Source organism: Camelus bactrianus, chromosome 1, assembly GCF_048773025.1.
Source record: "Camelus bactrianus isolate YW-2024 breed Bactrian camel chromosome 1, ASM4877302v1, whole genome shotgun sequence".
NCBI classification, from domain to species: Eukaryota; Metazoa; Chordata; class Mammalia; order Artiodactyla; family Camelidae; genus Camelus; species Camelus bactrianus.
In genome coordinates, this window is record NC_133539.1 from 69,441,708 (window position 1) to 70,018,423 (window position 576,716).

A 576,716-nucleotide genomic window follows, 5' to 3' on the forward strand; every position below is an offset into this window, starting at 1 on the left:
GTGACTCAGAGATACTGCCCCTCCTTTTCTGCCGAGGAAACTGAGGCAGTGGGAACAGTGTGTTAGGGCCAGTCTCTCCTCTCAACCCCACTGCTGCTGTGTTCCAGCCTGTGATGAGTCGGCCACAGTCTGTTCAACACAACCAGAAAAGCAGTTCTGGCAGCAGGAGGGGAAAACAAGTGTCAGGATGACTAACCACAGCCTCAGAGAGAAAGACGGCTTTTGACAGATAAACCTGAATTATCATTTTAAGACATTAGATGCCCTTTGGTTCATGCCCTGATCCAGAAAGAGATTGCAACCATTCTCCCCAGCTGTAGATACATCAATCAGCTTGCACTTAAAGGGAATTTTATGTGCAACTGGTAATAGAGGTCAAGAACTTTTGTGTCTATCAGTCAGTCCCAGGTCTGGGACAGTGTTCTGCCATGAGAGCAAGAAGCCAGCATCCTGCCTGTCAAGCTTGCCAAGAATAGCACCTGGGGTGTCATTTAGAATTATCTTCCTCTACCTTTTATTGTTTTGTTGCTCCGAAATGGGGGACTTCAAGAAAATTGGGCAAAAGCCAATCTTGGACCATTTTAGCTCTGCTTCCCTCCTGAGCATTCCTCTGAGACAAGTCACTGACTCCCAACTGTGGAGCCCACTTCCTCAAAATGCAGTATCAGGGACTCCTATTTAAAGTCACCAGGCTATGGTTGCCCGCTTAAATACAGGACAGTATGTCTCAAGTATTGGGGTGTAAGTACAGTATATGTATATCCTAAGTATTTGTCTGAAATTCAAATTTAACTGTGCATCCTGTATTTCATTTGCTAAATCAGTCACCCCTATATCTGATCAGCAAGGCAAGTTACACGTAAGTGACAGGGGGCTAAAAGCACAGACAGCAGTGCAGGCTGTGGAAACAGGACAAATGTTCCACAAAAGGGCTTTACATACAATTTTTTAAAAACACTGGGAGCCAACAAAATGTGTCTGCAGCTGGATTTGGCCTGGGGACCACCAGTTTCCAATCTTGGCTTGTTGGAGAGCTCTGAATATCAGGAACTGATCCTCACATTGAGGCAGATTTGCTCCCTGTGTCCCTGTAACTGTCGACCTGCGATCCTAGTTCCGCTTTCCACCTAGTTCTTCGTCCCCAAGATCGCCCGTTAGATATTCGAAGATCCCTCCCAGTTTGCCTCCACACTCTAGCTGAACAATTCCTAGTCCTCCCAGTGTTTCTCTCCTGGCCTGCTTGGCTCCCAGACTCCCCACCCTGGTGCCTCTCTTCTGTGCGGATCACAGATTCCCCCCCACCCCCCCCACTACACTCCCCACCCCCGTCTTGGCTGCAGTCTAAGGCGGGCAGACTACATCCGGAGGAGGATGTTGAGTTCTTTCACCCTCCATTCTCAGATATATGCTGTTCTTGACTAAGCTCAGATTTTCTGACTTCCTACCAGTCCTGATATGGGCCCGGTCACACTTCCCCAAGAGCTAGCATTTCAGTTCAAGGACTAGAGAGTTCCTGTCCCCTCTGAGGAGTTAGAAGTGGATTCAAATCTTGTCATTTGCCCATGTTAACTCTAAATCTGATAATCTAACATGTATAACCTCAATTTCCTTATTTGTAAAACAAACAGAATACTTACTTTGTGTGAGATTATATATGAAAAATGCATTTCATGCATTGTTTGTAGTAGTTATATTCTATAATGCCTGTGAACACCGAAAAGCAAACACTAAACTAGTTTTTCCTAAAAGAACTACAGGACTAGGTTTCTGTGAGTCTCTGGTCACAACATTCTTGTCAACTAACCAATACATAACCTTTTTTGTGCATTTCTGTTTAAAGACACCTTATTTAATGTACATTGTTGATCCATTAACACTGAACTCACAGCTAACTCATGCCTGCAGGAAGATTATCTAACACGTATTTTCTCTTTAAGGCACATCACAGCCTTCTTGTGCTTAGGAACACTGGAGAGCATTTTGGCACTGCCTTTGCAGGTGATTATATACAGCTAAATCATAAACCAAAAGGACATGATGCAAAAAACATAGCACTAAGCACTGCAGAAAGGACTCGTTTCTAGTTGAGAGCTGAAGCAAGAAGGCCAGAGGGTTGGACCTCTACTGGGAATGGGCACATTGGGTGCCAAATTTTCACTGCTGTGTTCATGTTGGTAAATGACCTAAAAAGCACCATGAGCAGTGATTTGGAGATTACAAACAAATTTTAGTGAGTGGGTGAATTCATGAATACAAAAATCTGTAATAACGAAGATCAACTGGACTTCCCACCATGGCCGACATGCTTGTACCACCATCTCCTCAGCCTTAAGGACCTCTGTTACCAAGTTGTTCTGTTTTTTTTTTTTTTTTCACTTGTTTAGCTTTTTCATACCTCTTTCTGCGCCCCAGTTGTTTTCAAAAAGCATCTCTGCATTTTTAGCAGATGCTTCATAGTCAGGAAGAAATACAGCAGAATCATCCAACCCATCCTTTTGCCTTGAAAAAGAGCCACCTTTCACAGGAGTCTGGCTTTCTCTTGGTTTTCCCATCTGCCTCCCTTCTGGTTCCAGCTGCCACGAGTTCCCATGGCCAGCAGGGTCCTCCCTAGAGCTCACACACATCCTCCATGTTTTCTCACGTCTCAGTTTCTCTTACTTGGGGTCTCTCAGGCAACAGAGGGCAATGAATCGCCATGCTTTCCTTCCAGCTCTTTGGCTGACTAGCCTTTGGTACATCCAGGAGAGAAAGATGCCTTGTGGGTGTGACTCCCAGACACCTCCCTCCTCTACCTCTTCGCTCAAGCCTCAAACTTCAAAATCAGGGAGTTTTATACCTGGAGGGGCTGGGGGCCTTCTCATTCACTGTAACAACGTGGTGAGTTGGGGCTTACTAACCCCAGTTTACAGACAAGGAATTCAGGCTCAGAGAGGTTAAACAATGTGTCCATGGTCTCTGGTTCCAAAGTTCTGGTTCTTTCCACTGTACTGTGCAGTTTCTGCTTCTCAACCTTCACAACACAGAACCAGGGTACTCTGTCAGTCACAGCATCTCTGCATTTTTAGCAGATGCTTCATAGTTGGGAAGAAATACATCAGAATCATCCAACCCATCCTATTTCTTTTCTTTTCTTTTCAAGGAGCTTTATTGAGATTTAATCCACATACCATACAATTCACCTGTCCCAAATGTACAACGCACTGGTTTTTAGTGTATTCACAGATATGGGAAACCATCTCCACAGTCAATTTTAGAGCATTTTTGTCACCTTAAAGAGAAACCCCGTCCCCTTTGGGGATTACCACTATTGCCCCCCGCCCTGAGCAATCAGTCATCTACTTTCTGTATCTATATATTTGCCTATTCTGGATATTTTAGGTACATGAAATCAGATAATATGTGGTCTTTTGTGACTGGCTTCTTTCACTTAACTATGTTTTCAAGAGTCATCCTGTTGGATCACGTACCCATGTTTCCTTCCTTTTTATGGCCAAATAATATTCCATTGTAGGGATATGCCGGATTTTGTTTGTCCATTCACTCGTTAATGAACATTCAAATAGTACTGCTATAAACGCTTGTGTGCATGTTTTTATGCGGCATGTAGTTTCATGTCCCTCGAGTGTATATACCTAGGCATGCACTTGCTGGGAGCGTGAGCTATTTCTTCTTAAATGCTGGGAGCCTGTGGGGACCTGAAGCCCCACAGCCCTAGGTTCAGTCCTAACTCTCCCGCTTTCTAGTTGTCAGATTTCAGGCAAACACATCTCTCTTAGTCTTAGCTTTCTTGTATGTGAAATAGAGATAATTACACCTACTTTCTGGTGGTTTTGCTAGCATTAGATGAGCTAGTAAGAGGAAATTCCTAGTCTAGAGAATGAGCCAAAGGAGCAGGTACTTAATAGAGACAGCCATTCTAGAATCTCCCACATACAGAATCCCTGCTGGAGGAGGCACAAGAGGGGCTGTTGGTGCTGGAAAGCTTGGGAACCCACGGGCTGGTGGTCTCTTCAGCCCCTCCCCTCTTTAATGATCAGTTATAGGTGTCTGTGAGTAACTTTATGAGCACCTGCCTGGCGAGCAGGTGGAAGGGGCAGTGGGCAGTGGAGACGAGGCAGTGGGGGGTGGGGGTACAGGGGAGCAGAGAGCTCTGTGCTGCCGAGGGGAGCAGCTAGCGCACAGAAAGGGAAGTTAATCTCTCTCATTTCACTTCTGCCAAGCCTCCTCCTGCCCCTTGGGCTTCTCTTATCTCGGCTAAATGATCTCATTTCCTTTCACTTTGGTGAAATGGTTTCTTGTTTCCCCAGCATCCGTGTGGCCCTTTGTGAGTCAGCAACCACCGGGGCTCAGTACCCTGGTTGAGCGGTTCTGGAACTGATTAGCTCTGAGGGAAATCCTGCCAGCGCTTTGTCCCTTGGGAGCGCAGTGGGCAGAGATTTGTCCGCATTGTTCACGCCCCACCTCCCTGAACAGGCCACATTAGCCTGCCCACTGAACCGTGGGGCCGGACAATGGTGGGCCTGGCCGGACTGCTGACCTCCACGGTTCTCCGCACACACTGGATGCTTTGCCCAAGCCCCCGGGAAACCAGATGACCCTGACTGGCCTGGTGTTCCAGGACCCGGTACTCAGGACAGCAAGAGAAATCTTCAGACTGTGTTCTGGTGATCAGGGGGAGGGGGCTTCCTGCAGGTTGGTTGTAAACTAGAAATAAAAATATCTCAACCACTAACGAGATTTTGGGACCTCCTCTAAAGCCAGGGGTCCTTGAGGTGGTGAGGGGGTCACATTCGATGGCTGTGTCTCACAGCCACATGGCAGCAGCTCATGTCTGCAAGTGCATATTCCAGAGTTTATAGACCTTTCACATGCAGTTCCTCATTTGCCCCTCACCCTGGTTATGTGAGGAAAAAAAGAGAGTCATTGTTATTCCCATTTTACAGGTAAATAAACTGTCATGGAAGGGCTCTGTGATTGTAGGCATTATTATAGACTTCTGAGGCCCCCACATCAATAGCAGCCCTTTGGAGTAACAGAAATTCATGCCAAAAGTCTCTCTCATAATATGACATTTTAAGAATGCCATTTCTCTTGTTTTTCTCAGAAGTATAATGTATAGTTTCAGAGTAGGTGGCTCATACAGTGTCACATAACATTAGCGAAATATAAGGGAGCACAGGAGTGCTGGGCTGGGGAGGCACATGTGAGTACCTGTAAGTCCATATCAGAAAGACAAAGAGAGATGCTTTTTGTTTATCCATTGTTTTGTTTTATCTCCTGCCTGTCTGCCCTCCATTCTTCTGGTTTCCAGCTGGGCTCTGTCATACTGGAAAGATGCGTTCGGCAGGTCTAGCAAACAAAATGGAGGCTCGATGGCTTATCCTTCCGAAATATTCCCTTCTAAGCAAATCCAATTTATGAAAAGTTTCCAGTGTGCAAAATAAGGCAATTAGGAGAGAATATTAACTTAAAATGGCTACCAATGGGAGTCTTTTAAAAATTCACATTTAAAGTTTCAACAAAAATTCAGTGCTCATAGAAGGTTTACCATTGAAGAGTTGTATGTTAAGTGAGAGGATCTGGGTGGCAGGAGCTGAGGTTCCCAGACCCGTCAGAGGAGATGCTTGAAGTCTGACAGTCTCATCCTGTCCCCTGAAAAGAGGACCCCTTCCCTGCTTTGGGGTCTGCATTGACGAGGAGACAATCCATCACACACAATCTCCAAGACACAAAATGTTTTCTGTCTTTTCTGTCTAAATCCCTGTCTTTCTCTGTCTCTGTCTCTGTCTGTCTGTCTCTTGTTTGTTAACCAACTGAGTGAAGCGCAATTACAGGGGAGGTTCCCTTGGTCTGAAATGGACCCTGCAGCCCAGAGAAGAAGGAGGAAATCACCACCTCTGTCTTGAGAAACCCAGGAAAGAGGATGTGATTGATTGATTTACTTATTTACTCATTTGGGGGGTTAGCCTCATTAAATTCACCCTTTTTAAAGTATTTGGTTTGATGAGTCTTGACACATGTATACAGTTGTGTGAAAAACAACACAATCAAGACATAGAACATTTTCATCACCCAATCAAATTCCTGTGTCCCTTTGTAGCTAATCCCCTCCACCCTCCCTGCTCTGGCAACCCCTGAGCAGCCTTCTCTCCCCATAGCTCACCTTGCCAAGAACGTCACAGAGGTGGAACTATGCCGTATGCACCCTTCTGTGCCTGGCTTTTTCCACCCAACCTAAGTCTATCGAGAGCCAAGTTGTTGTGTATTAGTCATTTACCTATTTTTCATCCCTGAGTGGTGTTCCATTGTATGGATGTATCACGTTTTGTTTTACCATTCACCAGTGGAAGGAAATTGGGCTGTTTCCAGAAGTCCTGCTTTGTTGACAGTTGCTTCAAACCACACAGAGTGGGTATCCAGCCAGAGAAGTTTCCACAAGATAACCATACTCTTTCCCTTCTCTCTACTCGGGTGATATAGTTTGGGGAGGTGCTTAGAACTGCCTGGAAATCCTGAGTTGGCAAAATGACACGCAGGGAGGGGAACCTGCCGGCCTCAGCTCCCTGGGGACCTTGACTGTATCCATCATTATCCGTTCAGAGGGTCTAGTCACCAGCTGGTAGTGCTGGGCCCAGGTCCAGCTTCTGCCCCATCCGGGCTCACAGGCTCACAGGTGGCCAGGCTGACCCAGGGGAGGGCTCACCAGCATTAGCCTCCGGGATGTGAGAGTGGTGCATGGGAGTAGGTTGCCAGGCCCAGGACTGGTGGGAATAGCTTCGTTTAGAGTTTCGAAATGTTTAGACATCTGGTGAGTGGGCCTGAATTTGCACTCTTGCTCCAGGCCTGCAAATGTTAACAAGGGCCCGCTCCTGGTTGTATCTGGGGAGGGCTCCTGGGAGCCTCTCCACACACTCCCTAAGCCAGTGGCCGCGTCGGCACCGGCGCCCTCTAGCGGTTCACAGGGACAAATTCTGTATCTGAAAGTTCCTGCTCTGCCCGCAGTGTAGCTTCTGAGCTGGGAGAATCTTACCTCATTGTTCCATCTGGTCTGTGACTGACAGCAACTGTCAGGCCAGGAGAAAACAACCCATGCTCGGCAGTCCTCCTCGGTGTCCCCAGTCCGCTCCCTCACCCACAGCCCACAGCAGCTCTTTCCTCCTCACTACCCTCCAGCCCCCACCACATGCCCCAGTCTCTCCAGATACCCCACCTCCTACATGGTGGGAAGAAGAAAGCCCACAGGGCCAGCGTTTGCTCAGCTCCCCTCCCCCCTGGCACATTTCTTCCTGTCTCTACAACATCTGGGCTCCTGGACATTTTGTTCTGTGTCCTCTTCCCACTTGACTCTCCGATGGATTCAACCTTCTCCTCTCTCTCCACATAAATGACTCGCACATCTATGTCTCCAGAGCCACCCTCTCTCCTGAGTGTCAGGACGCAGCCATCACCATGCCCTCATCTTCTCCCATATCCACTTGGTCACAGAATCCTGACCAGTCTACCTTCCCTGGAATCCTCAGTGCCTCCCTTTCTGCTGCATCCCCAGCCCCATCTGCCTCATGCCTCTGCTTCTGTCCTCGAGGAATCCTCTCCCCAGGAGGTATCCTCCCACCAGGCTTCCAACCATCTCTCACTCCTCCCCAGCCCCCTGCCTGAGTGTTCTTTCTAAAACACAGTTGAGATTGTGTCACTTCCTTGATTTAAACCCTTCTCGTTAATCTCTCAGGTTCGGAGTGTTCTGAACAAAATCCAGATTTTGCAGACCATGACACATGTCCCTCGTGACTCATGTCCCTCGTGACACAGCCCTCTGTGCCAAGGGCCTGGGTGTGCAGTCGTGCAGGGTGCGCCCTGAGCCATCCAGCCAGGAGTGGGGTGTCCGAGTGCGGTTGGAGAAGGGGGCTTGGGGAGGCCCCAGGTCAGCAGAGGTGCTCACAGACCTCATCTCTTTCCACTCCCCCAGCTTCCTGCCCCCACCCCCAGTCCCCTGCACTCACAGTGAATCTTTGACAGTTCTTCAAACGCATTTCCTACCAGGAATACCCCTCCCTAACAGTTTGCCAGAGAGGCTTCTCATCCTTGATATCAGCTCAGATGTCTCCCAGGTGGGGAGCAGGAGGAAGGGAGGGGTCTTCTCTGACGACATCGACTCCTCCTCGGATATGGCTACGTGCTCTCTTCTGAGCTCCTTTAACTCTGCCCGCCTCACCGCTACCCGGGCCCTCCGCCTCCTGAGTTGTCGTCGTCTCTCCACGGTCCTCTTCCTCTTTAGACGGTGAACTCCTTAGGTCAAAGGCTGTGTCTTGTCCGCATCCCGCCAGGGTGGATGTTTGTTGCCACGTGGACACTTACTCTGCACCTGCTGTGTGTCCGGTGCTTCGGGGACTGTCGCCCATACTGCTGGGCTCAGAATCATAAGAAAGGTTTCTCTTGAAGACCTAAACTTAAGTATAATTCATCAAGGATCACAGCTGAGATCCTCAAAGTCATCTTCAGGAGACAGAAAGTCTCCTCATCCTCCAAGTTTCATTGTCCCCCAGTTGACATGAAAAAGGTCTTTATGTGCAGGAACGAGGTCAGCCATGGAATCCAAGAAAAGTCAAGTCCCAGGGATAGATGTTGAGTGAGGAGGTGAGGAGGCGAGGATATCCAAACGCTGCCCTGGGAAGAGAAGCCTGGGCGGTACTGGGTGATACTTTCAGATGTCACGGTCCCAAAGGCACAAGCAAGCAGGAGGCACACCTGCGGTGGCTGGAGTCACCAGCCTACACCTGTCAGACATCTAGGTCCTGTAACTCCCCTCATTCTGAGTCTGTGTTTTTGAGACATGACTGATCCTGACCTGGCTTCCAAGTAATGCGACTGCTGTTGGTCATGAGGGCTCGAGTGGTCTGTGTCCTCTGAGTTATTCCTCATTGTAAGTTACTGACCTGGATGAGCCCATCTTCATTGTGCTGATACAAGCCAGTGCCTGGGCTTACAAGGCTCAAGGCCAGATCTTGGATTGGGACAACTTTACCAAAGCGAGGAAAGATACTCTGTGAAAAATCTTAGGACACACACAGCATCCCCAGGAGGTGACACGTCAGTGGAGCTGCGTAGTTACGAATGAGAAGTTTTTGACTTTAGACACACAGCCAGATACCATGGTTAACCATACAGGCTCTGGGACTAGATGTCACAGGTGCAAATCCCGGTAAGTTATTTATTCTTTCTGTGCCTCAATTTCCTCATCTGTTAAATGGGAATTGTAAAACTACCTCCCTGGCTATCATCATTTTCTCTGCATCTTAAGCCCATTCCATCGTTGCAGGAATCCTCAGCCAGAAATGCTAAATGAGAAGTTCTAGGTAAGGAAACTAGATCTCAGGGGGATGCAGTAATTGGCCTAGGATCACAGAGCCACAAGTCACAGAGTCCAGATTCAAACCCAGGGCATCCATTCTCTCTGCTTCACCTACCACCTTACCAGGCAAGACTCCATGGCTTCCAGTTTGGAGCCCCAGGTAGGGGCCAGGGGCCTCCACATTGGTTCCAGCTGCTGCTTTAACTCAGCACTAACCTTCCACTGCTGCGGGCAACCCCCTCTAGCAAAGGGAAGCCCCCACAGGCTTCGGAGGTTTTCATCAGCTCAGTGGAGTTGGAGGCTGGCTTGTTTCTGGTGGACAGAGATTTTTTTTTGCCCTTGTATAAACACTAGCATAGAGTTCCCTGTTTCTAACAAAAAAGATTGATATTTTAATCAACTAAATTTGATTTTTTAAAAAATCATCTAAAGCGATGATAGCCTGAGATGCAAAGCCCCCGGGGTGCTATTAGCAATTTGGCATTTCCACGTCTGATGGGAGTATCAATGGCACTCCAGAAGCGCTGTGATTATGATTAAGAGATTGTCACTGTAGAAACTTAGAAGTGTGAATGCAGCATAGGAACAGAAGCCAACATCCCACCAGAGCCGGTTGTGCATGTAAGTTTCTGTTGGCTTCCCCCTTTGCAACCGGGTTCTAATCTCATTACAAGGAACACCAAGAAGTGTCCTAGGATTAAAGACTATTTGAGCTGTTAGGGATGTTAAAGCATCTAGTCCATTGCCCTACCTTGCAGAAGAGGAAACTATGGGCCAGAAAGGATGCATGCCTTGCCCAAGGTCACAAAGTTCATCAGGGCACAGCCAGGAGTGGAATCCAGGTCTTTTGCCTCCAGACCAGTGCGCTCTGTCTTATACCATTAATGGGCTGCCTCTATGCATTCATTCTGAGCTTTAGTTTTCCCCTCTGTAAATTAGTATCTCAGTCAGTTCAGGCTGCTGTAACAAATTACCGTAGGCTAAGTGGCCTAAAAAGCAAACATTTACTTCTCACAGTTCTGGAGGCTGGGAAATCCAAGGTCAAGGCATGAGCAGGTTCAGTTTCTGGTGAGAGCTCACTTCCTGGGATGCAAATGGCCATCTTGTATCTCTCAGGCAGAGAGCAGAGAGGAAGTCTCTAATCCTGTTTCTGAGGGCTCCACCCTCACAACCTAATTTTTTTTTTAATGGTTTATCCTGACAGATAATTTTAATATGTGAAGCCTTGACCCAATTGAAATCTGAGTAATTTGTACATGCCACAGGTAATTAAAAGTTTCTAAGTTTTAACAAGAGTTTGCATAATCCTTGGAAAAAGAGCCTGGTGTCTTTGGAGACACACTGATGAGAAGCTTTTTCTTTTCTTTTTCTTTTTTTCAGTTACATATTTTTCAGATTATTTTTCATCATAGGTTATTATGAAATATTGAATATAGTTCCCTGTGCTATACAATAAATCCTTGTTGCTTACCTATTTTATGTATGGCAGTTTGTAGCTATTAATCTTGTACTTCTAATTTATCTCTCCCCTTCGCCCTACTTTCCCCTTTGGTAACCATAAGTTTGTTATTTATGTCTGTGAGTCTGTTTTCTGTTTTGTGCATAGATTCATTTGCTATTTTTTAGATTCCACATACAAGTGATATCATATAATATTTGTCATTCTCTGCCTGACTGACTTCACTAAGTATAATATTCTCTGGATCCATCCATATTGCTGTAATGGTAATATTTCATTCTTTTTTTATGGCTGAGTAATATTCCATTGTATATATACACCACATCTTTTTTTTTTTAGGTATTTTTGTTTAGTTTTTTAAACATTTTTTATTGATTTATAATCATTTTACAATGTTGTGTCAAATTCTCGTGTAGAGAACAATTTTTCAGTTGTGCATGAACATATATATATATTCATTGTCACATTTTTTCCTCTGTGAGCTACCATAAGATCTTGTATATATTTTCCTGTGCTATACAGTATAATCTTGTTTATGTATTATACATTTTGAAATCCCAGTCTATCCCTTCCCACAAATTTGTATTCTATGTCTGTGAGTCTGTTTCTGTTTTGTATTTATGTTTTGTTTGTTTGGTTTTTTTTTAGATTCCACATATCAGTGATCTAATATGGTATTTTTCTTCCTCTTTCTGGCTTACTTCACTTAGAATGACATTCTCCAGGAGCATCCATGTTGCTGCAAATGGCATCATGTTGTCAGTTTTTATGGCTGAATAGTATTCCATTGTATAAATATACCACATCTTCTTTATCCAGTCATCTGTTCATGGGCACTTGGGTTATTTCCATGTCTTGGCTATTGTAAATAGTGCTGCTATGAACATTGGGGTGCATGTATCATGTCAAATTAGAGCTTTCATCTTTCTAAGACATAAACCCAGGAGGGGAATTGCTGGATCATATGGTAACTCTATTTTTAGTTTTTGAAAGAACCTCCATATTCTTTTCCACAGTGGCTGCATTAACTTACATTCCCACCAATAGTGTAGGAAGGTACCCTTCTCTGCACACCCTCTCAAGCATTTATTATTTGTAGACTTTTTTGATGAGATGATGGCCATTCTGACTGGTGTGAAGTGATACCTCATTGTGGTTTTGATTTGCATTTCTCTGATAATTAATGATGTTGAGCATCTTTTCATGTGCCTATTGGCCATCTGGATGTCTTCTTTGGAGAAATGTCTATTTAGGTCTTCTGCCCATTTTTTGATTCGGTTGTTTGTTTTTTGGATATTGAATCCTAACAACCTAATTATGTCCCAAAATCCACACCTCCAAATGCCATCACATTGGGGGTTAGTCTTCAATATATGAATTTGCAGGGGGTTAGAGGACAGAAACATTCAGTCCATAGCAAATGGAAGCTTAAAACAATTCTTAGATTTCAGGGTTGTAAGGATTAAATGGGATAGTTTATGTGAGTTGCTCTGTAAACTGCAGGTATCATACAAATGCAGGGAGGCAGCAGAGTTGAGGGGAAAGAGCAGGTGTTTTAGAGACAGGCCTGGTGGGAAGACTTGCTCGCTACCTGCATATCTAAACCCCAATTTCTATGAAATGCAATGATCCCATCTCCTGCATAAAGCTGTTATGAGATTTAAATGAGATAGTTTTTGTAAAATTATAATTCTCTATCAAAATACTAACTACTAAATTCTCTGTCAAAGATAAAGAATATTGGTTCTCTGTCTTTCATCTGCTCCCCACCTTTTGAAGGAAGCACTAAATTCAGACATTTGGGAATTTTGCCAGAAATAGAAGAATGTTTGTTGTAACAGGAATTGGCCCAAATTAAACACATAGAGCCTGTCCATATCCAAGAGTACCCACCGTTTCCAAAGGTGTCAGTGAAGCCAGCTCAGTGGAAAACAGGCAGAAATGACTTCCCATGAGGTTGACAGGACGCCAAGGGCTGGCTGTCAAAATGAAGGCCTGTTACCTCAGGGTTCAAAGCACTTGGCTGTGCCCTTTATGGGAGCCTTAGTTGCTTATGTAAGGAAACCCTCCAGGATGTCATGTTTACAATCAGGTGCAGATTAGCCCCAAAGGGCTGCCGTGTAAAGGGGACCAGGGGCTGCTAATCCTCTGGTAAGCGTTTCTCCTTTGCACTAATGTAGTATAATATCCTAAGAGACATTCCACCAGATTTCATGTTTTTTCCAACCTGTTTTTACTGTTTTTAGGTCCACATCTCCTGCTTTCCTGTTCTTACTCCTTTTCATTTACTTTTTAAGCTAATGTACATGTGCAAAAGCTGCACACAATACGGATGCTGTTCCGCCTCCTTCTCACCCGTCCTCTACCCTGACACCCGCCACCCTCCCCACTGATGGGTGCCCACCAATGCCATGTTCTCATCTCTCTCTTCAGGGATGTTCTTTTCAGCCTATTCTATTTACTCAATTAATAAACACTTACTGAGGCCCTGTTCTCTTGTGGGATTCAGCGGGCCAGCACGCAGGTGGTAAAAGAATTTATTAGACACAGAGTGAGAAAGGAAAGGCGTTTATTGAGGCGCTGTTATAGGCAACTGTGGGTCACAGGCGAGAGGTGTCTGTGTGCTCCGAGGGTCAGGTGCCGAGGTCTTTAATAAGGGAGGGTGACCTTTTGCTGCTTGTGCTGATGTGACATCAAGCACAAAGGGGTCACAGGGTGTGCGATCAGCTTGTGCACAATTCTCTGACCGGTTGATGTTGAGGTAACAGGGAAGGGAGAGGGTCATGAAAGGGTAGGGATTTGTGACTCTGTTAGGGGCTTGTGACTGGTCCTGGTGGCCAGGCTTCCAGTCACTGTGAGGTTGATCACTGTCTAGAGTAGTTAGTTCACCTAAGGCAGATAGATGTTAAGAAGGGAATGTTCTTTGTTATCTTTAAAGGGCAGCCACTGGACACTCAAGGCGCCTTGGAGCAGGAATCTGCCAGATGTCTGTGGACCCACATGCTCTAGGTATTGGGGACAGAGCAGTGACCAAAAAGAAGTCCAAAATTCCTGCCCTTAAACAGTTCACATTTAAACAGTACTTCCATTCTTACTTTTTGTATGTGCATTTTCTGCTTTTATAACCATGTCTACCCCTGCCTGCTTGAGTACATCAGTCATTATTTGTTATATATGCTTTTCTATACCGGGCTTTTCCTACTTAATTCTGCATCTAGGAGGTTAATAAGGAGCAGGTTTAAATCTAGCCCAGAGGCCTTTTTGTTTGGGTCACCTCAGCCCCAGACGGCAGACTTGGCCAGAAGGAAGGTAAAGCCTGCAAGTGACTCCTGCCCAGACAGGGAGGAAGGAAAGGGCGGCATTGCTAAGCCGTCTTTTGGGGAACAGGCTTGGTAAGCAGGTCCAGATTCCCGCAGGAGGGTTAGTGTTGAATTACCCTCGGCTCTTGATGTTCTTGGTGCCAGAAACCCAGTTCAAAGGGGCTTAAGCAAGAAACGGGATCTATCAGCTCTCAAAAGTGGTAGGGACTCAGGGGCAGCTCCCAGAACAGGAAGAGACAAAAGAATCAGCTTGAGGCGCCCAGGTTATGTCTAGCTCCCCATCTGTCCCTCTCTCTGCGTGTCTGGCTCAGCGGCATGTTGGCCTCCATCTGCCCCCAGCAAGCAGACCCTTTGCATTTTGTGGGGGAACATGGGTGCTACAGGTCAGGCAAGGGCACCTGTTGTCCAGGACAGGGTCACATGCTCAGCCTTTTGTCAGGGGGATGGTCTCTTACCAGGAGAAGGGGCATGGGAAAGTTCTCCAAACAGATAGCAGGAGTTACTAAGCCATGTTTAATGGGCCTCTGCAATCACTCATCAGGGTGGCATCCATGTGAGTCTAATGTTTCTTGGGCCAAATGGCATGCCTAAAACTTAAGTTAGAATGGAAATTTCCAGAGCTATTTTAGAGAGCTTTTTTCGACTTGTTTTTTGCTACACCGACCAATCATTTTTTCACTGATTCAGTCCTTCATCCAACATTAATAAGCACTTACTGTATGCCAGGCACTGTTCTGGGCTTCTGAAGATACCTTGCTGAATGAATGATACCTGGTCCCTGGTCTGGAAAGAGATGCAGTCCCTGGCCCAAAGGCATGGGGAAAAGAAATGGGCAAACAGCCCCTGAGATGGTGATTACACATGGGCTGTGGAGAGCAGGATGTGTGCAGATGCCGTGGGAAGAGAGGTGGGGCAGCTAACTCTTGGGGTGCACACAAGCAGAGCCTTAGAGAATTGGGGGCGGGTGGCTTGAGATATTTACAGAATTCTTGTGGGCACCATAAGTAGAAAGCAAATTTAGCTAACCCCAGTGAAAAAGAGCATGATACGATTACTGCAGCATTCTGGAAATCCCAGAGTCAGGACCTGGAGGACCGAAGGCAACTCAGGCAGCAGTGCTCTCTCTCCGCCTCTTGCCTTTACTTCCGTGTCTCTGTCTTTTTGTCTGTCTCTCTCTCCAACCACCTCACCCCACAGACCAGCTTTCCCTCCCCTCAGCCCTCACGTAGGAGCGTGGCAGGTGGAAGGGAAAGGTGAAGGCAGTGGGAAGATATGATGGGGAGGTGGACAAGGCTAATGGAAAAGTCCAGAGTTCCATGCAGGAGCCCCTGCACAAGGAGGGAGCCACATGGAGGCCAGGCCAGGCCCAGGAGCCTTCCCATGAAGGAGAGTGAGGTTGACCACGGCAAAGGGGGTCCGGTTAGTCCAAGGAGCAGGAAGGTGAAACTGCCTGACCTCCAAGAGGAAGGATTCCTGCCCGAGGGGCCACCTGGCAGAAAAAATGTCCCAGGGAGCTAAGGGAGGGAGGACAACTGTAAGCCAGAAGGACACAAAGCTAAAAATGATAGTTTGTATTTGTTGAGCCCAGACTCAAGCTAAGCACTTTTCATGGTTGATGGTACCTCATCCTTGCACATTGATCCTGATAAATGGGGATTATTGCCTGTTTAACAGAAGTGCCAGCTGATGTTCAGGGAAATTAACAAGTCACCCAAAGTCACACACTTCGTAAGTGACAGAGCCAGAATTCAACTCCAAGCAGTTTGAATTTAGAACTGTTACTTCACACTGTCTTACCACTTAGCTGTGTGTTTGGGGAAAATTAACTTGCCTAAGCTTCACTGTCCTTATCTAAAGACATGTTTATAATAACAGTATCTATATTCTGGGTTTTTGAGAACATTCCATGGGACAAGGCGTTTGGAGGAGCCAGCACGCAGGGACCAAAGAATGGCAGCTATTATTATGTGATGCTTTCTAAGGGACAAGCATCCCAGATCCACCCTGGATGAAGTTTCCTCGAACCCTGTGCTGGCATCCCGGGCTGCGTGGTCCTCTGCCCTCAGATCTCTCCAGCGGAGGGTGGCTCGGGATGGACCCTGACCCACAAAGTCTCCAACAATGAGGAGGTCCTCATTAGAGGCAGTGCAAGGCCCTTGGTCCCCCGGGTAATGGGATGCACCTGCCTCTTGTTCTTCTGGGCCAAGCCCTACTGGGCTCAGAGGGGAACCCTCTGCCCGACACTCAGAGGGACCCTCCTGGGCTGGCCTGTGAACTGCTGGCGGTGGGTGGTGGGTGGTCCCTCTAGCTCGTGAGAACAGATGGGGCTCTCCAAGCTGTTTGAAGGTGGCAGCTTGATGTATATTAACTGGCAAACTTCTCATCGTGTAGAGGCGGCCCGGAAGGAGGCCTGCAGTTGTGAGTGGGCGAAGGGGACCACAGAGGGAAGTTGGCAAGCACCAGGCACTGAGTAGGCAGAGGCAAGGGCAGAACAGTGGGCTAGCGAGCTCGGGAGGTGGGGAGGTGAAACAGCTCGGCTCAGGGCCCACTTGGCCCCCACTCCTCACCAAGGGAAGCGTACTGGATAACATTTGCTTAACTAGCCTCGTAGAAACAGTGTTGTGGGGGCCTGCAGTCAGCATGTGGGGCTGCAAGAGGCCTTGCCGCTCTCCTGGTGCAACGTGCAGGCGCGAGGCCGAGGTCCGGGGTCAGGGAGACTCGTCCGTAGTGCACAGGCCCCTGTCTTCATCCTGGTCGGTGGCTAAAGGCAACCTCTCTATAAATAAATCCACGTATTTAGACTTTGCTTCTTTTTTTTAGTTTTAAAAGTATGATGATCAATGCAAATGAAGTTTTGAAAGAAAAGAAAAAATCCTTTCATACCCTAATTATGATCATTTTGTCCTTTCATTTTCAGGCCATTAAAATATATTTTTTTTATGCAGTTGTCATTATAAAGGGGAGAATATTCTGTTTTCCCATTCAATAGCATGATATTTTCTCATGCTACAGTCTTGAGTTGTCACCAAAAAAAAAACCAAAAAACAAAAAACACAACAAACAAAAAACCCCATAGTTGGACAGTAAATCAATGCTCAATGACACAGAATTGAACTTATGAAATGAGGCTGGTCTGAATTTAGTTATGACTTCCTCAGTGACAGCTTCATGCCTGTCTGGTGTCCCTCTTATCCTGTCAGGACCCATCATATTTTACAAGAAGATGATTTATAGCCAAAATGAGAAACAGGATTGGGCAGGAAACTGGCTGGGTTTTGCCTGGAACCCCAGACATTATCGATGTTTATGCTCTGTTAGAACAATGGTTCTCAGCGCTGGTGCACATTAGAATCACTGGGGGAACTTAAAATAAAATATTTGTGCCTAGACCCTGTGCCAACAGATTCTGATTTCATTGTTTTGGGTTGGAATCCAGCTGGAAGTATTTTTTTCAAAGTTTCCAGGATCCTCATGTGCAGCCAAGATGGAGAATCACAGGTGTAATAGGCTGAATCCTTAGACAGAGCCTCACTACATGTCTCAGAGACTATGGGCAGATTAATTAGAACCCTGTCCTATAACAGAGTCGAAACTTTTGTCATCCATAGACTGTGACAGCCGCAATTTGCAAAACATCCTCAAAATTGTTTGGCAGAATATGGCTAAGCATAGTGGGTGGGTTGTTTAATGGGAAGGGAATTAAGGTTATCAGAGGGAGGCCTGAGAGTGTATTTTGAAGGGGTGGGGGTGACGCAGAAGATTTATTCCTGGACCACAAGAGGGCTTCAATGGCTTTCTGAGTCTGAGGCTCAACAAAATTTAAAAGACCTGTGTGGTGTGTTGTCCAGGGAACAATGTGTGCAGTGTCCATCTCAGCTGGGCTTGTGCTGGGTGCCCCTAGGTTTCCCTCACATCCCTCGTGAACTAGACTCCTCCAGCCCAGAACCTGCAGGAAGCTTCCAGGTGGTTGGGGAAGTGTGCTCCTGGCACAGGAGGTTCTGGTCCACAAATGTCCATCTGTTGTCAGTGAGCTCGGAACAGAGTCACCTGTGCTTCTTCCATCTGTCTTCTCTTCAGTTTTTAAAAATTGTCTCAAAAGTTTTCCTTCCCCTCAAGTTTGGAAAGCTTTGCCAAGACTGATTTGGCACATTCTACTTCACTGGTCAACACTGTGTTCCGGCGTTTCCTTGATGTTCTGTGTCTGTGTCTTCTTGAGGCTGCCCATTTCCCTCGAGGGACTGGAGAGGGGAGGGGAAATCAGTTCAACTCAGCCAAAGCTGTCTGAGCATCTGCTCTGCCGTGAACAGTGATTGGCAGAGTCTTGTAGATGATGAGGCAAACTCCTCGCCCTTCCCAACCAAGCTGTGCGTCAGACTGTGATGAGCCTCTGACAGGCACAGAGCTGTGGGAGCACAGGCGAGGGGACAGTGCATTCAGTCCAAGGGCTCAGTGCTCTCTCCCCTGAGGAGGAGTGTTTGAGCTGCACTTAGAATGAGGATGTTTCAGAAATCTATCATTGTGTAACAAATCATGCCAAAACGTAGTGGCTTCAAAAAACAATTTACTCTACTCTCTCATTGTTCGGTGAGTTAATTGGGCTCTCTGGGTGGTGCTCACTTGGGGTCTCCCATGGGGTTGCAGTCAAGTTGCGGCTGGTGCTGGGGTCATCCACAGGCTCCTCTGGGCTAGGCATCCAAGATGGTGTCAACACTCACACATCTGGCACCTCGTCTGGATGGTTGGAGCAGTCTGGGCTGTGCAAGGTTTCTCCAGCTTGGCTAGCTGGGCTTCCTCAGAGCGTGGCAAACTCAGGGTAGTCAAACCTCTTACGTGGCAGCTGACTTTTCTCAGAGCATCATTCCACAAGACTAAGAGGGAAGCCGCCAGGCTTCTTATGTCCTAACCTTGGGACTTAGGCAATGTCACCTCTACTGCATTCTCTTGAGCAGGTCAGATCCAAATGGGAGGGGATTCACAAGGGCATGATGACCAGGAAACATGATTCACTGGGGAGGCTCTTTGGAGTCCAGCAGCCACCGGAGAGGATTTCAACACCCAACATGGGAGGAAGGACACTTAGGATTTTAACATTTTAATATCATATTTTCCACATTACTTTCTGGTTTATATTGCTTACTACTAAATTGGTAGCAATTTTTCTAATGACAGTATGGTACTAATGGACATTTCTCTGACCTCTTAGCTAAACAAATATGTAGGTAACTACAGTTGTAGCTGGGAAGTCAAGCATAATTTTAAGCTTAAAAAATAAATTATCAAACATACTCAGTATTTTTTCTTTTGCCAGGTAGATTATAAAGTATTTTACACATTTAGATACACTAAGATGATATATAATCACTGCAGAAAATTCATAAAAGCATCAAAAAAAGACAAAAAGACAAAACAGGCAAATCCCATCAACATTATGGGCTTATTTTGGGGATGATTTGTTTGTACAAATACATATTTTTTAAATAAATAAAATAATTCTTAAAGAAGAAAGATGGGAGGAGGGAAGTATCCTTGGCAGAAGAGATCTCATGAGCAAAGGACAGGTATGTAGAGGGGAGGGGGTTTTGTTTTGATTACTTAAAGACCTAAATAAAATATAAGACTGGAAAGGTAAGTGGAGGTTAGATCCTGGAGGAATGAGGAATTTATTGTATAGATAATAGGGAACCACTGCATGTTGCAGGGTTGGGAAATCCACATAATTAGATCAGCACTTCGTTTTTAGCACTCTTGAAAAGTGTGGAGGATGATTTGGAAGATGGGAGAGCCTGGAGGCAAAGGAATCCTTCAGAAACTGAGTGTACCAGGCCAGGTGAGCAAGGCCAAGTTCCAGTAAGGGCAGCGCTGTGGGGGTCAGGGGGCAAGGGTGAAGGATGGATGCAGGGAACGGCTCAGAAACAAAACTGATAGAATGAAGCAGTTGACCACCTGTGGGAAAAGAGGAAGAAGGTGAAGTAGAAGATGAGACTGGGGTTTCAAGACACGGTGACAGGTAGGCGAGGAGCCTGAAAACTGTAATAAATCTGCAGGATTCAAAATCATCAGCCAGCAGAAGGCAGGTGGAAGCCTTGGAAAGGATGGGCCACTGGAAAAGCACTGTTACTCTAGGGACATAAGAATCTCCTGGAGAAGTTACTATAATGAATAGACTAGACTTCGAGAGTCTGATTCAGCAGGTCTGGGTGGGTCCTGGGACCTACAATTTTAACACATACCCCAGGTGACTGTGATGCTGGTCCTAGAAAGCTGGTTTGGGAAACTGGTGGATAATGAAGATCATACTGCTTAGCATGCTTGGGAAGTTTGACATTAAGTTTGTAGAAGGAGGACGAGGAGCCGGAGGAGTGAGGGCAGTTACCACGAGGATCTGTCTTGTCCTTACCAGGACAACGGGAGCGAGGGCTCCAGGGAGGAAGGAGCAGGCAAGTCGGCCGCATGCTGCAGATTAAATGAGGCAGAGAACATTTTGCAGGTTTCGTTCATGAGGACTTTTGTGGCCTTGGGGAAGTAGAATTCAGAGCACAAGGAACTAAGGAAGGAATGGTGGTGAGGATAAAGGCAGGTAGGGGTAGATGACTCTTCTCCGCAGTGTGGAGAAGGGAGGAGAAGGAGAAATTGATGACAGAGCCATGGGGAGCATCATTTCAGGATGAAGGGGGGAGATGGAGAGAAGATGAGAGAGAGGGAGAGGGAAGACAACGGGAGAGCTTTGGGGCTTTTATATCTGGCTTCTAATCCTGATTTCCTTTCCCAGCTGTGTGGCCCTGAGCAAGTGACTGAATCTCTCGGAACTTCAGTTTTTCATCTGTATAGCAAGGATTCTGCCATCTACGCCACTGGACTGTGGCTGGAATTACAGCACAAGACACAGTCCCTGGTCTCACGCCACTGGGGCTAAGGTTGCTCCTGCGGCTGATTAATGAGGACGGAATGAGGAAGCAGATGTAACAACACAAATAATAGTGATATCTGATACTGGAAAAACAAAGGGGATCACCTTTTTAAAGCTATATTTAAAAATTTTAAAACAGATACAAAAGGAGAGAGACTACCATAATGAACATTTAAATACTCTCCCCTAGATTTAATCACCCCTAACATTTTTGTCACACTGGCTTCATCTGTTCTTTTTTGTTGTTGCTGAAATATTTTAAAACAAATCCCAGACCTCCTATCGTTTCATCCTTTTATATCTAAAAAAAAAAAAAAAACCCTGGTATTTTAAACATTGCTTGCATCTTCACAATGTAATTACACACTTAACAAATAGTCATTCGCTCTTTGGTAGCGTCTAATATCCAGTTCATAATCAAGTTTCCCCAGTTGTGTAAAAACTGATTTGTCTAGTCCAATCCAGTGCATCCCTGTGCTGCATTTGGTTCATATGTCTTTAATGTCTCTTAATCTGAAACAGTTCCTCCTCCCCCTTTTGCTCAATGGAATGAGTCACATTGGCATTTGTCTTGTTGGGTTACTCACGGTGTCACTTAACTTGTCCCTTATCCCCTGAAGTTCCTTTGACTAGAGGTTAATTTGAAAGGCTTTCTTAGGATCAGCTTCTGTGGGGGACACACCGCTCATGGCTGTGCTCTGTGTTTCATGTGCCGTTGTCCAGTGCAACCTTGGCTACTCGTTACAATCTGTTGGAGCACTTTTTTAACAGTCTCTATTCCTAGGCTGCACCCTAGACCTTTTAAATCATAATTGGTGTGGATGGGTCCCAGGCATCAGCGTTTGTTAAAGCTCCCAGGTGGTTCTGATGTGCAGGTGAGGTGCCAGCCACCACTGTTTCGTCTCCTCAGGAGGCCTGTACGTTGGTTGTCTCATCCTTAGTGATCTCGCCAAGATGAAACAGTGGCCTCAGGTGGTGGCAGCCACACGTCTCCAGGTAAAGTTCTCCGTTAACAAGCCATCTGAGTCTTTCATCCACTGGTGATTTTCACCTGAAACAAAGAGGGTTGCAAAAGTATGATCTTCTAACTCTGCATTCTGTTCACATTTTTAAAGTGGGAATTCTTCTATGTAAAAGAACTTTCTTTTTTCTTTTTAATGGAAGTATAATTGATTTACCATGTTGTGTTAGTTTCTGGTATACAGCGTAGTAATTCAGTTATACCTATATATTCTTTTTCAGATTCTTTTCCATTATAAGTTATTACAAGATATTGAACATAGTTCCCTGTCCTATACAGTAGGACTATTTTATATATAGCAATGTGTATCCGTTAATCCCAAACTTCTAATTTATCCCTCCCCCTACCCTTTTCCCTTTTGGTAAACATACTTTTGTTTTCTGTGTCCGTGAGTCTGTTTCTATTTATAAAAGAACTTTCTTTTATTTACCTGGACTATGTAGTTACCCCTTAATCTGTATTTAGATCAAATCAAGAAAAATGATCACATCTTTTTCTGAGACCATTTGAAGGGGATGAGGGTTGAGGATGCCAGCACTCTAGGAGGTGAAGGTCAGAAGAGAGGAGGTGGGAGCTCCCGTTACAGCATGAGTCAGATCACCCTCAGCAAGGGAGGGAGGCAGAAAAAGAATGCCTGGAGGACATGCTGTTGGGAAGGTGGCAAGCAGTTAATTATCAAGAAAAGAAGTGCTGAGTGGCCAAGGGTCCAGCTGGGATCAGAGTGTGAATTTGTGTTGGAACCACCGCTGGCAAATTCCTCCAGCAATGGTCAGCAGCAGAAGAGCATTTGTCCAGCCTGGCCAGCACTGCGTGGGCAAGGTCAGAACTGAAGGAGAAGCGGGCGCGGGAGTCAGGGTGCAGGCAAGACCATCGCTACAGTAGCATCTCTGTTCGTGTGTCCAGTTTCCCTCCCCGCCCCCCCCCGCTTCCTGGCCACCTCCGGCTTATCTTTCAGGTCTCAGGTGTATGTGCTACCTTCTCCAGAAGCCACCTGACTTTCTATCTGAGAAAGCCTCTGTATGACTGAGTTGCCCCTTTTCTGTGCTCCCTCAGCCCCTACACTGCCCCTACCGCCGCTCACGTCAGCAGCACCGCAATTGTTTATTTCATTGTGTCCCTTGATAGACTGTAAGTTCTAGTTGTAGCCCATGGAGATGCAATGTGCGCTGTGAAGGGCAGAAGTTGTTGAGAAATGGCAGTGGTAACAGAAAGGACTACTTGTAAACCCCAAAACATCATTTTTGATCTGGGTAACTGAAGGGACATCACACATAGAAACCCATATTTCCACATTTTAAAACATGGGTCAGATCGTGCCAGCCCCTTCAGGAGTTTCCAACACACTTGGAATGAACCCCTGCTGTGGTCTGAATGTTTGTGTCCCCCCAGGACTCAGATGTTGAAATCCTAATGCGCAATGTGATGGTATCGGGGAAGGGCCTTTGGAGGATGCTTTGATGGAGCCTCATGGTGGGATTAGTGTGCTTATAAAAGAGACCCCACAGAGCTCCCTTGCCCCTTCTGCCCCACCAGGAGACAATGAGACATCTGCAACCCAGGAAAGGACCCTCACCTGACCACGCTGACAACTGATCTCGAACTTCCAGACTCCAGAACTGTGAGCAAGACATTTCTGTTATTTTGTTCAAGTGGCCCTAACTGGCTGAGACAAACCCCAAATCCTCACACAGGTCCATGAGGACCCATATGATCTGCCACCAATCTCACCTCCCTCACTCTGCTGTGGCCACAGTGGCTCCTGGCTGTGTCTCCATCACTCCATGCATGAGCCCACCACAGAGCCTGGTTCTTGGGGCACCTTCTGCCTGGAAACTTCCTCCCGCAGATTTCAGCCTGTCTCCCTCACTCCATCAGGTCTCTGCGCTGATGTGTTCTCAGAGAAGCTCACCTGACCATCCCAGCTCCCCAGCCCTTTTGCTGCTTCCTTCTTCCTCATAGACTTACCACCACTTAGCACCATATTACATGCTCAGTTGCTTTAGTTTCCTGTCTCCCCTGCTAGGAAATAAATGCCATGATGGTGGGGATTAGTTCTTGTTTACCACTGTGTTCCCAGCACTTAGAGCAGAGCCTGATTTAAGGTTAGATGTCCTAAGTGTATTTGTTGAGTGTGTGTATATAGACCTAGTGCGTCTGAAAGGCACAAATTGAACTAGGAATGGCATGCATGCTTGTCTGTGTCCACTGTCCTCCTTGGCCCCCACAGGATGAAGCCCTCAGCCCCAAACAGAGAGGCAGGACCAGGGCTAGAAGCAGCATTGACCATCCTCAGCACAGACAATAGGGCCAGGGACATGTTGTGGATGAACTGAAAAAACAAGAGGCATGAAGATGCTTGTGAAGCACGTGAAGTAGCTCTTGCCCTGGGGGCATCAGACACGCTAAATCCCTCCAGCAAACCCACATGGAGCCCTGCTGTGGCCTAGGCACCGAGCTGAACACAGAGACACCCGGAGGAGGAAGATGTAAGCCTTCTCCTCAAGTAACCCACAGACCAGGGAGGGGCCCAAAGAAATGAGCAAGTGAAACAAGATGTAACAGGTGCTGGAGGCTGTGGGTACAGTGGTTAGGATGAGGGCTTCAGAGCCTGATCAAAGAGACTCAGATTCTGGCTCAGCCACTAACGAGCTGAGTGACTGCAAGCAAATCACTTCCCCTCTCTCTGTCTTGGTTTCCCTGTCTGTGAGATGAAGATAATATTAATGCCTATCTCATAGGATCGTGAAGATTAAGTGAATGTGCCTTTGTATGTGTTCATGTATAATATGTATATATATATGTATATTTCTTAGAACAGTGACTGGTACATTGTAAATACTGTGTAACCAGTGATTGTTATTATTATGAGAGACGTGTATATGGAGACAGTGAGGCCGCCCAGTGAGGAGGGTCAACGACCCCCAGGGTGTGGGCAGAGGCAGAGAAGGCTCACAGAGAGCAGGGCCCTGGAGCTGAAATACTAGAGATGAGTGAACTAGCCCCCCAGGGGAGAGGGACCTGTGGGGGGGAGTGGCCATGGGGCTTCCAGAGCACTTGCTCGTCTGTAGAACGTTAGTCAGAGGAGACATGGCTGTGACAAAGTGTCACTGGCAGGAGCAGATGTCTGGCCAGAAGCAGGACGCAGGACTCAGGGACAGCCTTGGGGAGGCCTCCCAGTCCTGGGGTCCTGACTGCAGCTTCCAGCCTGTCCAGGGAAGTGGCCACAGGATGGCTCCATGTCCCCAGAATCAGCCAGGGCCATTTACAGGCTGATTGTGATTTTTTTTTTTTAAAAGAAAGAAATGCAATTTGCTGGTGCTGGGGAAGACATTAATCTTATTACGTGGGCTGCATGAGTCATCCAGGAACAAAGTGAAAGATGGAAATACACTTTGCACAGCCCTGAGTGTGTCACTTTGTGCCTGCCCAGGGCTGGTCATTACTCCAGGCAGATCTGAGGATCTTCTTCTGTGGGAAGGTCCAGTGCCAGAGAAATTGAGTCCCAGATCTCCTGGGTCCATGTCAAACCTCCACCTGTTTGGCAAGCCCAAAAGGAGGTGGGGAAAAACACCTGCCTCCTTCCACACTGTGGTGGGATTTTGAGACAGCCAAAGTCCCCACCTTGGCTGTGCTTCTTTTTCATATGAACTTGGGCATGTCCTGTGGCTCCTCAGCTCTTCAGATTTCTCGTCTGAAAATGGAATGCAGAGCCCTCTAATCGGAGCCGTGGTGAGAGGGGTATGCGACAACGCCCGGGACAAGTATCTGCAGAAGACGTGCTCGGTGAACCTCCTTCTACCCCTTGATGGGTGTGGAGAGTGGAGAAGCAGCATCTCTTCTGCTGTCCTCTCTTGGAGCCCTTCAGCCCAGCCCCTTCCCCTCTCTGAGTCTCAGTCTGGGATCTGTAAGAAGAGCCACTTGAAATCAGTCATTATCTTACAGCTCTGCTACGCTACAAGTCTAAGAGTGAGGCAAGAACAAACTTGCCTGGAGGTAACATAAAGGATGTGCTTGTGCTCAGCTAGTTAGAGTTGAATGGGTTGTTAATGGTGCATAACCGAAGAATAGCTCCCAGCAGGTGCTAAATCAATCTGCGTTGTTGGTTCCAGTGAGCAGCCGTACTATTTGGATGAACAGCACAGTTATTTATTTGGGGCTGAATCACAGGTGGAAGCTGGAGAGAGGTAGGAGGGCTTTCCCCAAGGCTGCCATGGGACTTCATCAGCCCCTTGTGGGAGGAGGAAGGGGGAACATCAGCTGTGTCTCAGAGCAGGCAGTTTGTACCCGTCCAGAAGCAGGGAAGCAGAAGGAATGGCTCGCCCACTGCCCCAGAGCGACCTAAAATACCAGCCTGCATTCAGGCCCAGGTCGAATTCAGCCTTCTCTAAGAAGCAGGCAGCCTGGCCTTCTGGAAGAACACATGTTTTAGCCTCAGAATCTTGTCCTGGTTCTTCCTTTGACTGGCTACATAATTTGGGACATGTTATTTCACCTTTTAGAACCCCCATTTCTTCATCTGTAAAATGGGGGTGGTAATAATCCCATTCCTCATAGATTGTGGAGGGTAAATGAGGTAAAGGAGGTGCCTGCACATAGTAGGTGCTCAACAATGGCAACTGTATTAAGTCTTTCTAGGGCCCCTTGGGTTGAAAAGTGTCTTTCTTCCCTACACTTTATGGCAGTTGCTGTGACATCATTGAGACTGGGAGCACTTCACGAATCTGCCTTCATCTCCTGATACTTTCTAGGTTTCTAGGGAGTGAGGACTGCTCCAGATACACATCGGATCTCCCTCATGCCTGCACAGAGTAGGTGTTCAATTAAAGTGTCCTGCATTAAGTGGAAAACCATCTCCAAGAGAAGAAATAGCATTTCTCTCCTTGCCAGCAGAGCTTCCTCCAACTCCTGCCAGCCAGCCAGGTGCTGGTGAGCATGTGTGAGTGAGCATGTCTGGTCCTTGGGACTGAATATTCTGTAGACACAGGTCAGGGGACAAAATTGGGCAGGGAGAGAGGCAGGCCAGCCATAACATATCCAGGGGCCCATCTTCTGTCCCTTTGGCAGTAAATCTCAATGTGAAATAATCCTGCCCACCAAACCCTGTTTAGACCAAAATGGCCATTCTCCTCACCACTTGCGATGGAAGCCTCAGGCAGAACATCACAGTCCGTGATGAAGGGTGAGTCACACAAAGCAACCTGAAAGGCGAGCGTACTTGTTGTAAAAGGACAAAAATCTAGCCAGAAGCCAGCTGAAGAACAGTTCTGGTATCCAGGGAGCCACAGGGCATTTGGGGAGGAGGGAATGAAATAATAAACATGCTAACCCTGCCCCCACTGTGTGTCAGATACTGGCCATAGGTGACCTATCATTAACACTATTTTTTGAAATTTAAAAAAAACACATCAAAAGTATCTGTAATAAGACAGACACTTGTACAGGTGATTAATTAATCCTTGTGACTGTGCTATAGGGTGAGAGATATTAGTCTCATTGACAGATGTGAAAACTGAGACCTGGAGGTTTTGTGGTTTGCCCGCAGTCACAGCACTCGCTGTGTGCCCTCTGCCACCAAAGCCCATGCTCTGTTCTCTGTACTGTGGTCATGGCCCAGCCTCCCACCCAGAGCAGGGATGGCCTCCAGCATCCTTGACTCTGAACTTCCAGCTCAGGTTCAACAGCTTCCAGCAATGAGGTCTCACAGCCTTGCAATAATAATCCTAGTGAGTTGCTAGCATGTACGTGTCAAGCACTGTTCAGCGTCCATTACAAACATCGCCTCCTAATCCTCACAATAGCCCCAGGAGGCAGGTACCACTATTTCCTTCGCTGCATAGATGAGAGCAGAGAGGTTAAGAAATTTGCCACGGGCACACAACTATTCAGAGGTAGAGCTGGCACTTGACCCGGGTGGCTGCCCCAGAGGTCACACTCCTGCCTGCTTTCCCAAGAGCTTCCCTCAGGCAGCCCACTTCACTGCTGTGCTGCTTTGCTTAAAAGGTTGTCCTTATTCTGATCCATGACTGCTGCCCCAGATCTTTGATCCACTCATTTTAGTTTAGAAAAATTCCAGCCCTGCTTGAACGTGACAGTGTTTTAGCTAGCAGCCCACTTCTCTCTTCCATCCCCTCTTCTCTTGCTCTGGTTCTGATTTCCCTCCATCTCCTGGCATTGATGTGCCTCAGCAGAGGGCGCAGAGCTGCCCCAGCATTCTAGGCATCATTGAACGAATCCGCAGACGGGATGAGCTTACTGGGGTCACATCCCTCTGTTGCCTCTGGAGTCATTTAAAACCTCCAGGTCTTCTTCAGTTGAACAGGGTGAGTCACATGGCCCCCACCCTGTGCTTGTACATTCAGCTATGAGTCAGGGGCTCCACATCCCACCAGCTCAGCACTTTCTTCCCCAGAGGGCTCAGTTCAGCTCCTGAGCCTGCACACAAGAGCATCTAGAACCCCCTCGGGGTCCTCGCCCTCTCTGAGCTTCCAGGGCAACCTCATAGGTGAACCCAAAGAAGGGCAGAACCGTGATTCACAGCAGGGACCACGTGTCACCCCAGGGTGGTGGTTGGGTGGCACCAGAAGTGGAGCTCCTCTCCGCAAGGCTGCACGGGAGATGGCCTTGGGCCCTTGCAGGCGATGTGAAGGTGTCCCTCATGGGAAGATGATGCTGATGGTAAGATCTTGATCTGGCTTCTGAGCCCTTATGGAATGTGCCCATTGAGGCGCTGCTTCTCTCAGCCTATTCACGAAGCAGCAATGTCTCAGAGGGGGAAGGCAGGGGCAGCAGAAAGTGCTTTGACTTTTTAGTCTCTTGGTGACTTAATTCTTCCATCCCATTATTTATTATAAAGAATCAGTAATATAATATAATGCCAGGGAAGGGAGTCATCCTTGGTTTTGGCCAAGTCCTAAAGCATGATCCAAGCCAAAAAGGAAACGTACTGGGGTTTTGTACTCAGTGCATACTCAGGGAGCTCATGGAAGTGACAGGAATTCTGAAGACAGCCTGGAAGCAGGGTAAGAGCCAGGACAGGAGGGATGGAGAGTCGGGTGTCGCCTTTTTGTGTTACTTTGTTCAACAGGCAAAGCCCCTGGGGAGAGTCTGATTGGTTGGACTTAGGTCCTAAGCTCACCTCCTTGGCTGCCCTGGGGCAACAGAGGAGGAATCTGATGAAGGGTGTCTCCTGGAACTCCTTTGCTTCTGTATTTGGGGACATGAACACTAATAATGCACCACATACCAGCCTGCCCACCATGGGGGAGGGGTAACTCCCCAAAAGGAAACTGGGGTGTTTTTAGACAGAAAAAGAACTCTGGATAGCCAACTTGAGCATACAAATAAAACCAGAAATGTCTACCCCATTCTTAAAAACCAGAGCTCAAATCATTAGTAATTAAAAAATGAAAGAGGGAAAAACCAGGATCCCCCTTTAGAGGCACAGAGGGTTGGCGCAGAGAACACAGCCATTATCTTCTTTCCCTGGAGGGGCTGGAAGATGTTTCATTCCATCCTGGGGAAAGCTAGCTACTTCCCAATGAAGCAAAGAAGTCCAAACAAATTGAGGTGTTTTATCAAAACAAATTGAAGAACTGTTCCCTGCTACAGTTACTTGATTCAAAAGGCTGTGGGATGTGTCCCACTTGAAAGCATTGTCACGAGGGGTAAATTAGATGCAGTGCAGCTCTGGATGCAACAAGTGTTTGGTTCTCCCTATTTGTTGTTGTGTTTCCAAGGTGGAAACTGCTTCTCTCCCTATGTCTGGTCTAAAATACATCTTGATAGGAGATGTCGTTGTTTGGGATTAGAGAAAGATGGGGGAGCAAGAGACAAGGGAAGAGCAATGATGATACATAGGGAGTGGACAGGCGTAGACATTTGGAGTGTCCCTTTGTGGGATTCCATCTATTAGGCCTCCTAGCAGGGGCACCATACACAGTGGGCATTCAGACGGGATGAGGATTGGGTTAGATGAACAGCTGGACCCACTGGACTGGGGCCTGATACAAAAAGAATGCCCCATCAGGAAAGTCTGCTGTGGTGTAATGACACACCATCCCTTCCTTCTGGCAGAGTCCCCCTTTGCCCCAACGGCAGGGACATGATTGTGCTCCTGTGATCCAGCAGCATTTTATCCAGGCTCTGGGAGGGCCCAGGCGGAGCACCAGATTACCAGACATTGGCCACAAACAGACACCTTCAAGCTGAGAGCTGGACCATCCAGGAGAGAGTTCGGTGTTGGTGATGTTCTAGGGGAGGGGTCTGGAGCCAGCTCCTGGAGACACTGCTTTGTGTGCTCTGACCTGGCAGCCCACACTCACATGTTCGGCCATCCTTGTGCTTTGCTAGTCTGCTCAAAATATTAAAGAGGGCTCTCTGGGCCAGTTGTTGGCTTCATTACTGGTATAACGCCCACCAGCATCTCTCACTTGGGGCATCTCCCTTCAAACTCAAGACAGACCATCCCTCCAAAGGCCTCAGTGTGCCATGTTCACGGCCCTGAGTGGTGGAAAGTCCTTTCTGCACCTTCTAGCCTTTGGCTCTAGTTCTGCCCTGAGGTGTCCCTAATTATGATAAATCCCTCTTCCACAGGAGGACCCTCACAAATGTAAACCCGGGTGCCCTGAGCTTCCTTCTCCCTGTCAAGCACCCTCAGCTCCCCCAAATCACTCACTGGTCAGTTTTCCAGATTGCTGAGCAGATCCCGGCCACTGTCTTCAGGCCGGGGCCCAGGAGGCCTTACTTAACTCTGACTGTGCTGGCAAAGACAGCCTGTGTGGTGGTGCTTCTCTGGCGCTCTGCCCAGAGGCACTTGGCAGTTGAGGGCTCGCTCCTCCTTCAGTCTTAGTGGGGGCGGCGGGGATTCACCTCCAGTGGGTGTTTCCAAGCTTATCAGGGTTGTGGTTCAACCAGCCCTGCCCTTGAGGTGCCTGCTGCACAGAGCCAGCCCTCCAAGCCCCAACACCCCCAGGATGAGTATAGGTGGTTGGGGGTGAGCCTCTCATTCCACTATTGGGTCCCACTGCCTGAGTTCTTGGTTCTTCGATACTTCTGGCAGCCGTGTCTGCAGGTTCTGGTCCAGATGCAAAAAAAAGGCAGTGCTGTCAGCCTCCTGCTCCTGCTGTTTGTCCAACACCCACGGAGTGGGAGCCAGTCCCCCTAAGCCCAGAGTCGTGACGGGCTTTGTGCAGCTCTGCGCGGGCGAGCTGTAGTTCTCATCCTTTTAGGGGCCACCAGAGGGATGGGGAATGTGGGAAAGGGTTGTGTGGGTTGGGCCAGGAGCCACAGAGGAGCCCAGTGCATTCTGCTGGGCCTCCAACTCAGGCACCTCCCACCCTGCTGGGCTGAGAAAACAGCCCGGAGGTAGAGGAGGCCCCACAGGAGAGACACGGCTTCAGTTTTCAGTTGGGGACAGGCTGCAGCTCCAATCAGCCCCATCTTCCCTGGGAACTGTGGAGGTAGGGGGGTGTTTATCAGAGAGGCTCTTGTAGAAGCTGTAATCTGCATCTCATTTTATGGATTTATATTTGCTTTGTTCATTTCCCTTTGTTTCCCCAGAGTTGCTTTTGGTGTAAACGTTTCTTTTGAATATTTTTCAATAACACTACAGAGAGAAGGCGTCCTCCCCCAACCCCAGTTCTATTGCAGTGACTCCTAAGCTGGGGAGATGAGGCAGCGACAGCTTCCCCCAAGCAGAAGGTGGGGGCCAGAGAGAGCTGCAGACGGAGGGGAAGGCAGGATTGCTGAGCCCCTTTTGACTGTCGGGCAGGGCGCTCCATGCATGTAATCAGATTGCATTCTCACCACAACCCTGCGGGTAAACTTGATTATTCCCATTTGATTTTTTCAGATGAGGAAACAGAGGCTCAGAGAAGTTGAGTCACTTGGATTACTTCCAGCTGGTACGTGGCAGAGCGGGGTTTGGAACTAGGGTCTGACCCTCTCTTGCCTTCATGGTGCCTCAGGGCTGAGAGGGGAGAGGCAGGACTGCTCCATCTCTCTGGCCCATAGTTGACTCCCCCAGGACCCCATTTTCCTCTTCCCTTGGAGAATTGTGCTTTGTGTCTATGGGCTCATCCCTTCCTATGGGTATGAGCATCTCAGAAGTAAGATACTTCTGTGGGAGAAAGGAGACAAAGTGCCTGAGTCTGGAGGACCTGGCCCACCAGGACAGACAGGCGTCTTGGCCAGGCTCTCCTCTCAGGTCTCTGGGGGGGCAGACACGTTGGGAAGTCGTTAGGAGGCCTGATGGTCTCCCAACTGGGCCAGGACTCCTCTCCAGGGTCGTTGGCAGGAGAGAGTGTTGTCCAAGGAGCCCCATGCAGGTGCATTTAAGTGCGGCCCATCCCCCGAGGCACCCTGTGTGTGTCTGCTCAGCCAAGCCAAGGGGTCTGAGTGTGTGGGACTCGCCGCTTGACCCAACCAATGATGTCTGAACTGGGCCATGGGGGTTAACCCCCACAACCTCCTCATTTAACAGCACGTAGGGGAGTGAAACCACACAGCTGGTTCACCAGCCTGCTCCAGATTCCCAGGCTCTCTGTGACCAGCCTCCGTGCCTGTCCCCTCCCCGGTGGCTTTCATCAGCCGTGTTACTGAGCCACTTTGCTTTGCCCACACGCAGCAACCCCAACACTGAGATGCCAAGGTTTACAGCAAAGAGAGAGCTTATTTGCAAGACAGATAAGCTAAAGAACAGCAGATTGAGTCTCAAATTCATCCCCTCTAAGTCAAGGGCAGGGGTATTTATGGGATAAGGAGTAAAGGAGCAGGGGCTTGAGGCTGGCGGTGGGGGAGGTTGCGTGGGGAAAGGTGATTCAGAAAAGGTGCAGGAATTGCAGTTCTGCGCAGGCGTAACCAGGTTACAGGCCTCTACACGTTCTGAGGGTGGAGTTTGCAGCCTTCTGATGTCAAAAAAGTCACCAAAGACACTCACACATGCCCAGTTGGAGGGTCCGTGGTCCTATCCACCTGGTGGTCTTAACCAGCTCAGCTCGAACTAGATACACACAGCTGACTCTGGGCTCTGCTGAACTAAATACAGCTGACTCCTAATTCCTGGAAAATGACTCAGGCAGATATCTTATTGTTTAGTCCTGTGCCCCTTGGAGGACATGCAAGCCTTAAAACGACCTTGATTAGTGAAGGCAGGTGAAATGGATTTCACTAATCATTGCCCATAGTTTCATCTGGGTATCAGCGGGTATTCCCCACATCAGAGGTATTGATTCTGGCTCAAAATCTCCAGGGAGGGTCCAGGAGTCCACATTTTAAAACACTCCCCAGGCAGTTCTTTCACATACTAAATTGAGCCCTTTGACTAGATCATGCAAGTGAAGTTTAACAAACTTCAGTTATCAGGGTTTTAAATAAGCAGAGCTAAGGGATGGATGTAACTTGGCTTTATTCACCATCCTCTGGCCCCACTTGGATTTGCATCTTGGAGGGAGGGTCCTGCCCGGTGGATAAGCAGGATGGATGGGGTAGGAAAGGTTGAGAAGCAGAGGTTGCTCTTAGAGGGGTCCCACACAGCCTACTTCTCTCCTTTATGTCACCTGCCTGGAAACTTCAAGTTTGCTCCTTCATGGTGGGCTCACAAACTGGGCTGTAGGCCTGGATCTGACAATAACTGGAACCCTGGAGAAATAAGACATGTCCCCACATTGGACCTCAGCATGATGAGAGGTTGTACTCCATGGTCTCGGGCCCTTTCTCACTCACATTCTGGAGCCCTGTGACTCATGGGTGGTAAACATGTCTTAACTGGCTGGTGTTCACCACAGCCAGATAGGACCTGGAACATGGTAGGTGCTTAGTCGAGGCTGATTGCCAGATGCAATTAATTTGGAGGTTTATGCAGGATTTGTGGGAGTATGTTTTGGTTACAGATTGACTCAGGGGCTATTGACATGTAGGAAGGAAAAGATGTTCTCAAGGGAGATCTGTTCTATGAGCAGCTTATTTAAACAGTGTCTCAGAACTTGTTTTATCACGTGACACATGTCTTTGTACAAATGTGCTGAATTGGCCAACCTGACCTGAGCTGTTGGAGCCAGTCCAGGGAGTGTGGTGACCCACGACAGGTAGAGATGTGAGCTGGGAAGGAGGCCAGTGGCCTTCCAGACACAGACCTGGGCGTGGTGGGCTGGCTTGGAAACACACATGGGGGCCTATTTTTAAAAAGCCATTGGCTATAGGGGTATATTGTGTGAGACAGTATGGGAGGAATGAATTCCAGAGGCTTGTGGGTAGGGAGAGGTGGCTTCATAGAAGGTAATGCTTGACTTAAGGCAATGTTGGAAGGAATTTAGGGATTTATGTAGCTGCCCACCAGTTTTGTAGTTTTCTAAGAGAAGGTAATTACTGCCTTCAGGAATGGGAGATATTGTTGCAGAGCTTATAACAGATGCTGGCACGTGAGAGATGCCACTGGGTGTTCCCAGGCTACCCTAACGCCACAGAGTCTGCAGTTGGCTCCACAGGTGAAAGCACTCATGGTGGGTTTCACTTGAGACTGAACCATGTCCCCAGCTCTACTTCCCCAGAGCTGGGACTGACCTGAGAGGCATCAGTGCAACATGCTTACACTATGTAACTTTAATATTTCCGTTCTTCTTTATTATTTTGGATCTTCTCCAAATCCTCTACCTTGAAAGTAAAGTTCCTCTAGATTCAGAAAATAATCTGAATTTTAAAAACTTGTATTCAAATGAGAAAGACCCAACTCACATACATAGGATGGTTTACCATTCGTCCAATCATGGACAGTGTCAAGAAAACGCCCCATTTTCCTCCTTTCTCAGATAACCATGCTCCTTACCCCAGATATTGACAGAAAACTTAACATTGAGGAGCTTCCTACTGTCCAAAACTGTGTGGAGTTCTCAGTATAGGGGTCCTGCTCTCATCCTGGGGTCCAGGCCGTGAGTCAGGCCTACACGAGTCTCAGCTGCACCAGCCGCGTCTTGAAGGCAAGATAGAAACCTCACTGTGCACCGAGGTTGGTGGCTCTCATCCAGAGTAGCTGGGCTCAGTGAAAGCAAAGTGAAATCCTCTGGAGCTCACACATCTCTGAACCAAAATCCTTGCCAACGCAGAGCTGCTGGAGATGGCTGTGCAGAGACAGCACGGGAAGATTCTCAGGGCTGTGCCAGCAATAACCCACGAAGGCACCACTGTGGTGCTCTTGGCAAAATAGTAACAACAGGCCCCACTATCCATGATGACTATTTAATAAATGGTTATTCTGTGAGTTAAAGCCTTTATAGTCACAGGGTCAGCCACACCAGTGGTTAACACGTTGAACACTTCCTTACTGGTTGATAAATAGCCACTCAAATGTCCCACCACCCTAGCGGCCTCATGGCCCCTTCCACAGTCTAGTTGGGGTCCTCCATGCCCCAGGTCCTCCACACCCTGTCTCCTCTGCTAGGGCTAAGTTTCTTTCTCATTGCTGGCTTAAGTCAGCATCCCCAAAATCCTGCTGGACATCACCACCACCATCACCTGAGGTTTCCACAGCTATCTGGAGGACCCATCTCTGCTTTGCTCACCACTGGCCCCCAGGAACCCTGGGTAGGTACCCAGTGGGAGTTCCTTTGGTGTTCACCAAACTGTTGGCCCAAGAGCAAGCCTGCTCCTCTTATCCCTGTATCTCTTCTGGAAAAAGTGAGTCCAACCCCGGTTCCTGGTGCCTAGCTGATCCCTAAGGCTGCAGCTCTCCCTCACCAGCCAGTGTTCCCTGGCATCTTCCTTAGACAGCAGCCTATTACGCAGACTGCAGCCTCTGAAAGACCTGGGCTCCGGGAGAGCTGGGAAGAGAAAGGGAGAGCTTTCATTATTCCCCTTGTATGCACAGGACTTCAGCTACTGCAAGGAACAGAGACCCATTCACACCAGCTCAAGTAAAGGGGGTTTAGTATAAAGCTCCATGTAGAAGATTAAGGGCACCTCAAAGCCCTAGGAATCTAGACACAGGAACCTGGGGCTGTGGATGGATTCAAAGCAATTCTGGTTTCTAAGAAACAATTTTCTAAGGAAATCCCCTCTAACTCAGGGGCTGCAAGCAGCAGTACCTCCATGTGCCAGGCAGGCAACATAAGCGTGAGGCTGGCCAGACAGAGCAGAGCAGGGCGTGGGGGAGGCTGGCAGATGGGAAAGCTCACAGCCCGTGTAAAGAGGCAGCACCCTGTCTCCAGAGGATTGTAGCCATGCAGACCCTGTGCTACAGAGCTTCTGGCTGGCTTTTAGTGTGAAGTCTCCTGAGTTTTAAAGATTGAGAACAGACTGACAAAAATGCAGACCACTATGTGGTCGTATCCCATGACAGTCTTATTCCATAAATTCTGGTTATACAGCTTTTCAGTTGCTCCACCATTGACCTGACTTGTCCTCCACCAGCTGGCGAATTCTTTTAGTTCCTATTCAGGCTCCTAAGACAAGAAAATGAATTGGCCTGGCTCATTCCTTTGGATCACATCAGGCGAGACCATGATTGGTTGCCTTTAGGTCAGTTGCCTACTCCTGTCTAGTCCAATCAGCTGTGGCCAGCAGGCAAGGGAGGATATGGGGGCAAAATGTGGTCTGTCAATCAGCAGGGCTGCAGTTGGGCGGGCCTAGCAAACATGCCTATACACATATGTTATCACAATCTCCAGAAGAGCCTGTATTTGTCAGCATTGTCCAGAAAAACAGAATATATATACACATATATAAATAGAATATATACATATGTATACAGGCAAATCTCAGCGCTGGTGGGCGTTTGGTTCCAGACCATCTCAGTAAAGTGACTATCACAATAAAGTGAGTCACATGAACTTTTGGCTTCCCAGTGCATATAAAAGTTATATTTACTGTTTACTCTATACTGTAGTCTATTAAGTGTGTAAGAGCATTATGTCTAAAAAAGCAACGTGCCTACCTTAATTAAAAAATACTTTACTGCTAAGAAATGTTAACTATCATCTGAGTCTCTAGCGAGTTGTGATCTCTTTGCAGCAGTAGCATGAAAGATCACTGATCACAGATCACTATTGCAAATATAATAACAATGAAAAGGTATGAAATATTGAGAGCATTACCAACATGTGACACTGAGACAAGAAGTGAGGCAAATGCTGTTGAAAAAAGGGCACCAATAGACTTGCTTGATGCAGGGTTGCCACAAACCTTCAATTTGTAAAAAATGCAGTATCTGTGAGGCATAATAAAACAGCGTGTGCCTTCACATTCTATAAGTATATGTACATATTATATATAATACATATTCGTATCACATAACTGTATATATGTGTGTATACACACACACAGAGATAGATTTATTTTAAGGAACTGGCTCATGCAGTTGTGAGGCTGGCAAATCCACAATCTATAGAGTAGGTCAGCCGACTGGAGGCTGAGGCAGGAGTAAATGTCACCATCTTGAGTCTGAAATCCACCAGGCAGGCTGGCAAGCTGGCAGGCTGGAAACTCAGGCAAGAGTTAATATTGCAGCTTTGAGACAGAATTTCTTCTCCAAGAAACTTCTGGTTTTGCCATGAAGGCCTTCAACTGATTGGATGAGGCCCACACACATTATCGAGTGTAACCTCTTTGACTTAATGTCAACTGATTATAGACGTTAACCACATCTACACATAACCTTCACAGAGACACCTAGATTAGTATTTGATTAGACACATGGGTCCTATAATCTAGCCAAGCTGACACAAAAAACTAACCATCACACAACCCTGTAAGGTAGATATTGCTCCTCCCATTTTACAGGTGAAAAAATCAAGACTTAGAGAGGCTAAGGTCAGAATGGTGGTGCACTGCACTTGGCTCTGGATGACTCCAAAGCCCACCCACTAACTCCTGCACCTCCTGCCTCTCAGGTCAGAAACCTGAGTACGTCTGAGCTGGCTTTGTGAAATTTCTGCTTTCCAAGTAGCACGTTGAGGAAGAGGTATTTCAGCATCCCTCAAGGTAGTGTTTGCTTCTCCTTTTTTGCTTTCTTTTTCTTTTCCCATGAATCCTTGCATTTCTCCTATCCTCCATGCCAAACTGGTAAAGTGGTGTCCCTGTCTACTAGTAAAATGATGAAGATGATTTAAACTGCTTTCCTCCTCTTGTGAAAAAGATTTCCCCCATCAGTTAGATGCAGCAGGAAGAACGAAAGAAAACAGGTCAGCATTTCTAGCTTCTCAAGCTGCTTTTCAATAAAGAAAGAGGCAAAGAAAACGCCAGAGATAGGCATGAATTGTGCTGAAGAAATTTCCTCCAGGAGAAAAGCGGCTGTCTCCCAGAGAGGGCTCATTTATCTATTCAGTCAGCTTGCTGGAGCAAATTCTCCAGGAAAAGGTTTTGAGTTAGAGTGGCCCTGAAGATGGGGGGTGGGGGGCGGTCTATAATTCAGTGCTTTCTGTGCTAATAATGAGGTTGATAATGATAATGATATTTTCATATCTGTACGCTCTGCATTTTCTGGTTTGAAACGCTCCTGCAGTGCAGGTTTGTGGTTTTTTCCTCCAGTACTTGTCCTGAGGTCCTGTCTAAATTCCCATCAGGTATGCTAAAAGGGGTCTCTGGTGCCTTTGGGAGCTGGAGGATGGTACATTTTTGATTCATAGAAGTTCCTAGAATGTAGGAGCCAGAGGATGCTCCACCCAACTCCTTTATTTTACAGACAAGATCCAGAGAGATGACTTGCCAACATGTGATGACCCAGAACAGTCCCCTAGGGAAGACTGGCCTGTCTTTCCTGTAAAACTCTCCTGTCAGAGCTGCTTTGGGCTGACAGAGAAGAACGTGGCCCCAGTGTCCAGGGGACAGGCAGTAGGCTCTATAAAAAGAATGATATGTGGGTCAGTTCTGCCTCCTGTTATCTTTGGAGTGGCCTTGCATGCCAGTCCTTGACCCTCTGTGGAGCTCCGGGCAGGGTCTCCACGGTGGATCAGGAAAAGGGCAAGACCAGTCCAGGAAGAGTGGGCAATGGGGAAAGTTCCTTAGAGGGCATGTGGAAGGAGATGAGCTGGAGGCCGAGGGGAAGGAGTCGGAGGGGAACTAAGAGGGCGAGAAAGCCGTCTTCCTTTCAGGGCCCCCCCACCAGCCGAACAGCACTTTTGACAGACTTTCCTTATTTGTCTATGAAGGGGATTTCAAATCACTCAAGACGGACTCATGTGGTTGCCAGGGTAACAGTGTTCCCATCGTCACTGCCATGGAAACTCTTTCTGTGGCATAATATAAATATTTTCCTTTAAGAATGAGACGGGGAGTCAAGTGGGTGACAAGCTATTTTCCAAAGCTCACGGGCTGTGGCCAGAGCCTGCGATGGAGGGGAGGAAGGAGGGGACCAAATTAGCTCAGATTCTATATAGTTCACAGAACAGGCTGTTTTTACGTGTTTGTTTTTAGATATAGGAGCCAAAAAAAAAAAAAAAAAATGGGGGAGAAGGGCAAAAATGTCAGCGAAAATAGTCCGTAATTCTTAAGTGGAAAGAGGTAAGAATTTCCCGTTTTCTCTTGTTTTTCTCAGGGATGGTCTGTAAGACAGACCCTCAGATAAAGGGCTGAAGTCACGTTAAAGAGTTTCCAAAGCCTCCTCTTCTTCCTCAAACCTTGTCCAGTGGAGAATGAAGCTTAAAGAGGGGATAAGAGTGCGAGAGAGTCCCGGGGCCCTGGAGGAGGGACATCGTTTGACCTCCTGTACTGTTCCAGAGGTTGGAGTCACAGCAATCCGTCTTGCATCTGCTACCTTGGGCACACCCCACAGTCACGGGGTACTGTGGCCACACCTTCTTTGCCCTCAGCTCCCTCAGAAGAAACACCTGTCACCTAGGAGGGGGACAGGACCAAGTGACCTCCGAGGTACCTTCCAGTGTGAGATTCTAAGGTTCCTTGGTTCCTGCTGTCAAGAGTTTGATTCTGAGAGTCAACAGTTCTTTATCCAAAGATGCTCTGATTTTATTATTCTAACAGCCTGTTATCTTAATTGAGTGCAAAGTGAACCGAGGGCAGCAGCTGTGGGTGGCTGGAGGGACGGGTCACTGCTCGGCTGCTGCACTGGTCACTGTATCATCCTTCCCAGGGCCCAGAACACTGATGCCAAGGCCTCCGCCTGGTGCTCCTCCAGCTCATCTCTGTTGTGGGAGTTTTGCTGGCTTAAATAACTCGCTTTCAGGAGCTTATGAAGAAACAGGCTCCCAGAAAACATAGCCAGGCTGCAGCAGTGACTGTGGCCTGAAAGCAGCCAACACCGTCACTCCTGAAAGCTTGCTGGCTGGCCTGCGCTGACTTTCCACGGGCTTGTGGAAGGAGAATGCTACTGGTTCTGTAATCAGGGGGCATCCAGGGAGGGGCCAGAGCCTGCAGCCCCACCTGGCAGCTCCACGCCAAAGAAAGGCGGGTGGGGATGGGGCTTTGCATGGACGCTTACACTGCAGCACGATGAAGCTGGCCTGCGAGACCGAGAAGGTTCACAATTGTCCTTCCAGTTTATCTTCAGCCCTGGGGGCTGTGTCTGGAGCTCTCAAGTGCGTGATGCTGGGCAAGGGCTTTAACCCTCTCAGCCCCGGTGCCCCGCTCTGCAGTGGGGGACAGCACAATTGATGGAACAGACGATAACCAAATCAGCCAAATGAGCCCGAATTTAGAAATGGGGCATGGATGCTCATTTAGCAGTTCTCAAAATGCCAAGGAACCCTCTTCATAGCAAGAGAGGGGGCATTCGAATCTATAAAAGAAATGCCACCACCTTTGTCACACAGTAAGATAAAGCAACGTATCTGTTCTGGGACAGGACTGGTTATGATTTTGTTTTAAAGAAATCATCAGGTAGATTCATGAATGATGGATATTGGAACTTTTTTTTTTTGTCTCACTGTGAAAACAGTTTTATTGCTGTTTTGGTTTATATAATTAATGCATGCTCTTTGGAATAATTTGAACAATGTGTAGAAGTGGAAGAAAGAACTTAAAAAAAATCACTTAAAATCTTAAAATCCCACCACGCTGAGATGATCCCATTACCCATTTGTTGGCAGTATTTTGCATATATGTAAATGTTGTATAACTACATGTATCATTTGACATAAATGAGATTCTTTCACACATACTGTTTTTATTTGGGGAGATATTTTTTTGACTGCAGTCTTTTGCTCTCTGACCTCCCCACTTCCCTTCTGCATGTCTCTCCGCCTGCATCAAGCTCCCGTCTCATTCCAGGGAACCCACGATAACCACCTTGTGGATGAGGCCCTGGGACAGAGGCCAGTGAGGCAAGGGAAAAATATGAAAAACTCCAAGTCTTCTTATACAGATTGAACTCCTCCTTTTATTGGGTTAGTCCTTGGCATTTTCTAGTTTTTTATTTTCCTTTTGTTTGGATTTTAATTGTGGTTTTTCCTGGCCACTTGGGAAAACATCATTGAATATGGTCATTATATCCCCATGGACTCTTGCTTCTATTTCTACCAGATAGACTCCAAGAAGAAGGACCATTACGTGGAAGAGCATGTGGATTTTTTATTTCAAAAGATAAAGCGAAGTTGATCTCCAAAAGGATTACTATTGTATATCTGCTTATAAGGGAAGGCAGACAGCATTTGAGGGTAGCTTCTACCCCGACATTCCCACAAGTAGTCACTGTTTTCCTTTTCTTCAACTTTCTGCATTCTTGTGGGGCTCCTGTGACACCTCATAATCTTTAAGTGTTGCATTTTGATGACTTTTAGGGGTGCGGGCATATTTCCCTATTAACTGACTGTTTTATACTTCTGTGAATTGTGTACTCCTACTTTTTGCTTTTTCTTCTCTGCAAAGTTTTGTTTAAACTTTTACTTTGAAATAATTTTAAACTTACAGAAGATTGTCATCTGATACCACTGGGGACATTAACTTTGATTACTTGGCTAAAGTGGTGTCTACCAGGTTTCTCCACTGCAAAAATCTGTTTTCCCCCAGGTTAAGGGTTACTCTTGACTTCAGCTGAGCTACCGTGCCCAGCTCTCAAGTCAAAGCTAAGTATTACACCTGGCCTGTTAGAAATTCCTGCCAGCTGTAGACAAAGGCAGGGATGATTTTGCAAAGTCTGCTCACTTCTCTACTCATTGATAATAATTGCAGACACTTTCTGTGTGCTTCCTATGTGCCATAGGGAGCCTATGGTGTCTTGTTGCTGTTGTTCACTGATTTCAAGCCTGTCTGTCTCAATCCTTAGCAGTGTTCTTTTTATCAATAACTAATTTTTTAAGTCAAAGTAGCACATGTGCATAACTTGAAAGTCAAATGGTACTAAAAGGCCTATATTGAAAACACCAGTCTCTTAATCATTGTTTGAAACACTCCTCTCCTCCAATCCTGCTCTCTAGAAACAACTACGCACAGCTCTTTTAGCGAGTTCTTCTACGTTAGACCTCCGCTCTTCTCGGTCTTAACCTACCACTTTAAGAGTGAGGCACTGAAAGTAAGCCAGAAAGAGAAAGAAAAATACCATATGAGATCAAAAAAAAAAAAATCAAAAAAAAATAGAGAAACATAAATGCAAAACAGAAACAGACTCACAGACATAGAATACAGACTTGTGGTTGCCAAGGGGGAGGTGGGTGGGAAAGGATAGACTGGGAGTTCAAAATTTGTAGATACTGACAGGCATATGCAGAATAAACAAGATTATACTGTATAGCACAGGGAAATATACACAAGATCTTGTGGTAGCTCATAGCAAAAAAATGTGACAATGAATATATGTATGTTCATGTATAACTGAAAAATTGTGCTCTACACTGGAATTTGACACAACATTGTAAAATGACTATAACTCAATAAAAAAAATGTTTAAAAAAAAAGAGTGAGGCACTGAAAAGCTACTAAGAAGCGCTGGTGTATATGGATAGAACATATCAGTTGATTGGCTTTTCTTTAGGATTTTCAAACACTGAGTCAGAATTTTCAGAGAAATAGATGCAAATATCAATTTTCTGGCTATGTGGGATGGGGAAGAGGTCTGGGATCCCAACGCACTATATGCAGACTTTCACACAATGGTTCTTGTTTTCAGACCAGAGTCTCATCCGTTTTTCTCAGCAGAGCCTCCAAATCCTCAGCTTCTCAGGAGTCTGTGGTTCTACCTAACGCCAGGGTTTTCTACGACAGATCCTTAAGATCCTCTCTGCTAACTGAGTGACCACTATTTCATCTGCTTTCCATCCTCCAAAAATTCATTTAAATGTCTTATCTGCTGTTGCCCTTCTGTTCTCCATGTTCTTATGTCTACGTTTACTCCTTTATTACCATTTTGACAAAGTTTTGGTAGGGCAAAGAAATGAACACCTGTGGCCAATTGGCTTTTTAAGACTGAAACTCATCACATGAGTTCTGAAATCACTGAATCTTAAAAAAGAAAGCAGTTAGGGACTTGATTTTTTCTCCCAGAAAGCTCCTTGCCACCTACACAAATTGTTCTACTTACTTCACAGGGAAATAATTTCTCTAGACCAAAAGCTATGAGTGGGTAGACTTCAGCAACTAAAAGACATACCCTGTTATGTTGACAAATGGAGGGGATTGGTTGGGGGAGGCAAGAGAGGGGAGAAAATGAAGCGTGAAGGCATTGAAGGGAAGGGAGCCAAGGAAGCAATGAGAGACTACACAGGCTAGAGGAGATGAGAGGAACAAAGAGTTCAGTGCCACTTTATTCCTTAAATTTCTCCTACTTTCCATTCTTAACATCACTGTCTTAATTTATACTTATATGGTCTTACACCTGGACTGTTACAATGGTCTCCCAACAGGTATCCCTCCTTTCACTGTTGGTTCTCATAAGTCTATCATCCATATGGTTATGTCACTTTCTTGTTTAAGATCCTTTATTGGCTCTCATTGCCCTCAGGATGAGGTCCAAGTCATCCCCATGACACCCAAGGCCTTCTGTTATCTGGCCCCTGTTTGCATCTCCAGCCCCATTTTTCTCTACTTCTTGCCATGAACTCCTTGTAGTTTTTTTTTTATCTAATTCTGCTCATGTTTCCCCTGGGGTTCTCCTTGCCTGGTTAATGCCTGATCATCTCTGAGATGCTCAGACATTGCTCACTACCCTCAGGAAGTTCCATCACCACCACTACCCTCATTGGGCTTTTGTAAAAACCAGTGCCTCTATATCCTTGTTGTGTGTGTGTGTGTGTGTACATGTGTTTAAATAATTTTCTGTTTACTATGTGCTCCCTCGTCCGTGGTCCTCAAGGGGAAAAACTATATCTTGGTCTCTGAATCTCTATCACTTAACAAAGTATTTATTGGACATAATAGGCACAGTATCGAAGAGATGAATAAATGAACGATGGAGCCAGTGAATGAATGAATTTCAGAAGGAGTCACCTGGATGAGGTGCCTAAAATAGCTTGAAGTCAGGGGGCTGGTCTAGAGGTAGAGTTCAGCCCCAACTTGGGTCAGTGCCTATAAAGCCAACTCTGAAGGACCTCACTGAATAAATAAAATAAGATGTTGTCATATCTTACTCCAAAACAAATTTCTGATGGATCAAAGACTTAATTTAAAAAGAGAGAAAGAGCTATAAAAGTCCTAGAAGAAAGCATGTGAGATTTTCTATGCTGGAGTGGAGAATGTATTTCTAACCAGGAAATAATATATACAAAACTTAAAGTACTTCATCTATGTATTTTTTTAACTGCATGAAAAAAATGCCATGAACAAAGTCAAAGACTAACTGCAAAAACTACATGTAACATGTATAGGAAAAGGCTAATTTCCTTATTACATATAAAGAGTCACTACAATGAGATTTACAATCCAATAGAAAAATGGGCAAAGGCCATGAAGAGGTAGTTCACATAACAGGAAACACAGGACATTTAGATGATTTGAAAGGTGATCAACTTTACTTACAATAAGGAAAAATATAGACTAAATATTTGGAGAGTCTGTCTTCACTTAGATTGGCAAAGATCAAACTGGTTTGGCAAGGTGGGGTAAAACAGACATTCTTACACATTGTTGGTAGGGGTGTAAATTAACACAACTTTTTTATCTGTTAAGAGTGAAGACAAACAAACAAAAAAAGAGTGAAAACTTGCATGCTTTTTATCTGGCATTTGCACCTCTAGGTGCACCTTACATCTGGGAGGATAAAGTTAGATGTACCAGATATCTATTGCATTAATTAACAAATACTGGGAGGCGGGAGTATAGTGCAGTGGTAGAGCATATATTTGGTGCACATGAGGTCCTGGGTTCAATCCCCAGTGCCTCTGCTAAGGGAAAAAAAATCAGTGCAGCATTTGAAAAAAAAATATTGAGTGCATGCTATGTTCAAAGCACTGTCTAAGTGCTAGAGATTATAACGGTGAGCAAAACAGACAAGACTTCTGCTCTCAGGAAACTTGCAGTCTACTGGGACACAGAGACACCCGTTAAATAGTTGTGTTTCCCAGGTGAGGGCTATGAGAGTCTACGAGAATATACCTTAAAGGAAACTGACAGGAATCCCGGAAGTCTTCCTTATATAAGAGATATTGTGAGCTGCATTCAGAGGGCTCATGTTTGAGAAGACAAAGCCAACAACCGCAACACAAATTGTCAAGTGTCGAGGTTTGACATAGAGCACAAGGGGGTTAAATAACACATTCTTATTGTCTACCCTTTTCTAACTTTCGTAAACTTTGTCCAACACGAATTCAATTTTAAAAAGGAAGCACATGCTTAATTTCTTTGAGCTTCAATTTCATTATCTGTAAAATGGGAATGACAACACCCTGTAGGGCTATCATGAGGCTTAAATAGAACTATGAGTGGGTCCCTATGAGGAGCAGCAGTGCAAAAAGACTGACTTGTTTAGTCAAGTCATTCGAGGCAAGATAACTGATGAAGAACTAAGAACTCATCCTTCCTGCAGACAAAAGCACATTTAAACTATTCTACACGGAGAGAACTCTTCTTTCTTTTAAGAGCTCAAGAAGAAAATACACGGCATTTAAAAAAATAAACCCATCCAGGGTTAAATAGCAAACTAATTCTCAGTGTGTTCAAGTAATAGGATCTTAGCGCTAAAAGCCTAGGAAATAATAAAGCCCACAGAGAAAGTCCAGGAGTGTGACTGTGGTGCACCCATTGGTAAAGGGCGGAGCTCTTTCTCCATTATTGCCAGTCCTCATAGTTAGCTGAAATCCTCTGCCTGAGATTTTTTTCTTTTGTTAAGAATATCTAGTCACTGTTCCTATGACCCTCCTGGTGCCTCAGCACTTTGGGGGTTGGGAGCTAGAATAAGATCAATATCACGCATGCATCCTGCCCTCCACGGCTCTGAAATTATGGATGAAGGATGCAGACATGGGGACAACTAGGAATCAGTTCAACACGGTGAGTAAGAAAGTGCTTTCTTCCATGGCATGGGAAGATCTTTGAATAAAAGTCACCCTTTGGCCTTTTCTAGACAGAAAGGCAATGCCTCACTGTAATTTCAGGCATTACTTGGCTTCTGACATCAAGGTCAGAATATTTCCCTGAAACAGCCTCAGACAAATTTCTAAAATATCAGGTCATGTCACAGAGAACTTCAGGGCAAGATCTGGGCATTTGTAGGGCAAAATACGGTGTCTAGAACACAGCAAGTTGTTAATTAATGATTTGTGTTTTGTGATTAGATGGGTTTAATGTCTTTTAGAATTTCCCTAGGTCTATTTTATACTTATAATTTAGTTCCTAAATATTTCCCAGTCAAAATTACACCACAGCCCAGAAAGCTTCCAATTCACAATCTCTTCCTTGGAATGTGTGGACAAAAAAAAGTCACCCGCCATTTCGGTATATAACAGATGTTGCCACTATCAAGCCATCAGCCACTGCAGCTGCCCTCCTGCCCCTACTGGAGTGCCCTGAGGGAGAGTCAGGATGAAGAAAAACAAGATACTAGCCCTAGATAAGATAGATCTCTAAGGAATAATTTCAGTGAGTCCAGATTCTTGCATCTTCCCCTACACAGAAGAGCACTAAAATCATTAACTTGAGTTGTCTGTTTTTTGTGATTAGCAGTAATTTTTGACGTTTGGCTAGTTTTTTTTTGGGGGGGGGGTTCCTTCAGCAAAAACTCCTATATATCCTGGCTCCTCCCTTATCTCTTCAGAACTGCAAGGTCCCAGAATAAAACATAACTTGTAACTTTTAGGTTGTGCATTTTTCTTCAGTGGACAGATGACAGGAGAGAAGACTAGGAAGAAAGGGGGAGAGCTGCTCCGGGGGCCATGGGTGAGGACAGCCCTTCTGTGGGCATTTGTCTCCTTGGTTCGTGCCTACAGGAGAAAACCTGCATCAGGTGCACATTGGCATCACCTGGGAAACTTTTTAAAAAATATTGGTTCCATTCCAGATGGAAGCTAATCTATCAGGTTTTAAATAAAATCTCTGAAAAATTGTTCAGGAAGGAAAAGGAAATTAAAAGAGGCTTTTTGAGCAAAGTGCAGAGGGAGAAGGAGAAAACAAATGGAATGTCTGCCTCCCTCAAGCCAACTGGTCGGTTTTGGAAACTTTGCACCTCTAAGTAGGTGGTTTCACACCCTGTGGGTTACCCCACCTCCCCACCCCACCTGACTGGAACAGCAGGTGAGAACCATGGGAAGTAGGTTGAGGGAAATGACAAATTGTGCAGATCTTTGAGGAGGCTGGGGAGGAGGGGGTGGGTGAAAAGCCTCGGGGGAACTCCACAGGGATGCTTTAAATGGCATCTTTGTCTTGAAGATCACAAAACCATGATGCTCACTCAGGAGGGATCTTAGAGCTCATGTCTCCCAACCCTCTGTGACAAGGACACATCTGCCTGGAAGGGAGAGGTTACTTCTCAGGTCCCACAGCCAGCTAGTACAAAGTCCGGGAACGAGGACTCCCAGGGCTCACTCTTTCTAGCCCCTCAGATGGGGAGCAACAGACCTGGAGGAAAATGTTATGTTCACAAAGAAGGCAGAGCCCCAAACCTGCCTTCACCTGATCTTATTCGCCTCATTTATTCTGGTCCCTCCTGCCGGGGGTGGAGCCTCAAGTGAAGGCCAGTTCAGGGAATGAGCCGGGCTAGGTTTCATTCCAATGAGCTGCTGTCCTGGGGTCTCTGGATGCCAGTGGCAGGCACCAGCCCTCCAGCCCAACCCGGAAAAATGGAAATGTTCCCCAAATTGTTTGAAGTGGCCCTTAGCCTGCTGTTAGGAGGCTGCCTCACTCAGACTCTCTTCTCAGCAAAAAGTCTTCCTCTTTTCCACCTCAAAGATGAAGACGACAGCGTCTGTGTCCTTCCCATACCTCCAGGAGGCAGCGAGACTCAGAACATGACTTGATCATGGGACCCACGTCACACTTGTCTGCCCCCAGAAAGCCTGTCAGCAAAACGGGATCCCTCCCTCCGCTCCATTCATTCCATTCCATCCAGTGAACATTTGCAGTGACAGGTGCTGGTAGAATAGAGACATTGGAATTGGTCCCTGTTCTTGAGAATCACAATTTAACCAGGGGGACATATACACACCCTTCACAGAGAGTAGTCTTCTCTTCTGTCCTCCAGTCCATCACCTAGCTCTCTACCTCTCAAACTACAGCCTCTCCCAGGATCCTGTAGAGACCCTGATAACGATATCCTGGTGTATGCCCTGGGGTCCATGTGGAGGGCGCTGACTGTGACCACCAGACATGCCATGTTTGGTCCACGCAGGGTTTGACTATTTTTAATTCAAGCCAACTTTTAAAAATTTGGAAGTTTCATATTAAAATGTTGACCTCAAGTTTCTCTTAAAAATTGGGAAACTGGCAACATTGGGCCCCTACTGAACTGGAGCTGAAAGCAACTGCTCCCTGCGCTCCCCCCACCCCCCGCCTGACTCATAAGAAGAAATCAGCTCATCCACAAAAACACAGCATTGCATGTCGGGAGTGTAAGGAAGGAAATTAGGCTCACCCAGCTGATAGGTCCTAACATCTGGTGGGATGATCCTTATGGCCCTTTTCATGATGAGCTATTTCATGCCCTCGTAGAGTTTGCTAGCCTTGGATTCTAAGGCCCTGCTTTGTTTTCCAACCTGAGAGTCAGGAGGCCCTCCCTCCCCTGATGATCACCAGGTGATTCTTGGAGGGGTCATGATTTATACTTCTTTATAAAAGAAAACCTGTGATTTTGTTGTATTAGGGAAATGAGGTATAGCGGCTGTCCAGCTACTGGCTAGTGAATACACCCCCATCCTTCCTGCAATCACACTCCTCATACGTAATACTCATTTTGAATTTTGAGTCTTATATTCCATACTACTCTTTAGATAAAACATGGACTTTTTTGTTTGACACAATCCCTACCACTGTTTATGGCCTCCTCAACATGGGGGTTTAACATTGGTTGCCTTTTATTATCATCTTCCTATTGTTAAACAATTGTAAATGCTATTTTTTTAAGATAGCGAAAGATTTTTCTTTACTCATATTCTCACTACCCCATGAAGGTGGTAAAAATGAAAGCCAGACAGAGAAGACCATGTGCTTAAAAAAACTAGGACATATCTCTTTGTGAAATAAAAACTGTTTTTGTGTTTAATGCGCTAAGTAGATCTAAGTTATTTTTTAAATCTTGATTAATGCATTCATTTACATCATCTGCCTGACCCTTACCGAAGTTTACATTTGCACTCGTGGCTAATAGCATCCTAATGACAAGGCACAAGAAGATCTGCAATTTCCTTCCTCCTCTCTGTGAGGCGGGGAGGGAGGAGGTATGACTAATAACTACCATTTCCCAGAGCTCTGCTGAAGCCAGAGAGAGCTCGGGGGTGGGCCTTCCCCACAGGGAGCCCAGGGAACAGCCCAGGGTTTGAACCTAGCCTCCTTGGCTGGCATGGGGCTCCACTGCTTACTCTGGGATTTTAAGCAGTTTTCTGTGAGCCTCAGTTTGTTCATCTGCAAACTGTGGATGATACCACCTATTTTGTTGGGCCGCTGACAGAACAGAATAAACCTGGAGGGAAGGGGTGTTTGATGGGCAAATGTGGCTCTTCCGAGGTCCCGTGCTGAATCAGCAGTGGTGGCTCGGACCCAGGCCAGTACCCGTGCGTGCGTGGAGGGTCCCCCTTTGCAGAGTGTTTTGGATGCTGTGGGGGAAAGCTGCCTACATGTTTTAGTGCAAAGAGAGATGTTAAAAACCTTTCAAGTGTTTTTGTGGGGGGAAGAAAAAGGTTTAATTCAGGCTAAAGAAGTTAAAAGGAGACTTACTCCTCTTGCTCACTTCTCTAATATTTAATGTTCAGGCACAGGGGAACCGAGTGGGTTATAGACTCCGGTATTCCCTCTGCAGTAGTTGCTGATGGTGTTGTGAGAGCAGGGAGAAGACGCTGGACCGTAGCGCCATCAATCTTACAGCCGCAAAGACCTTATTACAGTGGTTATCAACTCTAGTGCAAATTAGGATTGTCATGACGGGGTGGGGCTGGGTGGGGGGATTTGGTAAGGATGCAGGTGCCGAGGCCACACCCAGACCTACTGAATTTGAATTTCTGAAGGGACCAGAAATCTGCATTTTCACACCCTGCCCACAAGGTGTTTTAGATGCAGGTGGTCCTCTGCCAGCACTTTGAAAAACACTCCCTCCACCTCTCCAATCCCCATCCCCTCCTTGCACCCTCTGCAAAAGAGTTTGGACCCAGAGTCACCCTCTCAGCTGGAACTGATTCGAGGCAGCCCATGCCTGCCTTGGACAGCTTTGACAGTTAGAATGTTTCCTCCACAAACTCAGTTAAAGTTGTGTCTCCCCACAATTTACATACAGGGATGTTCTTTGCAGAGCTGGTCTCCCCACACCCATTCACCCCATGCTCTTATGGGCCTTCAAATACTCAAAACCAAGATCCTGCCTGTAACCCACTGCCCCAGGCCTCAGCAATCTATGGTTAGTGTCCAGTAATGATCCCAACCCCACTGTACTGGTTCTTTCCCCTTTGTGGGAAGTGTCCCACACCAGCCCACACACAGTCCTCCACTCCCTGGGGCTCCTGCAGGTCTCTCCTCTCCTGCCTGGCCCCTCCAGTGCAAAGCATGATAACTACCGCTACTGGTTTCTGCAGTGAAGAGCTGGTACTGGTGGCCCCCAGAGCTGCAGTCCTAAGGGGCCAGAGCAGGGGGGTCTTCCCAGAGAACTGGGTGGTCCAGCAACTGGCCGATTTCCTTTCAGAGCTGTTGGGGGCTCTGCCAGGCAATCACCTGCCCCCTCCCACCGAACAGCCCAGTGGAATTCTCCACATCTCACAGGGCCCCTGAGAAAAATGGCTTCTTCAGCTCTGCCTGCAATCTCCCTCTGCAAAGGGCTCAGTTGGATGCCTGTCTGCAGGGTAGGGCCAGGGAGTAGGACCTGATCATCTTGTTTTCCCAGCCCCCTCCCTTCTGAGGCCCAAGCTTCTTTGTGTGTTTTATACAAGAAAACCCAAGTAAATCAGTATGCAGGGCCCACTCTTCTATTCTATTATGCATGCTCAGACATGTTAACGCCCAGCAGGGACCCCCATCACATGCCTGACCCTCTCCCACAAGCAGCCCGTGTCACCTGTGTAGTCACACAGGGCCCATCCTCACAAGGGGCTCTGCCATTGCTGCTGTGAATTCTCAGGCATTTTATTTTAGAACTTGTGCTTTGTAAACCAGGTCTGATGGGACAGTGGAGCACATGAGCATGAGCATGAGCAGAGGAGACACCCGAGGGTGCAGCGCGATATGAATGGTCCCAAGTCTGCTGCCACAGTGGGCGGCAGGCAGCACGTGTGCCCAGCAGTTGGCTGGGCAGCTGGCGCGGGACCTGGGCCAAGACTGGTAGCGATGACAGCGTCTGTGGGAGTAGAAACAGCAGGAGTGGCTGCAGGAGCCAGGCCCTGGGAGAAAGGAGGGACTCTGCGTGAGAGCAGCCGCGGGACCGCTGGTGGGCGGCCAGCTTGCCTGTCTGGCCCCGGAACCCATCCCAGCAGCATCTGCACAAATAGTAACTCTCTGGCCCGAATGCCAAGATAGGAACAGCCGAAGCTCAGACAGTGAACTTTGTCAGTAAAGTGTTACAAAACAAAAGCATGCACATGACGATAAAGCATATCAGGGAATTATAGAATTCTTCAGAGTTTGGACTCTGGTTTCAAAAACTGCTGCAACATTGTGAAGCAAATATACACAGAATTAGAGTAGAAATTAAACTTAGAGATTATGGCATTCAGTGGAAAAGAACACTATTTTCATATGAAGCTTTAGATGAACCAACTGTAAATGAGGAAGACATCGTAAAATTAATTTTCCTTGTAATGGCAGATACAGTGATAGAATGCATAAACAGATATTCTGAACTATATAAAATCATGAGGCCACTTTCGGGCTCATGAATGACTTTCACAAGTTACAAGAAATGCAAGAGGAAACTTTAAAATGCCATTGTACACAATTATTTAAATGACATGAAACTGGTTTGTAGGAAGAAGTAAATCTTTCTAGAAAAATTATTTCATGAGAAATCATAGCTCTAGATATGCTACAATACATATTTCAAAACAATGTGTCAGAAATTTATCCCAGTGTGGCCACAGCCTATAAAGTACTCTTAATAGCTCAGTAAAACTTGCCTCAGCAGAAAGAGTATTCTCAAAATCAAAAAGATCGGTTGTCAGCTTGTAGTCCTGCATTTGCCAACAGTGCCTCATACTGCCTTTAATTATATTGATGGAAACTGAGATTGCCAAAAGTAAAAATGAATTTGCAGAAAAATCTTATCACCAGTCACTATATCACACCAATAAAGCATTATTATTTATTGAACTATACAAATTATGGCACCAAGATGTCATTATTTTGCAACTTATAAATTTGTTGCTTCTCATATATTGCTATCTATCATCCTTATTATATTTTGTAAGTAAAAAAATATTTTAAGACAAAAGCTTTACATTTTAGGACCATTAGCAGCCCCCCCACCACCTTTTAATGGGTGTACTGGGGATTGAACCCAGGACCTCATGCATGCTAAGCCTGTGGTCTACGACTGAGCTATTTGCCCCCACCCCCATCCCTTTAACAGCTTTTCCCCCTGCATTTTCATTCTGCACTGAGCCCTACAAGTTATGTAGACCACCCTGCTCACAGCCTTCATCCCCCAGGTCCTTCAGTTTTCCTTATGAGGAATCATGCTGCCACTTTCCTGCTTGTGGTCTCTCATTTGTGAAAGTCCTTCAGACAAAATTGCTTGCAGTTCTGGCCAGCGTGGAGACAGGGCAGGCTACTGCCTTGAAACCACAGGAGCAGCACTTCCCTTGAAGCAGTGGGAGACCACATTAAGATGTTGGCAGCCTTCTCTCACTGCTGGCCCAGGCTCATTTTGCAGCCAACTGGAAAGTCCAGAAGATTTTTACCCTCCCTGCTGTCAAGCCCTGCCTCACCCTCTCTATATATGTGACTTCTTTTTTGGACCCTAGTGAAGATCTTTCCATTTATTTGGTTAAATTCTAAATATTCTCCTCTTGGTGAGATGATTTTGACCCAAAGTCTGCTCTCTAATGCTTTAGCTTTTTGTTAGAGCTCCATGATCACTATGCCTCCTCCGTTTTCATCTTGGCCACTGATAAAAATGAACTTGCCAGAGGGTGTTACCCAATACAGGAGAGCACACTACTGGCAATGCTTTAACCTGGCCAGAGCACTTTGCTTCTCTCTGCTCCTTTCTCTCCAACTGGCTCCTGCCCCCAGTAAGCCAAATATGCATGATGCCTCTGGAAGCCTTATCTTTCATCATCTTCCCCCATTAGGCTGGATGCGCTGTACTCTGTGCTGGATGCCTGTACTCAGGAACAGTTCTGCGTAAAACAGTGACCTGTGCAGAGCTCCCTCTCTTCCTGCTTCTCTTGTTTTCAACCTCTAAAGCCATAGGACAGGAATAAGAGGCCACTGCCACCTGCTGTTGCTCAGCCTGGGTCTTCTCTACCATTCAAACAAGTGATCTTATACCTGAGTTTGGGTTCACCTGTCCCACACCTACAGGGTCTGGGGTTCCTTGGCTGGAGCTAAGGACCCCTCCAGTTTTCACATTACCTATAACTCTGGATTCTGAATCTATGCCAGGCTGAAGCCTCAGAAGTCATGAACCCCCTAGTTCTTCACCTATCTCAGCACCACAGCTTTGCTTTATTCTTCAGCATCTATTGTTCCACTGGCTTTTAACTTCCTGATTCCTGGCCTGTGAGCTCTCTCCAGGCTTAAGCATCATCTCTGTTGCAACACAAGACTGCCTTCCTGGTCCTGGTGAGATGGGAAGCCCCATGAAAAAGAACGGTAGGACGCCCAGGCAGGGCCACTACTTACCTGCCGGCACCATTGGTTCCCTGGCCCGGCAGCATTCTCTCGCTTTTTGCGTCTAAAAACAGCTTGCTTCTAGGAAAGCGGAGCTTACCCCTAAGAGTCTATTGGTTCCCTGAGCTAACTCCTGATTGGTCTGTTTGTAATACCTCATTTGCATAAAGCTCACTCCTGATCCATCCAGTTCTATCACTCCTGATTGGTCCATTTCTACAAAGCTCATTCCTGATTAGTCAACTTTGTTACAACTTATTTGCACATGAGTTGCAAAGTCTAGACTAGCAGCCTATAAAAGCCTGTGTAAACCTACAGACGGGTTCCAGAGCTTGGAGTGTTAACTCTTCTGGGCCCACTGGTGTCATAAACCTGAGTTCTCCAACCCTCTGAGTGCTCTCGTCAGGATCCAGGTAGCTGTCACAACTGAGCTGTAACACTGAGCTGTAACACACTTTGCTGCAACACTGGTTCATCTCCAGCATCCTCCATCATCTTTGATGCTGGTGTGACAGCGTTGCTCCTGTTCCTTCCTCCTCATTTTACATAGAAGCTGCACAATCTTCTCAACTGTACTGGCTATAGGCTTAGATGACTGCAACAATCTTTTAGAAAATAGACTTTCCTGAAAATTCTAGGAAAGGTTCTCCCCTGAGTCAACAGGATGTTGCCCTTGTCACTCTCAGATGAGCACTGCCTCCTCCTTTCTTCTGTAGCCTAACCCAACTACTTTACTCTTACAAACACTGAGTGTTGTGAACAGATGGGCTTTTTGTAAATCAGACTATATTGTAAGTGATCCAGAACAACTCTTTATCAAAGGGAATCCTGAGAAAAATCTTACATAATAAAAAGCTTACCCGCACTAACGTAACTACTTCCCAAAGCTGAATTTTCACATATGGGTGTCCTCTAAGTGGCACATGGATTCTCTGCCCCCTGACTTCTCCGTTGGCTGCTCAGCAAGACTCTTGGCAGTCCATGATTTGTGGATCTTGTCCAAACTACGTGCTGTACCTGCCTCCTTGATGTATTTATGGAAAACCAGTGTTTTGAATGCTATGTTTCAGGCCCTTTCTGAAATACAGCTTTAAAAATGTTCAAATTAACTGTAATTTCTGATGATGACTTTTGCTGTTGTTGCTTAGCACCAGGAAAATAGAAGTTATGAATTACAGGTGAAATTTTCACAGAGAAAATGCAGCTGCTGTTCTGCTTTCAATAACAGCCCTCTTGGGGTTTGTACTATGTACTTTCTGAAGAACGAATCTGAGTCTTGAGCATGCCTGGAGGCTGCCTGTTTAACAAGTCACCTTTCCTCCCAGGTCCACACTGCATCCACAGACCGGTTGCACACAGGGAGGAGAGGGCCTGGCTCTCACCACGCTGCCTCCATATGTACAGCCATGGAGCAACTCTGACTGTCTCAGGCCCTGCCCTCTTTTGGAGCCTCAGCCTTAGAAGGGCCCTGGAAGCTGCCCAAAGGTCAAGTTTAGACACCAGTGCTGAGTTACAGTCTGTGCTTCTGGCTGAAAAGGCTGATTTCCCCAGCAACTTTCTACCCTGCTTAAATAGCACCACTTCTCAGAGGATGGACCTTGTCCTTCCTTCTCCCTCAATTCAGAGGCTCCCAGGGGAGAATTAATTTGTCCAAAAGACACAGCTTTCAACACCCAGACTCCAACGCTGGTGTTCCTCCTTTTGGATCACACTTGACATTCAGGGCAAGCAGGGACCTTGAAGCCAGGCTGGGGATGAAGGAGCCAGGAAGGCCCCTCATTTGCATAGAATCTGGCTGCAGGGGTGCTTAAAGACTCCCAGAGAAGGAACTTCTAGCCCTGCTTCTGCATCTGCCTAGCTCCGCATTTTCCTCCTCTTCCAGGGGCCATAGAGCCGCAGGGCTTGGACTTCCAAAATGAAAATGGAGAGCTTTTTCCCTCTAAGATTTTTCAAGAAATCACACCTGAGTTCTCGCATATATCATAATTTTCCAAATGGGTAACAGACCTTTTCTATACCCTTGTCCCCAACACACAACACACACACACACACACACACACCCCTCTTCTTCTTTCCAGCACAGACAGTGTGACCAGCTGAAGGAGGGGTGGACTGGTCTGCAATGGTGTTGGGAAGCCTTAGTGGCACTGTTCTCTCTCCAAGGGGGAAAAGTGAGGTTCTGGAGAATTCTAAGCCAGCAGCTGCTTCCTAATGGGGCAGGACAGACCCGGGCTCTACGCTCCCCAGCTGTGTGAGCTTGGATAAGTTACTAACATAAAGGGGAGGGGGAAGTAATAACAGTAGCTGCTAGGTATTGTGCTTTTATTATAAGTTCATATTCTGACTAAACAGCTTTCTGGAATTGTCCCATTTAATCCTCCCAACAATCCAGTGAAGAAGATACTGTCTTTCTCTCTTACTTTTTATTAGTGGAAAAGCCAAGAAATAAAAATATATTATCAGAGACAGGAACTATATTGATTGATGTTTGCAAATATTATCCCACTACACCTAAGAGAGAAGCACAAATTGTATTCATGGTCGTCATGGCAGGCCCCCATCCATCCATCCATCCATCCATCCATCCATCCATCGAGCAACTCGTCCATCTAGGACCCCACAAGCCTTGCATACCATTCTGTAATGTTCACCCCACCAGTTAATGCTGTTAAACTACAGCATTGCAGGTTAATGGGCAATACTGAATGGTCCTGCTCCAGGGCTGCCATTCCCAGAGGAGAGGATAGAAAGTCTGATAAACAGGGGAGCAAGAGTACCGCCCCTCAACAAGAGGTATTTGCTCCTGAGCTGAGTCACCACCTGTGACTGCTTTGGGAGTGCAGACAGGGCTGCAAAGCCAGGGAAGAAAACTTCTCTAGGAAGTTTGATTTCAAGTTCAGTTTTCCCTTGTTGCCTCTTGTGCAGAGCTTGCATGAAATGTTTTTTGTTTGCTTGCTTTGTTTTGCTTTTTCCAAAAGTCCTGAAGACAGCCTTGTTGCAATCAGCCTTGCAGTCCTATTACAAGGGGAGCAGAACCCTTGGCTGAAAAGTTAATAATTTCCATGCTATTTTGCATAAGCTGACAGCTGCTGTCTCCAGAGTCAAACTTGTCAGATAAATAAAATTAAGGCTGTGAGGCTGTTATCTAAAACCTGCCACAATTCCATTCCCACCAGGGATTTAGGAAAAGATGAAGATGAAGAAGAGAAGAATTTTTAAATCAGTTCATCACACATTTAGAGGCCAGGATTTAGGTGGGTTGCTCTTCTGTTGTGTGAGAGCAGGAGGGCTGACCCTCCCCAACTGTGGCAAGTTCCCACAGCCCCAGGACACTAGGTGGGATTTCTGGGGGTGCTGGCCATTCTGGCCCTCTCTTTGAGCTACTGTGCCCATAAATTGTCCTGGTCATTGGGCAGGTTTATCTCTGGATCATTCAATACTGGCAACTATAAGGGACTAAAAAATAACTGCATGCATGGGCAGCTGGGGCAAATTATGAACAAGATACAAAAAGACCAAAAACCCAACTGCCCCTTCTGAGATGTCAGGAGCAAAAGCAGGATACTACCCATGATCCCTGCACACAGCGCCACCAAGGAGGTGGGCCGACCGCCTAAGACACCCCTCCCTTAAGCCCCTGAACCCAACCCTACCCTCACCCCATTTGAGGGACCAGCTTGCCCCTACTCAGGGAGCAAGCAAGGGAACCTGGTACTGGTTTTCACGCCCTTGTGCTGCAGCACCCGTCCCAGTAAAGTCTTGCCTGAATTTCTCATCTGGCGTCTCATCAATTTCTATTGATTAAGGAGTCCAAGAACCTGGATGGGTATCAAAGCCAGCTTTCCAGACTGAGGTCTTTGGCCCAGAGCCTGAGGCCAGTGATGAACTTGCAGGGGAGGTGAGGGGTGGGGCAGGTTATCATGATTGGGTGGACGGGCTTCAGGCCTGACATCCCGCATAATCTGAAGACTTTGAGTGCAAAACTGTTACTGCATAGAGCAGTGGTTCTTAGCCCTCATCACACATTAGAATCACCTGGGAGCTTTAAAATACACTGATACCTAGGCAAGACCTCTCCCTGATCCCAAGCACCCTGCGTCAATGAAATGAGACTCTATGATTGTCCAGGTGAGTCCCAAGTCAGCCAACATTGAAAACTGCCAAAGTACAAGTAAGCATGGCGCCCCCAGTATCCACTAAAGCTGTGCCCTGTAACACCGGCCACCATGGTCAACCTGCAGCTGTTGAGCATTTGAAATGAGACTAGTTTGAATTGAGATGTGCTATAAGCCTAAAACACACACCGGATTTTGAAGACAGCCTTAAAAAATGAATGTAAAAATAGCTCGTTAATAGTGAGATACTAATTGAAGAGATATTTTGGATATCTTGGGATAAATAACATAGGGTATTATTAAAATCAGTTTCACCTGTTTGTTATCACATGCCCAAATGTGGCTGCTAGAAAATTAACGCTCACATATGTGGTTTGCATTATATTTCTTTTGAGAAGTGCTGCTCTAGAACATTTCTCAGTTCCGATTCACAAACCTCACAACCAAAATTGCTTTTCCAATATTGCTGCTGCAGATGGTAATGGACTGGGGAAAAAGCACTCATCACAGTTTGTAATTATGCATTTATTTTTGCATTTACTTATTTAGTGTCTGATTTCCTCAGTGGACCATTTATTTTATTTACCTCTCTATTTCAGCACCTCACCGAGTATCTGGGACAAAGTAACAATTCAATAAGTATTTTTTAAGTGAATGGTTGAAGGAATGAATGAAAGAATGAACCAACTGATGACTAAAATAGATCGCTTTCCTATTGCAGCATTTCCTAGACATATGGGTTCATCCGTAAGAGTCTCCTTCTAAGGCTTGTACTGCAAAAAGGGGGCCATTTTGCATAGAGGGGAAGGGCTGTAGCAGAGATGAAGTGCAAGGGCTTTGGGGGCAGATGGACCTGGGCTCAAATCTAGGCGTGGCCAATGCAAGTCACTTAGCTTCTCGGTCACTGTGATTTCTCTTATCTGTAAAATGAAGATAAGATTATCTCGAAGGGTTATTGTGTTATGAAGGCTTAGCAATGCTTAGTACGTTGTATGGCAGTCATCAGTTTAAGATGGAAAATGAACAGAACAGGATTAGTCTCTGGGATGCAATCTGTTCCCCACAAGGGAGGTTGCAGCCCTGCTTCGCCCCCTGCAGGGGCAAATACACTGCCCTCACCTGAGCTGAGTACACTCAGTTCTTCAAAGTCTGACTCTCTGTGCTTTTGGGCAGTTTATGACAATGGAGGAAATTGTGGAGGAATTAAAATTTCTTGGTGCTGTAGAAAAAGATGTTTGCTTGGGCTGATAGCGCAGCCTCGGCCCCCGACTGCTCTCAGACTGCATCTTTTTTCCCACCTTCTCAGATGAGCACTCCTTAGGCAGCCCTTTGGGATGAGTCTCAGATTCAGATCAGGACCCCTGGAGATGAGCGGGGGTCTTTTGCACCCATATCTTGTTTGCACAAAGGGAACTAGGACCCTATTGTCATCGGTGACCATATGGGATTTGTAACTGCTTAATTGTATAATGGAGTAAATGGCTTTTCTCATGCTTTTGCTGACCAGGGTTAGGCTGGAGAGGAGTGGGGAACTTAAGTGATCTGCCCATCCCCCTTGGTTTTTGCTCCCGACACTTCAGAAACAGCAGTTGGATGTTTTGTGCATCTTGTTGTTCATAATTTACCCCAACTGCACGTCTGCAGTTATTTTTAGCCCCTATCATTTCTTTGTATTCTGTTGTCCCAGCTGTGCAAACCATTGCAACAAGAGGTCTCAGGCCTCAGCCTGCCTAAAATACCAGAAGCATACATCAACCTGACTTTAAACTGCACACGTTTTTCTCTAGAGCACTTTCCACTTTCCACCCTTTTTCTAAGCACGTTTGTTCTATGCACAAGAATATTAGAAGAGTTCCAAAGATGGAGGTGAACATTGTACCCCAAAGAAAAAAGGGGACCACTGTATCTGCAAAAACAAGGACAACTTTGCAACAAATTGTTACCCTGTATGTGTAACCAGTGCCATTCCTTGAACTCTTACTATAAAACCCCCTACCTTCTCTCCCAGGCAGGCTCACAGTTTTGGAGGCATTAGCCCACTGTAACCTCCTTTGCCTGGCAAAGAAATAAAGCTGCCTTTTCTACTTCATCCAAAATTCTGTCCTGGAGTCTCAATTTGGTAGGTAGGGTATGGAGGCCGTGTTTAAGCCACGCTCACCTTGCTCACAAAATCCACGACATGACCACGGGGGAAAAAAGAGGGGCTATTAGGAAACATGAGGCTTGAACAGCATGTCCGAAATGTTCTAATCTGGCTAGACAGTATACTGAGGGCTGCCCTATTTATCAGGATCACATTTGAAAAGGGAAAATGGGGCACCGTCAAAAAAAAAAAAAAAAAAGAAAGAAAGAAAACAGATTATTCTCTCCTTTGGAGGCTATCTGTAATTAATATTCAAGCTACATTTATCCAGATAAAGAAAATGCTATCCATATGGACATGTTTTAGTAATTTATGGGTCTCTTTAAGATGAGTAGAAGCATATCTGTGTGCCCAGGCTGATGAAGTGGTGATCAGCAAAAGATTCCACACAACCTCATACCCAGGTTTGGAATACTCTACAACCATGGGACATACATTTGATAGTTCGGGTCTTAAAATTGTGAAGTCTACAGAATCATGAATGCTGTCAAAGTCCACATGGTCTGCCATCAACGGAAGGAATGGAATATCAAAATGGGATCGAAAATAGCAAACTGGCCAAGACTTACGCAGAAACTGGATGGAAAAGGCCAGATGCACTGCCTATGGCTTTTAGGTTGAGTAGGACTACAACATACAAATTCCCAAGAATTTCCTCTCATGAAATATTGACTCTGGTTTCTTCCCCAGCAGCTAGACCAACAGAACATTCCTGAGCCAGAAAACAATGTGTTATATTCCAGGGCATTAACAAGGGTGTCAAGGAACCATTCACAAGTTCCAGAAACCCTACCACCCACCTGGACAGATGGGTCATGATATAAAGCCTTGTACTTGGTCAAGTTCCATCAGCAGAAACCATTGCTTAATCCTCCTTGGAAAAGGCTGTAACAAGTTGTATTGTCTGTGAATATACTATCTAGCACCAAGGCCTTTGACTTGGACTCATGCCTCTCCCTGAACAAAGACATGGGGCAAAACTCTGAATTATTAATCTTCGTTTTTCTCATACATACAGGCATAGATACTTCCAACTTGAGTCCAGACTTATCTGGATTACCCACAAAAGCTCTTGACAGTGACCTGAAACCACAGGGACTGCTGGCCAACCAACTCTAACCATGATCCACCGACTAGTAATTCATCCTTGTGTTCCAGACTGGTCCAGCAGCCACTGCAAGCAACTCTTAGGTGCATTCTGTCCTGCAACTCTCAGCCAGACTCAGGAAGAGCTCCAGTGAGATGGCGCTTAGCCTTTTTGATTCCATTTCTCTCTTTCTAGCTTGATTCTAATTTGGCACCAATCAGCTCAGACCTGCATCTGCCTCCTAAACTGGGGTTTGGCCTTGGCCACCTCTAGTCATCTCTGGAACCAAAATCTAAAAAATTTTAAAGGCAGCATTATTGTATTGATTCTGTATCAATTAGGATGTGTTAGATTACACTGCAATAACAAACAACCATCAAATCTCAGTGACTTAAAACCACAAACTTGACCTCTTGCTCACTCATATGTCCATAGGGGCGCAGTAGGAGCTCTGCTGCACATCCTCCTCCCTCATCTGTAGGAGTTGGGACCATTTGGTGCAGAGGCAAACACTCCTAGTCATGTCAAGAGCATGGAGAAAATTCTGGAGTCTGGAGCCAGCGTCGCTGAGAAACTGACTGTGGCAGATGTTTGCGCCAGGATGGCTGGTCCTAGGAACAACACCTGTAAGGGAATGAGGCAGCGGGAGTGAGCATGGGAGGAACTGAACCATAACACAGTTATGACAGAGGCCTCAGCCAGTTCTCTGGGGAGCTCTGGTGCTGGGATGGTCCTTGTGAATTGTCCCAAATTGAGGTAAGGGAGCCCCAGCTCGCTCTCCAGACAGCTCCCTTTAGTGGAGGGCAATTCTTAGAGGGGCTCAGATGTGACCAGTCAGCAGCCAATACTTATGGCAGCCCAGGGAACGGGAGCCTTGGCTCTAAAAGGAAGGATCTGGGCATTCACTACAGTCTACTGCTGGCACTGACAAAATCCACTGGGTTTATATAGTAAGTTCAGTCCATCCGGGAGCAGCTCTTCTGGGATTCTGGTTGGTCCCCTTTGCCACTTACCGGAGGAAGATTACAGGGATGATCTATAACCCAAGTAGCTACAGCTGACCTCAAGGCCACAATGAACCATTGTATCTTCCTCTCACTGCTGACTTTGCTTGTCAAAGTGTTTGACTGAATGAGATGACCTAAACCATCACCCCTGAGCTGATGGTTAGTAGGCTGTTCTCTGTTCACGGCTGCTGCACTGATCAATTTACCACCAGAAGAGGCAGGAGATACCAAGAAAAGCCTCAGTACATCAACTGGTATCAACTTCATTCTTTCCTGCCCTCACTGTGTAACAGCAGCCCTACATCCTCCTGACAAATAGAGTCAATTACCCCTGCTAGTATGGGGACTCCTTTTCTGGCCTTCTTTGGGCACAGGGAGCTCAAGGTGACCAGGCAGCAGCTGAGGCTTAAAGTTTAATGAGGGCACTTACTATGTTCCCAGGTACAGATGATTTCCTCTGGGAATCAGGACCCCTAGATTTATAGAACCTAATGCTACAGCAATGAGAAGCATTAATTATTTAGGTGGACACTGGGAATGATGGTATGCAGGGCCTTTCCTACTTCTACCCCTGGCTTCCTAGACACATATATTGTACCTGTTGGAGATACCAAGTCATACAATAGTCTTTGATTTAGGGTGTTAACTGCATTGAAGAAGACAGCACCCCATCCTTACAGAGTTTAGTGCATCCTTTATAGTAGGTGCTCCCTGGTGGGAATTAACATGCAATACAAAGGTCTTCACTCTTCGTGTCTACTCCCAGAGTTTCACCTACATGCTCTTCTCCAGGTTCCAGTATTATAATCATTCTCCTTTCAGGCCCTCTGGCCAACCAGCCTAATCCTTTTCCATGGCCGTAAGCTGTATATTCCCACTTCAATTCCTATTTCACACAAAGTGAAAGACGATGTGTTCTGCCCAGTGAGAGGATTTCCCCTTAACATTGTTTCTCAGGACTGACCTGAGTGGGACTGTAGTGCCACAGCAGTCTATTTTTGGCTAGCATCGCCAAACCAAGCCAACACACCCTTGAACCCATCTCAGCCTTTTTCTTTCTCCATCAGCTTGGCTGTAAGGCATCCCCCATGTGGTCATAAATTTTATCTGAGGGCAAGACATTAGTAACACAGTGGTGGATGACACAGGGATCTGGGCCATCTACAAGTGCACTTTACATATGCCCTCTGGCCCTGCTCATTTCCAACCCCAGAGGCACCACTTCTGTCATACACAGATTGCTGTTGGGCCTGCTAACTTGATGACTTGGTAGGCTGGACACCACCCAGCTCATGATGGGTAGTTTTGGCCACATGGTCATTTGTCAGATGCTCCTTCTCTGTCAGAGCCAGTGGCATGCCAGGAGCTATTTTTCAAATGATGTATAACTCTCCTCTACAGATGGCGTGGCCTTGCTCCAGGACCCTAGGGGTCTGCATTGTGCTGCTCCTTTTGGAGCATGCCATTAGCTCCACATGATGGTTTTTTTCTACTACATATATCAATAGCGTCTGCTCAATCATTTGACCCAAGCAGTATGCATTGCATCCTAGACTTGCTGTGACTCCAAGCCGACAGTCTTCCATGCTACCTGGTAAATGGGTCAGAGCAATATCACTAAGCAGACTCCAGATTCTGAAAAGGCCTATCAGGCATTGGCTTCTTCCCTAGTGATGGGAGATGTGAGATGCAATCATTTGCCCTTTATTTTCAAGAGATGTTCCTACATGCCCCAAACCACTGGACCCCTAAAGAGCTCACAGATGTGATAGTGATGTTATGTTCTTCCCTGGCATTATATCAGGTGGTACAGGATGTTGATGTGTCTCATTATTGGTGATGTTGACTTTGACTACTTGGTTAAAGTGGTGCTGCCAGACTTCTGCAAAGTCTGATTTTTCCCCCTAATAATTATTAAGTATGTGATGAGACACTTTGATACTATATAAATATCCTATTTATCATCATACTTTCGCCCACTGATTTTAGCCATCTCTTTATGTTCTTGCCCAGAACAATTATTATCGTGGTATTTGCCAAATGGTGACTTTCTATTTCCATATTCCCTTCTGCTTTTATTCATTGAAAATCTTCTATAAGTAAGAGCTATCCCTTTTCCTTCATTTCTTTAATTAATCAATTATTTTATTTATATCACTATGAACTCATGGATATGAACGTTTTCTATAGGTTACAATCCATTACTATCATTATTTATTTTGGTGCTCAAATTATTCCAGACTTGGTCATTGGGATTCTTTCAAGTGAAGCACTTCTTTGAAAGTAAATACTTTTTATTGAAATTGGTTAAGACAATTGTCTCTTTCCACTTGCAACTTCTTTGCCATTATGTTCTCCCTGATTCCAGGCAGTGTTGTGGTACTCATGGGCATTTTGGATATTTGGCTAAGGGGAAACTGAGTTGGGGGCATATTTAATTTAGTTATTCCACTTATTGGGATATAATTATGTGGTTTGAAATCACTATCGCTTCCATGTATAGTTGAGTTATTGTTGGCTGTCTGGTGTAGGAATGGCTTCCAGGAATATGTCTACTGTCCAGAATGTGCAGGACCAAAGGTTTTATTTCAATGTGAATGTGTCTTACAGCACACAATACTGAAATTATGTTCATAATGACTGGTCTGCCATTATAAATTGGTTCAAGTCTTGCTATATGGATACAACAAACTTTAAGACTCAAAAATATATTTTTGAAGACTCAGAAGGGAAACTCAAATACAAATAAGAAACAGGGTATTTACTTAAAAGTTCACAAAGCTCAGTATGTCATTCAAATTCAATCTGCAAAGATTTTGGAATATTTCAGTAAAAAGAATAAGAGTGTACAGACTCCCAATTTTGGCATATGTGAAGGTTACTTTCTTCTGTTATCCTTAAATACATGTATTCAAGAACTGAGAGAAATTTCGGGAAAAAAGTCAATGAAAAAAGAAAAGCAATGAAATAAATGGAAATTATTCTGACATCAAAGATAGAACTATAACCAAAAAATGTTTAATCATATCAAAAGCAGTAATTCAGTAAGTGGAAGCGATAACTTTCCAATAGAATAATAATGAACAGACTCTTGGATTGTTTAATAATCCAGCTAACAAGGAGGAATGAATCGCATGAACACATTGGAGAAAGATTTACATTCTTTGCTGATAAACTGACTCCTATGAAGATAATGTACAAGTCATGATATGCCTCTACAGTGAGGACATGGATGACTAACTGATTAATGAATCAGTAAGTAATTCTCAATTCAAGGAGTGTTTAGTCACTGCTAAAGAAAACTTGATATACACTTAAATAGGAAAGAAATTTTCTTGGAAGTTTTCCCCAAATTGACAACAGTCTTAAACATTTACATGGCATTTCCAATAATGAGTTGTGAAGTTGATAGAAGTTTTTTGAAACAATAAGAAGACAATTTTGAGCAAACATGCTAGAGATAAGTCTGACTGGCCTCCTCTTTGCAGAGCTATTAATAAATTGGTGCCATTTGAAGAAATGATCTAAAGAGTATATGGGCCAAAAAAGGCAGGAAAAAATATTTTAGTCATATGTCAGGCAATAAAATACCATTTTTTCTGGATTTTGTGATGCTTATGGTATTGGTCAGTGTTTTTAAGCTTTGAAATTTGTTATGATTTTTTTTTTCTCATTCTAAATAAATAGTGACTTTCAAATATCACTTTGTATCCATAACTTGGTATTCTTTTTCTCAAAGAGGGCCCCCAGATGGTTTAAGCTTCAGGCCCAACAAAATCTGAATCTGCCTCCTCCCTGAGATCTCAAAAAGGGTGGGTTTTCAAAGCATGCGCTATCCTTGGAGGGGGCTTTCCCCAACTTTGCCCCAGTGCAACTAAGGCTCTTCCCATGCAGGAAGTGGGGAAAGGGTCTCGTTTTGCCCATTGCTGCCAGGCCCAAGGGAGAGGGAATCCAAGCAAAAGCAGCTCTCAGATCTCCTGCCGTGCAGTCCAACACCTTCACCTCCCATTCATTAGGTGTGAAGTGGTTGCTGGGAGTGTTTGTGCGTGTTTATCTAACAGGTCTGCAGGGAGTGTGAAGCTCTCTTTGCTGCCAGTTTTATTCTCCAAATAGAAACTGGTTGGGGCGGGGGTGATGACAGGAAGTTGCACCAGGCGGAAGGGTTTATTAATATCAAAATTTCTCACCATGATAAATGAGTGTCCTGGGGGCTCTGAGGACCTGACAGTTTTCATTTGCTTGCAGGTGAAGGCCACACAGGACCTTAGCTTTTAGGGGCCAGGATGGATTTGCTGTAATCACAAACGAATGGCAGTCTCAAGACCATGAGTGCTTGTAAAATCATGTGGTAGACATGGGATTAGACTAAAAACAGCCCCAGTACCACTCCATCACTCCATCCCAGCGTTTTATCTTCAGGTAGAGCATAGCCTCATTATCCTCATCTTAGTTTCTGTGCTGCCTCTCCTCCTAGAATGTTCTCTCATCTCTGTCTTCCACAATGGGATCATCCTTCAAAAACTAGCTCCAGTGCTCCCTACAAAAAGAAGTCACCTCATGTTGTGTCATACCCGTCTCCCTGTTTGTGTGCCATTGCTCTATCTAAAGCAACACTTAACTGCCACCTGAAAGTGCGGTTATTTATTCATCCAGGACTGAAAAATTCTTGAGAGCAGGGCTCAAGCCTGCATCACTGTGACGATCCCATATGGGCCAGCAAAGTGGCAGTGCATGATGAATAACTGTTTAACAAAGCATTCTGTTGACCGTGAGCATTAATTTTCTCGTGCGTGCAAAGCACTCAGTCCAGATCCTGACACATAGCAGATGCTCAATAAATAATAGCCATTATTTTTGTGTCTGTACAGATTTCAAATCAGCTCTGAGATGAACTAGACCCACAGGGAGGGCAGTACTGAGTCATGATTAGGATATAATGGCTCTAAATCCTGTTCAGCCATTTATTAGCTGTGGGACCTTGGGCAAGTTGTCACCACCAGAGTTTCCTCATCTGTGAAAGGAGCAATAATAATGAGCTGTTGTGAGGATTAAACGATTTAGCACATGTAAAATACAGAGCAGAACCTGCCACACAGTAAGTGCTATGTTAGTGCTAATGACTATTATTAGTTTTACTAATAGAATTATTATCTAGTGGTTTAGTGTAGGTGCCACCCATATCCCAAAGCCTCTCGGAACCCAGACCCTCTTGGGTTGGTGCATGAAAGATTGTAGCCTAATTCCAGACTATGTCTCTTTACCAGGCCCCTCAAATTGTCCTGTGTCCCCTTCTGATTCCTTTAGCCAGTGGAAGAGGATGTGGTGGGGCGGGAGGTGGCAGGCATAATCACCGACTTCACGTATCTAAAGGGCAGTCACGTGGAAAAGGAGCGGATTCACCTTGGCTTCATTCCACTGGTTAAAAGTACACAGGCCTCTCTCAAGAAGGAATTAGGCTGCTTTGAAGGGAGGAGATTCAGAGAATTTGTGGATTCATTTTAAAACCACCACAAGCCCCTTAAGTGCTGAATTTTTGTGACTGTCTTGTATATTAGCAGGCCAGAGGTTTGTAATCGGCACTGATGCTAATCTCCTTTGCTAAAGTTACTCAAACACACAGGAGTCACTGCTTTGCTCCATCCCCAGCAAGAAGTTTAAGCAGATGTATCTCATCCAGGACAACACAGCCTCATCAGTCACTCTGTTTCTGTCTCTAGGGCCTAAATGTCCCCACTCCAAATCACTTCTTAGCTTCGCCTTCTCTCGTAACATCAGAGCCCATCCAATCCTGGAGGCCAAGGTAAAGATGGAGAAACGGAATCCTTCTAGGTGCTCAGACGCCCTGGCCCCCTGGTACGGGCCTGCTTTATAGATTTCCTTGAGGAGAAGAATGGATGGAACACACTGGGAGGGAGCTGAAGCTTAATAAATGGCCTCCTTAATGAAAAAATAAACTGCAGAACACATGAGGTCCTGAGCAGACTGACACTATGTCACAGTTATCCACAGTTTGTCACATGTTCTCCCTCCTTCACTGTAGTCCACAAAGCCTTTAAAATATTGGCTGGTTTCTGGATTTGTAAAGCCAGTGGTTAAGCTATTATTGGATAGAGATCCTGGATTATCAGGTTTAAAGTTTGCTTAAAGGTTAATTTTTTTTAATAGTAAAATTCCTGTGACCCACAACTCGGAGTGGTCCTGAGGAGGACATGGGTGTGCAATGCAATGGAATCCGTTTATCTTACACTTGTCCTCTATTTGGTGAAAGGGCACATGGTTGCTATTCTCAGAAGGAGATCAGTTAGTAAAGGAAGAAGTAGTAACAGAAAGTGCTTTCGTAAGTGATGCATTCACTTGCGCATGCGTGCAAGTATTTTGGGACGGGGAAAATGATTAATGCGCTCTCTAGCAAAAGTGTCAGCAAAAGCTAGGAAAAATGCCAGGTCTTTCTATTCAGTATCTCTAAAATGAATGTTCATAACCACTCTATGACATGGGCATCGTTGTTATTTTCAGTTTACAATAATAGAACTTTGGAGATCAGTTTAAAATAAACAAACTACATTGCAGGTAATCATCAAGTAAATAAGCAGAAGCAGCTTCCTGTTTACAAACATCTAACTTATACACTGCCCGTCCTGCCAGTAAAGTCCTCATTCTTACTGCAGTAAGGTTTGTCAAAGGACAGAGACTTTGAAGCTTTCAAAGACCTGGAAGGTGGCACCACGTTGCAGGCAAAAAGCAGGGCTTGACCAGCCAAGAAGCCTCGAGTGTCCTGCTAGTTCTGTCACTACCAGTGTGATCTGGTGCACAATGATACCCTTTCTGGGTCACTGGTTCCTCACCTTAAAAGGAGGGTGTGTGTGTATAAGGTGGGGGTGCTGAACACAAGAATCACCTGGGGAGCTCGACAAATACACAAAATGCCCATCCCACCTGGACCTGCCCTTTGAATCAGAATCTCTAGCAGGGGAGCATCTGTTCTGTTAAGCCAGCTCCTCAGGGGTTGCAGTCACACAGCCCTTGACACAAGCCAGTGTTTGGGAACCGTAGACCCAAATGATCTCTAAGGTTCCTCCAAGCCCTGGCGTTTAATTCCTTTTTAGGACAGGGAAGAAGGAAGAGGCTGTGAGAAGTTGGAACAGTTTGGGATGCGCTGCTCCAGTAAAGGCTACTCTGCTCACCATCACCCTCTGGCACGCTGCCTAAACTTTCCACTTCATTTGCTCTTAAGACCTTACTTGTACTATCTGGAGACATATTTGAATGGAAAATTGACCTCACTTAGAAATCAAATAATACAGCCCGCTGGACACAGTTCTCTTTGGTCAAATTTGAGCCAATTGGGGCATCAAAATAAGTAATGATACTAATTTATTACAACCTATTGAATATGATAGGAATTCACAAGTCCATTTTATATAAATAAACAGATAAACGGAAGGAAAGGAAAATCTCCCCCTTATAGTAGAAGCCAACTAACAGGTATAGAAGAAATGATAAAGTTAGAAAATCGCCATGGGGTAGCCACCATAGTAATCGTGAACTGAGGCAAGGATCATCAATGAATGCCAGACAAATGGGCGGAAGTTTGCTGAGGAACAGGATTTTTATATGGTCTCACAGTATATTCCCACAAAATTGTCACCAATTACTAACAAAATACTTACTACCTTTACAGAGAAACCTGGCAGACACCATCCAAGCCAAATGGTAGAAGTTAACAGCATGATTAATGGGACAAGTGGACACTTGAGTGGCAGCCGACAGGATGAGTGGAGAACATGGCATCACTTCAGTGGTGTTCCTGCCAAAGGAAGGAACTGGAATTTAATTGTGAGGAAGCATCAGACAAGCCCCATTTGAAGGACTGCCTGCAAATTGATTGCCCTGTGTTCTTCAAAACTATTAAGACTGTGGAAAGTAAGTGAAGACTGGGGAAATGTCCCAGATTGGAAGAGACTAAAGAGGTATAATAATGGAATGCAATACATCATCAGATGTTGGGTCTTGGACCAGAGAGGAAAGGGGGTAAAGATATTCCCCTTGTTTTTGTTGTTGCATTTCTATAAAAGACATCATTGAGATAATCAGTAGAGTCTATAGATTAGAGGATAGATTGTATCAATGTTAATGTATTCATTTTGGCAAGTGTATTGTGGCTGTGTAGGAGAATATCTGTTCTTAGGAGATGTACACTGAAGCACTTGGGGATAAGCTTGAAATTTACTCCAGAATGGTTCAGAAAAACAAAACAAATGTGTGTGTGTGTGTGTGTGTGTGGAGAGAGAGAGAGAGAATAAAACAAATATATTTCAAAAGAGAGTATACAGAAAATCTTTTATTTTTTCTTGTAACTTTTCTATAAGTGTAAAATTTTTTTTTAAAGGTTAGAAAAAAAATTAAAAATCAAATATCCTTAGGTGGGTTGTGGGGCTATCAGTCATTCACATCTTAGTGTGAATTAGTTTAATCAGATTGCTCTCCTTTTAATGTCTAGTTGATATCAGATGCCCTGAGGAAACAGAAGTTTACTGAGTCATGGGAGAAGACAGGCAATTTGAGAACTTGAAACACTTGGAGGAACAGAATAGTCAGACAAAATAGGGATACATCCAAGAGGAACTTAAAAGTAATAAAAACACAAAGAACTGAGGGACAAAGACTCAAAGAGGTAGAAGAGAAGTTCAGAAAATGAGGCAAAGGGAGAAATAGTCCAAATTTTGCCTGGAGCTGAGATGAATTTGCTTCATACCCTGACTGCCTCTTCGCTGCGTCATGGTGTGCTTCTCAGCCTGGTTGCACATCAGGGTCACTCGGAGTACCTAAACCCACCTCCAAATAATTAGATCAGAACTCCTGGGGGGTGAGGCCTGGGCACCAGGTCTAAGAAGCCCCCCAGGGGATGCCAATGTGCAGCCCGGATAGAGCACCTCTGAGCCACACTGTGGAAAGAGCAGGATGCTTGTTGATCTCAGCAGCCTGCCCTGTGGCTGCTGAGCCTCTCCCCTTCAGACCCAGTCTTCACACGATCACCAGGCTGATCTTCTAAAGCACAGATGTAACCATGCCAGTGTTCCATTCGGAACCCTTTCCTGGATTTCTCCTGTCCCGACTCTGACACAAAAGGTCTCCCACTGTCTAGCCCCAAACAGCCTTCTTTCCCTCACACCATTCTCTTCTTTAAACACTCATTTAAGATTTGGATTGTTTTTAGTGACACAGTCTTGTTATCAGCTCCCCAGAGCCAACATGTACTGTCTCCTGCCTCTGTACCAAGATTCACCTTGTTTCTTTCATTGACCCATCACTCTGGCTTTTAATCTCAGACCATTCAAATCCTCTCATTCTTCAAGACTCATGTCAAATGCCACTTCCCTCATGAAGTCCCCTGGTCATCCCAGTTGGACTTAGTCTCTTTTCCTGGCACTTTTGGTGCCTCTATCATAACACAATTACAACCTGCTTTGTTTTATTGATACTTGTTTACAGGACCATTTTAGCCACTAAACTGTACAGATACCCAAGGGTAAGGATAGAGCCTAGAATGATAAAAGCCAGGACCTCAGTTTGCCCTTGGGATGGGCTTCAAAATGTGTCTATACATTTTTTGATACTCCTTCCTTCAAAAGGTGGTGGTTAATTGCCCTCCCCTTGAATGTGGGCTGGACCTAAGAACTCGCTTTTGGGTTGAGGTTTTTTTTGGGGAGGGTGGGTAATTAGGTTTATTTATTTATTTATTTTTAATGGAGGTACTGGGGATTAAACCCAGGACCTTGTGTATGCTAAGCATGCACTCTACGACTGAGCTATACCCTCCCCCCAGGAAATCGATTTAACAAACAGATTAAGGTGGAAGTGAGTGTGACTCTGCGACCAGGTCATAAAAAAGCATTGGGACTTCCTCCTTGTTCTCTCTCCCTCAGATGACTGAGTCTGGGCAAATCAGCGACCATGTCACTAGGAGACTCAGGCTCATTATGGAGAGGTCCAGGAGGTATGGTCTCTGGCCAACAGCCAGGGAGGAGCTGCCAGCACACTTGAGTGAAACATCTTGCAATGATCTTCTGGTCTGAGGTTGAGACCTTGTGAACTAGGTACCAGGCCAGTTTTCCTGGGAGGACTTTATAAGTATTGGCCCCCTGAGCACCATTAAATGAGCATCATTCTCAAATATGACATTCCAGGCAAAGCTTTGGTTACAGAATTGATTTTCCCAATTATATTCTGGTTTAGAAAAAAGGACAGATTTTTACGGAATCTATATAAATAACTACATTGCCATGAAAAGTAAGGAGACTTAATAAGTGTTTCTGATTTCAGGGGGGATGAGTGAGAATGAGGTAAAATTATTAAATGTTATATTTTAGTATATAAAACCAGATTTTACTAAATTATTGTGGATTACAGAGAATTTCAGAAGGAAAAAAATTGTTTGATTTTATATCTGGAAAATGGAACATTTAAACATCAACATTCTAAACCAATAATCACAGTAAAAATTTTCTCATTCAGTCCTATGTAATTAATTCCTGTTTTACTGGATCTTGAGTTAGCAGTCTCATGAGCTTGTATGCTTTTTCACAGAAAAGAGCTCTGGAAATCCTGACTCAGTCAGGTATGGCCTGAAAGTTCTCCAAGTGATGCATCAGAAGCCTGTACCTGAGAATCTACTCTTTGAAGTGTCAATAGTTTGTAGTACCTGATATGGTCCTTTCCCTTGGGGCTCTGAGAATGCCCATCTTTTTTGAAGACACAAATTCAGTCCTATGGCTGATAGCAAAGCCTTCAGCCAAGCATCAGATAAAATAAAAACTATCTTAAATCACAGAGAAAATGGCTGTGGTTAATTTATTACTGGTAATTTTCAAATATAAATGCCTAATGAGAGTTCATAATAAGAAGAATGTAACTGACAAGGAAATTTGATTGCTTCTGTGGCATGCGTAACAAGATGATAAAGCAATTTCAGAACAAGTTTTAGACAATATGTCTCTAAGAACAATGATGAAGCCCATTTTCAGAGAATTTAGAGAATATTTGATTTATAAAAATGTATAAACATAATTTTATAGAGGATAAACCTTCAGATACAGCATAATAATCCTGAGACATAATATACCAAGATTATACCAGGAATAAAAATATATCAGGTATATGAAGAGAGTCAGTAAATCTGGCATAGGTCCTAGATGGCTATATTTTTTGTAAAACTCTGTAGTCTGATGTGCATCTCTAATTGAAAACCAGGGGCATAAAAGATATTAGATTCAAAATTTAAAAGACTGTGTCAAAGTTAATACTTTAGACACTAACTGAAATTATGGATAACACTATACTATTGTTGCTGTCTAACATCAGGCAAAGCACCACTAAGATCCTGACAAATAGAGGAAAACTAGACAGAGTCTACTTCAGAGTTTCCTTGGAAGTTAAAATATATTATGGAAAGTGAGGACACTGACAAGCATCCAGGGACTGCCCATGAGTCATATAATTTCTGAAATCTTTATATTAATATTTCACCTATCCTCATTTAACCTAAGGAAGGCTGTCTCTTCTGATTTGACAATTTTTTTCCCATGAAACTTTACAATAGTAACATATCAAAAAACCTCAATTATTTCTAGCAGCTCTCTTTTCATAAGGTGACATAACACAAATCTTTGTGATTTTTCCAGGGGCCCTCTGGGAAATCTCAAAATAGATTACAGTGTAAAAGATATCCTGAAACAGTCTCTTTTTTCTTTCTTTCTTGCTGTATTTCTTCTATTTTTGGATCTGATTTGGGGAAGACAAAAATAAAAAAGTTGTTAGAGGAGATTAGGACATTTAATTAAGATGGGGTCATGGACGCCTGAAAATGATACTTAGTTAAATGTTTAATCAAAATAGCAATAAATTTTTTAAAAATAGAAAGTAGCATGATTGTAAAGTATATGTAATTATCATAAATGAGATTCTTTTTTCCTAAATAATCAAGGATATAACAAAGTTAACATAAATAATTTTTGCTGTGTCGGCAAATGAAGAATAACCCTTCATATTGTTGGCAAAGGCGTTGATCAGTAAATCAAAGGGGCCAGTCCAGTCAACCACAACAATGTAACACTTTCCACCAAAGGCTGGTCACTGAAAGATGACAGTGACACTTGGTAACAATTCTTTCCTTTCAAGATCTTTTTGGTGTGTAGCAAAACTTAATGGCTCTGCAAATGCAAATAGTCCTGAGAATTTCACAAAACTGTAGATAACTCCCAATTCTGGCTCCATTAGAGTATTATCAAAACAGACCTCCTGTTGAATCAAAAAAAAAAAAAAAAGATAAAAGAAAGAAAGAAAAGTAGGCAAGTCCATTAAAGTGGACTAAACTTTACTAACATTTTAATACATTCCATAGCTTCTTTTAAGATTCAAGTGTTATCAGCTAAAACAAGTAAAATTCATTTATCAAATTTTGTCCCTTATTATTTTCTTTCATATTCTGGAACAATCTGACACTTTAGAGTGGATCTTAGGGCTCTATGAGGTCAAAAGTAATTTCATAATAATTACAGTAAAATGTTATTTCTGTTAACATGCAATGTATTCCTCCCTGCTTTCTTCAAATGAAAAGGAGCATTTCTAAATGTTCTCAGTTTTAAATTCTAATACAGTATTAATAGTTGCCACCCACATAAACAAGAGCTCTGTGGGGGCCCTCAATAATTTTTTAGGAATATATAGGTGTCCTGAGACTAAAACTTTGAAAGCTCGAAACCAACTGTCATAACGTGGTGCTGTGTCCTCAGTAGGCAGAATACATGGGTCTGGAAACCAAGGGACAGAATTAGGAATTGCCCACTCACCATCACTTCTAGCCACACACTTGGAGAATTTGTGTTTTCCATCTCCATAACTGAGCTTTATGGGTTTAGAGGTTCTGATTTTCAGAGAGAAAATGCTTCCAACAGGGGACTTAGCAAGGTTCCCATTCAATTTTGAGCTATGGCTGGCAGGGGACCACTTTTGAGTCCTTGTGCCAAGAGAACAGTAGGCAAGGAAAGGAGTCACCATCCTGGCATCCTGGCAGGTAACTGGCTCAATTATAAGGAGGAGTTAGGGCTGCTGTTACCCAATGGAAGCAAGAAGAAAATGTTCAGCATCCAATTTTGATAATAAATAGAAGTGCCGCACTCATGGCCATAGTGAGAATGCGGAGAAAAGGGAACCCCTGTGTACTGTTGGTGGGAATGTAAATTGGTCCAGCTGCTATGGAAAACAGTTTCGAAGTTCCTCAAAAAATTTACACTAGAACTACCATATGATCCAGCAATTTCACTTTTGGGTATTTACCTGAAGAAAACAAAAACAGTAATTTGAAAATATATGCACCCCTGTATTATTATTTATAATCAATAGTCAAGACGTGGAAACAACCTGAGAGTCTACTGATGGATGAATGAATATAGAAATTGTGTGTGTGTGTGTGTGTGTGTGTGTGTGTGTGTGTATTGTGTATATTATTCAGCCATAGAAAAGAATGAAATCTTGCCATTTCTGACAACATGGACAGACCTAAGGGCATTATGGTAAATGAAATAAGTCAGACAAAGAAAGACAAATGCTGTATGATCTCTCTTGTATGTGATATAAGAAAAAACAAAAAACCAAGCTCATAGATATACACAGGAGAACAGATTGGTGGCTGGGGAACAGGTAGGGTTAAGGAGATGATTTTTTTTTTTTTTTTTAGTTTAAATAAACTGAATTTTTAAAAAACTAGTGCTCTAGGACAGAGCTTTGACTAAATATGAGTCCTGATTCTCTGACTAAAAAATAGAGATCATTTTTAATATGATTTTGCATACAGCATTTTCTGCATTATTAAATTTGAAAAATAGAAACACAATAAGTAAAAAAACCCAAAAAACCTGATGCTAAGATATAACTGTTTACAGTTTAACTCAACATTGACAACTTAGTTGCTGTAAAATTATCACATTAAATTAGTGTTGTTAGTTTTATTTTGATTGATTTTGCAGTTTTGTTTGCATTTAATCTAAAGAGCTTATTTGAGCTTTATAGTAGAGTTAGTACTATAGGCACAAAGAGTTTATACTTTTTAACGTGCATATTTATGTGAAATTGTAATAAAAATAATTTAACTCAACACTAGGAATCCATGAGAACTTTTCACCTTCCGGAATGGGTACACAAATTGCCCATGTGATATAGAGGGGACTATTAAAAGATTGCTGCTCAAAGGCATGGTGGCTTGTAGCTATTTTGTGGGTCAGGATGCTCCCTGACTGTGCCCCGAGAGAGAAAGAGAGAAAGAGAGCTGTTCTCTTTGACTGACAGTAAATATTAGATAGATGGGAAGGGCCCCTGCAGGATTCGAAGTGCAGCTTGCAGTCAACAGTGGGCTTAGGCGGAGCTGGAGATGGGCAGGTGGGGACTGGTACTAGGAGAAGCCCGGTGGGGTGGTATTCCGGGGGCTGGCATGCAGTGACCACTGCATGGTACTGCTGCCCTTACAGGTGGACAACTGAAGTCTGGGCAGGCTCAGCCTAGACACTTGTGAGTGTGAGAGAATGGGTCAAATAGACACCTACACAGCATATGCTTACATTTAAAATTTAGAAATCACAGTTGAGTGACATACTTTCTATCTTCCTTCCTTGACAAATATATCTTCATAACAATTAAAAAGAACAACTGTGTAAAGTTGATGGTTTCTAATTGACTGAAAGTTAACAAAATATCAAAGATGACTGAACATAATTATTATTGCATATGCTGGATGTTCTGTTGGTGGATCTGTGATGTTTGGATGAGTAATTAGTAAGACATTTGTAATTCATAAATTGCTATTTTTTAAATAAAATTTATTTTTTGCCTTTTTTCTAGCAAAGTCACTAATTATGTAGTTATACCCATGTAATTTTCATGTAATTTGTGTTCTAGGGAAAGTATGATCGAAGTCCAGTATGATGGCCACCAGCTAAATGTGGCTATTTAAATTTAAGTTAATTGATATTACATAAAATTAAAAATTAAATTCCTTGTTGCACCTTGCATTTCAGGTGTTCAATAGCCACATGAGGTTAGTGGTTAGCATATTAAACAGCACAGATATAGACCATTTCCATCACTGCATAAAGTTTTATTAGACTGCACTGATCTAAAGGATTAAAATTTAAAATGTAATCATATTGAAATTACTCAACATTGAATACATTTAATAAAAATATAAAGTAAATGTAAAAGATAAAAAAATAAAATTATTCTCCATATATATTTCCAATGTTTTTTCTTAAAATATTCAAAATTATTCAAAAATACAAAATACAAATTATGAGTAGACTATCAGTGTTTTAAATATTTAATAAAATATAGTTTAAATAGTTAATGAAATATTTGAACAAAGCTGAAACAACTTTTACTTAATTTTTAAATTTTAATTAAATATTATTATTAGTTTATACAACAAAACTATTTACAATTCCAGTGTTCATTGTCCATTTAATTGCCAATGTAAAGAATCATTACCAAGCTTCAAATATATTTGTGTAGACATGCACACACACAGTTAGTAGTGATATGAGAGGTTTAATATTGTAAAATGCTCCTCAGGCATCTTGCGTAATTGTTTTGAATAGAGCATTAATTTTGCGACACTTTCTGCAACTATGAATTGGAACTCAAAAAGAAAGTGGCTGCTTAGCACCACTGGAAATAGATACTTCATTCTATTGTATGTAAAATATAAGATGCTCCATAGGAGAGTTTCACAAGTTAATCAATGTGCCTTTTCTCTTATTTGAGCACTTCTACCTGTGCAAATGTCCCCACATCTCAAGGGGTGTCCATCTCAGAGGTAGCAGTCGCACAACCACCCACACAGCCTCCCCACATTTGAACACAGTGGCCTTTTGTTTCAAAAACACAGGACAAGAGAAGTGAAAACATGCTTTCCTATGTTAGTCATTGCAGTGGACATTAGGGTTGCGGGTTATGCTGCGCTGGCAACAGGCAGCCACGTGTTTCTCTATAAATGTATTTTGTATGTATGCTTGTGATATGTGGGTCCCTGTAAAGCATGGGACCAGGATAGAAGCCCTCTTGCCCAAGGCTAATGGCAGTTCTGTGCCAGGGAATCGGGAAGGAGGGTTGAGGGTTCTCCCCTCACAGTAGGCTACTGATCACTTTCAGTATTTTTGCTTCCAGTTCCCTACACTCAGGTCCTGCTTGTCTGGTAAAGTTAATGCCTAAGGAATGGACCCTGGTTGGAATATTTGAAATTTATTTGGAATATTCAAAATTTATTTATTCAATTGTTTTAACAGTACTCATATAGGGCTTACTAACAGCCAGGCACTGTACTCTACATGTATTCATTCATTCACCTAATTCTCATAATAACTCTGTGAAACAGGTACTATTATTAGCCTGTTTTATGTATGAGGAAACTGAAACAGAAAGTTTAAGAAACGTGCCCAGCATCAATCAGCTTGTATGTGTACAAGCCAGGATTCCAACACAAGCAGTTCTGAATCTGAGTTCACAATCTTAACCACATTATCAATATCTGTCTACAGGGATTATTTCTTTCCTATTTGAAGTGTGAGTTTAAAGTTTTGATAGATAACATATTCCTAGAGTTTTTTTTTTTTTTTAAGCAAACAGATAATTAAAAGATATGCACTCACTGCTGGGACAACTGGATATCTATATGCAAAAGACTGAAGTTGGATCCCCTACCTCATGCAATATACAAAAATTAACTCAAAATGGGTCAATGAACTAAATATAAGAGCTAAAATTCTCAAACTCTTAGGAGAAAACGGGGAAATCTTCATGACTTTGGATTTGGCAATGGATTCTTAGATACGACACAAAAAGCATGAGCAGAAAAAGAGAAAAATAGATAAACTGAACTTCATCAAAATTAAAAACTTTTGTACATCAAAGAACATGATCAAGAAAGTGAAAAGAGCTCGGTTTCTGGTTCAGCATGTAAGAGGCCTGGAAGTCACCACTCTCCCAACAACAGGTAAAGTGCTGAACAAACTGAAAAAGAAACAAATCTTTTTAGATCCATAAGAGAAGTGAGGTTGCAGGGCAAACTGCTAGACTCCAAACTGGAGAGACTGACAGGCAAATCCAGAGGATCACAACTTACTAGAGCAGAAATCCACAAACAAAGCCTCCATGAGAACCAGTGTAGGGGAAAGAAAACCAGAACTGTAGTTGACAAATTGCTGGAGGCTCAATGTGGACAACCCTGAGAGTTAAAAACTCCAGGGGGACCCAGTCATACCCACCCCACGCTTTTGTGAGTTTGACCTCCAAGAGCTGAACCAAGCCCTCAACGGTGAATATTGGAGGAAAAATCTTCTCGTGCTTTCAGCTAGAGGAAGAGAAAAGGAACATTTTGAAATATAGCAGAGCCTTCTGTTCTTCTTAACCACGCTGGCCCTTAGGAGAAACTATTTAACCAGAGCCAACCCTGCTAGGATTTTATCAGAGCTTAACTGACCTGGGGGAAGGGAAATACTCGACTCTAGCTCACTCTAACCATCCGGTCCCATCTAAGGGGGAAGGAGGACACTGAGAAATATGTGTTAAGTTCACATCCATAGGTATAGGCTCACTAAAAGACTCTGAGACCTAAACACTGCACTGTAGAATGCTTCCCCTCCCCCATAGCTTACCCCCACATTACTAAAGGTTTATACAGCAGCTCCTTTAACTCAGTACATTGTGCCCAGGTATCAAGAAAAAACTACAAGGCATACTAGGGCAAAGAACACAGTTTGAATGGACAAAGCAGGCGTTAAAACCAGACTCAAATATGGCAAGGATATTGGAATTATCAGACTGGGAATTTAAAACAACCAAGATTAATACACTAAGTGTTCTAATAGACATAGTAGGCAACATGCAAGAACAGAAGGGCAATATAAGCAGAGATGGAAATTCTAAGAAAGGACCAAAGAGCAATGTTACAGATCAAAAACATTATAATAGAAATGAAGAATGCCTTTGTTGGGCTTATTAATAGATGGCACTTCTGAGCTTGAGAAATTCTCAAGAAAAGGTGCCAAGATGGAAAAGTGAAAAGATAACCTACAGAATGGGAGAAAATATTTGCAAGTCACATATCTCATAAAGTTCTAGTATCTAGATTATCTAAAGAGTCCTTACTACTCAATAACAAAAGATGAATAACTCAATTTAAAAATGGACAAAGGACTTAATGAGACATTTTTCCAAAGACTATATACAAATGGCCAATGAGCACATAAAGAGATACTCAACATCCTAAGTCACTAGGGAAACGCAGTTCAAAACCACAATGAGATATCACTTTATACCCACTAGGATAGCCATAATAGAGACAGTGGGAAATAACAAGTGTTGGTAAGAATATGGAGAAACTGAGACCCTCACACATTGTTGATGATAATGTAAAATGGGGCAACTGCTGTGGAAAACAGTTTGGCAGTTGCTCAAAAATTAAACAGTATTACATGACCCAGCACTATACTCCTAAATTAAATCCAAAATAACTGAAAATAGGTACTCAAACAAATACTTTGGAAAGAACTTGGGCTTTGGAGTTAGGCACACCTAAGTTAAATCCCAACTGCTGCAACGTTAGCTGCTTGATCCTTGAATATGTTATCAATCTTTCTGAGCCTTAATCTGTTGGTAAAGGGGTGACTACAGCAATGTTGGCAGAGGCTTGCCAGATGTTCACTAATCTCTTCCTGGCATCAATAAAGACTCCACTTCCCAGTTTCCCTTGCAGTTAGATCAGGGCTACATGACTAGTTCTGGCCAATATAACTGGATGGATGTGATGATTACCAATTTCAGGCCTGGCCAAAAGGGCCCAGTATAATCATCTATATTTTTTCTCCCCTTGATCACCTGGTTAGAAGGGAAGGCATCTGAGATGGCAGATGATGACAGAAGGAGCCTGAATCTCTGAGTCACCACCTGGAGGGCACCTGCTCAGGAGAGCCTCTTGACTTATAGGGGACTATGATATGAGCAAGAATTAAACCTTAATTGTGTGAAGTCACTGAGACTTTGGGTTTATTTGTTACAGAAGTTAGCATACTGATTAACTTACCCTACAGGGCTAGAGTTAGGATTGTTTATGGTGTATGTGTCTTGCATGTCAGTTTCCTCTGCCTTTGAATGAGGTCTGGCCCATGATAGGTGCTCAAATGGTACATGATTATTGCTTCTACCAGCATCCGTGAGAGCTTCCTCCTCCCCAGCCTGTTGCTGCCTCCCTATGATCTTAAGTACCAGCATAACAGGTGTTTTGACTACTTTAACCTGTTTGACATTTTGGGACAAAAAGGTCAAAATAAGAGTAGAGGTGAGAGCTAAGAGATGAATTTTACACAGCCTTAAATAAACAGGTAAATATACAACAATAAAAGTGGGGGACTGCCTGTAGTCACCTAGAAATTTCTCCTGGTAGTCTACAACCTCTAACTCCCTTACAGCAGGTTTTGCTATAAGTAGCTCAAAATATTTCGCTGTGAAGCATCCAGCCTTGCCATGAATGAAAACCTTTGCCCGAGACTGTCTGAACGAATACATCTGATTTTTAAACAGGATGACCATAAAAACCAGTTTTCCTGGGACAGTTCCAATTTATGCCTGTAGTCTCAGGGTCCTGTCTGGTTAGCACCCCCTCTCACTCTCCAAAGTGTCCTGGTTTGGATGACAAGTTATATGGTTATTCTATTTCTTTTTTTCAATTGAGGCATAGTTGATGTACAATACTATATAAGCTTCAGGAGTACAACATAGTGATTCACAATTTTTAAAGTTACAGTTATTTATAGTTTATAGTTATTATAAAATATAGGCCATATTCCTTGTGTTGTACAGTATATCCTTGTAGCTTATTTATTTTATACATAGTAGTTTGTTATCTCTTAACCCCCTACCCTTATCTTACCCCTCTACCTTTTCCTTTCCCCACAGGTAACCTCAGTTAGGTCTCTATCTGGGTGTGGTTATCCCCATTTCTAAACAAAACATGTGTAGCTTATTATTTTCCTCAAGTTATTTATTTTGTTAATTGACTGTTCTTGACTTAGTTTTGAACCACCTATCTTACTCTATAACGTGTTTTCTTTGGCTAAAGACAGAATCATCAGAGGAACAGAAATATTAAAGGGGTAGAGACTCGAGGATAGACAGGCCTGGCTGAGAGTAGAGATAAGGAGATGAGTAGACACTTCTTACCACCCTCCCACCACATATCTTTAGAAACTGCCATCTCTGTATTTATTGGCAACTTATCCAAACCCATAGTATAAATAAACAGGATGAAGATTCTGTCTTTGGATAGTTGGCACATGAAAAATACGTTCTTGTGTTTTAAACTGAGTGTCAAAAGTGATTTGCAAGGGGAGCCCGGAATCCCTTTTCTGTCTCCATGGAGATATCTGCCGAGTCCTCTCCTAAGTGAGAAGTGGGACTAAGATAAACCTCCTCAGACACAGTCTGAGGAGACATCAGGACTAGGAATGAGGCTGCACAAGAGGAAGGCTAGTGGTAGGTAGCCAGGGCTTCACTCCTAGGAGCAAATGAGTATGCAAATTACCATTCAAATTAAGAGTCCTGAGTCCGAGTCCTGAGTCAGTAGGGACTGATGGCAACTGTGGGCACCTGGAGAGACCACATTGCCTTCATAAGTGGCAGCCACCACCCAGATCCAGCAAGTTGTTCCCATGAGCTGCCATGGCAGCTGCCAGTGCTGCCAGATTTTTATGATTTTTCCAAGAGAATCCAGAAATACAGATTTTTAAAAATTCAAAATGCGTGTATTTTTAAATATTGGTAAATAAATTAATTTTCTTTTAAAAAATGTCTATGCCCTTTTAACACTGTGAGCCAAACAAACCATCTCTGCAGGCTGGATACAGTCCTCGGGCCTCCAGCAGGTGCCTGGATCCTAGACATTTAGTTCATACCACGTCAAAGATTTCAGAGGGCAGGTGGGGTTTGGGTGCATCCAAATGCTTCAGCAGCAAAGTATTTACCTCCAAACAACTCTTGTCAAATCCCAGAGCCAGAAAGAGGCTTAGAGTTCATCAAATTTAACTCCTCATTTTAGAGAAGGAACTGAAGTCTAGGAGCAGAAGTCGCACGAAGGCCTTGCCTGAGGTGGGATTTTGTCAGGCTGGTCAGAAGACTTGTCTAAGGAAAGAACATGTAACTTTCTCCTGGATAACATGCATTTTAAAAAATCACATTAGGATTTTTTTTAACGTCCCATGTGGAAAATATGAAATATAAAGAAAATCATATGAAAGAAAAAAATTACTATAATTGAATTATCCAGAAATAATCTGACATCACATGTGTATTTTTATATATATATATAATTATGTATGTATGTTTAATTATATTATATGTATAATGCATTACAGATATAATATTTACATACATATATCTAATTTAAACTTTGAGATGTACATATGCTTTGGCTAACCTGTTTTTCTTACTTCATTGTGAACACTTTCACATGTTTCTAATTATTCTTCTATGATTTTTCTAATGGCTTTACAACATCCCAAGAAATGGAATACGACAGTTCACTTTGATGGCTTCTTTGAGGGGTCAAAATGGCTTAACAAGGAAGTTTCTCTCACAGTTTAATCCAAGGGTCTTGATTCTTTTTCTGAAAAAAGAACTGCTTTTGATTTCCTCCAAAAGCCTGATGATGGGGAGGTAAAATGTCTTAAGTGGAGAAAAGGGAAATGGAGAATGATTTAACCATAGCCGATTCCTGGGACACCCACCAAGTAATTTTCCGAATCGGCTGATCAGTTTATTGAGATCCTTGGTCTCGAACCTATTGAATGGGGAAATATCCTAACGTTAGGGTGGGGTCTGCCTGAGGGGTCTGGCTGGTATTACCCCACACAGGACACCAGCCCATTTGTGTAGACACCAAAATGGGAATTCCTAGGGCACAAAGTTCATGAGTGTATCCCTGGCCCTGGGCCCAGCAGAGTCCCAGGTTTCTACCCCTGCACACAGCCCCTTCTCACAGCCCCTTCCCAACGGGCCTGCTGTGTGCACAAGGCCTGATCTGCAAAGCCCTCTCTCCTCTTCTAGGCAGAATAGTCATTCCGAACCTGAGCACAGACCGTTTCTTCTTCCTCTGCAGAGACTGCCAGTGTCCTCCTGGCCTCTGGTCCAAGGAGTAAACAGGGCCTTCTCCAGAGGCAGCTGGGTCCTTCCCAAAAAGAGCTCACAGCAGACCCCAGACAGAAGGGCTATCCTTAAGGCAAGCATCAGAGACCCTTCACTCCAGATTAAGTCTGGGCAGGATTCATTGCCTGTACTTTTCCTGCAAAAGGTCACTTATCTTCCTTCTTTCCCTGCCCACCCCCTTCCCTGGCTGCAGAAGCTATTTTTAAATCGCCCTGGCAACTGGAGGACACAGGCTGGGCTTCCTGTGATGCTGCAGTCACCAGGAACTGACCGGGAGGGCCACGGAAGAGCCTGTTCCTCCCCACTCCTGTGGGAGTGGCGCCCTTAGAGCAGTCAAGACCCAAGTTCCCTGCACTCCCCCTGCCTCTTCCTGACTTGGCCATCGTCAGTCCACTTATTCCAAGAAAGCTTCTCAGACTTTTGCTCTCAGGACAAATGTGATAGGTGTTCAGAAACTTGAAGCAGAACTGTACCCCCTGGTGCAGGGATCTGCTGGGCAGTGGGGCGGTGGTATTAGCTGTGGGAGTGGCCCACCTGGTGCAGTAAATAAAGGCATACGCTGTCCGCAGAGAGTGTGAGATCAATCACGAAAATGACTTAAAGCTAATTTGCTTTCTGCTGTCATCAAGGGCCAGCAAGTCTGTTGGCGGTGTTAAACACTCCTGGGTGGGCCCCCATCATGCTTCCCTTCCACTGGTTACCCTTTGCCCACACCCACGACGCCCCAGCTCACTGTGCCAATACCTGGGAAACAAGACATTCCTCATTCAAATTCTATCAAGTCCCACTATGGACTGAATGTTTGTGTCCCCCCAAACTTCATGTGTTGAAGCCCTAATCCCCAATAGGATAGTACTTGGAGGTGGAGGCTTTGGGAGGTAATTATGTTTAGATGAGGTCATGAGGGTGGGGCCCCCATGATGAAATTATTTCCCTGATAATAAGAGGTCAGAAAGCGTGCGCTCGCTCTCTCTCTCTCTCTCTCTCTCTCTCTCTCTCTCTGTCTCTTGCTCTCTCTCTCTCCCCCACTCCCTCCCTCTCCACCACGTGGGGATACAGCAAGAAGGCCCTCAGCAAGAAACCAACCATATTGGTGCCTCAGTCTTGGACTTTCAGCCTCCGAAATTGTGAGAAGTAACTGTTTGTCATTTAAGCCACCTATCTATGGTATTTGTGTTATAGCAGCCCAAACTGATTAAGGAAAATCTCTCAAATTTAAGTACATGTTAAATGAGTGAAATCTTATCACATGGCCAAATTTTATATCCTACTCCAGAGGGACGTATTGTAAGTGCAGTCAGCTCTGAGGGCACACATACATGTTCTAAATTGGGGCCTTTGATGGCATTTACTCTTTAAAGGAATTATATGTTCTTTCTGCATTTTTATACTATCCATCTGGAACTGTTCCCTTAACCTCCTTTATATGTCCCTCAGTTGGGCTAAATTCCCTCTGACTTTGGTAAGAGCTCCATTCACATGGAGGTGCATAAGAAACAGGAGTTCAGGACCTTGGCAGTCTGAAAATACACTTGTGGTTTGGAATAATTTTATTTTTCTATTTTTAATCCTCTTGCATGATTTGCATGGGACTTTCCTCCTCTAGGGTTCTTATTGCTTCTCAGCTGTGATCTGTTTTTCTTCCCAGCATCTCCTAGAGGTAGCCAATGGGAACTGCGGTACCACCCAGGACCAAGGAGAATCCTTCTTCACATAGTCTGCCCAAGACCCCTCAGAACTAAGAGCTCCTTGCTCACCATCCCCAGGAAACCTTGGGGTCGTCTCTTCTTCCATCTCTACCCATCTCTCTTGTCATCCTGCACTGGGTTACTTTTTAACAACTTCCTCCTTGGGTAACCAGTGTCACTTATGACTGCTGTCTGAGAACAGAGAGGATAATGGAAATATCCAACAATCAGCAGAGAAGGGACACGGCAGTGCTGGAGCAAGGCCCTTCTGAGCCAAACATTCACCCTGCAGTTGCTGAAGTGGGCAGGAGTCTGTGGGTCCCAGTGGAGGAGCCAGGACAGATGGGGTAGCGCTGGCAGCGCTCAGGATGGCTCAGGCAACAGTTGGTTTCCAAAGGGTACAAAAATATTTTCAATATTTTTAACAGCTGGGGCAGCTTTGCCCATGTCTGTTGGCTGAATATCAGCCCTGCCAAAGAATAAAGCCTGGAATTCTTAGAAGATACCCCTCAAGTGAGAACAAAGGTAAATTACTCAGTTGGTTTGCTGGGCATATGCAGATTGTAAGCAAATTGAAAGGAGTCTTACATGTTTTCGCTTCAAAGAGGATCACAGCAGCCATTCTACTGTCTGTAGTTGGCCCCCAAAGTTATGTCATCTCTCCTTGTGTCTCCTTTAGCTGAGCTCAGGTTGTATCTGCTCCCTGTCTTTTCCTTCTCTTTGTTGGGAACATAAGTAGCCAGCTAGGCTTGGAATTAGACTTATGATACGATACTTAAAACAGACCTGGATCTGTTACTTTGTACTCCATGCCCTTAGCACAGACCAAGGATAAAGACATACTGGAGAAACACACTTTGCTTTCAGAAACTTCATTTTTAGAGTTACAAATTATACGGAGACAGCTCTCAGGACAGCCATGTGCTCAGGTGTAGCACTACAGAAAGCCAGCTTAGCAGAGCCACAGAGATGTGACCCACCTGAGACCATGTTCTACTTGCGGGTTTTTTTGCAGCCACTTCCACCACTGACCAAGTACTGCCCAGGCACCAAGCCTTTAAGCAGCCCTTAACTTTTCTGTGACCATCGGGACTTTCTCAAAAGGATTCCACAGAAGGATCATTTTGAACACTTAACTCATTCAATGAGTCTAACTACACCAATCACAATTACCTTGCAAAGTTCTAAAAATGCAATAGGACATTGTTATTGTAAATTTCCAATGACTGTACCACCAAACTGTTTGCATCAGTGTCTTCTGTTGGTCATGTAGCCTTGTCATTCCCTCAGGGTTTTTTAAAGTGAAATTTCAAATTTTACTTTTATTGTTAGTTGCCTGACATATGATATTCTTTTAGATTCTGAGTGAGACTGTAATAATTCACTTGGGTGAATTATAACTATCTAAACATTTCATTGAGGTCAGGAGTGTAATTAACACAGAATGTCCAGCTAACGAATAGGACACTTAGGATTTCCTTTCTTTGCATAGAAAGCCAGAACCACCTCTGCAAGGGGAGGGTATCACCTTGGGAGCTGACTGCTCATTTTGTTAGGACCAGCCCTGAAGGACAGGCATGGGGAAAGTAAATCTGCAGAAAACCATTTTCACCAAGTGTAAATTTTAGACACGACAAACTGTACCTGCTCTGACAGTATGAGATTCCTCAGAACTCAACATAAAAGTTACTACTTTTTATGATCTGGTAGAATGTGAAAGACAATTTGTTTGGCTATTGGCTTCCTGAGATCAAGAGGGCAAACAGCCCTTCCTTCCACGATATTATCCTAAAAGCAACTTTAAATCAATGGATGGTTGAGCCCAAAAGCTTATTAGCTAATTTTTACATGAAATTGTTGAAATGATCATTCTTGATCTCCTCTTGGGGCAATGAGATTCATCGCTTTAGGATCTATTATGTACGCTCTTTTAAGCTTCACTGGGTCTGCCTCTACGCTCTGGCATTTTGCAAACAAACATCAATGCATTCTCTTCAGGATGTTAATAATTTTATAGCTGATCATATTCCATATCAAGCCTTTTAATATCTAGATTGAGCCTCTTTTTTTTTAATCTGGCTTCCTGTAAATTTCCACCTGCTACTAAATCCTTCTGCCCAATTATATCTTCCTTAACATTCAACAACCAGGATTTGGCTCAGGGTTTCCTGGTCTGGAGGCCCCCATGGTCTTATAATAATGGGAGCATCTTTCTGATCCATATTCCATTTGGAGCTAATCCACATCCCATTAGGGGCAAGTGATGTTGTCCAGCTGCAAATTGAGTTGTTCCCAAGATCAAAGTTCTCATTAGCTCTCCAGCATTTCAGTTTGCCCATCTTTGACGTACAAGCTCTAAAAGTCTAGAGATTTCTTACCTTTGGGGACTACAAAAGTCATTGTCCTTGTTCTTTCCTGGTCCTTTGACTCCCCATCACCTTGTAAATATAAATTTGCTTACCTAAAACATCCAGCTTTATAAGATTACACAAGACTTTGTTACTATTGAACTGACACTCACAAATCAGAGATGCTTAATGTCAGTTTCATTCTTTTCCACGTGACACATAAAAATGTTAACTAAGGCCAATCCCTTACTTGGATCCCTGCTCCGTCTAGTTCATCACTCAGAAAAATGTCCTTGTTTTCATATCTTTTACTTATCTCTTAGGTATGTCCCTGGACATAATGGGGTGGGTACTGAGTTATCACTGATATGGGAAAATACTGTAATAAACTTTGTGCAGAAACTTGTTATCTGTAATGTCCATGAATTCATTTTCTCTTGAATGCTCTTTACCACCCCTAAAATATGGTGTACAAGTCTCTCTTAATTTTAATTTATGAGAAATATCCTTTTATTCATTTACCATCCATATATTATATTGCAGGTTTCAATAATTACATCGTTTAGTCTAGCACCTATTAACTTACCTGAATGTGAATGTAACCTTCAACCTTTAGTACTGTAGCACCAAACTTACAAATTTTTGCTTTTTTTTTTCCTTAAAGGAACGCACAGAGCACATGAGCCAAGTTTCTTACTTTACAGATGTGGAAACTGAGGCCCAGGATGCTGAAGTGACTTGATTAAAGCTGCATATTGAGTTGTTCCCAAGATCAAAGTTCTCATTAGCTCTCCAGCATTTCAGTTTGCTCATTTAGACATTCAGGTGCCTGTCATTTATAAGGAAGTATTCAAACATCCTGACTTGGCATTTCTGCCATGTTCCCTAGGGGCTAGCTGTCCCATGAGATGGGTCAGTTACTTGGTCATCTTCATTTTTAGTTCATCATATGGCTTCTTCCTGAACACTCTAGTATACACTTGACATGAATGATAAAATGATTCAGATTTTAGGCCTGAGAGGATGATATGCAACTTGTTTTTCTCTGCATTATATTATAGTTCTGATTGACATACGTTTCTCCTATACTAGATGATAAACATCTTAAGGGCAGTGGTCATTCATGGTTAGTATCTTGGATTATAGCAGGTACTTAAGGAACAATTGGATAACTCAATAATTAAAGGACTTACTGAGGATATATAGGTAAACACATTGTAATTAACTATATGTGTTCTTAACTGTCCAGTAAACCTATGTTACAGGTCACTCAAAAGTGGTTTTGACAGTCAGCCAGAGGCATAAAAAGAAACTCTGATCCATGCCTAGCATCAAATATGAAAAAAACAAAACAAAAAAAAACCTCAAAATGGATCATAGACTCAAATGTAAAACTATAAAACTTCTAGAAGAAATAGAAGAAAACATAGGAAGAAATCTTTGCAATCTGAGGTTAAATGAAACTTTCTCAGATCTAACACCAAAAGTAGGATTCATAAAAGACAACAATGATTAAATTGGACCTTGTCAAAATTAAAACATCTACTCTTCAAAAGATACTATTAAGAGAACAAAAAGACAAGCCACAGAATGGAAGAAAATATTTGCAAAACACATATCTGATAAGGTCCTTGATTCCAGAACTCTCCAAACAATAATAAGAAAGCAAACAAACCAATTTTTTAAATTGGCAAAAGATATTAGCAGACTTTTCTGGAAAGAAGATATGTGGATAGGAGGTAAGTACATACACGAAAGCATGCTCAACACCTTTAAGAATGAGGGAAATACAAATGAAATGTGTTCGAATAACCACAAGCTTGGTGTGTAAGTCTATCAGAATGGCTAAAAACCCACCACCAATAAATGCTGGCAAAGATGTCGAGCAACTGTATCCGTCATACATTCCTGATGGGAACACAAAATGGTAAGCCACATTTGAAAAGTGTTTGATAGTCTTTAAAATAAAGTTAGACATATACTAACCATATGATCCAGCAATCCACTCCTGAATATCAAAAAAAAAAAAAGAAAAAGAAAAAGAAAGAAAAGAAAACCGACGTTCACACAATGATCTGTACTAGAATATTTATAGTAGCTTTACTCATAATTGCCAAAAAGCTGAAACAATGTTCTTCAACCAGTGAATGGATAGAAAACTGGGGTACATCCATACAATATAGTACCAATCAGCATAAAAAGTATTGACACACACAACAAATTGTGTATATTTGTTAAAATTCACAGAACTGTACAGTGAAAAGGTGAATTTCATCTCAGTAAACTTGACTTTAAAAACAGTGTATTTGGTTTTTTCCCTTTGTTTTTAGGTTCCTCAGTTTTGAGACACTCATTTAGGTGTTATTAAACAGGAACACCACCCCCCTCCACACCCCAGCTGACTGCCTGTCTTCAGACTTTGGCAAGACTTCATCAGACTCATGATTATTCAAATACCTGTTAAATAATACAGAAATCATTTATCATTTGGATAAGGCCAAGTAGACTAGTCTTTACTAGGAATATATATTTTTTAAACATGTATATTTTGGGGGGTACAAGACCCTGAAACAATTCATATCACACATCATGCTTAGCTTACAAAGACAAATCAGTTGACCTGATTATCTGGTACTGGTTATGAACAAAACCCAGCAAAGATACAGATATCCCATACTTAACAAGGTTTTTTTTTACTATAATATGAATTTATGTTAATATAAGGTAGGAAAATAATATAAGCAACATTAAAGATGTTAATAATGTTTATGTCAAAGCGATGGAATTATAAATGGTTTTTCTTAATTCATAAAAATTTTAAATATTCATGAAAGAAGAGAAAAGTGCATGGTGACCTGCTAAATGGCAACAGTTCTTGTTTTGGTGCTTTGATTACTTTTAATTTCTAAAAGCAAAAATGTTCTTATCTGTTTCCCAAAAGAATGCACGTTGGTCATAGAAAATATTTGAAAATACTGAAAAGCACATGTGGACACACAGACACAAATAAATAAATCTCATCACTTTTAACATTTGTCGCACCAAGTTCCACCCTATTTCTAGATGCATAGTATACAAATATTTTCCACATGCTTTTACAAACATGGACTCATCTTACTTCACAACAAGCTCTTTTCCACTTGCTGATATTTCCTTACCCCAGGTTCCTCCTGGTCTGCCCCCACTGAAATGGGCTGGCCGCAGGAGACTCGTGCTGCTGCTGCAGCCTGATTTGATAAGGGCCCTGCACACTAAGCAGACTGTCTTCTTCCGGCCAAAGTTTTCTAGGCTAATTCAGGAGAGATGTATAATTGAGATAATGCTGACGCCCGCCTCCGTGTCTTCCCGAGTGTCTTTAAACTCCCCCAGAGGCGTGTCTGTGTGCATGGGGTTGGCAAGGGATGAGGCGCTTTCCTCAGTGCAGTCCCTGACTTACCCTGAGCACTACCACTGTGTTTGAGGCAGAAACGCAGCAGCTGTAAGGCTTAGGGCATTTGGGAGCCATCTGAGGAAGCTTCCTTCATCAAGTGCTCTGAAGGCTGTTCTCAGCTAAACCCAGAACTTGCTTCTGGGGCCCTTGGGCCATGTGTTTGGCTCAGCTGACTGTAGGTCAAAGGGAACTATTCATAAAGCTGACCCCACCCCCCAGCGCCCACCCCCCAATCCAAGGCTAACCCAGGCCACAGGGCTCCTTCGTCCTCAGAGCTGGATTGGGCAGTGACTATGGAAATCACCCAGCATCACACACCTGCCTTTTGGGGGGCCTGACCTCTCCTCTCTGAGATGTCTGCCCAGCATTGTAGCCCAGGAGAGTAACTGCTTGGGTTACTCTGCTTGGGTAGGTACATGATCAGACAGTCCTTTAAGTAGGACATGATCTGAGCTATGCTTTAACTTAGCAACTGTGTGCAGGATTCATTGGAGCCAAGAGGGCTTCCAGGAAGGGGCCCTTTCGGCAGCCATGGGAATGGCCCAGTTATAGAGTCACCCAGTGGAGGACTAAGGGGGAAGGGAAGGGCCCTCTGGGAGAGATTTCCTTTTCTTTATTCTGTTTGTATTATTCAAAATGGAATACATGTTCCCTGAAAAAAATCTAGAAAATCTATGAAAGCAAAAATGGAAAAGGAAAATCACTCATACCTTCACCACTCGGACATGAGCTTGTTAATAGGTGTGGGGTCTTCTGATCACCTTCCTGTGCATGCGAGGAAGGGGATCACATTGTGCACACTCAGTGTAACATACCAGGGGAGACCCTGTGTGTACTTACTCAATCATAGGGAGAGCATCCTTCTCTGTCATTAAATGTTCCAACTTGCTGAGGTTGAACAAAATGGACAAGAGATGCCTTCAGCTCTTCCAAATCTCTCTCCTTCTCTACTCTGTCTGTCTGGCTCCTCCTCTCCAGGGCTCCACAGTCAGGCAGCTGTCAACTCATCTCTGATAAAGTGCTACCCTGCCTGGAGCTGTTTGCCTTTTACCAAAAACTCTTAAAAGCAGAATAATCTCTACAAACCCCAAATTAGTCACCAATGGCAGGATACTTAGGCAGGAGATGTTTGGGGTTTCTCAGAACTGTCTACTGTGTCAACTCTCTGGTTGAAAAAAAAAATCTGAAGATAATGGTAACATCTTATGCCTTTGGTGATATTGATGTAGAGATGTCTAAATTTATCCGAGAGCCTGACAGTATAGTGTAAGCTATTCCACTGATGCATCAAGATTTGCTGATTATGGAGGAAAAGCACTGCGGTGAGGGGTGGGGACTCACCCACAGCTTGAGGTAACAGTAACAACATGGGATTCAAAGTCACACAGCCGTGGGTTCCGTAAATTTCTAGCTGTGTGACCCAGGGCAAGTTATTAGCAACTGGGTGTCCATTTCCTCACCTATAAAGGGAGATAGCAACACCTCCCTCATGGGGTTGTTATAAGAATTAATATGGGGTAATATATGTAATGTGTTTAGCTGGCACTGAGTACTCAATGGTTGATGGTAATTATAAAACAAGAAAAATAACAACACATAATTTCAAAAGAATTTGGCCAGCAAAGAATTATATAGAGACTCAAGACAATTTGATGTATGAATATCTGAACTTGCATAACAAAGGAAATCCTGCTTGTTTATATCAGAGAATAACTTGCTTTGCAAAGACTCAGTCAGTCAGCAAGTATTTATTGGGTGTCTATTATGTGCCAGGCATAGTACCAGGTCTTGGGGACACAGAGGTGAATAAGGCAGTCTTTGCCCTCAGACTCCTTCCATGTTGATGGGGAAGACAGATGATTAGTTCAAACTTTCTTACTTTCAGCTAGAGCGATACTGACATAGGCATGGACATGGTGACAGGTACTCTGAAGAAGATAAAATCGGATCGCCTGGTAGGGAATAACTGATGCCGGCATGCTACAGCTACAGTGACCTCTGCGAAGGGGATGTGTTTGCCGAGACATAAATGATGAGGAAGCAGTCGTGCGAAGACCTGGGAAGAGGACAAACCAGCAAGAACTCCGATTACAAAGATGCTGTGACAGAGCCAAGTACAAGCAGGAAAAAAAACATGGGCCTAGAATGGTGTGAACAAGGCAGGAGATAAAGGAAGACATGATGGGAGAAGGAGGCAGGAGCCAGGTCATTCAGGAAAGGGAAGACAAACCTTTTTTTAAAAGGGTCGTAGAGTAACTGTTTTAAGCTTTATGGGCCACACAATCTTTGCAGCAACATGCCAACGCTGCCCTTGGAGCAGCAAAACAGCCATAGATAATTCATAGATGAATGGGTCTGAGTGTGTTCCAATAAAATTCTATTGACAAAAAGAGGCGGGAGGTGGAGGTGGTTATTTGGCCCAAGGGCAACAGTGTGTCAACTCCTGATTTGGACTCTTGAAGGCCTAGATGAAGAACCTGGGCTTTATTCTTTTTATATGTTTCAAGCAGGGTAGGGATAGATCTGATTGACACTTTCAAAGGCTTCCTCTTTTCTTTGGAGGATGGACTGGGGAGGGAAGTATGGAAGCAGGGACCTGGGAAAGAGGCTGCTGAGGTCGTCCAGGGAGAGGTGAAGGTAGTGCCAAATCACCACAGCAGAGGTATTGAGAGAAGTGGTCAGATTCTGAGTAGATATTGGATTAGAAACAAAAAGATTTTGAATTAACTGAATTGGCAGGTAAAGGAAAGAGAGGAACCAAGGATGATTTCTGGGTTTTTGGCTTCAACAATTGGTTCGATGGTGCTACATGTACTGAGATGGGGAACCTTAGGAGAGAAGCACATTTCAAACGGAAAAAAAGGCATAGTTCAATTTTGCACGTGTTAAGTTGGAGATGCCTATCAGGTATGCAGATGGGATATCAAGCAGGCAGTGGTGTTTGCACACCTAGAACTCCCAGAAAGATCCAGCTATAGATAGAAATGTGGGAGTCATCAGAGCCCAGGGATGGGCATCTTCCAGATTACCTAGGAAGAGGGAAATGAAGACAACAGGGCCCAAGGAGGACCAGGGGATCATCCAGTACCTCGAGGTCTGGCAGAGGCAAGGAGGGCAACAGAGGACACTGAGAAGGCACAGCCAGAGACCCGGGCCAGAAGCCACGTGAATGTGGGGGTGAAGGAATCTGACCCATTTCAAGAAGGAGGCTGCGGATGACTGCATCCAATTCTACCTAGTGATTCAATTAAAAGGTTTCTCTAGAGGGTTCACTAGAGGCGTCCTATAACTTTTGAGCTGTCCAGGATGTTTAAATATGATTCAACCTACACAAATACAAAAAATTCAATTTACCCACAACTTCTTGGTAACAAATCAACTCAACACATATTGAGTTACTACCATGACTCACTTATTTGCTTAGAAATCACTGGAACAAAAGCAATTTGGCAAAGTGTCTTAAATTAAGCAGTCCACACTTACAGAAGGGGAAAAGTCAGACAATTTTTCCTTACTTCCAGAAAGGCAGAAGTGGGGAGGGGGGGAACAGGGGAAGCCAGTTTTTGATTATCTGCGCCAATCAGAAACAGGGTAGGGATGAAAAAACCCATCAGCAATTCACAAAATACACAGGTGATCTCTTCTTAGGTGATGCTTTTCATCTGTCCCACCATTTAGGTTTTTAATTAGAGATGATGAGAAGAAAGCTGCCTTAATCTGAGCTGTTTCTCCTTTCTCCCTTACGGTTTTTTGTTTTGTTTTGTTTTTGTTTTTTTAGGAAGGGATGATAATAGGAAAGCTTCTAGATGGTCAACAGTCTGCTTCTCAAGAACAGCAGGAGGTGAGGTCTCCCACTGCTCCTGCCCTGCTGGCCGGCCAGGCACCACTGGGCGGGCACCTGGCCCTGCTGGGGCTGCTATCCACATTTCCTGATTTGCATTCAAAAGACTGCTCTTTCTGACCCAATTTGGCCATAGGCACTGGCTTCACTGCCTCGTGTTATGTCTCAGCTTCCCTTTCTCATCTCACTTCCCTCCCTTCCCTCACTCCAATGCTCCTTCCTGGCCTGTGAAAAGCAATTAGGTCTCCGGTGGCCAGTAGATGCGTGGAGAAGGGAGTACCTGCTCTATGAAAAGAATTACAAAGCTTTCTCCAGCTTGTGTCTCAAACTGTGAGCCCTGCAAGGCCCCCAGGGCTTAATGAGCTAAAAATAGCTGGAGACCCGTAAATGAACTGGAACGGTTTCTGCAGCTCTCATGGTTCTTCACAGGCAGGCGTGGGGACACGGGGAGCGCTGTTTATTTCTCCTGCCTAGTGGAGACTAGCGCCCCTGTCCCCTGCTCCTTGTGGATTAATGATGGCATTTCTACCCTCCAGCTTTCGGGTCTCCCATGAAGGTACAACTTGTCCTGTTCTGGGACACCACTTGGCATTCCTCCTGGAGGAAGTGGATTTTGAGTTGCATTTCAGTAGAAATGGAATGTCACACTGATGCACTCTAAATTAGCCATCTTCCCTGGCTGTCAAGGTAAGTCCCATTGCCCGCAGCTCAGACTATTCTCCCCGAGGGCCCTGCTGGCCTGACATGTGCACCCAGGAGACAGGGTATCTATCCATCTATCTTCTAATATTTTTGGAATGCCTGCTAGGTGTGCTATACTACGTAAAATACTGTTGGGTACTCAGCCCGATGCTTGGAATTCACAGATGAATAAACGCGGTTTATTTGTAACTCCTCATTTGCCCTGGGAGATCATGGAGCATGGGGAGAGTTCTTGGGGTCTTTCAGGACAGCCCAAGAGTAGGCAAGGACAAGAGCACAGTGGGGGGGGGGGGCAGCCTAGGCCATCTCCGGGAGCTAGGGGTAGGGAGGGTATTTTCCTTGGGATCCAAAGCCCCAAAGGATGGCCTTGGCTGCTTGTCTTATGCTGTCTTTTTTAAGATTTAAAAAAATTTATTATTTTTGTATTAAAGTACAGTTACAATGTGTCAATTTCTGGTATACAGCACAATATCCCAGTCATGCTTATACACACACATATTCATTTTCATACTCTCCTACATTAAAGGTTATTACAACATACTGAATATAGCTCCCTGCACTATACAGAAGAAACCTGTCCTTTTTAAAGAGAAAAAAAATCTATTTTAATATACAGTGGCTAACACCCACAAATCTCTTATGCTATATTTTGATACCCAGTAGGCACTCAACAAATGGCAAGAGAGTATAGCGATTAAAAGTGTCAGTTTTTAGAGGCAGACCTAGGTTCACACCCTGTCTTAGGCCTCTTAGAGGTGACAACCTCTCTAGGCCTGTTTCTTTATCTGTAAAATAGGGTTAATGTGAGGTTTGAATGAAACTAACTCCACTGTCTTCCTGCCTGGCATAAAGTGAATAAACAATAAATAGTATTGTTTTAAAATAGATTGTATTTCTAGAAAAATTCAGGTATGGTAAGGCCAACAGACCAGGAGATAACTGCCACTGAAAAGATAGCTTATTACTCACAGTTTCCAGGAGGAGAGGGTCTGCTCTGCCGTGCGGGCCACCCAGAGAAGCACCAGGGCCAGTCAGGAGGCAGAGGGATTGAGGAGAAAGTGTGAACAAGAGTCTCTATCATGGTTTCCACATGAAGGAACAGGCAAGGCAGGATAAACAGATTTAGGATTGGTAAGTCTGAGTAATTTCAGTGCTCTGGGGTATAGGGGCTGTCCCTAGTTGTCTGATACCTGGCCCTGGAGTGATTAGGGCAGGTGGATAGAAATAGCCTAGAATATGGGAGCCAGGTAAGTTGGTTGGGAGTGTGAGTACTGAATGGTTGATTAGCATTTGAAAGGCACACTCACAGGCAAGTTGTTCATTCTCTTTAGGAATTGACTGACTCTTAGTGGGTGAGGGTGGGCATTGACCAGGGTGACAAGGCCCCAGATGTCAAAGTATCCAAATACAGAAAATAAAAGACATGGTTAATACAGATACATAGCAGTCTTCTATACATAGGTAGATAATAAGAAGTTTAGTCCACAAAATGGGGAAAGTTATGTAACTCCTTTTCTAAATTAAATGAAATTTGACTTGGAGACTTGATTCTGATGGGTTACAGTAATTCACTCTGTTTCTGTTGGAGTTCTCCCCTCACTGCCCAAACCCCACCTCTGGAGTGTACAGCAAAAGCCCCTGGATTCTTCAGCAGAGCAAAAAATTCTGAGAGGCTTCCCTGGCCCTCAGACCACGCTGGTTCCTGCTGAGATGGCCACTGACCAGGCCCTTTGGGTTCTTGGGCCCAGGAAGTCCAATGGGGCTGCCACTTTCATGCCATGTGGGCACGAGGATCACTACAGAGACAGGGAACTTCCCAGGAATACCATACAGTCAGTCCTCCAAGGCCAGGAGATGTGGCAACTGACCAATAGAAGCACCCCAGATGCAGAACTTAGATGTAGGTATCAGCTCAACTCCACACATGGCCTGGTCCTGCCTTTTCTGGCTTCCTCTTCCTCAACAGCTCCCATAGCCACTCCTCATTCTAGGGATCCCCAATCTCTTTAGCCTTTCTTACTGTTCTCTTTGCCCAGAACTCACTTTTCTCTTTTCTTTGCCACTTAATCTGAATTCACATTTAGCTAACATTTATGGTGTCCCTGCTGAGCTGGAGAACCAGTGACTCACTTTATCTGCATTATCTCTATTGATTTTCACAATAATCCTATAACATACATATTCTTATTGATACCCATTTTACAGATGAAGAAAATAAGGCTCAGAAAGGTTAAGTGATTTGATTTACAGTCGCTCTGATAGCAAATTCCAGCTTTATCTGACTGGAAAGCTATCACTCTGAACAAGCATGCCAGATGGCCTCATGCCAGTGTCACCTCCTCCAAGAAGCCTTCCCAGATCTCTCCCTCAACTTTCAATTGAGTCTACGGGAAAAGGCCAAGTAGTTCACCAATCTGTTTCCTCTTTTTTCTTACACACAGCTGAACAACATTTCCCAGCCTCCTTAGCAGTTAGGGATGGCCTTGAGACTGGGTTCTAGCTAATGGAATATTAGAATGTTAGTGGAAATGGGTAAATGTCACTCCCAGGCCTGACTTATAACCTCCGTTTGTACTCTTTCCAGATCTGGCTGGATGCCCCTTGCCCAGAGCAACCTTAAGGCCCCATGTTAAAAATGGCGGAGCCACTGGCAGCCTGGACCACAAGTGACTGTGTGAAACAGATTACTCTTCCTCCAGCACCTCCCACCCCCCACATTAAACTGTTGTAGGAGAGAGGAATGAAATTCTATTGTGTTAAGCCACTGAGTTTATCTGGGGCTGATGTTGCTTTAATTAATAGCTTCCTTTGAGGCTTTCTTTTATCCAAATACTTCAAAATGATTGATTGACATAGGATTTCATAGGAATGAACTGAATTAAGTTCCACTGAATACCAAGGGCAGTTCTGAAGGGGATAAAAAAAATCACAAAAGGCATCCTGAAGGATATAGATGCTAAGAGAAGAGAGTAGAATTTACAGACAGATAGAATTTGTACATTACAGATGCTTGATGATGGCCCAGTGGACTTTGCCATCCATGGCCTGGCCACACTGCCACACCCACCTCCTGGCTGCTCTGGGGGCTGCCAAGCCACTGAAGCAATGGTCGTCAAAGTCTAGGATACATAAAAGTTACCCAGGGACTTCTTTGTTATAAAACAGATTCCTGACACCCTGCCAATCCCCAGAATCTATCAAGTTGCATGTGGAGTCTAGACATGGACATGTATGTTTTTAATAAGCCTTTCCCATGATCTTGAGGCAAGTGGCTCACACAGAGACCAGATGCTTGGATGCTTCTCTGATGCCACCTCTGAGCCCCATTTCTCAGTATCCTGTACAAACCTGGGGTGGCTGTCAGGGCCCACAGGCAAGACTCAATGAGCCAAGGGCCTTAGGCTACCACTCAGATTCTGGGCAAGTACTTTGTGGATGATAAGGCATTCAGCATATTAGTCTGGAATTTACCTTATATTTAAGTGTTTCTATGGGAAAATGAGCTCCAATTTACTTACAACCTAACTTTGGAAATGAAATTCACTCTTAAGGAGACATGGTCTATGCTGATGGGACCTGGGGACTACTGCGAGGCTTTCCTTAAGTCCTGAAATGAGAGGGGCCTCTAAGTGGTCATTCTCAAATCAATACAGATGATCTAATGGGTGACAGCAAAATCCACCCTTAAGAGACAGTCCAGCACTTGGGTCTGGAAGATTTAACTGCTCCCCAGCTGGGTGTATTCATTCACTCTTCCCCAGGCTTCCCTCCCTGTCTCATCTGCTCAGCTTTTGAAATACCTGCCTACCATCTATTCCATTATTATGTAATATTTCCCTTTAAATTGACAACACCCCACACACTTTTTAAAAATTTTAAATATTAAAAAGGAAACTCCTGTCTAAGGGGGAAGATACGTGTATGAAAACTAGGACAGATCCTGGACCCAGAAAGAAAGTGATCCCCTAGAGGGAGAGGGCAGGGGTCATAAGATCAAGAACAGGGAGGGCCTGCAGCTGGTGGAGGAGAGAGGGAACCCAGCGGGGAGTAGTAAGGTCTGGAGAGAAAGAACCCCAGCAGGGAAGGGAACACCGCTTCCTGGAAGGTCAGGGTGGAAGACAGCGTGGGGACAAGGACTGGCAGAGGGAGAGACAGGCCAGAAAGGCTGCACATGGGGAAAGAACACTGGGGACTGGAAGAAGCGTGGTGCTCAGAAGGGGAGCTGTGGGGCAGCCAAGGCCTCTTAGAGGAGGCACAGAGTGGGAGACTGATATTTTGGCAGGCTTAGAGTTTGCTGGGAGAGGATCAGACAGAGTCCAGGGGGAGGAGGAGGCCCAGAACAGCGTATTGGGGGTGCTAAGGAAAGGGAGGCTGAGGTGGGGGGAATGCAGAGATAAGAGAGCTGAGGAGGGGCCAGAGCAGGGTGATGTGGGCAGGTGAAGTGTTGGGGAACCTGTAGAGGGTGTGCACCCCACAACATGGGGCTACAAGGGTTATCTTCCTGGGACTGGACTGGAGCAAGGTGGTGCTGCCAGCAGCCAGGGGGACAGATGATGTACTGGCATCTGCATTTCACCCTCAGGGAAATACAGTACTAACATCCCCAAAGAAAACACTGTGTCTCAAGGAAGAGAGCTGTCAGCATCAGCAAAATGAGAGAAGATGCCAGTCTTGCCTATTCCCAGCACAGCTGATGGTGGCAGGGGAGAGCTTGCCTTGCTTGGTCCTAGAAAGTAAGGTCTATGAAGGCAGGAGCCTATCTGCCCTATTTCCTGCCATTTCCCCTGTGCCAGAGCAGTGCCTAGCATGTAATAAGAACTCAAAAAATCGTTTGGGAATGAATGCGTGTTCGAATGCATGGGAGAAAGAGGGCAGTTACCCAGGCTGTGAAAATGGCTGAGTCAGACCGAGCCTAATGTCCTTAACCTCAGGGTTCTGACAAGAGCACCTACTCAGCTGCCAAGCTCACAAGATGCTTTGGACCCACCCAAGGGGAGAGAAGCCTGGTCATGTAGGACACACCCTCCAGTCTGCAAGGACGGTCACATGTCACCTTGGAAAGTGCACACCTGTCTTCTGACTTTAAATATCAGTCCTCAAGATGAATTTGTTCTCAGTGTTTTGACAAAACCAGGCTTCTGAGTCTGCCAGCTTGATAGTAGGCTCTGGACCATGAATGTTGTGAAAATAATAGTCACAAAGTAGCTAAAATTATTGAGTGCTTATTCTATCCCAGGCTTAACATATATTACCTGACTTAGTCCTGACCACCATGTGGGCGCATTCATTGATTAGCCCAGAGGAGGGCAAGGTTCTGGCCTAAGGTCACACACGACGAAGCAGCAACACTTGAATGCTGGCAGTAGTACCCAGACGCGCACTTGCAAATGTCAGCCCCCTTTCTCCTGCCTGTCCTGAATCCCACCCAGGGACACCCCCTCTGCAGTCAGCCCTTCACTTAAAACTTCTGCAAGATAGTGAAGGAGCATGGCCTGGGAGACAGGGACCTGGATTTGACCTTTTCTTTCTAAAATTTACTGACCCTATAGTTTGGGCAAGTCACTCAGCTTCTTTGAGCCTGGGTTTATTCAACTGTAAAATTCTCATGCGCACCTGGGATTATAATCACACAGTCTCAAATCACTGATGGAATCGTTCTGGTTCCTGGGGAACAGCGCTGCCTCCTTTTTCTGTGCTCTGAGCCCTGACTCAGGGCTTGTCTTTCAAAGTGCCCAAGGTAGCAGCCCCACCTCAGTGAGGACCCTACAAGGGATCTGAGCCAGGCTGCCCCACAGAGGTCAGGACCACGGCAGACAAGGGACAGAGAGGCAAGGCAGATGTCCACCCTCCATCTGAGGCAGAGGTGGAGGAATCAAAAACCCTCTGAGAGGAGGGACTTCCCCAAATATTTCTAAGCAGTTGACTGCCTATGGGGGCCTCTCTCTCCCCTGACCTTACCTCCAGGGAAACCCACTTCTGTCTGTTAGAACTTTTTCTACTAGTGTCATGGGCCGTCCTGACTCTGATCTGCTGGAGTTACTGGCTCAGAAAGACACCTGGGCCATTGCTTCTCAAACTCTTCAGAACTGTCCCTAGGTTTCCTGAAACACTAGGCTCAGGGCTGGATCCCAGAGCTGGGCAACCTTCTCCTAAGCTGGAGGTCTGCGCACCCTCCAATACCTGGATGCTGTCCAGCCTCTGGTCCGCTCCCTTCCAAGCCCACGGGGCCAGAGGAGTCTGTGAAGCTCCCTGACAATCCCCAGGCCTTGGCCCTTCCCTTCAGGGATGCGGCTTTCACACCAGAGTGGACGTGGCCGTCACCCCGGAGGGATACCTGTGTGCTTGGGCAGAAACTTCAGGCTTCTTAGAAGCTTAACTTCAGCTCTTGATCTCTATGACTGTTTGCCTTTTTCCACAAAGAGGGCAAAAAGGGAATCTATTGCCAGGCTATTTTAGGTGAACTCACTGAAAAATAAAAAAAAGGAAAGAAGAAAATCAACTTGGGACGTCATAGCTATTCTTAGCTGGCTCTTCTCTCCCTCCTGGACTCAGGCTCTATTTGGGAAACTGGTGTCTTGGGGGGCAGCCAACCTTGTGCTTTTTCACAGAGTAATCCCCTGGCAGATGGCAAAGGGTCCTGGTCCTTCTCACTGTTTTTCTGGAGAGGAGTTTACTGGTGACAGCCTACCCTCTGCTCTGGCTCCTCGCTCACAGGCCCCAGCCTCCAGCAGCTCCATATCTTTTATACTCTGCAAAGCACTTTACAGTCAGGACCACTGTTTTGCCTCTCCAGGCTTCAGACACGTTAGAATAGAGCAGCTTTTAGCTGGTTAATGAATCTATATCCAGGTCACATGTTGTGATGAAGCATCGCTCATTATTTGTTAGCCTAAGAATCCTTATTAACTGAAGAACCAAGTCCTGTGGAAATGTTGTCTAATCCGGGACCCTGGCTCCCAGATAGAAACCCAGAAAGTCACACGTACTTTTAATTCATGTAAAAAAAGCTACTTTGGTTTTGAGATGGGCCATCATCATGACAAGTAGGGAAAAGAACAAACATAAACAAATAGGGTTGACATCCAGGCCGGATACCAGACCTAGAAGCGCTGAGACCTGGATCAGGGAGGGCCAGCATCGGTCATGATGAGGTTCAGTGTTCAGGGAAACTGAACACAACAAAACGCACCATGGAGAGACCTAATACCTGGTTGATTATCACCTAGTCTTACTCCTAGAAAGAGCCATCAAGAACGACGAAGTCCTGGGTCCCAGTTTCTAGTTAGGAGTTGATGGAATTAGGTATTTCTGAGAATTGGATCTCCCTCAAGTGTTGAGGGGCAACTCAGAGTACTCAGAAATGCTTAGAATTTGGCTGAAGGGAACAATATTTCTTTTGTAGTTTATTTTTCTTTCCCAAAATGGAAATAAAAAGTGGCTTTATGCTCCAAGTATAAAAATAATTTACGTGCATTGTGAAGAGACTGAAAAGCATCCCAACCCTCATCACCCAGAAATAATCACAGTTACCATTTCAGGGAATAACATCCAAGCCTGCACTTAGATACACACGCATCAATCGCATCTAAACAGGTTCATGCAATTCTTGAGGGATGGCCTTATTTGACTACAGGAGACCCAGTTATCTGCTTTTGACTAAATAAGACAGGTAGAGGGACCTATCTTAACCAGGGAAGGGCAGGGGAACAATTTTTTTTTTCCCCCTGACACCATCTACTGCAGTGCAGTCATGGGCAAGCAGCCTGTTTATCTGCAGGGGCACACTTTCCTTTGGAAACACACTAGTCCCAACTAAGTCCTTCCCTCAAACCTGTCTCAGATGAGCCCCTGCTCTTTAGCTGGGTGGGAGGTGGGACTTTCAGCTCACTTTTTCCAGTTTTGGCTAAGAAGCCCTCCCTTTCTCAGATGCTTCAGCACAAGTGGATAGTTTGCCCTGGACTGGCCTGAACGGAGCCAAGTGCTTTAGAGCTGATGAACCTGGGGACGACCATGATTTAAAGGCCCTATTTACCATTTGCTCTACTGGTCCTAATGATGGAGTGGAGTCTCTGCTCATAATCAGGGTTAGGCGGCTGCCTGACCAGTGACAGAAATTATGGTTTCCACAAGCAAATGCTTCTGGTTGACAAAAGTTTTATTATTGGATATGCTACCATTCTCCCTCTGTAACCACATTGCCGTGTTTGAACTGCTGGCTACTGGGATGGAAGTTCTTGGGCTGATTTTAGTTCTAAGCTGCTCTTACACGTGGACTCCTTTCTCCCACTTATTGACATTTGTTGGGTAAGTAAATGATTTTCTTCTTTGCCTTAAAATGAGGATAGCTACTGATGGTAATTTTACATTTTCTTTTGTTTGTACCAGGATCCAAATAAAGTTCACACATGGCAATTGGTTGATATTGTCTCTTAAGTTTTTTTAATTTATGGATTTTTTTCTCCCTTACCCGCTTCTTGTTTTTGTTTTTGTTTTTGTTTTTGTTTTTGTTTTTGTTTTCTGTCAATCCATTTGTTGAAGAACCTGGTAGAATTTCTACAGTCTGGAATTTGCTTGGACTGCCTGCGGTGTCATCACACTGTATTTTGATTATTGCATTTGTTAGTTAGTATCCTTATTGATGCTCAGTTTGGTTTCATCTTTTGTTTGAGAGCTTCTTCAGTTTGGCTCCTGATCCTTTTGGCACAACCTCAGTGGTCTTTAACAGCTTGTTGTTGTTGTTGTTGTTGTTGTTGTTGTTGTTTTTCACATAGACAAACTGATTGTAAAATTAAAAAGGAAAAAATTGAAATACAGGAAGAATGGCCAGGGGGTAAAAGGAATGAGAAGGATCCATCCCTATCAAATACTAAAACAAATGATAAAAATGTCAATAATTAAAACAGTTTGAAATTTATCCCATAAACCAACAGCCAGGATGTCAAGAAATAGACCCAAATACATATGGAAATTTAGAATATGATAAAAGTTGTCTCTCAAATTAGCTAGGAAGGTAGGAACTAGTGAATAAATGATATTGAGACTACTGCTTTTTAGCTGTCTAGCAAAAATTAAGCTGGATTCACACTACACAGTGTATACCAGGATAAATTCTAAATGAATCATGGATTTCAATTTAGTTCAAATACTAGAGGAAAGTCTGGAAAAAATATTTAAAAATTTGGAGTGGTGAAGGTCTTTAACATGAGTCAAAACCCAGAAGCTATAAAAGAATGGAATGATACAGTAACTACCTTAAAAAAGTAAAAAAATAAACCTCTGCCTGGCAAATAAAACACCAAACACTAGAAATGGCAAACTGGAAAAAGTAAATGCAACTAATATTACAAAGATCTAGTCATGCTAAAAGAGACACAAGACACAGATACATGAGGGGAAATGCCATGTGATGTTGGAGGCAGAAATTGGAGTGATGCCACTGTGAGCCAAGGATGCCAAGAGTTGCTGCAAACCACAGGAGTAAGGAAGAGTCAAGGAAGGATTCTCCCCAACGGATTTCAAAGGGAGTGTGGGTCGGCTGAAAGCTTGATTTTGGACATCTAGCCTTTAGAACTGTGAGACAATAAATTTCTGTTGTTTAAAAAAACAACAAAGATCTAGTCATCCTAGACAAATGTCTAATTCCTCTAGAAATCAGTAAAAGAACCAAAAATTCAATAGAAAAATAAGCAAAGTTATCGACAAATGGTTTACATACAAGGAACAAATGAAAATATGTTCAACTTTACTCAAACTAAGAGAAATGCAAATTAAAACTACCCTGAGTTGCTACCATTTTCCCCATGATCGGTTTGATGTTACATTAGTAAGGCTGTGGGGAAAGGGTAAATCTCATACATTAAAGATAGGAATGGACGTTGGTATGGCTACCATGGAGGACAATTTGGCAATAACCCCAAAAGAAAATATTGAGGCCAGCAATTCCACATCTACAAATGCATCTTACAGAGATACTTACACAAGTGTAAAATAACACATGTACAAGGTTATTCATGGCACTGGAGTCTGTAATAGCAAACATATGGAAATAACCCAAATGTCCATCAATAGGAGACAAGCTAAGTAAATTACAGTTTACAAAGAATGATGAATATTTATTTCCATGTTCTGATATGAAAAAATATTCAAGGCATATTAGGTGAAAACATCCAGGTCAGAATTATAAGTATCATCTAAAACCTTTTGTGTAAAAATGTTGGGGAGACATAGAATATATATTTGTCTTTGCTCATATATACTAAGGAAACTCTGGAAAGCCATACATGAAATTGTCAACCGTGGTCGCCTGGGGCAGGGAGATGGAAATTGTGTGGATGAAGGATAGGGGCAGGTGAAAGAAAGATTTTTTTGCTGTATATATTTACATATATTTTATTTATAAACCATGCGAATGTATTGCATATTCAAAAATAAGATTTAAAAAAGATAAATTAAGACGTTAAAGAAATAGAAGGCCCAGTGCAGCTCAATTCCTGCAGCCCTGCTATCGTTGCCAGTTTCCAGCAGCAACCTAGTGAAGGAAACACTGACCTCTACAAACAGTGGGCAATGAGCCGTGCCATACATAACCAACAGAAATAAATTAAGTTCGTAGAAAATAACAACATAATTAAGAACTTGGAGAACCTGAGGAAGGGCTTTGCAAGGGAACATCATAAGCTCATTAATTTTCACAAGTTATTAGACTGTTATTTAAATAAAGTTGGTGAAATAAAGTTTTTTTTTTTTTAAAGAAAATTGCCAAGAGGAGAATGGGAATCGTGTGAGACCACCACTCTTCTCACTGAACACATTCTCTGTGAGAATCTGTTTTACTCTCTTGCTATCCTTCTATGTCCTGATGTAGCCGATGAGTCTCCACCCATTTCTGCGCAGCTTCAGACCCACAACAAACAGCCTACTGGACTCCTTCCCCCAAACATCCCACAGGCATCTCAAATCAACTTGTCCAAGACAAAACCCAACGCTTTGCTCCATGGTATACTGTGGTACTGCCATCTACCCAGTTCCCTAATAGGAACCCAAGGAGGGACGTTTTCTCTTCCCTCTCCCTTCTCTTTACCAATCATAAAATCCTAAAGATCTTTCCTCCTCAGTACTTCTTCATTCCTTGAAAAGAAATCCTTCTTCTTATTCTTACCTTTTACCATCACCTCCAACCCAGTCTCACTTTCTCTTACCCTACTGCCACAGCATCCTAAGTGGTCCTCCCTCCTCCAGCCTGGCACCCCTCCAATCCATCGTCCACATTGGTGCCTGAATAACCCTTAAAAATTGAGTCTGGTTTTGCCACCTCCCTCTTAAAACCTTCCATATCTCCCCATTGTGCATAGACAGAGGTTCAAATTCCTCAGTGAAGACTCTAGGTGAGTGTGACCATACATTCCAGTGTCCCCAGGACAGTTCCAGGTTATTCCTGTTGCCTTGAGGTCCCAGTGGGCTAGCACCCACTCTCACTCTCAGAGTATCCTTTAGTAAATCATTTGGTCTCCCTCACTGTAGAACTGTCTCCAGTCCAGCTCTTGTCTACCTCCCAGCTTTCTCTCTTACCATTTTATATTCCAGCAGCACTAAACTGCAGATCACCCACGTCATACCTGCCACTGTTTCTCATCTTCGGGCTTTTCCTCCTATTGTCTTCTCTGCCAGGAATGTGTCACGACCTACCCTCTCCTACACACTCTGTCTTGTTCACTCCTATTTGTTCTTTAAGACTCAGCTGAGCATCACTTGTCTGTAAAGTCTTTCCTGGCTGTTCCCCTACACACACACACACACACACACACACACACACACACACACACACACAAGGTCAGTTTTACTTCCCTGTATTTCTGTTATGTCTTTAACGATCTCTATTAATGAATTTAGTAGGCCAATATTATAATTATCTATCTATGAGTCTGCCTCCCATCACTAGATTGTAGATTTCTTAAGGGCAGGGGCTGTGTCATTTTTCTTTACAGCCCCAGAACTTGCAAAGTTTCCACATTCCAGGCCCAGCAGGCCACAAGAGCAAAAGCACATCAGCAGAAACAACGTGGATGCATTTGAGGAAGAGAAAGAAGGTGTGTGCGGCTGAAGCATAGGGAGGGGGCAAGTAGAATACAGGCTAAGTTCACGGCAGGAGGCAGCAGCCAGACCACGTGAGGGCCTTAGAGCATGGTTAGATGACTTGCCCACCCCGACTATTAAGCAGGGAACACGGGATTGATGTCCAACAGACTTGAGTTTGACAACTGGCTCTCCTACTTACCAGCTGGGTTAACGTGAAGAATTTTTTAAAATGTCTCCAAGCCTCAGTTTCCTTGCCTACAAAATGGACATAGTTAAATCGTGGTGAGGACTGAATGAGATAAAGCACAGTGTGTGGCATGTCAGAGTTGTCATAAATGGAAGAGATTATGATTATTTCTCAGCAGAATTGGAAGGAAGGGGGCCAGTTTCCAGAAGTTCTGAGTGTGGAGTCAACATCTTGAGGGATTGGATAGTTTTGTATACTCTGAGAAGAGTTGAGAGGTGGCAGCAGATGATTGATCCCAAGTTCAGTAAAGTGTTGCAAGCTCACGAAGTTCTGCAAAAGCAATTGTGTAAACCAACAGCTAGCAGGCTTCAGCCCAGAACTCATCTCAAGCCTTGCCTGATCAGAAACATATCCCTCTGTCCATCAGTAATGAACTGGCCATTCAAGAGTAATTCTGACTTTATCATGAGAGTCAATAAATGATAGGGCTCATTTAAAAATCTCATTCTTTTGCAGGTACACATCTTTTCTGAATCATGGGGATCGTTGAGGCAATCTTCACCAGCACTCATGAGCCCTCACTCTGGGAAAACATCTCACTACCTGCAGGTTATCTCTGAAAGCAGGATGTTTCTTAAGCCAGAGTCCAATTAAGCATTTCAGGTACTGCTCGGCCTCCAAGAGCCTCCATTCCATGGCCTTCATCAGGTCAGGCAGGAGTGATGCCAAAATAGATAACAAATGGTACAGCACAGACACAGCCAGCCAGAGTGGACCGTGAACACAGCACGGAGTGACCACAGTCCTGAGGCCCCTGAGGCCCTGGCAATAGCCCTCTAGTTGCTGACTTGTGAACAGTCCTGGGGAACTGGCCAGCATGGCTGGGGTGCTGCGAAGTCACTCAAGTGGCAATTTACCAACTGGTCAATATTTAAACAGCTCAGCCTCACCAGCATGTATCTGCTGCGTACCAGTCAGGCACAGGTGAGTTTGCTCATCTGCAGGAACCGTATCCAGTGGTTATAATTGCTCCATTCCCCACACACCCATGCCCTCTCCATCCGGAGTGCAGCCCCCAAACAACGTGGCATGGTTGAAAGCTGACCAGAGAGGGTAGCAAGACATCTGATCCTAATCTGGGCTTTGCTTCTTACCATCAGTGTGACATTGGGCACGTTAATTTCCTCACCTGTAAAATGGGATGGTCACACTCCCTTAGTGGAGACGGTGTGAAAATCAAATAAACACATATAAAATGCCAAATGCAGATGCTGAGTATATGGCTTCAGGCTCCAAAGGGAAGTGCAGACATGGAAGCTGCCCTCGGGGACTTTCACTGGGAAGGTCCAGAGCCATCTACCCTTAAGATGATTGCTGGGAGGGAGGTTCCGAGGAGGGGTGATGGGGCAGGACATCTACTAAGATTTGGCTGCAGCAGCCTCCTGAGTCTGGTGCTCCCAGTCCTGGGGGGAGATACCCACAAAATCTGGCTTTTGCAGCCCATCTTGAAGAGGGAGTGCAGAGCAGGGGTATCAAATGGGTGTCGGAGGAGGGAAAGCGCTGCTGGATGACTCACTGTCCTGGACCACAGGCCGTGGGGAGACAGGGGAGGGCTGGGGAAGCTGGCGCCTGCCTTTGCCGTCCTGGTTGTCTTTCCCTCCTGCTCACTACTGTTTGGGCAATTTAATAGGGTTGCCTTGACAACAATCTGGCCAGCAGAAAGATCAGTCTGAGGACTTGGATTTGAATCCCGACTCTGCTGTTTTCCCACCATATGACCTGGCCGTGCTATTTCATGCCCACCGCCTTCCGTCCACAACCTTTGCTTCCTGAAAAATAGGGTTCCTGTGCCCTCCCCCTCCACCTCCCCACCTCATAGAGTTGTTGTGAGCTTTGCAAAATATGTACATGAAAGCAATTTGAGTAATGTACTTTCCAAACACGATGTTCTGTAATGTGATTGTGTTTGCTTACTGTAACATGAATTTCGCCAGACCTGCCAGCCCGGAGGTGCCATCCGCAGTGACTATCCATGCTTCACTGGCTCCTCCCCTTGCAATGCAAGCTGTGTCCTGGTGCACTTGTGAAGTTCCCCTTAAGGACTTGTCACACTCCCTTGAGACATGCTGGGCACCCCACACAATATGATGCCACAGGCACAGCTTCTGCACCTCAGTTTCTTCTGCTCTAAAGCTGCCCCTGTGGGCATGCTGCCAGTGGCTGGGAGTTTCCCCCCCTGCCTCCACGTCATGTCACATAACAGAGCCCTGCATAGGAACAACTCCAGGAGCCCCTCTCTCCCTGGGGCTTGGACAACAACCCCTGGGCCAGGCAGAGAACACATGCCCATCTGCCCTGTTCATCACTTCTCTCCTCGAATCAGGATTTTCAGCACAAACCTTCCTTCTCATCCAGACAAAACCAAAGGTCTTGGGCAAGGTAATTTCACAAAAATTAATTCTTCCAGGGACCCACATCAAATTAACTGATGTGGGCTAACCAGACCACAAGTTCACCAGATATGTTTAGAGAAATTTGGATCTCATTTGGGGTTAATGGCGGTATGCTTGTTACAGTAACATGTATTATGAATCATTTTCATTATTGCAAGTAGTGACACCCCCCACCTGTGGTTCTTGAATTTAGTTTGGGGTGATCCTAGGGGGGTGCTCACCATATCTCATTCCCCAGATGTGACTCAGGAGGCAGCCCTTCCAGGTGCTTCTGAAAAGAATCCAGGCAGATGAGCTCTGGCTGGACTCATGAGGGAGGAGGACATTTATGTCTGAAAGTTCATACAAGAGATTTAAAGTGAAATCTGAAGGGAGTGGGATTACTATTCCATGGTTACGGGAATGGTTTTGTGTAGGTCATGGTTTCGCAGACTACAGGCCACCTCTCATTAGGGTGTCATGAAATCAGTTCGGTGGGTTGTGATCAGCATTTTAAAAGATGAACAGGGTAAAACAGAAGTATTATGGTGTATCATATACAATAGGGGTAAGTATTGTTTCATGATCTTTTCGTTTCTGTAAGATCACACGTAGAGATTGAACCATATGAAACTACCATTTTTCAGGTCAAGGTCAAATATCTGCAGTTTCATATGGTTCATCTTAACAGGATATGTGCATATTTGGCATATGGAAAATTTCCTTTCTGTGAATCACACACACAAAAAATTTTTTGAGAAAGAGTATTGGATTTGGAGTCAACATCTGCATGGAGATTCCATCAGAGCTCTTACTAGCTGTGTGCTCTTTCAGCCTTGTGTCTGTTTTGTTTGCCGTGGGGATGATCAGCCTAGCTGATGGGGCTGATGTCAAGAACTGCGGGACAGAATGCACATGCTGCCACATCATAGGTGCTCACTTAGCATCAGTTAAGTCTGGGGAGAATGGTAGATAACAAGCATGTGTTGTTCAGGACTCTAGCTGCAAATGTTAAACCCAACTCAAAGCAGCAAAAGCAAAAAATGGAAGTCCAGTGGTGGTGAGGCCACAGGCATAACCAGAACAGGGACTCAAATGATGTCATCAGATCTGTGTCTCCCTCCACCACTCAGCTCTACTTGCCTTTAAGGACAAGGTTCTTTTAGCAGAAGGAGAGGGGATTATTGTGACTCACTGTTCAGGTCTATATTACCCAACTCATGACCTCGTAGGTGCTCCCAGGGGAAGACTGATCCAGATTGAGGCATGTGCTGTCTTGTGAGCCTGTCTCTGCGATAGGAAGATGGGAAAAAACCGCTTGGGTGGGCTCATCCAGGGGTTGATGAAATCTTCCTGTGGCCAGAGGGTGGGATGTTGCAACTGATGGTCCCCGCAGAGACATGAGGAGACATGGGGGAGGGCAGTTCCCAAAGGAAGAGGAAGTTGTTATCACCAGAAGCAGGAGAAGGAAAGGAGCCCCAGGCAGACCACCACCACAAGATGAATAAAAGGATCTGAGCTGCCTCCATGGGGTGCCTGAAACAATATTTCTCATTACAAGATGTCCCAAATGTCTGGGTCTTGAGCAAAGGGAAACAGGTGATCCGTGGGGCAGTCCACGTGCTCTGGTATGTCTCTCCATCATAGTACTACGGGTCTCAAGGCTGAAATAGGACACCTGAAGGTCAAGTGCTACCTATAACTTTACCAAAAGGCCAGAGCGGAGAGAGAAGTCAGGAAGAGACAGGCTACCTGGAAATGGACAATGCTCCTGAGAGTAGCAAAGGAGCAAGTGGGCAAGCCCGAGAGGGGAGCAGACACAGTAGAACCCGGTCAGAGAGAGGAAGTGGAGGATGCAGGTCTGATACAGGTCATAAAACTGGCCCCAGGGAGAATACAGGAAGCTGGGAATTTGCTCTATTCAGATCTGTGGAGCATCATTCGGCTAAAAGCAGAGCATCTGACACACTCATAATTTGCCTTGCTGACTATTTTATCTCCCAGGGAGTAAAGGGAGTAGCAGATAAACTTCTCTAGACCAAATTCCAACCAGTAAGGAAGCTGTGATGGTGAGGTGGGGGTAGTAGGTGTGGAAAGCAACTTTGGGGAAAAACTTTCAAGCAGTCTCACAGTTAGTTCCTGATGACAGGGGAGGAGACACTGGACACCATCAAAGATCGACCCTGGACCCGGGGCAGGAAGATGTCAGTGCCTTCGCTAAGAGTAGGTGTGACTTCGTGGCTAAGAAGGCGGCTGGGGAGCATTGGCAAGCTCTCAAAATCACAGTTCTGCTGGTGTAAGTACAGGAGGGCCTTAAGAGGAGAAAAAAATGTGATCTCAAAAAAATGGTGAAAAATTTACATAAAGGATGTGTTTTCTGTTTACAGTGGAACCTAGACTTTCAAAAAAATCATTTTTATCTTCCTGTGAGTACCCCAAGTATCTGTCTTCAACCAGTGAAGTGCTGAAAGTTTAATCTCTCTTCCTCACACGCGCACACACACACACACACAAGCGCAAACACATAGCTAGGCTGGTTCAACAACTAGAGTTCCCTATTTCTCTAACTTCCTCTTTTTTTTTACTATTAAAGAGAAACTTGGGCAGTCATTAGTTCTGTTGTTATCTTAGGGTTGCTGTGCAGTATTTGGAATATATTTACACTAAAAAATCCTGAAATTCAAATTTAATTGGGCATCCTGGGGTTTGGGGGCGGTTTTCTTGAGGGTGGGTTGTGCTAAATCTGCAACCCTAGCCCACCCTCGCCCCCAACCCCTCGTTCTGGGAGGCTTGGGTAACAGAGCGGACACTTAGAGAGTGGAGCAAGGGGCAGGGAAATACCTCCAGCTTCTGCAGAGTCCCCAGACTGCAAGAAACGGATACACAGCCTCCAACCTGTGCCTTATGGCCGGGCAGTTCTTGGTCACACTCTAAGCAGTTACCATCCAGGGAGGGGGTGGTCCTCAGGGCGGCTCTTTAGCTACACTGCTCCTGGTAGAGTGCTTTATTTCCTTATTCACAAACAAAAGCTGTGAGGAGGCAGTGCTTTTATTAGCTCACAGAGCAGCGGGGACTTGCTTTCATCTGTGCCTTAGAGCTTTCTTCTCTAGGAACTCCTGCCTCTCCCATTACTTACAGCCTCTCAGGATTCGCCCGTCTTTGCCTGGTTGTAAGTGGTTATCACCCCCACGCCTTCTACTTCCTTCAGATGCTTAACGCGCAGCCATGGTTCCCTTCTTCCAAGTTTTTCTTACAGCCCTTCAAATGTATTTCCCTTTGAACGCAGTCCAACTGGCTGTGGTTTTCAGAAATGAGCCATGCACCCCTGGACCCAGCATTCTAGGCAGGACCCTAGTATAGGGACAGGTCTACTGTGGCAGCAATGGGAAATTTCCCAGAAGACAAGTACCACTTCCTGGCCCTTGGTTTTAGGCATCCTCACCCATCCAACACCCTCTTTCTACTGACTGGATTTTATTTGAATTCTCACTGTTCCTTCTTCCCCCCATCAAGTATCCCTTGATTAGAACTGGTGGATTCTATGGAATTCACATATTTAAGATTCATATTTGTACACAGTTTTCCATTTTTTCTTAAAATGAGTTTTTCTTCTTCAGACCTAAATAAGAAAAAATTGATCCCATGAGAAACAAATTAAGGAGATTTTATTATATACCAGTTTAATGAAATTGAGAAAGTCATTTACTCCTAGGGAAGGCATTTTATGTGTCTGGAAGGAATACTTGATGATGATAAATGAGGTCAGTGGGGATGAGGGGATGGGTTGGCTATTTTTAAGGTCTATTCAAGTATCAAATGATCGTCACTAAATTGCCCTCTACAGAAGGTACATGAGTCCAGGTGTTCAGGGACCCTTTGTTTTCCTGAGTCCCAGGATGAGTGTAAGTCTGTGAAGCTAGGAGCTCTTATAACAGTAGTTAAAAGATATAATGCGGGTAGGGGTGGTATCTAAGAAGAAGGAAGAACTGGGAATCAAAAACAAAAATGAGAAAATTTCCGCTGGCCTCTCAGTCACATAGGGGCTAACTATATATCAGAAGTGATTTAAGAGATGCATTTATTAAAGTCTACATTGTTCACTGCTCATTGTTGCTTCGCAATGAACTAATTCTTAGGTCAAAGTGAGGCTGAGTTCTGCAAATGGATCATACAGAGATGAAAGAATATGGGCTGGAGTTGGAGCACTAAGGCGAGCGCTCACTCAGGGTTAAAATCATTGTTAATGTTAGACTGAAAAATATTATGCAGCAACTAATATGTACATAATATATAATAATCTTTATGGAGCATTTTTGATGATATGAGAGATGGTTTATGCTAAATGTTACATTTAGAAAGCAAATTTTAAATTATATATGCTCTACGATCTCAATTATGTAAAAATTACAGAAAAACGACTGGAAGGAAATGTACCAGAATGTTAACAATGGTTGACCTTGGATGGTAGAATTGTGATGATTTTTTTCTTTTCAATTTTTTTTAGGGAAGTATAGTTGACTTACAATATTACATTCATTGCAGGTGTACAACATAGTGACTTGATATTTCTATATATTGCAAAATGATCACCATGCTAAGTCTAGTTACCATCTGTCATATACAAATTTATTACATTATTGATTATATCCCTTATGCTGTACTTTTCATCCCTGTTCATCTATTTTGTAACTGGAAGTTTTTACCTCTCCATCTCCCTCACCTATTTTACTCTTCCCTCACTCCTCTCCCCTCTGGCAACCACCTATGTGTTCTCTGTATATATGAGTCTATTTCTGCTTTGTTTGTTCATTTGTTTTGTTGTTCAGATTCCACATATAAGTGAATTCATATAAAGGATGTGTCTTTCTCAGAGGCCAGCAGTCTGAAGTCAGTCTGATCGGGCAGAAGTCAATGTGTCACAGGGCTAGGGGAGAATCTGTTCCTCGCCTCTTCCAGCTTCTGGGGGTTGCTGGCATCCCTTGGCTTGTGACTGTTTCACTCACTCCAACCTTCAAGGCCAGTGTCACTGAATGTTCTCCTGACTCTACGTCAAATCTGTCCCACCTCCCACTTATAAAGGTACGTGTGACTGCATTTAGGGCACAGCTGGATAACCCAATATCACCTCATTGCAAAATCTTTAACTTAATCACACCTGCAAGGCCCCTTATCAGGGGTTCCAGGGATTTGGACCCGAAGGACACCATTCTGCCTGCTACACTGGGCTAGGGGTTTGCACCTAATGACTCTTCAGTCTGTAAGCAACTGCTCAGTTAAAGCTGAGTCTACAAGGGGAAAGGGAAATATGGTATGGTGGCAAAAGAATTTTGGGAGGACTACGTGGATGAGGGTAGACCTAAGCTAGCCTTCCTTAAGTAGCAGCTTGTTTATTGATTCTGTCTTAAATCTGCCACTTCTTCCCATGGTCTATAGAGCTGCTTAAGTCCCCAGACTCTTAGCCTCCTCTCTTTCCGACCGAATCTCCAGGGAAATGAGCTGGTTCTGAAGTCCTGGAGTGTACCAAGCTGGAAAGATCACCTGGGCTAATCCCCACTCTCTTCCTTTATTGATGAGGGGCCCAAGGTTCAGGTGAAGCCAGGTTTGCTGAGTCCCTTCCCCCAGAAACCAGGACTTCTAATACTTGAGCCTATACTTTGAAGGAGCCAGTACAGTATCCCCGCAAGAGGCTTCAGGTTTGGGATGCAAAGATCAAGGCAGGAGTCACTAGGATTGACTGAACATGTGAAAAACATCCATTTTTGCCCTGTTTGAGCCTGGCTATGGTTCTTCCTGCTTTCCTCTCTGGGGCAGTGTGCCATCCCTGTTCACCCTCATTATCTTCTTCTCCCCATTTGACTCCGTCTCTGCCTCCACACTCACCCTCTCTTCTTGTCTCTTAGCCCTAGGTCCTCACAGCCCTGGTAGGACTTCCTCCTATTCCCCTTTTCTTCTCACCTTCCCCTCTCCTTCCCCCTCCCATTAGCCTTTCCTTCTCAGCCCACCCTACTCTAGTGTCCTTCGCAGTGGCTCTTTGTGAATTTCAAGGCAACCATGATGAAATAGAGAAGCATAGTGGCTTCTGGAGGCAAATAATTCTCTTCTTCTTCTTCTTCTCCTTCTCCTCCTCCTCCTCTTCCTTCTTCGTGTGTGTGTGTGTGTGTGTGTGTGTGTGTGTGTGTGTGTCAGTGTGTGTGTGTGTCAAGTTTAGGGCCTCTGAAACTGAGAGTGATAATGAGGAAGGAAGTGGAGATATAAGGGAGGAGGGTTCACCTTAGCTTCTCCATTTGCGGGTTTCACTTGCATGAATTTTCCTGTCACCAGAGTGATGAGTAGATATCTAGACATCTACTTATATAATTGCTAGGTTGCAAGCTCATGTGCATGAGCAAATTAGATCCCCAACATTAGGACATCCCCTAACTCTACCAAAGCTCCACGGCATTCATCAGCCATGTGACCTTTGGACTTACACGTTTCCTCATCTTTGAATATCACAGGGATAATAATACCTACTTCACAGGGTTTTTGTGAAGCATAAATGAGATAATGCCTGTGAAATCCTCTAGCACGGAAATTGGTGCCAGTTAACAGTCAATAAACATTCGTCAAACCGATATCTGGGTCACTTTCCTGTAAAGATATTTCTGACCTCCTGTGCCCGGGAGAACTGACCCCTCTTTTATGCCCCTGTGTTAGAACCTGTAATACTTTTTACCTTCTTGGCCCTCATCTGCCCCTCCCCTCACCTCCCCCTCTGGCTCTAAGCCTCTCTAGGACAATGGAAACCTTACTCGTCTTTGTAATCCCAGTGCCTAGTACAGTGACTGGCTCATGGGAGATGCCCTGTAAGTATCGGTTGAATTGATTTGAAATGGTGGGACTTTCTGAACGCAAGTCTTTCAGGCCAGGGTTGTTTTGAATTTATCATGCCAGTTGCTGCCTCCTTGTGTTTATTAAGATCGATGGTAAAACCCATTGAAAGGCATCTGGCGCTAGTAGCCCCAGGAGACTCTGTCAGCTCTGGTCCACCCCAGGCAGACGAGCCTCATTAAGAGAGATCAAACTGTTTACTATGCTGGCAGTGCCCAGACACGCTTCCCTCCCAAGCCGGTGCGGTTTGCCGCTCAGTGCCGCTCAGTGCCGTCATATCATTGAAAGCGTGAAGGCTCAACGGAAGCCATGCACCTCTCCAACGCTCCCAATGGGGCTGCCTCATGGGCTCATCTTCCCTGGGGACAGTCTTCTCTGGTTACAACCAGAGCCTCTCAGAGGCTTTGGGGTTGGTCCCGTCCAGATGTGATGGATGGGAATGAGGCCCAGGGAGTCACATCTGGACAGGTAGAGTCCTGGGGCCTGGAGATGCCAGAGGCTGTTCTTCAAGAATGTCTGTGGGACATTGTCAGGATGGAGTACCACCGATGCTGTAGCTTGGGTAAGAGTATGTTGTGTGCCCAAGCTGAGGCTGACGTAGAGGCCCGGCAGAAGGATGAGCTGCTAAGACATAGCTGAGAGTTTCTGAAACAGACAGGTCACAGAAGGGAGTGGGAAAGGGCTAATAACTAAAACTAATGGCCGTGCATTGGGAAACTACTATGTGCCAGGCACAGTCAAATACTTTATCTTCTTAATCATCACGACAACATATGTAGTAGGCTTGCACACGAAGAAGTTGAGGGGCAAAGGACTAAGTGACTTGACTTGCTTAAGTCCACACAACAAGCAAATGCCAGAAGCAGGGTCAAAGCCCGGCCTTGGGCCCCACGCTTCTGCTCCTGCCACGCTCCACTGCCAATATGGGGACGGCGGGTATGTGCTGTGCTGTCTCTTCTAGGCTGTGCTCAGCTTGGGCACAGAGGCCTGGGCCTGGCTGATCTGGGGGTCCACACTGGTAGAGACCCATGACCCTTTCTGTATCTTATAAAGAAATAATGCTCTTGTCCCACTCGATAGCCTATTTCTGGCTCTTGTATCAGTGCTCACGCCATTGCATTGTACTCGGATAGAGTTTCCTTTTTGTGAATTATTCAACCACATTATTCACTGTACCTGTTGTGGCCTTAAGAAGGACTTCTTAAAGTTCAGAAATGCGGCCTTTCCTGAGTCAGTCACCATAAGAAGAGTCAGGAAACTGAGAGGGGGAGAGAGGATTCTCTGCTCCTCTAAGGGTCTTTCCCTTACTCCCCTACTAAACATCAAAAAGCATGCACTTCTAAGGCACGACTCTTGGATGCTAGATGGCGCCCAACATACAGAGACTGAATGAACCCCAAAGCCACAATCTAGAGACCACACAGTATCTTGAGAACCAGATCATCTGGTTGCAAATTACTCTGTATGCTTATGTTCCTGCTACTATCTCTGAACACCGCATGAAGAATTGTTTAGATCCCCTAGCCTGCCCACAAAAGGTTGTGGTTACGGCATTAAAGAGTAGCGTCCTCTGAGGTCACCATGAAAGGTGAATCTTTGGAAGTGAGAGTTGGGCTGTGTTGTTTTTTCTGCCTCTTTCCACGTGAAGAACCTTCCTCCCCAGCCAGCCTTGCAGCATAGATGACTTAGGATCCTTTTGACTGCAAGGAACAGAACATGTTGAATCAAAGTGACTTAAACAATAGGGAAATGTATTTCCCTACAATAGGGTAGAGTAGGCCCCAGGCAGGACAGAATCCACACATCAGTGATGGCATCAGATACACAGGTCCACTCAGCTGACCACAGTGTCAGCTCCTACCCCAAACTGGTTTCCCTTGTGGTTCTACGATGGCTGCTAATGGGAATCAGGACTGCATGTCTGTGCATATCAAGAAGTAGGATGCTTCCTCAAGCATGGACTGTAATTTCTTACACTTCCCACATTCCCACACCTGGACCAGTAGCAGATGCCAGTGGAATGCCACGGCTGGTAACGCGTGGATGCCCGAATAGAATCAGGATTTAATTGGGAAGTTCCGCTGGCAACCAGAACCTGCAGCAGAGTCTGGGTATTATTTTGTCATGGAAAGTGGCAACTTCCTTAAAACTGGCCTTTGCTTCTGCAGGTTGCTAGAATTTGGGGCTTCTCCTTGTATGGAGACTGAGAGCCAGTGGGGTTGCAGGGACAGTGTTGCCAGGTACACATAGCGCCTAAGCCTTGTGCCACAGGTGACTTTTTGTTCACGGCTAACCACTGAGTCGCCGTCCAGAGTTTCAGGGGGCTGCTGTAGCTGCCAAGGGCTGACACTGTCCTCATAGAAGCAACAGAGATACAGACAAAACCCTTAAAATTGGGTGTCTGGAGAACTTCCAGGTACCAACATGTGCCGTCATCTTACGCATCCCTGTCCAGGCAGAGACTTGATAGCCTGTGGTCCTAGAAATCTGCATTTGTAGTCTGGCATTGCTGACTTGCGCCCCTTTGCTTCCTGGAGGCCATTCATATCAACTGACCCCTTCCCTGCCCTGCAGTTAATGTGGCCTTGAAAAAACTGAAGAGATTCCACAGCTGTAAACCCTAGTCCTCATTTCCTTCATTAAATGTTCATTTTCTAAGTACCTCCCAAGAACCAGGCACCAAGAAGGAATGATATTTGCATGCTTTTTGACCTTCATGCCCTAGAGGTTGTTACTCACCCCATGCAAGGAAGTAAGGGATTGTATCAAAGGCAGACACTTGTGATTTGAGAGGTGCTACCAGGAACATGGAGGGTGATGGATAGAGGGGTGCATGGAGTATGAGCTGCACATGTTTTTGTGGGGAAGGGGTTCTGCGGAGCATAATAAATGGGAGGAGTCATTATGGGTCAAGGCTACACTAAACCAGTCTTGAAAATGGCTACTCACCAAGGGAAGCCCATATGTCATGCTAGTTAATAGAGATCACGTAGAATAGAGGTTTCCTCTATCAAGTATCTCATCTGTCACTCCTGACAGGTGAGAGGGCTGCTAAAACTAAGCAGAAGGCAAGCCTGTTGTTGACTGGGGGACCATGGAGAGCTGCTGTCAAGGCCACCCTTTGTGGCTCTTCATCTGGTGTCCTCTCCCTTTAGAGAGGCAAAAAACATATTGATTTTCCTCACGAGTGGTGTCTCAGTGACTAAGTCAGTGGCACAGTTGCCAGCATCATGTAACCAGCCTGGATCAGGATGGTGGAGGTGGGCATGTGGCATGTTAAGCACACATTTCATTCTATGTGCACTGGTTTTTAAAAACAAATAGCATGGACCTCTGCAGAAGCTGTGAGTGTGTGTGTGTGTGTGTGTGTGTGTGTGTGTGTGTGTGTACGCACATGCACGTGCCTATGTACCTATCAGAAGAAATGTGTTAGGGTGAGTGGACCTGACGATGTTTCTATCATAACCATTTCTTATTGAAGTTTCAAAACTTCTGCCAGGTCTCAGGATCGGGTCATCTTGTCACCTGGAAATGGAGGACACTGGCTGTATCTTGCAGGATTCTGGCCTGGGCAGCCACCAGAGCCAAGTAGCACCCTGGGCAGAACAGGCCAGGAGGGGACTGTGGATTTTTCCTTCTCCTCATGGCAGTGAGCTACCCCGAGACAATCTGGATGGGCGTTTGGTGTTCTGGGAAGGAACTTATCCTCTGCCAGCTCTGGGCGTGGAGCTTTCCCTGTGTTCACTTGCTCCTTATGCTGTGGGGAGTTCAGCTTACCCTAAATCTTAGAGGGTAAACCACCATCCCCTCTAAGACCACTATCACCACCACTTCCACGTCTATCCCTGCCTCCTCCTCTGGAATCACCTCCCCTCCACCTTCAACAACCATCACGACCATTACTGCCATCCTATCGCCTCTGCTCCTCCTCCACCACCACCTTCATCTCCAACCACCATTACCACCACCCCCACCATCATTGGCCACCACCACCTCCTCTGCCAACATTGCTCCAAAAACGACCCTTACTGCACCACCTCCACTGCCACCATCGCCACTACCTCCACCTCCTCTACCACCACCATCACTACCACCTCCATTGCTACCATCATGCCACCACCTCCTCTACTCCTGTGGTCATCATCATCCCCACCACCTCCATCAGGACCACCAGCACCGCCACCACCAGTATCGAAACCACACTTCCACCATGACCATTCCCACCATACAGTCTGGGTGCTTACAGTGCAAGCCTATGCATTGTTGGGGTTCCACCCCACTCGTTACTATTTCTTACAATTCTTTCCTTTGTAAAAATTCTTACAGTCTATAAATCTCCAAGCACAGACCAGTAAACTGTCTAGTTGATCTACTGGAACTTTAATGGAATGAAATGAAATGACCTACCAATTCTTTTCCAAGATTCTTTAGTAGGTGTGTGTGTGTGTGTCTGATTGGGTGTGTACCCTCATTCATGTCCATATGCATGGAGGTAGCCAGCTTGGTCTGGTATTCATCTGTCTTTCCAGAAGACTTTCTGACAGAACCTAGATTTAGAGTGTAGAAGGAGATAAGATGCGATGAGAACTGTGCATGTGTACACCCCTCTGAGCTCACACCATTCAGCATTGCTTTGCAAACCAGTGATGGGTCCCAGGAACTCTGGTTCATGGCAAAGTTTGGGGGCTTCATGAAATAAAGGAAGAGTCATGATGGAGAATTAGAAAAGACTGGTGTTAAATATCATTTGGGCCTCCAACTCACTGAATGACCTTAGGTGAGTCACTTTTACCTCTCCCAGCTTCAATTTCCTCTCCCTGTATGTAAGGACAATTTTACCATGTCCTGGTATTACTGAGGGGATTAAAAGAAAAGACAATAGTGACAGGAGCTGATGCTAGCCTGGAACACAAGGAGTGTTGGCTCCTCCCTTTGCTCACCCCACTCCTACTCTCCATAGCCTTCAGTTGCTTGGGGAGCACCATTCTTGGTCCAGTCCTCTGAGACAGTGGGCTTCCTGTTCCCAGTTCTATCGCAAATGGCTCTGAAGAAAGAACACAGTGATCCTGTAAAATGTCACTGAATCAGAAGTTCTGCAGCTTTGCCAACAATCTGGGGGAGAGGACTTTGGAGCGGCTACAGGGAGAAAGTGAGAGGACAGCCCTGGGCTTGAGCTCCTTGCTGGGAATTGACTAGAGGGCTCCCATCTTTTCTGCCTCTTTAATGTGGGAATGCACCACACACACACACACATTCAGGCCAATCCGACTGTTAGGCAGAGGACAAGAACAAGCAGGGAATGGGATCAGAGCCCCCAGAAGCCTGGAACTGGTGTCCCTGGGGCTTGACTGATTCACAGTCCACATCCACATGACCCTACCCAGGCAGTGCCTCCCACTGCAGCCTCACCCCAAGCATACAGATGAGCAGGCTGACTACCTCCCTGCCAGGCCCCCTCAGCAGGCTTTTTTGTTCCACTTTTCTCCCTTCTGACTGTGTCTCTCACCAGTCTTTAGCCCAGGTCTCACTCTCCTTCCCCTTGGCCTCAGCAATGGAGGCTGGTGGGCCAGGGGGCCGTGGAAGCAAAGGCTAGGGCTGGGGAGCCACTGGGAGACAATGGCTTGGTGACAGTGACCTCACCTCTGTCCCAACTGCTAGCACTGTCCTCGAAAGCCCAGGGTTAGCTCCCAGAAGCAGAGTCAGGGAGCTAGTTGGGCCTGCCTCTCCAGCAGTCATGGTGCTTCCTGGAAAGTGTCTTTTTTATTTCCTTTTTAGCTCATAAGACCCTTCATGGAAACAAATTCCAGCAAACCTTGGGGTTCATGTGTTGGCATCCATTTGAGGTAGAGAATTCACAATAGCCTGAACCCTGGATTTGATCCCTTTTCTACCATGTAAGGCTGGATGACTTTGGGCAAGTGACTTACCCTCTTTTTTTTATGCCTTTCTGTCTTAATCTATAAAAATAGGAATAAATAATGACATCTGTTAGGAGGGTTGTTGTGAATTTAGATGAGATTATTTAAATGAGAGTTGTTTTCTGGCACTTGACGATTTCCCAGTGTTCTACAAATGTTATCTTATGCTGCTCTTACTACAACTACTTCCATCACTACAAGTCCTGTCACTATCAGCAAAACTTGTTAGAAGAATTAACCCCAAATCTCAAAGTTAGAACCTACATTAGTTACCATTTAATTAGTACCTACCATGTGAATACTCTGTTGGGTATCTTTGCTGACACTAATGAGTCTAACCCTCACAGTCAGCCTGACCTACAGTTTCCCTCGCTTTTAATGAAAAAATTCAGTGATAATGAGTCGGGGTTTCTTAAGGTCCCAAGGAAAATAGTGGTAGGGAGGGGAACTATGCATATTCTTGATCTAGGCATTTATCTAGTTATTTATGCCTTGCTTCAGTCCAAAGAGTTGAGGGCATGTGCCAGGCAGCAGAGTGCCCTAGAAAGTCCAAAAACATCAAAACTGAAGAGCCCTGGGTTGGAATCCCAGGTCTGTCACTTATTAGTCACATGACTTAGGAATGTTATATAAAACCTCTGTGCACTTCAGTTTTCACCACCCATTGAATTAGCTATGCAAACTGAAAGCTAGTCATCATTATCCCCGTTACCTGATGAGTAAAGCAAGAGTCAGAGATGTTGAAACTTCACAAAGTTTACAAAACTATTAGGTAAGTAAATAACAGAGCCAGATATTGGCCCCAGTTTGAAATCTGATCCGATTTTAAATTCTGAGTTATTCTAAGCTATCTAAATGGTGCCCTTCCCAAGTGCAAAGCTGGGATTCAAACATAGTACAGTGCTTCCTATCACATTGTGGTACTGTTGTTTTTCTAGGGGCATTTGACTTAAGGGGGAAAAACGCCAGGCATTCTGACTCCCCATTTGCACTTGCCCCTCCCAAATGGCTAAGTATCTCAAGACCTTCTTTTGAAAATAATTAAAAATTATACTGCTTCAAAGTGATGAGGGAGAAGATGTGCTAGTGGAAAGTGAGGCAGCCCAGATTATAGCTTGAGTTACTGGTTTGCTTTTCTTTCATCCCCATTTCATGTACCATAGCAGTCTGGTATCTGCCCCAACACACCCTGGGAAAACATTCTCCTAAGGTCATCAATGATCTCCTGGTAATCAATCTCATGGACCTTTAAATTTTTTCCATCATTTAGTACCAAATATAGACTAAGGCACACAAAGGCACCAGATGATTCAATGTTTAAAAGATGCCAGGACTCCAACAGAGTCCAGTCCATGGTGGGAATGACAAGAAGAAAGATAAGCTGAAAGCAAGGCAGAGCGTGAGACATAGAAGCACAGACAGCTCTGGGTGTTATCACCTGTCCCCTCTTCCACACACGTCCTTCTCCTCACCCTACCCATCTTTGTGTGACTTTCCCCCATGACTGAAGCCACGGCCTCCACTCCTGCAACCACTCCCCGTTCAGCATCTCCACCGAGGCCACTCCCCCTAATTATGCCCTATTCACTCAGCTACTACTATGATGGCCTTTAAAACCAACACATTCAAAGCTGCACTCACCATTCCTGCCGCCAGCAGCCCCTTTCTAGCCAAATGCGTCATTGTTTATCCTTAACACCTTTCTCTCATCCCCTAAGTTTAATCATTCTCCAAAATCCTTTCACATCTTCCCCCTGGATAGCCCTTGAACACATCTGCTTTTTTCATCTATACAGTCACTTGATTTAATTCAGGCCACCCTGTCTCTTGCCTGGATTATTCAGTCAGCCTCCCAGCTGATTGCCTTCAACGCTTCAGCCTGTCTCTCATCAGCTGTCCACACTTGATCAGAGTGATCTATGTAAGAGCAAAATTTGACCTTGTACTTCCATGCTTAAAATCTCCATTGTCTTCAGCATAAAATCAAAACTCTTATGTGTGACCCACAAGTCTCAACAAGGCCTGACACCATCTTCTCTCTCCTCCCTTCCCTTCTCCCACTCCACACCCCATTATGGTCCATAATTAGGGTGACTAAATACTTATGAGACTGGAAGGAGCCCCTAGTCATAAGAAACCTGAGATTAAACTGGAATTCCCCAGGGCAAACTAAAACATGTGGTCGATCTAATCCATAATGGCCTTCTCAGACCCCAAATCTACATTAAGCTTTTCTCTCTCTGTCCCAGAGCTAACTGGCAACTTCTCTGTGTCTCTTGGCTCATGTTTTCAGAGACAGAGAATTCGTTTGTCCCAGAGCATCTTTTTAAAGCAAACCTAAGTTATAGCCCCCAGCCAGCCTCCAGATTGGTTGGCCACCTTTTGTCAGGTGACCAGGATGGGTCAATCAGGGGTGTCAGCATAGGCTGCCCCATGCACAGTTTACGGCCACTCACTGCAGCAAGGCCTGTGAGTGAGGACTTTCTTGGAAGTACGTGGGTGGGGGTAAAGAGAGAAAGGAAGGGGGAGGGGGAGGGGAGAGAGACTGAGACTTGGTAGCATCCAGTCTCTGGTTCTGGTTGTTCATGAAGGCCATCCACTTCCTCACTCTCTCTGCAGTTTGGTGATTTAGAAGTTTGGGCTGGTTTTTCTGCTATTTAGTAATAGAGTCTTGACTAACATAGGACTACCATGGATCGGCCAGAGCCCTCTTCCCCAGGCCCCCCATCAAATGTTGGAAGACAGCTCCCGGGTCCCCTGTGCCAGGGTCATTTCTGCTCGGCAGCGCAGCACAATCCACTGCAGTCTGTGCAGCCCTGGGGTTCAGAGGAGCCTCATCAGAGGAAAAGGGCTTTGCCTTTTTTTTTTTTTTTTTAACTGTTGGGCTTATCTGTAAGTCTTCCTTTGAACAAAGGAATCTGTAGTTTTAAAATGTTTGAAAACAACTGCCCTGAGTTTTTGAATCAGAGCCCATTTGGGTTCACTGTTGTATCATCAGTGTTTAGAATTGGCCATGCATACAGTGGCATCAGTAAATGGTAGGTGAATGAATGCATTATTGGGTTCAAGCTCCTTCATGACCCTAGCGGTTCTCCTCTGAAGGCACTGGCCTCTAAGTTACCTGGACCTGTCATCTTCTACACTTTAAAAACTTCTCCCCTTCTTTCGGAACATCTGCCTGGAGATGGCAGGCCTAGACTGGACACCACCAAATTCCCGCCCACCCTGTTCCTCCTCCATATGCCAGCCACCCAGCGCCACTTCCCCCAGTGCAGCCAACCCGTCAGCTGGCTAACTTGGAGGAAGTCCTTTCTCCACAGCTGAATTTTCTTCTATCTCCCTTTCAAATCCTGCTGCGCTGTTATTCAGTAATGGAAACAGCAGAAATCACTTTAGAAAGGAAGCCAGCTGGTTCATTAGTCTGATTAAACTCAAGCAATGGGATCTGAGCACAGTTCACATGATGAATAAGCGTGCCTTCTCCTTGGCCACAGTGCATTTTGCAGTGATTATTAATCTTGGGGCTCAGTCACCCCTCACATCTGCAAAATCATGGGGGTCAGAAAGAAAGGACAGGGCTGCAGTTGGATGATGTCAGGACTTTCTCAGTAAAAGTGGTTCAGCCTCCCCTCTTGCCCTCACAGTCAGCCTGGCAAAGTCCACAAAGTATGGGGAGTGAGGCTCCCCAAGTCTGTTGGAAAGAGCTTGGTCTTCAGTGACAGTGAGACTCATCTTTAAAATCAGATGTTGCTACTTAATAGCTGTGTTATCCAAGGCTCAGATTCTTCACTTGAAAGAGGGTGTACAGACTCACAGACATAGAATACAGACTTGTGGTTGCCAGTGGGGGGGGAGGGGGATAAACTGGGAGTTCGAGATTTGCAGATACTGACTGGTATATATAAAATAGATAAACAAGTTTATACTGTATAGCACAGGGAAATATATTCAATATCTTGTAGTATCTAATGGTGAAAAAGAATATGAAAATGAATATATGTATATTCAAAAAAAAAAAAAGAAGAAAGAGGGGTGTAAAATGTATTTTTAAGGAAGTCACAAGGACCAGTAACTACTTAAAGTTCCAAATGCAGTGGTTCAGAATGTCTGGAGTGTAGACAGGAGTGGGCAGAGGTGAGAAACGAGTCAGACCACGGTAAGCAGGGACCAAGTCACAAAAGGTCTTAGAGGTTGGGCAGAGGCATTTACGATTTTGTGTTGAAAGTACTGGGGAAATTGTAAAAAGATACAACCACAGGAGAGTGATCTGATCAGATCTGCATTTTGGGAAGCTCACTCTGGCTGCAGGGCAGAGGTACGGACACTAGACTGGCGGCAGGGAGGGGGCCAGGACAGTCACCCCAAAGAGATGATGGGAGTCTAAATGAAGGCAGGGAGTTGAGGAATGAGGAATATGTTCTCTTCCAGCAGATTTGGAAATCAGTAAGGAAGCAAAACAAACTGTCATTACCGAGGGACTGAAGATGGAAGGGGGGCACTGGAGAGGGAAAGTCCAACTGATTCCTAGGCTTCTGGTTTGGGTGGCTTTGCGGAGAGTGGGAGCCAATCTCTATGGAAAGGAGCACAAGTGGAGAAGCAAATTTTGAGGACATGAGGAGACACGTTGAGTCTGGGACATGCTGAATTGGAGTTAACAGTTTAAATGTTCCATTTAATGCCATAGAATCCAATATGTTGGGGGTACACAATTAGATCCTGTCTAAAGAGTTCACCGCCCCAGGTCCTATTTTTAGGAAGATGAACAGTAAAAGACCAATCTGTTTATCTCTCTAGTCAGAAAGTTTTCCTGGGAGGTCCTTTTGGAGGCTGTAGCAGCCATGACTGGGTCTAGAAATGCTTCTAAGTTTTCTACCAAGAAATCTCATTTGCTGTGCAGAACAGCAAAACCTACCATTTTGGATTGTGTCCTCATCCTCCAGGTATGTGCCTTGTGGCTATACATTTTCTCTGCTGGCTCCAGGTAGGGAGGGGGAAGGTAGCAGCTTCAACAAGAGGGAAGAGCAACAGGCTTGTGCTTCTGCAGAAAAAGATCAAAGACCCCCAGATGATTGTTGCTATGAAGAGGGGAAGTCACAATGAAGGCAGGGAGAAGGTTAAGGATAAGCATAAGGAAAAATGATAATCAGAGACAATAAAAAAGAACAAAAGATGATAAGCAACTTATAGACAAAGGCATCCCCAAAGTGGTCTACAATGGGAGAGAAAAAGAAAACGGACCTCAAAGGTGCATTCAGAAGGCAGCTGTGTGATGGAAAGAACATAGGCATTAGAGTCCCCCTGTTTTGGGTTTTGGGTTCAAACCCCAGGTGTGAGCCTGGCTGTGTGACATTGGCCAAATCCTGGAAGCTCTCTGAGGCTCAGTTTCTCCACCTGTGAAATGCAGAACAATACCTGCCTTGCCAGGTGGGGGTGAGAATTGGCTGAGGAAGGTGACCAGGGCAGGGGAGGGAAAGGGTTGGTTTCAGTAGCTGTTACTGCCTTCCTGCCAGCTGTCATTGGGCTGGTTCTCTCTGCTTTACAACCACAGGAGCAACCCTGCATCCCTGTGGGGACCCATACCTGAGGGACCCTCTCTGGCCACAGCCCAGGAGGACACTGACTGCAGGATGTCCCCTGAACACATCTTCACCCAAGGAACTCTGGAGGTCTGTCATGGTTTGTGAAAAAATGGGGTTTGGCCTTGACTTCCTTGGAATTTGAAAGTATCTGGTGATTATGAGGGAAGCAATGATGTGGAAAGAACCTGGGCCTCGGTGTCTGACAGATCTGTGCCTGCCTCCTGCCCACAGCCACCCCAGCTCTGTGCCCTTGGGCACCTCACCTAACTCCCCGGGAAGGGCTGCTGTAAGAATGAAATGACACCACCCACCAGGAGAGAGTGCGGGCACAGAACACGTGTTTTCCTTCTCCCCCTTCTCCTTTGGGATTCTGGAGAAAAACAAATTAAATATAAAACTTCACAGGCCTAAATGATATAAATCAATCTCTTAAATGACTATCAAATGTAACTGTCAGCAGACGAGAACAGAAAAGCCAGCATCCAGAATCCAACAAAATAAGCTGACTCTGACTTTGTGGATTGATGGTAAACTGGCCAAGTTCCTATTCTTCCCCTTTTTTTGATGCTGCAGAGATGAGGTAACACCAATTCCCAGGCTGAGGAAGAAATTATCCAAATATATTTATGTTTTGTGTTTAATACAGAAAGCAGACAGTCACCTAGAACAAAGTATCCCAACAAGGTTTCATGCTTACACAGCAGCTCAGGTTTTGAGTTCAATTTGGCAACTTTTCTCCATCTCCATTCACCACCCAGAAGCAAAAGGATAAGCAGCATGTTTCTGCTGTTTATTTCTATATTAAACAATCATGAAAAGATCATGGAGCTGAAGTCCAAATTTCTATCAATTTTAATGATCAAGAAGAAGGCAGTAAAGAAATGCAAAGCTCGCAGTATGTATGTTGAGATTTGTCTCAAGACCAGAGGAAGAAGACACAAGTTTATCCTCCAATGACAATGATATTTCTGGGGGAAACATTTGAGAAGAGATATGTGGGCAGCAGTCTCTGCCTTCTGAGACTCACCACCCTTAGGAGATCCACTGTCAGAAACCAGCTTACTGGTTCTCAACATAGTGGCACACCCCATCACTCCTGGAGTCTTGGCAGGGCTTCTGTTAAGGGACCCAGTGAAGGGCAGTGGTCACTGTGAGGGTCCTCAGGGAGTGTTTACCCAGGAGCCTGGAGAGTAAGGGTAGGAAGGTAGGCAGGACATTCACATGGTAGAATCGGAAGATGAGCTGAACTGAGTCTCTTCCTCATCCTGTGTTAATTTCTACCATGCATGAGGTATGGGGTAGTATGGTAGGACCAATGATGTGTGAGTAAATATCTGACAACCAGCTCTGGTGGAGTGGGGCCAGGGTGCCTGATTTACAGTGTTTGCAGATGGCAGTGGTATAACTACTCCCACCATGACTGATTTCAAACTACCAACCTGATGTCACTGAGCACAGAACTGGGAAGAGACACACACCATCATCTACAGCACACCACTGGGTAGGGTCTTGGGACCACCACTGCCTGCAGTGGTCAACAGGTCCTGCATGTCACAGAAGGACAGATGTTAAGGCCCTGACTAGCCTTGAAGACACAGATAAGGCATCATCACCTCCCTGTGAGGAGTCTCCTTCCCGTGCCTCTCCACCCACCGACCCCTGCTGGATGCCCTGTGTCTGTCTCTCCCAGATCACTTGTGAGGCCATGGTGTCATCATTTGTCCACACACCAGTCCTCCCATTTAGAACCAGGGCCCATTCTTCATTTCCATATCCCCAGCATCTAGCAGAGTGCCTGGAAAAAGTAGGCTCATAAAGAGTGTTTGGTAAATAAATATGTACTGGATGGACACTGGACTGAAATGTTCAAGGAGGAGAGGAGGAACGCAGAAGCTGCCATCAAGCATCTGCAGAGATGTCCTATAAAAAAAAGGATGCATTTATTCTTATGGATGTCAGCAGGTAAAACCGGGACCAACAAGAAAAGTGGCAGAGAAGCAGTTTTAGGGTCTCTTTGAAAAAATAAACAGAGCTCCTAGGCCGTACAAAGCCATAGAATGCAGGGTCCACCCTGTCTTTCACCTCTCGGTTAGCATCTCCTGCCCTTCACCCATTTGAAAAATGGCCCTAGTCAGTTCCCCTTGCTTTCAGCCCTGACCCCACACCCCAGCACAGGGAAAGGAGTTTTTGCTGTTGTTACAAATATTGAGGGAATATCTGCTGGTGTGCATGACTAGGCCAGCAGAGGTGGGGTCACTCAAAGCAATGGAATGAATGTCTTCTCCCAGTATAAAAATGAAGAAAAAGAACTCCTGGTGGGCGCTTGGGATTTCTCACATCCTTCCTCCACCAACTGCTTGGCTCTCTCCCCTTTAGACCTTAACCCCACAGCCCTCTTCACACCACCAACTCCTTCCCTGGGTGGTCTGTCATTTTTGCTAGACTCTGAGTCTCTCAAGGACAGAGCAAGACTCCTGTCTGAATCCCCAGTGCCTAACACAGCATCTGGTACATTGGAGGTGCCTGAGAAGCATTTGTTAAATGAACATACTCACAAATAAGAAAAAAAAAAAGTCCGCTTCCTCCACCTTTAATTTATATGTCCCAAATTGGCAAAATTCCCAGGGACACCTGGAAACAATCTGCAGATCAAGTAAGCTACGAAGCTAGCCGGAGTTCTGTGAGAAGGTGATTTGGGAATACTCAGAGTCCTCCAATCCACATCCTTCTAGGGCTAATTTGTAAAAATCTTTTCCTCAGAGACAAATAACTACAAAACCTTTAAAATACAGACAGTTCCCTACTTAGGAACATGTTGTGTTCTAAAAGCCTATTTATGAAATTGTTGTTTGAAATTCAGAAGACACTTTTTCATAGAGCCACGTTAAGAAAAGTAACCAACAATGGAGCTCTAACTGGAGATATTTGCGAAGCAAAATAATAGAAAGCAATAAAGCCATACTGTGAAGGGAAACTTTTCTTTTAAGCATCATAAAATAGACCTATGGAATGTGTCAAACTACACAATAGCCTTTGGACAAGGGGCAATACTCAAAATCAATAAAGTGAAATTTTAAATGGTTTCTTTTTATTTATTATGAATGCTGATAACTTGAGAAAAAGCCAGTTTCATTTGGAACGGCTGCAATTAGAAGGGAGCCCTGATGGGAGCTTAGCACAGGCTGCGGTGCTCAGACTTCAGGGTCTGGGTGAGTTACCTGCAGGACTTGTTTAAAATGCAGATTTTTGGCCTCTGCCCCCAGGGAGGCAGATTTGGTGGGTCTGAGGTAGAGCCCAGGAATGTGCATTTTAACAAGCACGCAGAAGAGTCTGACCCAGGTGATTTGAGGACCACTCCTGGAGAACTGCCAGCTGGAGGGGAAGCCACATCACGCAGCTGAGCTGAAGTCTCGTCTCCTGAGACTGTCTCTTTGGGATAGTGTTGAGACCCTTCTTTCTCCTGCTTCCTTTCAGTGGTGGGAGAAGGTGGCCAGTGACTACTTGTCACTTCACAAAATATGTATGGATTTAGGGTTAAGAGCACACCTCAGAGAGATGAAAGAAACAATCACTCATTTGATAAAAATTGAGGGCTGCACCAGAAATTGACACAACATTGTAAACTAACTATACTTCAATAAAAAAGAGACTGTAAAAAAAAAATTGAGGGTTGCGATTCAGCAGGTGTGCGGGTGATTAAAATAACAAAAACTTTATATCTGTTGGAAAATAACCTCCACCCTAAGTATCAAACCGCCCCCCACTGACTCCTACCAGTAGTGGGCCCCAATTAAACTCTCTGTAGAATGGGATTAATAACATCTCCTTTGTAGAATTAATGTGTGTGTGTGTGTGTGTGTGTGTGTGTGTGTGTGTGTGTGTGTGTGTGTGTACGTGCACGCACATAAGCATGCTCATGGAGGTATGTATAAAGTCCTAGATACGTATGTGTTTAATAAATGGTCATTTACTTCTGTTACTGTATTGCTCAACAACTACTTGGAGAATGAAGGCAAAGACATCAAAAAATACAGCAAGGCAGCAATAAGCCAGTTCGATTTGTTCACAAGTGCTGTAGATTGAAAATTCAGGCAAGCTCGGTGCAGGAGAAGCTGCCTTAGAGGAAGTGGACTGTGCACACCGAGGCTTCTGGTTTCTCACACTGGCTCCACCGTTTACTGCCTGGGAGACCCTGAGCAACCAGCATCTCCCGTATGCAGTGAGGATGGCGGTGCTCTCCTTACCTGACTCTTGGGAGGGTGAACAGATGTCAGCACAGTGCCCGGCACATGATAGGTGCTCAAGGACTGCAGCTCTTTAGAAGGTTTGAGCGTGAGGATAAACCTCCTCTCAGTGGCAGAATCTCAGGGCCAACAAGGAAATCTTTCAGTTTGTCATCTTTAAATTCAATCTAATATTATTGATCCCCTACTATGCACAATACTCTGAGTGATAGAAGATGATTAAGATGTAGTCTAATTGCTGCCCCAGGGATGAGGCAGGGCAGTGGCTGTGAAGCACATGCAAGTAACCGAAATAGGAGGCAGCCTGTTGTAAGTTCTAGGATAAGTGATGAATAAATCTCAATGGGAGTACAGGAGACAAGATAATTAACTTCAGAGGGGTGGGTTTAAGAGGCAGCACTACAGAAAGAGCAAGAGAGAGAAAAAGGACAGCACTCCCTGCCGTGGGGGTAGCCTGAGTAGGATACAGAGGGGGTGAGTGCCAGGGGTCCTGGGATGATGAAGCCGGTCAATGTGTGTACTGAGTCCCCGAAGGGCTTGCCGGAAGTGTAGGTGGATGAGTAAGCCGGGATCACTTCTCGGAGGACTTTGCATGCCATTTGAGGGAACATCAAGTTTATTCTAAAGCAGTAATAACAATGATCCCATTTATTGAGGACTTACTATGTGACTGACATTGTGCTAATTTTTTAAATAAATATTTCTTCCAAACCCCGTAAAAACCTATGCATAATTATTATCAGGTCCATTTTATGAATGACAAATCTGAGGCCGTGAAGGCTTTTAAGTAGAGGGAGGGCTCTGGGGTGTCTATTCTCAGAAAGTAATTCCAGCAGCAACAGATTGGGAGAATGGATGCCAGAAAGCTGGCACTTAAGGGCTCCCTTAATTTCCAACATATTGTGACATTTTGTCCCCTCAAATTGGTTAACAAGGGATAAAGAAGTGACCAGTATTTCTAAAAATGGACTGATTCTCTCAAAAGTTTTAGGAGTTGGGCAGGCTTTGAAACACATGGTCATTTATGGAATTAGAACCTTCTCCTCCCTGTGGTTCTTCCCAGGGGTCCCGAGAAAAGCTTCCCCTTTAGGGAAGCAGTGAAGAATTCCACAGCAGTGTCTCCTGACCAAGCAGAGCAGAAAACAGATCCAGAGTGTTGTGAGTGAACCAAAATTAGCCTCTTTACAAGCCTATTAAAGCATCAAGTTTAGCATCCATTGCCCAAAATACAACAGGAAGGCAAAAGGCTTTTCTCTTTCTCTTTGTCCAACTAGTTACTCACACTTCTGTTCCCTTCCTCCCACCGGCCCTCTCCCTACAGATAACAACCAAAGCGGGATCTTGGATGGGTGGGAGTCTCCTTCATTTTCAAGTAAACCCAATCAAAGTTCCTGAGAAATCCACTGTGACATTGTAGAATTCTAGGCTGAGGGGAGATTTGCAGCCTATTAGTCAAAAGTCCTAAAGTTCACCAGCTCCTCTTTTAAGTTTTCTTGTTAAAATGTTACTTACTATCCTTAGGAGAGAGAAGACAGTTGCTGACCTGAATCATTGCTTCCTAGGAAGCAGACAAGTGAGTCAGTAATATAACTGGGCTTTTTTTTTTTTTTTAACAGACTATCTTAGGGGAACAGATTATCTTTAATAACTATTTTTCACATACCAATTCTAAATATACAAAGCCTTTCACATACGCTTCTTCATTTAATCATAACCCTATTCAATGGTGAAGGTATTGCTGGTTCCACTTCACAGAAGAGGAAACTGAGGTTTAGGGACACAGACTCAGGCCTTCCAACTCCATCTAAATGGTCTATTTATTACTCTTAACCTCACGGCTTCGTTTTTGTGCTTTTCTCCCAAGCTTATCAGCTGTTACTGCGGTTATTTTTCAAGCTAGCCTGTGGAGGCATTCCACCTTGGTGATGGAGCAATATTTAAAAGTTGTTCAGTTTAACAGAGTACTTAACAGAGTAGCACAGCCAGAAAGAGTTGTAGAGACCATTTCCAACCTCCTTATTTTACCAATAAGAAAACTGAGACCCATAGTTGGACCTACATTCCTAAGGCTGGATCCACAAATCCTGTTTGTGGCAAAACTGTGACCAGGAGCCGAGCCTCATGGTTCTTCTGTCCCACCACCTACAATGTCACAATATCTCTCAAGCACAATCTTCACAATCAAAGCAAAGAGGAAAGCTAAAGTCAGGATTTGGCTAATATCCGTTCCATCCTGTACTTGTTTGATACAATGGAAAGATCCTATTAATTACACAATCATGAAATATTGGGTGGAATTCAGCTTGGAGATAAGTGTAATTTTTTGGTTTTGTAGGTAAGAAAAGTGAGGCCCAGAAAAATTAAGCAAACTGAGCACCCCCAAGCAGGAACTTGAACCCAGGTCTTCTGGTCCCTAGTCACTGACCCCCCACCTCCATGACCTCCACTGTGTGCAGTGTCACGTGCTGTTCACCCAACTTGTCAGAGACAGCCTGACTTAAAAATTTCCAGACACCGGTACCTGACTCAGCCCAGCTTTGCCTTGGCAATAGAGAGCAGGCATCAGCTGCCGGCTCGGATGATGTGTTCCCAGAGCAACATGGCAAGTGTGAGCTGCCAACATTGAAGTCTCAGGGAATGTAAAGTGTTGAGCCAGTTAAACATCCAAAAATGCCCAGTCTCTCAGAAACAAGGGTGACTCATTGGAGTGCTTGGCCACGACTGGGAACTGCATTAGAGGGGCCACGGGGGCTAAAACCTACGCTCAGAAGCCTCCTGCTGCCCTGCCTCTGACCCTTTGCTCGCAGCTCTCCTCTCCAACCCAGAGCCAACACTCACTTTACTGGGAAAGCCAGGCCTCCCACTCCCTGAAACCTTTCTTGATGCTTTAAGCCCGGAGGAGTTCTCCCTTCTCTTGCCCTGAGAATCTGCTCTATACAATTTGGCACTTAATTTTATACTGTCTTTTATTGCTTCTTAATTGTTTTGAGTGTTTGTTTTATAGCCAGTGTGGACTGCAAATGCTCCAAGGGGAGGAAGTAAGCTTCCTCCTCTGTACCCTAGAGCACATCTCTGAGTGTCACCCAAGAGCAGAGACGTGCTCAGACTCACAGCTACTCCTGACTTCAAGACTCCACTCTACCCTGCATTTGCACATACAACAAATGCTCAATAAATCCTAATTCGTTTCACTGAGGCTTCAGCCTTAAAGACAGAGTTCAGCAGCCAGAGCCTCCAGCAGCCCACGCTAAGCCTCTGTACAAATTAGAGTCAAGGCAGGCGATGCGGCTCAGCCAGGCTGCAAGGCTGGATCAGTAGAGCCCGGACTTCAGCCCCTTGCTGGGCGCCCTGTGCAGTGAGCCACCTGCACCTCTGGGCTCTGGTTCTTCAAAGGGGCAGCAATATGATGTCTCTGCCACCTGACCCTCCCATTCTGACAGGAAGCCCTTACTTGGGAAAGCTGGCAGCACAGGCCCGTCTTGTGTCAAACCAGACAAGAACAACGAAAAGGGCAAATCTTCCAGAGCATCTCAATATGCATAGCCTGAAGTCTGCGTTGCTGGCAGGGCACTTGGGGACCCTCTGCAATAGGGTCCCAACTTCCTTTCTTCTACTGAAGGCCCAGAACTCACCATGAGTTGTCCTCTTTCTGTGCTTTTGCTTTCCCTCAGCCTTGATCGCCTTCTTCTTGCTGATCTGTGTGTCAGATCCCATCCCAAACTTTACCTCCTCCGGATATCTCAATTCACATAACTCTTCTTTTTGGTGCTTCTTTCCACTTGCAGCCCTCCCTGCCTTCCGCATGGCTTGAACCTCTATTACAACCCTTTTCCCACATGTTATCTGTGTGTAACTCGGTGGCCAGCTGTCTTCAAGCTCTTCCCCTCAAACCAAACCACCGCCCCTACAGGCTTCTCTGTACTCACCCTACATCATCAACCCAGATGCTGAACTCAGCACCACCCTGAGTTCCCCAAAGGAACCCACTCACAAACAAATTGGGGAACAACTGCCCTTACAAATGATTTATTTCACAGGAAGGGTAGAGAGCAAGGACTTCATAGGGTACCTCCCCCTTCCCCTCCCCCAGCAAACTATTTACTGATCTTTGCAAGCACTCCTGTTCTCCAAATCCTTACTTGGCAGCTCTGTTCTGGGAGTTTCTCTCTCATTACTCTTCCTCAACACACTCCTGGCCAAGTCGAGTCTCTGCATTCTATCTCTGCATGTCTTCCCCATTCCTCCCACCCAATGTATTTCCTTCCAGCTCAAGTAGGCAGAAAAACTTAGTATCGCCCCAATCCCTACCTGCAGGCATGCATCCCCAAATCCATCACTACTCTCAGCCAAATATAAGCACTCTTTCAGTTTCCCCTTCTTTGGAAGGAATCCAGGATTAGACAGAACAAGAATATCTTCTTATGATATGTATGTGAGTGTGTTTTCCTCCACAGAGAATAGAGTTCAGAAGGCAAGGATTTTGTCTTCCACATTCACCCAACCTAGCAAAGTGAGCCTGAGACCAGCCTTCTCCTCTACTAGGGACAGGGACAGTTCTCAGCCCCATCTATCTCTTGGTTCCTCTTCCTTGCCAAGTAAGGTCCAGCACTAGAGTTAGGGAAAAGTGCCTGAAAGACCCAGCAGGAGCTTAATAGATAGCCGCGAAATGAATGAGTCATTGAGTGAAAGGGAAACAAGAAAAGATAAAAGAATTTTGAGAGCACCCTCACCAGGATTATTTCAGTCTAGCTGAAGGGAGCTTTGAGAACCAAGCCAGTGTGAGAGATGCCAGGTGAGTGGTATAATGAAGTGTGAACATAAGGTTCTGGTAGTGGCTCTGCCTTCAATGCCATGTGGAACCTTGGGGGAAATCTCCGAGCCTCAGTTCCTCATACACCCCATCAGCCTGCCTGCAGATGGCCCAATATGGACACTGATCATCAGGTTCCTCAGAGCTTTTGACATTCATGTTTGAGGCTTCTTCCCCAAGTGCCCAGACACCCAGAGCCCCCTGGTGCCTCTGCATCTGCAGAAAGTTTTTCTTGGCTACAGTCCTGACCCGAAGACCTTCAGTGCCTGCTGGCAGAAAAGAACTCTCAGTTGTGGAAACTGGTAAACTCTACATATTTTACAGATGAGCCCAAACTCCTGATGACTCTAAATGTGGTGTGAAATGGACAGAAGTCACCGTATTGGTGTGACATGCCTGAGATAGTGTGGTCACCACCACCGCCACCCCATGCAGACACACACGTCATGGAAAGGAAGTGCCTTGGCCAATGTTGGCCCTCATCCCTTATCCCTCACTCCCAGGCCTTTTTCTGTGCTTTTCCGAATTTTTAAGGTAAGAAGTGCTCTATTTGCTGTGCAGGAAAATAGCCCATTGTCATCTAAAAGCAAAGGATACAGGGAATTATTGTTCAGTCTTGAGACCTGATTCAGCAACCAGAGCCCAGCTCTGGCTGGCTGCGACGGTCCCCACTATACCCGCAGAGGGAAAAATCTTTTCAGATTGAACAGCCACCAATCTCCTGCCACCGAAATGTGCCCCTGGGCAGGGGCAGTGATTTGGGCACTCGAGAAAACGCCCAAGTGCCTAGGTAACGGAGAGAACTGGCTGATTTTATTTGTCTTTGACTTGGTGGAGATAGTGAGGCAGCCTAGACATTGAGATGTGAGTATTTTATCTGTCAAACAATTATTCCCTGTCCTCTGATTCAGCTGGTCTCTAGCACCCTGCAAAGCCCACCACTGTTGCATCTTCTCCGAACCCCTCAGCCTCTAACTCCTCCTCTCAAACCCAAGCCCTAACAGTGAGAAGTGCCCGAACGACCAAACTAGTCCGGGTTCGCTGCGAGCCCACCGCATTTATGCGCGTGCGGGGGTGTGTGCACGCGCGCGCGGGTGTGTGGCGGGTGTGCGAGCGCGCGCGCGCGCGCGGGTGTGTGGCGGGGGCGGGCTCTGCGCCCGGGGGCAGGGCTCCGCGTGAGAGTGGCAGCTGGACTTGCCCGCTGCGAGGGGCAGGGCGCCGCAGTGCCGTAGTTGTGAGCAGCCGAGGCGCACCTCTTGGGAGTTGCGGGTACTGGGGCCGGCAGAGACCCCCGGCGCTGCCTAACCCCAACCGGGCAGCCCGAGCTCCGTGGCACCTAGTCGCGCTCCATCCCCCTCCCCAGGAGGGCTGCGCGGGCGGGAAGACGCCCAGACGCCAGCTTCGGTCCCCTTTCAGCCTCTCGGTTCCTCTTTCCACCCAAGTAAGGGAATAAGCCCCGAGGAAGGAGCGCTCCGCAGAATCGCGCAACCAAGTGTTGCATGCTGAGGTAAGACCGTGGCCGGCGCAGCGGAGGGGGTTCGGGCTGGGGGCGCGAGCTGCAGCAACTTGGAAAAGGAGGGCAAAGCCGGAGCCAGTTCCGCGGCCAGGGGCAGGAGCTGCAGCCGAGACCACGGCACCCACCCTGACGGTGCCACCTGCCGCACAGCCCTGCAGGAGATGCCCCGCTGGCAGGGTGAGGGCACGGGCAGCTGCCGGGGTGGGGCACCGACTTCCTCTTCTATTCGGAAGACCTTATGAACCTCAAAGGTGTGCGGGCGGGAGGCGGCTTGGCTCCAGGCAGTTTGCTGAAGCAACTGGTCAGTCGACCCTTCTAGACTTACCTTTGGTATCCAGTTCGCGCTCCAGGGTGTACAGGGAGGCAAAGAGCGGGGACACTTTTCCTAACATCTGGCCGCCAAAGCCTCTGACCGTCCCGCAGGGTTCCAGGACTTTGGGGGACTCCACAAAGCCCCTGGGCTAGGGGAGCACAACGGGAAGCTGAAGAGAACGCGGAGACCTTGAGAGATATACGCTACGGAAGGAGAGGAGGGTCAAGGAGGGAACGTCCGGCTGACCTGTTTAGTCTAGGAGTCACAAGATGTGTGTTCGTGTGCGTGTGTTTGTGTCTTGAGAGGCGTGCATCTAGTATCACCTGTGGGGCTTTTCAAAACTCCACCAGTCCGCTCACCCTGTATATTCGAGATTTTCTTTCTCTGGACGAGTGGACTAGAATTTGGGGAGGGGGCTGAGGAGTTCGAAAAAGCCCTACGAGTGATTCTGATGCGCTGCCCCCATCCCCGCCATCACTGCAGAGGAAAGCACGGGACAGGAACGAAGAGGCAGCTCCCAGGTGTGACGATCCAGATACCGAACTCAGAGTGACCGACGAGACCCTCCCGCACCCTCCCTCTTTACCCGGGGCGAGGCAGGAGGGTCTGCGGCAGCGCAAGGTGATTTGTGGCTGCGCCGCAGTGGCGCGCGGGAGAACTACGAACCCGCGGGCACGCTCGCAGGCCGGCGCGGGGCGGTTGTCTCCTCTGGCTTCATTAGCATACGATGACCTCGCTGTCCCGAGGAGGGCATAGGAGGGCTGTTTATCATTCTTTCATTGTGGGACTTTGGGGACTCACCTTAGTTCTGGAGGTGCGGACCAGGGGGAGTCACTGATGAGGAGCATCGGTCAGGACACAGGGCTGGGAACTGCCCCTCTGGTTCAAAAGAGGGAAACGACTTCATTATTTCAGTGCCTGGGATTCTTTGTCTAAAATACGGCCCACACAGAGCCACTTGCTAGAGCACAGGGTACCCGTCGTTGTCAACGAAGGGTTTTAGATCACAGGGGACAAATGTCTTGACTGATCACACACACACCCTACCTTTGTGCTTTATGCCCCTCTCATTCCAGGGATATGTCCTTATGTGGAAACGGACTTAGTCGTTGGTCTTGTCAAAAAGGGCTGTATTTGTCAGAGAGTCCTTTCCGAAGGTGAATTATACTCATTAAATAAAGAGGCAGCCAGAAAGCTAACTTACGTGTGGTACCTCTCCTATACGTCTTTTCTTTACCAATCACCCTTGAAGTTTATGCATAACATTGTAGGCTTTTTTTTCCTGGTAGGGGTCTGTGGGTGGGAAGCAAGTAGATGAGTCTTTCCCATCTTAAAATTTCATGTCATGTTTGGTTCAGATCAACCAGGATATGGGCAGAAAATGATAAACATCAGAGTGTCTTGGAATCTAGACTTTCAGAGATAGAGGAAGCCGCTAAGGACATCTGTTCCAACTCCCCCTCAAATCTCCGGAGTACCTTCAACAGGTGGGAGGGGGGATCCTGTCAACCTTGTACCCCCAGAGGTCCCAGGTGTGCACGCCTTAGGCTCTGCCAGGGGAAGTACCCTTAACGCAGCAGCTCTTCCCTCTACTGCCCATCCCTGGAGGGGAGGCTGCCCCTATCTCCTTCCCTGGAAGGGAAGTACTGTTTTTTGTTGTGGTAAAACTCTTTCTCAAAAAAGAAAAAATCTTACTGTATTATTACATCATTATGATATGCTTTTTTATTATAAAAGTAATTCATGTTAAATGCAGAATATTTGGGAAATTGAAAAGTGTGCAAAGAATCAAGCAGACCACCCAAAATTCCACCACTCAGATTCCACACAGCTAATATATTAGAATAGTTCCTTTCCATCTATTTTTATGCCTTGAAATTGTATAGTCCTTAGAGAACCAACATTTGCTGGGTACCTAATGTACCTTGAATATGTTAAGTATTTTATATTCAGTGTCGTTTAATTCTCAGAAGTCCTGAGGCAAGTATTAGCGTCACAGAGTTCAGGGGACTTGTCCAAGTCACACACCTGTAAGTGGCCAAGTCAGGATTCAAACCCAGGCTGTCCAACAACTGGGTGGTTGCTTCACCTCGGTAGCTGTTGCTTCTCTGCTTTTCCCCTAAGTAGTATCATAGTGAAAGTCCTTCATGGACATCATTTTCATGGCTGCCTATTATTACATTGTTGGTCATTTAAGTTGATTTCTGTGTTTAGCAACTACACGTAACTCTGAACAACATCCCTGGGCAAAGTCTTTCTGCACACATTTCCAAATACTTCCTTTGGATAGATTCCCAGAAGTAGAATCACTGGGCCAAGGGGCATGAATGTTTTAAGGCTCCTGATGTATATGACAAGCAGGTTTTGGAAAAAGATACACCAATTTCCACTTCCATCCCCTCCAGATAGTTCTGCCACAGTCAAAGCAGGTGACTTCTGGGAACTCAAATACATCAGGGCCTCACATGACCAAGCCAGACCACATAAGCATCCCTCTGGCTTCATGGGAGGCAGAATCACACACATCACCCTGCTGTATACACACAAGTGTGATTATGAAACCCATACAAATATAAGGCTATACCTATTTTTATCTGTGCAAGTATCAATTGCAGAATTCTCTGGCTTGTGTAAAATATATACATGGCATAACATTCCACTTCTCCACACAAATAATTAGAACAGCCTGCACCCCTATGAAGGTGCATCACCATCAGGCCAAATTCAGCCAGCCCAGCCAATCACATAGTGGCCATTTTCACAGAGCTGTTTGTTTACACCAAGTATCAGAATCCCACATCCAAACCACAGCGGGAATTGATGTCACTTTGTATGAAACAGAGTTCACTTGCCCAACTCCCCGTCACTCGTGGTTAGTGATGGCAAGTCACACAATAAAAAACAAGGTTATACACATCATTGAAAAAATGTCATCAGGTGAAGAAAATGTGGCCATAGAAGACAAACTGCATTAGGCAATACAAAAAGACACAAAGGTGACATTTTCAACGAAAACTAATTGGTCCTAGCTATGAGTTTTCCTTAGGGCTGTTTTTGCCCCATAGCCACCTCTGCCAGCAGCAGTGGGCTTAGTAGCCTTGGAATATAGTCCATTGTTGTAAAGAGGAATACATACCAATTGAGCCACCACTATGAGATCTACTTATTTAAGACTCGGCTCAGGTCTTAAAACATCCTTCTGGGAAGCCTTCCACAACTGCTATTCTGGGTTAGAGCCCTCTCTGCTGGACTCATTGCACCTGTGTATACACTTAGCTCCCTATGGTGAAATCACTTACCTGCACACCCCCTACTAAACTGAGAATTCCCTGAAGGTACAGCTAGCCCCGCACACCTAGCACCAAGCTAGTACTTACGCAGAGTAAACAATCCAGTGCAATAAATGGACAAATAAGAATTTTCCAGGTACTTTATGTGCATTTCTCTTTCAAGCGCACCTTTATTCTGCTCACATTGGTCAGTCTCAGAAATGCACCTGAAAGCTGTGTATTTCCACATGTGACTCCTTCCATTTTCATTCAGTTCATTAAAATTAAATTTAAAATTTCAGTTTCTCAGTCACACTAGTCACATTTCTAGTGCTTAAATGCCACATATGACTGCCATATTAGAGAATGCACATATAGAACATTTCCCTCATTGCAGAAAGTTCAACTGGACAGTGCTGGTTAGATTGGAAGCTTGGTGCTGGCAGGGGTGTGAATTTGTTTTCCACCATATCCCCTGCAACCAGCATAGTGATTGGCCAGAGGAGGACAAAGGGGGGGAAAGGAGGAACGGTGGTAGTAAATGTAGCAGGAGCACTACCATTTATTGGACACCTGCTCTGTGCCCCACATTGTGTTATATTTTGTACATGCATTGTCTTCGTATTCACATCACTACAAGCCTGGTAGTAACCTTACTTCGCAAACAGGGAAACTGAGTTCAGAAAGTTTAAGTGGTCACAAAGCTAGTAGTAGAGAGGCTGAATTTTAACTCAGTCCCCTATGATTTCAAAGCCAATTTTCTTAGGCTTTTTACTTTACTGCCTCATTAAATGTCATCTGTGGTAACAGATGTGAATTGTCATCCTCTTGGCTTCCCAGGAAGTCAGAGAAAGGGTACTTCTGAAGGCTTCCCAAGGGAAATATTGGTGTAATTTGCAAATGGTAATGGCATTTCAAGAATGTAAAATTTTGCATGGAGGCTCCAGAGGCTTTGTCCCTGGATAGGTGAGGTAGGGACAGTGTGACCTGATCAGAGGGACAAAACCTGGGAGAGCAGGCCAGCCAACCGCCACCACCCATGCTCCTCCTCAGGGAGGCCTGTTGTCAGCCCTGGAGGGAGAGAAATGCTGGCTTGATTAGGATCCCACAGCCAGTTATTGGCATAAACTGCCTCTTAACTCCCTGGCCAGTGCTCCTCCCACTGTTCCATCCTGCCCCATAGGCCTCTGGCTCCAGCATCCTCACTATCAGTATCACTCTTGCCCCAGTTTTGTCTAATTTCTTTATTCTTAATGAATAGAATACAGAATTTCAAGGGAGGCTTAATCAAGTACCAAGCAGAGTGAGATTATCACTCCCTTCATTCTACATCTCCTGTTTCTGTCAAAACTCTGTAAGGCTGAATTAGGCATCTATACTAGTAACATCTGTTGAGTTTAGTATCAGCTGAAAAAACCCCACGTCTCTCTTAAACTTGCTCTTGAACTGTATCTCCCGCCCTCACGCCCCCACACCTGCCATACATGTATACATGCTACCTGGGACCCAAATACAGAGCCCTTGCATTTATCCCCAGTTTTATCATGTTTAATTCAGTCTATCTTGCCAACTTGCTCAGATATTTCTGGCTTTGGTTCTGTCATCTAGTATTAATACTGTCCCTTCCAGCTGGTTTCCTGATCTGATGAGTATGACCTCTTCAACTAAGTCATCAAAAAGATGATGAACATGACAGCGTTCTGAGGCATCCCACTATATGTTCCTGAGAGATAGATGTTAATTCAATAAATAAACAGCACTTATTAAGAACGTTTGTTCAACTTACTGTACCTATCAGTATACATTTCTTCATTTTTTTCCAAAGATTATCAGAGGAATCTTATCAAGGGTCTCGATAAAGTCCAGATACTCTCCATCACTGGTATTTCCCTGATCTGCCTGCCTGGTAACTTTGTCAAAGAGGCAATTTTGTTACTCTGACGTAAACCACTAGCAGTTAACTCGTGTTGGTTCCTTGAGATCACAATTCCAGTCCTAAAAGCTCATTCCATATCTTGTTCCACAATGTCTCCTGGGATTAATATCAACCCCTTAAGAAATTTTCACAAGTTACTTTTCCATTTTAAAAAGTAGAATTGTATTTGCCATGAGGGTGATGGTGGTGGTGGTGGTGGTAGTGATGGTGATGGTGATGACAGTGATGATGATAGTGGTAGTTGGTGATGATGGTAATGGTAGTTCACGGTAATGGTGGTTGGTGGTGGTGGCTTCCTTACTCTATGATTCTGAACACATTAAGGAGACTGGTCTAGTGCTCTCAACTGCATGTTGTCTTAGCACCCTGGGATATTATTCAGTTAGGCAAAAAGATTGTATTAATTTAAGGCAGATCTCAGAGTCTCTAGCATCATTGAAAATGAGATCAGAGAAGGTACCAAGAAAGCATTTGTTCCCAGGCTTCTCCATCTAAAGTGGAAGTGTCCTGTGTGGGGTCGCACATCCAGGACAGTCACCAAGGTGTCACCACTCTTCCCTAGTGCTTTCTCCAGGGACTTCCCCTTCTTTCCATCTTCAATTCTAGCCTAAGGCTTTGTTTCCTGCAGAAATGTCCATTTGTTCCCTTGGAATTAGCCTCTTAATCATTGATGTCTCAGTAAGAATTAAAGATTCTTTCCTGGTATTATGACTTAAAAGGAGAAAGGAGGAGCAAACTTATTTTCCAAGTGGAAAATGGAGACAAAAATTCTCCATGACAGGACAGGTGCACAGAGAGAAAAGGTCAAAGTAAGAAAAGACTCTTCTTTTTTAATAATAAAAATCACAATAATAATAACTGTCCTTTACACATGTGCCACACTTGGAAGATAGCAGTGTATTCATATCCATGATCTCTCCTGACTCTAATCATAGGCGTGAGGCAGGGAGCATGGATGTTACCGGCCTGATGTGGCTAGTGTGGTTTCACCAGTGTGATTTCACCAAACAGAGGCCCTAAAAAGTAAGAGTCTGCTGTGGCAAGAAAAGGGAAGAAAGATAAAACTCAGTGGCCATGCAGCAGCTGACAAATCCTGGATCTGCCTGCCCAGCTAACCATTTGGGCCCGTCACTCCTTTCAGTGTGGTCTGCATGGAGTTTTCTCCTTGCTTACAGCATAAACAGTGCCATCTACACAGGAACCAAGTTTTCACCTTCCTATTGGCTGATCTGGTGTGAAAGTACCAAGTGGCCAGAGGTCGGTAATGCCACTTTTACACTTAGATGCTGAAATTGTTGAAATATTTTGACCCCAGAGTTTTCATTCCTTGCAGAATTTCTTCACCTCTCTGCTCTGGGACAGCTGCCTACAGCACTTTACCAGCTGCCTTGGTGTCTCTGCTTTTCAGTTAATGCGAAAGAGCTGGAGAAATCTCTCTTAATCCCCCAGAGAGCCAGAGTGTTCCTTCCAGCATCCTTGACAACCACACAAAACGGGTGCTATCATCTGATGCCCCATCCCAAGTTCTCATCAATAAGGATGTCCTTGCTCCCCAGAACCTGACCCCAGGACACCCACTGATAGAAATTAGTCCTGCCCTTCTCTCATGCCAGGATGTCCAGCAGGCTTTGATCACAACATGATCTTTCCTGACAGTAGAAAGCCAGTAGCCATATGTTTCTATAAACGGGGGAAATTCCTGCTCTGCCCCAAAGTCCTCACTGTTCCTAATCCTTAAATCATGCAAATCTTGGCAAACACATTTCTGAGTAGATTCACTCAATCATCTGGCCAGCGTTTAATCGACAAATATGTATTGAGCACCCTCTCTGTGCTAGGCATAGGCTAGTTTCTGGGGATAGGACCACCTGGGTTTCCAGGAGCTAGGTGGAACCAGGTAGAACAGAGCCAGAAACAGAAACCATGCAGCATTGTCTTTAGATGAGCATCAGTGCAGGGTCACCTCCCCAGCCTAGGAAGGGATTGGACCAAGGAGGTCAGTTAATGCTCTCTGAAGCAGATGGGCTTCAGCTAAAATTGAAGGGATGGCTAGAGGTTAAGTGAAGAAGTGAGTGTGGGTAACCCATTCTAGGTAGAGGGAACAGTATAAGCAAGGGCTCAGAGGCAGTTCTTGTCTACAGTGTTGCTGGAGCAAAAAACCACGTTAAGAAGTGATATGAGATGAGTCTGGAGATGTGGACAGGAGGGTCTTGTCTGCCAAGTTAAAGAATGTCTTATAGACAGTTAAGGGAGCACTGAGAAATTTTAAATGGGAACTGACGTGGTCAGATTTTAACCTTAACGCAATCCCTCTAGCTGCGGTGTTGGGGGCGGAGGAGACAGGAAGCAGGGCTGCCACCTGGGAGGCTTTTGTGGGAAGTTAGGTAACACACGGGCTGAACAAGGTAGTACAGATGGAGGGAGAGACAGAATCAGGAAAAAGCTGATAAGCAAGTGGGTGGGAAAGGTGGCGAGGGAGGCAGAGGAGCCTGGGGCAGTTCCCAAGCTTCTACCTTACATATCTGGGAGGATAGTGGTTCCATCGGCCACTTGATCCAGGATCAAGGGACAGGAGCAAGAGCAGGGTTATTAATGAGTTCAGTCTGAGACATGCTGAATTTGAAGTGTCAGTGAGAGGTCCAGATGGAGATGTCATTGACAGAAGAGCTATGTGGCTGGAGACCCAGGCTGGGGAGGCTTGAATATAAGTGGTTGGTGAAACCACGAGAGCCGAGAGCTGATGAGATCATGGGAGAGTCAGTTTTCATTTTGTCTTGATACGTGTGTTGCCAGTATCTGAAAGATCCACGTCAAGGAGATTCATGCCTGTTTAACAAGGGGAGGAGACTTCTCAAAGCATTGAAGCTGTACTGGTAGCCATCTGCTGACCCAGCTGGGTCAGTGTCCACCTCTGCCAGGTGAATGGTCAAATATAGGAGTTTTTACAGAAATTCTTGTTTTCCTTTTCCACATTAGAACTTCACAAATTCATCAACATGGTCCTTTTCTCTAGACCAGTACTTCTCAACATATCACCTACGAAACTGTGTAAACTACCAATTTTGGGTCCCTATCCGGGAGATGCTAATTTAATTGGTCTGGCGTCAGGGCTGGGCCTGGGCATTTTTTTTTTAAAGGTCCCCAAGTGACACCAGTACTTAGCAGAGTTAAGAACCATTGTTACACAAGAAGTTCCCTCAGTGATTTCTCAAATTACAGGGTTTTTAATTCCTTACCTCCTCTGGCAAATCTCCTATGACTCCATTACAATTTCTCTAAAAACTGCTTTAACGTGACAGAACCTACACTGGACACTACACTCTGGCCATGGCCTTGTGCACACTGTCCCAGTCTTTGTATTCAACAGATATTTCTCCTTCGTGCCTGCAAGGCTCATGGGAAACTTTGTCAAATATCCTGTGTTTACAACCTCTGTCTGTCACATTCTCTGAGTTACATAACTAACATATCCTTCAAAAAGACTTAAAAATCACCTGCTATGACTTCTGAGTGAACCTTAGTTAGTTCAAAGGGATCATTGCTTTTCTTTTTTGTTTGTTAGTTTTTTTGTTTGTTTTTGTTTTTTGACTTTTTTTTTAATTGAAGTATAGTTGACATACAGTGTTCGTTTCAGGTGTACAGCATAGCGATTCAGCTTTTGTATATACATTACAAATTGATCACTACGGTAAGTCTAGTCATCACCCGTCACCACGATGAGTTGTTGCAATATTACCAGCTAGATTCGCCCTGCTGTTCATTCCATCCCTGTGATTTATTTATTTTATACCTGGCAGTTTGTATCTTTTAATTCCCTTCACCTATTTTGCCCATCCCCCAAACCCTCCCCTCTGGTGACCACCAGTTTGTTCTCTGTATTTAGGAATCTGGTTCTGTTTTCTTCTGTTTGTTTTGTTTCTGTGGTGGATCATTGCTTTTCTAAATGCTCACAAGGCAGCACCCAGCCCAGCAGTTCTCAAATTTTCATTTACATTAGAATTGACTGGAGACTTTCCCTTCAGAGATTCTGATTCTGAGGTAGGGGCTGGAGGCCCAGACCCAGAGCGGTAGGGTGGGAGCCCAGATTTTCACCAGCATTTCTAAGTTAAGGTGGCAGGGGCTGCAAAGAATGGGAGAAAATATTTGTAAATCATATATATGAAAGGGGATTGATATTCAGAATATATAGAGAACTCGCAAAACTCAACAACAATAAAACAAACAGTTCAACTGAAAAATAAGTAAAGGATTTGAAAAACATTTCTCCAAAGAAGATAAACACATAGCTGATAAGCTTATGAAAAGATGCTCAATGTCACTAATCATTAGGATAATGCAAATCAAAATCACAATAAGACACCACTTCAAATCCATGAGGATAGCTACTATCAAAAAAACAGAAAATAATAAATCTTGCTGAGGCTATAGGGGAATTGGGACCCTTGTACACTGTTGGTGTGATTGTAAAATGGTGCAACCACTATGGAAAACAGTATCTCAGTTCCTCAAAAAATTAAAAATAGAATACCATATGATCTAGCAATTCCACTTCTGGGTATATACCCAAAAGAACTGAAAGCAAGAACGTGACAAGATATTTGTAATACCCGTGAGCACAGCAGCATCATTCACAATAGCCAAAAGGGGGAAGCAACGCAAGTGTCCATCATTGACTAAGTGGGTAAACAAAATGTGAAATATGCATAAAATGAAGTATTATTCAGTGTCAAAAAGGAATGAAATTCTAACGCTACAAATGGATGACCCTTGAAAACTTTATGCTAAGTGAAATAAGCCAATCACAAAAGGCAAAATGCTGTGATCCCACTCATATGAGATATTTAGAATAGTCAAATTCATGGAGACAGAAAGTAAGATGATAGTTACCAGGGGCTGATGGGGAGGGAAGAAGGGGGTGTTATCATTTAGTGGTACAGCATTTCAGTTTTTCAAAATGAAATACATCTGTGGATGGATGGTGGTGGTTTTGAAACAACAATGTGAATATACTTAATGCCACTGAACTGTACATTTAAAAATGGTTAAAATGGTAAATTTTGTTAAGTATATTTTACCACCATTTAGAAAAGTAAATATAGGTATAGCTAAGTGACAGGGGCTGTAGGAGTGCTAGGTAGGTAGCTGATGGAAGACACATCTCAATCGCATTCCTGCCTCCTCGGACATGCGCTGGCGAGCACACATGGTCATGGGCCGTGGGGCTCACTTTCACTCAACACATGGTGGAAGTTTATGAAAACAATATTTAGTAGTTCAAAATTAGGGAGATAAGTCAGAATACAACACTAATGTCTCCCTAATAAATAAACAGTATTTTTTAAAAAGGGAGAAACCTTTTCAGAAAATCTCCAAGTTGTATTTACAGAGATTTAAGAGGATGCAGCAGGAACTATCAAAAGGGAGCAATTTGAGATTAGGAAAATTGACCTCCTTTAAAATGAAAAATATTTTACAGAGTTAAAATCATACACTGGAAACATGAACAGTAAAACAATGCAGAAAACTAAAGATGAATGTAAATTCTCACAGTACTGATAGAAAACATAAAGAAATGAAATAATGAGTGAAAAAAAATGGGGGCTAGAATTCAGCACATTAAATCTAAATAGATAGCATTTTTCAGGAGAAGAGGAAATGGAAGATGAGTTATAATAAAAATATAGAAAAATATTTTCCTGTTTTCAGTTCAAAATAGTTCATTGTGTACAAGGGAAAATTAAAAGTATATTCTAGTGAAAGTCATTTATGTGAATTAAAAAAAAATCTGTTGCTATACAATCAGAAAAGTAATATTTTATTAAAAAAAAAAAGCATGTGCTAGACATTCTGTAACACCAGATGTCAGAAGGAAGTTGATATATGACTATAAAATTTTGAGGTAATAAGATTGTGACTCAGAAGTCTGTATTCAGCAATCTGTGAAGTAAAAGGAAATATAATCTCGGACCAAAAATGATGTACCCAGAAAACAGACCTCTGGAATCCTTTACTGAAAAAAGTATTCATCAGAATACTCTGATCAATAAGGAAATTGATGAACATTAAAATTTAGGAATGGAGAAGATGTGATAAAAGAGATATGAGGTGAAAAATGAAACCAAACATAGACTTAATGTTTAAATGTTATTAATATGGTTATGAAACAATGCAACTGTCAAAAATCATTCTAAATAAAAAGATACACAAGAAATTTAATAATAATAAAAAAAACCATAAAGAGCAGATTTCCTCATTTTGTATCATGGTTGACATTGAGTATTGTTTCATTGATGACATAGTTAAAGAAATATAAGTTTAAATAAATTTTTAAATAAGAAAGAGAGTAGATGAATATAAAACTAGAAGTGCCATGTTTAACTTCAAAATTAGGAGGAAGATTTGGAATGTTATAGCCAAGGTTAAAACCTAATACAGCAAATAGCAAGGAAACATTTTTTTTTTTAAAGTATAAAATAAGATGACAGAAGTGAGGTCAAACAAATTATCACAGTAAGTGAGAATGGTTTGATCATTTCTATTAAAAGATGAAGGAGCATGGATTGGGCAAAAACTAATTCTAAATATATGCTGTTTTAAACAAAATGGGACAGAAAGGAGTGGGAAAAAGAGTATACATTTACCAGGGAAACGTAAACCAAGGGAAAAAGGAAGAGAAATATTAGTATTAGACAAAGTAGAAATTAATGCAGGAAACATTGAGTGATGTATTAAATGTGGCTAACAGATACAATCCATTAAAAGACATACTACATATGAATATTTTTATTCTAAATAACAAAAAAATCACAATATGTAAAATAAATCTGTCAAAATACAATCACAGAGAGAGACAACTTACTTCTATCAATCTTCAACATATTGAGGGACAAAAACAAACGAGTGTATAAAGAATTTTGAGGATGTAAGGAGCTTGACACAATGGACATATACTCCTTCACATTCAAGAATGAACATACATCCTCACTTATATGTGGTATCTTAAAAAAAAGGACACTTACAAAACAGAAACAGACTCACAGACATAAGGAACAAACTTATGGTTACCAGGGGGTAAAGGGGGTGGGAAGGGATAAATTGGGAATTTGAAATTTGCTCCTCTTGGGGAGTGATGGAAATGTTAGCTATCTTGATTGTGGTGGTTTCATGGATGTATACATCTATCAAAATTCATCAAATTGTACATCTGAAATATGTGTAGTTTACTGTATAAGAACCATACCACAATAAAAGAACGAACATATATATATTTAAATGTTTATGAAGTATTGAGAAATTTGGGTCACATTGTAAAGAAAATTGTGAGACCTTCCAAAAAAGTGGAACTTGTTGTGGCTGTAAGAGGAAAAAAAAACTAGAGTTACTCTAAGATAATATATTCTAGGAGCTTGATGTTGCCTGGGATTTGTACACATCCACCTGACGCTATTACTTCAGCATTCAGGGAGAACAGGGCCCAAGGCCTGTTATTTGATAAGCATCAAGTCCATAGATTGCTTCCTCCTTCAAGAATGAATAAAGACTAAAACAGAGAGGAACTAAGGAAAATGCAACACAAAAGAATAGTGTAGAGAAGGAAAATGAATGCATTCCTCCAGCTGGACCTAAAGGAATATTATGGAGACTAGAATCCTCTTAGAAGGGCAAGAGGCCATGGCCTTTACAAACCAGAAGAGAATAAGAAAAGGCTGAGGTGATAATGAAATATAGTATACAAAGACATGAATGACTGAAAGGATGGCAAAGAAAGTAAAACACAACAGAATTAAAATCTATCAGGTGGAACTAATAGCAGAGTTTAATCTATAGAAAATCAAATCAAGTATGCAGAGGAAGCAATGTTATAAATGGTAGGCAATCAGTACTGAAGCCAATAAAAAAAGATATGTCAATTATTGTAAATCCAGTTTTTAAATTGCATGCAAAAGTAAAATATATTCAAAGAGATGACATGTATTGTTGCACAAAATTATTAGACTGCAAATTGAGGTTTAAAACCCCAGATAACATATTTAAAAGCCTGACAAGGCTGGCATTTCTCTGGAGAATATAGGCGAGGATAGGACAGTGAAAAGTATATGCTCTGAGTTCCTTGGTTCAACTATGAGAGATTCATTTTGTTCTTGACATTTAAATTTAGAAAATAATAGTTACAGAATTCCTTTTTCCACTATTCTGTCTTCCAAACCAAGGGGTCTAAGAAAACATACCTCATATGACAAAGGACAAGAAATAAAGGAGACAGCAAGGAAGCATTAAAAGAAAAATGAAAAGGAGCATAAAAATGAGATCAAATACTTCAATTATAACAACTAACATAAATAAACTAAAGGACCCATTTTTAATAAAGTTCTTCATTTTGGATCCCAAACTAAAATTCAACCATATGTTGTTTACCATTGTCATCCCTAATACAAAATAAGATACAAAAAAGAAAAATACTGAGAAAAGGTATAGCAGGCAGATAACAACAAACACTAAAGCAGAAGTCGATATTAATGTAAGACAAAAATGCAACTCAAGACAAATACTTTAAATAAGATAATGAGGATGGTTTTATATCCATGAAGAGGCCAATTCACAATGCAGATAGACTGTTATGGAAATGTATGCACCAATAAATATTGATAGATGCAAAACTAATGTTGCATCCAAAGCACAATGTGGTAAAAGATTTCAAAATGCCAGTCTAGGGCTTTCATATATCAAGTAAACAAACAAAAATAATATAAATACAGGAATTATGTAATATTGTGAATATGATTTTAAAAATACATCTATATAATACTCAAAATACAGAGAATGAAATTTCTTTTCCAGGGCTCATCAAACAAAAATTAATTCTGTATTAGGTTACACATCTCTGCAAGTTCCTCAAAGCAGAAATAATGAATGTCATAGTTTCTAACTATTAGAAATGAATAATAAAAAGTAAATAACAACATGGGGACAAGTAATAAATTACAGTCCATTTATGTCATAAATGACTAGGAAGCCATAGAAAACAATATTATATGTAGAACGTTTAATAACACCAAATAATGGTCACCTTATACAAATAAGTGAAAACAAAATCAAATGAAGCTTAAAATTTAAAAATAAGTGTATGCATACATACATGGGTTAATTCTAGAAATAATTTACAGCAAAATGTTCACTGTGGTTATAATTAGTGGTGAGATTACATGTGATTTCTATTTTAAAATCATATTAAAATATGACTTGGATTCTTGGCTTAGATTATTATTATACTCACACTGTTTAGAATTTGTAGAATCCATATTCTTCTGATTTTTTGTAATAATAAAAACAAGATTAGATTTGTCTCTAGATCTTTGGGTTTCTGTTGTTGCCAGTGTTCTCCAAAATTCTTCATAGATCACCAGAAGTGGTTCAGTAACATGATCATCCTTGTCCCAAGCAGTACCAATCTGATTTTTACTCTTCTTGCTCTAAAATTAACCAGTCCACTCCCCAAACTTCCCTCAGCCTTTGTTTGGCGGGAGTGTTTTGAGTTAGTTTGTTTCTTTGTTTTTGTCACTTAATATTCTCATATCATTTTGAGCAATTTTTTCACGATGTAATTCATATAGATGTGTACCGTCTTCCTGTATATTCCTTGATTGCGTGCCTTTCCTTTTCTTTATCACTAAATGTTCTTTTCACATGTGAACCCATAGGTTAGTCCTGCAGGCCCTTTTTTTTTTTTTTTTAAAGAACCATTCCTTTTTCCTCTCATGTCTGCTTTAATCTAAAGGTCCTGGCTCTTTATTACAACCAGGCTTCTCCTTGACAATCATAACCTCTGAGCTGGAGTGGCTTCTTTCTTCTAAGCTATCTCTTATGCCTACTTCACCCTTCTGCAAGCAGGGTCTTTCTGCTGGTCAGAGTGAGGTCCAGAGGAGTTCATTCAGTAAAGTTTCTTCACTCCATGGCAACAGGGAAATAGAAACACTTGTCTGATGCTCTACTTTTAGCCAAATGAGGCTTTCTGCAAGCATTTAACCAATACTAGTTCCCTTTCACTGTTCCAACTTCCTTTGTGCCAGAAGAGTAGTGGCTAGGAATGTACCCTGCATTTCCCCCTTGTGGTCAAGTGGCTGGTAGAAAATGCTCATGATGATACCACACGTGTTCCTTGCCCTTTTCTGCTCACTCATGAGATATTTTAGGTGCTCTGTCTTTAGGTCATGAATTCCCATCATAAACCAGTTTTTGGTCCAAAGCCTACATATTGCCATGTAGACAATACCAGCCCTTAAATACAGTTTTTAGTACTCTTTGTAATCATGTATACATGTGTGTGTATTTGTATGTGTCACTGGCATCTCACCTCTCCTGTTTGTCTTTGCTTTACCAGCAGTTCTACACTCTGGATAGATTCATGATATTATTCCAGCTCTTTGATTGTTTTCCCCATCAGCCTCTAGGCAAATACATGCCCCTCACCATGCCCATGAGTTACAAGCCTTTTATTACTAGGTATGAACTCTCCCTTTCAGCATATGGTAACTCATGACCCAGAAAGCTACATCCAGTGTTGACATTGTTTGCTTCCATTTTATCTCAGAATCCCGACTCAGCATAAAGGATAGAGGCCAACACCATCCCTATTCCCCAGTTTTCACTTTCTTGTCCAAAACTAGTGGGACATTGGGTCAGACTAGATGATAAAGAATGCCTTGAATGCCTAGAAAAGGAACTGGGCACAAACTGATAGTGAATAAGAAGTAATTCTTGGTTCTTGAGAAAGAAAATAATTGAAACTAGTGGTTTTCATAAAGTATTCTTATGCAGAACAGACTGGAATGGAGTGACCCAGTTATGAAGACTAGAGGCAGATGCAGGGGCCAGTTAGCAAGCTGTTACCCAGAAATTAGGGTGCTGTCACATGGAACGAAATGAAGGGACAGAGCTGAGAGGTAATACAAAACAAAACTTGGTAAGTTGGTTTCTGGTTTGGTATTGAAATTTTGGGAGGAGGAAGGAAGTTGAAAGTAAATAACACCAATTATCAACCCGCTGAATGTGGAGAATAATATTTCCATTGAAAAAGTTAAGAAAATCTGTGTTATTTAGTTTTTGAGGTGGAGATAAGAGGAAGATAAGTTTGAGAGTAGATCTATTTATATATTTTAAAGTCATACCTTGTAAATGGTTGGAGGACTGTATAAATGCATGTGATTCCATCAGCAGCAGGATGTCTTTCTGACCAAACTAAACTCAGTAAATGATGTCATGCTCTGATCAAAACAGTTAGTCAATTAAATCAAATTATTTTTTTCTTTCTACTTCTTCTTTAGTCAGGGCTAGTTTCTATTGGCTATTTTTGTCTAGTTCAAAGTGATTCACCCAGGGAGCCTAGTCCCTCCAACTGCACTGTAATTTATTAAACATTCAGCCAAATGACTAACTCTGTGCTCATCTCCCAAATCCTCCAGTGTTCTAATCTAGCTCATGCATCCAGCCACTCTTAAACACTGCAGGCAGAAATTGCCACAAATTTCCCATGTCATAGTTTTCTGCTTTATTCATTAATTGCTTCTGAGGGGTGAGGGTAAGAATGTACTCCATTTCATCTTTTACAGCTGGTCCTGAAAAGCATCATCGTTCCCTTCCATCCTCTTCCTTAAATAGAGAGCTAAGATTTTTCATCCCTAAATTCGTATCTTCTCTCATCTTAACCTCTTTCTCCATTATATGAGGGCATTCAAAGTATCAGGCAATCTTGGCACATTTCCCTGGACCTAAAAAAGAAGCGAAGGCACTTAGCATCCACTGAACTCTGTGTGCCAGGCACTGTGGTGGGAAATATGTATTCACTGTGTTTTATCCTATTCTGTAAGGTGATAACCACTGTTCCCATTTTCCAGCTGAAGAAGCTTGGACCGAGAGAGATTAAGTAAGAATAAGTAATGGATTTCTACTGTATAGCACAGGGAATAAAGATATTGAACATATCTTGTAATAATTTTAATGAGATTATTATGAATAAGAATATGAAATAAAAAATTCATATTCTTTAATGAGAAGGAATATGAAAATGAATATATTTATATATATATGCATGACTGGGACTTTATGTTCTACACCAGAAGTTGACACATTGTAACTGAGTATACTTCAGTAAAATAAAATTTTTTAAAAAAGAATAAGTAATGGACTCAAGACCACAAATCTAGGAAATGGTCGTGGATGAGATGCAGACCCAGGTTTGATGGATTCCTGGGCTATACTCTTTTCTGTTTTCTGGCAGATCTAGATGTCCAGGTGTAGAATATTGCCGGCATGTTTTTCTCCACATCTGAAGCCAGGGCTACAGAGGAACAGTCGAGAAGTGCTTTACACCTCACAGGCCCCGATGTATAGGTCTCCTGACACTTCACCCACTCCCACCCCATACACACTCTCGAGTGAACAGGGCTCGTGGGTTTGGAAGATTTAGGGGAAATGAAATGTCACGCTCCTAATTTGTTTGAACTAAGGAATCTATCAGCTACAATTTTTACTGAAATGGAAAATGTGAGAAATAATTTTATAGCATAAAGAAAGTCTGTTAAATTTAGACCCCTATTAGGAGTCTTGATGTTTTGATTTCCACGGTTCCTCCCTCTAGTGCAAGCATGTCAGGTGCACTTAGTAAAACCAGAGTCTGTTCTTCCTCTGCCCTTCTCAATCAGCCATGTGAGCATCGTCGTGAGCTGAGCTCTCCTATCTGAGCGGCACAGTGCTTAGTGCATGCTGCCTGCTACCACAGCTTTTAGGGAAGCTATGTGGTGTCCCCAGTGGACCGTCAGTTCACTGAGAGCTGAGTCAGTCATATTTCATCTCTGCAACCCTCATAGCTCCTAGGAGAGTATTTTACACATATGAAGAAGTGGGTAAATGCACAAGTATAATTGCCTTTGGAACATCATTATTTTAACCAAACTTTATAGGAAAAAAATAGGATAAATAGAAGATAGAATAGGATTTCAAGTTAGAAAAAATCCACTATGATGTGTAGAATAGCAATTCTGGTGAAGGTAATTCATTTATTTAACTACGGTATATATGATGTATGTGTAGCTAACAAACACTGAAATTCACATATACACATATGATCCTCATAAAGTACAGGAAGACATATGCACGTTGTTCATACTAAAAGCCCACACACAATACACATGTTCACATGTTGTACACACAGACTTATGCTCCATACAACTGCCTGGATATCTACCTTCAAGTCAATGTGCTATAAGGCTCAATCTGTAACCAATGTAGGTAAACTTGGGGAAGACTGACTTGAGTTGGGCCAGAAAAAATAGAAAAATGATGAAAATAAGAAATTTACTTTATATTTTTTAAATTATATAAATAATGTATTACCTTTCTAAGAAGAAAAAAACATTACAGATAATAGAATCCCAACTTCTAATTTCTATGTGCCCTTTAGAGGTAACAATTATGGTGTTTTGTGTGCATCCTTTTATGTTTCTCTTTTTTGTGGTTACATATATTTGTACCATTGCTTATAATTTTAAGTTTTTTCTAAAATGCTGTTTACTTCTACTGGTTCTAATAGTCACAAAAACTATGTAAGGGAGATCCCATTATTCTCATCTTACAAATGAGGACACTGGGTTCAGATGGACTAAGATTTTAGAATTTTTCCAAGGTCACATAGCTAGACTGTACCAGAACTAGACTGAGTCTTCCTTTCCATGAGTAAGATAGTTCTTCGTTTATTCAGGTTTTCCTTTCTGTCCCTCAGTAAATTTTTATAGACTTCTCCATAAAGGCCTTGCATATTTCTTGTTAGATTTATTCCAGGATACATTCTACTTTTCATTAAAATTCTGAAAGAGATCCTTTTCTATTATGTTGTATTTTCTAATTGGCTGTTGCTTGTGTAAAGGAAAGCAATTCATTCTTTAATATGGATTTCATATGCAGTCACTTTCTTGAAATTCCTTAATAGTTTGTTTTATTCTCTTGGTTTTTCTAAGTGTACTATCATATCATTTAAAAATTGTGACAGTTTCACCTTTTCTGTTCTAATATGAACACCTTTTATTTCTTCTCATTTAAGTGCATTGCCTAGGACTTCAAATAGATTGTTGAATAGTAGAGGAATTAACATGCATCCTTATCTTGTCCTTGATTTTGATGTAACGCTTCTAATTTTTGCCATTTTAAAAAATAAGAATACATTTGTGGTCATTTTTAAAAATTCTTGCAATCCATGAACACGGTCTATATTTTCATCATTTGCATTGTCTTCAGTTTCTTTCATCAATGTCTTGTAGTTTTTTGAGTACTGGTATTTTATCTCCTTAGGTAAGTTTATTCCTAAGTATTTTATTCTTTCTGATGTGACTGTAAATGAGATGTTTCCTTAATTTCTCTTTCTGGTAGTTCATTGTTAGTGTATAGATATACAGATATAGAAAATTAGTGGTTACCAGTGGGGAAAGAGAAGGGGGAGGGGCAAGATGGGGTAGAGGATTAAGAGGTACAAACTACCATGTATACAAGAAAAAAGCTACAAGGATATATTGTGCAATACAGGGAATATAGCCATGTTTTATAATAACTATAAATGGAGTATAATCTTTAAAAATTGTAAGTCATTATGTTATATACCTGAAACTTATATAATATTGTAAGCCAACTATATCTCAATAAAAAAGTATACATTTATTATTTCCCAGCAGAGTATCTCATCTTTTTTATCTTTATTTTTTATTTATTTTCCAGCTTTGTTGAGATATAATTGACATACAACACTGAATAAGCTTTACCACATAATGGTTGACTTACAAAACTATGAGACCATTACTGCAATAAGTTTAGTTAGCATCCACCATCTCTTATAGATACAAAAAAGAAAAAGAAAAAGGAAAAAATCCTTATGAGAACTCATTAGTATCTACTCTCTTAACTTTCAAATACACCATACAGCAGTGTTAACTGTAGTCATCATGTTGTACATTACCTCCCCAGTAATATTTTGCCATCCAAGTATGAAGTTTGCTGTGGGGTTTTGGTAGATAACTATTATGAAGTAAAAGATGTTCCATTTACCTTCTAACGTGCTTACAGGTATGTTTGCTTTTGTTACTTGTGTGTTAAATTGTATAAATTTTCTTTCTGAATGTATTGAGATGGTCATAAGAATTGCGCTTTTATTCTCTTAATGTAGTGAATTATATTTAAAACTATAGTGAATTATATTGATAGGTTGTGCAATGTTGACTCAACTTGCTCTCCTGAAATAACTGTATGTATTATTCTTTTTTTGTATTATTCTTTTAATACTATACTGGATTTTGCAATCTTCTGGGGTCTTTGCTTAATTTAGTAAAGAGATTGGTCTATAATTTATTTTTATTTGTGATCTTTATCAGCTTTCGTAACTGAGTTATTCTGGCCTCATAATATGAATTGTAACTTAACATCTTTTTCTATGCTCTGGAACAACTTCTCTAAGAGGAGAATGATCTGTTTCTTGATGATTCATAGAACTTGCCTGTAATAATGTTTGGATCGGGAGCGTAGAGCAAGTAGAGTTTTGACTGTTGATTGAATTTCATGTGTTATTATTCAACTAGTCAGTCTTTTTCTATTTCTCGGCTCACTTTTAATAATTTATACTTTCTCAAAATCTTCCCATTTCATCTAGGCTTTCAAATGTAGTTATGTAAAGTTGAATATCTTATTCTCCTATAATTTAATAAAATCTCTTGCATTTATACTTATGCCCCTTTTTCACTCCTGATATGCTGGTTCCTCCTCTTCCTCCTTCTCCTCTCTCTCTGCCAAAGAATTGTCCATGTTATTGATTTTTTTAACAACAGCAAAAAGAGTTTTAGATTTTGTTTACTCACTGTCCCAATTGTTTTGTTGTGCAGCTAGCTGATTACTTTCTACCTTCATCTTTAGTATTGCCCTCTTCAACTTTATTTAGCTTTCTTTTGTCCTTTTCCAGCTTCTTGACCTGGAGGCTTGGGTTGTTTTTTTTTGTTTTTGTTTTTTTTTTCATCTTCCTTGTTTTCTAAGAAATTCATTTAGGGTTTAAAGTGTCCTTTAAACAAATTGCACATTTACTAGATTGATATGTGACTCTTCCATAATTTCATTTTCTTTTTCAACAAGAAGTTACCTAAGACTATACGGGTTTTTTTAATTTTTTCCATATTGTTGCAAATTGGCTTTCCAGGAAAGTACATTCTGAGATGAAGATTGCTATACAGGAGTGCTGCTGTTAGGGTTTCTGGTGGGTTTTTTTTTTTTTTGGCATTCTTTTTTATTGAAGTATAGTCAGTTTACAATGTTGTGTCAATTTCTAGTGTAGAGCATAATGTTTCAGTCATACATGCACATACATATGTTCATTTTCATATTCTTTTTCATTATAGGTTACTACAGGACACTGAATATAGTTTCCTGTGCTATACAGTATAAACCTGTTGTTTATCTATTTTATATAGAGTAGTTACTATCTGCAACTTTTGAACTCCCGATTTATCCCTTCCCACCCCTTTACCCTCTGGTAACCATAAGTTTGTTCTCTATGTCTATGAATCTGTTTCTGTTTTATAAATAAATTCATTTGTGTCTTTTTTTTAGATTCCACATATGAGTGATATCATACAGTATCTTTCATTCTCTTTCTGGCTTACTTCACTTAGAATGATGATCCCTAGTTCCAACCATGTTGCTGCAAATGGCATTATTTTATTCTTTTTCATGGCTGAGTAGTATTCCATTGTGTGTGTATGTATATATATATATATACACCATATCTTCTTCATCTAATCATCTGCCGATAGAGATTTAGGTTGTTGCCATGTCTTGGCTATTGTAAATAGTGCTGCTGTGAACATTGGGGTACATGTGTCTTTTTGAATTATATTTTTCTCCAGATATATGCCCAGGAGTGGGATTGCTGGATTGTATGGTAACTCTATTTTTACTTTTTTAAGGAACCTCCATACTGTGGCTGCACCAATTTACATTCCCACCAATAGTATAGGAGGCTTCCTTTTTCTCCACACCCTCTCCAGCATTTATTATTTGTAGACGTCTTAATGGTGGCCATTCTGACTGGTATGAGGAGCTACCTCACTGCAGTTTTGTTTTGCATTTCTCTAATAATTAGCAATGTTGAGCATCTTTTTGTGTGCCTGTTGCCCATCTGGATGTCTTCTTTGGAGAGATGTCTATTTAGGTCTTCTGCCCATTTTTTTTTTATTGGGTTGCTTGTTTTTTTTTTTTTTTTTATATTAAGCTGTATAAGCTGTTTGTATATTTTGGAGATGAGTCCCTTGTCAGTTGCATCATTTGCAAATATTTTCTCCCATTCTGTATGTTGTCTTTTCATTTTGTTGATGGTATCCTTAGCTGTGCAAAAGCTTTTAAGTTTAATTGGGTCCAATTTGTTTATTTTTGCTTTTATTTCCATTACTCTAGGAGCTGGTTCAAAAAATATCACTGCAATTTATGTTAAAGAGTGTTCTGCCTATGCTTTCCTCTAGGAGTTTTATGTATCTGGTCTTACTTTTAGGTCTTTAATCCATTTTGAGTTTATTTTTGTATATGGTGTTAGAGAATGTTCACATTTCATTCTTTTACAGGTAGCTGTCCAGTTTTCCCAGCACCATTTATTGAAGAGACTGTCTTTTCTCCATTGTTTCTCCAAGACTATTGCCTCCTTTGTCATAAATTAATTGACCATAGTGCATGGGTTTATTTTTGGGCTTTCTATCCTGTTCTGTTCATCTATGTGTCTGTTTTTGTGCCAGCATCACACTGATTTGATTACTAGTAGTTTTCTAGTAGCTTTGTAATATAGTCTGAAGTCAGGGAGCGTGATTTCCCCTGCTCCTTTTTCTTCTTTCTTAAGATTGTTTTGGCTATTCAGGGTCTTTTGTGTTTCATACAAATTTTAATATTTTTTGTCCCATTTCTGTGAAAAATGTCATTGGTTAGTTTCAGTAACTTCAGAGTATTTAATTAGATGCATGTACCAAAGTGTATTTAGAAGTCCCATATTATGAGACATTTAAATTGTTTGGAATATTTTGCTGCTATAAACAATGCTGCCAAAAATATCCTTGGAGTTGAAATCTTATAGAAGTGCTAACAGGAGTCTCAGAGGTAGTGCTGTTATTATTGGCCATAGTTACTTTCTTTTTTTATTATATATAAAAATATTTTTTATTCCCCCCCAACTTTTTGTACTGTTTATACTATTCTACAACTTTAACTTCTCTCTTAGTAATAAATCCTGATGAGTTGTCCATAATAGTTCATAAGGAACATCCTCATTTTTATGTTTTGTTTTTTAAGTTTGAGATATAATTGACATACCACAATGCATAAGTTTAAAGTGTACAGCATAACGATTTGACTTACATACATTATGAATTGATTAACACAACAAGTTCAGTGACATCCATCATCTCATACAGATACAAAATTAAAGAAACAAAAACATTTTTTCCTGTGATGAGAACTCTTAGGATTTACTCTCTTAACAACTTTGATATGTAACGGACAGCAGTATAGTTGTTTATCATGTTGTACATTACATCCCTAGTACTTATTTATCTTATAATTGAAAGTTTCTACATTTTGACCACCTTCATCTATTTTTCCCTTCCCCCACCCCCACCTCTGGTAGCCACAAATCTGACCTCTTTTTCTGTGAGTTTGCTCATATGAAGTATAATGGACCTATAACACTATGCTAATTCCTGTTACACAACAGTGTTATGGTATTTATATATATTTCAAAATGGTTACCACAGTAAGTCTAGTTATGATACGTCACCATGCAAAGATATTACATAGTTATTGACTATATTCCCCACACTGTACATAGCAATATGATTATTTTAAGTTGCTAATCTCTTAAGTTCACATGCATTTTAACAGCCCTACATTTTTACTCACCACCACCACGTTTACTGACATCATATTTACATATTTGTGTTTTGTGTATCCCTTAACTACTTACTGCAGATATGGATTACTTTACTACTTTTGTCACTTAACCTTCCTACTAGCTTTTTACGTGATTGGTTTACTACCTTTGCTGTATATTTGCCTTTGTTGATGAGTTTTCCTTTCATAATCTTCATGCTTCTAGTTGTGGCCTTTTCGTTTTCACCTGGAGAAGTCTCTTTAACATTTCTGGTAAAGTTGGTTTGGTGGTGCTCCACTCTTTTAGCTTTTGCTTGCCTGTGAAACTTAAGATACCTCCATCAAGTCTGAATGAAAACCTTGGTTGTAGGTTTTCCCCTTTCATCACTTTAAATACACCATGCCACTCCCTTCTAGCCTGCAGAGTTTCTACTGAAAAGTCTGCTGATAGCCTCATGGGAATTCCCTTTTATGTAACTTGTTTTAATATTCTCTCTTTATCTTTAATTTTTGCCATTTTACTTGCAGTGTGTCTTGGTGTGGTCCTCTTTGGGTTTATCCTGTTTGGGACTCTCTGTGCTTCCTGGACTTGGATGTCTGTTTCCTTTCCCAGATTACGGAAGTTTTTAGCCGCTATGTCTTCAATTATTCTCTGCCCCTTTCTCTCTCTCTTCTCCTTCTGGAACCCCTATAATATGAATGTTAGTACACCTGACACTGTCCAAGAGATCTCAAACTGTCCTCATTTCTTTTCTTTTTCTTTTTCTTTTTCCTTTTCAGCTGCAGTGATTTCTGCTACTCTGTCTTCCAGCTTGCTGGTCCGTTCCTCTGTATTATCTACTGTTGATTCATTCTAGTGTATTTTTCGTTTCAGTTACTGTATTCTTCATCTCTGGTTCTTTATACTTTCTCTTTTATTAAAACTTCTAACTTCTCACTCTGTTCGTCCATCCTTCTCCTGAGTCCTTTGAACTGTCTAGTGGGTAGATTGCTTTTCTCTGCTTCACTTAGCTCATCTTCTGGGGTTATATCTTGTTCCTTTGTTTTGAACATAATCCTCTGTCACCTCATTTTCCCTAATTTGTTGTTTTTATTTCTGCCTATCTGGTAGATTGGTTATGCTTCCAGAAGTGGCCTTTTGTAGGAGACATCCTGTGTATCCCAGCAGCTCACCCACCTCTAGTGACCAGAGCTGTATGTTCTAGGGGTGCCCCCTATGTGAGCTGGTGAGTCCTTCTGTCATGGAGGGCTGATTATCATGGGCCATCTGGTAGGCATGGCTGGCCCCTGGTCCGGTTGTTTGCCAGGCCCTGCCTTGTGTGGAGGCTACTGTCCACTGATGGATGGGGCCAGGTCATGAGGCTGCTGGCTGAGGGGGGGTGGTGGCGCAGGGCTAGTGCTGGCCCACTGATGGGTGGAGCTGAGTTCTGGAGTAGGTAGTTTTGGTGCCAGGGGTCCTGGTTCTAGTGTCTGCCTGCCTGTGGGTGGGGCCAATTCCTAACATGGCTGACTGTGGTGTCCAAGGTGTCCCAGACCTGGTGTTAGCCTGCTGGTGGGTGGGGCTGTGTCTCTGCCTGGCTGGTTGCTTGGCCTGAGGTGTCCCAGTACTGGTGCTGAAAAACTGGTGGGCGGGGCTGGGTCCTGAGGCTAGTAAGCTAGAGAGAAGACTCTAGAATGGCCCTTGCCAGCACCAGCGTACACGTGGTAGAACAAGCTCCCCATAATAGCTGCCACCACTGTCTTTATCCCAGGGTGAGCTCCAGTTGCCTCTTATCTTTCACAGAGGCTCTCTAAGATCAGTAGGTGGGTCTTACCCAGCCTCCTTTCAAATGACGGCTTCTACCCTGGATCCTGGAGCATGTGAGATTTTGTACATGCCCTTTAAGATTTCCCATAATCCTCTGGCTTTTCTGAAAGTAAGCCCCACTGGCCTTCAAAGCCAAACTTTCTGGGGGCTCATCTTCCCGGTATGGGAGCCTGATATGGAGCTCAGACCCCTGGCTCCTTGGGGGAAACCTCTGCAGTTTTAATTATCCTCCTATTTGTGGGTCACACACCTGGGAGTATGGGTCTTAACTATACCACATCTCTGCCCCCTCCTACCCTTCTCCTTGTGGTTCCTTCTTTATATCTTTAGTTATATAAGATCTTTTCTGCTGGTCTTCCAGTTTTTCTCATCAATAGTTGCTCCATAAATAGTTGTATTTTTGGTGTGCCTGTGGGAGGAGATAAGCTTGGGGTCTTCTTAATCCATCATCTTGGTCACTACCTCACTACCATAGTTACTTTCTTAAGAGAAAATTATAAAAGCAAAATTATGCAGAAATGTACATTTTGAGGCTATTGATGGAGTGCGATTTTGTCTAATTTACTTCAATACCAGCAGTATTGGAGAGTTTCTGTTTCCTTGCTTTCTAACCAACAGGGATGTTACCTATTTTTAAATTGTTTACAATTTGATAAGGTGGCAATGTGTCGTATTATTGTTTCTATTCAATGAAGTATGATTTAAATTAATATAAAAACAAATGACATTTCCTGCCCTAAAATGATAGTACCAGATACTGTGTGGCAAGAGCAAAGAGATAATGTCTAACATTTCTAGAAGGAAAATGGAGTTACTTTTAGAAAGAACCGTAGATGTTACTTATGCCACTCTGCAATTATCAGATGAGGAACTCTAGAGAGTAGAGTGGAATTGACTTGCTTAAAGTCACCTACTACTAAATATCAGAACCAGGGTTGCACCACACCATTCCACCTTCTCTGATTTGCTTGGGAAATGAATGTCTTTCTTTTCAGTTTCCAAAACTCCATCAGGCTGTAGTGTTTATGAATCCAGAAATGATAAGCCATCTATGAAATGTTTTAGATTTTGTACTTTTATTCAAATTAGAATATTTTAAAATTATTATAAATATGTTCTTATTTTCTTGATGACCGTCTAATGCCAAGGACTGCTGTATGGTTTCAGTGCCCCTGTTGTCCTTGTGTCACATGCCATAATGGTGAAGAACAACCTCCAGAGCCAGATTATGTGGATTTAAATCCTGTATTTATTCATTCTTAGCTACGTGACCTAGGACAAGGTACTTAACCCTCTGTGCTTCAGTTTCCTCATCATTCAAATGGACATAATATTTATATCTACCTCATAGGTTTGTTATTTGTAGACAACCAGATAGTGTAAATTGCTTAGGACAGTCTGGCATGTTGTAAAGGTAGCCATAATTAGTAGTGTTTTTCATACTGGAGCCCAGACACCTCTGAGGTGGAGGGGGCCATCCAGGGACATGTGGTCAGGCATCAGAATAAGGTGTAGGCAGCCCTGGGTGCTGTTGTCCATGGTGCTGAATCACTATTGCATGATTGCTCAGAGGACGTTGTTGCTCTATGGAGTTGGTGGAGGAAGAGGTACATGACTGCCCAGAACCTTCTATAAACTAAATTTGGGTTCTGGAAATGAGTCATAAAATTGATCTTCAGGCAGTCTACAATCTAGAGATGATATTAATAATCTTCCTAGGTCTGAAAGCCAGCACAGATGCTGAACGAAATATGGGCTTTGCATCAGGCAGATGTGGGTTTGAATAATGTCTCAGCTGCCTGCAAGAAGTCTTATCCTAGATACAGTGGCATAATAATACATACCTTGAAATATTATTTGGAAGATTATATTAATGTAGAGAAGGCAGTAGATTCTCAATAAATAGTAGCTGTTGTTTAGGTAGGTTGTTATGGGAAGCAGGAGGTGGGAAGAAGGAAGAAGAAAGGAGAATTAGAGAATGGGAGATGGAGGGGTAGCAGAGGAGGGAAGGGAAAGAGAACACAAGAGGTTCATGAAGTGGAGAATGCTCATGGGCCAGCTCACCACAAGTTCCTCCTGGCCCACAGAAACTTTACATGCTGAATGAGGTTTTACACTCTTCCACACTTGAGTGTTGTCTCTAGTGTGGTTTTGTTGTGGTTATTGTTATCACACACACAAGCACACACCATACCACTGCCACCACAATACCTGGTGTTTTTACAGTGCTATCTTTTTCTAGACTTGCCCAAGCACCATACTCATGTCTTGGGGTGTCTCTTCTGTGACAATTCCATTTCTGAGATAGGGATGCACTGTGGCATGAATACGGCTGTGTTTTTCTTACCCTCTCAGGCTTTTTTGTTTGTTGGGTTTTGCCCTTCACTTTATGGTAGGAAATTCTCATTATCTGTTCTGTGCCCTCTCGAGATTATATATTTGGTACAAAATGTCACAGAACTATGAAACATAGATCCAGATAGTAAAGAAAGGTAAATTCTGCAGGCAATATAAGTCATAACATGAGAATTTCAGGAGCTAGGCAGGATGACAGGCGTCTGGCAATCATAGGGCTCTGGCTTCCCTGTAATGTGTTCCTGCCTTGAGGAAGTGGAACTGACTTGAGAGACCCAGTATCTGTCTGCTTTAGGGCCCTCTTCAGGAGAAGGACTAGCTCCAGGTATTCCAAGCTTCTCTTCTTCATCCTGTCCCTTGCAGTAATGTAAAGTAGTGCTTATAAACACTGGCAAGCATCAGAATCCCCAGGACGCTATAAAACAGATTGCTGGACCACCCTGAATTTCTGTAGATCTGGGGTAGATTCTGACAGTTTGCTTCTCTTACATGTTCCTGGTTGATGCCAGTATTGCTGGTGTGAAGATCATATTTTAAGAACCACTGATAGGAAATTTTACTTGCTATGACTTTCACAAAAGTTATACAAATAATTCTCATAACAACCCTGTGAAACATGTATGACTACTATTATTATTCCCATTTAGAGTCGAAGAACACTTGTTTGATGTCACATAGTTGTAAGTGGTAGATCCAAGATTTGAACTCTCTTCTGTCTAGTTCCAGTGCCAGAGTGGTGCTTGATGTCTTGGGAGGAAGTCTCCCTGACACTGGATGTGAGTCATTTTCTCAGGTAGGAGTTTCATGAAGGAGGCCTCCTCTCATGATCTTTTCCCTACATCAGCCTCTCAGCTCTGAAGTCAGAATCAGACCTCGGTGTTGCTATTTACAGCCCCACTTCTTTAGCATTTCCACTGTAGTGCCCCTCCGGGCAGAGCCAAGTGAACATCCTCCCACATTTTTGAGACCGGTTAAAGGTGGCCCCAGGGCAAGAATAATTTTTTTTTGAGGTCTCATGTTTTACCTCAAACATCTTGCACATTTTGCATTCTATTCCATTCTCTGTTCATGTTTAATATAATGTAGTCCCTCCCCAAATACCACTTAGGGGAATCACTCTGGGGCTGTTTTTACAGCTATCAAATGGGCTTCAAAATATCTTCCTCTCAGAGGTTGGTGACTATTACAGATGCACTGTGCAAAGCACCAGATGTGTGGTAGTCTGTAAATGAAGGTTAGTGCCATGGCTTCTTATTATAATGACTTGTAGAATGGATGAACAAATAAATGAATGAATGAGCCCACTTGATCTGTGATGGCCCTGGGATGTAAACACTCCGCAATCTGTCACTGCCTGCCTGTGCCCCTTAAGTAGCAGGTCTCAGCTTCTCCCAGGAGACTGCATGCGTCTCCGGGGTACCAGCCCCCTGCACCTGGGCAGCTCTGTTCGGCTTGACATTTTCAATCCTCCCCCAGAGCAGGGCTTTTCATGTTCACTTTGAGGCCACTAATGAGATGCAAAGTACTCAAGTGCAAGTCCTCTCTGAATTCTTATGAGTAGCACACAAATCCAAGACTTTTATTTTTATGTTTGTGTAAGGACTATATACTGGTAATTTACTAAATTAGTTATTAGAGATTACTCATGTTTGCTATTCATGAACTCAAATTAGATCATTACCAAGTTCCCCAGGGGCTCTAATTAGGTTATCTGTGAAGTCAGGCTCTTCTAAATGCTCAGCAACAACTGCCTGCTCCCTCAGACAGACGGTTAGAACCCTGTGACCTGGGGGAAAGTCGCCCAACGTCAGACTCGTTGTGAATTGGTTGTAATGTTCAGCTACTGTTATTCTTGCTTCTTAATTAGAAATGATAGTTCATTTAACTTCATCATTATCGCGTTAGTTTGTGGACGATATTTGGTTAACCTGACAGCATGCAGTGATACATATTTGCATCGAAGGTATTTTAGGCCTATAATTTTCTAATTACTGGATTTTAAGACATGAACAAGTTGCAGTTGAAGCATGAATCATGCATTTTTTCTTGCTAAACAGATACATGTAGAGTCTGAACCCAAACGTGCTTCTTTAGTTATTTTGGTTATTTATGACTGCATAACTAACTACGCTAAAACATAGGGGCTCAACAGTCACTTTATTATTCTGCATGATTCTGTGCACCAGGAATTCAGGCAGGACTCAGTAGGGACAGCTCACCTCCACCTGACATCATGGTGATTAAAGCTATAAAATGCAAAATGGCTCCTTGCCTTCCGTGTCTGCACCAGAGCTAGGGTGGCTTACATGGCTGCTTGCTGGCTGGATGGCTTGCCTGGGATCTTCCAGCAGGGGCTTCATCAGCTGGGTTGCTCAGTTCTCCTCCACGTGACGTTAGGTCTCCCTCTTTCCACGTAGTTTCTCTGTAATCTCTCTAGCAAGGCGGCTGACCTTCTGACATGCGATTCAGTGCTCCCAAGAACACAAAAGTGGAAGCTTCCAGGCCTTCGGGCTTAGGCCTAACACTGGCACATCACTGTGTTCTCTTGGTTAAAGCAAGTCACAGGCACAGCCCAGACTCAAGGGGAAGAGACAGGACATGAATACTGGGAGGCATGGTTTTTGGAAACCATCAGTGTAATAGACTACTACAAAGGTGATGGTTCATTGATGAATTCAAGCAATTTAAATAACCCCTAACATGCTATCAGGTTGAGTGTAATAAAGTGACTATGATAAGTTTATAGATTATGATTTATAGTTATAAATTTATAGGTCATTATTTTAATATTAAAGTGTGTACACTAGTTCATGTTTTCTGTTATAAATTAAATGGACTAATATTATCAACAATTTTACATCAACTTGTGTCTTTTGTTCCTCTCCAGTTTTCTGTTTTTACCCTGTTCTTCTGCTGCCAGGAAGTGAAAACAGGTATGAGAGGACCTTTTTGCTCCAGGCAAATGGTCTCACTCAAAAAAAGTTGAGAACCACTTTTCTAGTGGTCAAGAACTGAACCGTTAGAAATTTTCCAATTGCTAGAGCTACGAGGTGTGCAGGACACTGTTTCTACCCTGAAGGAGCTCAGAGTCTTGCAGGGAAAGAGTGGGCACGTACACTGCCATGGGGCCAGTGCCATAATGGAGAAAAGCCAAAGGAGATATCGTAGAGTAGAGAAGACATGTCCAGCCCAGTCCAGGCAATTAAAGGGAGCGTCTTAGAAGTAGGTGATATTTGAACTGAACTCCAAAGTCTGCATAGGAATTACAAAGTTGAAGAAGGCTCAACAGGAGCAAAAGCCTAGAGATGGGGCATTTATCAAGATTCGACTCGTCACAAGTCTGAGAAGAGAGAGGGGTTCTTATCTTTCTAGCTTTTAGTGAGTCTTCCCTTTAAGAAGTATACTCATTATGGGTTTGTTATAAATCATCAGATGCATATAAATACCCCCAATCTGATGCTATATTCATGAATTAATGTTTTTGTGAGAGAAAAGAGGAGATGAAGAGGTGTTTGTTCCTGGATAATTGGCTGTGGCTGATTCATTCGAATGAATAGAGAGACCTGGGGTGCAATTCAATACGCATTGAATTTGCCTTCTTCCTTCTGACTTGTGATTTCCATGCTGACATCTGTAGAGAACAAACAGAGTTGGATCCAGTATATGAAATTGCAGAGCTGGAAAATGTGTTAGGAGCCATTTTTCCCACCCCCTTGCTTTTAGACAAGGAAACCGAGGCCATGGGAGCTGAAGCCAGTGCTCACAGTGGCATAGCTGTAGGGACATGAAACACTCTTCTCCCACCCAAGCCTGACAATATCCAATCTGAGTGTTATTTAGAAGATCCTATTACATTTTTTTTTCCTGTCAGCAAAGATGTTCAGGGTGGTAATAAGAAAGACTGTTCACACTGTAAAGAGCTTCCAAGAGGGGCGTGATAGGGCAGGCTACTGAAAGAGAGATGCCAAGTGATGATGTCAGCTGGAGCAAGCCCTCTCTTGTGGTAGCTGTCATCTCTGTCAAAGGGCAGAAAACCAGAGGGGACCATCATGTGGGAGCATTAACTGAGTCCAAACTTATTCTCCTCGCCGCACGACAGGCAAGTAAATCAGGAGACGAGGTGTTGGGGCAAGGAATAACAACTTTATTCAGAAAGCCAGCAGACCAAGAAGTTAGGGGACTAACGTCCTAGAGAACCATCTTCCCCAAGTCAGAATTCAGGCTCCTTCTATACAAAAAAGAGGAGGGGGTGTGGTTGGTTGTTGCAAACTTCTTGGTGTAGAAATCCTTTGTTCTTGCAGCTGTCCATGTAGGTCAGGTCATAATGTTCCTGTAAACCTCCAGCAAGACAAATGTTACTCTCTATTCTGCAACTTTCTTCCACTATGAAGCCAAGCACTAAGCTACAATGGAACAACAGTGAATAATAGGAGTATTTGTTGAGTTATTGCAACATATACTTCTTTACTGTGTTGCTCCTTCTCATCTTCAGGAATCTTTTTCCACCCAGCCCATGCCTGCTACAGACACATTAGATGGTCCCATAGTTCCCTGTACATATCTGAACCACTGCTCTTACCAGCTTGTGTGTTAATTATTTGTTCGGATGTCTCTCTCCCACGTGGGACCATCAGTTCCTGCAATAGAGAAGTAGAGGATCTGTGTGTTCTATGGGAACACAGCTGGGAGAACAGCTTGGTTTGCTCAAAAAGTTCAAAAAAGCTATAGAGAAGGAGTAATCTTTGTATCTGGAGCCAGATGTAGAGTAGTGGTTTGTTATGGGAAGGAAGGGGTGAAGGGAATTCCAGGTAGATTAAAGTCATGTTGTCAGTCCATTAACTAATGTTTATGAGGTTTTGCCGTGTGCCAAGTACTTTGCTAGGTGCCAGGAGTAGACAGTAGGTTGATTTGGCTGGAAGGGGGAGCATGTGGGGCAGGAGGTCATTGGAGTAAGGATGGAGAGGAGAGCTGTACCACAGATCTTCTGGAACTGGCTAAAGAGCCTGCCTTTTAACCTGGAGGCCAAGGGAGGCCTCTGAACGGTTTTTAAGCAAGTAAATGCTGGAGCCAGGTTTGGTTCTAGATGAGGAAGATATCTACGCACAGATATGAACAGATTCATGGGATATACTGTTAAGTGAAAAAAAAAACCATGTATAAAAGACTATCTACAATGTGCTACCTTTTGTATGCTGAAGAAGAGGAAGTAAGAAAACATCCCTATATCTGCTCACTGGTGTGAAAATAAACAGGAAGGATAAACCAGAAACCATAAGCAGTAGATGGGAACAAGATGGAAAGGAGGGCGATGGGAACAGAGTTAAGGGAATGGGGGAAAGCAAGGCTTCCCTGAAGATACCTTTTTGTATGGTTCTGAATTTTGAAACCATAGTAATAAAGAATCAGTGGAAATGGAGGAAAAAAAAAACCCTACAGTGAAATACAAACAGGAATGAATGGGAGTAGGAAAGAACTAACCTAAGAAACTTTTTCAAAATAGTATTTTGAGTATATGCTGTTCGCTGAAGACAAAGGAACTATAAATAAATCTTGAACTCTGTTTTCCACAGAGATGTAGCTAGCACTTCTGAAACTACTTTCTGTATATTTTAGGATTGAGAAAATAAGTATATTGTAGATCATGGAAACAGAGCTTGCTGTAGAAGGGAGTTTAACAATATGGAATGAGAGTAGGCTACAATTGACACTGTAGTGTATGCATATGAACTTGGGGTTTTTAACGATGGATGGTGGGTGGACTGATGGATCAGTGGATGGATGGATAGAAAGATAGATAGCCAGAGATGACATGTGTGTGTGTGTGTGTGTGTGTATGCGTGCATATGCTTCCCAGCTCTGTCCCTGATAGGGCCTAGAAGCAGTGACACCCCAGTAGCAATGAGCATACCTAGTGCCCAAACCTTGGTTTCAAATACCATTCTCCACTAAAAGGAATTGGCTCTTTGGAGGAATGACTGACTTCAGGACTAGTACTGAGGAAGTGCAAGATGAGCCTGAATTATTTTGTAGTACCAGAAAATAAAGATGTGATCAAAGAATGATAGGAATATGTCTAAGAACAAGGAATCACCTTGAATGAGCTTGCACCAACCAAATCTGGGACAATTTGAGAATCAAAAAGGATAATGATGATAATGGATTATAACCCATTGAATAAAGTAGGAATCCATGAATATAAGTAAATATATTATATGTAAAAGTAATATACTTATATAGTATGTATATTTATATAAACACTTTCTATATTTATAGTATATGTAGTATTTATAGTATAAAGAAAGTATAGTATAGTATAGTATAGTATAGTATAAAGAAATAAAGAAGCTCTTTCTCACAGTAGAATTCCAACTAGTAAGTATAGAATGGAGGATGGAATTACAAAGTTACTATTATAGTAGTAATTAATCCAGGCGAGAATCATCAGTGGGTGCTAAAACTAGTGGAGAAAAAGTTTGATGAGGAATTACAAAATTACAACCACCTGCAGCAGGATAAGCTCAAGTTCAGCTTTCTACAGCACAACACAAAGACTTTGCAGCCAACTGCTCTCAACTGATTAAGCTATATTGCTAAGTGCTGTATTTGCAATAGGATGATAACAGTAACTATTTATTGAGTGCCCACTGTGTGATAGGCATTATGCTAGGTAGGGTTTGGGGTTGGGGGTTATTTTTTTGCATATATTAACTCACTTGATCCTAACACTAACTCAGTGAGATTTTTTATTAGTCATTCCCATTTTTAAGGTGAGGAAACCAAGGTTCAAGAAATGAAAAATTTATCTAAAGTCAAATAGCTAGTAAGAGGCAGAGCCAGGATGCACATCCCCTGCCTTCTGATTTCAGGTTCTGTGCTGTTCTATCATGTAGTGTGTCTCTGGGTCCTCTTAGAGTTCTGAGCTTCTGAAAGTGTGCAGAATGATAAGATCAGAGAGGCATTCTTAAACAAAAGCATTGGGTGGTGCCTTCTTTCTCCTCATCATATTTACTAAACAGCTTGCCTCATTTTCCTTGTCTAAAAATAGGGAAGGCAGTGCTTAATTTACATGGTTGTTATGAGGACTAAATTAGATAATATATGTAAAGCATATAGCACAGTGTAAAATAAGTGTCCAGCAGCAGTGTTAATACCAGTGCAGTGCTGAATTCCCTTGTATGATGGAAAATGTTTCCAAAGGTCTTGCTTTTGGACTGAATTAATAATCAAAGGCCAGAGCATAAAAAGCTTTTGTGTATCATGAAAAGAAGATTACATTTTATTCTATAGACAGTAGAAGCCAGTGAAGAATTTTATTACCAGGGAAGATGTGATTTGGTTGGCAATTTAGAGTGGACCAAGGGGAAGAAAGCAAAACCCAAGGCAGGGAGACCAGCAGGAGGCTGTTGTCAGAGACAAGGCAAGAGGAGATGAGGGTCTGAGTTAACAAAGCGACTGGCATGATAGAGCGGAGGGAACACACAATGGACAGTCATACTCCCAGGCTGGTGCCTGGGTTTGGCAGGAGAGAGTGAGGAGCTTAGACTCAGCCTCAGACCTCTGGCCTGAGTATTGACTCTTCTTGGGCATGACCAGAATACAGAAGAGGGGCAGGTTGGGTGGCAAGGTGCAGCTCAGGGTTGTTTGGGACATACATCTCCTGGGAGTCCCAGGAGACAGTTGGGTCTGCAGATCTGGACTGAGGAGAGAGTGCAGGGCTGGAGCAGCGTGCTTGGGGGTCATTGAAGCTGTGGAGGCAGATGAGGTCCCTCAGGGAAGGGATGTATTGTGAGGAGAGGGCTGAGGATAGGATTTTGAAAACACCCAGTTTTTAACAATGGCAAAAGAAGAAATGGGGGGAGACTGAGGAGGAACACTTAGAAAGAGAGGTTCCAGGGGGTTGTTTTCTGACAAGTCCAAGGCTGCAGAGAGAGCACTGGGTCACTGGTTTTGACCTTAGAAATAAAACGGCCAGTTATTTTACAGAAAGAAAAAAAAAAAGGGTTTACTTGGGAATAGTGGAGGAATTGCAATTCGGGACAAACAGCTATAGTTTATTATAGGCAAGTCCAGCATACAAAGGAGAAGAATGTTATTTTATGTAGAAAAAGGAAGAAGCTGGGAGGGGATGTTTTAAACAGAAGTCTGTTGGAGAAAAGTGAGAGTTTGGGATGATGACGGTTACTCATTGGTTGTGTTGCTGGGGTAGTCAGTTTCTTGTAGGAAGTGCAATGTACATCATCTCCTGGGGGGCCTGTAATTGATGACTCTTTCCTGTTGATTCTTCTGTTGGGGGCTTTAATTCCTCCTGAAATTGTGGTACTGCATGAGAGCTCCCCCTTCTGGTTTCCCAACTCCATTTCAGTGAGGTTTCCCTTTACTAATACACTGGAAACCATGGCAAGAGCCAGTGCCAAAGAGCAGAATCCAGTTGGCCAGCAGATTAAGAAAACAATTAGTTTTTTTTCAGGAGAGAAGCTAGAACTTGAATGCTCCCAGAGATACAGGCATCTCGTTCCCTTGCCATGCATTGCCTCCTGCTGTTGGAGATCTGACTGATGGAAGGTCTTCCTTACAGAGGATCTCCTTACAGGAGGTCTCCCGCCAGCATTTTCTCTCAGCTCTAGTTCAGCCCTCCAGGTCCACACCAACCAAGTCTATCTGCTACTCCAGAGGACTGTCCAAGTCCTCACCGGGTCATCTCACCCAGCCCCTCCACCATTCCTCATATACTCCAGGCTCCCCAGACTTGCCTTAAAGCCTGACTGTCTATGATGGATCCTCTCTTATCAACACTGGGCTTGTTCTTTGGTAGCATTGGTCTTTATTTCCCATCCTGTTAAGTTTGTGGCTTTCCAACGTCTTTTTAACCTCAACTCGGAATAAGAAATACATTTTACATTATGATAGGTGTACACATACATGTCTAACTGGAAGGAGATGCCCTCTTGTTTTCAACTCCATTTCATTCCATTCTGTGCTGTTCTATTTCATGTTTTTAAATGCTGGTCTTGGCCCAACATGTTAACTTTACAACCCTCTAAACTGATTTAATGACTGATGGTGGGACTGATGGAGTCACCATACCAGGAGGGGCTCAAAGGAAACGACGTTAAATGTTAGTCTGAATCCATCCCTCTTCACTCCCTCAGGCTCCTCCACACTGGGGCCAGCAGGCTTTCCCTCTAATTGTTTCTGTCCTTCTGAGAGGAGAAAAACCTGCTTCAGTCACTAGGATGTTAGCCAGCTTTGAGGAGGGGTGGGTATTTGAATTTCCAGAGTGACTCAGTGACTCATCAGAGGAAAGTAAGCCCAGCTCTAATGGTGAAATTTAGAAGTCAGCGGAGGAGAGACTGGCTTACCTTTCAAATCACGCCACATGGGCTACTGTCCCTGTACTCACTCATGAGATGTCTGATAGCCTGAGCCATTTTCATACCTAGAGGATGCCCTTAGGTGGCCCTACTACTGCCTCTCACGTGAGACATTTTAAATTTCCCAGAGTTTAGGAGTATGGCTACCTCTTCATACTGGCCACCCAACCCCCACCCCAGCCAGACTGGTCTGTATGTCTGTCCTCTTCTGACTTCCCTGAAAGGGTATCCCCCATCTATTGAGAACAAATGCCTTCTATAGAGCTTTCTCAAAGATCACTTGGGGATTTTTTTTTTAACAAGAAAAATGACTTATGCATTCTCACATTCTCATTCACAATGTCTTTTCTACTTCCGCCCAGGAGGAGCAAAGACTTCTGAATTTACCTTGTCTACAAACTGAAGGATGTTTCCTGAGAAATATCAGAGGTCTTCACCTGCTGAAAGGTGCCCGCAGCTGCCGTAGACACTTGGGTCCTTGAGAAATCTCCTGAAGGGCTTGTCCATTGTGTACCTGCAATGAACCAAGCCCCAGGCTGGGCCTCGGCTTTAGCCTGGTGAACAAAACTCTGTCCCTAAGCTCACGTGCTCACATCCAGCAAAGATGAGTGAAGAACGGTGGGTCTCCCTCACTCCAGAAGAATTTGGCCAACTCCAGAAATACACAGAATGTGAGTAAATGGATTGACCCACCTGGGGTGGGATTTCCTCTTGGTCGGGGAGAGCTTTTCTGGACAGCAGAGTAATATAATCATTGCAGAGCACCGAGAATGAGATCAGGCCTGACAGCTTATGTTTCTTTATAAACACAGAATTTGTGTCTTTAAACATAAGAACACAATTATCTTTATGCTGTATAAATGATACATGCTCTATAAATGATACATGATAATTTAGAATATACAGGGGAGAAAAATAAAGATAGGTTAAAAATCACGGGTAAACTCTCTGCACATTTTGGAACATTCTCATCCTGTGCATATTGCGTGACTTGGTTGAGTTCCTGAACATACCCTTTTTCTTCCAGTCTGTATTTTTCACATCATATAATACTGTAAGGATTTTCTCAGGTCATCAAAACCTCTTTATAGCATAATTTTTGAAGGACTGCAGACTGCTTGGTTACAATATTAGTCATTTTCTTTAATATACTCTTGAGCTTGGATCCAATGCCTTCTTTCTGTAAGATGCAGAATTCTGATGCGTGTCTCCTTCTTGACTTTGTTCTGGAGCAGCCTGGGCTTTCACGTGGGGCTCTTGGGTTTGCCAGTTGTACCTAGGAGTAGTTTCAGTGCATCAAGACACAGTGGTGATGAGGCCCATGTCCACATGCTGGTGCACTGCTGTGTGCCCTGCCTCCATGGGCCACTCCTAATCCTGACTGGTGACAGGAGTCTGTCCAGGCTGACCGCTGCACTCTGCACACACCTAGTGTGCATCATGATTATGCAACGGCACTGATTTTTATGAGCCTTCCATCTTGTGGAGCCCTCCACTGCGCTGCTGACTGTACCCCATTGTCCTAACCCCTCTCCCCTCATTAACTGTGCTGGCGCTTTGTAAGTCACTGGGCTGTAGCATAGTGACCTGCCATACTGAGCTTGCTCAGGTCATCCTCTGATGCCCTTTAGGCAGTCTGCCCCCCACCCCACAGGGCAGGCAGCCTTTCCACAGTACTGGACTGAGAATTAGGGGATCGGGCTCAGTGCCAGCTCCAGCTCTCGCTCTGTGATGTAACAGACCTTAACCCATCCCACCCTTCACGTCACCTGACCCCCATGCCCCTAACCTCAGTGTCCTCTTATGCAGAATGAGAGGGCTGGCCCAGATGCTATCCCCCTTTGGTCACTCTGGGCGTGACACCCCGTGACCCCCATGTGCCCCCCTATAGAGCTACTGGACGGTCTTTCCCTGGTACCCTGGAGCCTGTGGCCTCTTGTCTGACTGCACTAGGTTTAAAGAAACTCTGCAATGTATTGACGAGGAGCAAGGAATCACCCTCCAGAGTAAACTCCATCTAATTCAGCCTACTCCATGGGTCAGCAAACTACCAGGCTCTGTCAGGGATGAAAAAGAAGTGCAGAGAAAAGGCTTGTCCCTGAGGAATTGGAATCTTGTTAGGGAGTCAGAAACGTGCTTGTGACACAAGCAGAGAACAGGTTTAAGGCAGCAGGGAGACACCTCTGGCAGAGATGGCGAAACTGAGTGCACAAACGAGCAGAGAATTTAGAGCTGGGGGAAGTTGATATGAGTGGCTTAGAACAGCAGAAAGGCTCTCACAGTTCTGGAGCCTAGGAGTCCAAAATCAGGTTGTTGGCTGGGTGGGTTCCTTCTGAGCGCTGGGGGAGAAGGACCTGCTCCCAGCCTGTCCTTTGGGCTGTCTTTTGTGTTTCTTCACACGGCGGTCCCCTGTGTGTGTGTGTGTGTGTGTGTCCCGTTTCCCTCTGTATACGGACACAGTCGTATTGGACTGGGCCCACCCTGTTCCAGTATGGCCTCATCTGAGCTAATTACATCTGCAGTGACCCTGTTTCCGATAGAGTCACACTCTGAGGTACCGCGGGATTAGGACTTCAACATACAAATTTGCAGGGGCTACAATTTAACGCACAACAGAGGTGTTAGCTGGGCAACTCTACAGAGGAAAGAAGTTTAAAATGTGAGTAGTAGATGGTGGCAGTGGGTAGAAACAGTGGAAGCACAGGTGGAGGGGTCCAGAGGGAGAGGGTGTCTGAGGGGCAGTAAGGAGGACTTCTGGGCCAGATGGAGAGAAGGAGCAGGTGGGTGGGGAGGGGGCATGGGAGGGACGGGGACAGCAGAAGGGCCCTGCATATCAAGGCATGGCCTTTGGACCGAGGTGGCAAAATGTAGAGCCATGCATCTGGTGGCTGTGTGCAAGGTGGCCTGGAGGAGGGAGCTGCCAGGTCAGGGAGGTCCAAAGTCCTTGGGATGAATCTAGCGTGAGCGCAGGCACAGAGCTAAGATGGGGACTGTGGCAATGAACGAATGCCAATTTGTGGGAGATTGCTGTGGAAGTATCACCAAAACTTACGGAGCAAAGTGAAGCCAGCAAAGATACCTCAAGGCCTGGGACTCTGTGGAAGGTAACGGACAGAGGGGCCCAAATGTGGCAAAGCCGTTGAGGTGGCAGGGGTGAAAAGAACCAGAGTATTAGATAGGAAATGGCTCCTTTGTGGTTTTTTTTCAACCATCAGCCTTGTCCTCTGACCCATCCTCATATTGTCCATGTCCCAGAACTGGGTGAGGGGCTTGGACACCAGTGTTCTAACAAGAGAGGGAAAAAAAGGTACAATTCTTGGAAAATGATTAATCCTCAGAGGAAACCCAGAAAAAGGCACCTCTACCAATTTTAGACACATTCTGGCATTCAGTCAGATTGCATTGCCATAGCAACTGCTCTTCCCTCACCACGAAAACAGGAGCTTGACAATAGCCGAATAACTGAAGTGCATAGCCTGAGAGCTGGGAACTTTCTCCAGTGGGTTCCAGGTCAGAGAAGCCAAGAGTGTCAAGACGAGAGGCTTTTGGCATGTTCTGTTTAAATAACACAAACCCTACACCTTCTCTGGTGACCTTCTCTCAGGGGAGAAGCCATGTTAAGTTCCCCTTGGGGATATTATATACACAATGGAGCTGACAGTAAGCTTAATGTGAACTGAGTGTGAAGTGCTTGTTAAAAAGGACAGCATGATATTAAGAATTTTTTGTTACAAAATAAAAGCAGGTGTAAACATTTCAGAAAACAGAAAGATGAAATTTCAAGCTGCTCACGGTCCTCTCTCCCAGCAATAACCACGACGAGTGTGTTTGTGTATAAATATAAATATTAAAATACACATATCCCTACACATATATACATATGTGTATTTTAAGAACAAACATGCTAGGCTATTTGGTGTGCTGTTTCTTCACCCTAACAATATGTCTCTGTTATCTGTTGCTGCATCAAAACAACTTCAAAACTTGATGAGTTATGACAACCAACCACTTGGGGTTTTTCCTGTGGTTCTGTGGCTGGGGCATCTGGACGGGCCACAGAAGGATGACAAGTTCCTGTTGCACAGTGTTTAGAGCTGCAGCCAGGATGCCTCACGTGACCCAGCGTGGCGGGTTCACTCACGGCTGGTACCTCGTGCTCCTACGGGGGCCTGTCCCTCCAAGTGCTTGCTCATCTCCCAGGGCCTCTCCCTGTGGCCTGTCTTGCCAGCAGTGTAGCCTGGACTTTGTACATGTGGCTCAGGGCTCCAGGAGCACACAAGGGGCAGCAGGCCTTTTTAACACCTGGGCTCAGAGGTCCTAGAACGTAACTCTCTCCACATTCCATTGGCCAAAGCAGTCACAGGTATGGCCCAGATTCGGTGAGTGGAGGAATGGACGCCACATCTCATGGGACAGTGGCTCACACAGGAAGGAGGAAAACTGACTCCAGCCATCTCCGGAGACTACCTCGTACACAGTATGTCCTGAGGTGTTCTGTATCATCCAGTAGTTTTCAGAAGCATGGCTTTAATGGATGCAGAGATTTCTTTTGAGTACATACACATTATTTTATTTAATCAAGTCACTGATTGTGACCTTAGGATGTATTATTAGACTCATAGCGTCTAGTAAGACTACTGATATCCGCATTCTACCCCACCCTGATCAGACCTCTCTAGAAAACTGAATTTATTTCTGGGCACCACCATTTCCAATGGATGTGGACAAACTGGGGCTTGTTTGAGAAGTGCCACCAGCATGGTGAGGGGCCTCACAGCCTGGTTATGAAGCAAGGGGTGAAAATACTAGACATATTTGCTAGAAAAGGGAAAATTCAGGGAAGGGTGAGGGAAAGCTAGTTGTATTAAAATAGCTACAGTGCTCTGTGGGAGGAGGTGTAAAGTTAATTTTGAACAGCTTCAAGAAGTAGCCCTAGGACTAATGGGAGAAAAATCATTGGAAGAAATACTAGTTTAAAGTAAGGAATACAATGATTCCTAATGGTCAAACCTGCCCAGTATGGAATAGAATTGACCCAAAGCGACTGAGTTTCCTTTCCCCAGAACTGCCTGGCAGACACAATAGGGGAGGTTAGAGCATCAGATGTCCGGTTGATTAAATGACCTTCATTAACTCTACCACTACTTAGTTTCTATATTTAAATAGATTTCTTTTCAACCTCAGAGGGCATGAGAATGTGAGGATAACCGCTACTTACCCTCCCCTAACAGCTTCAGAGATATAATTGGCTTATTGTTCTAATCCTGATATTTGGGGTGTGTGTGGCAGTGGTGTAATTTTTCCTGTAATTTATCAAGGACAGAAACTATCAGTTTATTCATAAAGGGGAAAAAGAAAAAAACTGATAAAACATCCATTTTTACTGGTAATTCTCTAAGAAATTAAACCAAGTATTTCCTACATCAGCTAGTGGTTGCTTGATTTTGTAGCCTTTTTAAAGCTAGGAGAGATCTTAGCCATGGTCAAGTCCAACTACTACCCATTTTACAAATAAGAACACTGAAGCCGGAAGAGCTCCGTGACTTGCCCAAAGTCGCCCAGAAAGTCAGTGGCAGAATAAGAATCAGAACCAAAATTTTCAAATTCCGGGTCAAATTCAGTTTGCTTCAATTTAGTTCCAGCAAATTAATTCGAAAGTACTCATTGGAGCTCAACCTCCAACCATGCATTTTAAAGAAAAAAACCCATTTATATATGTTAATTAAATTACAATAGAACAAAATTTAAAAGACATTTTAAAAAGAATGAATCAGTAAAGTGTGCTGTCCAGAAACATATTTCATTAGAATGAGATCAAGGCACGGTTTCTGACTTTAAGATGTAGGTAATTTATAGCTCAGAATTCAAACCTGTCAGTGTTAGTATAGGAGTCAGAGAAAATGTTTAGGATTGATTTGTAGAACAAAGTTAGGCTGTAAGTAAGCACCATTGAAACTTTGCTGTTTATATTGGTCAGTATAATGAGATTTAATCAATGTTCATGGAATCCTGGGCCCATGAAGGGTCATGTCTAGTTGCTTCCATCTTGGAAAGGGTCATTACAGCTATTTCTCACCCACATCTCTTTCTGTACAATTGGCCTTTTCATTAGTGATGACTGGAACTCTGCCCACAAGTGGTTACAGAATCTATGGATTGGGAGAGACTGCTATAGAAGAATGGCTTTCCAAGTTGAATGTGCACAGAATCTCCTGGATTCTGTTAAAATGCAGATTCTGAATCAGGAGATCTGGGGTAGTTCTGAGATTCTGCATTTCTATCAAGCTCCCAGGCTATGCTGTTACATCTTGTCCAGGGACTGCAATTTTAGTTGCAAGAAGGTACAGACTAATACATTCCTCTACCTATGGCTGATGAGGCCAAGTTATTTGGAGGAAAAGTGGGAAATCTTGCTAGCAATGCAAATTTTACTTATACAAATAAGCCTTACCAGTCATTCAGATCATTTATGGTAAATTGAAAATCTTAGTATCCTAGAGGCTTTTCCTTATCAGCCAAATGTCCCTCTACTTCAACGTAAAGTGTTTTTTTCCTTGTTCTGTATGTAACACTGTTGCAAGGCCGTCACTTCCACAGTTCCCCCCAGTAGTTAGCTTGGTCCTCAGTCTTGACTCCGTGTTGGAAATACCGGAGAGGCTTTGAACACTTCTGGTGTCCTGCCCACACTCCCTCCCGTCACCCCTGAACCATTTAATCATAATCTGTAGGTGTGGGACCCAGACATCAGTAGTGTTTGAAGCTCCCCAGGTGATTCCAACATGCAGCCACGATTGAGAACCGCTGGCCTACCTTTTCTCCCTATGCCCCTGGGAATTATAGGACCTATGGAACAAACGTGGCAGCCCAATTTCCTTTCTAGCCCTCATTTATCCAAAAATGTTTATTGAACATCTATTTTATACCAGGCAATGGACTACATGCTGAGGATAAGCAGTGAACAGGAGAAGACGTGTAACTGGGGGAATGTGTCAGTGCTTATGAGGCTGGACTTCTTAGACATACTTCCCACATTCCACTCTGGGGCCTGACTCCTGCTGGCTGCAAAGGTGGGCCTTTCGAAGCAGTGCTGCTAGCCTGGCATCTCTGTTCTGACATCATCATTTTCAGGACCCTTGGAGAACCCCATTCTTGTTTTTGTGTATCTCACTGTGTTCTTGACTCTTTGGAGCACTTAGAATACTTACTCATACATCCCAGCCTTCACTGGAAGAAGGAAACTCTGGATGTTTTTTCCCCTCATGTGCCAACTTTCCCTTTTCCCTTTCTCTGTGTCTTTCCCTCCCTGGGTGGAGAGTCATTCATGATCTTCCCAATCTGTGGAATATGTTCCTTTAGGCTCAGCAGCATGTTTTTTCCTGTGTTATGACAGGCAAGCCACAGAGATACAGGAATGTTGCTTCAGGTCTGCTCATGAAAAGTGAGGTCCATGGACCAGCATAATTGGTGTCACCTAAGATCTCACTTGAAATGCAGAATCTCAGGCCCTGATCCAGACCTACTGAATCAGAATCTGCATTTAAACCTCATCCCCATGCATGTTACAGTTGGAGATGATCTTAGGGAGCTTTGAGAAATGGAGAGTTAATCCTGTACCTTAGAATTTCACTCTCATCTACGGGTTTTCAGACTCACTTTTTAAAGTGTTGATTTATAGTTATTTCAAAGTTTAATGGTCTGGCTAGTGCTCAGATACTCGGTGCTCCTAACTAGAAGACGGTCCATAAACTTTGGGTCCTGGTTCAGGCAGCACAGCTGACATGCTGCTCTAAACACTGAAGCTCCTGATTTGTCGCTTGTTCAGATAGAGAACATCCCTGTCCCACACAAACATAGCAGCAAAGATGTCTGTGAGTAGCGCCAAATTTTCTCCTTAAAAAGGCTTTGAATTCGCTCAAACACTAGGAACAAGTGCTTGGTTAAGGTCCCGGAATTCTTGGCATCAAGAAACAATTTCAGACTGAAGCTTCTTAGGGCAGTTGTTACCGCCGGCAACCTTGAGCAGAGACGAGCCTTCTAAATCTCTGATTTGGGATAAAACTGCATGCTGATGGTCCCGCCAGGGTGAGTTAGTGCAAAATGTGTCCTTACTTTGCCAAGCAGCTGAATAAGGTGACCTGCTGGGTGGAGTTCTTTAGTGCTGTCCACTTAAAAGATGGGGAACATTGACCAAGCACAACGATTTTAGATTTAGCAGAATTACAATCTTTATTTTTTTTCTTTTGCAGTGATTATCCAACAAGTTCAGCAGCTTCCTAAGACAGTCTTCATGTCTAACAATAAAACCACATTATAGAACTGTAGTTCTCAACCTTGACTATATATCTGAACCCCCAGAAGCTTTTAAAATATACTGATTCCTAGATCCCCCAAGAAATGCTGACTTAATTAGTCTAGGATGAGGCCTGGGTTTCAATGCATATAGGGATCCTCAGGTGATTTTAACACACAGCCAGATTAGAGAGCCACTCTAACAGAGGCAGGACCTTATCTTCTGATTTACCAGTATTTGTGTTTCCAAGGAATCTAATGACTGTGTCACACTATTGTATATATTTAAAAATAAGAGTGACTCATTCACTCACTAGCTCTGTGCTCTTGAAAGAATCATTTAATTTCCTTAAACTTCAGTTTCCCCTTCTCTAAAATAGGGCTAACTCTTATATTAGGGGGTAGTTTTGGGGCTTTAAATAAAATGCAGGAAGTGACTAGGACAGTGCTTGGCACATAGCAAGTACTCAACAAAATAGGAGATGCTGCCAAGAACTGTGGACATGACCCTACCTTGCACACTTAGAAATGGAACTTTATCTCCTGTGGGTCTGGTGGTAGTGTTACAACACAGGCTTGGACAGGGCAGCCTCTACTGAGGTTGTGCCCTTTGGCCCACAGATGACACCTGAAGTAAGACTAGGGAGTTCTCTAAAGAAGCCCATCTTTATTTTTAACTATCTTCAGACAAATGGTGTGGAGCAGTGTCCACTTACTCCTCAGGGAAAGAGAAACCCAGCCCAGAAATCTGTTGAGAAGAAAACTGTGATAAAGTATCAAAGGACCTCCAAGGAGAAAGTAGTGGGCCTCAAATCTGAAGACTAGATTGTCTCCCCTTTTTAGAAAGGAAAGGTGTTGGTCTTACTAACTCATAGAAACCCATAAAACAGACTGAAGTAAATGTGTGGTGAGGAACACCCCTCATGGAAATCTAGGAACCAGCAATCTCTTGGATTGCTCGTTTCCTATTTAATTTTAGGCTAGTGATCAGAGATTTTTAAATAAACACCTTTCCTACTTTTTCTTTTTAAAAACTGCTTACCTGAATATGTACATGTGACGAAGATATGAGTTCATGCGTTTATATGTAAAACGTGTATACACCTATGTCTGTATAAATATACACATCATACATTTAAATATACAATAAGATTAACTCAATAGCACTTTAGAACCAAAGGATTTCTGCTAGGATGAACTGTAGAGTCTCTAAAATATGACAGTAACATCCAAAGAGCATAAATTCAAGTGAAATCACTCCCTTGGTTCTCAATCAAAACGCTGGCTCTAGACTACTTCTATAGAAGCCACACCAGGAAGACCTATGCTCCAAAATTTTCATTTTTAAAAAAATTTTGCCATTCTGGCTGAGCTGAAGATCTCCTATTAAAATAGATTCTAAAATATAGTGTTTTTTCCTAAATAATTAAGCTACTCATAGAATAATTTGACTATAATTTATGTGTGACCTTAACAACTCTGACCTGATTCCAACCTCTCTTCCATTCTGTTGCTGGAGTGACATTTAGAAAACAGACTTGGTTATGTTACCCTACTACTCAAAAAATCTTTGACGATTTCAAATCAATGTCCTTAACTTGGTCTTTCAAGACCCCCACAAATCTGACTCCATACTCCTCTCTGGTTTTAACTTTGGCTCAAGGTCCTGTGGTGTCCATCTCTGCACCTTTGTTCACCCTGTGCCTTCTGAGAATGCACTTGCCACCTCATATCTGCCTTTCAAAACTTACCTGTTCTTCACACCCCAGCTCAAAAGCCACCTCCTTCATAGAGCAATCCCAGTTCCCATCCCACCCCTACTCTCATCCTAATTTTACTCTTTCCCTGTTCATTTTACTTCTTCCCCACTCTGTGCTTCCTAGAGCTTCATATAATTGCAGCAGTATTAATTACCCTTTTCCTGTGTTAGCAAATGTTTGAGAATTAATAGTGAACAGTGCTTAAGGGAAAGTAATGTAGACTTTTGAGCCAGACAAGACCTGAGTTAAAACCCTGACTCTTAGGCAAGTCAATTAACTTTTCTGAATTTCAGCTCCTTCATCTGTAAGCTGAAGAAAATATCACCAAATCTGCATGGATTGGTAGGGGAGAGGATATGCAGTAAAGGTCCTCAGTAAGGGGTAGCTATTATTACCATGGCTATTCAGATCCTGCCCTTAACTAGTTCATCAGCAGTTACCTAGCAGCACCTTACCCTCCATAGTGTTTTCTGAATTGAATGAAAGAAGCCCAAATTGATGGCATCTGCTGCCTGGATCTCACTGAGCTATTAGTTTTTCAACATCTGTTTTGAATTTGAGAAAGAAATGTCCATTTTTAGGCAACAGCAGCATTTTCCTGTGGCATTTCAATGTGTCTCAATCTTGAAATGATTATAACTTGTGCTTGATTGAATCCAAGTCAGCAAAGCCATGGAGAACAGCCCAGCGCACAAGCACCAACTACTTTACGTAGGCCTAAGAGAGCATAGCCCTTTGTACCATGGGCCTGAACACTGAGAAACACTATGTCAGCTTTTAATGACTTTGCCCTTTGCTCAGATGTTTGAATTGTGGCAATAATGGTACTTGAGAAGCTCTTAATTACCCACAATACTGCAAGACAAGGAGAACACAGAAGTCCTGGTTTTCTTTGATATCTAGGGTGCTGGTAACTACACACGATGCACTTAGGATGTGTTTGTAATGACAGTTATTGAGTCCTTTTTCTTGACTCCAAATTCCCTTATAAAAATCCAGGAAGAAGGAGAAGGAGAAGAAAAGTCACCATTTTCTCCATTAGTTTCTAAATTATTTCCTATGGAAACAGAATTTTCTAAACTACCATGTTTGATGAATCCTGTCTCTGTTTCAGCACCAAGGACAGAACCTTGCCAGGCTTGATGCCCACTCATCCCATTTAATTAACAAATTTTAAATGTTTTTAAATTTATGCTCAGATGTTTATTCGATCATCTAATATATTGTTTTTCTGAACACTCGTATGTGTCAGACCTTAGTATGATACACAAAGACTCACAGCTCTCAAGGTGGAACTGAGGCAGGAGATGAGCAAAAGAGGCAAGTTAATAAATAATTATAATACCATATGACAAGTGCTGTTACAGAGTTAAGTACAGGCCATATAGGAGCCAGGTGAAGGAACGATTAACTCTGGCTGGGAAAGGAAGGCTTTTCAAAGGAGCTGACATTTGAGCTGGGTACTGAGAATTAAGCGAAGTTTGCAATACAGAGAAGAGACAGGGTATTCAGAGATTTCTAGAAGTGTGGTTTGATGTGGCTGAAAGATGGAGTGAATGTATGGTTAAGGTAAGAGGTAAGGCATAGCTAGGTCAGATCACCAAGTACTTGTGTTACCAAGCAAAGGGGGTTAGGCTTTATCTTGAGAAAATTAAAAGCCATCTAAGGGTTTTGAGCAGAGACAGGATCTGATCAGATTTGTGTTTTAGAAAGATAGTTCATACAGCAAGAGAGAGAATATACTGAAAAAAAGAAATGAGAAAGCAGAGGGCAGATAAAGTTGACACTCCTTCCTGTGGTTCTGGAATGAAGGGCCGCTCCATGGTAACCAAGGTTAGGGTTGGACAGGGAGAATTTACTTGGCCTAGCTCCCATTAGCTGTTCACCAATGTTTCACATATGGATTATATCTCTCCAGATTCTACCAAGAAGATAAAAGACGTCTTGGCTGAATTTAATGAGGGTGGGAGCCTCAAACAATATGGCCCACATGAGGTAAGAACATTTTCATTTCAAGCCTTTAAAAACCTCATGTTCTAGCTTTTCCATAATTTGTCCCTCTTTTAGAAGTTTAGCTCACTTTGAAGAACTTGCTTCTTAAATTTTCTCCCAAATCTCAAATGAGCCACTGGTGTGCCTGGAATTTACATGTTTCCCAAGTCCATTCACCCTCTCTTTACCCTAGAGGACCACATCATACCTTCTCCTCTCTCCTCAAATCTCACCCCTCCACCTCTCCCTCAACTTCCAGTTATCAACTGTTTTCTACTTCATTGAGAAAATAAAAACAATCATTTTCCCTGAGATTTTCCCCGAGAACCTCACCTTATGTGCCCGCCCATCTATACTTTTTCTCCTGCAAGTAGGAATGAATTCTCTGTGTTCTTATCTCAGTCCAGTCCCTCCACATGTGCACTCAATCCCATCCTCTCTGGTCTATTGACAGGCACTGATTGCTTCAGCAACGTATTACTCTCTCTCTCTCGCTCTCACTCGCTCTTTCCAATGAGCTTTCTCTATACAGTGGATTTTTCTCATCAACAAATAAACATACTGCTATTTCCCCTATATTAAAAACCATTCTTCTGACTCCACTTCTCCCTCCAGCTACCACCTCATTTCTCTCTTGTCCCTTATAACAAGCTTCACAAAAGGTGTGTCTATACTCATTGCCTCCAATTTCTCTTCTTCCCACTTTTCTGAAAGCCCTTCAGTCAGCATGTAACCCCCACTCCTCCACTAAAACCACTAGTCAAAATAGCTAAGGACCTCCATATAGCAAAGCTCAATAGTCATTTTACTCAACAGCTCTGGACATGGTCAAATTCTCCTCCACTTCGTTCACTTGATTTTCAGGACACTACACTCTCCCAGTTTTGTTCTTACCCTTTGACATCTCCACTTAAAAATTAAATAGGCATCTCAAACTTAACATGAGCTAAACAGACCTCCCTGATCTTTCCCGATAAAACCTGTCTTTCCAGCAGTTTTCCCCATTTCAGCAAATGACAACTCCATTCTTCAAGTTTTTCAGCCTGAAACTATGGCGTCATCATTGACTTTTCTCTTTTTCTCACAGCCCACATCTAATTCATCGGCAAATTCTGTCACTTCTGCCTTCAGAACACATCCAAACTCCAGACACAGCTCACCACCTGCACTGCTGCCACCCTGACCTGAGGCACCACCATATTTTGCTCAGATTATTGCAGTAGTCTCCTAACTGGGCTCCCTGTTTTTACTCTTGACCTTTAAAGTCTGTTCCACACACATCCTGAGCAGTCTGTTAAAACTGAAGTCAAATCATTTTACTGTTCTGTTCGACAGTCTCGTATGTTCCGCACACTCCCTACTCAGAGTCAAAATCAAGATCACTACAATCTGCACTTCCCCCTCCTCTCTGACCTCATCTCTTGCTACTCTTCTTCTCATTTTCTTCCAGCCAAACTAGCCTCCTTGATGCTATCAGACAAGCCAAGGGTGCTCTAACCTCAGCCCCTGTGCACTTGCTCTGGCCTCTTCCTGAAATGTTCCTCCCCCAGATACCCACCTCGTTCATTCCCTCACCTCCTTCAAGTGTTTGCTCAAATCACCTTCTCAGTGAATGTCACCATCTCTATCTGAAATGTTAAACCCTCTTTCCTGACACTTCCTCCCTTCCTGCTTTGCCTTATTTTCCTCCATATTACTTCTCACCATCTGTCACACTACATAACTTACTTATTTAATTGTCTGTCTCTCCCACTAGAATATTTTTGTTTACTGCTATGTCCCCAGTGCCCAGAAGAGTATCTGGCTCATAGCAGGCACTCAGCAAACATTTGTTGAATGAATAAATGCCTGGAAGACCTCCCTTACTTTCAAATTCAGCTCATCTGATGTTTCTTGAGCATCCAGGCACTGTGCTGGACACTGTAGAAGATATAAAGATGAGAAGGCACAGTTCCTGCCCACCAGAACTTACTTCCTACTAGCAGAGCCAAGTTTCAGAGCCATGACCCTGGAGTCTTATGGTCTTAGGTTAGACTCCTGCCTTTGTTGCAGACCAGCAATGTGGCCAAGGCCATTTCACCTCTCTGAGCCTCAGTTTCCTCATCTGTGAACTGAAGATAACAACAACCAAAAAGAAAGACCTTGAAGTTTGCAGATGAGTGAATTAAATAAGATAATTTTTGAAAAATGTCTAACACTTCAAGGACACTTAAAAATAGTGCCCATTGTTATTCCGTTTCTGTCCCCTTTCCCCAGAATGTTTTAAACTCAACTCCCTTTTCCCTGGTTCTGGGTCATTTTATGAGGGCTAATTGCAGAAAAGCAACTGATCAGCAGGACGAACTTGGGAGGAGGCTGGCTGTTTATTTATTCATCTTGTCGTCCTTTCAACAAACCTTGAGTCAGTTCTTTCTCTGCTGGACCTTGGGAGTGAATCAACAGAGCTCACGCTCTTGAGGTATATCTGAGAGGTGCTTTGGGATAAAACTAAGGATCACCAGGAGAATGAAGCTGGAGGAAGTTTGCCAGGAGAGGGGCCAGACTGAGAATGCATCGTTTCAAAGAACATTCCTAAAGAAAAGCCATGTGGAAAGGCTGGCAAAGCCAGCAAAGAACTTGCAGCCCCTCAGTCCCCACCCCCACCTCCAAAAACATAGGAACAAAGACTGGCGGGGGCTGCTAATCAGCCTGTCCGCCCAGAGGCTGCCAAGTGGGAGGCGAACAGTTTGGTCAGGGCCACCGAGGGTGTGAAGGCCACGGGAGCTTTCAGAAGCAGGGAGCAGCTTGGCTGCTATGAGCACGTTGCCACCCCCGCCTCCGTCGGGCTGGCCCCTGCTCTTTCTACGCCTGGCACTGCTGTGTTCCAGGGGGAGCCCTGTCACTCTGATTTCATTCTCTCTCACAGTGTGGCTGGCTTCTAGTAGGTGTAATGTCCCAGCATGGGGTTCAGAAACAACAGGGTTTAATTTCTCTTGAGCTTGATGGCTTATTGCTGCTAAAATATCTCAATGAGAAGTGAGTTAGCTGTGGGAAGGGGCAGGTTGCTAGGAAAGCAAGGCTGGGAATAAAAGTTTGCAGAGTATCAGGGCTGCATCTGTCTGTGACAAGTGTGCCCTGGCCCATTGGCACCAAGTGATTCTCTGGAGAACGAAGTGCAGCTGAAGACAGCCAAAAAGTGGACAAAAACTGTGGAGCCAGAGAAGCTGGGAGGCTTGGTGGCACTGTGATCTTAGACTCAGATACACGTAGCACAGAACACAGCTCTGCCTCTTGCTTTATGACTTTGAGCAAGTTATCTATGTTCTCAGAATTTTTTTCATCCACAAAATGGCAGTAACAGTGCCATGTCACACTGTTGTTTTGAGCCTTAAGATCACGTATGTACAATGCTCGATAAACTCTCCACCTAGTTCTCCTTCCTTCTCAGCCTGTAGAAGAATTCACTCTCTCTTTAAACAGGTTGCAGAAACAGCAATTGCCTAGCTAGTTTCTGCATGAAAGTTGCAGCCTCTGGGGGGAAAAGAAGTCTGAACAACGGCAGTACCTGAGATGTTACTCAGGCTCTGAGAATTGCCAGTGTGCCCCATAGTGGTGGATTGTCTGGTTTGGGCAGAGTATCCAGCCACTCCCATCACACATTTCCCAAGCAGCTACCCTGAGTCTGGCCTGTGCTCATAAAGAACTTACTCTTTTGCAACCCAGACATCACTCTGAGAGTGCCCCCCAGGCACATTTCTTTGCCTACCGAACTTGGGGTGCTTAGAGGGAGTTGGGGGGAGCATGATGTCGGCACAGGGGCCTGGGACAGATACAATAGCAGGAGCACTAGACCAGGAGTCAGAAGATCAGGCTCCTGCTTTCACTCTGCCCTAGCTGGCTAGAGCAAATCGCTGGAACTTCCAGAATCTCTGACACAATGAGATCTAGTCCCCTCTGAGCTCTTCTGATGTAAATGTTCTGTGTTTCAGGGCTTAATCTATGCTGTTCCCTAGGATGGGGATATAAATGAAGGACATGTGTTCAACATCATTGTCTTCTAAGTTCTCACAACAGTTTGTCAATTCTTCTATGACACTCATCACTCTTGACCCTATATTAGAATTATTTCAATACCTTTCCCACTGAGTCCCTTAAAGGTATGGAGTCATGCCTAGATCACCAGTGTCCAGCACTGTGTCTTGTATCTGAGAGACTCGGTACATATATGTTGACTGAACAGACCCACAGTAATTGATGACAGCCAAGTGTGCCAATGAAAAATGCAACATCCATTAAAATACCTATCAGGAAATACTGTGGTAGGTGGTGTGGGGGATATAAAGGTGAAATAAGATATTTTACTACCTTTCAGCTCTAGATCCAGTCGAGGAACTAAGGAGTGTATGTCATGAACAACTATATATTGAGAGGGCAGCAGATACGAGTGTTCCAAGATAGGAAACAAGGTGGAAAAGTATAGCAATTTAGGCACAGGAGATCATACCAGGCTTCCTGGAAGAAGTGGCATCTGAGTTGGATCTTAAAGGATAGCTAGAATTTTAATAGGTACAGAAGAAAGCAGTTCATGTGAAATACATGGAGGGTTGGCCAGGAAAGAACACAGCGATCAGTGTGGACAGAGTGTGGAGGGACACATAGAAATAGTAGGAGAAAAGACCAGAGTGGTCTCCAAGGTTGAAGTAGCTACACATCTAGGTTGGAGTGGGATTATGGCAGGGCTGTGAATCCCAAAGGACTCAGGGAGTGCACCAGATGACCCACTGGACCAGAGGAATACTGCATATTAGACCTTCTGTTTATACTGATTATCTCATCTAATTTCTATTTTCTAACTTCTTTGTGTGTGTTTACAGTGCATGTAAGGGGAGCACAGTCGTCCACGTATATAATGTATAAGTAAAGATGAGTGGGAATGTGTACTCGAAAATCTTATAGAGAGGCTCATGATTTTAAAAGTTTGGAGACAGCTGATCTTAGCTTTCTCATGGGCCATTAGAATCCAAGGAAAGTTTTTGAGTAGGGAAGCAGTCTGATCAGAGTTGTACTTTGGGAAGATCAACCTGGCAAGAATAGAAAAGATGAGAGTACTGATAGATAGAAGAGGAGGCAAGGAAGCCTTTGATGGATGTTACAATGGTCCAGATAGGATGCAAGAAACAGAAGTCTGAAACTGGAAATGTGGGGACCTTCAATAGCCTCCTTATCAGGGTGGTAGCAGATGGGCAGAGGATACAAAAAAGACCTGGATGTGACAGACATTGCAGAACAACAGTGGACAGAAGGAAGGAACAAGAACTAGTCTCAAACGACCAAGAGTTCAAAACTAAGCCTGGAATATCGGGAAGATAATGTGCCACTGACATGAGCAGAAACTGTAGGGTTGGAAAGAGGAACTGGTTTCAGGAAGAATCTATTTGAAGTTCAGAACTTGAGAACTTCTGGTCCAGCACTCACAATTTGCTGAAGAAGAACCCGAGGTTCAAAAAAGGAGGAAAATGTAGACTTCAGATCAGTCATGAGGTCGCCTGAATTTCACACTGATCTTGTTAGATGCTTTTTCAGCTTTGGTTTTTTTAAGACCATTATGTAAGACTTTGTTTAACTGAATTTTCTTTTTATTAAATCATTTAGTACAATCTGTTTTCCAGAAATAATTTATGCTGATGATTTTCAATTTGAGGCCAACCCCAAAAGATTTTGACAAGACATTTTGGAACTCAAAACTATTTTGTAAAACAGTACTTATCCATTAAAATAGTGCAAAAGAAAGGACAATGCAAAAAGAGCCTTTTAAAATAGTTAATGATAAAGGTGAGAGCAACTAAGAAGAGACCATTGCGTTTGTGACCTTCAAGAAAAGAGGTTCAGAGGTGACACGCTAGAATCCAAACTGAATGAATTAAGAAGGTGAGGAGAAGTGTGAAGGGGATGGGAGGAAGCACATGCTAGTAGCTCGAGCAGCCATCAGTTTCTTTGGAAGAGTGACCTGAACATGCTCACAAGTAGAGAAGCTGGTGCTGGGAGATGCCATCAGAGGCAGGGACAGTGGAACTGAGGGTCATCATGAGTAAGTTCCACTTGGAAGATGGGAGGAAAAGATTTTGCTCTTGCATACTGAGAAGAAGGAAGAGAATGTGTGAGGCAGGGACATTCTGAGGTGTTGAGGCTGTGGAGATAGAGAGGGGCAGAAAGAGTATAAAAAAGAGACTGAGACTCAGGGGCAGGAAAGACAAAGAGATGAGAGAGAGACTAGTAGCTGTCACAAGAAATATGAGTCCACATTAAGATGCCTTAATCTGGTAAGAGCCTTCATTTCCTCTATCCAGTTGAATCCAGCTTCTGCTACTCTAAGGAGCTGTTTTAACCACCCATCCTGGAGCTAAGGAGAAACGGCCTTGTGAGCTCCCTCCCAATAGGGTCCGAAGGGCATTGCTTGTTTTAAAGACAAAACTTTGTATCCCAAACCTGACTGTGCACATGCCAGCCAGCTCCTGGTTCTGGGAAGGCTCCCAGATCTTCCAGAAGAGACAAGGGGTTAAATGCTATCCACATTTTCAGGGGGAGCCAAGTAGGCTCCCAGAAAGGGACCTTTTTCCTCACAGCTCCTTACGGCTGCTATTATTCACAAAAGCCTGCACAGCAGATCTTGGAGCAGTGCTTCCTCAAATGATTTCCAGGAGCATCTGCGGATTTGATGAAGAATCCGATGCCATCAGAGCACACGCCAGTGATGACTCACTGCTCACTGTGGTTGCCGACTGTTTGCTGAGCACAGCAGCCCTTTCTAGCATGGTCCTCCCAGCTTGGGAGCAGAAGCCAAGCCACACTGGGAGACATGCAGCAGGGAGAGGTTCTAGTTTTTGGCATGTTTCTTGGTTCTACCTTCTGTCCTTGGCTTCCTGTTCTTCTCCCAGTGCCTAAAACCTTCTCAAGGACATCTTTTGCAAGCAGCTGAGCCAGACACATACCCTTCCCTGTTGTTTTAAGGTTTGTCCAGGAAAGGTCAGTTGTGAAAGTAATGAAAAGTGGAGCCCCCCTTTATTTTCTGAGACCTGAATACTCAGGAATCACATCCCTCACAGCATAAGCAGAAAATTGAGGTATCACAGAAGTGCAGATTCTTTCCATTGTGTTTTCAACTACATCCTTCTTTTCAGTTGAAGTATAGTTGAGTCACAATGTTATATTAGTTTCAGGTGTATAGCATAGTGATTCAATATTTTTAATATATTATACTCCATTTAAAGTTATTATAAAATAATGCCTACATTCCCTGTGCCATACAATATATCCTTGTTGCTTATTTATTTTATGCATAGTAGTTTGTATCTCTTAATCCCGTACCCCTTTTGTGCCCCTCCCCCTCTCCCTTTCCTCACCGTTTTTTTTTTCATCTTAACCAGGGCACTGACCTCGTCCTGCTCATTAGAGACGAGTCCCTCTCGTGGGCCTGGGCTCAGCCAGAGCTCTCACTCGCAGTTTGCACTCTCCACTTTTCTACCTAAATTCAGCCGTGCCTTGTTACAACGGCCTCCTGCGGTTCCGTGCCCCAACAAGTTCAGTCACTCAGCCACCAGCGTTTTCTCTTACATCCTACCCCCGCTCCCTGTGCCAGTCGCTTTCTGTCACCCTCCGGGCCTTTTCCTTCCTGCCCCACCAATCACTCTAACCCCTTCTGTTTCCCTTTCCATTTCTCTCGCAGGCCAGCTCCCTTCTCCTTCTCTCCCCCTTCTCTGTCCCTTCACTTTTCTCTACTGACTTTTCCCTCTTTGTCCCTTCTCAGCCAATTAGCTATGATGTCTTCACGCTGTTCATGAGGGCATACCTGGAGGTGGACCTTCCTCAGCCACTGAGCACACACCTCTTCCTGGCCTTCAGCCAGAAGCCCAGACAGGAGACCCCTGACCACCCAAAGGAGGGGGCCAGCAACAGCGAGGCCAGTGGCCCAGGTACATGAACCAGCGTTCCCCAAGATGGAAAGATTTTGCGGTTCTAACCCACTTGCCACAGGCACAGGCTGCCTCCTAGAGGGTCCCCTGTGCACAGTAACTTCCCTGTGGGGGGGACATGGGGGACATGGAGACCAGGGAACAGGAACCCCTGTCTTCTCAGGGCCTCACAGGAAGCCCTGTCTGATGGATCTCTCAAAGAAATAAAGAAGGGCATAGTTCCTGCCATCAGGATCAGAGGGAGGCTGGGGAGAAGAGGAGGCACAAGCTAACGTACAGCAAGCAGTAGGGGAGGGCCTTCCGCAAAAACTGCCAGTCTCAGGGCAGCACATGGGCTGGGACTAGCCCGGGAGAGTCAGAGGAAGGGAACAAAGTGGTCCCTGTCTTTCTGAAATTTGAACTATAATGGAAGAGACACAGCCCAACCCATCAGAGAGCATGAACCCAGCTGACACCAGAAACACAGGCACAACCCAAGTGGTCCAGATCTCGTGGGAAGGTCTCCTGCCTGCCTCTCTAAAAAGCTGGAGGACATGGTCTAGTTCTTAAATCTTCTTTTTTATTTCCCAGATTCCGACATACAGAATGCAGATAATGCTGCCAAAGCAGACGAGGCCTGTGCCCCAGATACGGGTAAGTCTTTCGGGGAGGAGTGGGGAATACCTCGTCCTTGGAGGGAGGGGGGAGTCTGACTAGCAGTTTAAATGCTTTTAAGTAGATCTTGTCTGCCTCCTTTTCCAGGGCCCCTGCCACTCAGTGTGCTGGGATTTTGATGCTAGATGAGGGTTCGTAGTTCACTTGCTCTGAAACAGGGCAGATCATGACTTCAGACAGCTCCTTAGACGTTTACTTCTGATGGGTCTGCCTAGCCAGAGAGGGGGAAAGGAGAAAGAATACAGTGGGGGGTTGTGTATGCGCACATGTCGGCTAACACTGTTTTGAAGATCTGTTTGCCAGGCACCTGCTTTATTGCATGTTTCACTGAGCCTTTGCAGTCACACCATTTCACACATGGAGGAGCTGAGACTTTAAGAGGTTGTATATCACCGTGTGACTGGTGAAACTGGGGATTCAGTCCAGAACTGTCCAACCTCAAAGCTGCTGCTCTTTTCCACACCAAGAGAGAAAGCAATGATCTGTCTTGAGGTGCCTGGACTAAGGTTTGCCTCCATGTAAAGGCTTCACTTTGGTTGTTCACAATGGAATGACCAAAGCTGTGCTCCCAGTGGGGCCGCCATCATGGTACCTGGCTGCCAGTGCACCCACTCCTGGGCCATGGCTGACATGGAACCTTCTCTGGCCCATTTATCAGTGGGAATCCATTCCTCTGTTGGCAGGTTATTGACAGGCACAGGCCCAAGGGCAGGCACTCCTAGGAAAACTGGAAGGAGCAAAGATTACCCTCCTTGATCTTTGTTCTCAGATCCAGTACAAATTCCCTGGACACTATCGACCCAAGCTGGGTCAGGCACTAAGCATATTGGTTAAGAATCTGGACTTTAGAGACAGACTTCCTGGGTTTTATGCCCAGCTCTGACAATCTCTATCTCTATAACCTTGGGTATGTTTGAACAATATCTCTGAGCCTCAGTTTCCCCATCTGTAACATGAGATGACAATAAGTGTTGATATGAAGGTTAAGTGAGTTATGTGTGTAAAATGCTTAGAATAGTAGCTGGAGCATTGTAAATGTTCGATAAATATTAGCAGTTTTATTCAGGCCACCCTCCAAAAGTACACCCTACTGTTACCTTGTCATGTCTGCCAAGATCTCCTTCAGTCTGCACCCTCAGTCTCCAGATGTATCAGTTGGGCATTCTCTTCTCATGGGAGGACTTTTAAATACTGTCTCCCTCCCAGGTTGGTCTTGGAGCTTCAAATACAGAGACTCAGAGAAACAGGCCTTAATTCCTGTGCATTATTGTTTGGAAAATATTGATATACATTAGTGAATTCCAGCTCTTGGGATGTGCTCAGGGGATAAAAAATGCAGTTTTATTGTATCTGACTATATATATCCTATGTATATGTATACACATACATACATGCATACATACATGGAAGTATAGATAAGAGATAATACAACTGAGTGAGAATTAATTGTAACAGGAATCTAAGATGCAAGAATTTCTTCAAGTGGATAATAGATATTGTTCTAATCTTTTTTCCAGTCATGGCAAAAAGGACAACTAGAGGATTATAGAGTTCTCAGTGTACAACTGAAGAACTGGTGAGATCAAAAGTTCACTCGGGAGGGTGGGTATAGCTCAGTGGTAGAGTGCATGCTTAGCATACATGAAGTCCTGGGTTCAATCTTCAGTACCTCTATTTAAAAAAAAAAAAAAAGCAAGAAGGACATTTAGATTTAAAAGGAAAAATTCACTCCAGATGGAAAGCAGAACAAGGTTGGGAAAGGAGAATTGCCTCTGGACCATAAGCTTAGCAAATACCAGGCTTCTCATAGAGCTCCAGAAAGCAAGGACTGAGAGCATCGGTGCCTTCTGGAGGCCTTCAGGGACACTGCAAGACTCTACAAAGTATAGGCTCACCCACCCCTCTGCCCAGCATCTCACCCAGACATGCTAGGTCCATGGCCCCTTGGTTAAATGGATTAAAGTTATAAGTCTTAAATCTTATGTGGAATAGAGGAGGCGTGTTATGACATAAATCATTCTCATGGTGGAAAGAAAAAGGTCAAACTGGAAGCTTTGAGATTCTAAATTCTCAGCAAGAAAATCAACTGTGAAAAGTGTCTGGACCCAAATTCTTTGCGCAGAGACCTTCTAAGTGTCTGGAACTTCAAGAGGAACCTGAGAGAAGTTATTCTGCATCCCCTGAGGTTCCAAGTTGTCTGGGCAGGATTTTTTTTTAGTGATTGAAGTTTCTAAGATACCAAGGAAGGACTTAGTGGGGATGTGACAGTTGAGAAAAAGTAATCTATGATGATAATAGGCCTTGGCTGTGCTTGTATCTGTATCATTCTGGGTCTGAGAGCAACTTCCAGAGACTTCCTCGCACTGTTTTCCTATGCATGGGAGTGTCAGTCTCATGGGTCTAGTCATGAAAGGGCAGTTACCTGACTCCTGGCCCAGGGAGGTGTATAGCATTTTTTAATCTTCTTCTGTGACTTGAGATTTAAAGTAGAAAATCCTTCTCCTGTTAGGCCATCTTCCACGGATGTCTTAATTAGACACCCCTGTTCACCAGAAGCAAGAATGTAGGGACAGGTGGACACCACAGGGAGGGGCCTCTGTCAGCAAGGAAGAGCCAAGTTCTGGAGTCACCTTAGATCAGGCCATCTGTTGAAAATACCACCCTTTTCCTGTTGCCCAAGTGGAAACCAGAGGAAGAAACTAGATTCTCTTTTGATGGGGCCTGTTTAGGCCTATCAGATCAATCTCCAAGCTCCGATCAAAACAGCCCACTGTAAGAAATGATTGGATCCATAAACACAGCATAGAGGGACTTTCACTGAGTTCAGACATCAGCTCAGAGACTTGAGCAGTCTGTCATTGTCAGGATTTCAGCTCAGGAAAAGCTGAATTCACCCTTCCCTGAATGCCCAGGACAAAGTGGGACAAACAATGTGAACTTCATCCTCCTGGTTTTTCAGTTCTTCAGACTGTTGAGATGTTTCAGCAACTTGGAAGATATAGAGTCTTGAGGAAAGTCCCTCAAGTTTTTCCTTATTTTTTCCTAATTATAAAAGTAACCCAATGTAAAAAATTTGAAGGGTACAAAAAAACTAAAGAAACAACAAAATCACCTATAATCTACCAGTGCAATTATGCATGCATATGCACACATGTATCCTTGTAGGTTTTTTCCCATAATTTTTTTACAGGATTAGAATCAGACTGTATACATATAATTTTGGATCTAGCTTTGTTTTTCATTTCACATTATATTCACATTTTTCATGTCATTCAAGACTTTTGGTGACTATCAACTTTAATGCAAGTCTGTCTTTTAATAGATGAGAAAACTGAGGTTGGGTGTGGCGAGTAAGCCTACTTGGGCAAGATCACACATCATTTAGCACAAACCCAGTTTTCTGCCTCTATCTTGGTGCTCTTTCCACTAAGCCATACAGCCCAACTGGAAAGCAAGAAGTAATATAGAGACTTTGTGTCTAGAAGGTGTTAGTCTTTTATTACTGCGGGACCCTGAAGGATGTTGGCACCTGATAGAACCTCTTCTCTGGAAGAGGGTGGTCCCTGAGGAATGTGCTCAGATGACTGTAGCTTAGGGGTATTTCACACAGGGCAGCATGAGGAGGTGGGACACCAGTGAGACTATGTGCCACTCTGTCTTTCTGGGCCCAGCAGTTCCACTGCTGGACTGAACAGTAGACCTCAACAAAGGCTAGAACAATGGCTCAAGATCCAGTCACAGCTCTGGTAACCAAAGGATCTTTGGAAAAGAACGGCAATCTCTAGGTCCATCCATGTTGCTGCAAATGGCATTATTTAATTATTTTTTATGACTTAAGTAGTATTCCTCTGTGTGTGTGTGCGCACGCACGTGTGCGCGCGCATGCGCACATGGGTGCCTATACACACCACGACATCTTTATCCATTCATCTGTCAATGGATATTTAGGCTGCTTCCATGTCTTGGCTATCGTAAATAGTGTTTCCATGAACATTGGGGTGCATGTATCTTTTCTAATTACAGCTTTCATATTTTCTGGATATATGCCCAGGAGTGGAATTGCTGGATCATATTACTCTATTTTTAGTTTTTTAGGGAGCCTCCATACCATTCTCCATAGAGACTTCACCAGTTCACATTCCCAACAGTGTAGGAGTTCCCTTTTCTCCACACCCTCTCCAGCATTTATTATTTGTAGATTTTTCAATGAAGGCATCCTGACTGGTATGAGGTGGTGGTACCTCACTATAATTTTGACTTCCATTTCTCTAATAATTAGCAATAATCTGTTCATGTGCCTGTTGGCTATCTGTATATCTTCTTTGGAGAAATGTCTATTTAGGTCTTCTGCCCATTTTTGATTGAGTTTATTTTTTGTTATGGAATTCTATTAGCTTTTTGTATATTTTGGAAATTAAGCCCTTGCTGACACATAGTTTGCAAACATTTTCTCCCAGTCCATAGGCTGTCTTTTAGTTTTGTTTATGGTTTCCTCTGCTGTGCAAAAGTTTTTAAATTTGATTAGGTCTCATTTGTTTACTTTTGCTTTTATGTCTATCGCCTTGGGAGACTGAAGTGAAAAAACATTGCTACAATTTGTGTCAGAGAATGTTTCGCCTATGTTCTCTTCTGGTTTTATGGTGTCATGACATATTTAAGTCTTTAAGTTGTTTTGAGTTTATTTTTGTATATGGTGTGAGAGTGTTCTAACTTCATTGATTTACATGCAGCTGTCCAGCTTTCCCAACACTGCTTGCTGAAGAGATTGTCTTTTCACCATTGTGTATTCTTCTCTACCTTGCAGAAGATTAATTGACCACAGGTGTATGAGTTTATTTCTGGGCTCTCTATTCTGTTCCATTGATCTATATGTCTGTTTTTGTGCCAATATCATTATGTTTTGATTACTGTAGCTCTTTAGTATTATCTGAAGTCTGGGAGGGTTAATCCTCCAGCTTTGTTCTTTATTCTCAGAATTGCTTTGGCAAGTCTGGGTCTTTTGTGGTTCCGTATAAATTTTAGGATTATTTGTTCTAGTTCTGTGAAAAATGTCATGGGTAGTTTGATAGGGATCACATTAAATCTGTAGATTCCTTTGGTAGTAGGCCGTTTTAACAATGTTAAGTCTTCCAATTTAAGAGCATGGCATATCTTTCCATTTCTTTGAATCATCTTCAGTTTCCTTTATCAGTGTTTTATAGTTCTCAGTGTATAGGTCTTTCAACTCCTGGTTAGGTTTATTCCTAGGTTTGTTTTTGTTTTTGTTTTTGTTTTTGTTTTGACATGATTTTAAATGGGATTTTTTTTTTTTTACTTTCTCTTTCTGAGATTAGTGTAAAGAAATGCAACAGCTTTATGTGTATTAATCTTGTATGCTGCTACCTTGCTGAATTCATTTATTCTAATAGTTTTTGTGTGGAGTCTTCAGGTTCTATATAGAACATTACGTCATCAGCATATAATGACTTTTGTTTTAAAATACCTTTGTTAAAACACAGTTGACATAAAATGAATTGCACATGTTTAAAATGTACAATTAATAAGTTTTTATCTCCATATACACCCATAAAATCAGCACCACATCATTATAATGAAGATATCCGCCAGCCCCAAAAGTTTCCCATTTATAATCCCTTTCTCCCAGCCTCCCTACCCACCCACCTCCATCTCCGTACAGCCACTGATCTGCTTGCTGTCACTGTTGACTAGATTACATTTTCTAGATTTTATATAAGAAGAATGATACAGTATGTACTTTTTTCATGTGACTTCTTTCACTCAGCATAATAATTTTAAAATTCATCCATATTGTTGCGTGTATCATAATTAACATATTTTATTGCTGATTAGTATTTCAGTATATAGGTAGATATTCCACAGTTTGTTTACCCATTCACCTATTGATGGACATTAGGGTTGTTTCCAGTTTGGGGCTGGAATATGAATGAAATAAAATATGAATATTGTTCATATTTTCTTGCTTCTTTGCAATATTTTATTGAATGCCAGACATTGAAAATTTTACATTGTTGTTTAATAGATGTTATATCTTTTTGCAACCCACTGAGGGTCTTGTCCAGTAGGAAGTTATTTCCAAAGGCCTGATCCTTTGAGACTTTAGGATGAAGCTGCCTTTTCCTTGTTCTGCAGCTCTGTTTCATGGCTTCCATCCTGGTCTCCTCACAGGGCCCTTTGTAACACACAGGGTGTGCCAATGACCTTTGGTCTCCCCCACGGTCCATCTGGGTGATGGCCAGCTCCCGTCTCAGACCACAGCCTTACCCCTCGGACCTGGTAGGCTTTCATTTAGCACAGCTCTGTCAGCCTGCAGTGACTGTTTGCCATTGCTTGGCACTTTGGTTCTCTGAATGAAGAGTGTACTGGTGGCATTGCCTTCCCCAGTAGGCATTATTGTCCAGACTGTCTCTCCCTCTGCCTGTGACTTCAGCACTATTACTTGGTGGTGCAATACTTAGGTTGGATTTTCCACTGCCAGTCAATCTTCTTTTCACTGTTTCCTGTGTTTTCTGTGAGTTGAACCTCTTGTTTGATATTGAGATCATTTCTGATGGACATGGGTATTGTCAGGCTGGGGAGAGAGAGGGAGCTCTTAAAGTGCCTCAAAAAAATATACTGTACACAGTAAAATATAGGTGCCTGGTTTTCTGGTTGGTAATAATGTCGTATTTCTTAACCAGAGGAAAGAGACAGTTTCCCTACCTATGAGAAGGAAAATTTCAGAGGGAAAACTTACTCTATTCCTATGGTATGATAACCTGCTTTCTTTATACACTGATTAGGCTTTCAATAAGACAAAATTCTTCCTAGTTTACAGAAATTAATTGATTATCAATCCCAGTTTTCTCTTCTGAACTTTCATCTTTTTATTTATCTTTAAATACATTAGAGAAGAAAATTGTGAGAAGGGGTATATTGGCAAATAACCAATAGTCTGAATTTTTGGAATCCCAGCCAAAAATACCTCTATAGATGGGGTGTGTTCCCCCCCCAAATTAGGCTAAATGACATTAGCTATTAGCTATTGACATTATTAAGAATCACTATCATCTTTTCTGAAAATGTACACAGCATAGGTGAATTTCTTATAAAGCCATAGACTCTTAAAAAGACTCAGAATGGGCTTCATTCAGAGAATATGTACTCTACAAACTGGATTTCTAGGGCCACCAATTTGACTGTATCTATGTAACCGACGCTTTTGAAGACACTTATAGAAAATTCTTGCCTCTGCCATGAAAAGGATGGGGCAACAAAGGGTTTCATATTTACTAAACATTGTGTCCTTAGATGCTTTCCTTTTGCTTGTTGCAGAATCAAAGATGACCGAGAAGCAAGTGCCAGCTAAAGACCAAGCGGCTGCGACCCCTCTGGGAAACCCTGTTGTTCAGTCTCCAGGCTCAGAATCCCCCACAGTGTACCTGAAGGACGTCGTGTGTTACCTGTCCCTGCTGGAGATGGGGAGACCTCAGGATAAGCTAGAGTGTACGTATGCACCCTGTCAAGGGGCTTTGACTTTTTCCTAGAGGAAGAGCTAGTGTCCTGTCCATCATTCTAAACGTGCTGGAGATTGATCTGGGATCCAGAGGTAGGTCCTGCCTCCATGGGGGAGGTTTTCTGCCCTGTCACCAGCAGTAACATGTATATTTCCTAGAATCTGCCTTGGGACACAGTAGCTGTTGTATAGTGTGGGAAGTGCATTTGAAATCTTGGTATTGAAAACCAGGAGCTGGAAAAGGAAGGGGTCTCTGCAAAGGGTGAACACTCCCTTTCTTTGCTGGCAGGATTTCTGGAAAGCCTCCAATCAGAAAGCTGCTGCCTCCTCTTAGCAGATTTTTCAAGGGAGGATTTTCAACTTCTGTCTTCCTTCCCCTATTCCATGTCCAAGCAACACTTGAAATATGAGGAATCCATATTTTTTTTTCTTGAGATCTCATCAACCTCTATCTTGTTAAAGCTTATTTCCAATTCTTCACCCACCTGCCTCTCCACCCCAAGTGTTGTGGCCTCTAGAGAATGAGGGCTAGTTAAATATGGGAGTCGAGCTGAGTTTCAAAAGCATGTCTTCAGGAGGAGAATAATAACTGGGGGCAGAAAGGAAAGCCTATAGTGACTGAAACAGCCCGCAGTCTTGGACATGAGTCACTTCAGGGATGGTCTCACTGGCCTCTGTGAGCCTGCAGGCAAACTTTTTATAACATGATGGGACCTTGTTAAAAAATAGATACTGTTTTGGCTTCTCTTGGGATCTTAGTAGACACTGAGGGGAAAGCATATATATTATAGAAAAAGTCAAAATTCCAGCTAACACGCAGACGAGTCAACAAATCTTAAGCAGTAGCAAGGAAAAATCTGGCAAAGGTTAACCCTTGCCAAAACCAAAATGAAACAGTTTGCTCACTAGCCAAGCTTAAAGGCTCCCCCATAGATGTCAGGTGTTAACAATTGCAGGTCTTAACTGCTAATTTGGAAGCAGATGTACCAGGTTTCTGGCTAATGTTAAAAGTGAAATGTCATATTATTTCCCACATTCAGTTAGATTTGGGGTTTCAGGTGTGATATTTGTTCATAACTATGGGAGAGGATGTGGCAGATTCTTCATAGTAGTGCCTTGCAGTCTGAGTCTTGTCATGGCAATAAAAAGAAACTGCATTTTTTAGAGCTTTTTATTGTGGAAAATTTCAAACATAGACAAAAGTAGAGAGTACAATGAACTTCCATGTACTTGTCAGCCACCGTCAACAATTACCAGCTTATAGTCAGTCAAGTTTTTTTATACCTCCCACTCCTTCCCTCTGCCCCAGATTGTTTTGAAGCAAATTCCAAACATCATATAATTTCATCTGTAAATATTTCAGTACGTACCTCTAAAATATAACTTTTTCTTAAATAGAACCACAGTACCATGGTCACATCTGAAGAAAAGGATTCCTTACAGTTAGCAAATATTCAGTCAGGATTCATTATTTTCCCATAGTTGGGAAACAATTCAAACATTGTTTGTTTGAGTCAGGATCCAAGTAAGGTCCAGGCATTGCTACTGGTTACTGTGTCTCTTCAGTCTCTTTTAATCTTTTGCTTATTTTTTTTCCTTACAATTTTTTGTTGCAGAAGCTTGGTCATTTGTCTTGTAAAGTTTTCTTTGTTTTTTTTTTAATTAAACCAAATAAATCCAAATCCTCCCTGATTTTAGTGATCAAAAACAAATTAAGCTTTAAAAAAAAATAACCAAACATGTATTTTTGGGGAAATGATGGCCTGAAATCCTACCTATCATCAATGTAAATAATAATAATAACTCATCATTGAACACCTTATTTTTGCTAAGCACTTTAAATGCATTATCTCATTAACCACAGACCATCAACATTCACAATAACCCTAGAAAGTCGACATGATTATTCTCATTTTACATATAAGAAAGCACATAAAAGTTAAATGACTTGCCCAAGGCCCTGGATGCTTATTCACGCATTCTCATTTTATCCCTCATGCACAGTAGGACATGCTAGAGCCACTGGGGCCCAGGGTCTGGGGGCATCACTAGGGCAAAGATCTGTCATTACATCATGCATCCACCTGTTTGGTGAGTTAGCCTTGTATGCCGAGTGTCTCTCACCCGGACACTCAGAGGAGTCACAAAGAATCTAAATCCCATGACCTTACTTTTAAACAACTTAAACTCCAACCAGAGACGCACCACTGAATAAACATGAAGTACAGAGATGCTACGGGGACTCACACTCATGACCCAGATCTCATTAGCCACAGAGTTATTGCTTAGACAATTCCAGAAGGCAGGTGGCTTGGTTCTCCCTTTTCCCACCCTCTCTGTAAAGAAGTCAGACTCCTTGCCCTGGAGGGTGGGTGAGCTGGCTGCAACAGACTTCGCCCCAGTGATGGTCTGAACTGGAAACTGGCCGCAGCAAAGTCTCAGCCCATCCATGGTGCCTGAAGGACACCTCAAGCCTCACCTCTGTGTTTTTTGCAGTCATGTTTCGTCTCTATGATTCAGATGAGAACGGTCTCCTGGACCAAGCGGTAAGCTCTCCAAATATCCCTCCAAGATCCAAGAAAGGCTGGGGGAGAGGGGAGCAGGTGAAGGGAGAGTCTGGTAAAGGGAAAACTCTCAGTTCCATCTTCATAGGAATAGCAATGTCTCACTATGGGCCACAGAGATGAGTAGAACCCCCCAGATTCTAATTCTAAAGAGCCAGCCCGGAGAGATTGAACTCCAGGTTGCCTTTTCATTCCAGAAGCCCAAATGGCAAAATCTCAGATTGGGGAAATGAGATTTACTATCTCATCTAGTTTAACTTCCCAACTGGTTCAGAAACCCCCCTGCAATTTCCTGCTGGAGGCCAGGGGCAGAGGGGAGGAGGTGGGGGGAGGCACTGAGACCAGGGCAGGAGGGCAGGAGGAAGGTAGGTAACAGCTGGTGTGCTTTGCCAACCCCCTTTGTCTTCCTCTCATACCCCGGGGGCACTAGTTCCAGGAGCCTGGCTCTGTCTGCTCTGAGCACAGGAGCCCCTCCCACTGCACCTGGGAAAGCCTGGGTCTGGCCCACACCTCCCCTCAGGAGGAGGCAGGGATAGGTCAGGGGTCACGGGGTTAGAAGAAGGATGGAAAAGAAAGAAGGCAGAAAGGGGAGAAGGCAAATCGAACCAGATAGGCCCCGTCCTTGTGACTGGCAGTGTCAGAGATGGGGCTCATTAATGGAAAGGCTCTGAGGTTGAAGTGCCTGGGGCTGAGTCAGACCAGAGAAAGGAAGAAAGGGAACACATCCACTAGACCAGCCACACCGTCATCGTCCCAGTTCCTTCGGAACTCCAGAGCGTCTTTAAGGGATGCCTGCAGCCACAGGGCAGTGCTGTCAATGTTGGGTCATGTGAGGGAACCACCAGAGAATCACACTCTCGAGCATTTGATCAACACATAATTATTGAGTTTCTAGTGTATGTCAGGCACTGTTCGAAGACCTGGGGATTTATCAGTAGCCAACGGAGAAAAATCCAGGCCCTCGTGGTGCTTTCCTTCTGGTGCAGACACACACACTGAAAAGTGTAGTAAAATATGTTAGATAGAGATGTGTGCTAGCGGAAAATAAAGGAGGGAGAGGAGACGTTGGGGGAGCTGCAGTTTAAGCTGGAGGAGCCAAGGAAGGTCTCCCTGAGGAGAGGACATCTGAACAGAGACTTTAAGGAAGTGAGAGGGTGAGTCACAGGGATGTCTAGAGAAAGCACCTTCCAGGCAGAGTGCAAAGGTCCTGAGGGGTGCCTGGAATGGTAGCAGATTAATTAGGAGGCCAGAGTGACTGGAGCAGAAGGACTAAACGAATCAGGTCGGAGTGCATAATGGGAAATGAGATCAGAAAAGTAATGAGAAGGGGCATTTGCAAAGCATTATCAAGCCTTACAGGCGACTGAAAAGGTTTTCTCTCTTACTCTGGAGAAACAGAGAACCACTGCAGATTTTGAGCAGAGGAGTGATGTGGTTGACTTAGGTTCTAACCGATCGCTCTAGCTGCTGTGCTGAGTCTAGACTGTAGCGATGCAAGCAGGGATCCAGATAGGAGGCTATTAAAATAAACAAGACAAGAAATGATGGTAACTTAACACCGGGGTGGCAGCATTGCAGGTGGTAAGAAGTGGTTAAATTCTGGATCTGTTTGGAAGCTAACATTGGTGGACTGAAGTGAGTCTCAAAATAGTCCTCTCTTTCAACATCCCACCAAAACTCCCTGGCGGTTGGATGCCCAGTCTGTTTGTTAACACTCCCAGTAACGGGGAGTTCATCCCCTACCTTAGAATAGCTGCTCCTCTGCTGTGGATGACTGTTAGAGAGGGCGTGCTCCCTGCCCAAGACGCATCTGTGGTCTGACAGGGAAATCTTCAATACAAAAACTGAGTATATCCTCCCCTCCCCGTCCCCCAACTCAATAGAGAGATCAAAATAGGCCAACCCTCAAATCCTCCTTCCCTCCATCCTCAGCTCACTTCTGCCCTCTGTGGCTGACCAGGACAGCTGACCGATAGAATACCAATTCTATACAATAGGCATTCGCGTATTGGACAGTACTATCACATCTTCCCTAAAATCTTTTTCAAGCTCAAATTTCCTAATTCCTACACTGTTCCTAATAAAGCAGGCTTAACTATCCACTCTGGCCAAGCTCTGATTTGTCAATGCCATTCTTACTATAAGGCACAGGACTGAACCCACTCCTCCAAGACGCTTTAAGTATCCACATCTGGGGAACTAATTCTTCCTGAAACCTTCCCGCTCTGCTTCCTGAAAATGCCCGCCCATTTACACAGCCCGAGATTGAGTCTTATTCCTGAATCACATTGTTTTCTCACGTTGAATCTGGGACTTAACCAGATTCACAAGCTCTTTTCTGTTGGAACTTCTGCCAACCCCTATGCCCACCTCTCTGCCCACTTCCTTACCCCTGTCTACTGCCTCATCTGCAGTTTTGCAATGGGTTAGTTTCTAATTTAAATGAAATACAATTTTTAAAAATCCCTGTTAGGTTTTAGCATGCTTGTTTTGACCTAGCATTCTACCTCGTGGAAGAATTTAAACCTTGCTTCAGTTCTCCAATGTGTATCCCCAAATCAACCTTACTATGAACTATCTTAGGTGGTGCCCAAGACATGCAAATGCTTCCTTGGTCCAGTATGTTTCAGTGGGACTCTCAGTGCACTGATTCATTAGCATCCAACAATTCTGTGAGATTTTAGATGGAGCCTGGCCTTGGAACCAAACAAAAGGCTCACTCATTAGGCAAACATACCCTTCATGAATTTCCTGTTCCCAGAATCCTGGGCTCGGGGCTGGACATGATACAAAGGAAACAAAGGAGATGCCAAAAGGAATCTGAATCATAGTGCCTGAGAAGGGACCAACACAGTGGCCCTACATCCAACTGACACTGACCCCTCAGGGGTAGAGATGGATCCCAAGTTGCTAAAGCTGTGAGAATGAGGTGTGGGGAAAGGGGGAGGAGAGAAGTGTCTTGGTTTGTAAGTATTTGTGGGAGCTACGATCACAAAGAAGGAGAAAACAGGAGTGCTTTCTATTCTAAGTGAAAGCACAGAATAGGGGAAGGAAGGTGGGTGCAGGTGGGTCCAGGAGGAGGTCAGTGTTCAGTGAGCTTTCTGCGGATCTCTGGCTCATCCACGGTCTGTGCTGCTTGTGAGCAGCTACTCTCTGCTGAGCTTTGTGGTCAAGGCAGAAATAAAGAGCAAAAACAGTGAGCTTGTGATGAAAGGCCAGTATCTGGCAGCAGCTGCTTCTCCCACCCCGCCCTGCCCATCTTCCCAAGGGGTTGGATTTTGAGTCTTGCTCTTGAAAACACATCTTCAGTTGGCTTCTCCCCTTGATGTTTTCTAGGAGATGGATCATATCGTCAACCAAATGCTGCACATTGCCCAGTATCTCGAGTGGGATCCCACGGAGCTAAGGCCTGTGAGTTTCCAGAAGCATGGGGTGTCTTCTAAGTGAGCTTCCAAGATGAGAGGGGGAGTTGGAAACAGATGTTTACTGTGCAAGGCTCTCCCAGACTCATCTTACAGGCGGCTTCCCTGGGGTCCTACGCTTGGACCTCCCACTTCTCTGACAGGAAAAATCAGAGGCAGCAGGGAAAAATGTAGACTAGATCAAATACCTAGTAGTACCCCTAATTTTTTCACCAGAGCTAAATATTTGTAACAGTTCATGGATCAAAGAATTAAGAGCTAGAAAGAATTTTAAAGGTTTTTCTCAATCATCAGATAATACTAATATTAATGATATTATTAATTGTAGATAATATTAATAATAATTATATTTGAGGGCTTCTGTGAGTCTGATATTCTCTTTGGCATTTTATATACGTTTTCTCTAATCCTCACTACAGTGCTGCAAACATAGCCACGCTAGTTGCATTTTACAGATGAGCAAAGCAGGACCCAGACAGTCGGAGTGGCAGCCCAAGGTCACAGAGTTAGTTAGGACGGGGCAGAGCCAGGCCTGGAACCCTGTTCTCCTCACCTGCATTTGCTTCCTCCCTGCTCCACTCACTCTGAGTTATAGGGAAAAGGGGGAAAACACAAGCCAGAAAACACAGAACAAAAGAGAAAGAAGAGGGAGGGGAGGGCACAGAGAGGTCGAGGATGAAAGTCTGTGGCTCTGTGGATTCCGCAGATACTGAAGGAGATGTTACAAGGGATGGACTACGACCGGGACGGCTTTGTGTCTCTCCAGGAGTGGGTCCACGGAGGGATGACCACCATCCCATTGCTGGTCCTCCTGGGCATGGACGACTCTGTAAGTGGCAAGCTTGAGCTCAAACATCTCTTGCCTTTCAGAAACATCAGGCTCCATGTGGAGGTCAATATGCTTGGCTTCTGCCCCAGACAATGGAAACCCCATATTCTCTAGGCCAGCCCCAAAGTCCTCTCTTTTTACTTAATAGTACCTGAAATACATTCATTAATTTGACAAGCATTTATTCAATCATTACTAAATAAAGATACTGTTCTGAGGGCTGCAAGGGGACACAGATACAATATTCACCCACCGGAAGCTTATGCTCAGCCAGGCCAAGGCCGGAAAACATTCAAAGAAGAATTCCATCTTTTCTACACGTTTGGTTTAAAAATGCTGAGAGTTGAGGAAGGAAAAAAGGAAAGGAAGAAAGGAAGAAAAAAATTCCGATCTGAGGTGAATGTGTTAAATTATGATATCTTCTTTAACAATCAAAACAACCAGATGAGGTAGATTATCTTTTTTACCCATTCATACAGACGGAAAACTGAGATTCTGAGCCAGGAGAGCCAGGGGAAGAGCCAGCATTTATTTGTACTTGACTCCAAAATCTGCACTTTCTAATGCCCCACACTTAGGAGTGAGCCCGGTGGAAGAAACCGTGGAGGGTGTCTGCCCTGACTCTGAAGGATGCGTGGGATTCTGATATCCCAGTCTTGAGATAAACAGCAAGTGGAAGGGCCTAGGATATTTGATCTGGCTCTCAAGGATGGGTGTGATTTGGATGGTAGAAGAGAGAGTTTGTGGCCAGAAGAATAGCTTGATCAAAGGTCCAAATGGAAGAAAGTTCAGGATGTATCAAACTTCCCAGTGCGATCAGCCTAGGAAATACACGTAGAGGTTTAGTGTGAAATTGCTGGTTGCATGTGCCTGCATCTGACCTAGTCTGCTTATTTACCATGAGAAGTAGCTTCCATACACGAGGTAGGAAAGATTAAAAACTAGAAGTACAAATGGTGACGTTAGCACTTACCAGGCCAAGTCACACAAGTTGCGTGACAGCATCTGTTTGAGAGTACGGAGTCAAGAGAGAGGAACAGAACAGGAAGCTCAGGGGGTCAGCCTCTAGCTGACATTCTTGCCCGTAATGTGTCCATCTGACGGTTCTGCAATTCAGGACTAAAGCTGAGCCTTCATTCCCAGCACTCAAGGAGACTAAGAATCCTGCAGTTATCTCACAGCCTGCCCAGTTCTTCCCAAGTGCTAATTAGAAATCAAGGAACCAGGATCTACACACTCCCTTTTTGTTCCCTTCTTAAAACCCTAGGAGGTCAGAGTTGGAAGAGACCTTGGTGATCCCTGATTTACCCCCTTGATTTTTCATACTGAGGTCCAGAGAGGTAACAGTGCCTGCCCATGGACATACACCTAGTTAGTACCAGAGGCCACCTTCCATATTCAGTAACAGCAGACTTCTCATGCAGTGATTCCTTACCAAGAACCTACTGTGTGCAAGAGCCCCCGTGAGCTAGGACCTGGGGGTGCTCAGATAAGTAAGATATACTTCCAGCTATCACTCCTCAAGATTATATCTGCCTGAGAGTGGAAGTTCTGCTTGAGTGCTGTTTCAACACACCTGTTTTTTCTCTGAAACATGAGAATAGAAATGAGAGATTTTAATCACAAGGAACCAATTTCTAGTTCTAGTTCCTATTTTGGACTTGCTGAGACCAAAGTGCCACCAGCCCTTTGCTTGGAGAGGATCCCCCTGTTTTACGGCTGGAAGAGGGAGAGACAGTTTCTTTAACATTCTCCCCAGTGTCTCCCCCCTATGCCAGATCAGCCTTCTAGAAAACCATACTTTAAAAAAAAAAGAAAAGAAAACCGTATTTTATATCAGGGAAATGCAAACAAAAAGCAAATATGTGTTTGGTTTTTAATAATGAAATTTTTTATGTGTTTATTTGAAAATATGCACTGAATTAAAAGTTTTTACATGTAATATTTTGGTACTAGAGAAAACATTCCTCGGTGTCTTAAAAGTCACATTGCTTGTTTGGCTTTTTTCAAAACCCACATATGGCCACTGAAAAGTCTGGGGATCTCTGAATGGGGTATATGAGAAATGATCTGTCTCCCAGGGAAACTGCAGCTTCAGCATAAAACCTGGCATGCACAAGGAAGGTGACTCCCACGCCCTGCGGCCTCCCACGTGCAGAAATGAAAGAGCCACACGATGGCGCTATAACCCAAGCAGAAATGTTAACTTCATCCTGGGTCAGGGTCCCTTTGCCACTTACCCTGCATCCATGAAAATACTATCTGGGAAAGCAAGAGTCAGCTAATCGATTTCGCTAATAAAGGTATTTTCAGGTCAGATGACCGTCCTTTGGGCTGCATGAAGAAGGAGCTGGTCTGCTAGGACTATAATTTCTATTCTGTCCACGAAGGAAAACCCTGGTCTGTGGAGGTAGAGGAGAGGCATGGAAGGAGCATGGGCTCGGAGGCCAGCAAGAGCCCCCAGGGTGACCACCGGCTGGGTATCATTTGTGTGGCCTTGAGCTATTGTTTATGTAACTTCCCTGATTCATTTCTAGACAAGGTGTGTGTCTATCTCCTTACACATAGGACAACACTGTGAGCTTATTTTTGTGTCCCCCTGTTTAGCGTGGAGTAGGAACTTGCTGAAAGTTTTCATTTACAACGTGTCAGGCACTGGATTAGGAGCGTCACTTATATTATTTCATTTAATTCTTACAGACATCCCTTGAGGTTGATGTTTGTCAGAGGAATGAATGACTCGAACTTTTAATGAATCATTTCATCACTTAGTGAACCCATTTACGAAAGTAGAAGCCATAGATACAAAGGCTTCAATTCTGTAAAACTCAGGTTTGGGAAGGAGCAGGGTTCAGAGGTGGGAAGAAGAAAAGAGCTTATCCTGGCCCTGGGAGGAGACCAGCATCTGGAGAAGCACATGGGCCCCTCTAGAGACCACTGGAACGGGAGTGAGCACAGGGATGAATCTGGCTGCCATGACCAGCCCAAACCAGAGGGGCCCGGGAGTAAGACGTGGGTTTCAATCCAGCACGTTGGACTCCGTGTACCTGATTCTCGATCTTTATCACCTTCCAGCGCTTTTCACTACCCTTGAGATCAGCCCAAGAGTGTTACTCTTCTGGTGGAGCCTATGACAAAGGTTCAGGGACCCTGTATGTGGAGGGAGGTTTCTGAAGCACAGCCCTCAGCGAGGCTGCACTCCCAGGGGCTAGAAGGTGGGCGCTTCAGTGTCCAGGGAAGGTGTGTGACTATGTGAGGCTTGGCTTCTCTGCTGGAAAAGGTTGGGTTCCCTTCTGAGCCAAGTCAGGAGGAAGTGGCTTAACCCTCTCTCTGTCTCTGTCTCTTTGCTGTTTTATCTGTGTACAGAAAGTTGATGAGAGAATACATTACTAAGCTATTTTTGAGTACATACTCACTGTAGAAAATTTGGATAATACAGAAGAAAGTAGAAATTAGAGAGTAAAATAAATCCAGAGTGCCACTAGCTATAGCTAACTTCTGCCAACAGTTTGGTGACATTTTTCCCATCCAAGATATTATTGTATAAAACCAAGATAATAATATATCATCAAATTTGCATTCTGGCTTTTTTTACTCAGCACTGTGCCATGAGCACATTCCCAAGCTATTCCATTGTCTTGTAAAACCTCTTTGATGGCCACTTAACCTGGAGTCATACAGATGGACCTCCGACCTTTTGGCCATTTTGAGGCCTTTAGGATACTTTCAGTTTTTCATTACTGTAAATAATGCTGAGTTATTACATCTGACGGGGCACAGAAGTGCTCATCTAGCTTTCAAAAACGATTTCGATAGACTCCAGGAATGGAAATTTATACGTTGAAGATCATAAACATTTAAATGACCTTGAGATAGGTAGGTAGGTAGGTAGGTAGATAGCTAGACAGATAGATGGATGATTGGTAGATAACAGATGAAAGAAAGAGAAAGAGAAAGAAAGAAGTTCGTTCTGATTCCCACTTCCACCAGCCGTGCAGGCGAGGGCTAATTTTATCCCCTCCACACACTCCACTCAGATATTCCTAATTGTTAATATTTTATATTCCTAACTGTTAATATTTGCTTATTTTAGAAACTACACACGCACAAAGAATTTTGTTTTGATTTGCATTTCTATTAAAAGAGTCCATACGACAGTAAAATAAAGGAATAACTTGTCTTTCAAATATGAGGAGAGACTCTTTTTAGGAAAAAGAGGCCATGCAGGAGGCGGCCCCTGGCTCCTGCCCCCGTGGGGCTGCCTACTCAGCGTCTCATTCCCTTGCTGTCCCTGCAGGGCTCCAAGGGGGACGGAAGGCACTCCTGGACCTTGAAGCATTTCAAGAAACCAACCTACTGCAACTTCTGTCACATCATGCTGATGGGTGTTCGGAAGCAAGGCCTGTGCTGCATTTGTGAGTAACCTTCCTTCAAACCCCCTTCCCCAGGCACTCTCTTGCTCTGCACATGGATAAGCCATTGCCGAGAAAGTCTAGGCATCTCTGCTTCTTAGCTTGAGGGGCCTGCCATATTGTTCCAACAGCAGGAAGTAAAGTGAGACCCCCATGTCCTATTTGTGTTCTACCCAAGTCAAATGGACGAATATTGTCCTATTGGATTCCCGTCATGGGCCACTGAATCCCTAGAAAAAAGTTATTCAGATTCATGTGAAATTAAAAAGCATCTCATATGAATTTCAATTGGGTTTTGCTTGTGACTGTTTTAGGTGGTCAGGAGAACCTGGGTTTTTTAAATTAATATGCAATTATATTCATAAATGCAATGGAAATTAAAATTTTTTGTTTCACCTTATAACCCATTTAGTAAAGTCAGAGTGGAGAGGAGGGAAAAACACACGTGGAAAAGGAGGGAGGGAGGCTGGAAAGGAGAACAAAAGAAAGATGGAAGGAAGGGGTGGTATAAGAAAGGAGGTAGATTCAGGGAGCAGGAGGCGGGGAGGGGCTGCAGCAAGAAGACTTTGCAGGGCCCGGGTATGTGGGTGCAGAGTCCTGCCAACCACCCCAGAATACAGACAGCAAGCATTCAGCCTGGACCCACCTGAGAGTGGGGAGCTGCTGCTGCAGGCAGAGGGGCCCTCGGGCGCGGGGCAGGTCACCAAACAGTTTCATGTGGCATGCACGCGGGAGCTCAGCAGCAGGCGACCTCTGCCACAAAAGTCATCTTAGCAGAGCTAGGCCCGGTGTCCACCAAGACAGGCATCAGCAGGCAAAAGAAGGGGCCCCTAGTCTTCCCAGCACCCATTCAAATCCAGCTTTCATTATAGATCCTTTTGGGTTCTATGCCTGTGGGCCTCAGCTGTTGGCCTAGTAGTAACAACGAGAGTCATTTGTGGAATAGCTGTTCTGATCCAGACACATGGTGCTTTGTACAGATTATCTCATTTAATGCCACAAAGGGCCCACAAAGAGAGAGAGGCAATTTTATTCCCATTTTGGAGAAAACCCTGAATGTCAGGGTGGTGAGGGACCATACCCTGGATCATATGGGTAGTTACAGATGGTGGAGCCGGAGTTCGGGCCCAGGCCTGCCTGGCTCCAGAGGTAGGAAGACTCCTGGCCTTTCTGTCCACTCCCCACATCCCGACATTCAGTACTGTGGCACTAGCATCCCTGGGAGGATGGCTCCTCACCCTCTCCTGAAGTCAAAAGCGATGTTCTGGGCATGTTTTCATGCTGCGTTCACTGCCCGTGGTGGGAGGCAGCGGGGTAGGCAGGCTGGAGGGTGCAGGAGCATGTCTGGGAGATAACCGTGGATGCTCTTCTCAGTGAGCAACTGGAGACTTTCGACTTTCCATTAGACAAGGCCAGCTCCAGGGTACATCCCCTGCCCCAGACTGGCCACGCAGAGGGAGGCACAAGCTAGAGTGAGGGGACAGGGCTGGGGGTGAGGGGTGGCTGACCCTTCCTAGGTGGTGACTCACAGCCACTTTTCTTTTTTTTTTCAGACTGTAAATACACTGTCCACGAACGCTGTGTATCCAAAAACATACCTGGGTGTGTCAAAACGTACTCAAAAACCAAAAGGGGCGGCGAGGTTGGTGACACCTATTACCTTGTTCTCCCGCATGCTGTGTGCCAGGCAACATGTCCATCTCCACAGACTTGTAGGCAGGAAGGGGCTTTGGGAGCTTTATCCAGTCCCTTCTGTGCCTCGAGGACCACCCTGAAACCATCTTGTTCATCCATCAATCCATTCAGCATCTCCCCAGTGCCCACAAGTACCAGGCACTGTGCTAGGGGGTATGGAGGTTGAAAGGTGGTCCTCAGCCTGGAGGCTTGTGCAGTCCAGTGGGGGGAGACAGGCACGAGAGCAAAGCCCAAAGCAGTGAGATGAGCAGTAGCAATAGGGCTGTGCGCGGCGTGCATTTGAGGCACCATGGAGGGCAGGGCAGGGAAGCTTTCATAAAGGAGCTGGCATTCGACTTGTGTCTTGAACCCAAATCAGGAGGATTTCATAAGGAATCAGGGAGGACAAGGCACCCAGGCTAGAAGAGCCTTGGGTGTAATGGCGTAGGGACATGGCTTATTTTGGGATCTGTACCTGGTTAGGTATGACCAGGATAGAGAATGCTTAAAGGGCAGTGGCAGGAGATGTGCTCCAAAACTGGGGTGACTGGGCTGGGGAAGGTCTTGTGAGGCCACGCGAGTTTTTGGGAAGGAATTTCGTATGCAGCTAAAGGGCCTTGGAAGAATTTTGAGCGCATGAAGAAACAACTGGGTTTGCAAATAAGGTTAATTGCTCTGACCAGGGTGCAGGAGAGAGAGCAGATCAGAGTGGGGGAAAAACTTCCAACAAGAGTGCACTCAGGGCCTGACTGGGGCAGGGTGCACTCACCCGCTATGCTCTGATATGTCCACAGCAGCACAGGGGTGGCTGTGTCTGTGCGGAGCGCGTCTCCCACAGCCGTGCCATTTGCTGAGTATTTTGACTGTCCCACTGGCTAAAAGGGGAGTTTGAGAGATAATTTGGAGATACTACCACCAGGACTTGGTGATAAGGATATAGGCGATGAGAGAGGGGGAAATGTGGAGAATGGCTACCAGATTTTTAACATGGCCATTTGGGGGATGCCATTCACAGAGCCTGGAAATAGATTCTTCTTCCAGTTAGCAGGAGAAGGGCACTCTGAGTGGCTGCAGAGGGAAGACCCCATAGACGAGTCTGAGTCAGGAGATGGTTAGCACGTGGGAGTGGTGTCTGCCCTCTCCAGGAGGACTCTGAAAGAAGGGCACCTCCAAGGACACACATGCATGCCCATGAGACACCGCATGGCCTCATGTCTCCTTCAGTACCATGCCCATACACACCTCTCCGTGTCCATGCTTTTCACCAGGACTTGTGCTGCACCTCCTGGGCTCAGGCCCTAAGCCTGCTCTCCAGCCGTTGGCACACTTGGAACAGAGGGAGACCACTGAGTGGCCAGCAGGGCACATTCACGACCTTCTGAGTCTCCAGGGGCAGCCCAAGTCCTTCACCATCTCTTCCGACCCCAGAACAAGATGGAGAAGACAACGTGGTGTTGGGAGATTACTATGGACTTGGAGTCAGAAGACCTGGCCATGAGTCCCTGCTTGGCCACTTAACAGCCTTGCAACCTAGGGCCAGTCACTTAACCTCTCTGAAGCCTCGTTTTTTTCTCTGTAAAATGCAAATAATAATAATCCCGTTGCAAATGATGTGACCAGGTAGATGATAGATTGATTAGTAAGCTGGGTTCTTTTTACCTTCAGGGGTGAATGGCAGAAGGTGAGAAATAAAAGTGACACAACTTCTAGAGCAACGATTTGACCAAAAACCTTGTGGAAGGAAGACAAACTTAATTGATAAGTAACTTAAAACATTTATCTAATGCAGACATGGAGGGCATCATGCAAATATTCCATGTGTTTTTAATATTGTGCTTGTAGGTGGCACTTCAGGCTATGTCCCCATGTTCCGCCAGAGTCCATATCCACCCCCTTCTGCTATTCGAGGTACCCTGGTAGGAATTTTTTGAGAAGTTCTATAGAATTCCTGGGGGAATTGACTGAGGGGCTGAGGCCCCCAGAATTTGGAGTCATGGGTAACTTTGCACTTACAGACACACACACACATGCATCCCACCTACTTCCCAAGTTCCTAGGCTGCCTTAGGGGCATCTCCTGGCCCAGAAGCAGGTACAAGCAGCTCTTCAGGGGGCAATGTGGAGGCCCTGGCTGATGACCTGCACCGGCTCCTTTGGATTTTCTTTCTTAACTTCCTTCCAGAGTGCTTCTCAACCTTGGCTGCGTATTACAATCACTCAGCGTGCTTTGAAACACACGAATGATAGATCTCATCCCCCAGAGACTCTAATTTATTTGGTCTGGAGTGAGGGCTGGGCGTTAGGACTTCTAGAAGCTTCCTAGGTGGTCCTGAGGGGCTGCTAAGGCTGAGAGCCCCTGGCGCTTTGAAGACAGAAGGGGTAAGGGAGCTCCCCTTCAGGGGCACTTCCCAAGGGCCGCAACTGTGCCAGGAAGTTCCTTCCAAACGTGCCGACTTATTTAATCCTCCCAGCAAACCTAGAGGTGGGGCTTATTTTGCCAATTTATACAGATGAGGGACCTGAGACTCAGAGAGGTCCAGGAACTGGCCAAAGGTCACCCTGCTGCGAAGTGGAAGATCAGCGACTCCAACCAGTTCTGTCTGCTGCTCAAGCCCTCCCGCATTCCCCTGCATCGCGCTGCCTTCCAGAAGAGGGCGCCCACAAGCACATCCCTCTGCAAAGAGTTCTGCAAGACAGACGGACAGCCTGACGAGATGCTGCTCCGAGGCTTGACTGCCAGGGGTAATGAACTGCTTCAAGAGCAGGCAAAGTGGCTTTTCATCCCCCTTGATTAGCACGATAGCGGTTAGGCAGGGAGCAACCACAGCAGTGCAGTTCAGCAAAGCAGCCCAGCATCAACAAGTGCGTCCACTAAACAGGAAACAACCCTCTCTGGCCACTGCCCACCCCGCTCGCGCCTCCCCACCGCCCAGGCCCTGTGCTCCTCCCCGGCCCTTCTCCTCAGGCCCCGGGCCCAGGGGCCGAGTTCTGCAGCCATTCCTGGTATCCTTCCCTTCCCTCCTGCAGGTGATGCAGCACGCGTGGGTGGAAGGGAACTCCTCCGTCAAGTGTGACCGGTGCCACAAAAGTATCAAGTGCTACCAGAGTGTCACCGCGCGGCACTGCGTGTGGTGCCGGATGACGGTGGGTTGGCGCCCAGGGCAGCCCTGCTTCCTTTCAGTGTGGTTTTTGGCTCAAGCTGTGGACATCCTGCCAGAGGGCGTGAGCAGAGCCAGGGGACAGGATAGAGGCAAGGGGGCTCAGAGCCCCTGTTCAGTCCCTAAGTCTGGGAGCCTCCAGTGAATCACCAGGCTGCCCAGAAGAGAGCACCCCCAGAACCAGGGGAGTGTGGGCTGCTTGAGAAGAAGCTGGCCGATCCACTGGTGTTACGGCCAGGCAGCTGTGAACAGCAGGCTGGACCATGGACTTCCTTCGCCTGCATGTCACCCAGGGCCAGGGTGCTGACAGAGTGGGAGAGGTTTTAGACACCAGAATCCCTGTATCAGAGGAAAGCGCACTCTTGATAGTCTCCACTGCCCAGGCCAGAGGCCTGTGCCTGCTGCCACCAGGCAGGCGAGTGTCCGCTTCCTCCCTGGATACCTGGAGCTGCCCGACGTGCCTTCCAAAGCAAGCCCAGTGCCATGTCTAGTCCCCTTGACCAGGCGTCAGCCTCAAGAAGGACGTGTCTCCAGATCAGACTGTGAACTCTTAAAATGCAGAGGTTGCATCGTGGGGTTCAAATCCAGCCTGTCATGAGTTTCTTCAACAAGATCTCCTTCCTTCCAGTGTCTCAGAGCCTCGGGAGCAAACCCAAGGCAGGCTCTGGAATCCACGTGGGGCTGCCACACTGACGGGCCACAGACCTGCTCGGGGCTGTTTGGCCCCGGCTGCCTGGGCAGCACTGGGTCTCCTTCCTCTGTTTACGACAGACACACACCACACACCACACACCACACATACCGTACCACAGACCACACACACCACACAATCATACACACCACACGCACAGCACATACCATACACACCACACACGTACCCCCATCCACATTACACACCACACACTCAAACACACACACCACACATGCCACACAAACCACACACTACACACACATCACCCTCACACACCACACACTTAAACATACACACCATACACACCACACTCACATACCACACACACACACTCTTTCTCTCTGTCTCCCTCTCTCTCTCTCTCTCTCATATACTGCCAAAGCCAACAGTGAATCAGGATTTGGAGGAGCACTCAACAGCCTGCCTCCCCAGTAAATCTCCAAACCCTCATACTTGACATTTCCTTGACTTTCATTCACACTCATCTTCATTTTTCGCTCCAGTTTCACCGCAAATGTGAATTGTCAACGTTGTGTGACGGTGGGGAACTCAGAGACCATATTCTGCTGCCCACTTCGATCTGCCCCGTCACCCGGGTAAGTGCTGCTGCCCTGCCAGGGCTCCGCCCCCGCCCCCGCCACTCCTGCTCACATTTCAGATGCAGGCAGCTTTCAGACAGCCACATCCTCAGAGGGCCTTCCTCCACAACTCTTAGGTTTCATGTTTTCAGCATAAATTTGAAAGAGGTCAGTGCTGTGCTGTCAGACTGTGAGGGAAGACTTCTCTGACTGAAACAATTCCAACTGCTGGCCACCCAGTGCGCTCTGAGATGGCCCATCAAGGAAAGCACATTCATTCCAAGCACCTTGCAGGCAGATCACCGTTCAAGGAACATCAGTCACCACCTGTGCACAGCTAGGCTTCCCAGGCCTCCCTTGTCCCTGTCACCCTCTCTCCTGTGTCCAAACATGGACCTCCCTCTGCCTTGAAGATTTCCACCTGGGTGTCTCAGCCCTACTTGGAAATGAAGCTGTGAAATTAAACTCCATTTATCCCCACCTGGAACTTTTTCTGTCTCCCATGTTGAAGTCCCCTCTCTCAAACCAAGCACCAAACACCTTAACTGTTCTCTTTCCATCTTAAAGATGCTGCTGAGTGCCACTGATTCCTCACATCTCACGCTTGACTTGACCATCTTCTTTTTCATTAAAAACCAAAGAAAAACCACCACTTCTGAAAACCACTTGGCAGTACCTACTAAGTTGGAAATACACAAACTCTGTGCCTGATAAGTCTCCTCCTGTGTATCTACCTGAGAAATACAAGCATTTATTCTACCAAAAGACAGGTACAAGCATGCTCATGTCAACTTTATTCACATCAAACACTGAAAATAAGCTAATGACGCACTGACAAGAGAATAGATAAGTAAGTTGAGGCATATTCATACAGTACAATACTACATTGCAATGGAAAATAACTATGTTTAGAAGCAAAAATATGAATAACCCCCAAAATACAATGCTGAACAAAAGAAGTTAGACTCATAAAAAGACATGGTCTATGACTCCATTTATATGAAATTCAAAAGCCAGGCAAAACCAATATGGCATCAGGAGTCACAGCAGAATTACTACGCCAGAAGAGGCAGTAGCTACAAGGGCCTTAGGTGTGTAGAAATTCATGGAGCTGTAGATTTAGATTTGAGCATTTTACTGTATGTGACATAAATCTCAATAAAATAAATAATAAACATTGAAAAGAAAAACCAACACAAGATTAATTACCTATTCAGTATCACAGTGTTTAGATAGTGCTGAGCAGAGAAACCACATTGAGGACCTTGCTTCTCAGAGTTCAAGCTTCTAAATCAACAAAGTAGATTCCTGCTAACTTCAGTGCTTCCTCTCCCTGTGTCCCTTCCAGTGTCTCGAAGTTAAAGTCAGGGCAAGTGATGACAGAGGCCTGGAGAGTCCTAGAGAAACCCAAAGGGAGCATTTCTTTTTTTAGGTCCAAAGCCCCACTTTGAGAAGTGCCTCCCTACACTATACTGGTTTTCTGTTCTCTCTCCTTAGGGTAACCATTTGTTTTTTCTTCTGAGCTCTCTCTTTTTTTTTTTTTGTATTAGACATATTTTTTCAAAAGATGCTTGTCTTTCCTCTCTTCTCACAGGACAGGCAAGATGGGAAGTCGGATGGTAGCATGTCAGCCAAGGGTGAACTTATAATGCAGGTACCTCAGCAAAAGCCCCCAGTCTCCTCATTCATTCTAAGTGGGTCCAAGGCTCTGGAGGGGAGGACAGGGTTTGGGTTCTAGAGAAACACATCTCAACCTTTGCTTTCTCATCCGACCAATTATATCACACAGGACGCTGTATTTCCAGCCTCTGGAATTATCTTCAACAACTACACTGTAGGCAAGTGGTGAGAAGGGAGGTAGGTCGATCCCATGGCTGGCCAGACTGGCTTTATCACCTTTTAAGAACACATTGCATAAAACTTCAGTATACAGATCTCCTGAATAATAACAAGAATGTGGCCTAAAAATAGACAGTTGAGTCTTCCAAGACGGCCAAGCTGTCTCCAGAATGTGACTGCCAAAACAAAGTTCACCACATCCAAAAGTTCTCCTTCATCCTTAAATGTATATTTAAGAACTCATTTTTCACATGAATTCACCAGTGAGCTCCTCTTTGTGCATTCCACAAAGTTCCAGAAAGGCAGCCTGGTGAGGTACAGAGAGTGCTAGAAAAGGAGATAGAACACCAGGGCTCCTCTGCCTCTGAGCCTTAAGTTTCCTTGTCTGGAAAGAGGCAGAGCAGCCCCTGCACTGCCCACCTCCCAGAGATGCTCCCAGATCCAATGAGAACATGCAGATTAGTGCAAAACTTCGGTGATATTGATGGCTGAACCTTAACGTGGGAAATCTCTAGACACCTTGAAGGGCAGAAAGCCAGATGGAGCAGACACACACACACACACACACACACACACACACACACACACACACACACACACACACGATGCAGGTCAGTTGTTGACAGCTGGCATCTATCTGGTTATCCTGCATCTGTTCCAGTTGGACAGTGCCCACGCTGTATACTGGCTATGAAATATTTTGAATATCACCCCCAGAGATAAAAAAAAAATTACTCCTCAGGCTCTAAGATGCTTCTGGGTATCTCACAAATAATCACCCTTGGCAGATGAGAACATTGCTAAAAGTTATAAAGAATGTTGCTGTCCATTTCAAACACTATGGCACTGTGTTTGCTGAATTTTAGCTTGAGATCTGGAAAGGGAGGCACTAGGTATGAATATGGAGCAGAGCAGCCTCTCTGGATCTACGTGTCCTTCTGCTGAACCCACAAGTATGCTGAGGACCCACTCTTGAATCTGGTGCAATGGGGTCCTTGGTTGGAGGGTTGTTCACACACCTGCCCAGCTCCTGAGGCATTTAAAATCCAGTTGATGTTTTGAGCATTTACTTCAGAAGATAAAATATATATATATATATATATGCAAATAAACAATAACAAAAGAAACCCAGAAGACAGGACGTGCTTCAAGTGCAGTCATTTTAGCTGCAATCATCAAGGAAAACTTCATGAAATAGCTCTTGAATTGGGCTCAGGGGAGGAGAAGTTTTTTTTAAGAGGTTGCAAAGAAGGAAGAGGGGGTATTTCAGGGCAATAAGGAGGAGAAGGAACTTGTGTGAGGGTCCCCATAGGGTGGGAATTCAGGAGACACACTAGAGGGTAAGAGCTGGGCTTGGCTGGAACTGTGACGAGGGTTAGAGTAACTGAGGGGGAACAGTAGAATGGGGCTGCATTAAATGCCTTGCATGCCAGGTGAGGAAATTTGGATTTTATCCTCTGGGTAATGAGGTGTCATTAAAGGTTTTTGAGCAGGAGTGGCATGACTAATGTGATGTCCTGGAAAGGAAGTGCGTGGGGGCGGCATGCAGGACTTACCTGAAGTGGGAGGAGCCCAAGCAGTGTAGGTGCTGTGGCAGCTGCTCCAGGTAGAGAGACATTCCAGGGAAAGACAGGACAGAGTCTTCCCTGGATGACTGGATGAATAATAATAATAGCCAAGAGAAAGGACAAGTTTTGTGGGGAAAGAAGATAAGTCAGGTTTAGGGTGTGCTCTGATGAGACATCTGGCTTGAAGGTACCCACTGGGCAGTGACAAATGTGGAACCAAGGCTCCAGAGGAAAATCGGGGCTGGATTTGTGGATTGGGAGGGTGCTGGGGTGGAGGTGATGGTTAATCCCACTGCTGTTGCTTTATCTAGGTTTAGGACCAGATGACCATACCTTCTAAGATCATATTTAGTTGGATCCCTCACAAGATCTGATCTTGTGCTGTGGGCACAATGCCACACCATTGTTGAATAATTTCAAGCTATGATGCCACTGCCCCGTCTCTGATCCTGACCTCAAACTTTCATCCCCGTTAACACTGTTTAAAGGCCACTAAGGCAGGAGACACTTAGCTGCTTAATCCCTCAGAAAACTCAGCCAGTAGACAAACACCTACCACCTCCTGACCTCCTCTCCTCCATGCCTGGATCTGCTTGCCAGTCACCTCTCCCAGAAACTGTCTTGACACTGACTCTCATTGCTTTCCTCCTATTGCCTGAAACAGAGCTAATTTCTTTTTCTTTTGCCTTTTAAGTATAAGATCATCCCCACCCCGGGTACCCACCCCCTGCTTGTCTTGGTGAACCCCAAGAGTGGAGGAAGACAAGGAGAAAGGTATGTTCTCTTCTTTTCCAAGATGGGGAGGCTGGGTCAGCCTGACTGGGGTCCATCCTTCCTCTCAAGCACAACAGCGTGGGCAGTGGAGACAGGCAGACCTGCAGTCCAGTCCAGCCCCACCACAGACCACTTGATGATTTAATTCAAGTAACTTAACATCCCTGTGCCTCCGTTTGCTCTTCTGTAAGATGGAAGTAATAATCATGTCTCCTCCTATAGGGCTTTTGTGAGCATTAAAATAGACACACAGCGCTTAGCCTAGGGGCTGTCACGTGAGCCATTATTTCCAGTTCCCAGGGTCAGACCAAGTTCTGAGATGTCTGTTAAATTCCCAGCCTTCCAAGTCTTTTCTTTTCTTCTTTTTTTTTTTAACATTTTTTATTGATTTATAATATCTAAGTCTTTTCTTGATAAAAGAGTTGTGGTGGAGGCACCTGGTTGAGACCTCCTGGCCTATCCCATCCCTGAGAAAGCAGGGCACCTGTCTCATCAGTGACGGAAACACCTAGTCTGCTGGGAGCACTTGGGGGTGGGGGTGGATGGCCAGAACAGCTCTGGCTGCCAGTGTTCAGCTCTGGGGTGAGGAACAGATGGCATGTTGATCTGGAATCCAGGTTTTAAAAAACAGTAAGTAGCACCTAAGTGAGAATTGAGAGCCTCCACCCCAGTCCCAGGGGCAGAGCACCCCTCCTGAACTGACCTGATTAGCCTCAAGCTGGAGCCTTGAAACCAAGCCTAGATGCAGTCACTGCCTCCAGCCCTCCTCTGCCCCAACCCCATCTCCTGCATGTCCTCCTGATCCAACGATGTGGGGACCTCTCCACAGAGCGTCCCTTGGTGCCTTTGTCTAGTCCACAGAGAGCAGAATCATACTAACTAGAACATACAGAACTTTTGGGAGAAGGTCTCCATGAAGGAAGAAGCTTTAGGAGAATGGAAGTCCTGTTCTCTGGGTTGATCTGCCCTTTCCTCTATGCAAGGGGTGGCTACTCCTTGGATGGTGCGGAGACCTTGAAACAGGGTGAGGGCGTGGGTGCGGCCAGCTGGACCTGGGACATAAGGGTCTGCAGGGCCTGCGTGCGGTCTTCTCCCCTCTTGGGTTTCAGTGGAGCCACATTCCCACCATCAGTGGGCTCCAGCAGCGCTTGCCCTGCTGTGACTTCTCACAATGACATTCCCCTTCTCTGTCTCCATCTCTCTGTCTCTCTTTTTTTTCCCATAGAATTCTTCGGAAATTCCACTATCTGCTCAACCCCAAACAAGTTTTCAACCTGGACAATGGGGGGCCTACTCCAGGGTATGGAGATACAATCTTTTCTTCCTATTTCTCCCCCTCACCCTTCAGTCTCTAAAGAAGATACCATTTTTGGGGTTGCCTTTTTTGTCTCCTTCGTCTGTGGATTTATCCTTCCTACCGTTTTACTGCTTTTCTCTTCTTTTCCTCATATCTACCCTGTGTCTTCCTGGAGATACTCAGGAATACTCATATGGCTGACTCTGGGAAGTAGCCTCCTGCCCTTCATCCCAGAAAAAGCTGTTGATTTTGCAGGAGGGAAAAATTGTATATGCCATTTCATCATTGGATTGCCAAGAAGGACAGGCTGGTAAATTATTTTCACTCACTTGCAAGGCTGCGTTAGCTGGTTCTTCATACTGAATCATCAGGAAGAAGGATAGGGTCTTCTTATCACTGTCAGTCAGTGGTTCAGAAATCTATACCGCTGATTCCAAGTCCTGCTGCGTGCTCTGCTGTGGGGCATTTTAGGACCAAGACAAGTGGTGGTTCAATGAAATCACTTTTTTTCTGGATCATCCAATTTAAAGGTTGTTAAGCTCTCCCCTGGCCCTTCTCCTCCTGTCATTTGCCTATTGGCTATTTCCCTGCTCTTTGGCAAAGTGCTGAGGAGAGGGACAGCAATAAGAGGAGACTAGGCAGCCCTTTTGCAGCCTGACCCAAGGTCTATGGGAGGAGCTGGTCCTCGTGCTGGTGGCTAACATGATGCGCTGTGGGGCCCTGTAATCAGAGGCCCCTCCAGCATTGGGGCTGGAAGGTACCCAAAGACGGGGCTTCTTACTAGATAGAGCCAGTGCACTCGGGACCTCTGCCCGCCAGCCCGAGGCTATTCTCAGATCTGTGCCTCCTGCGCTGGGCTTTCTAACACACAGCTGCTTTGCCCAACCTTCCAACCCTTATTTCTACTCTGGGTTCAGCAACACCTTCAGAGGGGCTGGAGTAAGGAGTGTTAAAAGGGGCTCTGTCCCTGTCTACAATTGTTTGACACAAAGCTATTGTCTATGGCAGTGGTAGGACAAGACACACTAAAGGAGAAAGAAACATAAGTGCAGATGCAGCCGTGACTCACCTGTAAAACTAATTTCGAAATAGAGTCCACCTGTACTGCTGCGTGCCCCATCACGGTCACCGTGACTGCCAGTTACTGCTCTGTTATGACTTGTGACCAAGCAGCAGCCCACAGATACCTTTACCAGCCCGCTCTCTTCTCGGGCACTTTGATACTTGAATACAGTCCTTCAGCTTAGCTGCATTATCCAAAATTGGTTTTGCCTTGGATAACAAGCCTGGCGGCTACTTCTCAGACTGCTGTGCCCTGAGTATCTCTGCTGTACGTGTCAGTGTGTGATCAGACAGGCTGTCTAGCTGAAGGGAGCCTCCGTTCTGAATCCACTTCCTATAGGAGAGCAGAGTTCTCAAGAGAAGGGGAGGAGAGGGAAGGTTCATTTGCCCAGGCGTGCATCCATGACTTAGAAGGCTCCCGGGGTCTTCTCAGACCACCGTGCAGGGCAAAGAGGAAATACAGAGCTTCAGCCCCACCCCCAGGCCTCTACAGGTTACATCTGTACTAAAGCAGAGCTTCTTAACCTCTTTTGTGCCAGGAACCCATTTGGCAGTCTGATGTAGCCTACAGACCCTTCAGACCCTTTCTTAATAAATAAAGATAATATTTTTTTAAAGTATAAAACCAAATATATAGGATGACCAGGGAAACTAATATTGAAAAAGCAGTTATCAAAAGCTTAAGAAACAAATTTTTGCCATGAGGATATATGTGATTAACTGAGATATTATATAGCAAGTTCCAGAGGCAGATCTAATACCTATGGTAAATTAAAAGCAGTGATGAGCACAAGTGATGACAGAAACTATCCACCACAGCCGTAGTAAGACAGTAAAACACCTGTGATTTCGGCTGCTTAACCAAGTCACAGGTATAGTTAATATCCCGTGATTTGCATCTTACAGTCATAGTGGAAGGAAACCCTAAATTTCAGTTAGAGCTGAAGGGAGATAAGAGGGTAATATGGCCCTCTGGATTCTATCCACAGACCCCCTGGAGGTTCATGCAGCCAGTTAAGGGCTCTGCTCTAAAAGGTTAAGGGCTTGGGGGGAGATGGTCCTTGCTCCACTTGGGTCCAAGTTCTAGACCCACAGGAGAGTGGCATGAAGACCCAGCTAGTTCAGTGTATCTGACTTAAAGGGAAGGTCGTGCAGACAGAACAGGTGAGGGAGCCAGAGAGAAGTCAAAATGTTGGGTGTTAGCCAAAATAAGCAAACTCTAGATTTCTTTTCATAAATAATAGAGAATTTCTAGAAGACCATTTTCTTCTTTTTTTTTAATGGAGGTACTGGGGATTGAACCCAGGACCTTGTGCATGCTAAGCATTGCACTCTACCACTGAGCTATTTCCCTCCCCACAAAAACTGTTTTCTGTGTTGAATGTTGAGTCAGAGTCTGCTTGAATAGAGATGGCTCCCTGGGATTCATGGTCAATGGCATTGCTTAGTAAGTTCTGGCTTTAGAACCTTAAGTGACCCTTTCAACTCCGAAAGGCATCAAGGTAATAACATACTCCCAGGGAAGGGAGCAGTGGGGTAGGGGGGGATTCTGACTCAAGGCGTGTCAAAGGTCAGCCTGTAAACAAAACCATTTTGGCCTCTTTACTTCCCAGACTGAACTTTTTCCGTGATACTCCAGACTTCCGTGTTTTGGCCTGCGGAGGAGACGGAACAGTTGGCTGGATTTTGGATTGCATTGGTAAGAATGGGCTGGGAGGGCCTTTGCAGTTGACTTATAGTAAGTACATTAAGTCAGGAAGGCACTAAAGAAGAAAGAGAAATGGAGCCATGTCTTGCTTATCTTTGTTTCCACTCTTGGATCAATGCTTGACGAAGTATCTACTTTGGGTGGAAAAAAGAAAGGAAGAAGACAATGGAAGGGTTCCCACAGGTACAGATATAACAATTTAGTTTCAGCCTTGCCTCACAGTTATCTGCCATGGCTGGGGTTTGGGCAGTCGCAGGACAGGCCAGATGAGAAGTTGGGTGGAGAGAGATCAGGACTGAGACTCCAGGCAGGTCAAGGGTGCTGGATAAAGGCCAGAGAACTAAGCGTAGATGCACAGCCCAGGGCAAGTCACCTTGAGATAAACACCTGGAGCCGGAGCCCAGAAAATGCACGTAGAAAGCGCAGATCAGTGAAAGCAAAGAAAAGCTATGGTGGGCTGTGTCCAGCATACCTAAATCAAAAATAAAGGGCGATGGGGAAGGCCCAGGCTGGGAGTCTGGAGGCCTGGGGTCTAGTCCAGCTCTGGCTAGATCTGTGAATCCTTGGACACATCACCCGCAGTAAATAATGGAGAGTGACTCTGAAATTCTGAGACATGGGGTATATTCAAGGTCTAACCCTGGAGAACCCACATAAACACCAGGACGTGGGTACATAAGCACAGGAAAACAGCCAAGGAGACTGCTGGGGAGGGTCGTCACCAAAGTCCCCAGAGCAACGAGCCCTGGGCTGCCTCGGTTTTTTTCATCCTTTGCTCCACAAATCCTGCCAGTGCACTTCCAGGTGCCAAGTTCTGGCAATGCATCAGTGAACAAAAGGACAAATCTCCCTCAGGGAGCCTCCTTTCTAGAGGGAAGAGACAGGCAGTACACAAATAAATAAGTGAAACGTACAGTATGTCAGAAGGTGTTAAAAATATAGCAGTAAAGGGGCAAGGGGCGCTCAGCGGTGGGAGTGGGAGGTCCGGAAGGCCTTGAGGAGCAGCTGACCTTTGCATGGAGACCTGGAGGAGGGTGAGCCTTGCGGGTACCTGAGGGAAGAGCAGTTCAGGCAGAAGGAATGGCAAATACAAAGGCCCTGAGGTAGGAGGAGGCCCGGCTGCCGAGGGCTGCAGGAAGGCTTCCAGGCAGTGCGGGGTGGAGTGTGTGAGGGGAGAGGATGAAGGGATGAAGCAGAGATGATGCAGGGCCCAGTCACTAGGACATGTAGGACATTATACGGAATGTGGCTCTCATGCTGGGAATGTCCCAAGATGCTGGATGGTGTTGAGCAAAGCAGAGAGGCAACAGATGCCAGAAACAGAAAAGGGCAGAAGCAGGGAGACTAGTTAGGAGGTGCCTGCGGGAATCCAGGGGAGAGGGGACCAGGGTGTGGACCATGGTAGAAACAGGAGGTGGTAAGGAGTCAGGTCGGGATATCTTTTGAAGGCAGAGCCAGCAGGATTTGCTGACAGACTGGGTGTGGGAGACGAGGGGAAGAGGGGAGTCAAGGATGGGCCAGAAGAGACCCTGATCCGGGCGGAGAAGGCTGGGTCCCCAGAGATCGCAAGCAGACCACCTAGAGGGGTGGGGCCAGCACCACGCACACCTGCCACATCTGCTCCCCCACAGGCACTTTGGTTTCCATGGACACAGCCCTGCCAAGCAGCCACCCACGCTCTCCTGTCACCTCGGGCTCTGGAGTTGTTTGTGGGAGGAGGGAGGCATCCTCTGGGAGCCAGGGAAGGAATTGCTGATCAGCAGAGGTTGGATGGCTGCAGTACCAGGAGCTCCCTCTCCATCCCAAAGGAGAAAGTAGGCTGTGCTGACAAGTTGTATAAGATCTACCTGCAGAGAACACAGGTGATAGAAGCTACCAGGAACAGAAATATCATGTGAAAGGAGCTGCTTTTTCATGGGTTGGTGACCCAAGGAGAAAAAATTAGAGGGGTAAAACGAGTAACTGCACCATGTTCATTCATTCATTCTTTCAAGAGAGATTAAGGCCCTTGTTCCGTGCTCTCCAGCACCCCTCTTGGTCCCCTTTGATCTGTTCTGCAACAGCCAGAGTGGTCATTCCTGAGTGCCAGTGGGACCATGATATGTAAGGCACATCAGTGGCTTCCCAGGAGTCTTAGATAAAAAGAAAACCCTTCAGATGCGCTACAGGGCCTGGAGTGATCTAGCAGCTGCCCCCACTTCCCAGCCTCATTTCGTACTCCCATTTCTCTCTCTCTAAACCCAGACACCCAGTCCCTCTCTCAGACCCTCGAAGGCACCAGTCTCCCTTCCACCACAGGACCTTTGCACAAGTTGCTCCTCTTGTCTAGTCTGCTCTGCTGGCCTTTGCTTGGTCAGCTTCTGCTTCAGATCTCAGCCAAAGTGAGGCTTCCTCAGGGGGAGCCCTCCCTGACACCTCATTACAGGACCACACTCATTTCCAGCATGAATTTGAAATTATGCATCATTTAAATGAAGACCTTGTTAATATCAGTCTCTCTCTCTCAAGTGTTAGCTCCCATGAGAGCCTGAGCCATAGCTTTTTACCTGCTCTCAGAGGCAGAGCATCTAACACAGCACTTAGGCCTTCAATAAATACGTGTAGAGATACCACAGTGAATGAGTTCCCCCAGGGAGGTTCCGGTACATTTGGGGAACAAATAGTCAATTGCAAGAGAGTGTGATGAGATCATGAGATCATCCTTGGTGCTAAGGAAACACTCTGGAGAAGCACCAGGTCCAGACTAGGGCAACCAGGGAGGGCCTCTGCTCTGAGCAACAGAGAGCTTGTGATTTAAAGCACCGAAAGCACTTCAGCGTGGTTGACATGTTGAGTGGGAGGCAGGATGTGAGAAGGATAAGGCTAGAGAGAAAGGCAGAGCCAGGAAGAGCCTCACTGCCATGCTAAGGGGTGATGGGAGCCATGGCAGAAGGGAACACAGTGGACTAGTGTGATCAGGCTTGTGATTCAAGGATGCCTGCCTTGGTGGAAGTGTGGGAAACACACTAAGGCATGGACCTGGAGACCAAGAGGGCAGAGAGGAGGCAGTTACAGCAGTACCGGGGGAGGAATCATATACCAGAATCCAGGATCACCATAGATGGAGAGAAGAGATGGCTTGGAGATCTATTTAGGAAACAACTTACAGAAATTGATATGTGAATGGATGTGGGGTGAAGGAGAGGAAAAACCCAGGGTGACATCCAGGTCTCTAGCCTCAACACTGTGAGGATGGTTGACTTGCTGGGATGGGGAGCTCAGAAGGAGGAGCAGACCTAAGCAAACAAGGGCCTTCCAGGCAAAGGGAAGAGCCCGTGCAGAGGCAGGGAGGCACAAACGCGGACTGCATGTTCTGGGAACAGTGAGAGAGTCCATTGCTTTACTCCGTGCTCCATCTCAGCCCTCCCAGTGATGATCTCAGCCCTCCGTCTCTCCTGAGCTCAGCCATTTCTAGCATGAGTCTGACAACCTGGGGGACCTATGAACTCTCGTTTTGCTGGGGCTGCCCTAGCATGAGCCTCATGCAGGAGGCTAATTCTTGCATTGCCCCTGTCCCCCACTCAACCCCTACCCCTGCTCCCCAATCACATCACTCACATCCCGGCACCAGGTGCACTGAGATTTATGTAGGTGGTGTCCCCTGGAGCCCTGCAGGTGTCTGGCCTCCTTCAGCTTCCCCAGCTCAGCCACTGTGCTGCTGTAGATCTGCAGCCAGATTAAAACATACATGTTTCTCTAATGGTTTGGTCTGATGCTCCTTCACGGCCGTCATGAGACAGGATTAAGAATCTGTGTATTTGCAAGTCTGGGGGCGGTGAAAGTGGCAAACTGGTACCTGGGGGCCAAGTAACACCTGCGGCTTTGCTTGTTAGACATGTTGTTATTTTTAAGTTTTTGACCCTGAGTGACTAGAAGTGAGGCATCTTCAGTCTTCCAAGTGCCCCACCAATCTTCTGATGTCTCAGACCCACCTGTTTCACTATTTATGCACCTGCCTAGTCTCTGGAAAAAAGGAAGAATACAGACTTGGAGCCTCAGAGATCTGGGTTTGGATCCTGGCTCTGAAATTACTTTCCCTCTGTGAACCTCCGTTTCTTCATCCATGAGAATGACAATACCTTGCAGGGTCTGTCTGAGGAATAAATGGGGTAAATGCTGGTTATCGTTAAGGATTAAAACTGTGCAAACTAATGTTTTTGCGGTGTCTGCTGTCACCCTTAAGGAAAGAATTAGGATGAAATGAGGATGAACAGGTGCATGTTGCAGGGAGACAGACTTAGCTCAATGTGAAAAAATCCTTTGCAGCGGTTAACACATTGCAGAAGGAAGAGATGGCTTTAGGAAGTAGTGAGTTCCCCATCGGGAGAGATATTCAAACAAAGAAAGCTATGGAGGGCTTCAAGCATTAGATCAGAGGTAACTAGACAACTCGGACATTCTGTAATCCCATGGCATATGGCTCTCTCTTCCTCTTCATGGGTCGCAGATAAGGCCAGGTTCGCAAAGCATCCACCCGTGGCCGTCCTGCCTCTTGGAACAGGAAATGACCTGGCCCGCTGTCTCCGCTGGGGAGGAGGTGAGTCTGCGTGGGAGGAGGGTCTGAGGACAAGCGCTCCAATCTACTGGGGCTCTGCAGAGCTAGGATGAACTTCCCTTTAAGGATGACGTTTCACCGAGTAATACTCAACTCTGGGGTCCTGTCTGCTCCATGCCTTTTCCCTGCCCTTGTTTCCAGGCCAAGGCCTGTGTTTACCCATCACTAGACTTACTATCATCCCCAAACTCTCAGCTCAGAGCCTGCCTCCCCCAGTAGAACAAGTCAACTTTAGGGTAGAATCTCCTTTGTCTCCTCCCCAGTGTTCATCCCAGTAGGGGGCTCACTTAGACAAGGGTTTTCTGCATGTAATTCCCCCTCTCCAAATTACTGATCTTTTTCTGAAGTAGGACTCAGAATGCCGACAGAAAAGCCACATCACCAGCTACCAGGGACATCCAGATCATCCTCAGCCCCTGTGGCCGGGGGCCTTCATTGTGAAATTCCCCAAAGAGGGAACTCAGAGTGGTAACCAGCTTACAGGGCAATGGGCAGGAGCTAAAGAGAACTCTGCAAACTACCACAGCCTCCTGGAGCTGGGCATGTTCTAGAGAGTGGAGGAGTTCAGGTCAGCCGGCAGAGAGGACAGATCAGTCTGGCAGGCGGAACTGGAGTGAGACTCCAGATGGCTGATCAGTTCCCAGAATGACTCAAGACCAGGCCAGCCGTGGTCAGTGCGATGCTCGGAGGACAGGGGCAGGGCAGGCAGGAGCCAGCCCTGGAAGGAAGTCGGCAGGCATGGGAAGAGCTGCCAGGGTCCCCGGCCTCATGCCAGGCTAGGGAAGAACCCTCTGTTCAAGAGGGACAGGCAGGGTGTGGCCCCATGCTCTGGGCATCCAGGCCACATAGCAAGGCACAAATTTCACACAACCCTGTGTTCCCTGATAGCAGCGAGTCCCTCAGCTACCTAGTTGCTAATATTGCTATCTTGTGAGGCATCCCTGAAGGAGCTGACCAGAGCCCTGACAATTTGAAAATACTCTTCAAGATTGCCCCAAACATAAGCAGGAACATGGATGTGTTTTTTGAAAGAAGAGATTCTCTCTCTCGTTAACTTCTCATCACTTAACAGTTCACTTGCTACATTGGTTTTCTATTGCTATTATATAATACTGACAAATGATTATAAGCTAAAAGGCTTAAAATATCCATTTATCAGCTCACAGTCCTGTAGCTCAGAAGGGTCTTCTGCTCAGGGCCTCACAGGGTAGAATCCGGGCATTGAACAGGTTGAGCTCCTGTCTGAAGACTCTGTGGGAGAATTTGCTTCTCATCTAATTCGGTTGTTGGTGGAATTCAGTTCTTTGTGGTTGTAGAGGTGAGGTCCCTGTCCCCTTGCTGGTGGTCAGCCGGGACCACACCCAGATCCTAGAGGCCTCCTACATTCCTCACCCAACGGAGCCCTCTATCTTCAAAGGTGGCAACAGAGAAGCTCCCTTACTTCAAATCCTTCTCAAATCTATTTCTTAAGGAAAAGTCCAGTCTTTCTAAGGACTCACCTGATTAGGTCAGAACCACTCAGGATAATCTCACTGTCTTGAAGTCAGCTCTGCATATAGCTAATCCTGACAGTGACCATCCCATCTTACCCCAGGTCCTGGGGCTTTTGCTGGGTATATACACCAGGAGGGCAAGAAACATGGGGACCATCTTAAACTTCCGCCTCCCACGCTGTCCGTCTCTGTCACGACACAGTCCTGGCGCAGATCCTCTGTTCTCCCACGTGCAGCTTCCTGACTGTCCAGCCCACCGATGCCCCAGGGCTTGCTTCAGCCACACAGTCCTGCCCATCTCTGGCCAGCACCCCGCCCTACCCCTGCTACTCTGGTTCCAGAGTGCCCCAGCTTCCTTCTAATCACTCCATATTGCCGTCTCCTTCTCCAGGGCTCAGAAAACCTCCCTGGCTCTGGCCCACAGACACACTGGGGAGACCCCAGCACCCTCGGGGTTCCCCACCCTGACCGCTGCCTTGCAGCAGCAACAGCAGCACTGAGGGCGAATGCGATGCTGTGCTCCACAGGTTACGAAGGGGGCAGCCTGACCAAAATCCTGAAGGACATCGAGCAGAGCCCCTTGGTGATGCTGGACCGCTGGCACCTGGAAGTCATCCCCAGAGAGGAAGTGGAGAATGGGGACCAGGTCCCGTATAGCATCATGAACAACTACTTCTCCATCGGTGTGGTAAGTTGGCCAAGGATCACTTTTCTTCCTAGAAGAGAAGTGCCTGGGCAGGCAGAAAGGGTTCTAGTCTTCCACTGTCCCCTCTGGGTCCCTGCTCTTTACCTGTCCCAGCTGCCCCCAGCCTTGACTTGGGTCCACGCGTCCTGGCATCTGGCCTGGGCATGGACATCCTCATTGCGCCAAGCCCCATCCTTGACTATAAGGGAGATTTCTGCCTCTATCATATCCCCACCATCCACCTGTTAGGGATGAGGCCTCAGGACACTTGACAAGGAAAGGGTAGAACTCGCACCCATGCTCTGCCTCACTCTGAAGCCAGGCTCCTTACTCTCTGCTTCCCTGTCTTGGGAATTATGCTGCCCAGTTTCATATGCATACGAGTCCTTCCAGACTGAGACTCTGTGATCATCTCAATCACTGTCATCTGTGCCTCTTTTGCAAATTTTGGTGGTTTAAAAAAAAAAGAAAAGGAGATATGATAGGTAGCTTGAGGAAACTGCAGGTTTAAGGGAAGGGTTTTGTTTTTTTATAAGACTAAAAGGAGAACCATGAAAGAGAAAAGAGTAATAATATTAACACTTTATATTTACAGGATTTAAAATTTACCATATTTACCGAATTTTCTTAATTCTTATGATTACACTGGAGGGCAGTATTACCTCCATTTTATAAGTGAGGATCAGACAAAGGGATTTGCCTTCGTTTTCTGACTCCCAAGCCAGCACTCTTTCTATTACTAAAACAGGAGAGAGAGAGAGACCCATGATCAGGTTCAGAGAGGATGGAGGCATCAGACTAGAAACATACTCAGGGGTCTCTGTGTCCCGATTTGTCTTATCTCCCCAGCTCCCCTGCCCTCAGTTGGGGGAGGCGTCTTCAAGCCCATCCCCCTGTGACCTAGGCAGACCCCTCCTCCTTTTCTTGACTCAAAAGCCCCTCTTCTTTTGGACCACCTGCTCAGGCTCCCCTTCGCACGATAGGAACACACAGTCATCAGCTCCTGCAAATCAGACCTGACTGGCAGGTCTGGTGCCTGGCTTCTGGAGCACGGGCTTCCCAGCATTACAGTTTGACAAAAACTATGTTCTTTTTTTCTATAGTAACCAGAGTATACTTGCTTACATGTATCGAGTACCTAATGCACACCAGGCAGAGTGTCCTTATTAGTAGGTTTAGCCATTGCTCCTTTACATTTTGTAAGAAGGAACAGTAGCTTAAAAAGATAGAGTCAAGTCCAAGCTGATGAGTGGGAGAGAAGGGAATCACTAGTGTCAAGCTCCAGAGCCCACCTGGCTGTGGACCGTGAGCCATGCAGCCTCTGCCCAGCCCCTGCAGCTTCATGCAGCAGCACGGGGGGTGGGGGGACCTCAAAATGTAGGGTGTGATGGCTCGCTTATACCTCACCCATACCCTTGGTCAGAAATACAGATTCCACCCCCACGACAGATCCTGATTCATACTCTGATTCAGTTGGTCTGGGAAGGGTCTGGGAATTTGCATTTTTTTAAACATTTTTTTATTGAGTTATAGTCATTTTACAATGTTGTGTCAAATTCCAGTGTAGAGCACAATTTTTCAGTTGTACATGAACATACATATATTCATTGTCACATTTGTTTTCACTGTGAGCTACCACAAGATCTTGTATATATTTCCCTGTGCTATACAGTATAATCTTGTTTATCTATTCTACATATGCCTGTCAGTATCCACAAATTTTGAACTCCCAGTCTGTCCCTGGGAATTTGCATTTTTAACAGGCCTCTGAGGTAATTCTGATGTAGATGGTCCCGATCAAGTCCTCGGTGGGTGAAGACAAGCCATTAGAGCAAAGAAGGATGGTCAAAGAAGTGGTTCTTCACAGGAGCAGAAGCCAGATCTGAAGGAGGGGGAACCAGCACCTGTCAGCAATGAGCCAGAAATGAGAGCTGAGCTGCAGGACAGGGTGACCTGCCTGGGAGCTTACAGATGGCAGGTTACATCCACAGCTGCCTTCAGAGTCCTCAGCCCCAAGTCTTCTCTTTCTTAACACGCCCAGCTCTAGCTGCCAGAACCGACAGGATTCCTAAAGCCTCCCTGTCCATCTCTACACAGCGCCGTATGCAAAAAAATGATACTCACTTAGTATCTGCTGACCAAATGGATGAAATGGCTAAAAACGAATAGATGACCTCCCCTCAACTAGATAACCAAGCCCTAATCCCAAGAAGCAAGACTGAGCTTGGTTTTAATTCCCGGTTATAAATAAGAAGGAAGTGTTTGGGAGAAGGGAGTGAGGGGTGGAAGAAGGAAGGAGGGAGGGAGGGAAGGCACAAAAGGAGGAAAGAATACCAACTAATTGTCCCCCAGGGAAATGCATGTGAAGAGATTCTCCATTTCCCTCGGTGGTCAAGGTGTTTATTTGCCCTGGGCTGACCTATAATCATCCAATCCATTCATCATTCAGATTATGAAGAACTGCACAATATCTTCCTCACAATTTTTTTCATACACCTGTAGCTTGTGCATGTTTAATATTTTATTGCCAAGCAGTGAAGAACCAGGTCTGCTTTGATCTCACTGCTGTACCCTTAGCCGTCTCCCAACAAAATGTTTGCAGGGATTGTGTGCTCACTCTTTAAAAGTTGGAAAGGGAAATTCTTGAGAAAACAAGTAGCCAACCTGTAACCCTCAGAGAATCTGGGGCTGACATTTGCAGAAGCTCTTGCTCCCTATTTGACTTCCCAAACTTTGTAAGAGGAGAAGTAATATGTAAACCAACCCACAGTTTTACTTCCTTAAGATGATTAGAGCCGGACTCCTTTGGCAAAGAGAGCCCTGCAAAGTCTTTGCCTCTTTTGAAGGACCTAGAATATCTTATTGGTATCAGATGTCTGCTGCCTGCATTTATAAAGGTGGTGACAATGACCGCTGCTGTGGTGCCCCTAGGTGGTAAAGAATTCTCCCTGGTGAGTTCACTCGCTCCCCTGGGCGCCAACTGAACCCATTTAACAGATGGAGGGATAAACAAGGCAGACTCTCCTGGCCTATGGAGGGAGTGACAAGGGCCTCACTGTCAGCAGATTCCCATCACCTCCAGACATGCCAGCACCCCACCAGCGAAGAGTTGAGACGGCTGGCCTTCTCAGTCCCTCTAACTGATGACATCCATTGGCAGGAGATTTTAAACACAGTCATTCAGGATGCTGCTTCCTGACTTCTCTGGCCTCCCCATCCCTGCTCTTTATTTTTGGATTTGCAGAAATGTCAGGATGGCCAGGTATCAGTGACAGGAAGCTGGGGACTGCACAGTAATTCCTGGGGTGTGTGTAATTCTGAGCGCCCCACAGGCTCTGCTTTCACTGAGCCTTAACAGGACGAGTGAACAGCTAATCCCTTGAGTCAATGAAATCTATTTCTGATGCTGAGGGAACCCAGGGGCCAAGGAGAGGCCACAGTCATCACACTGACCCACACAACATTTTCCACCTGACAGGCTGTACTTGTTAGACTTCACTGGTAAACCCGTTAGGTAATTTGTCAGAAAGTCATCATTTTAAATTGCAACCTTTTAAATTCCCTCAGTCTGAGGTTCTTATCTGTCACCTATGAGAGCCAGGAGGGTTCTAGAACCATGGGATTCCCTGAGAGGGGTCTGGGACAAGAGGTCTACACTCTTCTTCATTCCCCAATCTGCCGTAATTTTTCAGAATAATCCACATTCCAAATAATGTCTTATTGTCTCCTTTCTGGTTTTTTTAAGTCTCTGTAAGTTGCCAAAGTGACTAGACTATTGGACTAGACTGTCCAGTGTGGCAGCCATGAGCCGCTTGTGGCTACTGTGCGCTGGACACGGGGCTGGTCTAAGCCAAGAGACGCTGTAAGTGTAAAATACGCACCAAATTTCACAGTATATTGAAATATATTATTAAAATTAATTCCATCTGTTTCTTTTCACTTTTTAGATGTGGCTACTAAAATTTTTTTTAATTTATTTCTATTGGATAGTACTGGCCTAGACATCTAAATACCTCAGAGTCCAAATGACTTCTATTTGGAAAGGGCACAAAAATCTTTTGTCCAACTCTATACTTGGAGTTTTGGTTCAGGAGAGAGCAGACGTGTATCCGTACTGCTTTCATCTTCTTCTTACCCCATGCCTCACAGAAAGGAGCTGGGAGAGTGAGGCCGTCAGAAAGACCATCATCACCTCCGGGGTTTGCAGTCCCCCCCACCCCCCACCTTCTGAACAGAAGTCTCATTTTGTTGTAATTATTACAAGAAAGGGTGGGAACCATTATAGCAGCACTGATTTCTAAATGAAATCCCTACTGAGTGTAAGTACAGCTCAGTGCCTGACAGAGAGAAGCCCAACAGAGGGTGAAGGTGAATCTTGACTCTCTTTTCAATCCCCAGGCAGGGAAATACCATCAGAGTCTGTATCATCGTTGCCTTTTCAGAACTGAATGGCAAAGGACCCTACCACTTTGTGTATTTACCACGGGATGACATTGTCAAATTAGGAACCACATGCTTAACTAATAATATTGTAAAGGCTGGTCTTTGTGAAAAGAAGCTTTGCAAAACCCAGTTAGGAAGAAAAAAAACAAGGATAATTGGAACTACACAGAGGGAAGGGGCCTGTGCGCATATCCCAGGGAACTAAAGAACTAGGAGCCAGTCACAGCAGCACTGGGGGTGGGGGACAGTGAAGCACAAACCGTGCCAGGCAGCATGTGGTTGCTTTTTTCTTTTCTTTCTTCTTCTTTTTTTTTTTTTTTTCTGACAGAAGAAAATTAGTGCTTCAAAAGAACACAAGTAGATGGAATGTTTTCTTGAATTCTAGAGCAAGAAGCATTTGACAGATGTCACATGAATCTTACTCAGAGTGTTCATGAAACTTGCTCAGAAAGAGGGAGGTGGGCAGACTCTGGGAGCATGAAGGCTCCTTCCTGGAGAAGCTGGGCAGGCTGGGCAGACCCAGGGGACACAGGCCCCCCCGGGGCTTTGCACATCTCCCACCGCTGTCCACATGGCTGCCTAAACTTCAACCCAAGATATGTCTTAAACAAAAAACTAACAACTCAATAACTAGATCTTAAATGTTAAATTCCCAAGACATTATTTCAGCAAAGATGTTTGCCAAAATAAGCCCATATCCTTGACTTGCCCTGTCTTTCAGTAGGGGGCTGCTAGCTGGGTTTACTCCTCTGCCAAGTGCAAATATTACAAAAGCTCCTCGTTGCCCCCTAACTTGCTTCTGGATTTTCTGTCCCCACCATTAACTAGCATTTTACTCACCACACCCAGCACATGCTCAAAAAAAAGCAAAGCTTCTTCACTGAACTACACCTCCTGATGTTAAAAACAAAATTCAGAAATTTTCTTTTGCAGAATTTCCGTTTCAAGAAAAGAAATTATTAATATGCACTAGCTCAAAATTCACCGTATGGAATTAAGAGTTTTCTTTTAGCTACACATTCCAGTAAATGAGTTTCTGTATCTTTTTTTCCCTGCACAAATCTGAATCAGCTCCCTTGTTTCTGTTGCTCCTCCCCCTACCCCAGCTCAATTAGCCTGTTTATTTCTAAAATCCACCACCTGCACCCGACCGGCTGGCAGGAGGCCTGAGCAGTGAAGGGTTGTTACACATTCTTCTGCTAGAAAAGGAGACCATTAACAAGGGCAGAAGACCAAGCTGGAGGAGGAAAGATGTGTTCAGTTTTAGGTCTGAAATTCAGGGTTGGTTCTAGAGATATATACACTGTGGAGATGTGGGCATCTAGATGCTAGTCAACTCTGAGAACTTGAGATGGCCCATGGCATGCAGTGTAGGCTGCGGGATGCACTCAGAAGTAAGAAGGTGTGGTCCGAGGATGGAGCGCCCGGAAGCACGGGGTCATGAGAGCCATCCTCACTTTGAGTTCCAAGAGCCGGTGGCCAAAGTGTAGCAAAGGAACGTGCTAACAGGAGGACAGCAAAGTGTCCACACAATGTGGTAATGAGACTCTCAATGACCTTGGGGAGTCATTTTCATAGAATGTTCAAGAGGCAGAAGCTGGAAGTTTAAATACACATTTTAAATTATCTGGCTAAGCATGTCATCCAGTGCTACCAATTAGACCTACTGATATGGATGATTAAGAGTTAATATGTAAAAGAATCTACCAACATGGGTTTTCTGGTTTTGACAGTGTACTCTAGTTATGTAAGATGTTATCACTGGGTGAAAGGGACAGAGGAACTCTCTGTACTATTTTTGCAACTTCTTATGAGTCTTAAAATATTCCAGAATACAAAGTATTTCTTTTAAGAGTGAATAGGGCCAGGCATTTCCAAAGGCTCACACTCGGCCCCACAGGGGCTTCAGCGTTCTCACTGCCCTCAGACCCAGACAGACTCCCTCTCCCCAAAGGGCAGCAGGGACCCCTTCACTTACCCCAGACTAAGGCGAGTAGAGAGCAAATATTGCGAGGAGTCAAGTGGTAAAGGCTCTAGGAGCATTGATGGCAGTCGCCCCTAATGCTGGGCCTGGTGTCCAGCCTCTGTGGGGGGCCTCCCGGTTTTCCCCTGTGAGATTTGGGCTATTTCAGTGACAATGTGTGCTCCCTTGCTTCCTTCCACGTCGCTCAGGGTCAGGACCACTTACCAGGGATCTGCTTTCTGTCTTTCCTTTTCAGGATGCTTCCATTGCACACAGGTTCCATATGATGCGAGAGAAACACCCTGAAAAATTCAACAGCAGGTAAGAGGGCCCTGCGGCTGTACCCCGGCTGCCCTGCCCCCCTGCCCCGCCCACGCGGCCCGCAGGTCGGGGGCCTCCACCTGCTCTCACCCAAGCGTTCTTGGCCCGGCTGCCCAGTGCTTTACTGCCACGTTGCCGGAAGGAGGGTTTCCATTTCCAAGAAGAAAACAATGTCAGAAACCTGCCACATTCTGGCCGCCGGTCCCCTCCCAGAGGATGTTGTGCAGAGGGAGGATATGGGATTACGGGACCAGAAGGGCTGGCGTGATGTGCCCGCCTTGGGGAGTGGGGGAGTCTGCTCTTCGATAAATAGACCCCCTTCCTGGGGCGCAGCGCTTTCTCAAAACGTACAGCTGCCCCACCCCAACCCGTGATTCTTCAGGAAAGGGGCAGGAAGGGGGCAGGGACCTCAGCTTCCCTCCGGCTCAAAGGGGAGGGGGCGGCCGCTCCCGGCCGGGCTGAGAGGAAGGTGCCTCCGCCTCCCCTGCCAGCAGAGGGCAGCAGAGGGAGGCCCCACAGAGGCGGCCCGGAGCCCACCGGAGCCCAGCCTCAGCCTGCGCGCCCTCTGAAATTTGGATGTTAGGTCCAGAAACGAAAGGGAAGAGAGAATCAGCTCTTTTGCAGACCAAGTCAGACCCTTCTGCCGATGAGTGGCATAGAGCTAACCCATGGAGTTCTTAAGTTACTTTTCTCGGTGGTTAATTTGCATCCTTTTTCCTCTTTGTTATACCATCTCAAACGACCGCTGGATCCCACCCCACCCTCAGGCAGGTGGGAAGAAGAGCGGGTATTAATTTGGGTTCAGGTTGAGCCTATGGGACTTGGCTTTATTTAGCCCACAAAGCAGAAGCCCAGTGTTAACTGCCCACATTCATTTAAGGCCGGGCACGCCCATAGACCGCCATCATTTTCATTCCTCCTCCTTACCTCCCCCGCCCTCGCCTGCCTGGAAGGTTAACCGAGAATAAGAAAGTGTCTAGGGCTCAGAAACGGAACAAAATGAAGCTACTTAGACTTCAGGAAAAGTGATCTGTGGGATCTAATAGTAGCTGCGCTAACCTTTTTAAGATGTCCTTTCTCACACACACACCAAGCCGACTCATAAGACACTGTTAACTTGTATACTTTCAGCCCCTACTCCTGCTAAAGCCACAGACTTGCAAATCAATGGATGCTCCTCTCGCAATCTTTTTCACTGTAATGTATACACAAAAAATCACTTTTAAAAAAGTACTCTTTCTCTTTCCTCCAGTGCAGACTTTTAATGCTATCTTTTCACAGGGGACCCTTCTGCATACTCGTGTACACATGGTTGTTAAGATGCCAAATGTTTGTGAAATCCATGGAGGGGTTCGTTCATTCATTCATTCATTCATTCAATGAATGTATCTTTGGAGAACAGTACCAGGCTCTGGTCTGTTGTGTAGGTGTTTTGGATAGACTTGTTTAGGGGACTCACAGTCCGGGGTGGGAGAAAGACCAGACAGCAGATAATGCAGAGTGATTTATGTTCAGTGATGTGAATCAAGGTAACGCAAAGCAAGGACATAGAATTTGATGTGGAGGGTCTTCAAACTACAGAGATGCTTGAACCAAGACACAGAAAACAAGTACTTTCCAGGTTGACAGAAAGAGAAGGGCAACCTACGGAGGAGGAACCAAGAGTATAAAAAGATCCAAAGGAGGGATAGGGGAAGAGCAAGCGGTTCACTGTGGTCTGTCGTGTGGTCTCTTCCTGGAAAGAAACAAAACCTCTGTTGTTTGCAGAGAGCAAGGAAGCAGAAGGAGGCAGGAATTTCTCCATACTCCAGAAATCAATGGACAGGTCAATATATGACACAAATAGAGCAATCATCAGTCATCCACATGGTTAAGTACAGTTAGGAAGATACTTCTGTCAGAAAAAAAGGTGTAACTCTGCGTTTCAGCGCCAAGTATCATGAACAATTTCACTGTGAGCTGAATGACTGCTTTTCCTCCCCACTTCCCAGACTGCATCAACAAGACTACTCTTTGTAGTTGGCTGCACACCTCACCCTTCACCTGGTTGAGGTCAAGGTGGTGTGGTCACCTAGGATGACAGTCATGGGGATTTGTATGTAAATCCATGTGCCTACTGGTGAATGAAGACTCAGTGGCATAGTGGTAGGCCCTGTTTCACAAGGTCCCAGAACACTTCCCATTAAGAACTTTGAGTCCATGGTGCTTCTCCCCGCCTGCTTGCTTGTGTTGAAAATGCCCAGGAGTGCCCAACTTGCCCACTGAGAGGCAGGCGAGCAGCCATTTTTTCCCAGCCTTCCTTATTTAGCTTTGGAGATGGTTTTAAATAGGCAGGTGGTTGTTGCCATGGTTACCCCATTACACCAGTGGCTAAATTTAGGAAGGGCCACAAGGGATAGGAAGAAAGCCTGATACCCGGGATTTGGAAATATAAACGATATTATCAAACAAGGCTTTGTTTTACTGGCTGAACTTAGGTTTTCCAAAGAATAGTCACTGCTTGGCTGGATGCCCTTACCATTAAGGCCTGGGACTGGGCCCTTGGGGATAACCCTAAGGTTAAATCTAGGGAGTTGTAACTGTTTTGTTTTGTTTTGAACAAAGGAATGTGACTAATCAGAGCTAGAATTTCAGGACAAATGAATCTTTTTTTTTTTAACATTTTTTATTGATTTATAATCATTTTACAATGTTGTGTCAAATTCCAGTGTTCAGCACAATTTTTCAGTTATTCATGGACATATACACACTCATTGTCACATTTTTTTCTCTGTGAGTTATCATAACATTTTGTGTATATTTCCCTGTGCTATACAGTGTAGTCTATTCTACAATTTTGAAATCCCAGTCTATCCCTTCCCACCCTCCACCCCCCTGGTAACCACAAGTCTGTATTCTCTGTCTGTGAGTCTATTTCTGTCCTTTATTTATGCTTTGTTTTTGTTTGTTTGTTTGTTTTTGTTTTTGTTTTGTAGATTCCACATATGAGCAATCTCATATGGTATTTTTCTTTCTCTTTCTGGCTTACTTCACTTAGAATGACATTCTCCAGGAGCATCCATGTTGCTGCAAATGGCATTATGTTGTCAGTTTTTATGGCTGAGTAGTATTCCATTGTATAAATATACCACATCTTCTTTATCCAGTCACCTGTTGGTGGACATTTAGGCTGTTTCCATGTTTTGGCTATTGTAAATAGTGCTGCTATGAACATTGGGGTGCAGGTGTCATCCTGAAGTAGATTTCCTTCTGGATACAAGCCCAGGAGTGGGATTCCTGGGTCATATGGTAAGTCTATTCCTAGTCTTTTGAGGAATCTCCACACTGTTTTCCATAGTGGCTGCACCAAACTGCATTCCCACCAGCAGTGTAGGAGGGTTCCCCTTTCTCCACAGCCTCTCCAGCATTTGTCATTTGTGGATTTTTGAATGACGGCCATTCTGACTGGTGTGAGGTGATACCTCATTGTAGTTTTGATTTGCATTTCTCTGATAATTAGTGATATTGAGCATTTTTTCATGTGCCTTTTGATCATTTGTATGTCTTCCTTGGAGAACTGCTTGTTTAGGTCTTCTGCCCATTTTTGGATTGGGTTGTTTATTTTTTTCTTATTGAGTCGTATGAGCTGCTTATATATTCTGGAGATCAAGCCTTTGTCGGTTTCACTTGCAAAAATTTTCTCCCATTCCGTAGGTTTTCTTCTTGTTTTATTTCTGGTTTCCTTTGCTGTGCAGAAGCTTGTAAGTTTCATTAGGTCCCATTTGTTTATTCTTGCTTTTATTTCTTCTAGGAGAAAATTTTTTAAATGTATGTCAGATAATGTTTTGCCTATGTTTTCCTCTAGGAGGTTTATTGTATCTTGTCTTATGTTTAAGTCTTTAATCCATTTTGAGTTGATTTTTGTATATGGTGTAAGGGAGTGTTCTAGCTTCATTGTTTTACATGCTGCTGTCCAGTTTTCCCAACACCATTTGCTGAAGAGACTGTCTTTATTCCAATGTATATTCTTGCCTCCTTTGTCAAAGATGAGTTGACCAAAAGTTTGTGGGTTCATTTCTGGGCTCTCTATTCTGTTCCATTGGTCTATATGTCTGTTTTGGTACCAATACCATGCTGTCTTGATGACTGTAGCTCTATAGTATTGTCTGAAGTCTGGGAGAGTTATTCCTCCAGCCTCTTTCTTTCTCTTCAGTAATGCTTTGGCAATTCTAGGTCTTTGATGGTTCCATATGAATTTTATTATGATTTTTTCTAGTTCTGTGAAATATGTCCTGGGTAATTGGATAGGGATTGCATTAAATCTGTAGATTGCCTTGGGCAGTGTGACCATTTTGACAATATTGATTCTTCCAATCCAAGAGCATGGAATATCTTTCCATTTTTTAAAGTCTTCTTTAATTTCCTTCATCAGTGGTTTATAGTTTTCTGTGTATAATTCTTTCACCTCCTTGGTTAGATTTATTCCCAGATATTTTATTACTTTGGGTGCTATTTTAAAGGGGATTGTTTCTTTACTTTCTTCTTCTGTTGATTTATCGTTAGTGTAAAGAAATGCAACTGATTTTTGAACGTTAATTTTGTAAACTGCTACCTTGCTGAATTCTTCGATCAGCTCTAGTAGCTTTTGTGTGGACCTTTTAGGGTTTTCTATATATAGTAACATGTCATCAGCATATAATGACACTTTTACCTCTTCTTTTCCAATTTGGATCCCTTTTATTTCTTTCTCTTGCCTGACTGCTGTGGCTAGGACTTCCAGGACTATGTTGAATAGGAGTGGTGATAGTGGGCATCCTTGTCTTGTCCCAGATTTTAGTGTGAAGCTTTTGAGTTTTTCACCGTTGAGTACTATGCTGGCTGTAGGTTTGTCATATATAGCTTTTATTATGTTGAGATATGTTCCCTCTATACCCACTCTGGCGAGAGTTTTTATCATAAATGGGTGTTGAATTTTATCAAATGCTTTTTCTGCATCGATTGAGATGATCATGTGGTTTTTGTCCTTTCTCTTGTTGATGTGATGTATTACACTGATTGATTTGCGTATGTTGAACCAGCCTTGTGTCCCTGGGATGAACCCCACTTGGTCATGATGTATAATCTTTTTTATGTGTTGTTGGATTCTATTTGCTAAAATTTTGGTGAGGATTTTGGCGTCTATGTTCATCAGTGATATTGGCCTATAATTCTCTTTTTTGTAGTGTCTTTGCCTGGTTTTGGTATCAGGGTGATGGTGGCTTCATAGAATGAGTTTGGGAGTATTCCTTCCTTTTCAATCGTCTGGAAGAGTTTGAGAAGGACTGGTATGAGTTCTTCTTTGTATGTTTGGTAGAATTCCCCGGTGAAGCCGTCCGGTCCTGGACTTTTATTTGTAGGGAGGTTTTTAATTGCTACTTCTATTTCCTTTCTAGTGATCGGATTGTTCAAGTGTTCAGATTCTTCTTGATTCAGTTTTGGTGGACAGTATGTTTCCAGAAACTTGTCCATCTCCTCTAGGTTATCCAGTTTGGTTCCATATAGTTTTTCATAATATTCTCGTATGATATTCTGTATTTCTATTTTGTTTGTTGTAAGGACAAATGAATCTTTTGCATTGCTCTTTTGGTTTTATGGACAGTATTAACAAGAATTCTTAATCTGAGGTACAAGGGTTGCAGGAGCTCCAAGGACACCTTGAAATTGTATATAGGATATTGAATACACTTTTCTGGAGAGACTGTCCATAACTATGTTCTCAAAGGGACTCAAAGGGACTCAAAACCCTCAAATGGTTAAAAGTCACAGTTCTGAACCCTCTTTTGAGTCCTAAGAGGCAACAAATTATGACTCAACTGTTGGGGTTTCAGGAAATTCTTCCCCTGGTGGCCTCTCCACACAGGTTGTTGCCAGGGAAGGTGGTTGCTTGCACAAAACTAAGTTATGTTCCCTAGTGGAATAGCTTTGTTAATGGAGCAGGAACCAGGCCCAAGGATGCTGGAGGATGAGCCAAGAGTGATGGACAAGGATTAAAAGGCCTTTAATGGTAGGGATGGGGCTATTTTTGGTACATTCTACTTCCTAATCATTAACAGGCTAATCATTGATTGCTAATTTAGGAATGCTATGAAATTTATCATCTCATTGTTGGCATAAACAACAAAAGAGAAATTTAATTCACTTGAGATTATCTAATGTGTTAGAAGGTGTTCTAGGATACAAGGGTAAATAAGACATGGTTGCTGCCTTCGAAGAATTCATAGTCTAGCAAAGAAGGAAAAATAATCCTAAAATATTTTTTACGAAAGGATTTTCACATGCAAGGCGGTTACATTTTGTAGGTCACATAGCACACAGGAAGCTGTATAGTATAAGGCATTGACTAAGGCTGTATCCCAACATCACTTGTAAATGAATCATGTGGAGTGAAGAAATAGTGTTATAATTATGAGACCCAAACTAAGAACTGTTATTTCTTCAGTGCCTGTGAAATGCCAGGTGATAAACTAGATTCTTTAAATACATTAGAATATTTGAATCCCAAAATCACCCTACAAGGTAAATATTAATATTCCCATTTTACAGTTAAAGGAACAGAGGCTGGGAGAAGCTAAGTCACACAATTATCGTCATACATCTTTTTAAGCAGTGGATTAAGCCGACATGATTTAAGATAGCTCCTAACTCCAGAGTTCAAACTAGTTTTCTGCACCTGCTGTCTTCCATGGATTCCGTTTAGCAAACACCAACTGCGTATCAAACATTCTGATGGCACTTTATACGTGGTCCCATCCAATGCTAGCATTAATCTGTAAGGGTAAGTGCTACTGTTCCCATTTTAGAGGTGGAGAAATTGAGGCTAAGGAGGGTGGAGCTATTATCGGCTTGATCCACATTTATGGGTCATATCTATGGGAAGATGCCTGCTGAGTTCCAAAGGGGGACTACGGGGGTACCACCAGTCTTACTACCTGTGTGGTATGACTCATCTCCCTATCTGTGTCCACACCAAGGAGCTGGACTGACTACATGATTTGCATGGCTCAGTGCAAAGTGAAAATGTGGGACCCCTTGTTCAAAAGCCATTAAGAGTTTTAAGTCAGGGCCCTTCTCAGGGTGGGGCCCCATGTGACTCTACAGATCTCACACTCACGAGCTGGCCCTGACAAGGAGAGAGGAGTTAATAAAAAAAGAAGACACATTTGCCAGGCCTCACAGAGTGGGGAGTTTTCAATAAAGGTAAAAGAATGGAGGAAAGAGGGTTCCAATTAGGGGGAAAGGGAGAGGGATTATCAGTCCCTGAAATAGGCAGTAGTCAGTGTCTACGGATGAGCTGAAAAGGCTAGCAAAGTCTTCCAGCTATCCAAGAGTGAAGTTTCTGGATTAACTCTCTGTGAAGGGTTTTGTATGTATGGAACATTTACATAAAAGCTCCCTACTTCCAATGTCACTGTTAATGAGTGTCCAGAAAGTGAAGTCTAACTATGATATTTTTGCACTGTTGGTCAGAAACTCCGAGCACTTGAGGAATGTGTTATTCTAAACCTGTTGAGTGCCATCCACTTGAATATGTCCCTCAGCAGTTCAGGCTGAAGCAAGATATTTCCTGTTAGGTCCTTGAAAGGGACCGAAACAGTGCTTTATTTCTACCAGAAGCTGACCACCTTTCCCAATAGCCCTTGGGCAATTAACAGCCTCTGGAGTGTTCACTTTCTCGGAGCCAGGCCTGTGGAGTAGTTGGTGAGGGGTTCCCCACAAGCCCTAGTGAAGCCTGAGTTCTTAAGAGGTTGGAAATACATCTCACATATAACTAAGCACTTAATAGGTATTTATAGAATGAGACAGCAGGGTATAGTCTAAGTTGGCATCAAAACTTGGCTCTGCCACTTACTAGCTGTGTGACCTTGGGCAAGTGACTTAATCTTTTTAATCCTTTGCTTCCTCCCTTGAAAATCTTGCAAGGTTGCTGTATTTTATGAGATAGTGTGTAAGTGCACAGCACCTAGTAGGTTCTCAGGAAGTGTTTGTTTTTGAGTATTGTTGAATGACAAGCATGAGGAAAGCATTGCCTTAAATTGGCAATAAAGCATTGACAATAAAAGGCTTTTCTGATGGGGTGGCAAATGGGATTCAGTTATAGAGTCTTTGCTTCATTAACATGGCCCTTGAACTGAAAAGTTGGAGGAGGCTCCAGCTATGATACATTGAATATGTCCAAATCCTCCTCTTAATGGGTGGAGGGATGGCAGTAATTAGCTAGGATTGGGTTGGATTCTACAGGACTAGGGCTTTAGAGAAAATTCCCTTCATTGGCTCCATGGATGTCCAGGAGGCAGAAGTCTGGGATCTGAAGACCGATTCTATGTCCACATGCCAAGTTCAGGCTAGAGGCAGGTTCGAGGTAAGGGTCACAGAGCCCCACTGACATGGGGACAGGAGGAACAGGGTGAGAGTGAGTAAAGGACAGTTGCAGGACTGGTGTCATGTGCCGCATGGATCCTTTGGGCTACCAGCTGGGGCCATGGAGTGCACAGTTGGTGGGTAGGTGGGTGGCCCAAGGCAGTGTGACACTGGAGATGCGATTCCCCTTCCTTCATTGATGCTCATTCTCCCCTCACCCACCGAGCACCTCGTCTCCCACTTTAGATGAACACAGCGATGTTCTATGGGAGGCAAAAATAGAAGCCAGCAAAGCTCAAGTCGTACAATCTGGGAAGCGAAAAGGCCTTCTTTCTTGAATACCTGTAGCCTGCTCTGCAGTCACAAGCATAAACTCGATCACCGTTTACTTCAGATTTTCTTTTTTTAATCTAAAAATGAAACTATTCTAAGCTGTTCTTTCCTGGAGCCCTGTGAGGGAGCTCGATGTTACAGCCCAGACATTTGACTTTCCCAAAGCATAAATGTACAACAGCAGCAGACAGGGCTAAAATCCTCACCGTTGGAGTCTTCCTTCTGTGCCTGAATTATCTAATACTCGGCACCTCGAGAAAGACCTGCCCTAGGTACCCCGAGGTCCAAACTGTTTCCCTCAGTAAAACAAACTATTTTTTTCCAAACATTTAGGATTCAGAAAAGCTCCAAATGAAGTTGATTATGGGATTTTCTATTTTTATTCTTACTCCTGGAGGTATTTATAAAGGAAATGCAAACCTTATGTTTTGTGTTCAAGTACCTTAAAGTCTACAAGTCAGGTCTAACAGAGCAACTTACTTAATTAGTTGAATGTTTATACACTAGCCCACAAAACTGTTTCATCCCCCACTGTCCCCACCCCTCCTCTAGAGAGATGCGGTGAGTGAAATGAATGAAATATGGGGTCATGTTTTTTCACCAGGCATTCGTCATTATGCAACTGCTGAAGACCAGGTTTTTTTGGCTGTCTTATTTGTTTACAGTCAGCCCTTGATTATTTGCAGAAACGAGGGAACAGCAACGTGGACCATTTAAAGTTGTAGATGGTTGAAGATTTTAGGAGGTTGTTATTAATATCTGTGTGCAGGTCTCTGCTCTAAAGAGTCACAATATTTTATATAATGGGATGAAATGACATTGACTCTTAATGTTGCCTTCGTGTTCCTCCTGGCTCCCAAGTCTGTGTGGGACTGGACAAGCACAATTTCTCGGACTGGTACAGTGAGAAGCCTCTGATAGCTCAAGGCTCCTTACAAATATGCTTGTTTGCCGGAACAGTTCCTTACTGTAGATTAACAGGCCTTTTCTTCTAGCCCCAGCCAGGCTAGAACAAGAAAGGTATGAGTCATGTCAACAAAGAGTGGAATCAGTTTGTGATAATATCTGAAGGAACTTGAAAGCCAGCTATGTTTTCAAGTCTTTGGGCCAGATAGTCCAAAAGTTATCAGTGTTTATTTATTGATTGCTCTCTAGAAATATTTCCATCAAAGAGCTCAAGATACAGTATATAATCGAGTTCAGAAGGGTTAAGGTCAGCATGATAACCTCCTGGAAGAAAATCAAATTACACAAATTCAGAGGAAGGTAGCAACTGGCTGGGTCCTCAAATGGGTGTTGACAGTCTGGCTGTTTTCCAGAAGGGAGAGGTTGGGAAAGGGCTGGAATTTGAAACCATGTCTCATAAGGAAGGGCTGAATTGGGGATTGTTTCACCCAAAGAAGAGAAGACTTAGGGAGAAGTGATTATTAGCCTCAAATATTTAAAAAGTATTTCTCATAAAAGAGGAATTAGGTTAGTTTGAATGATGAATCAATGGGAAGGGTGACTGGATGGACCAGTTTGAGCCCCCTGTAGAGGACATCATTTCCACCATTTAGGGCCATCCTCAAGTGCAGGGGGCCAATGGACAGGGGAGCAGGGTGGTGAGTTTTCAGTTTTATGCCCAAGCAAGGGCTGGACAATCATTCTGGGGCTCAGTGGAGCCAAGTGCCCAAGAGTGCAGGTTCTGTCATCAGACAACCTGGATTCAAATGCTGGAGTTGTCACTGACCACCACCTACATGTGACCTTGACCAAGCTACTCTTCTAAACCTCAGTCTGCTCACCTGTAAGATGGGAATATAATACTGTATTAGTTTCCTATGGCTGCTCTAACAAATTACCACAAACTTAGTGGTTTAAAACAACACAGATTTATTATATCATGGTTTTAGAGGGCAGAAGTCTGAACTAGGTCTCGCTGGACTAAACTCAGGCTATCATCAGGGTTGCATTCCTTTCCAGAGCCTCTAGGGGAGAATCTACTTCCTTGTCTTTTCCTGCATTTAAAGGCTGCCCGCATTCCTTGGCTTGTGGCCACTTTCTGTCTTTAAAGTCGGCAATGGCCAGTCAACCCTTCATCGCGTTGTATCTCTCTGACAGGCTCTCTTCTGTCTCCTTCTTCTACTTAAAAGGACCCTTGTAATGACACTGGATTCACTCAGATAATCTAGGATAATCTCTCCATCTCAAGGTCAGCAGAGTGCCAGTTCAGATTCCATCCTGCACCCTCAGGTGCCCTTTGCCATGCAACCTAACATATCCGTATTCATAAGTTCCAGGAATAAGAAGATGGACCTCTTCAAGACACTGTTCCCCCTGTCACAAGTGCCTTATCTCATAGAATTATTTTGAAGATCTAAAAAAAAGTGCATTTAAATACTTATTACAAAGGTGTGGCACATTACTGATAGCTACTATTATTAATATTATTAATATTCTTATTATTACAAAGACAGAATCCACATCAGATAATAGTCATGTTAGATGACTCTGAAAAGCCATTAAAATTCGAAGGTTTGGAGATTCTCTAAGAGAGACAGATAATTACTATTGGTCATAGGGTATGAGTCTCAATGTAGCAATATAAAGCATGTTGTTTTTCTTCATTTATCTTGACAAAGTTTTTTCAATAAAATAATAATAGTATTATATAACTTAATGCATCATATAGTATGACAGCATAGTGTATTTCAAAATCATTATTAATAATTTGTAAAGTTCAGAAGAGTCAAAATAAGAAAAAACCAGTCACTCATACTCCCATCACTCAAAAACATAATATTGCCATTTTGGTGCATTCTAGCAGTTTACTTAATATACATATTTTTAATTTTTTTTATTTTATTTTAATTTAATTTTTTTTGGTAGGGGGAGGTAATTAGGCTTATTTGTTTATTTTTAGAGGAGGTACTGGGGATTGAACCCAGAACCTCATGCATGCTAAGCGTGCACTCTACTGCTTGAGCTATACCCTTCCCCCATATACATATTTTTAAATAATTATGCTAATATGTCTTTATAAAATTGTATGTACTATTTTTGAGCAAGTTTTCTTTATACAAGTAAAGGTTTATTGTAGACAAATAAATCATATTGTCCCTCCCCCATCATGAGCACTATTAACATTTTCCTTCAGCGCTTCACTGCGCAGTTTTATTTACTTAAGATCACATTGTTTAAAACATTTAAAACATTGTTAGCCCAGTAGCACTTACAGGTTATGAAAGAAAAATGATATAAAGGAGCTGATTGGAGTGAGTTTACATGCAGTGGGAGTCTTACTAGTCTTTTCCAGTGTAAAAAATTCCAATGATTTTGTTCAGTTAATATGAGAATTTTAAAGGTATCATTACTCAAGTCCCTTTGCAAATGAAATAACTACTTGATGTGTCATGTAGTTCTACTTTTGTGGAGAGTAAATATAAAAATACGATTCTCTTAGCACAGTTCCTGGTCCTGTATATAGCTTTGCTGTATCTGAAAAAGATCAGTTTGTGTTTTATATGACCACCAGAGGCAAGAATTGCCACCTGAATTCTTCAGCGGTATAGTTTTTTAAGCATGTATGCCTATCAGAGTGTATTAAAGTGCTTAGAAAGGTGGTATTCCCAATGTAATCAGCATGGCTCCAAACCATACTAAAAATAGGAGCTGTCATTTATTGAAGGCTTTCAAGAAGTTCACAGACATCATTTTTAACTGGCACAGCTCCCCAGGTAGAAGATAAATAAATAGTATTGATTCATTTTACAGATGAGAACATTGAGACTCAGAGAGTTTATGCAACTTGCTCAAGAACATACAACTAGTTAACAGGGGAGGGGCTATTCATACCCAGTCTGTCTCACTCCATATCCTACACTCATCCCACCACTACATTTCCCTGCCTCTCTGAGTGCTCAGTTTGGTGCCCCATGTCCAAAGAAGTACTCAGGAAAGAGACAAGAGAAGAGTCACAGAGACAGTTAACAGGACCTATGAGAAAACTTTTTTTTAAATAATTTTTCCTGGAGCAGAGAAGCGGAGAATGTGCTGGGAATGGACCTCGAGTGTGTGAAGGATTCACAACAGGAAATAGTGGCCGTTCCTCTTTACTCTTCACCTCGGCTAAGGAAAGAATGAGAAGGGGGAAATGTGCTTCTAAAATGAGGAATTGCCGTTTGGAATGGGAGGAAGAATCTCCTGGCTTGGAGACATATTAAAGGCTCAAATGAGTTATTGAGAGAAGTATTGTGGAATGTCTTGCAAAGTTTTCTAAAAACAGAAGGCAGCCTCATTTGTCTGGGCTGACAAACGCATCCTCTTCTCCGAGCCCAGGAGTGAGCTCGTTGTCGAACCAAATGGGAGCCCCTGCGTCCCACCTCATTACTGACTGGGGGGTGGGGGAGTGGCCTAGAGACCTGCTACCCCCTTGTTCCTCAGTTCCCAGTTGGGCCCCGAGATGACCCCTCCTCAGATGTCCTCAGCAGCCCCCAGCCCATCCCGAAGCTCTTTCTCTCAGACCCGCCCTAGCTGGAGCTGCTCATGGTTTTTGTCCCCTTTCTGCCCCACAAGAAGCTACTGCCACAACCCACATCCCATTTTACAGAATTTAAACTCACCTGCTCTGCGTTCAGGGCCCTTTATACAATTCTGCTCCCCAAACGCCAGTCCAGTCTGACTGTTTGCTTCCTTACTCTCACCTTCCCCACTCGTGCCCTTAACTCCTCAGTCTAGTGTGACATCTCCTGCGATCCAGTCATCACCTATTACTTGTTTCAAAATGCACTCTAAAATATTCTGAATATTCTCTCCCTGCCCAGCCCTAGCCCTGGCCTCCACTTTTTCTTAGAATCCACCTACCAGGCTTTTGACACATTTTTTTCCCCACTTTGATTTTTCCTTTTTGTCTTCTATGCGGCATCATTTCAGTGCCAAACTCTTCTCTCTCTACCTCATACATAAGCTTGCTCACTCAGAGAAGGGTCTGGACCCTTCTGGGGCTCCACTGACTTAAGACCAGAAGGGCAGTGCTGAGCACATGCCCTCATTGGGCCAAAACGTGTTGAGCATCTCTTCTGTGAGTGTGGTGCTGGGGCCAAGAGGAAATAGGGGTCACTGGAGTCCCTACTTGTAGGAGTCCGAGGGTCTGGGAAGGGGGGGGGTGCCTACAGAAGTTACTATCAACTGTATTCATCTTCTAAGGCTGCCAGGGCAAATTGCCACAAACTGGGTAGCTTGAAACAACAGGAATTTCTCCTTCACGGTTCTGGAGGCTAGACGTCTGAAATCAACATGTCGGCAGGGTTGGTTCCTTCCCAGGCTCTGAGGGAGAATCTGTTCCGTGCCTCTCTGCTTGCTTCTGGTGGGTGCCAGCATTTCTTGGCATTCCTTGACGAGTAGCTGCATCACTGCAGTCTCTGCTCTGTCTTCACGTGGTGTTCTCGCTCCGTGTTTCTGGGTCTCTCGGTCCAAATTTCCCTCTTCTTATAAGGACACCGGTCATTGGATTTGCCCTCCCCACCCCACCCAGTATGGCCTCATCTTAACTGGATTACATCAGCAAAGGTAGTATTTCCAAGTAAGGTCACATTCTGAGACCCTGGGAGTTAGGACTTCAACAGATCTTCTTGGGGAGCCCAGTGTAACTCCCAATACCCCCCCCCCCACCCTCTACCCTCACAGAAGAAGGAAATACACTATAAGGTGGGGAGCTTCGTTTTAACAAGGGGACGTGGATGGTGTGTTGTGGGAGCACTTCACTGAGAAAGTGGGATTAGACGTCAGAAAGAAGTGACATTTGAGCATGAGCTTGAGAGAAACCGGAGTCCCCGAGGCCAGGAGCTGGGTGTGTGCTGGGAGGAGGTACAGGCTGGGCAGTGGGCAGGATGTGAGGAGACCTGGGCCGTGAGAGGAAAGCAGAGGGGTTCCCAGGTGAGGTGGAAAGGCAGTGGGGAGGCAGCTCCGGCAAGATCCTGGGGTTCTGCCCAGAGTTTGCCCTTTATCCTATAGGTGAGTGAGTGCACGGCGAGGTAGTGAGTCGGCAAACACTCTTCGAAAATATCAATGCAGGAATAAATTATTCTTCAAAGTATTTCCAGACCCAAAATGTCAGGGCTCCTGAAATACAGGGACCTTTACATCCTGAATCTTGCTGAAGTGTTAGGCTAGTGCAGGCTGTTGGATCAGGGAGAGGCCCGGGAAGAGGGGAGAACTCCCAGGAGGAGACAGAAAGCAGAGGGGGTGTCAGGAGAGAAATAAGGGGAACCAGCTCTGCTAACCCCGGAGTCAGTACACGTCAGGGATAGAAAGGTGGAAACCAACCACCTTTCTTACAAACCCTGAATTGTGATGCGTGCTGTTTGGTTGTACAAGTAGAAATCCATTTTGAAAAGAAAAATTCACCCGTCTTTCTCTCTTTCCTGCCGCCACAATTTCAGATTCTCTCATGCAGAAGTTGACTTAGGTGGCTTTTAAACTTAACTTAATGTGTTTGTTCTTAGCTCCAGAGAAAAAAATATCAGATCTTATCAACCCTCTATTGTACTTTACTAATTAAAACTTAGGAGAATTATTGTCCTTGTGCACAGGGACGCCTCGGTGATACAGCAGAGTCCATCTTTATATTTAGAGCTCATGTGATTAGCATATTCATTCCGATATATTTTCCTTAAACTGTTCATCCTTGTACACATTTTATTAAAAAGAGTTTGGAAGACAAGGCTGAAGAGTAATAGATAAGAATGATTAATTTTAATTCCTTATTTAAATCAACATTTACTAAAGAAAATTTTACTGCACTTATTATTTGGCCAAAGGAAATTTTGAAAGCAGCTTTTTGTTACAGTTACCATGAAACTCAGTTGCTCTCTTGGGAAATAAGTGAATTATCTCTCAAGAAACGCTGGGCAAATGGCTTTACAGTTTCGTTCTCAGGCGTGTCATCCTTACGTGAGATTTAGATACTAATCCCTCAGGAGGGTTACTTCTCTCTTAATTTTATGGTATGTAAATAGAAATTACAATTATCTCACAAGATGCTCGTGAGTATTTAGAGTCGATAAATAAATGGATTTGAAATGTTTCAGGTGCTGGTATGATGCTATTGGTTACCTCAGGAATTTGTGAGAACACGCAGCAGTATGTGTGGGACATACACAACAGAACCTCTCATTTTTAAATGCGTAGTGTTGTGATTCTTTTTTTTTAACTTCTTTTATTGAGTTATAGTCGTTTTACAATGTTTTGTCAAATTCCAGTATAGAGCACAATTTTTCTATACGTTATAACTATACAGGAACATACATATATTCATTGTCACATTTTTTTTCGCTGTGAGCTACCACAAAATCTTGTATATATTTCTCTGTGCTATACAGTATAATCTTGTTTATCTATTCTACATTTTGAAATCCCAGTCTGTCCCTTCCCACCCCCCACCCCCTTGGCAACCACAAGTTTGTATTCTATGTCTATGAGTCTGTTTCTGTTTTGTATTTATGTTTTTTTTTAATTCCACATATGAGTGATCTCATATGGTATTTTTCTTTCTCTTTCTGGCTTACTTCACTCAGAATGACATTCTCCAGGGACAAAATCACAATGTAGAGAATCTTAGCTTTGGACTGGACCTTAGGTTTCAGCTCCTTTCCCTGTAAGCATCCCTTCTACTAACATCCCTCTGAGAGTGTTCATCCGATCTCTCCTTTGAAGATTATAGGAGTGTTTTTGGAGAAAAAACAAAACAAAACTTTTTTTTGGCCTTACCACTTCACATTTTACAAAGAAAGCATTTTCCCAATCTTCTAATGCTCTTCAGTGAAAGAGGGGCTCTCCTCATTCCAAGAGTGTACTTGTCCCCTCCAGTTGCCAAAGCATCAAGGGACTTACATAATTGCTGAATATTCATGTTTATTGAACCTACACTTAGACTGAAATTCCTCACTGTCTAGTAACAAGATGTTTTCTATTCTGTTGAATGAAGAGGCTCTTTAATCTTGAAAGTGGGCCTTTTTGGAGAGCATTCCAAAGTGCCAATCAAGCCAAGTACCCTACCTTGCCTTTGAACTCAGTAAGCTGAAAGTGTGTCTGTAATCTCCAGCGTTGGGTTACCATAAGGCAAGAGGTAGTAGGAACGTTGTGGATAAATTAAAACCCCAAACTGTTAGTCTTAGTGAGGCTTGTATTGGCACTATCAACAAAGAGCATTTTAATCAGTCAGATTCTCCCTTTTGTCTTCTGTCCCACCTGGTCCCTGATCTTGGGCAGGGAGAGGAATGGAGGCTGCTTATAACTGGGGTTTCTGCAGATGTGCAGGTGTGGGGGTGAGACAACAGGATGCCCTCCAACTTGAGCTGGTGGCCTGGTTCAAGATTTGTTCTTGTAATCTACCCAACTGGAGATGAGTGTTCTAAAGAAAAATTAAATGGCCAACAGTAAGTCAATGGGTTAGAAAAGAAGAGATTTAAGGACTAGATAATTTGTCCCTTAATTACAAGACCTAATAGTATAACGTTAACATGCGTAATAACCATCCATTGTGCATAGTGGGAAATTCGGGAGAAAGGTAAACATGAGCTTAAGCTGCTTCTGCAGTGGTTAAAGGGCAAGTCCATTACTTGGTGTTCCATGATTGTTGAATAGTCAATAAACCTATTGGGTAATTCCTGATTTATCAACACAGAGCAACTGAAAGTTTTTTTTTTTCCCCAGAAAAGGTGGACTTGGATTGACATTTTATTTCTGTGGGCATGATCTTTGCAGATACCAACAGCTTTGGCTCTTACACTGCTGCAGCTGGTCAGCCCTTGAAACCAGACTCATATTAGGACTCGCAACCAAAGGTACCAGGGCTTAGATAGGAAGGATCAGATTGGGAAGGAAGTGGACAAGACATTTTTGAGGCAGCTTCTAGGAAAATTTCCAGGAGGAAACTACAGGATCTCTCTGGGGGTTCTCAAATCCAAATGCCAATAGAGGCCAGGCAGTTAATATGGACAAGGGAAGTTGAGGGTGTAAGGCTTTAAGGAGTGGCGAGGACTCTAGCAAGGTGGAGAACACATGCCCTTTGTAATGGGAGCAGCCAGTACTCAGCTCCAGCCAACTGTTGCCAGGTTGGAAAGCAACCCAGGTCTGATTTCTCAAGAGAAGCTAGACTCCAGGTGTGAATGTGAAATCCTCCAATTTTAAAAACCACTGTGCAAGTCAAATAAACACATTTCCAAGGGTCGGAAGATCTGTGGGCCTCCAAGTTGTCACACTGATGCCCAGGAAATAAAACCTCAGGGATATGATGGGAGCCAGTTACTTAATTTTCTTGCTTTGAAGGTGGTCACAAATTATTGGTGTTGCAAATGTAAACTGGTCTCCTACCAAAGGAGAGAATGAATGGGCTTGAGGAAACTAAAAGAAGGAATCCAGGAAGAAAAGACACTCGGAAGGTCAAAGACAACATAAAGCAGAGCCACAGTCTGAGTAATAAGTAGATATGACATGGAAATAAAGAAGGGAAGGCCCAGTCCCTTTTGGGGAGAGAAAAAGTTAAAGTGTGAGACTGTACTCAAAGAGGATAAATTTGGACCTTCTGGAGGAGGGAAAGTAGAACAGCTAACAGGATCATCGTGAAGTCTGATGAGAGCCTATGGCGGTCACAACCAGCTTGTCTTCTTCAGGCATTCGTTATAGTAGCATTAGTTAAAGTGCATTCCACGGGATGTTAAAGGGCGAGTCCCAGGAAGACAAGGGAGTTCAATCATTGGAAAATTCCAAATTAAATATATTTCTTTTCTGTATGATAATGTAGAGCCTTTAATATATGTAGATTCTAACCTATTGAGACCATGCAAAAGCAGGATAAAGTATTTAGTTTCCCAGATTTAATTAACCACAGAGTCCTCCTACACCAGAGCATCTTAAGAGACCAATATTTTGCAGAATTCGCATTGCTGAACACCAGATGAAAAGGAATACACGTACTCAAATGACCCATAGACTGTCCCTTCTGGCCATGGGTGTGGGGACAAGTCACACTTCTAAGGGAATCCTGGTTAGTATCTCTAGCGACTCTGGTCTCTCGGATAGGGAACTAAGGGATGTGGGGCAGAGGTGATGCTCTAGTCTCTTCCTCAGTCATGAGTCAAGGTTCTAGGAGGAACAGGCATGTATGGGGCACAAGAACAGTTCTGTAACTGATCTGAGAATGACTGTTCCTCTGGACCGTGGATTTCGATTCTGGAATGACAGGCCACTTGGCAAGGAATCTGGAGCTTGTCACATAAACCAAGAAAAATATTTTTGGCCAGAGACTTGGAGACCAAACAGGAAAGTTTTAAAATGAGATTTAAAGGGGATAAAGTAGAATGTTCAAATGAAACTCGAAAATCACAGCCCACAGAGGGGCAGCAGGTGTGAGCTAGAAATAAGAGGCCCCACAGAGGGGGTGCCAAGCAGTTCTCCAAGGGACTGGCAGTGGGCTCACGTCCACACTGGGAGCACATTTGCCAACTGCACTGGGAGGGGGCAAAGTGAGCGGGTCAAGTTCATTGCGGGAGGCAAGCATGACCTCTGAGACAGTGGATGGGTCTCACAGTGGACTGGGGTGAGTAGAACACACAGCCAGAAGGCCATGCTAGATGAGGGTGACACGTTCTGGTGATCACAGTCACTGAGGTGGATGTTAGAAATGTATACACAAGTACACAAGTAAGTCACAAAAATGTCAGAGTGGAAGTAAAGCCAAGCACACATGGGTGAGATTTTCAAAAGGGCAAAACAGAAAGGATTTTGCTGGCGGTGGATACTCCAGTCTTCTCAGGCAGAGGGAGTCTCTGACTGCTGCTTTCCTATTTAAGACTTTTTAAAAGCAGCACAGGAAGAAGATGGAGTAAAGATGGGAAGAGGGTATTTATCAGCCATCTGCCCCATCTGATGAACTGTTGACTTGCCTGGCTAACAATCTCATGATTTAAAAGTTAGAGGAACCAAGGAGGAACCTACTTACTCTGTACTTAATTCTGACTGGGAAGCATCCAACTGGCTCACAGTGTAGAAGGCACAGGAAACGCAGGAGAAAGTAACCAGATCATCGCGTCATTTTATGAAAGCCAAAGGAGGAAATACGGTGCATGCTTGAGGTGTGCCCTTCCCTCACCTTCCTACCTCTTCTGCTGCTTCTTACTTCCTTCTGGTACCTCCATTCCCATTCTAATAAGAACTCCAGGCCAGATTTCAGGGTGGCCACCAGGGATTTTAGGATGGACAAGTCACCATGTTCCTTTCCCAAAAATGGAGGAGAGCAAAGATTCTTCAATCCAAGTTTAGTAGGAAATATGTATCGCTTGTATTTCAAGTTGGAACTCAGAGCCCATGAGCCCACAAAGTTTTATACATGGCAGGGGAGTTTTGTTGTTTCATTATTTGAGTGTATATTATAGGACCCACGTGTACATTCTCAACTGATACTCACAACAACCCCTGCAAGGTAGGTAATATCATCCCAATTCAGAGATGAAGAAACTAAGGGATAGAGACTAAATGACTTGCTTGCTCAAAGCCACATCGCAACTGACCTGTGGCTTGAACCCAGGCCTTTCTGGCTTCTAAGCAGAGCTTTTTCAGCTCTACCAAGCTGTCTCCAAAACCTGACACTGGATACCTAACGGGCTGATAGGCTTTAGTAGTTACTCTGAGAACCCGGTCTCTACATAACATTGTTTCTATGGGGAAATGTGCTCGGAGTGACAAACAACTGGCTTAACCAAGGAACTTTTGTAACCTGACCTGTCACAAATCAGGCACTGCCTCAAGCTCAGAAAGGCTAGTTGTGGGAAGTAGAGAGGAAAGCAGACTTTATTCAGCCAGCGTCCCCTCAGACACCATGATACCATTCCAGGCTAGCTTGGCATTTGCCGAGAAACAACAGCTTCAAACGCATCTACAAAGTCACCATGCAGCACCTACCACTGAAGATGGATGTGAGGACCATATGTGGGGGCCCTTTGTTTCCTAAAGCAGCTAGTGCCGCTCCAGCACACAGTGAACGCTGGATAAGTGGGGACTGAGATGATTCTCAACAGCTGAGGGTGAGCTAGAGTGGAGGGAGTGGCGAGGGAGGGAAAGCTCTGCTGTCTCTCTTGGGGCCTCCCTGGGAATTATGGTAGGGGGAATTACGGTAGGGGGAGGGTGTGGGCCTACTTTTGGGGGTTGCCTCCTGCTCCCTCGTACAGTTCCTAGTTTCTGGCCTTGGTTGTTCAGGACCCAGGAAGTGATCTTTCTCAGCGAGAGCTCAATTCCAGCAAGTGGCCTGTCTTCTCCAGGTATTCAGGGCTATGTTCTCATCAGCCATCCTCCCCATCTGCCTTCAGATAGCAGCTATCTGGGCTGATGGACGTGTGAGTGCTGGTAAAGCTAGTTCAGAATCAAAAAGCTGCACAACAGCTGAGCAGTCGTTATAGAACCTCAGAGATCCGCACTCCCATCTCCATTGCCTGCTACCTTCTGGGAGCAGAATTGCTTTCTGCCCCCGTGTTTGACTTTGCTGTCTGAGAACTGTGAGATCAAGCTTATTCAGAGCCCTCTAGCCTCAGCCAAATCGGCCTGAAGGGGATTTTCATTCCACAAATAAATCTTCAAAGGGAGAAAGGATAGCTAAAGGCAGCCAAACTCGGCGAGATTTTTTTAAAACAATTTTTTATTGAGTTATAGTCATTTTACAATGTTGTTTTTTATTTTATTTTATTTTTATTTTTTGGATGGGGGAAGGGAGCTGTTTTCTCTTGTCCAGGACAGATCCTGACTGGAAAAAACTCAAGAGACTTAGCCCTCAGGAGAGAAAAACTCCAGCTGTCTCACTGGCTCTCTCCTGAGGGTCACCCCCAAAGTGGCAGGACCATGTGATGGACTTCCCATCAATGTGGTAGTTCTGAAGTCAGGCCATGGAGCTTCAGAGAGACCCTGGGACCTCAGAGCAGCAGTGTGTGTGAGCGTGCTCCGTACCACGGATGGAGAGTATAAGAGAAGCCTCCGTGTTTTGGCCAGCACGTGTGCCCCGCATGCATACACGTGTGTCCACAGGTGCTGCACTAGGGGATGATCTGATTTCCAACTTCAGCAGGCTTCGTGCTGGAGTCCTGTCCTTAGGGGGAGATGCTGTCAGGTGCCAGACAGAATTAGGGAGAGACTACCCAAGGAGACTCTGTCCCCAGCCCGCAGAAACAAGCTGTCTTGTGTGCAGGAGAAGGGTCACTGCTCAGTGGGAGTAGATTCTCTGGAGTTCAGAATTAACCTTGAAGGGGTAGGGAGGCTGCTCTGGACCCAAGGCTGGTAGATTTGGCCCTTTGTTATTCTGGGGCAAGAATGGAGACCAGAGACCAGTAGGGAGACCCACACCACAGACTCTGTGGGGAAGAACGCCACGGGGTCTTTAGCCGGCCAACCTCGAGCTGAATCTCATGGCCTGAGTAGTAGCTGTGATCAAAACTGGTCCACAAGCATGAATGAGAATGACCCGCAGCTTTGCAGTCACTGGCTCTTATGGCTTCGCTTGACCTTTCCACTTCTCTAGAGGCTTTAGGGGCATAGCAGGAGCTCAGGGGAGTGGAAAGGTAAGGGATGAAGTTGGGAAGTTTGGAGCTGGGGTTTGAATTCCAGCCAGTGCATCCTCAGGGACTGGTCTCAGTTTCCTAATATGTACCATGAGAAGGCTGCTATGGCTTCAAAGGGGACCACAATCCAAGCTGGTATGGAGTGGTAGTTCTGCATGCATCCAGGTACTATCAAATAGTACACTATTTTTATTTATTTGTCACCAGCCCCCACCATGGGTGCCATATTGAGTAAGATTTCTGTCAGCCATAAAGCTGTGCTAAGTAATCATTCATTCTCCACCTTTATGACTCAACAGCATCCATTTGCCATTCACTCAGTTCATCTGATTACCAAGAGTAACCAGTGTAAGTGATTTTCTTCCATTCCACAACAACAACAACAACAAAATTTAACCCACTGTGCAGTCTTTGTTATGAGTAAATGCACAAATACTATCCCACATTAAGAAATGTTGATAGCAACTCATGGACTCCTTCCATACTTTGGACTATTCTTTGGGACCTGTGATCTCCTGGCTGGGAATCCCTAGACCCCAAAGTCCCCTTAAGTGCAAACGATCTGCCATCTGTGATTTGGGGGTAATTTTTCACAGATGAAAATGACTTAAGAAGTGTCCTCATAGGTTATTAAGAAGGTTCCCTATTTATACTATAAAACAAATAGAGGCCAGGCAGGCTTTCCTCCTTCCTTGGCCTTTGTGTTTTCTTTAGCCCTTCCTTGAGTTCTCCCTCTTATTCCTCACACTTCTGCCCACCCCCTCCTGGTTCTGGTCTCCCGTCCCCCAGCCCATTCACACCCCTTAGATTATCCTGAGTGCCATGAACATCAGTCTTGTCCCCAGTATGGAAAAAAGCCAGGGAATACCTTGCCCCTTGAGCTGAGCCAAGACAAATCTGTTGGCAGGAACAGCGGGCACAAGAGTCACACTCAGAGAACAAAAACAGCTGTTTATAAAGCCTGCTTCCTGGTTGCTGGGGGCTCACTTTCCCTTGTACCAAAGGGGCCACTGCCTCCTCTTGGAAAAGGTCCTTCCATCCATAGCTCTGTGCCGGGGGGTCACCGAGTGCCGTTCCAATGAGCAGTGAGAGCAGGGGACAGCATGCAGGGTGGATTAGATGTGGTGACAAGCTCTTTGATGGGCCAGGGCAGCTGGGTGTGCGGGTGACACAGATGGCCTCTGCAGCACCTGTGAGGTGACGGTCACGGGCCCCTTGCAGGACTTCACATCCTGGCCTTAGAACTAAGCCCACCTCCCTTGGTTTTTCTTTTTCTTTTTTCAACCTTTGATCTGAACTTTGGTTTATACAATTATTCAATGTCCAAAAGCACTTGGGATGCAAATAATGTAAAATGTTAACAGATAAAGTGTTCTCAATATTATCAGTAAGATCTGTCATTCAACTCGAGTTGCATTTGCCCGTCCTGTGCTGCCGTCATACCCATCTGATTGTGCTAGGTTGTTATTTTCTGTGACAGTCTGCCACAAGTCTGCTCTTCAGTAGTAGCAGTAACACCACCCATAACCCAGCGAACCCATAATATTCAGTGATATCATTTGCTTTTGTTTTTTAATTAAGATGAACCTTATGAAAATGTATAATTAATGTACTGAAGCAGCTGGTTGGCTAGGCATTGTGTCCCCTGGATGTGTAGTTTGGGGCCTTACGGTGTTCTTTAAAAAAACTGAATTAGTTGCCAACTTTAATAATCAGGAGATTTTACATAAAGAACACACATCTCTGGCATCTTTGTAAAAAATGGCAGCTCTGGCAATGGTTGGGCCCACACCCCAACATGGTGGTGGTTGTGGAGCACATGGGCCCCCCACCACACACACACCTCATCCTGTGCCACGTTGTTCAGGGAGCTTGGAGAAACCTCAGAAGTCAGTTGCTCCGAGTCCTTCATTGTAGGATGAGGAAACTGAATCCAGGAGACCCTGAGTAACTCTTGTGGGGTCATATTCTAGTGTGTGTGAGGCCTGGGGCTACAAGGCGGGTCTCCTGCCCACTGGCCCAGTACGGCCTCCACATTCTGTCCCCTTAGCGCACCCCACAATGCCACCTTGTGTAGCGCCTGCTTCACCAGGCTGACACAGGAGGCCTGACTGACTGTTTGAGGCATGACCCATTCGGGGAACCTGGTTATCAAAGTCCAAACCACAAAGAGGAACACCTTCACGTTAAGGGCTCCTATTTCTAGAAATAACTACAGTGTCCTCTTTGTAGCCTTCTAAGCCCAAAGAAATGTTTTCATGTTTGGATGACTTCAAAAGTCTATTGCCCTTAAAACTTCCTAGATTATCAGAAAAGGGCCATCAGAAGCTCACTGCCTTTGCTGGTAAAAGTGCCCAGCAGCTAGCTTGGTTGTACTTGTGGACATCTTTGAAAACAGGCTATTCATAGGCTGTTAGGATGGTGACCAAATCTAGCCCTAAATTGCTGACAAATATAAAAGAACAGTAGTCTCATTTTTCCCTCATCTGTCAAATGAAAAGATTCAACTAACTAGTGTGCAATCAGTGTTATTTTCTTATAAAGCAGGGGGAAATTAAGAAAGCCCCAAAATAGAGTCAACCCACGATGTCCCTGCTGCTATTTGCCACACCTCCCTGTGAATGAGAGTCCCTTGGAGCCCAGACGAGGGTCTTCTGCCTCAAGAACAGGCTCACCTGGGTAGCTTAGAGCCTGACAGTGAACCTCGGAGTTTCGTGGACCTGGAAACCAGCCTCAGGACAACTGGTTAAGGATTAGTCATCTCCAGCTGAAAGGTGATTATGAGAAGGAAAGAAATGGTGGGCCAAAAAAAATTCAGGAAGAGAGATGAGGAAAAAGCAGTCCAGAAGTCATTAAAACATGGTTAGTTTTATTTTCTTCAAAAATATTGGCTGCCTGGGATAGACCCCCACACTGCTCCTGTCCCTACTCCTGCAGCAGTGGGGGAATGAGTCTCCCACTGAGTGGGTTTCCTAGCAACAAGACAGAACAGTCAGGGAGCGCTTACCATGCGTTAAACACCTGCTTGGTGCTTTGCATTTGCCACATGAGCTTCACAACTTTGCTGGGTAGAGAATAATATTCCCACTTTGTAGAAGAAGAAATAAAGGGTCAAAGAACTTAAACTGTCTAGCTAGAAAGTGGCAGAGTCAGGCACGAACCCTACCTTCTCGGATTCCAAATGCCATGTTCTTATAAAGTGAAAATGAAACAGACAAAAACCAGAGCTGTATGTAGCAGGGACAAACCTCCACCATGGGCCAAGAGTAGAATGCTTGGGGAGACACCTTCAAAAGACAAGAAGAACGCTGGCATTCAGGCTGTCTGCTTGGCAGGGAGAGTAGGGGCTGTCTCCCACCTCACATTATAGGGTATCATATGCCTACAGGCTTTTACCAAAGACTTTGGAAAGGTGCTGGTGCTGGTAGAACAAAATGGGAAAAGGGAAAAGGGGAAGATGAGGCAGAGAATTTGCTTCAACCTGTGAAATTCTTATTTGTATCAACAGTGCCTATTCACAGGATTCTTCTGAGAATGAACAGGATAATATATGTAAAACGTTTAGTAGAGCGCAAACTGAAAAGCCCAAAGCCTCCCTGACGAGAGGCTTTCTCTACTTCCAGATCCACAAACAACCTGTCAGCACTCCGTGCTATACAGATCTGCTCTGCCAGTGTAGACAGAACCAAAGACTCCAGATGACTGCTCCCTGGTGTCTTGGTATGCAGTGACAGTAGGCTGGGAGTTTGGTTACTTCCTGTTCTCAAAGCAGCTGAAAAAGGGAGCAGCCAGTAACCTTCAGGGAACCCCGCCTCAGGTAGGCATGCCCATGAAGTCCTTGGCAACAACACACCAACATACACAAAGAGAGGGTCTGTCTTACCTTCTCTATGTCACTTGACCTCCACCTCAGTGCCCACCATTAATGGCTGACTTCAAACAGGTAGAATTCTGGGAGCCATCTCTCCCTGATCAGCCTTTATCCAGGCAGGAATTTCTTCTTTTCTCTGTCCCTACCCCCATGGCCCCTGCCTTTGTACTTTCAACCATTTTGGTAGCTAGGACAGAGGCAACCAAAGTAATCCCCCTTTATATTATCTCGAAGGCTAGTGGCTATTTTTCTGAGTAACCAGGGAGGTGGCCTTCATTAGGAAGAGAGTACTTTGATTATTGCAGGGCATCAGCAACACTCAGTCAACAAACTTTTAATGTATATGGGAATGAAGGCCGTCGACCTGTTCTACATGATTTTCATTTAATATTTATAATATTCTGTGAATTAAGCACAAGCCTATTTTATGAGTAAAGAGGCTCAGAAAAGTTAAAAAATTGCTCAAAGTTATACAACCCGAAAGGGCAGAGTCAGAGTTTGAACCCTGGGCTCCTTGATTCCATTCTGGGGTCTTTGCATTAGGCTGCACTGCCCCCTCTTACCGAGAACAGCTGAGAGTGGCCCACTTGAACCTGAAGTGGGAGTTGCCTAAAGAGCATTTGTGTTTGTCTCCCAGCCCAGCCTTCCCTGTTTCACTCTGTGTAATGTGTAGTTCAGGGGCACTGCCTCTGCCTCATTGCTGGGTGAGCCAAGAGAATGAAATGTGCAGGGTGTCCTGGGAGCATCTAGCCTTTCTAGGGGTCAACGTTGGTCTCCCTCACTGTCTGAGACTGTGTAGATTCAAGAACAGGAGGTTCCTGTGACAAATCCAATTCAAACTCCTCTAGAACTCACCTGGCCTCCAGGACCCGAGGGAATCTGACACTCTTCATCAGATAGTATTTCCTAGCATGTGATGCAACCACTAACGCCCCAAGCCCTTAAATACATCCATTTCACAGCCTGGTGAAGGAGAATCACAGCAGCCAAGTAAGTGTAATAGGAGCACAAAACACCACACCACACAATATGCAAAAGCATGCTAAGGAAGGGTAGCAGGGCGGCAAAGCACAGGCTCGGGGGTCAGTCAGGGGGCACTGCCCCCTCGGCACTTACTTGCCCGGCAACCTTGGGCAAGTTACTTACCCTCCCCAAGCCAAGTCTTTTCTTATTTGTAGCCAACAGTACCTACTTCTTAAGGTTCTATTTTTATTTTTTAATTGATATATAGTTGATTTACAATTTGTGTTAGTTTCTAGTGTACAGCATAGTGATTCAGTTATATACATATATAATTCCTTTTCCTATTCTTTTTCATTATAGGCCATTACAAGGTATTGAATATGGTTCCCTGTGATGTACATTAGGACCTTGTTTATTAGGACCTTGTTTATCTAAAGAATCTAAAGAGATAGTGTATGTGAAATGTTTAGCAGAGTGCAAAACCAAAGAACTATAGGAATAGAAACTATTTACTTCTAACTAAAATGTGCCTGAGTTAACAGAGGAGAAATAGAAGCTCTTCGATTTTGAGCACATAGTCTCCTGTGGGTCAGAGGTCAAATGTTAGAATCTTGGTAAAGCTATTAAAAATATGGAAACTCTGTGAGGCAGAGATCCTGCCTCTCTTATTCATCACTTTTTCTCCAGGCGCTTTGTGGTACGTGGCCCATACTAGGGTTCACTAGATGATCTATGAATGGATGAATGTTGGATGCATGGATGGATAGATGGATGGATGGGCCAAAAAAACAGAAGTGCCATCCTTCAGTTACAAAGAGGACTGCCACTGGAGAATTCATCTCCTGGTTCCCCTCTCTCAGTGAATGGCACCTGCCATCTATCATGCCATCTAAGACAGATCTTTTAAAAGCACAAATCTGTTCAGGTCACTACTGCCATGCATCCCCCACCAGTACCCCCACTTAAGAATGGTCCACAACACTCTGTAAACTTTAAGATAAAGGCTAAACACCTAAGTGTGGCATCCCCAGCCTTTACAATCTTGCTTCTGTCTGCCTTTCCAGCCTCCCCTGTTCAACCCACCTTTCTGTGAGTTCTAGGTCCCCTCCAGCAGGTCTGTGCCCTCTTGCCCTGTGCCAAAGCTTGGGCTTCTTCCTCTGCCTAGAATGTTCTTCCCCCACCTTCCGTATTCCCTTCCACGTTCCTCCAAACGCAACCCCAGCATCGCCCCACTAGGATGCTTTCTCTCACTGCCCCTGGCCCCACTAAGAATTAGATGTCCCTCCTCCTCGGTGCTCCCAATGCTTAGTACTTAGCTCACTACACTATGGTCTGACTCCTTATCTGCCCTTCCCAGGTGCCTGGGTCATGGAGTGCTGTGTTTTGTTCTTCATTGTACCTAATACACCTCCATCTAGTCCTGGCACAGTGATTGTTTCTTGAATTGATAAATACTTTGTCTCACACCAAATGTGTACTTTCTCAGAAGCATATTTGCAATCAACATCATGTCTTTGGACACTCGTGTGACCAGTCAAGACAATTAACCAAGGATTGGGGTGTGGTCTATGACTCTGGCAAAATCTGTTAGATTAGACATATGGGGAACGTATATCTTTAACCAAAAGTCTAGACACATGATCTGACAAATATGATCACATATTTTTCTGTTGTAGAAAAATTTGAATATATAATGTCTATGGCTACCCAACTTGATCTGTCATTTTTGCCTTACTATGTTATCCAAACATGCCAACTCAAGACATTGAAATACTAGCTAAGTAGCTAACATTCTTGGTGAGCTTACTATGCAGCAAGCATCTTGTGAGGTGCTTTGCAGTCATCTCATTTAATCTTCTCAACTACCCTTTGAAGTGAATCTTATTATTATCTCCATTTTACAGGTGAGGAAACTGAGGCTTAAAAACTTGCCAGAGGTTACACAGCCAGTAGGTTACACAGCCACATCTGTCCAGCAATGGAAGAGCAGTCTGTTTGATCTTCTCAGTCATTCTTCGATACTGACCTAACCATGACCCCTTAACCTTATTAGATCATCAGAAGAGCCACTTCTGGGCAAAAATAGCTTGTGGCTTCTGGAAATTTTTATTAAAGCTCTAAATCTCCTGGCAATAACTTTCAAAAGTCATGATTCAGACCAGCAGTGATATTTGAAAACGGAATCATAATGCAAGTCTCCTGGCTACAGAGATGCTCTCGCTGCTGGAGAGAAATGCTCAACCTTGACATTTATGACAGTCTGTGCTTTCCCTGTTACTGGGTCTTTTGCCATTATTGTCTACTGAAAGGCACTGACCCTCATTCTATCCTCTCCAAGGAATCCTCTCTTTCAGGGCTAATCGGTCTGTCCTCTTCCTTGGTTGTCATTTCACTGGGATCTAGAGCAGTATTTCTCAAAGTCCTACCAACTGACCACCTGCATAATGATCACCTGGGCACTTATTAAAATGCATATTCCTGAGCTCCACCCCACAACTGTCACGTAGAATCCTACAGATTGGGGCCCAGGGAGCAGCCTTTTAATCACATTCCCCAGGTAACTCATATGAATACTACTGTTCGAGAACCACAAATGTAGTCCCCTCACAACTCCAGGCGTGATCACTGGACCAGCATCAGCAGCTTGTTAGCAAACAAGGAATTCTCAGGCCCCAGTCCTGAACGACTGAATCAGAATTTGCATTTTAATGAACGCCCTCAGATTTGTATTCACATTACTGTGCATGCGGAGAACTAGTGATCTAGAACAGTGTTTCCTGTGCACATCATGGCATGCACAGAAAACACAAGCACTTGTTTGGCATACAGATGACAATGCCAGCTGTGGCATCAGGCTCAGCCCGCCCCACACCCCAACCTGGCCATCCTGAGGGCTAAGGAGATTGCTATCCGGGGCATACTTGTGCCACCGCACACTGGTTGAGGAGCACTGGTCTACCTAAAATAACCCCAGCCCTCCTAACTCTCTTCATGAGCAGCAGTCTATAAATCTTGCTTATTCTGTTTCTCTCATTTATCATCTCTTTTCCTGTATACTTAGAGTCTGAAAGGCTACTTCCCAATTAACAAGGCCTTAGAAATCTTCATGCAATGGTCTCATCTTCAAGTTCTGGGTGGACTCTGAGAAATGCAGAGAGAAAAGTTGTGTCTGTCATTCTGAAGAGTCGTCTGCTGTGGCCTCAAGAATACTGGGAAGAAATAAGAGCCTTCTACCCTTTGAAGAACGCTCCATTCCTCTTAGTCCACAGATCTGAGGCGGCTTCCTCTCTCCTGAAGAGTGTGCCAAGAGGAATGTGATTGTATTTAATCCTTCCTCAGCAAAATCTGCCAGCTTATAAACTGGACAGGTGTCCCTTCTCTTAGCCAGCCCCTGATAATGGGATGACAGTTGGGATGGAAGGAATGGAATACCTTCAGAAACACTTCCTGGTGAGACCATCTGATCAAAACGACCAAGTGTCAGGCCACACCATCTGACTTTGCAAAGCTCCCAGCTATGTGGGAACCCCATTGTTTTTCTGCCCCTCCCCCCACCCAATAAGAAAATGTTGAAAAAATTTAAAGCTTAAAATGTTGAGCTCAGACTCTGAAGCAAATCTGACAAGGTCTACCCCTAATGAAGGACTAAGCAAATACAGTTGAGAAAGAGGTGGGGGAAGGGGACTATTGCTACCAGATAACTCACTTTTTCCTTCTCTTTCTACCTTGCCTGCAAATGGTGTCTATTTCTCTTCACTCTGCTTCCCCCAATCAGAGCGTAGACAGAGTAGCACACATTTAAGCTGGATTAATGTGGGGCTATCCCTCCTCTGTCCTGAGACTGTACATCCAAGTCTCAAAAGGCTGTCTGATCCTCCCTTCGTGCCCCAACCATTGAAGTTCCTCTGCATTAGTAGTAGAAAGGACTGTGACCAGAGCCTGCTGTCACTTGCCCCCTCTGGTTGACTTTCATGGAACTCTTCCCTTGATTCAGACATAGGCAAGCAGGCCTTTCTCCTGCTCTGACCAGGAAGTTCAGAGAGCAGCTGGCAGTTCACCCAGAGCAGCCATGTTGTCTAAGAAAGAAATGGGTTTTTCTCTAAGTTCATAGCAAAAACAGTTGGTTTAAAAAAAAAAAAAAAAAAGTCTATCCCTGATCATCTGATTGACAAGCACTGGAAATACAGGATTGGGGACTGCCGAGGGCTTGGGCATCCCAGCCCCCACAGCATAGCTGTTGTACACGACCGTTTCAAACCCAGGACACTGAACCATCTCTCTGCTTCGTGGTCCAGGATGAAGAATAAGCTGTGGTACTTTGAATTTGGCACCTCGGAGACCTTCGCAGCCACCTGCAAGAAACTCCATGACCACATAGAGTTGGAGGTGAGTTCCCAAGGCTTGCTGGACCTTGGCTCTGTTCTTGGACTGTCACACACCCTCAGGACATGTCCCCTAGGGTTCTTAAGAGGTGATCCAGAGCGTCATCCATTTGTTGTGCCTCCATCCTGTTCCCAGCTCCTCCACAGCCTCACTCCCAGAAGGTTCCAGTCATGGGGCCTGCTTTCTCAGCCTATCCAGGGAGTCCTTGGGGCCCTGAGAGCTAGAAGCCCACAGACCCAAGGCCCCAGACCCTTCCTACCTTCAGCCCTCTCCCCACCACAGCCTTGCAATCTCCCCTTTGCAGAGAGGTCAAGACTTAGTTGCTGCCCACGCAGGGAGAAGAGCCACCATGGGGGTGGAGACAATGTCCCAAGCCTGGTAAAAGCCTGGGAACTGATGGCCTCAGGGCTGCAGGAGTGAGGGGTCCGGGCATTGAGCCCAGAGGTGACCAGTCATCTCCCAGCTCACCCACCTCAGCTTTCGGGGACCTGACTCCCAGGCACCCAGTGGGCTGCATTGGGGTACACCTGTACAGTCGCTCAGAAGGGCCCTCGGTTTAATGCTCTCCTGTCACCATCTTGAAACTCTTAATGATTTTTTAGCAAAGGACTCTACATTTTCATTTGGAACCGGGCCCCTCAAATTACACAGCTGCTGGTGGTGGTGCATTTGTGTGTTACTGGCTCTCCCGGCGCTGGTGGCAGCCTGCCTCAGACGGCAAGCCGTCTTGATAAGCTGCCAGCCTCCCACCCCCCACCCCACTTCTGCTGGGCTGCTCTCGTGAAACCTGCTTGCCACTACAAGGTCTCCTTGGTCTCTGGCCACCCAAAAGCCCAAACTTCTACGCACACCTCTGCTGTGAGGACCTCAGGCCCATGGGTTCTCTTGCCCTGTGGTTCTCATCTGTCAAGCCCCGCCCTTCCCGTGGGATCCAGGCCTCTTTTCACTTGAGAAAAACAAATGAAAGGCAGAGAGTTCGGCCAGGATGGTCTCCTCCTGGCCCACCGGCTTTGTCCCTAAGCCTGCAGTAGCATCGCAGTCAAGTGGGGCCCGGGCATCCCTTGAAGGAGGAGCATTTGGCCCGAAGCAGTGTGGGAAAGCCCTGCCACTCCCTGCGGGAGGAGCCTGTGCTCACAGGGAGTTCGCACAAACAAAACACAAAGCCAGAGAGTCTGTGCTTCTCTTTGACTCATCTGCCTGCCTCTCCCCAGCGGTTGCTGGGTTACCAGCCCCAGGGTGGGAGGAGCTGACCCAGCTAATCCCCAAAACTTTTAACCAGCCCAGTAACAGGGCAGAGAGGCCCAGGAGTCAGATGCACGTGTCCCCAGGTGGGACCACCTACATCTGTAAGAGGCTGAGGAGCCTGCCATCCTCTGTGGATGCGGAAATTCACTGCCAGGGCTGCTGCAAAAGAGGAAAGGGCTGAGCCAAAGACTGAGCGTGGCTGGAGCTCTGTGTGCATTTTTCCCATGGCATGATCATCTGGTGGGGTGTCTTTAAATATACCCCGAGTGAGGGACAGCCCTGGCCTAACCACTGCCAGCTGCAGGCACACAGCGACTGCTTGTTCTCCCTGCAGCTGGCCTTGAAACTGTGCCCGGAATAGAGCAGCTCAGCTCCCCTGCCACCGCGGGGCCCCCGCCCTCCCAGCTCCCAGCTCCCGGCAGGCAGTGCCACGGTCCCTTCTGAGTCCAGTAGGCAGCAGGCCTTCCTCAACCGCAGAGGGGGCTGGTGGCCTCCAGAGAGGGGTGGGGGGGTTCATACTGTGGGTCGTTGGGGGCTTTCGGGAGCACTTCTTGTTTTCCTTCTCTCCCCATAATGAGTCTTTTTAGTATTTATTCAAGAGGCTAAGGATGGGAGGCTTATATGACAGGCGGGGTATCTGACAGCCCACAGGAGTGGGGCAGGCATCATTTTTGCATCCAGAGAGCAGTGGGTGGACGGTCCTGGGTCTTGTGATCCAGAGGAGGAGAGAGAGACAACAGGGGAGGCACGTGAGTGACAGGTGTTAGGAGCCTGCAGGGCACCACAGGTAGACGGCAGAGCATCAGGGATCTCAGGGAGGGCAGTAAAAGACGCTGTGTTGAGGGCCCTTCCGTTTGTGGCCCCTGCACACAATAACCCAGGCCTGGAGCATGCTCATCAGGTCAAGGTCAGCCGTCTCGAGAATAACCCCACACAGGTATTCATACTGCATGTCACCGTTTCCAAAGCCCCACCACAGCCTTTATTTGAGTCACACATCAAGCCAGTGAGCTAAGTAGGCCGGGTATTCTTGTCCCCGTGTCTCAGAAAGCAAGCTGAGGCATAGAGGTTTAGAAAGATAAACAGAAGGGAGAGAAAAGTAACAAGGGAAGAGGAAAAAGTCACATGCTCCGACTGCATGCTGTAATGTGTCCTCATTTGATACAATAACCCCATGAGGTTAGTATCATATTTTTTAATGAGGAAACTGAGGCTCAGATACACTAAGTAAGTTGACCAAAGTTTCGTTGCCGAAAAGTTGCGAGAGAGGAGATTCTAGGTATCCTGGAAGGAGTTCAGCTTAGAACCCAAAAAACAGAGATTTACCTAACAAGTGCTAGAAACTTGGTGAATTTTTCCACGTGGATGCGTTGTTTTTTCCTCCTTTACTGAATGTGCAGCTATTTGGTTCCCTCAGCTGAGACAGCTGGGCAGGTCTGCTGAGAAATGCTTGAGAAGAACAGGAGGCACAGGCCTACTGCTCATTTGAGGAAGGAAGGGGTTCAGGCTGGACAGAAGGAGACAGAGTCAGAGGAAAACTTCCCTAAAGTTTACCAAAGGTTTTCCCACGCAGCATCTCATTTTAGTTCCATCCACAGAGCATGTAGGGCAGATGTTAATGTCCTCACTTCATGGGTGAAGAAACTGAGGCTGAGAGGTTCAGTGACTTGCGAAAAGGTACAAAGGTAAGGGGTTCAGGGGGACAGAGAGTAAAGTCTATTTCGTTTCTTTAGGTATGTGCATCTGTGTGTCCACCTTGGTAAAACTTGGATGGTGAAACTTAAAGCTTAAATGAGATTAGGCAGGAAAGGTCTCCACTGAAAGTCTCTCACAGGGAACACAGCCTGTTTCTTGGAGGCTTGTGGCTTATTGAGAACTAGGAGACTTGGTCCCTTCCCTGAAATAAAGCTCACATACGGCCCAGCTGACAGAACCCGGGAGAGCTGGTTAATAGAATACTCACTTAACTAGCGCTGAGGAAACTGGATCCACGTGGGCAATCACTCTGGACACTGTTTTGGGGGCTCAGAGACTCCAGTAGGGGAGGTGACTCCAGATCTACCGCTCACCTGCACACACCTGGCCAGGGCTGGCTCAGCTAATAGGGCTTGGCCCAGAGAGGTGTTAGCACTCCTCGGCTGAACTGTGTTGTCTGAGCCTCAGTATTCTCATCTATGAAATGGGAAGAAAGGGGGTTAGCCTACTTCCCAAGGCTAATATTCAGATTAAAGTTTTCAGTTTTGTTTTTTTTTTTTTTAAGCAACTGATAATGGTGCTAAATGCCTCACGGAATCTACAAAGCAGCCTCAAGTGGCAGGTGTCAAATCACCTTTCCAGAGAAGGGGGTAGAAGCTGAGAGAAGGCAAGAAGCTCACCTGAGGCCCACAGCCTCTGAGTGGTCAGGTCAGGCTTTAACTCCAGATTGGCCCAAAACCCAGGAGTTTCAGGGAAGTACTGGCGCTTCAGTCTGGAGCAGAGATTCTCAACCAGGTATGAGGCTTATCTGATCTGCTCTTAGTCACATACCTTAATTTATTTTAACATCTCAGGCAACATTAAAAGCAGGCATGAGGCTTTTACATTTATCAAAAAGCGAGAATAAAAAATTTGGCAAGTACTTGCTCTAGAAGCTCCCCTCTAGGCACGCAGAGGAAGCTGGGAGAGCTGGTGCTGTTCCTCGGAAATGGGTGCTAGTATGTTGTGGGTGCCTCTAATGAGGATGCCAGCATGTCACCCACATGGCTGTCATCAGTCCTGGTCGAACAAAGGCATTCTCTCGGGGTTTTGATGTCCCTGACTCCCCTGCCCTTCCAAAGCTGCCCTTGATGTTTATTCTAATCTGATTTTACCTGAATAAATGGGTCGGGGTGGGGAGAGGGAGGGACACAGTGAGTCACCTCCCCCACCCCAGGCCCGGAATAGCCTTGCCTAGGCTTTGAGTTATAGTGAATAGTTATAGTTACAGTTAGGCGGAGCAAACCAGACAGGCTTCGACGCGAGCACTTATTTTATATGCTGTGGAAATTTTTCACTTTACTGGCTAAAAATAAGAACTTCCCAAATTCCTTGATACAGTATCTACTTTAAAACAATGTTCACAAGGGATGGCTTGCCAGCTCCACTAAGATGAACCTCTGCAGGGGGAAAAGCAAGTCCAAATGTGGAAACTGCTCCCCTGAAAACCTGTTCTCCAGCATATTTTGGGAATCTCTGCACATCAGTTTCCCCCTTTTAAATGGAGGATTTTTTAAAAATACAACAAAGGTTTGAGAACAGTACATCAAAGGCCAAACACTCCCATTTCCCCCTCACTTGGAATTAGTATTTGTCAGTATTTTGTTTTATTCCCTTCCAGTATCTTTTTAACCAAAGAAAGAAAATTTTACAGATGGAACTGAGTTCCCCACAACTCTCTTGGGCTCTGCAGCTTGCCTTTCTCACTCTCCATCAGATCTTGAGATCCCTTCGTGGTGAGGGTGCTAGAGCCAGTTCATTGCCTTTACCTGCTCTGTGAACACCCCACCCATGATGGGGAGGAGGAGCAGAAATAGTCACACTCAGACACTGCCGGTGGGGCATGAGCGGAAAACCCCTTCGGAGAGCAGTATGGCAGTAAACGCTGAACTGAAAATGCACTGTGGGCCGAATGAACCAGCAGATGCTTCACGTCCTAGGCCTAGAGAATTTCCTGCCCGTGAGCTCACGAGGGGATGAGCACAGAGGTGTACTGCAGCCCTTTTTTATCACAGCAAAATGGAGCCATCCCCAAAGACTGGGTTATTCTAACTTTGAAAAAACAGTGTGAGTGAAAGCACTAAAGGCCATTGAATTATACATTGTAAAATGGTTAATTTCGTGTCCAAAGAGTTTCATCTCAATGCTTTTAAGTGTGATTTTACAAAAGGGGCGTGTGCTTGGGATCTTGAAGCTGTATCATGAGATGGGCCCTGACTATGAGAATCCTAAATTCTAAAACTAACATTTAGCACAGCCATGTGCTGAATAAATAACAAATCAGATTAAGATTTAGCAGGTATCTTCGGCTACTCTGATCCAGTAAGATATCATTATTTTTCGTAAGAGGGAAATCAATGACTTTACAGGTTAAATAATTTGACTGAGTTCACCCAGCCAGTAAGTGGTAGAAGAGAACCCGTGGCTGCTTTGGTACCCACCTGCAGTGTCGCACACTCCTAAATTAGAGAAGAAGACATCTTCAAGCACCTTGGCCTCTTCTGGCATCATCCACCCCTTCTCAGCTTGGGCAGGTAGAACCTTTCAGAGCTTGGAGTAATGAAGGTAGAAATTGGCCCAACGCTCGGCCCATCAAGCCCACCACAGTGATCCCAAGGGCGATGAAAACATGTTCATGGGGGAGGTAATGCTGAGATGAGCATTGCAAGGGATTTTGAGTTCTTAGAAAATAAAAGGTGTTTACCTGATCATGCATCAAACCATAGAGTCAAAAGGCTGGAATGGGCCTTAGACATCCTTGTCCATTCATGGAGTCTGTTCCCTTCCTCAGTCAAGTCTGGTGGCTCCATCCTCATGGTGAGACCGCCCAAGGCAGCTCTTGCCCCTTCAGATGTCTTCTCCTTACCAATCCTACAGTTCTCACTGCTCCAGATACCTCAGCCTCAGTTTCTTCCTGCTCCCTCCTACTGGGTGCACTATATTCTTTTCTTGATTATAAAAGTAATCCGAATCCATGGTAGAATATTTTAAACCACAGAGAAGCAAAAAGGAAAAGTAACCCACAATCTCACCAATCAGGGATCAGTTCTATGATAATTGTTATAATGTTGGCCTTGTTTCAATCCTGTAATAATATTAGCCCTTGTTTCTTTAAAAGCAGGCCTCTGGAGGACCTCTGTGATTCTTTGAGTTTCTAAACCTTTATCCATTTTTAAACACAGCTCCATCCTCCCTGTTTCTCTACCTCTTTCAGCCATGCACTGACTATAAGTTTCTTTCACTGATCCTTAAAATCTTTCAGCCTACTAAGAAGAAATTGTTCCTGTCAATTTTCTCTTTAAAAATCCCATTGTTTGCTTACAGTTTCTGACACATAACTTTTTCTCTCTTAAATGACCCTCATTTTATTCCCTACAAAGCATACCCCCTGTCGCCCTTCAAGCCTCCATGCATCCATATGCTTTTATTTTCTTGTTCTTTTCCATTTCCTTTGTTCTTTGTGAATTGCTTTGATTTTCTTTGTATTCAGACTCCTGGTTACATATACTTGGTGTCCCCCAAGGACTTTGGAATAACTTTCAGGGATGACTTCTCATGCCTATGCCCTCACAAAGCAGGGAGGCAGGGATACACAGCACAGTGGATAGACAAGGCCCGAGGAGGTCTCAGAAGACCCAGGTTGGGGTCACATGACTCAGCATATCCGGCTAGAAGGCACCTCCACAGCGGGGTCCTGGGAGCTCTCTCGGCTAACCTCTGCCCCAACAAGCTTACCTTTTCTACCCTAAGGTCTCTTAGTGAATAACTTCCTCTAAGTTATGTCTACCAGACAAATACATCTTTTAAATATTAATGACCTGTGAGGCCCCATCAGTAAGGAAATGTATTATTTCTCTTAGGCTTTTTAGATTATTGAAAAGAATTCATGATCTTCATCTCCACACTCAGGAGATTCAGGGACCTTGAGGGAAAACTATTCCAATCCTTTTCTGCTTCTGCAACTGGGTTATGAAACAGACAGAACATTACATACAAATATATCTCACTGGCTATAGTGGATTGGTCTTTGATTATCTATCTTAGTGAGGTCATAAACTTGCTGATCCTAGTCTTCTGTAGAAAAGGAATAAGAAGGGAGAAGAATTGACTCTTTCAGGAAGGGCGTATCACCTAACAAAGGACCAGATAAATTCTGTGCACACATACACATTATATCTCAAGTCCACCGGGATCCAGAAGTTCATAACAATAGTAGCCACTTAACTGAGCACTGACCTGAACAAGCCCTGTCCTGGCACCTTCATACACTGTCTTGTTTAATCCTCACAAGAGCTCTGCGTGGTGTGTATTATTTACGCATGGAAAATGAGTCTCCTAAAGATAAGTACTTCGAGATTAGCTGACTTCCAAGCCCATGTGGCATGTGTCCCCACCATGCCTTGGCACTCCCTGTAGGAGCTGGCCTCTGCATTACACTTCTGCTCTCCCCTAATGGATGTGGCATCTGAGTTGGTGGCGGGGCTGCCTTCGGGACTGAGCGCATCACATCTACTAGGCAGTCAGCTGTCTGAAGCAGGGACTCTATCTTATTCATCCTGTATCCCCAGGTCTAGCACAGTACCCGAAATGAAGTAATTGCTCTATGGCTGTTGGTTGTACAATCGGACCCAAAGTGCGAAAAATCCCATATCAGTGTGAATGCGAACAGAAATTACTACTTGACCAGCCTCAAGTGATGCCTGTTTGTTGGAAGCCACCAGCATGTAAGGGCCCCACCTCGCTCCATCTATAACGCGAAGTGGGTGCTGGCTGAGCTTGCAGCCTGGCGCCCAGGCCTTCTCCTAACTGAGCGGTGAGTGGGAAGACTGGGAAGACCTCCCACGCCTGTCTCTGTGCTGTTGCTGGGACCTCTGAAAGTAGCCCAGGGTCTGGGACAACTGTGAACCTAAGACAGGAAATGCCAGAGTTCTCCCACCTCTTTCCCACCAGCGAGTGAAGACAGTGAGTGGGCAGAGCCCAAATGGCAGCAAGGGTGCAGGGCTGCTGTGGGGTCAGAGGAAGTGACTCCGAAAGGCAGAAGGGGTCTCCATCCTGAGCCCTCTCTCGTGTCCCAGAAGCCTGCCTGCTCCTGAGCCCTGCTGGTCCCTACGACCATCAGCCCAGCTCTGCCTGCAGGCAAGTTTGTCCCTTCAAGGAAGCCCCATCCACCCCAAGCTGGCCTGAGCTCCCCAGACAGACAGCAAAGCCTGTTAATCTGCACCCAGCGCAAGAATCCTCAACCCATCAGGGTTGTTTTTGGGGTTTTTTTTTTTAACTTGGGGAGAGTGGAGCAGCGGATGGGAAATGGCTTTGCCCTCCGTCCAACTCTGAGGCAACCCACCACCATGAGCTCTGAGAAACAGCAGTTTTGTTTCGGAAACTGGCACCCAGTGCAGGTTTGCTCCTGGAAATGAATTCGGTTCCCCCCTCCACTGCAATGTTCTGCTCCCAGCCTCTCTGCCAACACCCCCTTCCAGCTGCCCCTCTCAAAGGCACCATTGTGCCCGCCTGGCACAGCAACAGAGGAGGGCTGAAGAGGAAGAAAACATTCTCTGCCCATGGGATGTTCTTAAGCAGGTTGTGTGTACATGGCTTCAATGCTGCATTCCTTGAGCCCACACATCCCCGCCAAGACTCCATCATCCCTGTCACAGATGGCAGCCACTTTCCAGTCTCACTGGCCCTCCATTGCTCACCGTCAGAGAACGCAGGGCGTGCAGCTAGATGGACGAGGCTGGTGGGAGGGGGTCACAATGAGACTTTCTCAGGACAGCGCTTTAGCCTGCCAAAGCAAGGCTGAATGCAGACGCTGGGTCTCTGAACTGGAAGGAGATTTAGTCCCACGTACCACTCAACAAAAAATGAAGACTCAAATCCCTGTATTCTGGCACATTCTGTTAAGTACACATCCAGCCTTTCCCTGAATCCTCCAAGGATGGAAAGCTCACTACTTTTGCAGAAGCCTGTTCCATTGCTGGACAGCGCTGACTTTCAAAAAGTTCTTCCCGATGTTGAACAAGGATATATGTCCCTTTCGTTGTCATATCTTTCCCTTGTCAGCCCTGAGCACAATGCTTGGAACAAAACAGAGGCATAATACGTGTCTGTGGGGTGTCTGACGGAATTCTCCATCCTTTGGGCCTATTTCCACCCTCTGGGGACACACAGAACATGCCTTCCTGCTCCTCCGTGTGACTGCCCTTCACAGGGCTGAAGATCTATCTTCCATGTCATCTTCTATTGATCTTCGTGAGCTAGGCATCCCCAGTTCCTTATATGACTCGATGTACAGATTCATGACATCCTGACCACTCTTCTCTTGCCAGACTCCATTTTTTCCAATGTCCTCTTTAAAATGAAGAATCAAATCCCTGTATATAGAATATTCCAAAAGTCGTCTCATAGGTAATAAAGCACAAAATTAACAGGTATCAGATACAGGCTGTGTAAGCTGGACTGTCTTCTTAATTTTTGGATGGGGGGAAGTAATTAGGTTTATTTATTTTTATTTATTTTTTAACATAGGTACTGGGCATCGAACCCAGGACCTTCTGCATGGTAAGCACGCACTCTACCACTGAACTGTATGCTCCCCAGGACTGTCGTCTTGATTTCATCATTTGCGTCTTATGCAGGAAACCTGTAGGTTCATAAAGCCCACCCCAAACCTGGATAAATGTGGAAAAGAAGGACCTTCCTCAGTTTCAATGAGTCAGTGTTTTCCTCATCTGTAAAAAAGAGGATACAAATACCAACACTGGAGGGTAGTAAGGACTAGACATAAAATATATGGAGTGCCTGGTTCATAATAGTTATTCAATAAATGATATAGTTTAATATTATCATAAAACATGTATATGTATTGGTATTTAACTGCCCATAACAGACATTAGCTCCTAAAATGACATAAAACAACCTCTGAATATAAGGGAAGCCACTGCTCTGTAAGATTTAGCCACCTGCCAGGCCAATTTTTTTTTTTTATTGAAATATAACTGATTTACAATGTTGTGATAGCTTCTGGTGTACAGCAAAGTGATTCAGTTATATATATATATTCCTTTTCAGATTATTTTCCATTATAGGTTATTATAAGATATTGAATATAATTCCCTGTGCTATGCAGTAGGACCTTGTTATTTATCTATTTTATATATAGTAGTGTGTATCTGCTAATCCCAAACTCCTAATTTATACCTTCCCCTCTGGTAACCATAAATTTGTTTTCTATGTCTGTGAGTCTGTTTCTGATTTATAAATAAGTTCTTTTGTATCATTTTTTTAGATTCCACATATAAGTAATATCATCTGATATTTGTCCAGAAGTTTTTAACGTAGATAATACTGGACTGTCTTTCTAGCAATGCTATCACCACTCATCAACACCACTCGATTTCTTCGCTTTTCTTCCCTCAGGATACACATTAGATTATTGACAATAAAAACACTCTAGTTCTTCTCTAGGGAAAACAGACAGTGCAGTTTGCCCTGACTGCTTGTCTTCACTCCAGTGAATTTCTCTATTCTGGCCACAGGCCCTGCGATATGCAGACATCTCCCACCTTCTCAGTGGTGTGCTGGAGCCAGCTAGCTTGCTGGCACGTCTGTTCCCAAGTCCGCTTTCAGTGATGTCATGTTGGTAGCTTGAAACTGGCCATAGTGGGAGTATTTACACCGTGGAACACCACAATCAGAGCTGCTTTTGTCCCTGGAGATCCTGCTGTTAAGCATTGAGCAGCACAACACTGCCCCTAGCATTGACCCACTAGAGGTCCCTTGAAGACAGGGACTGCATCCCATTGCCACTCCATGCCCAGGTTTCTAGCACAGAGTAAGTGGGTTTGCATCATTCTTGGTGGATGAATGAATGCCTTGGTCTTCTATCTCTTGCTGTTTCCTTCATATACATTATGCCCCATGTGCCCTATTCTTGTTCCCAGCTGTTCAGATATAGATTTCCCTTATCAGTGATCAGAGGACCACTTCTTGAAGACATGGATTAACCTTCCATATGTCTCCCTAATCTGGACATTCAGTCCACTCTATTCAGTCAGTATATTCATCCTAGAAAGTTCTGGGAACTCATCTGGAAGTGAACACCTTAGTTTTCATTTGGGGATTGGTCTACACATTCTTTCAATTAAAAAAAATAGTTCTATTGGGCTTCTGAAATGGATAAGACATGTCAGAACCATGGAGAACACAGAGCCATGTAACGTATGGTCCCTACCCTCTGGGAGCTTAAAATCTCCTCGGGGGCAGGTGAATATGAATGATATGAGGCAGAACATATATTCCATACACGACAGAAAAACAAAGCAAGGAAAATTCAGAGAAGGGGAAGATCAGTTTCCATCTAGAGCACTCGGAAAAGCCTCAGTGAGGAGTCGGCTTTCACATTGGCAAGATAGGATCTTAACAGACAGAAGAGCGCTTACTGGCAGTTTAGGTGGCGAGCACAGCGGAAACGGAAGCGAGCAGGCCCAACCCCATGGCCCTGCACAGACCAGTTCAGGCTACCATCAGTGCATGGCCTTTGCTAGGGCCCAGCTAACCCTCTTCCTCATGTACTCTCCTCTCTCTAAACCACAGAGGACCATGGACCAGTGCCCAGGCTTCCCCACAGTCTAGCCTGCATTCCAATCTGCCAGGCCAGTTCACAGAGAAAATACCCTCCCCACCTACCGGAGCAGAGATGCTCCCACTGCAAATGGGCACTACCTCCCGCTCCTTACTCGGGCCCCTGTGGCTGTTTGGTGAACCAGGGCTTTTCCTTCACCTGATACCTATCAGCATCCTGTTCCCTCAAACAAGGGGGTCGGGGACAGGGGGAATCTTGGTCAGGTCTTTATGCCGGCCACCCTCATGCCCTTACATATGTATCTGAGGCTCGGACATGGAGCCCACGCATCAAGGGAGGCCACGCTCGCCTCCTGCCCATCCCCCTCACAGCCATCAGAACTCCTATTGAAGTGTGTCTGCTCGTCACCCACTTCTTCCTCGCCCTCTCTCTTCCTCCCCACCATAACTGAAATATGGTTTTCCCTCAAAATTGCCCAGGACTTCCTTACTTCCCTCCCCAAAAGACACTCACATACACACCGTTTCTCACTCCATAGGGAAGGAAAGAAAAGGAAGGCAAGGACTCCGTATCATCCCCAGACCTGTGTCCCACCACCATTTTCAGCTCCTCCTCTTCCATTCTGTCTATTTCCCATCTTAGGCATTCCCTCCTTCCTCTTCCCGTATGTGTTCTTCCAGCAAGTATGCAATGAGTATCTTCTCTAGCTGAAATATCCATGAAAAACCTTTTCCTCAACCATATTCTTCTTTTGGATCCCATCTTCTTTCTCCAGCCCCATTTGCCACAAAGCCACTGGCTATTCTAACTGTGTTCCCTCACTACCACCCCTACTCACCCTTTAGTCCCAAGGTAAACCCTAGTTCTTGCAAGAGACAGCTGTGTACTCTAGGAGGCTCACTTACCAACCCTGGGCCTCGTTGTTCTCATTTTAGTAATCAGAAATTACCAAATCTAATGTTCCATTTGGCTTTACCATTCTAAGATTCTGTGGTATGGCTCTCGTCCAGCTGCCAAAATTCCTCTTTACAAATCACTCATGACCTCTTGGTTGCCAATCTAAAGGTCTAATTCCAGATCTGCTGGCTCTGATTAGCTTTTATGACATTGGACCATTCCTTTCACCTCCTTAACCTCCATTTTTCTTATCTATAAAATGAGGTAATTAGACTGAATGACCTTTCAAGACTCTTCAGGTCTTTGATTCCATGAGAACACAAATGCAGAGATGAGAGATAGAGATCGATCCTTTTTGGAAAATGGAAAGGAAGAGTTCATGGAGAAAATGGCATTTGTAGAGATTTGGAAGCAAAGTACAGAAAGGATGCTAGGGTGTCCTTAAGGGTATCCTACCACTAAGGACTGTAATAATGGGTACAGGCAAGGATCACTACCCATTGACTAAGAACTCTGTAATGGAAGATTCAGGCTGAAAATACCTGAACCCATTAACCAACCTGAACATCACCAAAAAAAGGAGACAAGCAAACTATGTGCCTCCTGATGAGATGCAACAGGAAACACACTGATAAAGTACTCTTGCCAAAAAATCACCCCTGAATCTGATCAAGCCTCCAGATCTAAAAGTACCAATTAAATGAAAATAGAGGAGATGGGCTGGGAATATGTTTAAAAGACAGCTCAGAGATGCAATCAGCAAAATTCAGAATCTGGAAAATGCTACACAGCCTTCCTTCTCAAAGTGCAGCTCATCACACACGCAGCACCAGTATCACCAGGGAGCATGTAGAAATGCAGATTCTTAGGCCACCTCTCCTGAATCAGAATCTGCATTTTAATCATCCTGAACTGATCTGTATGCACGTTAAAGTTTGAAAAGCACTGCTCTACAGGACAAATGACCCATTTCCTTCAATAAATGTTAAAAGACAAGGGTGAAAAGGATAGGGAATTTATAGATCAAAAGAAACCTAAAAGACAAAACAACCAAATTCAATCTGTAGACCTTTCAGACATACCAATTATTTTTTTAAATGAAACTATCACGGAAATTTGAACAATTACTGGATATTTATCACTATTAAAGAATTAGTATTACTTTTTAAAAGTGATAAGAAAATTGGGGTAATTCTTTTTTTCAGAGTTATCATTTAAAGACACATAAGTATTTATAGATGAAATGACAGACTATCAGAGATTTGCTGATGTTCAATATGATGGTGGGGAAATGAACTGGGTAGAGTTAAAACAAGATTATCTGTGAGTTGCAAATTGCTGAAGCTGAGATTTGGGAGTACATGGGATTTATTATTCTGTTTTCCTGTATGTTTGGAAATACCCATAATAAAAAGATTTCTTTTTAAGAAAGTCCAAGAGAGAATCATCAAAGATGGGAGACAATCCCAAGATAACATAAAGGCAGGGAACCCAAGAAAGAAAGTTTCAAGGTGAAAGGGAACAAGTGCCCCAGAGCCATTGAGACCTGGGTTACACTTTATAATCCGGCCTGTAAGAGGACGCTCCCGAGAGCAGGCACAGTCCCACAGCAGGAGTATGAAACAAAACAATCTGCGTTCTAAACCAGAGAAAATCGACGTAATCTGTGGCACCGTGAATCGAGGTTAGAAGAAGGGAGAATTTACTAGTTGCTAAAAACTGAAACAGGTCATCAAATAAATTATGGGATATCCTTCTCTGAGGACCTTCAGAAATAGGATCGGCAGGGCTGAAATGGAGGTGGCCTCGCTCAGATTCGCCGCTTTTTTTTTTTCAGGTCACCGAGGCCTGCAGCACCCGGGCGCGAAAAAATCCGCAGCCCGGGCAGGGAAGCATCAATGCCCTCTCTCACCTCCTCGGCTCTCTGTCCCTCTCAGGGAGCACGCATAAGTTGGCGGGCCCTAGTTCGGCCCAGAATTTTGCAGATTTGGGGGATCCGAGAGATGGGCTAGGGGGTTGGGAGGATGGGAATGAACACGAATTCCCAGTGCGTTTTATTTGCACCTGAATGCGCTTTGCGGTCCTGACCCAGGCTCTGGTTACCTATGCACAGGCCCTCCACTAAGCAAACAAACCACCCCTTAGCTCTGGAAGAAACCAGAACTACGGGTATTGTCGTCGTAAGGCGGGGACCAACGTCGAATGTTGCCGACAGCTGGGGGCCAGCGCAGTGGGGCCTGGGAGCAGGCAGGCGCAAGCGTCTCCCGGCCTGGGCTCCGGCCTGAAGCGCTTCCAAGCGAGCAGGAACAGGGCTGGCCTGGATGCACCCCACCCCGCCCCGTCCCTGCCGCGCCGCCTTGGACCCGGGCGGCCTGCGGTCAGGCACCTCGCCGCCCGCGCCCACTGTAGGCATGGCTCCGGGCGTGTGCGCGCTTGCTGCCGGGGAGCCAGGGACAAGAGCCCTCTGTTTCGGCCCATACCCAGCTATAAATACCTGGGTTCCGCTGCAGTGCTGCCGCGACTTGGAGGCGAGCCTGCCAGCCCCGTCCTAGGGTAGGGATGGCTAACGGTGCGCGCAGGGACCGCCGCCCTCCTTGTGCTCTCCCCAGGAGCCCCTCGGTCAGAGCAGGGGGAGGAGGCCCATGACGTCATGGAATTGTTGGAAGATTTAGCTCAGGAACCCGCCGGGAGCGGCCCTGGGGCCCCTGTCCCACTTAAGCCAACAGTGTACTTCTCTGGGCCCCACTTTCCCAAATCTAGCACAGCAGCTTTCCACCTTTCCCGAGCCCTAAGCAGCCCTGGGGGTTCTGAAATCAGTGTGTGATGTCTGGGCCAAGAACCGCGAGGAATGGGCAGGCAAGTATGGTCGGGCAAGGCTCTCACTAGCATGGGTTGGGCCAAGAGGCCATTAAATGCTTCCAGCAAGCGCTCAGGTAGTGGGAGAATGATTTCAGAATTCAGAGAAAGAAATAAGCCTCATAGCACAGGTAATACTATTAACTGTAATAAAATGCAGACAGTTGTGGAATGCTACTGCCTTCCAGAGACCAGACAAACCCTTGAAGTAGATGTTATTTCCCCGCACCATCCCAACTCCCACTTTACAGGTGACAAATTAAAGCTCAAAGAGGCTAAGGAACCAGCACAGGATCGCACAGCTGGCAAGTGACCGAGCCAAGATTTAAACCCATATCTCTTGGTCTCCAAGCCCGGGCATGCTCCTTCCAAGACAGGGCATTGCCTCTCAGTTTTCAAATAGGTGCATTCCAAAGGTGGGGGCACCTACAACCTACAGTCCTCAGGCTTCCCCCGCGCCCCCCTCCCCCCCCACATCTTCTACTTGCCCCAGTTTTCCTATGACTCGAGATAGTGGGGGAAGGGGACAATCCATCATAAAGCAGAGGGAAAACTGCACTTCCAGAGACAGGTTAATGGCTTACCAGGTTAATAACTAACACTCCTAGCTTGTTATAACTAGAGATGGAGGGGACAGGGTACACTTAAAATGGCAGTTGAGAAGAAAAGTGACTTTGTGGAATACTATGTGCCAAGGACCATGCTGTGCTAGTAGGTTTTTTTTAAACAAAACTGGCACAGAGGCAAGATATAATAATACTGATACCAACAATGATGTGCCAGGCACTGGTCTAAGTACTCTACAAGACAGAGTCATGGTGGGAGATTTCAGTTATTCAAACAACAGCTGGAAGTTTAATTTTGCTGTAAGTCTATCATCAGCAAAGTCTCGATTTGCCTCACTGACTCTTTGGTCTCCAGAGTCTGGCATCTGACTGCCTGGGTTTGCAACCTAGCTCTGCCAGCTTGTGGAATGGAAGTTGCATAGCCTTGAGGCAGCACCCTAACCCATGTGATACCCTGTCACTTGTGGGTAGCAGTGGTGCCTCCCTCCTTGCGTTCACATGAGCATTCCAAGAGTGAATATAGGAGAAGGACCAGCACAATGTGCAAGGAAGCTCTCATCAAGTAACTACCAATATTATTATTATTACCTCTAGGAGGGAGGGGGCGTTTTGACCAACAATGGATAAATTGAGGTCAGGCAGAAGTAACTGCAACCAAGAGGGAAAGTGACTGTGTTGTCTAGGAGATGATTAGGGTGCAAGAATTCAATGCCAGGCACGGGGTTGAACAAAGCTGATTTCAGAGAGTTTGGAGAAAAGTCTGACCCAGTGAGATTCTAGCCTAAATCCTTAAATATGAATATGGGTATAAAGGGCAAAGGGATGGAAGATATTTCAAAATAAATTTCTAATAGTTTCTTTCAGGAAGAAAACAGAAAAGAGCTTTAAAAAAAAAAAAATCACCATGACAGCCACAAAGAACTATAGACTGAGCCCATGTTTTTGGAGGACTGTACGCATATTCACGAAGAGGGTGTGAGCATGCAGCCAGGTGTGAATGCACAAGAGCAAGTCAGACCCGTGAGCCTGGCTTTGGGCAAGCTGAAGGGAGAGCAGAATGTTAGATAATGTTGAAGCAAAAAGGAACATGGGTTTGCATGTCTCTGATAATGAGCACTAAGGAGCATCTTTTCGTATACACCAGAAACTAACACAACATTGTAGATCATGTGTACTTCAATTAAAAAAAAAAAAAACATGGAAACCATAGCTCATTACGACTTTGCCATTCTGAAAGTTTTTAACTTTTCCCGAGACAGAGTAGCCGTAACAAAAAAATGGAAGAACAGATGATAAAGGTGGGTATCAGAGCCCAAGGTTGACCAATAGAGAACTAACTGGCCTTGGAAAACATACATTTGAATCCAAGTTGCTGGACAAACCTATAGATGTCTTTTGGGGGCCCCTTTGGTAAGTCTAGAAAACAGAGTGAGTTCTATACAATGAGAGGCAAACAGACAAATGTCCCAGTTTTTAAAAAAGGAGAAAAGGATACATTCTGGAAACCACAGACAGCTGCACTTCATCCTAATCCCTAGCAAGATTCTGGAATAAATTATTAACCAAGTAGTTGCCCTTTACATGTATTAGTGACTTAATATAAGTTCTCTTATTCCTTTTCTGATAGAAGTGGTAGGGTGGTCATTCAGGAAATGCTGTTTGATCTCAGCACAGTGTCTTATGTTTTAATAGAAAAAGCACAGAACTGAGGTCTGCAGGCCTGGATACTAGCCTAGCTCCACCATTAGTAAATTGGGTGACCACAGGCAAGGTCCTTAATTTCGCTGGGCGTCACTGATGAAACCAGGGCATGTTCTCTTAGTTTCCTCTCATCTCTAAGTTCCATGATCCCACCGTGTAATGAAAAGTGGTCTGGGTGACAGTCTGGTACACCCATGCGATGCATGGTTTCTGGTGTGTTAAACCGACCAAGGAGAGGGCTTATTCCCTGCTTTTGCCCTTTATATACATGCATTAATGGCTTACTCTCCAAATGACAGGAGTTATGGCCAGGGTCATAGAATGAAGATTTAATGTAATCTAGGTGGACTGAAGAGGGCTGGGTCTGAAACCAGATGAAATTAAATGACATAAATGTAAAACCCCATGTCTGAGCTATTAAAAAAATACCTACACAAGTTCAGGGTGGAGATGAGCAGGCTGAGAAGTAGATGTTAGGAGGAGGGCCTGAATGCCCAAGATGACCACTCATTCAGGCTGAAGTGATCCAGCCACCATCTCCTGCTAATAAAGAGTTCGTGCAACACTGATCATATTTAACAATAAGATTAATGATCATGGGGGACATGTGTTGAGCCCCTACATGGGCTGCCCACATTATCTCCTTTCCAGGGCATGATAGTGATAACACTATCACAGGAAGTGCTGGGGCGCTCGCTGCCTGTGCCATCAGGTCCTGTCACTGGTGTTGCTTGCAGTGCTGGGACCTTATGGAGTAGGAGAGTAACAAACCGTGGTGTGTGCAGAACAGGGCACCCAGGATGGAGGTCTGAAAACCACATCCCACAGGAGAGGCTGAGAGAATTGGCAGCCTTCAACCCAGAGGAGGCACACCCAAGGATGGTGTGAGAGGGAGGAGAGAGGAAGCAGTGGGTGAGCCTGAGGCTCTGCCTGCCTGCCGTCAATCTGTATACTTACATTTGTAGGATGTGTGACTTTGGGCAAGTTACTTAACCGCCACTGTGTCTCAGTTTCCCCAAATGTAAAGCGAGGGTAATCCTGGTAACTAACTTGTAAGATTTGTTATAAAGGTGCTAAATGAGATGTGTATACAAGCCTGCCTGGCAAATGGCAATGTCTAATGCACATGCATGATGATGATGATGACGATTAATGTACATCATCATGTGTCTGGTGGGCGGTCCCATGGAGGAAGAAGAAGGCTCATTCTGTCCGACTTCAGAAGGAAGAATAGGACCAATGGGCAGAAGCAGGAAGAGAATCTAGTTCAACAAAAAAGGACCTTTCAAATAATCGGAACTTCCCAATAAAGAAAGGTATTCCCAAGTAACCAGAGAAGCTCACTCTATTCCATTTTGTAGCTGGGGAAACAAGTTGTGGGGATTCTAAGATACCATAAATTAAGAGCTTCAGAGAAATCAGGAGGTATGCCATTATGAATAGCAACAAGCCTTTCCTTTCCTATTCCTCCTCTGTTGAGAAATCTCTGGAAGTTTGGATTCCTAGGTAACCTCAAAGACAGTGGATTTTTGCTGCATACTTTTGACTTTTTTTTCCTGCCTCACAATTATCAAGATAAAGAGCTTGGGCTTTGTAATCAAATACCCCAACTTTGAATCCCTGCTCAGTTATTTATCATCTGTGCAATCTTGGATAGTTTAGCTTACCTCTCTGGATACAGTGTTTTCTTCTGTAAATGAAGTAACATTACCTCCAGTCCTGAGGAACAAGGATCAGAGCTAATACATTTCTTGCTGCATTGGTAAGCATTATGCCAAAGTGAGTTGACTTTATAGATATGTGAGACAGGCAAATTCAAGCCTTCTGGCCTTTTGTACCTGGCGGGGATGCGGGTGGTGAAGATTGGATAAAGAAACTGCTACATCAGCAAGCACGTATGCCAAAATTGCACTTACGATACAGATACAGAAGACAGGAAAATTCTGAAAGCCTTCCAAATCTTAAAGTCTTGTACTTCTCACAAGAGGGATAAAATAAGAGGGGGTAAAGTGAAACTTTTCTGTCATTTGCTATGTGTTAGGTTCTCGACTCAGCATCCCACCAAATCTTTACAGTGGTTAGGGAGGGGCAGGATTAATGATAATGAGGTTGGAGAACAATCTTACAGTTGTCTTCTGAACCATCCCTAAAGCCCATCTAGGATCTCAGAAGATTCCTGGAGCCTGGTGCTGTCTTACCCAAAGCTGACCAAGACTAGCCCTCCCTCATCTCACTACAGTGGCCAAAGCATTAGGCCTGAGCAGCTTTGCCCAAGATTCAGCTTCTGACAGAGACCGGCTGGTGGCTGAGGGCCGGTCACATTCTTCATGAGAGCCCCCACCACACACACACTCGCCCACACACACACAGCACCTTGGGTTGGGATATGCTGAGGACACTAACCGATGGCCTTTTCTCTCTGTCCCCCAGTGTGATGGGGTTGGAGTGGACCTGAGCAGCATCTTCCTTGAAGGCATTGCTATCCTCAACATTCCCAGCATGTACGGGGGCACCAATCTCTGGGGAGAAACCAAGAAGAACCGTGCTATGATCCGGGAAAGCAGGAAGGTCGTCACTGACCCCAAGGAACTGAAACTCTGTGTCCAAGGTAAGCCAGGCATGAGGAAAATTGCTTAGGTCAGTGCCCCAGTGGGAGGGATGTTCAGATGGGTCTGTTAGCAAACTGTATTAGGTTCTACAGCCTTACAAGAACCTGGTGCTCTGGAGATACACTGACTCATCATCCCTGATGCTGCAAAGTTTATAACCTAATTGAGAAGAGAAAATTTACAATAAGGGAGCCCTAAATGATAATCAGTGATCAAAGTGGGACTCCATGAGGTTAGGAGTGACATGCTGCTTATGTCAAGGTTACAAGTGTCCTTCAATGACTAAATACAATAGTCAATTCTCAACCTTGACCTTGCTCCATCTGTCAGCAGCATTTGACCCAACTGATCACTCCCTCTTCCTGGAAACGCTGTTCACGTGGCTTCTAGGACTCCACACATTTTCGGTTTCCCTCCTACCTCACTGGTTACCCCTTCTTAGTCTCTTTTGCTGACTCCCCATCTTCTCTCTAACCTCCTGATGCTGAAAGGTCCCCAGGCAGGATCCTCAACCCTCTTCTCTTTTCTGCCTGTACTCACTCCCTTGATGACCTCATCGTGTAGTGAGGCTTTATTTAATCACCACGTGAGTGCCGGTGACTCAGCATGTCCAAAACTGAGCTCCTGATGTCCCTCCCCAGAACCTTCTCCACCCACAGCCTTCTCCATCTCAGCTGAGGATAACTCCAACCTGCCCGTTGCTTAAGCCAAAACACTTGGCACCATCCTTGATCCCCTTTTATCTCACATCTCATATCCAATCCATCAGAAAATCTGTTCACTCTGCTTTAAAAAAACATCTAAGATCCTGCTTCTCTCCACTGTGTTCCTATCACTTTGGTCTGAGCAACATCTCGCATCCTCTGTCCCCTGGATTACTGCAGATCCTCCTAACTGGATTCTCTGCTTCTACCCCCACCACCCTTTACAGGTATTCTCCCTCCTGTATCAGAATGCCCCTGGGAAAATAGGTCTGCTTATGCCACTCTCCTGCTCAAAATCCTGCAGTGGCTCAGATTAAAAGCTAAAGATCTTCACATGGCCTAGAGAGCCCCAGATGGTTTGGCCTCTAATTACCTGCAGATTTCATCTTCTTTTACTCTCCACCTCACTGCCTCTGCCTCCACCACCCTGGCTCCTCTTAACACAGCAGGCTGCTTCTGTGAACCCACTATTCTTTCTGCCTGAAACAACAAGGTAGGCTGTCTTAGAGGCCATCAGCTGGGCCTTCCCCTTCTCACCCACCAGGGTACAGAACAGAGCTTCCTCAGCTTTCCTAAAACTACTTTCAGCTCTACCCCTTACCAGCTCTTTCCACCAATGAACCAAATGGGACTCACTCAAAGCCCCTGGCAGTTCTGATTTCTCTGTGGATTAGATGAATGGGCCCTTCTGACCCCCAGGGATACTCCGTGGACTGGTGAGCTGGGGGAGAGAAGCCATATGTGAGGGCTTTGGCCAAGACCCCACACATCAGGAGGGAGGAGAATGGATTTGAATCCAAGTGCTGGCACAAATGTGCTTTTTGGCACTTCAGTTTTCTTTGCTATAAAACCAGCGTCTGGTGTAAAAGTTTTGGTAACTGAATGGATGGCATTGAACCAGATCATTGGTTTTTAAACCAGGCCTGCCTATTGAAAATGAAGAGGCCTGGGCCCTAGCCCAGATCTCCCTAATCAATCTCTAGGTTGGTTCCTGGGAATCTAAATTTGTAATGAGCTCCCCAGACAATCTGACAGGCTGCCAAGTTTGAGAACCACTGACGTAGACAAGTGTCCATGAATCTGGGTCTGGGTTCTTTGATGTCCCAGGCTGTTAGTCCTAAGGCTGGATGTGATCCCACCAGTGTAAGGAGACAAACCAGGCTGACCATTGAAGGGAGTGGCTTATTTCAGACCCATCTATTAGAGAACCAGATTGTTATATCTCGAGGCAAGGTCACCAAGAGGTGTCATCTCCACACCTCTGTCCTTTAAGAGAGGACTCGAGAATTTTTTTTTCTCTGACACCCTAAGTCCTTTTTATTTCACACACTGAAGTTTTTGATTTGTATAAATTATTAAACTGAGTAATGTTCCTCCTTTCTCCTTTGGCAGGGGAAGTTGTGGGTGCTAACAGAGGGTGGGGGAAGTGTTGGAGTTTGTAGAAAGTTCCTGCAAATTTTCCCATCCCAGTGTTCCCACCCCAACCCCCACTCTGGCCTCTAGGCAGAACAGAATCTGGGTAGAATCCACCTCCCCTCACCCAGGGCTGTGGGGGAGCTCTTGTTGAGGACATGTTCTGCCTGGGACTCAAGGACAACTGTCATCTTCCCCTTACATGTCTTACCATGTACCTTCCCCTTCTTCAGGCAAAAGTAATGTGTCTGCTGATCGCTCTTGACCATCTTGTACAGGAACTCTCTTCCCCAAATCCCCCTTTCCCACCCCAAGAATATGCTTTCAGAGCTAAAATGAAGCTACTTCCTGTTCTTTAGATGAGAACATGAACTGATCAGAGCAGAGGCCAAGGAGGGAGCCTTGGCTTCTGGGCTTTGCAGAGACACCAACGTAGAGCTTTCTTTCTTAAAGGGCCATGATCTCATTTAAGATGAGATGTTAATGAGGAAAAACTAAAGAGGCAACCCGTTTTAGTGGAAATGCATTAGCCTGGGGAGTCAAGAGACCTGGGTTCCAGTCCAGACTCTGCCTCTCACTAGTGTGTGATGTTGGGTAAGTCCTTCCACCTTCTTGGGATTTCAGTTTTCATTATCTGTTAAATAGGCAAATCTGACAATCATGTAAATTCCTCTGGAGCATAAGTTCCTTAAGGCTTAATCCACAGGATTAAGGCATGGCCAGGTTTTGGACTCCTTGGACAGAATTATATGGCAGGTTTCTTCCTTCTTGAAGTGTGTTGGTCTCACAATTGACAGGTCAGTGGCAAAAAAGGTAGCGCTCTCTCTCTGCAGGCTCTTCATTTGTTGGGCTTTGTTACTATTTGGCAATTTCACTGGGATCGGAGGTGAGGGAGAAGTCAGGAGAGAATAGCGGGAGGGAAGGGATTTATCATAGGAAGTATAAGAGGAAATGACAACAGAAAAGGTTATTGTCAAATCTCATCACAGATCATCAGTCTTTCTCCTTGGGAAAGCAACCCAAGAAAGGTCATTCCACATTAGCATGAAATGAGTTCTGTAAAAACCATTGGCTGATCAGAAAGCAAGATGCGGTACTGGGTTGAGCACCAAGCTTGCAGTCAAATGACCTGGATTTAAATTTAGGCTTTACACTTTCTAGTCTTAGAAACCTGGGAAAGTTACCCAATCTCCCCGAGTCTCAGCTTCCTGATCTTTAAAATGGGGATAATAATATCTAGCTTGTTATGATGATGGATGCCACAGTACCTGGAACATAGTATAAGCTCCAACTTTAGAAAAGTGTTCTCTTCCCCTTTAATGTGATTTTATGTTGGGGCATACCAGTTGAATTCCTGATTTTGAAGTTCTTCTCTTTAGCGTTGCCACCCGCCTGCACTATCACTAAAAAAGAGCTCCTGCCAAATTCCAGCCTGGCCTCTGCCCTAGTACATTAAACTTATACCATCGATTGTACTTACTGTCTGCTTTCCTACACCTTTCAGATTCTAAGGATAAAGGGTGGATGGTATTCATCTTTGTATCCCCGGTGCCTGACCCAATGTAGTTAGTCCAAAAAACATTGTTGGATAAATGAGAAGTACCTGGGCACTGGTTCTTTTTCGTTTTTAAAACAGCAATAAGAGTAGTCACAGATCATCTCTTGTATTTATATTTCGTTTTGGCCTGCAAATAGTTTTGTATATATTGACTTAATCTGATCCTAAGCAGAAACCCATGAGCAAGGTTAGACCCATTCACCTCCATATCCCTATCTCATAGTTGGGAAGAACAGAAGCCCAGCGCAGCAGCAGGACTTAACCAATTTATGTCCAGTGGTGGCATCAGAACCAAGTCCATGATTCCTGGCCTCGCCCCAAGTGGCTAGTGTCCAACTAGAAATTTTATTTAAGGTCCTACTATGTGTATCGCACAGGCCAGGAACTCAGAAAACAGGAAGCATTTATGACCCAGTCCAAGGAAAGTCTCCACATACACTTGGTTGAAATTCTGCTCCTCCTGCTAGGCTTGCCTCAACAGCCATCTCCTTCCTGGAGCCTATTGGTGGCGCCTCTGGAAGTGAGTTCAGCCTCTGAAATTCTAGAGCGCTTAATTTTGCCTTCTGTCTTGACAGTTCACTAATTAAGGGTTGCCTTGTTTTATAGGCATGTGTATCCTTATATCTTTCTCCTGCCAGTACCTGGAAAATTGGGAGCTTGTGTTCTTCATCTCTGTGACCCCTTCAAAGCCTAACACCCTACCTGGTTCACGTTGTTCTACAGAAACGTTTGTCAGAGGGAGGGAGAGGAGGGGAAGGAATCTTGCCCTTGGTCTGCCCCCATAGTGGGTGGTAGATTCTGGAGCTGGACAGGAACAGACACTCAGTGAAAAATCTTGGGGAAAAAAATAGTCTTATAAAGAGTTCGATGCAAATATTTGTGAGACTGAGAATTTCCTTTCACAGAACTATTAGAAATTCACTTGTTAATTAAGATGAATTGGCTGTTTCAAAGAAGTCAACACATATGGCCCCTAGAGAACTTGTAGCTGAGAGTCAGTGTAGAGGAGGGGACTGGCCATTGAGCTAGGAGTTAGAAGACACAGGCCTCCCCATCACCAGCCGTGTGATGCTGGTTGAGTCAGTGAACCTCTCCAAGCCTCCACTGCAACCCTTGCAAAATGGAAACAATTACAGCCTCTCTCCCTCAGCAGTGCCACCTTGTTCTGAGGGTTAAATGAGATCATCCACATAGGCACTTAGCAGGATACTCAGAACACAGGGTGCTTGATCAGTAGTAATCAGAAGTATCAGAGGTATTGCTAAGTGACAAGTGGAAGGTGATAAGTATGTAGTATTTAAATAAGAAAAGGCCCAGATTTAGAATTTCACTCTCTTGGCTTCTGCTTCAGGAATTCGGTCTTGATTGTCTTTAAATTACCTGTGGCTCTAACAACATGTACCTCTAGGGTTGTCTCTGGGCCCTGTGCTGCAGTGTGTTTGGCTGCTGCTGCCCATGTGGGGTTCCACCTGAGCTGCTGTCTGGGGAAAGGGGCCCAGTCCTGAAGCACCAAGGGCACATGTGGCTAGATTGGTCCCCGCGAGGTTAGGGAGCGAAGCCCCAGGAAGCTCTGCCATTGGTTCTCTCTGGCCCTGCCCTGGGTATTAATGCAGAAACTCCCTACACACGTTCTCAAACTCTTTACTGAGCCTCATATCTGCCCCATGCAGCCTTCCCCTTGGGCCAGCAGCAGCCTCGGGGCTGGGCCACCCACACCCAGCCCCTCTAGCTCTCTGATACTAAGGCCACGTTTCCCGTAGTGATTTCTTAGCCAGTCCCATTTGAACCACCACAGGGTGTCCTGGACAAGACTCTAAACAGAGAGGGCAAAATCTCCCCGGACTTTCACTAGGTAATAATTTTTGCCATTCCTGGTGAACAAACACAGGGAGACAGCACCGTTGGTAGAATGTACCCTTTGAGTTAATTTCCCAGCCATGGGGACAGGCTTTCTGTCATTTATTCAACACACATCTGAAAAGCACCTACCAAGTGCCAGGTACCAGGGCACAACAATGAGCAAAAACAGACCTAATGCCTGCAGCCACTAGGGAGTATGGGAGCCAGGCCTCAGGAAAGTAATCCCACAGACAGGCAGGAAATTAGGATTGGTGATAAGGGCTAAGAGGGACACTTGAGTGACTAGCCAGCACTCCAGCAAGGCCAGTGTGTGGCTCACAGACAACGCCTTGCCAGCTTGGTACTCAAACCAACAAACAGGCACTCACACAGGACCCCTCTTGGCAAATGCATACAGTCATCAAATCTGCTGCCCAGATGCCAGCCTCTTGCCTGGAAAGAGGAAAACCCTCCTGCTTCAAGATCAATTGATTCCGCTACTTTGCAGGCACAGGCTGTTCAGTCACCTGTGTGGATCGTCACTAATTGTATGGGTCATACCCTGAATCCCAAAGCCAGGGAAAGGGATGCCACCCAGCCATCACAGACCCACCCTCGCAAGTGGGGAGCCAGAGCTCAGATGGGACAACAGAGTAGTCGTGAGCGCCTGAGTTCACTGCTTCTGCGAGCTGTCTTCTCACTGGTGTGAAACTGGAACAGAAAGTGGCCTGTTGGGTTCAAGAGCTGTCAGGGTTGTAGGTTCCCTATTTTCCCATTAAAGATGGTCAGAGTGAGCAGTTGTCAGTTACTTACTGCTCATTTGGGTTGGAAAATAGAAATATTCCTAAAAAGTATGTATTTTACAGAGGTCTCTCTGGCCAAGGTCTCACCTGAGGGGCTGAGACAGGGCAAGGCAAGTGGCCCCTAAAGAGCCTGGGGGTACTTGGGGTGGGGTGTGCACTGGGACTCCCCTTGGTGCTAGGAACTAACCATGGCAACACAGTCATTCTTCTCCAGTGGTGGCAGGCCTACAGAGAGACTCCACTTTTCACAGGAAATAGCAGCTTTGTCATTCAGTCCTTCAAGCACCCACATTGAAATCAACATGCCCCAAACCAGGCATTATCTTCCCACTCTTCACACACCCTCCCCTCTCCTAAAGTCCACTGCCCAGACCCAGGTTCTCTGCCGTGTTGATAGCATCCCCAAGCTAGAGCCCCAGGGTCACGCATTTGCCCTCACAGCGGCTCGTGGAACTCTCCTGTAATTTTTTTACTTACAGAGTGTCTCTCCATCCCAACTGTGAGCACCTCAGCTCCAGATGTCATGGTTCCTTCTTCATCCCTGTGCCTGGCACAATCTCTGAGTCTTTCAAAGAGCTTATTAATCTAGGTTGACCAAAAGCACCCAGGGTCAGGGACACCTGGAGGGGTGAGTTAGGGAGTTATGTTCGATGGAATGGAGTATATGTGTGTGTGTGTGTGTGTGAGAGAGAGAGAGAGAGAGAAAGAGAGAGAGAGAGACGCCGGTGTGCAGTGTTCCAGGACCCCTGTGCCGACATCGGCCTGTACAGGAGGCCGGGACGTCCACCTCCCTCCCGTCCTCACCCTTCCCTTCTCCAAGCCGCTATGTGTTCCCAGCTGCCTCTATACCAGGCAGTTGCTCCATGCCTGGCAGGGCTGCCTGCTAGACTCTGTGGGTTAGGGCAGGTATGTTTTTGTAGCTTCCAAATGAAGGCCACCCAACCTGATCCCCAGATGCCTGTTTCTGTAGAAACGATGATGTCTTCGATGGAGTACTGAAATCCTAGAATCTCTTGGAAATTTAGAGATCATTCTGTCCTCTAGATAAGGAAAGTGAGAAGCAGCAAGGTGAAGTAGCTGGCCCTTGGCCAAACCCAGACTGAAATGCAGGTCTTTTCACTCACACAGGCCAGACCTCTGTCCCCTGAGGCAGAGGTTGGCAGATTTTTCTGTCAAGGGCCACACAGTAACTATGAAAATAGTTAGGCTTTGTGGGCCCAACAGTCTCGGATACAAGTGTTTACCTGAACCACTTAGTGTGAAAACCGCCATAGACACCACAGCAGCGAATGGGCATGGCTGTGTTCCAACCCAACTGTATTTACAGACAAGCAGCAGGCTGGATTTGGCCCTCGAGCTGTGGTTTGCCCATCCCTACACTAGAACCAGCAGCAAGGGCATCACCTGAGAGGGTCAGAAATGCAGACCCTCAGGCCCCAGGCCAGACCCACTGAAGCCGAGTCTGTCCGCCGACAAGCTCCCCGGGGATAGACACTCACTCAAGCTTGAGAAGCACCACGCTGGTGGGCCGGGCTGCTCCCCCTGAGAATGCCAAGAAGAAACTTCACAGATTAGAAAAAGGAGGACCAGGGAGATTCATTGACCTACCCAAGTTCACACAAACTGGTGGAACTGGGACTGGAACCCAAGTCCCAGTATTTCAAATATAGAATTCTTTCTACCCACCCCAGCCTCCCCACTTCTGCCTGTCCCTCACCCCACTCCTACTCCAATTTACTAGAAATTCCAGCAAAGCCATCCTTCATCCTTCCTCAGCCGACTTCTGAATCAACAGGGCTCTGCCTCCAGCTGTCCCCGCCCCTCCCCACCGAGGCCGGGAGGGGCGGGCAAGGCAGAATTCAGCCTCCGGAGGCTGTTCACATCTGCAGAGAGAAACTTGCTCACACAGGTTCAAGCTGGAGTGAAACTCCAGCTTAATTCCTGCCTTAGGAGGTTTGCTGCTCAAAATAGAACCAGAGAGCCAAGGAACCGTTCATTTTTCACATGCAGAAAAAACTTCCAGCCTGGCTCTTTGGCTGGCCTAGACACCTTTGATTCTTCCCTTCCCACTTGCCCCACCTCGGCCCACATGCTGACGCCTGTTCCCCTGTAGCAGCTCTTCAGCTGTTTGATATCCGGCACCTCCTAAGGCCCAACTACGGCAAAACTGCACGCTGGCCACACACTTGGCACAGCCTAATAAACATCACTATGCTTCTTGACCTGTTTCTCAGTTGTACAAGAAGTGTCCCATCTTCTTGACTAATCAAAAAATGTATATTGTGCTGTTATTTACTGAGCACTTACTTATGGGCCAAGCCTGTTCCATATCTAATTATTTAATCCATTTTATGGCTGAAGACACTGAGGCTCATGGGGTTAAGTGACCGGCCCAAGAATATAGGCAATACTCAATAGAGTGGGACTCAAACCTGCCTTCAAGGACCCAGAGTGCTGCAGGTGCTGTAGAGGGTGCAGGCAGGAGGGTGAAGGGGTCCTGATCTCCAGGAGTTCTCAGTCTAATACAAGAAATACATGTAGAACAGTCATGCTAACACTACATGATAGGCATGCACCTTGGAGTGGCAGAAATAGTATCATCAGGGTGGGGGGAGAAAAGGAGGGCCTTTCCTTAGGAACTCAATTCCCAGCTGCCCAGCACTGTGCCAGGCACCCAGGAGGTCATCAATAAATGTTTGCTATATGACCAAATGATGAAGGAATGAATGCATAAGTGAGATTGAATGTGTGTGTGCTAGTAATACTTGAAGCTAGAAAGGACTTGAAAAGACAGAAGGAAAGAAGGGGGCCATGAGCTACAGGAATAGCAAAAGGGAAGACTGGAAAGATGGGGACCCTTGAGTAACGTGCCATGGAGTGTATATGTGATCCTTTGAATAATGGGAAGAGATGAAGGGTTTGAAGCCAGGAGCAATAGGATGCGAGAGAGGCATGTGGTGTGGATTTGAGGAAAGGGAGAGAAACTGGCAGCGAGGAGGCCAGAGAGGAAGCCGGTGCAGAGCACAGGCTTATAACTCTAAGGCCTTGAATGGGACTCAGTGGCACAAAAGGGGAAATGGACAGAAGCCAACCAGAAGTAGGGGACAGACAAAAGGGACACTACCATGTGGGTGACTCCTCCCTCCCCATAAATCATCCAGCAGGGTCCCAGCTTCTTCTACCCACAAGCTCAGCCTTCTCCTGTCTGCCTCCATTCCAAAGCCCTCCCCTTTACTGGTGCTTCTGTTGGCAGAATAGACGCCTTAAGCAGATTCCTAGGTCTCCTCCACCTCCGGCTGCAGCCAGCACCCACCTCTTCCCGTTTTCAGGACAGTTTGTCCAACACTTGTTAAGCACCTGCTTGGATATAGCAGTAGATGCTAGAAATATTTTGCATTCATCATCTCATTTTAATCCCCTACAGCTCTCCTGAGAGACACTTTATAAGTCAGAAAATGAGGCCCAGGGAGGTTAACTGACCTGTCCAAGGCCACCCTAATTAGTGGACCTGGGACTGGCACCAAGGCCACGTATTCCAAACCTGGCATCGTTTCCATTCACACCACAGTACCCTCCCCCACTTCCCCTTACCCAACAACCTGGAAGAGTCACAACCCTCCTCTAGCCTTGCCTTTCTGCGTGTGCATGTCCCTCTGAGCTGTGATTCATTTGGTGGGCGTAGATCTCTTTAATGTACCTTCTGTGTGTTACGCCTGAGAATCAGGCTTGAGTTGAACTGGAAAATCTCACCACTAATTGATTTAGTTTATTACATACACTGTACCTGGAATTGAAGCTTCTTGAGTGGGCAGAGTCATGCCAGATAATACACCAACTAGTATTTGATCTTAAGGCCAAGAAAGTCGGCATTCCATTTAACAAGACCTCATTGCTGGGAAGTCTTCCCTGAGAAGGGCTGAGAAGAGGCTCACCCCACCCCACCCGCGCTTCCCTGCCCTCAGATGCCCCATCACTCCAAGTCATCTTGTCTCTGCCTTGAGTCCTTTATTCAGAGCTTCTGAAGAAACGTAAAATCGCAGTAACGGCCTTTTTCTCGAGGGCCTTCCGTGTGCTCTCTGTGCAGGCCCTGGGTGGCATCACTTCTAAACCTCACAACGCTGCCAGTGAGGTTATTAGAGCCGCATTTTCCAGATAAAACACTCAGAGAAGCTAAGTGACTTCTCCCAAAGTGACAGAACTAGTGAGCGCCGGACAGTAGGATTCAGACCCACGTGTGTCCAGAGCCTGGGCTCTGTGCTTCTCGAGCTGGCCCAGCAGCACGTTCTCTATGCTGGGTTAACAGGATGCCCGGGGATGAGCCCCCTGCCTGTTTGGTTTGCCTGCAGAGGGTCCTCTGCCTTTATGCTGTGTCTGAGTTAGGATCTCTAGGGAAGGCACAGGTCATAGGTTACCCTTCAGTTAAGTTATGATTGGGATGCCTGAGGACCTGGTGTTTTGAAATGCCGGGTGGGAACATGCGGGGTAAGTTATAGCCTTTCCTTACTCGCCCTTTTGTGCCCAAGGAAACCCCAAAGCCCCTTCCATCTCCATCTCCTCACCCACAGCCTGTTTTCAGGCTGCCATGCTTCTAAGCCAGCTTTGAAGCTCTCTAGCTGGGAGCAGTCTTTCATCTGCACAGATCAGACCCAGTGGGGAGCTTAGGTGGGCTGATCAGTGTCCGGCTTTGTTGGGCCCTGGTTGCCTCAGCCACCAAGGGCACAGGGCCCATCTCCATGGGAATTTGGAGGCAAGAGAGGAGGCCAAGGTGACGTCTCCCACAGCCTTGGGAGGCCGTGTCTGCCGGCTACCACTCACCTGTCTAGGCTGTGGGGACCAATCCTGGCCCACTGGAGCAAAGCAGAGCTTGCATCCTCTTTTTCCGCAGAGAGTAAGAAGGTCCTGCACCCCTTCCCAGGGAAGGCAGCTTCTCACAGCCCAGTCATAAGGGGTGTTTCTAGTTGCTGCTTACGGGGCTTCTTCACATTCTTTATCTCTGCCTTCCTCAGAATCACCCATGATGTAGTTTTTATTATTGTCTCTGTTATGGGCAAGGACATTGGCAGGGAATTTTGTCCCCCCCCACCAAATTTATATGTGAAGTCCCAACCCCCATGACCCTGGAATGTGGCTATATTTGGAGATAGAGACTTTAAAGAGGTGATTAAGCTTAAATGAGGCAGTTAGGGTGGGCTCTAGTCCAATCTGATGGGTGTTCTTATAAGAAAAGGACATTTGGACACAGAGAGACACCAGAGATGGGTGTGCAAGAGGAAGGACCACGTGAAGAGGAAGGACTATGTGAAGTGGCCAGGGGTGGCCACCTGCAAACCAAGGCCAGGGGCTTCGGAAGAAGCCCATCCTGCTAGGTGCAAGGTGCACCTTGACCTTACCCTTCAGTCTCCAGAGCTGTGAGAAAAATAGATGTGTGGTGTTAAACCCACCAGCCTGTGGGATTCTGTTACAGCAGCCCTCACAAACCAACAGAAGAGCTTCAGATCAGCATTCGCTGACTGGTGTTACCCACTGAACTGATAGGATTCCAGCCCAAAGTCAGGACACTTAGCATCTTAGTCTGCCTGTGCTGCCATAACCTAGATAAAGGGACAGCACCCACAGGTTTTCCTGTGTCACACAGCTGCTCTAGGGTATGCAGCAGCCTTCCTCACCACTCTGATGGGGTTGTTCAGAAACACCTGTGGTGCCACCACATAATCAGAGTTTCAGCCCCTTCACTGAGGGTTGCTTGATTTCCTAGGCTGGCCCTCTTGGTTTCCTCAGACTGAACCCTGGAGTGCTGATAGAAGGGGGGATGGAGGGGGAGGGGAGAGTGAAAGTGAAGATAGCAAGGCATCCTGCTAGGCTAAGGCCCTTGCACGCTTCTCCAGGGCACCACAAGAGCGAGAAGCCCAAATCAGGACCCCATCTATCCCTTACACCTTAAATGACTGCATTTTCATTAATGTCAACCAGCTGGCAAGATGAGGATGGACATAAAAATTATGCATTAAGGCAGAGAGGCAAAAAACAGACTGGGTCATCATTATCTGTTACATGCAGATTAAATGAGTTAACTCATGGAAAGCCTGTTATCCAGTTCAATCTAGACAAGTTGTTATTACTATTAATCATTATCTTTTTCCTCTTTCATGCTAAACCTGTCAGGGTCTTTGGCACTAAAGCATGTATCTAATTCAGTTTATTCAACAAACAATTATTGGGAGCCTTTTATATGCCAAGGGCTGGGCTAGTTGCTAAAGATGCAAACACAAACAAAACAAGAAGAGTAAATACATCCTTGCCTTCAACTCTCAATGTGGTTGGGAGAGTGATGTGTGTGTACAGAAACAATTGTCCTTGAGTGAGAGCACTATCTGAGCACAGGAGAAGGAAGAAGCACAGTGCCTGGCGTATCCCAGGAGGATAGAGAGGAGTTCTCCAGGCAGAGGGTTACCTGTGCAGGGAGCAGGACCAGATAGCGAATGACCTTGCCTGACTCGCTCAGAACTAAGACCAATGGTCCCTTGGGCTTCCAGAGGGTTTGACGAGGGAAAATGTGCCCCTTAAATACGAGTGCTCTGCCAGCCTTTACCTGTGGGTACTGAGCTGCAAGCCTTCCTCCCTGCAGTGGGCAGGACTAAAGAATTAAAAGCCAAATGGCGCTGTTGAGATCAAAGAAGTGGGGAAAGGAGCAGAATCAGGGAAGAGTTTAAAGGAGGAAGAAACCTCCGAAGAGGGATGCTTGCTTCCTCTAACGCTCACCTGGATTTACAGCCATGGTGTGAACCCATGAGGGACACTGAAACATGAAACTTTTTTTTTAAATTTTTTTATTGAGTTATAGTCAGTTTACAATGTTGTGTCAATTTCTGTTGTACAGCACAGTCCCTCAGTCATACATGAATATGTATATATTAGTTTTCTTATTTTTTTCACTGTGAGCTACTACAAGGTATTGAGTATATTTCCCTGTGCTGTACAGAAACATGAAACACTCCTAATGCTTTAGCCTGAATACTATGGTCTGGGGACTCCTGTACACAGCTGTAAGACAGTAGGTAGACTGTTGGGAGTTGTCGGGGTGAATGTGGCAGAAAAGGAAAGCGAAACTAACAGAGTTTCAGAGCCCGCTCTGTGCTAGGCACCGTCACACACACGTCTGCCATTTCATCTCATAACCACATTCTGAGGTCATTGTGATTAGTCCTAACGCCTGCTTTTCAAGTGAAGAAGTAACATGTTTATATTCTTCACTCCAACTCTGGCCTGTGCTTTGGGGCGGTTTTATTGTCTAAGGCTCACGTTCTCTGACTTGAGTGTACCTCAGAATCTTCCAGAGGGCTTGTTAGAACACAGACCGCTGGGCCCAGCACCCTGTTTCTGATTTAGCAGGTCTGGGTGAGGCCTGACGATGTGCGTTTCTGACAAGTTTCCAGGCGACGCTGCTGCTGCTTCTGGACCACACTCTGAGAGTCTCTGGCCTCTGGGGATCATCTGATAACTGAGCCCAGTAGTTCCCAAACTGTTCGCATTTTGGAATGGCCTGGGGATCTTTAAAAGCAAATACTGATTTCTTACTCCCAGGTCCACACATTCTGATTTGCCCATGTAGGGGCAAGCTGGGCATCGCTATTTTTAAAAACTCCCCACCCAGGTAATTCTAACACGCAGCAAAGCTGACCTAGCCTGCTTCTCCTCAGCTCTCATCCCTATCACCACCCTCTCCCTCAGCCGCCCACTGCTGGGGCCACAGAAGGAGCTTATTTCCTCGCGCCACTCAGAGCACTTTTCCAACCCTCCTTCTCCCACTGTCTCAGCACACCTGCTCCTGGAACTCATCGAGTCTCCTTCTTGCCTTCTCCCTTTTCGTCCGTCCAGTCCCTCATCTCTTTCCCTCTTCAACCTCGAGCTCATGGTGCAGTTATTACCGCAGCCATCTCTTGCCCTCAGTAATACATCAACCGCCTTGTACTTTCTTTGGCCATCTATATCCACCTGGGAACGTTTCAGGAGGAGGAGCTAAATCAAACTGCAGGCATGGAAGTCCAGGGAGGCTTCTTGAAGTTGGTGACACTTGAGTGGAGTTTTGATGGGCAAGTCAAAGTGGAAGAGGGCATCTCAAGCAGGGGCACAATGTAGGTGGAGCCACAAAAGAGGGAGACAGTAGGGTTTGCCTGGAGAGCTACCTGTTGTGTACGTCTGGAGCAGGAACTTAGCCCTGTGGTGTCAGGACATAAAATTTTAGAGGTAGCTTCTTGCCAGATGGGGACGGGCCTCGGGCATCAAGTCAGGGAATTTGCATCTTTACAGGTATAAAGAGCAGTTGATAGGTTTTTGAAGTGACTTTTTAAAATGATAACAGTAATACATACTTAGAGAAAATGCAAAACACCTAGAAAAGCATAAAGTAGAAAATTATAATCCCGTGTAATCTAACTACCCAGATCTTACCACTGTTAAGATTTTAGAGGAATTTGCCCTTTTCTTCTATGCATATTCTTACAGAGTTGAGAGTGTGCTGCAGAAGTGAGTTCATATCCTGCCTGCACGCTTAACATTATAACATATATATAATTCGTGTTTTTGAAATTTTGTAAATATTTTAATACCAGGGTACAATACTATCATATGATACCATGTAATTTATTTTACTAGTCTCATACAGGCAGAAATGGGGGAGGGGGAGATTTCACTATAATGAATCTACGATAGTCATATTTGTATGAACTTAGATTCTAACAATGGTTTCTTGTGATCAATGCCAAGAAAGAAATGAATGAATCAACAGTATGGAAGTTTTAGGCTCTTACTACCAAACTTTTTTCTAAAAAGTTTTCTGAGAGTGGGGAAGGGTATAGTGTGTGCTTAGCATGCATGAGGTTTTGGATTCAATCCCCAGTACCTATGTTAAAAGATAAATAAATAAACAAACAAACAAACAGACCTAATTACCTCCCCCCACCAAAAAGAAGTTTTCTACCAGTTTCCACTCTGATCAGAGGTAGGAAAGAATATACATTTCATCCTGTCTTCCCAGCACGTGGGGTTATGATTGGTGCCACTGAAGGGTTTTTGGTAGGGAGTAGTGACATGAGCAGACTTGCATTTATAAACTCCTGCCCTGGAGGCTGAGTCCAGAGGCCAGATTGGAATTACACTGTCGCCCGTGCTGTTCCACCTCTCCTTCCGGATTCTCCTCTTCCCGTCTTCCCAATCTTCCTCTTCTTTCTTTCATGAAGAGTGTACACTAAGTGTTTGCTGCACACAGAGCTCTGCACAAGGCTTTGTTACCAAGAGCAGTGCTAAAAGGTGGTTGTCACAAGGTGGTGCCCAGCCCAGAGACCATCTTTTTATAGTTCTATTAAAACAAACAAACAAACAAACAAACACTTTCCTGACAGTAATTCTCATTAGGTAGAAATCTTTTTTATATTTTCCAGCAAAATTGCCAAGTGAGTTTACTGCTAAATTAAACTTTTCTGCATCCTGTGACTATCCAGCCCTATATGTGATCATCTCTGTCCCTGGAATGTCCTTCCTCTTTCTCCTTCTTAACACAACAAATTACCTAGGCATTCATCCTTCAAAACCTTCCTTGAACGTCTGTGAGATCTTTCTTCCATGCCTTGCCCAGTCAGAATCAGTTACTCGGGCCTCCTGTTCCTATAGTTCAATTACAACATTTTCTGCCGTTAACACTTTTCTCCCTCTTGGCTAAGAGTCCTTCAAGAGTAGAACGTTTTGTATTTCTAGTTCTTAACACAGGGTCTGGCACTTGGTTGCTTCTCAGTAACTGTTGAATGAATGAGTGAGTTAATTAATTCCTGTTTTACTGAGATGCATGGAATGAGGTGAAGAGTCTAAAGACAATATGGAGATAGTATGAATTGCCAAAACCACACTCTGAATCATGGGTGCCTAAAGTGACACAGACACCTGGTATATCAGATGTCCTGATCCTGGATTCTAAGTTCTGAACATTAAATGTTCTGTGTGCCTGGACATTAACTTATACTCTGTTCTGTTTCATTTTAACTCCAAATTTAGTTTCTGCATAAGTATCTGTATGCTAGAGGAAGTACCAGGAAACAAGTGATGCCAGAATTTCCCAAAATGTGTTCCAAAGAAAACTACCCTGGATAACTATAAAGCTGTTTATAGGTATCACACAAAAGAAGAGTCTCATGGTCCAATAAGTTTGGGAAACAAAGTTAAATATATTTCTTTACCTCAGAACTTCCTGGTGGGCATTTTCAGCAGTTGAAAGAAAGATCAGTTAGACAATGGTAGAGAAACAGAAGAGCAGTCAGGTCCCCTTCAGTAGTAGACAGGAGTCATCCTAGCCTCTTCATGCCAGAGAAGATGCAGAGTACAGATACAAAGGCAGAATGGCAAAGAGTATGACAAGACCCTAGCCCCTTCCCCTGCTCTTACCTTCTAAGTCCCACATTTGTGTAAGCCCCTGCCCCCCCACCCACCCACCCATCCATCTGCCCACCAGTCCGCCATGCTGATGAGATCAGCTTGCATTACTTCCCTCTTCTGGAGCCAGGGAGCAAGGTAATGTGTGGGAAGTGATAGCTGCAAGGTAATGTGTGGGAAGTGATAACAACTTTTCGAGTTAAAGCCATTCAACAGGAAAATTTGTTAAAAGACCAAGACATTGTAAAAAGCTGAAACACTTGAGTCTATTAAGTCCCCTGCTTCTCAGAACATTTTGTTACCAGGGAATGTTTCAAGGAGGGGAAACACTGAACTATCACAGCACTGTCAGATACCAAATCCTGGTACAGAGAGCAACATTTTACAAGACATCTGTCTCTCTGCCAACAGGGTAACTTCTACAGAGTTCTGTTTCTCTTTTCTCCTCCATTCTCCTACCCCAGTATAACTCCCCCACCCTCCTCACCCCTAACATATCCTACACATATCCCCTGCCTCTTCCTCCTCCTCCTGCCCCCTCCTCCTCCACCTTCTTCTTCTCTCTCTCCCCCGCCCTCCTCCTTTCCCCCTCCCTCTCCCTCCCCTTTCTCATTCACAATCCATACTGATTTCACAGGCACTGTAAAATGACTCTAAAACTATCCAATGGTTATTCAGCTTTGGTAAGAAGAGAACTAATTAAGTGACTAGAGGTTTAGACATTTGTTGTTTATTGGATCCAAACTCTTTACAAGAGTCTGGAGTGTTCTCCTAAGCAAACATTGCCCTTTCATGGCTTCTTGTTCCATGTCCAAATGAGATGGAGGGTTTCAGGAGACAGTAGCTTTTCACAGATGTGCAAAAAGGAGTACCAGAGAAGGAGAATGGGAGTGTTGATGGATGTCGAGGGGAAAACCTATGTGCCTATCACAGAGAGACTAATGCAGTTTGTGTATCTGTTGGCAGCTGATGGCCACACATTTGTGGTCACATCTGTGGTCAGCCCAATAGTTTAACTGTCTTCTTTAGCAGTATATCCGTCAAGAGAATGTTTTCTAAACAATAGTTAGTCTTCTAAACCAAAAAGTAAAGACAAACCCAAATACCTCCTTGCCAATCGTAATAAACACTATCACACTATACCAGGAGGCACCTTAGAAGACAGAAGCCATCTGTTAAATAAACAGAAGCGTTCACACAGAACAGTTTTCTAGTTTGTAAGTGCGAATAGGATGTTAGTGATTAGCCACAACCTATGAGAAAATTACCCTCGCCTTAGTAGGCAAAGGAATGGAAGCTTTTAAAGGATCTGCCTTTTTACTTTGCTTCTGTTTTAAATAAATAGACGTTGTGTTGTGAAAATGAGTTTTGGGCCCAACATCAAACCTTAATCCTGCCATTGCTTTCCCAAGAAATTGAACCGGCCCAATCCAAGCTCCAGGAACTCTGAAAAATGGACCTCTTCTAGGTGTCGAATCAGAAGCAACTGCCATTGTGGGAGGCCCTCGAGCCTAGGTGACTCTGAGCCTAAGACTCATATTTTCTGTCCCTCTTTTTGTACTGTGCACCCAGAATCATCTGGTGTAGGTGAAATATTCTTTTCTTTGGCTCCGATTAGGCACCTGGTGTCCTGAAAGAGGTCACTGACTTCCCCAAGGATGTCCAAGGAGGTTGGCTCACCACTGGCTCACCGCAGGCCAGATTTGCAGTTAATTAACCATCAATCATCGCCAGTAGGGCCAAGATGTTATTCAGACATTCAGAGAGGAGAAACCTGATCCAGCTATGGATAATGACCTTCATCAGCATTCCTTCCTATCCTGATCCCAAACCAGTGTGTCTTCAGCTGCACTGGGGGGAGGGGGTTGAAAAGTATTTCAGAAATAGCCAGTCCATCATTTACGTTACTCTCCATTTGAAGAGGCTCCTGGATATATCTGCCTATTCATCGGATGCACGGTAACCTTCTGAATCAAAACCTTTTTTCACTAGAACTGGGTTTCTGTTCATGAAAAGGTACATTTATTGACTCCTGGGGAAATTCCCTCTCCAGAATGAGGATGAAAATGCTGTTTGGTGGGAAATGAACGGCTATGGACAGATCTGGGTTGACCACCTTGGGACCAGACCTTCTGGCCTGAACCAGACTGGGGAACAGAGAGATACGTGCACTGCTTTAACTTGTCTCACTCTGCAGACCTCAGTGACCAGCTTCTTGAAGTGGTGGGGCTAGAGGGAGCCATGGAAATGGGGCAGATCTACACTGGCCTGAAGAGTGCTGGCAGGAGGCTGGCCCAGTGCTCCTCTGTCTCCATCAGGTACGCTTCCTCATTTACCCTACAGCCTCCCACTCTCCCCACCTCCCTTAATATTCTTACAGATAACAACTAGGAAGCCATCTTTGGATTTCCATTCAGGGAGAGTTGGGGACAGAAGTTTGATAACATTTCTAAAGAATGTCTTTGGAGACCATTTCCCAAACCAGTTATAATGCAACCACCCAGGACATCGACTGGAAAATCCACCGCAGCCAGTTTGCTGTTCTCTTAGAATGAATTGGTGAAATTCTCTAAATAGGATTGAGAGGTTATGAGGCCCAGGGAACCAGAGATCCAACTCCTTGCCTTCTTTATCTTTACAAATTGAAATGTTAAATGTGTGCCACAGGGCACACTTTGGCAAAAACCAGGTTCTCTGCTGTACTCTGCTCTTTCCTGGGTGGTGGTCTTAGAAATACTTTTATTAGAATTAGAAACCCTGAATACCTTTGTAGAGCTAAACCATCAATGTCAGCAACATGTCATAATTGACTTAAGTGGATAACAATTCTTTAGCGTCTGAACCATCCAGGTCAGTCACTGCAGGCTCCTGGAAGAGATGGGGTCTACTGGAGGGGACCTTCTGATTTTGGTGGCTTCTGATTTTAATAAGTGCAACTAGTCACAGAGTTTTCTCCACCTGATTATTTTAGAAGTCTTTATTCCTTTCCATATCCCATTTAATTTCTACAGATCAGATCTATCCATGTGTCTTGGGGATCTCCTAGAGGGGACCACAGCATGCAGGTTGCCCAAAGTTATTTAAACACAAAACCCATGTAACCCTTAACCTCTTGGACAAGTGTCCTCAAAGCTCATTTAGGGAAACTCTGTTCTTAGTGCCACCCTGCATCTTCCAGAAAGGTCTCCAGAGCTGGTTTCCCGGTCTATCTCACTAAGCCCTTTTCTTCATCCCCATTCTGTGCCTTCTCTGTTTTTTCTATTGTTCCCCAAATCTTTGCTCCTCTTTCTGTCTGGGTGGTTGTTGTGCTGGGGCAGTTGTTTTCCAGATTAATCTCTGTGGTTCCTTCCCTGTCCTTCCCCCAGGACTTGCACACTGAGTAGGTCCAGTCTGTTAGTGCATCCAGGCCATAACATATGTAGACCAAAGAATATAGCATCTTGGTCCCTGAAGAATTTTTTTAAACATGTATAAGAGAGAAGATATTTTCTATTTCCAGACAGAAACAGAGGGGATGAGTCAGGGGCCCCGTCCTCCTGGGCATTCCCCAGATAGCCTCCTCAGCCCCCCAAGCCAGAATGCTACTCTCTCCTCTTATTATTTGTTTTATTAGTAGGTTTATTGTTTTCGTTATTAAATATCCTCAGGGTCAGTCAGAGAATCATCTCCATCAAAACATGGCTTGCCTCTCTCATTTTATAATTTCAAAACCAGGGAAGATGCCAAACCCAGGTGAGAGCTTTCTGGTCAGTGGGTGGCAGCTGTTGCCTGCTCACCCAGACCAGAGGCCTCTGAAAGGACCTGCCTGAGTTTCTCCTTTGTCTCTCTGTCTATATGCCAAAGAAGCCCTGTCCCAAGCAAGAAACCAATGCTTTCTCCTCTCCCCTCCACTGACCCATGGGGATCATATTCCCAGTGGCCCCCTTTCCCAGCTAAGCCAGGTCCACAGTCCATGCAACTGCATGGGCTACTCTTGTTCAGGAGATAAAAGAGGGGATGGTTTAGGATCGGGGGCCAGGCAAGACACACTCAGACCTGAGCTGTACCTCGTATAAGTGGGAGACGTTACCTCATTGACATGATGCAACCACTCACTCAACATAGAACCCAGGCCTTTCCCCATTTCATAACCCTTCCCATTTCACAGGGGAATTTCTGGCACCGTGGGCAGGCCCCCCGGCTGGTGTGTTTGACTGGGGGGGTCTGCTCAGCTGTGGTGCTGCCATACTGGTTGGCCACTGTTGCCCAGACTCCTGTGGACTTCACTGCTCACACAGGGCAGTGTTTCTCAAAGTAGAGTCTGAGTTCTGAAGCCACAGATTTGTCCATGGTGCTTATTAAAACACAGTCCCCTGGGCCTGGTCCAGACCTGCCCAGTTGGTACCTCTGAGGTGGGCTCAGAAGCCCACCAGGAGAGTCTTCAGAACCACTCTTAGGTGGGCGGATCAGGTCTTCCCACTTTGTTTCCCTGGTGAGGACCACCCTCATCCTCTGACTCCAGGAAGCTCACTCTGTTCTCTGTTTCCGGGGCTCCAGGACGAACAAGCTGCTGCCAATGCAAGTGGATGGAGAGCCCTGGATGCAGCCACCGTGCACGGTGAGTTTTGCTGATCTCTGAGATGAGGGTGAGCAGCTTTATTTTGGGCCCCTTTGGGTCCCTGACTTAGTATGAAATCACTGAGTCTCAGAGTGGCAGGGGCTTTGTGAGATCATCTAGTACAGCTTCTGCCCCACTTTATTCATCCATCAATCCATTCATTACCTGCCAAGCCACTGAGTACATGCCATGTGCCAGGCACTGCGAGGTGCCAGTTCCAAAAATGAAGGAGACATAGGCCTATCTTCAAGGAGCTCACAGTTCTAGGCAGTGAATTCAGAGGCTTCATCTGCAGTAGCCTTGAGAGCCTCAGCTTGGATAACTCCAGTGGCAAGGAACTTACCACCCCAAAAGGAAGGCTGTTTTGCTGATGAAAAAATGATTCTTAGAAGGTGCTTCTTTAGGTGGAAGCCAAATCTGCTCGCTCACCCTAGAACTTCCACCTCATCGCTGTGACCGCCGGAGCTCCTGGGGGAGAATTCCTCATGCTAGTGGAGTATTCAGATGTCTTACTAACCTGCCATGTCAAACCCTTCAGAACATCAAGTTGTCTTCTTCTATCAGAGACGGTTTTCGTGAGACTGCTGCTGGGCCTGAATAGGAGGGGCATTTCTGTAACTCTTTGTTCCATGTAACTTCTATAAAGTGTGAAACTGGTCCTTAGGGGCGCAGGCTCAAGAAACGGCGTCTTCTGTAAAAGTTATCTGAAGTAGAACTTTTTCTACAAAATCTTACCTCAGTCTTTTGGTTTCTATAAAGTCTGAGAAAAGGATGAAAACACACTATAGCAAAAACTAACAATATCTGACCCATTGTTAGAATTAGGAAGGGTGGGGGGGAGTTTCTACCACTGATGATTTTGATGGAGCTGAACTAAGAAAGATCTAGCCAAGCTCCTCCTGTCTCCTAAAAGGAGGAAAAGAAGGGGGGTGGGGGGGTGGGGGCTGGAGGGAAGCAAGCCCCCTGCCACCCAGCTCAGTGGTACCTGGAAACTGGACTGCTGTTCTTCTCAATCCAAGCACTGGTTTTGAAATAGCCAAATACTCCTCCTACCCCCACTCTCTCTCCATGCCACCCCTTGGAGATTACAAGTCATTATGGAAAAAAGCTGTGACCCAGTGATTGTAAGGTGTGCAGTCTGTGGAAATCTGTATGCGGAAGTATATTAGTCTGTTCAGACTGCCCTAACAAAATCCCACAGACTGAATGTCTGAAAAAACAGAAATGTATTTTCTCACAGTTCTGGAGGCTGGAAGCCCAAGATGAAGGTGTCCGCAGGGTTGCTTTCTTGTGAGGCCTTTCCTCCTGACCTGCAGAGGGCAGCCTTCTCACCATGGCCTCACATGGCCTTCCTCTGTGTGCCTTCACTCCTGATGTGTCTTCCTCTTCTTATATGGACTCCAGTCTTATTGTATTAGGGCTCCACCCTTATGTCCTCTTTTAGCCTCATTTATTTCCTTGAAAGCCGCATCTCCAAATGCAGTCACATGGAGGGGTTGGGGCTTCAACATTCTTAAACTTGCAAGAGTTAAAACAAAAGTGCCCTTTTTGAAACACTTTCCTGAAAACACACACCAACCATGAGGTGATTCAGAATTAAAGGCTAAATAATGGGATGTCACAGCACAAAAGAACTTTTGGTAAAAATTAAAACCAGTTAAGTTAGAATGAATTAAAAAAAAAAAAAAAACCACTAAATTAGGTTATGCAACTGAACGCAAATGGCAAAAACCATTCTTTGAAAGAGAAGATATATGATGTAAACATTTGTAACTTGGATCCCAAAACTACAGTTATATTAACCAAGGCTGAAAGCATGTGGGGGACATTGTTGAAGGAATCGTAAAAAATATGTTAAATTTTCATGTCTCTCTTCACTTTGATAATTACAAAATACAAATCTGAAGAAAAATTTAATAACTAGATTAACTGCTAGTGGAACTAATAAACAGGGAACACACCTTTCAAATCTGGAAGAATTTAAATTTTATGAACCCTAGCAAAGTAGCACAAGGCAGAAAGCAAATAACAAGCAAACAATTTAAATTTTTTTTATTAAAAGAGGTTAAAACTAAATATATCAATAATGTCAAAAAACATAAATGTGTTAAAGTCCCCTGTTAAATGAGCAGAACACTCATATTGGGTTAAAAATTAAAATCCAATGACATAGTTCTTAAAAAGAGGTACATCTAAAACAAAAGGACATATATGTCTTTTTATTTATTCTTTGTCAAACATAGAGAAATTAAAAGTGAGAAATGATAATTTGGGACAAACTAACCTTCTATAATATACCAAAACCATAAAGTGGAATAAAGAAGGCCATTTTTTATTTAATAAAAATACATTCAATTTTGAGATGTAATGGTCATGAAATTTTAGGTGTCTAATAACAGAATCAAAATATATACTGTGAAAAACAGTGTAGATGTATATTCTGAGAAAAAATACATAGATAAGAAATTGACAGAAAGACAGGCATTGAAAGACTTTAAAATATTTGTTTCTGCCTTTGAGGTCAAGTAGTAAATAAATAAATGACATAAAACTTGGATTAGGAAAAAGAAGCTCATAGGTATAGAGAAGATCTAGAACTAGGTCTTCTTTAAACATGTCAAATGTTTGAAAACCTGATTTCAAAAAGAGGAAAAGAAAAGCAGAGACAGAGACATTAAAATATTTAAAGTATATAAAAATGTAATATAAATATGGTAATAGTTTTAATTATTAGACATTATATAACTACATATATATAATCATCTTGATTCTAATAAACTTGAACATCTTATGGAAATCCTAGGTAACCATTAATGAAATAGAAAATATTTTTAACGAATTAGATCCATAATTATCTTAAAACAGATGGCCTTACTGGTGAGTTCTTCCATACTATTAGGAAATAAATATTTATGTAAACTTTTCCATAGTATAAACAAAGATAGAAAGCTACCCAATCCATTTCATAAACTTAAGACAGATATAAATGCCTAACAAAAACTGTGCTTAAAAATAGAATACTGGAGACCAGTCTCAAATTTGAACTTGATACAAACATTATAGTTAAAGTATTTGTAGCTAGAATTGAACAACATATTAAAAGATTTATTCACTCCTCAGGAAGAACGTATCAAAGGAATGCAAGGAAGTCTTGTTACATAAATTTAGATAAAAAAATTACATAATATGAATAGATGACCCCAAAATACTCAAATACATTCACAACATTTCTGATTTTTAAAGATAAAAACTCTTAGGATACTCAGACCAGAAATCCACTTCCTCAAAATAATAAAAATATCTGTCTCAAACCAATAACTAATATTTTATGTAATAGTAAAACACCAACGGAATTCTCATTAAAATCATGGATGAGACATGTATGCTAACGTTGTTTGGAAGTTCTAGCCAGTGCAAAACACATGAAGCAGAAAAGAAATATAACTATTTGGAAAAGAAAGCCATCATTATTTCCAGATAATATGATTATGTGTATAGAAAGCTAATAAAATCAACTGAAAACCTCATCAGTTAAATTATTTCAATGAAGCTGTGGAAGTAGAGAAAGATAAAATTTAATAGCATTCATGTATACTAGCAATAACCAGTCAGAAGAATATAGATAGAAAAAAGTTAAAATTATCATAACGGTAACAAACAAAAACAAAATACCAAACTGAATTGTGAAAAATAGATAAGACTTCAAGACTTAACGAATATAAGAGAAAAAATCTGAATTTAGAAACATCCCACGCTTCTAAATATGGATCCCAAACAAAATCCCTATCGATTTTTTTTTAACTTGACAAAACAACGCAATAGCTAAGGCATTTTATAAGAGCTATGAAGAAGGACTTCCCACAAGATATTAAGATAGTTATAAAGCCACAATAATTGGCACAATATTGGATAGATAAGTCAGCAGTACAGAAGAGAGCCCTAAGAAGCCCTAGGATACATAGACGCTAATGAAGGAAAAAAGGAAAGATCATAAACTAATTTGAAAGTTATGGACTGTTTAACGTCTGGTATCCGAGAAACTGCCTGTTTGGGGAAATACCATTATATAGTTGGCCCTCCACATCCGTGGGCTTTGCATCCTTGGATTCAACCAACCTTGAATTGAAAATATTCAGAAAAAAAATTCCAGAAAGTTCGAAAAAGCAAAATTAGAATTTGCTGACTGCTGGCAACTATTTACATAGCACTTACACTGTATTTACAACTATTTACATCACACTAGGTATTGTAAGTAATCTAGAGATGACTGACAGTATATGGGATGTGCATAGGTTACATGCAGATAGTATGCCATCTTACATAAGGGACTTGTGTAAAACTGGCATCCAGGGATTTTGGTATCACAGGGGTTTGAGAACCAATTCCCCATGGATACCAAGAGACAACTGTATACTAACCTCTCACCTCAAACTATACTTCAAAACAAAACCAAAAAACCTCCAATTCCATTAAAGAATTAAATAATACTAGCTGTGGGGAAGAATAGGTGACTGTTATTCCACTGTGAGCAAAGACTTTCTAAGGAAAATGTGACATATTAACTATTAACAAATTTAAAATTCTAAGTCAAGAATCAATATAGTTTTGTTTTTTGTTTTTTGTTTTTTTTTTTCAGAAAAAGAATATAGATATTGACAAGTCTATAGACAAGGTGTTTGCAATAGCTATCTCAAAGAACAGGGTAATTCCCATAATGTATAAAGAGCTCTTAGAAACCAGCAGGAGAAAATACTAACAATGCAATGGTGAACAGACAGTTCACAGAAGAAGTGCCATGGGCTTATAAACCTGTGAAATAATATTTGATGTCACAGTTCTTAAAAAGGGGAGAAAAGTTTCAAATTAAAATAGTGAGAAAGGTGGGGAGGGTATAGCTCAATGGTAGAGCGTGCTTAGTATGTATGAGGTCCTGGGTGCAATCCCTTGAACCTCCATTAAAAATAAGCAAATCAGTAAACTTAATTACTTCTCCCTATAAAAATTAATTTTAAAAAAGAAAACCAGACCAATGGTGAGAAAGCCACACCATCTCTCACTTACCAAATTAGCACAATTTGTTTTTCTGTTAAAGATAATAATACTCATTGCTGTCAAGGCTGTGGTGAGATCAGCACACTCAAACAGCGAGGCCAGCGTATAAACTGATATAACCATTCTGGGAAGCTTTGGAACCATGTATCAATAGACCCTTGCAAATATTAATATACTTTGTTCCAGTTAATTTACTTTGACCCTTAAAATTACTCATATACTGCTAGGTATTTATTCTAAGTAAAATACACATTATCAGAACATTATCAGAAATACAGATGGATGTATTAGAATGTCATTTTCTGTATTATTAATAGTAGCAAAAAATTGGAAACTACCTAGAAGCTAAACATTTAGGGAAAGAGTTAAATAAGCTATGTGAGATTCATCAAATGGAGTAATTTTCAGCCACTGAAAATCATATTTAATAAATATTTAAGCCATCAGAAATGCTTGTAATGTTAAGTGAAAACAGCAGATTAAGAAGCTGATTGCAATTTTATTAAAAACATCTAAGCAGAGCAACAAGCTGAGAAATATATACCAAAAAGTTAACAGCAGTTACCTTTAGGTGATACTAAAATTTTTCTGTATTTTCGAAACTCTCAAAAATGAGTATATATTTGTCTACACATACAAACATATTTTATAAAGAAAACGTGCTTTGTGCTTAACAGCACTGTAAGATGACCTCTCATGCTTTACCATCACAGTTAGGTAGCATAATTTGAGCCTGAAAATTATAAATCTTCTTCTCCCAGAGTTATAGGATCTCAGAAAGAATTCTGGTTATCTAGTCCAGTGATTCCCTAACTTGGGTATGCAGCGAGGTAACCTGGAGGGCTTTTGAAACACAGATTGCTGGGTTTCAAATTCAGTAGGTCTGGATGCCCGAAAATTTGCATTTCTGACAAGTTCCTAGGAGATGCTGATGTTGCTGGACTAGGGACCACACACTTGGAGAACCAATAATCTAGTCAAATGTCCTGATTTCTCAATGAATTTCAGACTTCTCTTCCACTCCTAGCAAAACCTGATTGTCCAGCTACATTTGAAAGCCTCTGACAGCAGGAAACACTCCCCCAAAGCAGAGCATCCTGAGATCTTGGAGAACCTGAACCCAAAGTAGCTCAGACCTGAAAGACCGTCCACGCCCCCTCCCTGCTCCCCTAGGCTCCCTTTAAGGAGAAATATTTCCTTAACTCTTTAAATACCATAGAGACTTAGTGCGACCTTTCGGGTTTGTGCCTGTTTATCTCCAGCTGAAATTAGGGCAGACCTGGACATGTCCCACGTGATTTGGGAAGGGTGCACACTTGTGGCCATTGGCCACTTTGCTGGGCGGGATCCAAATCACTTGCCCTGAGAGGGCAATGTTCAGGAAGGAGTCCCTCAGCTTCTTGCCTCTCTTGAAGTAATAAAAATGTGTCATTTTGTTCAAAAGGGCCCCCAAAACAAAGTCCACCCCTAGCACTAGTGAAATTTTATAAATGGCTCCATTTTAAAGGGGAAATTTTATGCTCAGTAGTTTGTGAATTTTGAGCTATCACACAAGCATCTACTGTACCAATTTTCTCTGTAATAGAGCAGAGAACTAAGAGCATGGGGTTGCCATCCCTAGTGCTTGTCAGATGTTATAAATGTTATGAAAGCTTTTTAAGACAATCATAACAGACTTCAGTTAATTGCCTGACCTGCCCAATGACCAGAGAAGTTTGGGTTCTGACTACAGAAATGTGGGATGCTCTCTTTCCATCAGGGGCTGAAAAGGCAGGTTTCACCACATCCAACTACCTCCTCAAATGGGATATCAAGTGTTTAGCTCACTAGCCCCTCCTAATACGGGGATGAGGGTGTAGGAGACTGACATTTCTTTGACTTGAGATGAGGACATGATCTCATACTTCTTGCCCCTAGTGTACGTACGTACAGTGAACTCTCAGCTCTCTGTAGTACTAGAATCCACAACTACATCAAAATCGCATGTTACCCAGTACCTCCAAGCTCCTACCCCAACAAGACCTTTGTCAAAACTGCTGAAAACCCAAATGGAAGGGATTTGAGTTTCACTTCCTCCTCTTTTCCCTGGAGGTGCTAACAAGCAAATAAATTGGTCAGCTAAAGGGAGAAAAAGGAGAAGCAAAGGTCTTCTACGATCTAAAAAAATGGGCTCCATCAGCGGGAAATATAAACAGTGCACCAGCTGCCACTCTCTGCCCTAAACATCTCTGCTGCCAAGATGTTCCCTCTTTCTTCTTGGCTCTGCTAACCAGTCGGCCCTTCCATAGTGCGTATGGGCACTGCGCTGGCCTGGGGAATACCAAGGTGAATTTCTTCTTCCTCTCGGAGTTCATGTGCTCAGAAGTGGGAGAAGACTTACCACAAAGAAATGTGCCACAAATCACTATCATCAAATGGTGCTAAACTGCACACCACAGGTAAGTGTGTCAGAGCCCCTAGTCTGTGCCTCGCTTCCCTGAATTCTAGGATGAACACAATGCCCGGAATAAGGCACAACACGAAACAGTGCTGGATGTATTCTTGGTGTGCCCCACTGGTGACTACCACCAAACAGAGACTTAGTCCTAGGTCTCCTAGGTCTCCAGGCTGGTGGAAACCAACCTAATCGTCGTCTTCAGCTTCCATCACACAGGTTTTGCTCATTTTCCAAAATGTCTTTTGGTCCCATCTTTTTCTTTCTGTATCCAGGGGCTTAAATTTAAACCTGGCTTGCAGTTGAACCCTCTTAGCCAGACTCTCCCCATCTCCAGCTCATCTTGACAACAGCTGTTGAATAATTCCCCTCAAACTCTTTTCTCATCATAGTATTCTCCAGCTGAAAAAGTTATCATGGTTCCCCATTACCCCCATTTCTCACCCTTTGCCCTGCACTCAACCAGTTCATATGTGGCCCCTCTACCCAGTGCCTTTCCCTTTCTCTTTTCACCAACACATTTCCTTCCCTTCCTTTCAGATCTTTTTTTTTTAATTTTATTTTATTGAGTTATAGTCAGTTTACAATTTTGTGTCAATTTCCAGTTTACAGCACAATTTTTCAGTTATACATGAATATACATATATTCATTGTCACATTCTTTTTCGCTGTGAGCTACCACAAGATCTTGTATTTATTTCTCTGTGCTATACAGTATAATCTTGTTTAATCTGTTCTACATATGCCTGTCAGTATCTACAAATTTCAAACTCCCAAGTCTGTCCCTTCCCACCCCTCTCCCCCCTGGCAACCATAACTTTGTATTCTATGTCTATGCGTCTGCCTTCCTTTCAGATCTTAAAATTCTCCTCGTTGCTTACCTAACTTCCTTTTGACACCACTCGGTTTATCCTCCATTAGTTTAAACTTGTTGGTGAGTCTCTTCAAGAGTTCTCCTGTTGTTCTCTGTGGTCATTTCAATAGATGGTAAAGATCATGAGAATGGATTCCTAGATTCTGTTTCTTTTGAAATACATCTTTCTCCTCCTCCAATGTAAGATGACAGTTATTTAAATGGTACGTTCCCTTTTCCAGTTTACACCGGGCTGTCATTGACAGTTTACCATTTGATCTTCATAACAACTTTGTGAGAAAAATAGGACAGTTGTGATTATTCTCCTTTCCCTGTTCAGCAAGCACTGGTTTTGAAGGTGACACGATTTGTCCAAAGGGTCACAGCAAAGAAGTGGGAGTACTAGGACCCAAACCCAGGTCTTTGAATCTTAAGTGCCTCTTGTCCGCACATCATCTTCCTACTCTGAACATGTGTCATACTTGATAAACGTTGATGGACTGACAATGCAGATTATCAACCATTCAGTATCACCAGGTCGGTCATACAGGGAGTAAGCATTTTGAAGCCATGCCCTGAGGACACAGCTGGGAAGAGAGGCAAAAAAATGAGAATTCACCAGTGTCTTTTACACTTTAGACTTAAAGTTTGCAGGAAAAAGGACTCATTGAACATAAAATTCAAAAAATAAAAGCTTTTAAAAAGAAAGTTGGGGCTCCCCTGGAAAACTGAAAAAGAGATGCCTAAGAGACTCACTTGGAAACTTTCCACGTGAGTGGAGCTTGGGTCAGAGGTCAGACTGAAGTCTGCAAGTCAGTTTTGAGTTACTAGCTGACATCCCTGCACTGCCCAGGCAGGAAGGGCCAAGAGCAGGGGTGGATGGGAATCTGAAGAACGGGGCTTTGGCTGTTCTGCCCCTCTCTGTGCGACCTTAAGCTAATCTGAGGCTCAGCAGAGCCTTGGGATCTCCATTCCTTCATCTGTCCTGCAGAGGGGTTGAATGAGATGGTCCCTGAGGTCTCCTCCGGCTGTGACATTCTGAGTCTATGAATAGCGAGGACACGAGACAGGTGCGAGCTGATCACCACGTAGGAAGCTCACACCTGTCTCTCCCCAGTGTTTCCGCCCCCAACTCCCAGCAGTGCCAAACCCCAGGCCCAGTCAGGGTCCAGTTGCCAATTCTGAAGCTGTTCAAGGACAGTCATCCTTCTGCGTGGGGCTCCTTCCAGCCTGAAGCTGGCCTGCCTTCCTCCCTCTGCAGCTCACTCTCTCATAGGCTTTTGGGGTTGGCAGGCCACTAATTCATCTCTGCTTCTTTGCTTTTAGATTAAAATCACTCACAAGAACCAAGCACCTATGATGATGGGGCCTCCCCAGAAGAGCAGCTTCTTTTCGCTGAGGAAGAAGAGCCGTTCAAAAGACTAGACCAGGTGCCCAACGCCAGTGCAGCCAAGAGAGAAAGCAAGAAACTGAAACACACACACACACACACATCACACCACACCGCCACACTCTCAAACCAGTGGAAGTAAAGCCACCCTCTAGGAAGAAAGCTTCACCCTGACATCCGTTCTCTTACAACAGTGGACACCCCCCAACAAAGGCAGTGCCGGCAGGACGTGTTGAAAGGACTTAGGGCCCACCGGATGTGGTTGGCTCATGCAGCACCCTCCACGTTCCCTGAAGGCCTTGAGAGGGACTTCCTGAGACCGCAGGAGAAATCCCCCTCTCTTTCCACTAGGCCCACAGGTTTCCTCACAAGGAGCAGGCTGCAGGTTTCCTGCCTTTGGTGAGATCGGATGTGGCCAAGGGAAAGCGCTCGCATTCAGAGAGCTTGCACAAAGGTCCCTCTGTGCGGAGACAAGACAGCCTCCGCCTCTCAGAGCACAACCCTTGGCAGGGCTCAGCCCGCGCACACCGACTGCTCTGTCGGTCGGTTGTCCTTCGTTCTTCGAGCGACAGTCAGCTTCTCCTGGAACTTGCTGAGGAGGCAGAAAGTCTGAGGAAAGCTGCGTTTCCTTTCTCGGCCGTGTGCGCGGTCGGTGGGCACTGCTTCTTTTCCCGGAGCCTGCTGGTGGCTGTGTGTTTGTTTAGAGCCGGCTTCCAGAGCCCTGGAGCTGCCTGCACAGCGCACCTTAGATGTGGTATTTATTTTCTTAGTTCTGTGAACACCTGGGAGGGAAAGCGGAGAAACTGGAATTTATTTTTCAAATTGGTGTCATAATATTGTGTAAAAAGGGAAGAAAAAAAAAAAACACCCCCAGCTTCTTTCTTTTTCAAGCCAACGCGTGTTTCCTGTTTGAGTTCCAAGCCCTGGAGGCAGACTATTCCTGAAGGCAAAGATGGGAGGGAAGGGCCTTTTGCCGAGGAGACCAGGAGACAGACCATCAGGCGGTTCCCTCCTGCCTCTTTGCACCTACCGCTCCCAGATTAAGACCTCAAGGCCCTTCTGATGGTCCTATGTGTGTGTACATATATATAGTATATATATTTATATGTATAGATATTTATTTACTGGTGGGTTTTTCCTGATTGCAAAAAAAAAAAAGTATAAGAACAGAAAATGAGAAACAAAAAGAAGGTTCTTCCCCCCCCACTTCTTCCATTTCATTGTCAATTTCCTGTGGTGATCATGAGATTTAAGGGAAATTAAAGTAGCTCCTTATCATAAATAGACTGAGAATTTCTATTCTGGATCCTCAAAACAACCATGAAAGATATGCCAGGCAGGATTTACTCTCCCATTTGTCAGATAAGGAAACTGAGTCTCAGAAAAGTTGAACTTGTCCGTGGTATCCTGGCTAACGTGGCTTGGGAATAGGTGCCACTGAGAAGAGATTTAATAGAGAAAAGCACCCACATATCTTGGAATAGAGTCATTTCTGGTCACTGAGAAGTGATTCCATTGGGATCCAGGTTGCCAGGGAAGAATGAATGTGCAACCCACGTGTGGCCGGAACAAGCCCACACGAGAAAGTGAGGGCCACTCGATGCTTCCCAGAGACTCTCTCTAGCCTGAACTGATGAGAATTTGGTCCGGGGTTGAAGGCACTAGAAGATCATCAAATTAAACTCTCCACATGTCACCTCATCATGGTCATCAGTCTCTTGATCTGGAAACACCCCTGGCGACAGGGATGACCTCAGTGGAGAGTCACGAGGAGGGCAGAGGCACCTCCTGCCGGGTGCTGCCAGCCAGCATGACATTTCAGTTCGGTGGGCTCCATTTATCTGGCGCCAGCATGACCTCCTTCCCTGAGGGCACGTCTGTGGAGAGCTTTGTTGGCGCGTTTGCTTCCTTCAGCCTCCATCCCCTCTGAGATTTCTCAAGAGGAAAGCTGGGCCCACTCAACACCACTCCACTGAGCTCCCTCTGTCTCCTTTCACTGGGTCAGGAACTTCGGACAAGAAAGGGAAAATTAAGATTGCATGTACAAATTGATTCTAACTCTGAAGGAAGCAGTCCACTAGGACCAGTCTAGGACAGAGATCTAGAATCATCCTGCTCTACCTAACAGTGCAGAACACTGGGCAAAGGGAAAATAGGCGGCCTGAAGCATGTCCTGAATGATGAGCTCCTTGGTGATGGGACCAACAAGCCCCAGAATGAACAACAGGTACCATCTTGGAAGCCACTTGATTCTGAAATGAAGGCAGGTTCAGTGCAAGGGTCACTGATTCTAAAACATTTACAGAAGTTTTTGCGTGTGTTCCAGCCCCAATGTCCCAACGTTGAGGCTGTTGAGACACAGCACTGTCAACAGGTGAAACTGATGCTCGAAGATCACATGTCAGAGACTGGCCCCTGCCTGCTCCACTCTAGTGCATAGGACTTGCAGTGTTGCTTGAGAGACAAGTCCCACGTCCTCCGTAGAGCCACAGAGTACAGCAAACATCGGTGGAATTGCACTTTCAGTGTTGTAACCTCAGTAAGTCTAGTGTTGTTTAATCTGACTTTGCAACTCATCCCTTAACTACTGTGACTGTGGTTTCAGTTCCCATAGAATACCTCATCACAGTGGTCCTCCCAGCAGCCCCTGAGGTTGACAGAAAAGGTGGTTATTGACCTCATCTAAATAATGAGGGAAAACGAGGCTTAATAAGACCTAGTGCCGTCTCAAAGTTAGGCAGTCAGGGGAGAATCCTCCCTTATTCCTCGTCCTGTTCTGATTCTGACCATGTCACAGACATGTTTTCACCTGCCCCCACACGTCTGCCCCACTGGCAATAAAAAGAATGAAACAGAAACAGGAAATCTTCGATAGAGTATGTTGTCCCTGGACTAATGGCTAGGAGCTGCATCTCACTATGACTTGGTCTTCGTGGGTTTCCTCCAGCAAGTTGAGAATGGAGATAGACTTAGTAGGATGATTACATTTCAGGTCAGAGACCAGCTCCTCTCAAGAGAGTTCTTTCCACAGATGGAAAAGATATGTTAAAATTGCCAAATAAATTAGGGAATACTTGGCAGAATCTGGAAGAGCCTCCAGACTGGCGTTACATAACATGCATATACATTATACATATGCACATTATATAAGGTGACATAGTATTTAATGTGCTGTATATATTATGTAAATTACATATTTGTGAGTAATCATGATAAATATAGAGACCCACTAATCACTTTTTTACACATACCCAGTGACAGATTAGGAAGTTACTTTGCCAGAGAGTCTTAAAACTTACTCTCTCCTGCTGCTTTGATTCCAACTCCTGCCAAAAATAATTGCATCAAGTTTTCCCATCTCTAGCCCCCTCTCTCTCCTCTTGGCCAGAACCCTCAGTTACCTCCTGTCCTGGCTAGGTTGTACCTTCCGTGGAACACTACTGTGACTGGGCTTCATAAAAATAGAATCTGGGGATGGGAAGGATCTAGACCCCCAGATTCCGTGTCACCAGCCTATGCCTCAGTACCCCCAGGCAGGTGGCTGCCTAATACTAAGATTAAAGGGAGCGATCAGAGGGGAGAGGGAGAGACGAGGAGTCCACCAGCCCCCCGAGGAAGGAAACTTCACAGTGGCCCTTGGCCACGAGCTCCAGGATCCTGATAATCAATCAGGAAGTTATTTCAAAAATCAAGTCTGAGTTTCCATAGCATATCCAAAGCCGTAATTTCCTAAAATGTGTTTCACGCTGTACTGGTGTCCATAAAATGCTCCATGAACGAAGAGTTCTGTGGTCAAGTGCTAGGTTCCCTTCTAGGAGGTACATAGAGAGGTTTAGTGCTAAGAACTCAGGGTAAAGAACTAGAGAGGCTTTATTTGTCTGTCAACAGCCATTGCCTGGAAACAGTGCCTTAAGCCCACCATTCCTTCTTTTTGTTCTCTGTGGAGATGGGAACGTGCAGGTAACTGCCCTCTGCAGTAATATTGCAAATAGTACTTTTCTAGGACAAGGAGTCTCTATTCTGAACACACTCTTTCTAGTTTCTTCTATGTGATTGCATAACTACTTTTATTATTTCCCTCTACATGTCTTCAAGCAAGAATCAAGAATCTGGCCTCATTGTTCCCTGAGTGGAGGAGGGATTGGGGGAAAAATAAGGGGAAAACATGACAGCTGCCAGGGGTCAGACTTCATCTGTATAGCTCCAGAGGAGAGGACTGGGTCTAAAGAACACAGCTGGGGAAAGGGTCAATGTTTATTCAGTGCAATGACTGCTCTTGGAGCTAGCTGGCCTAACCTGGAAAGAGCTGCCTTGTGGGGGAGTGGAGAGCCACCTGCACTTATAGGAAAAGCCTTGACCTGGTTGGGGAGGAACAAACAGTGATTGACCCACCTTGTTTAAAAGCTGTTGAAACTGTTTTTGTAAGCATCAATGTTCAATCAATAGGTCTATTACCTCCTTTTGAGCAGCACACAAGTGTCCCTTGTTTTCTGAAAGAATGAAGAATGACTCCCAGAGAGATTTCTGGATCAGTGGGTACTGACCAGCTAGACTGCACCTACACATAGTGGGATCAACCAGAATCCTATGCGCCCTCAAGGGCAGCTAGTGGTGGCGGTGGTCTTTCCTCGGGAGCTCTGAGAGTTAAAGGAATGAGTTACAGTGTGTGAAGACCAAAAGAGATTTTGCACTTCTGTTGGGGTTCATGTTAGCAGTTTGGAACTCTTCTCCTGGCCACAAATACCAGATCTGCATCCGACTTGGAATAAGCAGCAAGGAAAACGAAACTCTCCCACATCGCAGATATCAATCCAGTTTTGCATAAAACAAGTGAACAGAATTGTATAGAATTTCACACGGAGCCATCTTTTGTAGCTCACCTTAATGTTCCACCATACTGGAGCACATCTGTTAACTTTCTGCTGTAGAGAGAAAACAGGAAAGGGAATTCCCACTTCGGGCTGACTGGGTGCAAGGCAGTGTGTCAAGGCCTTTTTGTGTGCTATCCCATTTAATCCTCCGAACAGCCTAGGATGTGGGCATTGTGCGTATTTCACAGATAAAGGAGTTAGTGCATAGAAAGGTAAAGTCCAAGGTCAAAGAGATAGCAAGTGGTAGAGCAAGGACTAGACGTGGGTCTGTCTTACATCAACATTTGTGCTTTTTCTACTATATTTTAGTGCTTTTAACATTCTTATCTATTTCCAACTCTACTATTATCCTAGGTGAGATTACACAGCAATGACAAATTGATGTCCCATCTGGTCAACCTCTATAGAGCCATCTAATCATGTTCCTACTGAAGAACTTCCAGTGCTTGCTCGCATTTCAACTCAACAGCCTCCATGCGCAGCTAGAAAACCGAACCTCCTCCCTGCAGACAAACTGGCAGCCATCCCTGAATCCTCAATGTTTCAAATTCTGGCTGAATGGGAGTCGTGTCCCAAGGCCTGCCTAAGAGATTTTCTATTCAACTGTGTGAGTGGGAGAGCAGCAAGCAGCCTTCTCAGACTTAAATGGTCAGCAGTGCCTGGCCTGCATGGGGAAGGCGGGCTCGGGTTGTGGAAGGGAGCCTCCAGTAAGAAGGCTCTGCATGTGATCCTCATTAGTGATGGGCGTGGGCTGGGCCATCTGTGTTCCACAGGAGAACAGAATGTCAGGCTGCCTTTCAGATGCCAAGAGATGCTATCTAATGGCGAGATCCAGAGAGCTCAAAAAGCAAAGAGGCATCTTTCCTCCTGGGCATATCTGTAGGAAGCCAGGGACACAGAAAACCAAGGGGTTTTGGAAATTAGCTGCTTAACTTGCAGGGCATTTCACCCTTGCTACCAGTGCATTCTTCATGTCCATGGTGTAAGATGGCAAGCAGAGCTCGGCAGCCTCATCTGCTAACTAACTAAACTCCCTCAGATGGACCCCAAGCTGAACCTCTGTTGGCCTGAAATCTGTAGATGCAATGGCAGGTGCATTACAGCAAGGCACCAGAGTTTGCAGTTAAGCCTCTGGGTCTCCCAGGGGTCAGGAAACACTAGAGGTAGAAGAGATCATCTAATTGGATGCTGGATGCAGATTCTAGAGGATAATCAGAAAACTTGGAGAACTAGTCTAAATGGGTCAAATTAGAAAATGCAATTTGGAAGCAAAGAGGATAACATCTACCCCAGTATCCAGCATGTAGTAGGTAATGAGTAAATACTGTTAAATGAATGAATAGCTGAAGTGGGTATCTTTCCTTCCACCCTGGAATGGGTAAGGCAAGGGGAGGGTGGTTGGTAGAGGGGATGAAAGCTTTTTAACTAACAACTCAGGAACTTGAAACCACAGGATGTAGAGGGAGCTCATGGGGGCCTTTAGCTACTCAGACATCTGTTGAGTGATGGATACAGCTAAATATGGATCATCAAAGGGCTCTCTAGGTCACATGGAGGGCAGCTTCATGATTCAGAAAATATGAAATTCAACTCGGACAGAAAGATAGAAATATTTGCTATCTACTTCTTGGAGATCAGGTCAGAACTGACCCAAAAAAAAAAAAAAAAAAGCACAGACACGGAATCACAACACAGTAAGAAATCAGCATAATAAGATATAGACTCATGAGATGAAAAGAGAGAGAGAATGGATTTTTAGCAGGTTTATTTGGGCAAGGGAGATGAGCTTGAACACTACAGTCCACAAATGGGAGAAAGGACAGAGAAATCCTTTTCTTAAAAAAGCTTAAAGTTGAGTTAATGGAAAAATGGAAATGTCCTGGCATTGATGAAATGGTAGTTAAATAAAACCTACCATTTACTGTCCAGTCCAAAGCCTTTTGCTTTTATGACCACTTTCAAACTTCACAAGAACCTTATGACGTCAGTGCTGTATGGCTCCCCATTTGATAAATGAGGAAACCAAGAAATGGAGCAGATCTTGTAGGGGAAGATCCAGGTTCAGATCCATTGGGATCTGCCTTCAGAGCCCATGTTGGTGACTGCAGGGCCCTCGCCGAGGCATCTGAGCTGCCAGCATGATGACAAGGATTTACTCCACCCAAACTGACCCCCTGTGCATGAGTACTTCCTTCTCAAACTCGAAATCCAAGTCCCCTCCCTTTTCAACAGAGCTGGAGTGGAAAACAGCATTCCTTTGGGCGCAGAGGACCACTTCTTGAGAAGAGCACCTCCGGGCAGCAGCAAGTCCATATACGCCTTGCCCACCTCCCTTCTTAGGCCCTCTCTCCCACACATGGTGGGGCCATCTCCTAAGACACCACTCAGAGGACAGAGCCAACAGGAACACCTGGCGAAGAACTCAGCCAGATCAAAGTATTCACAGAATATTAAAGATCATATTAAAAGATACACAGAGACCGTATCAAAGATCAGGAGCAAGTAAAGTGAGGTCAGGCAAACATCAGAATTTTGTAACTGATATCTAAAGGTGGGATGGAGATTTGAAGTGTCCTTTTAAAAATGTATTGAATGAGTCATAATTTGGAGTAAAAAGACTGCTTCTAGAATAATGCAAAAAAACTTTTTCCCTTCCAGAAAAAAAAAATCCTTTTAAAAATGGAATCTTCACAAGAATTACAAGTGAGGGATAATGAAAATGGTGATTTCTTTTTATGTTAGATAATACAAAAAAAATTTATAAATGTCACAATGTAAGTGGCAATCCAGAAAAAGATTCCCTCAAGTCTGCATTTGCTGTTGAGGAACTAAATGACAGTACTTATAAAGTAATTGATAAACTGTTTTTTTTGTCCTTTTTTTGGGTAAAGAAAACTGATACCAATTGGTTACCAGAAGATCGCATGACCTTCAAGAAAAGAAAAATTTTCCTGGTGACTATTCCCTCTCTCCCCAACATTCTTGAGGTAAAAAGATTGAAAACTAGATCTTTCAGAGAACCATGCATGCATGGAAGGTGTTAATGATAGAGGATGTCACTGAATTACTCTTTGGGGTTTGCTATCATCACACCCTGCTTCTACCAGGTGTTAAGGTAATGATCATAAACTTCAGAGGATTAAGCAATTCTCACTCCCATCCCCTCCCTGCCAGCCTCCTGATGTTCCCCACCCCCAGTTAAATATAATTCCTGGAATTAGAACATCTGGGAGTAAGCTCTTTCTATTAGGACAATTTTCAAACATACGGAAAAGTAAAGCCACAAGTAGAACGAGAGCCCCTGTGCCCATCACTGAGAATCAGGAGTTGCTATCACTTTGCCTTATTGGTTCCATATTTTTTTCCCACTGGAATACTTTAAATTGTAGATGTCATCTCACATTAAAATACTACACATCCGTCATTATGGGGGATCCTTTCATAAGTGTATAGTGTGTGTATCATCCACATTGCTGGAGGAAGATGTCAGGGTGTTGTACATATGAGCTCAGTCATTTCCCAACTGACTGAATCCAGTTGTCACAAATAGTTAATCAGGACATTGCTCTATCACTGATAGGAGAAAGTTTTGGGTGGAACCCAAGGAAGATCTTAACTGTATTCAAAATGTTCCTGATTGATCTGGAAAGAGGAAGGTAAACAGCACATTAACTAAATTCTCAAAAGACACTAAATTGGAAAGTGTCATAAGCAGTAATGATGCCAGAGAGAAAATGCAGAGCGCTTGAAGGAGTTAGAGCTTTACCTGAATGGTGTGTGTTCTTATTTTTGAAATAAAAATTGTTTAAAGCATTAGGAGTTGGAGAAAGACTTGGCACAGGATTGGTTGTGATAGGAAAACCATTAAAACATCGTACTTGCAGGTTCACTTAATCATACACAGAACGGTTCTAGTGACTGCTCCCACCACATGAAGAGTAGGAAGCCAGACTAGGGGAGAGGGTCAGCTGCTGAGGTGTACAGACTGGTCCTCCCCTCCCCAGGGCAACTGAACTGGAGGTGTGTCAACCCCCGAGAGAACGTCTGGGAGGCCTGGTTGTGAAGCGTTGGCTCACTTAGCAGGTGAGCCATCATTTTCCATAGTCAAAATGTAAGGAGAGCAGGGAGCTTCCCAAAGGCTCTGCGCTTAGCTGCTGGGGTCAGGGCGGGCGACTGCAGATGTTCTGGACAAGATGGCGGGCAAGGTGGTTGCTCAGCTTGCTCTCAGAGTGACTCTGCCAAACCCAAGAGAAGCAGGGAAAATGAGCGACAGCAGATTCCAGAATATTCAGCCCAGCTTAGTCAATAAATGAAATGTGTACTATTCAAGGACAGCCTAGGTGGTGGCACCAACTGGAAAGCAAGGCCTAATTCCCAGCCTGTGTGGCTGGTGACCTAACTGAGCACCCATCTGGCTTCCCACACATCAGGAGGAAAAGTGTTATCCATACCCCCAGTGCACATCTGCAGACCTCTGGCTCATTCATCACCCTGCCACCCTGTCCCCCAATACCATGGGGCTCATAAGACCAAGCACCACCTTCTCCTTTCCTGACACTGCTGCCCTGAGGAATGGGAGTCTGTGTTGACTAAGACAGGAATGAAGATTGTTTTCATCATCCTGAGGGCGGGAACATGGTTCCCTCCCAGAGCATCCCCTCTTTGGAAGACCACCGTCTCTTCTGAGCTCCCTCCTCCAGCCCAACCCCTGGCCCTGAAGCCCAGGATCAGCTGATGAGCATGAACACACATGAGCTCTCCCGGGCTTGGAGAAGAGCTCTGGGCAGGATGGCGGGCCATGTCTGCATGCCCATGCTGCCTCGTCCAGGCAATGTGGCTTTCCTTTTCTCTGTCTTCTTGAAACGAGAGGCCTGTCTGTACTGCTGTCCGTGAGCCGTTTGGAGCAGGGAGAAGGAAGCACAATGTCCCCTCCCATATCCCACGGAGCAAAATTGGCACAGTTCCCAGAGGGGGACATAAGGGTTCCGAAGACAGAGCTCACTGGCAGATGTTGAACCCTCTTCCCAGCGGTGCTGCCCTCCCCTCGGCTCTCTTCCATGATGAGCCCGTACTGCTTGGGATCAGGACCAAGGAGTACTGAGAGAAACAGCATCCCAGGCAGAAGGCTTCCTGACGACTCAGAGGACTCCAGCTCAGATGTCCCATGTGAGATGGTGGTGAGCAGGGTCTAGGGCAGAGGGAGAGATGAAATAGGAAGTCCCATCTTCCCTGAAAGGGGACAAGAAAGGGCAGGGGCGTTTATGGAAATCTGCTGGATATTCTCAAAGGCAGGTCGTCTGCAGGAAACTGATCCTGCCTGCACTGGACGTGAGAGGAACACTCGTCCTTTCCCAGATTCCATTTTCTTGAAGGAGGAGAGAAACTCTGGGGGACTGAATTCTGGAAACTCAGGAGTGAGGAGACAGAGAAAGCAAGGGAAGGCCAGGGGCCCAGCCTCCAAACCCAGCAGAAGTTTTACATGGCTCCCAAGAGGAGTAGGGACAATTTCAGGTCAGAGTTTGGTTCTTCTGCTGCCCTTGAGGAAAAGAAAGGGTCGGGAAGGACCCACAAGGCCCTTTGCAGAAATCGGCTCCATGTTGCTGCCTCAGTTACTCCAGGCCTGGGCAGCTGGAGCAGCGCTAGAGGAGACTGGGGTCTCAACCTGTCTCCTTCTGAGGCCACTGCCCAGGGCACGTCCTCCCCACGCAGCATCAGCTGGGGTCAAGTACCTTCCTCCCTCTGCTCAGCGCCACACTGCTTCTCTCGTGGGCCAACTCCACTTCCTACCCTGACACCTGTTAGCAGCAGGGACTTGGGCAAGTCATATTATATCTCAGGTTTTCCACCTGTAAAATGGGAGTGGCGCAGATGAATAATGCATTTATTCATGTATTCATCCATAAATATTTCATGATTAAACAATGTCTACTTGCTAAGCAAGTACCTCTTAACATGTTTCAGTGCAGTTCCCTGACTTTCTCCCATCACATTCTGCTCTTCTCAACCTCCACCCACCCCACTCCCCAAAGGGCCTGCTGCTTCTACTTTTTCTCGTTTCTTTTATCCTCCTGATGTTTCTCTTCATTCCCTGCCCACCATGATTCTATTTTTAGAGTGTTTCTACATAAAATCAGAGGATCAGGTGGATCTTAAGGGGTATCTGCCCACTTTGTTATCTCCAGGCAAGTCTGTGCTTAGAAGACCCAGGAGAGATCAGAGGACACAGTCCAGGGCTCAGTTTCAGGATGCACTCCAGTGTCTCGCAACTTCTCCCATCAGGAAATTGCTCTCAACATCTCATTTAAACCTCAGTCAATACGGGGTTCCTTTTTCTCTTTACCTTTGGAGTCACATCTCAGGCGTAAAGCACCTTTGTGGGTATAGAACTGTTGGGAAGTTTAACCCAGAATGACATTACTTCAACATCCCAGACCGTGAAAACAACAGAATCAGAAACAAAGAAGAGGTTAGAGGCCACGGCAGTTAGAAGAGTTTGGCTTCTATAAAATCAACAAAAATAGAACAAATAAGCAACATCCCACAAGTATGACCCTTCTGGAGTCACAATTCCTGATAGATTATCTGAATTAATATGAAAAGCCCATTGAACAGGGACTTCTGGAATCATAGGCCCTTTTGTTGGAACGGCCTCTCTTTAGATGCCATTGAGTCCAACTTTCACATTGAGTTGGTTGCCGTATAGCATGACGTCTGCTCTGTTGAGGGTAGTTAAGTAATGGTTGGTGGTTATTCAGCATTGGTTCCTATGTCACCATACACAGAATTCCTCTCCAAAGCCATTTTCCCAGGCCCTTGGGTCAGGAGCAAGCCTGGACAGGGCCTAATGCCCCAGAATGTGTCCCTTTTGATCTATGCAAACCTGCCAAGGTAGCTTACAGTCCTGATAGGGGCAGTGCCATCTAATGGGCAGGTCCCATTAAGGAGGCAGATTGCAAAACCTGCAGCATCTTGTTTCTTTCTTCTCCAGATTGCAAGAGACCCAACTGAAGAGAAAGGGATCCAACAGCAAGTCACTGACCCGGCTTGCCTCTCCCACAGAACGGCAAGGAGTCACCTTGCGTGCCTCTCTGTACCGTCATCTTTGATGCTCGGTAGATATTTCAGGGAAAGGCTTATTGTTAGCAAGCAATCCTAATTCCAAGAAGCCACCTGTTAAGGAGATGCTGATGGATGCTTTTCTCTCTCTGCAGAAAGCAAGTAAGACCCTTCTGTCTTGGAAAAGTCTGGCAAATGTTCTATAGAGGCTGCTGAGGAAGGGCACCCTTCCATGTCCTGTAATGGTAGGAAGGATGAAACCCTGCCTGGCCACAAGAGCAGCACGGGGAGTGGGCTGCAGTCCCGTCTCAGCCTCATGGCTTTGGACACATCCTTTAGTCTTCCCGCAACTCTTTCTCCATCTGTCACACAAGGGGGATCTGAAGACCTTCCCACTTCAACCATCTTGCCTCTGCCTGGGGTAAACCCTGCAGTTCTTGCTCTCCTGGGTCTCCCATCAGACCCAAGACCCCCTAGGCCTGCTGACCCCAGAGGGCCACTCCCAGCCTCTCCACCGAGGATCTGCCTTCCCTCCCTTTTGAAGATTGATCATGCTCAGAAGTCAGCTGATTTGGGGAGGGGGGGCAACATGAAAAAAACGCTGCAAGAAAACTCTTTGATAAGCCTCAACCCACACACACACACACACACACACACACACACACACACACACACAAAATCTGACACACATACTCAATCCTTGAGGTGTAAACATTTTCTCTTCTGTGTATCAAATTTATTTTACCCTTTCTAATTGCCAGTGTGTTAGGAGAGAATTCAGTCCCACAGTGGAAAAGAATTGCTTCCTCTTAGGGAACTTAGCCAAACCTCAGTGTTTGGGGATGACCCTGGGCACAGGTTGAATGAGACTAAAGGTTCTAACACATCTCAGCTGTGGTCCCTAACGCAGAATCTACCAGCCGAGACGAGGCAGCAACTAGCGAGACAGTGCCAGGGTTCAGATCCTTCCCTCCTGGCTTGTCCACCTCCGCTGCCTCCCCCACCCATAGACCTGTTGTTCTGTAACAGTGGGTGTCTGCTCCAGCCTGCCCGCCCTGAGTGCCGTGGACTTGTTCTATAACGTACTGTGTGTGTGTATGTCTGACTCTGTGGTTTACTGCAAATAAAAAGGACAGCAGATGTCTGGCCTCTGACCTCCTGTTTTTGTTTGTTTGTTTGTTTGTTTTTTATGCCATTGCTTGAGAAATCAGGATCGTCTGGCCAGCCAAGAGCACTGGAGATGTGCACGTTTCTCTAGACTATTCTGTGGCCTCTCCACAGTTGCGCACTGCTGGGGAAGGAAGGAGCCACTGATACACCAGGACCAAGAAGACTGGAAATGCTCTGTTTTCACTTCGCTGATATTGAAGGAGGGAGAGAGGAAGCCCAAAATCCTATTACATAAGCACTTGCTGAACATTTTATCTACCTAATCTCATTGACCTCTGAAGAGTCCCCTGTGAAGTGGTTAGCATTTTATAGATGAGGAAACAGAGGTTCAGAAATAGTAATGAACTTGCTCAACAAGTAGCACAATAAGTAACTTAGTTCTGTCTCTCTCGTATCCCCAGATTCATGTTCTCTCCTCTAAACTAATGTTTCTCCTAATATGGCCTGTGGACTGCTTACATCAGAAACACCAGATTCCTGGACCCCACTCAAATTCTCCTGAATCATAACCTCTGAGATCTGATATTCTGTAACCTGGGACTGTTGATCCTTGTGCCCACGAAAGCTTGAGAACCACTGAGCCACACCTGCTGGAGGGCAGGACCACTCTAGGAGGAGCCTGTAGAAGAGCAGCCTTAGACAGAAGAGACCTAGAGAGGAAGCCTGGCTGCAATGCAAGGGCAAAGGGGAAGCGAGATAGTAGACTGCACATCAGGGTTGGCTGGCCCCTCACCCCAGAATTTAGACCCCAAGATCAGGTCCCTCAGCCCATCTCCAGGTGAAAGCTGTCCTGAGCCAAAGGTTCAAGATTACATCTGGGTGGAGCTGGGCAAGGACACACGGGCTCAACACAGCAGCTCCAGGTGGGGCAGCCGTCTGGGAAGAGGGGTCGTGGATGCTTGGCAACTGCCTACAGGCTCCTGCTGCCTTCTCAGCCCCCACCCCCCAACCCCCGCCCAGCCTGGCCACTCCCCAAGTGTGAAGCCCCACTGCTGTTTGCTCTCCAGGCTCTTCCTGCCACAACTAACCAGCAAGGTTCCAAAAGCCCCGAAACTCACGCCCAGAACCCTCAGTCTCTGTGACCCTGCTGCCTCAGGGAACCTACCCAAAATGTTACTCACTCCTCCCCACTCCCTCCCCCTTCCACCTGGACTTGACGAGTTCTATTTTGTGCCTCTAAGTCTAGGTGGTGTTTTCTGAAATGATGGCTGGGATGTTTGAGGTGGGGCACTGTGAGACAGATGCATAATTGCTACTCGGGGGCAGAACTAAATACTGGAAATAGCTGGGCTGCCCACTCAGCTGGGGAGACTCAGCGCTCACCTTCCTCCTGGCTGAAACACTAACTATGCATGAAAAATATTTTCCTCAAGAAAATGGCTTTTCTACAGTCAAGAATTCAAGAAAACCCCCTCTTGTACAGAATTTGATATTTCCAAATCAGCAAAACACAAATTACGAACCTAGAAGTCTCATCTATGATAGAGAACTCTTGTAGTGAGAATTTTGAGTCTCTGTAGCTAACAAAACAATTAGGTAAACAAGGAAAATGCTGGTCCATTCAAGAACAAAGGCCTTTTAGCAGTTGTGTTTGCATTTTAAACAATGGCGAAGAATAAGCCATTTGCTATAACAGTTACAAGATTTTCTAACACAAGAGACCCTGTTCCTGCTCCTTCCCCCACAAAACAGGTTATTGTGTGTCCTTAAAAGTTACAAACCTGCCTTTGTTTTTAAATATTCTTACTCCTACTTTCAATTAAACCAGACTTTCAATTGTTACAGGAATATTTCTGAATCTAAAACCCTAAAGCTATTCACTGGGAGAACAAGAAGTCAAAGGCAGCAAAAAGCAACAATGGAAGCAGCTAAGAAAGCTGAGAGAGATAAGGAGAGGGTTGTGGTCTCAGAATTGGAGGGCTCCCAGAGAGCACTCAGCCTAACCTCTAGCCGGAGCGAATCTCTGCAGGGCGGCACCTGTCCGGTGCACCGCCGCCTCTGCTTGAAGACTTCCGCACATGAGCAGCCCACTACCTTCCCAGGAAGCCCATTTAGGAGCAGTTTTCTGAGCCTTGGATGGCAAATCTTGCACCCAAGTCTGCCTACCATTCACTCCCATCACTGGGCCCTGACTTGGTCTCTGGTAACACAAAATAAATCTCCCCTGCAGAGCAGCTTTTAGATATTTGGAAATGGCCACCTCGTCCTAAGTTTTTTTTTTCCCCCTCCAGACTAAACATCCTCTAAATCCTTAAATCATCCGTTGTATGTCTTGAGTCTCAGACCCTAAGCTATTCTTGCAACTTTCTCTGGAACAACAACAGTTTGCCAAGGTCTCTCTTAAACTGCGATTCCCGGAGCTGAACACAGCACAGAAACAGGCGTACAAGTGCAGAGCCACATCCCTCGCTCTGGAGACCAGTGGGCTTTCTCTGGCACCTGCAGCACCTTGCTAAGTCACCTGTTCTCACAGCTGATGTCTCCCAGCCTCTAATGAATGCTAATAATTACCGTTGGTATGGTGCTTCACAGATCACAAAGTCCTTTCAGAAACATGTCTCCTTTACTCCACATAACCCTGAGGGGTTGATTAAAGATGAGGAAACAAAGGTTTTCCCAAAGCCACATGGCCAGGCTCAAGCTGTGAGGCTGTGAGTCCCCATCCATGCTCCTCTAAACACAACCTTGTTGTCTTTTCACTTGAACCTCTGTTAAGACCAAGAAAGTCTCCCTGGCTTCATCTGTTAGTGTCTATTCAAAAATCTCTTTTTTTTTTTTTTCTGTTCCATTTTGTCTTGTTAATTTCTTCCCATCCTTTAACCTATCTAGATCTTTTGACTCCCATTTCTGCTGCCCCTAACATTAAAGGGAAGACACCGACAGGTCAGAGAGAGAGGGCAGCAGAAAAGGATGAAGTGCCAAGCAGGCGGAACCTGGGGAAGGGAGGAGCTGGGAGGGAGCATCTCAGAGAAGGATGGGCAGTGTGGAGTGGCAGATGCATGTTGATGACGCGGGTTGGGAGGATGGGTTCCATGCCCCATCCACCTTGGCTGGCTCTGTTACCCTAGGCAAGCCACCTAGCCTCTCAGAGCCTCACTTTCTGATGAGCGGACATCACAGTGAGACTAGTCAATTCCCAAGACCTCTCCCAGGTTTATCAAGGTAACAGGTAGAAAAGACCTTATTGTTAATCCAGTGGTTCCTCTTCTCTTTCAATCCAATGAGGATATTGAACATCAGACTCAAAATATTTCATATGGTTTTCTTCTGCTAAAATAAAGGAAAGCAAAGATGGCTAGGGGTCATGACAATAAGCAACATTTATTTCATCTGATTGCCAGCCCTGGGTTTTTTGGGTTGAAGGGAGAGAAGGATTACAAAAGCTACCTCTCAAGAAGTAGGACCTGAAGACTAAGGCATTCTCAAAGGGGCTGAACAAGAGGCTCTCCAGCTGTCACCTGTACCCTCTTTACAGCAGAGGACCGAGGGTCCCACAGTGAACAACCCTTCCCACAGTGGCCACTTAGATGATGTGCGAGGGGAATGAGGCTCCTGTTTGTTAAGCATCTCTTGTGTGCCTTCCTGGGGAGGTCATGTGATAAATGTCCTTGGATCATTGCACTAAGAAATATCATCCCATGTTTTCATTCTTTCAGAGTAGAGACATTCAATGAAAATATAATATCATCCCATGTTTTCATTCTTTCAGAGTAGAGACATTCAATGAAAATATAATGTTAGCCACATATATAAGGTTAAATTTCCTAGTAGCCGCAGAAAGAGTAAAAAGGAATGGGTGAAATAAACTTTAAACAAATATTTAACTCAGCATATCCCAAAATATTATCATTTCAACCTGTACTCAATATAAAAATGGAGTTACTTAACATTATTTTTTATACTAAGTCTTCAAAATCCAGTATTTATTTTATATTGGCACCACTAGCCTGGGGTCAGTGGCTGCCATATTGGACAGAGAAGCTCCCACAGCATCTGGTACTTTCCCATCATAGCACTTCTCAAACTGCATCCTAATTGCCTGTTTCGTGATCTGCATTATCCATCAGGCTGGAGCTCTGGGAGGCCAGGGACTGTAGAGTTAACTGATACAGTCCCTACTCAGTGCTTGACATGAATGTAATAGACTCTTGGTGAGTATTTGCCAAGGAAGCAAGGAAAGGAGGAAGACAAGCTCACATACCTAGTCAGCACAGAGAAGAGCTTGGATTTGAACCTATGTCTGTCCAACAGGAAAATGCACCATCACCTCACTATATCATGCTGCCACCTAAACTTCAGGGAGCATTATGTAAAGAGCATGGTCCTTAATGCCAAATAGACTTGGATTCAACTTCAGCTAGGAGACTAGTGACAGGGAACTCATTGCAGAAGTTATTAGAGTGATTTTGTGCTAGTTACCTTACCTCTCTTAGCCCTAATTTCCTCATCTGTAAAATGGGAAAAATATTTACCACTCAGGGAACTATGACGATGACGTGGATCTTGCAAACATTAGGCTTTCTATAAATGTTAGTTTCTTTGCCTTGTCTAATTAGATGGAAATAAAATATTCTTATCTGGCTATGTTTTAATCATGCAGCAGCTTTGACCCTATCTAGAGAGGGGAAAGTAATGAAAAGCAAACCAAAATTTGAGAAATGGAGCCAACTCCTACCATCTGCCTCCTTGTTTGTTCTTTAAAAAGCTCCACAAAGTGCAGGTCTAGCCCGGGCATCCCATGAATTGTGAGGAGGCTAGAGAGCCCTTTGCTTTGCTGGCAGGTCCTCTGACTGCCTCAGGCATTCTAGCATTTAAACCCCCTCTGCCCCAGGCCCAGTGGAATCCACCTTTGCTATCCTGAGAGCTCTGGAGGCTGGAAACTATAAGGACTACACCTGGTCCAGCAGCCGAGTGTGTGTGTGAGAGAGTGGGGGGGGGGGCCCGGGGGGAAGGGGTGGGCAGTGAATGCTCAGAGATTCAGTCCTGAGGCCCAACTTCTAGCTGGGGCTTGAACCTCAGGGAAGGAAAAGGCTCCTTTACCCCAAGATCCTTGCAGAAGCGTAGGAGGAGGCTGTAAAACTGCCATCGTCTTGATCAGAAAATGTCTATCAAAATTCAACACTCACTCCCAGCTTATTTCCTACCACCCACCCTCCCCGTGACTGCCCGTGCCCGTGCCCCTCAGAGTTTTCTCATTTCCGTGGCTTTGCTGGCTCAGCTCCTCTGCCTGTGGGGCCCTCCTCCTACCCAGTCACCACCAGCCCTACTCCTCCCCGCCTGCACTTGCCAGCCGGCCTTCCATCTCTCAGTCCTACCAGCGCCCTGGCCAATACACACACACCATCACCATATACATGTACCCCACCATTCTGTCTACCCATCCTCCCCTGCCTAAATTCTTCCCTACCTACATACACATACTCCCCCACACATATACACACCACCCCCACCAGCACATACACATAAGCCCCAGCAGAGGCACACACACAGCACGACTGACTGCACCACACAACTTCCGCTCGTCCCCTGCTTTACACACACCCGACACACACACAGTCTAATTACCCACCACGGCACTTTTGATCTCCCGAGTTCTAGAGACTTATCTTTTTCACCGCGATTAGAGTCATTCATATACAAACACCTCTTATCTCTCCTACTTGACTATGAGCTCTTGAGGACAGACTGTTTCTGTTATTTCTGTAACCTGCACAGTGCTTGGTTCATAGTTGGGGCTCAATGATTCTTTCTGAATGAATCAATGAACCAGTCAATATGGTCTATGTGGCTTAAGTGAGCCAGTAGGGGAGAACCAACCACGTCGGTCCTGGGGGCTGAGGGTGCTGTCTTTGGTGGCTGGTCTTGTCTGATCCTGTCCCGTTGCCTCGGTTTCATTCCAAGGGAAATATTTGCTGTGCACAAATAAAACGTGAATATGTTCTAATCTGTTGCAAAGATACACAGAGCCTTCAGCCTGATGCTTAGCTCTCTGAGGGCACTTCAAAGAACTGTGAAAATAAAATGTCCGGGGTGGGAATAAGGAAAGCGTAACTCTTTCCTACCCAGAGAGAAGAGCAGGTGAAGCCGGGATGACATGCTCCCCCTTGAACATTTCTAAATAAAACCTCCTGGGGGGCCTGGCAGCATCCCAGACATGACAAGTGATCTCAAGATTTTCCTTCCTATGGTTCTACAGACACAGAAGTGCCAAGCCTGTGATCTGAAAACACACCGACACACTCACACTGGAAAATTTTCCTTGATGTCCGTGGTCTTCCAACGGAGAAATCTATCTCCCAGAAATGAGTGGGAGTTGAACCAAAGTTTGTGCAGCTCCCTGGCCCACAGAAGCTAGCCCTCTGCCCACCCAAGCATCACATGCTCTGTATCTGTGTGCCTACATTTTAGCAAACGTGCAGCATGGCTGGAGAAGTCAGAAAGATAAAAATTCCTAGTGGCAGAGAATTAGGAAGAGATCTTTGTATTTTGTTTGTTTCTTACTAAGGAATTCTTAGAAGTTCAGAACCTTCCATAATAAGCTGTCATCGGATACAGTTGTTTCCGAATACGGCCTCAGGTTTGATTGCAGGGTTTTCAAGCGTCTGACCAAGGAATGCAATGTTTCAGCGTTCTCAGCCCAGTCCTGTCCCTGTTACAGGCAGGGGGCAGGGGCAGAGGAGGGAGGGGAAGCACAGTGTTGAACTATCAGTTATGGAAACCCAGTGTGAGCAAATTAAACCATTCATTAAATGGCCAAAGAGAGATCACTTAAGATCCCTGCAGTGGATTCTGAAAATATAACCCGGGACTCCCCCTTCATTTCCATGTTGTATGAGAATGAGTCTTCTGGGTTGGGCTGGCCTGAGGACAGATACATCTATTTACAATTCTGGATCAAGCACAAGCCTCAGCCACTCCTCAGGGCACAAACTTAGCTGCCATTTCCTCACTCTTACATGTTCAAATCCTCTCAACCAACCGCAGGTGAGACATGATGGTGTCCTGATTCACCTCACTTTGTAAATGGGGAATTTGAGGCTCAGAGAGGCCAAGCAACTTGCCTGAGATAGCCCAGCTAGAGTCAGAATTCTGACTTGCTGACCCCAAAGCTCCTTCCCAGGGGATTGCTTCCCCATGGGGGCCAGCCTACTCAGAAGCCAACGTCTGCTTATTCCTACCAGTTGTTATTCAAAGCAACCACTATTCTCTCCTCATTAGATCCTCTGTCTTTTAACACATGTACTTTAAAAGCCACACAATACGAACCCAATCAATTCAAAAGACTTTTTGAAAACCTGTTTCCTTTGAAAAGTATTTGTCTTTTAGATTCCCCCATTACAAAGTGGAATTGCCAAGACCTCTCTGATATGTTTACAACACCCCTGTGCTGAGTCTTACTGCCTCTCCCAGAAGCCAGATGGACACCTCTGGTGCAGCCCTCCCTTGGCCTGACAGCTGTCATTGTCAATGGGAAGGGGGCCTTTGATCCTCATCTGAAATACACAACAAAGTCTGGCCAGATCGCCAAGAGTCATACCTATACTTGCGCGCGCACAGACACACACACACACACACACACACACACACACAGATGTTTATTGTAGTGTTGTTTTTAACCTCAAAAAATTGGGAACAGTCTAATATCAAACAGCAGGGAAACAATTAAGTAAATGATGCTATAGCCATAAGAAGGTATATTAGACAAACCTTAAAAATGGAATTTATGAAGAATGTTTAATGCCCTGAGGGGCATGCCTATGATATAATGCTAGGCAAAATGCAAAGTTATATATTTAAAAATATATCTCCATTATGCAAAACAAAACAAAAAAGACAGGGAAGAAATATGTTTAAATGTTAACAGCATTCATTTCTAGGATTATGGGTGCTTGTTCATTTATTTTGAATTGTTTTTTTGTATTTTCCTAATTGTATATAATGATTTTATCATTTGAAATGCTTTTAAAACTTTTCAAAGATAAGATTCCCAGTTTGGGTGAATCAAGAAGACTGATTTTAAAAATAATGAAAACAATTTTGGGGAAACTGCAAAAAATCAAGATTATTAAATATCTCAAAATTCTCTGATTAGAATTAGGCCATAAATTTAAAACTAAGTATCATGATAGATATGCATGCCTGCCAGTTGAAAAGAACAATTTCTACTTCGGATCCTACTCCGTTACAAGTAATAATGTACCAAGTCTTTTAAAATAACAAATGTAACAGCGTGCAGGATTCTGTTACTTGTCAGCCGTGGACCTGGGTGGAAAACAAGCTTAAATTGACCTCTACCATTCATGGTCAGGCTTGATGAAGGGCTTCTGGAAGAACTCCCTGGTGTGGGGGGAAGGGAGGCGGCGGGGACCAGCAAATGTGAACCTCCTTCCCAGCCTGGAGTGAGCTGAGTCACTTACTGAAGGAATTTAGACCTCTGTTCCCCCTCCTCTTGGCCAGCTAGCAGAGGCAGAAAGCAGCAGCAGGATGATACGCTGGGTTGATTCCAATCATTCTGAGGCACTCCCCGCCAGTCGCCCATAGATAGTCTTCCCCAGGCTTCCTGTGGACTCAGTCCTGTTTATTTGCACTTTGGAATAATCCTGCCCAGGACAAGAAGGCAACTAATAAATGCTTTTTCTGATCCCCCCCACATCTTCTCATCTGGAATCTGCACTATTTTTCTCCCACCTCTCTGCTCTGATGTACTTCAAGCCACCCTTGTAACAAATTAAATTTGTCTTCCCCCAAATTTCCCTCTCCACTTCTCCCTCCCCTACTCCAGAACTCACCTTGGCTCCCTCTTGCTCAAGGGCTCAGATCCAGATTCCTCAGCTCTCCAACGTCCAGTCCCTACCTAAGTCCCTCCAAACTTACCTTCCTCTGCCCTACAGCTTTCCCAATTCCCCCACGCTCCCTACCCCTCAGCATCCAGCCCAGCCCTCCCTTCTGGCAGGCTACACTTCAGTTGCCCTCAGAAGTCCCATCCAATGGAAAGAAATGTTCCTTTTCTACAATAGAATAATGGAGTCTTGTCCAAATTATGCTCAAAGATACAATTTTTCCAATGTTAAGTTTTCTCCCATCAACTTTTGTTAAACCTTTGGCACCAGCAGCTCTATCTAGTGAGAGCCCACAGATGGCAAAGCGAAAAAACAAGTCCCTGGTGAAAATTCATGGAAAAGCCTCAGGAACAGCCCATCACGTGTCTTCAACAGCTTGTTTATTTCACAGACATGTGCTCATGATTGTGGTTTTATGCACAGGTAAAACAAATTCCCATTTTCTACTAATAAAATTGTTATCGGTTCATGTAATAGAATTATATACCACATGCTTTTGTGATAGTTTAAAAAAAAAAACAACAACTCTGTATTCTGCTAAGAAAATTATGATTGCTGTGAGCCAGGACACCTGGGTGACTTTACAAACTACTGCTTCAGACACATTACACCCCTATTCCCCCAACACACCTCACACTCATGCACAGTTGTGTCTTTATCATGCTGTTCCACCTATGATCTCTGAACCTCCCTCCATTCTGTAAGATCCCATTCAAACAGCACATCCTTTGTGAAGACTTTCTGCCCTTGGTTCTGAGATCCAACAGAACTCCTATAGTTGCTTCAGAAATCAATGAAGAAGAAACACTAGACATCAGAGAAAAGTAGTTAGGAAGAAAACCCTAAGCTAAATCTACAATGAAGGAAATATTACATTGAGAAGCAAAATGTTGGGAACTCCTTAATTTACCAGGGTCGAGGGGAATACTGAAAGAGTCGGCAGTGCTCATGAAAGGTTAACACCTATTGCCTGAATTCACACGGACAAGCAGAGAGAGAGAAGATGTATTACACTTTTACTCTATGCCAGACATTCTGCTAGGTGCTTTTTGAATATTGTATTTATTCTTCTTTGGAAATCTTAAGGTCTGCATTATTATCTCTATTCTACAAATGAGAAGAGTAAGGCTCAGAGAGATTGAATTTGCTCAAATTCACCCACTTAGCCAGTGGAAGAGCCATGAGGGAAACCCAGGTCCACAGCCAACACGTACCAGGCCCTGGACATTGCCACATACGCTCTCACTGAACAGTCCAACAACTCTGTGAAGCAGGAGTTATGAGTCCCATTTTTCGGACAGGAGACTGATGTGCACACAACTGAAATAGCTTGCCCATAGTCACATGGTTAGTAGTGACAGAGGTGAGCTAGGAAATCGGGCTTTGGCTCCATATCTACCCGTGACTCACCATGCAAGGAGCATGGCTCTAACTTACTAACTGCAAGAGAAGGTGGTGAATCTGAGAAGCAGTGGGAGGTAGTTTAACCCACTGAAGATCTTTGAATAAATAAAGAACTGCTTCCAGACAGGCGTCTATAGAGCTATTACTATGTTACCATATGGATTACCTCGTTACCGTTTACATTTACAAGGTGTACACGTAGCTGTAAATGAATGTTGCCCACATTCCAGTTGGGATGTGTGGGTTGGAAAGGGTAAAACACGGGTCCCATAATGAAACATTACATCTTGTCATTGAAGGCAGTTTAATACACAGGGAAGTAGAGGAAGACCATATTTAGATTTTGTGTTCTGCTGTGGCTGAGACAATCCTGTCAGCACAGGCCCTGAGGTCAGTTTTCAGGTTCCAGATGAACATTCCTAAGTGGGAAGGTCCAGATGAAACTCAGATAAATACCCAAAGCAATTAGGTTATGGAGGAGGGAGCAATAAGAGTGAGGAAAGATTTCAAAGGCAATTCAAGTCAAAGAGCATATGAAATCCTCCCAACCAGGATGCTACCTGGTGAAGAAAATTCCTCAGTGGTCAGGCTGAAATGCTGATCTTTCTTGGCTGCCTAAAGGAGACTGTCCGGGTGCCTGGGTTCTATCCCAGAAAGCTGGCCACACTTAGGAAGACCAGGCAGGCCCGAGGAGAAATGGAAAGTAGTTCTTCCAGTCTGTTCATGACTGCCAGCCCCATGGGGAAGGGGCACGTATTGGGGAGGGTTGAATCAATCAATCTGGGTTGAATCAATCAATGAGGAGGTTGATTCCTCTCCTTCTCAACAAAGCCTGTATCTCCAACATGCAAATGGGAGATTTGGGCATTTTGATGCAGTGTAAATTGCTCTGGGTTGCTAAGGGCTGAGATGAGGCGGTAGGGTCCCACCAAGCTCCATGCCATCCCAAATCTGGCTGAAATGAAATACAGTGCCCTGGGGCCCCAGGTATTGCTGCTAAATGAAGCCTCTCCCTCAGCACACACCCTGAGCTACTGCAGAGCCAAGGTTCCTCGCTCCTCACTCCTCTCCCTCAATGGGGACAGGCAGAAGCAGGCCGTGCACAAAAACAAATCCACGAAGAGAGGGTAACTCAGCCACCCCTTTCTCAAGCACAGGGGTGTGCTGTGCAGTAGAGATCACTTACACATTCACATATTCATTCATCCTTTGGTGATCTCTTGCTAAGTGCCAGGTGCTATGTTTGGGGCGGGGTAATTCAGACAGGCATCCAAGAGGGTCCCTATAAGAGGAATTTGTCTGTGGGCAACACAGACTCAAGCACAATGTGATATGTGCTGGAATGGAGGGCACCACAGAGAGGATGATTTTGGAAGCAGTCTCTGTGACTTTTGGTTATTTTTTAAAGCAGCTATGAGATGTACACCACGATTCCAAACTGTGAATGGCCACCCTTCTAATGACTATGTAAGACCCCTGACATCCTGTTCCCAAATACCCATGCTAGCCCCCTCTCAGTCGTGTCTCCTCCTGGGTCGAACATCTACAGTTTAGCTACACATGATCAACTTCCAGTCCCTGCACCTGCCAGCGACTGCCAGGCCTCCGTGTGTGTGTGCGCGCACGCGCGCTGTTCCCTCTGCCTGGAAGGCCCTTCCCCCCTAGCTCTGCCCAGTAAAGTTCTACTAATTAATCGTTCAAGGGTTGGCCCAAGTGTCAAGCCTCTCCGGGGCCTTCCTTGATCTTAACAGGAAGTACTCACTGCTCCTTCACTTGTACTCCCAGAACCCGTTTGCTGGCCTCGATTACGACACCTGTAAACATTGTATAATATCTATTTGTTCCTGTGTCTTTCACCCACCTCCCACCAGACAGGGAGCTCTTCTCGGACAAGCCCCACACTGAGGACACCAGGCTCTCGACAAACGTTTATGGAAGTGGAAATGAAATTTATGGCTGTGTAAACTCCCGCATGTCTTACCTTAATAAGGTAAGGGCCTATTAAAAGTGATAGCCCAGCCTCATCTAACAGGTGGGAAGGGCCACTTGCCTTCCATGGCCAAACACTCTCATTCACTGATCTTATTGCTGGGACTCTACAGCGCTATGGCGGGGGGGGGGGGGGGGCAGGGGTCAGAAACAGTGAGGGTAAATCCAATTTGTGTTTTAAGGCTAGAATACATATGCTTAGATGTGATTCTCTAGGCCAAAGAATGTATCTAGAATGCTACCCAAGAAACTGGTGATCGTGTATAACTCTGGAGAATGGGCCACAGGCTAGAAGGTGACGTGGGGGCTTTCTTTTCCGTTTTCTACCTTTCTGTGATGTTGAGATTTTTGTCAGGCACCTTTTTTCAAAGAAATAAGACATGAAAATGAATCCTGTGACTGTATCTTAAATGAACGATGAAAATGAGGTGGCTGTTTACCAAGGGACGCATATTAGAGTCTCACTAGAATGTTCACAGCGATGTCATTAATAATAGCAAAAACTGGAAATTGCCCAAATGTCCATTAAGAGTAAAATGGAAAAAATCAGTTGTAATATATTCATACAATGGGATACTACACAGCAAAGAGAGGGAACAGAACACAAGTACACAGTGCAAAACAGATGACTTTTCCAAACATAATGCTGAGGAAAAGAAGCCAGATACAAAAGAGCAGGTACTGTATGGCTCCACCTATACAATGTACAAAAACAGGCAAAATTGATTTGTGATGTTAGAGGCCAGGACAGTGGCCACCCTGATGGGGAGGGGGCGGGGGAATTAGTGACTAGATGGGGGCATGAGGGGGCCTTTTGGGAGAGAAGAGCTGAAAATGTTTTGTAATCTGGGTCCTAGATGCACCGGGGTGCTTGCTCTGTGAAAACTCATCAAGCTTCTTAGGATTTGTGCACTTTCCTGTGTGTATGTTATACTTCAGTAAAAAGTAAACACACAAAATAGGCCACAATTGAGATGCCTGAGCATTCCCTTCCATCCCTCTTAGGAGTCAGACCTTCAAGTCTCCTCAGTATCCAGCGAGGGCACAGGAGCAGGAGATGGGAACTAACCTGTGGTCCCTAATGGCTTTATGAGCACCTGCGCCCCGCCCGAGGTAGAACCTCAGCACAGGAAGGAACAGGCAGAGCACCTGAGCACTTCCGCGATGCACAGCAGCCAGAGATTTCCTAGGAGGAGATGCTGTTCTCATATTTTGCACATCTAGCCATGTAGCTGGGCTCTTCTCACAGGAGAGAATGCAGAAAAAGAGAAAGGATGAAGAGGTTTCTGGTTTAAATGCAAGCTGCCTTCGTCCCAGAGGTTAGGGGCCAGAGACAGACTATGAGCAAGAACCATGGTGGGGAAAGGTGAGCAGAGGCCATCTACTTGTTTTTAAACACTCTGCTTGTTTGGCTTCAGGGGACAACAGGCGGGAAGACTGTCTTGGGGTGAAAGGGCAGGCTGGACGCCCCATTTGAGACCATGTGGCAGAATCCACGGATGGATCACTTCACCCGCAGGCTCTGTTACCAGTGGGCAGAGTTGATCTTCCTTTTGTCCAACTCAAAATAAATACAGCCCTCTCCATAGGCTTGCCAGAGCCTCGGCGGGGGCGGGCACTTACAAGCCAAGCCAAGAGCTGAAAGAACCGCCCTCCTCACCACCCGCTCTCCAGCTGCCACGCTGAAGCAGGCCCACGAGAGAATGCATGTTCCCGCCCCACCAGGCCCTCGGCCCGCTCTCCCAGGGGAGCTGTGGGCCGCTGCCAGAGCAAGTCCTCTCACAGCTCGAGGTGGGCAAGTTCTAGGTTAGCCTGCTACTCAGACTTCGGGGGCTAGAGTCTAAGCTCATGGAAGCAAGGGTTAAGCCCTGGCCATATGAAACTCTCCACTAAGGCCATAGAAGGAAGCAAAAAGAGGCTCTGAAAGGTCAAGAGAGATTTTGCCAAGTCTACACATTCAAGTTCATCCACTTCCTCATTGGAGAGGACCCTTTAGCTCTCACCCAGAACCCATGACGTCCATTTCAAACTCATTTGGTTTGCTGGGTTCTAAGCTGATGATGGATCAGAGGCAGAAAATGACAGTGAACATGAGAGACAGCTGGAAAAGCATGCTCTTAATGTCTCAAGAAGTTCTGATTGATGACCTAACAATTTAAAGGAGCAGGAAAGCTCTAAAGATCAGACACAGAATCCTCCTTCATGCAGGGAACTTTCATGGGCCTCAGGGGTGGAGCAGGAGGCTGGCAGGTGGCTGGCTGGAGGAACAGGCAGCTCTGCCCTGCATGACTGGACCAGAGGGCCCAGAAAGCTCGAGAGATGCTGCAGAGTCACCAGGATGCATTAAGATTCTGCTGAGGAGCTGGACTCCATTCTGAAGGCAGTAGGAAGCTATGGGAAGTTTCCAAAGATTTTTACCCTCTTGTTTAAGGTTTGGGGCTTAAGGAAGAAATTCCTCGGCTATCAGGAATCTAAATATGACAGGGGCCTCCAGGTTTTCTTGACAGTGGATGTTTTATAAACTCTAAAAATTGAGAGTGAGGAGAAGGAGGTAGGAGAGAGGATGTTTGCAATCTCAGGAGATGAGCCAGAAGAGGAATAAGTCCCCCCTAGGCCAAGGGGTCAGAGGGTCAGCCTATTTGGTCAGAAGCCTGGTTTGTTCCTTCCTAACTGTAGAGCCTCAGACATGTTTAACCTCGCACTTTGACCCTCAGTTTTCACATCTGCAAAGGGGGTATTAGTACCACCCCCAACGAGGACTGGGAGTGCTAAAGGACGATGTGTGTGAAGTGTCCAGCACAGAGCCTGGCATCTAGGGGATGCTCAGCACAGGTAATTTCCATTCTCTTTCTAGAGTGGCCATAGTGGAGACAAATTCGAGCCGGCCCAGGATAGTAATTCAAAAGTCTGGCTGGAGTCACTGGAGCACGTTCCCAAGGAAGCACAGTGACTCTTGTGGGCATGGCAAGGAAGCCGTCAGAGCCCTAAAGGAGAGATGAGAGAAACCAACAGAGTGGGAGATCACAGGAACTGGGACCACCTAAATTGTTTCGGAGCAAGGACCCCGTTCAAGTTCTGCGCTGGGCTCCCGACTCCTACTCTTACTAGCTTTGTGTTCTTGAGCAAGTTACCTAACCTCTCTGTGCCTCAGTTTCATCGTCTTTAAAAAAGGGATGATAATGGTATCTATGTTACAGGGTTGTTGGGAGGATCAAGGGGGTTAGTATAAACAAAGCCCCTAAGTGGCCTGGCACAGAATAACGATCTTCCGGTTTTGGCTGTGGTCACTGAGCTGAGACAGCCCAGCAGAGTGGTTAATGGCCAGGCTCTGGAGGGGGCCTCTTGGGTACACTTTCCCTCTTACTGTGTGCTAGCCATATAGCGATTTGTGTAACCTTCCTGTACCTAAACTTCCTCATCTCTGAAAAGTGGAGGTGATAATAATAGCACCTCCCTCAGAGGGGTGTTGTTGGGACTAAATGTGCTAATACATGTGAACTGTTTAGAAAAGTGTCTAGCTCATATTAAGCACTCAGTAAATGTCAGCTATTATTACTCCCTGACTATGAAGAACCCTGAAGACAATATGGCACCTATTTGTTTAAAGAGATATTGAATCTAAAAGATTTTCTTTTCTTGCCTTGGTTTTTAGGGTATTTATACCTGAATTTTACAAAGAAAGGTGTGCCAGCCAGACAGAATCCTTTATCACTTGATGACAAGAAAAACGTGGCTGTACCTTTTGGACGCTGTCCTCAAGTCCCTTCCTCCATAGCTGTACAAAAATAGGAAGGGCCCCCTAGGGCCATGTAGCCCACTCCCCCACCTCCACTCCAGACAGGCTACACTCCCTGCAGCATTTCTACCAGAGGAATGGGAGGCATTGCCCCAATGTGAGGGACCAAGATAGTGATGCGGCCAATTTCCCACTGCCATCTTGTGATCAGCCCAAGGCAGGGTTACCTGCCTTATACTTGAACTTGCTTTTTGGATTTTAAGGGACAACTTCAAAAGCAGCCCCCTAAAGGAAAACAGAAGCTTTCAGGCTGAGGACAAGGGACTTGTTTTTCTATCTTTCCATGTTGTTCCTCTGAAGATGTGCTGCAAATTGAAGAACAAGGGGCTAGTTCCCCTACTGTGATTAAGTGAGTTTTGCTACTGCCAGAGAACAAAGGCTAGACTGACACTAGATGAATGTTCCAGAGGGCTGGTCTCTTTGTTATCTTTTCCAGCCTGGCTTCTCTCCTGGAGGAGAGGGAATGGTACCTTAGAATGTATGCTGGACAAATGCCCCGATGTAAGTGATGTTCTTAGGAGGAAAGACTCAATGTGCTAAACAAAGAACATCTAAAAACTTCTAAATACTTCAAGAAGACAGGGAGTGGGAAGGGGATGGGAGTGGCGGAGGTAAGTCACTAAGGAGAATCAAGAGAGAAGGAAGAGGTATAGAGAAAAGACATCATAAACACTTAACAGTGAGGAACCAACTCTGGGCTCAGGAGTGCATCTAGCAAGGTAGCTCATCACGAGTTGTACCCTCACATTTCACAGCAGAGCCAAGGTGCCTGGGCCCAGGCCCTGAACCCCCGTCCAACACAAGCTCCTAATTCTCAAGAGCCATATTCTTAGAGCTGGAGCAATCCTCTGAATTCATCTATCCCATCCAGTGCAGTAGTCCCTCTGCACTAAATCTTTCTGCAGAAATGCCTCTTGTGACGGGAGACTCATTAGCAGCAGAATTCCTTCAATGGAGCAGGGCCACTCCAAACATCCCAAAGTCCTTCCTAACCCTACACTGAACTAAAAATCTGCCTCCCTATGACTTCAACCAGTTCTGCCCTCTACCATTCCAGGTTCAAGTGATATTTCATGGTGGTTTTCTGAGCAACAGAGGCACATGCTAAGTCTCCACTTGTGGGCTCTGGAACCTGCCTGCCTTAGTGCTTATCCAGATTCAGCAACGTACAAGTTGTGCAACTATTGCAAGTTACTTAATCTCTCTGTGCCTCCACTTCTCACCTATAAAATGCAGATATTAACAGTAGCAGGGGAAGAGGGTATAGCTTGGGAGTAGAGTGCATGCTTGGCACTTAGTGCATGTAGGAAATCCTGGGTTCAATCCCCAGTACCTCCATTAAAAAAAAAAAAAAGAGTAGCGACCACTTCAGTACTATTATTACAAGGATTAAATGAGATAACCTATAGAGAATTGTATATGGCACAAACAGGTCATATATTAGCTTCAGCAGCTGAAATTGCACAGTAGATTGTGGGCTCCTCCAAGCCAAAGACTGGAACTTATCTCTAACTTTTTTGCTGAACACAGAGTTTGGCTGAGTATTGGGTACAAAACAAATGTATACCAAATGACTAAATAATTAATTGGCAAGAGCTCTTCGCTGGTGTAAATCCCTCCACATGACTTCATGTCTGTGACAATCTTCTTATAAAAACCCACCCTCCAATTCCTCCCCTACCGATATTCATTACTTACTACCTAATCCAGAAATACCCAACTTCTCTTCCCAAGGTGGAATGGAGAGCTTTGGCTTGAGGCAAAGGTCATAGGAGTCACACTCCAGGCCTCAAGTCCAACCCCATGGAGGAAGTCGCTGTGAAGTGTCCTGCACTGTTTCCCTGTAGCCAGAGTGCGACTGATGTTCTGTGATTATACGGCAAAGGACGTGTGGCCCCATGGGCTGCAGGCCTTCCGAGAGCTGGGCCTGAAGACAGACATCACTGAAGATGAATCCAGAAACTTCTGAGGAAACTAGATTAGAGAGCAGAATAAGTTGGGATGAGCTGAAGCAGGATGGGGGCAGATAAACTGGGGAGGAGGAGGACTCGGGATCTAACCTGGGCTCTGAGTCTAATGGGGGAGACAGAGCCCTCAGGGATGTCAGCAAATCACTAGGAGGACAGCGGGTCTAGGATTGCACTCCAGCCACCAAACAGCACTGGTGTTACCTGGGGAATAAAGAGAAGCACTGAGGGAAAACTCCACTGGATCTGGCCAGTAGCAAAATGCTCTACTACAAAATTAAATATCATGGAACTGCTCGTTTAAAGTTCAGAGCACCTTTCCACCCACCCATTCGTGCTCACCCCACTCTCTTACAAAGTCAGGAGTTCATGCCTGATGAGCGCTGGGCCCAGGAACTCTAGGTTTCCTTTCGTGAATTTCAACATTTCTTGGGCTATAAACAACATCCCAAATGCCCACAAGTAGAAGCAGAAAAGAAGGTGAGCAAGTTTTCCCTAAAAGTCCACACTGCATGCCCCGTGGTGCGGGTAGGAGGCAGCCCCATAGTTGGCTGGGACCCCCTTTGCTAGGGGCTAACCCCATACTTGGCGTCTTTCCTCCCCACTGCTGGCACACGGGGTGAATGGCAAGGCACACAAACAGAACAAGACAAGAAGAGCTCCCTCACAAGCCTCAGCATCCTGGAGGAGAGCAGAAAGCCGCCCCATGGCCAGCACTGGAGGGGGCAGAGCGGGTGGAGAAGGGAGAGGATTGCTTATTTGTTTCCTGGAACACCCTGTTAAGAATCTCAGCAGTTGCGGTTAGTGTGCGATCGTTTGGCAAGCGGAGTAGCTTCTCAGTCCTTCCCAGCTGCACGGGATCTAATTCGCAAATGCACCATCTTGCATTCAACTCTTAAATGGAAAACAAGCAGCCCCAGGAGGGAGGCAGGCGATCTAACTCAGCAAGCCCGTTTCGGAGGGATTTGTGCTTCTAGGTCGGTTGACTGGTTGGTGCAGGCTCTGGAGAGGATTTGAGTGTTGACCCTCTCTCATCTCGGGTCCAAAACCCACGCTGGCGGAGGTTATAAACTGCAATTAAACACAGTGAGAAAACGGGATTTGGTTGGGCCTTGGGCCTGCCAGTATAAGATAGTAACTAAAATCTGTTTGAGAGCTCAGATTTTAAAGGGACATACTACTTATTCTTCCCGCACTGGAAACCTGGTTAAAGGAAATTAAGGCCTCTCTTAAAGGTAACTAAGATTAGAGGGCTCGGTTTCCGTTTTCTGTGTTTCTGTAGGCCGAACGCCCAGGTCGGTCAGCGAGTTTCTCTTCGGGTGGAATGACCAATTCCTGTCTCCTGAATTCTAAAATGATAACTTCGCTTGGTGCTGCAGCTGCGAACGACTGGCGCCCAGCGGCCCAGTCCTCTCGGTGGTGGTGCTGGGGGCCCGGGGCGGGAGGCAGGGGAAGGAGAAATAGGGGTGAAGTGGGAAGGGGAAAGAACCAAGCCTCAATGGAAAGTTGGGAGAGCTGCGAGGAGGGAAATAGCGGTGGCTCCTCTAGGCCCTCGGCTCCTTTAAGTTCTTCACTGACTCAGCTAAGCTTCCCCCTCAGGTCGCGTTTTTTATGAATGAAAAACGTCCTTACATTCATTACATAAACAAGCCTGTGCTGATTGGCCAAAGGCCCCCCGGTGCATAAATTATGTAAAACAGACCCCTGGAGGGTGGGGAGGGACGCGCTGTTGACCAATGGGGACCGGAGTTGATGGGGCGGCTTGGCTGGATTTGCCCGCAGACAGGGTAAACAAGAAGTGATGGACAGCCGCGGGAGCAGCCATGGACCAATGGAAATGAGGCTAGGCTACAGCGGTGAGCCAATGGCGGCGGACGGAGCGGCGGGCCGGTGGGGGCCGGGCCAGCGCTTCAGCCCGGTTGGCAGCTGCGGCGCAGAGTCCAGCCGCTGGTGCGCGGAGCGGTTCAGCGTACCCCGAGCGGTTCGGCGCAGCCATTCGCCTAGGCGCTCAGGCCCGGTGCGCGCGTGCGTGAGCGCGCCTGCGCCCCGGGGCCGCTGCAAGGGGTGGAGAACCGCCGCCTCAGGTGAGGGGGCGTCGAGGGGACCGGGGCGGGGGGAGGGGGTGTCGGAGGGGTGTCCAGGAAGGGCCCAGCTGGCGAGAGTTCACTGGCTGATTCAGAATCCTCAAAGTCGGGATGGAATTTCTATCTGGGCCGAGCCTTCATCCCCCGGGACTGAACGCCCCCTCCTCCCGTGGCCGGGTCCGGTTTGGTTCCTGGGAGGCGTCAAGCGGGGGCGACTAACGGTTCCGGAGCGCGCGGAGAGCGGGTTTCAGCACGTTGCGGGGGAGGCGCGCGGTAGCGCGAGGTGCGGGGGCTCCCGGGTGGGGACTGAGGGGCGCCGAGTTGCGGGCTTTACAGTCTGAAGATCTGAGAGCCTCGAGGGGACTTGGAGGCTCGCGAGAAAAGGCACTCGGTAGAGCTTTGCAGTGGCAAGGAGTGGGTGGAAAGCAGCTTAGGGAGAATGTTTGAGAGGTGATGTACCCCCACCCCCCCCCACCCTTGCACCAGAAGGGGTTAAGTGACATAGGCATGTGTAGCCTGCGGGGTTGGGGGTCGGCCAGGAACTTATGCAGGCCTTGCAAGTTTCAGGTTGTGGAAAGTGGACACCCAATCCCCCAACTCCCACCCCCAGCAACTGAGGGTGTCAGCCTGCACGGCGATTCTGGAGAAATCGGGGAGCATCAGAACAGCGGCTTGGGGATGGTGGAAGAGGGAAAAACGGGTGCGGTGGGGAGATGAAGAGATGCCGAAACCTCGCACTAGATTAGGGATCTGACCGCATTTTCAAAGGGGAGGGGGACCTCTGGGGGGAACCGAACTCCTGATCGAGGAGTGCCAGAGAGAGATGTTTGGAAGGTTTTTCTGTTTGGGGCGAGGGGAGGTGGATTGGAGGCGATTGGTAGAGCCCGGCGCCTCAGCTCGTTTTATGAATGTGGGTGATTTTATGAATGAAGCGGGTTTCTTTCGTTGGCTCGCTGCTCCCTGCGGCTTTTTTTTTTTTTTTTCCTTTCCTTTTTTGTGAATGAAGCATTGAGCTTTCTTCCTAAAACGCTGGGGTGAGGGGCCTGCGTCGGAGGCTGGGCGTGCGTTGGGAGTGGGGGTGGGGGCGGGGGCGCATCTGAAGGAGTTTTCATGAATGGAGAAGGCTGGGAATTGGGTGGAAGTGTGTCTTGTTTTGTGAATGGGGCCCAGTGCGAGGGATCCAGTTACAGCCTTTACCTGATGTGGCGGCCGCGTTTCGCTCTCCCATTCATAAAACCGGGCCCGCTGCGCGCTGCGGGGGAGGGGCCTCGATCTCACCGCTGCGCCGTGTTAAACTTTTCCTGGGGGCACCGGGAAGGGGGGGGGCACAAAGGAAGTGGTTTAAACTCCTAGATGAACTCGAGCCTTCCCTTAAGGCTTAAAAAAAAATTGTACTTTGAACACGATTTTTCTAGCCCTTGAGATTTTGAAGGCTGCTTTAAAGACCCTCGATGCCTCTTTTCGATTCACTTCTGGCAGCTTCTTTCTTCCATTTAATTTTTTAAAAGATATTTTTGCTCTTCACGGTGAAGTATTTTTGCAGCGTATTTCATCGTGAGACTGTGAAAGTATCTCCTTCTCCGATCTCCTACCCGTTCTCCCTCCAAATAGATATTTACAAAATTTCTGAAGCCACGGTTTATTTAATCTGACAGATTTCTGAAGGCTACAGAGAACTCATTTTCATGTCCCCCCAACCCACTGCAGATGATACTCAGGTTTTGTTTATGGGTTGGTGACATTTGAGAAAGAAGCGTTTTTCTGAATGTTTTAGCGCTGTTTGGAAGGCAGGCTAGCCCGGGTGTTTTTCAAGGAAGTTATGAATTGTGGGCAGTTTTGCTCCTCTCTTTTTCTTTGACTTTGAAAATAACTTATTACTTGGACCAAAGTGCTGAGAGAAGGCTGGCAGTGAAGGGTTTCCTTGCATCCTGCTAACTTAGAAAAATTTGATATGCTTCACACAGTGTGAAAAACAAATTGGATGGAATTGCCCACTGAGAAAAAGGTTTCTTATGTAAAATTTGTGTACAAGTTAAACAAAAGATTTATCCTTAAGTGTTTTGCATTGCTTAGAGCTGGGGTGAGAGAAATGAATGTTTCCCCCATTTTGTTGGCTCAACTGCATTTTTATTTGAATAAAACAGTGCTAAGGAAGATGGCACGTTCCTAAAATTGTTACTTTATTCCTCCCAAATTAGAAAAAGTTCCCTCCTCTCCATTTTGATCCCCAACCTCTGTCCCTGCCCCAACGCTTAACAGTGCTGAAACAAGTTTAATTTTATTTTGTCATGTTTGGGGAAAACTGACTTCACTATAAGAAACATTCTCTTTCCATGAATGTTTTGCTTTTAATGCTTTTTAAAGATCTGTGGTAGCGGTGCATTTAAAAATACGTGCAGTGGAATTTAGTGAACTATGTGTGTTACTTTCCTAGCTGTTTTATTCTTTTAGAAGTTGGAGATGTCACAGATATCTGTCTCTATATATATCTGTAGTTGCCGTGGAGATATCTGTAACATTACAGACACTACACCTGTTTGGACAAAAGGTTTAGATTTTAATGAAGAGTTGTGTATGAAGATAAGTATACCTCTGATCTGATAGATGTGTTCCTGGAACTATATATAGTGCTTTTACCATTGACCTATAAAATACTTTTAGAAACACTATGTATGTCAGATTCTTACTTGCAAATAATTTGGAATGCTTAAACCCAGTTTCTCTACTTCCTGTCACTGTACTGTCAAATTATGTCAAAAAACAAACTGAAAAACTAACCCTAACAAATGCCCTGGGGAATCTTCTTATGGAGAGAATCTTGGAGAGAAATTGCCCTTTCATAGTGAAAACGGCGCTTTTTTTTTTTTTTTTTTTTTTTTTTTTTGGATAGGGGACAAATAGTAGTAAACCTGTAATTTTAATGATTAAATAAAAGAAAGATTAAAAGAATGACTAGGTAAATGGATTTGGCACTAAGTACACCATGAACCTTTGATGCCCTTAATCAAGCCCAGCATTAAGTCTATAAAGCTTACACCTTGAGTGGGCTTTAAGTACCTCAGAGAAAGGTAGTGATTTTTGCACAGGCCCTAGAGAAAGAGCAATATAAAATTATTTCATTTCTCTTTTTTCCCCCCTCTCAGTTAAAATCTCCCAAATTCAAATTACAGGAGGACCCCTTTCCCCCCAGAAATTACTCAATGCTGAGACCTTTCAAAGTGACATTAGAGACGTTGGAAGCACCATGGATGGGTTTTATGATCAACAAGTCCCTTTTATGGTCCCAGGGGTAAGTTTATGTGGCTTTTGGTTTGTTTTGTCCTCCCTCTTCGAATGTGAGTCTTCTCGTTATTGGGTTAGTGGCACAACCCACTTTGGACCCCTTTATTACACTTGAGTCCTCACTGTTTGTTGGCCTCTTTCAGAAATCTCGATCAGAGGAGTGTAGAGGGCGGCCTGTGATTGACAGAAAGAGGAAGTTTTTGGACACAGATCTGGCTCACGATTCTGAAGGTAGAGATGCTCTCCCCTGGGTGTTGTAGCTTGCTCAAACGGCTCCCAGCGGAAGTGGCAGGTAGCCCATAGCCGGCCCTTCCCTCTTCTCCCTAGCAGAGAAGTTCTTCTCATTCTGGTGTCCTCTGTTTTCAATTCCAGAGTTGTTTCAGGATCTCAGTCAACTTCAAGAGGCTTGGTTAGCTGAAGGCAAGTTTCTTGGCTGTCCTGTTTTCCACATAAAACATTTTATTGTGCTTTTAAATAAAACTTAAAGGTCTAAAATAAAAATCTCTTTTTCCAGCACAAGTTCCTGATGATGAACAGTTTGTCCCAGATTTTCAGTCTGATAACTGTAAGTACCTTTCTGGTGGTGGTGGCACATGTGTTCTGAAATTGTTTGGTCTTGGATCATCTGTGTCTAGAATACTCTTTTCAGCTGCAGCCCCCATATTTGGACAGTGGAATGTGTTTGGTATCTTTTAATAATTCTAAGTTATCCCCTCCATAAACTTTTGTTTCATTCCTTATTAAAATTATTTCTAAAGTGCTTTTATTCTATTGTGGGTAAGATTTACCTAAACATCATTTCATCCTAAATTTCTTTTTGCCTAAGAAGGTTGCAAGACTTCAAGCTCAAAATTATCAATTGAAATTAATGGATGCTTGGTCCAACATCTTATAAACAGACATTATCTTTCCAGTGTGTGGTTTTTTGGTGTTTTGTTTTTTTTTTTTTGGTTTCTTTTATAAGTTAAGTCCTTGATGTGAACCATGAGCCTGACTTTTTTTTCTTTTAAAGGTGCAGAAAGTAGTTAATGGAAGATTCCAGTTAATTGTGGCTTCACCCAACATGTTGTCAGTTTTGTTTCTACTTCTAAGTTGACAAAAAGTGGTCACAATGTGATCTGATTTATACTTATTTTTCATGTAGTTGTCAGGACTTTATTGTTCAGAGAAGAGTAAAAACTTTTCCTTAAAATGGTCATATCCCTGAAATAACATATGCAGTGGGAGCTCAAAAGATGGCTCTCAGTGCTGGCGAGGGTTAGCTTTGCACTAATCTTTTGGGGCTGTCCTCAACAGGTCTGGGAGCTTTTGTGGTCCAGGCAGAGCTATCAAGGACAAAGCTGGCTGATGAAATTTGAGCAGCACAGGGCAGCTCTAGAGAGCATTAGTCACTGGCGAGTGAGCAGGTTTAAGAGAGGCCTGGAGAAAATGCTGCCTCTCTTGAGAGTTGCATCATAGAAAAATTCATGTCTCTTAGTCATAGTTTATAATAGCAAGCACCTGAGCCAGGCAAGGATTCAGTTTCTCATTTTGCACCAACAAATTCTTCCCAGCTTTGTTTTATCTTGTGTGTGTATGTAAAAATGCCACTGGGAGAGAGGGTATCTTTGGGTCTGGGTAAAAGCTGGGTGTTCTAAATCAATAAATGAAAGACCAGCGGTACCAGCCAAACATTAATGATTTAAGCTGCAAAAGAATGACGCTTTAAAAGGGAACAAACTGTAACCCACAGATGTGTGGTTACCTTAGCTTTGTCACAGCTTGCAAAGGATGTTTTCTGTAGGAAAGTAAATGCATGTTAATTGTTGCCCTTTGATTGCTTCCAAGTGATTGGGAGGCTTGCCACTGAAAGGCTAAATAAAGATAACCCAGATTCTGTGTGTATGTGTGCGCACACACATGCAAGATAAAAGGCAGAGTTTGTAATCCTACTTTGTTCTGTGTTGACAGTTTGGCCCAGCCTTTCCAGTGCTTGCTCAGAGCAGCATAAGCTGCAGTCTGTTTGGGAGGTGGCTTTCTTGGCAGAGGTCCTTTGAAATACTTTTATGACACTTTTGTTTGTTTCTCTGTAACCCAAAAGAGTTAAAAGGGAGGTGAGATGACTGCATCCAAATTGATTTCATGTGCTGAAGCAAAGGTATGTGCCTTAGAACGATGTCAGCAAACAGGATTTATATTTGGAGAGATATTTATCTGCAGGAAGAAGCTAAAGTGAAGGAATCAATAAATGTGTTTTGGCTCCTTAGAAATAATTCCTGCTCAGCGAATAGAATGTGCTAAGTTCTTTAATTAAAGTGCCATACCTACAATGGCACTGCTTTGGGAGATGCTTCTGCTTACCAAGTGTGATGTCTTTTTCATTTTGTTTGCTTTTTGCTTTAACTTCTTAGGATTGAGCTTTTCTGTCTTTTGAGGATAAAGCAGATGGTTGAGTGGCCCCAGAAAGTCTTTTAATAATTCTTTCTCCCTCTCTGACTCCTATTTCTGGGGATGAAGCTTCAAGAAGGATAATTCAAACTGAGGTTAGGCAGGAACATAAGTGTGGGAGGTGTGTCCTTGAGCCTTTTATCCTTGCTGTTCTGTGTGCCTGGTTTGCCTGCATTTGAGGCCAGCAGTATAGACTTCTGGGTGCTGGCAGGGCCCAGGGCTGGGCAGACTCTTCTCTGTGTGCGGGTCATACAACCTTGTGTTGCAGATCAGCTTCTACTCTAGTGACCTTCTGAAAGAGCCCATGATGGTTCCGGGAGATGGGGAAAAACTCATTCAAATTTAATGAAATCTTAGGAATTGGCTTTATTAACTCAATCAATGAAGTGTAAATCAAACGTGTCTTGCCGGGTAAAGCAAACCTCTTCCCTAGGGTAGCAGAAACATTTGTAACAAATACTCTTCTGTGGCCTGCCACCAGTAGTAGTCTGCCTTCCCTGTCGCTGATGAGTTGATGAATTTTCCATCTTGAATGTGAGAGTTTTTGTGGATGTGTGTAAGAGAGAAAGAAATACCAAGTAACATGGATAACTTTTTATTTTAGAATGTCAGGTTTGAAGATTATGGCTTACCTTTTTGTGTGTGTTGGGGTGGTGGGTGTAGGTAAACGCTATAAGCTCAACTTCTAAAGAGATTCGATTTTGTAAACTTTCCAGATTTGTGTTCCTACCCATCAGCATCCATCCAGAAGTGTAATTTGAAATCGTTGTTCTAAATCTTATAAAAATGCCCAGCTTACTTCTATCTGTGTAGATTGACCTTATGTTACTAAGGTCTGTATTTGTGAAGTATCCTCCACCTGGAAACTCTTGAAGGTCACATTCAAGGGACTAGAAAGTACAGCCTGTAGACATAGGTGTTCTGCCAGTGCCACCCACTGTCCCTTGATCCTGAGACATAACCCTGAAGATTCCAGATGTTTGAGCTGGAAGTTCTTGTGGAGATGGTCTTGCCCAGCCCTTTCATTTTACTAAGAGGATAAGATAGCTGGAGAGACTGACTAGTGGTTGGGGGCAAGTAGGAGGGATTAAGTGAAATGAGGGGGGGAAATACATAAAATCATATCCTTAAAGAAGCTCTCACAAAGCTGCAAGCCGGAGGTCACTGTCAGGGCTCTCTTATTATTTCAGAAACCTGGAGATGGCCCTCAGGAAGGCCTTGGAGAGCTGCCCAGTCTAACACCTCAGTTCTCTTCATTCTGTGACCCTGAGAAACCTATTCAACATTTCAGTGCTTTGAGTGTTTTCATGTAGGATTTGGAAGTAAGAGAGAAATTATAAGACAGATGAATTATAAAACTGACATGTTTCCTAGAAGTGTGTGTACAGATAAAACTGAATATATATCCTGTATGTTATAAATGTGTGTATGTGTGTATAGCTATATAAATATGTATGCAGCTAAATATGTGTATTAACACATAGAGCTACCAAACCAGGGAATCTGGGTCAGGAGATAGATGTGTACGCATTTTTACTACACATTTTCACAGAATTAGCTGCAAATCAAACCATGGATAAGAGTGGAACTCAAGGTGCTCAGATTTAGGGTAGGAGTGGGTGAGTCTACATTCATTTTTCTTTTTTCTTTTTTTAATTTTGGGGGGGATTAGGTTTTTATTTGTTTTAATGCTGGTACTGGGGATTGAACCCAGGATCCTGTGCATGCTAAGCATGCACTCTGTCACTGAGCAATACCCTCCCTTCTACATTCATTTTTCTGAACTAACTGAACACCTTAGGGTACTACTAGATTTTAGCATATATAAATAGGTTTTTTAAAATACAGATTCCAGTTCTGATTTTTTTAAAATCTCATTTGTTTCAATTGAGATGTTGTGAATATTTTACCTGTCAGCATTTTGAATAATTCAAATATTTTATGCTGGGGAGAAAGCATGGTAAAATCTCATTTTAAAACCATGGTCTCCATACCAAATATAATTCAAAGAATTGTTTTAAAACCCAAATGACCTTATTTTTCCCTTGAAGTATTTTTTAGATCTGTGTTTCAAAAAGAACGGACCGACTAGAGGAAGTACGGGTAATTTCCTAAGGACTGGCTAATTAACTGATAAAATCGACTTTTCATAAATACATTGCAATAGATGGCTGGGGAAATAGAATTAACTATTATGACAGCCTTTGAGTCTAAAATACATTGATCTTAATCCATCAATATGAGATTATTCATCTGGATTTTTTTTTAACTGCATAGGAGGTTTTGATATGGTGAGGAAATGCCTGCCTTTGGGAGAGGGCACATTAAGTGGACCCAGACATGATGTAACAAAATTCTACATTTACTTGCTCTGTGTTCTTGGGCCATTTCTATATGAAGAGAGCATCCTAAGGTCTTTTTTGTTATGGAAGGTAAGAAAGAATAGTAGGCACTTTACAAATAAGAGGCTTGAGGGAATCAAGGCTATCCGTTTACCCTTTTCCAGAGCTGGTAGCTCTGAAAGCAGGGAGAAGAAATGAGTGCTAAAGCAAGAGGAGGAAAACAAAGGCTTATAAAACTTGAAGTCAAACAACCTCCAACGTCTGTTAGCTAGCCCACTCCCTTACCACTGAGAGAGGGTAAAATGATTTGAGATCCTTCCTGTTTTGATAGCCTCCACGATCCCTAGACGCAGGACTCCTAAGGACCCAAGACCTAGCGTTCCCTTTTATCTAACAGAGCCACATGTCTGCACAAAATCTGTTTTCATCTAACTTTAATTATTAGGCTTATTAAAAACAATAGATTTTTCTCTTTGTCTTTTCTGTCTCTCTGCTCTTAGTTCTCTGATAAAACCCAGTAACCTTTCTAGTCCTCTGTGTTTGGCAAGAAAGACTTGGGATGGGGAATTACATCTGTCTCTGCTGGGCAGATCACTTTTGTAGATTCCAGAGGTAACAAAATCCTAACATCAATCAAGAAATTACAGTCTATCGCCTGTTTTTCAGCATTCTTCAGTTTTATAAGGTTAAGACATGGGTAGTTTGATAAAGCTGAGCATTTGTGCTGTCTGCCATTTCAATCATCTAGTAGTATCACTGTTTTAATTTCAGACCCAGAGAAAACATTACCGCTAGTGGGGTAGGGTAGAGGGGTGTAATTCTCCACCCAGAGACTGTTCCCACCACACGTTTCTGGGGCTTTAATGGTGATAACGTGCATCCAGGCTCAGAGGCTGACAGCCCCTCTCGGTGCATGGCTGCCCTTGAGGCAGCTTGGGCCCCATCTGTGCCCTGGCACACAGTGCTTCTCCAGTTGGAATCCAAGGAGCTCGGAGTCTTGTCATGTTGCAGCTCCCAGCTCTTGGCCAAGCGCCAGGCGTGCTGATGCCAGTACTGGATTAGGTTTCTTTTTTAAAAATTCATTTTGTGAACTCATCAAGCTCATTTCACAGAGGCTTTGGTCGTCAGTTTCTATCATTGTCCCATCCCTAAGAGACTCAGCTTAAAATAAAGGAGAGACACACAGCCCCTAGTGTGTCTGTGGATCGGGGGTGTGTGTGTGTGTAACCATAAGGTAAGTACACCTTTGAGCTTGGCAGGTAAATGACAATGGACTAGCAACTTAGATGTTAAAGCTGAGAAGAGCTCCCTCTTAAAGAGACCAGAGACTATGCCTAGTGAATAAAGGAGGCTCCCTGCCTAGCAGGAGGAAACATCTAGACGAAAGTTGCAAGATTCTGGGGAGCGGGATAAGATCTAGCTCTTAAAAGGCCAGGAGTTTGGGACTGATCTGCAGAGCAGCCAAGGCACTGAATGGGGGGGTGGGGGGCTGTGCTTAGGATTCAGAGTAGTGCTTCCCTGAGTTCACTGACTGGGGGTGTGGGGGCGGGGGAGGGCGGGCAATGAGAAGAGGTTAACGTAAGACATTTGAAAACAGCCCACTATGTGCTGAAAAAGAGGAAACACCCATGAGCTAAAATTTCTCTCCTGGATTTGGTTTCCAGTAGCATGCTCTTCCTGGAGATCAAGTCTGGTCATCTCACTGGATTCATCAGATCTCCCTCAGGGTAATTATTGAAGGTTTGGAAAGAATCTTAAGAAACCCAGCCAGTTTTTAGCCTTGTACTTTGCATTGTCCTTGGAATAGATTTTGCCCTCTGACCCTAGATCTCCCCACTCTTCTCTTTTGATGTCTTGTGGGCATACAGGGGAGGGTATTATAAACCTTTCAGGCCAGATGTGAAGCTGGAGAAAGGAACTGTGAAACTGTTCATAATGGGTAGCTCTCCCCCTCCTCTGCAGCCAGAGAATCTAGTAGTGAGTGTCTCCAGAGACCCTCTCCTTTGGGAGGAAGCCAGGTGGCTCCCGATACAGCTATTGGCAATGAATGGAAAAGCAAAGAGTCTGGAAAGGCTGGCTTCCATCATGGAGAGCTGTCCTCTAATGCAAACCAGCCTGCCCCGGGGGCAGGAGAAATACCACTGAGGTCTGTTTCTCTCAGCTGGTAGCTACAGTCAGATTCTGAACAGGGCTGAACTAGATAGATTTCTTTTGCCAGAGGGCACTTGCCTACCTGACTTGGAGCTGACTTGCACACCCTTGCAGATTTCAGCCAGGGTCTTGGCCATCTGAATCTTAGGGAGCATGCAGAGCAGGCAGGCGCCTGCAGTGTCTGAGTTTCTTACGTAAACACAGCGCGCTGGGCGAGCAAGCGTCCCTGTGGCGACAGCTGGGCTCTGCTCTGCCTGCCCCAGCGAGCTGAGCTGCAGAGTACCCCTCCTGCCTGAATGGAGCATTCCAAATTGGTTGTGAATGGAGGGCGGGGCTCCCTTGCAGACTTTTTCAATGAATAACCAGACCCCATTGTGCAGCCTGGGGAAAAACAACCAACTCAAACAACACTGGGACTGTTAGAAATATGCTTGTGATTGGCAGCTTGGAGAACCTCCAAAATTAGTTTCCTTTGGCTTCCCTGCTGCTCCCTGTTCTCCAAGCCTGAGCTTAATGGGGTTCGAGTTTTCTTTTAAGTGCTGACTTTAACCCTCCAACTGCCGGGCTGGTGTCCTGGCTTAGGCAAAGGGCTGCTACTGTTCCGTGAGTCCGCCCCCCTTTCTTTGTCTCCCATTTTAGACTGTAGCTGTCTAAAGGGAGTGATAATAGGAGAGGGTGGTGTAGCTTCCCTGGAGAGAGAGGTGTTGAGACTTGATCTGAGGATATTACCCTTTTATCTCCTGGTTCCCATGGGGCTGTGGCTTTATCTTCCCACTGAAGATTCTTGCCTGCTTTGATACTGCAAGTTCTAGTCTTTACTCCAGGCCTGAATGACGGGTGTTTGCCTGCCACAGCACTTAACTCTTACATTTTAAAATGGGAAGGACCAAGCTGTAATTTCTCTACTCCTTGGCCTTCCTTCTCTGTCCTATTTAAATTTCTCACTCTGGTTGCATCCATGTCATTTTAAAATGACCCTTCCCAGCCTGGTCCTCACTATGGGGGAGTCTCTCTATGGCTGCAACCCTCCCACTGTGCACTCAAACACCTTGCTTCCTCAAATGAACATCCCAGGAAGTTCCAGATAGAACCCAGCCTCTGAGCAACCCCTAAACTAGAGTGGCATTCTCACCCCGAATCTAGGCCAGATTTTAGGGGTACATTTGCCTCAGTAGCATTCAACTTAAACATTTTACAACCTCTTGGCTAGCAGCTCAGATACTCCCTTCCCACCCCCACGTAGAAGGGCTAGACCAGGGCTGTAGGATAAGCATTAAAAGGACAATCTGTTAAAAAGCAAAGCAAAACATAATAGTAATGATGAATGATCCAATGCCATTTCCTCGGGGTTTTAAATTAAGAGCTCTTAGTTCCTGGTCCTCATCCTCACAACTGTAATGTGGCTGTTTGCATTTGTGTTTTGCATGTCTTTTTTTCCCCTGAAATATTTCCCTTGCTATAAATTGGTCTTGCAAGACTGTCTTCCCCTCCCTGTTAAAAAGAGAACAGGCCTGGGCAGATTGTCCTTTTGTAAGAGAGTTTGAAACCTCTCAGGAGGTAACCCTAGATATCGGCTGTGTAAGAGGATGCTTCTCCGGAGGGGCTGAGGAGGACTTAGCTTACATAAACACTTTTCAGCTGAGTGCCTGGAAATGCTTTGTAATTGCCTGAAAGGGCACTTAATGAGGGTCTTTTGTACTTCTCCCATAGAAAAGGTAGAATAGAAAGTAGGGGGGTGGTGTCTCTTCTACTGGCTGCCTGCAGTAAAGACCAGATCCTGGAATGCCTACCCCAGGTTTCCCAATCTGAATTTTAATAGAGAATAATTTAATGCTGATAACTTCACTGCACTGAGGGATACCTTGAATCTGAACATTTCTGCTCCTCCTCAACTTCCTTTTCTTTCCTCCCTCCCCCCTCCGGCCTTGGAATCTTATTTCTTGAGCAATAAGGAGAGAGCAGCATAGGGCTGTAATGTATTCTGTGTTTTGACAAATATTAAACATAGTCCCCACTTCCCAGTTTCCATTCCTATTGACACAAGAAGCAGACAGTTTCTCTTAGGCTCTAAGTGTGTCCAAAAGCAAAGAACTCCTGTCACATGTGAAGTACGTTTCTGCGCATCTGCCTGAGCCACAGCCCCTGCTCCTCACACAGCCAATATCTGGAGAGTGGATTTTGCTCACCACCACCTTCTCCGTTCTCACCCCCTACCCCCCATCGCCATCGTTCAACAGCCCCCAACACCAGCCTTCAGCTGGTAGGGAAGTAACTCTGTAACATGAGTTCTGAGAGTTCTTGGGATGACCTTAGAGATAAATAGAAAACAACTAGCCAGGGTGATTTCTCGCTTTCTGATTCCTCTTTTAAACGCATACACTAGCCAAGGCTTCCCAGGCTGCATCTAGACTTCGTGCAGCTAATGCTGGTCCCCACTAAGATGTGTGCTAGAGAGCAAGTCACGGTTTAGGCACCCTGCTGCACTTGCTGCTGTCTGCTTTAGGAGAAGCCGAGCTGTAGATAGAAGGGATCGGTTCTCAGAGGGAGAAGCCAGTTTCCCTAGGGCTTGGGTTTTCTCCTGTCAAATTTTTAAGATGAATTTTAACTTTGAAGTTGAAGGTAAAAAAATTTCCACAGTGCTTAAATCTTCCTTCAAGTATTGTTGATGCTTCTCTTAAATGCCAGTTTAGATGAGAATCAAATGTATGGGGAATAAATTATAGAAGGGAGATTAAAGAAGGTTTGGTTTTGCATTTTTTTCCCATTCAGGAGAAATGTCCTGTTTCCCCCTTTCCTGATGGCGTGTTCCACCGTGAGCAGCCCTTCGTGGTCCAGTCTGCCGTGGTTGCTGGAAAGCCCCCAGTGGAGGAAGCCATGCTGTCCTCTAACAGAACTCTAACAGAGTTGGGAGAGCAGGGCTCTCTAATTTAGAGCTCTTTCCCTATGGTGAAAAATTAACAAACAAGATGTCTATCATATTGGTTTCTCTGTGGCCCAAAGTTTTGGGATGTGACATATTGATGCAATTAGATTCATTCTGTACAAAACTCTTCCACGGCAGAGCCCGTATGTATTAGTACGCAAGCCTTGCCTCAGTCATAGTGGGGCTACTTCTTTTCTAAGCTCCTTTTCCCTCCCTTTAATTTCTAACTCTTATATTCAAGGCCTCTGGGTTTCCATTTTCAGAATTCTAAAATAGCAGTCCAAAATTGTTAGGGTGAATGAGTCCCTTGAAGAAAAGGAACTGCACAAATCCAAGCTGTTTCAAGAATAAGACTCAAATGTGAAGAGAGTGTGAACTTAAAGTGAATCTGAAACTAGTTCATCTGGGTCAAAAAACCCCTCTCTACTACCATTGGCATTAAATTATCTTCCTCATTTGATACCACTGCAGTTTCCTGGTAGACAACACTCTGACCTGCAGTTCCCTCCCCTCTGAGTCAGGACAGGCATGATTTAGAACATTTGACCAAGGTGGGTTCTTACTAACATGACCGCTTCTTTTGGAAGGAGGGAAAAAAGAGCATTAATACAAAGAATCTCTTTCCTTCTATTTTAAACAGGCTTAGAATAGAAACCTTTGAAAATCGCCTGTGTCGTTATTGTCAGTACTGGTAGAGGTGAAAAAAGGACAGGGCCAATAGCCTAAATTCCAGTTAGCAGCTGTTCCTCCTAGCTGATAACCAGGGACATGACCAGCCAATCTTCTTACCCTGGCAAGCTTGCCCTGGGCCTTGGGTCCCCCTTGAGGGCTCCTTTTGCTCCTAAGGTCTCCCTGTGTGTAGACCGGTTTCCCTGACCTCTCCCCAGGGGCCCTCCTAGCCTTTCCAGCCCCTTCCAGCAAGAGACCGGTAGCCTTAAGGACCACGTCTACTCTTCTTAGTCAGCTGTCCCCACCCTGTCTGCCCTCTAGGACCTGGGCATCATCCCTGACTTAGGTCACATTTTCTCCTCTCCAGAGGGGGAGTAGATAGGTAGGTGGAGTAAAGAGGTAGGGGAAGCCTTGAGCCCCCTTTGGAGGCTAGAGTACCCCCATTTGGGTGGTCTGCGTGGTACTATTCCATCTTTTGGTTTGCAGTTGTACATTATACAGTGACTTCCCCAACTGACTTCCATGGGCAGAGTTTAGTTTTTCACCTTCTGACCAGTAGTATTTCAGCTGGTGATCTGAGGTTGAGACATCATGTGCTGGTTCTGCTGCCATTGCTGGAAGGGGCAGTGGGGCGGGGCCGGGAGGGAGAGGGAATTTTTGTGGGATGTTATAATCATTGAACTTGGCCTAGCAGAAGCAAACCTTCAAATCACGCCTCCCCTCCCCCATTATGTGACGTTACTAGATAGTAAGTATTGTAGTTGAGATATGATCCCACCAGTGCAGGAATGCCTCCAAAAGAGCCCTTTTCTACGAAGTGAAACCCCTTTGTCAAGTCAGTCCTCCTTTCCCACGGAGAAATTAAAGTCACTTTACAAGTATAAAACCACCATTTTTATCTTTTCCTGCTAGCCAGAAGGCCTTTGTCTTAGGGTCTAACAGAAGCTATAACCTGGGGGCCCCTTAAGCTGGAGCTTTGGCATCTTCGGAGCTAGATTTCTCCATTGTTGACTCTATCTTGTATCATATATTCCACATTCCAGAGAGCAGTAAGACCATGAAATATCATAACACCAGCCCTATCCAAACACAATTTAGAAACGCTTCACTCTCCAGAGCCAATGTGAGCACTGCAGCATCTCATCACCGAAGCACCAATCCCATACACAGCCAGCATTTCCCCCAGAGAAAGCAGCGTTCTGCAAATGCTTTATCTGGGGCACAGCCCAGACCCATGTTGCCGTCATTAGCTCGAGTCCACAGCAGAAGACTTGGGTTATCCAAGGTAAACAGAAAATGGGAGAGAGGCTTACAGAGAGGCCTTATGGTTTTAACTTCTTCATGGTATCAACTCTGTTGTCTAATTTAAAACCCAGGTGGGAGACATTCTATCAATAACTCAAATTCCTGTATCCTGAGAGAAATTCCACTGCCTTTGCAGGTGACCTCTCAGAAATGTTTCAGATACCACGCTCTACGAATGCTATTTATACCTTTTCAAAGTTGGGCCAGTTCTTTTTAAGGTCCTTTTCCTTCCTTTATTTTCTAACTCTTACATTCAAGGCCTCTAGGTTTCCATTTTCAGAATTCTGAAGTCATCTTCTGAGACCCCTGCTAACCCTGTTTTTCTGCCGCACCGTTTGTGGATTGAGAGTGGTCTCTCCGGAGAGTCTCCAGACCATCTTTCATTTAAGTGCCTATCATTTTTAATAATACGAACTCAGTTTTCCTGAGCTTGCATCCCCAAAAGATTCCAGCTCTAGAATTTCCAAATGCTTGGTATAGCCTCATCTACTTTTATGGGCAAGAAAGGTGTTTTCTTCCCTCACCTCTTCCCAGTGCAGGAAGACCTGGCTCAAGTTTTGTAGGTGATTATTTCATTCTGGCATTCCCCCAAACATTTTCATGCAGAGTCATTGATACTTGAAGCTGGCTCTCGAGTTGGTCCTGTTCCTTATCAATGTAATTCAGGCTCTATTTGTTGGATCTGACTGTCTTTTCTGATAGTTCATGTCACGGTAAGTTCAAAGGCTTTTTCTTGAGCTGATTATGTTACCCCAAGTTTCTTGCTCTAAATCATAAAAAATAAGAGTGGTTTTTTTGGTCCACATACCAATTCCTGGAGCCTCTCTTCTGCTGACTGTAGGTTTTTCCTCCTGCATGGGAGAAATCTGATTCCTGGAACCAGATGTTCCAGGAACTAGCTTTTATCAGTTCCTAATTTGGCTCTTGCGTTATTTATTGTACAGAAGATACTGGTCATATAGGGGGGACTTCTATAATTGTTAATTGATGAATTCTGCTACCTCATGGTCGATCCTATACCCTGGGGCGCTGAAATCTACCACCAGGGTGATACTCAGTCCTTTGGTCCTTGCTGAGAAACAGGACAAGAAAGAATAAGTTGGAATAATCAGCACCATAACCCCCCATCCTCCACCACCATGATTAATCACCAATCTAAAATCCTGAATACTACCATTCTTACCCATCATAAGCCTTGGAGTACTATTTGATTTTGTAAACTGAATTTATTAGTGTGATGAAAATAAACATTAAATGAAAATTTGAATACTGCTGCTGTGCCAATCCTGAAGAGATCTTTCCCTATTTCCACTCTGTATCTATTTGGTGCCAAATTCTATCCCAGAACAGAAACCTCACTTTCTCCATGTGGGGCTTTACCCAGGACAAGTGCAGCTGTTCTTGCAGGTGGAGATTTAGAATGAACCGACCCTGAAATCTCAGCCCCTGTCTGAGGTGTGCTCACCTGGGTGTGGGCTGTACCAGATGTCTGTCACACTTTCCATGAGTTGTGTGGAGATCCTTTCCATGCCAGACTCCCCTGCCACCCTCAATCCCCAAGACAGAAATGCCCAGGAATCCTGCAAGACAGCATGCTTTCTTTAACACCATTTAGGTCTTCAGCTCCACGTTCCTTTCTGACCTCCCAGCCCGGTAGGCTAGGTTGGGCTAGATTGAGCCTCTAGAAACTTTTTTCCCCTAAAGCTAAGGGCACTAACAGCCCAGGCCACCCATTTCAAATTTCCTATCCTGGCCCTGACTCTGCTTAGCCTCTGTGGGCAGAAAAAGAATTTCAAGGAAGAGAACTTTAATTCCTTTTAATTCTGCCAACCTTCACAGGTAGGTGATGGCTGCATTGTGCCTTCATGAGGACTCGGGGGATGAAATCTAATGAGTGGTCCGACCATTCTAAACCTGTTACGCATATACATTCACAAGGAGTGGACATTCTTCATTTTTTTCCCAAGAATGCTTTGTGATCTTGAGTTGAGCTTATGTTTCAGTTCCTGTTATTTAGTCCCTGTGTATTAATATGTGTGTGGAATTACTGATTGATCTTACTTTTGTTAATACTTTGTCCTGTGTCCTTGTGGTCTTTTCGCCCAGGCAGTGGTAGAGGCGGCAGTGGGCAGCTGTCATGGAGACAGCAGTGGCAGCTTTCCTTTTGCCCTCTCCTGGATGTTCCTTTCTCCTTTCTAGGTGGGCCAGGGCCAAAAAAATACTTGAGAACAACCGGCTTAGATGTTAGAGTATGACCAACACTTGTCCTTGTGTAATGTTAGATTCCCGGGGCTGTATTATACAAACATGGTAAAGGTACAGGATAAACAGGACAGTATCCTTCCAATCTGGTAATAGGCCAGGGCAGCTTCCTTCATGCGTGACTGCATCGTCTAGAAGTCATTAGAACGTCTACTGACTTATTAGTCCACAATAAAGAGATTTTTTCCTCCAGTATCTCAGAGGAGATGGGGTATCTGTTCTATTGATTATAAATACATTACTACATTTACTTCATTTCTCTATATTTTTTTCTTTCCAAGTATTGAAAAGCAAGTTGCTGGCACTATGACATTTCACCCCCAAATACTTTAGTGTGCATCTCCAAAGATTAAGGGCATTCATCTACATAGCCTAATTAACTTTTATTCAGTAATATTAAGAATTCCCCAGTGCTGGGGGTATAGCTTAGTGGTAGAGTACATAGCTAGCACGCATGAGGTCCTTCCTGGGCTCGATCCCCAGTACATCTACTGAATAAATAGATTTTTTTTTAAAAAAAGGTGTCCAGTAGTTTAAAAAAAAAGAATTCCCCAGTTGTCTTTTTAACAGATATTGATACTGTTCTTGATCTAGAACTTGATTAAGAATCATATGTATTTTTATTTCTCTTATCTTCAATCTACAACAATCTGCCTATCCCACCCCCTACTCCCCATAACATTGACTCTTCAAAAAAAAAAAAAGTCCTGACCAGTTGTTTTCTAGTTGTTGACTTTTAGGGGACATTTTTTTGAAGGATATGTAGAAATACATACAGACATCCTGACCTTAGGCCTAGAAATTTCCTATGTTCTGGCTTTTCTCACCTTTCATATCCATGTTATTACGCTGACTTTAAAACACAGGTAAAAGAACAGTGAGTCAGATGGAGATGGTTTGTGCATGTTTGAAAAGGATTTTGAGGGACTCATAAAATTTTTTTTAAGCACAGCTTACTAAATTGTTGATTTTACTATTTATGGATGATTTTACTGTATTCAGCTTATGAATTTATGCTTACAAAAGTTAGCACTGTCAGGTATTAAAGAAAACAGCACATTCCCCCATATCTCTTCTAAATCTGCTTTTAGAACCTGTGCCCCCTAACTAAATTTGATAACATTTCAAATTTTTGTTTTTGGAAACTGTTGCCAGGCAGAATTAATGTTAATCATCCACTCAGACGGGCTCAAGCATGTCTGTTTGGTTTGGAAATCTAAAAGGCATCTCCTTTTCCAGATACCTTTTTTTAAGTGCCAGAACCTGTCCACTTTATCTTCCTTAAACCTCCCTGGCTCCCATAGCTGGGTATTACCTCCTGTCCTTGTCATTTGCACTGGAGCAATTACAAAGAATATTGAGATATTAGGAATATATCTTATGCTTGAAATGAATTTCTAATTTTCTCAGCCCTAAAATAAGCACATATTTCTGACTTCTTCTAGCAATAGCATAGAAGTTAATAAGCCCCATCCTGTCTACCTCTTTTTTCTTACTAATTAGCTATCTATGATTTGTCTCAGAATTTGTCAAAAAAAATTTTTTTAAAAGGCCAGTGCTAAGGAAAGGTAGCAGTATGTTGGAAAGTAAGCCTTTTGGTTTTGTTGTGCTTTTCAAACCACAGAACTCAACGCATCTGGTGACTTCAAGCCCTCTGGTCTTTGCCAGCGGGGGTACCCTGACAGGCTAAGGGTAAATCAGGTGAGAAGAGGCCACACCCCACCTGCTCCTTCCCGAAGGCTTCTGCAGTTCTGTTTTGCCAGTGTCATTTTTATATTCATATGTCCCTCTGCCTTCTTCCCTTGTGTTCTACTAACTGCCACAAGCAGAGAGCAGTATGGGCAGATGTCTTGGGCTCCTCCCACCATCATTCTTGAGCTAAATAGTACATATTCCTTACTATGGAGGGAAATGAGGTGGGGTGGTAATGGTCTAAGAGAGGAACAATGTCCCAAAGTTGGTGGCAAAGACAGTAGTAAGCTTAGGAACAGACCTTCACTTTAGGACCACGGCTCCGGAATCCTGAGAAGTCCCTTGACCACGACTGTGTACATCCACACCACATTTGTTCACAAGCACTGACAGAGGCTCTGGAGATACAGGCTGGCCACCTGAGACATAGCCTCGTGGACGTGTCGTTTGGAGGCAGGTGTTGGTGTTCTGGTCCACTCCCGTCATGAGACACAACCTTCCTTTAAAGTAAGAAGATTGTGGCTATCAAGTGTGACCAAATAAGGTCCTCCCAAGGTCAGGCCTGCACAGCTGATTTGGGAAAGATGAGTCTGCTCCAGATGAAGGCAATGAAATTGAAGAAGGTGGAGAGGAAAATCCCCAAGCAAAGCCTGAATGGCTACACCCAGGAGAAGGCAGGCAGAGCCTGCGTGTGAAGCGGGAGGAGGAGAATGGGCTGGGTCTCCCCGTGCTCAGACCGCAGTGTAGCTAACTGACTGGCAGTTTAACACTCAGCAACTACCTAAATGTTGTGTATGTTCACAACAAAGTCTGTGTCGAATCGAAACTTTGATCATGAAGCACCAAAGGAAAGGCTTATTAGATAAGGTGGTTTTGTCTTTCTGAAAAAAAAAAAAATCCTTTTGAATCAAACTGTCGCTCATCATAACATTCAACAAAAGTGTTTTCCTTTGTTTTGATCCTCTGCTGTAATAGTGAAGCTGAGTGCCAGCACTGGCATGGGGTAGATGCCTTGGACAGAATCCACAAGCCTGTACTTGTGGGCAGGAAACAGATTTTGTCAGCAGAGGGAATTATTATTATTCCTTTTGAATGGGCCAGTGTGTCTATTTTTTCTATTTTGAAACAATTGGGTTATTTCTTTGAAAAACTGCTTCTATACCACCACAGAAGAAAGATTTTCTAAAATTTGAGAAATCTTAGTAAGTATTAACTCAGTGATGCTGTTTGACCAGGACAAGGCTGCTTTAAAAAAAAAAAAAACAATTGAAATAACACACAGCAATCATAGGAGTACAGCTTGCTAAATTTTCATAAACTGTACAAACATCTAGATCAAGACCCAGAACTTACCAGAATACGAGAAGGCTCCTTGTGCCCCCTAAACAGGCATTACCCCCAGACTCGGCAGTAACCTCCATCCAGACTTTAAACACCATTGATTAATTTTGTTTCCTTTTTTGGGGGTGGGTAATTAGGTTATTGACTAATGGAGGTACTGGGGAGTGAACCCAGGACCGTGTTCATGCTAAGCATGTGCTCTACCACTGAGCTATACCTTCCCCATAATATCAAGGTTTCCAACCCATGAACATGATATATCCTTCCATTTATTGAGTTCTTTGATTTTCCTCAGTGTTTTATACTTTTCAGTGTAGGTATCTTACATGTCATTTATTAGATATGTTCTAGGTATTTGATGTTATCTGTTGCTATTGTAAGTGCATTTAAAATTTCACCTTGGTTTTGTTACTGTATATAGAAATAGTTATTTTTATATATTAGCCTTGTAGCCAATGATCTTGGTAAATTAGCTTATTGATTCTTATACTTTGTGAATACTTTATATTTTCTGTATATCCAACCAGGGCATCTGTGAATAATGACTTATATTTTTCCTTTCTAATCCTTTTATTTTTCTTGACTTACTGCATTAGCTATGATCAGGCCTGATTTTTGATCACTATGTCAGATAGAATCTTCCAAGAAGTTCCCTAGAAGGAAAAGCAACTATGAAGCTAAGTTGCTTGATTTGTGACCATCATATCTAAATTTTAAGTGGTGTTATGGTGGGCTGCAAAGCAATGCATTATAGTTGGTAGTGTGTGCCCCCAGATATGGACTTAAATCTTGTCAGCCACCCACCCTTGTCTTTCCTACCCCTGACAGGCAGAGATTCTCGTAAATGTTCGTGCATGGATCCTTAACAGAGTTCTTACAGTCAGGTAGGGGTCCAGACAGCTCAGAGTGTTCTTGCCTCAGAAGTGGCTTTAAGAGGGAACTGTCAAGAAGCAGTTTCATAAGGGGCAAGGGACTTGGGGTGCAAGATGGAATCCATGGCAACAGTGTGGCATCTGGCTGGTCAGTGACTGGCTGTAGACGCCAGGTCTTCCAGAGTGCCTGCATCTGTTTAAATGAGCAGATTTGTCAGCTGGACAGTAGAAGAAACGAGATCTTTTAGATGGAATACTGGAATGGGAGGCAAGGATTATAAGTTAGAGGCTGCTGGAGTCCAGATATTAGTTTCCAGTAGGAGTGAGGGAGGGATCCTGGGCATTTTGGTGGCCTGGAGTTAGGGGAGGGTGTAAGTCCCGGAGTGGATTCAGGCGCATCCGGTGTGCTTGCAGCTGGAGAGCACAGTCAGCATGAGGATACAGACCCTAAGTATTGCAAGCGGTGTCCCTCCTTCCTCTTCCCTGGTGTTGTCTTCTTTCTCCATCTCTTTTCTCTTTCCCTGTTTCTTTTAATCTTTTTGATTTAGTCTCTCAGATTCCCTCTGGGAGGCAGTATGATGGAATGACTAATGCCTGTGTAGTAGGACTCCTGCCCACTTACAGCTGTGAGGCAATGGCGGATTACCTACCTTTCTGAGCCTTGGTTTTCTCGTCTCTAAAAGCGAGTGGAGACAGTGGAAGTAGGCTTCTCACTGAGTTGGGAAGACTGAATAAAGTGATGTATGTAAGCAAACTGGCTAAAGCAAATAAGGAGCCTGTCTGGCTGCCTCTTTCTTGATCTGTCTACCTCATCCTTTTCCAGTGGTATTAGTTCTTATCCATTGTTCTTTGTCCTAGAGCATTTTTTTTTCTCAACCAGGTATGATGTATTTTTGTTGTTTTAGTTGAATAAAAGGTTTATGTCCTCCATTTGTGATATACCAAGTGGGTGAGTGCAGAGTCTCCCATTCCTGTCAGTGTGGCAGATTACTGAAATGACAGAGAGGGGGTTCTTGCCTCCTTTCCCCTCCGGTAGCAGCAGCTCCAAGACCTTGTGCAGTTCCTTTAACTCCTTTGGGCCTCACGGTCCTTATCTATAAATGCAAGGGCCTGAATTAAGTGGACTGTGAGGTCCAACTCTAATTGCATCTAGGGAAGATGCTGAAAGTCAGATCCCTCACTAAACTATGCATGCCTTGAGGAAAGGACCATGTCTGTTTTGTTCACCATCATATTCCCAGCACTTCCAGCATGACTGACCCATAAAAGATGCTCAGTGAATGAATGAATGGATGGATAGATGAATGGTTGAATGCAGGAAAGAAATCTCTCCAACATGGAGGGTGGTCCATATTCACCAGGAACTGTTGTCAGGGCCCATCCTCTATTACTGAGCTTAAACATTTTCTATAATTAGGAAATTTGACTTTACCAACTCAAATAGTTCTCTTCAAACTTCCTCAGGAGTTCATGCTCCTTTTTAAATTGCAATTTGTTGCCAGGCTTTTTAGTCGTAGGTCTCTGTCATTGTTTAGTAAGTCGCCTGTGTGAAGGTAAATACTCTATTTTTGAAAGCACAGTGTATAATTAGACAACATCATAGCACCATCTGTAAGGTGCTGGGCCATTTTCTTTACTTCTCAAGGCAGCATCACATATCTCATTTTACAGAGAGGGAACAGACTGAAAGCAGGAACCATTCCTTAGGCTCCTAAGTTCCTGCTGAAGATACATCACTATCCCTAACTCACGCGTACCCCAGACAGGCTCCTTCATACATCTTCTGGCCCAACAGTCCCTTTGGAGAGCTGAGCCTTCTTCCTTAGCCCTCACAGGGCCCCAGATGGCTTTCCTGTCATTTGTCAACCTCCCAATTCTCATTCCTGCCATGTTCCACCCTCCTCTCTCTCCTTCCTGCCCTGGGGGAAAAACTATATAACTAACATTGTACCTCTCCTTGAAGGGTAGATGTAGTCCCTGCCTTCAAGGTAAGAATTAATTGCAAACAATCTGATCACTTATTGTCTTAATCTATTCAGGCTGCTGCAATACCACAGACTGGATAGCTATTAAATTTATTTCTCACTCTTGTAGACACTAGAAGTTCAAGATTAGCATGCCAGCCTAGTCAGGTGAGGGCTCTCCTCCAGGCCACAGACTTCTTATTGGGCCCTCAGGTAGCTCTTCCCTCATGATTTAATCACCCCCAAAGGCCCCTCCTGATACCATCACATTGGGCACTAGGATTTCAGCATATGAATTTGGGGGTGGGGGTGGAGGGACACACACATTCAGATCATAGCACATATCAGATGTTTCTTGAACTCCTCCTTTGGGTAGAGAACATAAGATTCCAAGTATAGGACAGTTTGGTATGGTAGAAGATACCATATAATTTAGAGCCAAAATGGTGTGGTACACACTAAGAATACTGTGTAGGTTCGAAGAAAATCATGACATCAGAGTTAGCCAAAAGTTTAGATTCTCTTTCCAAATGGGTATATGCCATCCTGAAGCCATTATAAAAGTTTTCTTTCTGGGAATCTTTGGTTTACCCTCCGGTATTAGTCTTGTCAGAAGAACTGGTAACTTTTATAAAATACTGTGAAAATGTCAAAACATTTCTAAAACTGGAAATGAGACCAGCTGAATAATGCCATAACTGTTTACTCTCTAAACTTAGGTAAAACAACTATAAATGAGTTTCCTTAGATAAAGTAAGAAAAGTGGACTTTTCCAGGACATGTAACTTCAGTTTGCATTGGGGTATCACCACGTTTCCTCATTATTTTGCCAAAACCTTAATGGCAGGAGACTGGTAAGAGGAAAGGCAGTGACAGAGGGGCAGTGCCGAGAACACACGGAGTATGGAGGAATGGTTTTCTGTGTCACGTTGTGTGATTCTCCCTGCTCGTTTACTGACAACATTATAACAACAACAAGTGTAGCAATTTTCTGTGTCTGAATGTCTGGAAACACTTTATAGCAATTGAGGGTTGGCTGCCATGATGTCACCATCAAAAAATCATGAGAGAGACTCTAATGATTTCTAAATATAATCTGCCCGTTCTGAACTTACTCTGTGTGTTTGGGAAAAGCAGTTGGCATTGTATTGGAAAGGAATTATGGCAGGACTTTGCTTTATAAACTTGTCATCTGTGATCAAGTCTTCCATCTCATTTGTTCACTTCTGAGTCCAGAGTCTGGGGTTGGAGGAGACACCTGAGGAACCAGTTGGTGGGGAAGATTGTTCCATCTTATTAGACAGAAAAGAGATTATATTAGGTAGAATCAGCAAAATGATAATCACTTAAGAAAATCAAGCTCCTGAAAGTGGCTTAGGAGTAAACACTGAGTGGAACAGAAAATTTAGTGGGTCACCAGAGCACTAGCCACAGTTAGTGACAACTCTGATCCAGTGGAGAGTGGCCGGCAGGAAAGCTTAACTCATTCCCTCCCTCCCCTCCCAGGTAGCTGGACGGAGTGGCGGTTCTAACCCATCGCTAGAAGACAGCCCTCGTAGTACAGCCTATTTAGAGTTTGTCCTTCTGCTTGGGATAAAGCACCGTTTCTAAAATGAGTTAGCTCCTAGATAAGACAGGAGAGGCAAACCTGGTTTGGTTCTGTTTGGTTTTGCCATTGCATGTAAGTCACCTTGACTTGAAAAGCTCTTACTACCTTGCCTTTCAGAATCACACATGGAATATGCAGCTGACTTCCAAATGTAAAACAACAGCTCTGTGCACTAGTTCATTGATTTAGGAAAAGTAATTGGCACCATCTGGAAAAGGGTTGGTTGGGAAAGCCTGCCTTTCCTGCTTGGGCACTAGGAAAGGCAGAGCAGACAAGAGCACGGAGGTTTCCAGGCCTCCTCCTGTGCGGTTTAGCCTCTCCCAGGTTGTGGTTCCGTCCATTGTTGTTTTCCTCTGCTTTTAAGATTTTTGAAATGCCCCAAAGTCGAGTATTTCTTATTCAGAGCTAATACTTAGAGTTGCTGGGTCATGTATTTAATTTGTAAGTCTGCCTCTGAATAAGGAATGTATTTGCCAGAGCAATTTTAAGCCTTTGATAAGCTAATATGTAATGCCCACCAGTATATTTTGGGCTGTTTTGTACTTTTCAAAAGCAAAATTCTTCTCATCTACAACCTTTGGTATTCTGTCACACCTGCATTTTTCTTGAAGAAGCATCACCCATAGGATTTTTAAGGGCTTCAGAGCCTCTGGGAAGCAGACCCAATACCAAAGGAACTTAGACAAAAAGACTTGGCTAGTTGAAAGTGTCAGATGATGATTTCTGACTTTAAAAATCTCTTCATTGGTTTTAGATGGAAGGCTGTGTGTTAGGCTTTCTCTGGCACGTGACTTGACACGGGTTCCAAGAACAATCAGCTAGTATAGGGTTTGCAGAAGGAAGCATTGTGCTCCCTGTTAATCAGCTGTCCTCTCTCTGTTCCTCCCTCATTCCTCTTCTGATTTCAGTGGTGCTTCATGCCCCACCTCCAACCAAGATCAAACGGGAGCTGCACAGCCCCTCCTCTGAGCTGTCGTCCTGCAGCCATGAGCAGGCTCTCGGTGCTAATTATGGAGAAAAGTGCCTCTACAACTATTGGTAAGTGGAGCCAGGGAAAGGCTGGCCAGAAAGCGGCCGTCACACTGCTTGTTTCAAGTATTATTCAGCAGACACTTAGGGGAGCGCACCCTGTCTCTCGGGACAGTGTCGTGATCCTCTAGGCGTGAGCCAGGCCAAATGGGGCTCTTGTGCTGCACATAAAATGCAAAACTGTTAAATCAGCCCCACAGGGGAACTGAGTTCATGGGGTACTGAGCCCTCCTAAGGGGAAGAACCTCAAATGCTGGGATATTTGATCTGTGGCTTCGAGGGAGGGAATATATACTTCTTCATGTCTATCATATGTTAATGTGAACTTTAAGCACCAAAGAAGTAATCTTCAAATCGGAATATATGAAAAAGTCCCCATGCTTGTGCCCTTTACTTAAGAATATCCAGGCCCCAGGAAGAAGCTTTAATTTTAAATCATTCTTTGCTCTAGAAGACAAACATAGATCTGCCTGAAAGGGGGAGGAGCAGAGTTGTTAATTCAAGTGGAGTTATAGCAGAAATTTATCTTTAGCAGAGATTCTTATTCCTGGGAACCCTGGAATACTTGGAAGAGGGGGGCTAGAAAACTCCTCCCAAGGCATAAATTCTCCCCTCGTCCACCTCCTCACATGCATACGTGGAGAATTCTTTTAGAAAAGGGGAAAAAAGAAACCGGAAGCAGAGGCTAAAATTATCTTTGAGAAGAATCACTCGAAGTGTTAAACAAGTCCCTGTGACGCAGTGTGTTTGTCACTTTTCAGAGGTACAAATATTCCCTCGGGGCTGCCAGCGATTTAACTATGTTAATGCTGTCATTTCCTGGCAACTGTGGGCTGCAACCTAGCGTTCTGCTGGACCGGGTGACCATGCTAATGGCTTCATTGCAGCTTAATGGTTCCTTCTCTTTTTCTGTTTACAGTGCCTATGATAGGAAGCCTCCCTCGGGGTTCAAGCCATTAACCCCTCCTACCACCCCACTGTCACCCTCCCAGAGTTCCCTATTTCCTCCACCGCAGGCATCACTGCCCACCTCGGCACATGCCCCTGCAGCTGGCCCAGTACAAGGTGTGGGCCCTGCCCCCGCCCCTCATTCACTTCCAGAGCCTGGACCACAGCAGCAAACCTTTGCGGTTCCCCGGCCGCCACATCAGCCCCTGCAGATGCCAAAGATGATGCCTGAAAACCAGTATCCATCAGAACAGAGGTGGGTGCCGATCTGGGCTTCTTCTACCACCTCCATCCCGCCCCCTTTACCTCACAGGGAGAAGGGGAAGCAGTTAGTCATACTTCCCAGGTATCTTTAAAGTTCCCATTCCATGGAGGCATCTTGTGAGGTAAGACTACTAATACGAATATGACCTGTTTCTCTGTCACCCGGTTCCTGAGGTACTGCAAATGGTTTATAGACATTACAGCATCTTTGCGAAGTACATAGGGAGAAGTAGTTAGCACTGTCCTCGCATTGTAGAGGTAAAGGAGGAGGGACTTGCTCGGGACACACAACCTGTTGACCCTCACTGAGGGCAGGTTTCCTGGCTCCTCACTGGATACTGCCTGCTAGAACCACACCTTGCTTTATGGTACTCATAAATACTTTATTGCCATCTTATGTATTAGGGAAGATGGCCGAGTTATGAGGTATTACTATGCCCTTGAGTTTAACATATTGTCACAACAGGGCATCAGTTAAGGACCTCATTTATAATTTTCTACTTTTCATAGAGAGATCTGTTTCACTCCAGGTAGTTCTACATTCTTAAGGAAATTGAGGCATCAGGAGAAACTTGTTCAGAGTCATTCAATCTCAGAAAGACTAAAGGGTAAAGGGAACTTATTCTGCAAACACCAAACTTAACCTTCTAGGTCCCAGCCTTCAAAATCCATTATCTGCAGTATTCTAAAGTTTTGGATGCTTGTGGCCTCCCTTTATAGAGGATGTTTTGAGGGCCTGTCTTTTTTATTTCAAGTCTCTCTGGGAGGAGGAGATAACGTAGGCGGTAGTTGTCTGTGGTTACCAAGGGCCGCAGGATGGTGACCGTTGTTTGTCCTGTCTTGCTTGCTCTGCATTGGTGGGTGTGGGGGAGGAGTACAGGAGAGGAAGGACGTATGAGTGTATCTTCCCCTGGCTGGTCCAACCCAGACGCCTGCTAGTATTTAATTGGAGGTCATTTTCTTTATTTCTAGATGAAATGCAGGGGAAAAAAAAGTAAGCACTCTTGTCTGATTCCAATTCCCTTCCCCTTTTGTTGTAAAAGTCACCATAAAGAACTACACAATTTGGCTGGTTAGTGTCTATTCTCCTGATGAGGCCAGGGGCCACAAACGCCAACGGTACGCACGGCCTGAGGACAGAGTGTTGGCTGGGGGGCTGGCTCAGTGGTGGGCCTCCGTTTCGACAGGGAGCTCAGCGGAAGGAGATAACAAGCAAAAGCTTTGTGGTGGCTAATACCTTGTATTAACAGTCTTGTACTTTTTCAAGAGAATTTGGGAATTTGGATTTTTCTGTAGAAATTCCAGGTTTGGTTTTGTTTTTCTTAGTCAGCCACTAATTCAAATTGAAAACAGCAGTAACACTTTGCAGACTAAACAAAACCTCTCTGTGGGCAAAGTCATCCTGCAGGCCTGCCAGTTTGTGAACTCGGGCCAGGATACCATTTTTATTTTGATAATTTTTTTGGTTTTGTGTTTTTAAACGACCTTTCTGATTTTCTGAAGGGATTATTAATGGAGGAGCAGGGTTGGGGTGGGGTATACATGCAATATTTGAAATAATTAGCAAACTTTGTATTTGTTATATCACACGTAGAGGAAGATTAACTTTATGTTAAATCTCTTTTATTCATATTTCCCCCCAGTATGTTTCCTATCCAGGGGGCTTGGGTAAACAAATGTCAATGGTCAACTGAACTGGGGGAGAAATACCCTAATTTTGCTGGTGGTTATTTGTCCTCTTGAAGCCCTGGCAGACAGCCTGTCTCAGTGATGAAGTAGGTGTGTCTCCAGGCAACCCAGCCTCCTCCCAAAAGGAGGACATTTGATCCCTAAGATTTAGGGTGTCTGTCCTCAGGTGTCCAAAGGCAGGAACCAGAAAGTAGGTATTTTTGGGGGGGATGATTCCTCCCTGAACTCAGCTTTTCCATCTCACACTTACTTCCCCTGGTTACCCTCTGCCTTTAGGAATGATGGGTCTGAAATGACAAGACCTCACACACATGAGGTAGGTGATACAGAGATCCTTGAGAGACTGGAGTGAAGGGCAGAGTGTTCTGCAGACACCTGAATGGATGAAAGAAAAACAAGACTGGGAGCTCAGGCTTCTGCAGGAGGGACTGTAGTCTCACAGCTGTGAGTGCACACAAGTCTCTGTAGAGGGTTAAATGCAGATTTCTTGCTCCATCCCAGAAATCATGTTGTGGGTCTGGGACAGGAACTGGAAATATTATTGTCACACATTTAAGAAATCATAAATCATGACTCTGCTCTCTTCTACCCCCATACATATCCTAATTCCAACCCACCTGTTTTTTAAGCATCAAGCACCCAGTACTCTGAAATTTGTTCTTATTGCCCTTGTCCATTATTGAGATAATGTGGTATCTGTGATGCAAAATCAAAAACATGACAAGTGATTTTGCTTGTAGATACTGGATGGCACATAGAAAATGAGACGAACTAAAATCCCTGTTCTGATTTTCTAAAAGTAATAGGAATTGCAGTCATGTATGCTAACAAGCTTAATAATCACACTTAAAAACTTATGCCTGCTAGAAGTGGAAAGTGGGGTTGATTACTTTTGTTAGTAACTATAGTTTGTTCTTTGCTAACTTTTTATTTAAATTGGTGGGACTATTTCTTCAAGACTAAACCCATAACAAAAATGTGGTATTTTGCAGGATAGAAGGAAATACTGTCTTATTTGAGCTTTTTAAACAGTTCTGTAATCAAGGCGGAATTTTAAAAAAAAACCCTATTTTAAAGAAAAATCAGACCTCAGAGTGTCTAAAGGACTATCAAAAGGTCACATAGCCAAATACAGGGTCCTACATTTAGAAACCAAACATTAACATATAAGTACACCATTCTGGTTATGCTTTGATGGGGGGGTTGGTTTGCTAACAACCATTAATGTCCACTAAGAGCTGAGTAAGGGACCTTGAGAAATCCATTTTGACCTTGAATTTTATCCATCTCTATCTCCTAAACTGCCAGAACTTTATCCATCCCTTAAAACTACAAAATCCTACTTAATTCCTGCATCACTTATCTAAACCCATGTTGTAACACCTATCTTTTGTTTTGCTCAGAGTGTCTTACTTCTTCAGTTGAAGAAATAGAGCAAACTCTGAGGTTTAAAAAATCATGATTTAGATCCCCTTTAGACCACATTTAGCCCAATAGCTTGTCTTCAATATATGTTTAATAGTAGTAGTTTGCTAAGATTATACTTTAAACAACTAAGACATAATCTAGTCAAAAGTACATTCTTAATGTTTGGTATAATCTTAGTATAATTCTTCACAACTCAATTTATTTTTAGAAGGTAAATATTGTGTTTGAAAGCTGTGACATATTTGTGATTTCCCCCAAACTCCCAGGAGGGAAAAAAAACATGTGATTTGGCATGTTCAGACATGTTCCATTTATCCTTCAAGACCAGCTGCTCCGTGATGAGGAGGAGTGCTTTTCATGCCTTCCCAATCTCACGAGATTTTTCATTGTGCTGTTTATGCTGTTTACATGTGCTGGGTGAGGAGCTTAGAAAATCTTCCTATATTATGCCCATAGTACTGGCCAGATATGTTTTTGTCTTTACTATTCCATTTGTTATACCATCTCAAGTTGAGTCCCCACACTTCATCTGAAGGGGCTCCACTAAGAAATGCATCATCTAAGAATTTTGGAATACATTGCTCTCTCATTTGTGTGGCACCAAGAAGCAAAAACTTAAGAAAGGACAACATGTAAGATACCCTTGATGGCAGAAAAATCCTCTACTTCTTGATGCTTCCTTAGAGCATCAGTGTCATGATAGGCTATCAGCCTGGAATTGTGGGTCAGAGCCAAGTCCCCAGAGTCAAGAAAGGCTTGGTTGTGTGCCACACCATCTAAAAGAGTCAGTGACCTATTTGAGAAGGTTCTCTTTCTCAGGGATTGTGATCAAAACTTCAGGGACGAGCTTATGTTTTCTGGAATTGTGATTTAATTGAAAACTACTTATTCCCTAAAGATGCCAGATAGATTGAGAGATTTAATATACTCAAGTTTTTCCTCTTGCTTCTACTTCCTCTCAAAGTTTATCCCTAATAAATTGCTGTTCATTTTTGTCTTTCACATTTTGTAGTTTTTAGAGAGGGAAGAACTTGACTGTGAGTCACATTTATAGCTTAGCCATCAATGAAGTCTGACGCATCCTGTCCCTTCTCCATGAACTCCTGTTAACAGCATGTTATATACAGCAGCACAAATTCACTTTGGGATCCGAAACTGAGTTTCATAGATGCTTAATGGAACTTACTTTGACAGACTGAATAATGTACTTCTAATGGCTAGAGTATGGGCTTTTTTGGTTCTGAATCTTAAGAGGACTTGTTTTCTGTACTTCATGTTTACTATAGGTTTTTTGGTTACCTTTTTAATCAAGCTAGAGGAAATTTCCTTCTACCCCTTAGTGTACTAAGATGCTTTTATATTTATGCATGTTGAATCTTACCAGACACTTCTTCTGCCTCTATTGAGAGGATCAAACAAATACTCTTCCATTTTTCAGTGTGGTGAATTACATTGATTTCTATGAAACCAACCTCATATTCTTGTGATAATACATAACAACTTGGGTTTATCATTTATACATTACATTCTTGGGCTAGTTTTTCCAATATATATTTAGGACTTTGGCATCTGTATTTATGATTGAGAACATGTAATTTTTCCTTCTCACATTGTCCTTGTTGGGTTTTTAACATTGAGGTTATACTCAAATGTGTAGAGGGTATCCTTTCTATATATTCTGGAATAGCTCATGTGAAATTAGGTTTTTCATTCCTTGAATTTTTGGAAAAATTGACCAGTAAAACCATTTGGGCCTGATATTTTCTTTGTGGGAAGATTTTTAATTATTGGTTCAGCATCTTCATCTTTTATGGTCTTGCTCTGGATTTCTATTTAGTTGAGTAAATTTAATGAAATTGGGGGGGCAGTTTTTCTGTACTGTGAGTTTTAAAATTAAGAGGTTATATAACTCAGTGGTAGAGTGTGTGCTTAGAATGCACGAGGTCTTAGGTTCAATCCCCAGCCCCTCCAAAAATAAACCTTAAAAAAATTAATTGGCATAAAGCTGTTCATAATGTCCTTTTAAAATCCTCTATAGCATCTGTTTATCCCTTTTTCATTTGATGCTTTTTATCTAGACCATCTTAGTCTTAGCAGATACTTTGTTGAAAAGACGAGTGATTAACTGGCTTTGCTCATTCTTTCTACTGGAGATTTTTTTTAATTTTATTGAAGTATTGTTGATGTATAGTATTGGATGTTTTCTATTTTCATTGATTTCTGATCCTACTGAAGTATTTTATTCTATTTTCTTTCAGTTTATTCTGTTTTTCTAACTTATTTGGTTGGATGATTTGCCCATATTATAAAGGAAAAAAGCTAACAATTAAACATACAGCCAAAGAAAAATTTTCCTAAGGCTGGGGTGACCATACATCAAGTTTTTCCTGGGTTGTTTATGGTTTATGAAAGTAATTGCTAATAGCTTACCCTTTTACCCCCCAAAATATCCTGGTTGAGACAATTATTTGAGCTCCCTAACCAACTCCTGCTTTAGCTGTATCCCAAAACTTTTCAGAAGACCACAAATCAAAATTCAGTTTAAAGTGTTTTTCATCAATCCTGGAGTTTTTTTTTTTTTTAATATCTTTTTAAAAAATGTATTTCTTAGCTTTGAACCATAGGAATTTTCTAGCTGCCTGGACTACGGGATTTTTATTTAAATGTCATTGAGAGGGTATTTAAAAGCAATTATAGAAACAATTATATAAACAGTGGCCAGTGGCTCTAGAGTTGGAGACTAACAGACCTGAATCCCAACTCTGCTATTTCCTATCTATGTGACCTCAGGCAGGCATTTAACTTCTCCAAGCTTTGGTTTCTTCATCTGAAAATGGGGGGATACTAGATACCACATAGAATCATTGGGTAAGTTCAATGAAGTCACACTGGCAGAGAATGTACTCAGTAAATGTTAGCTTTCATGACAATTTTACTTTTTAAAAAATCATTTTTATATTTCATAAAAAACTATTCTAAAGGAATCTTCCTAAAATGATGTAGATACCACAACTTAGAAACTAATGTTAACTTTTAAAAATATACATCTCCCTTTATCCCTAATCTTCATTATTAGACTTATTAATGTTGTACACAAAAAACTAATACCGTCACCATCTATTCTCCTAGGAACATCTTGTCTTTACATCACCTTCTTTCTTCCATATTTGATCTTGAGAAATCAAATATCTAGGCCTTTAAAGGACATTTTTTTCTTCGTCTGTTTTATCACAGGTTAGAAGGGCCAATTTGAGTTTAAGCAGCGCTGACAGGCCTCAGAGTCCTGAGAGCTCTTTCAGAGTTCTTTGGTGGGCTTTTAGGGACAGTGTTTGGGTTTTCTCTGGCAGCAGTGCCTGGCTCTTGGTATATGGCAGGAAGATAAATGTTAATGTGAAGTTGGATGGCATGTTGCCGCCTGGAATTAAAAAAAAAATCAGCACTTTCTTTCTGAGAAAGGAGACTAGATACTGACTAGGCAGCCAGAGGACTCTGTGTGATAGTCTTCCAATTCCTTAAAATCTTCCCTTACATTTGCATTAACTTCTGAGTTTAGCTGTTGCATGCTGGGCGGGTAGCAGTTGGGTATTTGGTGGTGATGTCTGAAGGTAATATAGATCAAGAACCTAGCAGTGTGCCCGGCCCTCTTTCGTGTATTATCTTATGTAATCTTTACAGTTGGGTTGTCTTTATTTTACTAGTGAGGAAACTGAGGCTCAGAGCAGTTATGTAACTCACCCAAGGTCACACAGCTAGCAGGTGATAAAGACTGGATTTCAGCCCAGGATGTTCTGACTTTTTTGCAGCCGGAGCCTCTTAACCCAGCTACACTGCTTCTTCTATTTTCTATCTTCTCTTAGCTTGAACGGAAATATTAACTAAGAGGTGTTGGTTTCTTGGCCAGTTTTCTGTATCATCTCTCAGCTGGCCTCTGAACCGTCACTACTTCACCTGGCACCCAGAGCCACTGTGTAGCCTTCGTTGAATCCACACTTTTCTCCTTTTTTTCCTCTAAGCATTGTGTTTACTCTGTGTGTTGGCAGCAGAAACTGAAAAGGAAATGCAGAAAAAGCATCTAACGGTTTTCATAATGTAAACCAAATGTTAGTAGCGTGGGTGAGTTCTTGGGAGGAAAGGCGCTATATAAATCTGACAAATAAATAAATAACTGGTTCTTTAAATAAACTGGCACTGAAAAAGCCTTAATCTGTAACCTATTGAATGTAGGCTTGCTCGGTAGTCAGAAGTCCCCTTTTGCTCGCCAACTGTGAGTTCACTATGGCCTGAGCTCTGCCGGGGGAACCAGTGAGGGTGGGTGGGATGGTCAGCGAGAGGAAGAAGAGGTCTGTTAGGAACCATGCCGCCCCTCCACTGACAGTGATTGCCTGCCTCAGTAAACAAGAGGCATTATGTCATAGCTGTACTGTGCATACAACACATTCTTAGAAACTTCAAAAGGACTGTGGAATGGGGGAGGGGGTTCGAATGAAGGTCAGTGAGTAAAGTTCACAGAATGTATTTTGAGGACAAGAACTGAATTATGTTACTAATCTCTACAAATAAAAGCTGTGATTGGCAGTAAGCTCGGAGAGAATCTTTCTTCCAAATATGTTGGTTCTGTGACCTACCCTTAAGCTCCCCTGTGCCACTCTCGCTCCCTCAAAACAAACCAGGACGGAACAATCCCAGTTACAGAATCTGTTCTGCAGATCCCAGGCCTGCAAGCTTTATGCATCCTTAAAGTTATGCTGGGGGGAAGGGATGAGGGCTGCAGGCTGGTGCCCATTCGGAAGTACCTTCTCCTGAGGGGGCCGTACCAGGCCACCTCTAGAGTTTCATGCTGGAAAGTGAGAAGATGAGCACTGGGCGGAAGTGAGGTGATTGGGCCTGCCAGCTGCTCAGGCTCTGGTTACAGAACTGGGTGGTTTCGTGCCATCTCAGAGCCATCAAGGAAGTGATTTGTGGAGGTCACCTTTGAAGGTGCTAGGAAAGTGGCAGGAGTGGGGAGGGGTGAGACCGTGGAAAGCAGGTGCCCTTGCTACTGTTCTGCTAGCATGAAGTTTGGATACTTTACAAAAATAAGTCCTAAAGAATGTCTTCATCTTTCTTTTCTGCCCGCTTCTTCAGAATTTTCTTTAAAAATTCAGGTTTACAGCATGCTGCTGGTGCCTGTATTCTAAATGTCAAGCCTAAACCCAAGTTTCAAATTTACACTTCTTCACAGACCATAGAAGGGTTTCCTTAAATAACGGCAACCTTGAATATCGCACTCCTGATAAAGTTCCACTGTAATGCATTCAGTGCCCACGGAACCTTATGGAGTTTATAAAACCTGTTTAAGTAATTGGCCATGCAGATTCTGATGCTTTTGGTGTCTGGGATCAAAGGATAACTATAAAATAGTTTGGTGATCTTCGTGTTATAAAATGATGTTGTGGTGCTGCTTTTGGTAAGGTAGTAAAGACTCAGAGGGAGGGCCATGCTATACCCTGATCTAAAATGTTTTCTCTGCTCACAAATCTCTTCAGCTTAAGATTTTAAATCTTGATGTTCTAGAAATCTGTTGGCTACCTGTTGTCACAGATTCATTCAAATCAAATTCAAATCACTTGACTAAAGCTATTAATATTCAAGCTAAAAGAGAGTAAGACCTTAATGTTACTGGGTTATATTGTGGATTTTGAAAAAAACTGATTAAAATTAGTTGTCCTAAATCCTGTATTGTACCCTGAACCTTGGCTCATACTTTCTACCTGAGGGCATATATTCACACATGCTTCTCTTTATACACATAGACTAGTGCCTTATGCATATTTCATGGCTCGAGGCCTCACATAGATGGTCACCATCTCCAACTTCTACCCCCGTCCGTCAGTGATGACAGCTGTGGCAGAAGCCTGCTCTGTAGACATGATTTCATTCCATTATTCCAGTAGCATTTTGATGGATAATCTATCCTCATGTTACAGATGAGGAAACTGAAGCCAAGAAAACTTGCCCTCTGTCACTTCCCTAGTAGTGGCATCATTTCAGGACCTCTGGCTTTCACTTTTACTACATTGCTTTCCCACAGAGTGCACTCGGCATGTATCTGAATTTCTTGACAGCTATAAGATGTTAATTATACTTATTAACAAATGCTTTTATTGTTCTGTCTTATAAAATAACATATATCATTAAATCATAGATGAGCACCAAAAAATTACCTAAAGTCATAACCACCCAAAGATAAGTAATGTTAACATTTAGGTGCAGCTTTTTCCAGGATTTTGTGACATGAACTTTTTATACTTTTGCAAAATAGGTATCAAATATAGCTTTCCAGTTTTTTACATATTTGTATATTACATCATACTTGATAGTTGCACTCAAGAAAATGGCTGTATCACAAGGTACTTAAGCAGTTCCCTTGTTAGACATTTGTTTTGGTGACCATCTTTGTAGCTTTGTCTAATCATATCTATGACTTCAGTGCTTTTGTGTGTCAGGTGCAGATTTATTAGCTGCCTGTTCATCCTTCAAGTAATTAGGAAAAGCTATTTCTCTGTTAGTACTTTTTTCACTACTAATGAAGTTAAATGTTGTTTATGACCAAAGGATTTCTTTGGTGATTTTCCTATTTCTGTTCTCTACCCATTTTTTCTGTTGACATGTCCATCTTTTGATTTTTAAAAGCTCTTTACGTCAGCAGTATTAACATTACTATCTGTTACAGACTTTTCCTGTTTGTTTAATTTGGAGGCTTGCTTCTGGTATTTTCTACTATAGATCCCCCCCCCCCCCGTTTTTTTCTTTGGGTTTTGTTTGTAGTTTTGTTTTGTTTTGTTTTGTTTTGTTGACTTACAGAAATTTATACAAGGAGGTATATTCATATTTGTCTTGATTTCTGCTCTTGGTATACGTAGAAAGGCTTTTCCTCACTCCGATTATGTTTTCATGTATGTTTACTACCATGGTTTCACATTGAAATCTGTATATGAAACTTATTTTGGCATGTGGTATAAAACAGGGGTCTACTTTTCCTGCTTATTTGAAATGCTAACCTTAACAAGTAGTACATTTGGAACATACTTGACAGTTTGCGACTTCTCATTCCATTTCTTTGACACCTGTCTTTCATTCCTTGTATTCCTGTTTTAATTATTGTGGCTTTATAATATTTGTCTGATAGATTTTTAAAATTACTTCATCTTTTAAATAATTTAGAATCATTTTGTCAAGTAGGTTGAAAAGGCATTACGGTAGAGTAATTTTCAGTGAGTGAATGACTTCGAAGTCCTAAATATTTTCTCTTTAATTAGGTCTTTTGCTTACAGTTTTAAGACTTTATTCTTTTATAGCCTATACATTTCCTGATTATCCCTAGGGATACTATATTTTTGAATGCTATTACGTTTGAGTTTTTTTTAAACTACATCTTCTAGTTAATTTCTGGTTAAAGACTCTTTAGTCTTTAAGAATGAATTCTATCTACAGGTGAGAGAGTGAATGAACCGGTGAACAAACATAACATGTTAGTGATATTTGCAAATAATTGGCTTTAAATATTCAGGTACATAATCTGACCCAACTATACAGACTGTACATGAAATAAACATGCATGGAAAATAAGCTACCATGTCATTGTTTTGATTTTTTTTTTTTTTTTGCCAGTCCCTGACTCAAAAGGTTTGAAGTGTGATATAATTTTGAGAAGAGGGTAAAATGTCCAGAAATAAGCATTAAATACTTTGCAGGAACTCCAAATAAACCTAATTACCTACCCCCTCCAAAAAAAGATACTTTGCAAATAATTCCATTAATTTGAACTTCTAATCTTTAATGCTAAATCATAGTTGGTATTCATCATATTCTTAAACAATATAACTACTTTCTTCTTGCAGATTTCAGAGACAACTGTCTGAACCCTGCCACCCCTTCCCTCCTCAGTCCGGAGTTCCTGGAGATAATCGCCCCAATTACCACCGGCAAATGTCAGAACCTATTGTCCCTGCAGCTCCCCCACCCCCTCAGGGATTCAAACAAGAATACCATGACCCACTCTATGAACATGGGGTCCCAGGCATGCCTGGCCCCCCAGCACATGGGTTCCAGTCACCACTGGGAATCAAGCAGGAGCCCCGGGATTACTGCGTTGATTCAGGTAAGCAGAAAAATCATGCTGTTCCTTTCTTCATTCTCTCATTCATCTATCTGTCTGGTTGTTACTGAGTATCTTTAATGTGCTCTTTAATGTGCGGGGCTATGGGGAATAGTCTTACAAAGTTTGCCCTCAAAGAACTTAGGAGCTAGTAAAGCAAACATGTTTGTGTGTAATTGGATACAAAACAGAAAAGCCATGCAAATGATAGGAGGCGCAGTGGGCATTCAAAAGTGGATTGCTGAGGTCCAGTCTCCGTGATGCCCCCTTTTTAAAAACCTGTTATCTTAGAGTCACTGGACACTGGGTATGTAATGTCTGCGTTTTAATCCTACCTCTAGGTTTGTGGCTTTTTTGAATACAACGATGCATTAAACCCCCAGTGTGAGTCCACGTGTAGGATGGGATTCTTTCTATTCTTGAGATGAGCGGTGTTCTCAGAAAGGACCTGATATGTCATAGCTGTATGGGTGCTGGGTACGTCATGGAGAAGTTTGGCCTGTTGGCCACTTCATAGGATCCCCTGCTCTATTACAATACTTCCATCTGGGAAAATTCCTGTGTCCTTCAGCTGCTGCTGGTACACACAGGGAGAAGTATATAACATGTTAGAACACCTATTGTTTGGTTTTGGGTTACCTCTTGTCCAGAAACTTAAGCACATCAAGAAGTTTAAACTATCTTTGGGGGTTCTCTCCACTCCCACCCACACACTCATTTGCTGACTACATATCTTACAGGCCAGGCTTATTCAGTGAGATCATTAGGGGAATGGAGAGTTGGAATTTTGCAGCTTGCACATTTAGAAACTCTTTCCTCCTCTTCATTTCCTTTTTTTTTTTTTTTAAATAAGATTTTTGCCTTTTTGCAGTTGGTGCTAAAGGAATTTGAGGGTGATGGGTAGGTTATCAACCTTTTCCATGTGTGCTTTTCTTGAAGACCCTGGGGCAGGGGTGGGGCAGTATGTACTCAATGGCTTTTGCAAGTGGAATAGGATATAGAATTTTCTCTTGGCCTTCTCTGAGATGATACAGGGATTGCTCAACTCAGGCAGAAATTGGTTATGGAAAGACTAGGAGGTAGGCAGAAGGGAGATATCTGTTGCTTTATGATGGAAAAATTACCAAGTGTAGGTACTGACAGCTTAAAATGTTCATCGGCATTCCTCCTGAAGGGTTTGATGTGTTTTTTTCTCAGGAGCAGGCATAACCAGCAACATTTTTCCTTTGAGATTGACATTTTAATCGGTCCTATGAGTTTTTCAGCCCATCCAACTCCTTTAAAGCAAGACCCCCAACAGATATTACCGTATCTGCAATTCTTTGATCTGAGACATGTTCCTGGGGTAAAGGCCCATTCCATGTGGGCTCAGCTCACTGTCTCTATGGATGCCTTGGTAACATGGTGCCTGAAGAAAAGATCACCTCAACATGGGTTTCATTCTAACGGTTCCAACATGGCAGAAGTGTGCTTGCCAAGCTGCAGTCCCCCACTCCTGCCTGTCCTCATCTTAGCTTCATGACTTCAAATCCCCTAATCTCTTTGACCCAAAAATACCCTCACCTCTTGGAGCAGAATTAGATACAACCATCAGCAGTAAAGGACTGCAAACTGGGAAAGATCTAAAGTTATCTTCCTGCCCCTCCAAACCAAAGCCCTTGAGTCAGTATAGGCAGAAGACCACGTTGACTTTTTGAAAGCCAGTTTCTTTTTCTATCATTAACTGTCACCAGATTTGATGTTAATTAATTTCTAAATTGAGCAAGTTTTGAGAGCGACATACCATTTTTCCTTCCCAGTTCTCTTGCTTGCAAGTCAAGAGTCCTTTCAGATGGCGGGTTACAGTGCTTCCCATGATACTTATTGGCATGATACCTCTTTCAGAGGACAAGACCAAAAAGACATGACCTTAGATCAGAAGAGGGTTAGGGGCTTTACTGCAGAGCTGCGGTTGGACCGATGTGCTGATTCAGCTGCAGTAACTATTGACAGGAGTGTGTACACCTGTCTCTTTCAGAAGTGCCTAACTGCCAGTCGTCCTACATGAGAGGGGGCTATTTCTCCAGCAGCCATGAGGGTAAGTAGCTTTTTAAAAAAATAATATTCAAGGAAGCTTAAAATTGCTAAGTTACCAGGCTAAGATTTTGAGATCATGGTTTAAACCTTCCTTGGCTCATGAACATGAGAGCTCATTGACTGTGATCTGCAGTTACCTTGCACACAGGGTTTGAGGCACACACCTGACCTGTGAGGGCTGCCATCAGTGTCAGTAGTAATGACCTTAACTTTTAAGAAATAATAGCTGAATCAACTGGTTTCCACATTTCCATACAAGGAAGTTATACTGCTGTAGATAAACTGGAACTTAGGAACTATGTCACAGCTTGAGATGGAACCTTCAGGACATCTCTTCTGAACATTGAAACAGGAAAGGATTTCTTTCCTAGAACAGATCCCCCAGAAGTAGCTCTTGTTTCCTGTCCTATGCATCTGTCTGTAAATACCCAGAGCAGCATGGTCCCAACTCGTGACATCAGCTTCATCTGGGACTTGTTAGAAATGCAAATTCTCAGGACCCACCCCAAATCTACTGAATCAGAGACTCCAGGGGGGGCGGGGGGCAGCACTCTGTTCTAATGAGCCTTTTGGGCCATCCTGATGCACACTCGCATTTGAGAACTACTACAGAGTTTTGAGTCTCAGCTTTGGCTGCACGTTAGGATCACCTGCGGAGCTTTTAAAGCTTGTGTCCAGGCATCACCCAGAGCAAGTAGATCAGAAATTCTGGGGTGGGACCCAGGCGTCAGTAGTTTAAAGCTCCCAGGTGATTCTAGTACGAGTCCAAGGGTGACGACCACTGTTCTCCAGAGTTTTAGAGGAAGGTTGAAAGAGCTGGTTAAGATTGCACTGGGAAGAACTGGCTAGTTGCTGTGAGTGACTGGTTCCCAACAGTGGTTTCTGTAAGTAGCTGCTTCCTGCTGACTTAGAGGGGAGACACAGCCTGGCTGCCACAGGCACCCAGGGATATTCTGAGTGAGCGCCCAGCCCTGGGAAGGAAGGGTTGTCTAGTGGACCTCTGACTATGATCGGCACAGCTGTGTGGGGCTCTCTTCCAGGTTCCCAAATGTTTCTACAGCAGTAATCGATGTCTGCAGTGGGCAGACTAGGAGGGAGTAAAACATTTTGCATAATTACAACATTTAGCAAGGAGCATGCTCTTAAAGGAAATATTTTTAGTAAGACATTGGGGCTGCTTACTACACACAGTATCTGGCAAGCTTGTGTGTTTCCCCCCCCCTTCTCTTTCCCGTTCCTTCCCCTGACCCCACACACATCGAAAAAGTTAGTTTCAAAGCGATCTGCATTCTTAATTGCCCTAAATTACCCTGACATGGTTTTTCTCTTTCTTAAACAGGCTTGACTACAGATGCCCGTGAAACAGTTAGTGAGACAAGTGTTTCTGATTGGCATCTGTGATTTCTAAGATAGCCATCCTGCCTTAGCGTTCACCTGGAATCTTTGCATACTATGTTCAATCTTTCATTTCGACTTTGCCCCTCAAACAGGTTCTTCCTTCCTGCCACCTTTGAGTGATTAGATGGTTGTGGCCACAACTGATGTAACTGCTGTGCAAATTCAACTGACTTAAATTTCACTTAAACCAACAGCATCTTCCAGATGTTTTAGAGAAATACATGTGGCAGTGACTAGAAACCACAGAATACACCAAAATGACTCTCATGGGCAGGACTTTCATCTGATTAATTTGAAAACCAGACCTAGAATTTAATCTAGGTTTACATTTTTTTCCCTTATATACTGTGAAGGTATTATCCTTACCTCAGAGGAAGAAAAGCTCCAAAAATAACATGGCAGGTTTGATAGGCATGTAAAAACTTTGTAGTTTACCTGTGATTTTATAATAAAGCCATTAAAATGTCACTGGAGTATCAAAATCCATGTGGAAAGTCAAGAAATTCATAGCTTCCTGGCAGCCAAGCTAAAAAGCATGAAGTTTGATGGATTATGTAATTCTTGTTGCTAATATGAAGTTTAACAGTTTGTCACACAAGTCAGCTTCCTAGTACCAAACTGGAAGATTATAGGGAGTCCCTGAATCTGTAACTTAGTGTTGCATTCTTAAACCCTTTTTTTTTTAAACAAAGACTATAGATTCCCTCATATTTATTCAAATATTTATTGAGCACTTATGTACCAGGTGCTATGAAGATGCTAAGATTTTCAGGATATGGTCCTTATCCTCAAGGAATTTAGAATACATGACAGAATTGGATAATGTGAGAGCTTTATCTTCATAGTAAGTGCACATCGTGATAAGTACTATCTTACTTTTTTTTTTAACTATCATGTATTGCACACTTACGTAGCAGGAGCTATTCCCAGCTCTGTTGCAAAGATAAGTAGTTCAGTGGAACAGAATATATATCAACTCATTAAACTCTCCCAGCAACTCTATAAGGTAGGAGTTATCTTCCCCAGTCTTCAGATGAGTAAACTGGAGCATAGAGAGATTAACTTGTTCAAGGTCACAGTTAATCTAAGTCCATCTGGCTCCAAGGTCCACACTCTTTACTGTTCCACACTACGTCTCATTTCTTTCTTTTCCTACGTTGTTGTCTGCCTCCACCAGTTAGGATATAGGCTCCCTGAGAGCAAGCATTGAGTCTGTATTCTTCTCCCCATCTACCCCCTTCTAGCACAGTGCCTGGCATAAATACTGGATTAAGTAATAAAATATACCTCCTTTGATGTAGTTAAGCAAACAAATAATGCTTGGGGCTGAGGAAACAAAAGTGAGTAATACCAAACCTTAAAACAATTTGTTTCCTCCAAGTTGGGCAGTGTTTTCCCAACCCCAGGCCTCTTAAAAGTAGTGCTCCTCCTGCCAAGAACTTGATCTGGGCTGATTGTAAAGGAAAAAAGGAACAGATTTCTCGGTGCCTTTTCCCATGGGTTTTTTAAGTCATAGCCCGAATCCCTCTCAAAATCTAATGCTAGCCCTTCACAGCAGAGTGGCCTCCCCTGCCTGCCCCCACCGCATACCCAACACTCACGTGCCTGGACCACAAGCCAGATGAATCAGAGAACAGAGCACAGGGAACACTGCTGAGCCGGCAGGAGCTCCTGGTGCTTCCTCCTGAGAAGTGTGCGAGGAAAGGAGAGGACATCCCTGAAACAGGCTGGGCCACAGGCAGAGGTGGTCTCATCACGCCTGACTACTCACTGGCTTTGGTTTGAGCCGCTGATCTTGTCAGGGTGCCTGGTGGTCAGCGTTGAATACATATTAAGGGCAAATGGGTGCAGAATGCCAGGCCCTCCTTCTTTTTCCTTGACCCCTTCAACTTTTTGCCCTACCTTCCTTTCATTCCCACTTACATCTGTTGTTAGACCAGTCAGTTCCTCTTTCTGATTTGTTATCTATACATGAATCAGCTTTATTGCCAGGAAATCTCTTCAGGTCCCTTCCACAGCGTCTAGAGGTGATAATACCCTCCACCTTGCCTTTAAGATTATTGCTTGTCACAGTCCTCCACAGGCCCAAGTCTTTACTCATTTTGGCATCATTTTCTACCCTCTAAGCTCTTTCATAATTGAATGAGGTGTGTGGGCAGCCTGGACAAGCTGTAAGAACGGTTGAAATTAATATTAGCTAAAAGGAAAGTGGTGAGACTATGTATAGATCAACCAAATCCCACCCAGGGAGGCCAACTGAAATAGATGAGATGTCTTTTCAGATACAAAGGCTTAGTCACAGCAACACTGATCCATGCAGACCTCTTAAGCAAGATGTGAAGGAACGTACCGGTGACTCAGGGCTTCCCTGCAGTCTTCGCTCTAACAGCGGGAATTGATGCCACTGACTCAAGTGCGGGTGATACATCAGAACACGAATGCCTAAGTCCTTTTGAAGTCCCCAAAATTCCGTCTGTCATAGATACAGCATTCACAGGGCTTAGGACCTGAACCGGTAGAATCCTGTGTTAGTCCTTAAATCCAGAGTTTTCATAGACCACAGATAGAGTTTGTTAAGCAACGTGGTCTTTCTTTTTAAATTCTCCTTCAGGTTTTCCATATGAAAAAGATCCCCGGTTGTACTTTGATGACACTTGTGTTGTTCCTGAGAGATTGGAAGGTAAGTAGCCCCCTCATCCAGTTTGTTGCTAAGCTGGAGGGTTCGAGACATCAAAGCACCTTAGTCAGTCTTATTAATGCCAAATTGGCGTTTACCCAAATCACCTGAAAAACCCAAGACTAAAGTACTGCATATATATCTTTGGCCCAAACAGGCAAAGTCAAACAGGAACCCACCATGTATCGGGAGGGACCCCCTTACCAGAGGCGAGGTTCCCTTCAGCTGTGGCAATTCCTCGTTACCCTGCTTGACGACCCAGCCAATGCCCACTTCATTGCCTGGACAGGCAGAGGCATGGAGTTCAAGCTGATAGAACCCGAGGAGGTAAGCGCTGGATGCTGGGCTCAGTTGACTTGATTTGTTGATGACATTTGTTCCTGTTTAGTTCTCCATTGAGTCTTTTTACTGTGTTAAATGTGCTCTTTCTTGTTCAGGTTCTGACCTGGCCAGTGGGCTTGGCAGTTTTTTTTCTATTAGTAGGATAATCTACATTTCACGGACAGGCAGAGATCTCCACTGGAGAGTTTTATAAAAAGCATTATTAATACTTCTGCAGTGAGGCCATGAAGACTCACAGTCAAATAGGGTCTGTTCTCTCTTAGAAAATCTTTGTCATGGGGGAGGGTATAGCTTAAGTGTGAGCACATGCTTAGCATGCATGAGGTCCTGGGTTCAACTCCCCAGTACCTCCTCTAAAAAATAAACCTGATTACCTCCCCCCACCAAAACTGAAAGTCTTTTGTTAAGGGTTCCTTCAGTGATACCAGCTTGTTTTGGTGTTGGCCCTCATATGGCATAGCCTGTATCAGGCTACATGAAGACACATCATGAAACCCCTTTCCTGAATATCACATAACAGAGTAAGTTAAATCAGGCTCTTATTTAAATGAGTTTGGCATATTTCAAAGGGGTTGATTTTTCATTTCTATTTGATTTAGAATTTAGGGAGATTATGAATGGAGAAATAACGTCCCTGAAGATCTGACATATGCTTCTTTTGGTGGCGTTATATAGTAAGCCATCAGAGTAAAAGGGGCCTTGGGGTTGGGTGTGACTGAACTGAGAACACTGCTCTTGGAAGGCGTTTGAGCAGGAACTGCAGTTGCAGATGTTGGTTGATCAGTTCCAGGGCTCTCTTTAGCACACAAGGGGAGAGAGGTGGGCACCAGGGTGAACAGCAGGAGGTAACAAGCTGTCACCTGATCTACAAGAACATGGCCTGAAAATTAAGATGATAAAAGGAAAATGTATGGACTGGAAACTTAGGAAGAATCCTGACTGGTAGGCGAGAGAGGAAGGCTTCAGTAAAGGCAGATATACGTATGGTGTTCCCTGCCTCTTGTCATGCATGAAGATGGAAACGTGTCAAAATCTCACTGTAAACAGGGTCTGTTAAGACTCGATCTGCCTTCAGAGCCAGAGTTCAGTTCTGCCGTGCTTTTCAAAGGGTTTCTTTTTGGCTCAGTCATGGAGAAGCGAAGCCGTGGTTTGGGCTTCCAGCCACACTGGAGAGCCATCCGCTCCACGTTCTTTTCCTCACAACATGGCCTGGTTTATGTGAGGCTTGAGGAGAGCACGTCGCCCAGACTCACTGAGGCTTTTTGAAAGTCTGTCTTGTGGGCAGCCCTTATTGATTGATCTCATTTCACAAACAGGAGCTTTTATGACTTTATTGCCGGTGCCTCGGGCCCGAGCACAGGCTGTACAGCTGCAGGTAGACCTGGTTATGACCCTTTGTAAAGCTGTTATTAAATCTTCTGCTCTCCTACCAGTGGTAAAGAAAGTGATGAACAGATGGCAGAGGGCCTCGGCTTTCTTACTTAATAAAGAAAGAGATACTAACCCAGAGTGCTCATAAATGCCAAGCGGCCAAGTCACGTGAGAGGCCTGTGGCAGCCCTGAGCCTCCCTCAGCTGATTGGACAGCTTTGTTTCTTCAGAAAGTACTTCTTTCCATCGCACCTTCAAATCCCTGAGCACTCCCTGAACTTGGCATGTTCTGTTCTCTTAACCCAGGGTCAGCTCCTTCCACGTGTGCACTTCAGCCTCGGGACAGGCAGCCTTTGAGTTTTTTCCCCTCTCTACTCCTTGTGTAACTCTGTCGGCCCTCCTTGTTGATGTCAGGAAGATACCAACTCCTGGAAGAAGCTCTAAGTTGTCGCGGGGGGAGCGTGAGGGGTGAAGCGGAGGAGGAAGCTGTTGGGGACGTAATTGTAGGCAGCTGTGTGGCTGAGTAGTGCACTCTGGGTAATTATCCATAATATCCATTACACTGTGCATGGAAATTGTGGTTTTAGAACTGCGTTTTGGCAGGCCCCCTAATCAAATGTCTTTTGATAGGCATCCAGCTTAGCACCCTCTCAATTATGACTGACTCGGCTTTAATCTGGAGCCATTTTAACTGTGAATCTGCATTAATGAATATTTTGGGGGGTAGGGTTGTTTGTTGAACATGTGGCAGATAACTGATGGCATGGGGAAGTTTAAAAGGACAGGCTGCTAGAAAGAGCCACTCCCTGTGCTGTGGCTGCTCTCTTAAGGAAGAAATACGCAAGGTTGTTTTTTTTTTTAAACTCTTTCGGCCTCCATCCTCAAGATGCCTGCTATCAACGTAATGAATGTAAAAGATGAAAGAGCTAGTAGCCAGCTAGTGCCTGCTCCCCTTCCCCCAGAAACGGGGCAGCCCTAATTCCCAGCTGCTCTGCAGTTGTGCCGCATCATGATTATTGCAAAAGGAGCAGTCCTGGTGAGGGCTACCAAATCACAGGGCCCTGGCCCAAGAGGATGAGTCAGTCACTATGGCTACCAGAGCTGCTTTGAAGTCTGTGCATATGTAAAACCCCTCTCCAGTAAGCTACTGCATATGCAAGTGACAGCAGAGGTCAAGGCTGAAGTTGAAGCATATTCCACCACTGAATATAGTAAAATGATGAGGTGGGGCTTTTTAGGATCCCTGCATCACTTATGGCTGATCGCAGTTCAAGTACAGTTTCAGAGTGTCAGTTCTTTTGAGCAGGGTAAAAGGACATGTATTGATTTAGCAGGTTTTCTTACCACTATTTCTATTTGTTTAAAATGTTTCTTCTCTAACCAGGGGAAAGTATTTTTGGTTAATATTGCCTTTGGGGCCATTTCAAAGAGTTGAATGGATGCAATATGGAGAAAGGAGGAGGGCCAGGGACATTGTGTGTGCCATGGGGGCACGGAGCAAATGAACGGACGTTTCACTTTCAGTTTCTTGCAAGGCAGAGTGGAATCATGGCTGTCGAATTACTGTAATAATTAGGACAGATGCATTCCTCATCTATCAGATCATTTCTGGTGTTTATTAAAGGTCACCTTAAAATCCTGAATTTGGAAGATGTTGCTCTCATTCTGCCCTGAATACTTCTTAAAAGTACTTTAAGTGAAATGTGATTTTATGATCTACTTTTCCACTTGCAGTCTCCCTACTTCTCATTTCCACGTTTAACATCTGGTGGTGTTTTGTTTTGTTTTGTTTTGTTTTTTTTTAAGGCCAAAGGAATAGTTATTTTGGTTTTTAAGTTTCCGAGACTGACCTGAAATGTTCAAAGCATGACCCCTGGTTTGCATACACTTGAAGATCTCAGATTTCGGGGGTAATTCTCCTGCCTTGACAGTCATCCTTTTAATAGACTTACAAAAAAGGGTAACCACAAGCCAAAAACTTACAAGTGAGTCACAAAAACTAAATAAAATCCAAGATAATACAAACGAAAATTACCAAACGACAGTCACCCTTTTCAGTAGGATTCGGGCTGTTGGGGTGCTTGGACGGAGATTGCATGGCTGTCCTGCTGAACTCTACTAGGGAGTCTTCTTGCTGTAAGGCTTCTTTACCCAAAGCTCCAATTAGATCGCCCAACACTGCACCTCAGGTGGACTGGGTTAGATATAATGCATTGCAGAACTGTTTGGGAAGCCTTGTTAATTTTTCATTAAGTAGATAATGGTGCTACGTGTTTTAATGTCCATTCTGCAGGTCTGCTGGGAGCAGGGGATTGGATGGCAGCAGGCTGAAATGATCTGATTCTCCTTTACTCCATGAGCTGCAATAAGTAAACATCTCCCAGCCCCTCTCCAATCTTATTAGAATTGAACTTTTGCTCTGCTGGCCCCATTAGCAACTCACTAGTGTGTTTCTAATGTTTCAGGAATGACCACTCTAATTATTCCTTATTGACTGCTACAGAAACCATAGCACTTAATGGCAACATGTTAATGGTCTATGGGTATTGGTCAATAATTCATATGTGGAGAAACCGTGGAGAGCCTGCTTCCTCTGGGACACCAGCCAAGCCCTCTCTTATCTTAAAGTGCTAGGATTCTTCCACCGCTAGGTCTCACTTCTTAGCATTGTGACTGAATCATCACCTTGGTTGAATGTTTGGTCTTGAGGGAATTAAATGCTTTTCCTTCCAGATTAGAGAAACGGATCACTGACCAAAGCAGTCGGGTTGTAGAACTGGCTCTCTTGGGATTGGGAGAAAAACCACTAGGCCCAGGGAGCGAGTTTCCATTACTTTCCTGTCTCTTCAGGTTGCTCGGCGTTGGGGCATCCAGAAGAACCGGCCGGCCATGAACTATGACAAGCTCAGCCGATCCCTACGCTATTACTATGAAAAGGGCATCATGCAGAAGGTGAGCAGTCCTGAGACACAGACCAGTCTGAGATGTGTTCAGGGCCTCTGTAGTGAGACGGGTATCATGGCGGCTGGGAGAAAATGTTAGCCTCGTGAGTGATTCTGTGGTAGGAAAATCTTGGAAAAACCAACGTAAGAGTGAAATGAGATAAAGAGCACCTTTAATGATCTTGGGTACGTGAAAACCAGGGATTATGTGTGGAACACACTGTAGGAAAATTAGGCTCCTCTTCTTTCCTTATACTGCCTCTCCTCATGAAAACTCCAGACACTTAGGACAACCATTATACCCATAAAGGAACAAGTGAGGGAATCAACTTGAAAGTCTCTGCTCCCATGAGAGCTTAGTTGAAGTCTTTAGTTATTAAAACGCCAAGACCTCCAAATATGTTGGTTTAATACTCTTAAGTATTAGAGAAGTAAGAAGGTCTCATTTCTCTTTCTCAGAAACTGGAACAAGTTAAATCCAAGGTTTGTAAAATGGCAGCAGAATCACCTGGTAGCAGGTTGCAGAATAAAGGATAAAGCGTGTTTTGAGGAAGCCAATACCAAGTCCTCACTGATAAGTGGTAAAGGACCACAGGTTTGAAATGCTGTGGGTAGGCAGGAGCTGAGAGTGGCAAATCCTTGATTTTTCTTAGCCACCAGATTTTATGCTGTAACTGTTACCCAGATTCTAGCATTTATACATTTAGGCCATCTACATGGTAGTAGCCAAGATGCATTTGGCAGAGATATCTGGGTCATTGTTGCGGAGAATTTGTCTACGTTAAAGCCAGGTTTATCTTTCTCATAGGCAGGTGGTAATGTGGCCCCATATTCCTCTCATCACCTTATTAAAACAGCTGTTCATGGATGGTCTTCTGGATAAAATCCAGACTTTTTAGTGCTTCATACAGGCTGTTCCCAGTCTGAGCACCATCTAACCCCCCTTTACCAACTTGTACTTGGCTGCTTTCACTGGCATAGCCATCTTTCTCTTAATATAGTATCTGTTGACCAAAGAATACAAGTCACATTCAAGTTGTCAAGCATACTGTAAAATGAAAACCTTATTAGACTATCATCCTACTTAAGAACATTCCTAATGCCTTCATTACCTGGCCAGCCTCTGCTTGTTTTCTCAGTAATCACCTTTTCACTCCAAGAATTTGAAGTTCTCAGGCTGAGTTACTTTACGGTCCCTTTCTCTGCTTCTGAGAGCACCTGTGTGCGTCTCCATCACCCCCCTCCTCTCTGGTATTGTAAATCACTACATTACTTGTCAGTATCTGCCACAGGAGTGTCAGCTCCTCGGGGGCAGAACTGAGGGTTTGGTTTCAGTGCTGGCAGAGTTAATAGATACCCTAGGACAGGTGGTCACTCCACCGTACCTCCCTCCACTTTTTTTTTTTAAGAGTACAATTCAGTGGTTTTTAATATGTTGACAATAGTACAGCCACTACCACTTTAGAATTTTTCACCCCAAAAAAGAAACCCTGAACCCATTACCAGTCACTTCCCCCCGAAACTTCATACAACCACTCTCCCCTGTCAGTGTTAACATTATCAGGTGGAATCCTAAATTCAGGAAGGAGGGCTGTCATTCCTTTGCTGTTCCCAGCTCCATATCCGAGGGAATGTAACCAGTTAACTTGAACGGATGGCAGTGAGTTGTCCCTATGACTAGTTCCTAGGTTTTCTAAGGAGGTAGAGGAAAACTCTGAGAACAAAACAGGAAGGCACAGGAATGAGGCTTGAGTGGGTTCAGATCCTAACACTCCCACTTATTTATTTTTTAGAGAAAGTCAGCCTAACATTTCCAATAAAAATGTCGATCGTAATCTCTAATCTCAAAGGGTAATATATGTGAAAATGTTTTAGAAACAGTAATGTGCTAGCCAATGTAAGGGATCATTGTAACGCTTATTATATGCCTCATGAGTAAATGAGAACTAAGTAGAAGGAGTGGTAGCATGTCAGTGTGGGGAGGGACTTAGGAAAGCTGTAGTCCCTACCGTCCAGTTTTTGAAAGAGAAATTGAGGTTCATAGAGGTTAAGACTTGTGAGGCACTGAACCAGGACTGGAAGCCATCCCCTCCTAGCTTCTGATCTAGTATTTCCACTATGTCTTCCTGCCTTGCTCCTCCACTTCATGAACTCAGGCTTGGGGTGGGGAACCAGAGATTTAACATAAAACTGGCTTTGAAAAAAAATGAATAGGGGTGACTTGATTATATACATCCATCCTTAAGACTTAGCTTACTGGTGAAGTTGCTGATCGTCCAGTTTCACACACACACAGCCCCTGATTCCTGGTGTTTGAATTCCGAGGAACGGTGGTGCAGATGCCCACACTCTGACTAGACGTAGTCCCCATAAAGTCATGTTTAAGGCATATTTGGATAATTGTGCTGTTACCTCTATAACCTGCTGCATAGCAACATACTTTTTAAATCCAAGACCGAAAACAAACCCATATTTCTGCAACTAAAAGATTTTAGAATCACAGCAGAATGACTGAAGGGCAGGATTAAACTCAAGATTTTGAATTTGAGTCTAAAATGTCAGTGTTTTAGCTGCTTTCCCTTGCCCCTTTGTGTTACCTGAGTGAAACCGATTCTTGGGTTTGATTTCCAGTGATCTGTGTCCCCTTGTGCTGATGCTAAAACACCCAGCAGACAAGGGGTGACCCCATCGACCTAGATGGCTCATCAACTCTGTGAAGCTTCTGAATGATCAAGACCATTCAGTTCTAGTAATATAATGCATAAAACCCACACAAAGGTAGTTATCAGTTTTTTCAGTCTAGCAGAACCATGGAATGAGGAATTTAAAACTGCAGGTAAGCCAAAAAGCAATTCTGTTTGGCTTTGGAACAAACTTGAAATTTCCACATAGCTCTGATTGAATTCCTGGCCCCTCAAACTAACAAAGCTGTGCTGTGAAGACTGTCAGCTTTGGAGGTAACCAAACACATGGTCCAATTCCTGTACAATCCTTGTGCCTTCTTGTAACACCAGGCACCAGCCTCAGCGTAACCATTCTAAGCTGCGAGTATAGCACAGTGAGGATTTTCTGTTAGAAGAACCTTTCTAGTATAACTTTGAAATGCAGATTTTTTTTCAGCTGCTGAGCTGTGGTGTCAACAAAACACTTGGCAGGTCCCCACGACTTATCAAAATAAATCTGAGTGATTTGGATAATCAGCTACCACTGAGCCGCTTTTGAGGCTTCCCGAGAGCTTGATGACTTACAGATATCTCATTTTTCCTCCCTTGGTGCCCCGGCCCCTCCCTGTTCCAACTGGGCCCTGTAAGGTGTGTGCTCTCTCAGGTGGCCCGGTGAGCCTTCTGCTGAGGTGTGTTTTCTCTCTCAGGTGGCTGGGGAGCGGTATGTCTACAAGTTTGTCTGTGACCCTGATGCGCTTTTCTCCATGGCCTTCCCTGACAACCAGCGTCCGTTCCTGAAAGCAGAGTCCGAGTGCCACCTCAGCGAGGAGGATACCCTGCCACTGACCCACTTTGAAGACAACCCAGCTTACCTCCTGGACGTGGACCGCTGCAGCAGCCTCCCCTATGCCGAAGGCTTTGCTTACTAAGTTTCTGAGCGGCTGAGCGGCCAACCCTAGAGCTAGCAGTTCCCATTCAGGCAAACGAGGGCAGTGGTTTTGTTTGTGTTTTTGGCTGTTCCTAAAGCTTGCCCTTTGACTATTATCTGGAGCACCCAAGCTGTCTCCGGATTGGCACCCTTCAAGACAGGTACCTTGGCTGAGGAGTGGGAACAGGGAGAGGCAGAAAAACCACCAAAAGGCTGGTGCCTCAGCTCTGATCCTGACAAGGTTTCTGGGAGGAGATTGAAATGGAGCCTCCTTCCCATGGACAATACAGCAAAGCAATACCTTGTTCAGGGTGATACCCACAAGCCAGGACAGAGTGTGAGACAATCTGCATGGATCACAGACTACTAAATGACTTTACCTAGAAGGGCTCCGATTTGCACAATTTATTGAAAAATCTCAAATCCATAGAACAAGAGATAGGCTAAGCTGGGGAGGCTCAAACCATGAAGGGTTACAAATCAAAATTCAGAGAGCTCTTCGAGCTCAATCTGAAACGGTTCCCCTTGGTCTAGGAAAAAAGGGGGAAGAGTATGAACAGCTGTTACCCACTCTGTGGTTCTCAAACCATTGCTACTCTTGGGAACCTTCTGGCCACGTGGTCACCAAACAGAGCAAGCTCCCTTTCTCTTCCCAGTCATATGGCTGTGTGTGGATGGCTTTAATTTTAGGAGCAGGGTAATTAACACTTTTGACAGTATTTTTGTTTTGCTTTGATTCGGGGGATTGTTTTGTTTTGGTGGTTGTTTTGGAAAAAACAGTTTATAAACTGATTTTTGTAGTTTTGGTATTTAAAGCAAAAAACCTTTTGGTAACTCTACACTGCATCCTTTAAACAGGGCAGTGCCGACTTATGAAGACGCTGCAGCTTGAAAGGGGCTTTGCTGGGGGCGCCCCCTTAGCCAAGTGCAAGCCCTCTTTATTGCCTGCTTTGTGCTTTCTGCACCAGACAGCCTGATGGAACATTTGCACCTGAGTTGTACATTTTTGAGGTGTGCAGGGTAGCCTGGACACACCATTTAGATTCTATGTGTATAGTCCCCCATGTTCCCTCACATGCCCTCTCTGGGAAGCATATGTACATAATACACATCATGTCCATTTGAAACCTGGTCACCTGGTGGAAACCCTAGGGATTCTTCTCTGGGTATGACTGATGACAACTTCCATTTCAGTTTTTGTTTTCCTTTTTCTTTAATTCTCAGACTTTAAACCCTGCATATGATTCAATAGGGTTTGAGACTTAAACATGGGACACTGACAGGTAAAACAGTACTAGCATCTTAGTTTCCTGCCATTTTTTTTAAAAAGTTTTTTTCTGATTGCTGTTATATTGGAAGAGTTTTAAACAACATGGCTAAAGCTACATGAAAGTTAAGCTCAAAGTAGAGGAAAAGATACTAGAAAGTGGTAGCACCTTGCTGCCTGCTCTGCTGAGAGTTCTGGGCTTCCCTTAACACTCAGTACATAAAGAATTACTGTGCTATTCTTCATACTCGAAGGACAGTGCTGAACAGGTGAGGGTAGGACTCGTGCTTTGAAATGCTTTTCTGTTGATGGAACGCTCTGTAGTCTCAAACAGTCCCCCTGGTGACCAGGATCACATTTGTGAAGAGGGTCACAGAGATAAGGGGTGCATTTTATAGCTATGGAAACAAAATTTTCCTCTCTTGGAAGCTAATTAGCCCACAAAGGTATTGAACCTTTAGCTTGGGCCTTGATTAGCACTGTATTCTAATCAAAGGACTCTTTCCAAACCGTATTTATAGCTTTCTAACCTACACATAGTCTATACATAGATGCATATTTTACCCCCTGCTGGCTAGAGATTTATTTGTTGTAAATGCTGTATAGGATTTGTTTTTCTTTTCTTTACTTATCCGGGTTCGGGTTCTGTTGGGTTTTTTGGATGGATTTCTGCTGTCTTAGCAAGTACAAGAGACTCCTCTGTAGCCTGAGCTCCCCTCCCCCGCTGAGGCCACGTGGCCTGTGCTGTCACAGGACAGAGGCTGGCGGCATCACCGTTGCATTCCCATCAGACCCACGCACCTCCCTGATGGTTTTGGGTTTTTTATTTTGTTTTGGCTTTTTTCCAGAGCGTGGAAAGTCTACAGTGCAGAAAGGCTTTAACCTGCCAGTTGATTTGAAATACTTTCCCCTGCGCAGGGCCGTATGCATCCTGCCAAGCTGCGTTATATTCTGTACTGTGTACAATAAAGAAGTTTGCTTTCGGTTTACCAAGTGACTGAAATCTGCCTCTTTCTTGCCCTCAGTGGTCTAATTTTAAAGCAAGCAGGAGCCACCTGGTTGTAACCGAGCAGGACCCTGTGGAGCCTTCCAGGGTCAAACCCCTCCCCTATATCCTCTGCTGTAGCTCCTCTGAAGGACCCAGATAATAGTATCTCAAGTATATTTCCTGAGTTTCAGATGCTAAAAGCCACCACCAATGGGAAGAAGTTACTTGACGATCGAGAGCACTTGGCCTCCAGACCTTCTGGCGCCTAGGGTTTGATAGTTTTGACCACCTTGTTCCCTCAGCATCAACCAGAGAACTGTGCATGAGCAGATCGTGTACCCTGCAACTCCCTCCCTCACCTGGCCTTTAAATATGCTTTACTGAAACCCTTCAGGGAGTTCGGGATCTCCTTGGGCTTGAGCCACCCTGTCGTCCTCCTTGCTTGGAGCAGAGAAAGATTTATTGCAGAACCAAACTCCAACATTTGTTTAGCCTCATGGTGCGGCAGGCACACGAACTTGCCTTCAGTAACATGGCGTTCCCTTCCTCTCTCAGCTGTTTAGCCTCACCAGCAGACTGTGGAGTTGAATCTTTACGTGAGTGTGCAGCTGCTCTGACCTCACCTCTTAAACCCTAGCTAAAGATTTATTCCAGATGAGTAGAAAGGCAGAGAGGTTTTCCCAACCAGTGGTGAGCTGACACCACCACCCATCCTCTTGAGCCCACCTACATGCCAACTCTTAGCAACTTTAAAGCAGAGGTCACACTTGGGCCCTGGTTGTATGGAAAGATCACTAAGCTAGGACATCTAGTTCCAGGATGAGTCTAGCTCAGCCCCTTTAATGGATACTTGGAAAAGCAGTAATTAAGAGGACCACTGATTTCCTTGTTTTCCCCAATAAGTTTTGACTTCGGGGTAAAAATTTCCCGTTTCCCCCACAAGTTTCGACTTTGAGGTAAAAATTTCCCATTTCCTCATTTCCCTCACCCCAACAACTTTTGGCTTTGAGGTAAGAATTTCACCCACTTCCTAGTTTTCCTAACAGGTTTTGACCTTAACAGGTAAAAGCTTTACTTATAGCCGTTCCGTCAAAAACAGAAACTTAGGAAGGTTTTGGCTGTTCCCCTCCCAGCCATCCAGCAATAAAAACCTTTTTTCCAAGTTTGAACGATGTTATTGAACCAGGTTCATTTTGCCTGACACTCGGCAAGCCAAAATGCTGAGACGCCAAGGTTTGCAGCAAAAAGACTTGTTCGCAAGACAGCCCAGCAAAGAAATGACGAAAGCCTCAAAACCGCCTCCCCAAGGCAAGAGGTGGGGGTACTTATGGGATAAGGAGTAAAGACGCAGGGGTCTGAGGCTTGGCAGGGCTTTGGGGGCGTGGGGAATGGTGATTGGAAAACGGTGCGGGAATCCCGGTTCTGCGCAGGCTTAACTAGGCTACAGGCCTCTGCATGCTCTGAGAGTGGAGTTTTCAGCCCTCCGACGTCAGGAGGTCACTATGCAAAACCAGCTGGAGGGTCTGTGGTCCCATCTAGTCTTAACCAGCTCCGCTCCAGCAAGACACAGCTGACTCCAAGTTCCTGGACACTATCAGTCAAATACGTTGTTTGGTCCTGTGCTGCTTGGAGGACGTGCGAGTCTTCAAACGACCTTGACAGTGAAGGTAGGTGAATTGGATTTAACCCACGATTTCAGGTGTATATGTATCACTTGGGGAAAGTGTGGGAGAAAATAGCTTGCAGAGCTGTATGCATAGGCCTTTTAGTGTTCTTATTTCATCCTTTTTCTGCACCTTAATTTGGGCTTTTCAAGACTCCTGTTTCAGTAGAAAAATAAGTCAATCCTTTTTTTCAAGCCTGTAACAGAAGGCTTTCTGTAAGTTTATCAGCTATCTTTCTTTCACTGTTTTACAAGCCCTAAGTGTAGAAACATCTGAGCCTGAGTCGGTGCACAGCGCTTGAATAGGAGCTTGTGAGGAATGAATGTCTGCCGCCTAACCCCACCGGCTTCTACAGATTCAAAGAGGCTGGGGAGAAGGCAAGGGAGGCAGGACAAAGCGAGCTCTGCCTCTCAGCGTCTCCACGGTGAGGCGTTGACAATCAGCTCCCCTTATTCACAGGCTCCTTATTCCCCTGGGCCCAGATCCAGATCGTTAACCCAAAGCAGAGGTCACTAAACACTGGGCAGCCCTCCTCCTGTTGGGCGCTAGGATAAGGAAGCCCAGAAAATGTGAAGTTTACTCTTCATCGAGGTCCCCTTTCCTGAGCCAAGCCCAGGAACAATGCCTGTTCAGTTGTTAGATGACAAAGAGGTAGTGTGATGGCAGAAGAATGTGGTTTTGAGAGCCAGAGTATGTGCAGAATCTAAATTCTAGTGCAGCTGGGACACATGTAAACTAATGTGGAAGAAAAACACTCACGTACACAGACAGTTGGAAACCTTGGAGAGACAGTCCATTGCCCAGGGGTACAGGTGGCTGGAGCTTAGTGTGTGGCTTTGAAAACACAAGCAAAAGGGAAAAATGCCAGGAAATCATCAGTTTTAACACATGTATAATGTAAGCACTGATTTTGTTCAGCATGAGTGTATTGTACTTAAAATAGGGGGTGGGGTGAAAGAAGAACACAGAAAAGTCGCTGTGTCCTTCTGATCCCAGCAAATACACCAGAGTCCCATTCAGAAGGGGCCCCTTGAATGACCAGCCCTTCCTTAGCTCCTCCAGTTTAAGAATTGGCTCTATACCCAGGCCTTGTTGACCTTGGCAGTAGACCTCAGCTAACCTTTGGATAGCACTTTACAGTTTACACAGTACATTTTCATCCACATTATCTTTTTGGCAGGCTTTCCTAAATGGTAACACTTGGTTGAAATTGAATCTGAAAATATTCATGGCTGTTAGCCTCCAAAATTACTTTCTTGGAATGTTCTCAGTGGCTACTGTGGAAAGACGACTAGACACTGGGAGGCGGAACAATGGGGTTCTGGCCCCAGCTTGGGGGTTGATTGGATCTGACTAGATAATCTCATAGGGCCATCCTGGCCTAACCGCCTACGTCAGTGAGGGCACTGAAATGTTACTTCCCAAATCTCTTAGGAGGAAAAGGAGAAAGGAGTTCTTTGGGAATTCTAAGGGTGTGTATGTGTGGTGTGGGGGGGGGGGCAGATTTAACCATTACAAACATCATTCTCACCTATAAGCAAACTCTAAAGATTGCTCATTCCCACTATGAAAGGTATATATTTGTTCATTCCCTAAGCATCCATTAAATACCTACTAGATGCCACGCACTGACGGGTGCTGAAAATAAAGATTTAGAATGGCATTTTCAAATAAATCCCTGTTCATGACCTCTTAAGTGTTTATTCACCAGCTCTTACTTCAACACTACTGGCATCTTATTCTGACCACATTGACCAGAGACTGAGGAGGCTGGGGCATTTATCTGCCAACTCCTATTCCTACTGGTAGAGGGTTATCCCCAGGGATGCCAACCCTTCAGTGTACTTCCTACCAGGAAGAGAAGCAGCGTAGGTATCAGTGTGCTGGGGACAGCTGGCAGATGCAGTAACCAGGGGCGCAGAGGAGACCTGGAGCAGGCATCGTGGTGTTTGCTTCACCCATCTTTAACACAAGCGGAGCTCTTCCCCATGACCTATTTCCTTGTCTCCATACTTATGGTGGGTGATTCTTTGCTTCTATCATACCACTAACAAACATATATCAATTATCTATTGTGTGTGAGACACCGGGATAGACACTTTAACTGGGGGCGGAGGGTGGACAGGGAGAGGAAGAAGGGATCCCACAGTGAAACCCACCTTCCGCTTAAGCAGCTCACAGGCTGGTGGAGGAAACATTTGTCTACATGAAACTAGAATACAATTCATAGCATCCTGAGTATTACTCATCCAGTAAGTAGTGCCTATTCTATGCGAGGTCTTGCTCTAGGATTAGAAGAGGGGAAGAAATAGATATAAATCTGTGCTCTCAAGGATCTTACATCTGAGGAAAGGGGCAAAAAGCAAATGACACAAATAAATAATAGTATTCATTAGATCATGTTAAATACTACGGAGAAAAACCAAGCAGGGAAGGGATAAGATGAATGGTGGGGGTGGGGAGTTTGCAATTTTAAATAGGGAGGAAGACCTCAAAGTTGAGCAAAGACTTGACAATAAATAAAGAAGTAGCCACATGGACATCTGAAGGAAAAGCACGTAAGCAGAGGGAAGAGCAAGGCCCTGAAACTTTGAATGTTCTTGGACTACCTATGGGATAGCAAGGATTGTGATGCTGGATCAGAGAGACCAAGACAGGGCACAGATAAGAGATAAAGTCAGAAAAGTAACTGGGGTTGTGTCATCCAGGGCCCTGTAGGGTTTTTGAGGATTCTGGCATTTGCTCTGTTAATGTTTATCTGCTAGAGGTTTTGAGGAGAGAAGTCACATAATCTGACTTATATTTTAAAGGATTATTGGCTGCTGAGTTGAAATTGACTGTAGGGGAGTAAGAAAGGAAGCAAGACCAAGGAGTAGGCTGTTGCAGTAATCGAGGTGAGGGGAGATGGTGGTCTGGACCAGAGCACAAGGAAGTCATAATCTCTATTCAGAGAAAGAAAGGAGTCAATTATGACTTCCAGGTTTTGGGCCCGAACACAAAGAAGCATGAGGTTGCCGTTTACTGAGATAGAAAAGCCTGAGGAGGAAAAATGGAGGGTGGGAGTAGGGGAGAAGAGGCATTCTGTTTTGGCCATATTAAGTTTGAGATTCCTATTAGAAATACAAGTGGGAAAGTCGATTTGCATATCCAAGTCTGGAGTTTAGGGGAGAGATCCAGGCTGGAGGGAGAAATTAGGAGTCATCAGTGTGTAAGAGAGTATTTAAAGCTGAGACTGGATGAGATCACAAAGGAAATAAATTGAGATAGAAAAAAAAGGTTCCCAGGACTAAGTCCTGAGGCACTTCAAAGTTAAGAGGTTGGGGAGATGAAGAACCACCAGAGGAGATTGCAAAAGAGCAGCTGGTGAAGTAGGCATAACCAGGAGGGTATTTCTAGGAGACAGGAGATCATGGCTGGCAGATGCTTCTGATGTGTGAAGTAGGGTAAGGACAGGGACTGAGTTAGCAACACGGAGGTCATGGGTTACTTGCACAAGCCATTTCCATGGAGTGAGAGAGATAATAGATATAACTGGTCAATACTACTGGAATCCAAAGGAGGTTTGAGTTTGCACTCAGTTAGGGGCAGGGATCAAAGAAGGCTCCATGGATTCCAAAATCCTGGGTTTGAGTTCAGCCCAGCCTTTCTCACTAAACCTTTCCATTCTCAGACTCTCAAAATCTGAAAGAGGCTTAGGAATCCCAATCAGGTATCCTGCCCAGAAGGTATGGGGGTAAGCCACTTGAGGATAAAAGAGGAGAGATGAGGATGCTGTTACCAACACCTTTCCCATCCCTATGGGACTCTATTCTTGTTTTGTGCTCTTAAATTTCTCTTTTTGAAATGTTAAGTGTTTTTAAATAGCTTTTTTTTCATATTACACAATTAGCATATGTTCTTTGTAGAAAAACAGAAAAAGCCATAGCCCAAATTTAAAACTACTCTGAAAACTCAACGTGGAGATCACAGTTAACACTTTACTGTACCTCTTTTCAAATGGCTTTTCTCTATACTGTTATTTATATGGAAAAAATGTGGTTATATTATGTATTGTACATATTTTTCTAATTTGTTTTTTAACAATTTATTTTGAACATCTTTCCATATCACAAAATATGCTCCTACAATACCCTACTGCATGTTATATCAAAGTACATATATAAATATAACATATTTAAGGAGTCTTTTGCTGGAGACTAAGGCACCACAAATATGTAGCCAGAGCCAAGCCAAGTGAGCTTCATCCCCCAGAATCAAATAAGCAAAAAATAATAATTTGGCCTCTTCCTAGTATTCCCAATTAGCAGCCAATGCCTATAAATTTTATCTTGTAAATTTCTCAAATCCATCTCTATCATCACTACCATAACCAGTTACCATCATTTCTCACTGGGACTGTTGCCATCACCACTTAACAGGTCTTAATATGCTCTTACCCACTCCCACCCCTTCTCCTTATTGTAGTCAGAGCGATTTTTTTTCTCAAGCACAAGTCATTCCTCTTCTTGAGGTTTTTCAGTGATACCTACTGGAATACCTAAAATTTAAGACTAATAACATCAAATGTTGGCAAGGTGGGAGGATAAAATGGTAAAGCAGTTTACACCATTGGAAAACTGTTTTGCAATTTCTTATCAAAGTAAACAGACATCTAACTCTGTGATCCAGCAATTTCAATCTTCTGTATTTACCCAAGAGAGAGATCAATGTGTTCACAAAAAGACCTCTGCAAGAACATTTATATAAGATTCACTCACAATAGCCACCAATACAACCCAAATGTCCATGCACAGGAGAGCAGATAAACAAGTTGTAGTATCCACACAACAGAATACTACTCAATAAAAAAATTTAAAAATAATGAACTATGGTGATGGAGATCAGAAAGTGATAGCAAGGGATGGGTTTATTTTTTTGTTAATTATTCCTCAAAAAAATATGTATAGTCATTTCTCGAGTTAAAACAAAAACCCTCAACTCAGCCTTATGAGATGAACCTTGCCTGTCTCTTCAGCTTCATCCTGCACCATTCTCTGCCTTCTTTAACATGTTCCAGCTCCCCTGGCCTTCTTTTGGGGTCTCAACTGTACATTGCTCCCTCTTGCTCCAGCCTTGATACAAACTGTTTCCTGGACCTCAAATGTTACACTGCATCCTAGCCCATTCCTAACCTCCAACCAGCTCAACCTCCACACATACTTTAACCTCAATTCTGAGATCTTCCCAGGGGAAGACAATCAACTGATTTTGCAAATAAGGGAATAATTTTAATTTTCTGGCCTTCCTAGATATGTTCTTGTCTTCCATCATATACTTTTTCACATTATCTTTTCTTCATAGCACTTCTCACAAGTCTTAATTATTCACTTATTTGAAAGATTAGTTGACTGTCTTCCCCAATAGTGGAGAAGGACCCCATAAAGGCAGGACCACATCTGTTTTGCTCACTGGTTTCTCTCCAACACAAAGCAAGTGATTAAGAAATATCTATGGGGAAGGAGACAGGTATAGCTCAGAGGCAGAGCATGTGCTTAGCATGCATGAGGTCCTGGCTTCAATCCTCAATGCCTCTAAATAAGTAAGTAAATAAATAAATAAATAAATAACCTAATTACCTCTCCCCTAAAAAAAAATAAAATAAAATAATACAAAAAAGGAAATATCTATTGAAAAAACAAATACAGTAATGTACATGTTTATTCATTTATGATTTTCAGGATAAATTCCAAGATGAGGGATTGTTTGGGCAAAAGGTAGGCACATTTTGAGGTTATTTATATGAACTGCAAAAGGCCCACCAAAAAGACAGTATTAATTTGTACCTGTACTAGTAGGAGACCACTTGGTTCTTACAACCTTTGTCTACACAGGGCATTATTTATATGTACACACCTGTTTGCCATTCCTTTGCTTCTTTATTTATTCAAATGTTATTTATTGAGCATCTGTTGTGTACCATGTACCAAGCCAGATGAATTCAATCAGTACCTTTCACATTTTTTTGCTTACATACCACTCTAAAAGAATTTTGAAAAATGAGATACCCTTTAGTAGTATGTTAAGTTGACATTTAATATTTTCCATCATATTATTAAAAGTTGAAAAGGATGTAATTTACAATATATTATAAATTCTGACATTTTAAAGTATAACAATGGGTTCTATATGCACTAAAAACTTAATTACTATCATCACTAAATTATCATCATTAATTATTACCAAGATATACAATCTCTTCCTTAACAGAATTTTATATCATTCTTTTTTATCCTTGAATCCATATTTCCATGAATGCCCATGAAAGAATTTTATCTCAGTATATTTTTATGCTTGGAAGTCTTTACCCTGGTTTTTAATCTTACTTTATCATATTTAGTTACAAAAAATTATTTTAAATTATTTCCTTTGATGATAAGGCTTTGTAAGTCAAAAATTATTCTGTGTTGAGTGATTATTATAATTATTAGTTCATAATTGATCAAAACAACATAATATATAGCCAAATGTGATACATAATTATGAAACATAAAAAGTAAAAATTTGTCAGAAATCAATCTCTCAATGATCTCATTAGGATAGGAGTGTTACTGTTCTTTCCATTTGTTCACTGCAAGAATGAGATAGGATTTAGCACCAGTTCTATTTCTAATTTTCAATTTTTAGTAAGTGCTAAGAAATATCATACAACAAAGAATGCTAGATATCCACCTCATTTTTCTTCTTTTCCTTGGTCATAAGATACTAGCCAGATATGCGCCTGGACTACATTCCCCAGCATCCCTTGTAGAGGGCGGTGCCAGTTTTCAATATATTGCCTCTTAGCTCAAATTACCCTTTTTGTTTGCTCTGTGAAATGGATCTGGGCCCTTTAAACATTTTCCCTCGCTTTTTGGCACTGAAGCTTTGTCAATAGAGGGTGCTGGCGTAACATTAAAGGAGAAGACAGTTTTACTTCCTAACCCCTGTGTACAGGCTCCTGACGTGATCAGTTTGTCGTGTCCAGCTACTTCAGGGCACAGCAGCCAGCTTCCAGCAGCTTTTTCTGGCACTGCTTATCTTGGGTGATTTTGTAGCAGAGCACCTCTGACTCCCTGTGCCTGTGAGGACTCCTGTGGTGCACAGTAGCCAGCAACACCCAGCACCCAGCAGCTCCCCTTGGCATCATATCCCCCCAGGCAGTTTTGTAGCAAAGTGCCTTGAGCAGCTTTCTCTGGCACCCAGGAGGGTGGATTTTCAGCAAGTACCATCAATCAGGCGTTCCTCTGCCTTTCAGTGAGCCATGACCATGCCTTCTGCTACAGTTTTACATTGTCCAAACCTGGCACATTCCAAAAAAAGTTTGGCCTTTGCCTAGCTCCTGGGAAATAACCTCTAAGCCCTTGGAATATTCTGCTTGAGAAGGGTGTCTTTGTTTACCCAGGACCTTGGGCCATGCCAATCGTTCGGGCTATCAATGTGATTTATGGGGCAGGGGGGCAGGGAAAGAGGCCTTGGACCACACAGTATCAGTTGACCTCTGGAGAGGCTAGAGACTGAGTATCTAAGGTCAGCCAAGTGGGCAGTAAGCCCTGGACATCAAGGCTCAGGTGAGCTTCCCTCTTTGGCAGTACTTCATGAAGGTTTTCATGATCATTGCTGGGAGAATGAAGTGCTGTCCATGCGACTCCACTGGGAGAGGACAAGTGGGAGCTTGTGCGTGGTCTCCCCTGGACTCTGCCCTTGTGCCTTTTTTCCTTGCTGATTTTAATGTACATCCTTTCACTCTCATAAATCACAACCCGGAGTATAATAGCTTTTCTGAGTTCCTGGAGTCCTTCTCACAAATCACTGAACCTGAGTGTGATTTCAGGGGCCCTCCAACACATCTCTCCAACGAGGGTGACTCTCAGCCCTGAGGGTGGAGAAGTAGGGACCCTTCCTTGGCACTCTATCTCAGCCCAATGAGTGGTATCTGCTCTTTATCTGCTATTTCTTTACTTCTGAACTGCCAATCTCTTGTTATCCCAATCTTCTGTTACAGTTAATAATCCTTCGTATTTAAACTCTTCCTATTCAAATTACTTTGTGGTTTCTCTCTTGACTGGACCCGGATAGATAGAGCGGTCATGTTACTTAGTTCTCTCTCAGGGGAATAAAGTGCGCTATTTCTGGGCGAGGGCTATTAGAAAAACATGTGTACCTCCTCCCTGCATGCACTCTTCCAGCTGCATGTAGATGATGACAAGATCCTGGAGGATGGTGGAGGCAAAAGATGGAAGAAGCCTGGCTTTCTGACTCACCACATGCAGGAGAACACCTGCCAATTAAGAAATAGCTTTGATGATGGATGTTTGAATCATGTTTAAGTCTATTTATAACAGCAGTTTAACCTACCCTAACTAATATACCTTGTTCACCTAAACAAGTTCTTAAGAACGGAAGGAGTTGTGTGTATGTGTTTTTAAATAGAAATGCCATTCCATTCTTGGAAGTACTTCCAAGTTACACACCAAAATTCACATACTGATCTTTCATCAGAAATTATTTTAAATGATCTATCAATTAACAATTCTGAAAAAAAAACAATTCTGCTAGGTCCTCCTTCAATTGTTGAAAATAAAAGATTGGAAACAATTTAACTTACAAAAGTAGAAGTTATCAGTCACTAGAATCTAATCATGTTCTCAGTTTCTGATAAGTATACCAAAAAGTCTTTTGCCAAGACTTAGGTACCAAATGCCTCTACACCAGTGGTTCTCAAGTGTGGATTTCAGACAAGTTGCATTAGCATCATCTGGAAACTTGTTAGAAATGCAGAGTTTCAGGCCCCACCCCTGACCTACTGAATCAGAAACTTTGGGGGTGAGATCAATAATCTGTGTTTTACCAACGAGCCCTCTGGGTGCTTCTGATGCATGCTCGAATTTGAGAATCACTCCTGCTTATTATGTCTGTTAAGTCTTTAACCTGGACTTATAGTTAATCTGATGGTTTCCAAAGGGGTTCAAATATAGAAATATTAGTTTCATCACATCTTTACCATTTGTATTAATTGTCTGTTAGTGTTCAACAATATTACCACAAACCTAGTGGCTTAAAACAACACACACTTATTTTCTCCCAATTTCTGTGGGTCAGGCATCCCAGCATAACTTAACTGGGTCCTCTACTTCAGGGTCTCACATGGTTGCCATTAAGGTGTCGGCTGGGACAGCAGGCTCATCTGAGGCACAACGAGGACAGGATTGACCTCTAAATCCACGTGGTTGTTGGCAGCATTCAGTTGTTTGCTGTCTGCCAGCTAGAGGCCACCCTCAGCTCCTTGCTACGTGGGTCTTCCCAAAATGGTCACTTGCTTCAAGGCCAGCAAGGGAAGAGTCTCTCCTGACAAAACTGGTGCTACAATCACATGTAACATAATCACACACATCCCATCAGCTTTGCAAGTCCCAGGTCCCGTACACACAGGCAGGAATCCCAGGAAGCAGGGATCATCAGGGCCACTTCAGACTCTTTCTGCCATATCACTCAATATTTTTTTGTTTAAATGCTTTTGTTTCATTGCGTGCTTTAACTCTACTTTTTCAAAACTGCAGAGGTTCCATTTAGATCATTCAATACTAAATATTCTGAAAAATATTTACTAGAACATCTTTGGCATAGCTGGGCTTCATGGTCCAACCAATCAGCCAAACCTGACTACATACTACTTTCTGTAAGAAACAGTCTACTGTCATTTTTCAATTCAAATAAATGTGTTAGCACCAATTTTAAGAAAAAATATGAAAAGCTGGAATAATATGTTTTGTAGCACATAATTAAGAAAGATTACTAAAAGCAGTCACGCCAAGAGCAAACTGATGCACAGCTAATATAATTAATCAAATCTGAGTTATCAAAACAAGATGGTAATGGTAGTATTCATTATCTTCTAATTATCCAGTCTGATACGTGGCTAAAGTTATCAATTATTATTAATGTGATGAGTATTACTGAAAGCAAGGTACTCCTTCAGTAAATGTGAGTTCATGTGAATATTAAACTCTAGTGGGCAGCTTTTGGGGATAATGCAATAAAATAATGCATTAAAAAGCCAAAATAGCTCCATTTATTTAATTAGACATTATGATTAAATTTCACATGTATTTAATTAAAAAGAAAGGTATATATATTGCTAAAACTAATTGACCTGGCAGCTAGCATATAATTTTATTTTTTTTTTGTTAATAGGAGCTGGAAAATCTTATTATAAGCTGAAATAAGATGAGTATTGACTTTAATTGTAATGCACATTTCACAATATGATTTGACAAAGTAGGCTTTAACTATTTAATTGAATGATGCACACCAAATTTGAAAGCATGTGAGATTTTTATATAGCATATATTTTGTATGCTTGTATGAAAGATATTTTATTTCATTTGCAACTTCGTTTTTTATTTCAAGTCTATGAACCATTTTATTTAAATTCATCTATCCTCCTACCTATTTATGTACTTTTCAATGAAAAGTGTATGTCATGCAAGTTCTTAAGTGGAAGGATGTTCTCTGAGTCTGGTAGAAGTTCTCACAAGCTGAATTTGCTGGATGTTTTCTCGTGATTGCATTCAAGTTAAACATTTTTGGCAGGACTGCTACTTACGTTATTGTACGCTTCCTATCACATCACCTCAAGGGCCCATGATATAAATTTGCCCTGATGTAACTGATGCTGAGTTTGGTCACTTGGTTAACATAGAGATGCCAATTCTTTTGACAATAAAAGTACTTTTTCCCCACTTGTAATTAATAAGTAGCTTGTTCCCCAACTAAATTTCATATGATGGTTTTATCATCCTCTGAAGATCTTGCCTGAGTAAATAAATACACACATTGGTCTTTTCCCAAGGTTGATTTTCTGGTATGTCTTGAAAGGTAAGTAGATCCAGAAAACTTTGCAGATACATTTTTTAAAATTAGCATCCTTAACTGCATTGCTTCAATTGTTAACAGCAGCTTCTCCTTCCAATTGGTGACAGCTCCTAGGAATGAGTGTTGAGGATAATTGAAAAGAATTCCCTCTCTCTTAGGTCAGGTCCCCCAGAAACAGCCTGAGACTGGGACTCTGTTCAAGTGGTTTATTGGGAAGTGTTCTCAGGAGAGGAGGAGTAAAGGCAGTCGAAAAGGGCCAAGGGGAAAGCTAAGCAAGAATGTTCTAGAACACAGTTATTCCCACTTTGAGAAAAGAAGATTGGCCTTTTTTATCCCAAGCCAGTCAGTTATTGGCAGAGTCTGTGGTGGCTGGGGGCATGGCCTCCCCGGTAGGAGGGCTCCAGTTTGGCCAAGAGCAATTCTCTGAAGAAGGGGGCAGCTAAGAACCATTACCAGCTACATTCAAATTCAAAATATTTGTAAACGTTGAGCTAACTAAACAAAAGTTATCTAAAAACTGTTTCCCTCTAATTTATGACCCTTAGAACAGATAAATAAGTTAATGGAACAGATTAAAAGGATACGCTCATACAGAATTTTACAGATGACAAGAACATTATTTCAAGTCAATGGATTTTTTTTTTCACTTAGGGGTCTTTTGCTAGCAAGTGAAAAACCCAAATTTTATACACACACACACATATATACAGACACACACACATATACATGTATATATTTATTTACTTATTTATATTTATATATTTATATATAGGCTCACATCACTGAAAAGTCCCTGGGTCCCAGGGTAAGACATAGTTGGATCCAGAGGCTCAGATAATTTCACCAGTACCTAGTCTCTTTCCATCACACAAGACTCTTCTTTTCATTGTGTTAGTTTCATTCTTGGGCTACACATGGTGGTAGTCCCTGGGAGCCCAGGCTTACACTTTTACAGCTTCAAGTCCAACAGAAAAAGACTATCTCTTCTGAAATGAGAACAGTAAGTCTTGATTCTGGATTGTCTTGGCTTGAGTCATGCCCCAGCCCTGAACCAATGACTGTGGCCAGGGAGATGATACCAAGGTGGATTTACATATCCAATCCTGGAGCAAGAGCTAGTGTCAGTTCCAAACAAACCATATGGACCGGGAGGTGGTTCCCCAAGGGAAATAGAAGGGCTTTTATTAAAGAAGAGGCAAAGGATTCTGGACAGGAGGCAAAAACAACAGATGTTTCCCATAACTGCTTATTCAATAAAGATGTTTAGACATCTGATAAGCCATCTAAAAACACCAAGGTTGGGGAGTGGGGAGTAAAGCTAAGCACCTATTTACTCTTTACATCAGAATAAATTCCAGGTGATTTAAAAAATGTTATGTAAAAAACAAAACCGCAAATGTACTGGAAGAGAGCATGACTAAATAATTTTAAAAGCTGGGAGTCCTATTTAAGCATGACATGGAACACAGAAACCATAAAGGATAATATTGATAAAATTTGACCACATAAAGCCTTAAAAGTTTTGTACATCTAAAATACCTTACTGAATGAGATAAGAAAGATCCACAATGAAGATATAATAGTTATGAAAATCTATATACAAAGTAATATAACAACAACCATTATATACCATAAATTATAAAAGATACCAGAAGAAATAGACACAAACACATTTGGAGACTTTAATTTACCTCTCTCAGTCCATGACAGGTCAAGTAGATAAATAATGATAGATAAGACTAAATATATAAGTAAGGACATCTGCTAGATTAAATTTCAACTCTGTTCTCTGAAAAAAAAGAATACTTTCCCTCTCCTCCCAAGGGCCTGTGAAACATTCATAAAACTCGACTAAGTATTAAGCTATAAGAAATTATTCTCAGATCAGTGTGCAATAAAACCAGTAACAATAAGAAAATCAGAAAATAAAAAGTTACCTTCAGGGAAAAAAAATTAAAATTCTGTCTTAAACATTTCTTGGACCTAAAAGAGAATAACAACTAAAGGTATAATCTATCTAGAAACAGTAATAATGAAAACAACATATCAGAACCTAGAGTTAAAACAGGGTGCAGAGGAAATTCCATATCTTTATTTGTAGTGATAAAGGAGATGGAAGAGAAACAAATTAATTTAAGCATCTGACTCCAAAATTATAAAAAGAACAACAAGATAAATAATAGAAAAGTAGAAAAAAATGAATAAGTCAATGTGTTAGAAAACTGAAAATAGTAGAAATAAATCAAGGTGAAACAAATTAAGAGAAAAAATAATAACATAGCTTAAAATTTAATCAATTTCATTAAGAGAGAAAAAGGGTACAATAGATAGAATAATGACCTCCTAAAGATGTCCACACTCTAATCATGGCAAAAGGGACTTTTTGCAGATGTGATTAAGGCAGAGGACCTTGAGATGGGGAGAGTATCCTGGATAATCCAGGTGAATTCAAAAAAAAAAAAAAGCTAATACAATGAGGAAGTCCAACTTCAAAAATAAGAAATGACAAGGGAGAGGGTTTAGCTCAGTGGTAGAGTATGTGCCTAGCATGCACAAGATCCTGGGTTCAATCCCTGGTACCTCCACCAAAAGTAATAAATAGATAAACTTAATTACTGTCCCCACCAAAAAAATGACAAGGGAGAAATAAGCCTAAAATTAGAGGAAAATTTTACATTATGAACCAAATTTGCTAATTCTATGCAGATAACTCTGAAAACCTAAATGAATAAATTTCTAGGAGAATACAACTCTCTAAAATTAACCCCAGAAAAGGCAGAAAATATAAATAGACCAATTTCCATAAGATGAGATGAGAAGTTTATCAGAGAGCTACTCCTTCAAAAAGCAGCAGATTCACAGAATTTCATAGGGAATTTTTACCAGACTTTTGAGAGTTGATAATGCCAATGTTGTTTAAACTGTTCCATAGCTTAGAAGAAAAAAAAAAGAAACCTTGCAAATTTTTTAAATAATAAGAATGTAATATTGATACAGCTAAATGACCAAACTGTATACATAAGACATATAAATCAATCTAATTTATTAATATGGATATAAAAATCATAAATGAAATACTAACAAATAGACCCAGCAGCATTAAAAAATAATAGTAAAGCCTATGTGAGTTTTACTCTGAGAATGCATGGATAGTTCAATACTAGCAAATCTATCAGTATAATTTATATTAATAGACCTAAGAGGAAAATTAATATGATCATTTCCATAGACACTGAAAAGGTATTTGACAAAAGTAAAAGAGTATGCATTTAAATCACTAATAGATATAGAAAGAATGAAGGAATTAGAAAATCATCATTTGGCAACCATTATGATAATGTAATTAATTCAAACTAAGAATCATCAGTGGATGCTAAAATTAGTATGTGAAAATTTGAGGACTAACAGAGTATTTGCAAAGTCTCAGAGCATCTCCCCAAAGATACTTCCTAATTGCAAAGGAAAAAGTAGTAACTTTATAGTGGAAAAGTCTGATTAACACCACCAAGTGATGATGAACATTAATATCACTGATAATAGGACAACTCAACATCATGTGTCTCCTGATACGATGCATCACTTTCGTGGTATTCCTGCCAGAGAAGCATAACCTTATTCTAATCATGAAGAAACATCAGACAAATTTAAACCAAGGAATTTTGTACCCAAAACACAAAAAACAAAAAACCTGACCTGTACAGTTTTTAAAATGTCAGTGCCATGAAACACAAGGAAAAAACTTAGGAACTGTTTCAGATTTAAAACAAAAAACTTCTAGAGAAACACAGCAAATGAATGCAAAGCTTGATGCAGAACTTCCCTTTGCTATAAAGGACATTATTGGGACAGTGGGTAAATCCGAATAAGGTCTGTAGGTTAAATAATATTATGTTAATATTAATTTCCTGATTTTGATCATTGTACTTATGTTTATAAGAAATACACAATGGAGCATTTAGTTGTAAAGGAGCATCCTATGTCCAATACATATATGTAAGTCCAGGAAAACATGTGTATGAATAAGTCAATGTGTGATAAATCTAATTTAATATAAACATATTTACATATATGTTTATATTAAATTAGAGAGAAAAAGGAAATGTGGTAAAATGCAAACATTTGGGAAATCTGGGTGACGAGTATGTGGGAATTCTTTGTACTATTTTTGTAGTTTCTTAAACAGCTTTGATTGCGATGAGGAAAGAGAGGTAAGTTGGTCAAAGGTTGGGGTATTTGGGGGTTTTTGAATGAGAAACCTGAACATACTTAAATAGCAACAGGAAGATGTGGGGAGAGGGGAGAGCGTTGAGAATGGGGGTGAGCGAGCAGGAGGGCGGGAAAGAGCAAGGATGAGAGGGAGAGAAGAGAAATACTGAGGAAATGCCTGGGACTATGAAAAACAATACATGTTCCATGCAGAATATAGTAAGGTAGATACAAACGAATACAAATCACCATCACATTAGGACTAACACAAAGGCTAGCTGACTGACAGAGAAATTTCAGGTGCAGGCAGGCGAGGGAGGGGGAAGCCAGGAGCACAGAGGCATGGACTTGCTCCTTCACTGTCTTGTTTTTTTTTTTTTTTAAGGTTTTTCTTTTTTGGAGGGGGAGATAATTAGGCCTATTTACTTAATTATTTTTTTAATGGAGGCACAGGGGATTGAACCCTGAACCTCATGCATGCTAAGCGGGCACTTTACCACTGAGCTATATACACCCACCAATCCCTCACTTCTTAGATGAGGAAACTAAGACTTGGAGACATGAAATTACCTTCTTTAGGTTACAGAGCTAGTTAATGGCAAACATCATTTTCTAAACTCCAAATTCAATGTTTCCTAGGACCTATCACTAAAGTTGTCAACCAAAGGAGGTACTGTCCACTGGAAGCAATGGCAGATGTGTGGGAGCCTTTTTGATCATCATAAGACAAGGGGATACTATTGCCAGTTAGTGGATGGGAACAGAGAAGTTAAACTTGCTACAGGGCCAGGAAGACCTGCACAATGAAGAGAGAACTGTCCAAAATACCAACCACACCTCTGTTGGGAAAACTTACAGGAACTGTGCCTAGAAATCAGGTTTCTGGGGTCAAGGTCCAGCCCACCATTAGTGAGCTATGTGACTGGGCAAGTCACCAATCCTTCTCATTCATCTTGAAAGTGAGAGTTTTATACTGGACAGAAGCTCACATCTTCCAGCCTTTGACTTGCCCAGATTCTGTCATCACATTTGGTTGGCCCCTCAGAGGAGGCCAACAGTGGCCATTAGCTGACTCTGCCAATGACACACAGGTGTAGGCAGGGTAAATCCCCAACCCTTCTCTTTGTAACCTCCTTGGCCTGGGCTGGTTCACAGATTCACTAAGCTAGGCATCAAGCATCTTTGATTGTAACTATGCTCTTGTTTATAAAACTCTTTATAATTACAAAGCATTTTCACCACACTATTTCATTCACTCCTCCCATTAACCTTATGACGTAGTTATTACTACAACTACAATTTTATAAATGAGAGAAACCAGATTCAGAGTACAAATGACTTGCCCCAGATAACTGGGTCAGTAGTTGAAAGATGGAGCTGGGATGAAGCCCTGTCTTCTGAGTCCAAATTCAAAGCTCTTTTCAGGTCCGCTCTCCACTGCCCCACCATTGTCCTGTGGACAAGTGCCAGTCTTGGACCTGCTGCCTTTGGTCAGGCTGGGCGATGATCTCTCTTCCCCATCCTCCTTCTCTCCGACCACTCTTTTCACCCAGGATCAGAAATTAACTAGAGAGCAAGTAAGAAGACCACAAGCTTGCTCTGAGATTACTTACAAAACAGCTTTCTAACAACCAACAATGGACAGCCCACTGATTTGAAAGATAGTGAGCTCTCTGTTGCAAGGAGTGTTTAAGAAGACATTGGAAGACTATCTGGCAAAGATGTGATAGAGGAAATGCCTGATTTGCAAACTAAAAAGGTCTTCACAGTTCTTTCCAAATTTGAAGTAGAGGCCTCTGTGCTTAGGAAGACAGCATGGTTCGGAAGCTGGCTGGGCAGAGGCCCAGGCTGTGGAATAGAGACAAGTCTGGAGGAGAGAAAGAAAAAAAAAAAAATCGGAAAGAGATTTTGAAGACGAAAGCAGATTCTTATCTTCCAAGAAAGAGACTGGAGCCCCAACAGGGATGTGGAGACAAACTGGGTTGATGCCTAAGGAGGAAGTTAGGGGAAATGTCAGTATTTCTCAAATAGCCTTGCCCAAAAATGTGTCAACAAACACCCAGCCAAACTTCACTGCTCAGGCAACACAGACCAGAATCAGACGAGCAGTCTCTTGAGAGAGAAGTACTTGAGTTAAAAATATATTAAATTCACAATCAATCAAAAATGCTATAGGCTCAGAAAATGTCTTTGAATTAGACATCTTTCATTTCCCTGGAAGCAGGTGGTGTGGGATTCTTTTTAAAGCATTATCTGAATCAACACGTGCGGGTGAAGGGGACTGGCCTTCAGTGGGAAATTGGCATTTCACCTTTCAGCAATGTTTTGAATGCAATTCTAGGGGCAGTTCCGGGGACTACTGCTTTTCTTGCAATGGAAGCCAGGTCCAGAATGTATCTTGGCAGCCTGGTAGCTTGAAATAAGAAATGATTTCAGGTGAAAAAAGGATTCACATTTACAGTAGCCTACAGAATGCCCTTCCCCAAGATCCTTTAGAAATCTCATTCAATTTCTCTTTTCAACAAGGGTACAAAGACTTTAATAAGTTTAGGAAAAAAGGTTTTAAAATAACTCCTTTTCTTACACATGTAAAACATTGAGAAAATATAGATGTACCAAAAGAAGGAAATAAGCATTATGTGTTTCGCCACCACCCAAAAATAAGTATTTTGGTATGTTTACTAGATTTTTTTTAGTTTGAATTTTAGTTTTTTTGAATGGTACAAAATCAAAGTGGTATTAAAAAGATTCCTTGAAAAGTGTTGTCCCCACCCCACCTCCATCTATCGTGTTTCCCACCCACTCTCACCCTCTTAGGTGAACTCTTTTTGGTTGTTTGTGGATCCTTCCAGTGTTCCTAAATGCAGATCCAAGTAAAAACATAAATTTTTACTTTACACCTTTCTTACTATGAAAGGCAGCGTACTGCATTCACTGTATCTAGCATCTTACACTTGACAATATATCCTAGTTCAGATTTTTTCATGTGTTTTTTGCAAACATTTTCGTTTTTGCTAAAATGGAATCTTATTTTTGTAATTTGCTTTTTTCACTTAAGAATCTTTTATAAAAATGTTTATGTATCATCAAACATTCAACAGTATGATTTTTTAAATTTATTTTCATTTATTTATTGTATTTTGGGTTTTTGGGTTGGGGAGGGAAGAAATTACATCTATTTATTTATTCTTGGAGGAGGTACTGGGGATTGAACCCAGGACCTTGTGCATGCTGTGCATGCTAATCATGCGTTCTACCACTTGAGCTACACCCTCCCCCAGACAGTATGATTTTTAAAGGCTACAATGTCAGGAAAAAGCCATGGTACACTAATATGGCTGGTTTGTGCCTCCCCCAGGATAGTCCCTGGAATAACAAAGCAAAATTCTCTGGCCCCTGGAGTCAAGAGGCTTATGGACGAGTCCCAGCGCAGACAGTTACCAGCTGTGAGCACGTAGGCAAGACTGAGGCTGTGAGCATCAGTTACCAGTATTTTCACCTTCTCACTCACAACAATGCCAGCCTGGCCTCTAACCCAGGACTGCAGTGAAGAGTAAACAAGACAATGGGTAGGAAAAGACCATTCAATGTGCAGCAACAAGGTGTTAAAATACTGACATAGCTACACCATACACACATGCACACACCTAAGCACACAAGTGTCTACATTTTAATAGGGAACTCTTTTGGTTACTATTTTATGATTTTTTGATAAACATCTTTTGCCAAAATTTGAGTCTTCTAAAAACATTTTTCTTGTTACATATTTCATGATATGCATTATAGAGAAATTTGGGGAGCAAAGGAGAAAATAATCTAGAAGTTATTTGCAAAATCCTTCCAAAATTTTCACAGATTTATGACTGTATGTGTACATACATACACACATATAATTTACAAAACTGGGCTCATAGTGTATAATTTGTTTTTGTAATCTCCTATTTCCATTCAATAACATATAATAAATACCATTTCATATTCACAAATATAATGTTATTGTTATTAAGAGCTACATAGAATTCTACTGTATTAATGAAATACTACACTTTGTCTAAACAATCCACTTTGGTTGGCAATGTAAGTTCTTTTGAGATGTTTGTGATTGTGTGTAATGCTGTACTGGACATCTTCATAGCCAAGTATTCACACTCATTGAAGGAGTCCATTTAGCACAAGTGTTGCATGTTCTCTATTCACTCAACAACAGCTCTTAAGCACCCGTTAGTCACCATGAATTGTCGAGGTGCTAGGGTTACAAAGATGAATCTGAAACAAGAACTGTTAATCTAGGAAAGGATACTGAGAGATTCGTAATTACATTTTCAGCTCGCTGACCATCCCCAGGTGTCCTGGTGTCTCTGGTGACCCCTTTCACAACCCTAAATCTTATTCATACAGCCACTCTACTCCCTCACCTGAAATGAACCTTTCTCTGCCTGGCATACTTCTACTCATCTGTTAAGACTCAATCCAAATGTCCTTTCCTCTATGGAGACTTCCCGACCCCTAAATGAGTCTCTCGTGGAGAATTTTAAGGCCTCAGAGCACCTGCTGCATTCCATGTGTAATTATCCATATACCTCCTTATCTTATCACTTTCTCTGCACTGTACGTTCCTTGGAGTTGAAGACTTTGTCTTATTATTTCCAGCTCTGCCCAGCAAGATGCCTAGCACACAGAAGGTGTTGCCATGGAATGTTTATTGAATGAATCAGTAGTACTGTGAGATTAGTAAAATAACAAATACAAGAACTGAAGCTATATTATTGGCAAAGCAGGGCTCTTAGCAAAGGCCCACGGTTAGCAACTTTTTTAAGGGATGACTCAGCTGTCCTGGTCCACGGGCAGGGCTAGCTTTTCCCATGTCCACACGTTGTCATTCTCTCTCTCTTGACCCTGACTATTGAAGACCTAGACTTCATTCCGAGGTGTCATGGCTCACTTAGGCAGCCTAGGGGCACCATGAGGTCACTAGGGCCTAAAACTTGCATAATTAGGGGAACCTTTTAAAAGAAAAATGTACAAAATCATGAATATCAAATTAGGTATATTTATATCAACCAAGGAAAGAAATCACAAGTTACAAACTTCAAAAGCTGACGAACATTGCAAAATCCATAACTGCCCAATGCACCTCTCTAAGGCTTTTTTAATTTTTAAATTATGCTGAGGAAAATATACATGAATCTGAAATTAAGGAGTACATAAGAGCAATTCAAGTACATTTTATTTTTTTAATTTTTTCTTGAAACTCATTCTCATATTTATTCTTGTTTTTTCTTTTCTTTTCTTTTCTTTTCTTTTCTTTTCTTTTCTTTTCTTTCCTTTCCTTTCCTTTCCTTTCCTTTTCTTTTTTTTTTTTTGGAGGTAGGAGAAAGTCAAGTACATTTTAAATGGCTCTAATCTGGGGCAGGAAATATGCATGATAAACCTGTAGCATGTTGTTGTGCCAGAGAGTAAATAAATACTGAAAAAACAGATGGTCACCTGCCAGAAGGACATGGGAACCAACAGGAAATGCTCCTGATGCATCGAAACAATCTGAGCAACTAAAATAAAGAAGTATAGGATTATAACCCTAAGTATAAAATAAATATCCAGAGTCCACATTGATATAAATAAATTGAATAAATAGAAAAAAGAAAGGAAGGAAAGAAGAAAGAAATGAAGGAAGGAAGAAAAAGAGAAAAATTCCAAGTAGACGAATTCCAAATAATTTATGTAGACACTGCTTCCTCAAGCAGAGTTACATAACCCTCCATCCTGTAAGTGTGCAGAGTAATTCTTTTCCAAAGAATACAGTAGGAAAAAGGCAGGGATGGGAGGAGTAACATACAGTGGAGAAGCCTGGCAAACACTGCCTCAGCCAGGTAATCAAAGTAACACTAACAGTGATTGGTCATGTTGCTAGGACAAATCCTTGACATGATGAGATGAGAATGGCACTCTACCTCTGCGGCTCTTCTCTCCAAAACCCACAACCCCAATCTAATCATGAGAAAAACAGACTAATTCCATTCAAGGGGCATTCTATAAAATCTGACCAGTACTCCTCAAAACCGGTCAAAGCTTCAAAAGAAGGAAAATTTGAGAAACTGTCACAACCATGAAGGGCATTAAGGATACATGACAATTAATGTAATGTGGTGTCCTAGATGGGATTCTGAAACAGAAAAAATGACATTAGGTAAAAACTAAGGAAATCTGAATAAACTATGAACTTTAGTTAATGATACTGTATCAATAGTAGTTCATTAACTGTAACAAACATAACTTACTCATGCAAGATATTAATAGTAGGGGAAACTGGGTACAGGGAATACTGACACTGTCTTCACAACTTTTCTGTAAACCTAAAACTACTCTAAAAAAATACTAACACAACATTGTAAATCAACTACACTTCAAAAAATTAAAGTCTAGGAGGAAAAATGGCTATAGTGTTGTACTGAACTCCATAAATGTGTAATTGAATTATCCCTAAACTTAAATTATTCTTGCTAATGAACATGTGTTGGAATTTTATCATGAGAACACTTGTTCTTAGGCCATCTTGCTGCATCAGAAGAAATTTTCCCTGTTCTTTTGTCTGAAACAACCAGACTTGATCAGTAAATGACGAGTTTCCATATCTTACCTGGAAGTATATTCTAAAAAATTAACAGATGGAGGTGAGTACTCCAACAGATAAAAGTTGAACTAAGAATGAGGGCCTGGAGCTAAGTAAATCGGTTCTCCTCTCCCCAACCCTCTGTGGCATCCAAGGGACTGCCCAGGGCTCTGAGCAGTCAATCTGATCATTTATTCAACAAATATTTGTGTTGCTAGGGGATACAGTCATAAACAAGAGAGACAAGACCTCTGCCTTCAGTAAGAAGCAGTCTGAAAACCCTGGGCTGGTTGGAAACCCTGGCTGGACTTTAGAATCACCTGGGGAGATTTTTAAATATTACCAACGTCTGGGCTTCTCCCCAGCATCTCTGAGGATGGGACCCAGGAGTGTTTATGCATTAAAAGCTCCACCAAGAGATTCTAAAGTATAACCAGGATTAAGAAACATTGACTAAATGATCTAAGAACAACCTGCCCTAAAATGGATGTTCTGTGATCTTAGTCACCATGGAAAAGGAGGAGAAAGGGGCTGAAGTCCAGATCCCAGGGAATGTCCCCTCCCCTGAGAGAGCCTGGGGGGAAAGGAGCCTGGGTGGCAGAGGTTTCTCAGCTGAAAGCAAGGCTGGTGCTGGCAGAAGTGGGGGCGAGGGGCGGCGCCGAGGAGCAATGGTGCGTAGCAGCCCACGCACTTGCTCGTTTTAGAACAAATCAGCTCTTCTCAGACATATGTACTGAAGAAGCCTCCTCCTGGAATTTTCCAGACAGAGCTGAGGACTACTCCCAGCATAAAAGCATCAAGCCTAGATTTGACTTACCCTGATACAAAGGATCTCAAGGCTGGAAGGTCCTTAAGGGTGCGCCCTCTCCCCCTCAAAACCCCCTACTCCAAGCACATGCCTCACAAGCTCTATGTTTCAGAGTGAGTTTTCGTGGTGCAACCTCACGTACCATGTAGGTATTTGATCTGCCTTTTGGCATTTTCACAACTGCAAACAAGTGCTCTGTTTAAGGAAAACCCTAGAAAACGTGGCCAAGGGATAAAGAAAGGGAGGAACAAAAACCCAGTAGCCTGAGTTAAACAAATTCCCACCCCCTTATAATCTTATAGGGAAGGTATGACACTCTCCGCTTTACAGAGGAAGAAACTGTGCCTTAAAGAGTCAGAGGTCTTCTCCAAGGTCAGTTAGGTAGCACTGGAGAACCTAGGATTTACTTCATCTGCAGGACTCCATGAGGAAAGTATGACCATCTTTGTTTTCGGATAAGGAAACTGAAGCAGGAAGACGGTGGGCAGCAGCGTTAGGCTTCCACGTTGGTCTCCTAGTCCAAGGTCAGCGCTGTCTTCAAGGTATCACGGCTGCCTGTTGATCTGGGAGGCCCTGCTGCTCCCCCCACCCCACCCCATCCACCCCAGGAGAGGCTCTGGAGAACTCACCAGCACTATCTTTGTAACCTCTCTATAAGTGTAAAATTATTCCAAAGCAAGTTTATTTTGAAACATCAAATATTCAATATTATTGCTCTCAAGCTGTTTGCATATACAATAAATAAACAAGATAAAATTATTTTAAGTAGTAGTTTTTTCATCTTTACACATTTTTCAGTACCTATGTCTGTATATGTTTTATAACGTGCATACTATACCACTACAGTAGCATATATACAAGTTATCTTAGTTTATTGGAGCTGCTGTAACCAAGTACCACATGGTACATAGGTACAGAACAACAGAGCAGGGTGGGAGTATAGTTCAGTGGTAGGGCATGTGCTTAGCATGCATGAAGTCCTGGACTCAATCCTCTGTACCTCCATTTTTTTTTTACAAAAATTATATTAAAATTTTATTTTAAAAAACACAGAAATTTATTGTCTCACAGTCCTGAAGGCTAGAAGTGTGAAGTCAAAAGTGTGGGCAGAGCCATAAGCTCTCTCTAAAGACTAGGAAAGAATCTGTTCCATACTTTCCTCTTTGCTTCTGGTGTCTAGTGTTTGGTGTTCCTTGACTTCTAAACATATCACTTCAGTCTCTATCCCCAGTGTCACATGTCTTTTCCCTGTGTGTCTCTCTCTGTATCTTTTCTTCTTATGAGGGCACCAGTCACATTGGATTATGAGCCCACCCTACTCCGACAGGAGCTTAACTTACATCTTAACTACATCTGCAACAATCCTGTTTCCAAATAAGGTCAAATTCTGAGGTTCCAGGAAGGACATGAATTTCAGGGGACATTAGGCAACCCGGTGTAGTCTGCCCTCTGGCTCCCAAAATTCACATTCATCCCATGTACAAGATATATTCACCTGTTCCCAAAATCCCCAAAAGGTTTAGGTCATTCCAGCATCAACTCTAAATCCAAAATCTCACCTAAATGTCATCAGTTTTTTTTTTTTTTAAATCCCAAATTTCATCATCTAAATCATTTCTAGGTAAGACTTGAGATATGATACCTCCTGGAGCAAAATTCCTCTCTATCTGTGGACCTGTGAAACCAGAAAACAATTATCTGCTTCCAAAATACAATGGTGGGACAGGCATGGGATGGATATTCCTAGTCTGAAATAGAGAGAAAGGAAAAAAGAGCTCACAGGTCCCAAGCAAGTCTGAAACCCAATGCAAAAATTTAGGTAATGGTCTAGGTTTATTAGTCTAGTCTAGCTATTTTTATGTTTGTTTAAAATTTTCCAAAATTTAAAAAAAAATTAAAGAAAAGGAAAAATATCTCCTTTCCCCCTACTATTAAAAAGGGCAGGCATATTGCAGAAAAAAATGCAAACAAGCAAACAAACAATAAATATCACTCCTAACTCCTTGGTCCAGAAGTTCACATTTGGTACATTTCCACATATACATTGAATTTATTTTCTATATTTTCTCACTCTTCTACGTTATCTCTGTATTATACAGATGAAAAGGGGAAATTGAGGTATATTATATACAGGATTCTAACCACTTTGGCCTAGCAGTTTATGTCTCATACCACATATTTCCTAGCCTTTGTTACAAATAGCCTTGATGGAAGAAGCAGTTGAACTTTCAAGTGATATCCAACCACCAGCCACCAGCCACCAGCCGCCAGCCATCGATCACCACTAACGAGATCTGTTGGGATGAGAAGATTTCTAAGAATAGAATGAAAAGTTACCTTTTTCAGATCAAAGTCCTGGGTTTTTTAAGCTTTCTGACAGTGACTTGCATTCTTTCTTTTCTTTTCTGGCTCACTATGATGGAGGCTCTAAAGAAATTAAACTCTAAAATACATTCTCACAAAACATTGTGGAGGAAGAGGATCACAGAAATAATTCTTTGAGCTAAGGTATCCGCAGCTGTCAATCTGTAGAGTTGTTTATTTGTGTTTTCAAGTATTGACTAAAATTCTAGGACTGCGCATCAATTCTGGGAGAGATATTTCTCCAACAAGCAAATTAAATGTGAACTTAAAAGAAACATCCCTACTATGACTAGGGACAAGCTAGGATTGGATTAAACTGTTTAATAATACAGTGTTGAAAATCATTCAAGCTACCTCATAAAATTCCATTTGCATATTTATATCTCCAAACATTTGCTCAGTAAATTCACTTTTTGGAGTTAAGGTTTTGAAAATGATGTTGAAGTTCAACTATTTAATGAAATGTTTTATTTTTCTTTAAAAATAAATAAAATCACAGTTAAGTGTAACAATCCCAGCAACCCAGCATCAGTCAGCTCCCCTTCCGTCAGACCATGTATCCTTCGCCCACAACTGTTTTTATTAACTGGGATACCGTCCACCTCTGTGTAACTTTATGAAATGTGTTTTGGCTTGGAGCACAGAAAATCCATTTAGACATTAATAGTCTAGCTGCGAGTTCTGTTATTCATTCACAAGAGTAACAACAGTGTGCTGTGATTTTTTTCCAGCATTTTTCCCTTAATTTTATTGGCTAATAAAATCCAAACACTGGAATCTTTTGCCCAGAAAGTGGCGCCAAAGGAAAGCAGCTGCCCAACCAGACCCCCAGGGGTGCTCCAAGTAGGACCTGAGTCTTGGATGAGGCCCCAAGGGAGAGAGGAAGACCTGCTCTCCAACAGATAGGCCTCCCCACAGGGTCAGCCAAGGGTTTTCCTTATGTCTTCCTGAATGAAGGAGGGAAACTCTGGTCTGTCTCTGGTTTTAGAAATTCAAAATGGCAGTATCACTAGGGAGCATTCCCTCATTTAATTCTTTCACTCAAACATTCTTTTTCTTCCAAGACTCCACAAGAAATTTTGAGCAAATATTATGTAACAGGTTCTATGCAAGGTGTTGGTCATACAGAAAGGCGCTCATGGCTTAACAGAAGAGAGACACGTAAACCCATAATTACAGCACAACCCAATGGCTGCCATCATGAGACAGAAACAAAGTACACAGAGGCCCAGGGAAAATTTGGCACAAACTCAATTAAGCTAAAATTTAAAAAGGAAAACAACTGGCCAGTCTATTCTAACTATTTGTAGAAATAATTACCAAAAAGCTATTATTTATACTACATGAATGTGGGTAAAATACATAGAGGAACATCACCTCAACCCCATTAGACAAATGGTAAGAGACAGAAGTAGGCAATTAACACAACAACAGCAAAAGTAATGAAGAAGCAGTTTGAAAATGTCCTCTATTTCATTAGTCTTCAGACACACAAATACTAAAACAACAAAACCCAAAATGTATAAAAATCCAGTTCTTGGAAATCTGTGGAAAAACTGAAACTCCACTTAATCTAGTAGCAATGTAAATTCATACAAACCTCTAGGAAGACAATTGGGCCATATGACACAAGTCAAAATAGTAATTATATTTTGAAAACCAAGACTCTCAACTCCACAGAATTTATCCTAAGGAAATAATTGTAATGAAGAAATAAAACTATATGTATAAAGATGTTTGCCACGGTTATTTATATTATTGTTATATACTATTGTCACTATTATTTATATTAGTGATAAACTGGATATAACATACATACCTAATGTAAGGGGAGTGTTTTAGTAGATTACAAAAATAATTATAAAGGCTTTGTAGTAACATGAGAAATGGTTTACTTCTCAATATAGAATTTAATAGAAGGAAAACACAACGCTGTATATAAAATAAATATAACTCTGGCTTCCAGATCCAGCTGGGACTCCAGCATCAAAAACCCTCAGCTGGAACAGATTTCAAAACAATTTAGGAAACTTAAGGCTAGATAATTCCATGGAGTTAACCCACCCTTCTCTTTTATGCTCCTTTCTCCCTAGCCACCTCCCACTCTTGTCATCCTCTGCTTGATTTATTCCATTTTAAGATTCTTTTTTACCTCTCTGACTCCCTCCCTTTGCGGGTAGAAACTATGTCCTCCTTACTTTTGTAACCACCTACCCCTTCACCAGCCGCTAACAAATTCAATAGAGTCATGATTATTTAATTTACTTAACAATGTACAAGTATGTCTTTGAGAGAGTACAGAGAAAGGATGATAATTTTGTTAGGCTGTTGGCACTGAGAGAGCATTTTTAAAGTTTTTCGTTTTATAACTTTTTTTTTTTCTTTTTTAAAGATAGAACCCCAATCGCCTGGGCAGGATTTCAGTGTGGTGTCTGAAATCAGACTCTAGACATTTATGCCCCATATGAGCAAGCAAGCTTATCTGGAAAAATAATTTTATAAACTTGAAAGACAAGTCAAGACATTTTTGAACAAAAAAGTAGGAAGGGGCCCTATTCTGTAGACATGATAACTTCTTTTAAAGTGACCGTAATCATGTGACTGAGAAAGATATCAACCATCCAGGCACCTATCTGAGTGTGACTGTGTGGTTGGGTCATCACTGGAATAGGTCTGACTTTAAGACACACACGGAGCATGTATACCCAAGTGTTCCGTAGTGCTGGGCGCCCACACACTTTTCATTGTGAGCTTTGATGGGGCTGAAGGACCACACTTGGCAGAGTAGCAAAGGGCCCACCTTGGACATGACTCAAGTTCACAGTGAGGCATCATTTATTTCCTTTTTCCTCTTGTCAGTAATTCTCCAAAATGCTCTAGTTTTATGATATGGTTTTTAAAAGAATTAAACTCGAATAGCACAAAATTGTATAATTATGTGAGAATTCAATTGCAATTATTAACAGATCCAAGTCTGCTACATCATTATTAGGTAATAATGCTGATGATAATAATAATGATGATTGTAACCTCCACAGTCTGTTTACCGTGTGCCAAATACAGTGCTAACCAACTGGGAAGACGATTAGGCCTACCAGCCTGTGAGTTCATGTGTCCTAGTTATTTAGCATAAACAAATTTTAGGAAATTCAGGTGAGCCACAGTCTGGAAGCAGATGAGTCACATTTAGCTCCCAGAATGTATATTGGACGCACAAGCCCTAGAGCAGTGCCCACATCCCCACGTGGCAACCATGGGCAGGAGCTGAATTTCTGAGGTTCCCTTTAGACAAGGCATGCACTTTCTAGTTCACCAGTCCCCACGGCTCCCCACTGGGCTGACATCCAGTCTTCTTCTTACATTTCCATCACTTGCCTGTCTCCTATACATTTGAGTTTTCAACCCTGCCACCTAGACATTATGACTGCAAGTCAGCCACTAACTGGTACAATGCTTATAGGCAGACATAAAGCTGAAAGGGTCATTGACAATCAGATAGCTGGATTGTTTGCCCAAACTTTTTATAGCAGTGAAGTATTTCTTCTAATAGTCTTATACAAAGACCTGATCTCTAAAATGGAAGCTGTTCTAGCTGAGGGTGGGTAAAACTCTTAAGAAGTACCCAACCTGCTTGACTCCTTCTATTCCCCACCCTTCTCCCTTTGCACCTCTGTGGGATCCCTTGACACTTTAGAGGTGCTGGCATCAGTCCAGTCTCCTCATTACTAATCAGAGGGCACAAGTAAGTGAAGTCATCTGTCCTCAGTCACACAGCTAGTTAGTGGTAGAGAACCCTGGTCTCTATTAAATGATTCAGTGTCTGGCAGTTTCTCCCATTAAAAGGCTGTTGAATTTGAAGAAAGAACAATGATGATTGGATAATGATTACCCATCTAATTCTTTTTTCAAGCCCTCTTGTTACTCCATGTCACATACAAGCAGGTACCTTTTTTAGAAAAGTTTAAATAGTCAAGCATAGAATTATGAAAGCACATGGTCTTAGAGCTGAAAGAAACACTGAAGGGTTTTTTTCAATCCCACCCCCTCATCTTACAGACCAGGAAAATGAGGAATTGCTTGAAACCAATTCCCCCTCTTAAGTGCTCCAAGTTACCATCCTGTTCAATATATCAGGGACTGTTACGTCTTGACTTGATGGTGGAAGCCAGAACTTTCTATTTTAACCAGTTTCTCTAAGAAAATCACGACGTTAAGATATAAATTAAAGTTGTGATTTCTTTCTCTTTGTGATTTTTTTTTTTTTTTGATCTTTGAAACACACTCTCCCAGCTGGGCATTCAAATATCTCTTTACTCCAGAAAGTTCATTTACAAACTTATGGGAAGATTGTTTCAGACTGAACTTTTCTAAGAGAATTCAAGTCACACTATGTGTGGTCAAAGAGCTTTCATTTTTTTAAATTTCCAATTTATCACATTGTAGACCAATAATTTTAAAACATAATAAAATTCAATTAATAGAAAAAATATGAAAACAATTATATGTATGTATATGCAAGACTGGGACATTGTGCTGTACACCAGAGATTGACACATTGTAATTGACTGTACTTCAATTTTAAAAATTCCAATTAATAGACAAATGAAAGTTTTTAAAGACTCACAAAATACAAACTCATTTTTTTTTATTATTAGATCCTAAACATAAAATTACTCTATCAAATTGATAAAACAGTTTCCAAATGCCAACTTTCTACTCTGGTACTCACCCCATTGTGAGCTAGTAACAAACCCTTCCTGGATCAATCTTGGAGCTACTTGGAGTAGCTCCAGGGTAAAGCACCATCCAGGTAGTTGGTCTGGATACAGGGCATGTCAGTAAGGCCACTCAGGAGACCCAGATACTGCTTCCCATCTTTTCATCCCAACCCCAGTCAGCCATTTTGAGACTGTGGTTATGGTCCTCAGAGGTCTGGGACATGGTCTCTATAGCTCAGAGGAAAAGACAAGTACACAACCTTCTGATTGCACCACCTGGAAAAGAGTAGGGCAGGGTTCAGATCATGGTGGGCTTGCAAAATGGACTAAGGAATTTGGGGACTTCATCTCGAAAGTAATAGGAAGTTCTTAACACACTTGAGTCATATTTGGGTATAAGAAAGGTAGTTTTGCCTGCAATGTGAAGCATAGTTTCGAGGGAAACAAGACCCATTAGGAGTCTTCTGCAATAGTTTCAAAAGCAATGATGTGGCCTGAACCTCAGGTAGTAGCAGCAGGGTTTCAAGAGCAATTTAGGGGACTTGGTCATTGTTTGAATGTAGGTGATGGAGGGCCGAGAGGAGTCAACAACAACACTAGGGCTTTGGGTTAAATGGCCTGATGGCTGGTAGTGCTATTCACCAAGAAGGGGAGCCCAGAAGGAGGAAGGTGTTGAAAACAATGAGTTCAGCTCCTGACAGTCTGTGTGTGAGCTTTCCTGACCCTGTGCTATGGCTCTCAGTGGTCACTAAACTGGAATGTCCTATCCTTATATTTAGTGGTCACATCTCAACCATAAAAAGACTTTGCAACCATAAAAGAGCTTATTAAGACATTGAAGCAACATGGAAAATATTTATTAAGTAATGTTAGGTAAAGTAATAAAAATGCAAATTAAAACAACATGAAGTTCTTCCCCTGTTAAATTGGCCAAAAAAAGTTTTTTTTTAATTAAAATGCCCAGAACTGCTGAGGATGTGGGAAAATTGGCACTGTCACCCATCACGGGTGGCAGTGTAAATTGGTACAAAACCTTTTAAAAGAAATTTGGCAAAATGTATCAAGAACCATAAAAGAGTTTGTATCCTGTGACCCCATAATTCCACTTCTGGAAATCTATTCTAAGGAAATAACTCAAAATATGGGAGAAAGCACTTCATACATACAGGTGTTTATCACAGCAGAAACTAGAAACAATCAAAATGTCTAAAATAGGAGGTTGGTTAAATAAGCCATGGTAAAGTTCTTTGCTGGCCTCTTGTACTTAATGAAACTGGTCAGTAATGAAAATGATCACTTGCGCTATGAAGTATGTATGTATAATATGTATTTGCTTTTATTCTAATGTACATAATTTCCATAAGGGGAAAAAAGACTAGAAGGAAATGATTGTAGTGATTAGGTTAAGGTGATGAATCCATGGATAACATCTAAAGTTTTTTTAAAATTAATTTCCTCAAAGCCATTGTAAACAATCAAAATGTTTATATAACAGAAACCAGAGTGAACTAGGAATAAAACTGTTAAGTGAAAAAAGTAAGATAGAAAATTTCATCTGTGTTAGCACAAAAAAATGTGTTTACTCATGGACCAAGAATGAAAAGAACTATAGGTAAAAGTGAACAGTTAATTTGTTTGGGTGAAGGTTTTTTTAAATTCTTTATTGTAATTACAATATTCTGTGTGAACTGAACTCACATTCATTTCAAGCAATCTAACCAATCTTCAAAATTCATCTCAAAGATCTCTTTTCTTAAGGCTCCCTCATCTTCTGATTAAACATTGCTTCTTCTTTGAACCACCATGGCACTTGGTTTCAGTTGTTGCATGACTGTTCTCAATAGTTCTCAAACGTTCGTGTACGTCAGAACACCTGGTGGTCATTGCTGGGCCTCACCCCCAGAGTTGCTGACTCAGGAGATCCATGTGAAGTCTAAGACATTGCATTTCTGACAACTTCCCCGGGGTGAACAAACTGCTAGTCTGGGGGCCACACTTTGAAAAACATTGTAAAAGTCAATACAGATACAATAGGATACCCATCCCCAGGAGTAATGCCAATTCTATTCCTACCTCAACCTCTGCCCAAGGCTGATTAATCCAAAATTAGAGACAATCAACCCAAGCTGTGCCGTTCAGAATATATCATGCCCCTTGGCACATAATTGGTCCACAGAGCAGACCAGCTGTTCATGCCTGACAAATTAGAACCCTTCCCCATGATTTTTCAAACACAGAACCATTTAAGTGTATGTGTTGAGCCTTTCTGCAGTGGAATACGGCCCGCATCAGAGAGACACCCAGATGAAATATGGTCCTAAAGGTGTTTGTTTGAGCTTGTACCAATTTGGACAGTTTTAGGTGAAAGTAGTAGACTTTGAGCTCAAACCATGAACAGAAGAAAAATAAAAGTTTTAAAAATTTATTGTCTCACATAACCTGAGATAAAGTGGGCCCTAGGAATGGCTGTTACAGCCACTGAACAATGTCACCAAAGACCTGAGTTTTTTCTAACACTCTGCTCTTACTACTTGGATATCATGATTGACTTAGTTTAATCATCAGAACAGAACATTCAAGAATGTAATATAAAGGAGTTAGACAGGACAGTCAGTGAGTATTACCAGCACAGCCTCAAGCTATGTCATGGAGTCGCTCACAAAGATCTCCACAGAATCCAGTGACCGCTACCCCAGCATGCTGACAATTATGATTAGTTTTGAAGTTTGTTTTGCTTTACTGGCCTTGGGTTGCTATTCATTGCAACCAGAGCCCTATGATCTTAGTCTATCTTGGAGTATCTCATTTTTTGTCACCAGTTTCCATTTACCCTTCAGGAAACTGTGACCCTATTCCCCTCCAAATTTCAAGCCTATGGCTTCAGCTGGGGTCCTACCCTCAGCTCAAAGATGGAGCATGTAACCTAGGCATAAGCTCATCAGCACACCATCTCCCCTCCCCTACCTACAAGAAATGGGCATGTTTCTCTTCACAGCCAGTGATGCATAATGAGCTTTTGCCAATAATCCCAGTAAAGAAACTTTTCTCTATTTCTCTTTAGGCATGAGTCAGATAGGTAGCCCCAGTAGCTACTAGGAACCATCTTGCAACTATCTGTTTGAGAAGAGAGTCAACCCAGAAAGAGAAAAACTGGCCCCTGGGCCCCTGGCCCCTGTTATGCCTATTCTCTCTCTTTGCTTAAGTTGGAATGAAGCACCATTTTCATTACTTACCAAAAAAGAGGGGTCCTAACTGATAAATCCTCCTCCCCACTCCTCCTGCTGCAACTAGAGCGGAGGAGAGCAGAGACTGGGTCTTACCTGCACTGGGGTCTCTGGCGTCTCTGGCAGCCCTGTTAGCGCCTGCCACATATTCGGTACTAGGGCAGAGTTTCTCAAATGGGCTTGAGGCTACCTTCACAAGACATTTCTAATAGTGTCCCAGGGTTTGAGGTGGCTATGAGAGCCTCTGTCCCTTCCCAGCAGGTACTAATGTAAAGCCAGGACCCTTCCCGAGTCATCAGCAGGGTTGCACAGGATTTGGGAAGCTGCAGCGTTATGACTGGGTGGTCAAATTGGAGATTCCAGTTGAAATATAGAGGCCAGGTTCACCCCTCTTTTATTGCTCACTCACACCCAAAATAGACCCTGAAATGCAGCAGTTTACACAAGAGCTGTTTATTTAGCAAACAAGCAGAAGGCCCTTCTTCTATATTTCTTATGAGGGCCAAGTGTTAAGCCTGAAGTCAAGGACACCAGGGCTGCCATGTACCCCAAGAAAGTTGTTTTCTTCCATTTAGCCAGACTCCTGTTGTTTCCCAGAACCTGCCAGGATTCACACTTTGCAGCAGGCCTGCATTCTGGCAGAGCCTGGAGCAAAGAGCAGAGAGAGAATTACTGGAACGAGCTTGATCTCTCTTGGACGCTGATGAACAGTCTCACAGCCCTCTCCTTTGGGCTCTGACCTAAGACTCCTGCAGCCTGTTTGCAGGATGCTCAGGGCTTCTCAGTTCCCACCCGAAATGCCTGATGCCTGGAGAACTTGACTTCTAAAGACACACTAGTCTAGAAGGGAGAGCTCAGGTTCTTCTTTCAGGGGGTTATGTTTAGGTGCCTGTTTTCCAGAGAGGGGAACTTGCTTAGCCCTCAGCATCCCGCATTGTGGGGTCCGGGGCTGCTTTGGTTCCCACCTCTGCTGCTACGAGGTGGGGCCGCTTCGTCATAACAATACGGTGACTGAGAAGATGAAAGCAGAACTGATGAGCTGGCTGCAGTTTTGTTAGTTGATATCAGAGCTGACTGAGCCCCAGGCACCCACCCCGCCACCATCTGCCAGTTCTGCAGCCCTCCACTGCTCGCAGGAAATCATCAGAATGTACCAGCCTCTGTGACCTGGACCCTTGTCTCTCTTCAGCCCTGTCTTGCCTGTTGACCCCATGATCTGCACTCCAGTGGTAACCTTGGAGTTGACCACGTAAAGCAAGCTGCATGACTGCTCCATGCCTTTGCTCATGCTGTTCCCCTGCCCAGATTGTCCCCCAGCCTCTATCCTATTCAGATCTCTATCCATGCAAAATTCTCATATTTTGAAGTCCAGTTCAAATGTCATCATCTTCTCTATCGTTCTCTCTCTTTCTCCATCTCATCCCTTCCCCCTCCCCAAGCAATAATCTTTCAGTCTTGAATGCTCATGGTAGCTTGAGGCTGTGCTGTTTAGACCATCTTTGCCTGTCTAATTCCTGTACATTCCTCAATGTTTAGCTCAGATATCACCTCCTTTAAGAAGCCTACCCTGATTCTCCCATGTTGGACTGAGTGCCCCATCAGATTTCTGCCTTGTCTTGAAATTATGTGTGTGCCTTTCCCTGACTATCTGTGAGGGCCCCCATGGCAGGGACAGAGTCACAGTCATGTGTGTGTCCCCAGAGTCCAATACGCGTCTGCCACATAATGGGGATCACTTCTAGGAGTCTAAGTGGAAGTACCTGCCAGTGGGGACCCTGTCTGGAAGACAGACAGATTTTCAGGAAGCAGTTACCTAAGGTAAATGAGAAGGCAGTTACCAGTGTACAGCCCTCCTCTGGAGATGAGAGAAGGCAGAATCAGTGAGCCCGACACAGCTGAAAACTCAGCCTACTGCTCTGGCTCCTCCCTGGCATCATGGGTGTTTGTCTCGCCAGCTTGCAAAAATCCAAATAAAGTAACATTAGGCTGAATGAGGCACTAGATGGGGGTGGGGGAAACAGAAATAAGGCTTAGTCCTGTCCCCAAGTTTACCTAGGTCACCGTGCAGGACACAGTCCCATGGAGCAGAGATGAGGTGGCATCAGCTTTGCCTGGAGGAGCTGAGAAAAGCTTCGCAGAAGAGCCATATCTGACCTGGGACCTGGAGACTGAGGAGGACTCCAAGCAAAGATGGGAACTAGGGTAGAGCAATCCAGGCAGAGGGACCAGCCCAGGCAAAGGCTTGGAGGCTCACAGGCTGGAATATGCTGGCAAGTCCGCTGGATAGCACATATCCACCTGGCTGGTGTTAGAGGATTTCTGGAGGACAAGGGATGAGATAAGGACAGAGGGAGTTTGGGGCTTGCCTGGGGGAAGAGGGGAGGAGCTTGAGCCCTTGAGCACCAACCTAGAGGTGAGGCTTTTATTTTATAAGTACTGGGGAGCCTTGACTTTTTTAAGCAGAGGGATAGAAACTGGTAGCCACATTTCGGGTGAACAAGAAGGATAATGAGATGTATCAGAAAGTATTGCTGTTGCTGGTGAGAATGACGAGGACCAGGACCAAGGCTGTGCTGGAGAAGGAGAGGAATGGATGGCTTAAGAGATGTTGCGGGGGTGGAGTCACAAGGAGCCAAGCCTGTTCAGCATCCTGAATCCTTCCAAATCCTTTCTACACACCTACCCCCCTCGCCCCCCACTCCCAGCTCCCCAGCATCCTTCATCCTCCTTGGCTGTCAGATTCTAAGGCAAGGAGATTCCAAATGCTGACTACATCTTCCTTGGCCCATCTCAGCTTTTGGCAAATAAACTGGTGTCGTTCCCCAGAAAGCCTTTCTTGAACTTCATAAAGTTAGCAAAGACGAGAAGTGTTAACAGTATGATCTGTTGAGTCTCAAATTCTAATCCCAGCCCTCACACTAACCCAGCTTTTTCACTCCCTGAAGTCCTGCCAAAATCAAAAGAGAAGGCCTGTGCCAGACACAAGTAATTTCAGCTGAACAAGCACTCGGAGGGTCACAGAGCGCTGCTGTGCTTGCAAAAGCCGCTTTAGAATGGGCTTTGGGCTGGTGGCAGTGCATGTGGGTGACATGGTCAAAAAGAGCATGAAAAGTATTTTTCTTCTGTAAATAAATATTCTACTGTTGATGCTGAATTAAATCAGAAGCTCCAAGAAGACAGGTGCCATGCATTTATTAAAAGAGTAGAGGGAGGGGAGAGGATAATAGCTCAGTGATGGAGTGCATGCTTAGTATGTACAAAGTCCTAGGTTCAATCCCCAGTACCCCCATTAAAAAAAAAAAAAAAGAATGAAGGGAGAGAGAAATTACGATTCTGGACAGCCTTCTAGTGAGAGACAAAAATAATTTAGCCCCAGCAGCTTGGGAAAAGTTAAGGTTTGGGAGACATGCAATGTACATTCTTATGTGTCTAATCCTTTAAAAAAACACTATTGCATTTAATCCCCACAATAGTCTAATAAGGCAGCTGGTATTAAGCCTATTTCACAGATGAGAGAGCTGAGGTTTAGAAAGCTGAAGTCACATCCCCAAGGGAATATATAAGCAAATATTATTATGATGAAGTACAGGCTGCATAGAAATGTTCTGACTTTGGGAAACATGAGGAAAAAATGATGTCGATTCCCTTTCATTTACACAGGACTCTAGATTTTGCAAAGCACACTCACATACGTTATTCTCATGTCATACTCAGAAAGGCCCCGTGAGGAGGACAGTAATATTCCTATTGTAGAGAGGAGAGAACTGAGAATCAGGGAGAAGGGGTTTAACACCTGAGTTCTGGGACTTGAACATTGAACTGAGTCCACATTCAGCTATTTTTCCATAGAGGAAGGCTCTGTAAAAGACAGAGGGTTTTGATAAGAAAGAGAAGGGCGTTCCCAGGAAAGAAAAGACCAAGGCCCTCAAGGAGAAAGCAGGGTGTCCAGTGGGAAGTCTGAGATCCACATGGCTGAATACACCGACGTGCAGTGGTGGTGTGGTCATGTGTCCAGCCAGGAGCCACACCCCTGGGATTTGAACCCAGGTTCTGCCATTCAGCGCACCCATGCCTCAGAGCCCTCATCTGTCAGCCATGATGGTGATGATGCCTCCTTCACAGAGGATGCTGTGAAGAGTGAACACAGGAGAAGCACCTAGAAGAGGGCCCGGACAGGTATAATCTTAATGCGGTTTTGCTAATGTTGCGATTGTTATCACTGCTGCTACTACCACTTCCACCAGGGAGAGGCCTGGGGGTAAGGCTGGGCCGAAGAGGGAAGGCTTAGAATCTTAGAGGAGGGAAGGTTGCAGAGTCTGACCTTGTCTTTGTCAGTTCAGGCTGCTACAACAAAGTCCCGCAGACCAGGTGGAGTATAAACAACGGAAATTTACGTCTCACAGTTCTGGAGGCCGGATGTCTGACACCAGGGTGCCAGCAGGTCAGGCTCTGGCGAGGGCCATCTTCTGCGTTGCAGACTGCTGTCTTCCCATTGTGTCCTCATACGGCAGAAAGAGGGCAAGAGACCTTTCTGGGGTCTCTTTTACAAGGGCACTAATCCCATTCCTGAGGGCTCCACCCTCACGACCTAATCACCATCCAAGGCCCCACCTCCTGATAATATCGCCCCGGGGATTAGTGTTTCCACACATGAATTTGGGGGGAAACATTAGCAAATCTGAAGGAGCAAAAGTAATAGGAGGCCAATTGTCATTGAAACAGGGTAAAAGTGTCATTTTATGATGATGAATCTGGCAGAAATGTGCAAGCCTCCCTAACCCCTTTCCCATCTGGACTAGGACCACCCCCCCAGACTTCCCTAGCAGCCTGTGCTTCCTCCATCACCACATTCACTGCAAGGCACTGTAACTGCCTCCCTAACTGGACCATGTCTGCCTTACTCACTGGTGCATCTTGTGTCTAATACATTGTCTGGCATTTAGTGGGTACTCAGTAAATATTCTTCTGATGAATGAATAATAAATGGATATAGAATAATAATTTGAAGAGGAAAGAGTCTACAGGGAGCCCAGCCAAGAGGCAGATGCAAGAGGCAGATGCCAGATGCTGGCTTAGGATGGGGACAGAGGAAGTTTAAAAAGTAAGAAATTCAAGAGTCATGTGGAAGAAAGGACAGATAGGATTTTGTGAAGGACAGACTATGTACAGGAGTTCATAGGGAAGGAAGGGTCAATGTTGACTCCAACCCTGGGCTGCTGGATGCTGGCAATAGCCCTTTAAAGATGGAAAGAAAGAAAGGAGACATTGGCTTGTGGGAGAAGATTTGGCAGTGACTTCACCCTTGTTGAGCTTCATAAAAGTTGCTGGTGATGAAAATGGAGGAATACGGGGGCAGTATGGGGTGAGAGGTGCTGGCTGGAGACGGGGTTTTGGAAAGAGCCAATTTAGTAATCCTCAGTGAGAGCCTTTTCCCTAGGAAAGAGGCAAGCACCAGGAGATGGGTGGGACTGACTGACAGAGGAGGCTTACAGCAGAGAGGAAACAGGTAGATGGCAACCTGGCACTCGGAGCTAACAGGAGGACCATCATTTCCAGCCTGTCATTTCGGCCTCAGGCAGCCCAACCCGTCTGGTGCAGCTGGCTTTAAAGCCGACTTGGCCCCACCCAGACATCCTCTTTCATCCTACCTTCTCACCCTGCCCGTCCTTACTCCTCCCTTCCTAAAGGTGGTCACCCCACCTTTTCCCCACTTCACAAAGAAAAACATAAGAAAAATACAAGCAAGAAGAAGGCACATTCACCAAGTATCCTTAAAAAAAAGGAAGGCAGCCCTTAGCTCTTGGATCACTTACTCCTCTCTTCTTTTCTTCCTCAATCCACACTTTGCCCAAGACCAACCAATGGAAGAATTACATCGGGAAGGAAAGCCATTTTATATCAGAAAGCTGATTTAGCTTAAAGTGAAGCACAAAAATGAGAATAGGCCATTTCATTTTTGTTTTGTTTTGTTTTCTTGAAATATTTTATTATAATCATGGTTACTGTGAACCCACAACTTCTCATTTCTTCATTTCTGTAGGAAAACTGCAGCTGCTGGGGTTCTCAAGAGAGCGAAAGCCCAGAGCTATTTCTGCACGTTTCTGCCTCCCCTGGTAGGTAGAAGGTCTGGGGAGAGAAAACTAATGCTCCTCCTCACTATGGGACAGTGGGAAATAATTGACTTTGGAGTCAAATAATCGTTTTTTAATTGAAGTATAGTTTACAATATTATCTTAGTTTCAGGTGTACAGAAAAGTGACTCCGTTTTATATTTTTTTCAGATTATTTTCCATTATAGGTTATTATAAGATACTGAGAAGAATGTTACACAGTAAATCCTTGTTGCTTATCTACTTTATATAGAGTAATTTATATATGTTAATCCTATACTCCTAATTTATTCCTTTCCCCCCTCCCTTTCCCCTTTGATAACAGTTTATTTTCTATGACTGAGTCTGTTTCTGTTTTATATATAGATTCACTTGTGTTATTCTTTAGACTCCACATATAAGTGAACATAATCACATAATATTTGTCTTTCTCTGACGTATTTCACTTAGTATGATATTCTCTGGGTCCATTCATGTTGCTGCAAATGGCATTATTTCATTCTTTTTTATGGTTGAGTAGTATTCCATTATACATATATATAATATATATGTACACTACATCTTCTTAAGCCAGTCGTCTTTTGCTGGGCACTTGGGCTGTTTCCATGTCTTGGCTATTGTAAATAGTACTGCTATGAACATTAGGTATATGTATCTTTTCAAATTAGTGTTTTCATTTTTTTCTGGATATGTACTCAGGAGTGGGATTACTGGATCATATAGTAACTCTATTTTTAGTTTTTTAAGGAACCTCCATACTATTTTCCATAGTGGTTTCACCAATTCACATTCCCACCAACAGTGTATGAGGGTTCCCTTTTTTCCACACCCTCTCCAGCATTTATTATTTGTAAATGTTTTGACGACAGCCATTCTGACCAGTGTGAGGTGGTACCTCACTATGGCTTTAATTTACATTTCTCTATGAATTAGCAATGTTGAGCAGCTTTTCATATGCCTATTGGCCATCTGTATGCCTTCTTTGGAGAAATGTCTATTTAGATCTTCTGCCCATTTTTTGATTAGGTTTTGGGTTGTTTATTTTTCTGATATTGAGTTGTATGAGCTGTTTGTATATCTTGGTTGCATCATTTGCAAATATTTTCTCCCATTCTGTAGGTTGTCTTTTCACTTTTTTGATGATTTCTTTTGCTGTGCAGAAGTTTTTAAGTTTGAGTGGGTCTCATTTATTTCTGCTTTTATTTCTTTTGCCCTGGGAGGCTGATCTAAGAAAATATTGCTATGATTTATGTCAGAGAATGTTTTGCCTATGTTCTCCTATAGGAGTTTTATGGTGTCATGTCTTATATTTAGGTCTTTAAACCATTTTGAGTTTATTTTTGTATATGGTGCGAGGGAGTATTCTAACTTCATTGATTTACATGCAGCTGTCCAGATTTCCCAACACCACTTCCTGAAAAGACTGCTTTTTCTCCCTTGTATATTCTTGCCTCCTTTGTCATGGATTAATTGACCGTAGGTGTGCGCCTTTGGCGTCAAATAATAATAGGCGTGCTCTGTAACTAATGGGCTGACTCATTACCTCTTAGAGCTGGTTTCCTCGTTGATCAAACACAGCTGATATTGCCTCTTACCTCTCGAGATAATGTGATGAGGTGATAACACAGTCAAGCACTCTGCACAGTGTAGGCACTCCCTGCAGCTCCGCTCCTGGTGGGCCCTGCTGTTTCTCACAGGAACCTGGCAGCCTCTGTTATCTGCAGGCCTCTAGGGGAGCCGTAGAGGAGGGACAAGCTGGGGGTCCACTCCTGAGGGACCTTTCCACCTAATGAATTCCAAGAATTTTCACTTTATTACACATTTTTTCATGCTTCACTCTGATTTCTGTAAAATGTGAAGAAACCTCACACATTTGGGGTGGCCAGGGCAGCATGCCTTCCTTCCTAAGCTTATCACACTCTGTCAGCCCAAGTGGAACACCATCTCCAAACAAAATGTCTATTTCTGGCCAAACGAAGGCCCTAAAAAGACTGAACTGTCTACCTCATCAATGGTGCACTTGCTTGGAAAAGATCCAAGCATGTTGGAGTCCAGGCCAGCCAAAAGCACCCAAGCCACTTTCCGAGAGAGCAGGCGGAAGTGAGGGCTCTGATTTTCATGTTAAATCCCCATTTGGCCTTGGAAATGTTAAAAATAAACTTTCACCTGCATCTGATTTTCCTTTGTTACCACAACCATTGTCTGTTTGAACAAAGAGGTAGCAGGAGCCTGTGTGAGCAGTTCACAGGGTTCAAGCCAGAGCCCAAATTGGAGGGACACAGATGTTAATGAACAAGGGGACCAAGCAAGGGTGCCAGTGGGAATGGAAAAACTTCCCCAGGATTGTCAGGCCCCACTCTGCTCTGCCGCAGCCCCGCCTGGCTCTCAGGAGAGACACCTGGGAGCTGTCTGTGCCCTTTGCCTCTGCAACTTGGTGATGGAGTGAGATCTTGGTGAGTCAGCCCCTGCAATTCTCTCTTTCTTCCCACTTGCTTGCGTTTCGGAGGCACCCATCAGATTTGGGGGTGGGTGTGTTGGTTATAATAAGATCTGAAATCAAACTAGAACTACAGCATTTATTGGTTCCCTTGGAAGCAATATGTTGTTATAGGAAGAGCCTTGGTGGGGGAGCTGGATAGACCTGGGTTGAAGTTCTTTCATTTTTCAGTTGTGTGACCTTGGGCAAAGTAGTTGTCTTCTCTGAGTCTCAGTTTGCTTCTCTAGAAGCTGGGCATAAAAATGCCATGTTGATTGAAGCAATGCTAGCTGCTGTGATAAACACACACACTAAGCTAATTGGCTCTAACATCATGGAAGTTTATTTCCAACACGCATACAAGCCAGCACAGGTGTTCCTAATCTGTGGGTTGCCCTTTCAAGAGGGGAGTTTGGTGCCTGGGTCCTTTCATTGTCTGACTTCACCATTTCTAAATGTGGCTTTCAAGGTCACCAGGCTTGTAGATGTCAATACAAAGGTAGGAGGAAGATAATGGAGGCCTGTGGCAAATAGAAGTGTTTTATGCTGAGCCTCAAAATATCCCACATCACTTCCACTTGCACACTAGTTATGCTAGTTACACGGCTGCAATGAATTGCAAGGAACACTTAGAAATGAGGTCCAGCTGTGTGCTCAGGAAGGTGAGGAAACAGGTTTGGTAAACATCTAGCTGGTCTTTGCCACGTACACCAACTTTTCAGGGAGATCATAAGGCTTAAATGAAATGATAATGATGAAAACAGTATAGCTTTCAACAAATGTTGATTCCTTTCTTCTTTCTTTCACCCCATGGCCATACTTTTGCTAGAGGCAATGAGGGAGTGCCTCATTTGTAATGACATACAAATTGGAGCAGCTGCTGCCAACAGGTCCCCAACCCCGACAACCCCCCGCCCAACATTTTCCCCATGGCCAAAGCAGGGGACCCTGCTCCTTCCTCTTGTGATCAAGCCCCTACCCACAGTCCTTACAGCCTCCCCAGGTACCTACCCTTCCACAAAATCAGAAAATTCAACTGTTAAACCCTAAGGTCAGAAAACCATCATTTTCAGGAGAGCAGCGGCAAGTGATATTTGGTGGTACTGTGTTTCTGTTAAATTTTATTCTTACTGCCTATAGTTGGGTCATGGCATGGCGTCTCATTGCCATGATTCCCACTGTCCCCTATAGTGTTCCATCTGGCTGCTTTGTTCACTTACCTGCCTGGCTCTTGGAAACATTTGGATTTGATATGCCTGCGACCTCCTGGCGGCTCCCTAGGTTTCCATGCTGGGCTTTCACACTCAAGCCCACCACCCCTGTCCTGGATGCCTTCACACAGTCACAGTCAGCCAGACCTCTGCGTGTACCCTGGGTCACACCTTGAGTCTGCTTTCTCTTTCTGTACACATACAGGCTTTGGGGATACCCTCTGCGTGACTTCCCCAAGTGCTGCCTCGTCTTCACCCCATTAGTTTCGCTGTTCTCTTGTGCGTGCATCTGGGAGAAAGGGGCAGCAAGAAACACCTCATTGAAAGTTGTGGTTTCACAGCATATGACTAGATGTGCTTTCACCAGTTTACGAGGGTTGATCTTTATACAGTGTTGCTGGTTAGCGTTTCTAAGGGAAAAATAGGTCCCAAATTCCAGACAACTGAGTTCTGAGTGAATTTGATGACCCAATCCTTTCATTAGTTGAGAATTGCATTGAGCAAAGCTCTGATGTGGTAGAAAGCTCACAGATGTTGCAGACTTACAGACTTGAATTTAAATCCTGGCTCTGCCACCTAGTGATTTTGTGACTGGGCAAATTACCTAAAATCTCTGAAGTATATTTCTTTATCTGTAAAATGAGGAGATAGTCTTGTTTAGAGTGTTGGTACAAAGATGTAGTGAAAGTATGTGTGTACGCTTCCTATTATAGTGGCTGCTTCCTAGTAAACACACATAAATAACAAGCATTATAGTTGCCATAACATAAGGACAAACTAAGATCATCTGTGATATTTGTTAAATTCTAGAAGTATCTTCTTTACATAAAATTTCAATATTATAATTAACATATTTTTATTATGGAAAACTGGAGGAAAGAGGGAACTTAAAAGGAGAAAGGGGAAATCCATCAAAATCTCACTCACTATTAAATGAAAACCACTTTCAACATCTTGGTGGTTTTCCTCTCAATATTTTACTGTGTCCTTGTATTCTTCACACAATTGGAATTAAGCTCGATATAATGTTATTTCACATCCAACATTTTTCACTTAAAACAGAATAAGCTTTTTCAGTAGAATTATTTACAAATGCTAGTTTTAAAGAATTTAAAATTTAAGGGAACTTTAAAACTATTCAAAAATTTAGTTACCCATTCTTTTAATGTTGAACATTTAGCTTATATCCATTTTTTTTTTACTCTCATGAGTAACACTTCCATATAAAATCCTGGAAATTTTGTTTTTATCTGTGCTAATTTACTTAAAATAGCTCCCTAGAAGTATTGCCAAGTCAAAGGGTGTGCACATTTTTATTCCTCTTGCAACAGTTGGCTGAGTAGCCCTTCAGAAATGCTCTAACAACTTATACTCTGGGGTGTTTTAAAATTTATGTTCTTGCCTTCCTGTTCATGTCCACCAGTTGACTCCACTGCCAGGCAACAGCTACTTTGGAGAGTGCACAGTGTTTGGGGGCTGCCCAGCAGGCACCTCCTTCTCCTAACAGTGCCCTGAATTCCTTTGGAGGAATTGTCTCTGCCCCTTGTGCACTTTGGTGGGACATCAGAGTCGGGCGAGTCCCATGGGCGGGAGAGAGGATGCTGGGGAGAGGCCAGCGCCTCGTACCCAGGCTCCACCACACACACACACACCTTGCTGCCAAGCTGGAGCGCTGAGCTCTGTGCTCCTGGGCAGGAGCCTGGGGCCCCCTTTCCATAGAAGGCTCACCCTCAGCCTGAGGGCCTCCTTCTGTGGTAGGTCGGGTCAGTCCTGGAGCCCTTGAATAATAATACCCTGGCTCTTCCTTTCCTTTCATTAATCCCAAATCAGGCACAGAGAAGGGACTTAATCCCACAGCGCCAGGGGCAGGGAAGGTGCCCGGCACATGTTTGTTGACCTGACCGACCATGGTAGGTGGCTGAGAGAGCCTGAAAGAGACAGACTGAAGGGCTGTAATATGCACCCTATACCTGTCTCCTGAAGCCTGGTCCCCGAGGAAGCCAGCCCCTGGAGGAAGCCCCTGGATGAGGTTGGAGCCACCCTTTCTCGTGCTAGATGCTAGGCTCGTCCTGCCATCTAGTGGTAGGTAAGGGAGATGGCAGGGGCCAGACGCCTGGCAGAGGGAGAGGGCACTGTGAACCTACAGCCCAGAAGGCCAGGAGTGGGTGGCAGGTCAGGGGAGACCCGTCAGGCACCTCAGAACACAAGGTGCGTATGAAGGAGGCAAGGGAAGGAATTATTCTCGATAATTACAGCTACTGTGTACTGAGCTCTTACTATCTGCCCAAGACTGTCCAAAGTGCTTTTTACACTTCCAGTCTTGTAGCCCTCCCAGCAGGCCCTCGTGAGGATGGGGAAGCTGAAGTCAAGGGACTCGCTCAAGTTCACACAACTAGTCAGTGACAGAGGCTAGATCAAATCCAGCGTTATCTGACTTCATAGCTTGGGTTTCTAGGAATGTTTCTAGAATCACCAATTCTGCATCCCTTGTGTTCCCTCACCACCACCCCTCACCCTCACCCAACCCATTCCCTGGACAACAGAAGGTGATTTCATCACCGGGTTGCACAGCCCCATTTCCACCTTCTGTGCCACTTGGGTCCCCAAGTCTACCCTGCGCAACGCCACAGGGGAGCTCTTCTCTCCCTGGGCCTGGAGACTATGAGGGGTGGGGGTGGGGTGGAGAAAAGAGAAGGTGGTGGTGGAGCGCTTGTCTACCATCAACAAATATTAAGATGTTTTATATTAATTTTCACAGTTCTTTCCCCTTATTGGGTGTGTGAGATGGAGACACAAACTGGGCCCCTATAAGGCATAGTCTCGTTTCAGATCGGCCACTGTAAAGTCTGCTTCTAAACCCAGAAAGGGTTTCTTGTGCTTTCCAGGAGAGTGGACAGTGGGGCTGGCCCAGGGCTACCCAAGCCTTGTCCCGAAGCCTGAAAGAACCGACCTGCCACCCCAGTGAACGTACACGGGGGCCAGGGGATGCAACGGCCCACAGACGCTCCCATGTCGGGGAGGCTGAGCTTTACTTAGGAAGCAGCATCCTGCCTTTCTGCCTGGCCCACCCAGGTAAGTAATAAACCACCTATTTTTAGTTTAGGATTTTGTTTTCCTTTTCCCTTTTTAGAAGTGTATCCAGACCGTCTCAGGGTTGAGAGCTTGAACTGCAGATTTATCACTCTGGGGAATAAGGAACATGCCCTTTGAAAAGGAGAGTGGTCCTCAAATTGACTGTGATTTGCCCCAAGAATCAAAACTTGTCTGCAACAACTTCAGCATCATTTATTCAACAAATATTTACTACTTGACGCTTCAAGTGACAAAAAGGCTAATGTTTGTCATTGCTAAGCTTCCTCTTCTGAGCCAGATCTGAGACCACCGTGTCCTCCCTCACAGGTGCCAGCCCCCTGTCCTTGCTCAGCCACTCCCAGCCTGGTCCGCTGCCTGCCCCAGAGTGGCAGGGGCTCACCTCCTCTCCTAGAAGTGATATTCTCTCACCCTTTAAGTACCAGCTGCTGGTTCTTACCACTCTCCAGCCCAAGCACCTGTTTATTTCCCTTTTCTTGTAATGGTATGACCAATTAACTTTCGTTACTCATTTAGTCAATCAGCATTTACTGATCACCTATCATGTGCCAGGCCCTGGGATAAAGACGGTGTGAGTCTTTCACAGCCAAGAGGAAGACTAGTAAACAAGGCAATTCCAATATGGGGTAGAAAATGCTAAGCCAGAGACACACAAAGATATTAAGGGGGCCCTTCCATCGCCTTCTGCTTCCACTTCCCTACCTTTCCCCAGGGTTGCCCCCAAGCTCCTGGCCTCCACCCATTGCAGAGCCTCTGGGCTTCACTTGCGAGATGGCCCCTCTTGCCCTGGCATGACACAAACCCACCCACAAACTGAAAAGGAGCCATCGTGGCCTTGGAGAGTGGACCACTCCGATAAGAAAACACACAGGAGGGAGAGGTCCACAGACCCACCACTGGTGCTGGTGCTAAAAAGCAAGTTTGTGGGATGGATAAATGAGGGTTAGATGAATGAAAAGATGATTAACTGAATGACGACTCAGTCAGTGATTTAATGAATGCATCAGAGAGTGAGCTTCCAACCTTGAAGCAAAACTGAATTTCAGTTTCCAACACTTGTGCTTGTTCATTGAACACCATGTTCCCCAGAAACCCATCTACAAACATTTTTATTTAAAGAAGTTAAAATCACTTAAAACTTCGCTGAAAATGTAACAATGCACTTTAAAAAAAATGAAATTGCCTGAGGGAGCTCCAGAGACAGGCCTCAGGATCACTTATGCAGAGAAAGTTGAGTATGTCCCCCGCCCCCTTCGTGTAAGGAAAGAAGCTCCAAGCTGCTCAGGCCAGAGCCTTTTAAGGCAACTTGGCTGCTGGGGAGAGACAGTTGCAAAAGGTGAGAGGTTGGGGCGTCTCACTTAACCAACCAGGTGTACCACACTTATCAGTAGCTGGAAAGTCATACAGGGGTCAGATCACTTCTGCAGTGTTTCCTACTGAAGAGAGAAGTGCAGGGAAACCTTTGGTGGTAGAAGCAATCGTGTTCGAACCTGTCTATTCTGTCAGTGTAGATCCTGTGCTGTAAAGAGGACCAGATCTGGGAGGAAGGACTTTGTGTGACCAGGCATCTGTGTGAACAGCTTAAATGCCCTTGAAGGCTTCCTGGTTCTCTGAGATAAACTGGCTGAAGCTTTTGACTTTGGGGTTTAGTCGGTGGGTGAGCTCCATATCACAGTCTGGCTTCATTTGATAGAAACGACACATGTTGGCTACTTCCTTCGCTGCAGGAAATCCCAGCTTCTCATAGGCTTCCGGGGTGATCTTTTAAGAACAAGCTGGAAAAAAAAAAAAACAGGCAATATTATAGCCCTCATTTAGAATAGTTTGAGAAGAAATTCTTCACCTTTGTGATAATACAGTCCACAATTCTTTAGCCTAGCTCCAAAACTCAAGTCACATTTAAGTTTTTTAAGTGAGCAATTTGGCAGCAAACTGACTTTTCTAAACTAATTTGGTGGCAAAACCTGATCTGAATTTATGAGAATTTTTTTAATGGTCTTTATCCCATTTAGTGGAAATAGATATTTTTCTGTAGAGATATTGATATGTTTGATTATAAGGCCCGGCCCCTGATGGTGATATTACATAATGTATGTAGATACAACCTTATCTAAAAACAGAAAGATTCTGAAAGCCGAACTTCTTCTGGCCCCAAGCATTTGTAAGGTACCATGGATCTGTAGCCACCTCACCTTTCATATACACTTCCTCATGGGATTCCCTCAGCAGCCCTCCAAGATATTCTGTCCAGCCAGTCCTCCCTGCAGTGTCAAGGCACTGGGTTCCTGCCCTTCCCTCCTGGCTGAGGTCCCCTCCATCATCACTCGCTGCCTTGATTAGAAATGAGCATCCCATAAAGATTCTAAATACCTTTGAACTGTACACCTTAAACAGGTGGATTTTATGGAGTGCAAATTATATCTCAATAAAGAGTTTTTTAAGTCAAAAAAAAAGAAAAAAGAAATGAGCATCTTGACTTCAGCCATCCCAGCCTCTGCCAGGGCCAGACCACCAAATGCTGCTCATCACATACCCACTGAGCCACCTTCTGTCACCTTCCACAAAACCAACCCCTTGAGGAAAAAAGACAGATGATACTGGGTCCAATAGTTAGGAATGGTCTTACCTTCACTCAGGCAGGGGATCTGTTGGTCTGGTTTAGTGGCAGAAGGGACTCAAGGTAGAGAGTGATGCTCATACTGTAATGTCAAGTTAAAAAATGGTACATATCATGCTGTTTTAATTTTATTATGAATATACTGGAAAAAGACTAGAAGAAAATGTGCAAATCTTAATGGTTCCTATCTCTGACAGATCGAACAATGGGATTTTTATTTTCTTTTCTATAATGTTCTGTATTTTCTGCAATTAGCATTCGTTACCTTTGAAATCTGCAAAAGATGTTTACATTTTAGTGACTTTGGAAATAAATGGAAGACTAGAAGAGAAGATGACTTTACAATGTCTGTGTCCTTGAGTCACTCCCTCAGGACAATAAGGGATTCTTTTCTGTAGATTTTCAAAGGAAAGAGATTTACTCTGTGTGTCTCACTTTCTGAAAGAACCATGTTTCTTTTAGGGGTAGACAGGCAGTTTCAGGCAGATCAGAGTTTCTGATGGGAGTTTGTTCTGGGACCTGCCGCTTCACTGAAGGTATTAAGCAAACAGCTTCCTCTCCAGCCTGGGGAAAATGTCAGCCTGCCGGTGCTGGAGCGCCACCTTGTGGCCACAGGCATCCTTCCCCAGGGTAGCGAGCAACCTAAGCATTTTCCCACTCCAGACCAACCGCCAGAGGCTTCTGAGTTACTAATAACAGCATTAACTGTTCTGTAGAAATTCCAGCCTCTGATGCTCTAAAACTTTGGGTGCCAGAGAAGTTTCTGTGGCACTGTGAAACAACTTGATGTACCAAAAATAGTGAGAAACCAGGTATGTGACTGAGAGATGGCTTGGATGGCCCTGGGTCTACACAGTCCTCTGAGAATGAACGCACCCGCATATGCCCACACCGCTCCACCTTTCTGCCCTCCTTTTTTACAGAGTTCAAACCCCGCAGACAAAAATGAATAGAAAGCCCAAATACAAATGCCCTGGGAGAGGGGTCCGTCACTGAAAAGTAAATTTGCACCCAGGTATAAGGGACTTGGCACATCTTCTCCTAAGTCCGTCTTTTGAGTGTGTGGGGCTTCCTGGGTTTGGGAGTAACATTTCCTCCATGATATTTGTGTGCGTTTCAGTGAGATCCCCGGATGTAGTTTTCTGGCTGGACTGACAGCTGCAACAGTTTTCCCCAAAAATCTCTTAGCCTCCTCACAGCTCCAGGACTTGAGGTGAATTGGGAATCTATACCACTTCAAGACTCACTAGCCCAAGAGTTGCAGAGGCAAACAAAAACCAACCCTCTATCCCTAACTCCAGGAAACATTCCAGGGCAGGGGTCAACACACTTTTTCTTAACAGGCTAGATGTAAATATCTTGGGCTTTCTGGTCACGTGGTCTCTATAGCAACTACTCAGCTCTACTGTTGTATCGTGAAAACAGCCAAAGACAATACATAAACAAAGGTGTGGCTGTGTTCTGGTGCATCTTTATTTACAAAAGCAAGCTTGAACTCTGTAAGGAAGAAGGGACCCATACTCTGGAGAGATGTTAGTGCCGGGTGGGACCTTATAAATCATCCAGACCACACTCTCCTTTCACAGATGGGCGAACAGCAGCCAGGAGAGGCCAAGAGCTGTATAAGTTAACACCTGCCAGCCTGGGGTCCTCCTTTCAGCTGTGACGGTGTCTCTGCCAGGCACACACAAACACACACTTCCTTCTCAGAAACCCCGTTCTCTCTCCTTCCTGTTATCAACACCTGCTTGGAGAAGTGGCTGAGGGTAGTCAGTATCATCCATTCCCCTCCCTTCTCTAGAAAAAGTCTGTCCGAGCCATACTCAAATCTAGGCCATTCCAGCCTCATCAGCTATTGAGGGCTTCCTACATGCCAAACCCCGTGCCAGGCACCTTAGGATTGTTGCGAGGATGCAATAGGCATCATCCTAAGAGACAGGTGTAATAACCCTTCTTAACAGAGGTAAAGTAACTTGCTGAGATTCCACAAACAAGGGCAGGGCCAGGATTTGATTACTTCTCCAAACTACCTCTGGTTCATTCCTGTTGATTCTAGAATTTAGCCAGGCCAGCTCTGTCACTCCCTCTATCCACACCCAGTCTTGACCACCTCAAGGCTACCTCTTCCATGAAGCCTTCTCCTACCCTCTCTGATCACCTAGAGCAAAGAGAGCACAGACAACACAATTAAGCCCCCATAGCATCCTGTTTTATACTTATCACCGTCACTTCCTTTGCGTTAGCATTTTCACCCAACTCCATTGTAAACTCCTCAGAGAGAGCAGGTACAGAGCAGGTACTTGATATATACTTACATCTTGGCACATATGCTTGATCTATAATGCTTGCCAAACACTATGCTAAGCTCCTTAAATATATCCTCTCTAATTTTCACACAACGTCCTGAGGTAGATGCTCTTATCCACTTTACGAATGAGGAAGCTGAGACTCAGAGAGGCTCAGTGCCTTGCCCACAGCGGGGTGAACTCCGGCAGACTGGCCTGATCAACAGTGAGTGCTTGTCAGACGACAGTTGGGACAGTGCATATGAAAACGTTGTATGTCGGACTTCAGAGTCTAAGTTCTTTCCACCCAAAATAAATTTTACTTTAATGAGCTGATGGGGGGTGGGGGATAATAGCTCAGTGGTAGAGTGAGTACTTAGCATGTACGGGGTCCTGGGTTCAGTACCCAGTACCTCCACCAAAAAAAAAATACAGGAAAAAAAAAAACCAAGCTGATTAACCTGAAGCCAAAGAAATAAAGTCATAAATGTGGGATTCAGATGCACCAACAGATGAAAACCGATTTGTGGAACTGGAATCCTCTTCAGTTTCTTCCGACAGCCTAAGCTCAACCCTGCCCAAATCCGTCGAAAGTCTACCAGAATTTGTAAGTTAGTGGGATGTGGCCCCTTGTGATCATGTTTATGTCTCTTAAGAACTCACCTTCACATGTTGGACTTCTTTCCTCAAACTCTTGGACAAAACATCAGCAAGTTGCTGTATCGTTAGTGCTTCTCACTGAGGCCCACAGCTTTGCCTATGAACTCCTCTGGAGAATTAAAGATGCTAGCAATGGCTGCTCCAGCGTCAGTAACAGGGATGCCATGTAGTGGTATGTCTCCCCCAGGCAGTGCTAGTTAAAAAAAAAAAAAAAAGGATAAAAATTGCTAATTACTTCCCATCCTTGGTAGGGCCCACCAACCTGAATTAGTCAACCACTTAAACAAAAAGTTCCCATGAGTTAAGCAGGAGTTCCCATACTTTTTGTGAGTGGCCACCATCTATGCACAGTTATAAAGTTTGTTTGAGAAAATACCATAATACCTGAGTGTTGATTTTTTTAAGCCACCATTTACTGAGCATCTCCTGTGTGCAAAGTACCATTAATTGTATCTCTAACCCAGACATCTCTGCTTAACTCCAGACTCATATGTCCAACTTTTTACCCAACATCCTTACTTAACTATTTAATAGACATTTTAAACTTAACGTTCTCCAAGAGGAATTTCTACACAACCTGCTCCCACTATGGACTTCCCCATCTCGGTTAATGGCAACTTCATCATTCCACTTTCTCAAGTCAGAAACCTTGGAATCAGCTTTGACATTTCTCTCCCACCCATATTCTTTTTTTGGTGGTGGGGGGGGGAGTCCTACTCCTAGTATTTCCAGAATCTGACAACTTCTCACCATCTCCCCCACTACCACCATGATCCAAGCCACTGTCATCTCTGACTTGGATTATTGCAGAGTTGGTTTCCTTGTTTCAACTCTTGCCCTTCCATAGTCTCTTTTCAACACAGAAGTTGTGGTGATTCTGTAAAAAACTGAAGTCAATTCATGTCATGTCTGCCCAGTACCCTCCAATGGCTCCCTGTGTCTCTCAGAAGAAAAGCCAGTAGCTTACAGGATCAGACCCTCTATTAGCTATGGCCTTGCCTCCTGCTACCCTCCCCTCCCCTCAAACCCCCAACTTGCTCTGTTTCAGCCACACCGGCTGTTCTCTCTGCCTGGAAAGCTCTCCTGAACATTCACAAAGCCCATTATTTACCTCCGTCAGAGGTTGCTCAGATGTCACCTTCTCAAAGAGGCCCACCCATCACCTCATTTAAATTCCACCCACCACCCCCTGACTGCTGGCACTCCACGCATACCTTACTCTGCCTGATTTTTTTCTAGAGTACTTGCTTACCACCTTTAACATACAATAAATTTTACTTGTCTGTTGTGTTTATTATCCAGTTTCTCCCCCAGACTATGAGCTTCATGAGAGCAGAGCCTTGTCTGTTTTGAGCTCTTTATTACTGATTCCCTAGTAAGTGACTAGCACATGATAGGCCCTCAAATATGTATTGAATGAATGAATGAATGAATGAACAAGCAAATACATTGGCTGGTTTGATCCTCAAAGCAACCTGGGAACATAGAAATATCAGGTACTTGCCTGAGGTTACTCAGCAAGAAAGCAGCAGAAGGGGGTTCAAACCCTCACCCATCACTCCACAGCCTGTGCCATTCCTGCAGCCTCTCACAGAGTCCCAGCAGCCCAGAGTCAGGAGTCTGGAACCCAATGTGGACATGGTCTTGCCACAGAAATCTCATTTTTTAACTGAAGAAACTAAGTCTATTGACTCACCCATAACAGGCCAGGACAAGAATCAAGGTCTCTGAATTTCAATCCAGTGTAAAAGTGACTTCAGGCTTAGCAGCCAGCGACTAAATATCATATTTTGTCTTTTGAAGCAAAATTAACTTCCTGTCTGAGTTTCTTAGTAGGCAAAATACTTGCTCATTCCTCTGCTTAAATTATAATTGTAATTTCTATTTGTAAAGTAGTTTGAGTTTTTTGAGGCACTCAGAGTCAAGTTTGTTCTGACTTTGAGGTTTGTTTTTATCTGAACGTCAAGTTTCTTGAGCTGAGTTTAAAAGCAGCTAAGGGACAGTGGTTAAAAAGATATATGATTCTGGAGCCAGACTATGTTCAAGTCCTGGTTGTGCCTGATTAGTGATCTTGGGAAAGTTAATCTATCTGTGCCTCAGTTTCCTCATCTGTAAAATGGATGCCAAACACTCAGTGAGTACTTAGTAAATGTCAGCTATTCCTTTAGGGCAGGATGAGGCTCAGGGATATCTGAGGCTAGGTTTTACAGGTTTGCAGACTCCAAATGGGGCTGGGTACCAGCAAAAGTTTAAGACATCGCCTCTTCACCCAGGCCAATGTGACCCACAGATTACAACGGTCTGGTTCAAGACCTGGGAAACATCAGGTGGTGTCATAGGAGGAAAGGGGATTGAAGAGAGGCATCACATTTATACATTTATACATTTATTTGGTCACTTGTTGAACTATTACCCAAGTCGTCTGTGATGTGTGGCAGGTGCTCCAGGCTCTAGCTCAGGTCTACTTTGCCACTAGTCAGACCCCTGGTGAGTCTTAATTATGTGCCCAGGAAGGAAAACTGACCTGCTGCCACTGATTCTCCCATATTCCCTCCATTCTTCAGAGCCACCTCATACTGTGGGCAAAGAAATGTCCCCAAAGGGCAGGGGAAGGCTGGCCAGTGGATTGGCAGCATTGGCATTACCAGGAGTCGTTGTTAAAACTGCAGTCTTCCAGGCTCAGTTATGGACTCAGACTCTGCAGGCAGGGCTGGAAACCAATCCCCAGGGAGTCAGGGTCACCCCCCACCCCCGGGACCCAGATCAAGAGGAGAACTCTTGATAGATAAGCTCAAAGGGGAAGTTTGTCCAACTTTCCCATTCGACGGTAGAAAACTCAGGCTGGAGGTCACATGGCCCACTACTCCTAGGAGAAGCTCAGTACGACAAGACTGGGAGTGTAATCCTTTGTGCTTCCAGCCGGAGATGCAGCTCTCTGGGAAGTTAGGACAAAGTGGTATCCCTCTCAGCACTTTGCACAGAGCGGAGCAGACAGCAGGCAAGCAGATGGTGTGTGTTCACCGAAGAGAGGAGGAGAGGAAAGAGGAGGGAGGGGAGTGGCAGAGAGGACAGCAGGTGTCTGGTTAACTTTCGCAGCAACCTTCCGTTTACCCAAGGTGTAGTCATCTCCATCAGAGGCTTTCGCCAGCCTCCAGAGGCTGAGAAACTTTTCAAAGTAAGGGCACGTGGACGCTGGTCATAGGAACACCGATGGACCAGAAATACACCACTGCCTCTCCCTTCCCGTCAAACCCGTGAATACCACGGACTTCAGGCCCAGGAGCTTGGCCGCATCGGCCACCAGCTTTCCCTAAGGGGCAAATGGAGACGCCTTAGAGAGACGGCTGAATTTGCAGACAGACTGGAGGGCAGGTGCTGGGTCCCCTGCACCCCCTTCTTTGCTTACTGTCCTCCTTGGAGAGGGAGCTCTTCCAGCATCGAAATATATTCAGGTTATCATGTGAGAGGCCGAGTATCAGTGAGCAGAGGCTCCGCTGGTAACCTGGTGGGAACAGTCAGGAACATTTGGCCCCTTCTCCTGGACTCAGTAACTTTTTGATAACTACCCTCAACTATCCTCAGGGATACCTCAGAAAACAGTGTATAATATTTTCTGGTAACAGATATATGCACACCATTTGGATATTGAGGGCATAATGGAGGGAGATACACACACACACACACACACACACATATATTCTCTTGGTTGTGTTTTTAGTTCCAAATTTTCCAAGCACTTCATCTTTCGTCTCCCTCTCTCTCCCTCTGTTTCTCTGTGTCTCTGTCTCTCTCACTTTTTTTTTTTCCTTTCTTTTCACTGTTTCCTTCTTTCTTTTCCTTACAAAACCCTATGTGGCAGGCAGAGAAGACAGTTAATCTGGCTTAGTATATGGAGAAAGTGAAGCAGAGAAGTGACTGGTACCCCTATGTTCCGTAGTGAGTGAAGATCAGAGTTAGAACCCCGAGTTCCTAAAACAAGCCCTTCCAAAGTTTATCACTAACCGACAAGCTCTAAAGGGTATAATTAACTTAGCAGGCATTCCTAAAATGGTTCAATCCTGGTTTTAATTTTTTTGAATTGTACCATTTCTGCAAGAGTCTGATTCTATCCATTAAATTTTTAAAATCTAATCTTTATATTTTTCTGATTTATACATATATAACTTTCAGATAGTACTGTCTTGGGGGGAAGGAGTAGATCTTCTCATGACGAAGAAGCTCCCTGCTCCCCTGCGCTGATAACTGTTCTTCAGAAATGACCCCTTTCGTCTCTTTCAGCTGTTTCTTTATTTCTCAATAACATGTTTACGCTGCTAATTCTTTTTTTTTTCAGTTTAAGATATCATCTACTAAATTTCTAGCATGAAAGATGAAGATAAGCCCTCATCTTCAGCACTCTCTCTGTCAAATTCACACACACACACAGAGCCCACCACCACCATCACATCACCCACACACACAATTCCCTTTTTTCCTTCTCAGAATATCCTAATTTGGGGCCACATCAGTAATCAGTGCTCACATAGCTAAGCTGAGCCATGTGATTTTCTCTGGTTATATTTACTTTTTCTACAAATTTTCATTTTCTCTGGAGTTAATCATTGTGGGTTTATTTGCTTCTTTGCTTTGTTCTTTTCCTAGTACTTATGACTAATTTATCCCCGAATTCTCTGCCAGAAGTCTAACAATCCTCATTACATTTCTGTTCTTCCCATTTCACTCTCAGAATAACCTTAATTTGTGGGGGAGCCCTTGCTACCACCCCTCCTATGCCAGGTACAAGCACACCGTGAGGGTCACTTTTACACCCCATCTAACCAGCTTGCCACCTGGATCTGGTCTGCCCACTCTCCCCCTGAGAGGGTACAATCTATCACTTAATAAATCCTTGTTTGCTTTCTTAAAAAAAAAAAAAAAGCACTACTTCTGCCTATTTTATCTGTAAAAATCAAAATTCAATAAAAAATATTTGTTGACTATGTCAGTTTGCTAGGGCTGCCTTAGCAAAACTCCAAAGATTGGCAGCTTAAACAACCAAAACATATTTCTCACAGTTCTGGAGGCCAGAAGTCCATAATCAAGGTGTTGGCAGGTTTGGTTTCTCCTGAGGCCTCTCTCCTTGGATTGTAAATAGAGAGGTTTCTCATTGTGTCTTCATGTGGTCTCTCCTATGTGCACACTAGCCCCTCACGTCTCCGTGTCAAAATTTCCTCTTCTTACGAAAATACCAGTCACATTGGATTGTGGCTTACTCCCACGGCCTCACTTTAACTTACTCACCTTTTTAAAGGCCCTGTCTGCAAATATTCAGAGGTATGAGGGATGAGGGCTTCGACATAGGAATTTGGGGGGGACACAATTCAACCCATAACATTGACTGTTGTAATTATTTCCTTATAACCATACCATAACCTAAACAAGGCTCTCCTTGAAGACTAAAACTGTTTACCCTTTATTCCTGTTTGCCAACCACATTCTGAGACTAATGCCTGGCATCTTGTAAGGTTTCAGTATCTATTTATTGAATGAATACATAAATGAATGAAATAATGAAGTGGAAAGAATGAAACCTCTGTGCTCTCCATTCTCGGCTTTGGAGGTGGACGGTCCTGCCTGGACCCATGTGAGATGGAGAAGCCAATGACGTGGACCAGTGTGAAAAAATAGAACTGGCTCTCCTAACCAAAACTGGACCAAAACTAGGACTGGCTCCCTTCACCATTCCCACTTTAATATTTCATATTTCACTAAGACTCAAACCAGGAGAAGAATGCATCTACCTTGGCCCTGTTCCTTTAAACTAGCAGGACACACCCATAAACCTATGAGCTTGGGAAAGCAGCCCCCAAAGCATCCATTCTTGTCATACTCGTTGTTCCAGACCCACCTTGCTCTTTCTGTCCTCTTGGACCCAGTTCCCTTCCAGATGAGACCATGTTGAGAGGAGCATTTGAATGGCAGGCACTGGAGACACTGCTCGAGAGTTTAACATACAAACACACACACAGGTAAGGGTTAACACATTCTCCGTCAAATTTAATTGGGCATCTGATGTCTGCTAAATCTGGCAACCCTCCTTCAAATGCCCAAACACACCCAGCCCTCCAAGGTTACTGAACTAAGGACAAGAATGGGGCAGTAAAGCAATCAGCGCACCTTCTTAGGTAACTATGGATCAACTTTCTTCAACTCTGCCACGTCAAACCTGGTTCCTTTAGGAGCCACTCCCAAGGCTCTTATCCAACCTCCTACTCTGGATGCCTATGCAGTAACTCAAGTATAAGGAGACTGAAATGAAGCTCCTGACCTTCCTTGACCTGCTCCCCTCACAGTCTTTCCCATTTCAGTGAATTACAACTTTATTCTTTCTCCCAGTTTCTCTAGCCAGAACACCTAGGAGTCACTCTGCCCATCTCTTCTAATTTCTGATGTCTGTTCCATCAGGAAACCCTGTCAACTCTCTTAAAAACACATGCAGAATCTGACCACTCCCCACCTCCTCATTGCTACCACCCTGGTCCAAGCCACTGTTGTTACCAGAGAGTAGATTCTGGTCTCACACAGGAAAGAATTCAAGAGCAAACCATAGCGAAGTGAAAGCAAGTTTATGTAGAGAGATACACATTCCATAGGCAGAATACAGCCTGTCTCAGAAGGGAGAGCGACGCTAGGAGATACACATTCCATATGTAAAATGCAGTCCTCTCAGAAGGGAGAACTGCCCCAAGGTGTGGGGGTGGTTAGTTTTTATGAACTGGGTAATTTCATATGCTAACAAGTGGGAGGATTATTCCAACTGTTTGGTGAAGGGGCAGGGATTTCCAGGACTTGGGTCTCTGCCCACTTTTTGGTCTTTTATGGTCAGTCTGGGAACTGTCCTGGCACCTGTGGGCGTGTCATTTAGCATGTAAAGTACTACAGTGACTGTATAACGAGGCTCAAGGTCTACTGGGAGTCGAGTCTTCTGCCATCTTGGGCCTAGTTGGTTCTAACTGATTTATCCTGTCCTCAGTTGCTGCTGTGTCATTCTTCTAATGCTTGTGCCCTGCCCTCTTCCCTTGGGTCCACTGTCATCTTGCCTGTTTAAGGCAATAGCCCCATAAGAGGCCTCCCTGCTTATTCCTTGCCCCCTACAGTCTCTTCACAAAGCAAGAGCTAAAATGAATCTTTTAACACCAAGTCTTATCATGTCACAACTCTGCTTAAAATCCTTCAATGGCTCCTCATCTCTTTCAGGAGAAACCAGCATATTCACCATCACCCTAATGCCTTATACAATTATCCCCTTATCCCATTGCCTTTCTCTTCCCCTCTAAATCATACCTGGCCATTGGAGTTTTTTAAACTGTTTTTTAAAATTATTTTTGTGGGGTTTTTTTTGGTTTATTTTGGCAAGGGAGGTAATTAGGTGTATTTATTTATTTGTTTGTTTGTTTGTTTTAATGGCAGTGCTGGGGGTTGAACCCAGGACCTCGTGCCTGCTAAGCACTCACTCTACCACTGAGCTATACCCTCCCTCGCCTGGCTGTTCACTTTTGAGAATTTGTTTCTCTCTTCTCCCTGCTTTAGCCTTGCCTCCCTTGGACAAAATCCCTGTCCTCATAAAGCTTCTATTCTGGTGTGGAGATACAGACAGTAATGGAAGAAATCAAGCAGGGAGGGGAGTCAGATAGCGGCATGGTGGAGAAGTGTTTCAATTTCAAGTAGAGAGGTCTGGAAAGTGCTCACGGAGAGGGCAACATTTGGCTTGGAAGACATGAAGGAGAAAGCATTGTGAGTAACTGGAGGAAGATTATTCTAGGTTGAGGAAGCAACCAATGCAAAGGCCTTAAGGTAGAAGTGTGTATAAGGAGCACACAGAGGACATGAGGAAGAGGGTAGGAGATGTGAGTGGGGTCTTGCAGGCCATTAGCTGGCCTTTGCATTTTACTTGGAGTGGGATGAAGGGGGTGGCTTTTGGTGGGTTTTGAGCAGAGGCATGACATGATCTGACAGTTTCAAACAGATCATCAAGAGGCAGAAATGAGAACAGACTGCAGGAGAGTGACCCAATTGGAACAACACTTTGCAAAGATGCAAAGTTCTGGCTGTTGAAGAGCAGATTGTGAGGAAGGGAGGTGGAAGCAGAAATGCCAGTTAAAGGCTCAGGCAGCTGTTGAGTGAGAGAAGTCCCTCTGCACAAGCTCCTAATCCTCACCCTCTCCATCCTCTCAGAGTTGCCAGAGCACTGGTCAAGCATGGCAATATCCCCTACGTGCCCCTCAGGCTCTCACACTTGCCCCTTTTTCTTGTCAGAAAGTGAAAAGTCTCCAGAATATAGCTTCTGTTGAAATGAAACTTACACCAACAAATCAGCACATGATGGAGAAGGAGAGAATATGTCAGTTGTCCTTGTCCCACTGAGATCATTTCTGACGACTCCAGTCAAATCACCCTGCCCCTTTACCACATCAGAAACTCAAGAAAATTATATTTTTCTTAATTTCTTACAAAGAGCTCTTTGTTCAGCCCATGTTTGCAGGCTCTGAAGTTATAACAGGAAGACAAGAAAGTAAGCAAAATCAGCATGCACTCTAAAAGTAAGACATTTTTCACCAGTTGCTCCAAACGCTGCAATTATTTTCTTGCTGGTCATGTTACTGAACAAAGAAAGAGTCAGTGGACCAGCAGAACTTTCTTCTGAGCAGCGTCAGCAGCTGAAATGCAGCTTCTGTTTGAGTGTGAGAATTATAAAGCACATCTGATTATCACACTTCCAGTTTTGCCCCTCCCTTGTAAAACTTGTGTTATCACCATCTAGCTTACTCTCTCTGATGCAGCGATTTTCTAAGTGAGGATTCATTCATTCACTCACTCATGTGTTCAGCAAATATGTATTGAGTGCCTTAGGCGTACTAGACATTGAACTAGAAGCCCTGGTAGGGGAGATCAACTAGAAAGTAAAAGTTCAGCAGAGAGGCACGCAGAGGGGACACGGGTCCTGGAGGAAAGATGCAGAACCCAGAATGGGAGTGTTAGGGAAAGCTTTTCAGAAGAGGTGATGCTGGAGCTGAAGAGTTATTCAACCAGGAGGAGTGGGAAAGCAGGAGGAACCACACATAGTCAAGTTGGCAGTCATGACGCAGGGCTCATGATAGTTGCAACAATGCTATATGAACAGCAGGAAGTAAGACTGGGAAGAATGGCAGAAGCCAGAACACAAAGGTTTGGAAGGCATGGCAAGGAGCTTGTATTTATCCTGGCAGCCACAGCAGGTTTTAAGTGATCCTTTGGCAGCAGAGTGGAGGATGGATTGAAACAAGACAATGCTGGAAGCATAGGGACTCTACTAAGGAGACTAAAGAAATGATACAGGTGAGAAATGACAAAGGCTTAAATGCAGGCAGTGTTTTGGGTTGGATAGTGTCCCTTCAAAAATTCATATGAAGTCCTAACTCCTAGTAACTCCGAATGTGACCTTATTTGGAGAGAGAATATATACAGAGGAAATCAAGGTAAAGTGAGATCATTAGAGTGTGCCTAATCCACTGTGACTGCTTCCTTATATGAAGGGGAAATTTGAACCCAGAGATCAATACAGAGGGAAGACAATGTGAAGATACAAGGAGAAGGCCATGTGAACATGAAGATGGCTGTCTACAAGCCAAGGAGAGAGGTCTGGAACAGATCCTTCCCTCACAGCCCTCAGAAGGAACCAACCCTGCCAACATCCTGACTTGGACTTCCAGCCTCCAGAACTGTGAGACGATAGTTGGTTAATCAACCACTTTGTGATACTTTGTCTTAGCAGCCCTGGCAACCTGTGGAGGCAGTAACAATGGGGAGAGGTTGAAGTGAAAGATTTTTACGAGGTGAAAGGAGAAGGTCTTTGTGATTGGATGTGGGCAAAGGGAGAATGAGGAAGAAAAAGGACTAAAAGGAGGAGGAGCAGGAGTGGGGCTCAGGGGCAAATGAGCTCAGAACTGGACCTCTTGTGTTTGAAGCTCCACCTGGTTGAGAAATTGGGAGCTGAGGAGTAAAGAAAGCAAGTATAGATGCTTTAAAGGAAGTGAGAGTGAAACTGTGGTTACAAAAGGACTGGGTGTGACATAACATGATTGCTCTCACACCTTGATGAAGTGTAGTACTATGACATGCATATTCTAAGAGCTGACTGAAAAAAAACCCACAAGTCTATGAAGATATAGCAGCACAGTTCATGAGAGCTGAAAGTAGGAAACATCCCAAATGTCCATGAAGAGTGGACTGGATAGAGTGTGGCATATTCTTACACTGGATACCTTACAACAACAAGAATAAATGAACTATTGCAACATGCAGCCACCTGGAAGAATCTCACAAAATATTGAGCAAAAGAGTAAGGGAATATTTAGCTTATGACTCAATTTCTGGTAAAGCCAAAAGCAGGAAAAACAAATCCATGGTGATAGACATCAGAATAGTGGGGGTAGTGATTGGAAGGCACGTAAGAGTGGGGCTTCTGCAGGGCGGCTAATATTCTGTTCCTTGATCTAGGTGTTGATTGCATGATTGAGTTTATGAAATTTTATCAAGCTGTACAGTTAAGACTTGTGCAATTTTCTATATGTATCATACTTCATTAAAAAGTTTACTTTAAAAATCATCTTAAAGGAAAAATAAGAAATTTAAAGTAACCAAACAGGAAAAGCTAAAATGGCCAGGCACCAGCCTGTAAACATTTACACTGGGTGGAAAAAAAAAATGTAACTTTTTAACTAGGCTAATCCCTACCAGAGCAAGTAGCAACCCATTGAGAGACCACGTGTTCACAGAGAAGAGCCAATGATGCCTTTTTCTTTGCAGTTTGAAGGTTGATGTCACAGCATTTATTTAGGGTTCCCTTAGTGAAAAGAGTCTGCTTTTTTGGTCCACCCAGTGAAGAGAATGGGCAGGATTCTCTGCTCCTAACATTCACTTGTGAACTCTCTGCATATGTTTGCCCCTTACTTCCAAGTCTAATTAACCCGACCCAGAAAACTCTCAACCAGAAACCTGTGTAACACAATGACTAAAGCTTTGGAGTAGGACCATCCAAGGTTAAACACTCAATTCTAACCCCTGCTAGCTGTGTGACCTTAAGACATGTTTTAAAATTCCCCTAAGCTTCAACTTCCTTCTGTATGAAATGGGAGGTAATAGTAGTATCTACCATACCTAGATGTAGTGAGGATTAAGTGACATTAAACCACTTAATCTATGTGGTACACTCAAAAGAAGTAAACTTGTTATTTCTCAACACATTTTTCACTATCAGGTTAGTTTCCATTCCCCCATCCAGCCTCTCATCCCACGTCACAACTCATCTTCTCCCTCTGCACTAAACTGGTATGTACTCAGAGCAATTAGCTTATTAAAAAAAAGGAATACAAAAATAAATCTGCCTGGAGGTGGGGGGAGATATGAAGCACATTCCCATCCAAATGGAAGGGACTCCGCGTCTAAGGGTTCACGAACTCCCGCCCTCTGCCAATTTCCCTTGAAGGATTATATCACCTCAACTCTGTCCTTTTCCTCTGGAGACAAAGATGCTTAGGGCATTAGAAAGTCTGTCCTGACAAGGCCAGGACCAGGGCAAGGACAGTAAGGCACTCACCTTGGTGCAAAATTTAAGGGATTGCCAAAAAACTCCATGATCAAGATAAACACTTTAATGCAATAGTCTAAAAATATCAGAATTAATCCTCAAGAAGCCATGCTGAAAAACATAACAAATTTTTAAATATAGACAGGATCCAACAAGGCCAGGATAAGGATAAGAAAGTGAGGCTGAGTCCAGGAAGTGTGGGACTCCTGAGCATCTTAAATTGTTAGATTTTACCGAAGAGAGCCACTGCTCTCTCTGGTAAAAATAAACGTATCTGTTTCATTTTCTTTTAAACTAGATGATACCCTTTCTGCAGGAGCCTGGCACAGGAATCCTTCTTTCTGCTGGCTCCCTTTGGAGCAGACTGGACCTTGTTGTACCTGCATTTCCCAGAGAAGCTGTGTGTGTGTGTGTGTGTGTGTGTGAGTGTATTTTCTCTCACCTGAGAATAGAGACAAATTCTCAGGGGAGAGAATTTGATTGGATAATTTGAGTAAAGTGTCCATTCATGGTCCACTCACTGGGACTGTGGGTTTCTTAACTCAAAGTTGTCACAGATTGCGTGCCTACTCTGTCCCAGGCAGTATGTTAGGTATGGAAGGAATTAGGTATGATAAGGAAGGAATTCAGATCCTCAGTAACCATAAAGACAAATTTCCACCAAAGTCTACCCTTTGGCTTCCCAAATTCGACATACAGATTCTTCCCACATGTACACTTCTTTAAAGAAAATAATATCTGATATAATGCAACTACCTCATATCTTTAACCCCTCCTAAAAGTGATTAAACCAAAATCTCAATTATCACACCCAATATCCAGGATCTTGGGGTGATATTTATTTGTCTTTTTTCAAATCTGTCTTTTAATTCTCTTTAATTCTTTCATTAAAGAATTTAACTCTTCAATTCTCTTGAAAAGTTGTCCACTATTCTTTAAGCTATAAAATGAACAGCGATCTTTTTCTATATTAAAATTATAAAAATTATTCTAAAATATAAATATGTACATGAAAATGCCAGTAGATTTTTAAATTCTCATTTTTGCGAATGAATCCAAGACTACAGTTGGTGTTTATAACTTGACTTTTCAACTTTATCTTTGTCTATAGCCAGCAGCACCTCACCTTCATTCCTCAGAGATTTGGAATCTTAGTGGAATTAAATTACATCTTAGAATTACATCTGTCAGTGTAAGGTTACTGTAGTTTTCCATGAACTTTTACCCCTAGACAAGGCAGCACTGATCAAGAATACAAGTATCCACCAAGAATCATGCCTTTTTCTTAGTGGTGAAACAGTTATTCCCTCTATTTGGAAAGAAACCAGCTGATCCCCAGAAACTTCGCTGAGATGATAGTGATTGTAATTTCATGGGATTTTTCTCAGAACTTCTGGCATATTTGTTAATTATAAAGCCATCTAGGGTAACTGCTTCCAGTTCTATAGGTCACTGCAGCCAAATGTCATGAATATAATGGACTAGTGTATTAACAGCCTGAGGATTGATGAAACAATAAAGGTTCCTGTAGTACAGAGCCAGAGAGTTGAGTTAACCTCCATGGGAGACAATGAAGATGTATTGCTGTCCCTTCTAGGTTAAAAATATCCTTAGTTTATTGGAATCAAGAATAAATATAACTTTCTAGATAAATAGTCATATTCCAATTACCAGGACTTTTGTTGATTTCCTCCCAAAAGAAGCTCCCATCTAGAATAGCAATTGTAATTTCAGTCATCACCTGATTAAGTTTAAGATAATCCATTGATATTCTCTAGATTCATCTGCATTTTTCACTGTCAAACTGGTGAGGTAAGTGGGTCTAAGATAGGGATCATCATCTTTGTATCTCAGAAGCCTTTGATTTGGCACTAATGCCTGTGATTCTACAAACTTTCACTATTTTGATAGGAAGAGAGAGTTCCAGGGGCTTCCACTTGGCTCTTCTGATCATAACTCTTTGTCTGTAGGTCAGAAAGCCAATACAGGGACCATGTCACTTGCTAAATATGGTAAAATTGCAATGCTAAAACTCCAATAAAACACAATAAGTGGAGTTCAAATTATCAGTTGCCCAAAATCCAGAAATATGTTACTGAGAAGCTAATAAAGTGATTGGGGTGAGCCAAATTGATGTAAATCCAGAGATCTGTATCTCGTGATTTCCAAGCATATCTGTTCTTGTTAAGATTTGGTACCACCTCGTAGAAAGGATCTATTCTGGTTTAAATGTTGATGGGGTGATTCTGAGAACAAATACAATAATTCCAGGAATATTTTGACTAGTTGGCATTTGTTTTATTGGCCCAAATTAGGAATATTTGGGTTATCATCTACCTCATATTATCCACAGAAGTTTTCTACTGACAAAGAACAGTCACCATAGCTCTATTTTTTTTAAGTTGGTACTCACTTCATGAAAGTATTTCTCAGTGCTTTAGTGAGAGAACTATCTTCTGGGTTCTTTCAGGACATAGCTAGAGGGTAGGTGAATAGATTGCAAAAGAGACACCCACTACAAGGTTCCCATTTCTTTAAATCTTTAGATCTCCCTTTCTACTTTATATCAAGTAATGACAAGATACGAAGCATAGAAATAGGAAAAGAACACATGAAAGTATTTGTAAATGAATGTATCATCTATCTAGAAAGAGCAACAGAATCGAGATGCAAACTATTAGAATTAGTAAGTTTGGTAAGTTCTCTGAATATTAAAATCAGCCTACAAAAACCCAGTAGCATTTCTCACAGTATCAATAATCAGCCAGAAAATATAATTTAAAATAAGGTACTATTCACAATAACCTCCGAAAATATAAAGTTTGGGGGCACTAATGAAGACTGCATAAGATGTCTTGTGGGAAAAAAATCTAAAACTTTTTATGAGGGACATAGAAGTTTATCTGAATAAATACAGAGGCAGCCATCCTCTTGGAATGGTTCACGATACTATAAAGATGTCACTTTTCCCCAAGTTTATCAATAGATTTGATGTAATCAAAATCAACATTTCACATCAATTTTTTTTTGAGGAAGTCAGTAAACACCACTACAATTTATTTAGGAGAATAAAGTATTACAAATAACTAAGTCAATTTTGAAAAACTCAGTCGGGCTTAACATAGAGAAACAGAGCCAGTCAGAGATACATACATTAAGAAATGTATTGCAAGAAATTGGCTCACATGATTGTGGGGGTTGCCTATGCAAGTCTGAAATTCATAGAGCAGACTGTCACAAAAGGCAGGCTGGAACTCTCAGGCACAGCCTGAAGTTGCTGTCCACAGGACACATTTCTTCTTGAGAGAAGCCCCAGCTCTGCTCTCAAGGCCTTTAAACTGATTGGATCAGGCCCACCCAGTTTATCTAAGATTATTTTCCTGACTTAAAGTAAACAGATTAATGGACTTTAATCACATCTACAAAATACCTTCACAACAACACCTAGATTAGTTTTAATTGAATAACCAACCAAGGTGACACATTAAAAAGATCCTCACAAAGCGAGCTTGTCCTACTAGTTTTAAAGAAGCACGATGAAGCCCTAGTAATACATTTTTTTAAGCAGTATTACTATAAGCAGAGTCAGATAGACCCTTGGAACAGAATAGATAGGTTTGAGATAAACCTGTATGTATATGGGAATTTAACATACAATAAATAAAAGCAGCACCACATAGGAAAGGACAAGTCATTTAATACTCAGTGATGGGGAAACTGGCAATACCTACATGGGAAAAAAACAAAATGATCTGTACCTCATACCACACACAAAAGTGGACTCTGGATGGAATTTAACGTAAATGTGATAAATGAAAACAGTAAAAAGAAGAAAGTATACAATGTCTTTGTAAATTATGAGCAAGGAAAGACTTCAAAAACAAAATCTCTCAGCACACCGGTAGCCAATTTAGGACATTAATAGGGAGTGTATTAAAACAGTGATAGCACCAGAGTCTCCATAAGAAAACTGAGAGGCAAGCCATGCAGTCGAAGGCAGAGGCTCCAAGACCCATGATCCCGGCTGGGAGTGGTAGAGAAATGCCACAAGGATGAAGCAAGTGAGAGGTACCTCCCTAGGAGCTTCTTGGACTGAGGAGGAGAGACTGGCTGACTGGGCGTGGGAGGGAGGGTTCTAGAGATTTAGCTAATTGAGCATCAAATACTGTTTTGTAACAGCTCATTCAACCTCTCACCTTGCCATGCTGCATGTGGTCTGAGATTCTTGTTACATTAAGAAAAAGAAACTCAATCCACTCTTTGAGTCTTCTTTTAACGATGTTGGCATTATAAATATTCTGGTGAGGACAATATTAGCATTGACATTCCATTCTACCATGGCAAACCAGCAAAAACAAATATCAAAGACAAAGAATTTTACCCTCTCTTTCACTACTATCCAGTTCAGAAAATGTATTCCTGTAGGCCAAACCCTTTTTTCTCCTACGCTTTCATAATGAAAACTGTCCAAATGCTATCAAAAGCTTTAAAGGAAGCCATTAAAAAACAAAACAAAACACCTGGGAGGAGGGTATAACTCAGTGGCAGAGCGCTTGCTTAGCATGCACCAGGTCCTGGGTTCAATCCCCAGTACCCCCATTATAAATAAACAAATAAGTAAGTAAACCTAATTACCGCCCCCTCTCAAAGTTTTTTTTTAAAAAAGGAAGCACCTAGAGGAAAATGTAAGGGTACATTAAAATAAATTTTAAACACTAAATTTTTTCTTGTTTTTTTTGGGGGGTGGGGTGTAATTAGGTTTATTTATTTATTTATTTAGGTTTTAATGGAGGTAGTGGGGATTGAACCTAGGACCTTGGCATGCTAAGCACACATTCCACCACTGAGCTATATCCTCCCCCTCAGGATACACTTATTTTGTCTCTGAATGAGAGGAGTTTTTCAGCCTATATGTAATAAAGAAATTCCTAACAAAGGAAATCTATAGCTCTGACTATGTGAAAATTTAGTTTCTTGTGGTTAACACAAATTGGGATAGCTGCGCAGCTCACAGTGATTTCCCATTGACCAAATTTGTGCCACTACTTCTTTTTCCAGTACTAGATCTGCCTCCCAGCATAGGTGTAGGCACATCACCCAGGCTAGCCAATCTTAGTACCTCTCTCTTCCCACTTCCTATTCATTTTTTCATCTATTAATTCATTCCACAACTGTTTATGGAGTAAGGATTCAAAGCTGAGCAAAAGGTTCCTGCCCTCTTGAAGCTTAGGATTTTGAGGGGAAATAAGCATTAATCAAATACTTCTGCTAATAAATATATAATTACAAGCAGAGATAAGTTCTCTAAAGAAGAGGAACATGGGTCAATGAGACCATAAATCAAAGGAAAAGATATACACTAGAGGCAGGGAGGAGGGCAGTCAGGACTGAGGGGGTGTCACAGGAGATGACAGGTGAAGCATTGGGTAGGAATAAACCAGGTGAAAGAGAGAATGCACTGCAAGCCAAGAGAATCACAGCCATCTGTCAGTGTAAAAGCAATAGATTAGCAGAGATAATCCTGTCACTGGTTGTTAAAGAAATGCAAAATAAACAGCTACCAGATGTCACATTTTACCTATTAGATTAACAAAGTTTTAAAATTTTTTATTGCAATGGTATGGTGAATATTCATAGATTGCAACTAGGAGTGTAAATTAATACAACTTTTCTGGAAAGTAAGTTGACAGTATGTTTCAAATATCCTAAGAAAAGAGAGAGAACTAATGCATAGTGTAATGAATATAGACAATAATATTGTACTACTAAAAAAAAAAGTCCTAAAAATGATCATACTTGTTGACAAAGTATTTCTCCTCCTAGGAATCTAGCCTAAGCAAAAATAAATCAATAAAAAATTAGATATGGATTTATGTACAAGGGAGGAGATAGCTCAGTGGTAGAGTGCCTGCCTAGCATGCACAAGGTCCTGGGTTCAATCCCCAGTACTTCCAGTTAAAAAAAATAAAGTAAAAAAATAGATTTATGTACAAAATATTCATTGAAGCATTATTTCAAATGTTTAAAAATTAGAAAAATAAGGAAAACAATTAAAGTATTACAGCTATATGGTAGAATATTATACAGCTAATAGTATACATGCAGGATACATCACTTTTCTAATCAGAGAAAAGAATCCAATTAAAATGTTCCATTGCCAACAAACTATTATAGTGTTCAATGCATAATTTGTTATTTAATTACTACTTGTTGAATAAAAATTCATGATTGACAACAAATATGATTTATAAGTTCCGGATGTATTACAAGATTTTAATGTATATCCAATTTTGTATTTGTATACACAACTGCCTACTTGACAATTTCCACTTTGATGTTTCATAACACCTCACACTTACTGAGCTCAAAATCAAACCCCTACCCCTTCCCTGCCTCTCTAACTCCTTCCCTTTCAGGCTTCCCCATCCCAGTCTTGAGCATCCCAGGCTATCTTGAGTCTTTCTTGTTGTCTTCATCCGCTCACCCTACAAGTCTACTCATTTCTGTCTCCAAAATCTGTCCATTTCTCTGTCTCCTTTGCTACCACCTTATTGCAGGAGTCTGTCTCCTGGACCAATGCAATAGCTTCCTAACTGATCTCCTTGCTTTGAACTCCCTCCAAACCATTCTCCATCCAATAGATAGTGTGACCTTATAAATATAAAAACTGAGTCAAGCCATTCCCCTGCTGAAACCATTTCAACAGCTTTCCACGGCATTTAAATAACATTCAACATCCTTTCCATGACCTACAAAATAATCGCTAACTTATGGGCCAGACAATTATTCCAAATGCTTTCCATTTACTAACTCAAGGAATCCTAACAAGAAGACTATGAAGTAAGTATTCTTACAATTTCTAATTTACAGACAAGGCAAATGAGGCACAGAGGTTAATTTGCCCAGGGTCTCTAAGTAACAGTGGAGGCAGGGTTCAACCCCAGGCAGTCCAGACGCTGCTCTTGGCACCACAAGCCACACCCAGAACTCAGCTGTGCTCACAGGGATCCTGTGGTCTGGCCTCTAGGCTCCTGGAACCCAACAAACGTATTTGTGCCCTGGCTGATTTCCTCCCAGGAACATTGTTTTCATAGCTTTTTAAATAGCTGGCTTCTCATCTTCTTAAAAAGGGGTTGGTAAAATAAATCATGGCACTTATTTACAATGGAATACCATACAAATACTTTTTAAATAGGAGCCAAATCTATATATGCTAATATGGAAAGATATTTAGCATATTTTAGATCGCTAAGTGAAAAAAGCCAAGCGGCAGAATAGCATGTTAAAATAAAAGAATGTGTATGGCATGATTCCATGTGTTTTATTTAAATTTTTTTATATTTCTATCAAAGGTCTAAAACTTTATACACTAATTGTTTAACTGAGGTAACCTCTGAGGAGTGAGACTGGGAAAGGAAAAAGGAATGGGAAAGAGAATTTTCATTTTTTACATTGCATACCTACTGTTTGAATTTTTCTATCCCCAGCCTATATTAGTAGTGTAATAATAATTCTAAAACAAATATTTTCCTTATATGTTAAATGCCTGAGTGTTACATTTGTTATTTTGGTATTCTAATTTTTGCTACTTTTATCCCTCTCCCAGTTTTCTCTAGGTAGCTGGAGAAAGTCTCTAATTTAATTCTTTTATTTTTTTATAAACTGAGTTTTTCTTTAGTGCTCAGGACACTCCAAAGTGGTTATTTTACTGCAACTATTTACATTATACAGCCATAGTCATCATACTAACCAAATGTTTTCTTAATTTCCCCACAGTTCTAAGCTGGTTCATGAAAATCAGCCTTGACTAAGTCTCCAACTTTTGACTTCCACATTCATGTTTCCAAACAATAAACAGATGTCAGTTACTTTAACTGCTGTTCTCCGAGTGTTATGAGTCCAAGCTCATACTGCTCGCCACACGACAGGCCAATAAACTGAGAGACCGGTTGCTGGGGCAAGGAATAGTTACTTTATTCAGAAAACCAGCAGACTGAGAAGATAGCATATGAATGTCCCAAAGACTCACCTTACCCAAGTTAGAATTTAGGCTTTTTTTTATACTAGGGATAAGAGGGGTGCTGGTTGGTGCCACCCAAACCCTAGAAGGGATATGATAATCCTTTGTTCTTGTAGCTGTCCAGGTAGCTAAGGTTGAGATGTTCCTGTAAACCTCCAACAAGATAAATGTTATTTTCTGTTCTGCCACTTTTTAATCTCTATATGAATGAAAAGTGTTATGGCCTTAAAGGTCAAGCCTGAGAGGTAAAGCTTTGAAAAAGCACTCTTATGTCTATTTCAGGCTATAGGCAACATTCTTTCAGACAAAAGTACAGAACCAACATGACTAAGCACAGGCAATAGAGTGCAAAGTTCAGAACTAAAAGAATAGATCCAATATGGAGCCTGGTTTGTTCTTGTCTGTTACGTGAAGACCCCCTCCACATCACTCTTTTGAGGATTTTGCTTATTCAGTGTAAGGTTTTCTTGTCCATCTCTATGCAGCTAATTCCAATTCTGTATATATATTCCACCCAGATCTTCCCTGAGCTGCAGACTGTAATAACCAGTACTCACTGAACATCTTCATTTCAATGTCCCAAATTGAACTCACCATTCTGCCCCACCTTCCCTTATTTTCCTTCCTAGTTAATGGCACCATTGTCCTTTCACTTGGTCACCTAAGCCAGAACCTAGAAGTTGGTCTAGGTTTTCTCTCTCCTTCACTTCCACAGCCCAGTTGTATCTTGGGGGACTACTCCTGGGAGCAATTCTGAATCAGTCAGGGTCCAATCAGAAGAGATAAACTACACAGTAATATGAACAGAGAAAATTTAATATAAAGAGACCTTGGGGGAGAGGGCCTAGACTCTATAAGGAGACATAACAATTAAATTTGGGGCTGGCCTCTGGCTTTCCTCTAAGCTGTGGGAGTACGCCTCAGTTAGAAAGTACTTCCAAGTGGGCACATTATTTCCTCCTGCATGATTATCCCCTACCAAGACACAAAATTTTCATGGTCATTTTTTACTATCTCTTTTCCTTTTATTCTCATATTCCCATCAAGACCAGTCAGGTGCACTCTTTCAGTCTACCTACTCCATTCTTGCTGCCATGGGAATCCAATCCTCCTCACCTCATATTTACTGTATAGGAACCACATTCCACACAGCCACTCATTCATCATCTAGGCCCTATGCTGAAGATCAGACATGAACTGACACATAAGCCTTCCAGCTAGACCTCCATGTCTTCACCAGGACAATCTTATCTGCTTTCAGCAAGTAAGCCCCCTCCTCAGGGACCTATAAGGCACGCTGTTGCCCACCCAACAAATTCTAAATTCATACTTTGCTTTCTTTCATTTACTCAACAAGTGTTATTGAAGTGTTACCACATGCCAGGCACTGGTACCAGGTATAAAGAGGTGGACAAACTAGGCATGAGCCCTGTCCTCAAGGAATGTAGTCTAGTGAGAAAGACAGACACAAAAGCCAAAATCACAGAAGTAATAATCACTGTTGTATTGTATAATCACTATTGTTTAATTACAATTGTTATGAATGATATGAGGGGTGCTTATGAGCATATAAACAAGAGATCTAATCTAATATAAACCAGGAAGCAAGACAAGGCCTGAGATCTGAGTAGGAGCCCAGGTTTAGGTATGTGTCAGGAGTGGGGGTTGTTAAACGTTCCAGGAAGAGGGAACAGTTCATTCAAATTTCCAGGGTTGAGGGTACATGGAGTGGGAGAAACTATTTGCCTATAGCATAGTAATCAAGGAGGAGAGTGGCAGATAAGGAACAGATCATGCGGAGAATTGCAGATTCTTTAAAGGTTTTTGGACTTTGTCCTAAAAGTTATGAGAAGCCATTGGATAACTTGACATGACATACTTTTTTCTCTTAACATTTTATTGTGAAAATTCAAACGTAGTGGAGAGAATTGTACAATGAACACCAATATTGTTGACTCACATGGATTTTACAATTAACATTTTGCTCCTAACTTATTTTTAAATTACGTCACATTGACAACTATGGAGGTGTTAAAAAGGAGGAAATAAATTTAATCTCATCATCTCAGGGAGGATACAGAAAGTTTAGAAATGGTACAGCCTAGCTGACATTATGATTAGAAATTTTTTTCTTGGTTTATCACCAGCATTTATAAAACCAGACCTAGGGAAATAACTAGGTCTGGGGACACATACATGGTCTTGATATAGCAAATATTTAGCCTTGATTAGAAATTATTAAATGCACAAAAGTACAAAGGATCATTGAAAAATTCCAAACACAATTCTTGGGGAAAAGTGTACTACAGTTATTTTTTTCACATACACCCTATTTCGCTTTATCTTTGTGAACTATGACTCCAGCTCCAAGGTAATGGGTTAAATCTTTTTATAACCCAATTTCTTCTTACTAGGACTTGAAATACAGTGTTTCAGGAGGTAAAACTCCACAAACACTTTAGTTTCTAAGATAATTTGCACTTCACCAGACAAGTGAGTTGATGAAGCCCTGATAAATGATGGCAAGGGAGATGGAGGGGGGAAAAAAAGATAAATTGAAAAAAAAATATGGGAAGTAAAACTGATGGGATGTATTAGCTAATTAAATGAGGGGAAAAGAAAAGGAAGTTTTAGCAGAGATGTTTAGAGGGCAAAGGGGGAATAGATTATTAAAACAATTATTTTAATCTTGGATATGTTAATTTGTATAAGCCTCTGAAATAAGCAGGTGAATATTCCAGTAGGCAACTAGACTTTAAGCAAGTAACTGCAAAGGGTAGTGGTGTTCAAGGCTATAAATATAGATTTGAAAACCAAAGGCATATAGGTCCCTATATGATTGAAAGGATGAAAGCATCCTTTGAAAGGATGAAAGCAGATGAGGTTGGCTGTGGAGAGAATGTAAAAAGAGCAGACAATTGTCATTTCTTGAGTCATCACCAAATCTCTGGGTCTCAGGTATCTTAAATAATGATGCTGTTCCAGATGACTATTTTAAACCAAGCAAGAATCAAATTGCCAATTCTTACAACTCAATAATAAAAAGAGTAATAATGGGCAAGGTATCTGAATAGACATTTCTCCAGAGACGATCTACAAATGGCTGATAAACACATGAAACATCATTATTAGGGATAGGCAAATAAAAACCACAATGGTATACCACTTCACACTCACTAGGGTGGCTGAAATTAAATGGCAGTTCCTCAGAAAGTTAAACATAGAGTTACCATATGGCCCAGTAATCCCATTACTAGGTGTATTCCCAAAAGAATTGAAAACATTCATACAAAAACTTGCCCGTGAATGTTCATAGCAGCATTATTCATAATAGCTAAAAAGTGGAAACCATCCCAAAGTCTACCAACTGATGAATGGATAGATAAAATGTGATACACCAAAACAATGGAATATCATTCAGCCATAAAGAGGAATGAAATACTGATACATGCTACAGCATGGATGAACCTTGAAAACTTTATGCTAAGAAGTCAGTCACAAAGGACTTCATATTACACGTATGATTCCATTTATATGAAATGTCCAGAATAGGCAAAACTATGGGCGAAGAAGATTAGAGATTCCTTAGACGTGTGAGGGTGGGGAAGTGTGAGGGAAGATGAGACATGACTATTAATGATAGGTTTCTTTTGGGGAGGCCATAAAACTGTTCTAAATTTGTGATGACGGTTGCGCAATTTTGTAAATATAAAAACCACTTGAATTGTACATTTTAAATAGGAGTATTGCATGGTATGCGAATTATAACTCAAGAAGGTTGTTTAAAAAACTGAAATGGCCCTGTTATCAAAGTACGTCACCAGCCAGAGACCATACTTTTTTTTTTTTAATGGATGGGGAAATAACAGGCGCAGACAAATGTCGGAACTTCCAAATTTGGGCTCTTTCCACTCTATCATGCTATAGGGGTGATGGCAGAATTAATCTTCATTCTTTGTGATACCATTATAGTCATACATCTCTCTAACACTTAAAATCATTGTTTACAAATGTATGCTTAACAGTCCTCCCTTATTAGACCACCTAAGTCTTCAGATCAGAGATTCTGTCTGACTTCTGAGCATCAGTGTCTTGGTAAAGTGTTTCGGCACTTAACAGATGTTCAAGTGAAGCTTTTTCAAGTAGAAAAGATCCACAACTGAGGCTACCTATTTAAAAGCAAAGCACGGAATCCAGTATACAGATAACCGCCCTCTCCAACCAAAGGCAGGCACAAAAAAAGAGAAACTAATAAAGCGGAAGAAAGGAAAGATGGATGGGAGAAAAGGAGGGCATCGCCTCCCTCTGCCCCCAAGGACGGTTTTCTTGTACAGTTCCACAAGGAATTGAGGCGCGGCGGGTGACTTCACTATGCTCCATGACGACCACCACTGAGGCGCGCTTACTTTCCCGCCTCAGAGAAACCCGGAGATGGGGTTAGCGCTGCGCGAGGGGCGGTGCTTACGTCACGTCCGGTTAGGGACAAGCCACTGCTGGAAAGGGAAAGCGGGGAGCGAGGGGGTGGAGCCAAGAAAGCGCGCCTTCTGGGAAGGGGTGGGGCCTGGTTAAAGAGCGCCGCGTCATATCCGGGAGACTTAGAGCCCGTGCGGAGGCGGTACGGAGCGCTTCGCTTCTCAGCGGCTCAGGAACCACTGCGTGGTGCGAGGCTGCGGCGGAGCCTCTAGACAGAAGGCTCAAGAGGTTGGCAGCTTCGATTGAAGCACATCGAGCGGCGAAGGCAGATAGGAGTCATGAGCGACAGCGGCGAGCAGAACTACGGCGAGCGGGTACGTAGGGCCGGTGCAGGGGGCGGCTGTGTGGTTCCCAGCTTCTCTCATCTCTTTCCAGGCCCGTCGGCCTCGGAGCGGGAGACCGGGGCGACTTAGGCTCCGAAGTCTGAGGCCGGGAAGGATGGGAGTCAGGGATTGAAGAGCCCTTGTGGGTAGTCGCTTTAGTCGTGAAGGAGGCCGCCGGCGGGTTTTGGTGGCCCCGTACCCGAAACGGCGGTTTTTTCCGTTATAACAGGGGGAGAGATTAAAAATGGCCGCTGCGTCCCCTCGGCGGTGGGGGAGGGGAGCGGTATCTAGTTTCGCCGTTGCTCTCCTGCGAAGCCTCGTTGCAGCCATCTTGGGCTGGCGGGCTGGGCGCGCTGCCAGAGGCACAAAATGGCGGAGGAGCCGCGCGTCAACGCGGGCGCGACCCGCCGCCGGGGACGGAGGCGGACCCGCAGTGTGAATTGGGGTCTTTCGCTTGGTATTTAGATTGAGACAGGGCCTTCCTATGGGCCCCGAAGGGATGGAATCGAGGGTCTTACTGGGGTATCTTTAGGGTGGGAAATCTCGTCTGAGGTAGACTTGAGTTCTGGGCCCGTTAGTTTGAGGGAATTGCGCGCGGGCTTTGTTCGACCTAAGTGGAGTGCTTTTCTTTGATACTGAAAGGGCTTTTAGACCAAAATTCGTTGTCGGTGCCAAGTGGATCGCGAAGTCGCTGGGATTTTCTCGTTTTATGAAGTAGATATTTTCCCCACCGGAGGATGGAGGAGAAATTGGCGGGCAACAATTCATGGCGACGTTGTTTCCTTTGTTTTGAGACATTCAGACTCAGTGAGCCACGACTTGTGTTGGTACACTTTAAGTCTCCATTCCGAAATGTGGAGTTCGGTAAGGGTTGAATAAACTGCAGAAATAAGACAGTTCCCGAGCTTTGAAAGCATGATGTAAAATAAAGCTTGGTTGCAGGGCTGTGGGTATAAACAGGCAAAAATGTAAGGCTTGCCAGAATCTTCAATATTTGGAGGTTAAGGAGATTTGTTAGGAAAAGGGTAATAAAAAGCCCCATAGAATTTGATTTGATTTTTTTAACTTGATAGGATTAAACTGCGTGTCTTTACCGTCTGTTACCTGTTATTTTCAGGTAAATCTTGAAATATTTTAGCAAACTTATAAAACGGATTTTAGGTGGTTCATTACAGGGGCATTATTAGAAACTTTTATCTTAACTCTTGGAATCTTAGTGAATTTACGGTGCAGCTTTGGAACCAAATCTGGTTGATTTTATTTGAACTAATCAGGCTCCGCTTTTACCTATTCAGATGAATGTTGGCTGTTTTTCCTTTCCGTAAGAATTGATCCACTATCACCAGTGTGTGGGATCGTTTAAGCTTTCTTAGGGTAAGAAAGCTTGGATCAAACTCACAAGTTATTAAAGTTGTGGCTTATGGTTTCTGCCAGTTGAATATACTGTTGAAACTAGGCATCGGTATTTGGACTGGGAAACAAATGTTAATTTTTAAGGTCTAAAGTTACTAAAATTACTGTTGTTTTGAGAGCACAGAAGGGTCTCTGACTGGAGGACTCTCAAGTTGAATAAACCTGAGTTACTTGTGATGGTGTGCTTGTGAAGGTGAAAAATTGTCTAAAGGAAGTTATATTTTATTTAAAGGAGGAAACAATTCCAGGAATTAGGTTCTTGATTGAGACAGGTCAAGAGACATTGTCCTCCAACTAATCAAATTTTTGAACTGGCATTTTCTATTAGGATATATATCCTAGTGTTTCTCATATCCTGTTCCATAAAACGGATATTCACTAAATTCTTGTGAAAAGAAAGTTATAAATTAAAACTATGTGTTAAAAATTGGTATTTTTGTCTTAAATAAGAGTCTTGATTTCCTGGAAGAGATTTCTGGACTTTGAAGTTGTAGAATATCTCCACATAGTTTTGTTTGGTGTTTATTTTGTGTGTAGATTGCTTTCAAGTTGGTGTATTGGAACCTGAAGTGGTTAGAATAGCCCTAAAAAAAACAGGTTTGGACTCTCAAAAAATGCTTGCCAAAACCATAAAGCTCAATACTGCAGTTTAAATACAGTCCTATAAAAAAACACTAGGTACAACAGTTGGGTCTGATTGTTAAAAACTTTTGAAAGTGCCTAAAAACGGTAGGGGGAAACGTTGCATTCAGGATGATGATCTTGGACATGACCTGGTATGAATAGCTTCTCTGGAGCCTGAAAAATTACTTTCATTCCACTCTTAAGCTTTCAAACACTCCAAATTGTTAATGTAGGTCACTAATACTTAGAGGTCTAATCAGTTAGTGTTAATGTCACTGACATCTTTTCAGTTCAGCTGGAATTCTCCACCCCCATCAGTAGCTCTGGAAATGTTTTTTCCCTCGCTCCTTTAGACTTTAGAAGTTGTCTTCCTAAAACAGATGGGAGTGGAGAGGGGAGTGGTACGAATGGGGAATAAATTATCCTCTGATTGTTCTTAGTGTACTTACTGTGAATATTGGCACTCAGAGATGCAGTTCTTTGTGTTCCCTTGTCTTTTAAATGTGCAGTGTATGCGTTCCTGAATTTTTGTTGTTCATTTCACACTGTTAGAATCTACATTTTACCTATATCGGATTTTCCTTGTCAGAGTTGATAGATTTAAATTGAAGATTTGTTCCTAATTAAAGCTGATTTCCCTGATACGGTCATACCCATGTAAAGTAAAATATTTTTAATTTCTAAATTAAAGTTTCTTCCAGTAGTTGCCCAAAATTGCCTCTCCTCTCCACCCCCAAGAGGTTGACTAGCACTTTTGGGAAAAGGGGACTTTCTTAGCTAGCAGTTATGTCATTTCACAATTTGGAAGAATAAGAACATGATAGAGTTCGTAGCTAGGTTTAGTGTTGCATGGTAATGTTGAGGGAGTGATAAATCTTACAGCCCAGTAACCGTCACAGTGTTTAGGGTATGGTGAGGTTTGAATGTTGGGTCTTGGCACCTTGTAATGTCCTATCCTCCTAATTTCTTTAGCTTCTACAAGTGGGTCTTTACCTAGAGAATCCAGAAACTAAGTAAGGAAATGCTTTTTAGACCACATCATTTTAACTTGTCACTATCAGTATTACAATAAACACTGATAGAATATTGCTTATTTTTTGTAGAAGTAATGTGTTTGCAATATAGGTATATTATCTTTAGTCTTATTCTCTATGGAGATAAATAGCATCTGGATACCATTCCATCAAACTGCTTTTCAGATTCTGCAGTTTTTCTCTTCTGCTTAATCTTGGGGTTTGTTTTTTTTTTTTCCCAGTTCTTTGTTTTTAGCTCTTAACTCTAAATTTGAATTTTCAAAACTGAAACTTCTCAGTCTGTTTCTTCCTAAAGGATTGTAGCCATTGCACCAAGTTTCTTTAAAGTATTGAATTAATTTTGGGTGGGAGGAAATAGTTCACATTGTTTTGTTTCACTGTGAGTCTGGTTAGGTACAAATCTTTTGAAACCAGGTGGAAGAATGTTTTTCTTGGTTTTAACTAAGACTTAAATATTGTGGATATGGTCTGGACCTAGAAGGTGGCATTTTGAAACTGAAATTACAAGTGATTACAAGGTAAGTACTACCAGCTTTGTCTGTCAAAGGTTGAACAGGAGTTCAGATAATGAGATGTGTTGAATGGAATTCACCTTATACAGCCATTCCCCCTTCTTAGCTCCAATAAAACCCAAAGCTTAAGGGATAAGTATTAATACTTCATAGTGCACATTTTGCCCAAGAGAAGGGTAGTGCTACAACTGTATATATCTTTTGAGCCTTAGTATTGTGTGTTATGTTGGTCAGTTTTTACACATAATTGTATTGTTTAAAAGATACAGTGATGAGGTGGTGATGTTTGGGAATTTCAGGTGTTTGATCCAATTTAGTATTTTGCGGTGTGGGTCATGGTAGAATTAGGTATTGTGACTTAGTCTTGTTTTTAAGCAGCTGTGGGGGAGGAGGTCTTTATAACAAACTAGAGTACAAATGCTCAAAAATCTTTGCTTTGAATTGGGTTTTGGAGGTTATTTTCTGAATTTTATCAGTAAGATTGCTGAATGTAACAGCATGGATGAGGACCCCTTTTTGAATTGATTTTTGTGCTTAGAATAAAAGGTAGTCTTCTGGAAAAGTAGAACTGAACTTGCACTTTTGCTGGAAAGCACCAAATGTTTTATGAATGTAAATAGAGTCTACTGCTTCTGCAAGAGATTTTTTGAAAGATGGACTTAAGAGCTGGTTTAGGTATGTCAGATGATAGTTTTTTCAGAAAGTATTCTCAGTCTTTGAGGATTTTTTTTTAATCTAGCCAACCCTCTAGTAGAGTTTAGCTGCAGAAAAAATAAAATAGTTCTTAATGTTGATATGAGCATTGATCTTTATAACAGAATCAGTGAGTTTTTCTTTGGCCCCTCCCAGTTTTTAGAATATTACCTTGTCAATCAACCTGAGTTTGCCTATGTTTTTGATGTTATATGAATTCCAGTTGTAACCCCTGAAATCATTTTAACAAAAATTCTGTTTGTGATGGAACAATTTTAAGTAGGACCTCTTAACCATATGTCAATAATAACATTAGTTGTTGCTCTTCTGGTTTCATTAAGTGGCCACTTGAACTTAGATGCGTTTAAATGAACCTAATATTTACATTATCTAGCAGCTTATTTTGTTCTTTGAATATAAAAGGAAGAAGGTTGGGAGAGGGTGATGAAATAACAGCAGGAAGGCATCCATATTGACAAGTTGTGATTTCTGGAGCTTTGGCCGCTATTCCAGTATCTTCTGCATCTAAGCCCTGTATCTGTATACAAATTTTAGGAGGCCTTAAGAGAAAACCTGCTTGGGCATTCTGATTCCACGATTACATTTGTGCTGCCAGTAAACGTATCCCATTACATTTTAGTGATGGATATTAAAAGAAAACCAATTAGTGTGACTCCCTTAAATAAAAAGGCTATTTAAATTTTTCCCTGCATTAAATACGCAATAATTGACTTTGAAAAACTAGGCTGAAAATTATCTTACCCTCTTAGAAAAGACATCACAGCATTTCACCAGAGCCATGCATGGTTGTCTTTGTGATCAGATAAGTAAGATTCTTTTTAAGAAAGTTTTATTTTCAGAAAGAAAATTAGAACTATGAGGAAACTGTTAACAGTGAAATGGAAGATCATATGGTGAAGTGCAGGAAGACTAGGATGTTTTATGAGGGCAGTATTTGTTTAGGGTGTTCAGTAGACACTATTGATCTGTTAAATGTTACTGAGTCTTTTTAATAATTTCAGTAGGTGAGCTATAATTTTTCTCCCAATATTGCCACCTTTAAAAGTAGGATTGCTCCTTTGAACTGCAGAAGATTTTAACAATATTCATTGGGGGGGGGTTACCAAAAATCTTTGAAAACACCATTGTTGGATTCAAGTTCGTTCTGCTTCCTTCATAGCTGCTTGCATATAGTCGGTTGACTTGATTTTGTCTTTTTATGATTTTAGTTCTAAATTTAGTAGGTTGGATCATTGATAAAATCTCACTAGAGCAGCTTTCTAGGGGTGGGTTAAACACTATAGTCCAAATTTTCAGATTCCCTTACATTGTTTTTCTACAGAACTCTTTATGCAGTACAAAAATGTGGCATTAAATACATTCTTGATCTTATCTAGATGAGTCACAATATGTTAAGCCTCTTCAACCCTGAGCCTTGTTATCATTGTGCAAATGAATTGTCCGTGCCTTCCTTTGTTGCACTTTTGTATTAATATGTCACTTTTTGACTAGAGATGTGCTTTTGACACTTAGTATATTTTCTATTGATAAATACAATAAGAAGTGTGAAATGTAATCATAGCTCTTAAAGTGTTAGATGAACAGTAAATGTTCAGTCGTGCACTTCACATTCAGCTTAAGCATGATAAATCTACTTGGAGTAGACAAATGAGATTTGATTACTATATATATGAACCAACAGGAAACTAGTTTCAGTTTTTTGAGGTGCATATTCTAGTTTTTCTAAAAATCCAAAAACATCAAAAGGGATTTTTTTTTTCTAGTTTCAGTTTTGGCACTGGATTTTATCCTGGAGTTTTAAAATATTCTTCATCCTGTTCTTTTTCTATTAAGGTTAATGTTGAAGAAGGAAAATGCGGAAGTCGTCATTTGACAAGTTTTATAAATGAGTATTTGAAGCTCAGGAATAAGTGAAGCTGAAATTTGAAAAAATAAAAGAAAGAATGCATGCTAATTATCAGACCAGAAGTCCCACTTGTAGAATATTGAGCAATTTGTGTGAAGTGGGGAAGATGAAAGAAGTCAGAATTTGAAACGGAAGAATGAAGAAAAGAAATAAAAATGAAGTTAAGATAAGAAGTAATCTGGAATCAGAAAGCACTACGCTAAGTAATTACTAGTCTGTTTATGTGTCCCTGTATATTTTGCTAAACATGCATGCATTATTTGTTTAATAGAAGAAAATATATACAGGGTAAAGAAGTGCCTTCCAGGGGAAACGTTTAAATTAGGTAATTCTTATTTTAACTTCTTAGTCAAATGATTGAAATGCAACTTAAAATAATACTTTGTAGTCAAATAGGCAGGAATGAGCTCTCTAGTTTGGGTAACAGCTGACTTCATGTTGTCTCCTTTAGATTTTTCATCTGTCTAGCTCTGCTAGTCCTGGGTCATGAGTGAGTACCTCTGGAGTTGGGGCTGGTGGTCTGTGCCACTACCCCACCCCCAGACTTTTAAAATGCACTGACCCCTATCTTTCAGTACAGAGCAATATATGTTTGTCAGAGTTTTCCTAAAGAAGGATGTTTACAGAAGCAAACCCCCAAAATCCAAGCAAAGCATTCAACAGGATAGTTCCTTTTGGCATTTATAAAAACACTAATTTTTTTTTCCTAGATGGCAATAGTGGAAAGCTATGACCACTTAGGCCCTACCTTTAAGATGCATGTATGCTAAATTCACAAGCTGATTCTTAATTCTTTTCTGTTTAATGCATATATTCCAGCTGAATGACTAAGGTTACTGATAAAAAAATTATAGGGGCTTCCCTTAGAATGAGGTAGGTCACAAAAGTGAACAGAATATCTAACTCAAAAGTGGCAGTAATAGGTGCTTTATTCATAAATCAGCTTTATTCCCTTTTCTCATTTTCTGCTATTAACACTTAACTGTTAAAATGATGTGAGAGGTGTAGATCATTAAGTAGCTATATCTAGTTCTTCACTCCCACCACTTACTGGGAAAACAGACCCGAAAGTTCTTGTCGTTTCCCCTTCTGTGTGTTTTACTCTTGTTTTAGCTGAGTAGAGGAATCAAATGATTGGTGCAGTGTTGTTAGCCTCAGTTGGATGGGATGAGTATGTGTGTCAAAATAATACTCAGTAGTATTCTGCTCTGTTGAGAAAGCCAAGAATATCACTTCTCCTTGAAATGAAAACCTAAAAAGCTTTCCAAGAATTGTCAGACATAGAGCTCTTGGGGGGAAAAGTGACTTAAAAGACGTTCTAGAAGGATCCATTTTCTGAGACATTAGGGCCTATTGTTAGTGTAAAATTTGTGCTTAAAATTTTTTTCCTCTGTATCTTACAAGCAAGAAAATTACTCCCGTTTATAGGTGATGTAGTTTCCAGCATTTGCTTTGCCCCAATTATTGCTTTCTAAAATTTGCCACATACAAACTCATAACATTAAATTAGATAATGTTAATTTTTCATTCAAAATTACTTACAATTTAGGTAGAAAGTTAAAGCAAAAGTGATATAAATACATGGATTCTTTTATCAGGAGACCTGAAAGTTCCTTGGGAACCAGAAGAGAAAATACTTGTTATACCTCAAAGGGAGAGAAGCAATTTGGAATTTGATTATATGGACCAAACTGGAAAGATGTAAAGCAAAAATAAACGTTGATGCTAGTGGAGCATCATCCATTCAGGTTTTCTCTCCACCCAGCTTCCCCCACTGCCCTGGGCAAAGCATCTTTGATTCTGAGTGTGTCTCCTTTCACTCCCTGCCAGGAGGATAAGGTGGAAACAGGACTCTTGTGTTCAGGCAAGCTATAAGGTACATGTCCCAGGAGGGCTGATTAATGCCAAGGAGCAGGTAGGACAGAGAAGATGGCAGAAAACAAGTTTCCAGGGAAAATGCCTTTGCCAAGAAAAATTCAGATAGGAAGCATAATTAAACGTGTGGTAAGTTTAAAGAAAGGAAAAATGCCCAACTAACTCCAGACCTGCTGAAATAAGCTCTAGTTAGGGATCTCTTTTCAAATGCTAGATAGGATTACTGTATACCTGTAGGAGCCACTGTTCAAAATCTAGTTCACTTCATCCAGTTTTTAAAATACGAGAAACCTAGCGATTGGATGGTTTTCCCCACTTCTGGCATCTTTCAAAAGGTTTTTGTAAGATACTGCCATTCTCAGAACAGGGAGATACAGGTTGGTATTTTGTTGGAAGGCTGAGTTTGTTTTTACCTGATGTGTTCCCTGTAGGTTGTATATAAGTATATGACTTAAGGTCCAATCTATAAGAACTTGATTCCCTGAACCATTTATGGGGAATTTTTCCCTTTTCTGTTTTTCATGCTAACTTTAAGTTTATGACCCTTTTCCTTGAGGTATTGATGTTCAGGGTAGGGCTTCTTTTAGTAGGTTTTTAGTATGTTGACAGTTAATAGTTTTGTCGGCCCTGAGAGTAGACTTTGAATTCTCCTTGTGTGTAGGGGCTTTCTTAGCTGTTTTTACAGATTTGACCATGGACTAAGGGCTAAGATTTAAAGTTAACTTTATGTTTTTATATTTGGCTAATAATTTTGGGTGTCTTTTCTTTTAGACAGGCTAAATATCCTTGCATATATTTCCAAACCAGCTAATGGCCAACATAATTACAAAAGGTTTTAACATTAAGACTCTCCCTGACAAAAAAAGGTAGGAAGTGGAGGCATTGTTTCTGTGTTAGCCTAATGTCAGTACAGAAGGGAAAGCCTTTGCATTCTGTTTTTTTCCTGATCTAAGAAAAGATTGCTCACAAAATGCATCTGCGTATAGCCAATTAGTTTTAGAGGTTGAGTGAAAAGTCTTAATATAATTTCATAAATACTATAACTTGGACCCTTGATCTGCTCGAATTTTCATGGGGAAACCTCATTAAGGTTTATTCCTAGGCAAGAAGTACTTTCTCCTCTCTCTTGCTGGACAGGCTGATAAAGCATCTGAGCTTGGAAAAAGACTTTTCTATTAATGAAGCAAGAGGCTTAAAAGATGATCTTGATTTTCTACTCTCTCTGCCTTTTTCAGATCCCTAGACTGATTTCTATTAACTACAGTTACTGTATTGGTTATCTTTTAACTCTTACTGTAAGGCACCCATATTTTCTCCCTGCCAGAGTAAGTTGTTATCTCTGTTTTTCCATTAAAGGTTATAATCATTCTATGAAGTAATCTTTCTAGCATTGGAATAAACAAAGGCGTTTAGTAAGTAACTTTGGGGTCCCTATTTCTACTTTCTCTTCTAGATTAGCTTTTGTCTGTTGTAATGATGGCAGAAAATGTACCCCCCATTTTTGAGAACTTCTTTGTCCAAGGAGAGAAGGAGGTGAATTGTGCTTTTAAATGTTTGAGTGTTCAGAATATTTGCCAGAGAAAGCCAAGGGATTGTTAACTGGGGTCCCTAAAGCCATAGTGTATCTTTTAATTATTCCTTAATGTCCAAAGCAGCTGTTATTACCCTTAATAATGAGGAATGCCATTTTTTTCTTGGAATCTCTTTACTAACTTACGGTGGAAAGGAGAGGAGGCTGTCACATTTCATGTCACTTCACAACATGTTTTATAATAACTTGGGAATCTTACTGGAAAGTTTCTAGAGTTGTTTTAAGTGTAGAGACCAGAACTCACTTTGCCTGCTGAATTACTCTTCTGTGTTCTAAACTTCAAGCTTTAATTTGTCTTTTCTGTGTTGCATATGAATTTGATCCCTCAGCATCATAAGAAGGATCTTCCAAATTTTTTCCACTATGCTATAGGTCACAGAACATACTCTATAAAATGGTCTGTGATTTAAAATAAGTTCATATCTTCTATCTTTTCAAGAATGGCCAGAGTATTCTGAAGGTCTACCACATAAGGAGGTCTCTTACGATAACTTTTATGCAGCTTCAACATTGATTCTTAACCCCAAGAGTGATTTATTGTAATGTGGATTCTTGAGTCTGGTTATTTCTGCTCTATCTTGGGCAGGAGGATTCACTAAACTAATGCCTTTTAATTTGCCTGCATTGGATAACCTGAAATAAAGGTTGTCTTGCATGATATTACCTTGGTTAGCTATCAGACTGAGTGGATTCTCTTGTCTTTTCCACTATTTGTTCTGGTGCCTTGGCAGAATATTTCCATGGATCCAGTACTTACTGTATTTATGCTTTTCCCACTAATTAGTTAATTACATGCCTTTTGGTCACTGATAAACTTGTCCTGTTTACCCATTTCTTTGCTAGTTCCTTTTAGAGGTCTTTTTTGTACTACCTGTCTACCAGCTAGCCCAGTGTTGATAGGGAAAGCTGTGGGTATACAGTATCTAGATTTTGGTTTTAACATACAGTTCCTGAACTTCCTCCCTTACTGAGCCTCCATTAAGAGCCCCTGATCTATTTTGGTTTTAATATATTTTTTATGTAACTTTTCTAACTGCTAATTTCCAGTTCCCTATCCATTTGCCCTGGCTCATCTCCACTTAGGAAGCTGTACATCTTTGGCACCCTCTCAGTTCTTACCTCTGCAGTTGACTGCCTTTCTACTGTAGCTCCATCTGGTTGCTTTCAGATTCTTAGGGGCCTTCCACCATGGTTAGACAGACAGGGTCTTCAGGTCTAGTGTCCTCCAAGCTGGTCCTTGCTTTCCACTAGATTTCTACCTTTCTCTGAGACTTGAAAGATATCTTTGTCTTTTTTCCCCACTCAACAGTAAATAAGACTTGAAATTCTGTGGTCTTATGAAAAAGAATCAAAAGCATTTTAAATAAGTTTTATGAATTTTATAGTTTTTTATTGCTGGTGACTTGATTGAAATAGGTATAAGGTACAGGTGTCATAGTTAATAAGGTTCTTTCTCACCCTAGTTTTTATGGAGTAACATTCCCAAAACAGTCCTTGGGCAGTTCCCTTAACTGTTTGGCTTTGTTTGGCACCCATTTCTGAAGAGAGTGGGGTCAGTTAACTCTTATCCCTGCTCCAAAAAAAGGGTGGAAGTTCAAGTTAATTGGCTTACGTCAATTGGAGCAGTGCAACTATTATACCAGGTATATTCAGTTCCTGCCCTTACCTGTGTTTTCTTATCTTGGAAGGGGATTGCTTTCCCTCACCATTTATCTCACCACAGCTTATTTGTTTTTAAAATTGCCCAGAAAGTATACAAATTAAACTTTTGACATCTACGTGTAGGAATCCCGTTCTGCTTCCAGAAGTGGAAGTGCTCATGGATCTGGGAAATCTGCAAGGCATACCCCTGCAAGGTCTCGCTCCAAGGAAGATTCCAGGCGTTCCAGATCAAAGTCCAGGTCCAGATCTGAATCTAGGTAAGAAAGACTGTTGTGGGATTATCTTGTTACTCTTAGCTTTGAAATTGGTGTGTGCTTTGTAAACTAGGAAGATAGAGAGGTTAGATCATTTGTTGGCTTATTTAACAGTGGTAACTAGAAATGAACTTAATCTTAAGGTCTGGGAGACAAGATTGTGGTTAAGAGCCTGGGCTTTTGGTGTTAGGGTTCAAATCTTACCTCTATTTTTTTCTGGCTTGGGCAGATTACCTAACCTTTTTGAATCTTAGCTTCCTTATCTAAAAGGCAAGTTAGTAACAGTACCAGTTCTTCAGAATTGTTGTGAGGATTCACTCTGAGTTTAAGTAACTTAAACTACTTATTAGTGTATTGCGAATAGACTGCAGAATACCGATTTTTCAGTAACTTCAATTCTTGATAAATAGGTATAGTCTAGTACGACATACATGTATATATAAAACAATGCCTTAACAGCGCACTTTTTTTTTTTTTTTTTATGTTTGTCAAGAGTAGGCTATACCTCCTGGTTTGCCCAGGTCAGCCCCAGTTTATGCCTATTGTCAGGCATAATTAACAGCACTCCCTTTCTCTCTCATAGTGTGTCCTCCCTGGTTTAGATGACAGTTCATATGATCATTGTAGTTAAAGAGCAACTGGTTGATTTTAATACTGCTGGAGAGAACTACTGTGATGGTGATTTTAAGCGAATGGTGGGGCATAATGCAAGAAACAAAAATAAAGGGTGGTATTCCGATGGGGAAAGGTGGGCACAGATCAAGCTAGTATGAAATGTTGCATGTTTTGTGATTTTCAAAAGATACTGAGTTTGTTAATTCATTCTCTTTATCTTAATTATTTTAAGAAATGTTGGAAGAGAGCTTTAGATAGCAGTGGTTTTGGAACTCTTCCTAGCAGAGTTGAAATGACTAGATACAGAAGAAAAGTCTTGATCCCACCTAATTGTTGGTATCATGTTAGTATATGCCTGGATTGTGTGTTCTGTCCTTTGGAGTTTTAAATCTAGAATAGAGTAGTAAAAGAATTGAAAGCTGTATCTTAACTGTCAGCTATCATAACCTTGAATCCTTTGTCTTTCAGGTCTAGATCCAGAAGAAGTTCTCGAAGGCATTATACAAGGTCACGATCTCGGTCCCGCTCCCATAGAAGATCCCGTAGCAGATCTTACAGTAGAGATTATCGAAGACGACATAGCCATAGTCATTCTCCCATGTCTACTCGCAGGCGTCATGTTGGGAATCGGGTAAGATGAAAAATAACGTTTCTGAAGCAATGGGCTGTCTAAAGCCACTTTATAATAATCTTTTCTATCTTGTGTTTTGTTTCATTTGATGTCAAAACTGATACTTGACAGTGGAGCTTTAGCATGGTTACCTGTAGAAGCTTTTTAGTGTTTTGTGTTTTTTTTTAGTGTTTTGAGATAGTCTGTCTTTTACTTAGAAAAAAAGATGTCTTCCATGTAATAATCTGCATTTGAGTTATCAGTCGCATATAGGCAAAATGGCATCATATTGGTAGCCTGTTAAGTTAAAACTCCACTGTGCATTACTGGTACAGTAATAGTACACTAGATTATATAACATGTCTATATGTTCCATGATAATGTTACTCAAATTTTCTGGGTCTGTTTAAATGGTTTTTACAGAATGCTCTTCCTGAGTTTCCCATTTAGTTATAAGGAAGTTTTCAGGTATTAAGGCTCTTACCTTCCATGAGAAGTTCCAAATGAGATGGCATTTAGTGTGTTCATACTGTGATTTCATTGTATAATCCGAATAGTTTTATAGGATGTGTGTGTGTGAAAATGGGATGGAATTTGACTATTGTAAATATGTGTGTGAAATAAATGAAACTTTTAGGCAAATTCATTATGGCAACTGGAATACCAGCAACATTTGGTTCATAATTTTTATTATAATGATTTCAAGCTGCTTAATACCTGTTAAAGCTTGGTACGTATCTTCTGTGTGTGTGTGAACACTATGTATATGATGTTTCTATAGAAATAAAATCAAGCTGAACATGCTCTTCCGTATCTTTGACAATTTAGAGCCTCCCATTGTGTGGGTGGTATATCTTAATTCAACATTTTAAATAGTTTTTTCCTTCTGGCTTAGAGAGACAGTGCTATTCTGATTATCCTTGTGTGTGCATATTGTGAGTGTGTGGACATTTCTTAGAATAAAGTCCTGGAAGATGAATCCTTTGGGTAAATTGCCCTCCAATCTCCAAAAAAAAAAAAAGGTTTTTTACTAATATGAACTGCTATTCCCCCCCACCTACCCCCACTTGATTATTTACAATCTTTCCTGCCCATTTTTAAACTTGCTTGTGGTGCTGCTGTAGCACTAATTTTTTAAATAGTATTTAATTTAGTTATCTACTTTAGTATTTGTGGCATTTTTGGCTAATTTGTGCATGATCCCTTTAAAAAAATACGACACATTTTAAAGTTTAAAATCCATTTTTCTATTTCTAGGCAAATCCTGATCCCAACTGTTGTCTTGGAGTATTTGGATTGAGCTTGTACACTACAGAAAGGGATCTAAGAGAAGTGTTCTCTAAATATGGCCCAATTGCTGATGTGTCTATTGTATATGACCAGCAGTCCAGACGTTCAAGAGGATTTGCCTTTGTATATTTTGAAAACGTAGATGATGCCAAGGAAGTAAGTAAAAGTCTTGTAACTTCGTAAAAATACCAGTCCTATTGTTAACTTCAAGTACTTGGATAAGGACAATTTTTGCCTTTTCTAACTGTACCTTGAGCTAAAGGAAATCTATTCTTCTGAGAACAGCTATTGAAGTGAATAAAATGAACTTTTCCCCCAGCCTTTTAATTTGGAAAATTTCAAATGTATGCAGAATAACAAAAATATGACAGTTGGTTCTGTATTCCAACTTGGTCTCCTACCACATTATTTGAAGTAAATTCCAGTGTAGTTGACTGTTTCCAGATGTGATATGTGTCTCAATACAGATCTGTAAAATATTTAGATAATGATACGCTCATTTAGAAAATTTAACCTGTGTTTACATTGAGTTACTTTGTAAAATGGAGAAAAACTGATTAAAAAGCTGATAAAAGTCGTGGCTCAGGTGAAAGGAACTGGTTTTGAGTATATACTGGCAAGTGATTTTATATTTTGATGTTGATTTGAGGCAAAATCTACAAAATAAAAAACATTTTAGTATGTAGACTAAAAATATATCATTGTGTGAATCTAGGCCACATTTAAGAAATTTGGACTTTAGATACACATAAGGATGATAGCTGAAATCTCTAGGGACAGTATAAGCAAGGGAAAAGCTTGAGAAACTTAATGACAAGCCTTCTGAGATCAATATTGAGATTAGTAGTTGAGCCCTAAATAAAATTACATAGTTTATACAATTTTTGTGAAGATTATACTAATTTTTAAAAACCATAAACTAATTTTTAAATAGAGTATAAGTTCATTTACTAAAAGAAGAATTGAAAGCTGAATGCAAGTATTAGAGATTTAATTAAAGGGATGCTTTAAGATGGCATTCATTTTCATTTTGGTAATAATTGATCCTGAGAGATATAAATAGGATTTGCCCAAGGTTATTAACAGTATAGGCCTCCTGGTTTTCTTTTTTCTTTTTTCATGGGACCGCAGTTAACTTGAAAGACAGCATATTTTGTATCTGAATCAGCAGTGCCAAAAACTGGAGGCTTTAAACAAACTAGAAAATAGCATTAATTGGAATTAGAAGTTTAAATTCTATTCAGGTGAGAGGGGGTTCTTTAAATAAATTGTGAGCAAACTGCTGAGTCTTTGGGATATTTTTTCCTTAAGTGCATACTGTTTCATTTAGTGTATATTCTAGATGAAGGAAATACATGTAATTCAAACTTTCTCCATCCTAGCCTTTTGCTTCCATAGCAGGCAGGGATCCATAAACTTGTGTAAAGGATCAGACAGTAAATATTTTGGGCTGTGTATACCGTAAGATCTCAGTGACGATTTTTCAACTCTGCCTGCCATTGTAATGTAATGTAAAAGCAGCCATATATAGTATGCAAAGTAATGACTGGGGCTGTGCTTCAATAAAACATTTATGGTAACTAAACTGAATTTCATGTAATTTCATTTATGAAGAATATTATTTTGATCCCCCCCCCAGCCATTTAAATTCTTACTTTTAGCCCATGGGTCATAGTTTGTCAACTATGTATGTATGTATTTAGAGGTGCAAGCACTGTCAAACTGTAGTTAAGTAGAATAATTACTTCAAGTATGCATGGGTTAAACTGTCATTTTTGTCTTATTAGGCAAACTTCTCTGGGCTTTTATGGTTAGCTTTTACAAATATTTAATGGACAGAAAACCCATAATGTTCTGGCCTGAAACCTCCAGTTGGACTTTATGTATAGTTATTTTTTGGATAGTTCGGGGCTTTGTCCAGGATGTATATGACAACTTATGTGGTTTTTTGAAGGCAAAAGAGCGTGCCAATGGAATGGAGCTTGATGGACGTAGGATCAGAGTTGATTTCTCTATAACAAAAAGACCACATACCCCAACACCAGGAATTTACATGGGGAGACCTACCTAGTAAGTTTATTTTCAAGGTTGTTAAAATTTGATATACAGTTCAATTTAACTTCGAAGAGCTATGCATGATGGGGGCGGGAGGATCTTTGGAATTTCAGACTGGCTAAACCTATGTTCAGTGGAAACATTCTGTTGGTGGCACAAATTTTGATACCATTGAATAGATCGCATCCCATTTTATCATAAAGAAATAACATACTGACCTTTGCTGGGTAATTAAATGTTCGTCATCAGACCATTTTTCACTATTAAAGGTAAAATCAAATTTAGATAAATCTTACTAATTTGTTATTCATAGTGGCAGCTCACGCCGTCGGGATTACTATGACAGAGGATATGATCGAGGCTATGATGATCGGGACTATTATAGTAGATCATACAGGTAAGTTAACCATAATACAAAATTTAAGTAGCCCCCAAAACTGAAAGACAAACTATCTCTTCTCCTGACTCAGTTGCAGCCTAATTTAAAGCAGTGCTATACCTAAGTTTTAGCCTTTGATAAAGTCGTTACCTTAAATACTAAAATGCAGACTTTTAGGTATTATGTCTTTTTAACTTATCTTCATATGTATATGTTTTAAACAGCAAGTTGTAAACCAGCTGAAATCCCTGTTTTAAAATGTGACAGTGCAAACAAAATTATAGACCATAAAGTGAGTTTCATGTGCTGTATTTTGAAAGCCATTGCTTTATAAAGCAAGTTTTTGGTATCTAAGGTATGCACTGGAGGGCAGGAAAAACTGATTCTTGAGAGTCCAAACAAGTACTTAAGGGCAATAATTTAATGTAACAGTGATAAATGGGGTTTTTTTTTATTACCAAAAATACATTTTTCAGGAGTTGGTAGGGAAATGCCCATGATATTGGAAATATTTTGAAAGGTAAAAATGAAGTGAAAGTCTCCTTTATTTTAGCAGCAGCAGGTAATTTAGAGCCTGTCTTGTCAAAATGTAAATTGCATAGTAAGTATTGACCACAGCAGTTATCCTTCTTTGGATACCTAATTTTAGTGTGGTGTTTAGGTGTGGATGTCTCCTGCCTTCCCCCACCCCCAAGACTACTTGGTAATAGGGTAATAGGTTTATTGATTGATTGATTGGAGGTACTGGGTATTGAACTAAGGACCTTGGGCATGCTGAGCATTCACTCTACCACTAACCTATACCCTGCCCCCCATTTGGTAATGTTTTAAGAAGTTGACAGTCCTGATACCTATCACTGACAAAAAGAAACTTTGCTAAAAATGACATTTCTGTACTAAGTGACACTTAAGGGATTGATTTGTGGAGGCTGCATAGATTAGGGTGTTAGAATTTATTTTTACTTTCATTCACTTGAGCATTTACTTCTAATACTTATTTTAACCACCAGGGAGAGCTCTTTGCTGGTTTGTAAAAGGTGGCAAAAGCAGCTGTTTATCACTTAAAGGAAACTAGCTCTCACTTCTCGAGTCACAATTTTATTGCATGAATTGTATACTTTCAAAAACTTTAAAAATGAATATATGTTTCTTTTCTGCCTACACAGAGGAGGCGGTGGAGGAGGAGGAGGATGGAGAGCCGCTCAAGACAGGGATCAAATATATAGGTATACCAGAAGATTTAAAATCTGTAACAGTATTAGTAGAATGGCTCACATAAAACGTGGTTATTAGTATTTTGGTAGTTAAATTATGTCATGTTGCACAAAATTGGATTGCATGAAGTTCATAAAAACTAAACTAAACTGAAGCCAAATGATAATGTGTACATGGCTTAATTTGTGTGTTTACAGAAATTAATTGGGCTTACACTAGGTGATTAGTCAGTGGTACCATGATGGTATAAACTAAGAACCCATAATATTTTACTCTTTGTTTATTCCTGATAGTTTTGTTAGCTTTTTGTAAGCATCTCAGAATAAGCAAGTGAATATTCAAGTCAGTCTTATGTAAAACTAAATCACTTTGAAGTACTATGAATGAAATTTTATTTTGGGTATCATTCATGGGGTATGGTTAAAACTAGTGGTAAGAATTTTTTTTTTCTTTAACATTCTACTTAACAATTTAAAATGAGTTAGCAGATTGAATGAATATATGCCTTGCTATATTTGATCTGTTGACAATCTCCAGTAGTTAGATTATCTGGTACTGGGCCTGATTATGTGCTTCATTCTCAGGACTGAAACAGACCTTGACATCCCATGACCGATGGAATATTTTTGAAGGTCAATAAGGACCTTTTGAAAGGTTTTGAAACTGATAAAGGGACCATATATAATTTTCATGTGTCAATTTAGTCTAACTGTAATCTGTAGAGTCTTAGATGATCTTGACATTTGTTTACAGAAGACGGTCACCTTCTCCTTACTATAGTCGTGGAGGATACAGATCACGATCCCGATCTCGATCATACTCTCCTCGTAAGTTTTGATACGATTTTTTTGTTTTAATAGCAGGCTTGCCCTGACTTAACAAACCACAGCAGGTAACGGGTTGATTCAATACTTTCCCCTGTTTCTCCCCAATTTTTGTGTTGTAGGGTTCAAGGAAGTATATGAAAACAACCCTTGTCATCTTACTGTTGCTAGTTAAGATAGCAAATGTATGTCATGTCACCATCTGTAGCTTTTGGCAGGGGGGCAAGGGGAGGTTATTAGGTTTATTTATTTACTTTTAGAGGAGGTGCTGAGGGTTGTACCCAGGACCTCGTGCATGCTAAGCATACACTCTACCCCTTGAGCTATACCTTCCCCCCCTGTAGTTTTGTTGTTTTTTTTTTTAAGAAGTCCTTACAGTTTTTGTACAATTTTTGTACAGCTTGGAAACATTTGAGTGACTTAAACCTTTAGCCATCAGGTTGAGTTATACTCCCAGCTATTTCTGTTTAACATTGGTTTTCTTAGTGGAACCCTTATGTGAATGTCTTCTATTCTCACAGTAGGGGATCTCGTACATAGGAATTTCCTGGTGGCAGAATAGTCTTAAAATTTTCAACATTAAAAGTATATACTTGATGATCAGTTCTCAGTATTGAAACATTTCTTTTCTTCCTAGGTCGCTATTAAAAAGCATGAAGTTGAAGACTTTCTGAAACCTGCCCTAGAGTTGGGATATTGTTTGTGGACAATATTTTTTATTGTCTCCTGTTTAAAAAGTGAACAGTGCCTAGTGAAGTTAGGTGACTTTTACACCTTTTCTGATGACTACTTTTGGTGGAGTTGAAATGCTGTTTTCATTCTGCATTTGTGTAGTTCGGTGCTTTGTTCAAAGTTAAGTGTTTTCAGAGAAGTATGTTTTGCATGTATTTTTTTACAGTCTAAATTTTGACTGCTGAGAAGTTTCTATTGTACAAAACTTCATTTAAAAGGTTTTTCTACTGAATCCAGGGTATTCTGAAGATCGAAGCCTGTGTGTAAAATGCTACCAAATGGCAAAAAGCAACAATAAAGTCTGGTTTTTACTTTTCTTTCTAACATATCAATGCTTAGCAGAACTGCTCAGATTAGATTGTCAGTAGTAAATTCAAGACAAAAATGCCCATTTTCCTCCAGTCCATGAAACATACCATATACTTAATATACCTGCAATTAAGTGTTAAAAATTATGCTCTGTAACTCTATACTGCTAGTATTAGAACTAAAGAACTTTCAATACAGTAAATGCTTAATGCTTATATAAATGTGGATTTGTTGGCCTTTATGTAATAATCTGTATTATATATAGCAGGGAATAAGATAAGAGTTACACAATGTATGCCTTAAAAAGGCTATTTCTTACAGCTGTTACAAGGCGATAATGGTATTTCAACTAGTTATCAGCAAGTTACAATACATTCCACCACAAATGTACTCTTGTTCTTCTAGCTTTTAGCCTATATGGAAAAACGGGGTGCTTCAGAGTTCGGGAAAAGAGAAGGGAACACTATACCTGTGTTGTGGATTAACTGAAGATTTTGCCTGTTCATTTTTTAAATATTATTTTCAGGTCCTTTGCTTACCAAAGGAGGCCCAATTTCACTCAAATGTTTTGAGAAATGTGTTTAAATAAATGCAAATGAAAAGAGTAAAAAGGCTGGTACAACTCAGTTTATAAAGAAGATGTTTAACCTTGCTACATATGATTAGAGTTTTTTAAAGTTTCTCTCAAGCAGTATTCATTGGGCTGAGGTGTATTCTTGTTTTAAATAGATAAATTGTGTATTGTTAGAAAATATGTTAAGAGTAATTAGGTAGTGGAGTGATCATCTCCACTTGGGGGATGGTGTTACATTAAAATAACTCTAGTCCCCACACTTGCCCTGAAGGTGCCTGAAATGCTTCTTCTGAATTTAGGTTATTTTTATGGCCATTTCTAGGGAAATTGCTATAGGCGGGTAATTATAGTTTGTTAGCCTGCTGATCTTTGTATGCTTAGATAAAATATAGCATGTCCCAAGTATTCTGTAAAGCGCTTCCCATATATTATATTTAGTCTGTAGTAATTTACCTTAGGACAAACAGCTACTGAAGGCAATGCTAGGATCTGAACTTGGGACCGGTCTCAATATGTACTGTTAAATGCTGATGTCATTCTGCCTCTAATCTGGGTGACAAGGTGGTGTAAAATATTGGTAGTGGAGTGTAGGCAGTATTCATAGGCCTTAATTTGCCAAACTTGACAGGAAGTTAACAGGTTGAGATGGGTGGAAGAGTGTTGAGACGCCTTTCCTATTCTGAGATAAGAAAGCAAGTAGTAGTCTTCTTTAGTGTGCTTAATGGTGGTCATCTGGTTCCATGAAAGGAGAAGCTTTGAGGGTCCCCTGGGTTAACTGCTGCCATGGACGACCAGTTTTAAATGAACAAAGAATGTCAGAACCATGGGAGAGAAAGGCATGTAAGTTAATGTCTTGAAATTCTAACCTCAAGGGAAGGGAACCAGGATTTTTATATGCTAGTGTTATGTTGCTTATAGTTGTGGGGCTAAGATTACTGAAGCCAAATACAAAGCTGATGTGCAGAGGGTTGCTAAATTAAAATAGTTAAAATTTGTAAACATACTAGGATCTCATTACTCAGGAAATAAGTAGGGTCCCAACAGTTGGCATATGTTTTGTTTTGTTTTTTTGAGGCCTTTGAGAACCCACACCTAAAATGGATATGTTTCCCTTGCATAGTGAAAGTATGTTCCAGGATAAAACTAAAAATTCTCAGTCCTCCTTTCCCGTTAATCAGTATTTCAACTTGGTGAGGCCAAGGGGAGAAACTATGAATTAGACTAGGAAAGAAAAAAGTTTCACCCATTTACATACTCACAAACTAGTAAATTTTATAGGGCTAGATTTTGAGACAAGATTGTGTTGGATTTGTTGATATGAATGCACATAACACCAGTTTGGCTTCAGCTGACAGACTGGTCTTGATTTTACAGCCAAAAACCTGGATCTCAGGAACATAGATAGGCATCTTAACATTCATAGTCATGAACCCTTTGAAGGAGAGGGTTCTTCAGAAATGGAAAATAACTACCTGTGCATATGATCAGCTTTACTAAGTTAAAGGTATTCTGCAACCATTTAACTACATACTGGAGAGCTTCCCAGAAATAATGGATTCTGGCGTGCAATACTACTTCATGGGAACCAAGGGACACAGACACCACTGTGATCAAAAGTCAGAATGGGGGTTTAGGAGATGGATAGGATTATGACCCCAAGTCTACTTAAATGGTAAGCCTGGTGGAACCCTCATTCCTCTTGTGGTTTTACTAGAATCCTCAAAACCTTGGGATAAAGGCCAAATGGAAGCCATTAGGACTTCCCACTTACATTAAAATGGTATATGAAAATCACTTACCTGAAGACTGCAAAGAGTAGTATCCCTGTAAATAACTTGAGAGATGCATGCTGATTTACTTTCCCATTCACTTACCCAGTTTGGCCAGTGTGTACACTGATGGTTAAGTGGTGATTTTAAACATGGGTGCTCATTCAGATCAAGATTTCTATTCTCCATAAATCCTAAAATAGACAATTTTAACTGAGTCATGGAATGTATGAACATTTTTAAGGCTCACTGAATACCACCAGTATATATCACTGTTACTTTCCAGAAGGGCTCTACTAATTGGCCCTTTCCCAGCAAAGGTATGAAAGTACCTAAATTTTTAGGCTTACCACAATTACATAGTCATAGAATCTTCAAATTTGATAGATAAAAGCACCTTGCTTGAGTTTTAGAAAATGGATTATCTGGTCTGAAGAGTCATGCTTTTATCTTTGGCTGTCTTTAAAGTTCTGATTGCTTTTGGTGTATCCCAAGACACATGACACTGGGAATAGAGCACAACTGTCTTCCATTATCCATCCCATTCACTGCTGCTTGTTAACTCCCGACTATGAGATGGGGTGATGGATTTATGCCATGAGTTTTATCTAGAGCTCTAAGCAGTCAGCACAGATGCCATCTGTTTTACTTCATATTCAGTTTAATGTTTATGCATTCAACATTCTGAGCTGTGTTACAGACTAAGTCCTAGGGTTACAGAACTGGACAAAGTGGCAAAAAGGCTGAAAAGGTTAGAATTTTAAGTAAGTTGATCAGGGAAGGCCGCATCTAATACAGCATTTGAGTAGAGACGGAAAAGGTGAAACAGCCAAATGTGTATTTAGGGGAGGAATAGTCTAGGCAGAAGACATATAGGAAGTTCCTTGGCTTGTTAAAATTTTAGAGCACACCAGAGGCCAATGTGAGTAAAGAGTAGGAGGTAAGACCAGGTGAGTAAGCAGGGGGCCCAAGCACTTCATTAATGACTTTATGGAAAATCATTAGGAAAATTTGGCTTTTACTCATGCCGAGATGGGGAAACCATTGTGAGTGTTGCTCAACTACTGAATGAGCTCTCAATCTAGTGGGACCGACAGCCACGTTGTAGAGTTAATTTCACTAGTATGGGAGATGTATTAGAGGTTATGTGAGTGCTATGAGCCCACAGTGGAGGGGTCCTGGGCAAGGCTTGGGTGAGATGACAGCAGTACTGCTGGGTTTATAATCATGTTTGCAAAAAGTGTTTTGTAAGCCATAAAAGTTAATACTCAAAAGAATTTTGAAGACCATGCATATGAAGGCTAACTGGCCACTTGTCACAGAATTTAGTACAGACGTGTCCTGTATCCACACTGGAACACTCCTTGTTCCCATAATTAAAGCTTGCTTACACTTAATTGTCAGCCTTTTCATGACTCTGTGGAGTTTCTAAATACTCTCCAAGTGTATCTGATCAACTATTGTGGCATAATCAGTCATGAAAACTCAGAGGCAAACAGTAAGTATTTACCTGCTAATTTCAGCCAGGCTCTCTTCTGCAGGACGGCTGGGGTTGACTGATAGAGACTGCGAGAGATAGGTTGGCTTCACACTAAGTGTGGGTCTGTTCCACAAGTCTCAGCCTCGTTGGAGTGAGCAAACAAGCACGTTCCTTTCATTATGAAAGAGAGAAGTTCGGTCCTCCAAGTATATATATTCTGCTTGTACTACTACTCTTCCTATAGACAAAAAAAAGTCACATGGCCAAGGAAAAGGTCAAAGGATGAGGAAAACTACTTTTAGTCGGGAGGCTGCAAAATTATGTGGCAAAAGTGATAGGTGCAAAGAAGTTAAATCTGCCATACTAAGTTTTCCATGCTGGTACTGGACAGGTGTCATTTTCTCAGCTTCCCATCATGCAGACCTCCTGCCTTTGGGACATTCCCCAAACAATGCATCTTGCTAGGAGGCAGAGCCCACTATCACCGTAGGTGCCAGATACTTGTATATGCATCCTCTGCATCTAGAACATAGGCATGTGGACTAGGTTTGGTTAATAAGATGCATACAAACTTTAAATCAGTAACCTGTAACCTCAAGTAGTAGCAGCAGTAGGAAATCTATTTGAGTGGAGTGGGTAAGTGCCTCAAAGATGTCAGCAATATGTGGGTTGTTTGGAACTGGGGATTAGGGAGGGAGGTCTAGCTCCAGCGGCCAGATTTCTTATGTCAGTGGCAGCAGTGGGTTTGTCCAGGGTTTGGCAGTGATGATCACCTCAGTGAACTGACTTTGTGGTGTGGCTTTGTTAAACTTCCTTCCTAGCCCAGTTCTTTCCTCCTGCAGAATCTGCAGACTTCCCAAATGTTCTTAAAAACTAAACAGACCAAAAAACCCTTCTTTATCTGCTTGCATCAGCTGGCATTGTTTTTTTATTGTTTACAATCAAGAATCTTGACTGGTAAAAATCTCGTCTTTTTGTGATGCCTAATTGGTAGCTCTCTCTCTAGTCTCAATTCATATACCCTCTAGTCCACTCTTCACTTAAGCAGTGAAAGTAAATGTGTTAAGAGGTAAATCAGATCACGTCATTCATTTGCTTTAAAATCCTTCAGCGGCTTCCTCTTGTATTTAGATATAAATACAAACATTTTTACTGGCTTGCAAGGACTTTCATCATCTAAACAACACTCCCAACACGCTGGGTCTCTCCAACCTCATCTTGCAACTTTCTTTTTTGAATACTAGAAGCAGGAGCTTCCTCAGTTTATAGTAAACTGGAGTAGAAGCTCCAACAATAAGCCACTTGTGAAGAGGAGAGGAAAGGAGGAGGTAAGATGGGAGAGAACCTGGAAGTGGGTGCCCCACTATGATACTTCTCAGGTTTAGGACCAATTCCTTAATCCTTATTTTGCTTACTGACTGTTCGATCTTTGTAATTACAGTACAGTTCGTTTTAAAGCATGCTATTAAATGTAAGCAGCTTAAAGTTTTCTAACCTTAAATTTTTTTAACTAAATTTCTTAAAGCTATAAAAGCCTAGAGTCTCTGATTATGTTTAAATTGATTTATTTTTTCAAAATAATGGATATATAGTTTATTAAAGCTAAAAAGTTACCAGATTCATAAGACAAATACTGTACCTCTTCTCTCTTCCTGCAAAAGACTGTTTCATTAGGCAATATAGAGAGAATTATCTGATAATTTTATTTGTATATTACAATAATTCTCTGCTTCAGTCTAAATGTGTTATTTGAATTAAAAAGTTATCAAATGAGTTCTGATTTCCAGACCAGCATGTAAGGAGCTTGGAAGTTACCACTCTCTATCCTAACAACAAATAAAAAGCTGACCACCAGCAACAACAAAAGTCAACAGGTCTTTTTAGATCTGTAAGAGAAGTTAAGGTCACAGGGCAAACTGTCACCCTCCAAATTGGAAAGACAGACAGGTACATAGAATCACAACTTGCTGGAGCAGCAACTCAAAAGCAGAAAGCTCTGAAAGAATCAGTGCTGGGGTACGAAAACCTAAACTAATTGATGAGTTGCTGGAGGTTCAGTGTGAACGTGTCTGAGAATCAAAAACTCCAAGGGGACCCAGACATAGGGGAATCCACACTTTTGTGAGTTTTGCCTCCAAGGGCTCAACTAGTTTTTCACAGTGAATGTTGGAAAGAAGACCCCTTGTGCTTCTTTCTGTCAGAGGGAGAAAAGGAACCACTGTGACATTCACCAGAGCATTTTGTACCTCTTAAGATCTGCCTCCAGGAGAAACTGTATTTAATCAGAGCCCAACATGCTGAGATTTTATCAGAGCCTAACTGACCTGGAAGAGGGAAATACCCAACTCTAGCTCCCTCTAGCCAACCTATCCCGCATAAGGGTCATGGGTGGTGGTGGTGTCTGTAGTGCGGTAAGAGATGGCTCAGAAACACTTGTAAAGTTTACAGGGCACAGGCACAGTAAAAGACTGACACCTAATCACAGGACTACAGACTGTTAGTCCTCCACCCATATCTTAACCACCACATTACTAAAGGCCTACAGCAATTCCTTTTAACCAGTGCATCATGTCCAGCTTAAAGAAAAAATTACAAGGCATATTAAAAGGCAAAAACCACAGTTTGAAGAGACAGAGTAAGCATTAGAACCAGACTCAGATATGGCAGGAATGTTGGAATTAACAGACTGGGAACTTAAAACAACTGTGATTAATATGCAAAGGGCTGTAATGGATAAAGTAAACAGCATGCAGGAACAGATGGGCAATGTAAGCAGAGATGGAAATTCTAAGAAAAAGACCAAAAAAATGCTAGTGATCAAAAATACTGTAGCAGAAATAAAGAATACCTTTACTACGCTTATTAACAGGCAGGACATAGCTGAGGAAAGAATTGCTGAGCTTAAGGAATTCTGAATAGAAAATGCAAAAACTGGAAAACAAAAAAGACAAAAATTTTAAAAACCCACAAATACACAAAAACCCCAAGAACTATGAGACAGCTACAAAAGGTCTAACTCATATGCAATGGCAATACCAAAATGAAAAGAAATATTAGAAACAATAATGACAGAATTTCCTCAAGTTATTGTCAGACTGCTATAGACAATGTTTGTGTTGCCCTCTAAATAATATGTTGAAACTTAATCCCTAATGTCATGCTATTTGGAGATAGGGCCTTTGGGAGGTATTTAGATCATTAGGTCAGGGCCCTCATAAACAAGATTAGTACCCTTATAAAAGAGACACCAGAGAGCTCCCTTGTACTTTCCACCATGTGAGCACACAGTGAAAAGATGACTATGAATCAGGAAGTGGATCCTCACCAGATGCTGCATCTGCCAGTGTCTTGGTCTTGGATTTCCCAGCCTCCAGAACTGTGAGAGAGAAATTTCTGTTCTTTACAATACACCCAATTTATGGTGCTCTTTTATAGCAGCCTGAACAGACTAAGATGCCAAACCGCAGAATCAAGAAACTCAGAGAACACCAACAGGGTAAATGCCTCCCCCAAAACACCAAGGCCTACCACTTTCAAACTACAGAGAGTTGAAGATAAAAAATCCTGAAAGTAGCCAGAGGGAAAACACATCTTACCTATAGAGGAGTAAAGACAATTACACCTGTCTTCTCAGAAACCATGAAAGCAAGAGAGTTGTGTGAATTTAAAATGTTAAGAGGAGAAAACCCACCAATTTAAAATTCTGTACCTTGTGAAATCCTCCAAAAGTGAACTATAAAGACTTTCTGAGACAAACAAAATTGAGGGAATTTTTTGTCAGTACATCTGCCTTGTAAGAAAATGTTTTAAGCTCTTGCAAGAGAAGGGAAAAAATACAGATTAGAAACTCAGATCTACATTTAAAAAAAAGGAAGAGCATCAAGAAGGATTAAGTGAAGGTAAAATTAAAAAAATTTTTTCTTATTCTTAACTGACTTAACAGACAACAGTTTGCTCAAAATAATAACAGCAACAGTGCTATTTGATTAATAATGCATTTGATTATGTTTTTATGTATATGTATATTTACAAATGCTTATATATAAATGAAATGAATGACAGCAATGATACACGGGATGTGAGCGAGGAATTAGAATTACTTTGTTATTAAAAAGTACTCACTACTGGTGAAGCAGTGTAGAATTGTTTGAAAGTGGACTTGGATTGACTGTTAATGAATAATGCAATCTCTAGGACAACCAGTAAAAAAAATTTTTTTAAATAGAAATATAACTGATATGCTAAGAAAGGAGAGAAAATGGAAATACAGAATGTTCAGTTAAAACCACTAAAAGCAGAAACACAATGGAAGATAAAAATAGGAACAAAGAACAAGTGTAATATATAAAAAATAGTAACAAATATGGTAGATATTAATCCAACTAAATCCTTAATCACTTTGAATGTCAATGGTATAAATATACAAATTAAAAGACAGATTGTCAAAGTGGATCAAAAAACAACCCAATTATTTGTTGTCTACAATAAATCCACCTTAAAGATAAAGACACTTATAAATTAAAAGTAAATGGATGAAGAAAGATATTCCATGTTAATACTAATGACAAGAAAGCAGGAGTACACTATTAAGTTCAGACAGCAGATTTCAGAGCAAGGAAAATCATCAGGGATAAAAAGAGGCATTGCATGATAAAGGGATCAATTCTTTAAGAAGATATAAGAATCATGCACCTAACAACAGAAGCATCAAAATATGTGTAGCACAGAGAAAAAAATGTTACAATGAATATATATATGTTCATGTATATCTGAAAAATTGTTCTCTACACTGGGATTTGGCACAACACTGTAAAATGATTATAAATCAATAAAAAAAAATGTTAAAAAAATATGTGTAGCAAAACCTGATAGAATTGCAAAAAGAAATAAATGAATGTACTAGTTTGGACAGAGACCTTAACTCCCCTCTATCAGAAACAAACAGGTCCAGCAGGCAGAATATTGGTAAGGGCATAGCTGAATTGAACACCATCAATCAACTGGATATAATGGATGTCTATAGATTGCATCATTATCACCAACAGCAGAATACACATTTTTCACAAGTTCACATGAAATACCTAGATAACATTCTGGGCCATAAAGTAAAAACTAAATTAAAAAAATAGAAAATAGAAACCATACAATACTTGCTTTCAGATCACAATGGAATTAAACTAGAAGTCAGTAATGGAAAGGCAGCTGGAAAAATCCCCAAATAATTGAAGACTAAACACACTTCTAAATAACACACAAGACAATGAGAAAAATCTCGAGAAATTTTTAAATATTTTGAATTAAATGAAAATTGTGGGATGGAAGTGTGCTTGCTTAGAGGGAAATTTATAGCATTGAATGCTAATATTAGAAAAGATGAAGGTCTAAAATCTTCAAAATTAGGAAATTAGGAAAAGGAGAACAAATTAAATCCAAAGTAAGCAGGAAAAAAATAATAAAAATTAGATTAGAAACCAATAAAATTAAAAACAGGAAATAGAGAAAATCAATAAACACAAAAGCTGGTTCTTTGAAAAGATCGGTATTATTGCTAAACCTCTAGCAAGGCTAACTAAAAAAAGTGAAAGGACATAAATTACTAATATAAATAAAAGAAGAAACATCATCTCAGATCCCATGGGCATTAAAAAGGATAATCAAGGAATACTATGAACAACTCTACACCCACATTTGATAACCTGGATGAAATGGACCAATTCCTTGAAAGACACAATCTGCTAAAACTTACATAAGAAATAGACAATTTGAATAGGACTGTATCTATTAAAGAAACTGAATCACTAATGAATAACATTCCAAAACTGCACCAGACCTAGATGTGTTCACTGGTGGATATGTAAGAAATATAAGAAATAATAATGTAAGAGATAATAATAATAATACAAGGAATAATAATATAAGCATAATATTTAGAAACAGAGGTAGATTCTAGAAATACTAGAAGAAAAGGTGGAATGGGTGTTGGTGGTTGTCTCTGAGAAAAGAACTGAGAGAGGAAGAGAGGAGAGACTTGTTTTTTATTTATAACTTTTTAAGTGTCATGTGATTTTTAAATTATTTTGACAAAAATACCTTTTATAAAAAATTATAAACAAATTAATTCTTTTCCACTCTTACTTACTTACTAATGGGAATTCCACACATTCCAGCTGAAAGAACTGATTTCACTGAATGATACAGAAATTTATTATGCTTGGATTGAAGTAAAAAGAAAAAAGAAATGCACAAAAAAGTGTGTGTGTGTGGTTGTGTGCTAATGTAGACAAGTTTCTCATAACTTTTTATGATTATATTTTTCCTTAACCTTCAAAGAGGTTAGTTAATGCTTCTGAATTTCATGCGGTCTGGGAACTTTGAAAACAGGCTCTTCTGTTTGATGTCCTTCTTGTTTCTGTTTAGAAGTTTTGGCTCAGCTGTGTGGCATTTCAGGAAATTTAACCATCCTACTAGTGATCAAAACTGACCTGTTGGGAAATAAAGAAACGGACAGAGCCGGGGGGCTTGTTATAGCTCAAAAGAACAATGAAAAAGAAAATGAAACTCAGAATAAGCAAAGGTTATGAGAAAATAAAACTTATTCTGGAGAATCCGGCTGTGTTTATGAGCTGTGGTCTTGGAGTGATTGCAGGGATTGGCTTGTCTTTCAGGAGTTACTTGAACCAAAAGTATGGAATTATAGATTAAACTAGAGAATACAATTGTTACTTTGTATACAGAGTCTTTTCATGAGCAATGTGTTTCTGTTGTTTTAATGGTGTGATAAAATGAAACAAAAATTAGTATGTGTTAAACTCATTCATTCAATAAACAGTTATTGTGTTAAATGTTTCACTAAGCACTGAGAGTAAGGGTAAGAGGTAGGGCAAGTGGATGGATATAAAGAGAAATTGGCATATGCACATCTCTGACTTTCACCAAGGAAATAAGACAGGTACTGAAATAAATACAGCACATATAGAAAACAATAAAAGAGGCACAGATAAAGCCAAAAGAAGCAGCCATCATTTTGAATTGGAGGAATCAGGGCTGGCGTGAGGAAGGAGATGCCATTTGAGCCTGTGCCTTGGAGGTATGGCATGTGAGCTGAACCTTATAAAAAGGAGTCACATAGGGAAGGAATTACAGATGTTACTGACCCTTACTAAGGGATTATTAATATTCACAGAGTTAATGGTCCAGCCTGGATCTGAGCACTGGAATCAGTTTTCCTGAGACACTCACCGCCATCCAGGAGAAAGCAGGAGGGTGTCCAGAGAGTGGCTCTTTATCCAGAAACTGCTGACACGAGGCACCAGGAGGCCCGCTGACTCAGGGCAATGGGAGCGCCAAACCCTCGTCACCCCTCAATACACAAGTCTTTACTACAGCTGTTGGAACAGGTCCAGGCTTGCAAATTGCCTTTCATGCCACTTGCCAAGAGTGAGTGTTCACTGATTTTTTTCCCCTGGGCAGAGGAATAAATGACAGTGATTTCTGTGGCTTTCTCTCCCAAGGGAAGAGTAGTTGGTTCAAAATATAGAGTCTGGTAAACTTTATGCATTTCTGACAGGCCCAAGGCTAGGTGTTACATAAATATAATTATGTTTGTGGGTTTGCCTATTTATTATCGCATCATTTAAAAACAGCTAGATGGATGAAATGATTATGTCAAGTTTAAAAGCAGTGAAAACAATAACATATTTGTTAAGATACAGAGTTAAACGATACGTATGTGTGTTTGTGTATGAAGTTAAATGATAAAAAAAAAACATGAGGATAATAAACACAATGTTCAAGATAGTGGTTAACTCTGCAAGGGAGGGAAGGATACACAAGACACTTCTGCCTGCATTTGTATTGTCTTATTTTATATTCTGAATGATAACCATAAGGGCATTTCCTATATTATTCTCTATACTTGTTCATGTGCCTGAAATACTTAATAGTATTACTTTGGCTCAAAAGTCTCTATTTTGTCTTTTAATAAGTTTTACTGAGGTATAATTTACATACAATACAATTTACCAATTTTTAGTACACAAATCATGACTTAGAACATTTCCGTTACCTCTCAAAATTAAAAATATACAATCAGCTTAGAGGCAAGGATTTATGTTTACTCTTATATTGTAAAGATTTATGACAAAAATTGATATTCAACCAGTACCCTCACTGTAAACAACTACAAAACTGAACAAAATACATGAAATAACTGTTTTCAGATGTTGCTTAAGAGAGAAGGAAAAAAAAAAAGGTGAGCCCCATATGGCCTGCTTTTATACCTGGAGGTAATTTCTGGACTGTGGTGTAAGGAAGGGTATCCTAGACAGAGCACAGCAGTTTCTCTGACATAAGACAGAAACCAGAGCTCAGGGCTACTTAGTTATCTGGAATTTGTGGGGGAAAGGACCAGAGGCAAAGGAGTGATGCCAAAACTGCTCCAGAAATCTGTATAGGAATGCTCTTGAGCTTTTGGCCAAATACTAAACTGTGCATGCACAGGACAAGACTCCAAGAGGACAGGGAAACAGCTGGAGAAAGAATAGCTTCAGGTAGCTGTGAGCTAAATAATTACTGAATTCAAACAGACCTAGGAGATTTTCAAATTTAAACCAATCAGAGTGAAAATATTTTATAGAAAATGATGCCTTAATAGATCCCATCTTAGAAGAAGGACTAATCTAGCCCCAGAGTGAAGGTTCCTATACGCCCACCCTAACAAAGCTTAAAAACAAGTCTCAAAATTGTTAAGCTAATTCTCAAGCAAATTAACTCCCTGACCAAAAAAAAAAAAAAAAAAAAAAAAAAATTCCCAAACTATTACGGAAGTTTAAAAAAAAACATCTGGGCACTCAGCAATGTAGCATGCATAATATCCAGTATATAATTACTAGATGTGTGAAGAAGCAGGAAAAGTATGATCTGTAACCCAAAGAAAAATTAATCAATAGGTATACCCCAAAATGATGGAAATGATGTTATTATCAACAAGAACTTTAAAACAGTACTATAAACTGTTTTATTATATTTACTAAACTATTACAACAGCAACTATTTTAAGGAACAGATTAACACAACAAAGTAACAATTAGAAAATCTCAATAGAAAATGGAAAGTGCAGAAAATAACTGAATAAAAATTCTGGAACTAAAAAATAAAATATATGAATTGAAAATTTCAGTGGATAAGTTAAACAGCAGTCAGAGGCACAGAGAAGAAAGAACAGAGCACTTGAAGATATGGCAATAGACACTATCCAACTGAAGCACACAGAGGAAAAAAGGCTAGAAAATTGTTAACAAAGTCTTAGTGATCTATTGGAGAATATCAGGCCATCTACTACCTGTGAAATTCATGTACCAGAAGGAAAGATAGGAGAGAGAGAGGCAGAAAAACATCTGAATAATGGTTGCAATAGGGCACATGAATAATGGTCAATTTTTTTTCAAATTTTGCAAGATATAAACTCACAGACCCAAGAAGCTCAAAGAATTCCAAGAAGGATAAAAAAAGAAAACACACTGAAGAGTATCATTATCAAATTTCTTAAAACCAATGAAAAAAAATCTTAAAAGCAGCCAGATGGGAAAAACATATATACATAGGGGAATAATGATAAATATACCTCCTTGCTTCTTTTCAGAAATAATGCAAGCCAGAACACAATGTAACAATCACTTGAAGTGCTGTGAAAAAAAATATACTCTGTCAAACCAGAATCTTTATCAAGCAAAAATATCCTTCAAAAGTGAAGGTGAAATACAGGCATTTCCAATAAAGCTCAGAGAATTCATTGCCAGTAGGCATGCTCTTTAAGAAGATTTTAGTAGAGTCCAGGCTGAAAGAAAATGCCAGGTGGAAGCATGAGTAAATGACGGAATAAAAAATTAAGAGTACTAGAAATGGTAAATATGGAAGTAAATGTAAAAGGCGATTATCTTAATTTATTAATTTCTTTAAAAGATCGTTATTTGAAAAAACAAAATAACATTTTGCAGGGTTTATGATGCATGTAGAAGTAAAATGTAAACAACAGTGCAAAGGATGGAGGGGAATGAAAATATACTATTATAAATTTCTTAAATTATATGTGAATTTGTATCATTTGACAGTAGAGTATGATGAATTAAAGATGAACACTGTAAATCCTAGAGTAACCACTAACAATATAAAACAAAGAATATGTATAGCTAACAAGCCAATAATAAAGTTGAATATTGGAAAACACTCAAATAATCCAAAAGAAGGCAGGGAAGGAGGAGGACAAAATAAATAACATAAAAAAGAAACAGAAAACAAATAGCAAGATGGTGGACTTAAAACTAGCCATATCTAAATTCACATTAAATGTAAATTGATTAAATATTCTATTAAATGACAAGGGTTGTCAAAGTAGAATTTTTAAAAAGCAAGAACCAAGTATATGCTGCCTAAGAGATTCTCATTAAATAAATGACCCAGAGAGATTAAAAGTATAAGAACAAAAAAAATACACTATGCAAACACTAATCACATGGAAATTTATGCAAATATCAATAATCTTATGCAAACATATTCTTATGAAAGCTGGAATGGCTATCTTAATATCAAACAACTGACTTCCAGACAGGGAGATTACCAGACATAAAAAGGGAAATTTTATAATGATAAAAGGATCACTCCATCAAGAAGACATAATCAGAATGTGTGTGTAGTTAACAACAGCCCTTCAACTTACACCAAAAACTGGTAGAACCAAAAGAAAAAATGTAAGTTCATAATTATATTTGAATGTCTTAACAGTCCTCTCTTATTTAACTAATAGAACAAATACACAGAGAATCAGTAAGACTAAAATTTAAATAATACTATCAACCAGCTCAATCTTTTGACATTTATAGAATACTACACTGAACAATTGCAGAACCCATTCTTCCCATGTGCACATGAAATATTCATCACAAATGAGCTATAGTATAAGGCACAATAAATTTTTAAAGTTAAAATGATATAGACTATGTTCTCTGACTGCAATTTAACTAAAATGGAATTAAATTACAAAAAGATATCTAGAATATCTCCAAGTATTTGGAAATTAAACAACATGCTTACTTAACCATGGATCAAAGAAAAAATACAAAATCTCAAACTGAATGATAATAAAGGTACATCATATCAAAATTTGTGGGATTCAGCTAAAGCAGTGATGAGGGGGAAGTTTAAAAATTAAGTAATTTTTACTAAAGAACAAATTACTTAAAATCAGTAATTTAAGCTTCCATGGTAAGAAGTTAGAAAAAATAAGCAAACTAAATCCAAAATAAGCAGAAGAAAAAAAAAAAAAAAAAAAGCTAAAACAAATGAAACAAAAATTCGATAATAGAGAAAATAAATTAAACTAAAAGTTTAGTATTCGTATAGATTAATAAAATTCCCAAACCCTAGCTATACTGACCAAAAGAAAAAAGAGAGAATACATATTATTAATATAAAAAAGTGAATGAAGAAACATCACTACAGAGCACACAGACATTAAAAAGATTAATAAAATAATATTTTTAAGAATTTTATGCAAAGAAATTTGACTCTATAGATGACTAATTCTTTAAAAGACACTACTTTTTAAATGAATTTTTAATTAAAAATCTTTCCATGAGAAAAACTCTCCAGACCTTGTAAGTGTTAGTGTCACTAGTAAATTTCAAGATATCAAACATCTTGGGGAAGACGTCATACCAATTTTATACAAATGTTTTTTGGAAAATAGAGAAGGAAACACTTTTCAAATCCTATTATGAAAACATTACCCTGATATCAAAACCAGAAAAAAGGCATTAAAAGAAAAGAAAATTGCAGAGTAAATATTCCTCATGAATATAAGTGCAAGATGTATACTAGAATAATAACAAATTTAATCCAATAATATGTAAAAAGTATGTTGCAACACACCTAAATAAAGTTTTCAGAGACATGAAAGTTTGAATTAACATTCAAAAATCAATTGATGTTACTCACCACATTAACAGAGGAAAAAAGGAGAAAAGCTTAATGACCATCTCAGTAGATGCAGAAAAGCAATTTGACAAAATTCAGTACCCATTCATGATAAAAATTCTGAGCAAACTAGGAATAGAGAAAAAAATTCTTCGACCAGATAAAAGACCTCTAAAACCATACTTAACGGTAAAGGACTAAATGCTTTTCCCCTAATACCAAGATCAAAGCAAGGTTGGTTTTCCATTCACATCACTTCTATTCAACATTTTTTTGGTAGGTTCCAGCCAATGAAATGAGAGGGAAAAAAGAAATGAAAAAAAATATATATATATATATTAAGAAAGAAACAAAACTGTCTTTATGGACAGATTACATGATTGTACTAGTAAAAAATCTTAAGGAATCTTCAAAAACCTATCTTATTTAACATGTGAACTTAGCAAGTTTTAGGAAACAAGGGCAGTATGTGAAAATCAATTGTATTTCTATACAGTAGCAATGAAAAAACAGAAAATTAAATTTCAAAAATATCATTTACAATAGCATCCAAGCCTTAAAACATATTTATGAATAAGCTTTACAAAATATGTGCAAGACATTTACACTAATATCTACAAACCACTGCTTAGAGAAGTCAAAGAGGGCCTTAAATAAATGCAAAAATATGCCATGTTCATGGATTGGAAGAATAAAGGTTGCTAAGATGTCAATTCTCCGTCAGAAAGGGTTTTTTTTTTTAAATAGAAATTAAAAACTTGATCCTAAAATTGATATGGAAATACAAAGAACCTAGAATAGTCAATATAATCTTGATAAAGAAGAACAAAGTTGGACAGTCTGAAGGCTCTGAAAAGTGAATGACAGCAGATATCATTCCCGTTCCTTGGAGAAGGAAACCAGGACTCAAAAGTATTACGAATCTAGCAATAAGTTTCCTGGTTTTTCTCTCCCATATCTACCAGCCTGAACTCAAAGGGAGCCCAAATCCCAGATCGGTGCACCAGGTATAGACAAAGTGCTCCAAGAGAATCCTTCTCTTTCAGGTTCAAGGAATGGAATTAGAACCTCTACAGGTCAGAGAGAGTGAAGGAAACATCCTTTTTCTTTTCTTTCCCTTCTGTCAAAGCCCTCAGGCAAGCAAGGCAAGTCTGGAGTTGCAATCCTGTGGTGGTGGTAGTAAGGCAGTGGACACCTACAATCTGAGATAAGGGAATACCTCTCTCTCTTTAGAGGAACTATGGTCTGAAGAGAGACAGCATGCAGGAATTCCTGTTGCTTTTTCCTATATATATCATCCCATTCCTTAGCCCCAGAGGTAAACCCAGCCAAGGGAAGTGCATAGCAGAACAAGGAGAACAAAGCATCAACTTTATAGCCAGGGTACAGAAAGAGGGGTCTCTGAGAGCTGGAGAATATAGAGATTGTAGAGAGGAGAGAGTTCAACAAAAGTTCTGCATGAACTCCTTGGCTTACACCCAAGTTGTGGATCCATCAATCTGACCTTCAATAGAATAGCAATGCTACGAGAAGTGAATCATGAGGCTGACCACTGCTTAGGAACACGACTAGTCCCCGGGTGGTGCATATAAGGGATTGATCCAAATAGCACTGCAAAAACTTAAAAGATAAACTTACATTGAAACACAGAAGGTGGGTTGAAACTTGTAACCTGAGCTAAACAGGTTGACTGTCTGCTAAATAAAATAAAATAAAATAAAATAACATAACATAATATAAATTAAAATATAAAAATTCTCCATAGGATTTAAACAAAATACAGTTTCAAAACACAATATTCAAAATGTCTAGGATACAATCCAAGATTATTCAAAATAGGAAAACCAGAAAAATCTCAACAATTATCTGGGAAAAGACAACTAAGGGAAGCCAACTCTGAGATGATTTAGATATTATAGGGATCAAATGATTTTAAGCAACTATTATAACCATGCTCCAAGAAGTAAGATGAACATTACTAAAATAAATGGAAAAAGGGAAAGTTGCAGTAGAGAAATAGAGGCTATAAAATGAACCAAATGGAAATTTTAGAACTGAAAAATACAATAACCAAAAATTTTTTAAAAAATCATATAGTTAGTTGAGTTCAATCATAAAATGGAGATGACAGAGAAAGAGTCCATGAACTTGAAGATTGATCAATAAAAATTATGCAATCTGAACAACAGAGAAACAAAACATTGGGGATGTGTTTGTAAATGAATAGAGGCTCAGGGAACCTGTGGGACAATACAAAAACATCTAACATTTGTGTCACTGGAATCTCAGGAGAGGAGTGAGTGTGTTGCAAAAGTAAATTTGAGGAAACAATGGCTGAAAACTTCACAAATTTGGTGAAAAGCATAAATGTACAGATTCAAGAAACTCTATCAACCCCAAAGGGTAAAACTCAAAGACATACATGCTCAGATGTATTATAATCAAACTACTGAAAACCAAACACAAATTAAAAATCTTGAAAGCTCTTAGAGAAAAACAATGCATATCATATAGGAGAATAATGATCAGAATAACTTGAGGTTTCTCATTAGAAACCATGTAGATCAGAAGCCACTGGAACAAAGACTTTACTATGTGAAAGAAAAGAACTATCAACCTAAAATTCTATATCCAGTGAAAATACCTTCAGGAATAAAGGTGAAATTACTAGTGAAAGAAAAATAAGAAAATGTGTTGCCATCAGACCTTCTCTAAAAGAAATGCTAAAGTAAATTCTTCAAGTATAAAGGAGATGATTCTAGATGGAAATGTGAAATTTCAGGAATGGAGAAAAAATTATAGAAATGGCAAGTCTGGGTAATACAGTAGACTGTTTTCTCCCCTTAACTTTGTTAAATCATGTATGATAGTTGGAAGCAAAAATTGTAATATTGTTGAGTGTGGTTTTCATCATATGTAAATGTATTACCTATGACAACTACATTGTAAAGTGGGAAAGGTAGAGACTTACGTGGTGGTGAGGTTTCTCCATTCGGCTTGAAGTAGTTAATATTAATTCTAAAAATATTGTGAAAAGTTAAGTGTGTATATTGTAATCCCTAGAGCAACTACTAAAAAAGACCATATGAAGCGATGTGGCCAAAAATCATTTAAAAAAAATAATAATCCAAAAAGAAAAGGTAGGAAAGAGGAAACAGAGCAAAAGAGGCCACAAACAGAAAATTAGTAGTAAAATGGTAGACCTAAATTCAAATATATTAATAATTATACAATATGTAAATAGTCTAAGCACATTCATTAAAAGACAGAATTGTCAGATTGAATAAAATAACAAGACCCAACTAGCTATATGCTGTGTACAAGAAACTTAAAGTAAAATAATAATGAACAGGTAAAAAGTAAAATGATAGAAAAAGGTGTGCCAGGCAAACATAATCAAAAGAAAACTGGAGTAGCTTTACTAATAAAACAAAGTAGATTTCAAAGCAAGAAAACTTAACCAGGAATAAGGAGAGATTTTACGTAAGGATAAAAGGGTCAATTCATTAAGAAGACAAAATACTCTTAAAGGTGTATGGACTTAACAACAGAGCTTCAAAATGAAAGAAGCTGAAACTGACAGAATTGAAAGTTGTGGGCAAATCCACAATTATAGTTGGAGCCTTCAGTATTTCTCTCTCAGTAACCTAGAGAAGAAGTAGATAGAAAACCAGCAAGAATATACAACTTACAGACACCACCAACTATCATAAAAGAACTGAAATCATAACAAGATTTTTTTTACTATAATGGGATTAAATAAAAATGAATAATTATTATTATAAAATGCTAATAAAAAAATCAAAGAAAAACTAAATAGAGCAACATAGTATGTTCATGGACTGGAAAGCTAAATATATGTAGAATGTCTATTCTCTTTAAATGTTCTATTCCTTTTTTACAAACATAAACTCACCAACATCATGCACATTGAGTATTGAGGGCTCGTTTGTGCACTATGCTATCTATGGTCACTGCTCACTAACTGAGCACCTACTTTGGGTCTGTCCCTAGGTTTTGGGGGATAAATATAAGTGGCTTATTATCTTCTTATGGACACAAAATGTAAATGTACAAAATGCACAAGAAAATAATGCAAGACATGATTAAAAAGGACGTTAGTTAAGAATATCTCATGGGTAAGGTAGGGTTTATCCCAGGCCTTGGAGGAAGATTGGATTTACACAGAGCAAAAGCAGCTTTAAATTTTCATTGTTTTTCCATTATGGAACTCATACTGTAAACATTTTTCTTACCCTATCAAATACTTAATAAGATATATTAAGTAACTTGTTTTTCAATTTTTAAATCAGAGATACATAACTGCCAATCAGGTATTTTTTTAATATAGCAGGATGATTCCAATTAAGTTGATACTGTTACAGGCAAAAAACAAGATGATACAACTTTTTTAGTTGGTCATTGTAGCCTCATTTAAGGCAAAGTTATGGTTTCTAAAACATTGAACATAATTTCTAAAACATTTCCTATAATTGTACTTGTATATATTTGTTATGGCAAAAAAAAATACAAACTAATAAAGATCACTACATCTTATTACCCCTGTTTACAGATGAGGAAACTGAGATTCAAGGACATATCTAGGACTTAGAAAAGTAAATATCTGAACGGAGATCTACCTGATACCATAACGTTTGTTCTTTAAAATGAGCTAGAAATAAGCAGGGCTTTAGCAGGGAGAGGCTTACCTGAGGGAGAGCCTGTCTTGTGCATGATTAGTCATCTGTACAAACCACTATATCCAGGAGGGTGGGCAAACTGGAATTGCAGGTCCATCAAATACAAGAGACCTATAGGATGTAGAAGCAGGAATCTTAGCAATGAGGATTGATGCTTAGAGTAGGGGCTAGCAGCACCATGGTTATGGGAAGTTTACAGGGTTGGAACCAAACTTGAGACAGTAGTTAGAGGTGTGCAGAACAGGGTCAGACCTCTAGGCAGGTGCTAGTAAGAACAACGCACAGGTCAATGGCTCAGTCATGCCCAACGGACTCCAGCCCAAGGCTTTTGTCCCAATAGGAGCACACATAACTACACCAATGCCCAAGACACAATTTAAGATATGTCCCAGAAGATAAACTGGCACAAACTTTTTTGATAAGCAATCAATATCAAGACATTTAAAATGCTCACACCCTTTATGTGATCATTTCAGTCTTGGGAATTAATCCCCAGAACAAACTGATTTGCCTTTTCCAAGTCAGAGGTTTTCATTACAGAATCATTTATAATAGCAAAAGTTGGAAACAATGGAAATACTCAATAACAGAGAAATGAGTTAAGCAAATCCTAGCACATTCATGATGGGTGATTATGCAGCCATTCAAAAGGAATTTTTTTGAAGAATGTTGGAAATGTTTATAATATAATGTTAAGTGAAAAATGCAGGATATAAAGTCATAAATAGAGTATGCCCAAGGTTTCTGCAACCGACTGTAGTTTTACCAACATTTTACTGTCCTGACTACCTATAACCAACTTCCAAGAGGAAAAACATCTATCTAACATTCGTTACAGTGTTTTAGGAATTGAAACAAACAAACAAAATCAATTTACTTCCATCTGGATCTTTGCCCATGGAAGCCCAAATAAGTTTCCCTGAGAGAAAATGATACTCTCCACACTGATGTTTATCCTGAATAAAAGGGTCCCAGCCTGGGCACCTCACTCATGTGCTTCTTCTCAGATTTAGCTGAAGTCAACTTACCCCTAAGAGAACTTGATACCAAGGCAGCCACACAGGTGTAGAAAGAATATCAGGGAGCCCAGTATTGCATCTGGTCTGGAGGGTAGATATTGTTGCCTACAGTAGATGGGATAAACCTGGAGGTTTCAGCTTGGCAGCCTAAGTGGACCCTCTTTTTTAACAAGTTTGCTTCCACACCCTCCAGATATCAGTCAGCTAATATCATTAGTACTGCCATTCTCAGAGAGGATCTATGTATATTAAGAGTGATGGGAAGCAAAAGATATCCTATCTCAAGAATCCTCCTGCTCAGGAACTTTATAGCCATCCTTCTTCTACGGTGGCCTTTTAGGACAACCAAGGAAGTGCAGCCAACAGACATCTAGATGGAAGTGCACCTGCTAAAATCCAGAGCTGCTTGGTGCCTGCTCCTAAGGTGCCAAACGCAGTGGTAGCCTGTTCCACAGGAACAGCTGGTTATGGTCTTCTCAGGTAAGGTCACCCTTATGTTGGATTCTGCAATGGCACTACTCAAGTAGATGCTTTAGACCATCCAAACCCTGATTGTGGACATAGGGGCATCTGTTGTACATATTCAACACAACACCCTCTAAAAAACAATAATTACAGCACTTGCCAGAACCTGAAAGTTCACTCACTCTACCTACTCCAATCCCACACATCTTCCTAATACAAAATCATGATGGACTTCATCAGTTCCATCTTCCTCCCATTGCCATAGCCCAACTTAGTATAGGATAGTAGTTTCAATAGTATTTTCTGCCTAGAATGTTTTACTGATAAAGATTCCTTTAAAAATTTTTAAATTGGGATATAAAAGACTGCATACAGTAGTGTACATAATGTATCATCAGAGTGTACACTTCAATGAATTTGTGCCCATGTATACACTCATGTGACTCCTACTCAGATCAGTGTAGAACATTTACATAACTCCAGAAGGCTCCCCCATGCTTTCCAGTCAACCCAGAAGTTACCACTACTCTGACTCTCATCATCAGTTTTCTGTTTTTGTACTCTTGATCTGACTTCTTTCACTCAATTTATTGGTGAGATTCAGCTATATAGCTTCATGTACAGTACTTCATTCTTTTTCTTTGCTGTGTAGCATTCCATTTTATGTATACATTATAATCTATTTGCCCATTCACCTTTTGATGACAATGTGGGCTGTTACCAGTTTGAAGCTATCATGAATGAGAATGCTATGAACATTCTTGAAAATAAATATATCTTTTGGTGGATCTTTGCACTTATTTCACTTAAGTTTATAACAAGGAGTAGAATTATAAGATATTATAAGTAGATTATAAGATATTCATATTTTTAGCTTAATAGATCTTGCAAAGGGTTTCAAAAAGTAGTTGAATCAATGTAAATTCCCACTAGCAATGTATAAGAGTTCCCATTGTCTGTATTTTCACCAACATTTGGTATTATGATAGGTGTATGGTGGTAGACAATTATGGTTTTAATCTGTATTTCCCTAATGCTGACTGGCCATTTGGATATCTTCTTTTGAGAGTGTCTGTTTCATTCATTTTTAAGCAGTGCTGTATTAAGGTTTTCTGATTGATTTTTTGGAGTTCTTTGACTATTCAGACTATGAATCTATGCTAGATTGTGCTGTTGTCAACTTGTAAACTAGAAACTATGATCCTTAGAATCCTCTTCCTTGTATGTTTCCCGGTTAGAAATGACTCAAAGAGGAAACTGCACAGCATTTGCAAGATGGAGGTGAATCAACAGCCACTTACCACTGATGAGACATAGGAATTAGAGACAGTGAAGGACATATTCAGGGGTCCTGGAAGGTGCCTGTTTGTCCTCACTCTTCTTTGCTCCCTGAACAACTCATCTTTCCAAATGCTTCCCTGCTGACCAACAGTGGCCCTAGACCCACCAGTGGATACTTAGCTGCAGACCCACAGATGTAGTAGCAACAACAGCTATTCACAGAACTCTCCCCTCCATGGTCCCACTTCCATGGCTGGTCATGCTTGGCTTCTTGGATTTCCTGACAAGCTCCAGCTTGTCTACTTGAGCTACTGTTTCAGAAAGACCTATCAGTTTCTCTGATATTCCAACAAAGTGAGACTTCTCCCTACAAAGGAATTCTTGTTTTGCCTACAAAGAAGATAAATTTATCTCAGCATTAATATACAATAAAAATACAGCATTATATTTTCCCTAAAATTGCATATATTTCTTAAAGAAAAAATTTAAATTTAGAGAAGCAAAGGAAGAAAATAGAGAGTCATTCTTAATCCCACCACTCAGAGTCACCCATATTCTTCTGGTGGCTTTACTGCACATTTTTCCATGCATTTACATATACTGTGTATATTTTTTCTTTTTTGAAAAAATAAACATGGGATCTACATATTTTATAAACTCAAAGATATATTGAGAATTGATATTGCTAATTCTTTGTCCACATACATTCTCTTAGAATAAATTTTTTGACTTGGTATTCCAGAACCAAAAGATAAGTACATCATTAAGGCTTTTATTACATATAACTCATCTGACCTCCAAAAAAAGACTATCAATACACATGTCCATCAGTGTCTGCTTCCCTTCATCCTCACCAAGGACTTTTAAAATCTTTGCCAATTTGTTAAGGGATGAATGGTAAATTGCATTTTTTTCCTTACTAGTGCTGTTAAACATTTTTCATCTATACTTGTCAGCCATAGGACCAGCAAGTTTTGATGGGAAGAGAATGAGGCAATATCCCAGCTCTCAAAGGAGGACAGGTTTGAATGGAGGCCATGGCTACTTGACCTCAGGCATGCATTTGAACTCTCTGAGTCTCAGTTTACTTATCTGAAAAATAGGCATGATAATAACAGTTAAAACACATAAGAGCTGAGATTAAATGAGATCATGTATGTAAAGCATCTGGCCTAATGCCTGGCAGATGGTAAGTCCTCAAGAAATGGATTACCACATAGCCATATAGTGGTTGAGTCAGGATTCAAACTGAGAACTGTTACAGTTCAAAGTATGGAGTATGGGAAGTGGGGCAGCACTGAGCATGCAAGTAGACTAGGGGCTGAGTTGTTGGGAGCTATGAAGATAGGTAAGATGGAGATGAGGAACTAGAGTAACTAAGGAGCTCTGGGTCCTTTATGGGAAAAGGAAAACCTAAAATAGGCTACAGGCTATTGGCCAAGGTCAGAAGTTGGGCAAGATAAGATCTGTTGCCAAAGCCAGGAAAATGGAGTAATAGAGGCAGGCAGGACTGGAGGATAAGGACAATTTAACACTCAGAAATTCTACTCTTAGGTGTATAGCCAAAATAAATAAAAATACATGTCTTCATACAATCTTACACATTGAAGTTCATAACAGCATTATTCATAATAGCCCCCAAAATAAAAACAATCCAAATGTCAGTCAACTGAGGAATGAATAAATAAAATATGGCATATCCATATGATGGAATATTATTCAACAATAAGAAGGAATTAAAAACTGACACATGCTATAAAACACCTGGATAAGACTTGAAAACTATTCTAAGTGAAAGAAGTCAGACAAAAAGCACCACATATATGGTTCCAAATACCCCAAGCAGACAAATCCATAAAAACAGTAAGTAGATTAGTGGTTGCCTAGGAATGGAGGAGAATAGAAAAATTAAGAGTTATGGATAAAAGGTGTGGGGCTTCCTTCTGGGTTAACTGAAATATTACAAAATTGATTGCGATTGGCTAAGTCTCTTGTTGCAACCAACCAAAAGTCAACTCCAGATAGCTTAAGCAAGTGTATGGGGAGTTTTTACCCTATAGGGACATCTCACATAACCCAGGAACATTTAGAAATAAGCCACAGTATTGATCACTTATGGAGGTCTTATTCTGAATCTTAAGTTATTCTCAAAGAGGCTATTTTTAATCTTTTGAATTAGCTTTGGACCTTGGAAATGACCAAAGCCTCTCAGTGTCAGTCTGAAATAGGTGAATGAATGGTTGTAGGAGTTAACTTTCTGTTCAAAACAAGATGAAGGAATGACACTGGAATTGATTTCTAGAGAGGAATGAAAAAGAGAATCCACTCATCCATGATTCCTGGGAGTGAAAGTGTTGTCCTAACTTGGGCCTAGCCCACTTACAGTGGAACAGGAAAGACTGGGAAAGACAGGGCACACTTAATTGCCTAAAAGATTTTTTTCTTTCTTTTGGTTATATATATTCAAAGCAGTCCAGCACAATATTCCCCACTTTGTTAAAAGGCAAACTGATCTTTTCGTAACACCAGTTCTTCTCAAACTTTTCAAAAAATTGAAAGGGGGGAACACTTCCAAACTCATTATATGAGACCAGCATTACCCTGATACCAAAGCCAGAGAAAGACTCTACACAAAAAGAACTACAGGTCAGTATCCCTTATGAGCATTGATGCAAAAATCCTCAAAGTACTAGCAAACTGAATCCAGCAGCATCTTAAAAAAACTATACACAACCAAGAGGGATTCATTCTCAGAATGCAAGGATAGTTCAACATCTATTTATCAATGTACTATATCACATTAAGAGAATGGAGGGGAAAACCCACATGACCATCTCCATTGATGGAGAAAAAGCATTTGACAAAATTCAACAAAATGAACACTCAATGTTAAAAACACTCAATGACCCAGTCATGCATCTACATACATATACTTGTTTTCATATTTTTTTCCAAAAAATAAAAATAAAAAAATTAAGAGATCATAACCACCAAAACAAAACTCAATGAACTATGACTAGAAGGAAATTAATTCAACATATTAAAAGCCATATATGGAACACATAAAGCAAATGTCATACTCAGTGGTGAAAATCTGAAAACAAATTATTGTTGCTGTTTTACACCACTTAGTTTTGAGTGATTTGCTATGCAGTAATAGATAACCAAAATAGAGTGAATAAACTGCTGATTCACTTGAGGCTTATTACAGCATATGGCATGAGGTAGAAATTCAAGCTAACTCTTTCCCACAGTGACTCCAGTGTCTCAATACTTGTAAATTTCTTCAGATAGAAGATGATGTCTTATACTTTGTTTCATATTGAATAGAATTATTAATATGTAAACTAAAAATGTTTGTTGAATTGAATCTATATATTCACTTTAAAAATATGTCATCTTCACTATATTGATCCTTCTTAACCAAGATTTCTCTCTTCTTTATTCATGCCTACCATCACTTATCCCATTAGACCTTTGCTGTTTTTCTTTGAATAAATCACTTTGTTTCCCAGTCCAGTCGGTAAAAATTTTATTACTATTGTAAACAGAAAATGTTTACACAGCATTTCTAGTATATGAAAATAGACCAGAGAAATATAATAAATTTTTATCTTATACTGTGAAATTTTGCTTTAGTTTAAAATTAAATATCTCTGGTAACTTAGATTGACTTCCATAGTATCAAAAGATATCACTAAGAAAAATATTTTAAAAAGCAAGCTGTGGAATGGGAAAAATATTTGCAAATTATATATCTGCTCAATGACTTGTATCCAGTACATATAAAGAGCTCTTACAATTCAATATAAAAAGACACTCAATTTGAAAAATGGGCAAAAGACTTGAATAAACATTAAAAAAAAAACAAGTAGATGGCTAATAGACAGATGAAAATTTTTATGTTCAACATCAGTAGTCATTAGGGAAATGCAAATTAAAACCACAATGGGATATCACTTCACATCCACTAGTACTGCTATAGTTATGAAGACAGACAGTAACAAGTGTTAGTGAGGGAGTGGAAGAACTGGAACCCTCACACATTGCTGTGAGGAATGTAAAATGGTTACAGCCACTTTGGAAAACAGTCGAACAATTTCTTAAAAAGATAAATTTGCCATAAAACTCAGCCATTCCACTCCTATGAATCTACCCAATAGAAATGAAAACATATCCACACACACACAAAAGTATGCAAATGATCATAGCATTCTTTATAATAGCCAAAATCTGGAAACCACCTAAATGTTCATCACCTGATGAATGGATAAGCAAAATAACATATATCCATACAATCAAATACTATTTGGCAATAAAAAGGAATGTAATTCTAATATATGCTTCAATGTGGATGAACCTCAAAGACATTATGCTAAGCCAGACACAAACACGATGTATGATTCCATTTACATGAAATGTCCAGAAGAGGCAAATTTATAGAAACAGATGGAAAACTAGTGGTAGCCTGGGGCTGGAGGTGGGAGGAGAGATTAATTGCAAATTGGCATGGAAATATTCTAAAACTAGAGTGTGGTGATAGCTATGTAACTATAAATTTATTAAAAGTCATTGAATTATACCCTTACAATGGCTGAATTCTATGACTGAAAATTATACTTCAATAAAGCTATTTTTTTTAAAACCCAGATATCTAATTATGTTAGGGTTTTAATCAAGAAAGGATGCTGAATTGTAATCAGTGCTAGCTAGTGTGGCAGAAATCTTCATTTAGTCAGAGGATATGGCTTTTTAGAGAGGGAAGCAATTGTCCCCAGAGTAATGTACTCAGGAAATTCTAAGCCACCTTGTTAAAAAGGAATGTTCAACTATATATCTTATTGATGCCAACTGTTTCTCTGGAAGCAATTCTGGCTGTTAACTCTATTCACCCATTCAGCAAAAGTCATAGAATGCTTACTTATTTGCCAAGTATTGTTTGTCAAGCTGGAGAGGGATCATAAAAAATGAAAAGGCATGGCTTGGCCTTCAACCTGCCAGCAATTCAAAACTTGTGGCTCCATTAGGAGTTTGGCCCTTCTTCCTTTTCTTGCTACTATCCTCTCTCCTTGACTTCAAAGACAAGAGCCTCACTGTTTCCACTTCCTCATCTCTATAATTCATTATATTTTTCTTTGGTTTTTAAATTTTTTTTTAATTTGTCATTTTTTTTTATTTTAGCAAAATTTCAAGCACAGAAAAATATAATAAACATTCATGTGCCTGATTATCTCTTAATTTTTCAGATTTTTAGGTTTTAATCATAGGTCTTCAAACAAAATAAAATATTAAGATACAGTTGAATCAAGCCCCTTGTATTCACTCATTTCAAAGAGGTAACTGTTACCTGAAATTGGTATCCATCATTCCCACCCATATTTACATACTATTATTTTATATGTATATGTATTAATAAACAATGCATGCAATTTACAAACTTTATATAACTAACGTGATACTTTATACTTGTCCAACATTTTATGTTCCTCAACACATTTTCCAAGGTTGACACATTCTATTTTAACTTCCATTTAGTGTCCCGTTACATTAATAAAGCACAATTTATTTATCTGTCTTCCTATTGTTGGACATTTAGGTTGTACCCATTTTTTTTCTATTGCAAACAGTGTTGCAATAAACATTCTTGTACATGTTTCCGTATGCAAATACACAAGGTTTTCATGGGCTCTATACCTAGAAGGGGAATTGCGGGGCCATGGGTGTGTACTCTTTCTCAGCTTTGGTGGATGTTTCCAGATTTCTTGGAACAACTGTACAATTTATACTCTTACTAGCAGTACCTTAGAATTCTCATTTGTTCACATCTATGCCAACATACGGTTTTATCAGATTAAATTTTGTCTACATGAAAGATATAAAATGGCATCTCACTATGGCCTTCATTTCTCTCTTCCTGATTACCAGAGAAGTGAGCATTTTTTCCACAAGTTTGTTGGCACTTTAAATTTCCTCCTCTGTAAGTTATCTGTTATTCTTTGATAATTTTTCTATTGGATTGTTTGCTTTCTTACTCATATGTTGTGGCTCTTTAATCTTTGTCTATTATACGCATTTATCTTTTTTCAGTCTATCTTTTCCATTTTTTGGGATGATCTTTGTTAAATAGAATTTTTAAATCCTAAATGTTAAGAAATATAAAAACTTTCCCTTTGTGATTTGTGCTTTTATACCTTGCTAAGAAATCTTTCCTTAAATTATTTTTAAATTTATTAGGTGTACCAATAGTTTTATGTTTATTAGAAAAGGTCCTTAACAATTAGAAATGAATACTGGATTATTCACAAGTGAAATTAAATTCTATATGGGATTTCCTTTAAATTGGTTCATCAAAAAAAAAAAATGGTGGAGGAGTACAGATGAAACAATATTGGCAAAATGTATTACTAAAGCTGGGTAATAGGTACATGTAGGTTCATTATTCTATCCTCACTTTACTTTATTCTTGGTTTGTAATTTTCCATAACAGTAAATGTAGAAAGAAAGAGGGAGTGAAAAATTCCCTGCTAACTCCAGGGCATAAAGGTATTCTGAATCATTTGCTTTTTAACGTGCTGCAAACTGTCTCCTGTCCTCACTATTCCACTGAAACTGTTCTGAAAAAGGCACCAATGACATCAATGAGCAAAATGAACGAAATCTTTTTAGTATACATCTTATTTGAGTTCTTTGTGGAATTTTAGAATCTTGGTAGTTCCTTCTTTTTAATTGAAGTATAGTTGATTTACAATGTTGTTGGGGTACCTGTATCTCTTTGAATTAGAGTTTTCTCCAGGTATATGCCCAGGTGTAGGATTGCTGGATCATATGGTGACTCTATTTTTAGTTTTTTTTAAGGAATTTTCATACTGTTTTCTGTAGTGGCTCCACCAAACTAAATTACCACCAACAGTGTAGGAGGGTTCCCTTTTCTCCAAACCCTCTCAAAAGCATTTATTGTTTGTGGACTTTTTAATGATAGCCATTCTGACCAGTGTGAGGTGATACTTCATTGTAGTTTTGATTTGCATTTCTCTGATAATCAGTGATATTGAACATCTTTTCATGTACCTCTTGGCCATCTGTATGTCTTTATGGAGAAAAGTCTTCTGCCCATTTTTTATTGGTTTGTTTGTTTGTTTGTTTGTTATTGAGTTGTATGAACTGTTTGTATATTCTGGAAGTTAAGTTCTTGTTAGTCGCATCATTTGCAAATATTTCTCCCAGTCCATAGTTTGTCTTTCCATTTTGTTTATAGTTTCTTTTGCTGTGCAAAAGCTCATAAGATTAATTAGGTCCCATTTGTTTATTTTTGCTTTTATTTCTATTGCCTTGGTAAACTGACCTAGGAAAACATTGCTATGATTTATGTCAGAGAATGTTTTGTCTATGTTTTCTTCTAGGAGGTTTATGGTGTCCCATCTTATGTTTAAGTCTTTAAGCCATTCTGAGTTTATTTTGTGTATGGTGTGAGGGAGTATTCTAACTTCACTGCTTTACATACAGCTGTCCAGTTATCCCAACACCCGTTGTCAGAGAGACTGTCTTTTCTCCATTTTATATTCTTGCCTCCTTTGTCAAAGATTAATTGACTATTTCTGGGCTCTCTATTCTGATTCATTAATTCATATGTCTGTTTTGCTGCCAATACCACCCTGTTTTTGTTTTTGTATTTGGATGGGGGAGGTAACTAAGTATGTAAGTATGTATGTATGTATGTATGTATGTATTTATTTGATATGGAATTACTGGAGATCGAACCCAGGACCTTGTGCATGCTAAACATGCACTCCACAACTGAGCTATACCCTCCCCCCCCCTCTGTTTTAATTATTGTAGCTTTGTAGTATTGTCTGAAGTCTGGGAGGGTTATGCCTCTAGCTTCATTCTTTTTCTTCAGTATTGCTTTGGCAATTCTGGGTCTTTATTGATTTCATATAAATTTTAGGATTATTTGTTCTAGTTCTGTGAAAAATGTCCTGGGTAATTTGATAGAGATCACATTAAATCTGTAGATTGCTTTGGGTAGTATGGCCATTTAAAAATATTAATTGGAAATTCTTTTATTGTTTTAACTTTTTACTATAGAAAATTTAAAAACTATATAGATGGAGACACAATAGTATGATGAACTCTCAAGTGTTCATTACTATCTTTAACAATAATCAACTCATAGCCATGCTTGTCATCTACTCTTCCAGCTACTTGCTTCCTTCCCATATTATTTTAAAGAAAATCTCAAATATTTTATTTATAACTATTTAGTAAGCATTATTAAATTTTGAAGACATTAAATAATTTTAAAACAGTGCTACATTTTTTAAAGTAAAAAACACAATATCTAGAAATAGAAACAATAATTCCTTAATGCTATCATATATTCAGTGTTCAGTTTTCAGTCATCTCAAAGGTTATGTTATGTGCTGTATGTACAAGCTTTACAATTTGCTTGAATCATGATCAAAAAAGATCTCTATATTGTGACTTGGTGACATATCTCCTAATTCTCTTTTACACTAGGTTTCTCCTCTTTCCCTCTTTTTTTCCTTGAAATTTATTTAAGAAAAGGACATTTGTCCTGAAGAGTTTCCCACAATCTGAATATCGCTGATTGTATTCCCATGGGGCCATTTAACATGTTTCTCTACCCATCCTTGGATTTGTTTCCCTGTAAGTTGCTAAGCAGATGTAGAGGCCTGATCATGTTCAAGTCAATTTCTTTTCCTGGCAGACTGTGATCTCCCATGAGGAGGTACATGATATCTGGTTGTCTCCATTTGTGATGTTAGCAGCTTTTGAACATCAATAACTAGATCCATTAATTCATTAGGACTTCCAAATGGCGTTACTAAAGGCTAGCATGCCCTTTTCGTTCATTAGCTGGAATACTTTCATAAAGAAACACTTTTCTCTATTATTTGGTTACTCAGTGGTATAGTTCATAAAGGAAAAGCAGAGTAAATGATAATTCTCTTTATTTAGCAGTTCTCAAAATAATGGATTGTTCACTTGAATCTTCCCACAGTGACAAATTAATTTTTTGTATTTTTATGAACTGATGTTGACTAAACATATTGATGTGATACACAAATCACCCCATTTTTAGCCAGTGGGAGGCTCTTTAAGTTGGCATCTAAGCCCTTTTGACCAGACCTTAGTGGTCTTTGACAACTCTTGTTCTGTTCGATGTGGCAGGCTGCCCCAAACATGGAATTGGCCTTTTCTCCAAGGAATCCTAGCTACTTTTAGTAGGAATCAGTATTTTAAGATCACAATCTGAGTGCCAGTTGGCTCATTTTTACTCCTTGGTTATTGTTTTTAGGCCTCTGAAGTGGAAGCAACTAGAAAATTCTTTTTTCTAAGATAAATTCATCATGAGTTTATGATGATACTTCAAATTCAGATTCAGGGTTTATACTTAACTCCTGTCTTACATCTGTATTTTCTTTTCCGCATGCTAAGAATCCTGGTTCTCAGCAATACTGGAAATGATACTAGAATATCACATAGTTATTCAGTTTCTTCACCCCACAATACACATTCAACAGTCTCAGGATAACAATACCAACAGTACTACCAACAATATGATTGCCATAAACAGTTTACAAGTCTTTAAGCAGTTCTTTTTGTCCTAAGGGTATATCTCACTGGGCTAATTAAATCACTATGTTTTAAACTCACTCGAAATAGGTCCCCTTTGTGTGTCTTCGCCACTAACTTGATTTACAGTAAAGTTCATTTATTTTTCTTTCAATCTTTAAATGTTTTTAAATCTTAAATTATGTACAATATTTACCTAGTTGAAAAGTCAAATCTATAAACATTACCTTCTATTCCTTTCCTCTCCACTCTCTTCCTCCCTTCTTCTACAGATAACATTTCAAAACATGCTATGGCTTATCCTTCCATATTTTTTAAAAAATATAAGCAGGTCTTTTACATAAATAGTTTTTACTATGAGATCCATTTTATTTGCTCTCCCTTTATTTCTCTCTCAGTATTTTTTGGTATTCTGTAAAACCATGCCCACAACCTACCTTGGATCCCCTTATAAAGAAAGAGAACCTCACAAGGAGAAGAATCACATGAAATTCTAGGACCAATCAGGACTTCCTGACCAGAAGGGATGAACTGGGGGTCAGGGGAGAAAGTGGTCCCACTCAGTTCTCAGCACCTTGTGTGTGGCTGGTGAAAGTGGAAGGGTAGCTACAGAGACTCTTCTCACAAATGTTCCCTCTTCTACTGCCAGACAATTAACTGGAGGTCCCTCTAGCTGGCCTGCTTTTGTGTTTTGTTTTCCTTTGAAGATTTAGCTATTTGTAGAAACATAAAATGAGATTTGTGGTGAAATCTGAGAAATCATGTTTTTGGTTTCTTGGCAAGTGAGGGATAAGGGACACTGGCCGAGCTACTACTTGCCCTAACCCAACCTACTACTGCCCAGGAACTACTTTGGCCCCTATCCAGTTAGTGGCCCACTTGTCAAATGGCAGTCTTGGGTGACCTCTGCAGCTTCTGTGTTTGTGTGTGTTGGGGGGGTGGGGATAGGTCATGGCTCCCTACACCACTTACACTACTGTATTTTTGCTTCTTGCTGGAAGCTGGGATGTAAAGAAACCTAACCACATGATCTCAGTTCTTGGAGGACCTCAGGGACTATATTATAAATAGGACAGATACTCTAGATTGCCTGCAGGATTATGACCCTGGATTCCAGTAATTTACCCCATGTTACAAAATCACATCAACCTTCAGATTCTTACTGACCCTCTGGGCATGTCTAGTTCTGACTTGTCTCAATTCCTGCTCTGCCCAGCCCTTGAAGACACTACCTTCAGAACAAATGTGGCTGTGAAGGCCAGCAGGGTTTACTTTTGGGAGATTCAGAGGGCTGTGGGAAATAGAGACTCCATTCTTAAAGGGTGCACACAAAATCTCACATGCTCTGGAACCCAGGGCAGAAGCAGGCCCACCTGCTAATCTTGAAGAGTCTCCTAGAGAGGCAGGAGGCAACTGGAGCTCACTGTGGGGACAAAGACACTGGTGGCACCATTTTGGGGAGCTCCTTCTACCTCATGTTCACTGGTGCTGGCAAGCACCATTTTGGAATCCTCCCTCTAGCTTATTAGAGCTGGGACCCTTCCCTACCCACTAGCCTTTAGGCACCAGTATTGGGGCGCCTCAGGCCAAGCAACTAGCCAAGCAGAGACACAGTCCCATCTACCAGCAAGCCTGCTGCCTTAAGACTCCCTGAGCCCACAACCACTCCAAGACCCAGCTCTGTCTACCAGAGGGCCCAGGACCTGGCACTGAAGCCAGAGACCCTGGGGCTTGGCTCCACCAACCAGAGAGCCAGCACTAGCCCCAGGACCCAGCCTCACCCACCTGTGGGCAGACACCAGCCCCAGGATCCTCTGGACTCCTTCCCTGCCCACCAGCGGACAAATACCAGCTTCAAGACCACCAAAGCCCTGCAGCCTCCCATTCCAGGACCCAGTGCACCTACCAGCAGGCCAACACCAGCTCTGGGATCCTCAGGGTCCTGCAGCCAGAGACCCAAAAACCCAGCTCCACCCACCAGTGAGCTGGCACTAGCCCCCAAACTCCCTGGACCTCAGCCCCATCTACCAGGAGGCTGGTATCAGTCCCAGGACACCTTAGACCCTTCAGCCAGCTGACCTGGGATCCAGCCCCATTCACCAGCGGGCCAACACCAACTTTGGTACACCTGGACCCCACAGCTAGCTGTGACAGGAGCTGGCCCCACCCACCAGCAGGCTGACACTGGATCTGTGATCACCAGCCCCACAAACAGCTACTTCAGAACCTGAATTCACCCATCAGTGGGAAAGCACTAGTTCTGGGACCCCCCCAGCAGCCTTGTGACCAGCCCCACCAAACAGTGGCCAGCAGCCTATGTACAAGGCAGGGCCTAGCTACCAACCAGACCGGGAGAGGGCAGCAACACTTACCAGACTGCCCACAGTAGTCAGCCTGCCACAACAGAAGGAGCCACGTATTCCATATAGGGGGGACCCTAGAACATACAGCTCTAGTGACCAGAGGGAGTGAGCTGCTGGAATGCACAGGATGTCCCCTACAAAAGGCCACTTCTCCAAGGTCAGGAAACGTAACCAACCTACCAGAGACATAGAAATAAAAACAACAAATTAGGCAAAATGAGGCAACAGAGGAATATCTTCCAAATGAAGGAACAAGATAAAACCACAGAAGCAGAACTAAGTGAAGGTGAGAAAGGCAATCTACCTGATAAAGAGTTCAAGGTAATGAACATAGAGATGTTCAAAGAATTTGGGAGAAGACTGGATGAATAGAGTAAGAAGGTAGAATTTTTTTTATTGAAAAGTTAGAAAATATAAAGAACCAAACAGAGATGAGTAATTCAATAACTGAAATGAAAAATACACTAGAAAGAATAAAAGTAGATTAAACGATACAGAGGAATGGATCAGCAAGCTTGAAGACAGAGTAGTAGAAACCAGAGCTGCTGAACGGAAAAAAGAAACAAAATAATAAAAAGAAATGAGGACAGTTTAAGACACCTCTTGGACAACACCAAATGTACCAACAATTGAATTATAGGAGATCCAGGAAGAGGAGAGAGAAAGAAAGGGGCAGAGAACCTATTTGAAGATGTAATAGCTGAAAACTTCCCTAACCTGGGAAAGGAAACAGACATCCAAGTGCAAGAAGCATAGAGAGTCCCAAGCAGGATCAACTCAAAGAGGACCACATCAAGACACACTATAACTAAAATGGAAAAAATAAAGAGAGACTATTAAAAGCAACAAGGGAAAAGTAATGAGTTACATACAAGGGAATTCCCATAAGTCTATCAGCTGACTTTTCAGCAGAAACTCTACAGGCCAGAAGGGAGTGGCGAGATATATTTAAAGTGATGAAAGGGAAAAACTTACAATCAAAAATACTTTATCCAGCAAGGCTCTCATTCAGATTTGATGGAGAAATTAAAAGCTTCACAGATAAGCAAAAGCTAAAAGATTTCAGCACCACCAAACCAGCTTTACAACAAATTGTTAAAGGAAATTCTCTAGTCATCAAACCATAAGAGAACAAAAAGAAGAAAGGGAGAGAAAAAAAGACCTACAAAAGATTGCTTTGGCAGTTTGGGGTCTTTTATGGTCTCATATAAATTTTGGAATTGTTTGTTCTAGTTCTGTGAAAAACATCATGAGTATTTTGACAGGGGTTGCATTGGATCTGTAGATTGCTTTGGGTAGTACAGCCATTTTGATCATTTTGATTCTTCCAATCCAAGACCACAAGATATCTTTCCATTTCTTTGTATCACATTCAGTTTCCTTCATCAGTGTTTTACAGTTTTCAGAGTATAGGTAACCTCCTTGGTTAAGTTTATTTCTAGGTATTTTGTTGTTTTTGATGCAGTGGAAATGTTTATGCCAGTTATCACATTCTGATTTTTGAAGTGAAAAGAAAAAAAAAGTGAACAAAGGGCTGGAAATGGTAAAATATCCTTTTCTTATGGGTGAGGTGTATTCCATTACATATATACGCTGCATCTTCTTTTTCCATTCATCTGTTGATGTGCACGTAGGGTGCTTCCATATCTTGGCAATTATAAAGAATGTTGCTGTTAATAGTGGGCATATGTATCTTTTTTAATTAGTTCTTATTTTGTGGTTGGCTTTATTCCTTTGATAACTATGTAAGTTTAAAAAGCTAAAGCTCTAAACATTCTTGGAAACAATGAAGAGTACATATATGTAAAATTTTTAAATAGGCAGTATATTGTGTATATGTATTTACATGCAATAGATTGCATATGTGCAGTCAAACTGTAACAATTCTACCTCATAAAACTGAAAAAGGAAAAAAAAGGTATGGGGTGTGACAAGGTGGAGGCAGAAACATTTGGCTGTGAAGGACAAGAAAAAGATAGAGCAATAGTGAGTGGAGAATGTCTTTGACAAAGAATATGTTTAAGAGTGAGAGAGGTGAATGGTTTTATTAGAGTTGTAACCATCAGCATGCTGAAAGAAACAAAAGAGTGAGACTGTGGAGTCTTACTGTCCCTTTAAAAGGTTTTAAACCTTATGGGACAGGGCCAGGGCCTCCTTGTCTTCGTCAGCTACAGAGATGACATAAGTGACAAGAGTAGTGATGTCAAGAGGCTGCAACATCCAGGCTATCACAGCATGAACTAGGGAGAAGTGCACCAGACTGGAAGGGCTCACATCAGCACACTCAGCCTGGAGCCAGAGCAGAGGACAAGACCTCTTGCAGCGGGAAGGTTGGTGCCTCTAGCTTTAGAAAAATGGGGTTGAGGAATTTTTTTAAAACCATCAATTATCAATAACTCACCCTCTTCTGATTGTGTGCCTTTTGACTCTGATTCATAGTAAGAAATACATTTTAACACTGTGACCTAATACAAATATATATAAGAAACAAAAATTTCACATATTCTTGCTGATGATAAGGAAAAAGTATATATAACGAAGTTTATGTTAATTATTCTTAATATTTAAATACAATATACAGGAGTGCCAAATAAATACTATAAAAATTAGGAAAGATTGGGACTTGAAAAGTGTGAATCTCATTTCTAGATTCATACAACCCGATTAGTACTTTCGTACTAATTAGTACAGAAGACAACGAACAAACTTGGGTATGGGTAGTCTGACTATTTAATCAAAATATTTCCAAAGGTCAGTTCTTTAATTATTTATAATAACAAAATTATAATAACAATAATAGAAATAACCCAGATATCCATTAAGAGGGAACTGGTGCAATTAACTCTACTATATAGATACAATGGGATATCACGCAAATGCCAGAATAAATGAGGACTACATTTACATACTACTACAGAGTAATACCCAGGACGTATTAGTAAATGAAAAAAGCAACCAAATAAAGTGTGCATGATATTCTAGAGAGAAGGAAAAGATAGAGGAAAAAGGGATAGAAGCTAAATCTTTCTGAATATATCTTGTTTGATTCATTTGACTATGGGATCACATACACTTTTTACATAATTAGAAATATGTAATTCAAAAAAGCAATCCCTAAAAATAAAAAGCAAAATGAAATAAATAAACCTAACTGTATATTGAGTTTGTGGCATAACCACACAAATATGAATTATTTCAGATGAATTTCAGACACTGTAATTTGAGCGTATATGCTTAGTGGGATATATCCTAAGGACAAAAGAAAGAAAACAAAAGAAAAACTGTTTTCAGTAACAGTAATAGTATTATTTTCAGTAATAGTAATTGTATTGTTTTCAGTAATAGTAATTGTGTTAGTGTCAGTAGTTATTTCTAAGGGAGTAAGAATGTTTTGCATGTGTTGAGGGATAAAGCAAAACAGTGATTATATTGGTTTTATAGTATGAGACAAAAGGAGAAATAAATTAGGGTAGATGAGGTTACATAAAAATCCTGTAGTCCTGAATTTTGAATTGGAAGTATCACTATAAACTCATGATGTATTTTATTTTTTTTTTTAAAGTATTTCCTACCTATACCCATAGAAAAGACCTAAAAACAAGGCCCAATCAAGTATCAGTGAGTACCCTGCCCAGACTGTGGTATCCAAAATCTATTTCACACTTAAAGAAACCAGAGCTTTTTGGAGAGATGGTTGATTCCATATCTGGAGCAGGAAATATGCAAATTGAGCCTCAAACATGTCAGGAAATCAGAAAGCCATCAAAGGCATCCACTGCCCAAAAATGAGACAACTGCCCAATTGCTCAAAAATGTCCATGAGAATAATACATACAATTATTTGAAATACCTCAAATATGTTCATGAGTTCATAATAATCCTTTAAAAAAACAACTTACTGGTCACCTTTGGAAGATGCTAGGGCACCAAATCATTATTTTGAAATCTGGTAATTAAAAGAGGGGTTAAAAAAGCATTTATCCCACTTTTCCTCAGAGTAAACAAACAGTTGGTAAGAAGTTTCTTTATAGACATATTCCAGCTAACAAATGAAGAAGAATGATATAATACTGCCATTTTGCAAACAATGTGATGTAATGTATCTTGGTACTGATCACCCATGACTGCTAACATCACATAAAGAGAGACATCAGATATTATAAACCTCCAGATCGAAATACACAACTGCTATTTACATCTTGCCCCTCCCCTTATAAAAACTGAACCTCAGTCTGATCAAGCCTCCAGATCTAACTGCCAATTTACAGGAAACGAAGGGGACAGAAGAACATGGTAAACAACATTAAATAAGTCAACAAAATCCAAAATCCAGACCATGGAAAACTCTGCAAATAAATGAGTTGCTAGGAAAAAAAGAAAAGAAAAAAACAGGAGAGGGATATTTCTTACAGTTTAATCAGGAGAGCAAAACACTTTGAGTGACATAAGGGATTTATTATAGGACTTAGACCTGACATAATTGGAAGAGCTGGTTAAGCACTCTGTGTAAATCAGTTGCCCCTGCATCTGCTACTGGCCCTGAAGTTAGGGAGGCTGACCATTAGGAAGACCAAAACCAAGCTGGAATCCTTGTCCGTCTCTCACAGGAACCTATGTTGATCCCTCACCAACTCCAAGCCTCCAACTCTGATGATGTGGGTGATTATAGAAAAACTAGTGCAATTCTTAACAGAGCTGCACGTAATCCTGATCCATTAACCATTATGTCCAGTGTCCAGTAGTTAAACTTGAGCTTGCCTCTATGTTTTTCACTTCGTCATTTTTTACTATTAAATAATCAATTTTAAAGCATTTTGTACAAGGTCAATTAAAATGTTACAATTGTTACAAACTCAAAATATGTTGCATTGATAATAATACCTTTTCCTGAAAAACACATACATTTTTTATCTAAAATTCACTAGAAGATAGCAACAGTTTTGCCAATAGCAAAAATTATACTAAACTTTGCTTCAACCTTAGCTGCACCCATACTATGTTAATCCTCCCATTATGACAATAGTCAAATCATCATATACCATGGAACCAGAGAGCAAATGACCCAGTTCTTATCAGTTCATATATTATCACATCCCTCTTTCTATCTCCATTTACTGCAGTTGGGCAGAAGATTGGTGCAATATGTACAGTTTTTCCAAGTGTCCTTATGATGAACTCCGGCGTTTTCTATTTCATTATATTCTAGTATATCCTATTTCATTTAAAAATAAAAAGCTGGTTGAGAGCCATTAACTTGATTTCATGACCTACTAATGGATTGTGGCCTGCAATTTGAAAAACAGTGCCCTAGGCTGGGTTATATTTACAGTATTAAAGTCTCCCCCCACACTCTGTATAATGTTTAAATTCAGTTAACTTTTGGGTCTCTGTATCTTTGTCTTTATTCTTCATGTGTGTGCTTTGGATTTTCACTGCTCTTTCAGATCTTTACAGTTCAGGGATATGATGGAAATTCTAAATGTGGGTGATTTTGTAGACCATGACATGGTTTTCTTCTTCCTTCAAATAGGAAAGCCAATATGGCTAGGCAATAACTCAGTTCTGTTAGATCTCCTTTAATCAACATCTCAGGGACAGGTCTTAAAGTCATTCTTATTGTTAGGTCTCTAAAACTTATTTCTCATTTTCTAATTGCAACTCATAAAATTCTGTCTTTGTTTTTTAAAATTTAAACACCTGACAAAGATATCTTGAAAAGGTGTGGATGGATATTTTTCTGATTATTCTATTGCTGCATGAAACTGCAATCATTTATAATGTTTATGGATTCTGTGGGTCAGTAATTCAGAGACAGCCAAGTGGAGTTCGCTTGTGTCTTCTCCACAATGCCTGGGGCCTTGCTGAGAGGAGACTCATGTTGCTGGAAGACAAATCATCTGCGGGCTTCTGCACTCATATGTCTGGTGCCTGGCTGGGGTGACCTGAGGCAGGGCTCAGTGGGACCTGTCAGCTGGAGTGATTAGATGTGACCTCTCCATGTAGTACAGTGTGATGACTGGGTTCTGAGAGGGAGCAACGTTCTAGGATAACCATGTGAAGCTGTGTCCGTTTCTTGACCTAGCCTTAGAAGTTACACAGCATCATTCTGTCACACTCTGAGATTCAAGGACTCACACACCTTCTCCAGATTAAAGAGCATAAACTCCACCTTTTGGGGCAATGTTTCAGATCCACCAGAAATATCTGTCTTTGATGATTTCTGAATGGGCTTTTTATGTCTTCTCATTATCCATGCTCAGCTTTCTTTTATTCATTCAGCAGTACATTGACTGAGCACCAACCTTCCATTAGGCATTGTGTTAAGCACTGAAAATATGAGAAACAAGAGAGAAAAAATTCCTACCCTCATGGAGCTAACTCAAAAGAAAGAGAGTACACAAATAATTACACACAGAATGCCATAGTATTTTTCTATTTAGCTACATTTTTTAACTTCTTCCCTGATGATGATTTCCATATTGTTCGCCTTCTCTATTTCCTATAGACTCCCTATTGTTTTCACTTAAATCTTTTTAATCTATGTTCTAGGTCTTTCAGTTTTTCTTGTGTTGTTTTTGGTTTTGTTTTGTTCTTTTGTGTGTGTGTGTGTGTGTGTGTGTGTGTGTGTAAATGCCCTGAGATTTAGGTTTCTAGATTGGTCTTTTTTCTCAATCACTTATTTGCTCAGTGACATCCCCATTCAGATTTTTATTACTTTTCTTGATGTCTTTGGCTTGTATGTTCACTCCCCAAATACTATAGGATTACTTGTTTCAGGCACTGTGCCGAGTACATGGATATAGAGCTCAGACACAGCTTCGCCTCTAACAGGAAATGCACTTTAGAACAAACTCTGATGTCAGGCAGACAGCATGTAGAATTGCAGCTTTGTCACTTACTAGTTAGAACTTTACTTGATAAATTGTATAGCTCCTGCCCTCTTTTCCTCCTGAGGATGGTAATACTACACACATAACTAAGACAGTGGCTGGAACTTGGTGGAGCCACAATAGACATTTATTCCCTTTAAATACAGGACTCAGTGAAAAACAAACAATTAAAACCAACATTTTCAAAATGGTGTGAAAGTGTTAATACAAAGGTGTATACATAAGAAACTTTGTGAACAGACAAGTGCCACCTAGCTTAGGTGGCTTGAAAAATTTCCCATAGAATAGTAATTCGCATCTTGCAGTGGGTGGAGGGAGTACAGAAGGTGCTGGGAGGAATCACTGAATTGAAGAGAAAAGGCTGAAAAAATATATTCAATATTATTATACTTTATATTTGGAAAAGTGAAAAAACTTTGTTTTCATAGTTCAAACTCAAGAGGTAAATATAAATGCACTCCAGATGGTAGAGATATCTAGCAAATACATTATATATTCTTTATATCAGCAACTCCCAAAGGCAAATAGTCTCAGGGCAAGGTTGGTATGGGATGTTTATAGGATGTCTATATATCTATATATCTATATCTATATCTATCTATCTATCTATCTATCTATCTATCTATCTATCTATCTATATCTCACTCGGGGGTACTTTTTTTAAAAAACACTGAAAAAATTCACTATAATAGCTAGTGATTAAGCCTTGAATAATGAGTAGAAATTAGCCAGGTGGAAAAGAGAACAAAAGAGAGTTCTGGGTTGTAGGAACACCCCTTGCAGGGGTGTGAGAGAGCTGGGCTAGTTTGAGGACTACAAGTGGTTTTATACGGCTGTGAGTGAGTGGTAGAAGATGAGCATGGAGAATTTGGCAGGGCCAAATCTTAAAAGCACGTGTATGCTCTACAAAAAGAATAATACTGAGAGCAACTGAAAGTCACTGAAGGATTCTGAGGAAGGGAGTGACAAAGACAGGTTTGCTTTTCTAATAACACCTATAAATTCCTTCTGGAATCATGGTTTCTTCTTGAATCTCTCAGAAAGTGGTAAGTGTGGGCTTGTTGACAGTGGCCTGAGTCTTAGCTGGTACTGGTGCTCCTGCCATGGGAGATGCCCTCTTTCCCATGCTGACTTTCTCTTTCTCTTAGAGATTGCAATACTTGTTGTTGGCACAACTGACACTAGATAATGGTGCTGTCTTGAAGCTAACCCTAGGGAACTGTTACCTTTGAAATGTCACTTTTTTTACTTTTTTGGTGAGTTTATCTAGGAAGTTTCCAGTGCTGAGTTTATTGGGAGGTAACAAGAGGACGTGAAAAAAAAAATCTTAGGCATACAGTTCAAGTACTTCATTCTGTATCTTGCCCTGCATGACTGTAAGTCACAACCTCTCTGAGCTTCAGGTTCTTCATCTGAAACATGGAATAATAATCACTATGTAAAATTGTTGTGGGGGTTAAAGAAAATGTTCTCTAAGTGCCTGAATCATCGTAGGTATTCAACAATAGTGAACTTTGCAGATGTTGTCAGTGCCCCACCCATGTTCCCTCAGCACTTATTGTTCCCATGCAACCAACAGCTTCTCACTGCAAGCACCTGTGACTCTGCCTGAGGGCTTTCCCTTGCCAACTCTTGCTTGGGCCAGGCTGGAAATACCAAGAAGTTAATGCCCCCAGAAGTAGCCCTTTTAACAAACGATGAGTGGAAGTTGGTAGATTAAAACTCCTTCTTTCTTGCTCCCTGAGTGAGACAAACTGAAGCCTATTTTACATATTCTCCTAGGGGTCTCCAATGGATTGTGACTCAGTTGTTCCCTCTCATGAAAGCACCCTGTATTGGCTTCTTTTCCTTCTCAGCCTGACTTCCCTATGCCCCTCCCAGTGACCACTTCCCAAACAAACTGCTTGGCAGTCAAATCCTTGTCTCATGGTCTGCTTCTGGGGAACCAGACTGAAGACAGTGGTAGCCATTATTCATTTATTCATTAGTGACTGACTACAGACAATGTGTCAGGCACTGTTTCTTATTACTGTTCCTTTCTCCTGTTAACCGCTAAATTGCTACACCTAGGATTTCTGGTTTCTTGAATTTTTAACAATTATGCTATTAAAAATTTAAAGGAAAAATGTAAGAGAAATTCTTTCCCATAATCTCACCAGTTTAGCACAAAAGCTATTTTTATTTCTTCTTATTTGCTTCCATTTTTTTTATACATGTGTGCACATTTACTACAGTTGCGATTGTAGGTACAATCTAGTATTCTGTGTTTTATTTTTCCACTTAGCTTCCTACCATACTCACTTTCCCTAGCTTTCAAAACTGACACTCTAATTGCTACCTCATATTCCATTAACCTACTGTAGGACATTGTGATGGTCAATTTTATGTGTCAACTTGACTGGGCCATTTACTACCCAGATATTTGCTCAAACATTATTCTGAGTGTTCATGGGCTCGGATGAGATTAGCATTTCAGTTGGTCAACAGAGGAAAGCAGATTGCTCTCTCTAACATGGGTTGGCCTCATCTAATCTGTTGAAGGCCTGAATAGAACAAAAAGGCAGACCCTACCCTAAGTGAGGGAGAGAATCCCTTTTGCCTGACTGCCTTCGAACTAAGACAATGGCTTTTTCCTGCCTTCAGACTGAAACTGAAACTGGGTTCTTCCTGGGTCTCCAGCTTGCCAACTTACTCTGCACATCTTGGGACTTGTCAGCCTCCATAATTGCATGAACCAATTCCTTATAATAATTCTCTTTACACACACACACACACATACTCTCTCTCTCTTTTTCTCTCTATTGGTTCTAATTCTCTAGAGAATTCCAACACAGGCATATAGATTTTTTTCCCCAAATGTGACTAGTACTACACACATACTAGACATAAAGTCTTTATGCCATAATCTATTTTTTGTTTTTGATTTTGTGAGCAATACATGAACACTATACAAACTGAAAAGATTTTCCTTCATCCACAATGAAACTCACTATTACAAACTTCTTACACATCCTTCAAGAAGTACACTATGCTGGTATCACACAAATGGCAGCATACTCCCCACACTGTTCTGTGCTTTTTCCGTTCAGTAATACACCCTGGTCTCCTTTCACGCCAGCACTCGCTGCTTCAGTGCTTCTAACAGGCTTGTTCCCTCAGCTCCCCTTGTTGCTATTTTTTGTGACAGTATCTCCTCAGCATAGATGCTCTCTCCCTCGCAGAAAAATCAGTATCTTCCTCCTCTACTCATTCATTTAGTCACTCGCCAAACATTTACTGAGCATTTACTATCTGCTGAGCTCTGAGCCAGGCCATGGCACAGAATGGTGAACAGAACAGGCCATGTCCCTGCCCTCATGGAGCTCAGTCCAGGGAAACAGAAGCAATGGGCCAGAAATTTCAGAGAAGCTAGATGAATGAATTAATGAAGGATGTTTGGGGTGCGGTGTTCTTCTCCACACAGGCTTTCTGAAGGAAGCCACCTTGCTGAGACCTGAAGAATGAGGAGTTAGCATGGTGAAAGACTGCAGGAAAGGTGTCCCAGGCAGATGTCAAGAGAGGGACATGACAGGAGGAGAAGTGTGGAGGTAAGAGGAGAAAGCTTAATACAGAGACTGCTAGTGGGCTGGAGAAATGAGTCTGGCCAAGTTGGTCCAGGTCACCAAGCCCTCATGGGTTTTGTGCTGGGGCAATGGCAGACCACTGAAGGGTCTACTTTTTGTTAATTCCTTCAGTTTGATGTCTCCTGTTTCTCCTTTTCTTTCAGATATTTGAATACTTTTTACCTATTGACCTTTTTTGCTATATTTTCTGCATTATTTATTAGTGTTTGTTCTATGGGTTACAAAAGGCATCCTTAAGTTTTCACAGTCTAATTTAGAGTTTATACTGTACCACTTTATATAAAAAATAGAATTGAAACCACATAGGTCCATTTGCTTATCCATCCCCACCATACTTTATATAATACTTGTCATATGTATAACTTCTATATACATTCTAAATCCCACTAGAGATCGTTATGATTTTGTTTTGAACACTCTTATTTATTTTGAAGAAATTAAGAGCAAAAAATTGTCTTTTATTATTTATCTAGATATTTACCATTTTTAATGTTCTTCATACCTTCCCAAAGATGAGTTTCCAGCTTAGTATCATTTCCCTCCAGCCTAAAGAACTTTAGCATTTCTAGTAGTGTAGTCATGCTGGTAAGTATGTTAGCATTTTTAAATCTGGAAAAGTCAGGCTTTTATTTTCATTAAAGGCTATTTTTGCTGAATTATAATTCTGGGTTAAAAATTTTAGTATTTAATTGTTATTCATAATTATTATGAACAACTACACACCAACAAATTGGATAATCTAGAATAAATGGATAAATTCCTAGAAACACACAAGTTACCAAGACTGAAACATGAAGAAACAGAAAATCTGAACAGACCAATTACTAGTAAAGAGACTGCTCAGTAATCAAAAACCTTTCAAGAAACAAAAATCCAGGACCAGATGACCTTACTGGTGAATTTTACCAAACATTTAAAGAATAATTAATACCAATGCTTCTCAAACTATTCCAAAAAATATAAGAAGAAGGAAAAGTTCCAAATTCATTCTACAAGGCCAGCATTACCCTGATATTAAAACCAGACATGACACTGTAGAAAACTAAGGAAAACTTTTCCATAGGAAATAGAAAACAGGCCAGTATTCCTGATGAACATAGATGCAAAAATCCTCAACAAAATATTAGCAAACTGAATTCAACAATACACTGAAAGAATCATACACCATGATCAAGTGATACTTAAATCTGGGAAGCAAGGATGGTTCAACAATCACAAATCAATCAGTGTGACGCACCACATTAACAAAATGAAGGGTAAAAATAATATGATTATCTCAATAGATGCAGAAAAAACATTTGACAAAATTCAACACCTATTTATGATAAAAACACAAAAAAGTGGGTAGAGAGGAAATATTTCTCAACATAATAAAGGCCATGTATGACAAGCCCACAGTAAACATATTCAATGATAAAAGACAGAGCTTTTCCTCTAAGATCACGACAAAGATGCCCACTCTCATCACCTATATTCAACATAGTATTTAGAGTCCTAGCCAGAGCAATTAGGCAATAAAAAGAAATAAAAGGCATTCAAATCAGAAATGGAGAAGTAAACTGTCTCTATTTTCAGATGACATAATACTATATATAGAAAACTCTAAAGACTCCACCAAAAAAACTGTTAGAATAAATGGATTCAACAAAGTTGCAGGATACAAAATAAATACAGAAAATAGAAAATATTTGCAGATTGTATATATTTTAGCAGTTTGACTGTGATGTTTCTAAGCATGGTTTTCTTTATATTTACCGTTCCTAACTTTGTTCAATCTGTAAATGTATCTTTTAACAAATGTAGGAAATTTTTAGCTATTATTTCCAAAAATAACTTTGTTTACTCATTCTTTCCTCTGGTAACACATACATTGGTATTTTTATATTGTACCATAAGTCCTTGGAGCTCTTTTCTTTTTCTTGGAGCTCTTAATTATTTACTCTTCAATAGTTCTTCTTTGTTCTTCAATTGGATAATTTCAAGCTCACTGGGTTGTTCCTCTGTCATCCAAAATTTACTGTCAAATCCACCCAGTGAATTTCTCATTTCAGACAATGTATGTCTCAGTTCTAGAATTTCCATTTAGCTCTTTTTTATAGTCCTTATCTTTTTACTGATTGTGAGCAAATTTTTCTTTACTTCTTTGAACATGATTACAATAGCTTTTCAAGCCTTATACACTTATTTCAACATCTGAATCTTCTCATCATTTATCTTTGTTGACTGTCTTTTCCCTAGAGAACAGGTCTTCAAACTATGTCCTGGACCTTGTAAATGCTATGCTGTAGAGATTCTGGATTTTGATATATTTCTCTAAAGAGAGTGAGTGTGTGTGTGTTTTAACCAGCAACTAATTTCATTGGACTTAAACCTTAAACTCTGTCTCTTGGATGGTAGCTCAAATGTCAATTTAATTCTTTTATTCTTAGCTCAAGTCTGTCCAATGCATATGCATGTGGTTTAGAGGTCAACCAGATATTTGAAGAGTGTATACACAGAATTAAGAGCACTCCCTCTGTGACATTCTCCTTCCTGAGATTCCACTCTCTGCTCTCCTGCACCTAAGGTTTTCCTGAACTTTATCCTGTGGTGCTTTAGACCAGAAAGACAGTAAATGTTCTCTCTGTTTTAGTTACCCTATGCTGTGGCTTCTCTTCAGGCAAAAAACTTTGAAAATGGATAACTTATCCTGATTTTCCTTTTTTTCCTGAGTGTTGATTCCTCTCCAAAATCTTTGTGCTTTTGATTACTCTACAACATCTTCAGGTTTTGTGCTTTTGTATTTTGTCCAGTTTATAGTAATCTGTGGGAAGACTGAGTCTGCTAGGAGCTACTCAGCAAAACACTTATGGTCTATTCTTAAAACACTTACGGTTTTGAATCAAATGCTTAGGGCAATTTCAGGACTGGGACTTATGAAAAAAGGTATACAATTTTCATGTTTCATAGTTTTCTTCCTCATAAATATTTCTTATTAATTAATGACTACATAGAGAATCTCATTTAAATTTGTTTATTTCTCATTTCATTGCTTTGGTTGAAATAAGTTTCTTTTATCTGTTTTATTTTCTTTGACTTTAATCTCCTATAATTAATTTACTTTCTGGAAGTTTCATTTAGCATATATTTGCTTTGTATATAGATTAATATTAAAAAAAAGAATGTTAATTTATTAAAATTGTGGCAGACAGAGCATGGGAGAAGATGTTTCTATCTGAATTCTCATCCTAAATAAGCAGATGCCCTAGGATGCTGGGCCATAAAAATAATATTCTATACCTATTAAAAACTAAATTATAGAAGAATATTAAGTGATTTGGAAAATAGTTCATGAAAAACTGCAAAATACAGTTGATTGAAAGAAGTATGATCTTATTTTTATTTTAAAAAATCGGGTATAAATGTGGGATCAGTGGTTAGACTCCAACAGTGCAGTTCACAGACTGAGTCATAGTTCTACAAAGCTCACCCTAGGTGCCCACAGTGATTTGGTACCAGAGTCTTCCAGCTCCAACCTCAAAGGTTGTTGAGTGTAGAACCTTCTATGCTTTACATCCATACCCTTTCTGTGGCCTCATGATGGGCAGAATGTATTTCCATGTCCCAAAAGAAAAGAACTTTCTTTTGAACTCTGGAGACCAGTGTATTTCTTTTCTTTTCCTACTTGTTCATCCCTGCTCTGGCCTGCCCACTTCAACTGTTTTTCCCAACCCAGGACTTGAAAGATTTTGGATTTGTGTTCCTTTCTTTCTGAGAATTCCATGCATTTTATGTGAATTTCTCCCTCCTCACTGAAGACTAGCTCTCATTATCATGTAATGAGGCAGCATGCATTAAATAAAAGGCCAGATGGTGAGAACCTGTAGACCATACAACATTTGCATAACTAAATTTGGACTTCCATTCATAAGAAGAGATTCAGTTTTGATATTTAATACAAACATCTTTATGCTTCATATCAGCCATAATAATTCTATGTAAGATATAACAATCCACACCCAACGACCTAAAACCATAGTCATTTATTTTTCACTATGTATCTTTAGATTGGCTGAAATTTAAGCTTTAAGCAGCAGGTTGGGACTGTGTTTGCTCCACTATTTCTCATTCCCCTTGGACCAGGCCCAACTGTAGTAGCCCATTTTAAGCCGTCTCTTTCATTATTTTTACCCTCAACCCATTGGTTGAGCAACATCACATGTCTAAGCCCCAAACTGAGGTGTATGGGATACATTCCATCCATCATAAGGCCACAGCAAGGGTGTGAATGTAAAATACTACAGGGCAGTGGATAATTGGGACCAATAATTCAATCTGCCACATTTAGGGTACTATATTTCTATTTCTTTTATACATGGTTTTTCAATTTAATTAACAGTCAGCAGTTATTAGAGCAGACTTTATAGTCAAGTAGATTTGGGTTTGAATCTTTACTCTAGCACTTTGCTGGCTATGAGAACCAGAGAAAATTATCTTACCTCTCTGAATGATGGTTCCCCATAAATCATCCAGAATTCCATCACCCAGATTTAAATCCTGTCAATATTTTGGTGTGTTTATTTTCCCCAAGCATATATTAATTTCCCCTACAAATTTAGAGTAATACAATTTTTTAAAAAAATCTAACTTCAAATTAGCATTTTGCCAGATTGTAGAAATTATTTTGAAAGAACAGTTTTTTTCTGCTCCCCTCCTCAATTCTTGTCAGGGTTCAGTCCCTGGTGGCGGTGCAGGAAGTTGTGTCTCAGGCCATACTCATGTCAGAATCACATGGAAACCTTGGTAAAAATATGGATTCTGAAGGCCCCCAGGCATCCAAAGACTTAACTCCTGGAGCTAGGCTTCTGGGGTAAGAACCTTCCCCATCAGGATGGGCTGATTTTCACAGTCACTGGAGGGAGTTAAATTCCCAATGGAACCCAAACCACTCTAGCTTTCCATCCTGGAAGTCATGGACACTCAGAATGATGATACAAATGTTTTAAACTGACGGCCAGTTCAAGGAAAAGCATAATTTTTAATTGCTGCAGAATTTTTATCATATGGATATCACAATTTATTTTCCTTTTGCTGGGCATTCAGGTTGTTTTCGATTTTTCACTATCTCAAATAAATAATGTTGCAATAAACATGCACACATCTTTGACCACATTTCTGATTATTTGCAGTGGAAAGATCCCTAGAAGCGTGATCTTTGAAATAAAGGGTATAAACATTCCGGAGGTTCTTGACAAGTACTACACTACCAAATTACTTGACAGAAAGGTTATACCAATTTATTCTCACACTAGCATAATCTTTAGAAGGTGCTGATGCTTTTAGATTAAACTCCAAAGTGATTGTTTTCACTTAGGGTGAGAATGTGAAACTGTCATAGACTAAAACAAATGTGGAACACTTAGATATAAACTTCTTTTAAAAACTGAAGTTGGAAGAAGCAGTAACATTTTTGGATATGAAAGATGATCTAATTTTCATTAAATATGCTAAAAATTGACGTCCCATAGAATAGTGCTTATAGAAAGCAAACTGCAAGCCTAAGGAAGGCTTGCAAGTAATCTTCAGAGATTTCCAGGTAAAGAAAAATCTGAATGACAAATGGCAGAGGAATAGGAAATAAACCAGAATCTCTGCCAACTGACTTCTAAGAAAGAGAGGAAAAGAAACAGGATGACAAAATGAGTTCAAGCTAGAAAACAACATAAGAACAATACAGAGGGGTTTAAAAAACACATTGAAGGGAAAAATATGGGGAAATGCCTGTTTTAATCAAAACACTGGAGACACACCAGAGGTGATCCTATGAGACTTTGAAATCACCCCTTAAGCTGACCCCTTAAAAGTGGAGGATGAAAGCACTGAAGATGAAGCTGGGAGTGGTGCTCAGAGGGCATCCTGCAGACTCCGCATCATCAGGGTAACCCAAATGTCAGCTGGGTTCTGCTGACCCGTCATCTCTAGACCAGATGGGCTTGAGCCCCACTGTACCCAGCCAAGGTCCACAGCTCTATCAAGGTTTCTGCTCATTCATTCGGAGGGCCTCTCTGCCTCCCAGGTCCAGCTTTTCTGAGACCATCTGTGTCCCCAGCATGTCCACATGGTTTCTTACTCCTCTTTCAACAACTCCCCCACTCACATGGAACATTAATATGTTCAAGTTCATTAAGATGTGGAGGTCTGGGGGCAGGGTCACGTTGCCCATTATGCCATAAAGCACTTAAAATTGCATTTTAGGCTTTCTGGTTCATAAATGTCCTTTAGATCATTCCCTACTGGCGGTTTCTCCCTGGCTTTTTCCCTAGGCAGGGCCCTTACTCCAACAGTCTCCTAGCCCTTCTCTCTCCTCTTCTCACTCCTTCACCCTGAAAGGAGCACCTTCTCCCCAACCCAACCCCCAAGAAAAATTAATTTCCTGCTTCTGCAAGTGCAGCCTTTTGGTTCTTTTTGGTTGCCTTAACCCCAGCCAGCCCTTATGCCCTAGGGCTTATCATGGTATTTCCTGAAACAAAGACAGCTACTTTCTCAAGAAGAATTCTGCTAATAGATCTTACTACTGAAAGACTCCCTTAAAAGATGATTAGATCCAGCCTTCTGCCTTCAGCAGGTGATTGAGACCCTGAGATTAAACGAATTGCCCCAAACACATTAGAGTGAAAAAGTGGTGAGGACTAGACCCCAGGTTTTCTATTTCTAAAGCTGTGCCTTTTCTACTTCAAATTTATGTTTACCACATGATGGTGGCTATTCTTTTGTTTCTGATATGAGTTAATAACTTACTTCAGAAAGCCTGCTTTGGTCTCTTATCAAAAGCAGCATCTTTGTCACCATTCTTTGTGACTTTTGCTTTTGGCAGCAGTTTTTAGGAGTAGGTGAATTGGACAATTCAAAATTCTTTACTGCTGTATTCAGAAGGTCAGATAATTGTTAAAGTGAATAGTATCATTACCTTGTAGATACAGTAACTACCCCCTCTACTTCACTGCCTTCCCTTTTCTCAGAAAAGACCTAGCAGATGAAAAGCTTAAATAGAGCTGGGCATAACGCTAGTTTTAAAATTGAATATTTCCCACTGAATTCCATTATTAATTTGATGATATCTTACCACAGAAAAAAAAACTTTTGCTTGTAAGATAAATAATATTTAAGACAGCAATAAGACTTTATAAACCGGTCTTTTAAAAAATAATTCAAAGTAAGCCACAAAGTAGTTACTTTACTGAACCAAAACCAAACTGCTGTTTTATGAAGCTGCCCAAAATCTCCCTCTTCAAGCTGGAGCACAGTGAAAGGATGCTGTCTGGTGCCCTGCCTGTTACATTCAGTCTCTGAGTCTAGCATGAGCCCAGGATAAATTCCCTTGGAGAGTGTGGCAGCATTAAGCTATTTGTTTCATGAACCTGGTGAAGGCTGCTAATAGCTCTGTTAGTTGTTCTTTTTAAAATAGCAACAAACATAAAAAATTGCTTATAAGCAGCTGCATGTGTGTTATTTAAAATTGTCCATCTGAACAATGGCAAACTTCTGACAAAAACAACAATTTTTGTTTTGGCGTGGTACTTACTTAGCTGTTCTTTTTAACAGTAATTAGCTAATCAGATCAGCTGCTTCTGAAGACCACTTCTGGTGTGATTGCTAAAAATGTTCACATATAGGAGGGTGATTTAAAAAAATAGTTATCCAGGAGGATGTATATTCAATTCGTTTAAATCTGGGAAAAAATTACATAGGTAAATGAAAAAAAATAGAGGTAACTGGGATATAAAAATAGATCCCTCCCATTAAAATCAGAATTTAATCTACCCATTCTAATATTAATGGTCACTGGTTTTCAAGATTTAGAAGAAAAAAATCTCAAAACCTAATTACCAGATGTGGTACTGATCTTAAAACAAATTAGAGTCAAATGGCATCTTTTTAAATATGTTGGTGACTACAGCAATTTTATAAAAGCATATAACTTTTCTGAGGATTATTCAGTTTTCAGCCATGCCTCCTCCTTCCTCTTCTCAGGAACACTGTAAGAACCAGAGGTAATTTATCTGGCCTGGAACAAAGACTCACCAATTTTACTGTACCTTGTACCAGGCAGTTCTTTATTGTGCCTTTTCCATCAACATTACCAGAAAATGCCAACAATGCTAGACTTCTCGAAATTCTGCTTAGGTTTATTTTAAAGTCATGTGATAATTCTAATACTTTGTTTGGGCAAAATTACTAAGTAACAACTCTGGTTTGGGGACAACAGGTCTCTTTCTCCTTTTGACACTTTCCCCTATCTCTACCTTCCCCTTTCTTTTTTGTTTGCTTGGTAGAAAAAAAAAGTTAAAATTAAATCTATATTAATATTAATATTAATCTTTCTCTGGAGCTGGCACAGATGTTTCAGAAGCACACAGGCAGATTCTGTGTCCAGTGAAGGGGGCCTAACAGAACTGAGTAACCTCAACCAACCCCATTTCTATAAATGACTTGCTGATTTGGTCTTACTCAAGTACTTGACCTTTCTAGGTCTAATGGCCATCCTTTGCCTGGGATCTCAGATAGTCTCATTTCACTCTGCTGGGACCAGATGACAGTAAGAATCAGATTTAGTTCTGGGCATCACAAAATTGCATATGCTAAGGTAGGTGATCAGAGAGGTGAAGAATAGACCTTGGTTCATGGTTGGGGGAGGCTGTTGAGTGAGCAGCTCTAAAGAACTGGGAGGTATGCTAGTTGGTAACACTGAAGGGCAGGGGAGGAGACTGTTCTGTGTAGTTCCACAAAGCATTACAACAAAGAACGGCACCTTGCAGTGCCTCCTGGAGCCTCAGATTCTTCATTCATAAAATAAGCTAGTGTGCTTGAAGATCTTGAAGATTTCTTTTAGCTCTATGTGATTTTCAGTCTCTAGTAGGAAAAGTGATTTCAGCTCAATTCAAGGAAAAGTTGTCTTCTAAACAACCAATCTTCTAATAACAGGCAACTTCAGAAGGTGATGAGCTCTCTGTTTGTGTGGGCAGAATTGGGGTGATCACCTGTCAGGAAGCCTGTGGCAGATCCTCCTGCATTTGCTGGGAAGATGGACCAGATTATGATTAAGATCCTTTCCAACTGTGTCCAGAAACATTTGTTTCAAGCAGTTGCCAGAAGAGCAACTCCCCTTGGAGTGACGCTAAAGGGCTCAAAGTCAAGAACCTAGTGGGAGGAGGGAAAGCCAATCTTCAGTAGGAATAGTGACATCCTTACCTGCCATCTACTGAGTGACAGGCCTCATACCAGGTACTTGACATATACCATCTTTAACTCTTACAGCAATTCCATGAGGTAGGTATTATTCTCTTTTTGCAAAATGGAATTGAGGCTCAGAAAGGCTAAGTAACCTTATTAAGGTCGCACAGCTAGTAAGTGAAAGTTAAGAAATTCAATTCCAGGTCTACTGACTTCAATACAGCACTTCCCACAATGCTTTCCTGTCTCAAGGAGTAGGGCGCAATGGGAAAGGAAGAGAACACAGAGAAGGGGTAGAGCATCAAGGAAGCCAAATACAGTGTAAATTAGAAACCATGAACTAGACTAAACTTCTATAGCCTGTGGGCAGGAAGGGGATGTTTACTTGCAGGCTGAGTTTGAGAGGCCACTTGATTGAGAGGACATTTGATTGTAAAACAAGAGGCTCATGGTGTTTCTGCTGACATGACTGTTTTGAACTGAATGTTTATGTCCCCCTCTAGAGAATCTACCAGGAGTCTCTCACTAGGGGTACGCTTGATCTCTCTTCAGGTATTTACCACTTTTCAACCTTTATCGTAATTATTTGGTTCATGTTCCCTTTGACCGTAGATTCACTGGCTAAGTTTTTTTTTTTTTTAATTGTCTTATATGCTGTACCTTCACATACTCAAATGTATTACAGTACCACCTGGGTATCTTCCATGTGCCTCCAAAGCCACTCTTCACCCTTCCCTTCTATACTGTGTCCTGGAGGCTGCTCGTTACAAATGGCAAATGGGCTCCTTTGCCCTCTGTCTTCTGCTTTGATTCAGCCATTAGAGGGCACTGGGAAGACTGGGAGAAAAATAGGAATGATTTTTATTCCTGCTGTCATGCTCTCAACCTCCTGAGCTGCAGTGAGCAGTGACTGTGTTCAACCCAAGTCCAAGGTTTCTATCGGGCAGTCCTCTCCTGTAGCTCTCTTAGTTCCATTAGTGTTCGTCCCACCCATCACTCTTTAGGGCAAATGGGGAAAATGGCTCCCTGTTGCTGCTAGTGGCAGCGTGCTTCACCAGGCCCTGTTTATGTCTTTTAACCTCATTCACACCTCTAAACAGTACTTCTCCTTGATTCTCAGTTATTCTGAATGAGTGTCCTGTGTTTCCTACTAGGACTCTTACTAATAAATGCACTAAAAGCCTCATTAAAAAAACCAAAATATCCTTTCACTCTTGTAACTTTCGCTTGGCATTTATCTATGTATTTCTAATTAATTTGCTTATATCATTCCTTGACTTACCAATTTTATCTATTATGTATTGACTTCCCATTAAGGTCAATGACATTTAGCTCTTCCACATTTCCTCTTTCCAGCATAGTTAGAATCCAGTGTTTTTTATTAAATGAGATTGGTGAGCTTTTGTTCTTAGATAGGATGATTCAACATCACAAAGATGTCTGTTATCCTTAATTTATAACATAATGTAATCTCAAAATAACAACTTTTTATGGAGGTTGAAAAGCTGGTATCAAACTTCATATGGAAAAACAAATAAGAACAGACAAGAAAATACTTTTTAAAAATCCTTAAAGAAAATAAAAAAGAAAAACAGCTACAAGAGGAACTAGACATACCAGACATTGAAACATACATTGAAGCCTTTATAATTAAACAGTGGGGTATGAACACATGAATAGATAGACCAGTAGAAAAGAAAGTCCAGAAATAGAACCAAGTATATATGAAACTTTAGTGTGTGATAAAGGTGGCATCTCAAAATATCTGGGCTGAAGTATTTTTAAAATAAATACTACTAAACAACTAGTTAGCTATTTGGGGAAAGAAAGGTAAAATTAGATCCATACCTCATTCCATACAGAAGAATAAATTTCAAATGGATCAGGGACTTAAATAAAAAAATGAAGCCACACAAGTCCTATTTTAAAAAATGAGTGAATTCCTATTTAACCTGGGTGTAGAGAAAAGCTTTTATTGTAACTCAAAGTCAAATGGAATGAAAGAAAACATTGATAAACTTGACTGCATAAAAATTTGCATGGGAAAAAACACCATAAACAAAGTCAAAAGACAATTAAAACCTGGGAGAAAATATTTACAACATATCACAGATAAAGGGCTTATAATAAAAACTGAGGCAAAAAATAGATCAAAACACAAAGAAGAATGGACAAAAAAATGATCAGAAAATGTTCCTAAAAAAGGAAATAAAGATGATCCTTAAACATATGAAGTTCCTTTGCATTCATAATTAGAGAAATAGATTAAAACTACACTGATATACCATTTCTCACCAATTAGATTGGCAAAAATTAAAAATATAATCACCTTGTTGGCAGGCTGTATACATTGTACTCTTGTACACTGCTGGTGGGATTGCAAATTGGTATAACCTTTTTGGAAGAGAATTTCAAAATACGTATTTAAAACTCACATGTGTGTGCACATATAGTCTTTTGACCTAGCAAGCCCACTCCTAAGAATTTACCCTGAAGATAAACCTCCAACAATACAAAAATACACACATAAAGGCTATCCATGACATCACTGTTTATAAAATTAAAAAATATTGGAAACCACTGACACACATATATATGAGACACATGTGTACTATAGAATTGTTAAAAGAAGAAATGAGAAAGATCTCTGTGAACTAATATGATTTGTAGGATATACTGTTGAGTGAAGATATCAAAGTACAAAGGAGTATCTGCAGTTATGCTATTTTTATTGTAAGAAAAAGGAATAATAAGAAAAAAAAAATACTTGTATATGTTCATTTGTGTAAAAAGAAACACAGGAATGATAAACTAGAGACTAAAGAGATTGGTTATCCTCAGGATCAGATAGAATAGAAGTAAGGGGGAGGGATGGAAATCATCTGACTATAACTTCTGTATTTTGGAACCATGTTAACGTTTTACATACTGAACAACAACAAAAAGAGAAGAATAAAATCAAAGATGGAGGGAAACACTAAAATGTAAAAAAAACCAAACCAGCCAAATTTCAAATGAATAAAATAACCAATACTGAAGAGGGAAATAAAACTCAAGTAACTTTTGAACATTGTATCTGGACTGCATACTCTCAGGCTAAACCCAAAAGAACTCTAAACTAATATTAGATAATAGTTAGGAGCCTAGTTAAATCTTTTTTCTCATAAATGTGGGTTAGCAATTCTGTGTATCCTAGGACTGATCAAATGAGTATATATATTGTGGATAATGGGAACCAAGTCTTTCCACAGTTGAAGGAGAGCTACAAATATGAAGAGTGGGAAGGAGGAGAAAATTAATCCTGCAGTGTTTCACTGGAATCATAGGTATCACTGTAAACTTGTGATTTTTAATACACACAGTAATAGGTAAATATAGATCAGCATGTGTGTGTATTTACATACAAAATCTATTTCCTAGCTCTTTTGTCTGTCTGGGTCTACATTCAACAATATTCCAGCAGCAGTGAGTATCTGGCATGCAGATCTTGGTTTCTAAATACTGTTCTCTGCTAACGGAGCACCAGGGCTCCTTGAATAAGTGGCTGATTATAGGACTGAGGCAGAGAAAGTGCAAACATAGAACAATGTCAGAAGCTTCCATGAACCAGCTTGAAGGGGCTCTTGCTGATCAAATTTGGGAAAGTCTGAGCATCAAAATACTTAATGACAGTAAAAGTTTATAATGCTTTGAATAAAATAAGAACGCATTAGTCTACACTGATATAACGTATATGAGTGGTGGGAGAGGGAGGAAAACTCTGCCTCACAGTAGAATGCCAATAAATATAAAAGGAATGATAAAATTAATATTACCATTTGGCAACCATAATAATAATAACTAACCTAGTCAAGAGTCAACAACAGATACTAAAAATAGCAGTTGAAATTTTGAGTAACAGAGTATATACATAGTTTCAAGGTATTGCCCCAAGAGATACTTAGTAACTTTATAACAGAGAAACCCAGGCACACACCACCTTCAGTAAATGAGCGAAGTTAGTATCACCAAAGTTAGTAATGGGAAAAATCAGCATCTTGTGCCTCCTGATACAATGCACAATATCACTTCTGCTGTATTTCTGCAAGAAAACCTATAACGTGAAACTAATCATCAGGAAACATCAGAAAAACCCACCCTGAGGGGCACTCTATAAAATAAGTAGCCTGTTTTAACCAACAAAGTCAATGTCATGAAAAACAAAGAACGACTGACAACTGTCCAGATGAAAGGAGAATAAAGAGATAAAACAGCCAAATGCAGCAAATGTCTTGCTATAACAGATAATGACACAACTGGTGAAATGTGAATAAGGTTTGTAGAGAATAGTATTGTTTATTTCCAAGTTTTGATCATTACACTGGGGTTATATGAAGACTGTTCTTTTTTTTTTTTTTAAGTAGATATAAACTAAAGTAGGCACAAAGGGACATCCCATATGCAGTTTACTTTCAAATGGTTCTGAGACACAGAGAAAAGAATAAAACAAATATGGTAAAACGTTAATGTTTGGGGGATCTAGATAAATGCTATAGAGGACTACTTTGTACAATTCTTACAAACTTCTCTTAAGTCCTCATTATATATATATTTGTTTATAAATAAATCTATATATGTGCAAATATATGTACATATAAGTATGAATATGTATAAGCCAAAAAAGCCTTTTAGTTTAAAAAAAAAATGTAGATTGCTGGGTCCCAGCTTTGAAATTTTTGGTTTGGGAATTCTAGTGGTGGGTTTGGGGAATCTATTTTTAAAGTTCTGGTGATTACCATGCTTAATCTGGTTTGAGAATCATTCTGGGCCAGAGTAACAAAAATTTTGTTACTGAAGGGTAGAAAAGATAACAAATATCCATATACCTACCACTTAGCTTTAAAAACAAAAACCAGTTACAATGAAAATTCCCTATGTGCCCTTCCATCTCCTATCCCCCTTTCTACCCTCCCAGAGGTAATTATTATCTCAGACTCGAAGCTTTCCCAGAGATCATTATCTCAAATTTGAAGTTTGTCATTCCATGCATATTTTTATACATTTACACTACACAAAGATATCCATATCAGCAATAGAACTGTTTTTGCATATTTTCAAACCTTAGAAATGGTATCATAACAAATATTTCCTTCTACAATAAAACTTTTCATTCAGTATATGTTTTGGTTTTTAACTAATTCATGTAACCTATTTCATTTATTTCATCCAGAAGAAAGGGATAAACTGATTCCAGAGAAAATGCAATGTGCATACTCTTTGACCTGATGTATAATATTCAACTTATGACAATACCACAATTTATTTTTTCTAATCCATTTTCTTGCTGCTGGACATTTGGGTTCCAACTTTTCACCATCCCAGTGCTACAAGGAACCTTGCAATATGTTTCCTTATGCACTTGTAGAATTTCTTCATAGGAGAAATTGCTAAATCAAAGGATGTGCACCTTTGTTTATTTTCTCCGTAGTCATCATTTCTCTCTTCTGGATCATGTATAGTCATCCACAGTAAAAGAAGAGTAGGCAGAGTCTGTGGGCACAGATGCAGGTATGAAGGCAGATACGGTGGGGATTTGTTGCTCTCCTGATTGCTTCCAGTTTCTCAGTGAAATAGAAAGTGAGGTTACCTGCTGGGACCTGAGTGGATGAAGAGCAATTGGAGGGTGTGAAGAAAGATGATGTAAGAGGCCATCTAGCAGAATGTTTGCCAAGGAGTGCTAAAGGCTTCTATCTTTGATTTTATTGGATATTGACAAAGTATTCTTCAGAACAATTATCTCAACGTACACTCTTGCTAGCAATGTATGGCGGTTCTGATGCCCCTAACCTTCACCAATAATTTGTCATAATTTTATAATTTTGTCAATTTAATATTTGTGAATAATGTTAATTTCCCCATTTACTCATGAGTTGAGCTTATTGCCCATTTGAGTTTCTTCTTCTGTGAATTAGCCCATTCATATTCTTCCCTATTTCCTAACAGTTGTCTTTTCCTGACTGATTTGTAAGTTCTCTTTTGCAGTTTGGATAATACATCTGTGTTTAAATTATGACTGTACAAATATTTTCACTGTTGAGCTTATGACCATTGTTCCTTTCTTGTATGACCATGTGTTTTTCCTAGAGTTAATGATTTCCTTGTTTTTCCATTTGCCTAGTTTTCTATATACCTGTGATTAATTTTTTCCAAATGCTCCAACATGCTGCCATTCTATCAGAAATAATTACTATGCACTCTACATGAGTTCCATTCCATTTGTTCCTTGAAGTCCTCACTTTCAGAGCCATCTATCCTCTTGTTCCAGCCTCTGCTGATTGCTTTCTGAAAGGCTACATTGCTGGCATTCTGGATCTTCTACTCATAGTGTCCTGGGTTGGATTCCATATTTCCCAAACCTCATCTTCCTCTTCCATGGTTTTGTTGGCACAGTGGCTTCCTCTCAAATGGAAGCATGTCTGAATCCCTGCATGCCTTTTTAATTGATGGTCTAACTAGGTTTAGAATTCTAGATGGGAAATCATTTCCACTCAGTTTTGAAGGCATTGCTCTACTGCCTCCTAGAGTCCTTTGTTTTAGAAAAACACACGTCCACTCTTTTTCCAAATCCTTTTTATATGACCTATTTTCTCCTAGAGGCTTTTATAATTTAGCTGGGTTCTAAGTTTTACAACGTGATTTGCTCTGGATCTTTTGCACTGGGCCTTCAGTATACCAGTTCAATCTAGAGATCCATGTCTTTAATTCTGGAAGGTTTTTTTGTTTGTTTTTCTGGCATTATTTTCTCTGCTCTTTATTTCTCAAACTTCTTTCTAAATCAACATTTGGATTTGATTTTAGGTGTGGAGCAGATTCTTTTCTGTGCCTCTGTGCCTTTGCATATGCTAGTCCTTCTACCTAGGATGCATTTTCTCTCCCACTCCTTCTCCTATCCAAGAAAATCCCTACTTATCTTTCAAAACACATTTCCAACATCGGTTCTTCCATGGTGATCCCCTTCCTGAATGAGATGGTCTCTCCTCCTCTAGGCTCACAAAGTCTTTTGTGGCACCTCAAATGCCAAACTATAATCTGTTTATACATCTACCTCTCTCACAATTATAAACTCTTCTAGCAGGATAATGTTTATCCATTTCTTTCTCCTTAGTGCCTAATATTGTGTAATGCCATGAATAAATAAGTGAATTCAACAGGGGTGAAAAGTGAACACTTCTTCCTGCTACATGTCAAGTGCCATGTAAGGTAGGTATCATTTCATACATCTTCACTTAACCCTTAGAGCAAACCTCAGATAGTAATTGTTAATGCAACAAGTATTACCTGAGCTCCTATTATGTGCCAGGTTTGATACTGGCCAATGGATGAAAAAGACAAGATCTCATTAAGACTACTTTTTTTTCTTCTCTCAGGGCGGAGGATAGAGCTGAGTGGTAGAGTGCGTGCTTAGCATGAACAAGGTCCTGGGTTCAATCCCCAGTACCTCCAATAAAATAAATAAATTAAATAAAAACCTAATTACCATCCCCACCAAAAAAAAAAAAAAAAACAAAAAACTAAGACTTTTTTCTCACACAATTTTTAAAAACTGACATGTAATTCACATACCATAAAATCCATGTTTAAAGTGTACACCTCAGGGGTTTTTAGTATATTCACAGAGTCATGCAACTATCACCACTAAACAAGATTTTTTTTAGCTGTATAAAGGAAGTGCTTTGTGTACTCTGGGGTCAGGTCGAGGAGAAAGCAGTTTTCTAAGGGAAGAAATGCATTCCAGGGAAAGGGGGTAGTATGTACAGAGGAGCAGAGTTCTGAGATGGCCTAGTATTTGGAAAATATAAAAGTACGAGATGGGGGTGGGGGGGGCTAGAGTTTATGGTGAGGAAGTAGGTTGGACTATTTTACAAATGAGGAATCGGGAAGTTCAGAGAGGTGAATTAACTCAACTAAGGTCAGACAATTTGTTTCTTTCGCCAACTCAGAAGTATCTAGACGATGTTACCCCACCATCAAATCATCCCCAACAAGCAGGTAGGTGCTGACACCACCAAATACTGTATTATC

At 42.9% G+C, this 576,716-nt stretch overlaps 3 protein-coding genes, 1 long non-coding RNA gene and 1 other non-coding gene across 17 annotated transcripts; 3 read left to right on the forward strand and 2 right to left on the reverse strand.

The window, feature by feature from the left end:
• Positions 1-140,261: 140,261 nt before the first annotated feature.
• On the forward strand, positions 140,262-341,665 carry DGKG (diacylglycerol kinase gamma). Of its 9 annotated transcripts, XR_012507847.1 has the most exons (27): positions 140,265-140,603; positions 178,956-179,264; positions 190,561-190,637; positions 198,418-198,583; positions 199,154-199,216; positions 206,570-206,740; positions 209,247-209,296; positions 212,651-212,725; positions 213,443-213,565; positions 217,863-217,980; positions 219,531-219,619; positions 222,678-222,794; positions 224,003-224,095; positions 225,672-225,731; positions 228,179-228,258; positions 229,484-229,558; positions 232,231-232,316; positions 236,812-236,901; positions 238,940-239,100; positions 245,760-245,824; positions 277,246-277,336; positions 297,344-297,521; positions 316,456-316,576; positions 318,795-318,855; positions 328,521-331,123; positions 336,347-336,442; positions 340,444-341,665. XR_012507847.1 is itself a non-coding variant. In XM_045519746.2 (25 exons), exons 2-25 carry the CDS (start codon positions 179,198-179,200, stop codon positions 319,287-319,289), a joined length of 2,307 nt encoding a protein of 768 aa, XP_045375702.2. In that variant the 5' UTR covers positions 140,262-140,603; positions 178,956-179,197; the 3' UTR covers positions 319,290-324,357. The 9 variants fall into 9 exon arrangements, 6 of the variants coding, with proteins under 6 accessions (XP_045375702.2, XP_045375703.2, XP_010957503.2 ...); XR_012507846.1 differs by having other exon boundaries at positions 336,347-341,665; XR_006726462.2 differs by lacking the exons at positions 336,347-336,442; positions 340,444-341,665 and adding an exon at positions 333,810-336,321.
• Positions 240,594-246,313, reverse strand: LOC105072324 (uncharacterized). The gene is made up of 3 exons (XR_835614.3): positions 245,915-246,313; positions 245,729-245,805; positions 240,594-241,001 (listed from the first exon to the last, which is right to left on the reverse strand). It is a non-coding gene; the product is annotated as an uncharacterized LOC105072324 (long non-coding RNA).
• A 12,130-nt stretch (positions 341,666-353,795) lies between the features above and the next one.
• On the forward strand, positions 353,796-416,747 carry ETV5 (ETS variant transcription factor 5). Of its 3 annotated transcripts, none has more exons than XM_074366581.1 (14): positions 353,796-353,915; positions 364,932-365,050; positions 365,187-365,274; positions 365,416-365,463; positions 365,558-365,608; positions 371,477-371,539; positions 387,509-387,638; positions 388,549-388,833; positions 399,839-400,098; positions 402,113-402,172; positions 406,181-406,249; positions 406,404-406,573; positions 410,809-410,910; positions 414,271-416,747. In XM_074366581.1, exons 2-14 carry the CDS (start codon positions 365,006-365,008, stop codon positions 414,490-414,492), a joined length of 1,593 nt encoding a protein of 530 aa, XP_074222682.1. In that variant the 5' UTR covers positions 353,796-353,915; positions 364,932-365,005; the 3' UTR covers positions 414,493-416,747. The 3 variants fall into 3 exon arrangements, with proteins under 3 accessions (XP_074222682.1, XP_074222676.1, XP_074222679.1); XM_074366575.1 differs by lacking the exon at positions 353,796-353,915 and adding an exon at positions 361,590-361,761; XM_074366578.1 differs by lacking the exons at positions 353,796-353,915; positions 371,477-371,539 and adding an exon at positions 361,592-361,761.
• A 74,692-nt stretch (positions 416,748-491,439) lies between these two features.
• LOC123618137 (small nucleolar RNA SNORA72) lies at positions 491,440-491,552 on the reverse strand. Its single transcript, XR_006726542.1, has one exon. It is a non-coding gene; the product is annotated as a small nucleolar RNA SNORA72 (small nucleolar RNA).
• Positions 491,553-493,885: 2,333 nt separating this feature from the next.
• Positions 493,886-513,722, forward strand: TRA2B (transformer 2 beta homolog). 3 transcript variants are annotated; one of them, XM_010959196.3, is made up of 9 exons: positions 493,886-494,091; positions 505,555-505,688; positions 506,769-506,931; positions 508,168-508,356; positions 510,155-510,270; positions 510,569-510,652; positions 511,801-511,860; positions 512,603-512,676; positions 513,311-513,722. In XM_010959196.3, the coding sequence occupies exons 1-9, from the start codon at positions 494,056-494,058 to the stop codon at positions 513,319-513,321; spliced, it is 867 nt and encodes a 288-aa protein (XP_010957498.1). In that variant the 5' UTR covers positions 493,886-494,055; the 3' UTR covers positions 513,322-513,722. The 3 variants fall into 3 exon arrangements, with proteins under 3 accessions (XP_010957498.1, XP_045375700.1, XP_045375699.1); XM_045519744.2 differs by having other exon boundaries at positions 512,606-512,676; XM_045519743.2 differs by lacking the exon at positions 513,311-513,722 and having other exon boundaries at positions 512,603-512,687.
• The last annotated feature ends 62,994 nt before the right edge of the window (positions 513,723-576,716 follow it).

Excerpts from the sequence above, each read along its gene's own strand:
- ETV5 (XM_074366581.1), top strand. The coding sequence starts at position 365,006 with ATGGATGGGTTTTATGATCAACAAGTCCCTTTTATGGTCCCAGGG. Across the intron at positions 365,464-365,557 it reads AGAGGCTTGGTTAGCTGAAG|CACAAGTTCCTGATGATGAA; the intron begins GCAAGTTTCTTG and ends CTCTTTTTCCAG. Across the intron at positions 406,574-410,808 it reads AGCTGATAGAACCCGAGGAG|GTTGCTCGGCGTTGGGGCAT; the intron begins GTAAGCGCTGGA and ends CTGTCTCTTCAG.
- DGKG (XM_010959198.3), top strand. The coding sequence starts at position 179,198 with ATGAGTGAAGAACGGTGGGTCTCCCTCACTCCAGAAGAATTTGGCCAA. Across the intron at positions 199,217-206,569 it reads GGCCTGTGCCCCAGATACGG|AATCAAAGATGACCGAGAAG; the intron begins GTAAGTCTTTCG and ends TGCTTGTTGCAG. Across the intron at positions 224,096-225,671 it reads CGATCTGCCCCGTCACCCGG|GACAGGCAAGATGGGAAGTC; the intron begins GTAAGTGCTGCT and ends CTCTTCTCACAG.
- TRA2B (XM_010959196.3), top strand. The coding sequence starts at position 494,056 with ATGAGCGACAGCGGCGAGCAGAACTACGGCGAGCGG. Across the intron at positions 506,932-508,167 it reads GGCGTCATGTTGGGAATCGG|GCAAATCCTGATCCCAACTG; the intron begins GTAAGATGAAAA and ends TTCTATTTCTAG. Across the intron at positions 510,271-510,568 it reads TACATGGGGAGACCTACCTA|TGGCAGCTCACGCCGTCGGG; the intron begins GTAAGTTTATTT and ends TGTTATTCATAG.